This window comes from Lutra lutra, chromosome 11 (genome assembly GCF_902655055.1).
Source record: "Lutra lutra chromosome 11, mLutLut1.2, whole genome shotgun sequence".
NCBI lineage: Eukaryota > Metazoa > Chordata > Mammalia > Carnivora > Mustelidae > Lutra > Lutra lutra.
Window position 1 is genome coordinate 61,156,880 of NC_062288.1, and position 466,478 is coordinate 61,623,357.

Consider the following 466,478-nt stretch of genomic DNA (forward strand, 5'->3'; position numbering starts at 1 on the left):
TTTGGCTAACTTATCAAGGACTGATCATTCCCCTGGCATTGTCCTGATTATAGTTCTTACAGATAAACATTAACTAGAAAAGACATATTAATGTGATAATAACCAGCAATAGTAAAATTGAAGACCTTCATCCTTAATTACTCAAATACAAGTGCTACATTTTGGTGTCAAATGTGAAATGGCAGTGAGATACGAAATTCATACCAGTGGGAACATTGGAAATAGGCATACAGAGGTCCCCAACTTTGTTTCTAAGAGAAGCAATGGCTCACTTCTATGCAATATAGAGATATCTCAGGGAAGGGGTGGGAGACCCATGTTTCTAGAGAGCTAGAAGCAGGGAAGGTACCAATAATAAAGTCCTCTGTAGAATGGAAAGTGCAGTGTCTAATATTAGGCAAACTTTTTTTTTCTTTTTAAAAGGTTTTATTTATTTATTTGACAGATAGAGAGTACAAGCAGGCAGATTAGCAGGCAGAGGGAGAGAGAGAAGCAGACTCCCCCACCGAACAAGGTGCCTGATGCAGGACTTGATCCCAGGACCCTGGGATCATGACCTGAGCCAACGGCAGCTGCTTAACCATGGAACCACCCAGGCGCCCCAGGCAAACACTTCCCACAAGTGTTCCCAAGGTTCTCCTTCACCCTCTTCAAGATTTTGCTCAGTCGTTACCTTCTCAGTGAGAAGTCTCTGACCACCCTATTTACCTAGTCCATGGCACCCAACCTAAGGGCTACTGATTCTGATTCCTTTAACCCTGTTCTGTTTATTTTCCCTAGTACTTATCACCTGCTCATTTGTATGTAAATTACTCATTATTATGCTAGAACATAAGCTCATGGCCAAAGGAAATTTTTGTTATTTCTGTTCACTAATGTTAACAGAGGTGTCCAGAACAGTGCCTGACATATAATAGGTTCTCAATAAGTATTTGTGGAAGGAGGTAATAAATTGTCCCCAATGACATTCTTTGGACTGTCAGAAGTACTCCCCTTTTTCTTCTTCTGATTAGTGGTTACCCTCTTCTCTCAGGACATGCCCTGTGTGTCAGGGTAAGGGGTCTACACAGTAAGGGTAGACAACCAGCCTTCATTATTATCTACTTTACTGAGAGATGAACATCGTTTCTCTTTGGCTTTCTTAATATCAGTGTGGTATCTCAGCCCTCTTAAATATTTCCACATGTGTGAATCCTACTCAGTTTGCCACCTTCTATATTCAGTTTTTCTAAAATGTGTACTGAGCTCTCACCGTGTGCAGAGTCGGTGCCACATGTTAGTGGTGAGAGGCGGGCTTGAGGGGTACATTGCGGAATTTAGACTAGCGTTGCATAAAGCTTCCCTGATTTTCTCATATTGCCCCTCTTGATTCTTTTGTACTTCTCTGTGGCAGACAAGGTTACTAATGCTTATTTAATCATTCTTCCTGTTTGCTATCTCAGTTTAATTTGGGCAGCAATGTGCCCAGGCGTTGAATCATGCTTGGCCTTAGTCAGTCACGGCATCCACTTTCCTTTTCACCAAAGATTGTTCTACAAGTGAGTATATAACCCAGTCCTGGTCAGTGAAATGGAATGAGAATTCCACTGGAGAACTTGGGAAAGATTTCTCTCCTCCTCCTCCTCTGCCTCCTCCTTCTTCTCCTCCTTTTTTTTTTTTTAATATTTTATTAATTTACTTATTCGAAAGAGAGACAGAGGGGAGAGGAGCAGAGGAAGAGGGACAAGCAGATGCTCACTGAGTGCAGCGCCTAATGCGGGGCTTGATCTCATGACCATGAGATCATGACCTGAACAAGTCAGATACTTAATTGACTGAGCCACCCAGGCGCCCCAAGATTTTTCTCTTTATAGACTAATTGTCAACAAAATGTTCGTGAGAAGGTCAATGAGAAATTGTGATACAGATCCAGTAATGTGGTCTTCCATGATGTACACTGGAAGAAAGAATACATTTTTATAGGCAACAGGACTCAGGTACCTCTGGTGAGGTGATAGTTGAAACTTGTTGTAAGGCAGACTTAACATCAATATTAAAAACAAAAAACAAAACAAAACAAAAAAACCCGAAACACATCTTGCAGATGTGTTTGAGGGGTTATTTGGGCTTTGTAGAGTTGTGGTAACTCCAGATCAGGGCAAAACACAAGTAGACATTTGCGATTCTCCAGGCTAATAAAATCAGCAGGAGTGACTGGGAATTCTGAGTAGTCTTTGGAATTTCCTGTTGTCAAGGAAAATCCCAAGGCTGCCTGAGCTGGAGGTGTGATTGGTGTTTTGATTGTGCTATAACTACTTAAGCAAATTAAACATTGCAGCTAGAAGAAGCTTGGGGGCGGGGGTGGTGGTGTGGGTGGCGTGTGATCCTGTTCTTGGTGTATGGACTATCTCAGGTTGGTTTTATTTTGCTTTTTCGGGCTTGCTTAAGGAGACTGACCATCATTCAACATTTTGTTCACCACTTTTTAGTCTTTCATAAATTGCCCATTATAGGGGCACTTGGGTGGCTCAGTCACTGGGCAGCTGCCTTCGGCTCAGGTCATGATCCCAGGGTCCTGGGATCAAGCCCCTCATCAGGTTCCCTGCTCAATGGGGATTCTGCTTCTCCCTCTCTCGCTGTCTCTGTCAAATAAATGAATAAAATCTTTTAAAAAAATTAAAAAATGAATCGCGCATTATAGCTTTTATCTATTTTTCAATTGTTTTCTTTGTCTTTCATATATCAATTTATAGGAGTTCTTCAAACATTTTGGATTCTCATCTTTGGACAATTTCATTTCAAATTTCTTTCCCTAATTCATGGTTCTTCTTGTAATCCTATTGCTCTTAAAAAGAACTTTCTATTTTAGAATATTTCAAACATATATAAAAATAGAGAGACTAGTATAATGGACCCCCATGTAGCCATAACCCAGTTCCCACAAATTATTGACTCATAGCCAATCTTGTTCACCTGTAATCCCCCACTCATTCCCCTTACCTGTGGATGATTTTGAAGAAAATGCCAGACATCATGTAATTTCCTCTACATGTCTCTGAAGATAAGAACTCTTTGTTATTTGGAGATTCAGCTTTGTGTTCCAATCTAGTCGATAAAAATCAAACTCCCGGTGATTGTTAGGCCATCATGAGGAAAATTAACTCAAATTGTGACTTGATTTTCACAGGGAATTCTATTGGTTATAAGAAGAAATGTATCTCATAGGGAATAAAATGCGAGCTTTTTCCTATTCGACTCATTTCAGTTTTTTTTTGTTACATACCTATTCTACATAGTGTGTACATTGTAGGTTCAGCGCTGTTGTGTTTTAAAGATACTTAACTCAAAATACATGGTGATACTATGGATAAAGTCACTACACTCGTGTTACAATTATAGAAGAATCTGGAAAGAACATCCCATCATTCAGTCCCTTCAAATGTATCATCTTACCAAATTACCTCTTGTAAATTATTCATATACAGTGTACTGTGTCTCTTAGAGTTTAACAACTTCATTTGCATACCTCTCTAAAATGGTGTTTTTAATTGTTATTTTAAGCAACACTTCATTAGCGATTTCTCTCTGTTTTTATTAAAATGTCTAAATACAATGATTTTCTGTTAATTAAAAAATAAATGCAACTGCTTTACTGTTATATTATCTTCCACTCACAAAGAAGGAAAAGAAGATTAAGTAGCTGACAGTATATGAGAGAGGAACTGAAAAAGACCAACACAGGATCACTGGCTTTCTCTGCCTTTTCTCCTTTGGTTTCATATCCTTGGAAGGCTGTGATTATTTGCAGCTCTGTCTCTTTTCCTCAGGGCCTGCTTGACACATTGGATTCTGAAAATCTCTTCCCTTCCCTCTGACGCTGCTTGTACACTTGCTATGCCTAGACCTCTCCTTGCCCTTCTTTCACGGTTATCTGGCAGGACTAAGAATTGTGTCCTTTTGATCCTTGTGTTTTACCTTCTTGATTAATCTGGCACTCCCAGACTTCCAGCTGAGCCCATTCTCTGGATTTGTACAGCTGCAAGGAATCTTATGGAGTAGAAGGGCTTCTCGGAGCTCTCGAACCTTGATCAGTCGGTACTTTCTTGGCCACTCTCTGTTCAGCAGTTGACCACTGCTGATCAAATGAAACTCTTCTTTTGTTTTCATACCCCGACATATTTCTTTCCAGTCTTCATTACCAAAGCAACTCTAGGGAATGGAGAATCTTCAAGATTTTAATATGCATTCTGTGTAAGTCAGGATTCTTCGGAGAAACAAAACCGATAGGATCTATGTGTAGATTTATTGTGAGGAATTGGCTTATGCAATTAAGGAGACTGAGAAGTCCCAGGATCTGCTGTCTACAGGTTGGAGATCCGGGAAAGCTGGTCGTGTACTCCAGTCTGAGTCAAAAGCCCGAAAGCCAGGGGAGCTGATGGTGTAAATCCCAGTCCAAGGCCAAGGGTAGAAGAAGATAAGATGGGATTTATCAGTTCAGCAATGAGGCAGGTAAAAAGGGGACAGATTTCTTCTTCTTCCCCCTCTTGTTCTGTTCAGGCCCTCAGTCGATTGGATAATGCCCCACCACACTGGGGAGGACAGTCTTCTTTACAGAATCCACTAGTTTATTTTTATTTTTTAAAGATTTTATTTATTCATTTGAGATAGAGAACATGAGCTGGGAGGGACAGACAGAGAAGGAGAAGCTGTCTCCCTACTGGTCAGGGAGCCTGACGCAGGGCTCAATCCCAGGACACCGAGATCAGGACCTGAACTGAAGGCAGACACTTAACCAATGGAGCTACGCAGGCACCCCCCAGAATCCACCATTTTAAATGCTAACCTCATTGGAATCACCCTCATGGAAACACCCAGGAACAGTGTTTAATCTGGGAACCCTAGAGCCCATTCAAATTGACACAAGAAATTAATCATCACTCCTCCCTTCATGCCAATGTTCCTTTTATCTGTATGCTTGATAAAGCATTTGTTCTGTTTGATCCCAGAGATTTGTCTTTCCTTTAATTAATTTTGGCTGTTGTAAATATTAGTCCCCTTCCCATCATGTATTGTTCATATTTCCTCCAGTTATTCACCCATGGCTCATTTAAGCCACCTGTACCTATCCCCACTTTATAATGGCTTTGGCCTATTTAGTGACCATTTTGAAGAAAGACCGCCATTCATGGCAAATATGTGTCTCCCAGTGCCTTTGTTCGCGGGCTCCGCGGAACGCTTCCGAGTGACTTTCTGTAATATCTAACCTCAGGCCAAACCAGCTTACACTGCAATGTGACTCAGCTGGTCCATTTCTCTAATGGATACAAATCCACATTTCTCTTTTCGCAAATGACTGTTCATGAGGCCTGTCAATCAAGATGAAGGTTGTTTCATAATGAGCTGTCGGTTTGGTTCCCACTTCTGAGTCTTGGTCGTGTAGCCCTGATACTATTACACATGCATTGCTTCTTCACATGAAATAACGGACTGACACCACCTCACAGGCTCCCCACTACATTCTTTCTGCCACACTCCTGGCAACTAAAAAGCCCTTAGGAGCACCCAGGGGATCTGACAGATCTGTGAGAAGAACAACCTGTTAATTGAGCTTGGTTATTCTATGGGGAGATCATCGAACATAATGCATGCATAATGGACTAACGTACAGCATTAGCCAGCTCCGAGCCCTTGGGCTGCACCATGTCATGAATAAGCAAAGAGGATGGGAAATCCCAGAGGGAGTGGAATTTGCCCGGAATCCTCCTGCATTCAGCCCTGAGGTTTTTATCAAGGGTCTTTTGTGTACAGAATGTCAGGTCAGAGACTTTTAATATTTCTTTCACTTGTGGGCAGGGAAGACAAGTTCTAAGACCTTATGGGATGTCATTTAATCAAATTCCACAGACTAAACATTTGCCAGGAGACAAACAATTCATAGAACTTGTTGCAGCCAAATCCAGGCATGAGACATAATTAAGAAAATGACCAGTGTATCTTCAAATAATGCTATTTCATTTTTCCATATGCAAGCATGCCAGAAAGGACTAAGCCAATAGCAAATTCGAATGCCAACATTGCTGTTTTAAAGATGGCCATCCTCTGATCTGGAAAATATAAATATGGTCCTTTCTCTCCCATGGCCATCATCTCCAGTGTATGTCTTATGACAAATAGTGTGACAGAAAAACAAAGAGGATCTGCAAACAGTGCAGAATAACAAAATGGTGTCAGTCTTTTTCCAGTCAGAATTATAAGGTCATCGGATTTTTTTAAAGAATAGTTATATGATCAGGACCCAGTCTTCTAAATGAATGGAGCGATAATTTTCTGAAATATAATTTAAGGGGTACTTATAAAAGGACATCCAGTCCAAAATGTTTTCTCCATATTTATATCACAGTACCTGAAATTCACTACACACTCTTAGGAGCTAGAGGATTTCGCAAGTTTCAGTCCCTAATAGTTTTAATGAGAAAGGTCATTCATGAACACATTAATCCACATTATCGTGCCGTGTAAGGCTTTCCATGGAGACATGCTTTCTTTTAGGATCCTCAGAGTTTGAGATCAAAGACAAGAGAGAGGAGGAGTCACCTAGAGCATGAAGTTTTCCTTGGGAAGGACCAAAAGATGAAACTGGTATTTGAGGTCTAATATGTTCCAGGCCTTTTGCCTGTGGCCATCATAATCAGTGCAACAAGTATCCATCAATATTTTCTCAGCCATCCCTCCTGCAGTGACAAGGAAAGAAAACCAAACTGAAACAAAGGGTTGTCTTTGTTGTTTTTTAAGGTAGGTAACTCAAAAGTCTAGAGGTTATTTGTTTCATATCTACCTAGATCTAGGTGCTTGAATATGCCCTTAGAATCTCTTTGCTTTTTTCTTTTTCTTCTGAAGTATTCTTATTCTCAAGCAGGTTCTTTCCTACACAGGTCTTCCTGTTTACATGTCCTGTCTTTTGGTTTGTCATCTCAAGTTGAGAAACATACTCTTTCAACATCCCTCTCAATCCCAAATGGGACTTCTAAGGGATTTAGATGGGTCCAGCTTAGCCCCTAGTTCATCTCTGTGGTGGGGCTTCCTGGACCAGTAGAAGAACCCAGAAGGCACCAGAAAACCTGAGTGGAGCCAGTACTGAGTGAAGCATAAGGTGGGCAATGAGAGACAGGAAAACAGAAAGATATGTGAGTTTCCCAGTACCACTGTAACAAATTATCATAAACCTAATGTTAAGCAACACAGATTATTCTGTGGATAAGTCTGATATGGTTCTGACCAGACTGAAATCAGGGTGTCTACAGGGATATATTCTTTCTCAAGGATCCACGGAAGAATCTGTTTCTTTGTTCATGTAGGGGTTGGCCAAATTCAGTTCCATGTGGCGATAGGATCAAAGTCCTCATCTCCTTGCTGGATATTGGTCCTAGTCACTCTCAGCTTCTCGAGGCCTCTGCATTTGCCTTCTCGTGGCCTCTTTCATCTTCAAAGTCTGCAACAGTGGATCAAGTACCTGTCTTGTTTTGAATTTCTCCTGCTGCTTCTTCCAGTGGATTTCTCTCACCACAGCTGGGGAAGGTTCTTCATTTTCAAATATTCATCTGATTAGATTGGACACACTCGGATAATCTAGGATAATCTTCCCATCTCAAGATCTGTAACTTTAATCACATCCACAAAGTCCCTTTTGCCATGTAAACTAACATATTCATCGGTTTTAGGGGTGAGGATGAGGACATCTTTGGGAGGTCCTTATTTGGCCTGCCAGAAAGGGGTAGAAAAATACCAAAAATAAACTCCCAAATCTATCATTTTTAGGAAGGAAGTAGCTGTAACTGAAGCTTTCAAGCATGCCTTCACCTACAGTTCCTACAAATGGAATTTAGTAGGAAGCCCCCAAGTCCTGTGTCCCTAATGGTAACGTATGATGAGTTCTATCTGAAAAGGTTGTCCTCCTCAACTGAGTACTTGCTGTGCAGAAGGGAAAACCTATGGAATGATGATGAAAGAGGAAGGAGATGACCACCTTGCTCAGCCAGACCAGCCCAGTCAGATGTAGAGTCAGCTGGATCATGTTAACATACTTGGATAATATTGCTACCTAAATGGAACTCAGAAGTACATAGCATTTTGGGGGAGGGGGCATGGATTCCTGCAATGATTCAGCCCTTCAATGAAGCATCTTAATGTAACTCATTAAAACTTAGCATCATCTTCTCTCCAAGACCCAGTCTCAGTGCAGTTTTAGTAGTATGGTTGCTTTAGGCACTTGGCTGGTTTCTCTTATTTCATTGGTTACACCTAGTTGATCAGCTTTCTGGCTCAACAATCCTCTGACCTCTAAACTCAGACTCACCTTGGGTTATGATAAGATCAGTGTCTAAAGTTTACATTAGTATACTATAACAACAATCTATTTATCAATCTATCCATCTGTATATCCATCATCCTGTAACCATCCATTCATCGTTTGTCAAAAAAATTTTGTTAAAAATAACTAAGCTTTTGGATTCAGCAAAACCCTCAAAATCAATTTTATTTCTCTTGCAGTTGGAAAATGAATTTTAAATTATTCATGTTAACACCCTCCAGATAAATTGAACTTTTAGAGTATTTAAGAATGTTTAAGAAAAGCTTAGTAAAGTCAATCTTTTACATTAATGGATTCCATTTTTAAAATATTAATTTCACCTTAACCATTGCTTTTTTACTTCTGCAGCCAAATCATCAACAATCTCAAGAATCATCAATGTTAATAAGTAAAAAAGTAAGTTATTAAAATTTTAACATTATAAAACACTTTTTCAACTTTTGTTCCTGGCTCTATGACTCACTAGCTGTCTGGAAGAGCCTTTCTGTTGCAAATCACCTAAAAAATGCTGGGTAAGATAGCTTTTTTAAGAAAAAACCCCCTCATATTTTTAAACGCATGCTTGAACTTACAGGAAAATAAGGGAAATCCTCTTGGGCCAGCAATATAAGACAGGAGGAACCTAGAGAGGCCATGAGCCTTGCAGTGGGCATTCCCCCGAAGGCATCTTCCAGGCTTTGAGCTCCTGCCCTGTCCTTGGTGGCCATGTAACTCATCCCATAAACCAGAGGGTTTGCAAAGTGAGAAGTGATGCTGCTCTTAATAACACCAGGAATCCCGTTTCTTGCTAAGGATACAGAAAGTTGCAGGACAATGTCACTCCCATCTTAATAAGAAAATGCTGAACACCATGCAAAACCCTAACTTCCCTGAACTCATCAAAGAGCTGAGGCCACAAGGCAACTAGGAAACTGAATTGCAAAGGGGAAAAAGCACCCCCATTCCTATCCCTGAAAAGAGTCAGGATACATGAATTGTTTAAATTGTTTTGCATTTGACAGTGCTCGGGAGGAAGAGGCAGCTGCCATAGAGTGGGGGAGGAGATACTTAAAAAAAAAAAAAAAACAAACGAATTGCTCAAGGTTGAGTATGTACCAGTGTATCAGTTTAGAATAAGTGGGGGCTTCAGACACCCAGATACAAGGGGAGTTTTATCCACTCCCAAGCTCCCTTGGGTGCTCTTGAGAAAGATTGGGATTTGCCAAAAGGTTGGAGAAGACCCCCTTTTGGTGGCACAGATGCAGGAGGAGGTTGCTGTTGGGGAAGAAGCAGCAAGGCTTCTGGTCGTCAGTGCTGCTAAGAGAGAACAAGCAAATTCACGTGCCTCTGGAGGAAGGACAGCAAACCCTTTCCCCCATAGCAGTATTCAGACCAAGATTTACTACTCCCAGGGAAAGGATAGAAGCAGAAGCCATCTGCCCTTTGGGAGAAGCAATGAATTCTTGCACAAGAGTAAGTGAAGGTCTGCTAAGACTCAGGGAGAAGCAGGAACCTCTCTGGACAAGGGACCCCATTCGTGTAGTCCAGTTCTCGACCTGTCAGGACACAAAGCGTGGAGGACGGGGAAGAGTGAATTTAGAAGGGGCAGAGAGAAAATGCTCAGCATAACGATTAAAAAATGTGGGAGAGAATCAAAAAGTATGTTTAAGGAACAGGACATTGTGAAAAACAGCCCAAGAGACTTGAAAAAAAAAAAAAAAGAAATCCTAAAAATAAAAAATTAAAGAATTGAAATTATATGTTCAACTCAGTTGATAATCAGGAGATTAGATAAATTGATCTTTAGTTGATGGATAACCAGCAGAAGAGAAAAGCAATGAAGGGGAAGATAAATCACCCGCAAGAGGGCACAGGGAAACAGATGAAAAATGTGAAAGGCAAGTTAAGAAACCTTGAGTGGGAAGGTTTAACATATGTCTAAATCACTGAGGTTTTTGAGTAGGTAATAGTCAAAGAGTTAACAGCTATTTTTCAGAAATGAAAAAAAAAACATGGTTCCTCAGATTCATGAGGCCAATGAATCCTGAATGGGATAATGTCCCACCTAGACACAACACACTGTAGGAAAACTTCACAACCACTGAACAGAGACAGAAAAAAAACTTTTAAAAGCAACAAAGATGAGAATATAGCCAAAAAAGGAATAATAAGTAGATTAATAGTGGACTCCTTTTTGGGGAGAAAACAAGTGAAAACACAATGAAATGTGTTCAAAGAGCTGAAGGAAATTAATGGTCAGCTTGTATTCTATACAGCCTAAATTTTTATTCAAAAGAAAAGACAAAATGATGACATTTACAGATGAAAATCGAGAGGGATTACTGCTAAGAATTCTTCATGAAGAAACTTTAAAAGCATATGCTTTAGGAAGAAGAAAAAAGAATACTGGGGCAAAGTCCAAGGTACAAGAAAGAGTCATGAGCAAAGAAAATCAGATGCTTCTGTTTAAATCTAAATAGTAACAATGTAAGACAACAACAATAATGTCTAATTTCCTGTGTTGAAAAAAAACAAGATCGAGTTAAAATACTAGAAGGAAGAGCAAAACATAGGGAGGTAGGTAACTAGACTTAAAGCAGATTCATGCCATGCTATTGATGGTTTGTATAGTTAAAGATGTTGGTTAACACTGGGCCTTGTTAACTCAAATGTGTATCTATAAATGTGGCAATTTTTAAACAAATAGCAATAGTTTATAACTTCCAAATGAATAAGGAGAAAAATGGAATGAGAATAATTCAATTAATGTAGAAGAAACCACCAAGAAATTAAAATGCATAGAAAGAAGAGGTAAATATAAAAAGTTATCTCCTTAAGGCAAATTGTGTTTAGCTTAGTGTACATTGCTTCAAGCACAGAGACACTAAGAAAATGTATTCACTGGAAAACTTAGCTCCTCTTTCATCTTTGGGTTGCTTAAAGATATTCATACCATTGGGGGGCCTGGGTGGCTCAGTTGGTTAAGTGGCTGGCTTTTTTTTTTTTTTTTAAGATTTTAGTTATTTATTTGAGAGAGAGAGGCCACAAGTGGGGAGAGGGACAGAGAGAGGGGGAGAAGCAGACTCCCTGCTGAGCAGGGAGCCCCACGTGGGGCTCAGTCCCAGGACCCTGGGATCATGACCTGAGCTGAAGGCAGATGCTTAACCCACAGAGCCACCCAGGTGCCCTGAATGGCTGACTCTTGATTTCAGCTCAGGTCATGATCTTGGGATCCTGGGATCAAGCACGATGTCGAGGCGGGTGTCAAGCCCCATGTAGGGGTCCATGCTCAGCAGGGAATGTGTTTCAGGATTCTCTCTTTCCCTCTGCCTCTCCCTCCATTCACTCCCTCTCTCAAATGAATAACTAAATCTTAAAAAAAATTATTCATACCATTTAGGAGACCATATTCTTTTTCTGATTTACTTGCTTTTTCTCTCATTTCCTATCTCACTGTCTTCATCTGTCTGTCTTCCATCATCCATACAGTTTTCTCTTAATGCCCCCATCCCTCTTTCCTGTAACCATGCACCTACCTCTCTATCCATCCATTTCTTCATCTATGCATCTTTATAACCCAAATCTATTTCCAAGCCGAGCAATGCTACTTGGCATCTCCTTTGGATTTTAACAGGCACCTTAAACTTCACATATCCAAAATGCAACCCCTGATTTCACTCCCCCACCAAGTTCATCCCTCTTTCAGCCTTCACCGTTGCAGCAAATGGTACCGCCAACCACTCAACTGTTCAGCCAAAAACCTGAGAGCCATCTTGATGATTCTTTCCCTCACCCTTCATATCCCATTCATCACCAGGTAGTGTCAGCTCCACTTTCAAAATATATCTTAGGTCTGCCAGGGTCTCACCATCTCCACTGCTACATCCTCTATCTACACCAGCAGTCTCTTTCTTCTAAACCATTGGAATAGCCTTCAAACCACTTCTCCTCTTGTTTTTCTTTCTATCCTATATCCACAGTGGCCAGAGTGATCTTGTCAAAGGGTCAATCAGACCATGTCACCTTCTTCTTAAAAGCCTCTGTGGGTTTCTAGTCCCATTGGGTCCAGAAATAAACAGAAAATCTCTATGACTTTTATGGCTATTAGGATCTGGTGCCTGCTCAGCCTTTTGGCCTAATTTTCCTGGGTTCTGCTTTCATTCATTTTGCCCCAGCCCCACTGACCTTCTTCCTGCTCCTCCAATATGCCGAACTTATATCTGATTCAGGACTGTGGATCTGATGCTTCCTTTACCAGACTTGTTAAAGATCAGGTCTCCCCTGAAATGTCACATCCTCAGACAGATGTTGCTTGAGGCAATTTATATCCATCTGAACATTCATTTCCAATATTTTCACTATTTGGAGTTTTTTTTTAATATTGAAGTTATCTTTTTAAAGTTAATCACATCTCTTACTTAAAGCATGAACTTTCTGAGGGTGGGGACCTTGGCCACTATTATGTCCTCAGGGTCTATAATTATGCCTGGCACATAGTAGGGGCTCTGTTGTTATTCAGTAAATGAGTACTTGACGTTTATTAATTCCACAACTGGGGGTAAAGGGTGGTTACATTATTTTCTTTTTAATAATCGAGTAATATTTCTGGAACCCCTTTAGCAGAGCTAACAAGGATTTCCACGCTCTCGGTCATAGTTTAGTGGTACCCTGACTCCTTAGGGCTGCAGAGAACACAGGGGTCTCTCATGTGGTCAGGAAGTAGGAGACCATCCTCTAATCTCGTGCTGATACATGGAGAGTCCTTGGGGTCCTGTTGAAAGTTGCACGTCCATTTTCTTTTTCCAGGTCTTGGCATGAGTCCTCTTTGTGTTAGCTCACACTGATCTGAGAAGATCCTTCAAGAAGTTTTGTCCCCTCAAAGAGCACTGCATGGCAGTGGACAGGGGTTGCCATCCTTAAGAAGCACCACCCCTGCCCCAAGTCGTGAGAAAGTTTGGTCTCTTCACTCCCTGGTAAGACCAGTTGTGCCTTCCCCCTACCTAGCATAAGCCTCTCAGTCAGCCTTGTTAGAGACAGAACTCTGAATGCTCTGCTAGGAAACTTTGGGCGGAAATCTTGACATACAAGACTTATTTGACTACACTTGGACATTTGGGCACCCAGGAACCCAGACTCAACATAAAGATGTCATGGGGTAGGAAGAAAAAATTCTCACACTTACCCTAGTCTCCTTCAGCAACAAGAACAAAGCAGACATTAATATCTCAGTAGTTTTCTTGTTTTTAAAGATTTTATTTATTTATTTGACAGACAGTGATCGCAAGTAGGCAGAGAGGCAGGCAGAGAAAGGAGGAAGCAGGCTCCCCGCTGAGCAGAGAGCCCTGTATGGGGCTCGATCCCGACACTGGGATCATGACCTGAGCGGAAGGCAGAGGCTTTAACCCACTGAGCCACCCAAGCGCCCCTCAGTAGTTTTTTACATATATATCCTTTGCCAAGTAGAATTATTCTGACATATGTAAATAAATCCTTTTCTAAAGAAAAGGACCAGAAATAATTACTATGCATTCATTTCTTTAATTACAACATACAAAATACTTAATGGCTAGTCTATATAGTATAAATGCAAAGTGCAGTTAAGAACTGGAATTGGTGGGGTTTTTGTGCTCATTAGGTTTATTTTTTCTTCTACTTTATAAGATTTTAAGGAATTAGTGCACATGAGAAATTATTTACTATTTCTAGCCAATTAACTTAGGAATTGCAAACTTAATATGATCACCATCTTATTTTGCAAATATTAAAATAATTTATGTTGTTAAGCATTTGATTGATCTTCTGTTACTTAGTCTTACATTTTCAGTTTATTATTTTTCCCCACAGACAGTGGAAACACCATTGAAGATTAAGATGTCCCTTCATTAAGAATGATGTAATTTGTTTAATTTCCAAATATTTACATATGATGGTTACATGTGTTCCATTCTTAATACTCTGAAGTTGGTCTTTACTCCAATAGTTTTTTTTTTAATTAGAAAGGAAAATATCATTTCACACTAAGCATTTTAATAATATTGTGATTCAAATTTTATACATTTAAAAAATATGACAGAGAGCTCAAATCATTAATATCACAAAGAGGTCATGCAAGTTAATATGAAGACTTAAATCTATAGTACGTCATGTTAGGGCAAGTAATAAACCAAGAAAAATACCTGTGTCACAAATTTGACCAAAGTTTATTGTAATTACTATATAAAGAGTCATGACAAATCAATAAGAACATTGGCATACAAATGAAAGAGCACTATAATCCAGTGATAAAGAGCTCAGGCTCTGGAGATAGAGCTGTGTTCAAATCCAAGTCCTATCAATTGTTGTGAGATCCTGGGCAAAACTCAAAACTTCCAGTCACCTCTTAGAGTTCTAATTTATAATACAGAGATACTTAAAAGTGATTGTTGCAGTGTACTTGGGGAAAATAAGTAAAATCACACACCTACAACTCTTGGTGCTGTCATTGGGATTCAGTACTTGTGGTTATTTTGGTAAAAGATGTGAATAGGCAATTTGCAAAAGAAGAAATAGAAATGATTAAGAGGGGTATGTGGGTGGCTCAGTCATTAAGCATCTATCTTCGTCCAGGTCATGATCTGGGGGTCCTGGGATTGAGCCACACCTCGGGATCTCTGCTCGGCAGTGAGTCTGCTTCTTCAACTCCCTCTGTGATTTCTCTTGCTTTCACTCACTCTGAAATAAATGAATAAAATCTTTAAAAAATAAAGATTAACACATATGCAAAAATCTAAATCTCATTAATCAGACCGATAGAAATGAAAACAGCAACAAGATATCATTTTTCCTCACAAATTTAAATTTAAAAATATTTCTAATTCTCAATTTTGATACATGTGGGGTGAGTCCTGGGAATGAGTATAAATTGAGACAATTTTTCCAGAAGGCAATTTGGCAACTTTTATCAAGGTCTTTAAATATTTTCATAGCCTTTGACCATATCTAGTCATTGCTCTACTCATGCAGACACCATTTACACTGTGTTTTGAATTTGCAACTTTTATGTAGGATACACTGTCTGGTGCTTTCTAGGGTTATACAGCTGGTGGCCTTACCATAGCCATGTTCAACATATAGCAGTCAAGCCTAAGAAAATAAACAGAAAGGCACCCATGGATGTAGGTGCAAGAATTATTATCCCAGTATGAACCACAAAAAGGAAAATCTGTGGAGCAATTTAAATTTCAATCAATAGAGGAATAATGAATTAAATTATTATAGATTCATACAATGGAATTTCAGATAGCCATTAAACATCACATTAAGACTATATAATGATATGGAGAAATTTTAATACTTCCTTCCAAAATGAAGGTAGCTTTCTTATTGTCTCCAATGATAAAAGTAAAATGTAATCATTTAAAAAATTACACAATATAGAAAAACCAAAGTAGTTATAATAATCTCAACATACAAAGATAGGCGCTTTTGATATAGGTCCTAACAAGGTTTTCTCCACATGTATGTTCATATTCCTATATAATGTAAAATGCAGAAAGCAGACTATGAAACTGCTAATCCCCCCCAGGGAGAAAATTAACAGCAACAGTATTAATGTATTTATGCATGCTGGTGGGAATATGGGTGATTTTTATATTAACTTATCTCTCTTTTACGTCTAGCATACCTACAGTTAGCATGAGTATGTACTGTTACAAGAAAAACATTTTAAATAACATATAGACAGTAAGTGATTTGGTATTAAGCTAACATAGGACTATTTCTTTTGGTGCTTTGAATATAAAATACAGACATATTCCTTCTGCGAAATGAAAAATAACACTCATTAATCACATCGCCGTCTTCCTCTTAATGAAGACATGCAAATGCATATGCAAACAAGCTGAACTTCTATTATAAGGCTATGACAGGAAGCTCTAAAAAGGAGAAGGTAATGATACAGTTTGAAAAGTAGGAGGGCAGAAGAAGGTTAGCAGCAGCAAAAGATTTCTACTCTGAATTCCTTAAAAGAACTGTATGAACCTGATAGTGTTCTAACAATAATAAAATAAGATCGCAAACATCATTAAGAAACGAAATCTAGTCATTATGGTATGACACACTGTGTGTAACGGAATGGGGATGTGAAGACTCAAATCAGAATGAAAATGTAGAAAGTTATAATATTGCTCAGACTTTTTCCTAATAAGTCTTGCAAGATCATCATAGTCAACTACTTGTCAAATTCAGTCAATATTACCCATGTATAACTCTGGGATATTTTTATCCAATATCATACATTTGGATCAGAACTGAAAAAGCCATTTCAACATTAAAACATTTTGTCTACACCATTCCATGTTCTCATATGTCAGGAAACACAAATTGAGCAAACCCAGTGTCCCCCAAGGTCATTAACGTTCAGTAGGAAAGGCCTTAATGTCACAAGAGGGTAGGAAGCGTTAAGGTTCTCATTACAACTGTCCCAAAGAGAATTGGAGTTAGGCTTATAGAAAATTAAATTCCTTGGACAGGGCATAAGACAATATCTAACAGCATCCTATTGTGTTAACTCTGCTTCTGCCCTTTTGTGCAGAAAATCAGGACAGCCTGCCACCTTCAGATGGCTTGGGAAACCAGAACAAAGATAAACACTCAGTTGGATTTTACAGACATTTTAAAAAATTCTGTTACAGGAAAGATTCTTGGGTTAGGGAAGGGAAATGCAAAAATGGCAAAACACCCTTACTGCCCTCCAGAATCTTCTCATCTCATGAGAAAGCCGGATGGAAAGACAACTGCAAAACACAGCAGAATTTTTTTTTTTTTAAGGCTGAATTGGGGGTATGTAAACATAGTACTAGATTAAAAGACAGTCCCTTAGAAAGGGGCTGTGATCTTCCTTACAATGATCACAGACCTTACCACTCAAAGCAGGATTCTTGGAGTAGCATCACCCAGGGGCTAGGGAGAGACACAGACACTTCTCTCCTGGCCCTGGATCTCCTGAATCAGAGTCTCTGAGAGTGGGGCCCAGTCTTAACAGATCTCCAGGTAATGTTTATAGGTTCTGAAGTTTGAAAAGCAGCATTGATCTGAAATAGAGATGCTTGTGATGTAAGAGGACATGAGCTTTCCTGTTGCTTGTTTAATAATGCATTGTTTAAAAATCAATGATTATATTTGCTCATTATAGAAAAATTAGAAAATCTGGAGGGGTACAAAAGGTGAAAAAAATTACCTTATGAATTATTAGGCTTCTTCAAAGAAATAGAACCAATAGAATATGTGTGTTTAGATAGACATAAATATATGCATACGTGTGTGTGTGTGTGTGTGTGTGTATGTATATATACTCATGCCAATATATATTGGCTCATGCTAATTCCTGTATATATGGAGGCACATGCTTATAGAGGCTGATAAGTCCCAGATCTGCAGTGTGAATCAGCAAGCTAGAGACGTAGAAGAGCTGATGGCTTATTTACAGTCTAAAAGCCAATAGACTGGAGCCCCAAGAAGAGCCAGTGTTTCAGTTCAAGTTCAAAATCAACAGAAGAGCTGATGTTGTAGTCTGAACGCTGTCAGAAAAAGTTCTGTCTTAACTCAAAGGAGGGTCAGCCTTTTAGTTCTAGTCAGATCTTCAACTGATTGGATGGGGCCCACCCATCTTAGGGAAGGCAATCTGCTTTACTCAGTCTACTGATTTAAATTTTAACCTCATTAAAACAAAACAAAACAAAACAAAACAAACAAACAAACAAAAAAACCCTTACAGAAACACCCAGAGTAATTTTGTATCAATTACCTGGACACTGGAGTCCCTGGGTAGCTCTGGTTAAGCATCTGCCTTCGGCTCTGGTCATGATCCCAGGGTAGTGAGATTGTGCCCCACATGGGGCTCCCTGCTGGGTGAGGAGTCTGCTTCTCCCTCTCCTTCTGCCCCTCCCACTGCTTGTTCTCGGCTCTCTCTCTCTCTCTTTCAAGTAAATAAATAACATCTTTAAAAAAATAGCCAGCTGCTCAGCTGGGAGTATGCTTCTCCCTCTCCTCCCCACTCGTGCTCTCTCTCTCACTATCTCTGTCACTATTTCTGTCTCTCTGTCTCAAATAAATACACTCTTAAAGAAAAAATACCTGGGCACCCTATAGCCCAATCATGTTGACACATCAAATTAATCTTCATAACTGAATTAACTGCTCTAACCATTTTGATTTGTTTCACTCACCACCCTCTTGGTTTCAACCCTGAGGGATGGGAGTGGATGTGGATGAGAATAAATTCTCTGGATATAAAGACTCAGCTAAAAGACTTTTTGTCTCTGTGCAGCAAACACCACTGGAAGCGGAAGGCAGCTGAATTCACCTGTGATACCACCGCCTCCTGTCCAAGCTGAGAGTTTCATTTTCATATATTCATAACACATAAGAAGTTGAGGGTCTTTTTTTCCCCAAAGCAATTTTTTTTAGCTGTGGCATGAAGTATTTCTCTGGCATAAATATCACCCTTCAACCCCATCTGAGCTGAAAATCCCATTTCTAATCTTCTTTCTGATTGAGAAATGATAGAGTGGATTTGCGGGCAAACATCTCCCTCATTGACAGCTGGCTGGTCTGGAGGGAGTGGCCCTAAAGTAAGTGCATGCCGTTTGTGCTTACTCATTGAGAAATATCTTTTTAAAATCGTAATGTGGGCAAAATTTGAAGACAGATTGCGCCACACTGATTAAGAAATTTTTGTGCAAATGTTAACTTCCACTCTGTTTCCTCATATCACTATAACTGTAGTCACGTGATCTTATGAAAGGTCTTGACAAGAATTTGATTCTCTCTCCTTCCTTTATGACCAGAGACAGTCCTGGCAAAATCCTGGAGCAACATTAGCCTTTGCCATTCCCCACTGACCTCCTTATCATTATAATCTCTTCTCTCCATCCCATCTTTCCTGCCAATGGTTCCAAACCTTACCAGTACATTGGAATCATCTAGAATTTTTTAAAAAATACAGGTGTTTGTTCCCACCCATGGGGATTCTGATTTGTTTGCTTTGGGGTGTTGCAATCTGGGCATTGGGATTTCAGAAAGCCTTCTGGGTGGTTCTGATGCACAGCCAGATTTGTGAACCATTCTTCTAGGACCCTTGTTGCTCAAGTGTGGTGATGCACCATTGGCATCCCGTGGAAACTTGTTAGAAGTACAGGGTTTGGGACCTGCCCCACATCTGCTGAATCAGAGTCTGTGTTTTAAGATGACCCCTAGGTATTCTGTAGAAGTATTTAAGGTTGCATACCCCTGTCCTCTGTGTGGGTGTTAAAATCAGCTTTTGGGATAAGGAAACTTACTCAGGTGAAAATAGTTATTTGGTGTAATGTCTTAGGTCCCCCCAAAGTGATTGATTATAACATGTGTTCACAGCACTGTTTCAGTCAAAGAAGTGAAAGTTCTAATTTTGGAACTTCCAGTATCTGAAAGCTGGATAGGACAGAGTTTTTGATCAGGGAGCATTCTTGGCTCCCCGCAATCACCTCACTTGAGCAAACACCTTCTTTTTCTCCCAAACACTATGCCTCTTGCTCCTCAGGCCCTTTGGGTCAGAACACAAGCCCTGCAAAGTCTCCAAAGCCTGGCCTGCCCCATGATTTGTGCTTTAGACAAGGAAGGACAGTACCCTTCCATGTTCAAATAGAAAAACATGAGTGTTTAAAGCAAAGAAGATATATGTTAAAGATGTCATTTCTTTCCTGAGTAAATGCTCAAGCCGGAAAATATTTATGAAAAAAGCAAAAAGAAACTTCCACTAAAGAGTGATTTATCTCCTTCCTTCCTTCCTTCCTTCCTTCCTTCCTTCCTTCCTTCCTTCCTTCCTTTTTTTAGCACACTCTGAAAAGAATCAGCCAAAGCTGGGTTCCAATTAATGCCTAGAACCTTGGTAAATTATTTACCCTCTCATTTTAGTTTCCTTAAATAAAGTGGGGATGATACTACTTACCACCAGCGTTGTCATGCATTTTGATTAAGATGTAACACAGGGGGGCGCCTGGGTGGCTCAGTGGGTTAAGCCGCTGCCTTCGGCTCAGGTCATGATCTCAGGGTCCTGGGATCCAGCCCCGCATCAGGCTCTCTGCTCAGCAGGGAGCCTGCTTCCCCTCTCTCCCTGCCTGCCTCTCTGCCTACTTGTGATCTCTCTCTCTGTCAAATAAATAAATAAAATATTTTAAAAAAAAGATGTAACACAGGGTTTTTGGCCTCAGTTTCCCTAAAGGGAAAATGGAGATCATGATCCTCCTTTCAGGCTGGTTGTGGATATACGAGAAGGTAGACGGAGTCCTGAGCCTGGTCCTGGCACATGGTAAATGGTTATTATGTGGCAGGTGATTTTTCTGTATTGCTGAGTGGCAGTGCTGAGATGGATAATTAAAGTAATGGCAGCAGGTGCCTGGGTGGCTCAATCGATTAAGTGTCCGACTTTGGCTCATGTCATGATCTGAGGGTCCTGGGATCAAGCCCTGCATTGGGTTCTCCCTTCAGCGGGAGTCTGCTTCTCCCTCTTCCTCTTCTCTTGCCCCTCCCCCTCCCATGTGCAGTCACGCTCACTCTATCAAATAAATAAATAATATATATATTTTTTTAAAGTGATGGCAGTAGTAGCAAGTCATCAAATGTTGGTTTTCTTCCAGTTATCTTCTAGGGGCCAGATTTGGCGGAGAGATTAAGTAACCTGCCTATCCTCTGTCATTGTACTATATTTTCACATTCTACCAGGATTCTTACCCAAAGAGGCTGGTGGGGAAATGTCGTCGTGTGAGATATTATCATTTGGTGTGGGGTGTGTGTATGTGGTGTGTGTGTGTGTGTGTGTGTGTGTGTGTGAAAGTGAGAGAGAGATTGAGGAAGGATCTGAGTGTACTTTCCTTTTTTATATTCCACACACTACTCCCTGCAGATTCTGAAGCACTCTCCGCTAGCAACATCCACTCCTTCCCCAGGAACTGTTATAGGTAAAAAGTGCTTGTTGTACATTAATATTATTTAGCACCCTCCTACATTGTTTTTTTTTATATAAATATGAGGCATTATTATCACCATTTTAACAGGTAGATACACTAAGAAAGAGGAAAAACAAAGTTCCTTGTCCAAGGTCACCAGGTGGTATGCAGCAGAATCAGGATTTGAACTGGATTTATCTCCATAAGCTCAGGCGTCTCAGGGCACCTGGTGGCTCAGTCTGTTAGGTGTCTGCCTTCAGCTGAGGTCAGTCCCAGGATCAAACCTCCTATCCGGCTCCCTGCTCAGCAGGGAGTCTGCTTCTCCTTCTGACCCTCACCCTGCTCATGTTCTCTCTCTCTCTCTCTCAATCCCTCTGTCTCTCTCCCAAATAAATAAATAAAATCTTAAAAAAAAAAAAAAAAAAACCCAGAACCAACAACAACAAAAAACCTATGAGGCCCAGGCCTCTCTCATATGTCTTGATGTACTCTTATACAAGTAATGTAACACAAGAAGGGTAGGTAGAGATGAAAATTACTTTTCCATCAGACCATTGTTCTCCCAGCCTGCTCTGGGAAAGTAGGTGTAAGCACACCATGCTTGACTCTAGGGCAGGGACACCCAGAACTCCTCACTGGGCTTCTATGTGGCAGACATGGTACTGATCTATTATTTCATTTGGTCCTCCCAAATTCTGTGAACTAGGTATTATTGCTCCATTTTAAAGATCAGGAAACTAGCATTAAGTAAATTGCTCAAGGTCACAGAGCTAATAAATGAGGAACCAGGATGGAATGGGGACTGTCTGATTCCACAGATACATATTGAACTTTTCCAAAATCACTTCTTCATGCCTCGTTTTACAAACGAATCCAGAATAGTTGCCACAGGCTAAAATATGTTTCCCTATACCAGAAGATTGATCCAGATATTGTGTCTCTTAGCTTTCCTCCAGTGCCCACTTACTCTCCCTCCTTAAAAAAGAATTAAAAAGATTTTTCTGTTTTGTTATCAAATCTATAACTGCCACAGGGAAAGAAATGAAAATATTGATTCAGAACTTTTTCTGAGAGCTGAAGGCACAGCACATTCTGAGTATCTGCTTGGTTCTCTGAGCTGACAAGCTAAAACTGTGGATGAAAAAAAATGCCATTTATCTAGAAACAGACTTTGAGACTTGGTTTTAGAGGTTTTATTTTTTTTTTAATCTGCTGAAAAGAAAGTTGTTACCAGAATGGATAATAACTGTGCTTCGTAATTAGAGATCATTTATATAGCTTGAAATCCTGTTCCAGCAGAGATGTAAATGTCCAGAAAGAGGCGATGGGGATCATCTTGTTGAATACCCTAGGGCAAGGATGTAGTTTTCCTGTATCTTTCTTCCTTGGGTCCACTATACTCAGACACATAGGGAGTGCTCACTAAACGTGACTGAATCAATTACTGAGTGCATAAATGCATGGACAGTTAGCAGAGAATAAATGCTTTGAATACCTTTATGAAAGCAAATGTTGACATAGGTAGCTCCCAGATGACATGAGCAACAAACGCGCTACACACCTTTGCACAGAGGAGACTTAGAGCACTCTTCACTTTAGTTTATCCTAGATTTCTCTTATGACATGGAAGGCAGAAAAGAGGTTTGTAATCTAAAATGTTGGGGAACAAAGCCAAGAGTTGCAGTATGCAGAAGAAAACATACTTCATGAGTTTCTGCACTCTCTCATGAGTTTCTAAAGTTTTTTTTTTCCCATCAGAAAGAAAGAAAAGCTCTCTCTTCTTTCTCTGCCTCTCTCCCCCTTTCTCTGCATCTTTTTTTTTTTTTTAAAGATTTTATTTATTTATTTGACAGAGAGAGAAATCACAGGTAGGCAGAGAGGCAGGCAGGGAGAGAGGGGAAGCAGGCTCCCTGCTGAGCAGAGAGCCTGGTGTGGGGCTTGATCCCAGGACCCTGAGATGATGACCTGAGCCAAAGGCAGAGGCTTAACCCACTGAGCCACCCAGGCACCCTTTCCCTGCATCCTTCAAGTCCAAGAGGTTGTAGCCGATGGTGTGATATGTGTACGTACGTGTATGTGTGTGTGCGCGCGCATGTGTGCGTGTCTAATCACTCCACCCCCAAGTTAAGTGGTTAAGTAGGAGACTCAGGGAGATACCTCAGGACCCCTCTGCACTTCAGTGAGGAGATTCAGAACACCTGTACTTGTGGCGTGTGTGTCGCCACTAGGGGTCCCCAAGCAGCAAGCGATGGGAATTGGGAATTGGGTAGCAGAGGCAGTCTCCCTTTGTCTGCACCCCAGGTGCGGACTCCTTTTGTTCAGAGGCTGGGTTGCTACCTGCACCATCGGAGCTGTCTGCTGGCTAAGCTCCCCCCTGGGCTGCCTGCACACCTATTCTGAGGAAATGGTTTTCTCAGCTTCTGCTTCTAGTTATGCCTGATGTTACCCCCGAAGAGCCAATGTTTTCTCTTTAACAGGACCAGGAGTCTTTGTATTAGAAATACAGCTTAAACTACAAAGGGAAATGTTTCTTCCTACAACAAAGAGTATATCAATGTTGAGAAATTGATGGCAAAAAGACCAATTTCCAGGGTACAGTAGAGTATTTGCCATAAAATATTTAAAGCTAGTTGACAAATAGCCCCACCATTCTTCCTTGAATGCCGGCCACTGGATTAATCTTGAAAGTAAGGAATATTTCATTCCGTGCTTAGCACAGAGGAAAGGAATGACCTTCACAAAGAAACACCCCAGAGTGCCTGAAACATGGGAGCCCAGCTCCAGCCACAAAAGCTACTTCTCCCTGTGGTGTTTTCTTGGCTGCTTTTAAACTTCAAAGGAAAAGTAGAGCAAAAATAAACAAATTACAGCAACATAAGAGCTACTCTGTAAACAATAAATTGTATCAGTTGGAACAGCTGGTGATGGGGGTGGGGGAGGTAGGTGGGGTGGGTGGGGATTACAAACACTTGCTCCATCAAAATTGTATTCTTATATTTTCACCATTTTGGGTTTTCTTACTCATAGTAAAACAGTGTTATTACATGTCCATCAACTTCTTTTTGTACTCCAGATATGTTACTCATCATCTTGTTGGTAGTCCGAGCTCCTGATGGCAAACATGAAAACCATTTATGGATTTATTAGTTCCTTAGTTTACTCACTTATTCCACAAATATCTATGGATATTTACACACCTATCGTGTGTAAAGCCTGGTAGAGAATACAAAGGCTGGCCAGACAGCAATCCTGCCCCCAGGAAGCTTTTAATAGAGTAGGGAGATAAAATACATGTTCCAAAATTACCATCAAAACAAAACCAGAGCATCTGCCAATAGAGCGATACAGGGGAAAGACTAGAGGAATTCAATAGAAGGAAAGCTGGTTTCTGGCTTTGGGAACAGGGGAGATTTTCCAAGAAGGGGCATTCTACCTACCCCTTCACAGTGTAAGATGCTCAGCAAGGAGAGCATGGGAAAAGGCCAGTGCTGCCATCCCTCAGTGGTACTGGGCACAGTGAGAAGGGGTCACGTGCGTGAAGGCGAGAACAGGAAATATATTTGGAGAGGGAAGGTGGGAAGCCTTTAGATGCTAAAGTAACTTTCATGCTAACAAAATGGTAATTGTTAACAATCCCCAGTAGACCAAATTATTAACAAAACTCCTTTCGTCCCGTGAGGGTTTTAATATTTGAAGAAAAAAGATAGACATATCTTTAAAAAAAATCCTACTTTTCAAAGAGGCCTAAGATTTTTGTAGCACCAGTGTTCGCTTTTCCACTGACAAATAGGCATTAGCTGGAGTTAATGCCCATGAATGAATGAGTGAATGAATGAGTGAAATATATGAATGAATATCCTTATTGTTTCATTTGGAGAACTGCTTTGGCAGGTCCACAAGCAGGTGCATGAGCCTGCTGGGGAGGGGTTAGCTTCTTATTTCAGGCACCTCCTGCTAATTTACTGATATCATAAACATTTTTGAGAGGAACAGCAGCCTTTAGGGCTCTGAAGCTAAGAAAAATGATAGTGAGTGATCATGCCTGCTGAGTTTTCTCCATTCGTTGTGGCTTTAACAATCTAAATTATTGATCAACTTCCAGATTTTAGTTCTGAACCCGGAGCTCTCCATGTGTTCTTCAAAATAATAGGCCTTGGAGTTATGGTTCATCTCCTACCAACAAGCTAAGCTTCCCCAGTCATCTTGTTTTTATTCAGTAAGCATGTTTGTTGACCTTGTATCCTTCTTCTGGGCTCTGAACCCAGTGGAAAAAAGTTAGTCTCTGTTTCATTTCACTTTTATATAGCACAGAGTGGCTGTGGGGTAGTACCTTCACAGCAGGTTCCCCTTTGTCCCTTCCCTTTATATTATCTCAAGTCCATCTGAGATAATAAAAGTAATCAACTTCACAAGGCCTGCTTTACCTTCCCAAACTAATGACTGCAAAGTTCTGGGAAGGTAAATATTATCATCTGACTACAGAAATAGAATTTGACATCCTTTTGCAAGACTTCAGAGATGAATAATGAAACCTGTTGTGTATTACTCAATTTGGGACAAGAAAGATATAAACCTTGTGCCAAAGATTAGATATTTCCCCTGGTGGAACAAGTAAATGCTGATTAGTTATCTCCAGATGTAGTGGAAAAAGCAGAAGTTGGTCAAATCATAGATTTGGCCTTTCCGGTGCACAGTTTATAATCACAGCACAAACTATATGCCAGGTACACTGTAGCTTTATACACACAATTTCATTTAATCTTCATAACACCCTATAGTATCAGGATTTGGGTTGCAGGTGGAGAAACTGAGACACATTGAGTGTAGGTGATTTGCTCATGGTCACGTAACTAGTGAGTGGTGGAACCAGAGTATGAATTCCTGTGTTGTCTTTCATCTTCAAAGCCCGGAGGGTGTCAGCCCTACTAGGTGACATAGGCAAGTCAGTCCACCATCTAAAGATCTGGAGGGATACATAGGTTACTAGTTAATGAAGTAGATGTGCCTTTAATCAGAAGAACTTTGGGAGAACAGGAAGTCAGTTCTGATGGAGAGATTAGTGTTGTGACGGGCCATATATCCCTGAAGGACTCCAGGTTAGGCTGCATCAAGGCTGCATTGCACAAAAGGAGAGAAAAAGGAGTATGTGTTGAGGGGAGGGGGGTTGGTGCTCAGGTCTCCCTATACCAGGCAGGAATGTTCCAGGTTCCATATAGATGAGGGTCAGGAAGACTCAATGTGGCTGAGGCGGGCTCATGAGCCCTCAACTATTTAGAAAACTGTATTTTTTGAAAAAAAAAAAAAAAAAAAAGACTCATTGCAAAGATGTGCTAGGATGGCATCCCGAAGGGAATTAGAAAAAAAAAAAAAGTTTAAATCAACTAGAAAATGGGACATGAGTGCATATTACGATTATTCAACATTTATCAGTCACTGTACATTGGGTGCATGGTTGCTGTGGACCCCCTAGGACTATCTGCTGTTCCTGTGTTACTCCTGGTAATTCTTAAATTGACTCTGTCCTTTTAACCATGTTTTTAAAAATTGAACTACCCCAATGTGAACACTTTCCACTTTGCTACATAATGAGAGTACTTTCACTCCTTTAATGTTTGCGTTTTCCTTTGATCTAACAATTTCTGTTCAAATTTCACAGTTTTCTGTTGCTTCAGGATTGAAAGAACCGATTACCCTGCTGGGAGCGTGAAATAGATTTTTTTTTTTTTTAAATCCGTATGATATTTCCTCCCAGTGAAATTAATTTAGGTTTAAATACAGGGGGAAGGTACACACCTTGTGCTCCAGTCTCTTTCTCTCACACACCTAAGCAATCCCTTTTCCTGAAAGGGCACAGTTGGACCTACTGCCAAGTCTTTTGTGAGGATCCTTTACCAGACGAAGTCAGACAACCTCCTTCTCTTGACACCCTGCTTTGTGAGGGCCTGATGACCTATTTGGAACATCTCTATTTCTTTGAAGGGCAACCTCAAAAGCCCAGTGGACCCGTTAATCACTGTCCGTGGCTGGGGGTACTTAAATGCGGCTGGATGGGGCTTGCTAGGTGTTTTGAAGGTGTTTTAGAAAACACACCTTCTTGCAGGGTTAGGGACCATCAGCTCCAGAGTAACAAAGAACAATTTGGAGGGGAATGGAAGAAGCTCTCCAGAGCCTTTCTGGCATCCCAGACCCCCTTTTAGCTAGCATCGTGTCCTAGTGACCTCGCCTTCGCCCTCTGGATCCCCCACCCCGGCTGTCTTCGCCGCTCCTTAGCCTGGCCACCGTCAGCGAGACCCACCACCTTCTCCCCACTCACCACCCCGGGCTGCCTCCAAACCGTGGGGCAGCGCTGCGCCCGCCCCGCAGCCGGGCTTGCCCCACGCCCCCCGGCGACCTCCCCAGCACCTCGGGGTCCCGCGTCCCGGTCCAGCGTCCCCCCGCACCCCAACGCCCTGCAGTCCTCAGCCTCCTCTTCCAGCCCCAGTCGCAGAAGCTGTCAAGCCCGCGGCAGCTGAACCAGCCCCCCGAGCTCCCGCGTCTCCTCTCCTTCCTTTGTGTGCGCGCGAGCGGAGTTGGGGCGGAGGGAGAAGGGGGAGGTCGCTCTGTCTGTCTGGCTCCCGCCGCCTCTGCCCGGGCTGCTCGAAGTGCCGCTGGGGAGGCAGGAGCCCAGGGGAGGGTGCAGGAGCTGGCGGGGCGCCTCCGGGCCGCCCGGGCGCTGTGGTCCCAGCCGCGCGCGGGGGAGCGCGGACCACAGCTGGGGCTCGACTGGAGGCACGGTTAGTCCGCTCCCGCCGCCCCTCGGCCTCCCTCGGCTCCTACCTAGCCCCCGACACGCGGAGAAGAGCGTGCAAAGGCGCCGAGAGGGACGGAAACCACAAATAAATAGCGGCGGCAGCAGCGCGTCATCTGGTGGAGCAGGAAGTGCAGGCAGAGTCCGGAGGCTGGTGCTTTGCTGCGCGTCCCCAGGACTTTGCCATGGGCTGGGGGCCGCTAAGGCTGCGAGCGGTCGCGCTAGGGCAGCGGCGGCGGCGTCCGCTCCGGGGCTGAGCCAGCAGCGACGCGCGGGGCGCGCGGAGATGGCAGCGTCCAGCAACTCCAGCCTGTCCGGCTCCTCGGTGTCCTCCGGTGAGTTTCAGCCCGTCGGGCGCAGGCTGCCGCGCTGGCTCTCTCGCCCCCCGCCCTCGCCCCGCGCCCCGGGATGGGTAGAGCCTACCTGTGGCCGTCCTGCCCCCTCTCTCGGAGTGAGGGCAGGCGCCCGGTGGGACACTGGTTCGGTTTGCCAGCACCCGGGGCGCCCACAGCACCTCCGCGCCTGACATCTGACAGCGCAGAGGTGGAGAGCGGTGGCGCCCTTAGTGTGCGAACGCGAGGGTTCTGGAGACTTGGGGAGCAGCAGCGGGCGAGAAGCGAAAGGAGCAGGGCGGGCTCGCACTTTCTGGCGCAGCGGGAACCTGGGCTAGCGGGGCGCGGAAGGTTAGGGTGCCGCTGGGCGCCCGGGCTGGCTTGCGGTGCGGCGCCCGCCGTGCTGAATGCCCAAATCCAAGGAAGAGAGGAGAAAACCCCCGCTCCTCGCAGACTTGATTTTCTTTGTTTGTTTCAGAAATTAGCTCCGTGGAGACACAAGCTTGGGGCATGGTGTGAGATAGAAGTAATGAAGGGTTTCTGTGTTTCTGGTCCTGATTGAAGCGAGTTAGAGGAAGGAAGGTCGAGCCCAACCTCTGACAATTTGCCGGTTTACAAGTGTGTGTGAGCGTGTGTGTGTGTGTATGTGTGATTTTTTTTCCTATGTGGCCTCTTGGACATTTTCTTATAATACTCTCTAATTTTACTTTCCGGGCATACATTTTGTTTTCAAGTGTGGCTGAGCAAGGGGAGGGAGGGCTTCTTTCAGCTTTTTTAATGGTTGATCGGCAGGTCTGATGAAGAGAAAAAACTGCTAATGAGCCTGAAGGAATAGGAATCAATAGAAACAGACCCTCTGGTTTCTGAGTATGACAGGTTTCTAATCAGAATGATGCATTAGGTAGAATTCTTCTACCTCTCTGGTCCCTGAAAACTTTAATGACAAACCCTAAAGGCATAGCTGATAAGACATTTAGTGTAGTATACAGTCTTCCGGGGTCAAGAAGGTCTTGAAATCCTCAGGAAAATACTCAATATGTTAATATTGTATTAATTCCTATTGTGTGTGTGTGTGTGTGTGTGTGTGTGTTTTATTACAATCACCCAGACATTAAACTCTGAGAACAATCACCTGGTTGGGACCACTGGGCAACAAGCCTGTCATAAATAAGCCATATCTATAGATGTGTAACTAATTTAATCATAAATGCAAGGTGAGTTTGACTAAGGTACGATTGTGATGTGGCACAAGGTGATCCCTTGAAAGCCATCTGTTATCTTTTTTGGCAGGTTCAGTTCCTGGGAAATGGCACCTCCTTTTTTGATCACTGCCAACTAATCAAAAGCACAGTGTTGTTAGGCATATGATAGAGTTCAAGTTGCTGGTAGTAGCAGCCAATGGGGCAGAATAGTCATATCTTATTAAGAGCAGCAACAAGTTGACTGCCTGTGGTTTTAATTCTGAGAACTCAGCAAATGTTACAGCGTATTTTTAGTACCCCCAAACCACTGCTGCCGCTTTTCAATTCATTTTGGTTGACTAACATTGAATTTAAAATACAGTGATGTTGGCTTACGATTAGTATATGGTTAGCCCTCTCAGAAAGCTGCCCACTAGAAAAGGGACTGGGTGGGTGGAGAGGTGGCCACAGGAAAGAAGAATGGAAAAAACACAAGAAGGCCGTATTCTCACGTGATTTACTGATGGCATAAATTACAGATGCTGTGGCATCTCAACATTCAGATTTTGGTGTAGCTTAAGGAGCCTGATAGAAAAATTGAATTCGGACTTCAGAAAAATACATGGGTTTGAAGTCACGCAGTACGAGCTTTAGATGTTGGTAACTGCTTTGCAGATAGGATGGAGATGCTTATGATGGGTCTCCTTCCTGCTTGAGTTACCACTGTTTTAAATCCTAATGGGAACTGGGAAATTACGTGAACACCAAAATTCAAAAAAGTGGGCATGGGTATACTATTTGATGTGGATCAGACTGGCCTATGAGCTTATATTGCTTAATACACCAATTAGTCAGATGCTTTGTCTTGAAAAATACAAGAAGCTGTAGTTCTCTTTTTACGCACACTTACCCATCGTGTGGATCATGAATAATTCAGACAACACAAGCAATTCACACCTGTGAGAGGTGTTGGGCATTAAAGAATAGAGCCTGTTTGTTGTGGCAGCTGCGTTCTCCCAGGCAAAGGCCAGATTATATGAGAAAATAGGGCACTCTATCAACATATTAATCACCTTTTTCTGCATGGGGCCAATTATGTGCCCAGAAGTAAGTTTCTAAACGTCAGTTTCAAGGAGGCTGATTGAGGAACATATTTTTAGGATCCCTTCTAGTTCCGAAGTTCTGGGATTTTTGTTCTTGTGTTCTGGCTGCTCCCATTTACCAGTTGGGTAATTTGGAGTGAGTTGCTCAACTCTCCAAGCCTCAATGTCCTCATCTGTAGATAAGGCTAATGTTAATAACGGGACTTACTCATAGGAATGCTATGTGGTTTAAATGAGATAGAGTGTGTAGAGCAGTTAGCCCAGGGTGTGGCACTTAGTCAGTGTTTGGTGTTAATAAATTTTGCTCCTTTGAGGAATGACATAGAAGGTACTTCATGGCTCAGACTTTAGGTACAGAAATAAGTCCAACACACATAAAATTTGCCCCTTACATTGCATGTTAAATTTGATCTTGAGGTCTGAGGTCCATTAAATAAGCAGTCATTAAGTATATTTTAGGTTTCGGGCACTGTCCCAAGAGTTCGGAATGGAAAGATGAGTTAGGATCCTTTCCCTCACCGTCCAGCCACAGAGGCGGACGACAAATGGTAATCTATATTCCAGTTGGGTAAAATGACTTATGTGGAGGAGAGTGCGAGGAAGAGAGTGATTCCTTCAGTAGGCAGGAGTCAGTGGAGATGGCCTATCAGTTGGGGCTTAAAGGATGAGTGAGATATTTTTCCCAGATAGCAGGAAAGGCGTTTCAGGAAGAGGAAGAGCATTTCAGGAAGACCTCCAAGGGCTTAGAGGTGGGGAAGTCCATGGCCCAATTCTCAACTTCCTTTCTTAGATCTGCTGTTGATCCATTTTGAAGGTGCTATCTCTTCTCTGGACAGTTATACCTAGAGACCCATTAGCAGCATGGTGCAGAGAGGAGCTAGGTCACTTATGAGTGCTGCTGATGTAGATAGGAGGTTTTCTTTCCATTCGGGTAGCAGTGGGTTTGATGGAACAGCTCCCTGGAAGCCTTAGGACATACTTGGGCAATTGAGCAGGAAAGAAGGAACTGTTGATTCTGTAGTGAGTAGCATATGGAGAGGTGAACTAGAATAATATGGGTTAAACCTCTCTTAGAGGAATAGATGTGGAAGATTTAGGTTTGGTTGTGTTTGTACAGAGAGTAAAGATCTGATAATTCACTCAGTAGTAAACTCAAAGTTATCTGATTTTTCTGAGAATATGTTCTCACTTGCTGTTGTTGAACCACAACACCCAAGTGTGTCATTTATTCTGCATTACCAACTGAGACATAACAAATGAAATAATCAGGTTAAAATTAATTTTTAAATACATTTTCCAAGAACTGTTCGAAATTTTCTTCTGGAATATTCAATTATGTGTGGAAGAAATTGCTTTGGCTTTGTTTTAATGATAACTGCTAGTAATTAAATTTCACAATCACCTAGATTGGCAGGAAGGTTTGATTACGTTTATTATTTTAAATGGAAAAAAAAAGATTGCTATCCTTAAGCTTTTACTCTAGCCTGTGGTACTTGATTGTATTCTGAAATAAAGAGTGGTTGATTTGCAAAATAGTTTTGCTAATAATCATGGGCAATACTGGCTTTTATAATTGAAAGAAGAACTTCTTGCATTTTAGTGATGTGATTGCCAAATGGGTAATTTCACAGAGTAAAAAAAAAAGAAAGAAAGAAAGAAAAGAAATCAACTCAAGTAAAGTAATAAATAAAAAAGCTATGAGATGTTTTCCAGTAACTGAACAAGGTAAAAATTAAATATTAAAGGGACACCCAGGATAAGAAGTTGTTAAGATTTTGAGAATATTAAATGCACTGTATTATAGAAATCAAATCAACATAGATTTTAAATTACAATGCAAATGGAAAAAGGTAAAAATCAGTATTTATGTGTAGAGTCATCGAAAACTTAATTAGGAAAAGAACATTCCTAAATGAATTGAGGGATTTATTTCCCCAAATTTTATACAATAATAATGTGGGCCAAATAAATAATGCTATTTTCTGCTCTCATACCGGTTTGATCCTAGAAGTGATATATAGAAATTTTCATTACTCATTATTGGATGGTCAGAACCAGTGACATTTACAAATCTTTCATACCCCTAGATGCAGAAGGTTAAAACTGAACTATGATAATGCTGCCAGTGTGTAATTAGAAACTCCATGGATCTAATACTACAAAACAGAATATCTTTGTTGAAACAATCATTCAGGGAAGTCTACTTTTGGACCCCCAAATTATTCAGAAATATTCAATTTTGTGTAAAATAAAGATCTTTATCTTTGTTTTAGTGATAACTACTGGTAATTTAATTTCATAATCTCCTAGAGGGTCAGAATGATTTGATTACTTTTGTTATTTTAAAGCACCAAAAAAATTGTGATTTCCAAAAAATTGCAAATTAAAACAAAAATCGCAAAGCTGAAATTAATGTCCTGAAAGACATCATTCACTCAGATGAAGAGTGTTTTTCTTTGCTGTTATTCTGGTGACCTTCCCACACCTCATTTTAACTTATTAGATTTTTTCACTGCTTCTTTGTGGGAACCCAGATGAATCCAGTGATACAGAATCTGAGAGGACAGACTTTTCTTAAGCATGACTACCTGCTTGTCGGGTTTGACAAGGGCCCACTGATCGGTGTACTCTTGCTAAAATGCCACACCCTCCCCCCTTTCCAACAACCCTGTGAAGTGTTTTCAAAGACACTGCCATTTGTTCAACTTTTGGGGTACGCAAACACCGGGTATTTTTTGAGGCCAGTCCATGTGGGATTCAACTGGACAGTGTGTTCTCTGAGCTGCAACCTGGGGCTTGGCCCGGGTGTCAGCCTGCTGAAGGCCGTCTGCTGCTCTGCGGGAACTCCTGTTTTTGTGCAATGGTGAAAATAATCGGACACTGGGTTTGGAAAACCTATGCATGAGCAGTGTCACATTGGTATGTTTTGGAAAAGAGTTTTCTGCCAAGAGATCAAGATTCTTGCCAAGACAGTTAGAAGCAGAGAAAGAGAAAGGGACCTAGTGATAGACCTATGATTAATAGAGTCCATCTATCACCCACCCATCATTTATCTTTTATGAATGTATTCACATTTCATGACTCCTGATGTGTATCATTTAATTTTCAAAATGAATGACTTTCCTTCCTTCCTTTCTTTCTTCTTCTCTTCTTTTTACTTTTCTCACATGTTATTATGTTGGTCAGATTTCTATTTAGAATTTTTTTTTTCATCAACCCTGCATTTGGTCTTACTTGACTATTAGTTTCCAAATCCTCTAAGCAGCTTCCTGCTTCTCTCTCCATTTGCTGAGTGGGAATGGAAGCTGGTTTTCTGTTGCTTGCATGGATTCTGGTCAGGGGATCAGGATGGATACCCGTATCTCTAATGCAAGCTGGTTGGTGTGACAGAAAAAACTAATGTGTCTCAAAGTTACTAACAAAAGCAGAGGTTTATTTAAAGTCTGCATCACTAGAGGGAAATCCAGTTAGGAATGTGCTGGTCCCACAGGCAGTCTGGTCTGCAACCAGACCCATGTGTCTGTTCACTGGGATCTGAGGCTGAAGACTTGGCATGAGTGCACTGCCAAGTGACGATAAAACTTTGCAGCTCTGTACCCAGGGAGAGCCATCCACCAGCTGCTCGTGCAAATAGCCTGCGTTTCTCCTCATTTATTATTAATCGAACACCTTTGTGGGGTCCAATCTTTGAACAGTCTTTACAGCATGGTCTAATTACAGCCTTGCCTTGCTTCAGTAACTTGGCCTGTCCAAGTCACCCAACCTCAGCCATAAAAAGAGTTATTTCAGATCATCTGATGCCCAAGTTCCCATAGACATTCTCTAATAAAGGTGTTCAGTGAATAGCCTTATTTAAAATATAATCACCCAAGGCCAGAGGTTACGTTGATTAAGATTCCTGGAATTGAGACATTGTCTATGTATTTTGTGTGGGCTGCCAACCACCGCTTGCCTTGGTGGGCCTGCTGGGGAGAACACTTTTTCAAGAAAGGCTACATGCCACTTGCCTGGCAGAATCCACTAGATGTAGAGAAGCAGTCTACATCCTTGAGCTGGCAAGAAACCTCATGTTCCAAAATGTGTCTTCATTACATGTTGTAGGAAGAGCCCTAACCTCAGAGTCAGAAGATCTGGACACGGAAACCTTTGACCAAAGCACTGACCAGGGCACCTAAACCCTTAACTAGGCTCTTAAAGAGGCTTTAAGCCCTAACTATGACCCTTAAACCATTAACCAAAACTCTTGAACCCTTAGCGGAAGTTCCTAAATGGTTAATGTAGGCATTTAAACCAGATACTTACTTAACTAAGCCCTACAACTAGCTAATGATGTGACCTTTGGTGAAATCAGCCTTTCTGAGCTTTAAAACCTGATGTCAAACAGCAGATATAACAGCCTGTTTCCCAGAATTGACGTGAGCATTAACAGGGGTGATGGAAGGATGGCCTCCTATAGGCCTGGCTGTCCTATCTGCTCAGTAGATGCCGATACCTCCTCCTGCCCTGAACATCTTTGAGCTTCCGTTCTCTTGCTGCTTTTTTTGTTTTGTTTTGTTTTTAAGATTTTATTTATTTATTTGACAGAGAGAGTGAGAGAGAGCACAGGCAGAGGGAGCAGCAGAGGGAGAGGGAGAAGCAGGATCCCCCGCTGAGCAGGGAACCTGTCAAAGGGCTCCATCCGGACTTGAGATTGTGACCTGAGCCAAAGACAGATGCTTAACTGACAGAGCCACCCAGGCGCCCCTCTCTTGTCTTTAAACCAAATTTCTGGTGAATTTATCCCACACGGTTGTCATTCCTGAAGTATACTATTTGGGGAAAGGCTTAGTAAACTGGAAAAGCAGCTAGCAATCCTGAATGGTTTTTATGTCTCACTCTGTTTACATGGACTCCTCAGGGTATTTCTCTGAGGTAGACCACGAATCCCCTTTGCAAACAAAGGCATCGGTTCAGAGGGGGCACAGAGATTGGATTCCCGGTGCTAGGATTGGAGCAATGTCTCCTTCATTTCAAAGAGTAGGATTTTTTGTCTTGAAACCTAAAGAGTTCATTTTTTATTCTATCTCGTTTTTAAAGTGTCTGACATAAAATTTAAGGCTGAAATGCATGCTTGTTGTTAACAGAGAAAATACAGTAATACAGTTGTGCTTTATTTTGTTGCCCTTGGTGGTTATCCAGACCCACCTCCGATCTGACTAAAGTTTATTCTCACTAGCGTTAGGGACTGGGAGGTGTTACCAAGGGAATGGTCTGTAGTGAGATCCCCTAGGGGATTAGGCTTCTGGATATCAGTACTTAAGAACAGTCTCATGAGGTGAAGGGTATGTAAGTGTTCATCATATTAGTCTCGCAACTTTTCTAAGGTTTGAAAATGTTCCAAATAAAAGAAAAAAGATCGAGGGGGAGAAAAAAAGAATCGTTGTTACTTTGCATTCAATTGACTGTCTTCACGGGAGTCTTAAAAGCATTCCATTTTGTGTGTGCTCATCAAATCTTGTGATCCCCTTATGAAACTCTCAGATTCTAAATCCTCGGCCTGAAGACTATATATTTGTTAGCTTCTATCTTAAGTGAAAAGTACAGGAACCGAAATTACAGAAGGCGTTCTGGTAGAGCATATGCAACACTTCTTACCTGAGAATTTTTTTTTTTTCCTCCTGATCTGGTTTGACTTTACATTTCATTACAGGTTTCAAGGGAGGAGGGGACTTGTAGGTTGTTCTAGCAGATTCCAGAATTATATAAGTAAGAGAATCAGGTTCAGAGGAGCTCCAAGAACTGCCCAGAGCCGTTCAGCTAGTTGATTGTGGAGCTAGATCTGGAACGGACCTCTAGGACCCACATTTCTAGAATATTCATCCTCCATCCCCTTTTCTGGCTCATCCTAAGGAGTAGCATTATCCTTAGAGAATTTCTTACAGCTGGGTTTTTTTTTTCCCCCTTGTCTGGCTTCATGGAAGCTGTTCTATTTAATTATTTAATATTTTCAAAAAAGGAGTCATAAAGTGCTTTGTGTTTTATGTGAGCCTTGGATCTCAAGGCTGATGTTGTGCCAAGAGTGGCATAAAGATTTAAGTGACCTAGCCCCTGCCCTAACTATAGATAGTTGTGCTATCCAATACGGTAACCACTAGCCACACGTAGCTGTTTAAATTTCAAGTTTAAATTTAAATTTAAATAAATTCAGTTCCTTAGTTGCATGAGGCACATTTCAATGCTCAATAGCACCTGTGGTTGCTGGCTACCATATTAGACCATGCACAAATAGAACATTTCCATCATCCTGTGGAAAATTCTATTGGGCAGCCCTGGTAGACAGGGAAGGTGGTTCTAAGAGAGGGACATTACTCACGTAAAATTAATAAGCTATGGATAGCAACTTTGATAGAATGTTCTCCCATTCCTATATTTGTTATTCTGCTTAGGTTATATTTCACTAATTTTGCAAATTGACTTTTTTTTAAAGTTAATTTTTTTTTCATAACTTTGAGGGGGACTGTGGAATGACAGCTGGAGGATGATGTTGGGGAGAGTAATTAAATGTTTATAAACTCTTCTAGTCTTCAAATTGGATTCAAGCTTTTTAAAAAATGGTCTGTAGTTTTCCTAATGATAACTCCCATTTCTTTTTTTCTTTTTTTATTTTTTTTTAAAAGATTTTATTTATTTATTTGACAGAGAGAAATCACAAGTAGGCAGAGAGGCAGGCAGAGAGAGAGGAGGAAGCAGGCTCCCTGCTGAGCAGAAAGCCCGATGTGGGGCTCGAACCCAGGACCTGGGATCATGACCTGAGCCGAAGGCAGCGGCTTAACCCACTGAGCCACCCAGGCGCCCCCACCATTTCTTTTTTTAAAAAAAGTTCTACAGTGAGTTATAATTTCACCCTCAAAGAGAAAGAAAAACGCCCATGTCCAGAAGTAGTTTGGACCTTATAATTGTATCTCTTCCAAAACATCATAAAGAAAATAAGAAAATTGTGAATGTGTGGACTGAGGTTGCTAGTGGCATATCCAAGCTGTGCTATTTAAAGGAGATTTTCTACCAACTTGGCCATCAGCAAACCATTTGCCTAGAAGTATTTTACTACTGCAAAAGACCCACATATGGGGCAAAGCAAATCCATCGGTTTTTAGAATATAAGTTAGCTTTGGGAATCTTCAGCACATTTAATTGGAAGAAAATGTATGCAAATAAGATGCAGGAACATGACAGTTCCTAAGAAAAGGAAGCTGCCCTCCTCCTTGAACTTCTGTTACCATCTTCAAGTGCAACAAGCAAATGGAAAGGTAGATGGTATCTTTGAAGGGTCAAACAACTGTCAAGACAAAGGTGGAGGGACTCCTGGGTGGCTTAGTTGTTAAACGTCTGCCTTTGGCTCGGGTCATGATCCCAGGGTCCTGGGATCGAGACCCATATCAGGCTCTCGGCTCAGAGAGCCTGCTTCTCCCTTTCCTTCTGCCTGCTTCTCCCCCTACTGTGCTCTCTCTCCTCTCTGTCAAATAAATAAATAAAATATTCAAAAAAAAAAAAAAAAGAGGTGGATATTGAGGCCACTGGATTCAGATGTAATAGCCAGAGGTCCATGGCATGTATGGCTTAGTCCTTTTGACATAACTCAGATCATACGTTTAGGGCAGTGTGAATCACAGAATCACTTGGGTGGGTGATCACCTCTATAATTCTTTTCTCATCAGAGACCGTGTACCTCAACTTCCCCTTGTCCTCTGTACCCTCAGAACTGTCTGGGCACTGGGTTCTTTAAGGAAACAAAACCTGCATTCCTTATTTATTTGATATATTGCACACAAACAAAATAAAGTGCTTTTTCTTTTTTTTTTTATTACCATGTTGTTTATTCCAGGCTCGATTCATTAGTAGTCAGAGAGGCAGGCAGAGAGAGAGGAGGAAGCAGGCTGCCCGAGGAGCAGAGAGCCTGATGCGGGGCTTGATCCCAGGACTCTGGGATCATGACCTGAGCTGAAGGCAGACGCTTTTTAACCCACTGAGCCACCCAGGCGCCCCTGCTTTTTCTTTTTTTAATGATTTATTTATTTGAGAGAGAGAGCGAGCATGAGTAGGAGGAGGGACAGCTAGAGAAGGAGAGAGAATCCTCAAGCAGACTCCCCACTGAGCTTGGAGGCCATCATGGGGCTCAGTCTCACAACCTAGAGATCATGAGCTGAGCCAGAATCAAGAGCCAGCCACTCAACCGAGTGAGCTACCCAGCTGCCCCTAAAGTGCTTTATCTTAAATAATTTTGCTTCTAAGGAATACACCAAGAGATCAATGTTTGGGACAACAAGGAAACAGGGAACAGGGAGTACGGTTTGAAGGGTCAGTTTTCTGCAGCAGGTACTAGTGTGTGTGCCTGCAGCACTGGCCTCCAACAGTCAGACCTATAAGAATCTCAAGACTGAGCCCTGTACTGCCTTATCTGGTAGCCACGTGGGCTGTTCAGCTCTTGAAATGCTCCCAGTGTGACTGGAGATTCACTGCCAGGGTTTGAAGACTCGTACAAAACAAAAAGAACATAAAATATCTCATAAATAACCTTGTTATATGGGTTATACATTGAGATGATAACATCCTTTGGATATTAGGTTAAAGAAAAGATATTGTAATAATCAATCTCACCTGATTACTTAAAAATATTTAATGTGGTGGCACGCCTGGGTGGCTCAGTCGGTTAGGCGTCCGACTCTTGATTTTAGTTCAGGTCGTGACCTCAGGGTCGTGAAATTGAGCCTGTGTCAGGCTTCGCACTGAGCAAAGTCTCTGCTTAGGATTCTCTCTCCCCTTCTCCCTCTCCCCTTCTCCCTGCTCATGCTCTCTCTCCCTCTCTGGAATAAATAAATAAATACATAAAATCTTAAAAAAATTTAACATGGCTACTAGAATATTTAAGATTAGAGATGTGGCTCACATCATACTTGTATTGGACAGCCACCGGTCTGGGAGTCCCTAGTGAGGATGTTCTAGCCTTTCTCACAGAATTCACCACACAAATCCTGCTGATTCACTGCTCCATGGCTCCCGTCATTGCAGCCCTGTACACTCTCTCAGCCTGAAACACACCCTCCCTTCAGCGTGGCCCGGTTCAGCCCCCACTCGCAGGTCTGTGTTGTCTTACTGCCGGACATGGAGAGATGTCCTTCATTTTTGCTGGGTGTGTACAGAGATTTTGACATGAAGTAAAATAAAGAAGGACAGATTGGAACTTCATCAGATTCTTGTTGATACAGGTTTTGTGCTTTGTTTTAAGGCTTTACTGTCATTCTAGACTTTACATATTTACTTGTTAGATTTGTGGGCACTCCTCCTCCAAAGAAAGCCCGTAATGCTAGGAAGTTGGGTAGAAAAGTTAACAGAACAAGGGACACAGTTTTCTCCTGACCTGAGTAGGAAATTCTTTTTTTTTTTTTTTAAAGATTTTATTTATTTATTTGACAGAGAGATCACAAGCAGGCAGAGAGGCAGACAGAGAGAGAGGAGGAAGCAGGCTCCCTGCTGAGCAGAGAGCCTGATGCGGGGCTCGATCCCAGGACTCTGAGATCATGACCCGAGCCGAAGGCAGCAGCTTAACCCACTGAGCCACCCAGGCGCCCCATGAGTAGGAAATTCTTATCTGATAATGCTTGTACCAAGGCTTTTGCCACGAATATGCATATGTGTATAAAACATGTCTATGTGTGATATATGTCTGTGTTGCACACATATATGTCTGTATTTATGTGTATATGTATACACAGAAAGCAGAAGTGGATTAGGTTTCAAACAAAAGTTATTTCCAAACCAAATACAGAATATACAAGCTAATATCAAGGGAAAAGCAAAGTCAAGCCTAGCATTACTTTTAGTAATGAAAAAATTCACTTGGGATTATGCTAATGATGTGTAGATATTAATACACATAATTTGGCTGCCTAATATTGATTTAAGTTGCTCATTCAAATTCACCTTATTATAGAAAAATTAGCCATTTTATTTTATAGTGTTTGTCCCTACAGACAGCGAAACCGTTAAGCCATGTTTATTGGGTAAATAACACTATTTTGCTGACTTTCATATGCAAAGAGAACATTACCGTGTCTCCCACAGGAAGTGCCCTATGAGTTATTACTCTCTGGCTGATTAGTTCAAGCCAGGTGTCCTCTCTGTTATCTCCCTCATGATCATTGTCCAAGGTTGAAGGTACTGTCCATGGTCAGGGCACAAAAGTTTTTTCTCCTTTGTGATGTTAATATGTCCAAGGCTTGAACTTGATCCACGTGAGAGCCCTATGTTTGTTTTAAGGACCGAAATTAACCCACATGCCTTTTTTCCCAAATATGAATTCTTCCTCAGAGAAAAAAGCAATTGACAGAGGCTTTCCAACTCTCTTGAAATAATACCAGATTAAGATTAGGAACATAACCACAGCAAATCTTAGGCAATTACCAATGGAAGACATGATTTGGAATTAGACAATGTAATTTGTCATAAGAATGTAATAATTGCCAGAGTACTTACTTAGTTCAGCGTTCTAACCCCAGTAATAGCACTAAGGGGTATTTTGTAAAAACGCTCAGCAGCCTTTCAAGGAAGAGATGCCCTGCAGACATTTTACTTTTCATAAATAGCTGATGTAAATCTGTCATTCAGGAATTCATGTAGACATGTTTCTGAGAGCATATGTAGTTTCAGCTTGTGGTCCTCCTCATAGCAATGAGTTCCTTCCATTTTCCACCCCTAGAGTGGACTGGTATTTCTTTTTATTGCTTTATATTTCACTCTCCGAAACTTATTTCTAACATCCATTCTTGGGTTTTGTAAATTAATGTGGGTTCATTGGAACCCTGGACTTCAAGAGGGGTGTTGTGTGTCAAGTGTGGGAAGCTGGCCCAAATACCAGCACCAACTGGCTATGGTAATTTGGTCCCCTCTGAATTTTCTGGTCCATAAAATGGGCTAATACTTGTGAAAGAAACTTGACAATTGAAAACTTGTGAACAAAACTTAAGACTCTTTGGTCTACTAAGTTTCATTCTTCAATAGATGCTCTATTGGTCCCTTTTTGGGGTGATAAACAATCACTCAGAGTTCATGATTGTCTAATATAACTTGAAAAATCTCCTCTGAATATATTACCTTGCTCTTCACCAGCCTTTCAAAACCTTGACGTGTAAGTCCATCGGTTTAGAATTTCTCCATTTAGTGTAAGATTCCTCTGTGCAACCCACTTTCCCATAAACATTTTAAATTAGCCCAGACGAATCTCTCCTCCAAAGAGACACCATTGTTTATACTTTCTGGTCCAGAGGAGTGGCTCTTTTTTAAATTAAATTTGATGTAATAGCCAACCTATGCAAGTAAATCTCTGCAACAGACATGGAAGTTAGAAAGCACAGCAACAGAACTCCCTTCTCCCTTCCCTCCCCTGTCTTCTTTCACGCCCTTCCTCCAAAAGTAACCACTATGAATGTCCTGTTTACTATTACCTTGGTTTTCCTTCTTTAAACGATTTAAAGAAATAATCCAAAACCCATGCTTCACAAAGACAGATGTTTCTGTGTGTTTTGCTCACTGCCGATCTCCAGTACTTAGAACAGTATCTCGCATGCAGGAGGCAGTCAGTAATTGTTTAGTGAATGAATTTGTCTATATCCCAAACAATCTATCATAAGAATGCTGCTACAGCCCCTCCTTTATCTCTTACATGTAAATTAGTTCTATAAGGGCATCATCACCGGTTCACATTAGACATACACCTTTAATGATTTTTAGAAAATTAGGTTTTTTTTTTTTTTTAATTCATAATACAGATTGTTTGCACTTAGGTGAAATAGGAGACTCCCAACAAAATCCCATGGACTTCTCTGGACCAGGACCACTTCTTAAACTTGATTTTAGTTCTCAAGTACTTTTTAGGAGTGGATAACCACTCAAGGAGCATAAGTAGTAAAGCTAGAACTGAGCAGGGAGAGCTACAGAAAAAATTTTAGAAAGCGATACGGTGCATGTGCTGCAACAGGGGTGAGCCTTGGAAAGGTTATGTGAAGGAAGCCAATTACAACAGATCAATAAGTATATGATTCCACCCATATGAAATATCCAGAATAGGCAAATCATAGAGGCAGAAAGCAGATAGGTGATTTCCTAAGGCAGGGAGGACTGGAGGGAACCTGGAGTGACTGCTAATGAGTATAGGTTTCCTTTTGGTGGTGATGAAATTGTCAGAAACTGACTGTGGTAATGGTTGCACATCTCTGTAATATACTAAAATTCATCTAACTACACTTTTAAGCAGGTGAATTGTAGGGTATGTAAATTCTGTCTCAGTAAAGCTGTTATTTACAAGAGACAAAAAAAGATGGATAGAATAAGGCTGAAAGGGGGAAAAGGTTGTAAAGTGAACAGACTTGATCCATACATCAAGTTTTCCCTGATGGATACTCATAATTAGGAGACATTCATTACATAGTCATTGAGAACACATGGGGTACACCCTCCTCTTCCCATTTTTATTTCCACAGTTGTCTTTCTACTGATAGCCCCCGACCCCCTCAGAAGGTTCCACAGAAACGTGTCCTCTATGATTGGCTCCCATGGTCAGCTCGACAATGCCTCCTTCCCCAGTGACCCCAAAGGCTGGTGTCCTCCCTCTGGCTGAGGAATGAGGGCCAGCAGCAGGTCTTCTCTGCTGATGCTGGACAAAGCAATTAGTGCATTTCTCATGACTAGTTAATTAGATTTTTGCACAGCTTTTCAAGCCCTGGGCACAACTCTTACACGCCGTCAGTACAGAACGCGAGTCATCCAGGAACCCAGTTTCCTACCATGTAACCTGGATACTGCAGAGTTTAATAGTACAGTGGTGCCTCTGTGGCTGCCTCCAGATGCCCCCACTGGGTGGATGCATGTGCAGACGTTTCCAGGGGCATCACCTGCTGGCTCTTTTATTGTTTCTAATCAAAGAATGGGCACCCTTTGATCAGGTCAGATCACAGCACTGTACTCTTAGTACTGTAAATACTTCGTTAGAAAGATGACACAGGTGCCATTGTCTCAGATGTTCTGATAGTGCTTACTTTAACCGTGAACAAGTAAAGAAACATGCGTTTGATTAGATATGATTTAAAATATGAGTATTTCAAATATGAAGTTTTCCAGAACCACATAGAGTTCAGGATAATGAATCCAATCAATAAGCATTTGGAAAAGTAGCTGCTGGCTTTGGAGGGCCAGGTGTGGGAGAAATCCCTCTCCTCGCCCTGCGAGTGTAGTGACTCCCAGAATAAGATACTTTCTGCTGGTTGGAGGAAGATCTGGCTCTGGCGAGGAGCTTGTGGAGATAAAAATCGGCATTTTGGGGGAATAGAGTCCCTGTGTGGCCACTTCCACGGGCAGCCTTCAATCTTCAATGGCCTGTAGGAGTTTATAGCAAGGCTGGCTCCCCTTCGAACTGTTCATGTCTTGTCCTTACTCCTCATGGGACAGCAAACATAGGCACCCCCACAAAGTACAAACAGATGCCTATACATGCGAGCGCGAAGGCAAGGCAAGTACTGAAACATCCTCTTCCCTGAGGTCTCATTTCTAGTCTTTTCCTGGCACCCAGGACAGGAAGTGGGTATGCACTACAATGAATTTGTTGTTCCGTGTCCTCCCTCGGGGGAAACTCTGGCTGCCTTGTGTTCCCTACGACAGCAGCACAAGGCGGCCAAGGTATTGTGCCAGGTGTTGGCCTCTGCACCTGCTCTCACCTATCACTGCGGGGATGGATTTCATTCCGGGCCCCTCCCACAGCAGTCCCGCTTTATCCGCGGTTTGGCTTACCCGTCATCCACCGCGCTCAGGAAGCGGCTTGTCTGTCCTTTTTCTGATGAATCAGCGGGAGGTTGGCGGTAGCCTAACTCTGCCCCGCCGTGCCTAAGTCATCTCATCCCGTGCGCATGTCTTCACCTCTTACCATCCAGGAAAGAAGAAGGGTGAGTAGAGTGCAATAATTTTTGGAGAGAGACATCACGTTGACATAGCTTTTATTACAGTATATTGTTATAATTTTCTCTTTCATTAATTGGTACTGTTTTTAATCTCTTACCGGGCCTCATTTATAAATTGAACTTTATCGTAGGTTTGTATGTATGGGAAAAAAGCAGTATGGTTTATTTCTCTGCGGATTTAGGCACCCACTGAGGGTCTTGGAAGGTATCCCCCACAACTGTTGGGTAAGGGGGGGGCGCTGTACTTTCGAATGCCACAGACCAAGCTTTCCCTAACAAGAGGTGCTGTCATGCAGCTTTTCTCATGCTAACACCAACATGCCTAACACATTCATGCCTCCTCACTTCCGCTGTAGAACGTTCCAGGGTGCAATTATTGTATGGGTTAGGATGTTTCTGCTGCAAATACAGAAAGCCCTGAAAAGAAGTGGGAGGTAGGATAACCAAACACTATGGCGTCTGACTGTCGGCTTCTCTGCAATTCTCTTGGCTCTGTCCTCTTGGTGGAGGGCCTTTGTCCTTAGTTTCCCTCTCCTTTTGGTGTTAAGATGAGAGAAGCACTACCTGGCATCATAGTTAGAAAGAGTAAAGGAGTACAGATTTCCCCTGCTGTCAGAGAGTAGATGTCCTATGAAATCTTTTGTAAGCCACAATGACATAAAGCGAAAAAGCATTTACCATTAATTTATATGGGAAGATTTGTGAGCATTCCCAGACTCAGGAAATAAACCTCTCTTTGACTTTTTTGATACCTTAGAACACATCTTGCTCACGGATATACAAAATAAATCAAGATAAAACACAGAGGCTCACAGACACCATTCAAAGCTATCTGGTTAGATGCTGAGTATAGTTTTTGGGGACGGAACTTGGTGGGACCACACTCGCTGCTGGGGTTCCACACTGCCTTTATAACTGCTCACTGCAAAACCTATGCTGAATGCTATCTGTGCTTTTCACATCTTTTTTTTTTTTTTTCTTTTTTGCAACAGCTAAAATCCTTTTTGGGTTTCTTTTGGTTAGTGAAAATGTAGGTTAATGTGGGTCTTTTGTAAAAGAGAAGTGGTGTAAGGCAAACTTTTGAACAACAGGGGATACCTGTAATCTCTTTCTCCTGACTATGTGAAAAGTGAGAAAACCTTTCTCAGAAACTCCCCTTCTCCTAGCCAACTTCCCCTTGCCTCCTGGGTCACAGTTTGGTCACATGCTTATATGCAAGGCAGTCCCTGGCAAGGAGACTAGGATTTCCCTGATGCTGTCTGTCTAGTCTTGACCTCCTTCCTAGAATGGGCATGGGACTAGACTCTTCCAAAGGGGTGAGAACACCTGAACAAAACAGGGTTCTGTGAAGGAGGACAGAGGATTCAAGAGTGTCTGGCAAAGTAATGTCACAAATGTCCTTAGCCTTTGGAATCTCTAAGGCCACCACAGAAATACTGAGAGTTTTAAGAAACCTGGCCTCTCCCACCAAAGGACTTACTATAGTCTAGTTGAGAACAAAACAACTGGTGAACGTATTTAGTCTGTAGTAATATTCACTTCGTGACCAAAATGTTTCTGCTTCCCTTCCAAATTAAAGTGACTAGCTTTTACCAATGCCTTGCTTTCTTTGGTTAGTGCCTTATGAATTGAAGCATTTTGTTTTATGGTTATGGAAAAATACAGAATGATTCTAGATAGATTCCTTAGCTCTGATGAAAAGTTGGACAGTGAGGATTGAAGGTTTTGATTCTTTTTTTTTTTTTTTTTAGATTTTATTTATTTATTTGACACACAGAGATCACAAGTAGAGAGAGAGGGGGAGGCAGGCTCCCCGCTGAGCAGAGAGCCCGATGCGGGCTCGATCCCAGGACCCTGAGATCATGACCTGAGCCGAAGGCAGAGGCTTAACCCACTGAGCCACCCAGGTGTCCTGAAGGTTTTGATTCTTGACTGAATTTACCATCCCTGGGCCTGGTGTAAGTTGGACTGGTTTTATTAGAAATTCAGGGAATAATAGTAGATAATTCAACCGCTCCTGGTTGCTATGGCAAGGAATTCTTCAAGCTTTCATTTATGAGAAATAGTGATCATTAGGAGCTCTTTGTTTTTAAAACAGAGAGCCCTGCAAATTGTCAAGGCTTGAGTGGAACAAATAGATGATTGGCACCTAATTGGAGAAAGAATCTCAGGTTATTTCTGAAGAAACAAGACCAGGCAGACGGCTTTTGGAGAGCAGATTCCTGTTTGTCATTTTTATGGCAGGCCAGAGTGTGTAAAGATCACTGGACAAGGAGCCATATGACCCCGGTCTATGGCAGTTCTGGCTCAGCATTTGCTTTTCATATGGCCTGGGGCAAATTACATTATCATTTTGTAACTTTTTGATGCTCGACTCTAGAATTATTAGGTTGAACCAGATCATCTTGAGGGTCTTGAAAATTTTATGATTTTCTGACTCTGCCTATTTCTTCTTGCTGATTTATAGTGCATTGGTGGGATCCCCAAGGGAACAAGCCTCCCCCCACCCCCAATACACATTGTTCACATAGCAATTCCCACTGGCACCATTTGTAGTAGGCACCCCGGTGTAAGACATCACAACTACTGGGGGTCTGTGCTGCACTCACATTTCAGCCCTCTGTCTCTGAGTAAGCCGGGAGATTTTCCAAGGGTGCTCCAGGTTAATATTAGACAAGCCTTTTGGAATGCGACTCACACTAAGAAATACATTTTATATCACAGGCCAGCATACACACATACCATGCATGGACACACACAATTCAGCATATATTTATTGAGTGTTTTTACTTGTCCTAAGTGTTAGAGAGATTATTGCAGTGAACAAAAGAGACCAAAAAAATCCTGCTTCTTGTGAAGTTTCTCAGTACAGAGATGATAAGCAAAAGAAACTATAGATTACGTATAGTTATAGAGTACGTGTAATCTGTCCAATATGTGCATCATAATTTTATGTAATAATGATATAGAAAATTCAGTTTGTATAATATGTTTGACGGTGATAGATTCTGTGGAGAAAAACAAAGAAGGAAGGGAAATAGAAAATACTGGGGTGGGCGTGGGACCTGAATGCACATTGTGTGGTCAGGGAAGGTCTTACTGAAAAGCTGACATTTGATGGTGAGGCATCCAGCTGGCAGATCTCTGGAGGAAGAGCATTCCAGACAGAGGGCAATTCCAGATGTCCGGCTGCGGGAGTGTGCCTGGTGTGTTCCAGGAACAGAAATAAGGTCAATAAGGCTGGGGTGAATAAGAGGTCAACAGAACTGGGCAGCAATGGGTGACAGATCATGGTGGGTCTTGTAGGGCATGGTAAGGACTTTGGATTTTGCACTGAGTGAGCTAAGCTGTCCCTGTAGGGTTCGAGAAGAGTGACATGATTTGACTTGGGTTTTAACACAACCACTCTGGCTACTACAGTGAGAGCTGACTAAACGCAAACATGCAGAGACACAAGCCCAGCAAACAGGGCATCTCCCTTCCCATGTGATGTGCTCTGATCTTTTCTTTTCTATTGCATTTGAATTTATTCATCTAAAGACTGATCAGGGCCCACGAATTGATTTCAGAGTCTGCTAAAGGGTAGCAACTGGCTATTTGAGAAGCAGATTATAAATTGGCCCAGAACCCCTAGATGTGGTAGATTGTGTTTCCTTGCTCAAGGCATGGTTATGGCGTACCTGGCACCCAATGGAGGCCTCATCTTCGTATTTAATCACAGTTTTCAAGGGGCTTTTGTTATTTATTTATTTATTTATTTTTTTTTTAGCTTACACCGAATAGCACTATTTTATTGAATGATCACTTAAAAGTTTCATCTTTTCCTACAATACATATCTTAAATAACCTTTCCTAGAGAATATTTCAAATGTATTTAACATAAAGAGAAAAGTATAATGAGCATCCCATTAACCGACTTCAACAATTATCAGTTTCCATCAGGCCTTGTGTCCTCTAAACTTCACCTGCATCATTTGGATTATCTCGAAGCAAATCTCAGGTCCAATATAACTTCATCTATAAATATTTCCGTTGGTATCTTAAAAGACAGGGAAGCTTTCTTAAAAAAATGTGTCACGTTACTATTAGTCTAACCTTGCATGCGCGCACGCACACACACAAACACACACATATGCACATGCTCGCGCCATATACTTACACTTATTTCCCTCCTCAGAATAGTGAACACAGGCACTGCTGATCAAACTAAATTCTCCCTTTTAGTTTGATCAGCAGTGCCTGTGTTCACTATTCTTTTTTTTTTTTTAATTTTTTTTTTTTTTATTTGACAGATAGAGATCACAGGTAGGCATCGAGGCAGGCAGAGAGAGAGAGAGGAGGAAGCGGGCTCCCTGCCGAGCAGAGAGCCCGATGTGGGGCTCGATCCCAGGACCCTGGGATCATGACCTGAGCTGAAGGCAGAGGCCTTAACCCACTGAGCCACCCAGGCGCCCCTGTGTTCACTATTCTGAGGAGGGAAATACAAGTAGTTTTAATGAAAGGAAGCTGTGGTCATACTTTTTGGCTCCCGATTCTGTAGATGGTGTTTCTAGATACCCCCAAAGCCTCTATTTAAGAAATACTTTCTTACTTTCAAAAACGAGTCATTTTCATCCTGTTCCCCTTTTGTACTTTCATTTCTACTTAAATATGGGCTCCTTTTCTGTGGCTCTTGAGTAATCAATGGCAAGCAGCTTGAGAGAAGGCCCTGGGTCTCACCATCTTTGTACCGCCCAGTGGCTTGACATGATTCCTGGCACACCACAGCCCTCACATTTGTGTTACTGTTTTACTTCCTTTCTAAGTGAAGGATTGGAATAACCTCCCCTCAGCCCTCTGGCCCGTCACTCCTTTGGTCATATGTTGTAAAACCTGACTTTTCTAGGAAATCTCTACCAGGATGGAAAGCTTTCTGGATCAGAAAGTCTTGTTGACAGAAGCCTTCAGGTTAATGTCAATGCTTACAGAGCACTTTTTGTCTCTTCTATTCCCTGCGTTTGTTATCCTCAATCAACAGGGTGTGGTGTTTGTCTTCCTTTGGTATCTACCCTAATCTCCACCAATTTATTGACCAGAGACCAATTTGATATGAGCTACATTACTAAAAACATGATCATTTCTGAATATATGTAATAGTCATAACTTCAAATGGAGGTAAATAAATATTTCTATGTTTGAATATACACTATGTACTAATGCTGTGTTGAGTATCCCTTATTTACCTAATTAGTTAACCAAATATTCTATCTATAAAATTGGTAAGGTAAGCGGCAGCATTCTGAGTCTTAGTCTTCTCATCCTTGCTTTCTCCTTCCTTTTTCCATTCTCTTTTCCATAAAAATTGAGTGCATATTTGATGCGGGCCACCATGCATGGCTCTGGTGTCATAATGGAATAGGAAGCAGCCTCCTTGTATTTCTTGCTTAGAGTGTGTCCTTGGTGCATTGTCACTCCATAAAGGCAGGGACCCTCAGATCACCAGCGACTAGCAGAAGTTCTGCCACTTTGCAGCTTTTTAAAAGCATGGGGTTTTTTTTTTTTTTTTGGATGAAGAACTATATGAATGGAGTCATAGGCCTCATCAAAAGGTATTTACAGTCCAAGGTGTGGTCGTGAATGTGGACTTTGTGGCACTTTGCAGAACTTGTAAAGTCATTCTCTGTTACAAACATTTATAATTAGAAACACTTCCCTTAAGTTGCTACCCCTCCTGGCCACTGTCTTCTGAGTGTCTTGTACCCTCTTAAAGATGCCAGAAGTTCTGCATGGGGATCCTTCAAACGGGGGTACTGGTCTGGCCTCTAACCTGAAAACAAGACGGAAATGGGAGGCTGCCCATTGCACTCACTATCTCTCCTACATACACAGTCTGCTAGTTGGGGCACTTCCAGGTTCTCATTCTCCCTGCTTCTGAAATGTCATGGTCTCAGGAGGCCTATTGGATGTCCTGATTAAGGTTCTTGTTTAGCCTGGAGGCAGGCCTGTAGTTGTAACTTCTTACCATGAGGAAAGCATTTTTTAAAACCAGCACACGAGTCAGTCTGTTTCCCAAAGCTTTTTCTTCTGAGTTACAGTTTTATGGGTATCCTGTGCCAGGAGACATTTACTACTGGTTAAGCAGGAATTAAAAATACTTGTTGCTATGTCATTCCAAGGATTTGCTGTGGTGAAAAGTAATGTCTTCAGTGTGTGTGTGTATGTGTGTCTGTGTGTGTGTGAATATCTGTGTTTAGGCACATGCCCGGGTGGGTCGGCAAGTTGCTGTGTGCGTGCACAAGTGTGTGTTTGTGTCTGTCTAGGGCTGTGTGTGTCAGCATATGTGTGCGTCTTTGTGGGATGTGGGACATGTGGGTGTATGTGTTTGTGTCATAAGGCAGATTCAATTTACAAGGGAATGAACACATTCAGAGGACCATAACCCTATGGGACAAGGTTTTAACTACTATCTTCTCTTCCGGTTTTAAATTATTTACTCTTTTTCCTTAAGTGACTGATGTTGAATCTGAAAGAGTTCTTTTAGAGGTTGGAAATGATATCATTTAACATTTTAATGGTTATGTATAATTAATCTTACTATGTAAACCAATTATTTTTAATCCCCAGGTGAAGTTTGTAGCTGAGCCTACATATAATTCTCCAGGTATGATGAGTGACAAGATGTAGAATCAAAATTTCAGAGAAGCAACTCTTTTGGGGGGCGGGAACATCTTTTTTTTTTAAAGACATTTTAGTTGCTTGGAAGAGTCCTTGTAGATTTCCCTCAAAATTAAAAAAGCAAGAGGAAGAGGAAATTACAATTAATAGTCTTCAAATTCCAATTAATCTCTCAAATAGTGATTAATTTCCAGAGACACGGAAACTCTGCAGTATATCTGAGAGGAAGGAAAAGACAATTAGGGCTGGGGAAATTGGTAGAGGACACTCGGGTAGGTGGAGGTCCCATCAGGATTCAAGACTGCACTAGCATTGAGATAATTGACAAGGTTGGAAGCCTGCCAAAGCCGTATCTCATGTTGGCTCTTCTTAATGGGACAAATGTGCCCATTTTGAAACCCACTGGCCATGTTTCCTAAAATTGTCTATTGTTTTTTTATGGAAATACTCAAATAAGATCTGGTATCAAATAAGAGTGCTTCCTTTGTCACCTTTTAGCTAATCATTTGAATGAGATTTTGCCCTCTGCCCTTGTTCATGCTTAGGGAATACTTGGGGCTCTGCTCTTCCTAACACTCTATCTCAGGAAACTGGCCCAGGTTTCTGTTGGTTTATGATAGTGGGTCCTTTAAATTTCTGAGACCTCTGACGTAGCCTGGAAAGCACAAGGACCCGTCGATGCATCAGCTTTTTCCTCTATAAAGGAAAAACTGCAAATTTTTTGGTGCAAATTATTGAGGACAGGATAAATTGGAACAAAGGGATAATTAGCATGTTCTCATAGAGCTGTTTGTACTTAGAAAAATAATACTGATTTTAACATGCAGATGCTAAGTTCGAATTAGTGAGTGGATTTAGTTTTAAACCCTTTGGAAGCTATTGGTATATACCTGAAGGTTTAATTACATGGTAATGAAGATGATGTTAAGTTTTTATAGTAGCATGGCTTTTGATCTGCTCTTTCTCCCCAGTTGACTAACAGTCCTCATTAGGGGGAGAAATTCTTCAGAGAATGAGGAATATATATCACAGTCCCTTAAACTTCTAAACATATGCAGAACTTTACAGAAATAATGGGAGTAAACTAACCATTTGTGGTCAGCTGGAAAACTTAACTTTCAGAGAGATATGACCAGCTATACTGACCTAGAAAACTAAATAAGCAGTTTGGAAAATCTGGTTTGTACGTATAATTATTTTCATATTATATCAGGCTGCGCCTTGCAAAGAGCAAACCACAGTAGTTATCTGACCTATTGCTCTACCCTTGCCTTTTCTCCAACACAGTAATTATGTAAGACTCAGCATGTTTTTCACTAAGTATATGTATATGGGACATTCCTTAACTCCAGGAGCCCTCTATCTGGAGGTCACTCAAGTGCTCTGTACCAGTCCTCAGTCTGAATGGAAAAGAAACCTTAAATCAGGACCAATGGTAACATTTATGGATGGGGAGGACCACTGGGAAAGTAAAAGTATTTGGCATCATTAGCTGAAATGTCTCAAAAGTTGTGATGAGTCAGATATTTTTAATTAAAATAGAAAATTAATCTTCAACATGAAAGAGTCTTAACAATGCTTTTCATTTGAATATAAATATTTAGTTGGGATATAGGTAACAGGATGTCTGTAAGGCCCTACAGTCCTTTGGGTTTACTGTTTTTAATTCTGGTTCTTCCTCTAGGAACTTGGAGCAAATAAGAATGATTTCCTTTAGACTGTATGCATGCTTCTAAGGATATCTGAATAAAAGATACATTTCTGATAATTTACCATCTCAGCTTCATCCCTTGGGCAGCAGGCTGAAATGCAATAACTTAACCTGAATGTGAATTAATGCACACATGCAAGGAGGTATGTGTCTCTTCCTGGATTTGAAGGCACTGGCAGAAAAGCAGTTTCATCAGTAGACCCTGGATAGCTTATCATCCTGACTAGCTAGCATAGCAATTAGAAGACATTTACCTTTTGTTTAAAACATGAAAGTGACAGTGGAGTTCAAATATTCATAAAAAGAGGCCTAGCCCATAGCTTTAGCCCTCTTAATCGTACATATAAAAAGAAGACAGTTCGAGTGAAACAATGAATTGGAAGTAATTATAAAGCTATGAAGAGTCCTGAGCCATTTTAATCTTATGTGGGATTGTGACATCCCCTTCTACCCAACCCCCCGCCAACCTTCACCCCACACAATAGCACCTCTGTTCTCAGCTCCTGATTTGGCCCCCTTTTTTTCCTTTAGGTTTGTGCTGCAATCATAAGTGCTAGATAGTGTAAATTACGCTTAGTGAAGGTAGGCACGAGGATGGGTGGAATCACATAATATCTGTGTTAAAAGGTCATGTTCTAAAAAACCTTTAAAGGATCATAGACCGATCTGGTCGTTCTTCATCCTGATTCACCAGAGATGGTTTTTGAAAAAACAGTGGCCTAGACTACGTTCAAGACCTAAGGCATTAGAATCTCCCAGAGGTAAGCCTGAGTGATACCTGTAGGCTCTCAAGGTAATGAAACACCCAGTGTTTCCCCAGCATAGTGAATGATGAGTTACCTAGAGCCTGTGACAAAGGATGGTTCCTGATGCCTATATCACCTGGAAGTTTGTTGGAATTGCAGAATCTCAGGCCCACCCCACACCTACTGAATCTGAATCATTGTTTTAATAAGATCCCCAAGTATTTTTAATGTACTTTAAGTTTAGGAAGCATTTACTAAAAGCCATTAAATAAATGAGAGGGAAATAGGATAACACAAGTGATTAGGACCATGATTAAGTGAAGAAAAATATATCCCTGCAATGAAATTTGGCTAACTTAAATGAAGTTTGGGAAGAGTTTTTGATGACTTAGTAAATGCTTATACTAGAAACTTAACTGAAAAATAAAGGATTGCATAAACAGTATTACATTATCTATACACAAACATGAAAGAATTTCCACTTTTAAAGTCCTGGGAATGTGGTCTAAGTGGCACTGGACTTAGCCTTCTGTTACAAAAAACTGTAAAAGCTGGATATAAACAACTCTTTCAGGCATTGGATAAAAACCAATACAGAGGGGCGCTGGGTGGCTCAGTGGGTTAAGCCTCTGCTTTCGGCTCAGGTCATGATATCAGGGTCCTGGGATTGAGCCCCACATTGTGATCTCTGCTCAGCAGAATCTGCTTCCCCCTCTCTCTCTGCCTGCATCTCTGCCTGCTTGTGATCTCTGTCTGTCAAATAAATAAATAAAGAAATCTTAAAAAAAAGATACAGAAATACGATCATGGAGTGAGAGGTAGGAGAGTTCTCTCAGAGATCCCACATGCACACTGGCTTTCTCTCTGAGAGCATTTTTCAAACAAAGGTCCAGGAAAATAGAAACCAGATAGAACTTTGGTCTCTCTAGACAGAGGAAACAAAGATCAGGCATCAAGGATTTGAGGGTCAGAGTCCCAGAGAGGAAGAAGCTGTAGAGGAGAAGCCCTAAATCTATATAAACATTTTTTGGGGGGGGGCAGGAGGGACACTGAGGAGGATGTCCAACAGTGCCAATTTTATTCCACATCTTACAAGGCAATTTTATTCCACATCATTTATAAGGCAGACCAGAATAGGAGGAGTAATACATCAGTACCTAGTCAGATGACCGCAAGTTTCTATAACAAGTTTACATTGACTACAAGCAAACCTCGTGATGTCAGGTAGTTTCGGCTAAAGCCATTAGCAAGACAATCAACCAGGGAGTGGGTTATGGGAGGTACAGAACAACAAGGACCAACTAAGAATTCATGACCCTGACCACATTGTTCCCTTCTGTAGGGGGAGTGTGTGGGAAGTCATGTAGGTGAGCACACGACACATAGCACAGACCCTTTTCTCAGTGTTACTCAACTTCCCCGTCCTTAACCTTGTCAAGGTGTCCGGACTTTGAAGGATACACAAGTAAGGGCCTGGTTTGATCCTCGATTCCAACCGTGCTGTGGCCTCCAACAACAGGACAGCTGAGTTGTTTAGAGCACCAGGCTAATGAGTCCAAGGTCATAGATTTGATTTTTCTGTGGTATGGATGGTTTATTCTTTCTCTGGAACACAGACTGCTGTTGTCACCCTGCTGGCCATCCTTCAGAAAAGGACCTGGTTCCTTGAACCGGTCGCAGGCTCGGTCAGCTCGGAGCGCGGCCGGAGGCCAGGGTGGCGGGAGTCATTGGGCGCTGCTCTCTGGGGGCGCACTGAGGAGTGGGGCCCCGGGCTCTCGGCTCCTCCGGGCCGGAGAACTATATAAACATTTCTTTAGGCTCTTTGGCCACCCCATAAAACTGTGCATGTTGTGGGGTAAAAGCAGGAAGGTCTAGCAGAGAGAAGGCTGGTGAAAAGGCTGGAGATTCCAAAGGCTGTGGGTGCTGGAGAGATGTGGGAGTTTGGGCTCCTTGAGAATGGCCAGACCTGGATGAGTACTCTCAGCATTCGTTTGAGGCTTTGGAAAGCTAGGAAGCCTAGGGAATAAGGATTCACTCATGCCTTGATAGGATCAAGGTGACCCACAGGTTATTTAACATCTGAACAAAACAAAACTCAGCCTTCCATAAAGAAAAATGACATAATGCAGTTTATATGGTATTGCATCTATGTTGTTTGTCATAAAATTTAAATTATTTTATCTGTGAAGAGACAAAAAAAGTGACCAATAATCAAGAGATAAAGCAGGCATAAAAATAGACCTGGAGATGAACCAGATGTTGGAGTTATTAGAAATGAGCCTCAAATACTTACAAATGGTGTAAAGAAAATGGAAGGCCTGTATTAAGAAAATGTCTTCAGGCAGAAGGAAGGAAATGGTCTCAAACAGACACAATTTCAGGGAGGAACAAAGAACTCCAGAAATGGCAAATATGTGAATATAAATGAATATTGTTTATAGCAACAATAACAATGATAATTTTTGTGGTATTTATAACATCTGTAAAAGTAAAATAAAAATAACACAAAAGATGGCAGGGGTAAATGAAGTTAAACTGCTATAGAGTTCTTACATTCTTAGGAAAAGGTAAAATTACTAATTTAAAGAAGACTGAAAGGAATCAAGGATGTGATTTGTAATTTTTAGGGTAACCATTAAAATAATAATTTGAAAAGGATAGAACTAAAATGCTAATGGGGAGAAAAAAATTTCAAACCATTTGAATGATTTAAAAGGAAGTAGAAAAGAATAACATAGGAGCAGAGAATAGACGGAAAACAATTGTAAGATGGTAGCTTTAAAAGCAACTATATTAGTAATTACATTAAATATAAGTGGTTTCAACATTCCAATGAAAAGATAGAGAATGTCAGACAGGATAAAGGAAACCAACTGTAGTAAGTTTAAATTTTAAGGCATTTTGTAAAGACAAAGAAGGGTTGAAAATAAAAGGTTAGGGATAGATCATACCATGCAAAAACTAACCAAAAGAAAGCTTATATCAACATATTAATAGCAAAGTAGATTTATTTTATAAATTTATTTCTTTTTAGTAATCTCTACACCTAGTGTGGAACTCAAACTCACAACCGGAGATTGAGTCACATGCTCTTCTGTCTGAACCAGGCAGGTGTCCCTCAAAGTGGATTATAAAGCAAGAGTTATTATGAGAGATAAAGAGGGACATTTTTAATTTAATTTAATTTTATTTTTTTTTAATTTTTTTTTAAAGATTTTATTTATTTATTTGACAGAGATCACAAGTAGGCAGAGAGGCAGGCAGAGAGAGAGGAGGAAGCAGGCTCCCTGCTGAGCAGAGAGCCCGATGTGGGGCTCGATCCCAGGGTCCTGGGATCATGACCTGAGCCGAAGGCAGAGGCTTTAACCCACTGAGCCACCCAGGTGCCCCAAGTGGGACATTTTTTAAATGACAAAAGGAGATTATATCAATCCTAAATCTGTAGGCCCACAATAATGCATCTACAAACTACATAAAGCAAACATTGGCAGAACTGAAAGGAGAAATAGACAATCCAGCCTTCTCATATCATCCAGGTAGACATAGCCAATCTACTTAGGCCTTCTAGTGAAACACTGATTTGTTACTGCTACCATTCCCCAAATTAACTGCTATTCTGAAGTTCTCATCATAGCTTAATTCTTGTCTGTTTTTGAATTTTATGTGCATAACATCATATGATATTCACTTCTACACTACACTCTTTTGTATTGAGATTCTTTTACTCAACATTATTTCTTGAGATTCAGCCATGTATCTACCCATGGTTCACTCTTTTTCACTATTCTGCAATATTGTAATTTCTGTACATTTATCTATCTGTGTAGGTTTTCTGCTAATGATAGACTTGGGTTGTTCCCAATTTGGGCTTCCTACAAAAGATGATGCTATGTATATTTTGGTATGTGCATGTACATACGTCATCTATTAAATATATGCCTGTAAATGGAATTGTTAGGTCATGGGGTATGGATATATTGAGCTCTGCAAGGTACTGCCAAACAGTTTTCCAGAGTCATTTCACCAGTTTATACTTCCACCCAACAGTGTATGAAAGCTCTAGTTGTGATATATATATTTACCACTCCCATGTCCCGTTTCTTGTTGACTTAAAACTCTGTTGACTTGTTTCTCTAAAACTCTGCAGGCAGTAATATCCAGTGCTTTTCTATTTCAAGAACAGGAAGCTTTTCATCAAGTGAAAAATAATTACATTTGACCAGTGTTAAAACCATGGCAGTAGCAGAAGTAACAACAAACATGGCAGGAGAGACAGTCCCAAAGGATATTCTGAAGTTAGATCATCCTAAGGCCACTTTCTGGAAGAGGCACAATTAGGTGGAATTGCTGTCCCAATTAAGAAGCCCTTCCTTCTTAATCATTAACTTAATTCTTTTTCCCCCAGAAATGTTCCAATTATGAAAAATTATGAAACCATTTCTGATAAAGTGATATTACATGTGAGTACAGTAAATGTAACTGAAAAGGATAGATTTTTAGGCCATCATCAGATACTACTAAATTTTAACTAAGTTACATACATAACTGATTTACATAACTTAGTTAGGATGAGAACAGACCTCACAAAACAAACACTTTTTCTACGTTTGTTAAATGCACAAATAGGGTTTATTTTTTAAAAACCCTGTGTTGCTCAAGGAGAGATCACAGGAGAGAAAGTCAGAGGCCATGTCTGCTATTTCTAACTGTGTGACCCTAGTCACTTAGTATCTCTGTATCAGGTTTTAAGTTTCTACAAAACTATGGGACATTATATTCTCTGTTTACCAGAAGGATTTCTGTGAAGAACAATTGGCATGCCCATAACAGCTAATCCATGTGGAGATCTAAAGTCAACATAGCATTTTCCATGTATTTTCATTGTTCTGTTTAACATAATCTTATAATTGGTAAATTCAAATGCAAGTTTTTTTAATATGATAAGTCATATTTTTCATATGATAATCTTATTGCTATACATCTCATGTCCAAAGCAGAATGTAGTACAGTCTATAAGTACATTTGCTCCTTCTCCTTTGCCATAGTAGAAAGGAATGGAGAGTATGATTCATAATGAATAAAACACATATCATCTCCTGGAGATAGAAAATAAGGATAAAGGCAGATTTCCATTCAGGAGAACTTATTTGGGCTTTGGAAGTAATTTAAAATGGCTATTCCCTCTGTTGGCAATTTGTAGCCTGCCTGAGTTGACACTTCCCTTTTCAATCACAGCAAGATTGCTTTTAGTTGCAGGGAATTGCTAAAGCCAGAGCTCTGAAACCCTGAAACTGAGCCCTTTTCAAACTCCTTATAGCTTTCAAGCAGATGGAAAAAGAACTGCATCTTCTTTCCTGATTGCCATCAAATGCTTCACGAATTATTTAAATTAATCCAAGATTTGTCTAAATCAAGATGGGTGGAAGATACAGCCTCATTATAGCATTGCCCTGTTATATCTGGACATAGGGGGTTAGCTGGAAAGATATGTTAGCTATCAGTTATGCAAACTTCATTGTAAAGTAGTTGCTGGACTTTTTATGTACATGTGAGATCTAAGCAAGACAATATTGTATATTATGATTAAGTTGCCAGGTGAGTCTACCAAAACCAATATATGAAAAACTTTGTGTGTGTGTGTATGTGTGTACCTTCTGATTGTCTATCTGTATGGAGATATGTACACATATGTTTAGAGCAATATCTCCAAAGATTCTCTTTGTAAAGCTGAGTTAGATTCTATAGGATATTAGTGCTGTAATTAGCATTCCTCTTAATTTCTATCTTGATTTTCCATGATGTAGAAAATCTACAAGTATAACAAAGCCGGTAATCTCACTACATTGCTAAGGTAGAAGGAGACTGAAACTCACCATCTGCTGTGAACTCCTTGAGACCCATTTTGAGGAATCACCACTAATCACAATGGAAAAGGCAACTTACCTCACATGGGGGACAGTTATAATTATTGAGTGGGTGTTATAGTCACTGAGCTTTACTCCAGTTAAAACATTATTCTAAGACATGTCCTACAAGCCATGGGATTAGGCCTTTATTAATAAAACTCCCCAAATGGTATTTGCAATGTGTCATTCCACTTGAGAAGATAAATAGGGTGGAATTAAATTAACACAGAAAGATTACTTATCTTATAATTAAGGACATTGTACAAGAATGAATTTTGAATTTATAGCAGTTTCGGGGTTAGCCGGGGAGACATATTAAAAAACTTTCCTTTTTAAAAAATATCTTTTGAGACATAAATTCTCTGTGGGGAAAAAACATAGAACAATGAGCTGTCTTTTCTCAATTGATTGCCCGTAGCATTCTAAATGCTTTGAAAAATGAAGGGAAATTTAACATTTTAAAATGATCTTTCAGAAATCTGTTATTATAGGGTGGGGGGAACAAATTAAAGTCTTAAAGTATTTAGACTTTGGGAAACTTCCATGATGTAAGCTAGGTAAATCAAGGATAGACCAGTCCACAGAGCATGGTGACATGAAAACACAGACATGAGTCACTGGTTTTTATAGTCAGCTAGAAAAGAAGCACTTTTTAATGTGATTTTTAAAAAAGAAAAATAGTCACTGTTTCGTGACTTGAAGACAGTTACGATCTTCGTTTCTCCTTGGAAACTTCACAGAGCTTTGTCCTGTTTATTTACCATGCATGGTAACACTGTGAGCATCAGCTTGGGTCTGTGATTATTAAGATCTTTGCTAAAACGTCCTGTGTTCTGTCGCAAAGCAGAGTAGTGAGTTGAACAATAACCCAGTTTATACCGTTAAAATAAGAATATCAACTTATGCCAATAAGAAGCAAATTCATACCAATTTACGTATGGTATGAGTTTTTAGGTTTTCTCTGGAATCATCCTGGGGGAATCTTAATTTTGATTTTCACTATCTCTATACATGCCAAAACAATTAACATGAAGAAGATAGTTTTATTGGAAGGCTGGAAAATGGATTTGGATGATCCAGTTTTTCCCTTTGTTCCCCCTAAAATGAATTTCTTAAGTTGGTCTTTATCCCTGCCCCACCCCCCACAAAACAGAGAACCTAAAACCCTGTTTGAAACTGTGGAATATAGAGAGGGCATTCATGTTTTCGGAAGCAAGTTGTACTGTGTCCGGACAGGCAGTTTCTATCATTCGGTGCTTGTGAAAGGAATCATAAGAATTCCCTGATCTCAGGTCATTAGATCTATGGTGAGATGGGACAGGATGTTGCCATTTTGTTAGAATATTCTGGAACTATGCCACCTCAGCCTTTAGCTCAGCATTACCACAGACTATAGCTGTTTTGGCAATGTCAGTGCATCTTGTTTCCCCATTGGCTTCCACTCTCACAGCATCCCACAGGGAGCAGGAAGCTTCTTGACGAGATGTCTCCATGTTTTGCTGGGCACTGTAGCCCACATAGAACCATCAACTCTTCCATTTTCGTACTTTTGACTGAGAGTCACTTTCCCAACTCGGTGATTTTTCTATCATGAGCCACCCGAACTCCATTAAGTTGTTCTTTATACCATAGAGATGGAGGTATTGAGATCTTTGATAGGGGTTATCTCCTGTCCATCATTGCCCCTCCTCCTGCTGGCAAAAGCCCCCCAGCTTTTTTAGGGTTGCCCGCTTTTTCCTAACTATCTTAGTCTGTCCATGTCTGAAGCTTCTGGGGGTGACCTGAGTCCAGCTTCACTGAGAAGACTTCCAGGACTGGGCTAGAAGGGGCACAGGACCCCACTGGAACCAGCAGCTGTTTTCTTGGGCATTCACTTGCTGGATTGAAACTGTGCTCATCTAGCCGTCATACCCCTGTGACCTGGGATAGCTGCATCCCTGTGGGGGCAGAGCTGAGAGATGGGACACTGAGTCCTGATTCATGGTTCCTGAACCTGAATCCAGTAGTGGCTGAAGCTTGGCCGCTGACCTTCAAGCTACCACAGCTTTTTTCCCTCTAGTTTAAATCCATTGGAACTGGGGCTTCTGTCATCTGTCATTTGCAAAAGAAATAACGCTAAGTGATACAAGCCTAGAATCCATGGTCCAAGTTCAAAAGAAATTCATCCCTTCTTTGTTTTATCCTGGGTATTCCCACAAATACATCCCGCCTGCAGAACCTTTCTTTGCCCGTGGATGCTGGCACCCATCAAGCTGATGGTTGGATTTGAGGCCTGGTGTTGTACAACAGATTAAGTTCTCGGCACTAAATATACTTTCAGTGCTAAACATGGTATCAAGTTGCTTAAAATTAAGGTACCTACAAGTCATTGCTTCCTTTTTTTTTTTTTTTTAAGATTTTTATTTGTTTCAGAGATAGAGAGGAGACAGTATGCTGGGAGGCAGGAGCAGAGGGACAGGGACAAGCAGACCCCACACCAACCATGAACTGGACACGGGGCTCGATCTCATGACCCTGAGACTGTGACCTGAGCTGAAATCAAGAGTCATATGCTTAACCGAGTGAGCCACCCGGGCGTCCCTACAAACCACTGCTTCTAATTCACAGAGAAGCTACCTTAAAAAACATATACACACACAAAAATACATGTATAGTTGTATATATGTATATGTGTGTGTGTTAAACCTTTAGAATAACAAGGCCAACAATATTTGATTCATTTCACCTGTTAGATTAAAAAAAAAGCCTTCCCATTGGGCAATACCAGGAAACAAACAACTAAGATAGAAAATTTGACGTGATCAAAGTTCAAGATGATTTGGCTGCAGGCACAGTAGGAAAGGGGGTTGTTTGTCTCTTATGACCCCAGGTTTCTAGGAGGCCAGTCCACCCACACATGTCAGGGCAAGATGCCAGGTGAGCGAGCCTCAGCCACTGGAGCCCCGTTCTTCTTCCTGCACTCTGGTTTCACGCCCTCTCTTCCGTTCGCTCCCACTCTGTTCCAGTTTGGCCCGAGTGCCAAGCAGAGTGACGTGCTTTCCTTTCTGGCCCATGAACTCAAGGATGGAATTAATATCTGGCATTAACCCTTAGAGCTCCTACGTTCCCTAGTCTGTTGGACCAACTCCTGTCCCCTCTTGACCTCCCCTGGGCTCAGAATGCTATTTCCGTCTTCTTTACAAACATACGGTGGGGCGAGGGGGAAGGTTGAGATGAAAGAGTAGCTCATAGAGAAAGGACAAAGTGATATCTTCCTACACATGTCTTTACCTTATCTAAAAATACCTCCCATAGGCAGACAAGACGAAGAAGTCAGGCATATGACATATGCTTCCTCGTGCACCACTCTGTAACATTATACACTTGGATTACAGAGTCTGGATATCACAGCCATAAACATATGTAAACGTTTTTATGTTTTGTTAAAAAGGGAAAAAAAATCACTGATGATGTATTATCTTAGCTGTTTATGAAAATCAATTAACCATATTCCCAAGATCTAGATAAGAAGAATGACAGCCACTTCAGTACATAGCTATGATCATAAGTATGATGGTATTTTTAATTTGGCTTGATTTCACCATTTGCTACAGCTGTGTTTTATAGATTAGAATCCTAGGACTGGAAGGAACCTTTAGCTGAGGAATTGGAAAACGACAGCTTCCTGACCCAATCCAGCCTGCCACCTGTGGTTATAAATACAGCTTTACTGGAACCTGGCCACATCCATGAGCTTGAGTATTGTCTAAGGCTGCTTTCACATATATCAGCAGAGCTGAGTATTTGTGACAGTGACGGTAAGGCCAGCAGAACCTCTAAAATATTTACTCCCTGGCCCTTTATAGAGAAAATTGTGCTGACTTTGCTTTAGCAGGAGATCTAAATTCACTTGTTTATTTTCTGGAATAATTGTATTTTTCTTGCCTCAGAAAAGTATCTTTCCAGTAAGTAAAGATTTCCAGGGATGAAGATTTGTATTACCTCGTTGTATTCCAACTCTTATCAGCCAAAAATTCTTCATAAACGTAACTTGCCTAAATCCTTCATGATACAATGTAAACCCAGTTCCTCTTTTCTTTTCTTCTTCTTTTTTAATCTCTAGTTGGGTTGTTTTTGTTTTAGCCCCTCAATGAAAGCTTTTTGTGTATTTAAAGATTATCAAATGGTCTGGTTTTTGTCTTTCCCCTCATCCCCTGCCAGGATGAAATCCATCCCTTTTAATATTCCCAAACCTTGGAATTTTGTGTGTATGGCTTATCTATGAAGGCTTCTCCATTCCTCGTAATGATAATTCTTTTATCTAGAACTGGACATTGTACTCTGATAATATTTGCCAGTTACAAAGTACAGTAAGGTGTCTAACCCGTTTGCGTCTGGGAACACCTTGGGAGGCCAGCTAGGGTTTTTACTAAGCCCATTTTGCAGACGAGGGGCAGTGAGGCTCAGCGCGGTTAGCTGTCTGGCTGGTTATCACACAGCTAGGAGCTAGTAAACCTCTTCTGGTTTACCACACGGCCATTTGCTTTGCAATGAGCCCGGCAGGAGGGCCTGTGACAGTTCTGAGCTATATTGCATGTGTCTGACACAATACTGCTGGCCTTGGGGGGTTGTTCTGTCCTTCGTTGTGTATCTGCCGGCTCATCTTCAGCCCACTGTTTGTACGTGGAGCCAGTGCAAAGTGGGCCCTTAGTCCGCTATTTCAATACTGTTACCCTGTTCCTTGGCCATGGCGCACAAGGTATGTGTTAGCGGAAGAACTGGAGCAAAGTAGGGTTAAGTTGGCAAAAACGCATCACCAGTAGGAGAAAAGGTGCATGCTTTTGTGGGAGGATGCTGCTCAGTGGTGCCATCTTTCTCTAAAAAGGGTGATATTATTTAGGTATCTTTTGGCATGACTCAGAGCCCGCCGGTCCCTGTGTCCTAGCTGTGCCATTTGTCTCTTCTAGCGTCCTGAATTCAGTAGTCTGCACAAATTACTTTTATTTTGGAGCCTATCTTTGAAGATACTCTCTGCAATTCTCTTTTCTCATTGCCATTTGGTGTTAACATGAAATTCAGAATCATTAATGAGGATGTTAAGCAACAAAAACAGAGATACCTCCTTAATAAAAATATATTGTTCTCAGCCAAGGACAAAGACAGCATAGGGGCCCTGTTCTGGAAATATGGAAAAAAACAAAAACAAAAACAAAAACCAACAAAATCATTACTGCACTTTTGGGGGTTGTTTCCTGATTTATTTACTTTAGCTTTTTAGATGTTTCTTTGGGGACCAAATTATAGCCCTGATACTATCATTAGCACTTTAGATTATTGGTTCCAGGGTATAAGGGAGATGTAAGCTGCTTCTTGAACATTATGCAGTTTTAGTTAAATCTAACAGTGCTTCCTTTTTTGGTTGTATGTTGCTTATTGTTCACCTCTTATCATGGTGTGTGATCACAATTCCTATATGCAGAGATCATCTTACTAATTGAATTCCTTACTGTATGTCTTCAGGTTATTGTAGTGTAAGTATTTGTTTTATTACTAATAATATTAGTCAATCATTTGAAGCATAAGTCACTTTTCCTTACACAAACAGTGGCAAAATTTCCCCCCAGTGTCTTTGTTTCTGCATCATAGAATTCCTGGTGAATGCCAGGAGCAGAAAGGGCGCACTTGAACTACTGAGTCCCTCCCCACCCCCGCCCCTGGTAGCTGAGAGAGGCCAGTGCGGGGGGTTCATAAGCAGATTTGTAAACCTAGGACATTTCATGTTGACATTATTGGGAGACAATAGATAGATTCAGGAACTTGTTGTCATTTTATAGAATTAGAATGAGATGGGACTTTAAAATGGGAATTTCTCTTTTCTTTCTTTTTTTCAGTCTTTCTTTAAAAGCTACTTAAAAAAAAGACAAAAAAACCACCATTCCTTTGTATTTCCTTAACCTTCTTTCTAGTTTAGCGGCCAGCTCTTATTATCATCTGGTCAGATTTCTTCTCATCCTTTTATGTGTACCGCCAGGAAGCCTTCCTAAATCATTCTCCCAGACTCACAGCTGCCTTCTCCCTTTGAGAAACAATATACCCTAGCTCTTCTTCTTCTTTTTCTTCTTCTTTTTTTTTTCCTGTAGAGTTACATTCAACAGATACAATTTCCGTGTCTAAGAAGCAGTCACCCTTAAATTTTGCAGGCTTAATTTCATTCTGGTAGTTTCAAACCCCTGGCAAATGACAGGAAGGACCTGATATTTATTTCCATCTGAGAACAGAGTGCATCTTTTTCAAAGTGTTGGGTTTGACTGAGGCCCTCTCTTTCCTTCAGAGCTGACCGTGTGTCCCCTTGCTGTGCACTCACATATTTTAGACTTGTCGACTGTCCGTTGAATGCGGGTGCCATTAAATTTTTCAGGCTTCTTTCTAAACGGTTATTTATGTGCCCTATGAAAACTTCAGTTATTTTTATGATGGACATTATTTTAAGGGAACAGTGATGACAATGACTATTCATTGATTGTTTTCATTGAATTGTCTCTGTGGGTCTGTAATATGGTCTGAAGTTCCATTGTCCTTTTTTGCTCGAAGGTTTTCTTTATTTCTGCAATTTATATTGTATTTTTTACCCAGCAATGCCCTTTTTTCTTTATTTTTTCTCTATGTTCAATTAAAGAACACACGAATCACAGAGATTCAGAGCTTGAGTTCCAGACCTCCTCCTGTCACCAAACTAGGTGTGTGACCTGGACAAGAAACATCATCTCTTTGTGCCTCATTTTTCTTTTCTCTAAAAACAGTGGGGATTAAATTACCAAACTCCCTCAGCAGTTGCAGGATTAAATGAGTTAAGTCATGTAATGTGTTTAGAAAGGAGCCTGGCATTTGGTAAATGCGTAACAATGGCAGCAATCATCATCGTACTTATTATTGTCTCCTGAAGAGCGAGCATCAGATCAAAATCAGTGTATCTTCAAAATTCCTTACAAAACTTCTTTTTTAAAATTTATTTATTTATTCATTTGAGAGACAGAGAGAGAGTGAGCACAACCAGTGGGAGGGGCAGAGGGACAGGGAGAAGCAGACCCCCGCTGAGCAGAGAGCTCAACCACAGGGCTCGATCCCAGGACCCTGAGATCATGACCCAAGCAGACACGTAACCCACTGAGCCACCTTGGCACCCCCTTTACCAAACCTCTTAATAGAAGTAGGTGCTCAAGGAATGTGGTAAATAACTGTGGTAGGCAGAATACTGGCAAGATGCCCATCTCCTAACCTCTGGGACCTGTGAAGATGTTATGTTACAAGGCAAGGAAGACCTGAGACTGCAGGTGGAATGAAGGTTTTTGTCAGCGGACTTTGGGATGGGGAAATTATCTTGGATCTTCTAGGTGGGCCCAGTTATCCACAGGAGTCCTTTAAATGTGGAAGAAGGAGGTAAAGGAGTCAGCGTCAGAGGCATTTGAAGTGAGAAAGTCTCAGGGGGCTATCGTGGGTCTTGAAGATGGAAGGGAGTCACCAGCCAAGGGCTATTGACAGCCTTGAGAAGCTGGAAGAGCCAAGGAAATGGATTATCTTCTCCTTAAGGCCTCCACAATTAACACATCCCTGCCAACACCTTGATATTAACCCACTGAGACCCATTTCAGGCTTCTGACCACCAAAACTGTTGTATAACAAATCTGGGTTATTTTAAGCGACCAAGTATATGATAATTTGTTAAAGCAGCAATAGGAAACGAATATAGTAACCAACTGACTGGGTGAAAAGATTAACTATTTAAGACAATGGCATCAAAGAAAGACACCAGTGAAAGAACTTGTACATTAGCAAGATGTAATGGCTGGAACCATTTCTTAAAGCAGTAGATTCTAGAATTTGGTTGGTCAGACTCACTCCTGTAAAATAGCTCACATGCACATAAACATAAGAGTTTCCATAAAGTTTCCGAGGCCTGCAAACCACCTGAAGCCTTCCACTGACCCTAGGTTGTGACCCTGGATTTGCAGGAGATTTATTAAGACTTGGCAAATGACGTGGCTTTCGGGATGAGCCTCGGAGCATTCACTACCGGACTGTCAGAGCTGTCTGCTGCTCTGAGGTTCTTCTGAGTAGCCAAAGGTTCTGTGAGTATAAAGGTAATTTAGACGTTTGGGCTCCCTTTTCAGTCAAATTGAAAGCTTAGAACTTTATTCTCTTTTTGCCTCTACTGTGACAATGTTAAGTCCCAAGTCACATGCCCCTTCTGTACTCATATTCTCCCTTTTTTAGGAAGGACTAATTAAATGGGTATTTTAAAAAGTAATTTGAAACCCAAGATAACATGAGAGTGATGGTTACCTTTAATGTGTCTTATCTTGAAGGTCTTGTTTATTTTAGAGCAGTCATAGAAACAGGTTTTATCTCCATTATCCTAGCAAGGGCTAGAATTTATGGAAGATAGCACAGGTACTTGTCAGCTAGCATGATTCCATTTACTCATTCAGTAAGTCTTGATCCAAGACTGACTAAATACCAGGCATGCATGGTATTAGGAATGAAGGATGCCAATGATAGAGAAGCTGGATGTAGATCTTGTTCTGGAGGTTATAATCTTCTTCTGATCTTTGTTAAAAAGTAAGTACACCTTGGAGGTATGGTTTCAATGTCTCAGTCATTGTATACCTTATAGTGAATGAGTTTATCAGATCTTATCTTGAAAATAAGCTTTCACCAGAGGAGGATAGGAAGTTAGAAGTACAAAACGAGCCTGAGGGGAAAGAGTGGGATTCCGGTTAGGAGATAAGAAAGGCTGATAAGAGCATCAGGGGCCAGCAAATAATACTTTCACTCCTCTTGGAGTGCCCTTCCAGTAGATCCAGAGTATTCTTTAAAGGTGCCTGTAAAAGAGTATGTAGGCAACAGAGGACCTGTGGCATGGTCACAGGCCAGCAGTGTGCCCCTAGACTTGGTTTGAAGCGCATTTGCGACTCATTAGTGTGTCCGGCGTTTCTCACAAACCTCTGCTGGAGTCAGCCATGGCTGTTGGTGAGGTTGTTCCTTGAAGGTGAGTAAGAGCTGCCACAAGGTGATCTGTGAGTTCACAAGTGACATCAACCTCTTTGACATTAGCCTGGTTGCATGAACGCCTGGGACTTTCTCAGCCAGGATTTGCTAGAGGACAAACATGGGAGCAAAAGCAGAGTCTTGTGCTCCTTTCCTATTGCTGCTGTAGCAAATTACCCCAAACCTCATGGCTTCTAACACACATTTACTCTTGTAGAATTCTAGAGGATCATAATTTTAAAATGGGTTGACAGAGCTGCATTCCTTCTGGAAGCTCTAGGGGAGAATCTGTTTTCCTACTTTTTCCACCTTCTAGAGGTTGCTCACATTCCTTGACTCATGGCCCTACATCCCTCTGGCCTCTGATTCCTTTCTTACCTCTTCTCTCCCACCCAACCCTCAGCCCCCTTCCTTTTGTAAAGACTCTTGGGATTATATTGGTCCTACCCCGGTAATCTAGGCTCATCTTCCCGTCTCAGAATCCTTAACTTCATCACCTCTGCAAAGTCCCCTTTGCCATGTAAGGTAATGTATTCACAGTTTCCAGGGACTGGGACCTGGACATCTTTGGGGCCATTATTCTGCGTACCACAAGGATGACAGCATCAGAGCAACCAGAGTACTTTACAAAAGGCCTTTAAACTAACACCTCAGCCCCATCCAGTTTTGGAGCCAGAAAACCTTTATAACGCCCCGAGATGGCCCGTTTTCCATTACAATCTGTGTGATATAAAGTGTTTTAATGTGATTAGAATTAGCTACATCTTATCTCACATTTGGCTCAGTGGGGAAAATGGGAAAACGGCAGATTTCCAGGCTCTGTGCTTTGCCTTTGCAGGTCTGCAAATTCCTCATCAGATTCCTGACTGTTTCCGTAGCTCCTCATCCCACTGCCTTTTAGAGTGTGCCTCACACTGCATTTTTTGGACAGATATGACATAACTTTTCAAGATGTGTTTTTCTAAAGCTGTTAGGAAGATTTCAACTTTATGTTCTCATCGTCAGGTGTCATCACGAAGCTTATTTTTTTCCAGATATCTTCAAAAGTCTGGTGGAAAAAGAAAGGGGGGTGGGGGGAAACGCTTCAGTGGAGCGAAGACCTTTGCCAAATCTTCCCTGGGTGCCTTTCTGCTGGACATCTACCCTCCAGGCTTAAGCAGAGAGGAAAGCTGGACTCAAGGCCAAGCCTGGAGGTAGGAGATCAGCGGTGAGCCAGGAGGTTAGGCAACAGGGATGGAAGCCTCAGGACCAGACAAATGAATGTTTCAAAAACCAGAGAATAACCCAGGGAAAGCGGGACAAAGGAGGGCCTGAATAAATGAGGGCCTGAATGAAGGGGCCACATCTTGTGCATGAAAAATTCTGGTCACAGTCTTTTATACGTGACTCTAAGGGTCAGGGTAAGATCTAAAAGGTGTAGACCTGGTCTTTGTACAATACAGTGTGGTATATATATATGGTGCTGTAAATTGCTGTCACTCAATCATTTGAATCTCTAATCACTTAGAGACCCACCATTTTTTAAAGTGAAGGCTTAAGGCCTAATACATGTATTATGCCCAAATTTATTTATTTATTTATTTTTTAAAGATTTTATTTATTTATTTGACAGACAGAGATCACAAGTAGGCAGAGAGGCAGGCAGAGAGAGGAGGAAGCAGGCTCCATGCTGAGCAGAGAGCCCGATGTGAGGCTCAATCCCAGGACTCTGGGATTATGACCTGAGCTGAAGGCAGGGGCTTTAACCCACTGAGCCACCCAGGCACCCCATTATGCCCAAATTTAATGGTGTCAGGCAGACTACTAAATCTTTGTTCACTGGGAATGATATGTGAGTATAATCTTAAAAAAAAATATATATATATATATATATATATAAAATGCACATTATATATATACACACATACATATATGTATATAAAATCATTAATTCAACAAACATTTATCAGTCATCCAATTTTTATTGGACTATGTGCTAGAGTCTTCTAGGCACTGAGGTTATAGTATTTAGCAAAACACATTGAATTCCTGTCTTTGAGGAACTTCTAGTCTAGCTTGGAGTGATAGACAGCAAACAAAACAAGGTAAAATTTGGAGAAGGAAAAATAGGGCAAGAATGGGGATGTAGAGTATCGAGGAGGGTTGAGTTTGAGATAGGGTGGTCAGAAGGGCCTTTCTGAGATGGAAACCTTTTAGTGAAGTCCAAAGGAAATAAGGAGGTTGGTTAGTGGATAGCTGGTGGGGAAGAACCTCCTAGACAGAGTAACAGCAAGTACAAAGTAACAGCAAGTACAGAGAGGGGACACCATGCCTGGAGTATTTGAGGAACTGTAAGAAAGTCAGTGTGGCTGGAGTGGAATGAGTGAGAGGGGAAAGGGTGTAGGAGATGAAGGTGGCATGTGTGAATGGAGTATGATTCACAGGTCTTGGGACATCTTGTAGATCACAGCAGAGCTGTGTCACTCCAAATGAATGGGAAATCATTGGAAAGTGCTAGGTAGAGCAGTGGTGTAACCTCTCTTTTATATTCATAGGATTGTTTTGGCTTCTGTGTTGAGAAAGGACTGAGGTGTATAAGCAGAATTAGGGACAGCATTTAGGAGACTATTCCAATGATCTAGGAGAGGGATGATGGCTGGAACCAGAGTGACGGCACTGGGGTTGGTGACATCGGGTTGAATTCTGGGGATATTTTGAAGGTAGAGCTAGAGCAGAATTTGCTGATGGACTAGAGGTGGGGACAAAAGAATGTGGAGTCAGGGGTAACATCAAAGTTGTTAGCCTGAGCATCTAGAAGAAAAAATGAAGGTGCATTAACTGCAATGGAGAAGATGATAGGAAGAGCAGGTTTGGGAGGAACTATCAGTGGTTCAATTTGGATATATTCATTTTGATGTACTCATTAGACCTATCAAGGAGGCATGCCGATATAGGTATGGTCTGCAATTCAAAAGAATGGCCCTGGATGGAGACACCATAGAGATACCAGTTTAATTTTCACTATTACACTTCCTAAAAACCACTGATTCTAGCTTTCACTTGTCACTGCTTTTCACTGCACCTTTACATTTGCCCTAAGTGACAGAGATCTTATAAAAAGCTCTTGTCCCCTTGGTTCCAGGCTTCTGTCCATATTCTGGTCTGTTTTTTCCAGTTCCCATCTGTTTCCATCAATGTTTGGAACTTCTTCCTGAGCCTAGCCACAGGAGGCTGCGCAGTGTCCAGAGAGTTAAATTTCTTGAGTGAAGTGGGGGGCATGGTGGACTGTAGAACACATGCCCCACCTACAGAGAGCAGCACTGTTCTACTCCCTCTGGGGCCTCTAACTAGGGAGGAGGACCCATTGTGGCCAGTTATAGTTAAAAAAAAAAAAAGAAGAAGAAGAAAAAAGAAAAGAAAAATTAAGCCAGAAATCTAGTTTTTTAAAAAAATGTGCCGTCTCCTAATATTTAAACATTGGCAGTTAACTAACACAGTTTTCAAGACTCTGTGAGCCAAACAAAATATATTTGAGGACCAAATCCAATCCACAGGGCAGTCAGCCTTTTACCACTGAGGAGCCTGTTAGACAGGCCAGTTGGCTGGGTTTGGGGTCTGGCCACTGGACAGAACCTCTTGGATTGTCCATCTTGGTTCCCCCAGTGCAGGCAGAGGGTATGAAATACCTACTCTAGGGAGTTACCAAGGGACACTGTTCCCTGAGACTGGATCCTAAGGGCTCTGCTTTTCTGGAAAGGATGACAAAACACCTTCCCCAGGACCTCTCTGAAGAACATTTTGTGTCCTGTTCTCCTTCATCCCCTTCCCTTGTAATATTGTATCTCACTTCAAAAACAGAATGAGTATTGATCCGATCTTGTAGGTGAGACAGGTAGAGACTATTGAATCAACACCTCTGTCTTAAATACTTGATGGTAGAAAAGATTGCAAAATAGTAGTTTCAGTGTTATTGTCATTCAGTAGCTGAATGATAATCTGAGGGAGAAAGTTAGTCTCAGGACAGGTAGAAGAAACTATATATTTTTTCAACAATTATATATTGAATACTTGCTGGATGCCAGTTCTTTTACTATGCGCTGTGTGTACAGAAAAAGGATAAAACACAATCTGCTCCTAAGAGAGTCACAGCCTAGTGGAGGAGACAAATATGACAAGAAACACATTGTAGCAGTGTGAAAAGAGCAGCAGGACGGAAATGGCACAGAGCAAAGTCCAGGGGTAGAGGAAGAATTTAAAAAAAAAGAGAGAAGTATTTTTGGAGGTGGTGATAGTTGAGCCAAGTTTTGAAAAATGAAGAGCAATCTGTCGTGTAGGCACTGGGGGAAAGCATCCTAGCAATACAAATAGTATGTGCAAGGCTTGAGAGGTATAGAGTAACATGAAGGAGTTAAGGAACTCTAGTCACTCAAGAACTTAAAATGTAAGGAAATAGGTAAAGCTAGGTGTGGTAGGACAGGGTAAGAGAGAATACCAGAAAGAAAAAAAAAAGAGAGAGAGAGAGAATACCAGGTTGCAAGTCCTGAAGAGCCTTGTCAAAGAGGAGCAAAGAGGGACCACGCTTTTCCCATCTTCAGAAGAAGCTTCTGTGACCAACATATTCTTGGTTGAGAGGCACACAAACAAAAATGCCATATCTTCCAAAATTTATGTCAGGAGGAGAGCCACTATCAATCTGAAGCCATGAAAAAAAAGTCTGATGTAACTTTAATTAATTCCCTTGAGACCTCATGCCGTTCATATAAGACATGGGACATAATAATAATGTCACATGCTTATATGGCGTTTCCTTTGCAAGGAATTGTCCCAAAGGCTCTATATACAAAAATGCCATGATTCACTGAATTCTCAAAACCACCCGATGATGTAGTAGGTCCCAAAGTAGTTAAGTGACTTGTCCAAGATCATACAGTTGTAAGTGACAGGCGTGGAACCTATGCAGGCTGCCTCTAGAGTTCTTATTCTTAACTATCCTTCTATTATGCTTGCATCTGGTCTTTCTCATCAGAGGCTTTGGAAGGTGAACAGTAAATGTCCAGCAACCAGAGATCAGGCTGTTGTGTTTATATAAAAGCATTTCTTTGGTACTGTTGAGAGTCACAATTATGAATGCAAATGATCAGAGACCCTGTCTTCATTCAAAGGCAACTATGGCTGTGCCCTGTGTCCTGTTGGCTTTGATGTCACTTCCGTGTTTATATAACATAGCACAGCCCATCACCACATCTTCTGAGGCAGTCAGTGATCTGTCTTGGTGGAAACAGAATAGGTCCCTCCATACCTCAAGATCTTTGGAGGGCTGGGTTCGTGTAGGTAGACTTTTTAAGTGGAATTAAGTCTCCATTATGTTCAGGAAGCATTGCAGTTTCTCTTTGATTCTTACTGTGCGTTAGTTAAGAGGTGTCTTGGATAAAGAAAGGCACAAGTTTAAATGCTGAATCCTGAAGTGAGATTCTTTGACTGTTGTCTGAAAAAGTTTGCAGCACTGACTTTTCTTCTTGAAAAAAAGAAAAAGGAAAAGAAGAGCAACCGCATTTCTAGGAGGAAAGCAGTAATTGTGGTTCGCAGGGTGAATGCTTGTTTTTTTCTAGCATGACTTTTTTTTTTTTTTGAAACGAACTTCAAACCTTCCATGCATGTTAAAGGTATTCCCATGTGCAGGGAAACAAATTCATTTTCATTACTGCCTTTCCTGCTTATGTAATCAACAAACAAGGGTGGAAATAAATATTACCATGAGAGATATTTGTAAAAATTTAAAAGTAGACATATTTTGTGTTTTCTGTGGAGTAGCTTAGTTATTTCAGAATTCCATTGTAATATCAGTTGTTAGTATATTTTTAAAAATAGGATAAGGGGAGAAAATTACAGAAAATGGCACTAGCTGGTTTTTTTAATGCTATGGAAAAATGCAAAGAACAAAAAAAGTGACCTTTTATTGCTTCTTCTTCTGTTCTTATGTCTCATTTTTCATAGAACAAATCTAATTTCTGACATTTTTCTGCAATTGGGATCATTATTATCCACCTAATGTAGGTGCATTTCACTTTAGGTCATAGGCAGAATCCTGGAAGGTTACGTAATAAATCAGTTTCCTAAGTTGAATCTTTTAAAATGCACTCACATAAAAAGAACTCCTCATTGGAAAGGTATTCGATGGAGCATCTTTTGGAAAATGAATAAAAAACATTTAAATGAAGATATCTCAATTTCCCTATTTTTAAAATCCAGATGTCAGTATTCCCGTTTGTAACAAAGTAGGCATGTTTGTGTATATAAGTGACACAATTTTACTCTGTGTATGCTAGACAGATTCTGAATTAGAAGAATCTTAAAATACTCCATAAATTTACTTGCAAAATATGAGCAGGTAGGTGTTATCACTTGTCGGCGTGGAACAAATTACAACAGTGAGACAAGAAGAATTTCAGCAAGCCTCAAGGCTATCAAGGGAAGAGAGTCCAAAATTCCCACATTTTTTTGTGAGTGTGTTTGCTAGTATATCCTTTCGATCTAAAATTACATAACTTAAATAAGTCTGAAGGTAACTGCAGTCCTTTGCCCTCATAAATCTATTTTTAGGCACCAAAAGTGCACCCAAGTCGAACTACCAAGCAGGGTCCTGTAGGTTCTGAACATTCAGTGCCTCCTTTTTGAAAAGAAGTTGCCTGGAGTAACGGCACACTGGATTGTTCTATTGTTAACATTAAGGAGGGAACTTCCTGATTTTTTTTCCCTCATTTTTATTTGGTGGTTTCTAAACTAAAAAGGAAACATTGAATGGTGCTTAATTTCAAGTCTACTGGTTAATATGTTATTTTCTTTCCTCACACCCACTTTCCCTTGGCCCACCATATCGTAAGTGGTGAGTTTACTTACTTCTGCTCTTGTGCACTCATTTCCGAGTCTGGGATTTCCCCTTCTTCTTGGTTGTAATTTTGACATAGAAGAGAGACTGCTGGGGAGAGAAGGTGGCATAGAGAACAGAGGTGACCGTGGTTAACCACTTTCCTTGGCTGGGGAACAAAACATCTGCAACTGTGAAGACACAGTTCAAGTTTTAACCAAGGCACTCTTGTAAGTGACTGAACCCTCCCCGGGCACTTCCGTTATTCTCTGTAAGAATTTTAGAGCAAGCATTCATACGTTAAGACAGCAGGGCTGACTCCAGCATGATGGCTGGTGGGTCTTGTCTCCAGGAGCAGTGTAGCCTATTGACAGCAAGTGGAGGGCTGTGTTGAGGGTGGTGAGGCTGGTCTGGATTCAATAGGAAAGAGTGCCCTGATCAATTAGAAATGTCTGCCTTAGGTGAGGGATTAGAAGATGGTGGTGTGTCCGCTCAATATTGTAGTCTCTCTATGGTGAGTGTTCTAGCTGCTGACTAGTAATTGAGAAACCAGTGATTTCATCTCAGTTCTGCCCCTAAGTAAGCAGTGCAACTTTAGCAAGTTAACTTACCCTTGGCTTTGCCCTCCTGGTTTCTCAGGGGGGAGTGGACTCTGTGAAACTTCCAGGTCTCAGATTCGGTGATCCCATGCCAGGCTGCTTGTAACTGTTCATTGTTCAGGAAATGAGTCCTCAATCTTCATCTTCAACTTTTAGGTCTCTCTCAGTCTGATGCTACACTACTTTTCAGGCCATATCTTCAATTTCCTATCATTGCTGGCCAGGCCAGATACCCATGGTATCTATCATGCTTTATACTTTCCTCTTGTGATCTCTTTTGTTCATAATCTCTCTAAACATAATGTCTGTACCTTCCCCTCTTGATTATCAAAATACCACCCACTTTTAAAAACTTTGAGCCTCATAGAACTTTTTCCTGGTAGAACTTTTTTTTTTTAAAGATTTTATTTATTTATTTTATTTTTATTAATTTATTTGACAGAGAGAGACAGAGCAAGAGAGAGAATACAAACAGGAAGAGTGGGAGAAGGAGAAGCAGGCCCCCCGCTGAGCAGAGAGCCCAATGCAGGGCTCTATTCCAGGACCCTGAGATGGTGACCTGAGCCGAAGACAGAGGCTCAACCCACTGAGCCACCCAGGCGCCCCTCCCTGGTAGAACTTTTAATACTCAACAACCTATTCCCACAGGCTAAGCATCTGCCGGTTTGCCTATAGATCCTGTCTCAAGTTCATGGTGGGCAGAATTTCTGTCTCAGTCACTCATTGTCTGAGGCTCTCTTCAATGTCTAATCAGGCTAACAAAAAGTAGCAAACATTTCTTTAAAGAGCAAAATAAAGGCCAAAGCACAGCAATAGAAATAAAGTGGCAAGGAGAATCATTTACATCAATATACTAGTAACTGTTGAATTTGGGCAACACAGTATGGCAAGTACTTCAGTGGGAACAAGTAAGTGGAGGACATAGTCCCTGTCTTCAAGGATCTTTTGGCTTATCATCCTCAACATTGTCATCACCATCATTCATCGTATCTTCCATTTATTTAGTACATATTCTTTACCACATCTCTTGTATACATCCTAAATTCTTAGAACAACCATTATCAGAAGAAGCTTCTGTGACCAACATATTCTTGGTTGAGAGGCACACAAACAAAAATGCCATATCTTCCAAAATTTATGTCAGGAGGAGAGCCACTATCAATCTGAAGCCATGAAAAAAAAGTCTGATGTAACTTTAATTAATTCCCTTGAGACCTCATGCCGTTCATATAAGACATGGGACATAATAATAATGTCACATGCTTATATGGCGTTTCCTTTGCAAGGAATTGTCCCAAAGGCTCTATATACAAAAATGCCATGATTCACTGAATTCTCAAAACCACCTGATGATGTAGTGGGTCCCAAAGTAGTTAAGTGACTTGTCCAAGATTATCGCCTTATTATAGCATTATCGCCTCTATTTTACTGATGACAGAGTTTACCCAAAGAGTTGAAGGGACTTTCCCAAGGTCACACACGTGGTATGGGGCTGACTGGCTTCATAACCTGTGCTGATTCTAGCATATGCTGTTGTCACCTTAGAGGGGAGCATATGACAAGGACAGGCAGTTTGTTCAGCATGCTTTCTACTTTCTCATCTTCAAGCCTTTGCTCATGCTCCCAGGCCACTTGGAATGCTCTCTCCTTCCACACCTCTCAGCATGTGCAAATGCTTCCCACACTTCAAGAAATCAGTCTCAGATAACTCCTTCTTGGAGCCCTTCCTGCCTCACTCTTCTAGCTGGGCCTGTGATAATGTGGGACTGTCTACACTTATGTAAAATGAATGGATCAATGCCAACTTCACCTCTTTTTTCATTACGAAGGTTCTGAGGTTGAGGTAAGAACATCTAATGAAAAGTGACCAGAGAAATCTGTTCCATTTAGCAAACATCTGTTGAGCACTTGGCAAGACCTGGGTGGCATAGAGAGGAAGACTCTCCCAGTATTGGAACAACTGTTCTCTGCTTTATGGAAGAGGCTGTGTTGACACCCATGATGAGATCATCGTCTGGGATTTATGTTTCATGGTGAGAATTACTTCTTGCCTCGGGCAGACGCAGAGAGGTTCCCAGAGTTCTCTCGTCCTCTTCCTGGTCCTGATCCAGGCAGCCCGGAGGGTTGAGAGATAGCCAGTGGGGAGCAGTGGACAGAGTCTTAAAAGGAACTTATTTGCTAGGAGCTGCAAAACCAGAATAGGTTTCTGGAAGACAGTGCTTCTTTCCTCTATCCAGGGGTGAGGGGTCAAAGTGAGGCCACTAGCAGCAGAGTTTATATTCATTGATCTTCCCAGGAGTAAGGGGCGAGACTGGAGTGTGGTGTCCACATCTTCCACAGGGACCATTGAACCACTGCTTGTAAGTGCTGTGGATTCCAAGGTAAATAATGCACAACTGACCAAACAGCAGCTCCCTTAAGTACAGTATCACACATCGCGCGTGGGTGTTGATCGCGGTGTGCCATAACACCGTTGGAGACAAGAGGAAGAGGCAGTCCGTTGTGCCTAGGAGCATGAGAGACGATTCCTTAGAAGTGGCGACACATTTGCCGGCACTTGAAAGATGAATGGAATTGTCACCAGGGTAAGAATGTGTGGCATGCAAATGGGAGGGGGCACTCTGGGAAGAGGGAATAGCGAGTACAGAGAGGTCAGAAAACAGGATGGCATATCTGGAGCTGGGAGACTGCAGGTCTGTGGGAGAACCCCAAATTCTAGAGTTTTCTGTTTCAGGTCTTGCTGATGTTTATGCCAATAGCAGAGTCACCCAAAGATGCCAGAACAGGCATCTTCTCCCCGCCGCAGCAGGCGCACAGGCATGCTGGCCAGGCCTCCTTCCTCCCCCTTCACCGTTTATGAAAGTCATTGCCCAACACCCTTCAGAGAACAAGTGCCCATTTGTCCTGGGCCCACATGCTTCTTCAGCCTTCTGCTCATGGCCAGCCTGCCCTGCTTCCTGCTCTTAGCTTGCCAGAAGGATGCGGGCCACTGTGCTGTGCAGCTGAGGGGGCTGTTGCGGACACAGAGCACCCCGGTGCCTCGGCATTGGTCAGGGCCCGTACAGGAGCCTAGCAGAAACCAGAACTTGTTTGTTCTGCCAGCCCCTGAGTTACAGAAAACAAAACAGAACAAACAAAAGCTTTCCTGGCCCTGATGGTGCATCACAAGCACTGACCTTTTATTAGCCGGTCTTGACCTTCATCGCATCACAGCCGGATCCATTGAGACGGGAGTGTTGACACTGTTCTGTTGTTTCCTCTGCCAGCTTTCCCTTCCCGTGGCTTTGCCTTCCAATTAAAGACAAAAGAAAGCAGAACGAGAATCAAACCCCAGGTCCCTCCCAACTTGTACTTCTCCGGTGGTCAGTGTTATGCTTTTTATTTTTGTTTTGTGGCTGCCGTCATTTTTCGTGGAGCTGTGATTTTGAAGGAGTTGTCTTAGTGCCTGTGGAGCTGAGTGTGTGCTCTGCCTTGCTCAGGCATCTATGCCCGAGGTGAGCCAGCCCACCATGCCTGTGAGAGCAGAGCTCAGAGACCGGCCTGCTACCAGAGGGTGGCACAGGGGGCTGGAGGGTGCCTGGAGCTCAGGAAGAAGACCCTGTCCATCTCAGGGAAGTGCACTCATTGGGTCTGATTTTCTCGCAGGTGATGGGAGCAATGGGTGCTGGGAGCTCTGGGCGGAGCTTTGGAGAATGAGGTCTAGAGGACCTAGAAGCTGTCCTGGAGTAGGCAGTGGTGATACCAGCAGGAAGCAACATCTGATAGCCACCTGGAGACTGAGCTCTGGACTGGCCACCTGCACACTGGGCCCTCCAGTCAGACCTACCTTCACACTGCTCACCTGCCAATTTCTAGCTCTGTTCTGCCTCCAGCTCGCTACCCAATGCTTCCCCCATTCTCTCTAGCATCTGTTTCTCCCCCTCTGCTCTGCTGCTGTGACCTTAGTGCAGGCCCTACATTTCCCCCAAGTTATCATTACTGGCCTGGTGATACATTTCCTGCCTAGAGTCTTTGCCTATCACATCTGCCTTTGGGACCACTGCCAGGTGTCTTTGCTTGAAACACAGCTCTGATGATATCATTCCCCACCCATAGATCTTGGGTGGTTCCCATCCTCTTAAGCGTGGCATTTCAAGCCCACGGAGGAGTCTGTGTTGCTTCTCATTTCACTTCCTGGCTCAATCTCTGCTTGGAGTATGACCGACTCTTGTGCTCTGAATTATTTCCCATAGGTTCCTACTCTCATCTTTTTGTCCCAGGAATCTGCCTTGTTGAACATATAAGCTCTCCACCTTGAGGGACACACACCAATAAATGGGGACTGGAATCTGGATACTTCATATTTCAAACTCTGGCCACATGACTGTATGACCCAAGTTTAGGACCCAGTGCCTTTGTCCTACCTTCCTGTGTCCTGGGGTGCTCTCTCCCTTCACTAGAACTTGATGGGTTCTTCAGTGTGCAGATCAGATGTGGCTCTTTCCTTGAAGAGCATCATGATCCCAGCAGCCAAACAGGATTTGTTTGTAGGTTGGTCCTGTGGCCTTTCTGCTCTGAGCCTTTTGTCTTTCCTCTGTCTGATTGTAAGTTCCTCAAGTGTAGGGAGTATATTTTACTCATCCATGTGTATTTTGAAGCTTTCAGGAAATCAGCTTATATTTAATAGCTGCTCTAATGTAAAAGGTAGTTCTGCAATTGAACAATCAATTAAAGACACAGATATTACATTCACACGTGGTATTCTGTATCTACACAAAAAGAAGGGACGGTGTCTCAGGAATGGTCGTGGCATGAGTACCTTTAATCAACTCCATTTTTACCTCAATTTAGACATGTGAATTTAAGGTGCTTGAGTGGCTGTTGGTTAAGCATCTCCCTTCGGCTCAGGTCATGATCCTAGCATCCTGGGATCCAGTCCTATGTTGGGTACCTGCTCAGGGGGAAATCGGCCTCTCCCTCTGTCTTTCCTCCAGCTGGCATTCTCTCTCCCTCTCACAAAAACAAATAAACAAACAAATAATCTTAAAAAAAAAAAAAAAAGGAATGTGAATTTAAACAAGTATCACTGTAGTTTTTAAAGCATGTAAAGCATTTAAAGAATTCTTTTCTTCCATTGTTTTGCACACTGAAGAGAGTATCAGGCTTCTCAACATTATCTTTATGTTAAGACTTCACTGATGTAAACATATAACATGGGCTTATGATCTGTTTGTCTGCAATCATTTTTTCTGTTATATCTGCTTTTGTTCACTGGCAGAAACACCAATTAGCTCAGGTTTCTGTTAAGAGGCATAGTTTTATGGTGTTCTCTGAGATGAAAGGAAGATATCAGGAGTCAGCTGTTTACAGCTTTTATAGCAACATCCTTATTGATACATTCCCATTTCTAATATCCTTTTATCTGTATTTCAAAAATGAAATTATATATCCATTACCAAAATTAGATAGGAGATTTATTGGATTAGAGGTGTTTTTTTTCCTAATCCTTAAATGAGCAAAAGGTACTTCTTTGATAATTCTATGAGAGCGTTAAAATTCCTTTTTATTTTATTTTATTTTTAAAGATTTTATTTATTTGACAGAGAGAAATCACAAGTAGGCAGAGAGGCAGGCAGAGAGAGAAGAGGAAGCAGACTCCCTGCTGAGCAGAAAGCCCGATGTGGGGCTTGAACCCAGGACCTGGGATCATGACCTGAGCTGAAGGCAGCGGCTTAACCCACTGAGCCACCCAGGCGCCCCTCCTTTTTATTTTAAAATGTTACAGATAGGAGATTAACCTAGTTAGCTTCATAGACAGAAGGAACACATGTCTCCGGGAACCAGGCAGACCCAACAGAGGTTTCTGCTTCAGGAATGTTTAGAAGATATGGGACTTGCATGAATTATAGCATGACTTATTAAAGAGTATAAAAGTACTTTACAAATAATTAAATATTTTAGATTAGGGACTAAATTCCCATTAAACCTTGACATTTCCTACCATGAAGTTTCCTCCTTCCCCTTTTCTGCACGCCTGAAACTTCTTACAGTTTACTAATATTTCCATTATATATTAATTATAGGCCAGGGTGATAAAATTGAATGAACATTAAATAAAAGACTCCACTTCTTCTTTATGTATCTACTGTGCAGGCTATGTTGCAAGAGATTGTGATTTAAAATACCTACCTCTGATAAGACCACTTTTTAGGGTTGTTATAGGAATAAGTAGTATTTTTTATTTAAATTCAATTAATTAAGATACAGTATATTGGTTTCAGAGGTAGAGTTTAGTGATTCATCAGTTGTGTATAACACCCAGTGGTCATTATATCACATGCCTTCCCTAATGCCCATCACCCAGTTACCCCATCCCCCTCACTCACCTCCTCTCCAGCAACCTTCAGTTTCTTTCCTATAGTCAAGAGTCTCTTATGGTTTGTCTCCCTCTCTGATTTTGTCTTATTTTATTTTCACCTCCCTTCCACTAGGTAGTATTTTTAAGGTAACTTTGTGTAACATATATGCAGACTATAAGAGAATAAATTAAAACAATCCACACATATTAGTAATGTTTGAATAAACAGAGATTTCACTCTTTCCCCACGTACTGTTTTAAGATTCAAACATAGGGAAATATATCAGTATGTGTAAACTGTGAAAGTTTATTTTCAACTATGAAAGTGAAGCCAATTTTAGACGCAGTAGGGTTTGCATCATGGAAGTAGAACTTAATTATATATAATTCAAGACAATGTAAGACTTGGTGCATGACACTTATCTTAAAGATCTAAGCAATTAAAATCAGGTGACAGTGGTTTGTTTTGGTAGCTTTTTCAAGGTGTTTTAAATTTTATATCTCAAAAATTCTCTGTGCTATATGTATAGGTTTAGACACAAATTCATTATCTTTAACTCCCAAACAGCTGAAGAAAAACCCTGATTAAAGGCTCTGCCATTCTAGTGGGTTAAATAGCACCCCAACCCCACCTCCTCAAATTCATGTCCATCTGCAACCTCAGACTGTGACCTTATTTAGAAATAAGGTCTTTGCAGATGTATTTAGCAAGGTGGGGTCATACTGGATTAACGTAGTTCCTAAATCCAGTGTTGCTGATGTTCTTATAAGAGGGTAGAAGACACAGACACATGATCAATAAGGTTGTGTGAAGACCGAGGCAGAGATTAGAGCAGCACTGCCACAAGCCAAGGAGTACCAAGCTGGAAGAGGCAAGGCAAGTTTCCTCCCCAGAGCCATCAGAGGGAACATAGACCTCCCAACACCTTGATTTCAGACTTCTAGTCTCCAGAACCATATAAAAATGAAGTTCTCTTGTGCTAAGCCAGCCAATTTGTATGGCTTTGTTATGGCAGCCCAAGGAGATTACCGTAGCCACTTATCATGGATATACTGAAATACACACTATCTTCTATCCTAGAGTGGGTACAATGAAACCTACCACACCGGATTATAGGAGGATTACTTGAGATTGTCTGTGTAAGAGTATTCAGTATGAGGCTTTTTGTCTTAAATTCCATTCTTATGCCCCGAAGTGCTATCTCTTGTACAGGATGGAATTGTAATTTAGGGGGAGGAAACACTAATTTCCACGGGGCCATCCAAAAATGTAAGTGACATCTTTGGGCAGTTGGTTTCCCATCATGGAAAAGATTTAAGTAGAGTCTTTGGCATCCTGAGTGTTAAGGATGTGTGTTAGTTAGAGAATGCATTTCAGTCCAAGTAACAGAAAACCAACCACAGTGGCTTAACAAATAGCGATGAACCAACAACATTTCACACAATGAAATGTCCTGAATTAACCTCCTCAGTTTGGATCAAAGCACTAGGGTGCCACAAAGGACCCAGGCTCCTCTTTCTGCCCCTGCTGTCTTTACGTGTCCTTCATCTTTGGTGCTTGAAGTGAGCTGCCTTACCTTTAGCCACACATGCTCATCCCAACAGGACGAAGAAGGTTGGATCCAGAAGGGACAGCTCACATGAAGAAAGTGAAAATTTTCCAGAAATCCTCAGTGCCTTCAAATTAATTCTCACTGGCCAGAACTGGAGTCACATGACATCTCCTAAATGTGAAGATACCCAGGAAATTTAGTGTTTAGCTCAGTTCAATGCTACTTTGAACAAAATAGGTCTTCTATTTGTAAGGAAGGCATCATGGATTTAGGTTAGCTACCTAGCAGAGTAAGCCATAAAAGAGATTCTGGAATAGATAGAAGATTGAAATAGATGAGCTCTTTCAACTATAAAAATTCAAAGATGCGGCTAGTGAATTTTTCCCCACCCTCAAGGCATTTGCAGTGTATATACCAGATACATAATTCTGTCCTCTGGAAGCCTTACTTCCTTCGTCTGTAAAATAGGGAAGATAATATCCACTTCACGCTTTCTTGGGGAGGGTTATAGGAGTTTAATATTAGGGTGTTAATTGTAGTGTCTGGCCCTAGTAGATGCTAAATAAATGTAGCTACTCTTTTTGCACTAGATGGTAAGCTCCTGGAAGTCTCCATGAAGGCAAGAATTGTGTGGTTCCATGGTGGCTCAGTGCCTAACACAAGTCATCCTTTATGAGATCTTTGTTAAATGAATGAACCAGGCCATGAGCGCTAAAGCAAATAGAAGGCATATCGAGATTAGTGAGATTTGTCATTTCTCAAGTAGGGTTTTGGCGCATGTATCTGAGGCATCTTCTGTAAGTATGAGGTGGGGACAGTCCTCAGTAAGGGAAAAGAATGAAAGGATAAGGGCAAGGAGTTGTTTTGATTGTTGTTAATAGTTACAGGTAACAGAAGCTACTGTACCAGATTTAAGCAGAGAATGGTTTATTACAAGATATTAAGAACCCGAGAGAACCAAGACTGTTCTGGCAGTTACTCCCTTGCTAATGTTGCTCATAATCAGCTTTGCTGTTACTAGGTAGTGGACATGAGAATCTGCCTTAGCTGCCCCCAGGCAATCACACACACCGGGTCCAGAATAGCAGCCAGTCTCCCTGTACAGCCACTGCTCCACATTTTCTCCTTCCAAATCTCCTGTGAATGTGTCTGCTTGTCAGAGTCCACATCACGCATAGACCTGTAGCTGCAAGGGAGCCTGGGAAATGTAATTTGTAGCCTCTCAGCTGCTGTAGTTGAGGCAGGTTTGCGAAAAAGAGATTGGACAGGGTGCATAGCTAGCTAATGCACAATATCTGGCCCAGAAGTTCTAAGCAGCCGTGTGTAGTTGTCCCAGAAACACAGCCTGCAGGTCAGGGATGTGACCACTGAGTGTGACCACTCAGAGGGGTGAGGCGACGTGCAGGAAGCATTGGAAGACCAGAGGAACGCGGTGAAGCATTTAGGCCCACATACCCCCAGAACCTGCAGAACGGACACCCATGACAATAGGTTGCTAACGGGGGAACACAGAGAGTCAGGAGATGAGGTGGAAGTAGTTGTCCCTGGTCATGCATGGGTGGATTGTGTGCAGAGGGGGATGTGCTGTCCATTTCCCTTTGCCAGCGCACTGTCCTGGCTGCCCACCAGCACACAGAGCTTTGGGTCCAGGCAGAGCCAGCAAGCTCATCTCACTGCCCAACCGACCCCATCCATGACCCCAGATGACAAAGTAAGGATGACAAGGGAGGGACTCAGGTGGCCATTGTACAGTGTGGCTCCTGTGGCCCTGGCCTGTATGACCTTCGAACAAGTCCTAAAATGTGGGCTGTGGGAAGGAATGATCAGAAGGCCAGGAGAAGAATGTCTTGTCAGTAACACCAGGTCATGAGACTGGAAGGAATAAGCTCAATGATTTAAAAAAGAAAACATAGAAACATGATTGGAGATGTGCTTTTCCCTCTTCTCTTTTCATCTTTTTTTTTTTTTTCCAATTTCAGTCATGTTTTATAGACTTGTGTGACACAGGCAGCGGGACAGCTGAGCAATTAGCTGAAATTAATCTTGTAGACAGCCAATGTGACAAGCTGGATGATTCAGGTTCACAAAGGATCTTTCATAGGAAAAAGAAAACAAAACAACCCAAACCCAAACCAACAAAAAACCCAGTCATGATTTATCCCTCGTCCACCCCCACCCCTTTTATTTATTCTTTATTGTAGGGCTTGTGGAGGATTTGACTGATGTCCTGACAGCATTTGTTTCTTTGCAAGCTGCATACGTCTCAGCCCTTCGCTCGGGTGTACCTTCCGTAAGCACGGGATCCAGAAATGCAGCGTGCTGTATGCAAACATCATTTTCTAGAAGCAGAGCCCGTGTAATGCCATTAAATGCAATCGGAAGTTACCAAGCATTGCTGGAACTCTCTTCCAAACATACCTAATCCAATTTACCTTTCCTTTGGTATTTAAGTCCCTGGCAGTTTGAGTGGACATTTCTCAGAGCAGTTTGGCTTCTAACAGTTGCCCTGTTTTATCTTTCTTTCCTCTTCTCTGTGCACTTCCTGTTCCTATCTCAGCGTGCTGTTACAGTGAGCATTAGCTGTTGGGTTACAGTTAGTTCCAGACATAGAACTTCGATGCCATATAAAAAACTTTCACTTGACTTTGGCATCATGGTGTGTCAGGTGTGTTTGCTCCGTGAGTGAATGAGAGACAGTCCTGTCCTCAAGCTCCAGGCGACTCATCTCTTTTCGGAACCCGCAGAATCTTGTGATCATGTGAGAACACTTTATCTCTAATAAACCTGGAGTTTCATGACTCATCTGTGCATGATTTTAGTGTTTCTTTTTCAATTGAAAATGTTCTCTTTTAAGAAGGAAAAGTTTGCACACAAACATTTGCAAAGAGGGGAAAAAAACCATTTCCCATTCTTTCAGCTTAAATACAATTACAATATTTTAACTCTCACCTTGCGGTTTTAAATTTATGTCGAGCAACATGGCCCTAGGTGATTTAATTATCTGCTTCTGATCTCATCACGAAGTAGTAGAAGCCTGAGGGGAAAGACTTTTCATTCCTCAATATCTTCTGCTAGGAAGCTGGTGCTCTTGGATGGTTTGTTCAAGGAATTATTTTAAAGTGCATTTACTGTAACTGCATCAGGCTGGTCTAGTAAGGATGTTCTTTGATGATCTTTTGAGACCTGGACACATGAGCTGCAGGGTAAGAGAACTCAGAGAGTCCAGGAGCCAGTCTTCCAGCCTGTGAGGAGAAGCTGACATCCCCTGCACCCAAATCTACCTGTAGGGCCCTCCATTAACCAAAGACCCTTTAATGGTAATGAATTCTGGCCGCACATCCTTTTTGTCACTGGGGAAACAAAGCTAAAGGAATAGACAGGGGTACTTGCAAAGCTCAAAGTCATGCAGGTATAGGCAGAAGTTTACCTTAATGACATTCTGAATAGAAGCAGAGAGTGTCCTTCAGAGCCTTTGGCAATGGCTGGAACTGCCAGCTGCCCTTGCCATTAAAAACCTATACTGGGGGCATTTGGTGGCTGCATTGATTAAGCATCTGATGCTTGGTTTCAGCTCAGGTCATGATCTCATGGGTCATGAGATGGAGCCCCATGTCAGGCTCCACACTCATTGGGGAGTCTGTTTGGGGATTCTCTCCCTCTGCCTCCCTCCCCGCGAAAAATGAATAAATAAATTTTTAAAAATCCCCCAAAACCTATACTGCTTTCCCAGTCTGATGCTCAGACTCCCACGCTTTGTTTATTCACCTGTGGTCTTGGCACCAGACCTGAGCACTGTAAATGAGTGACCACCTGACCTCACTAAGGTCATTTGCCGGAAATCTGCGTGGTCCATCCCAGCCCTTGTTCCCATTGGGTTTGGTTACATCATGATGTCCTTTTATAGGTATCGGTAAGTCACCACTTCCTCGGCTGGCTGTCATCTCAGATACAGCGCAAATAAGCTGACCTCGTGCAATGTGTCACAATTGAGCTCGATAGTCTGCACACCTTTCACATCAGCGGCAGCAGCCCTGCTCTCCTTGTCACTCACGCTCCACTGTTCTGACTGTTCCCTGTCCTTCACCATCCCTTCCTCTTGTTTTCCTTTCCACTCTTCCACTAGCCCTGCACCTAGATTTTAGCAATCATCTCCTCGATCCTGGAGTGTTAGAACGGAAAGGGCCCTTTTGCAGCCAATCCAGTATCTTCAGCTGACAAATGAGGAGGCAGCAGCTCCAGGGAGGCAGGCTAAGAATCTTTGTTCCAAACCAGTCAGACCTACTGTCCTTCCTCCAGCTTCCGCATTCCTGCTACCCTGCTGGGTGATGTCCTGGTCGCCTCCCACCTGCCTCTCTCCTTCCAGCCATTCTGTGTGTATCCAGTTTTCACATTTATTTGGCTGAAATATTTCTTTCATTATCTCTCTCTTGTCCACAGATTTTTAGTGGTCCCTACTGCTGGGACAACTCATTACTTTATCATCTGAACTGGGATGCTTGAGAGTAATAGATGTGCTAAGACAATAGACACCTACCAGAACAGTCCTGGATAAACCAGGATGTAGATTCACACTTCATATAGCCTAGATCAGAGATCCTAAATCAGAAGGACCAAACTTTGCCCATTGGAATTGAAGGTTTTCCACATTCGGGTCCTGGTTACACGTCTAAGCTCTGTCCTCAATCATCTGCGTGGTGTCTTGCCACAGCCAGCTTGTTCATCCTTCTTGCCACACTCGATGTATCTTTCTGCTTGGGAACCTAAAGGTTTTCCTCTGCTTCCCTGGCATCTCTGCTTTCTTCAAGGGCCCCCTCAAATCCCTTTTCTTCCATAAAATCTAAGTCAGTTGTGTTTCCCGAGAATGTCTAGCTCCTCCACAGTCGTTTTGATCCTTATAAGGGATGAAATGAGGTGTTTTGATTTTTTTTGCCTTCGTGGTGAGGATAGTCTCTGATCAGCCCCTCTATAAATTTAATGTCTGCTTCCACAGAGAGAGGTCCACAAAATAACACAGAAGGAAAACATAAACATTCAAAATGGAAATCAGAATTTATTTATTTATTTTTTAAAAGATTTTAGTTATTTTTTTGACAGAAGAGAAAGGGAACACAAGCAGGGAAAATGGGAGGAGGGAGAAGCAGGCTTCCCACTGAGCAGGGAGCCTGATGCAGAGCTCCATCCCAGGACCCTGGGATCATGACCTGAGCCGAAGGCACATGCTTAACGACTGAGCCACCCAGCCACCCCAGAAATCAGAATTTTATTTCACTCACGAGTGTAGGAGATTGTGCACCCTCTGCTGAGGGGATTCCAGCATCATCTAGCAGAAGTACCGAGCAAACCCACCTCCGTCTGTGGGGCCCTGTGACAACACAGGTGTCGGCCCATTGCCTGGGTTTTATTGGAACCCCAGAAGGTTGGAAACACCCCAGTGTCCAGCAGGGGGGAACCAGTTGAATAGACTGTGGTATAGCACACAGTGAGGCATCACGTAGCTGTAAAAAGAGAGAGAGAAGGAAGATGTCTGTATATGAGTATGGTGAGGTCTTTTTAAAAAATATTTTATTCATTTATTTATTTGAGAAAGAGACTGAGAGAATGAATGGTGGGGAGGGACAAGGAAACTTCCTGCTGAGCAGGTAGCCTGATGCAGGGTTCAACGAAGACTTGATGCTAGGCTTGATCCCAAGACGTTGAAATCATGACCTGAGCTGAAGTCAGACACTTAACCGACTGAGTCACCCAGGCACGCCTGAATAGGGAGAGATATGCACAAGTGGGGAAGAACAAGGATATTGTGTGCTGCTGTCCAAGTACCTTTAAGTACTTTATTTAATGAAATTCTTTCTTTTATAATGTATAAAGTGTAATTAATTTTGCTTTCCCTCACTGGCAGTATTTTCATGCTTGACTTGGTAGAACTGAGTAACCATCCAGGAAGGGATACCAGAGCTATGCTTTAGAAATTCTTTCTGCCATGAGTGAGGGCACTTTGAAGTGAGGAGGGGAAGCCTGGGGAAGGCATGGCCATGGGGTGGAATGAGCACCCAAGCGCCCATTGTGTAGCCCTGGATTCCGCTCTGTCAACCAGGTTTCCTTATAAGAAGCTTATCCATTTGCTGGCTCCATATCTCAGGGCTCCCCTCTGAGTGCCTTTGACCTTCAAGAGTTTAGACTTTTGTTTTCAGATGAACATTTTATTCGGCAGTGTGATTTTTCAGCCTGGTAATTTTGGGCACCAGACTTGTTTTATTTGGTGATATATGTGGTGGTTTCTCCCAATAGCAGAGGCAGGGAAAAAGAGATCCTTTGTCCCATGAAATGTAATTTACAGATTTTTAAGAATGCCATTTAGAAATAATCCCCCGTTAATAGACCACTTTGCAATTGTATTCTATTGTTTTCTAACAACTTTGACACTTATGGGGAAAAAAAGTTTAAGACATGATTTTTTTTTATTTTAATTTTATTTTTTTATTTTTTCAGCATAACAGTATTCATTATTTTTGCACCACACCCAGTGCTCCATGCAATCCGTGCCCTCTACAATACCCACCACCTGGTGCCCCCAACCTCCCACCCCCCACCCCTTCAAAATTCTCAGATCGTTTTTCAGAGTCCATAGTCTCTCATGGTTCACCTCCCCTTCCAATTTCCCTCAACTCCCTTCTCCTCTCCATCTCCCCTTGTCCTCCATGCTATTTGTTATGCTCCACAAATAAGTGAAACCATATGATAATTGACTCTGAAGACATGATTTTTTTTTAAAGCAGACATCAGGAATGACCTGTTATAAGAGGACATTATTATTATTATTCTGTAGGAAGTAATGATTCCCCACTCCCAAACCCCCCATCCAATCAGTTATCAATCAATAGATTAATAGATGTTCTTGATGAAGTGTGTTCAGAAACACTCCAGTCAGCTGTCTTCTTACATGTTTTTTCTATGTTTCATCATATGATCTTATATTATTCTTCTGACAACTCTTTAATGAAAGAAACTGAAGCTCGGAGAGGCTTAGTAACTCAATCAGAGTCACACAGCCTATTTAATGACAGGCCTGGGTTTGAACTCAGGAACTTCACATTATAGAGCTGGTATTTTCACTGTATACACTGCCTCCCCAACTTGGCCAAGCTCTATCACTTCTGCCTTTGCTAGGGCCTTTCACATCCTTTCCAAACCTACTGAAAACAGTTATGAGCATCCTCATTATCTCTCCCCTGAAGTAACATGATTTCCTCTCAACAGGTCTCTATCTTCAGATTTGCCCTCTTATAACCCGAAAATCCTCCCTACACCCTGAGCTCCATCTCCCTAAAGACCACAAGAATTATTCTTCCATTTCGTATACATGTTCCAGGGTATCTACCCAATATATGGTGGATGAGTCCTTGCAAAGTCTTGTTGTAACTAGAATTAGAGCTCTCTTACTTACTTAAAACAACAAACATTGTTAGGGCAGGACACATTAGCTTGAAATTACCTAAAATAAGTACCAGCGTTGGATGCTCTAGAGGTCATCTATTGGAACAACTTTAAAAGGAAGTGAATTTACATAGCTTTAGTGTAAATTTCATGGGCTCCGCCCTCAAAGAAAGGATTGTACACAAGACTTTTCAGATTATTTTGGAAAGCAACAAAGTGGTGATCACTTATTTTGTAGTGCTCATGAATACACATCTATGGGCAATAAAATATAAAATTGGTCTCATGTTATATAAACGCACCATTGACGCTCGATAAAATTTCCAGTGACAGCCTCATACACACATTCCAAAGTGCTTTATCTCAAACTGGTTAAAAGGATGTGAAGATGGTGGGCTCCAGAATCTGTTAGATGACCAAAAAGTAACTCTAACAATGACTAAGATACTGTTGACGAAGATACGTATCAAGAATTTAATAAAATTGGGGCGCCTGGGTGGCTCAGTGGGTTAAAGCCTCTGCCTTCGGCTCAGGTCATGATCCCAGGGACCTGGGATCGAGCCCCGCATCGGGCTCTCTGCTTGGCAGGGAGCCTGCTTCCTCCTCTCTCTCTGCCTGCCTCTCTGCCTACTTGTGATCTCTGTCTGTCAAATAAATAAATAAAATCTTTAAAAAAAAAAAAGAATTTAATAAAATTGTGTCAAAACGTCAGAAGGAAAAAGAGCTATATTTCTAAGTGTACTATCTTCTACAATGTGTGATTGTGAATATACACATGTAAATTAATTATAATTGGAAAATTAACTATTTCAATTTTAACCTTGAAAGTTCATATGTTTAAACTGACAAAAAACTTTTTTCCTTATTTTCTCATTAGGAAAGCAGAGAGTTGCTTTATCTTTTGGGTCACCTGATTTTTACACGTCAGCACTGTACTCCTAGAAAATCAGATACAGACCCTGCTCTCAGGACACTAACAATCCAGGAGAGAAACATAGCTGCTACTATTGCCACAAAACCTCCTTAAATTTAGTGGCATAAAACAGCAATCATTTTATTAGGTTCATGGACACTGTGGATCAGGAATTCCAGAAAGGGACAGAGAGGACAACTTTGTGTTGCTCCATGATGTTTGGGGCCTCAGCAGGGAAGACTTGAAGGCTTAGCTGGACTCATTCAAGAGTCTCTTTACTCACTGGCACCGGGCTTCCTCACAGCATGGCAGCCTTTAGGTAATCAGACTTCTTATAGGGTAGCTCAGGGATGCAAGCACAAAATTTCCATTGAACAAGGTAGAAGATCCATCGCCTTTTTCTGACCTGGTCTTTTTCTGATGATGACTACTCATTGTTATTCCTGCTAGTCTTTGGATTATATGCAAGTCAGAGATCTGCCCAGATTCAGGGGAGGAGGCCTAGACCCTGCCTCTCGTGATGAAGAGCATCAGTACCACATTGTAGGAGATCACGTGGGATGGGACATACTGGTGTAGGCCATTTTTGGAAAATACAGCCCGACCCTTTGGCAGGCCCACTTCTAATAGTTAGAGAAGATGGACAATGTAGCGGAAGTGTAGTGGGGTTAAAGCACCATCTTGTATGGATGAGGCTTGGGCAAGGGAGAAATGGTGGGATGGGGACATTTGGGAAAGCAGTGACAGCACTCAGATGTACGATTACTGAGATCCAGGCAACTGGATGAAGATGTGGGTTAGGGAAGAGATGGCTAGATATTTTGGTGTCTGGAAGTCAGGCAAAACCAGGGAACAGAAGCAGGCAGGTGTATGTGGGAAGGAGGCAGGTGAGATCTGGGGAAGGAAACTGTTCACACTAGCACTTATCATGTATAAACCGCATCTGTACCCTCATTTCCACCCTCAGCCTTCTGGCCCTGCACCCACCACTGTCCTGAGACTCCTCCCACATACATACCTCCTTGTAGTTTCCTCCTAACGGCTACTTCCTTTGCCCTTTCTGCCCTCCTCACCTCTCTACATCTGTGGTATCCCCCTCCAGTCTTCCAGCAGAACATGCTTGACTGTTCCCCAGGTCCTGCTGTTTACTCTCAACCATCTCCAACACCATTGTTTGGCCCATGCATAGCATCTGACTCTGTACTACCCTTTTCTCTCAAAATTCTCTCAGGTCTTGACTTCATTTGGCTCTCTTTCCATCTTTCTGCCCACATCTTCTCAGTTTCCTGGGTTGGCTCCTTTTTATTTCTTTCAGCTGGTTCATTATTTATTGTTGTTCCCCAAACAAGATTTCTTCCTTGGCTATTGTCCCTGCTTCTTCTGCTCTCAGCATGTGAAGGTGAGCTTCAGGTGGACCATGGGCCCCTGCAATAGGCAATGAGTTTTGCAAGCTTATGCGAGTAGACATGTATTTCGAGGATAATGATCTGTAACTTCATCACATTCTCAAAGTAGTCTCTGAGTTCAGAAAACACAGAAGGCTTAGACCCACCTCTTTCTGCATATTTATTCCATGGCTTCAAATTTATATTCAGCCCATATCACTCCCTTAAACTTTAGGAATCCTCCTTGGCTGCATTGGAGGCTTTTCAGGGAAGCTTAAAGAAATGTTGGTAATCAATTGAATCAGAATTCTGGGTAGGGGGTCCAGTGGGGTAATATTTCGAAGAAAATGTTAATCCTGTTTTGTGTCAGTCACAAAGATAACCCTCATGGTTAATATTTTAAACTATTTTCTCTTTACTAAGCTAAAACAAGTTATACCATCTTAAAGAGAACTGAATTATATCAGGATTAGGCTGTCAATTTAGGTGATAAAGGTCTGGATTTCTTTTTTTTTAAATCAGTCCTATAGAGAATAGTTTGAAGATAATTGTTTTCTGTGGACTGACTTCATTCAGCAGACTAACCCCTTTCTTCTTTGCATAATTGTTTCTTTTATGTTCATCTATTAAGGTGAAACTTCCTTACTAAAAAGAAAGTAGATTTTAATGGGTAAAGTTTTTAGTTTTGCAAAATGAAGAGAGTTTTGGAGATGGATGTCGGTGATGGTTGCCCGAAAGTGTGAGTGTGGTTAAAATGGTACATCTCATGATATGTATATTTGACCACAATTTAAAAAAATAATTTAAAAATTTTGAAAGTGGACAAGAGAGTTGACTGTTAACAGAAAAAAAAAAAAGCTACTGGATTTAGATGGAATAAGTCATGGCCTTTTAAAAGAAGTTTTGTTGTTTCTCAGCAAAAATTCAATCCATTGAGAAATGATATGAAATCTATTTCTCTCAGTCACAGTGAAACCATGAGGGTGGAAAGTACCTGTTATAGAGAATTCCACACATAGGCAAAAAGAAGAAACCCTATCTCTGCCTAATTCAGTTCAGGGTAACCAGACCATAACTACCCCCAGCCCACTCCCATGTGTATTTCCTAGAAAAAAAAAAAAAAAAAGAATAAGAGAAAGAAAGAAAGAAAGAAAGCTCACATATCTGGTAATCTATAATGTAAGAACCAGCATAATTCCTAAATATATATACTTCCAGTTGGGAGTTGGGGTGGGTGTATTTTAAAAAGCAATTGAGAAATTACCCAGAGGACTTTCTTTATGGTTTCTTTATGGTATTCTTTATGGTTTGTGTGGTATAGTGGTATAGTGTGGTATAGTGGTTGAGCTCACAGAATCTGCAGCCAGAATGCCCCAGTTTTAATTCAGACTCCACTATCAATCATCAGCATGATCGTTGGCAAGTCAGTTAATCTGCCGGTGCCTCAGTTTCCTCACCTGTCATGTTGGTACTTATCTCACAGAATTAAATGAGATAGTACATGTGAAGCACTTAGGACAGAACATATCATGACTCTCCTTTGAGAACCTCAATACCCACCCCCCGCCCCAGCATTTTATACCCCCACCCTTCTCTCCTGACTATTTTGCCAACACAGTCAACAATGCAACCCTTATTTCTTCAACTTCACCTGACTCTACAGAACATTCACCCATTTACCAAGCTTCAAGTGTTCCGAAGGCTCTGAGTTGCCTCCTGACTGGGTAGTCCTCCTGCTTCCTCTGGGCACTCTTGTCTCCCACTTGCGTTCCTTACCCACCTCCCTCTGGATGCTGCACTCTTTGGGCACTTGATTTCCTTTCAGCCATACATCATAGAATGTGTTAGTGTTCATCTTGTTCAATGAGTTTTTGAGTCTTAGGGTTTCTGACTGAAGTCGGTTGTTCCTCTTTTCATCCACTGACGGTTTCAGTTTATAAAGGATGGCCTCTTTGTCAATAGAACATGAAAGGATTTGCAGAATAACATTACTCTTAACAAAAATGTGTGTCAGAACCTAATTGAGATTCCATCTTGACAAAGGAGAACAAAAATAAAAGAAGTCACGAAGTGAATGGGACACAAGGTGAGAGTGAGCACAATGCTTAAGAACCGCCCCCCGCTACCACTATTTTCATCCAGGGAAGAGGAGGCCACAGGCACATTTATAATCTGATGCCAAAGAAGACAGTACAACTTTCATTTGTTCTTATAGACTAAACTGACCAAACTCACCAACCAAACACAAAAACCTCCTGAAACCTTGGTCTGTTCTGAGTATGACTTCGGCCTCCTTAAGGATCCTGGCTGGGGAGCTAGACAGGCTGTTAATTAACTGACGAGAGCTTCGTAAACTGCTTAAGAGATGGGGGTGGGCAACAGGGACTCCTAGAGCAAAGACAAGATAATTAAATAAAAATCCTCTCTGATTAGGATAGATCTACCTGCCTTGTCACTCCTGAATCCAAAGGATGTTAGTGCAGATGGCAGGAGTCTTCTCGAGAGACATGGGCTGAGGAGAGTCCCTCAGGGCCCAGGAGAGCAGGAACCCAGCTCCTCTCTCTAGCATGCAGGGAGGAGAATCTTACAGCCCTGTGTAGTGAGCAAGAACTGGGGAATAAAGAAAGTTGATGCCAACTAGACTGAGTACAAAGGACAGCCCTTGGCATGGCAGATGAGTAAAACCAGAAGGCAAAGTCTCGAGTTTTGAGGCAACTCATAAAGTCTGATTTAAATGGTAAAAGCTTCACTGCCACTTGAGTGAAGATTCACCTCAAAAATACTCAATTCAGATATTCTGCATGCCATTGGCTCTGTGACATATTGCCCAAATGACTACCAGATGTGTGTGTCTTCTACAAAGCAAATTGCTGATACCCTCGCAGCGTGAGGTCTCCAAGCTGAGTTTCCTAGGAAACTGGGCCATCAGGAAGGCATTCTCACTGAGCACTCACCAGAGAGGGAGACTCAATAAATAGTTCCTTTTTTCCAAAGTTGTTCTTTCCCACCCCTCTCTGTCCTACCACCCCTCACATCAAAAATGTCTAAACAATGGATGATCTAATAAGATATTAAATGGGCGATAGTATTACCTAGCAATAGAAAGAATGTCTTTGCTGAATCTCAGTTTGGCCATCTTGCTTGTCAGATGAACGAACAAGATAAGAGTTATAGAGTTATGCATTTTCCAGAAAAATCTATGACCAGTGATCCCAGTCATTATTCCAGTGTGCGGAAGATGATGTGAGAAGAGTCATGTGAAATCTAGGGTTTAGAGACTGTTTGTATGCAAGGTCTTGTGTTCCAAGGTGTAGATGCATTACTTAGTGAGGTCCCTGCCATGACAGGCATTGCCCCATTTCACAGTCCAGGGAGTTGAGGTTTGGCAACTGAGGTCTATAATTTACCCAGGGTCACCTAGCCAGGAAGAGTGGAGCAGAATTTTGAGCCCCGGTTCACTCCCAAATGTTCCCATCTTCAATGTGAATGACAGGCTTGTTCTGAGTGCCGCCTTCCTGTCCCCTTCCTCCCATCCTTTCCTATCCAGACTACTGACCACACAGCCAACAACAGGAACCAGAACCCCCTCCAGAAGCCTCTGCCTCTCTGAGCAGTGACATCCCTCACACCCAGCCCAGGCCCGGACGATCACCTTTTGCAAAATGGTGACCATAAATTAGAAAGACTGAGGGTATCAGCCAAATGGAGAACACAGTTCCCTTTCAGGGCCTTGAGCCCTGTGGCTCCTTTTCTGGTCCCTTCTGCTTAATGACTGTTAAACCTTACACCAAAACCACCTTCAGAGCTTTCTGGCCCTTTGTCCGGTCCTGGTTTATCAAGTGGGATAATATCACCTGTCCTGCCTACTTCACGGGCTTGTTCTGGGGAATCAGAAAAATTCATATAAATGCTTTGCAAAATAGCAAATTGACTACATTGGCCCTTCTCTCTTTTTAAGATGAGAAGCTAAAGTCATTTTCTATTTGAAGTTCTGCCCATCTCTGAAAGGAAGGACTCCAGATGAGTCAAATCCCTCCTTTCGCTTGACGCTTTCCTACCTGGCTCAAGCACCACCTGCCTATCGGCTCCAGGAACATTTAGAACTTTGCACCATTTGGCACTTCTCACCGAGTGCCTGCTGACCTCCCCTGCACTTCTCCATGGCAGGCTTATCATTGGGATACACTTCTCTGTATCTCCGCGGGACAGCACAGTACCTTCTGCACATTAGGCACCAAATACACATTTCTCAAGGGTTTCTTAAAGGATGCAAAGAGCAAGCTCCTTCTCTCCAGGGAGGACCTGAGGGGTGTGGATCGTAGTGCCCAGAACCAGGCCCTGGTACCCGTTTGAATTTTCTCTAGTTTCCCGTGACTTGGCAGGTGAATGTGTCCCTGTTCTGGGAATCTGGTATTTGTCGCATATATGAACAGTTTATGTTGGTTAGGCCACAGAGTCTTCCCCATACCATAGGATAAGGAGAGGCTCCAGAACATTCCATCTACATGTGCCAGCATCACCCAGCCTGTGTTTTGGCTGATCTGTAATTTGGATGACTCTCCTTGAAGCAGGACAGCCAAATCAGCTTCCTGCTGATAATAGTAATCAGATTTTATAGCAAAGTCCCCAGTTAGGCAGGGCAAACAGAGAGGCAGCCCGAGCTATTGATCTGTATTGTGAGGGGTTCTTTTCCATTGAGATGGCTGAATATTTTGTGCTAAAACCTTCCTCTTCCCTGTACCCTGCACATTTCTCCTATGCATGATATGGGACAGAAGTCATTTTAATTATCTTCTTTATTTTATTTGCTTCATTAAAACCCTGGAATTAAGGTTTGGGGAAACAAATCATCCATATTTAATGTATGCGATTGGCTCAAAAGTGTCATTTATTTTAGATAACACGGGAGGAAGTATAAATTATTTGATAGTGTAGCAGCATTTTCAGTGGTGCTTTTTATGTCTTTTGTATTTCATGCCGTTTGAAAAATAGTCTTCCTGGGTATCCGCATTGGCTACAGAGTATTTTTTTTTTAATAAAAATTACTAACTATGCCAGGCATTTTGAACTTCTCTTAATCTTTGCATTTGGAAGAGAATATTCTCTAGGTAGTTTTGAAGGTAATAATAGCAGTGAGAATGCATGGATGCATCTGTATGGATTCCCAAGGAGGGCTTCTCCAGATGTGGAATGCCATGGGGAGGCAGTCTGCTTTGCATAATTGACAGCTGCCAGCCTGTGATCCTCTGTGCTAAATTGGGGCTGCGGCCACAGAAGGCAGCAGAGCAGCTGGGCTGCTGGGAGTCAAGTCCCTGCACTCGCATGACTTTTCTCCTATAACCATGCGCAGGGTCCCTGCCCCTAACACGGGGTGCACTGCTCCCAGAAGGGAAACGGTAACTCCGGCCTGGTAGGTGGGAGGAAACATGTTGATTCACTCAACTGGGCCACAGTTGGATAATCAGGGGTTAGCTTTTTACTAAATCGACTTTGACATTTTAACCTTAAATTCTTTAGACACCAGTTCTTCAGATGAGGCAGGACCAGAAATTAGAAAGACTGAGGGTATCAGCCATATGAAGAACACATTTCCCTTTCAGGGCCCTGAGCCCTGTGGCTCCTGTTTCGGTCCTTTCCACTTAATGACTGTTAAACCTTACATCAAAACCACCTTCAGAGCTTTCTGGCCCTCTGTCCTGTCCTGGTTTATCAAGTGGGATAATATTACCCGTCCTGCCTACTTCACAGGCTTGTCCAGGGGAATCAGGAAAGTTAATATAAATGCTTTGTACACTGTCACGCCAATTTCAGCAGAGTGCACAGATGGATTGATAAACAATGTCTGGTATGGATGGCCTCTGTCTTTCTGATTCTCTTCCTCTTTTGAATTATGGCCTCTGTCCTAAGTACTTCCTGATAATAACAATAGCTATTGTTTGTGGAGCGCTTTGCAGTGGGAGGCACTGAGGCCCATGCTTCACGGGCGTTATTTTTATTTAATCCTCCCGATCGCCTTGCTGGTTGGCCCTCACCACTTCAGTTCTCATAAGCACTGGGGTCCGAATCCATGACGTTCTTCTAGAGAAGCCCGCCCCACTTGCCCACTTGCCTTGAAGCTGCTTGCGAAATGAAGGAGCTACAGTCTTCATTTCCAATTTTGACAGTTTTCAAGTGGCTTAAAATGTGATCAATTGCTGAATCATTTTTTAATGTTTGAGTGCACCGTAGGCTTATAAGTAGAGACTCTACTTGTGTCTGTGGAGCAGAGAGAGAGCGAGGGAGAGACTCTGGAAAGAAAGGAGAGAGTAGGGGAGAGAGGAAGAAAGAATGTGTGACTGACAGAAAAAGATGTCATTTTGCATATGTGAGGAAAATAGTGATTTTCTAATATTTTAGGTACAGATAATCCTTAAAAGCATCTAATTCATTAGTTAATGGGCTTGTGATGTTCATAGTGCAGAAGAGTTGGAAATACATGATCCTGGTAATCTTCATAAGAGATTAGAAGATACTTACAGTAAGACACTTCCCAGCATCTCAAAACCTTGCTGAACAGAAGTGATTGCAGTCGAGGTGAGCTGGAGGAGGTGAGAGGCAGGGGAGCAAGAAGGGAGCGAGATGGGTAAAATGGCTTCAGACATGCTTCACCAACAAGGCTCCTTGTGTCGCCTTCCTCCTCCCCACGTATTGAGTGCATTAAATACGGCTGTGGCAGGTCCCTGCCTGCCTCTGACAGCAAGCGCCCAAGTTCAAGCCACTGGTGATCAGGTGTGTCTGGTGAAAGCCCCCTGGTTGTGTGCTCCCAGCCATGCTGGACAGACAGGTGAGCTCCAGGCAGCCCGTTTTAACGCCAACCCTTGTGATTCCAGAGCCTTCTTTAGAGATGAAGAACCCTGACATTCGTAAATGTTCCGAGTTCCTTTCCACTTCCCAGATGCCCTCCGGGCTGGGTGTCCTGCTGGCTGGGTGCCTTTAAAGGGCCTTTTAGGTGAATCCTGCCTGGGAACCTGAGCATAACCAGGTCAGACGTGGGAGTTCCGAGTTTGGTAGGAAATCAGGTGCTTTCTGTCCAGGCCCACCATTGAATTTGAGGTAAAGAAACAACATTTGTAAAGAAACAACAAAGACTGGCTTCTCTGGCAGAATCATTTCTTATATTTCAGATGTGATTACCAGTCTTGTGCCTTATCTAGGGCTTCTCTTTCTCCACTCTCTTTGGCTGCTTTGCCTTCTCACGTTGCACACTTTTCATTCCCTCTAGAAAGCAGGGCAGGTAAGAGACACGAGCTGAAACTCAAATCTGATCATTGTGCTGCTAATAAGCAGCTCTGCTAACGATTTTTTCTGCTCCTGGAGTGCAGGGAGGGAGCATTTCTTATTATCTTTGCACTTCTTCCCACCAGCCCTTTACCCAGGTGTCTAAGAGGAGCACAGTGATTGCTTACAGGTGGATTAGATTGTGGTGATTATTTTGTTGCGGTTTGCAGGACAGAGATGGAGACAGTGCTCCAGCTTCATCTGTGAGGGGAGTCCTGAGGTCCCTGGAGCCTCCAGAGAAAGTGGCTCTGTCTGCAGCTTCGCTCTGTCATAGTGTTTTTCACACCTGGAAGGGGACACTGGATCTGGGTGGTTCTGCCTGCCCACCCAGTGATGGGCTGGCATTTTGTGTCCCCCATCACAGATCTGGGGCTCCCTCTGGGGCCCAGGCTCAGGCTCATCTCTGATCCCCTGGGTCCATGTGGTCAACCTAAAGGGTGTCTCTGTCACAAGCCTTACGAATCATCACTTTCTGTCCAGCCCCTGTCATAGCGTTTGTTGATTTCATGGGCCAGGCACAAATGGCAGTTCCCACATGCATCTGGGCACTGCCTGATGGAGAACAGAGGCCAAGGAAGGCTACTCTCTCTGCCTTGCCAGGGAGAATGAACAACTGTGAACCTCCAGGATCCATGTCCTAGGCTGAAGAAAGGCAATTCAATCGTACGAATTTGGGGTAAGGCAGGTAATAAGGCTACAAAGGAGAGAACCTGCACCCAAAACCAAGAAGGTGGTGAGTCTGAAGCAGACGGAGGCTTGGCTAGGGAAGGCAGGCAGGCTTCCGCCAAGGAGAAAAATAGTCAGGTTCTTCCTAAGTCAGTGGTTCTCACACTTTTTAGGTTTAGGAGCTTGTTATTCTTTTAAAAGTGATTGGTGGCCCCAGATACTTTATGTGGGTCACATTAATTAATATTTACCATATTAGAAATTAAAACTTTGAAATTGAAAAAATAAACTGAAGTTTATTTCAAACCATGTGCCAATTGTGTGTTAACATAAATTGTTTTTATTAAAAAATTATGTTTCCAGGGGTGCCTGGGTGGCTCAGTGGATTAAGCCGCTACCTTTGGCTCAGGGTCAGGATCTCAGGGTCCTGGGATCAAGCCCCACATCGGGCTCTCTGCTCAGCAGGGAGTCTGCTTCCTCCTCTCTCTCTCTGCCTGCCTCTCTGCCTACTTGTGATCTCTCTCTCTGTCAAATAAATAAATAAAATCTTTTAAAAAAATTATGTTTCCAAAGAATAATTAGTAAGAATAGTGTCATTGTTTTACTTTGCTGCAAATCTCTTCAGCATCTGGCCTCATGAGGGACAGTCGGATTCTCTTTTCAGCCTATGCATTCGATCTGTTGCCGTATCCTGTGTCCTGTATCTTCTGGGAAACTCTACTGTACACTTGAGAAAGAATGAGATTGAACAAGCCAAACAGTGTCGAAGTGGCTTTAGGAAAATTGTTTTGACCTCTCAGACACCAGGACGCTTTTAGGGACTCTCAGAATTCCCTAGACCATCCTTTGAGAACTGTTTCCTAGCTGTCAACTCCCAGAAACTTGCCTCTCTCTGTGCCTAACATGGGGCCATCTTTTACAATGACATCTCTGCATTAGCAGAAAGTGGGTAATGGTGAGCCAAGCGGATAATTCTTTTTAAATCTTTTGCCCTTTGAACAGGGCCTGTGAACATTCCACAAAGCATCACAGAGGCAAGCGAGAATAAGATTGACATTGAATGTCCTGTTGGGCAGTCTGGACAAGTTCTTGCTCATTGACTGGCAAACAAGATAATCCAGAGCATGAGACAGTCTCCTCTCTGTGCTTTTCAAAATGTGAATCTCAAATTGTATGAGCTTCACTTAGCCTGGGCAGCACATATGTTTTTCCTCTCTCTGATCATGGAAAACTTTATAAGAGAGGAACAGCTGCTCCACGGCCTCTCCGAGCTGTGTGTTTCCAGGACCCCAGGGCAGCTGAATTCTGCTTTCCAAGTGACCAAGAACTGGGTAGTTTACCGACTCAGCTGGTACTTCCTGGGCAGCACAGAATCGTCTCTCTTAATCTCAACTCCCTCTTTTCCTGCACTAATCAAGATAGCGACAGAGCTGTGACTCTAGCAAGATGAGCGTGAATGGAAACTGATGATTTCTAGGGACTGTGCTCTGGCTTCGCTCAGGCCTAGCCTCTCCCTGCCTTGGGAGGGTTGTGGATCACAGTGGTCTGCAGCCAACGTGCAGAGCGCAGACAGGCTGCCGAAAGACGAAACAAATCACGTTTTTATGTTGTTCTAAAGCAGGAACATCATATTTAACGTGGCTGAGGAAAGATTCAGTGGTGTTCTCTGTCCCTTGAAAAGACTACAGTTGTCCTCCCCTTCTCCGTGGTTTTGCTTCCAGAGGTTTTTGGGGAGCTTTGGTCAACTGCAGGCTAGAAGCGATGCTCCTCCTTCTGACGTATATTGTCAGCAGGTCAGTAGGAACCTAACTCTGTGTCCCCTCACTTCATCTCATCACATGCGCATGTTAGCCTCTCACAGCATCACAAGAAAGGTGAGTACAGCACAATATGACAGTTTGAGAGCGAGAGAGAGACCACATTCCCTCAAGTTATGTTACAGTGTTACTGTTTATGTTACAGTACATTGTTTCAGTGGTAAGCTATTGATATTAGCTATTGTTATCACAATCAAACGTCGTCATAGGTCTGTATGGGAAAAGCCTAGGATGTGGTTTGGTACCTTCTGTGGTCTCAGGCATCCACGGGAGGCTCGTAGAATGCATCCCCAGTGGATAAGGAGACACTACTACATACCCATCTGTGCTCAGGCCTCTCCGAAACTGGCAGGGGGATGGTCTCTGTAGATGCAGCTACAATCACAGAATTTTTTAGTAAGAAGGACAGTTAGCAACTCCCCCTGTGTGGAGAAAGAGTGTGTGTGTGTGTGTGTGTGTGTGTGTGTGTATGAGGGAGTCAGATGCAGGATAGGAACAGTGCCCCTACAGCAGAGACCCACGGATATTATCGTTCTTTGCCGTCCATCAAACCTATCTGTGCAACTCAGCACCGCAATAAGGAAGTGGAATTATCCATTTCCCATTTTCTCCATGAGCCCTGCCCCTTAGGTGGTTTCTTACCCTCTCTGGGTCTCTGTTTCCCTATCTATAAAATGGAGCTAACGATAACATCTATCTCATAGGGTTTTGAAAATTGAAAGACAAGATATATAGAAGTTCCTTAAAGCACTGGATAATACACAGGAAGCCCAAGACAAATGTTAGTTACCACTTCTCCTTCTTCTCTCCTTCTTCTTCTCCCTATGATGATGATTATTATTACTTGACATCTCTGAAACTCAGTGTTCTCATCTGCAAAGTAGATCTTCCAGGTTAGTGTAGGGATAAGTTATAGAATATATGGCCAAGTCTTGGAAAAATGTCAAGTGCCATTAAAAGTAATGTATTTGGGGGGAAGTTGACAGAACAAGTCAATTTTTGTTATCTGGATGTTCCCCCATGTGTAAAATACCAGTCCTTGAGCAGTAACACGTGATTTTCTGCACTGTTTTGAAAATAGGGGAGCTAATTTTGATTAAGTGATTATATAATGCCAACCAGAGGAGAAAGAGCAATATAATCTCAACTAGTAATAACAGTTAATATTTGTGGAGTGTTCGTCCTATGTGCCAGGACTGAGCTAAGTGTTTTACATATAATAGGTTGTCTTACTTCTTACCGTGTCTTCTTGAAGGAGGTGCTGTTGTTATTCCCAGTTTGCAAGTTAGTAAAGCAAAATTGATGGTTCATCCAGGGCCCCTCGGGTCACACGTAGCCCTGCCAGGATTGAACCCAGGCAGGCTGGTTCCTGAGTCAGTGTAGCTCCCCTTTACCAGTGTAGTAGCAGAACTGGAGGTCCAGAGGAGGGGGACAGGGATTGCATCCTTGCATCCTGAGATGGTCTCATTGGGCTGCAAAGTTGCGCTCTGCATGTGAAAGAATTATTAGATCTTTCATCCTCCTTAGATAAGGTAAAAGGTAAGATGTTTTACCTATCATCAGTATTTACGAAGAGAAGGTGTCTGCTTCTTAGGGGTATAAATTGTTGCCCAAACATAACCCAGGGATTGAGCCAAGAATAGATTCTTGAGATGGGGGAGATCAGAGGCAAGACTCTAAGAGCTCTGAGGAGACATTGAGATCTATTAGGGGGAAAAAAAAAAAAAAAAGGCCACGCGCGTCTAATCCAGGGCCAAGCCCCAGGCAGGAGGTAGAACCTTCTCAAGTAAAGAGATGCAATTTTATTCAAGTTGACTGGAGGCTCTCCTAGGGGACATGGATATCATTTCCCTGTCTTGGTCCAACACTATTTGGTGGAACAAGATTAAGCCATAGCAGAGACATAGCTAGCTCCTTCTGGAGAGGCTGTATAACCTAGGAATCTAGAGTGGGACCTTTAGAGCTAGACCTGGGTTTAAATCTCGGTTCTGCCATTTAAAAGGCCTGTGGCTGTGCACGTACTTCATTCTCCAAGTCTTCACAGAATGGCTGTAAAGATTAAATAAAATTTACGTATAGGTAATTCCCTTAGCACATTACAAGCACCCAGTACATGAAAGCCATTAGCCTCCATGTTCCATGGCTAGTTCCTGGATTTTCCAGTAGTGTTGAGGGACTGTCGCTTAAGCATGGCTCGACCCCCACCTATTTAGACCCCATCACCTATTATATGTGATGCCCATTTTAGGTACAGAGCCCCATGGGTAGGGGACTGGTATGGTTCTAAGCCTCCTCTCCTTACACATGAATTAAGTTCAGGATGGTCTTGGCCAGGCTTTTCTGGAACTGGCCACTTGGCTTGATCCTGTTCTAGCTCAAGTCTTAAAGCAATATGCAGGAAGAGATGTCCTACTGCAGACAGAGGAATGCCCTGGGCTCAGGGATAAAGGTCATGGTTTACCATTTCCTGATTTGGAGAGCCATCAAACCCTGCCAGGGTTCCTAAGAACTCTGGTTATACATTTGAGGGGCCATCAGATGGGAGAGGTTCCTAACTGAATAAGACCTAGGCCTGTTAGTGAAATGAAGGGACCACCCTTTCTGCCTGGTCATGAGCCAAGCAGGGAGCCCTGAGAATTTTGTAACATGCAGGCCCTTTACGTGTCCATGGAATGGTCGGGGCACAGACGCTGTTGGAGTACCACGAGAGGCCAGACTGTGGGCCCAGAGGAGAAGCCCTCTGTGTGTGGGAGACCATAGCCCTCCTTATGGAAGTTACCTGGGTAAGAGTTCGGCAGACTCAGGCAAACCGATATCACAACCAAACTGGCATGGAGGCCGTGCAAAGGTGGGCAGAAGGCAGGGGTCTGTAGGCAGGTATCAGGTACCCACAAACGTGTGATCCAAGCAGCAGGGTTTGGGGTTTGGTCTCTAACAAGCATTCATCGGGCCCTACCAGAGCCTTGCAAAGAGACTCTTCTGTCCATAATATGAGCCAGGGCCAAAAATGGGGAGCCCAAGGAGCAGGGACAGATGTGTGTAGAATTTAGCCTTGGAGTGTCTTCAAGCTCCCCCGGGCCACACACCTGCCCAGGCAGGCTGGCATTTTGGTCCTTGCATGTGCACAGTGGCTTTTCCTGGCAGCATCTTCAACATGTTGCTTAGCTTCTGACATGAAAGTGTCTCCTTGGGCACCACGTGTGGCAGCCCTGGGTGTTCCTCTGGCTGCTATAAGCCAGGATGGAGTTAGCCTCTCAGCCCAAGTCTTGCCCATCCCCAGTTCTGGCTACCTTTTATCAGGTGCAGTCATATGCCATGTTGCTTAGAGCTCTACCAGCGCTTACCCCTCCAACCCTCCCAGCAACCTGTGGGGTAGGTGGTGTTACCGTGCCCATTTTATGGATGGAGAAACTGAGGTGTTGGGGGTTGAGTTAGGTAGGTCAGAGAGCTGGCGAGTGACAGAGTGAGGATGCACATGAGGGCTTGCTTTCCACAAAGTTCAAGCCCTGCAGCCCCCTCCCCTGTGACTTACTCAGCTGAGAGGGGATCTGACTCTGTGACTCGTCAGGTGCTTCTCCGAGTTGTGGCATCAGGCTGGACGAGGGGGTTGCAACCTTGCTGCTGCTCACTGAAATAACTTGGGAAGCTTTGAAAAGTATTCATGCCTCAAACTTGCCACCAGAGATTCTGACTGCAGGTGGTCCGAGAGGCCGCCTGGGCATTTTCTGGACCAGAGGTTGGCAAATTTTTTTCCGTCAGGGGCCAGATAGTACCTAGTTTAGGCCTTGTAAGGCCATATGGTCTCTGTCACAACTACTCATCTCCGCTTTCGTAGAGCAAGAGCAGCCATGGGCCATGGGCTGTGTTCCAGTAAAACTTTATTTACAAAAACAGGTGGCCGGCCGAAATGGGCCTGTGAGCCCCAGTTTGCCAACTACTGATTGAATCAGGCAGCTCGTTAGTTGATTCTGCCCATCGCAGTGAGATTAGAATTCATCTTGCTTCCAAGGATCTGGTGTCTGTGGTGTCTTGGGAGAGCGCCCCCCCTTCCAGAGCACCCCCATTCCCTCTAGTCCACTGCCTTCCTGCAGGCTCAGTGGTGTTGGCCCACTCTCTATGGCTGAGCTTTGACAGTGGCCTCTTTTTTGTGGAGGACTTTAATTCCCCTCTACACCGCCCCTCCCCACGGGGTCTGAAATTCTGCCATGAACCATCACCTGTTTGGCGGGGGTCCTTTCTGGCTTGCTATCCCTTCCCCATGAGGAGTCAAAAGTCTCCCCCCGCCCACCCCCCTCTCCCCCCACCCCCCTTGATCTTGGCTGGAGGCCAGGTCTGCAGTAATTAGGAAGATTAGCCGGATCTGTGAGGCTAACACCTGTTTGATAGGAGGACTGCCCTGTATGAACACGCCTCCCCTTGCTGGCTGTCCCCTTGGCTTGGCTCCATCCAGAGCAGCCCCCAGGGAGGTCTGGCCCCCAGCTCTCCTCACCCAGAGCCCCCTTCTTTCTCTTTCCAACTGACCTTCCATGTCTGCCTTATGCTTGTAGCTTGAGTAATAGCATCATTTTCTCCTGAAGAATTCAGTCTATCAATTAACTTTTTTATGGGATATTAATATAGTATTCTTGAAATTGTGGGTGGTAATTATTTACAAAGTCAAAAGGGCAGCAGGAAAATAAAGCTGGTGAATTGTTTGTGGTGATTAAAATTATGTCCCAACCTCATAAAAATATCAAAACCAAAGTATGCCTTCCTTATCTTCCCTCATATGTCAGCTGTCCTTGGTAATGGGGTACACAGACACCACAAACATGCCAGGCTGAAAGAAAACAATTAATGTAAAGGCACCTAAGACATTAACATTTCATGTGCAGAAAGTGTCTACAAGTTAATTGTCTAGACATCAGAATGCATTTGTCCAACAAATTTTATTGGATCCTAATTTGTTCCATGTGTCAGGGATACAGGATAAGGCTCAGGTAGTAACTAGAGAGAGACCATAATATGAAAGAAAAACTACCATCCACATCAGAAGTTCTGTGATAGAAATGTGACACAGCTTTGTGGGGGTGAGAGGTTGGAAGTCTGAGGTTTCGGGAAAAGCTTCTCCCTGGGGGTGAGAGGTGAGTTGGTTTAATGAGCTGGAAAACAGGAAGAAAGGCGTCATGGGCAAAGGGACCCGCATGTCCCAGCCAGGTAGATATGGGGTGCGGCTGTGTGACGGGAGTGTGTGGTTCTTAGAATAGTGTAGGAGTTGAGTCTGGAAAGTGGTAAAGGGAGGAGTAAACCAGTCTGAGAGTTCAAGCTTTACCAGGTGACAGGAGCCAAAAAGACTGTGTGTGTGTGTGTGTGTGTGTGTGTGAGACCTACTTCAGTTGTTTTTCACTAATTTAACTGACAATATAAAGGTCAGCATGATGTAAGCCTTCATTAAAAGTCTTCAAAATGTTTGTTGAGTGAACTATTAACATGATTCCCCAAATTCCTCGTTTCGTACATTATTTCTGTGTCTTTAGTATATATTTTTCGTGGTCTCACACTCATACTGCAGGGTCTCATCACATCTCATCGATGATTCTGGGCTGCCTGAGTATTTCTGAGTGAGGCAGTAGGAAGCTGTCTGGGTGCTGTTGCCTTTGTAAGGGGTTTTCCCTGGGGTTCCAGGGCGAGCCTTCCATTTCACTGGGTGGCTCCCATGTCCATATTTGAAGAACTTCTCTGGGATTATTTAATACTGGTAGACAAGAATCCTGTCATTGTCTGGAGGAACATTAAGATGGCTTGTATTTTAATAGAAGGCTTTTAAGTGGAGGGGTGATGCAATCGGTTTCTGTTTTAGAAGGATCTTCGGGCAGCCACGGGGATCCCGAATCAGAGCGTGGGGCCAGAGAGGCAGCAGAGACCCTCTTAGGGGGCTGTTGTAAAGATAAAGAGGTCCTCAGCGAAGAATGTGGAAGCCAGGATGGAAAGGATAGGGAAGTATGATTCCTCTGAGGAGACAGAGTTGATTGGATAATGAAGGTGAGTGAGGACGGGTTTTTCATGATTAAAAATATAGAAGAAGAGGGAGTGCTTTCGAAGGGCAGAGAAGGTAATGAGCTAGGGCTGGGGGCTGTTGAATTTGAAGAACGTGCCATTGGGGTTTCCCATTGCCTTTGTGTGGTGAGGGTTGGAGGTGACAGTGATACACAGGTGAGAACTACATCCATGGAAGTGAAGGAGAGTGTGAGAGAGGAGGGAAGGGAAGAGAACAAGTCTAAAGCAGAAGCCCAGGGAACAGCAGGTTTTAAGGAACCGTGTGGAGGAAGAGCTGGCAGAGCAGACAGGCTCCCTGGGCGGATCAGTTATGAACGGGGTAGGTTTGATTAGAGTGTAGGGACCTATTACACCTGGAACTTGAATAAGATGGCACCAGTCGAGGAGCTACAGTGTTTTGAACACCCTGGGAACCTTGCCATTACTCCTACACTTAGGACGCAAGACTCCGTTCCTTTGTTCCTTCGTTAATTAATTGAACAAATATTCTACTAAGTAGAAGACACTCTGCCGGGCATTGGGAGTAGACCTGGTCACTATCCTTTATTCCTTACAGCTCAGCAAAGACAGACAGACATTCGGCAACAAATTTGGAAACAGGTGTTTTCACGGAAAACTAACAGTTACACCCAAAGATCAATCTCTCAGAGCCTTATCTACCCAGAGCCTCTAAGAGATATTTATGGGGTGAAGTTACATAGAGGGCGCCTCTGTGTCCTTATCTCCTTTGAGTTCAGAGATGGCCCTGGGGCCAGTGCCTCTTCCCACTGTCAGCTCCTGGTACATGAACCGTGCCCTGCCCCGGCGATGATGACTGGGGATGCTGACTATCAGAGGGGCGCCTCCCCTTTCTGCTGCCTGAGCACTGGGGGTGGCCGGAGTGGCGGGGACCCTCTGGACTCCCTCCCGGCCTCCTCCGTAAGCAGCTTGGAGACAGTCGTGTTGACTCTCAGTGGCATGATCGAACTGGTTGGAAAGGGAGCTATGACCTCACCTGGTTTTCACTGAGTACTGAAGATGTAAGATAGAGCGTGTCAGCTCATTTGTCCGTACAAGCCGTCTGCGTGGATCCATATTCATTACCCCAGGTTCTTCTCTTTGTTTTGAAAACTCTTCATGTTGGAGTTAGGAATCCGGTAGAAGAAGGAACACTAATTAGTTGGATTCGTGGTTGTCGCTCTTGGAGACATCTCAGTTCAACTCAGAAAGGTTCTACCGAGTACCCACTATGTGCTGTATTTGTGCATCTATTGTATTTTGCAAGTATTGTATTTTGCAAGACTGCAGACAGCCACAGCTGTGTTGGCTGTTTACGTTGACTTTGGCAGACTGAAATTGCTATGCCTTTTCCCTCTGCTAGCCTCCCATTATAGTTTTCATCGGCAAACTAGATTGCAAACCAGGAGTGATTCGCTTTGTGCAATAGAAGGGTTCCTGAAAATTGTTTTTGAAAATGAATTGTTACCAAATGAATAATGTTTTAACTGTACTGGGGTATTTTTCTATGAGAAGGAAGTTCTGATGCTGAATTGTTTTGAAAGGTGAAACATTATTTTCTGATTTATCTGCTTGGTAAAGGAGAATTTTTAACCTAAAGGGAAAATAAGTCAAAATTTAATAACTTCAGGAATCTGAAACAATATCAAATCAAAACAAAAGAAAAAAACACCCAATTTTTAGGGCTTAGGCATCGTGAATGCTAACAAAAAGAGCCAATGTCATGAAGCCCACATGACAGAATGTTAGCTGATCTGAAGACATAGTCTTATTTTCAGGGCTAATAATAGCAAATCTTGCCAGTGTTAAAAAAAAAAAAAGAGAATAATGAGGGAAGCAACAGAGAAAGAAGAAAAAGACTCATGGTGGGGAGAGGGGGAAGCACGGAGAAAGGGAAGGATAACAGCAGGTGGTGGACATCCCAAGCAGCAGAAGAGATTATAGCCAAATGGTGAGAGGGGCAGCAAAGAGAAGAGCTGGCCGGTAGGACAGAACACAGAAGCCAGCTCTCCATGAAACTGCCCCTGCCCACCAGCACAGTGACCACAGGACATCTGACTGCCTGTGGACTGAGTCGTTTCTAAGGATCCCGTGCATTCCTGGCCAGGCTATATTCCAAGCGCTTTGTGGAGTTAACTCGTTTAAGCCTCCCAGTAACCTCTTGAGAAGTCCTTATCCCTGCTTGATGGTTAAAGTGAGTTACAGAGAGGCTGAGCCACTCACTTGAGATCTGAATCTATGAGTGGAAAAGCAGCATGTGATTAGCAGAACTCTAGGATGGCACCCTAAGTTTCTCCTCTTACTGGGGACAGGACTGGTAAAGATGGCAGGTTTTCATTCTCCTGATTATATGGCAAGGAGAAAGTGATTTTGAAGATAAAAGTATGGCCCTTCATTAGCTGATTTTGAATGAATCAAGAGAGTCCTAGTGTGGGCCTGACCTAATCAGGCGAGTGTATTATGAGAGGGTCCAGGCCTACCCTGGAAGCAAGTGATTCTTTTGTTGATCTTGAAGAAGACAATAGCCATGTTTTGAAAGTCTATGGAGGGGATCACGTGGCAAGACACAATCAGAATGGCCTTAGAAGCTGAGAATGGCCCTTGGCCAATGGCTCCCCAGGAAACATGGAGCTCCGTCATCAACCTCAGGGGAATGAGTTTTGGCTGTTTGGAGGAGGACCCTGTGCTTGAGAAAGATGCCTACTCCAGCTGACATCTTGATTCCAGCCTTGAGCAACTCTGAGGAGAAGACCCAGTTAGGCCCTGCCTGCACTTCTGTCTTACAGAAACTGTGAGCTAGTAGGTACCTGTCGTTTTAAGCCACTAAGTGTGTGTTGATTTGTTGTGCAGCAATAGAAAACTAGGACACTGGGATTTGAACCATAGGAGTCTGGCTGCAGAGTGCTCATGTGTCCCCACCACTCCAGTATGCCTTTTAGAGAAGTCACATCTCAAAATCATTACTTCCTGGAACTTCAGGACTGAACGGGAACATTTGAGATTAGGCCAGTCCAGGTGCCACAGGTCCTCTAGGATACCTGTCGTTCCCACTGTTGTTCCATGTCCGGCCATCGGCGATACAGAGATCAAATGGATCCCTTCTTTCCCAAGACTGCTTATCATACCCCTCAAGATCGTTCTCATATTTCACACAAGCCTTCTTTTTTCCAGGCAGAGCATCCTCATGCTCTCACAGAGTTTCTAGTTCCTGTCACTGTAACAGTCACCCCTGAATTCCTACTGAATTTCAGGTTGCCCCTGTTTTTCTCTTTGAGTATGGCAGGGACTAAGCACAAAACTCCTGGTGTGGTCTGCTTCACATAAAATACAGCATGGCCAACACAAGCCACAGTCCAGATGTTCTCTTCCCATCAGGACAGCATTAGACCATATTAGATTTTTTGGTAACCGCCATGCAGTGTTGACTCATACCACAAGCAAAGTCAACCAAGACTCCTTTTTTTGCACACAAACCTGCCGAGGTGTGTCTCCACAGTCATGAACTTGTACATGTTTATTTTGACCCCTATATAGGCTTAACATTCATCACTACTCTGTCTCATCAGGAGTCTGGTACGTATCTGGCTCGATCCTGATTATGTCATCCAACACGATTGCTCTTCTTCCCAGCATCCACTCCACTCTCAATTATTTGATCAGTGTGCCATAAATATCCTCCTGGGGTTATTGACAGAATTCTGGAACCCGACAGGGCTGAAGTCAGAGTCCTCTGGCACCCTTTTGATGGCCCACTTCCAATGCCCGGGTCCTTCACATAGTCGCAAATCCAACTAATCGTTTCATCTCCTGGCAGTCGTCCAGCTCATAAAGGCACCCTCAGAAACACAGTGAAATAATTCCTGGAGTTCAGGTACAGGGTGTTGAGTCTTGTTCCCTGACCTCGCAGCTAGGCGGTCATGATCGCTCCTAGAGAATGCTCACAAACCCTTCGTAGCTTTGGTTCCAGGTTGGACATCACATGCACCCACTGTGGTTTGGTCCCCAGTAGATAAACATCTCCTCCCACAACCACAATCTCTATTGCTTTTCTTTGTTTTCTTTGTTTCCACTCAGACTCCCAAAGGAAAAGATAAAGATGATTTAGAGGAGGAGAGTGGAATTTGGGTGCCTAATGGATTGAGGCTTCAGGGCACCAGCAATTCCTAAGTGTTTGATGGTGAGAGGTAGACGAGGGGCTCTGGTGTGATAATCAGGATACGTGGGAGGGTGCGCAGGTGCAGGCAAGGGCTGCCCGTGGGGATGGGGTGGTGAGGGACATGAAGAAATGGGCCTGAGTATGGTGGTGGTTTCCACGGGGCACAGGTAAAAGTAGGTGTCTTTTGGAGTATCGCCTTTCTTTCCCCTGTCCTTCTGCCCTTTCTCCACCACCTCTGCCTTATATGAAAGGTGAGAAGCTGACCTGCCTTATAAAACATGGTATGGTCCTCAGCAGCACTGGGAACAGCCTGTGTTCCATGTGAGATCTGGGGATGGACCAGCTTCCATATCCAGCCTAAAGAGATTCCATGGATTCAATGAAGAATCCTAGAACTGATGTGAATGGGCCTGGCAGAGGTAGTCCAAGTCCATGATTTTACATATACCATGATTGTCCCATCTTGGTCGACTTTTTTCATATACATTTCTCCTTTGTAAAAATGAAGGTTGCCATGGGTCTTACGGAGTACCCATAATTCCTGAAGACCAGGAGCTCCTATTGGATAATTGAAAGCAAAGTGTTTCAATTCTTGGGGTGACATTTTACAGCGCGGTATTCCCCAGCTGTTTCTTCCAGCCTGTATCCATCCACCATCTCCGATAATTCTTTCAGTTTCTCTGGGGCTGTTTGGGGGAGTCTCTACTTTCTGTCCATGTGTTTTTGGTGGAGTTGTCTCTGCCTTCTGCTCCATGGAGATCGGGAACCCAGGACTGGCCAGTCGGAGCATTAGCATTAGCTCTCATGTTTGACTTGAGCCAGGGAGATGCAGGGAGACTTTTGTCAGGATATAGGAAAAAAAAATCCTTGGCCTTTTGGGCTGGACCTTGGGACTGTCAGGTTTTGAGGCTCAAGCTGTTTCAAGCTATCTTACTTCTAGGAGGGGAGAAGCTCAGAAAGAATGAAACACAGGCAGCAGAGATGAGAGGGCAGAACTGGATTCCAGTGATAAGAGGAGGCAGTGATGAAGCTCCAGACTCTGGAGCAAGATTGCTTGGGTTTGAATTGTTCTGCCATCTACTAATGAGGCCACTCAGGACAAGTTAGTCTCCGTGCCTCAGTTTCTTCACCTATAAAGTGGGAATCATTGTAATAGCTACTCACAGAGTTGTTGTGAAGTTAGGTGAGTCATGTGGAACACCGAGAGCAGTACCCAGCATGGACCACGCAAGTGTTAATCACCATGTGAATTCTGCGCCAAGCCATGCCTGAAGTGATTCCTACCTCTGGATGTTTCGGTTCTTAAAACAATATATTCTTTGTTTTGCATCTGCCATCTTGGGCTACCTTTTCTGTCTCTTAACCCAAAGGGTTCTAACTACTAGATCCAGTGAAATCAAATTCTTATTCACTTTTACATCCTGTCTTCCTTAATAAAACTAGGATAAAAATAATCCAAAGTCAGACAGTGCTTTTCTGACTATTACCCAGTGATGAGTATGATCTTGAAATAAGTCAGTTCCTCCTCCTACCCATTTTCTCAGTTGTGTTTGTTTGAAATTTATTTTTCAGAAATTCTTTGTTTTTTAAAGATTTATTTATTTATGAGAGAGAGAGAAAGAGAGAGAAGGGGGAGGAGTGGAGGGAGAGGGAGACAAGCAGACTCTGGGCTGAGCAGAGAGCCCACGTGGGGCTAGATGCCAGGACCGTGAGATCATGACCCAAACCAAAATCAAGAGTCAGAGGCTCGACAGACTAAGTCATGCAAGAACCCCCTTTGCGGAAATTCTTTAAAAAATACGTCAGGTCATGATTTTCTAGGAAAACTCTGAACATTATCATTAGATTTCCCTAACAAGCATATGCTTTTTTCTACTTTCTCCTGCAACTCATGCAGTGTTCTATAACATTAATATGATAGAAAACACTGAATTGGGGAAGAGGGTAGTTGGCTGGGGCTACAAATAGAAAGGGGAGAAGATCAGAAAACCTGGGACTCCAACTTGGCCTCAGCCAGTACCCTGCTGTTTGGTCCTGGATAAGGCCTTCTCCCTGGTTTCCTGGTCTGTAAAGCAGGTGAGATGATGCCTGAGGCTCTCCCCACCCCCAACCCCAGCCACTCACTGATTTTGCAATATATGAAAACTTTCTCAAGTGCCTTGAATAATATATTTCTTTCTCTGTGGTTGAAATGATGGAAAGGAAATTAGAAAAATAATAAATCTTAATGAGGCCCATCTGTATTTTGTGATTACTGTAGAATTTCTAAGGTATGTCCTAAGGTTTGTCTTCTCTATTTTCCTTCTGTGTCTGAAGGGTTTTGATTTTTGTTTTCTGTTTTTTTTTTTCTTTTTCCTACTTTCTTCTTTCTAAAACTCCCTGTGTTCTTCTCCCTGAGTCCTCACCAACCTTAATAATCAGCAAGGATCTTGGCAATGTAAGCTGAGAATCATAACAGAGACCCTGGGCCTCTAGTCCCCTTTAATTAGCAGGCAGTTTGCAGAGAGAAACAATAAGGAACCAGAATAGAAAACAAATAGTAAACCAGAGAAAATGGAGACAAAGCAAATGACTAGAATTATCTCAGGGATCTGGGAAGAGAAAAGCCAGAATGTTGTTCTTCCTTTTTTGTAGAATGTGAAGCCAGGCCTGACATGTAGTGGGCGCCGGTGGGTGTTTGCGGAGCAAGGGAGCGAGGAGGTTAGTGATGAATAGATAGACGTGAGTGAACATTTGGCTGTGCTTGGACACCCTTGGTCCCGCCAACTCAACGAGCCCAGGGACAGCAGAGCAAGGAAATGACAAAAAAAAAAAAAAAAAAAAAAACCCAAAACGCAGGATACCCACGTACCAGTGCAAAACAAACTGTCCACTGCAGACATGAAAATCTCCTATGCACCGAATGAGGAACAATAAGACATTTGAGAGAGCTAAGAAGTTGCCTGCTAACCTGAACCAGTGCATTTGTTTTTTGAAATGTGGTGCTTGTTTGCAAGTAAGTATTCATTTCATGCCTCACTATTTGGCTTTTAGGTTGGACTTAATTAAAAAAGCTGTAGCATCTTTGAGTCCAATTTCCTCTTTTCACATAGCATCTGTCCCTGACAGCTTGTGTGAGGCTCGGCCACTTGTTGAGGCTGAGGCTAGAGGAGGAAATGACAGGGGAGAGGCGAGGTGGACAGACGCCTCTTGTTGGAGGGGGCACTCTGTGCTTCTGCACGGCCCCGTCACGTGCTTCGGAAGCGCCTTGCTTGAAGCAAGGCAACAGATGTCTCCGAGAAGGGGATGCTGGCAGCTTCTCAAAGGCCAGCATGATGGAGGTAGGCATGAGTGCACTAACCGGGGAGCAAGGCACACATGCTTCTGCCCTCTGCTCAGAGCTGAAAAATAGGCCAAAATCGGATACAAGCAAACCATAGAACTGAACAGAGGGAACGTACTTATTTGGAATAAACATTATCCCTGGGCAGGGGCGCTGTGGGAGTTGGGACCTATTTTCATACACAAATATACACTGGTGTTTTCTGTATTCAAATAGGATGGCATGAAAGATAAAAGTCTATACTGGGGTTGACTTCATCTCTAGGTAGGCACTGATTTGTTTTGCAAAGTGTTGTTTTGTTTTGCAAACCATAGCTACCTGTTTATGCATTTACCTGGAGTTGTGGTTTCCAGTGTAACCAAGAAACAGAAGCTTTCTCCTCTTAGATCTGTCATTCTCAATCATCAGGATAAGCCTATCAGTAAAACCAAACAAACTGGGATGTCATTTTGGAACAAGTAATTGAGTTTGTGGTAAGCAAGCTCTTACACATGGAGCACACGCTTAATCTACTTTCTATTTGATGTTTCTAGTGTTGCTTTTAAAGCAGTTTGTTTGAAGTTCAAGGTATTAGAATGTAGCTCTTGGGGGACTTCATTCTTAATTTAAAGGAATCTTTGGAAATTGTGTAGGCCTAACGGGGTCTTTTTCTTGAAATTACCTGGAATTTCCCTAGCTGTGCTTTGCTGTTTTATAGCACAAGGCCCATCCCACTGAATATGCATGGAGTTCATGTTCACTTCCTGGGGCTTTCTTATCTCCCTGATGTGTCCTCACCTTCTAACTCCCATAGATGTGCTGGCTGCACTTGATTGCTGGGCAATTCCTATTGCTTTCATGCAAAGGAAACCAACATTATGACATATTTCTTCTGAAGCTTATAAAGCCTCATTCTTTGTGGTTCTGTGAGTATTAGAATCTGCTGCTGCTCCCCATTTCCTTGTCCTGGACGCCTGAAGAATGTAGTCGGCCTGAGTGTGAGCAGATTGTCAGAGATCTATAGAAGAAGGCCATCTCCGGGCCACATTAGGGCTTAAACACGAACATAACCACGTGTCTAGAAAGCAAGCAAGGTTAGGAGCCATAGGGGTGCATTTGGCCCAGCTTATGAGACTTGAGTGCCACCATGAATAATGTTAAGTAACTTTTACTGATACCTTTCCAGTTACGCGATTAATAAAAGGATGCTTATGGAAAAATTAGAACAAAGTACCGATGAGCCAAAAGGATAGGCTCCTTAAAAATCCTGTGTTTAGAAACAGTCACATAAATCTTTTGATGTTTATGTTTCTAATTTCCTACTATATACATATATACATGTAAACATATATTTTCTTCTTACAAAAATGTGGCCAGAACATTTATATTAATTTTATTTCTAAATTCACTGTGAATGTATTTCTATATCTTAAGTATCTGATGTCATTTTTAATGGTTATGCACAGTTCATTCATTCATATATATATATATATATATATATATATATATATATATATATATACCATTCGTGTGTGTGTATTCTTCTTTATCCATCCATCTGTTGACGTACCCTTGAGCTGCTTCCATAGTTTGGCTGTTATAAATAGTGCTTCAATAAACCTATGGGTGCATGTATCCCTTTGAATTAGTGTTTTTGTATTTTTCAAGTAAATACCCAGTAGTGTAATTCCTGGATTGTAGGGTAGTTCTATTTTTAATTTTTTGAGGAAACTCCATATTGTTTTCTACTATGGCTGCACCAATTTGCATTTCCACCAGCAGTGCAAGAGGGTTCCTTTTTTGCCACATTCTTGCTAACATTTGTTGTTTCTTGTATTTTTTATTTTAGCCATTCTGACAGGTGTGAGGTGATATCTCATTGTAGTTTTGATTTCCATTTCCCTGATGATGAGTGATGTTGACCATCTTTTCACATGCCTCTTGGTTGTCTATATGTCTTCTTTGAAGAAATGTCTGTTCATGTCTTCTGCTTATTTTTAATTAGATTGTTTTTGGCTATTGAGTTAACGTTCTTTGTATATTTTGGATACTAAGCCTTTTTCGAATATGTCATTTGCAAATACCTTCTTCTGTTCTGTAGGTTGCCTTTGGGTTTGGTCGATTATTTCCTTCATTCTGCTGAAACTTTTTATTCTGATGTAGTCTCAATAATTTATTTTTGCTTTTGTTTTCCCTTGCCTCATGAGACATATCTAGAAAACTGTTGCTATGACCAATGTCAGAGAGATTTCTGCTTATGCTGTCTCCTAGGATTTTTATAAAGGTTTCAGGTCTCACATTTAGGTCTTTACTCCAGTTTGAGTTTATTTTTTGTGTATGGTGGAAGAAAGTGGTTCAGTTTCATTCTTTTGCATGTGGCTTTCCAGTTTTCCCAGCATTATTTGTTGAAAAGACTGTCTTTTTCCCTTTATACATTTATTCCTCCTTTATTGAAGATTGACTATAAAATCGTGGGTTTATTTCTGGGTTTTCAGTTTTAATCCATTGACCTGTGTGCCTATTTTTATGCTACTGCCATACTGGTTTAATTACTATGGCTTTGTAATATAACCTAAAGTTTAGAATTATGATACCTCCAGTTTTGTTTTTCTTTTTCAATATTGCTTTGACTATTCGAGGTCTTCTGTGGATCCCTACAAATTTTAGGATTTAGCAGCTTAATCTTTATGCATCTGTTTCTTTAATATTAAGTTCCAGAAGTGTAATTATTTGCCGTGATGCCTATAGAAATCTGCCTTTTATGCCTATTAGGATGACTAAGAACATCTGGGTGACAAAAATGGTAAATGCTTCTTGAACCCAACCTGACATAGGGAAAGAAGAGAGAGGGTTCTCTGCCCTCTACTCTCCGGGAAGTTTGCTTTAAATTTGAAAAAGGGAATTGGGCTCCTCATTTATTTTGGTTGTTTCAAGCCCTAAATGTTAGATTAAATATGTTTAAAGTAGACCTCATGAATGACAGGAATGGACTTTTTTTGTAGCAACACTTTTACCATGCTATGGAAATGTGTGTGTTCCAACTTCATCTGTAAGAGTATCTGTAATTGTAATTACCAGTGGCAGAGGAGGGAGAGAAAAGGCAATCCTCTTAGTTCTCTGTGCTGAGTAGAGATGCATGTTTTTTTTTCCCTTTTACATTGGAGATGCATGTTTTTGATATGCTGAGGACAGTTACTGTAAAATGCAGACTCATAGTGTTTTCACTGGAGAATAGAAAATACTGAGTGACGATGGCATACTTGGAGCAACCTTTCAATCCATTTATCAAAAGAGCTTATAATGGAACTCTCATTTCGAGGGAGGTCAAACACTAATAAATATTGAAAAAAGAAAGTTAAAAGGACACCAAGTTAATATTTTACTATCCGTTCTTTGATCTTAGAGAGCTTGAAATATTTTTCACACTAATTTTGTGATTTATTGACTCATTCCTGACAATTGGCTTATTGGACTAGTTACAGATGCCTTGTTTTTAACTACAGCTTCAATTTCTACAATGCTTTGTAATACCAACAGATTTTTATATGTTTACTCGCCTCACTTTCTGACATTGCCACAGTTCTGGAATAGTCTTTGCTAGTTAAAAACTGGATTATTGTCAGTAGAAGCAGCTGAAATGTGACTGCTTTTTGGCTTAAATGTTGTAATAACAGCTCTTGGTTTTGTTGTATTCCTTTGTGTGCAAAACAGTAAAATACCCTGTACTTCACTGAATTTTCCATACCCACCTGGAGTCAAAATATATTCAGAATCTGATCTATTGCTACCACTTCTGTTGCTACCACTGTGGGCTGCAAAGAAAAGCCCACAGACATCTCGTCTTCATCCTGGGTTATTGCTATAACCACCTAACTAGTTGCTGCTCTGTTTCCATCTTTGGCTCCCTGCAGAACCCACATGCCATTAGGAGCTTCCAAAATGCAGATCAGCTCATGTCACACCCCCTCTTCACTCAGGGTCAGCACCCAGGCCCTGCTTGACCCACCCTTGTCTTCCTCTTCTACCACGAGCCCCCTGTGCAGTCGCACGGAAGTCCCCATGGAGCTGTTGGAAGAGGATCTCCGCAAGCTCCAGGCACTTGTCTACATCCCTGCCCTGGTGCCCGGCTGCTTCTCCTTCTCTCTTTCTCCAGGTCATGAACTGTCTCTGTTGCTGCCTGAGGTCATCCCACTCACTTGTTCACTAGAGTCTCCCTCTCCAACTATTTCCCTTCTCTCTCCAGCATCATCAATTTTGCACTCTACTGGATCCGTTCCTATCAGCCTACTAACAAGCTGTTATTTCTCTCACTTAAAAAACAGGACCAAACAAAAAGGATCAATCAAACAAAAAGCTTTTTTTAAAATTTTACTACACCACCTTCAGCTTTATTTAGATATATTGACAAATGACATTGTGTAAGTTTAAGGTATACAACGTGACGATTGGAGATATCTATCTCTCCAATATGTAATCTTATTGGGATAAGATTATCATATATATCATCATATATATATGATTACCCCAATAAGATTAATGGATCCATCCCTAACATGGTTACCTTTGTGGGTTTTTTTTTTTTGTTTTTTTGTTTTTGCCATGCCAATGAGAACATTTAAGATCTAGTCTCTTAATAAACTGCAAGTATATAATATGGTATTATAACTAAAGTTACCATGCTGTATATATTTCTATGAGCTCAACTTTTTTTAGATTTCATATATAAATAATATCAAGAAGTACTTTTGTTTCTCTCACTTATCTCAATTAGCATAATGCCTTCATAGTTCATTCATGTTATTGAGGATAGTAGGATTTCCTTCTTTATGGCTGAATATCACAACTTCTCTACCCATTCATCCACTGGGGAACATTTCAGTTGTTTCCATATCTTGGTTACTTTGAATAAGGCTGTAATGAATATGGGGTACAGACATCTCTTTGAGATAGTGATTTCATTTCCTTTGGATAGATACCCAGATGTCGGATTGCTGGATCATATAGTAGTTCTATTTTTAATTTTTTTAGGAACCTCCATTCTGTTTTCCATAGTGGCTGCACCAATTTGCATTCCCACCAACTGTACCCAAGGATTCCCTTTTCTCCACATCCTTGCCACTGCTTGTTCTCTTATCTTTTTTATAATAGCCCTTCCGACAGGTGTGGGTGGTCTATCTCACTGTGGTTTGGATTTGCATTTCCCTGATGCTGAGTGATGTGGAGCACATTATCATGCACCTATCGGCCATTTGCATTTCTTCTTGGGAAAAATGTCTATTCAGGTCCTTTGCTCATTTTTAAATCACATTATTTGCCTTTTTGCTATTGGGTTGTATGAGTTCCCTATATATATTTTTAATTTTTAAAAATTTATTTATTTGAGAGAGAGAATGACAGAGAGTGCACTAGAGGGGAGAGGATCAGAGGGAGAAGCAGATACTCCGCTGAGCAGGGAGCCTGAAGTGGGACTTGATGCGGGGACTCCAGAATCATGACCTGAGCCGAAGGCAGTTGCTTAACCAACTGAGCCATCCAGGCACTCAGAGATCGTTATATTAAAACAACTTTTCTTGGCAGCATTTCCTCATCTAATGACCACTCGTTCCTCTGCTCCCTTTTCAGCAAAATGCTTTGTAGTCTGTTCTTCCCTCCCTTTCTCCATTGAATTCCCTGCAGTCAGGCTTTTGCTCCATCCCTCCACCTAATCCCTTCTAGTCAGGGTCACCAACCACCTCCACAGCGTTGACTTTAAGAGTCCATTCTCAGCCCTCACCTTACTTGACCTCTATGCCATATCTGCTAATATTGATCACTCACTTCCTCCACCATAAAATATTATCTTCTAGTTGCTTCCACAATCTGCACTCTCCTAATTGTCCTCTTGCTCCAGCCTCCTGATTGCTGCTGCCATCTCTGCCTTCACGTCTCACTACCGTCTCCTTCCCTTGTCCATCTTTAGGCATCCTGGCGTCCTCAACCACCTCAGGTGCATTTCAGGGTTTTGGCATTGCTGTTCCTCCTGCCACAGAAGCTCTTCTCATAGATACCTGCATGACTCTCTCTACCCCATGCCTCCAAGTATTAGCTCACATGACACCAGCACTACCTATGTTATTTCCCTGCCCCTTATCTTCCTAGTGTCTCTCATCATCCAGCTTACTCTTTGACTTGCTTGGTTCAGGTACTGTCAGTCTCCACCCACTAGCCCCTGAGCTCCATGGTGGGGCAGGGTGGGGGGCTACGTACTGTGTTCTCTACTGTATCCCCAGTGCTTAGGCCAGCTGCCTCGCGCATGGTGGGTGTTCAGTAACTAGTCATTGTATGAAGGAAAGAATGAATGAATGATGAATGTTCTCTTTAGTTTTAGCTGTGCACTTTGAGAAATACTATGGTAGAACCACTTGAGACTTATACCTTATAGGAGTTTAAAGGATTCCTAGTTTTCTTATAGTTAAACGAGTTAGGAAAAACAAGGGAGGTGGAATGCCTTTCTTGTTTTGCCAGCCTTCCTGTGTACACAGAAACACTTCCTCAGAACTCTAAATTCCAAGTATAATCCTTAGCGTCTGTCTTATAAGCATAAGAAAGTGCCATTTTTGTGCTAAACTCAAGGACAAGGGCAGAATCAGAGAAACAGCTGAGAGTTTGCCTTTATGCAGCTCATTTTGATTCAGAGGTGTTGTAAGTGTAGGTTGAGAGACTGCCAGAGAAGTAGAGGACCCCTCCTGCCTGTCTTTGGTGCCTCCCAGTCTGGTAAAGGCCTCACAGGGGTCCAGCTGACGTTATCTGTACACATCAGCACACTGCTATCCGTGGTCACATGGTGCACTATTTCCACTCCCTGCCTTTTCTCATGTATTTTTTTATTTTTTTTTTTCTTTTTTCCCAGATCCCTTCTCCTCTATTTCTGCTTGTTGACGTTCTATTCCTGTCCAGGCCCAGCACACACACAGACTTGTCTGTGAAGCTTTTCCAGATCCTTGCCAGTCAGCCTGGACTCCCCATGTAGACCATGCTCCTTAGAATAGCAAGCTGCAGTGTACCTCAATTTAGCTGTGACCCCACACCCACATGCATGGATACACATACATACACATATAGTCGCAACACACAGACATGCCCAAAGACATACACACCAAACGTAAACACACTGAGGTCAGGGATCGTGTTTTATTTTTCTGGTGTTTTTAACACCTACAAAGTGCCTTGGGCAGGGAAGACATTCAATATAATTAGAACTGTAATAAGATGGACACAGTCCCTTTTTTATCAGATGAAAGTTCATTCTTACAAATTCCCCTCCTGCTGGTAATTTTCCTTTTCCTCCTGTTTTGTGTCTACTTAGACATTATAAAGAGAAAGCACCTGTGCACCACAACAAAGCCTCCTGCTTAATCCAGGCCATAACCATCCTTCTTGCCCAGCACCATGGCTTGTCCAGGGGCCCACAAATGCGCCTGTAGACAGAGGCCAGTGGAAGCCTTGTCTGGCAGAGGAAGAAGCAGGTTAAGCAACTGACATAAGATGTTTGACAACCTGGAGCTGGAGTTTAACTTCTGCTTTTCTGAAATGCTAGTCTGAGGGTCCGAGAGAACACCATGGCAATTCTTTAGCAGAAACTACCCAACAGTAAATCTCAGGAGTCTAGAAAGGTACATAAAACCACGAGATCATCCATTCATGGTTATTAAGGCTTTTCTATCAATGCTTTCACCTTCAGCATAGCTGAAGCCCAGAACACTTGGCTGTGGAGCCTGTCTCCCATCTCTTCATATCTATTAGTGAGAGCAAGAGAAATGAACACCTGAGAAGCAGATTATTGACTAATGCAGATCTGGACTCAGTGGCATTACTGCCTTTGCCAGCAGAAAGGATTAGGCAAATTAACAAAGGGCCTTGAGCCAACAGGGTCTTGTGGGAGGCCTCACTGATGTCTGAGATGTTGGGCGTTGGGTCCCAGAGGAGGGAAAAATGGCATGATCTTGGCTGAGCTGTCCATGGGCACCACATGCTAGAAATCGTCTGTGTTGCAGAAACAAGGGCAAGGGCTGAGAAGCTCACAGCCAGGATTACTCCAAAAAGGGAAGGTTTGTGTTTAATCATCTTAAAAAAAATCTAGATATATCAAATGTATTTTATTAAACATATGCTAAAATGCTCTATATGTAAGGATCCCCAGTGTTTTGGGTAAAGAGTTTGTATGTTGCTGAGTGCTAGGGGGTAAAACAGAGAGCTGTTGGACACACTGAAGAGTATTAAAGGTACCTCCAAGAGAGGATTTGCCTAACAGACTCTGCTGGCTTTGGCCAGGGTATTTGCATGCTACAGGGCTGGGTTCCTTTCCGTTGTATACTTTTGAAAAACACTCCTTTCTAATGGCTTATGTGTACTCCATTGAAAAAATGATGAACAAAAGAGGTAAAATGCTCCAAATCTGTTTAGCAGTTCAAAGAGGCTTAATGGAAGCCAGATATTCAATGAACTTCCTGTGAATTGCCTTGCCAGTGGAGGGTGGGGGGGGTGGCAAAGAGTGACTTATAACAGGTACACAGTCCTTGGGATACTTTGTCACTACCCCTATTCTTTGTACAGTTACCTCAATGATGGGAGCTTGGCTGGAGGTGAGATTTGCACTTGGGTCAAGGCAAATCCAAGCAGATACCTGCTAATGGCTACTCTGGATTAAAAAGGAGAATCTGGGGGCACCTGGGAGCCTCAGTCAGTTGGGTGGCTGCCTTCGGCTAAGGTCATGATCCCAGAGTCCTGGGATCGAGCCCCTCATTAGGCTTCCCTGCTTAGTAGGGGTGCTTCTCCTGCTGCCCCTCCTCCTGCTCATGTTCTCTCTCTCTCAAATAAATTTTAAAAAGTCTTTAAAAAAAATAAAAGTAAAAAGGAGAATCTATCCTAGAGAACATTACTAGTAAGTGATCCAAGTCAACTTCTATTTTCATGAGAGAACACACTCACTCTTATGTCTCATCTGAAGTTTTATTAATCTTGATGATCCTCATAAATCAAGACATTCCTGAGTTCCTAGGCAATGCTGTTTTGGAGACTAGAGCAAAGGGTGCGTGGTCAGGCTGAGCTTCATTTTTGTGAATGTGCTATGTTTTTCTAGCACCTTCAGAAATTCCTGTTCAGCTGATACAGCAGCACCAGTTTTTCCTAGATTTTTGCTTGCTCATATGTCAAATGAAGATTGGAGATGTCACCTCTTTCAGAAGTCTTGTGATAATAGGTAATAGATTTGGAAAGCACAACATGTCCTCTGCGTATTATTTTACTATTATTGCATATAACTCAAAACTCTGACTGTTCATAAGAGTAATACAATTATGAAACAAGGTTACTGATACTGCTTGGTATCCCATGATCATTCCTGAACTTTTATTGGATAGGAAGCATGAGGGACTGAGATATAAACACAGAGAACTGACACGTGTAGTAGAAAGGGACAAGCATCTTAAGAGACAAATCAGTAACTCCCCATGAGAATACACACGAGAGCCTGAGTTCTCCAGGAAGGAGAAAGCAGGAAGACAGAAAAAATAGCATGGAGCGAAGATTTAGAGGCAGGAACCTGGCGGGAACCCAGAAGGAATAGATTTCATTACTGTACAGGGTGCATGAGAGATAAGAGCACAAGTTAGGCTAGGAAAAAAGATCGGGGTCAGATTATGGAAGGTCTTCCATGTCAAGCGGAGGAGTGTGGACTTGGGAACAGAAGCAGTGGCAAATGATGAGAGAGTCTGGAGACAACACACTAAACAAAAGTCAGGGATGTCCTGAACTAGGGCATTTCAGACAGAAGAGAAGAGAGTGAGGCCAGAAATATACTGAAAAGAGAAGAGATAGGAATTGGCCATTAATGAAATAGAAGAAACAAAGGTGAGTTGGTGAGAGGAGGTAAGGAGAAGGTGAGACAATTCAATAAAGCATGCAGTGTCTCCCTGGGCTTTTGACAGCTGGCTTCTGCATGGACAATCTTGGGAAAATATTGCCCTTTTACGTTCTTTCTCAATGTTGAATGATGCTCTTTTCTACTTTTAAGTGTGCTCAAAATAGCCAAAGATACAGCATAATACTTTGAGCCAACAAAATAATATGATGAGCCCAATTGGTAAAGTTTTAAAAAAAGAAAGTGGTGACTCATTTTTCAGACTGGAAGAGTTTCTCTTTTTCAGAAAGTACCAGAACATTAAATTCTGAAGTAGATAAATTAACAGGTGATCATTTGAATAACAAAAAGTGTATTTTCCAAAAGCTTTTCTTTAGGGAGTCTTTAAATAGTAAATGACTTGTCTTCACCCATTTAAATTAGATTTACTTGTAGGCATTTGCTAAAACACAGGAATAAAGATATCATGTGAAGCATAATATTCTGTAGAGCTACATGTTACCACATGAAGTATTTTTAAAATGTTTATTTATATATGTATGACGTTAGCTCCAACCAAAATATTCTAAGAAATTGAATATATTTCCATGTTCTGTTAGTCAATTTTGATAATTAAAGCTATAATCTTAACATTAAATATATAAATGACAGGTGTAAAATTTGGCAATTATGAAAATAATTAATTCCTGTCTTTTGTATAGTCCTCTAATAAATAGAGTCTAAAAAGTTCTTTGTCATTTTTCTCAAAAGTTTTGTAGTGAGAAAAGCTTTTATAACATGAGCTCTGAAAACCCTAACAATGGCTTCCTTTTTGAAAGCTTAGAAAGGTAAATTTAATTATTTTAGTTTTTTCTAGCGGGTACTAGTTTTCTTCTAGAGATTATATTTTAAAATTACTCTCTGCTACCCAAAAGAATTGGAAGAAAGAACCTGAAAAGCTATTTGCACACCCACATTCATAACATGATTCACGATAGAAGGTGGAAAGAAGGTGGAAAGAACCCATTATCAATGGATGGATGGATGAGCAAAATGTAGCACACGCGCGTGCGCGCACACACACACACACACACACACACACACCTTGTCACACACTGGAGTACTATGCAACCTTTTTAAAGGAATGGAATTCTGATACATGCTACAACATGGATGAACGTTAAAAACATTAGGCTAAGTGACATAAGCCGAACACAGAAAGACAAATACTGTGTAATTCCACTTATATAATGACATAGAGTGGCCAAGTTCATAGAGACAAAAAGTGGAAGAGTGATTGCCAGAGGCTGGAGGGAATGGGAAGTTCTTGTTTAATGGTCACAAGCTTCAGTGTGGGGTGATTAAAAAGTCCTGGAGGTGGATGGCGGTGATGGTTGCATGACCATATGAATATTCTTAATGGCTCTGAACATGCGCTTAAAAATAGTGAAGGTGGTGAATTTGTTATGTACATTTCATCATTAAAAAAAAATGGCTCTCTGCTACACTATACTCCTGTACCTAACTCTCTTAGAAAAGTACAGTTGCAGTGGCCAGCTTAGAAGAGGCTGGTGACCTTACACTAGCCGTCCTCCAGCATGATCGCCAGCCCTTCCTCAGGGCTCCTCGGCTTTGCCTCTGTCCGCAAGCAGAAGCGCGTCTCATGAACTTCCGGTGCTACCGGGGAATATGATAGTGCTTCACCTCCCAGCCTCAAAGCGGCCTGCTCCCCTCTAGCTGAGGTGTCCGTTTCAAGAAAGATAGTGGAAATGTATTTTTAAGTTTGAGATTTTATTTGTGCCCTAGACTGAAAATTTCTTTGACTTACTTGAAGAGAAAGGAAAAGACAAATCTGCAGTCATGGTGGTAATAAGTACTTCTTCCAAGCAGTGTATAAACTTAAGACCGGGGTGCCGGGGTAGCTCCGTCATTAAGTGTCCTACTCTTGGTTTCTGCGCAGGTCATGATCTTGCTGTCTTGTATCAAGCCCCATGTTGCCTCTGCATTCAGTGTGGAGTCGGTTCAGATTCTCTCCCTTTTCCCCACCCTGCCTCCTGCTCACTCTCTCTCTCTCTCATGAATAAATAAATTCTTAAAAAAACAAACAAAAAAAAACCTCCAGACCATTCTCATTCTACTGTAGTTGTTTCAATGAAGTTGGGCAAGTTGTACGATTCATATACTGTAGGTAAGATGAGATGGGTCACCTGGCTAAGCTAGTGTTCACTCCCCAGGTCCAGATCTGCAGCCCTTTCCCATGTGCCATGTTGTGCTTTCAGAGCCAGGATGAGGGGAGTTCTGGGCGGGGTCTGGAGTTTCTGGAGTGCAGGACACCACAAAAAGGTCTGGAGCATCTGAGAGCTCCCCTCAGGAGTGAGTCTTCTACTGGTGCTGCCCTTGATCCCAACTGAATCCAAAAATGGACCTCCTTTTTAGAGCAGAGCTCCAGGTCAAACTCAGAACTGATGAGGCCTAACCCTAATCCTAACATAACACACATACATCTCCACCTTGGCATCTCCTCCTCCTTCAAACTGTGCCAGGACAGGCAGGTACAGTGCTCCTGGCCTCATTCTCCATAGTTCTACAAGAAGGGTTCCCTTATCCGCTCCTCTTAGGGCTCTGCCTAGAGATGGGTGGGGTTTGTGGCTGCTTCTTAATGACCCCTATTCTCTGATACCTTTCTACCACCAGCCACTGGTCTGTTAGCCTCCTCTGGCCTCTGGGACTTGAACAAAGTCTTCGTTTACTTAATACTCATCCTTCCAAATCTTCAGCCAATTCCGGGGCCCAAGATTTAGAAATAGAAAATAATCCATTTCTTTGTTTTCTGCCATTATGCTGTGTCATCTCTTCTCTGTAAAGTCATAAAAGCAGTAGTCCTAGCTGACAGAATGGGCAAGGGTCAGTGGCTGCAGGGACAGCATACAAAACAAACACACAAAAAGCCACTGGGGTTAGTTCCTAAAAATAGGCTCCTAACTAAAATAGTTCAATTTCACAGTTTCACAGAAGTTCATGGAGAAAGTAGAGGACATAAATAGTGAACCAATCCAACTTTGCAGATGACTAAAACCTGATCCTGTGATATCCCTGGGAGACTGAGATGATATGGGCCATAGCTGAGAGCTAAGAAACCAAAAATGACAGAGGGAGCAAGTAAAAAACACATCCAGAGAGGCTTCTCCAAGCTGTGATTTGTGGAGAGAGCCACCTCCTACCCAAACCACATAAAAAATTATAAAATGCAATCAAGTGAACAATCATTGTCTTGATTAGTCTACTTTGGAAATCTAGATATGCAAATTTTAATACAAAATGGACTGTTTTTGAATAATACATTGTGAAAAGAGAACTATTTTATTTTTTATTTTTTTAAAAGATTTTATTTATTTATTTGACAGAAAGAGAGAGCACAAGCAGGGGGAGCAGCAGAGGGAGAGGGAGAGGCAGGCTCCCCCCTAAGCAGGGAGCCCGATGTGCTCGATCCCAGGACCCTGAGATCATGACCTGAGCCGAAGGCAGACACTTAACTGACTGAGCCACCCAGGTGCCCCCAAAAGGAACTATTTGAATCTTGGTGTTGGCTGAGCACCCAGTATAGTAAATGTGCCATTTCAAGATTTGGGCCAGACCACCACGCGGAAGAGAAAAAGCAATGGGCACATGGGGGCTTTATAACTCTTGACCTCTCACACACATCTGGGGGTGCAACAAGGTGGAGTGTTAGAATTTTGAAGCAAACCATGCACGGTACCCCAAATCTCACCCTCTCCAGAAGAGCTGTGGAGTGAGCCCACCCCTTTCTCAAGCACAGGGAGAATAGCTTCAACCGGGCCTCTTGGAGGGTTTAATAAGTGTCCTCTGCATTTTGGGGGACACAGTAGACTGGGACCTGTCTCACCCCAGGAAGTCTAAAGGTCAGGTTGCTCTCAGTTTGTCACCTCAAGGGCCCATTGGGTATCAGGCATTTGTCAGGGCAAAGGAGTGACTGTTTCCCATGAAGCAGATGCAAGGCAGGCTCAGAGATGGTCGTCCAGGAGAGTCACTTGGAGGGTAAAATGACATCAAAAGGAGGGTGGGCCTCCAGATTTCCAGTGGCCAGGGAAGGAGCCCTAAGCAACCAACATTTATTACAGGTGAGAGCTCCCCAGTGATTTTAGGAGAGAACACATGAAATCACCGCCAGAGAAGAGTACGCTTTAAATCCTTGCTGGGAGAGCATCTAAGCCTTCTTTTAACGATATGACTACGAATCGAGTAAGACCTCTCCCACCCTTTCTCTCCCCTCCATCCCAGTCTGAAAGGGCACCTGGAAAGCTGGAGGAGGACGTATCAAAGGGCAGGTGATTTCTCCCACCTCAGGCAAGTAGCCAGAAACAGAGCGAGCCTGGAAGGCGTGGAGCTCTATCTTTGAATCCAGTTCAAAATATTTCACTGGATTGAACATGCTAATTACTGCACTTCATGTGGACAGACTTCTTATTATCTAAAAGTAATCTGAACACATGAGATTTGCCCTAAATGTCTTTCAAGGCAGGGGAAGCGTTAACCTAACAGAATACATTTAAGGGACCCATAGCCCATGAATGTGACTGGTTCAAACAGTAGCTACATATATCAAGGCTTCAAAAAGATATAAAACAGCCATGTCTGACAACATATTTTTGAGCCTTTGCTATGTCAGGCCATCCTGTTTTAGGTGCTAGGGATCGAAATGGCTTAGAAAGAACAACCCTTTATCTGCTGTTCAGATTCTCCACACTTACGTTCATGCTTATATTTGCCCAGCATTTCTGTATGGAGAGTCTCCTCGATGGCAAAGATGAATTTTGTTTTTATCTGAAAACAAAATAGTTTCACAATAGTTCTGGCACTTACCCTGATTGATCACAAAGCTTGTGATTTGTTAAAAAAAATTTTGCATTTGTTTAATCTTGGAGGCATGGTAAAAGGGAAAGTTGAGTCAACAGCTGGCTAATTTTTAGAGACCAAGTCATCAAAGCAATTGTACAGTTAGCTGCCCCGTTTGCATTGCAGAGAATGAAAAGTCTGATAAAGTTTACTTGTGGAGGAGCGCTACCGACTGCCAGAAAGGAACACTTCGGGCCCAAATTGTATTTTTCTGAATAAGAAAGCCCAGCTATGTAACAGGGATCTCTCTTGACTTGCCTTCATTTCCCCCTTCCTCCTTCTTTTTCTATTCTTTTTTTTTTTTAAGATCTTATTTATTTATTTGACAGAGAGATCACAAGTAGGCAGGCAGGCAGAGAGAAGAAAGGGGGAAAGCAGGCTTCCCACTGAGTAGAGAGCCCAAAGCGGGGCTCCATCCCAGGACCCTGAGATCATGACCTGAGCAGAAGGGAGAGGTAACCCACTGAGCCACCCAGGCGCCCCTTTGTTTTCTATTTATTGCCTTCCTCTCCCGGGATCTCTGTCTCCTTTTTTTTTTCTTCCACTGCTCCTTTCCCTTCCACCAAACCTTTAAATATACATACTTACTTGAATCTCATTTGTGTCTCGGATTTCTGTGTTCCATGTCTAGAGTGCTCACTTCTAGTGGGCAAAATGCAGAATCAGTGTCAAGCAACTATCTCAGAGTGTTCCGAGTGCTGTGATTGGCCTTTGGTCCTGTTGTGAGTTAGGCCTTCTTAGGATGGGGTGTGAAAGCTAGTGTGTGTGAATTCATTGACATCATTGGTAGCACACAGCGTGAGCTAGCAAATCTGTGGTCCCTAAACTAGCTGTGTCTTAGGCATCAGATCTGAAAGTGTCATCTTGTTTTATCGGGTTCCTGGGAGGGTGTTTCAGGCTTAAAAACCATAGTCAATGTAAACAAATGTAAACATTTCCTGAGAAGTTAATGATAGTATCTCCTGAAAATGGAAGTCCTGGCATCATGTAAAAGAAAGGAGAGTGTTCCAATTAAGTAACCTGTTTAATAAACAGTAAAGAGGATCCGCAAAGCAAAACCTATAGAAGGGGAGGGTAGTGACGGGAAGACTAAAATCCCTCCAGAATGCATCATTGCAGACGGCTGACTGCCTAGAAGGTGGGTGTGGCCTTAGGGAGGTTGTAGGGAAAGGAGATCCCAGAGCTGAAAGAAGGAAGAAAGTGGTAGAGCAGTTGTTACATAAATCACAGCATCCTGGTGCTGTGGCAGATTTACCCTCCAAGAGCAAATGCCCAGGGAATCTGGTGTCCAGGGTGATTTTTCCAGTGTTTTGCTTATTATTTAAATGTTGTAGCAGACCACTTAATCCAGTAGAATCGATACATAAGAACCACTACAAAGTCCCTCCTGTCCCAGTAGCTTTGTTAGCATCCTTGAGGGACAACATGGGAATGTAATCAAGCGAGCTCAAGTGGAATTGCTCTGGGTCATTTGCATTCTGCCGAGTTGCCAGATTCCTGTCCTCTAACACAATAATGAGCATTTCCCTCCAGAGGTGTGAAGTGTGTGTAATAATTAGTCCTCTGTGTTTTAGATGTGATGGGTTATGTCCAAACCTCTTTAGTATTAAGAATATAATTTAATTGTGATGACATTTTTAAAGAGTAGCCCAAAAACTTTTAGGGAAAACAAAAGGGGAATAACCCAGATACACCTTATCCCTGTTCATTGTTTCCCCTTCTGTTAAATCTTTTGCCCAGACCCAGGAAATTGCGACGTGAGGAGCCTAATTTTCCGTAAGTCTAGTGGCCCCCAATTCAGGATCACTTCAAATATTTTTAGGGGTCTGAACCCCCTTTTTTTTCAAGAGAGAGAAAGAGTTGGGTGGAAGTGGGATGAAGTAGGAGAGAGTGAGTGCACAGGAGCTGGGGCGGGGGAGCCCGAGAGAGACCGAGAGAGAGAGAGAGAGAGAGAGAGAGAGAGAGAGAATATCTTAAGCAGGCTCCATGCCCAGAATGAAGCCAGAAGTGGGGCTCCATCTCACAACCTTGAAATCATGACCTGAGCCAAAAATCAAGAGTCAGATGCTTAACCGACTGAGCCACCCAGGGACCCCCACAACCTCTTTTTATGTATTTTTGAAAAATCTAATAAAAAAATCTACGTGACAATCACTATGTATAAGTAATTACATTATAACTTTGTTTTGAAAATCAAATCTTATAAAATATTCAGTTTGGGGGGAAATAATAAGAGGAGTCTATGAGTTACACAGTTCCTCACTATGGTTTGGTCGACTTCAGTTTATAACTGAATAATGGCATTTCTAGTGTTGTGGGCAGAATAACAGCCCCCAAAGATGTCCCCATCCTCATCCTTAGAACTTGTGATAATGGGGAAGCAAGAGAGACAGGGTCACAGAGAGACTTGAGGATGCCATCAAGTTGGCTTTTGAAGAAAGAGGAAGGGATCATGAGCCAAGGAATGCAGTTGGCTTCTAGAAGCTGGAAAAGGCAAGAAAACAGATTCCTCCCTAGAGCTCTAGAAGGAACCCAGCCCTGTAGACACCTTGATTTTAACCCAGTGAGTCCCATTTTGAACTTCTGACCTCCAGAACCATATGGCAATTAATTTGGGTTATTTTAAGCCCATTAAGTTTGTGGTAATTTGTTATAGCAGCAAAAGGAAACTAATACACTTAGTGGTGTATCTTTCTGGATTTTAATCATTTTAAATAAGTCATTGAATAGTATCTACTGGATACCCTGGCATAAATAACTGTATTGGCAGAGTGGTAAAATATGGAGGAAGTAGAAGGAAGGCAAACTTCTTAGCATTGTCTACAGGTCTCTGTGTCACCTGCCCCTCCTGTCACTGTAGCCTTTCCTCATGTTACTTCTTGGCTCACGTGGCTCCAACCCTTCCAACTTTCTGTCAGTTCCATAGGTTTCCTGCCTTGGCCCTTGGTTCATGCTGCTTCTGCCTTGAATATCCTTGTTCCAGGTCTCCCAACAGTTGATTTCTGCATACCCTTTTGGTCTTAGTGTAACCTTGCCTCCGCTCTTATTCAGAATAGTCAATCACTTACAATTCTAAATCTTAGTGGCTTAAAAAATAGAATTTATTTGCCTTCAGGTCATAGGCCGTTGTGGTTGATGTGTGTGTAAATCAGAAGTAAGAATGGGAGCTTGTGCCCCATGCCACGAAACCATTCCATTATGTGACCCCCTCCAACCCCTTGGCCTTCTGGGAATCCTCTGTAGAACGACCTGCTTTCACCTGGTGAGAAATAAGGAACATGTGGAGGATTGTTTAGGCCAGGCCTGGAAAAGTGGAGAGCATTGCACACACCCACATTCCACATAGCCCCACTCTGATGCAAGGGGCTGGGCATGTAGTCTTCCTGTGTGCCCAGAAGGAAAATCCACTAATTGGGTGACTAACAGTCCTGTTGTGCCCCTTCTCAGAGATGCTTTCTGTAGCTACCTAAGCAGGTCTGCCTTGTTAGTCTCATGATGGTACTTTATTTCCTCCATAGCACTTTATCTACAATAATTTATTTGCCTCTCTGTCAGTTGTGTTCTCCGCACAAGCCCACAGCTGCATGAGCACAGGGGTCTGTTCTGCTCAGGACCATACACTCAATACCTGGCAATGCCATGTCCTGCACAGAGTGAATAACCAATCAATTACAGTTCATCACTGTGTGATGAATGGTCAGTCAGTGATTGAACAAATGAAGGATTAAAAACCAGAGACCTTATCTGGAGGGTATCTACTATTAGAGCAAAGTCAGAATTAATAGGCCATAGTCTTTTACAATAATAAATTAAAAAAATTTTTTTTAAGATTTTTTTTTTTTTTTTTTTTTTTATTTGACAGAGAGATCACAAGCAGGCAGAGAGGCAGGCAGAGAGAGAGGAGGAAGCAGGGTCCCCGAGAGAGCAGAGAGCCTGATGCGGGGCTCGATCCCAGGACTCCGAGATCATGACCTGAGCCGAAGGCAGCAGCTTAACCCACTGAGCCACCCAGGCGCCCCTACAATAATAAATTTTAAAAAGCAACCAAAATCCCTCTTTAAGCTAAAAATAGTAGACTTTGTACCAGGATTCAAAAAGAGTTTGGAATGGCACTGTTCTTTTGGTGTTAGCTCAGTTTAGCTTAGTTCAGTTCTCCAGATGAGCAGTCTGGAGAGGAGCAGTGCTCTTTTTCTCTTTTTTAGTTTTTTTCCTGTTGGCTTATTCCACTTTTGTATTTCTGAGTGGGGTGCAAGCCCCTCCCCCTCAGATACCCTCCTAAGTTGCCTGCCCCTTCTCTACTCCCAAAAGCCAAATGATGTGCTCATCTCTTCCCCTCCTCTATCAATATATTTCTAGTGGCCCAGGGGACGGAATCATGCCATCTCAGATGACAGGGTTTTCTTATATTGCTCCTCCTTTTCCTTCCCACTGTCACTGTCCTTTCTTGGCTTAGCATGTGCTAGGGTATTCGGCAGAAAGGCAGAATGCCCAGTCCAAGGCTACCCCTGCCGCGATCTTTGCAGGGCTGTAAGGAGGGGTGATGTGTCTTGCCCAGCTCCTTTGCTGTGAAGGCTAGGCTATCGCCTGTCTCCCGGAGGGGCGTATTAGGGAAGCCCACCTTGCCTGGCTCGTTGACACTGCCCTGGCCTTGGTATGGCTCCCAACTGGCCAGGCTCTGGGAACGTAGCCCTGAGGGGCTTGAGTGCTGATTCCTGGAATCACAGGCCAAGCAAGACACTCCCTACTTCTGATGGGATTCACCCAATCCATTCCAGCCCATGGGGGGCAGGCACATGGTATTTCCAGGGAGGAGGGACTTGTGGTTGGAGTAATTCCTGCGAAGAGTATCATCAACAACTCTATGTGTTTACTTCATTTTCATTCCCTCATTCTGACATTATTGTGCAGATGAAATACATGAAATGAACACTAAAATCAAGGATGTGTGCAAAGATGCATCACCAGGAATGTTCGGTAATAGATAAAAATGGAAGCAACTTAAATGTTCACATAAGGGAGTACATAAAAGTAAATTATGATATATCCTTGTAATACTTGCAGATCGTTAAAATTGATCATGTAGAAGAATATTAAATGACATGTAATCGTGTTCACATTTAATTTTTAAAAATCAGGCTATAAAGCAGTGGACACCATATGATCTCATTTTTGCAATTAAAAACTTTTAAAATGTATACTATATAAACAATGAGAAGGATAAAGATCAAAACAGGGTAGTTATTGTAGTAATGGGATATGAGGCGAAGTTTTTATTCTTAGTGCCCAATGGTATTTTTAAAATCTCCTGTAATGGACAGGTATCTTTGTTGAACAAGAACATAATAATCTAAAATGTTGTTTCACAAATTAGAAGGCTAACTCCCCCAATAAATACTTGTTTCTAAAATTGACTATTGAAGGAAGGCTAAAGAACAAAACAAGTCATTGAAGTGTGGTAAGAAATAGCCCAAGAACCTGATTTCTGTGTCTATCCCCCAACCTCATCCTCCACTTTTTCCCTCCCTTTTCCATCCTGCCCACGTGGAACCAATGACGGAAGCTCCCCTGGGTCTGGTGTGGCTTCAGCTCCTTGGCATCTCTGGTCTCCACTGCCTACATCACTTTCCCAGGGCCATTGCCTTAGTTGAGCCCTGGGTCATCTTCTGATGGGACTACTTGCTACCAGGCAGAGCTGGACTGTGGACTGTGCTACCCTGTCCCCTGACAACCTGGCAAATGGAGAGCCATGTTAGGAGACCCTGCCCAGAGGGCAGGTGTTGGCTGGGGGGTCTTTCCTGACAGTGGCCACCTCTGTTTCCAGAATCGACCCTTCTTTAAGCCCCCTTTCTTTGTTCTGGTATTTTAAATGTCTACTGCATGTCTTTTCTTTTTTATAAACCAGTTTACTCAGGTGTGATGAATGCAGAAAGCTGTATGTGTTTAATGTATACCGCTTGAAGACTTAGGATGTGTGTATGGGGTAAAACCATCACCGTTCTCAAGGCCATGGTCATATCCCAAAGCTTCCCACTGCCCCCTTTATCATTACTATGTCTTCAACTGCACATCTTGGCATTTATTTTGTATCAGGTACTTTGCACATTCCCCCATTGTAATTTCTACCGTCCGTGTGTCATCCCCATGAGAGTTAGAGCTCCACTTTACAGATGAGAACACTGAGGCTCAGAGAGATGGAGGGACTTGTCCAAGGCATCACAGGTAGAAACTGGCAAGAAAGCCTGGGTAATGCAGCTCTAGCATCTCTATGCTTACGATATTTATGTGCTGCTGCTTCTCATGCTTATGTCTTTCACATGTCTCTCTCCCCACATTGTGGAGGTGGGAACCATCTTTTATTAGGTTTATTTTATTTTTTACTTTTTTAAAGTAAACTCTATGCCCAACATGGGGCTTGAACTCACAACCACGAGATCAAGAGTCACGTGCTCCACCAGCTGAGTCAGGCAGATGTCCCAATTTTAATTTTTTTTTAATTACTCAGTGCTCAGCAAGATAAGGATCCTCTTACTCCCTTTTATCTACTTCACCCATCCCCACCCTCCACTGACCTCCCCCCCCCACCGCCCTAGACAACCATCAGTTTGTTCTTTATATTTAAGAGATGATTTTTTTTCTTTCTCTTCTATTGCTTGTTCTTTCTTGGTCTGTTCATTTGTTTTGTTTCTTAATTACATATATAAGTGAAAGCATGTAGTTTTTGTCTTTCTCTGTCTGACCTATTTCACTTAGTATAATTCTCTCTGGGTCCATCCATGTTGTTGAAAGTGGCAAGATCTCATTTTTTTTCTTTATGGCTTAGTAATAGTCCAGTGTGTGTGTGAGAGAGAGAGAGAGAGAGACATCTTTATCCATGCATCTATCAGTGGACACTTGGGCTCCTTCCCTATCTTAGCCATTGTAAATAATGCTGCAGGAAACATAGGGGTGCATGTACCTTTTCAAATTAGTGTTTTCATTTTCTTTGGGTAAATACTCAGGAGTGGGATTGCTAGATCATATGGTATTTCTATTTTTAATTTTTTGAGGACCCTCCAAACTGTTATCCATAGTGGCTGCACCAGTCTGCACTGCAACAGTGCATGAGGGTTCCGTTTTCTCCATATCCTCTCCAACATGTATTATTTCTTGTGAGTTTTTTTTCTTTAATTTAATTTTAGCCATTTTGACATGTGTAAGGTGATAGATATCTCATTGTGGTTTTGATTTATATTTCCCTGATGATAAGCGATGTTGAGCATCTTTTCATGAGTCTGTTGGCCATCTGCCAATCTGTTTTAAAAAAATGTCTCTTTAGCTCCTCTGCCCATTTTAAATTGGATTATTTGGGGTATTTTGGTGTTGAGTTGTATAAGTTTTTTTATGTATTTTAGATATTAACCCCTCATTGGCTATATCATTTGCAAATATCTTCTCGCATTTAACAGGTTACTTTCTGTTTTGCTCATGGTTTCCTTTGCTGTGCAAAAGCTTTTATCATGTTCTAAATGTATCTTTATTTCTCTGATGCTAAGCCCAGGGCTGGCCTATAGTGATCTCATAATAAATACTGATTGAAGGACCATTTATGCAACAAGTGTGTATCAAACTTCTACCATACGCCAAGCCTTGTTTTAAGCACTGACATACATAGATAACAAAATAGATCAAGATTCTGCCCTCAGGGGCGCCTGGGTGGCTCAGTGGGTTAAGCCGCTGCCTTCGGCTCAGGTCATGATCTCAGAGTCCTGGGATCGAGCCCCGCATCGGGCTCTCTGCTCGGCAGGGAGCCTGCTTCCTCCTCTCTCTCTGCCTGTCTCTCTGCCTACTTATGATCTCTCTGTCAAATAAATAAATAAAATCTTTAAAAAAAAAAAAAAAGATTCTGCCCTCAGTGGGGGATGGAGGTTGACTTAGACTCCAGTGAAAATGTCAAGGGCAAGTTGGTTAAATGATTCAGGAGTTGTTTACATGACATTTAGTTCTTCTATAACTATGTTTCACTAGATTACATTTTTAATTGGGCGTATAATTTGGGACAACTACAGTACTAGATATGAATACAAGTCCTTCCTTTGTCATATCAGAGCTCTGCACCCAAATGTAAGTGATCTGTCAGTGGACAAATCATGACAGCCTGATGCTTCTGGATGCTTTGAAACATGGTTTTTGAAACTTCAGTGCATATCTGAAAATATGTTTCTTTCATTTCTTTATGTTCTTCTTTCTTGCTCATCATTTTCTGCTTTCTGCCTTTATTCTCTTGTAAAACTGTCTCATTGCCTCCTGCTGCTTCCTCCCTTCCTCCCCACCTTCCCTCTTTCCCTTTCTTTTTTCTCTACCTTGCCAAATTTGTATTTTTGAACAGTGGATCAAATCTCATACAGAAAACGTGATTTTTCTTTTTCAACCTGAAGGGTAAACATGGTGAAGAATTAATCTGATCAAAATTTGTGTCACCAAGGGCTGTAGATTTCCTTCTCTGGGCAGAAGAAAGAAGAGAGGCTAGCTTAGCAGTCAGAGTAACCTCACAATGCAGAGATTATTTCAGTTTTATTAATAACAAAGCAGAGCTTCAAAGGGATTAATTGTCTTTAAAGAACATGTAGAAGAACATATCTACAGCATGATGCTCACCACCTTATGTAGAGAGAATTCTGAAAAAAACAATGTTCTTCTCTTGCTTGAAGAATGCATTTTTCTGGGGTTCCATTTTTAAAATGTAATTGAGGTATTACAGAGCTCAGACTATTCCCAAATAATGGCATTATTTTAAAACAAATGGAGCCTTACAGGAATAGGAATAACCTATTATACTTGCAAAACACTGACTTACAAATGTACCACCAAAATACACTATTTCTTCATTTTTCCCTCCCCACACTCCGGTCTCACAAATGGAAATTACTCATTCCTTAGATCCTGTGTTAAATTCTGACAGCCATAGCATGACCACAGAGAGCTCCTGCATTTATCAACAGTTTCCCTGTATCTTGAACAATTGGACAGTCCAGATTTCTGGATCCTTAACTTCTGCAGATATTTTTTTTGTCAAACTCTGTTCCAAAGACTTGATCCTCATTTCTACCATTTACAGCTAGACGTGAGCCTCATGAAATCAGCTCACAGGTCACTAGTGACCTGCTCACCGCCAAGGCCAAAACCTCAGCCCTCATGCTCCTCGGCTTTCCTGACATCCGTTCGGTTGCTGGGCTAATGCTTGCAATCGGGTTTTGCCCCAGGAACAAAACTGTCACATCTTACGAAGGGTCGGTGGAGAAATAACCATGATCTAAGCCTCTGAGTTAGTGCATGTGAACCCAAGCTGGAAGGATTCCCATGCAATAGAGGGACTGTGGAATAGTAAGAAAATCTTCACAAAGTAGGTGGGGTGAGTGATTTGCTGGCCGAGCTCCCAGTGGTGTCAGCTCACTCTCAGAAAAATGCCCCGCCTGAGGCCCCACTGTCCCTCGTAGGGTTCTGCCGAGCGCTCTAAGGACTGCTAAGCTGGGATGGCCCATCATTTAGGTGAGGTTACAGTCTGGGAAAGCATGCATTTAGGAAAGTGTGGTCTTCTGGACCATCATACTGAGCCAAGCCAGGAAGCAAAGATTAAGCCTCCTGAACACAAAATCATTCATTCCTATGATGCCCCACTTGGGAACATTTCTCGCAGAAACTTTTGTTGATACCTGATTCTTTTTTTTTTTTTAAAGATTTTATTTATTTATTTGACAGAGAGAGATCACAAGTAGACAGAGAGGCAGGCAGAGAGAGAGAGAGAGAGAGAGGGAAGCAGGCTCCCCGCTGAGCAGAGAGCCCGACGCGGGACTCGATCCCAGGACCCTGAGATCATGACCTGAGCCGAAGGCAGCGGCTTAACCCACTGAGCCACCCAGGCGCCCTGATACCTGATTCTTGATCTCTCCCTCCTCTCCCCTCTGGCTCTTCATATCTATATGCTTATTTCCACTAGGGCACAGTGGGGGTCTTAAGGTAGTTTATGGCACATAACTCTCTGTGGGTGTTCATCATTTTTAGAAATTATACACAAAGCAAGAGCTCCTCAGAGTCACAGTGTCTCAACATTTGGTCCAAGGGGTGCCATTCCCTGTTTGAATATAGTCATTCTGCCCAACGTCTTCTGAGAATCCTTCTTTCCCATCTCCTATCCCTAGTACTTATTAATATATAAACTAACATATAATATATAAATATAAATTACATGTATATAGAAACTAATATGTAAAGTAATGTTAATATTATAAACTATATAATATATAAACTGATGGTAATATTATCCACAGGCGATAGGATCCATCAGTTGCATTTCTGGGTATATATCCAAAAGAGCTGAAAGCAGGAGCTCAAAGAGATACTTGTACAGCCATGTTCATAAGAGCAGTATTCACAATAACCCCAAGGTGGAAGCAATCCAAGGGTCTACAGACAGAGGAACTGATAAACAAAAGGTGTTCTATACATACAATAATACTGTGCCCCCTTTAAAGGAAGGATATTCTAACACATGCAATAACATGGATGCATTCAAAGACATTACACTAAATAGGCCAGCCCCCAAAAGACAAACACTGTATTGTTCCACTTATACAAGGTACCTAGGTAGTCCGATTCACACATACATAAAGTTGAATGGTCGTTGCTGAGGGCTGGGGAAAAGAAGAAATGGGGAGTTGTTGTCTCATAGGTATAGAATTCTATCTTTTTCAAGATGGAAATAATTCTGAGATTTGTTGCACAAGAATGGGAAGGTACCTAACACTTCTGAGCTGTATACTTAAAAATGGCTAAGAGGGTAAAATCCAGGCCATGTGTATTTTAACACAATTAAAAATAAAATACAACTTAAAAAAATATTAACCTGGGAAGAGTAATTGGAAAGTTACATCAACACAACAAAATTCTAATAATTCACCTTCAACAAATGTTGCCCAGTGATTACTAAATACAGTATCTCTGAGCTGAGAGCCAAGCAGGCTAATGAAGATGAATACAGTGTGGTGCTTGTCCCCATGGAGATGTTGATATGGTCTGGGGAACAAGATAGGCACAGAATATTAATTGACTGAAAATTCTAAGAAGTGGAAATTCACATTAGGTGGGAGGGAGAGCATTTGAGATGACCATTTAAGGCGAACCAAGAAGGGTAGGTAGGAATCTAAAGCCAGAAACAATTTCTTAAAAATTATCTGCCCTTGCATTGAAGGATGAATAATTAAGACATTATGGCCCTTTATTTCTCTGCATTCTTAGAAACTGTCCTGAGATGGAAGAATTCCAGGCATTCCCTCCATAAAGTGTCACTTGATTAAACCGACGTTGTGGGCTTACATCGGTATGATAGTTCTAAGTGCCACCAAATCCCTCAAAGTGAATCCCAATTTTTTAAATACCAGCATTCTCAATTCAGAAGAGTCGAACTTATGGTAACTTAGCATCCAACCGTGAAAATGTACAATTTCCCAAATTCTTATGGAATTGAGATTTTCATAGTATTCCTAGAAAACAAAGCGATATGTGAATTTCTGCCTTTCTGATTGCCTCAAAAACATGTACAGTAGATGAGATACTGGCGACCAAGTGTGCTTCTAATTGAAGGATCCTCCCATAGTTCTGAAATGCTTTACTTTTTAACGGGCATATCTGAGAGAGAGAGAATATGTCAAAATTGCCTGGCAAAGCTTGCTTATTTTGATCTGCTCCATCTTTCCCAGCTTTGGCAGGCTAGCCCCCAAACTGCAGTTTTCCTCCCGTATGAAGCAGATTGCTGAATCATTAGAGTCCTAACTGCGGGCTGAAGGTGAAAATGATTCCTTCTGGGAGTAATGTATATGTACAGGCTACAGAATTAAGCTGATAAGCAATGACATTGCATTAGGAGGTTACAATAATGGGATCACTTTAAATTAAGATCCCTGAATGAATTAAAAAAACCTATTATTCTGAGGTTCACTTCAGCCTTGTAAAAGGCCTAGCACATCAGAGGTTCTGGAAAAATGTCAAATAGATGACATAAAAATGGGATATTCTGATAATGCAGTGATAGGTTTGAGGGTTATTATACATGATTCATTCCTTTCCATTCAACCAATATTTATTGACCTCTGGACAGTACTCTAGGTGATATAGCAGTGAATAAAAGAAATTAGTCTTTATCCTTAGGAATCTTACCTTCTACTGGGGGAGACAGATGATTAAAAAAAAAAAAAAAAAGTCAGAATGCCCAAAATGAAGAGGTTAAGCAAGAAAGGACTTCTGAAACATCAAGATGGGTGTTGAAATTGTAGATAGGGAAGACCATATATGAATTGTGAACTTTCTACAAATGTGAGCATTTAAAAGATTATGATAGATAACACCGTTCAGTCAATACTGCGCAAAGCCATTTGTGGGGGGAATACTGGAAAACGGTTCTAAGCCTTGTCTCGTCACCCATTCGCTGGATAAGTTATTCCCCCTCTGGATTCAGGACACAGTGTCACATGTGCAAATTGGACTATGTGAGCCCCCAGTCTCTTTGAGCTCTGGAATTCCTCTAATTCTTAATGTTTCTCTGATAACCGAGAGGATTTTCCAATATCTTTCAACTCCCTAGAGTTGTCGATATGAAAACCAATTACTACTGAACACATTTTATTTGCACTTTATGGTCATTCAGGTTTTGGAAAATAGGAATTTTTGCCATATACGTAATGCATGATGAAATCAGGTTGCTATGGTCTGAATGTATGTGTCTCCCCCCAAATTCACCTGTTGGAATCCTAACACCAATGTGATGGTACTAGCAGGTGGGGCCTTTGGGAAGTGGTTATAGGTCAGGAAGGTGGTAACTTCATGAATGGGATTAATGTCCTTGAAGAAGAGATCCCACAGAGCTCCCTCATCCTCTTTCGCCCTTGTGAGGACATAGCAAGAAGTCTATGACCCTCACTTGCTGGCACCCTGATCTGGGACTTCTGCCTCCAGACCTATGAAGAATAAATTTCTGTTGTTTATAAACTACCCAATCGGTAGCATTTTGTTAGAGCTGCCTGAACAGACTAAGACAGAGATATAATAACTTGTTTAACATTTATAAAACTGCCATACTTTTATGATCATTTTCTTCTCTAATTTCAGGGAAGCCAATTTGATTCTCTTCATTGGGAATAAATAAAGAGAGAGTACAATTTACGTACTGTACTTGATTACCGTGCATTTTACTACAATTTAGTAGGGATAGTGAAAAAGCCTAGTTAGAACCACACACTCACTGGTAACTATTTTCTGACACAATTCAATATCCCTAGACATTGTCAGAGGAGATGTAATTATCCAAAATGCTGAGATTACTTGGTTAAACTAGCCCACATGCTATGGATCTATGACATCTTTATACCAGGGCTGCCATCCCCAGTGTGCTATCTAACTTTACTGAACTCACACAGAGAAATGTGATTTTTGCCACAATGTTGGGATTATACTTTTAACTTGCCAGAGCAAATAGCTCAGCTTTCTTGGAATATGGAGTCCCTCCAGATAGCCTCGGTATATTCTACTTCTTCTTTTCTTTTTGGGGGGGTGGTGAGGGGAATTTGGTGGGGGAGGGGAACAATCATGTGGTCCCTGGGGCTTGGTAAGCAATTATTTGCTTTGCTGATAAAAAAATGTTTTGTTGCTATTAAAGGGGTGTAGGTAGCCTGAAAATGGGTTTCGATTTGGTCATTGTACTAGAGTTCTGGGAAAACAGACTGTTCTTTTGAATTTCCAAACAATAATAATTTGTTTAAGACATTTGCACAATCATGATAAGTAACACATCTTGATAAGAAAGCCTTGCATTGGCAGAGCAGCTATGGAAGGACCACTACACAGATAATGAGCACAGTTCTGTTTAAATTAAGTGGGCACTAAGGGATAGGAATAAATAGGGAAGGAGGCAGTAATTGAAGCAGCAAATAGTAGGACACATAGAAATGGAAATGTGGGTAAACTGCAAATTTAAAAGTCCCTTGGTCTCATTAACTGTTTTATTAATTTCTCTAGAGTTTTGCATAGGTGCAAGTAATGATTTAATGAAATGATCGTGGAAGTACACCAACAAATGCATCAAAATTGGGGAAGAAATCTCTTTGTTCATGCCTCTTTGGGACCAAAGGGTATTTCCTAGAATCTTGCTAGTCCAAGTGTGGTCCAAGGACAAGCAATACTCAGCATCCCAGGAATGAGACAGGAATGTAGACCCCCAGGCCTCCTCCAAGGCCTACTGAATCAGAACCTGCGGAACAAAGTCTCCAGGTGGTATATACCAACCTCAAAGTTGAAGAAACATTGTTCTAGAGTTGTTATCTCAGTTCATTCAGTCATTCAGTAAATGTCCTTGGCAGCCTTTTCCACGTGCCAGACATTAGATTAGACAATAGAAGGGAGAGGTAGTCACAAACATGAGTAAGACGTGTTCCAAGGAACACATAATTGGAGAGGACATAGTAAAAGTTAGAGTTAAGAGAATTTGTGCCTGACTGTGAGATCCCAGGGTGGGAAAAGTGGGATGATGTCCTAGCGTTAGCGCATGAGTGTTCCTGGTATATTTACAGCTGACAAGGGCAGAAGTGAATGTGTCTAGCCTTCAGATGCTGAGTGCTGAGGGAGCTGTGGAATTTGCAGATGGAAGTACCTAATCAGCAGTGGGAGCTGAGAGCAAGGCTTGGCAAACTAGGGCTGCGCAGACCAAAGCCTGCCCTCTCTTTATTTTTGCAAATAAAGTTTTATTGGAATACTGCCATGCTCATTGGTTTACATATTGTCTAGGGCTGCCTCCACACTAGAAAGGCAGAGTTGAGGAGGTACATCAGAGATAGGAGACCATTTGAGCCGCAAAACCTAAAACATTTTCTCTCCAGCCTTTTGTAAGAAAAGTTTGCTGACTCCTGTCCTAGGGCACGGTCAAGAGACCTGGGCTAGAAACAGCCATGCGGAATTCATAGTAGCCAAGGGTAGTGGGTGAGACCATGCTGGGAAGACGTGCAGTGAGAAAAGAAAAGGGCAAAGTTAGAAACCCAAGAGAAATACTCTTTCACCTGCTTTTTGTGCCTGGGGTAACCCCCCTGGCCATCCAGATTCTTTTTTTTTTTTATTCCCCTTGGTGCTTGCAAATTTACTAAGCCCAGAAAGTTATGCTAGTTCAGTGAAGCATCCTGTATGTAATTCATAATCCTAATAATTTAACAGATTCTCCATGGTAATAAATAACTATTACCTTTCAGTGAACGCTGCAAGTGACATAATAGTTTGGGCCTCCTACCAGAAGAATCTCATCATCTCGTGAAATAGAAAGGAAAAATTTCATTTTCTCATCAATTTATCTGGCCTGACTCCTGTGCCGTTCACAGGTGCCCACTGCTGCTGTCAAGCCCCTGGCCCATTAACGTGGTCCCAGATCTGAGCTGACCACAAACTGGCATGTTGTCAGTGCTTTGGCTACTTGGGAGGCTGCTGTTCCCCTCAGATACACAGAAGAGAGGTAGACAGAGGGGAGCCAAGAGGGAAGCAGGATGAATAACACCGGAACAGGAAATAGTTAAGCGCATAAACAGGGAACTGCGTGTGTGAAATCAGGGAACATTAAAATTCATTCAGTGCCATCATCTCCTAGGTACTTCTTAGGAGCTCTGCATAGTTCTTTGTGCACAAGATGTTTTAATGGAATCACCCACAAGAAGAAAAGCATTTGAGCCTTCACTCTTAGCCCACCTTTCTTGGCTAAATAATGTAGAGAGTAAAGCGTGGAGGTGGAAGTCAGCTTTCCAGCAGAAATCCAGCTCCGCCTCATTTTCGTACGAGCATGAAGGTGTTCTTTGTATTCTCTGGTGCTGGGCATGGTAGCACCAATGTTCTGGTGCCTTCCCAGACACGCTCTGGCTTAACATTCTGGCCGGCATGATTCAGACATAACAAAATAGCCAAAATTGTTGATTTCAACCTGACGTGAGATACTTCTGATCAACATCAGGGGTTCTTTTGAGAAACCTGAGAGACAGCTAGCATGGGATTGCGATGCTAGGTCGAGAGCTGAGCTTGTCTGCATTTCCACAAAACTACTCATTTTTTGCATTTCTCTCCAGCTCCCATGAGTGCCTGAAGCTGCCTGTTCACAATATTGCAGTGTTGGGGGTTTCATACAGGGCGATGGCTCATCTGGGCATTTGTTTACTCTGGAACCAAGTGGCACCAAGCCCTCTGTCACATCTCGCTTTTCCAGGGTGAATGAACCAGTGTTGCAATGCCCAGATCCTTTGTGCAACCTCCTCTCCCCTGACCTCACCGGCCCCTCTCTTTGGTTATTTTTGTGACTCTCCACGAGAGGATAAAGAGGAGGATTGATGGGTAGAATGGCGATCATCAATTATTTAGTAAAGAACTGGGCTCTGCACTTTACACCACTGAACCCTCCCAGTCCCCCTGGGGTAGGTCCTATAGATTGCTCTATTAAAGAAGAAGTCATGCAAGTGTGGAGAAGTTAAACAATTTGCCTGAGGTGGTACAGCCAGAAAGTGATAAGAGTTGCACTGGCATCATGACTCATCTGTCAGCCAGGAAATGTGGCTCTTCGTCACCACGCCAATGGACAACACGACTTTCCAGGCTGGAGATTGGAGTCCCAGCGTCACCAAATTGTGGCTTCTGAATTTTGTACTTCCTGCCTCCAGGGAGGATACCCATCTGTCACTCTCCTCCGCTGGGGCTTAGACAGACTGCTAACCAGGGGTGACAGAATCCTGCTGTTTTGAACAACGAGGGCAGCACAAAAGTTTGCCAAGGCGGCTTTTGGCCGGCTGGCATCTTCAGACTCATGACTGTACATTTTCTGCAACTTGATGAAAAAATGTTCTCTTTATTGAAAGAGCAAAAGCAGGGGCACCTCGGTGGCTCAGTTGGTTAAGCGAATGCCTCCAGGTAAGGTCATGGTCCCAGGGTCCTGGGATCGAGCCCCGCATCTGGCTCTCTGCTCAGTGAAGAGCCTCCTTCTCCCTCTCCCTCTGCCTGCCTCTGTGCCTACTTGTACTCTCTCTCTCTCTCTCTGTGTCAAATAATAAAGAAAATCTTAAAAAAATTTTTTTTTCTAAAAAAAACAAAAATTGGGCGCCTGGGTGGCTCAGTGGGTTAAGCCGCTGCCTTCGGCTCAGGTCATGATCTCAGGGTCCTGGGATCGAGGCCCGCATCGGGCTCTCTGCTTGGCAGGGAGCCTGCTTCCCTCTCTCTCTCTCTCTCTGCCTGCCTCTCCGTCTACTTGTGATCTCTCTCTGTCAAATAAATAAATAAAATCTTAAAAAAAAAAAAACAAAAACAAAAAAATTGCAAAAGCCAAGTAAACATTAAAGAAACATCAAAACCAACAGAGCAACTTCTAGCAACTTTCCTTAGGAATGTCTATACCAGACCCTCATCAGAATAATAATGTTAATGGAGGTTCCCAGATTTTAACCTGTTATCAGAACAGTCTTGTTACACGTAGATACGCCTTTCCCTGGGGTTCTGTCCTTCTCCATGGCTCTCTTTCTCTTTTTTCCAGTGCTCTGTGAATTGCTCCTTGTAAGCCGAGGAAGGCAGTTCTGTAGGGTAGTCATCACATGGTCCCCTCCCTCCAGCCTTCCAGTGTATACCTTCTTCCTTTTGCTCACATCCTGTTTTCAAGGGAGCATCTGTTGCAACTGTGGAGACCACATTGGTCCCGTCTTTACTTGTTCTCAAACTTCAGAATCTAAATCACTGAAAATTAGACCTAGTGCTGGGAGCAATGGGGTAAATTTCTCCCTCGTGGCAGAAAGTGGCATTTTTTTTTTAAGATTGATTTATTGATTTTAGAGAAAGAAAGCATGTAAGCAGGCAGAAGGACAGAGAATAGGAGAGGAGGAGACTCCCCACTGAGGGCAGAACCAATTGCAGGGCTCAGTGTCCACACCCTGAGACCATGCCTTGAGCCAAAACCAAGAGCCCGATGCTTAACCAACTGAGCCACCCAGGTGCCCTGAAAGTGGCTTCTTTTAAAACTTGCTTTAGAAGGACATTCCTTCAAAACACCATTATCTCTTCTACACAACAGCCTAGGGGAGGTCCTTCCAGATTATTAGCAGTTCTGATGCAAAGCTTTGTGGTGGAAAATAGTGGGAATTGGGGGGCAGAAATTAGACTTCCAGGTTTTCAGTGCATTTCATTTATGAATGCTTTCCTATTATTGCTCTCTGGTGTGGACAGCCCAGGATCCTATGGCCGGCAAATGGAGGTTATGCTGATTTTGACCACCAAGGCAAAGGCTTCCAGTGCCCTGTAGCTTACAGACAGAGCAGTCATCATGGAGGCCAACATGGGAAGCACACACCAGGGCCAAGCATTCCCAGACAAGCTCATGTATTCCCACAGCTCTCCTGTGAGGGAGAAGTTACTCTTAGGAGCCCCATTTTGTAGACAGGAAATCAGGCACCACACAGTTGACTGACTTGCACAAAGTCACACAGCTCATAGGTGATAGAGAGGGAATTTGAATCCAGGCAATCTAGTTTCAGACACTCTGCTCCTACCCCTTTCTTCTTTACCTCCTGATGTAAGGACAAGGAAGAATTAACACTTCCCTTTATAGATCGTAGGGATTAGTCAGAGAAGCATTTGCCGATCTAATTTAAGGCATACTGTGTTAAATACCACAGTGGAAGCACAACACAGGGCAGTCTGAAGCCCTGTGAAGCTAAAAGCCATTTTTGGAACTGCCCTCCATCCAAGAGAATTATCAACCCCTCAGATAATGGAGGAAAATGAGGTAAAGTAAGGAGAGGGGTCTTATCCAAGCCCTCTTTTTCTTGTAATTCACCACTAATAACGGTCAAATGGCTTTCCTCACGCTGCTTTCGAACAGCTCTGCTTGTCTCTGCCAGTGCGCCCCCGCTTTCCTGGAACCAAAAGTTCCAAGCCAGTCCCTGTTCACTGTTGCTTTCAAATGTCCTGCAGAAAGGTAGAATGTAGCTTTTACTCATTAAAATAAGAGGTTGGTAAAGAACGAGATTACACATTCCCATCCCAATGGAAGAGCCCTTGCCAAGGCAAATCTCCACAAGCTTCCCCTGGCTACGAAATGAACAAAATGAAACCTGCTTCCTCCTCCTCCTTACCTGGTGGGAGTATTGTGAAGATAAAAGGCAGTAATTGGTGTGAAAATGCCCTGAGCTCCATAGATGAAAGGTCTGTATAATCCCAACATATCATTAAACTGGCTTTATTGGGATTTTGATACAGTTCTGTGGCTCAGAAAAGTAGGTCTTTCAGCTGGTAGGATGAAGTCCCAAGGCTTTATTCCAGAAAGAGAGCATTTACTGCAAATATAGTCAAGTTAACACTACCCAAGTCAGAACCAGTCTGATGTTCGAGGATGGGTTGTGCCCCCATTTGGGATGTAGCGTTCCCCAGGCCTGAAAATCTCCTCTGGTGTGGAGCACGCGCCCTCACCGCACAGCCACTGGAGACCGTTAGAAAGTGCTTCCGTGGATTGGCGTTGAACAGCAACCTGAACTGCACAGGACACGTGTGTATCTGGCCCATAAGCTGTTTTGAAGACACACACCATGCTCGCTCAGAGACAGGGCTAACTCTGCTCCCTTCAGTCATGTCTTACATTGTGAGGGTTTGAATCCTCTCATTCTACTGGTTGCTCCCCGGACATAGTCAGGTTCTTCCCTAATATTGTACAGCGCAGCCCCCAGAACCACATGCAATGCTCCACATAGTCTGACCGAAGCCGATGGCCACTTTCACATTAGCACAACCTAAGATCAGAGTTTCCTGGTCACTCTGTTACACTATCACAGCTACTGAAGTTACACCAGTTGTAATCCCTGCGTCTGTATCGTATGTGCTAGATTGTTTCTCCCAACATTGGTAATTTTTTTTAAAAGATTTTATTCATTTATTTGAGAGAGAGAGAGCATAAGAGGGGAGAAGTCAGAGGGAGAAGTAGACTCTCGGCCGAGCAGGGAGCCCGATGTGTGATTCGATCCCCAGGCTCCAGGATCATGACCTGAGCCGAAGGCAGTTGCTTAACAAACTGAGCCACCCGGGTGCCCTAATTTTTTTTTTTTTTTGAATCCTTGGCAAAAAGTCACATTTATCCCTCTTAAATTAAATTTTATTGAATTTGGAATTGGGCTATTGAGATCTTTTTAAACCCACATTTTGCCATAATTCAAGCTTCTGGATTTTTATTCCAGAAAGAATTAAGGGCATGCTTCTTATAAATATAGTGACATATAACTAGATCTCCTTTACGTGGACAGTTTTGATAAGAAAGCTCTCACTCTTACTTAAACCGTTAGTAAAAATATTGCCTGGGATAAGTCCAAGAAATACTTCTTATCAACTATCTTGGGCCCTTTGTAATTGTCAATAATCAAGTTATTAATCTGCCTAATTGCACGGGACGCTGTCCTGTGTTTTGTAACCTTGTCCAAATGTTTTGTGAAAGTCCCTCTTATCTACTTCATTTTTTCTCATATCCCAGATTTATGAGTTCATTCTGGAAAGAAAGACTGGAATAACTATGTCTTGAGTTGTTCTTTTTTTTTTTTAATTTTATTTTTTATAAACATATATTTTTATCCCCAGGGGTACAGGTCTGCGAATCGCCAGGTTTACACACTTCACAGCACTCACCATAGCACATACCCTCCCCAATATCCAAAACCCCACCCCCCTTCTCCCAACCCCCCTCCCTCCATCAACCCTCAGTTTGTTTTGTGAGATTAAGAGTCACTTATGGTTTGTCTCCCTCCCAATCCCATCTTGTTTCATTTATCTTGAGTTGTTCTTAATGAGACTGGGTTGCTTTCTATGACACCACCATGATCAGTTGCAATCCATCCCATTTATAATTTCTGGGATCAATTTCCAGCTCAATCTTGGAGAATGTTCTTTTTATCTCTTAAAAATATGGAGACATTTGCTTAATTCTTGCTTCTGGCCCCACTCTCCTGGAAGCTGTCTTCCTCAAAGGACTCTCTCAACAGGTTGTCCATTCCATTTATAGATTTCCTCTGAGCCAACAGTACTGTTGGTTCAGGTGTGAGATTTGAATTCATTTTCAGCAGTTTGGTGTTCTATCCAATATATCACATTGGGGTTCTGTTTCCTTTTTGCTTTATTTTTATTCTTTGCAGTGCAAAGACTGTTCTCCTTGGCAGGGAAGACAATGGCAGCCGGGAAAGGAATTGTGTCTCTTTATGACATCCATCAGCATCACACCAGGGATGCCAGGGAGATGACCTAAGTGTTCTTTGATGTTCATCTGATTCTAAGCCTCACCACATTCTTTTAAATGCTACTTGGAGTCTTTAAAGTGACCCTTATTGAAATGCAAACATCTCTGAGAAAGGTTACCAAGCTAACTCAGCCTGTGCACTTTCAGGAGTGAGGGTGGGTTTTAGGGGAAGGCACCCTTAACTGCCTCTTCTTGGCTGGGCTGAAACATTCACCCTTCCTGAGGCTCTTAACCTGGTGCCACTGAATGGGCAAGAACCTGATCCTGCTTCATTTGTGGGGATGGCCCACTCCTAGAGTATTGTTTGCAGGACCTAAAGGGAGAAGAGATGTTGGAGAAAGATACGTGGATTAGGAGTTAGGAAACCTGGGCCATATTCCTATGACCTGCTCCGAAATAGGCCCAGAGAATCTATAGCCTTATCTATAAAATGAGAAAGTTGGATCAACTGAAATTCATCTGGAAGTTCATTCCAAGTATGATTCTATGATATGTTATCCTAATCCAATCCCACCTTTTTTTCACTATAGTTGGCTCTATTTCCTAAGTACAAGTTCTGTCACCTCTTTGGATCTTTGTTTCCTCAGTTTTAAGGAGAGAGGAATGGCTAGTTCTGTGGTTTTCTGAATGAGTGAGCAGGACTCATGGAAGCCTGGGAAGAAGTGAAATAGAGGTAGGGAAGGGGGACTTCCTGTCCTTCCCCTTCCCTCTTCAACTAGAACAATTCCATTTGCTTGTTGGTCTTCTGCATAAGCTTTCATCCGATCATTGTTGCTGCTTTGTTGTTTGTTTTTGCCTACTCATGGACCTTATCTTAGTACACGTCCAAGTACATGTCCATATATCATAGATGACCCTGGAACCTCCATCTATCTCGAAAATTAGATATTAAATTCCTAGTGACCAGGGAATAAGGACTTGTTGTCTTTACATCACCATTACCCTGCATAGTAGATATTCAATAAATGGTTTTTGGATAAATATGTAATGATAATAACGATCATTCTTAATGAGCTCTTGTTCCGTTTCAGGCATTCGGTGCTTTAGTGGATAATTAACCCTTAAATTAAACTTATGGGACACATGTCATTTCTGTCTGCATTTTACAGATGCCGCAATGGAGGTACTAAAACTTGAGCTGAAGAGAGTCAACCTGATAACTATCAGAGCAGAGGCTCTTAATCACCGTGTTACGTGACCTTGTTTCTGTCTATGGGACATGCTGAGTAAGCCTAGGGATAAGGAGGCTGAAAAGCAAGGCCAAGGCTGGGGGGCAGGTTGTCAATCTGAACATAATACCTGGGGAGGGGATGAGTCAAGGTGTATAGGAAAGTGCTTAGACCTGAGGTGGAAGGCCAATTCTATAGAAGAGAGTTCTCAGATGGCCGATATCAGCAGCACTCTAGAACCTTTGAGAATTGCAGATTCTCAAGGGCTCAGGACAGACCTTCTGAATCCAAAAAGCCAGAGGTGGGGCTCGGAATTCTTTGAGTGAATAAGCCCTTCTAGAGTCTCCAATCCTTACTAGCCTGGGAGAACCACTGCTTTGGACCAACTTCTGTGACTTTGGTTTTGACTCTCAAGAGTAGTGAAGCTTCTGGCGCAGTTGGAGTAAAAGTTCTAAATCTATACCAATATTTACCTCTATGGTATTTTTAGATGAGACTGTACAAGATGTTTGCTTGGACCGAGAGATTCAAAGTCTCAGATTCCTTTCCTACCTTCTGTTCAGTCTGTAAGCCCAGTCCCACCCCTTAACTCCTGATTCTTTGCCTGTAAAATGTGGTTAATGATGCCTCACTCTCTTATTGGGATAGCCAGTGAATTGTGTAATTAGTGGTTGTGAGGCACCTGGAGCGCCGTATAAATACTGGAGGATAATAACCAGTTTATGGCCCAAGTGCCGCCTACAACTTGACACATTTAACATTTCTTTCCTGAATTGTAGAGTTTAAAGTGAATTAAGAAGCTTGGTATTTGCGCTTATTTTTTATTCGTTCTTTAGGCCGAAATTTTTCTGTTTATGTGTATGCTTCCTTCAACCTTCCAGAAAAAGTGGATTTAAAAAAAAAAAAAAGGTTTAAAACATCAGGACCTTCTGAGAAAAGAACCTCTCTACAGCGTGATGTTTGATCAATTGTCAGACATGGGTTCTACAGAAGTTTGGAACAGAAAGCTGAAAGAGACACCTTAGGCACAGAGGTGGCCGTTACCTTTCAGAGTCCAAGTGTGGTTCTCTAAAGATAGTTCTTGCACAATATTTTCATTTCTGCTCATCCTTTTAGCAGTGACGCTCCTTTCCCTATTTAGAATCTGAGAAGTCTGAATGATCTTTTCTACATGGTCATTCTTTATTCAACTTAGGCAAATACTTCCTTTTTTAGGCAAGACGGCTTCTCCTATGTATACACTCAGTTTAGCCTAGATTTACAAGCCTGGGAGCTAGTCTGTTTTACTCTAGTGGAAAAGCTTTTTTTTTTTTTTCCCTCTCTAATCTTAAGCAGATAACTGGCCAAAAAAGACCCAGATGGAGACACAGCAAAAGCATGTCTTTGGAGAGTTTAGGCTCCAGACTCTGGGCTGAGTCTATATGGAGGATACAAATGAAAATAGATGAGCAGAGATATGTGTATAAAAGTGGTTTTTATGCCAACAGCGTGGCACGAAGGAAAGCTTAAAAATTTAACTAACCATAGTTTTAATTTTGTGTGTTATAACTTTAATATTGGAACATAATTACTGGGCAAGGGAAAGCCTCCGCCCTTCTATTACCATTTCCTGACATTTTTAAATTGTACAGTTATTGAGTTAAAAAAAAAAAAAAGGCAGCAGAACAGAGATCATCCGGACCCTGCATCAACTCACTAATTTTTAAACCAAGTCTCAAGTAAACAGTTTTGTTTCTCCTCATGCCTTATGCTGGAGGTCAAATGCTTACAATAGCCTAAAATAACAAGTTGAAACATGTTTTCATAATTGGAAATGAGAAATTCAACCATCTGCTAATGGAAAGAAAAGTTTTGCAATGAAGCTAACAGTGCTGTCATTTCTCAAGAAACATCTCTGAATTCTTCAAAAGATAGTAATGGTGCTTACAACAGCCCAAAATCATTCAGGGCACCATTAACTAATTATGAATTACCTAGGAAATCACGTTTGCACTTAGAAGGATCACATGGAACACTTTTAGAAGTTGGTCTAACTTCACCACTGCCTGGGGTTATTCACCGTAGACCAAAGTGTTTTCTTTTCAAGTTCAAATAGTCAAAATGAATTGGACAACTGATTCCCTGTAAGGGACAAAGAGACTGTGCTTTCCTTGAAAAGCACAGGCTAAACCCAAGAATTGCTTCTCTTTCCACCAAGTTTAATGGGAATTTGCTAAGCACTACAGTGAAATGGTAGCGTGGATTGCAAATTATGAGGGTTGACAGCACACAGAAGGGAAGAGTTTAACTCTTCCTGATCATCCGGCCACACTGGCATTAAGCCTTAGATAAGGCAAGAAAAATGGTCAGCCACGGGGAACATCTGCCCCTCATAATTGAAGATGATCTGGCTAGAGATCTTTTCTCATTTCTCTGATCACCTGTCTTTTCAGGGCTTGTCTTTTCTTCTCGGGTATAAATTATTTGTTTGCAACATTTCTGAAATGGCTCTAAGAAGATCAATAGAAATGTGATGAGGAAAGAGAATATAATTTTACTTCCCTCACTTCACTAAAGGCTGCCTATTCCCCCATTGTGTGACTTCCTGTGGGCTCGGTAATAATGCAGAGTGTGTATTTAATCTGCAGAAACTTATCAAGAAATAAGTGCATTTAATCATTGTTTGTACGATCCTAATTGACCTTCAGGAGACAAACTCGTGTTCTTGGATGGTGCGTGTGTGTGTATGTGTGTGTGTGTTTGTGTGTGTGCCTTTCTTTGTGTGTGTATGAAAAACAAAGGAGTCAATTTAGTATCTAGGACCTATCATTTAAGTTCTTAGAAACCCCATAATTGTAGGCTCATGGCATGCATATTATATAAAGAAAAATAGCCCCCTAAACTTTGAGGCATTGCTTATGATCAGAATACATCACAAAAGAGTAAAGGAGGGGTGCCTGGGTGATTCAGTGGGTTAAGCTGCTGCCTTCGGCTCAGGTCATGATCCTAGGGTCCTGGAATCGAGTCCTACATCAGGCTCCTTGCTCAGCGGGGAGCCTGCTTCTCTCTCTGCCTCTCCCTGCCACTCTGCGTGCTTGTGTGCTCTCTCTCTCTCTCTGACAAATAAATAAATAAAATCTTTAAAAAGAGAGAGAGAGTAAAGGGGAGGGGGAGTGTTGGTGATGGTGTTCAAGAGCTCAGATGAGAGCTTCCTTACACTGAGTGACTTTAGAGTGGTATACGGTATGGCATGGGAAGTTCATTACAGATGTGAAATTATGCAGTTTCTAATGCAGTGAATGTTTATTCATTTTCTAAATTTAACCCACCAACATTTAAATGCTGCAATTGGAAGTGAACTTACTGTTTTGGCTTATGAATTTGAAATTCTCCCTCCACTGCCATGTAGAACAGAGGTATGGACTCTGGAAGAATAGCCAAGCTCCCCCCCACTTTTGGGCAACCTATTTGACTCTATAAAAAGTGAATCAAAAGGCCCTTCAGAAAATAAAGACTTTAGTCCTGTTTAGGTCTTGTTTCAGGGTATTTTAACTTTTCCTCTAGTCTAGGGGATGCTGAAAGATATCTGGCAGGATCCTGGCAAGGGACAGAAGGCATAATGGGCTAGATGTTGAAGAGAAGCTGATGAAGGGACTCGTTCACAGAAGCGTAGGTAGGCCAAGAGAACCAAGAGATTCTGAAGCCCCCAGGGATTGCCAGCAAGGGGGAGCTGGGAGCCCTCCAGGGTCTGAAGGGTTAACCGGAGGGAACTGTTACCTGAGCCTGAGAAGGGGAGCAAGAACCACAAGGAGAAGAGCCAGGACAGTGGTCCTTGTCGTGGGGGGCAGTATCTGCTGGTTATAGTGTAGCACTGGAACAGGGAGAGAACAGGAATAAATACCCCAGCTTCCCTCTTCTCCCTTTTTTCCCACTTCCTATCAAAGACTCCCATTAGCTAAACCCAGTTAGAAGCCAGAGGCAAGGGAGTCTGGGTAATGGAGTTCTTAGAACTTAACCTCTCCCACACGTACACACACTGAGAAGTCTCCTGGGAGACACAGGGACTACTCCTGGGAGAGAGTCTGTCTTTCCTTCAAAGTCAGGGTTGCTAACCCAGTGATTTTTCATGGGATCAGTTGAGGGGTAGGGAGCACAAAGGATGGCAGAAAGACGATAAGTGAAGTGTCTCCTTAAGAAACCAGAATCGGGTGAAGGGTTGGTTTGTGTGAGCTGAAAAAATTATGACTGGTACAATATGACTTAGAGCCATAAAAAGGAGAAAGTGAGGGTGCCTGGGTGGCTCAGTGGGTTAAGCCTCTGCCTTCGGCTCAGGTCATGATCTCAGGGTCCTGGGATCGAGCCCCGCATCGGGCTCTCTGCTCAGCAGGGAGCCTGCTTCCCCCTCTCTCTCTGCCTGTCTCTCAGCCTACTTGTGATCTCTCTCTTTGTCAAATAAGTAAATCTAAAAAAGTATTTTAAAAAAGAGGAGAAAGTGAAGAAAGAGCTGCATGGAGTAATAGTTAGGAATGCTTGCAAGGGAGTGAGACTCTCTAGCCGAGACCCCAGCTTGGCCTCTTGCCAGCTGGGCGATCTGGGGCAAATTTCTCTCTGAGGGTCTATTTGCATATTTTTAAAGTAGTAATAATGATCATGCCTATTCCATGTTCTTGGAAGGTTGAGTGAAAATGTATTTGTCAAGTTCTTGGCCTGGGACGTAGTCAGCACTCAGGAAATAGAGCTAGCAAGAGAGGAAAGCTCAATCTTAGAGAGGAAAGCTCAATCTTGGCTTGTGATGTTGGCCCGGAAGATATCCTTTCTTCTGCACCAGGAGTCAGAATGTGGGCAAGGAAGGGCATGAGGTATTTGTGTTTATTAAAAGGAAGCGTGGGCTGCCATCAGCTGAAAACACCCACTCTCTCCTCCATCCTTAGCGCTGAGTGAGGGGCTTGCTTTTCTCTCAGATGGTGGTAGAAAGTAGGGAGCAGAGAAAGTAACTATGGAAGGATGCATGCTAGGTTCCTACCTGGTCAGGGCTGGACCAGGGCTATGCAGAGCAATGCCAGACCTGGGCAAGTCCACCCAAGCTATGCGTCCCCCACTGGGTCCCGACCCTCTCTGTTCTGAGCCCACAGCCTCCATAGCTTCATGTTGGGGCTGCCATTGAAAGAAGTCCTAGGGCCTCGCTCAGAATCTCATTCTGAGAAAATGACCACTCTTGAGAGAAGCAATGACAAGGTCAGTGGAAGAGATACAAGCCCCTCAGAGCAGATCAAGAAGAAATTGGAGCCTCCTGAGAAACAAAGAATGCAATAGAAGAATCTAAAGATGGAATTGGGTCCTCTAAGTGAGCTGGCTTTCCATTATATTTGCAGTTTTTAAAATAAAAACTGGAAGCAAGTTGGACGAACATAATGGCACTAGCAGATTTGGGAATTAGAAGCAGAATTTTGCTCTAAATTTATGAAACCATGGCATGGTTTCATACTGAACATGTTCTATTCCTACCACTAGCATTTTCCTGGCTGATTTCTTCTCCAGCCCTAGACTTCTTTCTGGTTTTCCAATTTATACCCCCTCCCCTTCCACCCACTCCCACCCTCCCCAACCCACCTGCAAGCCAGCGACAGCAGACACAGTGCCTTCATAGCAGAAATACCTGGATTTTTAGCAGTAATGGGTAAGAGTTGAGGATGAGATGAGCGTGTGTGAGCCAGTGAGAAAGGACTCGATGATGATGTGCTCAGGGGCTAGCAGTCCTTGACATTTTGAAGATTACCTGGCCTTTGACAGTCAGTTAGATTTGACCACCCTGCTCTAAGATTCCAAACATGTCTAAAAAGCTGTATGATGAATACACTCCATCTCATAATGACTGTGTCACCATACAAGATGAGTGTAGAAAATTCCAATTGATTGAGTTACGGTAGTTGACATCACAAAGCTACAATGGGGAGGAATTAGGAACATTCTTCTTGTAATTCTGTTGGAAAGAAATGGTTTTAGAAAATGTCCATTGAATTTCATGCTTGTCACATATCTGTCTCTTAAGAGTAGAGATTAAGGTCAAAGGACTAGAGTAGAGTGAGAAAGTCATATTCAGAAATGTGGCTCTGTGTGGACCCAGGAAGCCTATGCACGAGGGGACCTGTATACATACTGTTTGTATTGGGTTGAAAAGACAGTATTGACACCTTGCGTCATTTACCGGGTATGAAAGATAAGTTCTCTTAATCAGTGGATACCTTTTTAGCATACTGTGAGTGTAATAGCTTTGAAAATATTGGTGATATTAACTGCATTTAGAAAGGTATCTAAAATTCCATAGTAAAAATCTCAGTGGTGGTCAAGATCAGAGTATGCCTTCTTTCCTCTATTATCTATTCAGTGCAGTGGTGCTCACTGGAGTGGAACAATGGAGTCGCTCCAGGGTCCTCTGTCACTACAGTGGCACACGAGGAAAGCCTATTACAATGTAACAGATGAATTCTGAAAATAGAACCAATTCCTAAGAAGCCAAAGGTTGCATATGAAAAACCTACAAACAGCTCCAGCTGAAGGCTGAGCCTCTCGACCTAGCAAATTATTACCAGCTTGGAATAAGTGGTCTGTTAGCGTGCAGAGCAACATCCGCCTCCTTCGGGAGGAAACCAGTCCCCGGACTTGGGAAGCTCCACCAACTGTTTGGACCCACGCGCTGGAGATAAAGGATCTTTCACTGCGTTAATTAGGGGCTCCAAATCTAGTCATTTCTGGCTGATTTCTTTGCTCTCTCCTTCTCCCGTTTTTTGAGTTTGGATTGTCAAATCCTAGCGGCACTAGTTATGGTCCAGATCAGAGGCAGGTTAGGCACTCAACAAATCCTGGCTGGGAAGGAGGCTTTCAGTATGCCCAATTGTTTTCCTTTTTAATCCCATCAGCCAGTTTGTGACAGGTCACGTGGGCACCGTGAACAGTGGAGATGATTTGCCTTGCTTGAACCTTGTGCTATAAATGCAGTCCTGATGGCTAGAATAGCCATCCTTAAGGAGACTGATTTTTTCCCCCTCTACTTTGATCGTGGCCACTCGGTCACACAAATAAGCGTGAACCAAGTACACACCTGGTGTGTACAAATCTCTGCTTTGGGAGGTGTTAGAGTAAGGCTGCAGGGGAGCACTGGGATTGGGAGATCCTAGGGTGACTTTTCACTGGGACTCACACCTCAGTTTCATTCCACCAAAAGCCAGAGGACGCTCGTTCAGAGTAATCATGGTGGGGGTTCTGCCAGGAGCAGCGAGAGTGGTAGACCTAGAAGAAAAAGGGAGACAGGTTGTCTTTGAAGAATCTTCCTGTGACCCTTTCCTTGCCCCTTCACAGATTGCAAGCAGCCTTTGCATTCAAAGTCAGCCAGTCCCTCTCGTGTTTGCCTCTGCCTTACAGGCAGGGAAAGATGGCTTTTGTTAAGAACAAACTCCCTGTGGAAATGATTAACTAGCCTTCGTTAGAAAACATTCTTTTGTCAGAAACACTCACCATATGAGCCAAGAAGTCTCCTTCCTTCTCAGGAGGCCTGAGGTGAAACCAATATCCCAATTGTTCCCTTTGATCTCTACCTTCCTCGCCTTCCACATAACACAGAGTCCGGCAAACTCCTACTCATCCTTTACCGCCCAGCTCCAGCATGTCCTCCTCATCACCTTCACTCCCCACTGCCAAGGGCCTGGCTCTTCCTTTGGGTACCATTGGCACTCGCACACATCCTTCCTCTAGACACCATTCCATTCTCTTCCATCTAGAAGTGGGGGCTGCTGGAGGGAAAGAAATTTGTCTTACTCATTTACACGTACCCAGTACCTAACCTGGGCCCCGGGAACACAGTGCTGGGTAAATGTGTGTTACCCGGACACATTAGTGAATTGACAGATGATCTTTTATAAAGCCACACGTGTGCAAATAGATGATCCCTCCTTAGGACAAGGCTGCTGGAAGTAGATAAACAGAGGCGGCAAGTACAGACAGCCTTAGACAGGAGGATAATATTAAGGAAAGATTTGTTTTAATATTTGGTTTCTGATTCTGGTAGTAGAAGCAGGAACTTTCACATACTGTGATTAGGAAGACAAATGTGCTGCTGTGCAAACAGCCAGAGGATATGACTCTCCCGCCAGCACGCGGTACGGCTGTCCCAAGTGCTATGAAGACAAGCAAGGTGAAGATAACAGTAGGACACAGGAAGGGGGGTTCTATTCTTCTTGCTCTGTTATGTCATGTAAACACTTTCTCCTTCAGATCTCCCGGGGACCACTTGTTGTTTGTCTTATTCTTAACTCTTTCCTTGTCGCCCCACCCATGCAGTCACCTGCCCTGGCTCAGCGGTGGCAGGAAGGCTTTCTTCCTGCCCACGTTGGTTCAGGCCCTTGGCTTACACATGATCAGTGCACGTGCTCGCAGAGCTTGATGGGTGGGCTCTAAATCAGCCTCTTGCAGGTCAGGAAGGATGGGTTCGATGATGGAGAGTTCGCTCTGGTTTCTCCTTCCTGTGCACCGCTGTTGCACTTCCTGCATTGTGTCTGTTGCTTTGTGGTATGGCTGGTGAGATGTCTGACGTGGGGTGTGTGTGTGTGTGTGTGTGTGTGTGTGTGTGTGTGTGTGTGTTTGGGATCTGTAGAAATATTTTCTCTGTAAGACGTTGCTTTTAAAGCAAGTGATAAGAAGCCACAGAGGACTGAGACCCAGGAGAAAAGCAAAGCTTGAAGTTCTGGTTCTCAGGAGGCTTCAAGTATCAGTCAACTCAGCTACAGCCCCGAGAGACAACCTGACTGGGCCTCATCTATTTTTGTTTGACTGACAGGAATAGGTAGAGTTTGCACTGGTTATACATGAAGGCAGAATTAATAGAATCTTAGACCTAAGTAAACAGGTTTAACACTGTGAATAGAATGTATTTAATTCTTATGAAATAGGTAGGTCAGCCTTCCCAAGATGACCACTGGGAGCACATTGTATTCTTTTTTTTTTTTTTTTCTTCTCTTTGTACAGAGAAGTTGGCCGACTTTGGGCAAGGTACAGCCCTCCTTTAGTCCTCAGATTCCATTATCTGTAAAATGGGATAGTAACGCCCATCTTTCAGTGCTATTGGGAAATCCTATGTTAACAATATTTATGAAGGCTCAGAATGTAGCAGGGCTCAGTAGGAGAAGCAGGACTCTGTAGTGGAAAAAGCTGAACAGACCTAGGTATGACTATTCAGTTCTACTAACTATAACCCTGTGACTCTGGTCATCCTCGTGGTTCTGTTTATTCACCAATGCAATGAGACTAATAATATCTATTTTACAAACTTGTTATGAATATTAAATAAGACCACACATGAAACATGCAAGAACATAGTGTAAAGAAAGCCTTTCAATAGTGGTTAAAACATCAATGTCTATATTTATGATATATCCCCAAAATTATCTCTCAGAAAGGAGAATGGCATCTGAAATTGTATTTTATACCAAATCTCTTATATTGTAGGGTTTCTCTCTCAATTCCTTTATTTTTGAACACTTACCTACTTTCTGGAAAAGACATACAGACCTGAAATTACCATAATCAATGGTAGTTTTAACCCCTTATAGAAGTCACTTAATGAGATCCTTTTTAAAAAGGAGGCTAAGGGATGCCTGGGTGGCTCAGTTGGTTAAGCGGCTGTCTTTCACTCAGGTCATGATCCCAGCATCCTGGGATCGAGTCCCACATCAGGCTCCTTGCTCGGGGCGGGGGAGCCTGCTTCTCCCTCTGCCTCTGCCTGCCACTCTGCCTGTGCTGGCTCTCTCTCTCTCTCTGACAAATAAATAAATAAAAATCTTTTTTAAAAATGAAATAAAATAAAAAGGAGGCTAAGAAATTTGCCCCAGATACACTCACAATTACGGATGTTAAATGTAATCATACATAAACCTTTTAAAAGATTTTTCTTTTTCTTGCGAATCCCATGGATATAAAAAGGTATACAGTGAAAACTAGATCTCCCTGCCCCTCCTGACCCTCAGAGCCCAGCTCTCCTCCTGGGACAGTTTCTTCCAGGGAAGGCTTGGGCCCTGGCCCCACGGTGCTGGCTTTCAAATGTAACATCTTAGAGAGATTTCCAGACCCGTCACCTCATTCCTGTTAGCACCTTCCTATTTTCCAACCACGGACTTTTTAAAGATTACTTTAAAAGGCAGCGTGGCTCAGTGGGTGTGCCGTGGAGACCACCTGCAAGACGAATGGAAAGCCAGCCAGCTGCTCGCATGTCACGTGAGCGTGCAGATGGGCCAAGAAGCCGTCCAGGGGCAGCAGCCTGCATGGACTTTCGCAGTTTTTACTCTGAAAAGGCTAATGAGAAAACCGTATGATGTGCTTTGGGAAAAAACATTTAGATGACTCACAAAGTGCCAAAGATCCACACAGGTGGAAAATTTAAATTGTTGTTCCACGAAACGCGAATTGATAAAAAGCAGTATCGCTCAACTGATGGGTCGTGTTGTACCTGATTTCAAATATGCATGTGTAATCGAATGAATTAAATATTACAAGTAGACACCTGATAATTTCATTGCTATCTCTACAAGGGCAAATATTCAGAAACTTTTGGGGAGATCTGCTCATTAGGAAAATGGAGGCTGCCTTCCATTGCAGGTTGCTTGAGGCCCATTATCTAGCAGTCCTCTTGTAAACAAGCAGAAAAAAAAAATAGACATGGGCTAAAATGTCACCTCTATTACCAAGGGCAGACAGGAGGGTCATTAGTTGGTGGACTTGCTAACCACGGAACCCCAGCATTTAGCAGGCTTACCTGTCCCCAGGTGCTACAGAGCCAGAACACCTGCAAGGCAGCCCTCCACCTGCAAGGGAGTGCTCCCAAGCACTGGCACAAAGCCAAGAGATAAATCGCTTCCATCTCCCCAGGACACAATACAGGCCCAGATAGAGGCCAGGGATTCACTTGCTGAGGGACCTTCCCAGACCAGGAGTGGAGAAGGAACCCCCCTCCCCCACTGACCTGGAATATTGGGGCATAAAGCAGAGGCTTCTCTAGACTACTCCTCACCACTTATATAAGGCATGTGAAGGGTTTGTTCCGTGGCACGTGAAGGGTCCTCTAGTTTTCTCGGGATCCAGATTTTGACCTCCAAGTCAACTGAACAGCTCTGATCAGAGAAGCCAGGGTGGCAGCTGCTTCATGACTGAGAACATAGGGAGTCCTGGGGCTGTCCACCAGGAGGGCCTGGAGGGCTTTCTAGCCCAATCTCTGTCTTTCCAAATGAGAGAACTAAGACTCATGGGGGAGCACGGCACATCACCCAGGAAACTGAGAGTGTTGAGGTTTTCTCTATTATACCTCTTTCCACAGTTTACTTTAATGACTTGTTTAACGTTTGCCTTCAGTGCTGAACTGAAGGCACCTCGGAAACAGGGACTGGGCTTGCCTTGCTCACGGCGGCGTCTTCATCCCGCAACACAGCGTCTGACACATAAGTGTTTGCTGAAAAGATGGATGGATAGATGGGTGGGTGGGTAGATAGATGGGGAACGTGTGGAGAGATGATTGAGGAAAATTGTGAAGATTTGAGAGAAGGCATATAAGGGACCCACCTCGGAATCTGGAATATACCAGGCACTTAAAGATTCCTTTCCAGGGTTGGTAGAAGACCTTTCTTCCTCTTCTGTCTCTGCACTAGGACTTCCTCTCTTTGACTCTGAGTATAATATGACCAAGAAATCTTTCTTTCCTAGCCAGTAGTGACGTTCATTGCCAGGACCATGATGTGTGAGCTGCTTTCATGAGAATTTAGTCTATCACTGCCACGACCACTAGCTATCCGAAGAGACACCAGCGCCCACAGTGAACTCAGAAAAGATAGTATTACAACAGAAGAAGAAAGTGTCTCCTCTAAACGGTAGGAGTAGAACTGGCTGGAGGTACAGCTGACTAGTCTCTAAGGAAGAAGACATGCCTCCTTCAGGAAGGAGATGAATATAAGAATAATTGTCAAGAGGGTTCCTGGGTGACTCAGTCAGTTAAGCATCTGCCTTTGGCTCAGGTCATCTGGAATCGAGTAGCACATCAGGCCCCCGGTTTGTCGGGAAGTCTGCTTTTCCTTTTCCCTCTGCCTGCTGCTCTGCCTACCTTTGCACTCTCTCTCTCTGTCAAATAAATAAATAAAATATTAAAAAAAAAAGAATTGTCAAGAGATGACTGACAGTAATCCCTCTTCTCTGTTCATTCCAACAGCACTTTTCAGTCTGACCTTGCTATATAACGTGTCACTTTTCTACCTTGTGCCATGGTCACATGCACATGTGGCCAGGAGCCAGACACCCACCAGGCGGGCACTTTGTGCTTGGTGAATGAATGAATGAAGTGATGTGTTTATTTCACCTCCTAACTGATTCCTTCTTGTTGGATTCTGCATCTTGCCTTCATAGCTCCACCAGAGTCTAGTGTACTACTTTGTGCCAAGTAGGCTGTAAGCTCTAGGTAAATATTTGTTGGCTGAATAAATGAATGCCCAAAAGGGCTTCCGGAGGAAAGCCAAGAAGAAATTCCTCTGATGAAAAGAATTTGTAAAGAGGCAGGCAGATGCTGGAAGGGAGAATGTGGGGGCAGGGGCTGTTGGAGGAGAGACAGGCCTCTAGGCTGAAAGGAGGTAGTGGGTGTGCGGTGGTCTCTAAAGAAATAGCAGAGGAGGAATGATAAAGGAGGAAATTATCCACTAAGAAAGCTGCTCCATCCTGCCTGGAGGAACCTGCATTTTGTAGAAACTTTGGGCAAGGAAGTAGGGAGAGAGGGCACCAAGGGAGAAGATGGCCCGGGACAAGCAAGTGGTTGGCAAGAAGTAAATGACGGTGATATCCAATGATACTCAAACTATAGCTCCTGTGTCTTTCACTTCCCCTGGCCCTCCGCCCACCCCCTTACTGGAGGGAGCTATTCACCTCCATCTCATGGCCATACCTCCCAGAAGAGCTGTGCATACTCACAAATTCTATTTAACAACTCGCATTCACTTACCCCATTGCACCCATCTACACTGCATTGCACGGTCCTCCAAAAACCCATTGTTGCTGAAGCAGTGGGTCCTTAACGCTTATCTTGCTTAAACACCTTCTGACACGACTGGCCACTTCTCCCTTTCTAAGTGTCTCTGGCCTTGCCTTTCATGTCAGCCCATCTTGTGGCTTCTCCCCTTATCTCTCTGGTCTCTGGTCAGTCCCCTCTTCCTCTCAAGCTTTAACTGTTGGTGCTCCATGGGGGTCTGTCAAGTGCCTTCAGTCCTCACTCTGAATGTGTATCCGAGGTCATGTCATCTACTTTAATGGCCGTAGCAGCCATCTGCATGTTGGGGCTTCCATTTCTAGATCACCAGCTCAGTTCTCTCTTCTGAACTCCAAGCCTCCTAGATTCGTTCACTTGGCTGTCCCATGGGCATCTCTTTCCAACAGGAAAAAGCCAAGTGCATCGCCATCTGCCAGGCCTGCTTCTTCTCTGGTCTGCCCTATTTCTGTGAATGGCATCGTTCTCCGTCCAGTTGCTTATGCCAAAACCATTTGTCTTCTTCTGCTCAAGGCCAGTGTGATTCTTCTCTCCTTTCCTTCTCTGTCCACAACCAGTTCATCACCAAGTCCTGTGGAGTCTACCTTCTCAACACCTTTTGAATCCACCCCATTTTCTCTATCTCCCCTCTGACCACTTGAGTTCAGACCACTAGTGTCACCTGCCCAGGTTGCTGCCCAGCTCCCTCATTTACCCCCTTATCTTCCCTCCCTTCCATCTTCTCTTTTCCCAGTCCTGTGTCACACTGTAACTGGAGTCATCTTCTGAAAGTACAAACTAGGTGCTGTGTCCTTCCTGCTTTTATTTCCCTTTCCCTCTAAAACAAAGGTAAGCCCTTAGCATGGTTTTAAAAACCCTTAATTACCTGGCACGTTTACCTCTCTAATTCCTAGCTACTCTGAACCCTACATATATACACAGAAACACATAGACACAGACACACAGACAGACACACACACACCCCATTGTCCCTGTGTTTCAGCTAACAGGCTGAACCACTTCTAGCTGTCCATGCCATGTTCTGTTTTGCCTCTGGTCCTTCCAGGCCATACCTTGGACTTCCCATTTGTTCACAACGAAACTCCTTGCCATTGGCTCCTATAGTAGATGTCTGGACGATAGAGCATCTCCTGGACAAGGTGTAATTTGCTATGGTACCAACAGTTAGTTATGCTTCTCTTAGTCTTTGGAGCCTATAAGCCTTGATGTTAAACTCTACTGCCCTGGGACTACTCTTGAAGGAGCCCTAAACAGGGATGCTCAAGGTCACAGGTATTGGCCAAGGCATGGGAAGGGCCTTACTGTCCTAGCCCCACTCAGCTTCCAAAGGTTGGGAGCTTCTGCCATAGACACTCCTCCTATACAACCTCTTGCTGGAGGATTGCCTCTATTTGTTTGTATCCCTTAATGGAATGTGAGTTTTGAGTCAGGGAACAATGTCTGTCTTTCACTCATCCACTGTTTATTGAGCGTCTGTATACCTTGGGATACAACATTTAGGGCCATTCCCGTTGTGCTGTCTATGCCCAGCTGAGATGAGTTGGGGATGAACCCAGCTTGGGCTCCCATCACCAGGCCGTGTGCTCTGGCTCAGGGCTCTGCCTCCCAGAAGAAGCATCTTCTCACACAAAGGTGCCATCCAGCTGCCAAGCCATCGCCAAGCCTGCTTGAAAAGGGTGCCTTTTTCTAATTCACAAAAGGTACTCAATAGGCTAATGGTGACCCAGGCATCAGAGAACAAGAGAAATGAGCCTCTTGCTCTCATAGTACTGTCTGTCTGAACAAAGAAAGAAGTAAGAACATAGTAAAAATGGTTCAGATGGTAAAAAGAGTCTGCAAAGAACCAGAAGCTATCTGAAAGACAGCTTTGGATAAGATGGTCCAGGAAGACATCTCCGAGGAGCCAGGACATTGAAGCTGAGATCCAGATGATAATGAGGCCGGCCATGTGGAAATTAGAGGGAAGAAACTGTGTGAGATCTCTAAGAGGGCAATGATCTAGATGGATTCGAGGAAGGGAAGAAAGGCCAGAGTGTGGAGTCATAGTGAGCCAGAGAAGACAGAAACAATGACCAGGGAGAGGTGGCCAGGGGCCAGATCCTGCAGAGCTCTAGAAGCCTACTTGCCTCATTCACTGAGGTGTCCCCAGGGTCTGGAACTGTTTGTATTCAGTAAATACCTGTTGAATGAAAGACACTCACCATGCTCTGCACACAGAACATTGGCCCAGAACTGAAGCTCCGCGTGGCCCCAGTGCCCTCTAGTGACCACAGACTACAGCCCAAGGCCCTCAGCAGCTTCATCATCTTCAGCTTAGCCTTGTCCTTGGGGGCCAGCCAAGTGTCTGGAATTTGTCTTATTAACTTACTACTTTCTTTTAGTTTCAAGAATTTGTCTTTTTAATTATTCTCTGCAAGTAGGACTAAATCAGTGACAAAAATCCCTGACGTACAATCCACAGTGAGATGCAGACCAGGCCTTCCTTCTTTGCCCATGCAGCAGTTTTCAAAGATAATACCTGGATGTCCAATTTCTCAGGGGAGTGCAGGGAGCCTGTAGAGGTGCCAAGCATGAGAACACTTGTTTCTGTATTCCCTAGGCAGTGTGACAACAAGAAAGCTATCTGAAAGACAGCCCCTCCACATTTCCAGTTAGGAAGATCTCCAGGTCATCACGCAGCTCAGGTATGGCCCTGTTTGGCCGCAATGGCCTGACAAGACCACAGCCACAGGCTACACGATCTGGCTTCCACAGAAGTTCTGAAGACTCAAGCTTTTGGGCATGATGTGCCTGTTGGGGGCATTTTGAATGGTGGGCACAAATGTGACATCCTGCTCATCCTATCATTGCTCAATTTCATTTGGATCCCAACCCATGCTGGGCCCATTAAGCTAATCACCCAGCAAATACTGAACTGTTGATCTCATTGTGAGGCTGTCTCATGTCTGATTGAGAAAGCTGTTTTCCACCCAACTTCCCCAGAAGACGCTCCCTACCTGTAGCCTATTTGCAAATGTATATATCAAGAAATCAAGAGCAACGGCTAAGACCTGTCTCTTCTGGAAGAGGGGATGGCCCTCTATTCCCAATGATGCCCCCTCCACCCCCATACAGTAATTTATGCAGCTTTGCTTGAAGGATTCTTAAGGATGGATCCTCTCCAACTATTCCTGGGAGATCATTCTCTAAATTGGTGAATCTTTCACTGCTCGCATTTTCTAGAGACCCCACCATGTGTTTTTCTGTTGATCTAGTCACACGCCACTGAGCCCGCTGAAGGAATCTGGCTCTTCTTGAGGTTTACAAGGGTTTCCTCCTTAGTTGTCACTTACTCGAGTGTAGCACATGGCATTCTCTAAATTTTCTTCATTAATCAGTCCCCAGATTCCTTTACACTTGCTCCTCAGGTGATTGCATCAAGTCAACATATTTCTGGAGCTGAAGAGGCCTGGAAGAATAGAGCCTTCCAACTGCAGCTACCAAAATGAATGGGATTAATGTGTTTCCACCTCACTCCATGGCCATATGTTTCCACAGGTTCACTCTGAGGAACGTTCCATGCTTCCATTTGCTTTCCTGCAAAGGCACACTTAGGCTTATCTGTGTATTTTCTCATTGAGTCTTAAATGTACAAAAATTAAAACATATATTGGTGATAGCCAGTGTTGGTGAAGGTGTGGGGATACAGGCATTCGTTCACACGTTGCTGAGAGTTCCGACTGATACAACTTTGGAAGGCCAGTTTTTAAAATTTACTTACAAAAGAGAGCAAGAGAGAGAGAGAGAGAGAGCAGGGGTAGTGGCAGAGGGAGAGCAAGAGAGAGAATCTCAAACAGACTCCGAGCTGAGCATGGAGCCCAACACCAGCCTCAGTCTCATGACCCTGAGATCATGACCTGAGCCGAAACCAAGAGTCTGACACTTAACCAACTGAGCTGCCCAGGTGCCACGTGGAAGGCTATTTTAACAGCTTTTGAAACAAAAAAATATAAAGACCCTTTACCTGGGATTTAACATATCATTGTAGCTTTGTTTTTAGTAATGGAAAATTAAAAGTAGCCTAAATGTTCATCCTTTGGAAACTGTTATAAAGGAATCAAATTCATTTGGGTATTACTCATGGAGTAGAAGACCAAGCCACACGTAAAAAAAAAATAATAATAATAATGTCAATACAGATCTCTGCATACTGATGTGGGAAGATGCCAAAGGAATATCATGAAATTCAAAAGCAAATTGCAGAACAGTGTATGTGATAACAGACCATTTTAAAAAAATTTTTATTCCAGCCATTTATAAGCCAAATTTAGGCAGAGTCACATAAATTGATCAATGGTACTTTTTCTGAGGTAGGCGGCTTTCTAAGATAGACATTTTTCAATTGTTGGAATTTTTCTGTTTTTCCACAGTAGGTGTGTATTCCTTTTTAAGTTCAGTAAAAACAGTAGAGATCATAAGTTATTTTTGTGATGCTTTTGATCGAGAAAGATGAGTTTTTATGGTGCATGCTCTCCGTGGTCCCTGTTGTCCTCTTCTTGAGTCTCAGCCATGGAGAAGCTTTCCATGTCCCAACACCGCAATTCTTCATCCTTCCCCCAGAGCTCAGGATGGCAATGCGTCTTCTCAGAGTGAGTTACTTCAGCACAGAAGGTTTCGAGATGACTTTAAAGTCTTAGCACGCAGGCCCCTTTAACCAGCTTTTCTTTGCTTTGCTTTTTGTTTAATATGTTTGGATTCTTTATAGATTATTTCATGCAAGTGGTCTTATGACCTACTTTTTTAAGATTTTGATCATTTTCTAAGCATTACATCTTTTTTTCTCTCCCTCCGCCCCCTCTTTAATGAGAGGAGATATCTGCTTCCCAGCCTGCTTAAAATTGCTCATTAACATTGATTTCACAAAATTTTTAAAAGAGGGCCAAGGGGATTGGACATGGCCTTTTGCTACAGAAGCCCTTGTGTCTTTTCTTTCGCCTTCCCTCTTAACTCTTCCTGAACTAAAACTCTATACGCTACCTGTGTTATTGTAAGGATTATTTTGGTTGGGTCTTTTTATTTCTACTTTATTTCCAGGGTGGTGATTAATTGATTGGTTGATTGATCTGAAAGACAGAGAGGACATGCAGTTGAGTGGGGCAAAGGGCAGACTCCCAGCCCAGTGGGAGCCTGACATGGGGCTTGATATCAGGACCTGTAAGATCATGACCCATGAGATCACGAACTGAAACAAACCAAGAGTCTAAGAGTTAACCAATGGAGCCACCCAGGCGGCCCTAAAAATAAAATCTTAAAAAAAGAGATAAAGAAACCACCTAGCATTCCAATGAATTTATTTCTTATTTATTTAAATTTTTACACAAACAATATGATCAGAAAATTAGAAAATGCAGGTGAGCAAATGAGGAGAAAAGTAGAAATCACCTGCATTTTCACTATCAAGTATAGCTACTGTTAATAATTGGGTTTATAGTCTTATAGATCATTTCTAAGTGCATATTTTTTTTTCTGAAACTGGGACTATATTTAATAGACTGTTTTATAACCTGATTTAATACTTAATGTTACCATAAATATTTGTCCATGTCGTTAAAGAGAGAGAATGATAGCAAGCATGGAGTTTACTGCACACCAGGCACCAGACTAAGTACTTCATACATACTAGCCCATGTTCTCCTCACAACAAGCTGTAGGTTGGGCAGTATTATTACTCCCATTTTGTAGATAAGCAAAATTGAGGCACAGAGAGATGAGATAAATTGGCTAAGGTCAATCCGCTGGTAAATGACAGAACTAGGTTTTGAACCTAGATAGTCTAGCTCCAGAGGTCATGCTGTTGACCACGAAGCTCTGACCCACACCATTCATTCACATCTCTATTATAGGATAATTTATTTAACCACTTCCTCTTTCTGGATGGTTAGATCCACTGTTGTTCACAAAGCAGCAATGAACACCTTGTTCATGTATTTACCTGTACGCGTGTTCATGTACAACCTTAGGCTGAATTCCCGTGGATAGAATCGCCAAGTCCAAGAGTTTACACACTTTTTTAAAGTTCAGATGCCAATTAGTCAATATTTTTAAGCAATATATTTTCTAAGTCTTTTTGACCCTCTTTGTTCTTTTCCAAAAGTGTGTAACTGTCTTCTGTTCAGTGATAGTTTTTTGTTTTTTGTTTTCTTAAAACATGGAACTTCTTTCCTTCTACGTCCTCTCCCTTCCTTCTGCATCGTACCCATTTCTCTAAGACGTTTAACAAAATAATACAGTTTCCACCAGTATTAAGCTTTATGGTGTCAAAGTTCTGGTACCTTACACCTCCCTCACTGTAATTCTTCGATGGGGTTCTGTACACAGATGGAATGCTGCCCACCCTTCGACTTGAGGTCAATCTTTCATACAGCTCTTTTTTTTTCTTTTCTTTATTTAGTCTTTGAAGCTTCACAAGAGTCAAAGTAACAAACCTGTTATGCAATATATTTTTTTCCTGATTCAATACATGTAAATGGGGTGAATGTGTCTGGCAAGGATGGCTGATGTGTCAGAAACTTGGAAGACAGAGCTTGCTGCTGTCCTCTCACTTGGGCCTTGCTCTTGCTCTATAACCTTGAGAAAGCCACTTGATCACTTCTGTGTTTCATTTTCCTCATTTGCCAAATGAGGACGGTGAACCAAATGACCTAGAAAACCTATTCCCGGTTTGGTGTGGGGGGGGATTTAAAAAAGTGTCAGGCTATCCAAGTGTGAAGTAGAGCTTTGAAAAGTATTATGTGATCTTGGGGCAAATGTGCATGTGGGTGGGGTAGGGTTGGAGGCAGCTAAAGACGCATTTCAACATATTAAAAATATTTTGTGCCTTGTGTCTTGACCGAGGTCTCCTAACTGTGCTTTAGTGGTTTGTGAAACATGTCTCTAAGACCAAGGTAATTATAGTTGTTCCACTGAAGCATGACAAATGGCCTCTCACTTTGAATTCTTTAATGGGAGAGAAAAACCTTCCATGACAACAGCACTGGAACTTAATTACAGGCCCCAGATCCAGGGTAAGAAGAGAGAGAGTCGAGGCTGTGGTCTAGGGGCGGGAGATTACCTGGGGAGAACCAGGACAGGCTGATATAACACTGACAACAACACGATGAGGACATCAGTGGGGCTACACTGAGAACTCCGTATTGACCAGGCGCTGTCCCAAGAACTTGAAATCTGGTATCTCCTTTAATTCCCACAGTGACCTAAGAGATAGGTTGGGAGGTAGGCACTTTTATTTCTTCTGTTTTATAAAGATGAGTAGCGGGAGGCTCTTGAAGTTAAGTAACCAGCTTCGAGTTATTCAGCCGGTCGTTGATCAGAGGTGAAATCTGAACTTTGAGAGTTTTCTTACTTAACACAGGCTTTTTGGGTGCCCGCTACATGCCAGGCATCCTTGTGGGGGCTACAGATGCACAAATGAATGAGGCAAAATGCCTGTTTATATGGAGTTTGGCTAATAGTGGGATGAGCCCTGTGATAACAAGCCAACAGATCAATAAATAATTTCAGACAGCAACAAATGCTATGAAGGAGAGTGACCAGAGCTGGGGGAAGGCTGCTTTACACAGGATTGCCAGGGAAGGCCCCGGGGGGGTGACATGTGAGCCGTGCCCAACATAACGGAGCAATTCAGCCATGCAGAGATGCAGTGGGCCCTCCACAAGGGCAATGGCCAGGGGCGTGGGAGAGCTTGGCTCGCTCTAGGACCAGAGAGAGAGAGTTAGCGTCTGGGTATGTGTAAAAGGACAAGATGTCTGCAAAGAAGTCAAAGAGGCCGGTGGGGACCAGATGACACAGCACCTTGTGGGCCACAGTAAGAGGTTTGTATATCTTATTCCAAATGTAGAAGGAAGACACTACAGAATTTTAAGCAGGGAAGCGTGATCTCCAGTCTCTATAGGCAGCCTTTTTCACCTCTGTGTAATATTACTAACAAGGAGCAACTAAAAAGGGGTGAATTATTTCTGTAGTATGCAGGGGAGCCTAAATGAAAGTTATAAAGTCAGGGGCCAGTGTTTCAGATGAAACAAAATTCTCGTTGTTGTTGTTGTTGTTGTTGTTGTTGTTTTTCCACAAAACAGCAGGATTGTAATGGACAGGGAGGAAGAGATCCTTTAATCTAAACTTCTGACTTCAGTTAAGAAGACCTTTTGGGCACATCAGTGGCTCAGTCAATTAAGCGTCCAACTCTTGATTTTAGCTGAGGTCATCACATCACAGTTGGTGGGATCTAGTCTCACATCGGCAGGCTCCATGCTCAGCGGCAAGTCTGCTCGAGATTCTCTCATTCCCTCTCCTGATGCCCCTACCCCTGCCCTCTCTCTCTCAAATAAATAAATAAATCTTTTAAAAAATGACAGAAGACCTTAGGAGAGCCAAGAGGAGCATCTGAGCTCCATTTAAAACCTGTGTAAGGAAGACTGCTTCTTCTCTTTGGGAACCTTCTGTCAACGTGCCGAGAATTGCACTCTAGGTACTGACCATTCTTTTTTTTTTTTTTTTTTTTTAAGATTTTACTTATTTATTTAACAGAGAGAGCAATCACAAGTAGGCAGAGAGGCAGGCAGAGAGAGAGGGGGAAGCAGACTCTCCACAGAGAGGCCGATGCGGGGCTCGATCCCAGGACCCTGAGATCATGACCTGACCCAAAGGCAGAGGCTTAACCCACTGAGCCACCCAGGCACCCCGGTACTGACCATTCTTGACCACGTCTTGGTCTGGGGATTATGCTTGCCTCCCAGAACAAATCTCATCCAAAATAATAAGACATTATAGTTTTGTTTAGATGACATCTCAGGGATTTGCATTTCTATGCAGTCTGGTTTGTGTGTGTGTATCTTTCTCTTTGAAAAATATTTTTGAAAGTGCCATCAACATGTTAACATACAAGACCTGATTTTTCTGGACTTGGCAACTGGATTTATTTTATTTGAATGCTTTCTATAAACCAATACTCCTGTTAATTCATTAAAACTGGTTTATGTCATATATAGGGTGAAATTAGTGGCTTGTTTGGGTTAAAAGCTCACAGTTAGAAGATACTATTCTACTTTGGCAGAACTATAAGGAATTTCACTTTTATTGGCAAACTAAGTTTGAATAACAACGCAAGCCATCATTAACACACTGTATTTGTGTGTGCATGTGTTTGGGTGTTTATGTATTGGTAGGTTCCCGACAATACAGACCTAAGAGTATGGAGTTATTTGAATGAAACTATATTTGGAGGCATTTAGTTACCTCTGTGATCGGTGGACCCCAGAGAGCAAGACATTAATTGTGAAAGAATTTAATTTAAGCTATACAGCTATAATTAAGTAGGATTTGGAGAAGTTCACCACTCTTGTGTTAGTTTTTATACAAATAGCATATTTGTTTCTCGGGAGGGGGAAAAATTCTCGAACTATCTCAGCGCAAGAGGTCAGAGAAGATCTAGTCCTTGGCACAAAAGTGGTATGTGACAGTAGCATCAGGACACAGGGCAGTTGGGAAGATGGCTGTCTAATGCTTTGGGGGTGCAGGGTGATGAAAACAGTTCCCTCATATGAAGGTGCTGAATTAGAGAACTCTTACGGTTCCCCCAGCTCAGCATTCTGTGATATCCAGAGGGAAAGGATTCTCCCCTCTGGCTGTACAAGCTACAGTACGTTTTACCAAGGCCTTATGCTACAAGCTCAGGACAGCTCTAATAACTCCGTCAGAATTATAAATTCAGCTGTCAGCACTGGGATTGTTGAATCGACTGAACAAGCAGATTTTCTCCCATTGTCTGTTTTCTAGATTGATGAATAACAATTTCATCCTCTCCATTTTTTTCTCACTCTTTCACTCTGACACTTCTGATTGCTGAGAGGTGTTCTAGAAATTTCCTAAGTCACACGCTGGAGTAAATTCAAGGAGATAATGCGATTCCAATTGAATCATCAGTGATTCTGCTGTCAGACCCAGTCATTGTAGGAGTTCAGTTGGTGGAGTTGCACAACTTCCCAGATTTAATATTACATACTTGCCACTTTACGTCTTGCCCTCAAGTCTTAATAAATGGGCTAAAGGTCTGATGGGAAACTGTGAGATAAATTATATGTTTATTATGCCAAGTTAAGTAAATACTGTTTGAAAGGATTACTGGAGGGTACAATCAAGTTAATGGCTTTAAAAATCTTTTTTGATTTACTGGGCTCTATGAAAATGGTTAAGCAATTGATTTCTGTCACCGTAAGTGATCTGAAGAGAGTGGTGTTGGGTCTGCGAGGGTTGCCATGCACATTTCCTCCCTCCTGGCTGGAACTGTCCCATAAATGAGCAGAGAGGGCCCCCTGGGACCAGAACGCAAGTACTGCTGACAGACTGTTGTTCCTCCAAAGAACACACATGTTGACAGTTTGACGTTCAGGCTGACAGACTGATTTCTTTTCTTTTTTATTCTAGATGCTGAAGAATACCAGCCTCCAATATGGAAATCATACTGTGAGTATTTGAAACGAGACTCTCCTCAGAGGTCTTCTGTCGGCCTGCCTTTTGAACAATACTTGCTGTTGATTTAATGCACTCAAGCAATCCCACATCACGGCACTGCAAACCCAAATCTTTCTTTTTTGACTAAGGAGAGATTTGAGGCAGAGTGGACCACACAGCCTTTTCCCCTGGCCGGGACCCCCAAGAGCAGGCTGCCTGTGACCCACTTCAGGAATGCTTAGAAAAAAAGAGACATTCTGACTCCCCGCCTCTTGGTTTGCAGTTGGTCTTTTCTTTTTTGCAGAGCCAGTCAGCAAGGGCAAATGTGTGACCTCCAATGAATTACATTCTTAGCTGATCATCCTATAGCTGTACTATCATATGACATTGGCCACAGAAAATATTAATAGATAGCGAAGACTAACATGTGGTCGTTAGGGGTGGCACCTTAGATACAGATCCTAACTGGTCATCAGTCAGCAATTCAGCTCCCTTCATGAAGGCAGGCAGTTGTCATCATGTCAAGCTCATTTTCTCTTTCCTTACTATCATCTGCCTAAGTCATTCTCTAAGAGCAAGAGAGGGAACGAGTGGGGTAGGTGGGAAACAGGCTGTGCTGACAGCCAGGGGACACGTGTTCTTTTTCAGGCTCTGGGACTGGACAGCAATTATAAGAATAATTAGTACCATCGTTATCGATGTTACCATTGTTTCTCCCACCCGTGAGACCTGCCCCGTGCCAGCCACTGTGCCAGCTGAGCTCTCAAATTCTCACCACAGCCCTAAGCGACGGCAGCCACATACAAGGAAACCACAGCTCAGGGAGGTTCAGTAACTTGACATATGGTCTGCATCTCTGAGTACATTGGACTGGCATGCAGAGTGGAACCCAGAAGCAAGCCTGACCCACAGCCTGCAAGTTTTCAAGACGTTTTTCCTTCCACTTAAATTTTTTTTAAAGATTTATTTATTTATTTGAGAGAGAGAGAGAGCATGCGCACCAGTGCAAGTGGGGGAGCGGGCGGTAGAGGGACAGAATCCCCAGGTGGACTCCCAACGGAGCATAGAGCCCTACATGGGGCTCAGTCCCAGGAACTGTGAGATCACGACCTGAGCTGAAACCGAGAGTTTAATGCTTAACCGACTGAGCCACCCCCTTGGCCCTCCACTTCAAACTGTGTACATAAATATATACATTCACACAGACACGCCTATATACCTATCCTCGCTCATGTACGTGTGTGTTACAAAAGCAACACAAAGCTGCATACGAGAGAAACGTTACAAAATACACAAAGCTGCGAGTGAAATGCTTCAGGGTTGACTAACCAGCCCCCATCCTGGACTCCACGTCTCTGTCCTGCTTATCCAGGGCTGACCTCTGTCAGTTTTGGAAGGCATAGCCTTCCAAGCGCTCAGAAGACACATGCGTTATACGAAGGTATTTTTGCAGCTGTGCCCTTTTGAGAAAAAAAAATGGGTTTATGCCGTACTTGGTGTCCTTCCGCCTGCTTGTTTGACTTCACAAACACTTTGCTTTACCTCCCCGCGTCAGCACTTATAAAAGCAGCTCATTCTTACTACAGGAGTCTGTTCTTCCGTCTGTGAAATAAAGGGGCTGTGCTGGGTCTCTGAGGGCCCTTCCAGTTCAATGTTCTGCATTCTGATCTTCCATTTTAAAAGGCAGCGCTAATGACTTCGTAATTGGATGTTTTTGTTTGTTTGTTTCCTAATGGAGTGTGAAGAGCTCTGACAGTAAATCAACAAAATATCCATAGTGAGCGGCTTGGGGTGTTCCGTGACTCACTGTGCTTTGCACACCACTTTGCACACAGCCTTGCGTACATTAAATAGCCAATAAATATTTGTTGAGTGAGTGCCACCGCAGAGAGCTCTACTGAAGCAAAGAGATGGCATTGGCTCAAATTCATTTTGCCTTTCGCTAAGAGGCCTTGGGCCACCCAATATATCTCTTAAAGGGCTTCTATGTCCTGAGGAAGGTAGGAAACAAATGGCTAATTACATGTTTACAATGTCAATTTCACGCATGTGTATTGGTTTTAAGTTTGATTTGGGGGTCTCACCAAGTTGTGTGTGTGTGAGTGTGTTTAATTTGCTCTAAAATCATAAAACTTCAGACACAGAAGGGATAGTTAATGCCATTTAATACAAACTGATTGGCATTTATGAAATTACTCTTTATTACATCTGACTAAGTGTCATCCTGACTGTATTTGAGGACCTCTGGTGATGCCTAACTCCAAAACTGAAGGGAATATGCCACCAGATGTTCCATTCATGGCATCAAAACCACATTGCCTAAAGGTATACAGAGCATCTGAGAAAGAACTCTCTTTTGCCTGTCCTGCACCCCTAAATTATTTGAGTCTCGGTGTTGGGCCACTTAAAAACTCACCTGACCATATTATTCCCAAGATCATGCTACTCTCTTATTCCCAAGATGGTCGGTCATCCTTTCATTTGGTCTTTAGAGCATAAGTATTAGGAGTCAAAAATGACTAACTTGTGGGGCACCTGGGTGGCTCGGTGGATTAAAGCCTCTTCCTTCAGCTCAGGTCATGATCCCCGGGTCCTGGGATCGAGCCCCGCATCGGGCTCTCTGCTTAGCGGGAAGCCTGCTTCCTCCTCCCTCTCTACCTGCTTGTGATCTCTATCAAATAAATAAATAAAATCTTTAAAAAAAAATGACTAACTTGTGATCCATCCTTTCCTCCAGTTTATAGTTTTGTAAGGGAGACAGATATAAACCAGTTAATTTAAAATGCAAATGGCTTTTTAGTAATAATATAGCATTCCTCCACCTCCTGGGATTAGAGAAGACTTTATAGAAGAGGTCTAAATTTGTATAGAGTCTTGAAGGATGAATATGAGAAGGAATCTTAGGGTCTTGCCAAGCTTCATGAGATACTTTTTAAAATCCAAATATACTAAAACTAGGATTTTCCTGAACTGAACATCCAAAAAATTTCAGAGTATGAAATTTGCTTTATTTGAAATAACTGGTTGTTAAATCCATTTTGAACCTCAGGACTCACCAAGCTCTTGTCTTTGAAATGTTCACAAGCCATCCTTTGAAAGATAATTTTAGATATTGATGTCAAGCTCATTAACATATCATTTATGGAAGCCACATTTTTCCATCACGTGCTTTTTTTTTTCAAACTAGTGATTATTTGGCATTTTGAAATCTCTCATATATTTGCTGGAGGCAGTACATTTTTACCATATTATAGGACTTGATTCTGAGAATTATGATTTTGAATTTTTATAGAAGGGTCTAGGTATGTCTTATCGTTTATTGCCTGTTATTGGACACAGCTTTGACTTATTTGATATCAGATTCTAGTTGTGAGGCATGAGTCCCAATTATGACATTATTCCTAAAAGAAAATTAGTCTGCTTGATGATAATCCACTTTAAATAGTGGTTTCTCAGGTTTAATGTTAATTACAATGCTCTTGATTACAAATATAGGCAGTTTACTTTCCTGATGGTTTAAGCAAAGTGTTAGAACTGAGTCTCAGGGCTGACTGACCTTACCCATTGCTAACTCCAACACTGTGGTCCAAGGATTGGGATATGCTGCCGCCCTGAACCAATCAGGGACCAACCCTATATAAGACTCAGAACTGGAAAATTTTGAGAACTGTTGGAATGGGGAAGATGAAAATGGATGTGGAGGAGGCAACTACAAATGTCTGGCTTAGAAATGTAGAGGAAGGGACGCCTGGGTGGCTCAGTTGGTTGGACGACTGCCTTCGGCTCAGGTCATGATCCCTGAGTCCCAGGATCAAGTCCCGTGTCGGGCTCCCGGCTCCACGGGGAGTCTGCTTCTCCCTCTGACCTCCTCACTCATGCTCTCTCTCAAATAAATAAATAAAATCTTAAAAAAATATATAGAGGAATAGGAACCTTAAAATCACCTCTCTCCCTATTTTATTTAAGGTAGATTGTTCATTCATTCATTCACCACTCATTCAGCAAATACATATTAAGTTTTTGCCTTAAGCCAAACACTGTGTTTAGAGTCGTGAGGCCAAAGGGATGGATAAGCCCGGGTCTTGACTCCGAGTGCCATGACGTCACATGAGGTTCTTTAACTCCCTGAATTCTCTGCTCCCCTCCCTTTCTTAGAGCCGAATGCTGTCACTCACTGGGCCGTTTCCAAAAGAATAATCTTGCCCCCAAATATCATATATCTGCAGCTAGCCCTTAATATTCAAGACTAAACCCCCAAACATTGATGAAGTCACCGAAAAAGTTTTGGTTTCAATATTCTAAAAGAAAAGCTTGTTTATCTTCAAGTTCACTTAAAAAATAAATAAATAAAGCCATATTCTAAACTTTAAACCAGAACTGTATGAACTGTATGCCCTAAGCAGAGAAGTTCACAAGTCAGCCACCCTGGGTATACTCTGCAAGCTTTTCTTTTCTAAGAAGCCAAGTGCCAATTAGACAGCAGATGCTGGGGCTGATGACTCTCCCAGGAGACCTTCCCAGACAGTAGGTCAAGCAGTCACAACTTGTGCCTGTTTTCCTAGAGAGGAGTTCAGAACCTCAAAACCCTTCTCCACTGACCCCCTGAATCAGAATCACCAGGGGGAGTATTTATAATAACAAATCCTTAGGGCCCCCCGCCCAGATTTCTGAATCAGAAAAGTTGGGGGGGGGGAATCTCCAATTTATCACATGCTATAGGTGTTTCTTCTGTACACTTACACCTGAAACCCACCATCATGAGGCTACATGGCCTCATGCTTGGGTTTTTCACAGTGCCATTAGACAAGAGGAGACTCAGTCCCCATTAAGACTGGACACTCTGTTAGTGAGAAGGTGGGAGGTGGGGTTCAGGGGAGAAGACCTCCGAAACACCTACTAATTCTCACTCACACCCAAGAGCTTTTCCCATGAAGACTGGAAAGACATGGGTGGTGAGCTGGGGGGTACTGGCTCAGTGTCACAATCAAATGGCTGGCTTGGGCTCCTGGGTCTGCATGCCCTCTTTAGAAAGAAGTGGCTGAAGAGGCCATTCCTGAAGGATCTTTTAGGAACTGTGGGTGTGGACTGAGCTCCAGCATCACCTAGGCCACGAGCTTTCGCTTGGCATCCACAGGAAGAGGGGTTGATTATTGTCAGAGGAGAGTACACCCAGTTTTCTTCTTGAAAACAAAATAAAACCTTCTTACCGTGAGCTCTGGGCTTCTCAGTGTGCTTCAGGTTGCTTGGGGAGCAAGAACTCCTCTACCTCCACATTCCCCAGTGACCATACCCTCTGCCCAACAGCTCATTCCAGTGCTAAGAATTAATCGTGTGCTCTAGAGCACCCAGGGCTGGGGAGTGCCTGGAACACATTTGGAACATTGCTACAGCAGCAAATTCCATCCTATCACCTCTTAGCCCACAGAACCCGCCAAGAAGTGACATACAGTATTACATTTTACTTGTGAAATATGTTTGTTGAGCAACAACAACAACAAAAACTCAAGAAGTGACACTTTCCGATTAAGTGACGTGTTCCAGTTTGTATTAAATGTGCCTCAGAGTTTTGTTTTTTTTTTTTTCATGGACAGTGGTTTTGTTATAGCTAACCTGGAAAAGGAGGGACCGAGACTCTCACTCGAAGCTAAGATAGGATTTAGGGCCCATTTTTTTATATGGCTACCATTGCCGTTGGTTGCCATCTCATTATCTTTATGGAGACACATAATCCAGATGGTCAACAGCTTCTGTGCCTAGTTGCCAAATGCTGTCGCTTGGAGCTGCAGCAAACAGATCGGTTCCTGAGACCTGCTCACTGAGAAACGGCAGTCAGTTGATGATGTGTGCTGCCCACGGACAAGGAAGGAGACCTGGCATCTCTGGCTCTAGAAGCTTACAGGGACCCCCTCAAAGTTGCCCCGGATCAGACTGTTTCTGAGGCTAGCGAACGATGGCGTTGCTCTTTACTAAACCTGAGAGAGGCCTCAGAGGACGCAGCAATGGACTTTAGCCTGTCCAGAATGTTCCTTCACCTGTATCCTCTTTGATTGTTTATGGCTTCTCCATCTCTCATTGTTTCAAGATCCTTCCCTCCATTCATCTTTCATTGAGCCCTGTCTTCTCCTCCACAGTCAACTCACCTTCTTACCTACGTTTCCACCAGTGTTGTTTTAACATCTCCTTGATGTACAACTAAAATACTGTTCTCTCCTGGTTCCCTGCCTCCAAGGCTCCTCCCTTGATCCTTCCTTCAGCGAGGCAAAGCGCAATGGCCCCACTTCTGGCTGCTGAGCATTAGAATCTCCATAGAGCTTTATAAAAAAATATTGGGGGGCTTTTCACCAGACTGTCCGAGTGAACACTGCCAGCGAGCAGCCCTAGTCCCACACAGAACCTCTCAGCTGCCTGAGATGGGACTCTGGCAAGTCGTTTAGGGAACAACTGGGAAGGCTGAAAAATACAGACCTTGGAATCTGGGAAATCAGGCTTTCAACCTCGATTTCATCACTTTATTTGTATGACCTTGAGCTTCTTCAAAGCTTGGCATCTCCACTACTTTTATTAGTCAGGGCAGAATAATAGTTACCCTGGAAGTTTGTCAGAAAGATTAAACGAGAAGATGTAGATAGGGTGTTTGGCACATAGTAGGTGTCCACAAAATGGCAGCTTCTGTTATTCTGAATAGTCTTACCCTTATTATTATTCTGAAACAGACCAGATCGTGTCATCTCCCTGCTCAAAAAATGTCACCACCTCCTCCCTGCAGACAGAAGATCATCCATGCTCCTTGGCTTGAGCTGCAGGATTTAGCTTTCTGTGACCTCGTCCTACATCTGCCCATCTTGGTGGAACAACTGCACTGGACCCTTACTGATCAATAAACATACCATCCCCTTTCCCTGTTGGGGCTCTGTGTTCACCTGGAACTGCCCTTCTCCTCTCTAGGTGCAGAAACCCCTCCAATGCTTCAAGAAGAGCTCTATGCTTCTCCCCTTGGGAAGCCATCTGGCCGCCTGAATAAAAAGAACCACTTTGTCCTCTCTCCCTCATTAAAGCATTTGGTCCATCCTGGTTTTGTTTCTCTACACAAGTCTCTCTCATTGGGTCAGAATCTCCTTGAAGACATGGGTTGTGACCCATGAGTCATTGGATATGGTCCGTTTGTTCACCAGATACGGAATCAAGCATCTACCCTGTGCCAAGCACCGTTCTAGGTGCTGAAGGTGCCACAGTGGATCAAACAAAGTCCCTGTCCTCAAAAAGCTTACACTTTGGCCAAGGGAGGCGAACACAAAATAAAATGTGTTGATAGTGATGAGTACTGTGAAGAAACATAAGACAGTGTCAGGGAAGACCTGAATGAAGGAAGAGAGGGAGCCACATGGCTCTCTTGGGAAAGAGCAATCCAGGTGGAGGCAATAGCAAGGGCAAAGGCCGTGAGACACAGAAAAATAAGGAGGGCTCTGGACTCAAAAGGATGCATGGATGCCCCAGGGCAGATATTTAACTTTTCTGTACTTGTTTCCTCATCTAAAAAATAAGAATGATAATAACACAACATTCTTTTTTCTGCATTCTCCTGAAGATTCAATAAAATATTCCCGGCACACCACAGGCACTTGATACACTAGTTCTCTTCTCTTCCCCCTTTCTCTCTATTCATCATAAAAGCCTCCACATAATGTTGACTGTGGTATCTGGTGTGTAGCAGATGTTCAAATATTTGCTGATATGAATTGCAAAGGCACACTTAGCAACAAATGCTTCTGTCTTATAACACGGGTACTTCCTTTGTTACCTCCAAGGGAGGCATTAAAAATGACATCCAGCCTACCCCCACATATAACTGTTGCTTCACGAGGCATTGGTGATGGGAAGAGAAGAGGGGGCAGGATTCTCTGGATGTGGGTTCTGTAATTCACCTAGTCTGGAACACTGCGATTTTAGGAGCTGGTCCTTTTGGGTCTCATGACAGTCCTTAATAGCAACACTAAGGAAAAGCAGTTAATAGGTGTTGGGACTGATTCAAGAGGTTAGAAAGGATTCCATGCAGCCTCTCTCCTGATTTAAGGAGAGCATGGGCACTACTGGGGTGGTTGGTGGGACACTCACAATTGTTTCGCTTTCTTTGGCCAGTTCTTCCTCGTGTTTCCTCTTTGACAAGAAGCCTTCTCTGTCTCTACCTGCCATACGTGGGTACAATTACTCTTAAGTGGCACAGGCATCGTCATTAGTGTGAGCAACCCAACTTAGAAATGTGGTGCATTAAAACATCTACATGAGGATTAGATGGTTTCTCCTCTGTGTGGAAGCTGGGCAGTCTACACTTAATTAGGTAAGAAAATAACCATATTGAGCTAAGGCATTGAGAAGCCATACTTACGAAATACATCCCATCATTTCCAATCCTGTTTCTACATGACCATATGTATTTCACTTAATTATTTTTTATTTTTAGACCCAAAATGAATCAGAAATTTTTGCTTATGTTACTATCTTTACTAGAAATATTTTATATGATTGAATTTTAACTTTTCACAGATTTATGCCATCTTAAGTGAATTCTTCTTTCTTCAAGATGGTAAAGATAACATCAGCTTGGTTTTCAAAGAGGTAGAACTCACAGGTACCACCATAGGGTGGCTTACCTCTAAGAGAAATAACCAGACTAGCTGAGCAGTAGAAAATCACTCGTTATAGTCCCAAAAAGCACACATAATAGGCTGATAAATTTTATTTTTATATACAATTACCTCCATGTCCAGGCCTGAAAGTCTGTCTTTAAAGCAGGGTAAAAGGGGCTCCTGGGTGGCTCAGTTGGTTGGGCATCTGCCTCCCAGGGTCCTGGGATTGAGCCCTGCATCGGGCTCCCTCCTCAGTGGGGAGCATGCTTCTCCCTCTCTCTCTGCTGCTACCCCTGCTTGTGCACTCTTTCTCTCTGTCTCTCTCTCTCTCTCTCTGTCAAATAAATAAAATATTTAAAAAAAAATATTTAAAAAAATTTTTTAAAGCAGGATATAAGAGAGTTAAGATATTAAGGGGCCCAAGAAAGAGGAATGCCAGTGGGTGGGATCCAGTCACAGAGATGAGAATGCACGGTGATAGGCCAACCAAAAAATGGAACTCATGAAAAGAGAAAGGGCTTGGGGTTTCCCTCACTCACAAAATCAGCGGTATCTTGGCACATAACTGTAACATTTCAGAAAATGGCACCCCTCTGCTAATACCAGTCTTTCCTGATATATCAGGAGACATGAGCATTTCAATTCAGGAATCCTCTTTAATGATCTTACTGCTTTGGTCCTCGCAGGTGGAATTCCAAAATAGTCCAAAGAATTTTAATCCTACCTTCCAAGAAAGCCATAAAATGAACAATGCCAGTAACAATTATGAAACTAAATTGGCCTTGTAAAAGAATAAAAAAATCAATTTTGCCAGTTTACATGCATGGTAACTAATTTCCATATAAATGAGCTGACTTTATTCAGTCTAAAGCTGTGCCTGAATCCTCTTTGTTTTTTTATTTGAAATTTTTGCTGTTCTTCAGAGGCACTTAGGTGGGACTATTTGAAGACATCTTGGTATGTGTGGTAGTTTTCTAATCATAATTATCTTTTTCTTTCTTTCTTTCTTTCTTTGGCAGTATATCAGTTACAGCAAGAGGCCCCTCGTCCCAAGAGGATCATTTGTTCTGGGGAGGTCAGTACTCAGCTATTTCTGACACACCTTGTTAAATATGATGAATTTTCAGTGCTGTGTTGGTATCGGAGGGCTTTTGGGTTTCCTGGGAGTTGGTTTGCATTAACGTTTGTTCGTGTGTCACCAAATTTAAGCCTGAATCATCTATACTTTGGAATCAGGTGTGACTTTTAAAAATATTCACAAACTCACTTGAAATCAGAGGTCTCATGTTTTTAAACATTGCAGAGGCAATTATGCCTCCTTCTCTAACAACCCCCCCCCCCAAATACACATGTATTTTGGTTGTTTTCCTTGTTTCTGCTGTTTTGATTCTGTCATCATTTTTTTCTTAATGGAACGCTTCCAACAGAGAGAACACAGAGAATAATAAATATCTGGGTACTCTCAACACTTATATTTAACAAACCTTTATGCCCTCTCACATTTACTTGACATTAAAAAAAAATCCCTACAAGAAAAGTGACTGTTTTTTCATTCTTGGAGATGAGCTTAAAAATATATTGACTCATAAAAATGCTTACCAGCCCAGAGAAGTTTCCCCAGTAGTTCCTCACTAATCAGTTCTCTTATCATCTGGGATGCTGGCAAGATTGAAAGGCAGGACTAAGACTCTATTTTCTATTTTTATGCCCATCAGTTTCTGTAATAGTCAAACTAACATCCTTCAAACAAAGGTCCTTGGGTCCTTGCTTATTTTTTATATTTTGACTTAGATTAAATATAGAGTAGCAGATGCCTTTTAAAGTGTCACATCTGCTTTACCAGGAGGAAAAGGCTCCAACTCCAACCCTCTTGAGATTCAGCCTTGAACATCAGTACTTTCTGGCTACCAGACTTGACAGGATCTGGTTTTGAACCTGCCTCCTCAAAGATACACACATGCCCACACCCAGAGACAACTTATCACTGTGTAATAAATGTTTCTACAGAAAAGTTTACTTCTGTTGAAGGACACTGAAATTCATCAAGTAATCTGAATATTGACACAGAGTAAACATTCCTATCCCAAAAATATGGCTTGAGAAGAGAAACCATCTGATCCCTAAGGAAAAATCCAGGATGAGGTCCACTCCTTATCTGGTAGTTTTATCTTGTTCTGCCACCAACCCTGATGACTTTTGTCCTTTGGTTATTCAATAATATCTAAATAAGGAAAGAATAGGATAAAGACAAAATGTTTAATAAGATGTTTGGAATAGAGTAAAGGGATATGTAAGAAATAAATTGTTAAAAATTATTTTAGGGGCGCCTGGGTGGTTCAGTGGGTTAAGCCTCTGCCTTCAGCTAAGGTCATGATCTCAGGGTCCTGGGATCGAGCCCCGCATCTGGGTCTCTGCTCAGTGGGGAGCCTGCTCCCCCCTAACCCCCGCCTACTTGTGATCTCTGTCAAATAAATAAATAAAATCTTTAAAAAAAATTCTTCAACCCTGGGGCATCTGGATGGCTCAGTCAGTTAAGCATCCAACTCTGTTTCAGCTCAGGTCATGATCTCAGGATCGTGAGATCAAGCCCTGCATGGTGCTCCACGATCAGTATGGAGTCTGCTTGAGATTCTCTCCCTCTGCCTTCCCCCTCACCCCCACTGCCCTGTACACGCTCATGCTCTCACTCCCTTAAATAAATCTTTAAACAAAAAATTCCTTTAATACTATTTCACATCTAGTATTTCTCCAAGAGAAAAAATAGAGCCCATGCATGAAGTTAAGGGAATTCAAATGTCTCTGGGAAAAGAATGTTTGTAAAACTAGAACATCACTAAGGACTTTTCCTAGGGCCATTAATAAAAAGTTTCCAGGCAAAGTTGGGTACCAGAATTTAAAACATAGGGGGACAGTAAATAGCCATTTGTTCATTTGTTCAACAAGTATATATGGAGAGCCTACTGTGTTCTGACTTTGGTCTAGGTGTTAGGAATATAGCAAAGAACTAGGCAATTGATACTTTGTGTGTCACCTCAAAAGAGAACAAAATCATGATGTATGTCATTAAAGATAGAGCTACTATTTTAGCTCCGTGTGTGCACACATGTGTGCGTGTCTGTACATGTAAGAGAGAGGACGCACTTCTTTGCTTCTCAAAATCTTTGGAACCATGTCACTTGTCCTCTGAGCCAGGCGGAATGTTGGCAGTGGAGATGGGTAAATGTAGGTTGGCTTCACAGAAGCTCTTCTTAGGGTTCAGCTGTAACTCCTCAGACATCCAGGGGGATCTGAAGGGACCACAAATCTCTTTACTATTGCCCTTGCATCGGAAGGCAATGCCACAGACATCTTAGCAAAGTAGAGCCATGTGCCACAAGCCATCCCCATCTGCTAGAACTAAAGAACATAGTGCATGTGTAGCTTTGTCTCCCTCTTGTCTGTCTTTTTAAACAACTTTTCACCTTTTCACCTTTGTTGGTTTGATTCATGAGTGAGGGATCTGGTTGATGCTGGACTCATACGTTGCTGGCCTCTAGAAATTCCACACCCCATTTCTACTAGGAAACCTCGCATGAAATGGATATTCACCAGCTCCATTTCCTCTGCAGGCGGCATGGGGCCCAGCCAGCCAGGCAGGTGTCAGGCGATAAAGGGTCGCGTGTGTTGGCCGAACAGGTGCCCCTTAGATGGGTGCCAGCAGGAGCAGCTTCAGCTCCCTTTGTCTTCCAGTGCTGCATTAACTGGGAGGAATTCCTGCCTCCCAGGACTTGGCCTCCTTCAAGGGAAGGCACAGCCTCCTCTTGGATGCCTCGAAACCGCTGCTTCTGCTACAGGCCTTGTTTGAGCAGATGTCTCTGCCTTGTGCCACACCTGCCTGCTCGGGGGGTGTGCCTAATGAAGTTAGGAAGCCCTCAGTTGGCATATGTGGCCAGAGAGACTGAAGCTCTATCAACACATTATATAATGCTATATGGGCTATTTCTTTTGAACCATGAGTAAATGCTTTTTTTGTCTTTGTTGTCTCACCCCTTAGCCAGCTTTTAAGTATCCACACTTTCCTTCTATCCACATCCCTGGTGCCCTCCTTCTTAGTCTTCAGCCTCTCTGCTCCCAGCCATCCTGTCCCCGGCCAGCCTCCCTAGCTGTGTCACTCACATACCCCATCTCTTTTGTTTCTCTGATGACTAATAACCTCCCAAGCTAGGGGCCCCTCTCAGGTTAGGGTCTTCCCAGTGAATGTGAAAAGGACCCACAGGAGGACACCAGGTGAGTGTAGTTACAGAGATATGGAACACTGTTGCTCAAAGGTAAGGACACAGGCCAACATGGCTTGAATGCTGGCTAGCTATCAACAGATACCAACCACCTAATAGACTTTGCTGGGGAATTAGGTGGTTTGAGGGGACAGCCTGATTCAGCAGGCAAAATTCAATGAGCTTTGTCAACCCAGGCAGGGAGCCCAGCTACAGGGTCAGCTGGACCTATTCTGAACTCGTGCTCTCCCACTTTCTAACTTACCTATCTTAAAGCCAAGCACTCACTTTCTCAGGGAGGTGAAGGTCTCCTCTACTCCAAGGGCCAGTATCTACTTGACGGAGTGCTGTATATGACATATATGTGTCAAGTGTGTAAAGAGTGCTTGGTACATAATAGGTACTCAGAGTTCATGATTCAAGGCAGATTCAGAAACCTGTGAAGGGGAGGCTCAGATGCTCATCAGGGATGGAGTCAGAACAATGATGGTGTTCTCTGAATGCGAGAGCCAAAAAGGATCAACAACAAAGCAAGATGCCTGGGTCAGGAATTAAATCGCCAGGAGAAAAGATGTTGAGGATGAGGAACAGAGGGTACAAGCAGTTGAACAACAGCCCTGGTGCCAATTAAGCCAGGCATGGTCAGTTCGTGAAATAACAGTTCATTGCTTTCTTGAGATTCATCGCTGTAATTTAATATTTACCGGGCAGCCACAGCACCTGGCACTCTGCTAGCATTTCCTAAGCACTCCTTGCCAAGAAATTCAAAACATCTTCCAGTATTATTCCAAATTTAGTATAATATTATATTATAAATATTATATTATTATAATATTATATTATAAATTATAATTCCAAAATTATCTCTTGCCCTTTCTGACAATTCTCAGTCAGTCATTTCGTAAGCAATTCATTAATTACCGAATCTGTGCCCGGGTGGTCTGGCAGGAACTGTGACTGTTGTCCCCCAAATGTGTACCTCTGGCTAAACCCTCTCCCTGGGCCCAACACCTCGCTCCAGCTGCCTACTTGACCTCCTCAAGTGAACGTCCCACACCACCTGTAACCCAACATTCAAAATAGAACTGAACCCCCCACTCCATTAATTGGCACCTAACTTCAGGGACCTGGACCCCTCCCTTCCTGCCCTAACCCTTTTCTCTAGCGATTGTCAGATTTACCTCCAACTGTGTCTTGCACTTGCACTTGCCTACTTCCTCCTTCTCCACGACTGCCATGTGGTTTGGGTCCTGCTCATTTCTTGCTTGGATTATTGCTGGTCACCTGCCTCCTGCCTCATCTCCCCATTTCCACCGCTGGCACTCTCCCTGCAGCCCATACCTGCGTGCCTGCACATGCGCACACAGCACACACACACACACACACACACACACACACCATTCACCAAACAGGAGCCAACATTATTAAATATAAATCTAATAGCTTCAACAGCTTCCTGTCGCTCTTAGAATAAAAGCAAAACTTGTTGCTCTGCCAGTGAGCCATGATGGGGGCTCCTGTGTCTGTCACATCCCTGTTGGTACCGTTCTTCTCAGAGCACAGCCCCATCAGCCCCTGCTCCCATTCATCAAACAAACCACAGCGTTGCTCTTGTAGGATCTTCAGATCTGCTCTTTCCCTGAAATTCTCCAGTGTTCTCTGCATGTCCAGGTTTCAGACCAAAGGACACCTAATAACAAAGCCTTCCCTGAACCCCATAAAAATTAGCATCTCCGTGGTGAGCAGTGCTCTCTTCTGAGCGTGAAGCTGACTTGAGGGCTTCTTTCCACAACTGCCCATTGCCTTCAAATGATCACTTTTCTCCTCCTCTGGGGGAGTCAGAGGAGGAGGACACAGTCTGAATGGTAGAAAATAAACAAACAAACAAGCAAATAAATAAATAACATCTTCCAAACATCAGCTCTTTGTCATATCACCCTGTTTATTTTGTTTGTAGTACCTAATACACTACCTAATATAATTTCTCCTGCATTTATTTGTTTGCTTGTCACTTACACATCTCCCTCCAGGGGAACAAGTTCCAGAAACTTCATCAGTCATAATTGCATGGCCTTCCCTAGCATTGAACCTAGAGCCAAGCAGCAGTGGGCAATCAGTAAATATATGGTAAAATTATTTTTAAAAAATAGAGACTGCTAACATAAGGAATTTAGAATTCTCAAACTATTGCTAATAGCATATCAGATTTACCCAATGCTGTTATTAGGGTAGTGACTTAGACTTTTGGCAGTGGTTAAGGTTCTTACTTAAATACAGACTAGTATTTTTTTTTTCCTGGAATATTCTAAATTTCTTTTGGCCTTTGCAAAAGGCCAGAATGTCGAGATTTACTTGCATGACTAATTTAAAGTCAAGTTCCACTAGAATTACCTAAAGAATACACAATAAGTAGAAATTCTTCTGTGACTAAATGATTTGGTGTCATTTGTCTTTTTTGAAATTGCTGGAGTGAATTTCGATATAAAAAGCAATTTCAAAAAAGGGAAATAAAACTACATACCATTACTTCAAATTGTTCTCCCTTTTATGCAACTTCACTTCCTCTCTCTCACCATAGAACAATATATTTTGGAAAGTTTTGGTTTTTTGAAATGCGAAAGTGAATTGTAGAACTGAGGTTTCCAGCATTCACCAAAACCAGCTTTTTGTTTTTGATCGTCAGAAATTAAGCCAAGTATAGAGGACGGTGGCCTATCATAAATTGCAGTAACACCTTATTTTGCCTTCTAGTGAATTGTATTCACTTTTTTTTTTTTAAAGATTTTATTTATTTATTTGACAGAGAGATCACAAGCAGGCAGAGAGGCAGGCAGAGAGAGAGGAGGAAGCAGGCTCCCTGCTGAGCAGAGAGCCCGATGCGGGGCTCGATCCCAGGACTCTGAAATCATGACCTGAGCCGAAGGCAGCGGCTTAACCCACTGAGCCACCCAGGCACCCCTGTATTCACTTTTTAAATATCACTTTAAATGCCCCCATTTTCTCTGTTTTTTGTTTTTTTTTTTAAGGTATCCTTAAATATCTGCCCATTTCACTTTCTTCTACCTTTACTAGTAAAAACTATTCTTTTAGGCCTACAAAAATATTTCACTTTATGATTACACTTTTAAAATTTTGATTCACCATCCCTAGGTTTCGCAGTCGTACAGTCTGGTAGCTTGAGGCATTTCTCTTGTCTAGGCGTATCTGGAAGATCTTAACAAGCCACATTGATTAACCATGTCAGTCTCAACTAACTCAGTACATTTCAAATCAGATTTCAAGTGAACTCAAGGGGATTTTCTACTATTCTTCAATCCCCCCTCCTTTTCTTATTTTATTCATTGATAATAAATGTTTTTAAGCCTATGTACATTTGGGGGAACAAGAAAACTACTGATTCAAGACGTTTGGACAAGGTATGTCTCTAAAGTAATGAGATTGATCTTGTAAGCCACAAACAAAAATCAATCCCATTACCATTTAATTGGCTTTATGTGTAGTAATCAGAAGGCTATTTCTTCCTTGGTAAGAAATATTTCTGGTCTTTTTATCCTAGACTTTCTCCACCGATCTCCTTCTCCCCTGCCCCTTCACACTGACACAACCTAGAATAAAGGACTTTTTCCATCATATTTCTCTTAGGCTTTCAGCTCACTCTGTAATGCAGTCAGGCTTTTTTCTAGATGTGATTTCATGTGAGCTTGACTTGCTTTGGTTGTAGGTCTACCATAGTCAAGGGGGAAAATCTTCTAATAAAACTCATATTAGAAAAAAATTTTAGACAGGTGAATTTTATTTTTTTCCAAATACAGAACCAAGAGTTTTATGCTTCTTTAAACAAAAAAATTCTTATTGGCAAGTACTGCCAAATACTTAGCCCTCCAAAAAAGAAGTCACTCTCTTTAGAGTACTTTGAACTTCTTCTGATGTAATGTAGACCCTGCAGGTTTGCCCCTATAAATATTTAGTTATTTCCAAGTGATACTGTGAACAAAGGATAAGGCGTTCCTGAGGACAAGCTGTTACAGAATTCAGAGACTCAGGAGCTCCGAGCCAAGGGGACAGGTGGGCTGAACTGGAGAGAGCCACCAAAGAACAGTATATACGCTGAAACATAAATTGAGGCAAAAGTGGAAGGTTTCTTCTTAAAACCGAGTAAGGAAAATGAATGGGGAGATTAAATAGTGATAATAAGTAAAATTTCTTGAGAAGCTGCCTTGATCCTTCTGGGTGATTTTTATTTCTGAAAATCAAACTCGAAAATGTGTATGCCTTTACAGAATTACTTGAGGTGAAATACTACATGTGTCGTTCGTTGCTTTAGGAAGAAAAGAACAACCGAGAGCATCGGGGATTACACCACATGCTCTCTTACACTTACCTAGCATAGTGCTAGGCAAACACTGTGACTTACCTCACCTGTGACAGCCATAACCCAAGATTCATCGTTCCCCCGTAAAGGGGGGTGGGGTGGGGTGGTCCTGACTCTGGGTCACAGTGGTTATGAGGTGCTGGCTTTCGTGGGGCCAACCTTACACTTCCAAACAGGAAGCAAATGGCTCACTTCCGCAGCGGTTGCTATCAAGAGCAGCCTGCTGTTTGCCTGCTCTGCGACTCCGAGGTCAGGTCCAGCAAAATTTCAGCGGTGGCCAGGCTTCTCTGGGAAGGGGAGCCAGGTACAAAGCTCTGGGTGCCCTAGTGAGGTTTTAAAGACACATTTCACATTTACTCACCCGCTTAAACATTAAGTGAGATATAATGCTGATAAAGGTGAAACCACACTTCACCCGGGGCAAGCCTCGTCTCCTCGGGTGGTACAGCCTGGTTAACCAAGCAGTGAGACGTTTGAAACAGATTTGTAGACTTGACTCTACTTCCCCTCAGAAAAGTGTGGATGGTATCATTTCCGACCATGCCAGTTTTAATGGGACTACCCTAAAGGATACTGCCCAATTATTTGCTTATTGTCAGGCTTTTCATAGGAATGAGACACCCTTGGAATGAAACTTGGTAAATCAAGTTTCACTTGTGCCCTGTGTGCTGGGTTGGAGTTTTACACATGTCATCCTTCATGGGAATTCCAAGAGGAGATGAGACAGCAGCACAAGAGGGACGGAGTCTGAGTCAAACTCAGACCAAACCTCGGACTGGCCTTCTAACCCAGTGCTTCTCAGCTGTGGTCCCAGGACTAGCAGCAACAGCATCATCTGGGAACTTGTCAGAAATGCAGATTCTAGATGCCTGGGTGGCTCAGTTGGTTGAGCGTCTGTCTTCAGCTCAGGTCATGATCCCAGAGTCCTGGGATGGAGTCCTAAGTCAGGCTCCTTGCTTGGCAGGGAGTCTGCTTTTCCCTCTTACCCCTCCCGCCTGCTTGTGATCTCTGTTTCTCTCAAGCTGTCTCTCTCTCTCTCTCAAATAAATAAATAAAATCTTTTTTAAAAAAGAGAAAGAGAAAAAGAAAAAAAGAAAGAAAGAAATGCAGATTCCCTGGCTTATCCCAGACCTTCTGAATCGCAAACTCAAAGATGGGGCCCAGAAATCTGTGTTTTAACAAGTCCTGGAGCTCATCCTGACGCTCAGTCAAGTGTGAGGACCCTCTGTTTTCTATGTCCTGCTCCCTTCCCTGTGCTCTAGGATGGAAGAATCAGGATGCTTTGTGCCCTGATGATGCTTCCTGTTTGCCTAGCACTGTGCTAGACTCTTCATGGACTTCAAAGGAGGTGCCAAGTCACCCCATAGCCTTCTTTTGTTGTCTAGATGTACTTCCTCCTGAATGTTATTTTCCACCCTTTAAAAATATTTTGCTTTTGCCTTTCTTTGCTGTGTCTAGCTTTCCCGTACCCAGGAATGTTGCAGAGGCCAAATATGAATCCTTGTACGAGTATGGTCAGTACTTAATTTAGCCTGGTTTCCTAAACCCACCCACCTACCCCCAGTTGGCTATATTTCTTAGTGTTGTGTTATGTTGTGTTATGTTACAATTAAAAATAGTTAAATTCCATTCTAATAGGATTCATAACTCATGTTTGTTCATATGCCATACCTATTATTATGAGCTCTAGCTCTTTTTAGATGTTTTCCTTATCTTGTGACTATGCACAAATCCTTGATAGTTTACTCTTCCTTTTGATGGATGTTTGCATTAATGAAAATACCAAATCCATTATCATTATGTCAGGAATACTTTGAATTATAGTTCTGTATACCAAGGCAGTAGTCTCTTTCCTCAGTAGATTGTCTGTGTGCTTCATGATCATTTCTCAATTCAGGATTATAGGTGGCTAGTTTGCTAATAAAGTTTGGTCCAGAGCTGGTACTCTCCTGGCCCCACTTCCTTGCCTTAATCTACTACTCCTCTCATCTTCTCCAGGCTGACACTGAGCCATTGGTAATCCATCACCTTTGGCTGTGTCCTTTAACAAATCACAGCGTCATTTGACATTAGCTCTAAGTACACAGCACCTCCCTGTCTTGTTGGACACAATAACGAGCTTTACTTTAGTGATGATATCTCTTTCTTCCTCCTTATTTACATAGCCAGTGTCATCTCCCCATTCACTTGGAAGGAAATTGAATAGCCTTGGCACAGCCAGACAAAGGCATATTGGTTGCCATCCAGCACCTTGTGTCCTTCTAGGTAATTACACATCGATTATTCGATGAATCGTTCTCCTATCTCCCTGGATATTTCTACCAAGTCTGTAATTACACTTTTCTGGTTTGTCCCTTTGCTCTTATGGTCCTCAGGGTTCCATGACATCTCAAAGACCATGCTTAATAATACTTCCACAATACCTTTCATTTCAAGGATGCAGGTCAGATCCCTTAAGGTTTGAGTCGTAGTCTGTTTAACAGCATACTTCTACCATTTTCTGCCTTAGTTCAGTTCGATCTTTAAGTTGGCACCAGTATCTCATAACTTAAAAATTAATGATTCTCTCTTTGCAGTACAGTAAGAGATAGAAGGACACAAATACAAAGAAATGATTTGACCCACCATTAAACAAAAAGGCCTTGGAGGCATTGACAGGCTCTGAGTTTTGAGCTAACAACAAGATGTCCTGACACCGATTGTAAAGAACAGTCTCTAACACTTGTTAGTGTAGTGGAGACATGGGCAAACTAGAGCCTGTTGACGATTTTGGTAAATCAAGTTTCACTGGAACCCAGCAATGCTCATTCCTTTACATATGGCCTATGGCTGCTTTCATGCTCATGGCAAGCTGCATACTTGAAACAGACAGTTTCAACTACTATGGTCCTTAAAGGCTAAAGTTTTGACTAACTAGGCCTTGCCAGAAAAAGCTTGCCAGGCCCTAGTCTTGCACGGTAAGTAGCTTGGAAGAGTGAGTTAATATATGTAAAACACTGAACAGTGCCTGGCATTTACATATGGAAAGCACCGGTCTTTAATTTCTACCATCTCCCAAGCACTATAGAGATGTTAGCAGAAGAGAGGGAATTTTAGGCCTGTTATTCAGGAGGAATTTGATCCCCGAGTCATTTTAAGAAACATTTTGGCCTTCATGTCTAACACGTGTAAAATGACGGACGAGCCCGCGGCAGTGCACAATAAACAGGTAAGTACTCTTTCACCAGCTTTCTCATGGCCACTCTTCTCCTGTCAAGGCATGGTAGCCTGTTAGGAAAGGTGGCCCACTCCATAAGCAGGAAATTAAAGAGGTATGTAGGATCTGTTGGTCCAGGAATGCCTCCTGAACCTGTAAACAAACTTGCATTCTTTAAGTTCAAGAACAAAGCTGGTATTACCCATAACATATAGAAGAGTCTATATGTTATTGAATTCTGATGAATGATTTGCATGCTGATCCATTCAGGGGAAAGAGGGCTATGTGTGCAGCTTACTAGGAAATACATCCCCTAAAAGAGTTGAATTAATGGGTAGAGAGAGGGATGAATAAATAAGTAGGTCATAAAGCAGGTACAGCAGATATTATAGAACCTAAGTGGTGTGTATGAGTGTTTTCTGTAAAAGGTGTCAGTTTTTCTGTATGTATGAACATTGTCGTACTAAAAGGTCAAGAAGCAAAAACAAAGATTGTTTGTGCAAGAAGAGCAATGGCTGGATGGGCTCTGGCCCAGGGAACAAAAACAACGTCTTGGGTGCACAGCCCTGAACAGCCCAAGCATGTCTCATGGCAGGGCTGTTGGAAGCACCATAAAGCTAGCTCAAGGATTTGTAATGTGGACTAATTCACCAGAAAAAGAATTCAAAAGCAAGGATATTTATTAATAAGGCACTTCCACTCTTATTTGTTACCATATGGGGAATTATTTTGGGGGGGGGGTGCCTCTTTCAGAAATGCTTAATTAGGCAGTTTTTTAAAATAATAGAGAACAGACTTCCAGATTTTATGGCATCATCACCATATAGAGGCATGAGTATTGGACCTGAAATCAGTGAGTGTGTTTCCTAAATCTGCTGTTAGCCCTGGGTAGGACTGTGAGCAAGCTAATTTACCACTCTGAACTGCAGCTTTCTTGTCTATAAGAAGGAGGCCAAGATACATATTCTACCTTCCTGTAGGAGAACAAATGTTAAAAGCATTCTGAAGGCCCCACTGATCCCATCAGACAATGAGTTCTCAGTCAGGGTGATATTAACCCCAAGGGTGAGGGGGGAACATCCATTCTTAAGGGAGTACACTCTTCTACTGTGTAAGCACAGATCCACATATAGAACATAAACAGATATATAGTCTATCTGTAGTACTAAAATCCCATTTGGGAGAGATGATTAGAAGGAAAAAATGTATAACAGCTCCAAAGAAAGATTATAATGCAAAAATGATTGAAGACATTTTGCTAGACAGTCTTTCATTTCTACCACCTCCTTAGTTCTGTCTGCCTTTCAGGTGTATTAATTTTATTCATCAGTTGGAACACATGCATTTGAATACTTATACTGAATACTTACATTTAAATATGTTTACTCTAGAAGGAGAGAGAGAAAAAAAAAACCGAGGAGAAGAAAGAGAATGATGGGCATTCTTTGCCTTTTCCAAAGGACATACAGGACCACTTAATTCAAACACTATTTAGTTCTGAAAGGAGTTTACTAACAAGAATGAGGAATTAAATGAATATACTCATCCAATCTTTTTTCCCCCTAGAAATTTAATAGAAGCATTAAGTTTTCCTTGATTTGATTCAATTCTATTGGGTACTTCAAGCTTTTTGAACCTAAGAGGTATTTGGAGAATTTAAAAAGAGTTTCAAGAAGAATAATGAAGACGAATTAAGGATTGGAAATAAGATCTATTTTAAAAAGTTAAAAGAACAAGAATTATTTAGTGGGAGGAAGAACAAGCAATTAGGTGACATGGAGATGGCTTTTAATAGTGGAAACCTTATCCTATAGAGAATAGTCTTAGGTTTTCATCTGCACCAAAGACAAAAGGAAGGGGGAAAATGTATTTTGAAGCAAAAAAGAATATGAGGTGGATGTTAACCTAAAATTTCTATCCATAATTAAGTCCTGAATTTTGATTCTCTTTTAAGAGATTTTTTAAAAATACGGTGTTGGTGTGTAGGACGTATCAGGACAATGGACAGATGGACCCATCATGTTTGATTCTCCTGCCCTGGTGGGAGGCCGGCCAGCCAGTCTGGCCAATATGGCTGACCTCCGTGGGATTTGATTTGATTGGGGGAAAGAGCCTTTTTATGTGGAGCTGTGGCTTCAGGATGCCAGAGGATGAATACAAAGTCCTAGCCAACAGTGCTAGGGCAAAGTCAGAGCAGTATACCTAACTGGGTTGTCCACATAAGGATGGCTCAGGGTGGGTGGTGGGGGCCAACATAGAAAGCCAAGAAATGAGTGCCAGGGAAGATGTAGCAAGGAGGACTGGGTCAAAATGAGCTGTTGAGAAGATGCTCTGGGCCAGCTAGAGAGATGAGTACCATCCATGGGTAGACTTCTGGGTGTCTTGGAAGCCTACAGCGAGAAAATCCACATAGACTGGATCAAAATCCATGTAGACTGGTTCAAAATCAATATAGAAGTCTTCTCTTAGAGAGAATCAATATAGAAATCAAAATCAATATAGAAGCTTCCAGGAAGGTATTCATCCTCTCCATGTTTTGGAACTGCTGCCCAAATTTGTGCTTCCCAGTACTGATATGCGTGTCAGAATGCCCTGTGGAGCTCGGTAAACCTTACAGCCACCCTGGCTCCAGCCTTGGAGATTGGGATTTAATAGGAATATCACTTAGGATTCTGTTGTAAGCAATAGAAATCATTTCTGCCTTAATTTAGAGGGAAAAAGAGGATAGGGTATGGGAGGAGTTGGAAGGATATGAATAAATTACCTTAATAGAAGGAGAGCTTAACAAAGGGCTTTGAGAAGAATGTGTGAAGCAGGACTTCTCCAGGGATCCAGGAAATAGGACTGATGCACTTCCAGGCTGTGCACTGTGATGGCTGGAGGTCTGAGCCCCAGGATAATATAGTCTGCTTTTCTATTCTGCTTCTCTATATCTCAATTCATCCTTTGGAAATGGCTGTAATAGATCTTACTTACTGGATAGTCATGAGGATTGAATGGGTTAATATATGTAAAGAAAGTGCTTACGATAATGTCTTGGCACAATAAAAGTTCTTAATAACTATTAGAAATTATAACTATTGTTGTATTGTTGCATGCATGAGAATCAACCCCAGCAGAGCTGTCTTGCAGATAGTCAGTTACTTCCATTGAAGCAGAGCTCTGTGCAAGATACCAACGCAACAGAGAAAGACGGGAGCCTTTCCCTCAAAGAGTTCACTTCTAGAGGTCATAAAGACCAACAATCCCAATTCCACTAAGATTATGGCCCTCACTCGGGCCTTTAGTTCAAAGGGAGGATAGGAAACAATACCTCGGCTGGTTAGAGGCAGCCAGGAAAGACTTTTCCAAGATGGCAGCATTTTACCTCTTATTTATTTATTTTACATTTATTTATTTATCCACTTATTTATTTTTGTTGAAGTAGAGTTAACATACTATGTTACATTAGTTTCAGATGTATAATACAGTGATTCAACAAGTTCATACACTATGCTATGCTCACCACAAATGTAGATACCGTCTTTTACCATACAGCACTGTTATAATACAATTGCCTGTATTCCCTGTGCTTTACCTTTATCCCCATGAGTTATCCTTCATAACCAGAAGCCTGTATCTCCCACTCCCCTTCACCCACGTTATCCATCTCCCCACCTCTGCAACCATCAGCTTGTTCTCTGTATTTATGGATCAGTTTCTGCTTTTTGTTTATTCATTTTTTCTTGTTTTATAGATTCCACACGTAAGTGAAATCCTGTAGTATTTGTCTTTCTCTGTCTGACTTATCTAACAAAGTACCCAGGTTATTGTCGCAAATGGCAAGATCCCATTCTTTTTTATGACTAATATTCCACTGTGTATATATAATAGATACATTGTGTGTGTGTGTGTGTGTGTGTGTGTGTGTGTGTGTGTGTGTGTGTGTGTATCACACAGGAAATAACAAGCATAGCCAAGGATATGGAGAAAAAGGAACCCTCATCCACTATTGGTGGGAATGCAACCTGGTGTGGTCACTGTGAAAAACAGAATGGAGGTTCCTCAAAAAATTAAAATTAGAATTACCATACAATCCAGGAATTCCACTACTCGGTATTTACTCAAAGTATGTAAAAACACTAATTTGAAAAGATACATGTACCCCTATATTTATTGCAGCATTATTTACAATAACCAAGATTGAAGCAGTCCAAGTGTCCATCGACTGATGAATGGATAAAAAAGATGTGTATATACACAATGGAATATTACTCAGCCATAGAAAGAATGAAATCTTGCCATTTGCAACAATGTGGATGGATCTAGGAGGTGTAATGATAAGTGAAATAAGTCAGTCAGAGAGACAGATACTGTATGATTTCACTCACATGTGGAATTTAATAAAACAAACAAACAAATACTATTAAATATAGAAAACTGGTGGCTGCCAGAGGAGAGGTGGGCGGTGGATAGGCGAAATAGAGGAAGGGGATCAAGAGTACATGTATTGTGATGAGCCCTGAATGATGCAGAGTTGCTGAATCATTATATTGTACACCTGTAACTAATAGAACACTACATGTTAATTATACTTGAAAAATAAATAAATAAAAAAGACAGTTTCCCTCTTATTTTTAAGATCAGTGAGATTTTGCCAGGTTAAGGCATAGATGGGTTGGAGAGCAAGTATTAGAATTCCAAGCAGAGGAAATATCCTGTCCAAAGAATGATCGGAATGTATGACCAAACAGGATGTGTTTCAGAAACTAGAAGGATCTCTGTGGCAGGAACATAAAGAATTGGGGAAGAAGGATGTGGAGGGCAAGAATGTATGTGTTGCTCAGGACATATTTTGGATACACAAGCTAGACCATGCTGGGAAAATCCTGTCTGTCATTCATTTATTCATTCAACAAATGAGCACCTACCATGTGTCAGCTCTGTTCTAGACTCTGGGGATAATAGCAATAAGCAAAAGATAAAAGTTTCTATCCTTGTGTAGTTTCCACTTGAAAGAGAAAGATTGGCAATAAACACGCAAGTAAAATACATAGTATCTCAGATGAAGACAAGTGTCATAGGAAAAATGCAGAAAAGAGAGAAGGAGTATGCCAAGGTGAAGAGGTACCACTTTTAAGTAGGGCAGTTTGGGATAGACTCACTGAGTTGTGTAGGTTTGACTGCTTGGCAATGGGGAGCCATTGAAGAATTCTGAGCAGAGAACTTAATGAGATTTGCATTTTCTGACTTTAGTCTGAAAGACAGATTGGAGGTGGTAAAAACATAGACAGAAAAACCTGTAAGAAGACTATTTCAGTGGTTCGGGTGAATAGATAGCACAATGGACATGGAAACAAAGAGACCATTTCAAGAGTAAGGAATTCCATACCATGGGCAGGATTTAGTGGTATAGTACACATGGGACTGGGAGAGAGGAAGGAATCTGGGATGTCAGTTTCAAGCTTGGGCACTAGGTAGATGGTTCTCTGGTGGTACCATTCAGAGGGATGAAGAATAAAGGCAATTGGCCATGACATGTGATAAAAGATCTGCTCCTAACAGTCAGCTTCTGCAGGTCTCCAGAATGGGCACTTTTAGGAATCTAACAATTTGGGAGTCAACCTACTTATTTATTTTAGCAGAATCAATGTTTTTCCTGAGTGCATCACCTCTGTTGTCCCCTGGACAATTCCCCTCCTTTTGGTGTTAAAAAAAAGACTATGGACTTTAGCATCTATCTTATGTTGGTTTGGATCTCCTCTCCATGCCACTAGATGGTTTTCAGGTAATCCAGCCATATGGGCTTTTCTCTCCTCATCTGTAAAAAGGGACTATCAATTGTTGTGTGACTTGCCTTTTGGGACAACTGTAGCACACATACTAAAGCTCCTCCTCTGATCCTCCCAAGCCCTAAGTCAGTGTCAGTAGGTCTGAACCTGAACAAGGCCAGAGCTGGGAACAAAGGGCTAATGTGCGAGGTGGGATATTTGAATGTGTGTGTCTGGTTGTTGTTGCCCTGCCGTTATTTTTCAAATCCAAACACAGCTACTTTGGGTAATTCATCCTCGTCTTTTATGATGAATATTTTGTATGGTTGCTTATATAATGAAACTTCAGGACACCACTGAGGCATTGGACAGCCAGCCATTCAGCTCCCTCGGGCAGACTTCCTCTGTGACCGAGGGATCCATGTGTAGTGCGAGTTTTGTTTCCAACCCAGTGATCAGGGCAGAGTTTCAAAGGAACATGCTGTGAGGCATGAAATCCCACAGCAGTAAGGGATTTAAACATTAGTTCACATGTATGCGTAGCATGGATGGTTACTCCCCCAAAATAAATTTTTTTCTTAATGTTTTCTGTATTTCACGCTGTTTACAATATTTTCAAAGGGGAAGGGGAGTTTCCTTCTTTATGTTACTAAGATATTGGTCCGTTCAGTTTGGTATTTACCTGAGTTATTTCTCTGAGTAGTTGGAAGTGTCAATCTTTTCTTAAAAACTACTATTATAAATGATTAGTGTTCTCATAAGTAAATATCTCCTCTTATCTTCCTTTTAATTCACTTTATGTTTTTAAAGTATTGACTGCTTGTTTATATTTTGGTCCAACAAATTTTTTTGAATAACCTTTCTTGGGAATGCTCAAGGTTTCAAAGTTCCTTTTTGTCTAAAACAGGGTTTCTCAGGCTCTTCACCATGAATGTTCTAGCTAGGATAATTCTTTGTTGTAGAAGTGGGTGAGGGCTATTCTGTGCATGCAGGATTTTACCAACATCCCTGGACTCTACCCACTACGTGCCGGTAGCACCCTTCATTCATGACAATCAAAACTATCTCCAGACATTGCCAGATATCCTCTGGGGAACAAAAACATCACCCACCCTCCCAGTTGAGAACCCCTCGTCTAAGAAAGATCTTTTGCTTCTTATTTGTTCTAATATTATCACCGATTTTTACATCACAATTCCTGGAAAAATCTGAAGGAAAAAAAAAGAGACAGAAAACAAACCAAATGATGGGAACTGCTCTGTTCCCAAGCACCCCTAATCTCATATACTGTGTACGTCTATAAATTAGCGGAATATTTACGCCAGGTTATTAAAGTGCTTGACTTGGATCTACTTACAGAACTTTGGAAAGCCATTGGTAACCTTTTAAGGAGGTTTATTACAGAAAGACCGGCCGGTAGATATTTTTATAACACATTGAAATCAAGACAGGAAAAAATTTGCCCCACCAGTGCCCCATCAGAATTCTAGAAGCCTTAAAGTAATGCCATAAGGAGAAAGAAGGCCTTCGATTCTAGATGAAAAGAAACAGGAGATTTTAAAGTTTGCTCAATTTTCATTCTATACTATGCACTTTGACTACAAGAGTATAAATCTCAGTACTCACATTTTCTTTCTGTCTTTTTCAATGGGGAACTTTGATTTTTAATTAGAAGGAAATTATCCATATTTTTTTCTGGATAAAATTGCCCAATATCACCAATATAAATCCCCCCATCAAAGCCTTTTCTTCTGAACTTGATCTGTATCTCAAAAAATTCAGCAGTCTAACTGCCCCGAATAGGAGGTTGCTAAATTGGGTTTTAAAATTATTTCTATTAAGTAAAAACTTAACATATACCAGCTGCTGAGGGATTATAAAAGCTTTGTTTTCTCAATAATTGGAAACCTTGTTTACAGAGGACTCACAATATCCTTTAAATGTCTTTGTGTTGAATATAAAAGAACTTGTGTTTATCTAGGCAATGATAATCTGACTATAAAGAAAACCCATTTAAGGATTATGCTTCCTGTCTCTCACCATGCAGCTGTCACCCTACTGTTCTCTCAAGCTTTGCAAAATGCTGAGAATTACTCCTTAAAATTAGAAGAATAAATTGGAAAACAAACCAGGTAGCTGGGAATACAGAAAATTTTAAATTACAGGGGAATAGTTGAGAGACCCAAAGTATCACTACATGTAGGCAAATTTATGACAAATTCTCGTTCGTTAACTCGTTGACAGAACTCAGTTCTTTCCAAAGAGATTTTAGAGTGTTCAATCCTGGCAGAGTACAGTTTAGGACAATCCAGGTAATCTACTATCTATCCAAAGTGGAGAACTGTGTGCCGGGCCACAAAGGCATCCGTATTGGTTGGTATATACTCCAAGGAAGCTGGGAATCATGGTCGTTCAAGGTGTCTATGCTGGGTCTGAAGCCCCTTACTAGCTCCGTGACCTCAGGCTGGTTATTTAGCAGCTGCCTGCAAAATAATAGCACTCACTTACCTCATAGGGTTGTTGGGGGACTTCAATGAGATGTGAAAGCGTAAAGACAGTTGCTTGGCACAGGGTAGGCACTGTGTAAATGCTAACCTGTTACCACAATGTTCCCAGCCTTACAGTTCTTTACATGCATTATCTCATCTGAGCTTTATTAAAATAGTACATTTTAATAACTCTGATTTTATTGGAAATTAAGGAAAATGAGATGCAAAGCAGTTTAATAACCTACTTAGGGTCACACAGCAATTGAATTGACACCAGGCCTCTGCCTTCATAGTCTCTGCCTCATTCTGCAAACATGTAATGAGCACAGGCATCCTTTGCTCTCCAAACACTCGCTATCAGAATATCTGCTGTAATAACTCAACAGAAAGTTTTAGCCAAAATCATTCTCCCAGCTAAAAACGTGCTATTAACAAGTTCTCATCTGGTATGATGAGTTCTCCTGTGCACAGCAGCTTCTCAGCCTTTCCTGTGCACATGACTCCCCTTCTGAAATGCAGATGGTGCTTTTCTAGCTAGCTCCAAGGTGAAGCCAGTGCTGCTGGTCCTAGGATTACACTATGAGGAGCAGGGAACTAGGAGGTGGAAGGGGACTTCTCGAGTATCTCTGTTGTCCTGATTGACCTGGTTTTGTGTTTAAGCACATTGCACATGATATCCATAATTCTCCCCACTTTTCCCCCAGGGGATTAGCCCTTTGGTGTTTGTTGAGGCCAGATACCAGGGAGCACTGCTAATGCGGGTCTAACCCAGAAAGTCTATTTTTTTTTTTTATAGTACCTGTTCAGTATAGGATAATGAGGTTCCTTCCTATTATCTTCAGCAGTGGATACACACCAATATACCTGTTAATTACTCCCTTGAGTGTTAAACAATTACGGAATTGGGCTTTAAATATTTTATAGTAGGCAGAAATCCTTATCAGATTGTTATATAATTATTGAAAGGCATTTAAGTAATATTTGGGAAATCAGTACTTTTGAATAAATTACTTTTTTCTATTTAAAATAATGGGATATAGGCTCTTGCTGTTTGACACATTTTTAAGAGCGGATCAAATTCAGAGAACTACACTCTTTCTGTGCCAGACCAGAGGCAAAATCCTGGGAGTGTCGTGATGGTGCGGGCCAAAACTGCTGCTTTGAAAAACTCATAAAGTAGAGAAGAAATGGGCAAGTATGTATTTAAAATATAAAAAGCTGGGAGAGCACAGTAAAGAATGGGCCTAATGTAACCGTGTATGTTAATTCTACTTAAATTAAAAATTTTAAAATAAATAATTAAAAAAAAAAAAAAAAAGACTGGCCTAACTTTTCTTCCTGGGCAGGGAGGCTCTTTCTGGATACCAGAAATAGCTATTCATCATTGAACTGCTTTGTGTCCCAGCCGCGGCTACAAGCATGTAGCTTGTAACGTATTTACTCATTAAATTATTACAACCACTCAGTGAGACAGGTGAACCACTTTTATTATCATGCCCATTTTAAAGATGAGAAAAACAAGGAATGGAGATAAGTACTTGCTGATGGATACACAGATTTGGCATCAAAGCCAGACAGCCTGAGTCTAGAGCCTGCCCTTCCAAATTGCACGTGATCTGCCCCTATTTTATTAAAAGGAAGCTCAGGATCTTAAAATAAGGACATATGGAAAACAGAAGACATATTGGAGAGAGCGAATTATGGAACCGTGAGTAACTCTGTTTGATTGTAGCATAGGATGAATGTGGGCTGATGAGACCCTTAGCAGGAAGCTGTAACATTTGCATTGGCTGTAGATAAGTAGGAACGTGGTGTGTGGAGGGCGTGAACAGGACTAGACAGGACTAAAACCATTTTCAGTAGTCACAGTACTGGCAATATATCTGAGGTGTGACTATAAAGTCATAAAATAGATTTTACTTTAATACATGTATTATGTGAGTGTGGTCCCTTTCCAATCCATCATCTTGGGAAGCCATGTTTTATTTCTGCTGAGGTCCCATTGCTCAGAGCATGTTGGGAATGTCTCCTGTAAAATATCTTCAGAACAGAACGTAGTGCAGATTTTATTATCTAAGGATCATGCCTCATTTTTGTCTCATATGTATTTCCTAGTTGGATCACTTCCCTTTTTACTGAATTTGGCTCTGAATAACTTCTTCCTGTTAGCTGAAATAACAGCCACTCTCAACTCAAAAAACAGATATATTGTTTCCATATACTGGTGATTCTGACTTTAGTATACACTTAAATATTATCTAGGGACTTTATCAAATAACACATCCCAGCAACCCCCATCAGTAATTCTGATTCAGTTGGTCTGAAGGAGGAAGTAGTAGTAGATTCCTAATCTGTAATCTTTAATAAGTATTCTGAAGTTTCTGTTTTGAATGACCAGACTTTGAGAAAGACAACTGTAGGGGCACCTGGGTGGCTCAGTCTATTAGGCGGCTGCCTTTGGCTTAGGTCATGATCCCAGGGAGGGACCCGGGATCAAGCCCTGCATTGGGCTCCCTGCTCTGCGGGGAGTCTGCTTCTCCTTCTCCCTCTGCTCTTCCCCCCATCCCCATTCATGTTCTCTCTCTTGCTCTCACTCACTCTCTCTAAAATAAATAAATAAAAATTCTTAAATTAAAAGAGAGAGAGAAAGAGAGACAGCTGTAAGGATATTCAAGAGAAAACATGGTAAGCTTTAAGAAAGTTCCAGAAGGGGCACCTGGGTGGCTCAGTGGGTTAAAGCCTCTGCCTTCAGCTCAGGTCATGACCTCAGGGTCCTGGAATCGAGCCCTGAATCAGGTTCTCTACTCAGCAGGGAGCCTGCTTCCCCCACCCCCTCTCTGCCTGCCTCTCTGACTACTTGTGATCTCTATCTGTCAAATAAATAAATAAGATCTTTAAAAAAAAGGTTTCAACTATGAAAAAATAAGACAGTTCTAAAAGAGAAACTCCAAAATGTTATGGTCAACACTGGCATCAGTGGCAAGTATTGCCTACCTTGGGTGGGGGGGACTGTTCTCCCTTACATGATGCTTATACAGAATAAAATCTTCAATTATATTTTTTAAAAGAATCTGCATGTTTACACTACATAGACCAAATTCACCTGTGCTTCGGGAAGACCCATTTCATGTGTTTGTTTGTTCACTGATCATCTGTTTGGTGTTCTTCCATAAAGAGAGGTGTTCCTTTCTGAACCAGGTAGATCATCTAAGGATCTAGTATTTTAGGGTTCAGCAATATATCTACAAGTTATTGGGTTGTTTTGTTTTCTTAAAATGATGGGCTTCTTCCACTTCTTAGAGTTGGAGCACTAAATCCCAAGAGCAAGCATTGCAGATCCCGTTTCTGTTAGTCTTCTCCCATGGTGACCAGGTTCACCAAAGTGATGGGCTGTCCAACTCCAGCTCTTGTCCTGAGATAATCAGTGGCAGAAATGCTCCAGAACCAACCTTCCTTCATGTTTGGGATTTGTTGTTTTTGTCCCTTGCTGAATCCATGTGACTCCCTAAGTTAGCCTTCTATTTTTTTACCAAGTTCTTGATTTATTTTAACAAAGATAATTTTCAGTGAGAATGTGAGAAGAGCTTCTGAGCTGCCTTTCTTTTTGTCAGCTGTCTTCTGTCTTATTCACTGAAGAGAATCTCGTACAATTGGAAACTGAAATTCAGTGCTCTGTCTTCTTTAATCAATCCACATTTTACAGGCTGGTCCTGATTCTGCTGGTGGCTGACACAGAGCCATACCTGGGCACAGAGTCAGGCTTTCTCTGGGCATCGCTGGGTCACAGTGTAGAGGTTACCAATCTATCTAGTCAGGTCCTTTATTTCTGGGAGCCCTGACACTCAGCTTGTCTGGATCTGAGGATCCAATATTAGCCGCCTTGAAAACATGTGGATGTTCTATGATTTTTCTAGGGCCATTTAACTTAATTTAAGCTCCTGACTGGTTAAAAGCTTAGTGAAGTATGGAGAGAGAGACTATGTTTAGAGCCCTGTGAGCAAAAAGTTTAGGAAAAGAATAGGATTTTGTTTGTTTTTGGTTGTTTTAATCCCAGCCCCTATTTCTCTCATTTTAACAAGGACGACTATATCATCTTAAACTGTCCTCTAGACAGAATCTTACTTGGTACCCCTCAAGGCACCATAAATACTGACTTTTCTATTTGAGGGCCTATGTTAGATTTCTCCAGTTGGTTTCCTCCTGCTCCAAATGCAGAACACTCCTTAGCGCCTCAGATCTCTCCTCTCCACACCTGTGAGTTTATTGTTTCATTAACGACAACAGGGCTGAAGACGGAGCCCTGAACATCGTAAGCATGCTGCATATTTTTATGACTGATTAATGAACTGAAAGCAATCCGGTGTCTTCTTGGGAATGAAATTCAACATTCATTAACTACTTACTTGTACGCCAGGAGTTAGTAGTAAGTTCTATCTTCCATGCTGTCCATCTTGGAAGTCGGATGAATTATTCTTCCCTTTCAGGGAGATAAGAGGAGAGACGCGGGGAATGGGGCTGGGAGCTTCACCCAGATTTGCAAGTGTGTTTTATGGCTCAGCCAAAAAGATAGAGATAAAGTTGTCTTTATATATAGGGAATCATTTCAAAGAAATGGATTATTGACTCTCAAAGATTGGAGAGCTATCTTACCCATCATTTATTATTTACTTCTACTGACTTTTCTAGTTTAAATTTCTTCTGTGGCATGTTGGTGTTGCAGACACATATCTACAGTATCATAAAAGTAAGAAAGAACTTTGAAAGCTAAGAGAATGATACATGGCGAAATATTTGATTCCTATTAAAAAGCTTACCAGCGTGTAGAGTGATGAAACACATCAGATAACGAGATGTCTTTTACACACTTTGTGCTTCTAGTAATGATACTATTTAGATCTTCCTTTGTAAATGACACTGAGCAGACTTCAAACCTTGAAGATAAAGAGTTATGAATACCCCCTCTTGGTTCAGTGCTTTTCAAGTGTAAAATGCACAGAAGAGTGAACATATATTCAGATGTGTCTAGATGATGAGTTTTATGCCAGTGAGCCTTGTCCAAGGCAGGCCTGTGAATATGTTCCTCGACTCCCCCTTTCTGAGCCTCTTCCTCTGCTCCAGGGCTCTTGACTGTCCTCTCAGATCCTCAGCATACTTTGGAGGGTGGAGGGAGCCAAGAAACTGCCCAGTACCTTAAAATTCCACCGCTGTGTCTGTGAGTCCTGCTGAGAGAACTGCCCATTTAACTGTGGACAGAAATGACTATAAACGAAATGGCTGCCAGACCCCCATTTACTCTAGTAAATAAACATAAGCTTGCTGCCGTAACCCTCAGTGAGAATCTGTAACTCAGTGGGGCTCCACTATATTTTCAGTGTCCCTGGAGTTAAGTTAGAAGAACAAAAGCTGAGCATAAGAATTCATGTTAATTTCTTACCAATGCTAACACCACGAACACAAAACAAAGTTCTTATGAAAGTAGATTATCATATATATGTGATAAAAATCCAACATGATAATCCCCAAGCTCAAAATGTGATTGAAAAATATTTTCTGGGGGCACCTGGGTGGCTCAGTGGGTTAAGCCTCTGCCTTCAGCTCAGGTCATGATCTCAGGGTCCTGGGATCGAGTTCCGCATCGGGCTCTCTGCTCTGCAGGGAGCCTGCTTCCTCTTCTCTCTCTCTCTGCTTGCCTCTCTGGCCACTTGTGATCTCTCTCTGTCAAATAAATAAAATCTTTAAAAAAAAATATTTTCTGGGATGCTTATGATTTTTAGTCAAGTCATGAATCTTGTCCTCTGTATCTTGTACCTCTGGTGTCAAGTGAATGTCAGACCATTCACCATTTGCTTAAAAATAAGGATATCAATGTTATCTGGAAAGAGACCAAATGAAACTTGAAATCCGGGTGCATTTCTTATTTTTATAATAAATACATAATGTAACAGTTGGAGGAAGACTGAAATCAGTGCTTAAGTTTTATTCATTTTATTTTTCAGGATGATGTCTTATAATATCTTTATAAATTTCTTAATATTTTCCTTTGTTTTATTTGAAAATTCTTTTATTGGGTGATCGGGTTTAGGTGGAGAATGAGCCTCATGATTAGAGAAATACAATGATCCTACATCATCCTATCTAAGACAGAGGCATGTGTTGGCTTACTCTGTGTTTTCATGGATCTCAGATTTGGGGAATTAAAACTGTAATAAAATTACTACCAGGATTAGCTATGTTCATTTGAATAGCGTTTTTATCTCTCTGATTTGAATTCAAATGCATTATTAATATTTTTCTCTTTTTTTAATATAGGTGGAGAACAGACCAAAATATTATGGAAGAGAGTATGTATCATGCTATTCTTTGTTTTAATAATGTAATAAGTCATCATTTTTATGTCATTTAAATATTAAATATTAAAAATCTTCTAATATATAGTCTTCATCAAATGTCTACTGTGCAAGCATTTAATAATAAGGATAAATGCAATCAGACCCCTTTGTATTTAATTTTCTTTTTAAGACTCAGGTGCTTGGCTTCCATGAATGTGGGGGGGACGTACTTCCTGCTATAGTTTTCTCCAGTAAAGCAGCCACTGAGCGCCTGGCAAGTATTTGAAACGTAAGGCGGCCTTTTCCATGACTGAGGCTCTGTTAGTATTTTATTTCACTTTCTACCTTGATGACGTATAAACATTTAGTTTCAAAGATTGTAACTCATGTGGCTGAATTCCTTACTTTCCATACTCAGTAAATGCAATAAGAGGAAGCCACCCCTTTCCCCACAGTCTCATAAAACCAAAATAATGTTTTCTCTTGAGTTGGATAGATTAGCCAAATTGCCTCAATACTGTAATGATTACTTCCTCCCATTTCCCGCTTAATTTCAACTCTCGTTTTGTCTTACTTTCTCAGAAACCTACCGTAAAGCAAATATTCATGCTGTAGAAAGCGTTTTCAGTGTCAGGCTGTGGTGGCGTAGCTTACAAAACACAGGCAGAACAACACACACGGGGATCAGGTGCACATCCCTTTCTTCCCACATCCAACCTGGAGGGCTGACGAGCCACAGTCTCTTTCACTTCCACGTCCCATGCTCTCCTAGCCAACCCAAACCTTCTTCCTCTATTCCCTTCCCTATCAGAGCCTCATCTTCGTGATGAATGACCCTCTCCTGTGTCCCAGCCCAGCAGTGACTTCCTAATGGCCACGGCTGCATTTCTGAACTTTCCTTTCTAGCCTTGGGAATTCAGCCAGGACCCTGGAATACATTCTGCCCGGGAGCACCGGCCCCTGCTCTCAGCCATCTCCAAGTCCCTAACTTCTAACCTCGCTAGTTAGGATGCTTTTTCCTTCAGTGTCCTCATTGGAATTTTTGCTCACAGAGAACACAATTAATAAAGAAAAAGAGAAAGGAAAGCCTTCCAAATGGGACACTTTTGCACGTGATTTCCAAAAGGAACTGTATTGTGCATTTTCTTTGCTGCATCAAAATTTTGTTGAATGACCTTTTAGTTATCATTTTCCAATCCCCAGTCCATACAAACTACATAGTGAGAGGACAGCAAAGGAACATTTTCTTAACCACAGAAAAAGGACCGTTTTGCATTAGAGGGAAATTAGCTTAAAAACTTCAGATTCTGTGTTTCTTTTTTTAGAAATTAAAGGCTTTTTGTTCCATTTGAAAAAGAATAAATGCTCTCTTCAGGAAACATAAATGCTTTTTTTTTCCTAGTAGGATTCACAAGAAACTGTTGACAATGGATACCTTTAGGGGAAGAGAGTTTTTACTCCAATGTTTACATTTTTACCTCTTATGTGCCTTTTAACTTTTTAATTTTCCCACTGTGCATCGGTATTACTTTTTTTCTTAAGACGTGAATAAATTAATACCTGCTAATTGGGGGAAATTAGAAAATATATAGGTAGAGAAGGTGGAGAACATCCTCAACTCACCATGAAAAAAATCATTGCTAACTTTCCCCCTTCCTCTTATCCCTTCCGGTGTTTTTCAATGCATGCTTTCTTTCTACAAAGAGGGGATCATAAGATATATATATCATGGATATTTTTAAACCCATGCATAAAGGGGGTGATGAGCCGTGAGCTAGATTCACAGAACTGTAATTTTCTTCTTTTGAACAATTGAATTCAACTTGGTTCTTGACGCTTTATGTCTGCTGCTGTCTATCAGCTATACCATGTCGAGGGAATTAAGGCTGAGCAGTTTTCAGGGTACCTGCCTTTTTGGGGTGTCTGTCCCCCGCAACAATGACCTGGAGGCAAGGGCGTCATGTCCCTGTGTCTTTCACTGTGTGTGCCTCTGTCCTGCTTTGGTCATCCCCTCCCTTGCCCTGGCCAACGGTCAGCTTGTGTCCTGGACAGCACCTCCCGCAAACTTCTCGTGGCACCAGCTCTGACTCCAGTGTGGGAAACTTTCCAATGCCCGGTGCCCCTTCTGCCTCCAACCATGTCCCTGTCACCACACACACACACACACACACACACACACACACTCACACACGCATTCTCTCTCTCACACACTCATACACACGCACACACACACAGCGCACATTTCTCTCTCATGCACACGCACTCTCACACACATGCTCCCTCTCATACACACTCATACACATGCTCTGTCTCTCTCATACACACAGACTCATACATACACAAAATCTCTCTCTCTCTCATAAACACACACACACACATGCTTCCTCTTACACACACTCATACACATGCTCTGTCTCATAAACACACTCACACACATCCTCTCCCCACACACGTCCCCCCGGCCCGGTGCCTGTGAGGATCCCTCAGGTCTCTCTGCCCAGGCCATCAGTCCAGCCCACCTCGTGCTGCACAGGAGGTGTTCCCACAGGTTCCCGGGACTCAGTGGCTACACACCCAGACAAAGCCCCAAATATGTCTGCTCTGGCTCCGGGATCCCCATACATCCATCTGGGATCCATCGGTTCCAGTCCTGAGTCTGAGCTCTGCCCCATTTCCTCCCAGTCTCCCTCCTACAGGAACTGGGGACCCCGATCTCTTTTGGGGGCAGACAGGTTGCTTGTTTGCCACAAGCAGAAAAGTGCTGCTCCAAGATCTCCACGTGTTGGCTCTTGAGATTTAAAACCAAAATATGGAAAGCAGAAAACTTCCTTCTCTCACCCTATCACAGCGTTCGACTTGTGGGAATTGATTTTGGAACTCAAAGCTGCAGCTTCTTCTGGCCTCTCTCCCCTAAGACAAAAGCTTCAGTTTATAAGGTCTACTTGTTAAGAAGGACAGAAGGGAATTAGGAAATAAATATGCAATAGCTGTTTTTCCCCCAAGCTATTATCATACTACATTCATCCTCACTTCATTTTCACATTCCTGGGAGAGAAGTCCAAAATTTGTCTAGCCAACTCCCACGCTCTCACCCCCTTTCCAGGAAGGCGAAGGGATTCTTTGTCCAGAAAAAACTTCTTCTCTAGTTATTCCCCCAAAGATCTTCAAGCTTGGATAATCCTGGGAAGAGGGTGTTGTCCCCTCTCCCAGAACCCTTGGGTCCCAAAGCAGTGGCCTCACACCCCACCCCACCTCTGCCATCTTCCCCACCAATCCAAACATGGATTGATCAAATCTCTCACAAGTGACAGTAGGGGAGGAGTTGTCTTTGCTTCAAGACAACAGAGAAGGTTCCCCAGGAATCACTGTCCACTCCGTAGGCCTCAGACATATGCCTCCAGAGCGAAGCAGTCATGGGCCAAGCCTGTGTTCTTCCCACATATGCTGTGCACTGTGTTTTCTACATACCTGTGTATTATTTTTAAAATTGCAGAAAAAAATAATAAATGTGATCTTTAAAAAAGAACAATAGATACATTTTTTTCAAACATATCCCTAAGCAATTGCTCTCAACATTAAAAGGAACAGAAGAGTGTTGGTTATAGCTGACTATTGTTTCCAGAGAATGAGCCTCTGAAATTAACAACACCTCGTACCTGAAGAAAGCAAGTTGATAATCAATAGTGTTCATTAGCAATCCAGACAATACATAGTTTCTCTGTTTGAGCTGAGACTAAATTGGTAATTGCTCCTTTGTTATTCCCCATGGTTAAAGAACGAGCCCTAAACTGACCTTTTGTTTTGACTTTAGCTTTCAACTTGAGACCAAAGACAAGAGCAAAAGGCCAGCTGGACTTGGTCTCCGCCTGGTCTCCGGGTGTTCTTTTTCTTTTGCCTACCTGAACACTTCTCATATGTTTGGGTGCTTGCTGAGAAGCGGTTCCAACTGCATCTTTAAGATATATGGTAGCTACTCCCCTCTTCATCCCAGTGGGGGATGGTCGGCTCTAGGTGGCCCCGCCATCTTTGTTAGCCTAGCTCTTGGTGGTGCGTACTTTGTGGTGTGCTGAGAACAAAGATGGTCTGTCTCTCCTCAGGTTTCATGGGATCATCTCCCGGGAGCAGGCAGATGAGCTCCTCGGAGGCGTGGAAGGTGCCTACATTCTCAGAGAAAGCCAACGCCAGCCAGGATGCTACACGTTAGCTCTAAGGTGAACTTGATTCCATCCATTGTTCCTACTGCTCTATAAGTGGCCTTACTTAACTTTTCTCGCATGTTTTTATTGCCGTAAAATATATGTAACATCAAATTTACCATCTTAACCATTTTTAAGTGTGCAGTTCAGTGGCATTAAATACACTGGCAATGCTGTGCATCCATCTTCACTGGGGCTTGGCAGGATTTTTTTGTACATGGTACCCATGTACCCAACTCTGTACCCATTATCCAGTCCCTCCCCATTTCCCTCTACTTATTTTTTATTTTTGCTTTGTTTACAGAGTACCACTAGCATATTAGAGGTTTATACACTTCCTAGGCCACCGATATTATCAGTAGGATGGACACTGAGGCTCTTTTTATGCACATACAGTAAACTGGAGAATTATCTGGAAAGTTAGTGCTCCTGTAGTCACTTCTGCCTAAAACTGAGCCAGCTGAGGAGCAAAGCCTCTGCCTCACTTAGTTCCTGGGAGCCCTTATCAAAAGTCTTCACCTCGGGGCACCTGGGTGGCTCAGTGGGTTAAGCCTCTGCCTTTGGCACAGGTCATGATCTCAGGGTCCTGGGATCGAGTCCCGCATCAGGCTCTCTGCTCAGCGGAGAACCTGCTTCCTCCTCTATCTATCTCTCTGCCTGCCTCTCTGCCTACTTGTGATCTCTCTCTGTGAAATAAATAAATAAAATCTTTAAAAAAAAAAAAAAAGTCTTCACCTCACGTTGCATATGTGTGCCTGGACTGATGTGGAGTTTGTCCATGGGTTCTCTCGGGGTTTAACGTTGACCCAAGGGTCACGCTGACTTCCAACAGCAGTCGTGGCATTCCATGCCAGCAAGCCATCGGAGCAGAGTCCTCATGAGTCTTTTATCACAAAATCCCAAGAATGGAAATCACAGCACCAGAAAAGCATTGCATTTTCTGCATTTTCCTAAACTTGATCAAATATCTGGTGCCATTTGATCCTTATTGCAGTCCCATAAGGTTTGGGGAGAGCATCCAATCCCAGAATCAAAGTGTCTTCTGAAAGCTCATGTATGAACTCTTTGGAATTAGAAAGACCTTTCTCCATAGAAAGAATAATATTAATGGAAACACTTCCCAGGCAAGCCTGCAATGACATATTCCATGTGTCACCTCAACACTGTGGCTGTAGAAGGCAGCTTCCCAAGTTGCACCCAGGGATGGTTTGAACACATCTTAGATGACGTCATTATAAGGAAGTACTTCAAAAGTTAGTAAGCACTCTAGGTAGGCAAAGTCTTTTCCTATCCCCCCAGCCCTCCAGCAGCAGGCACAGGCCGTCCCAGTGGGGAACCAAGCAAAGGCTGTGAGATACAGGACCAAGGCCAAGAGGGTGCAGCCAGTCTAAAGGGGGAGGCCCTTATAGATTAGATCCCTGGGAACCTGGTGGCGGCAGCCACAGAAGGGAGCTTTGCCCAGCTCCCCTCTTCTCTCTTCTGTGGTAGGCACGAGGTGCTCTACTGGTGGTGGTCAAAGATGTCATAAATAAGGGGACATCAGGGCGAGTGATGGTAGCTTCCCCTACAGAGGCAATTGGCAGGTAGAGGGAGTAGTTTTCATCAAGGAAATTTAAAAGTAAAATATTTGTAAACCAGGCTCTACCCTCTCACCTTTACAAATGAGAATGATAAGGACTCAGCAGCCTTACTGATTTCTAGGATCCAGTGACACCATAGGACTGTCTCGTATTAAATCCCACTCCTGCCTCTCTCCAGGGGTATAACCTCAAGCAGGTACCTGATCTCTTCAGATCTCAGTTTTCTTAGCCATAAAACAAGGATAACAATTCCACCTGTCTTAAACTGTCTATGATAATTAAATGCGGGGAGGGTAAAATCATCCCAGGTGCCTAGTTCAGTGCCTGGCATACAATATGAATTCAGAAAGTGTCACCTACTACCTTTCTTCCATGTTCTTACTTCTAACACTGTTGTGATTTCTCCTTCTCTTGGGGGCAGGTTTGGAAACCAGACTTTAAACTACAGGCTCTTCTATGATGGAAAACACTTTGTGGGCGAGAAGAGGTTTGAATCGATTCACGATCTGGTCACAGATGGCTTGATAACACTGTACATAGAAACAAAAGCTTCTGAATACATTTCCAAAATGACAACAAACCCCATTTATGAACACATTGGATATGCCACTCTACTCAGAGAAAAAGTATCCAGGAGGCTGAGCAGGTCGAAAAATGAATCCAGGAAAACAAGCGTTACAAATGAAGAACACACAGCAGTTGAAAAGGTAAGCTACACGCGTGACAGAAATGGTCTCTGCTTTTAATTTACGCTGAATAACTGCTTGGTTAAGTATGTATGTGATTGGCCAGAATGTTGGAAGAGACCCACCCACTCCCAAAGGAATCTAGAATATTCTGCTAGGAGGGATCTTAGAAATCTTCCGGCTCAACTGAGACCCGGAAGTGTGAATTGATTTGCTCAAACTCATACAGCTCGGTTAGGGCTCCACACATGATTATTTGTGGGTTTATTTGGAGTTTGAGAAAAAACACTTCATTAATGTTTTATGATGAAAATAGTCCTTGGTTTTAATTCCATTTGAGGCCTTACCGGCCATCTCTGGGTCCACCTAGCTATGCAAGTACACGGCATTTGTCTCTGCTCCTCTTAGGACTGAGTGACCACGTGTGGAGCACGGTCAGCCTTCCTGAAGGGGGTCTTACCTAGATAACAGCTTTTAGTGACAGATACGGGAGCATTATTGGGGAGAATGGCTATCTCTGGGAGGCTTAAAAGACGGGCTGTCCTTTGCCTCGCTGAGGATTAGAAACTCCTAAGTGGGCAATGTTCAGGCTACATGGGGGTGGCCGGATGTGGTGGGAGAGACCTGATTTTTCTCTCCAGTAGCTGTTTATTGGAAAAGCACCATCACAGTTTGCTAGCAGATTCTTTGGATGTGCCCCTTTAGGAACCATCTGCTTTGCCTGGTCCTATGTGTTTTCCGCTGAAAGAAAGTGACAGCCAGTCCTACCGGTCAGCCCCCACTGAGCCCAGTGTCGAAGGCAAGATTAGACTGGGACAGATATAAATAAGGGGGGGGGGGTTGCAGAATGGTGGGCAATGCTCCTTCTGGTGATCACTAATCCTTAATTCAACCGGAACAGTGCCCCCACCCTCCCCTGTTGTCCAGTGTGAGCATAAAGCAAAGGAACCTCAGGGTGACTGGCTCCCTTGGCTTTGGGACAGGGACACACCAGAAATCACTGGAATAAGGAGGAGGGCAGAGGCAGGCAGCGTGGTCCTGTTGGCAGAGATGATGAGCATGATCTTAATTGATTTGCTGATTGGATTTTAGAGCCTAGGAGAACCTTCCCGAAAATCACCTCAGCTGAGCAGCTGGCCCATGAAAAAATTATTTGCCGTTTTCTCTTTTATAACTCCAGTGTCTCCAGGGCACCTGTCATTCTTTTACAAATAATTGATTTGGGAAATGGTGGGTTTTCTGATTGTTTAGATTTTACCAAGAAGGAGGGAGGGGGCATGATCTCCAGCTTTCAGAATTTGTTCCTGTCTAGGCAAAAGCCATTCCTTAGTCTGTTTGTAAAATCTGTTCAAAAGTAATTTAGAATAGAAAATCTGGAAGCTGACCTTCCCAGCCATGACAAATCAGAAGATGAATTGTAAAATAAATCTCTGAAGCAGTGTTTGTATTTCCGAGTCAGAGAGTAATGCCACCCAAAAGGCAACCTGTTACAATGGCAGGCGACACACTAGAACATTTCCAGGAAGAGAGGCAAGTCGAAAGAGTGCCTCTTATATGTTTGGGATGAGAGTTTAGATTCTGGATACTGAACTGGTATTTCTAGAGCCTTGTCCTTCACCAAGAGGGAAGTCTGACTGCGAAAAACTGGTATTTCTAGATGATATTCCCATAAGGAAACTTGCAGGACAAAAACATGCCCTTTGGTGTAGATAATTTTGTATGTAGTTATTAAAAATTAAAATTTGGGGGAAATTAACAATCAGATTAATAATTACTTTAGGTGAGCTTCCCAGGACACTTTTACCTTTCTAGGAAAAGGTAAATAAAAAAACGTTGAAAGAAGTCCACACTCAGGGAAGGATTTGATGGACAGGTGTTAGTGGTGTGGATTTTCTAGGACACTAATGATGCAATGTTTGGCTTTCCTGGGGGACATTCTGAACGCTGGGTCTAGTCATTTGCTGGAGGTCGCTCATTTTGTCAGCGAGTTTGTTAAGTAACTTGGTACAAATCCATCTCTTCCTCTCTGACCTGTGTTGACAAGTAGAATTATTAAAAGTCTCAGTCTTGCCAGAAATTCTATTTCCCTGAAGGGCAGGTCAGTGGACTGTTGCCATGGCGGCAGAGACTAGAAAAAAGGTAGCAGAAACTTGAATGGATTGACTGAGAAGTGCCCAGGGCACCTGTCTGATTCGATAATGGCGCATCATGGAGGTTTTAATGAGTGAAATGGGTAGGTTTCCTGATAATTCTCAAATCCAGACAGCCCGGCATTTCATTTTCCAGACTACTTAAACTTTGTTCGCCTATTTATTTTATTGATCATTTCCAAATGAATCCAGAGAGACGGTGGTACCTGAAAATCCCAGAATATTATCAGTGTTAATTGGCATAAAGATATCACCTACCCCATCAGATCTGAGTGGTTTCCAGATTTATCTCCTGTCGAGGTGGTTAGCACTGAACTTGATTTTAATAACCGTAGATGAGGCAGAGAGGTGGGGAGGGTACCAAAAAAAAAAAAAAAAAGTTGGGGTAGTTAGCCAATAGCAACCTTTTTCTTTTCTGATTCTTCAATTGATTTTTAAAACTTTATGATACATAAGGGCCACCAATTTTGGTGCATTTAATTAAAATGGTCATGCCCTGTGTAATTTCTCTTATGGAACTTATTCAGAATCGATTCCATAGATGATTATCTACTGACCTCCAAAACCAGCATCTGAGCAGTAGGATTTAGCATTGTTTCAGGCATTTATAGTTTACGGAATTTGCACGTGTGAGGAAATTCCCCATTTTGTCTTCAGAGCAACTTTGCCAGGTCCATAGAGCAGGAATCATTGTCCCCAGTTCACTGTGGCAGAGTAAGGAACCAAACCCAGGTTTCTGAGCCCCGAGTTCAGAGCTTCCTAAACCTACAGGCCTGGGAGGCCCCGTTTGTTCTCATAGCCCTTACTGCTTTAAGCAAACACCCCTGGCTCTCCCCACACTCAGTCAGTTGTTGCTAAGAATCACTCAATATTTCCATCATCTGGTTTTTAAAAAACACCGCTATTACTAGCTGTACTAACTAAGCTTTCTTAGGAAGGATACTCTGCTGAATCAGACATATATGACAGTAGTGTTTTCCATGGCACAGGTTTATTCGATAAATTCGGCTTGCCTGTAATGAAACTGCATTTACGTTTTACTGGAGAAAAACCATCCATACCCTTGCTATAGTAAAAACAGAGTTTAGAATATATCTTACCAGTTCATTCATTTCACTATTTTTCCTAACAGCAAAAATTAGAAAATAGCCTAAAATACCCACAGTTGGAGGCTGTTTCAATGAATTAGGACGCAACCAAGTGAAGGCATACCATGCAACCACAGAAAAGAATAAGAATCCTCATCCGCACTGATAATGGGAATGATTATCTAGAGTCATTAAATGCCAAAAGCAACTTACAATATAATGTGTATTTGTGGTTTCATTTGTGTGAACCAGAAGAAAAACATTTTTGCGTATGTTTTTCCCACAAAATCATAAGCTGTCCCTTGAAGTTTACAAGAGCTAATAGTATCATTGGTTGCCTGGCGAGTGGGTTGGGGGCGGGGGGGGGGGGTGGGATTATCTGGGAAATAAGGGTGGGGACGAGATTCTTCCCTGCTATTTCATACTCTTTGAATTTTGAACCACGATAACTGCGGCATTCTATTCAAAAAATTACATAAGAAAAAAGAGAATGGGTTCGGTTTTAAATTCACATATGCCAGAGCAAACCCTGAGTAAAACCCCTTCTGTGCTCAAGGCATCATGCACACACATACAGAGAGGAAGCAAACCTGTCCTGCCTCTGGGTTCAGGCAGGTTTTCCCACCTCTTTGCATGGGTCCCCCTCCCCATCCTGATAGCTCCCTTTTCCCTTCATCTCTCCCTTGGATGCCTAGCAAAGAGTCTGTGTGTAGCAGCCTTTAAGGCTGGGACCAGAAGAGGGTAAAGGACCAAAATCACCACTTAAAGACTTTGATGTGACTATCCCTGGAAATGGTTGGCTGTCGCTTCTTCACTGGCACTGCTCCCCTGGGATCCTGCCCAGCCCTCCCCACATTTTCCATGCCCCTCCCCCCACCCCATCTATGCTTTCTTAAGCTGTGAAGACCAGCTTCCAGATTCCTCTTGCTTTCCTACAGCGGTAGGGAAGCCCTCTTTGATTTCTGCTTGTCTTCCTGTGAACCCAGGAGAGTGACCTTTTCCTGATTGAAGGGCTCTGCGCCTGGTTAGGACGTCTTCCTCTGCAGATGAGCTGTTTCAGACAGGAGCACTCTCTCCTCGACCTCAATCCACCTTTTTTTCCCTTTTTGAAATAATTGTCTTCTTCACATCCAGAGTGAGCCTCTCATTGTTTATTTTTTTGTTTCAACACTAAGAACCAGGTAGCCTGCCAGAGATCTTGGCCCAGCAAGGACATTACATTTTCCTCCCCTGCCCTGGAGCAGGAGGTCATAGCCACACCAGGGAAGAGATCTCCAGGTGTCGCTGACAGAAGCCTCACAAGTCAGTTGAGCTGAGAGTGAATGGCTCTCCCCTCCAGTCTCACAGTGGTATCTAAGTGTTGAAAGGCCCTTCGTGACTTTTTGTTCATCGGAGAGCTGCTCTTGCTTTTGTTGTTTTCATCTTAGAAACGTGATTTTCTTTGTGGGACAAAATCCAAATTCCTCTATAGGATGTTTATAGCTTGTCTGAGCCTGGAAGCAGAGCCTGAGACAAGGGTTTTGTACATGGGTAATTTGTGAAGGCATTCTAATGAACAGGAAGGAGAGGTCTGGAGAAGGAAACAGATGAGAAGAGAAGCCTGTAGGGATGGATGTTATTGAGTTGGGCATCTTCTGAGAAGCCATGTAGAATTGCTCCTAAGAGGAACTGTGGGGAGGGGGGCACTGTTTATCTACCACTTCCTTTCTTCTATCCTCTATTGGCTGAGGGGTGCTTGTGAGCTGTTAAGTCCCTCACACACCAGGCTGTACATGTGGAGAGCCAGGTGGGTGCCCATGGGCATCCCCAACAGTCCTGTCAGAGAAGCCCCAGACAGAAAGTGAGAGGTGCACAGTGAGGACAGTTGCTAAGGGGCTGCCCTGTCAGAAGGCAAGATCAGCACCAATCCCTGGGGTAGACAGTTGTGAGTGACAGTAAAAAAAAAAAAAAAATGGAAATGCCCACTAACACCAGGGCCTGCCTCTCTGAGCCTGTCTCCCCCTTGCTGGCCTCCCTTACAGGCCTGCCCTCGGCATATATTCCTGTCCTCTCGCTTCCCCTCCCCTAGGGCTGTGTCTGTTGGCTCCCATCCATCATTTAGCATCCCGCACAGCCTCTCTGGTAAAACCTGCTGGGGCTCACCCTCCTTCACACACTCTCAAGGAATCACTCCCACCACAAAACTACCCCCAACCTTTGCACATAATCTCCATGATAATTTAACATGCTGTATCCTCAGGGGTAGATGAGACCAGTGGTTCTTAAAGTAGGGCCCTCAGGAACCAGCAGCATCAACAGCACCCAGGAGACTGATGAGAAGCACCCCCGCTCAGGCCCACCCAGCACTGCTGAGTCAGGGACCCTTGGGCGGATGGGGGACACCTCAGTCTGCGTGTGAGGGAGCCCTGGGGGGCTCCATCATGCACCCACTGTTTGGATGCCTCTCCCCAAGCAGTCGACCTGTCCGAGGCCCAGGTCCTACGGTTCATTCCCCAGCTCTAAATCCTGGCCCACGCAGTGCTCAGCAGAGGACACAATGCCCAGCGAATAGCAGATGGCTCATGTTAAAATGGAGCAGACCATATCACACTCACCCGGAGGAACACGCATCTCAAACACACCAAGATGTGTGGGTATCTCACGTCCCCCCCCTCCCCACCCTTCCTCTGGCCAGCTCCTTCCTCCCTGGGCTAATTTCACTCTTGGAGTGGCGAGAGCAGCACCCGGAGGAGGAGGGTCTTAGAGACCATTTTGTGCGGCCCCTTTGTTTTACACCACAGGAAGCTGAGGCACCCAGCTCATTAGTCTTGGCGTATTTCAAAGACACCCAAAGGTCATGAAGTCTTGGATAGGAAAAAAAAAAAAAAAGGCTTTAAAGTACCCTACAACTTAGAAGTTCTCTTAAAGTTAAACTCTTTGAGGAACACAAGTTATACCTCAGGACTTCTAGGTGAATGATTAAAAAGTGGAAAATGAATTACGATTATAGTTAGTCTAGAAGGTGTCTCAGCAATCAGAACCCAGCAGGAAATGGAAGACATGTTTGCTGGGATTTTAAAGAGAATTTGATTAATAAGGGATTTATCCCAGGGCCTGGCAATGGCGGGAAGTGTTTAGTTACTTCCCCAAGGCTGAAGGGACCTGCAGAAGGTGCTGGGTTACTGGTGTCTGATGAGAGCTGGAATGGAGTCTTCCATAAGAGAGGGGCTTCCACAAGTAAAGGGCTCCCACAGAAGCGGGGGCTTGCCCAGAAAGGGGACTTACATGATAAGAGGGTTCCCACAGAAGGGCCATTCCCACAGAAGGGGAACTCCCATAGGAAGGGGCTTCCACACAGAAGGGAGCTCCCATGGGACGGGGGCTTGCACAGAAGAGAGATTCATATAGTGGAGGGCTGCACAGGAAGGACTCCCACAGTCAGTCAAGGGTATAGCCATGCAGCCGCTGACCTGCGATATTACCCAAAAGGGAGAGATGGGGAGGAAGTAACCCAACTTCTCTGTCCTCTAGCCTTTGATCTCCTGCCTATACCTTCCATTGCAAAAACTCAACCAGAAACCAGGGAGTAAAAGAGCTGGGGATACAGACCACATGAGTCAGTCTCCCCACCCTCAGTTAAAGCAGGGCAGAGAATGAATTGAGGGAAGGTAGTAGAATGTGGCAGAGAAGAACCAACGCAAGGAGTGAATGCAGACCAATTCCACTGGTCACATGTTAGCACCATTCTAATTACTACATAAAGTTCAGGATCAGATGCCGTAATTGGCATTAATGCAAGATAACCCTTTTCCTGGATGGGCTCCTCAACTGTGCCATTATGGGAAGGATCTTGGTTCTGGGCTCATAGACCTTCACCAAGCAGAGGGACTGCTTTCATTTGCCAAGGAAAGAGCCTGAATTGTTAATGTAGAAAACATCAAGGAACCGAGAACAATCTGCTCATATTTCCAGGGTCTGGAAAACCTGTAGATTTGCCCCAACAGGAGGTCCCTTGGAAATAATCTGTAACTGACATAACCAGTCTTTTCTCAGCAGTCAAGGATAAATGGAGATGAGCATGACTTAGCTAGTAAAAGTGACAGGCACAGTAATGACTCTTCCTACCTTGCATACACAGAGTCATAAAATGGAATGGGATATAATGCTGTAAGAATGGACTTGAACTTAGATTACATTTGCTCATGAAAACAGGTTTTAAGGAGCCTTATTTTCCATCAGAATCCCCTAAAGGGGTGGGATTTATCATGCAGTCTGAAAAATAGTTGATTTTTTTAGGTTAGTGGTTCTCAAATCGGCTGCAACTTAGAATCACCCTGGGGGGTTAAAAAATTAAAAACAAAAAAACAAAAACAAAAACAAAAACCCCATCTTTGGCCTCTCCTGACTTCTTAAATCAAGGCCTCCCACCATTGAAATTCAGGGATCTCTATTTTTAAGGTCCCCCAGGTGATCCTAAAGTTCTCATCCCGTGGTGAGATGAAATGTGAGACAGGAATTAAAGGTTACCAGGTACTTGGAGCATTTTCTTAGTGATAACCAGTACCACCTGCTCTCATGCCCCTCCTAGGCTCTAATTTAGATGCTGTGATTCATTCTCTACCTTCACCTGCCCGTAGAAAGTCCTCCATGAGAACATTTGTTAAGGTGGTAAACTCTGGCGGTTCAGAGGTTTGCTTTGCTACTTTTTTCCTGGTTTCTTTTCGATATCATTAGATGAGAAAAATCAGCTGGAATAAGATTAAAAGAATTAAAAGAAGGGACAAGGAAAAATCAATGCTTCTTCCTTATAGGCTAGCTGGTAGTTTTTTAATGGCAAAGTTTGTAGGACTATGATTTTCAACCTTGGCTGCCCACTGCAGTTTATTGGGGTGTTTTCAAAAATACCAATGCCTGGGCCACACCCCCAGAAAATCAGATTTAACTACTGGCATAAGGCCTGGCATCTGGATTTTAGATGCTCCAGGTGATTCTGATCTGCAGCTAAAGCTGAGAACCCTTTGCTTTAGAAAAATAACTAAATCCACTGGATGTATCTTTTATCAGAACGCTTCTCCTTCTACCAGTCCCTCATTATCAGTGATCTCAAAGTTAGAAATTTACAGAAACAAAAAGGAAAGCTATCTTAACGCAGTCAGTATTTGTCAGAATAAGATGCACCAAACCCTCTTTATTTATCCTCACCTAAATCTAGAAAACGGTTGGCAATGCAGCCCTTAAGTATTTTTATGTAAGCAGTGCCATCTAGTGGCTAAGCGGAGAGTTACCTGCTCGTGACCATCTTGAAGGACCACACTAACCAGATGTGGGAGTAATGAGCAAGAACACAATTTTCAGAAATGAATCCACTGAATCATTCCCACTTCCTCAGGTTTTATAGCACAGATCAGCCTAGGCAATGGCCAGGGTCTGTCCTTTTTGTAATGCGTGCTCATTCTCTGTGAAAGCAGGTGGGCAGCTCTGCTAGCTTGAGATGCTGAGATGGTCCCAGTGATCGTGATTTTTAAAAAAAAATAGACCAAAACTTAACAAATGGTAGTTTCTTAAAGGCTAGTTGCAAAGTCTATCAGTGGACAGGACAATGAGTAAAAATAGTTTTGACCACACAGACCATCTGATAGTCTCTTGAGGTTCCTCACACTTTGAGAACTGCTTCCACTGGCAGAATTCTGGTGGATGAAAACCACCTTTTAGAGAAGTTTATATTTGGATGTCTCTAGGCTGGTGTTTGTGGGAGTCAGTATGCCATTTTCATCACCTTTGACTATGGGCAGTAAATGAGGCTGTCACCTAGGACCTCTGTCCACCTTCTGTTACTGCAGTCTTTGCCCTCGCTTTGACCTCAGAGCTCCTCCCATTGGCTTTCACTGGGGTGGGCAGCAAAACTGACCCTGGGCCTGTGTCATTCGAAGCCACTCTCCGGGTAATTCTGATGTGTTGTCCCAATAAAGGACCATGGACCCAGTCTTATTCTCTTCCCTGCAGAGATGAGAAATGAGCCCAAAGCTCAATGTGACACGGTGGCAATGAATGCTGGTGGGCTAAGACACAACTTTAGGGAATCCCACTACTTTCTTTCTCTTGCAGTCCTTCTCCTTCTGCCACCTTTCTGTTTCTCTAATCAAGATTTAGCAGTCTCCTCACCTATACCCCCTTGGTGAGTTGCTCTCATCTGTGCCACCTAGAACCTATGACTCCTCTTTGGGAAACCACACCCAGAGCCAGCTCCCCTCCCACTCTCAAGTTCTGTGCTTCTGGTGCCATCAAACCCAGTCCCTAGCCCAGAGGTGGGCTTGTCATTCAGGGCTGCTCTGAGGGGTCCCAATTCCCTGGCCACTGGGGTTGGTTCAAGAGTGAACATGCGGTCAAGTCAGAGCCACTGAAATGTGTAGACTTTCACTGTGAGTTTCAGAAAGAAGGTCGATTGTGCTTTTTTTCTATTGAGTTGGATTCAGCAGGAAGTAGAGTCTGAGTGGCTGAAGTCTTCCCTCTGATGCTGAGAAAACAGAGCTGGAAAGGAAGAGACACGGAGTCCTCAGAACTTGGTCTGTGCCTCTACCAGAGCTGCCCCCAGAGCCTGCCACCCTCTGCTGGTTATTTCAGTCATGTCAGTTATATGAGTCGTCTAATTCCTGTAGAGCTTCTTAGCTATGGGATGGGAATGTTTGGGTTGAGGTTAGATGTCTACTGTCTTTATAGCCAGAAGAACTCTAACTCATACCACCCTCCTCGGGGCCCCCCACCCTCTTCCATCCTGCACTGACTGCCCACCTTATTAAGAAAGTGAAAGCTCAAGTCTTCAAATTCAGGCCCATTTTAATTCTAACCAGACAATCCACATTATTCTTCTTTAACATGATGGTGTTACACTGGAAAAGGGAACATCTAGTGTTGACTGAAATGGGTAGGAATGTAGTACCTGGATTACCAGGTGGACATGGGAAATAACCCCATAACCCAAAACCCTTCTCTTGTCGCCTGGCTCTGTGGTGAGTCTATCTGTTGACTTCTTCATAATTATCTGCATCTAAATAAGATTAAGGCAAATTGTTAAAGAGTTCTAGTGAATTCTCATAAACTGGATTTTTATCTATCCATGATTCAGCCATGAAGTTCGTGTGTGTGTGTGTTAACAAAATGGAAAGAAACAGCTCTAGCTGGAGTGTTGGATCTGGCCCCTGTTGAACATGAGGTTCTACCCCGCCCCACCCCGCCCCCGCCACAGGTTACCAGTAAAACAGATGCTGTAAGCTGGAAACCTGCAGCAAAAAGTCAACATATTATCTGTAGTATTTATGAATTAAAAGCTTGGTCTCTAACAGTTTGTGGGGTTTTTCCCAGCTGTGGGGAAGAGGAAGGATTTTGTTTCCTGAATAATTTCCATTGACATTAATGGAAATGAAATGGTCAAGGCTACATCTTGGGTTATTTGTTTTCATTGCCTCTGGAACAGGTTGCAGAGCGGGCATTACTCATTTTTCAATAATGAAATGTCTGGCTGGGTTTTATGATGACAATTTATAAATGTCCCAGTTGGTCTTGTCTCTCCTCATACATAAGCACTTAGAAGTTTCCAGAAAGTTAATATTTCACTTTGTACCTAGTCTCTATTAATGAAGCTAACGAGGCCCAACCATCAGAAGAGTAAGTTAAAGTTTCCAGATGCAATATTTATGGTTCTCATGTGACTTGGCAGCTTTAAAAAAAAAAAAAAAAAAACAAGTAAGAAGTCAATTCACTGTCACTTGCAACAGATTCTTAGTTAACTCTACAACTGAGAGTCGGGAATATGAGAGGGAATTAGGAGCTGAGCATGTCCCAACATGCCTTCAACAGTGAGGGCAGTTCCGTTGTATCACAGTACGTATAAATTACATGTAACGCCATCCATGACATAAGTGATTTCTACTGTTTTTAATCCTGGACGATTTTAGAAAAGTTACAATTATAGCCACAAAAACAACAACTCTACATTAATCAAGCATGGCATCAATTTTAATCCTTTATAAACGGAAATCGTTTCACTCAGCTTCCTAACAACCTTTAAGTCTTGGGCTCCCTACTCTCCTATCAGGAAGAAGCAAGAAACCTGAGGGTCCGGTGAGTGGGCCAGGGGCAGAAAACTAGAAACTTGCCTGTCACAGAACTAGTTCCCAGTAACTACCACGTGGCTGGTTTGACCACAAGACTCCTGTCCTTTCCACTCCTCCACACGACAAAGGAAACCGATATGCTTTGGGTCTAATTTTAAAGCTTCTAAACAAAGCATTATGTTAGTAATTGTTTCCCTCCTCACACAGAAGTTCTCCATTCTCTCTGTGGATGATTCTCATCATCTTTTGGTCTTGACTAATTTGTTCTTATGAAGAAATATGTCTGGCTGAGGGAGTTCCTGAAGAAGACAAGGGCTTGTTACAGAAAAGCACGCCTACCTGGGCGATTTCTAAACGAACACCCCATGTGCATCTCTGGCCTAGAGGTCTGAGAGTTGGAAAGGGTTCGGCAATATGGAAAAGCTCTGTTGACCTTCACTAAATCCCAGAGTGATTATGAAATGCATGTTTTCAGCTGCAAACATCTCGTTTCTTCCAGTCCTGATGGGAGAAATCTGGGTGAGAGGAAGCTGAAACCACAGTTACCTTGTGAACCTCAGGAAGTAATGTGGGACTCGGGTCCCCCCTCCATGGTGGCTTTGAAACAGCAGCCGACCTGTGGGAGCGTAGAGCGATATGCATGGAGCTTGTAATGAACTGGATTTGCTTTCCTCTGGCGAGTTAAATGTAGAAACGGATGGGCGAGGAGAGGAAGAAACACTCGCATTCATTGAGGCTCTGCCAAGGACCGGGCGGTGGGGCGCTTTGCGTTGGCTGTATTCTGTCCTCACAGCGGCTCTGGGGGACAGGAACCCGGGTGGCTGGAGTTGCTTATTCATGACCACTCAGCTTGTGAGCTGGGGTGCAAGCCCTGCGGGTCCTGACCCATGAGCTTCTTTGAGAGCTCCTGGCTCCCTGAGAGTGAATTCCCCGGGGTAGCCTTTTATGACCTTGTCCCCTTGCCCCGGCCCCCTGCGTGCGCATGCGCACATCTTGCCCTCATCTGCTTTCTACCCCGTGCTGTGTCCAAGAGGCTGCCGCTGCTCCACCATTATCATTTTCCGAGCAAACCAGCTGCTTTCACACCCTTCAGCTTCTTCCCCTTGGCAACGTTCCTCGTGTCCTTTCATCCAGCCTCCTGCCTCGACTTAGGAAATGCTTACCTGTCTTTCCTAGACCAAGCTGAAACATCTCCTGACTTGCAAGCTCATAGATGGCCAATCACACTGACAAGGGCTAGCTCAGGATGGGCCAGTATTGCGGGCACAGGAAGGAGGCCCTAGGTCTCTCTGCTAGAGCAATTAGGGAAGAGGCATGTTCTCCTTCTGAAGTGGGTCATTTGAACAATTCCAGCCTTGGTCTATGCCCAGTGCATTTCCCTTTCTTTCTGTTTTAGTGCTGGTTCTATAGAGTTCCTGTTTCCTGAAGCCAAAATAGCTCTAATGGAACCCCAAAGGAAGGCAGGCCCGTGCCTAGGAGAGAAGGACCTTCTAAAACAGGAAGGAATATAGCTTGGCAGACAAGAGGGTCAGTTAGGGGAAGGGAGGCTGATGAGCTGGGTGAGTCTGAGAAGGGACACAAAGGCAGGCTGAGAAGTGTGGGTGTTATGCCTGAAAGCTTGAGGAGCTGCCAGAGTGGTGAGTCGGGGAAAGATGATTTGACGTGGGTCAGCATGGCAGCTGGGTTGGAGGGGAGAGAGGGCAGCAGAGGAGCAGATGTGGTGATCCGTGCACATCTGCAGCTTCAATTTCCGAAGCCAGCAGCTTTTGGCAGGAGCTGTTGGCAAGTCTTTAGAAGCCAACCTTTTCCATTTTTCAATGGCAGCACCAAAACCCAAACTAAAGATTGTCTTACTCTTCTGATTTCAGAAAGCCCAAGTGTGGTAAATGGTTTCTCACAAGTTTCTCTAGGTTTGGCGTTCGAGGTGAAAACTAGAAACCCATTACCACACTTTTGCACATAAATTGGGACCCACAGAGCTGCACTGGCCCAAAGGGCTTGTCTGTTCAAGACCTGACCCTCTCTTCTCCAAAGCCCTTTGCCCACAGATCTTCAACACACTCCAAATAAATGTTTGTTAAATGAATGTGTTTGTAGTCATCCCTCATTCCACTGTCCCCTAGCAAAGAAAGAAAGAAAATGTGTACGTTTCTTTAAATGCTGTGGACTTTAAAAATAATCAGTATTGAATTTGGTAATAAAATAAAAATACTCATTAACCTGGACTTCACAAATCCTGACCTTTAATACCCACAAAAAATTTACCAACTAATTAAAGAGTTTACAGGATATTAAAATGGAAATGGTATTACTTAAGAGAGCAAAGGTTTTTCTTCCAGCTAAATGAGAGTGTACAGCTAGAAATGGGGTAAAAAGAGGTCAGCTGTGTTCAGGCTGCTAATCATGTTTTCTCTAATCCAGTGGTTCTCAGCTTTTACTGTATAAGAAAATCCCCTGCAAAGTTGGCTAATACACAGATTTCCAGGCCCCCCCTCCATCAGCACAGACACAGTAAGTCTGGGCTGGGGCCCAGCTTCCCAGGAGATGAGGGACCACACCCAGAAGCCACTGGTCTAATCAGTATAGCAGGACTGTGATTAACTAGATCAGGCAACTCTGGGACTAGGGCAATGTGATAGTTGATTAATAACATACATAATTATTATGCAGATAATAATTATCTATTATATATTATTAATTATCGTGTTGCCCTAGTCCCAGAGTTTCTTTGTATATTATATATTATTATATATTAATGTATTTATATTACATATAATATATTACTATATATTAATGTTGCATATATTATTATATATTAATATTTTATGTTATATATAGTTGAATACTGTCTAATATAGTGTGTGTGTGTGTGTGTGTGTGTGTACTCTTTATTCCTCCCCTCCTAGAATATAAGCCGGTATCCTCCATTGCGTTCATGTGACCTGTTTTCGTCTGTTATGATATTCCCCCTAGTGCCTCTGAAGGGCATCTCCTTTGCAGCAGGGGCAACCTGGTGGTTAAGGAGCTGGGGCTTCAGACCAGTGGCTGGTCGTATGGCCCTTGGCAAGTCACTTAAACTCCCCGTGTCCTCATGTGAAGATGATTACGGCACTAGCCTCGTGTTTCTTCCTTCATAGTGATCTCCAAACACCCCATGCACATTCCAGCCACCGTGACCTTGCTCACCCTGGGTGGCCCAGCCAGCAACATGCTCCCTCTTCTGAACCATGCCTGTGCCCCCTGCCATCCCTGTGATTTTCATCCCAGCCTGCCTTCTTCCCTTCCGACCTTGCATGGTGCTGGCACAGAGCCAGCCCTCAACTGAGGAAGGGCCTCTCCCATTTCCCTTGGCACGCTCCTCAACCCCCTACCTTTCCCTGCCTCCCTATCATCTGGATCCTACCCACATTTTCTAAGGAGCCCCGGCTATATTCTGCTGTGAATGCTCCGTGTTCGTCTCCCTTGCTCTGTTAGGAGAGTTCAGAGGGCTGCACCTTCCACAGTTCGGCCACCTTGCAGGACTCACTGCAGCAAATGGACTTTCATACTTGCTGCCCACTGAGTGTCGAGGGAAAGGAAGAGGAGGAAGGATGGAAGAAGGACTCTTTCCACATTGCTCACTGCTCATATAACATTTTTCCTGTAATTTTAAAAACGAAAGGATTAGGGCACCTGGGTGGCTCAGTGGGTTAAACCTCTTGTCTTTTGCTTGGGTCATGATCTAAGGATCCTGGCATCGAGCCCCGCATCGGGCTCTCTGCTCAGCGGGGAGTCTGCTTCCTCCTCTCTCTCTCTCTCTCTGCCTGCCTCTCTGCCTACCTGTGATCTCTGTCTGTCAAATAAATAAACAAAATCTGAAAAGAAAAACAAAAACACTAAAGGAAAATCTATTAGGTAGAAAGCCTAGAAATGATTTAGGTCGAACCATATGAAACTGTTGATATTTGATCATTTTTCTCCTATAAATAAGGCGATTTCATGTGGCTCAAACAGATACCTATTTTTTAAAAGATTTTCTTTCTTTATTTTAGAGCAAGAGAACATGAGAGAATGAGCAGAGGGGAGGAGAGGAGCAGAGGGAGAGGGTCAAGCAGACCCTGTGCTGAATGTGGAGCCTAACATGGGGCTCGATCCCACAAATCTGAGATCATGACCTAAACCGAAATCAAGAGTTGGATGCTTAATCGACTAAGCCACCAGGTGCCCCAGAACAGATATCTATTTAATATGAGTGCTTGGATCCTACTAATTATAGAAAGCTATACTTGCCAGTACATACTCAACACGCTGAATATTCATTCGTAAGTTCTGAAGGGTCAGACAGGATGATTGATCAGAGTAATAGTGTTCAGTCGGCACTAGGTGGCAGATCTTTTTACATTTTCTAGGAACTGGTGACTGTTGCACCATTCCTGTGTGTGTGTGTGAGAGAGAGAGAGAGAGAGAGAGAGAGAGAGAGAGAAACCCCAGATCACTCGGGGTCAGACACCTTCGGGGCTTGTTTGTTCACTGGTTAGCTAGAAAGTCTGAAACACACCCCCTTCCCCCCATTCTGGAGCCAGCACCATGTTCTGAGCCTGTGACCGGAGTAAAACTCGATTGACAGAAGCAGATGGGTCCAGCATGTTTCCCGTACGTTCAGTGGGTTCATTTCCCTCATGCAGGAGTTGTTGACTGACCCACAGCCAACCCAAGACCCCCCTCCCCCAGCACAGTCAGTGCTGCTAGGCTGCTCAGGAGATTTTTCATCTATGCAAGCCAGACCCCCCAAGTTATAAATCCCCCCACTTTCCTGCTTTCGGACACTTTTACTGCCTCTTAGAAATATCACCAGAGGAAAGGCTCTGGAAAGAAGTAAAATTCAAGGCAGAGCTGGTAAAAGTATTTGTGCAAAGAGGAAGCTGAGGCCACTGGTTGAAAATTGGTGGGATTCAAATAGCGGTGCTCCTCCATCCTAACCACGAGTCAGACGAGTGAATGTTGGGGCGAGCGAGATTCCTTAGTAACCGGGCCTCCTCCAGCTTTATTTCCTCTGCTCCAAAGTGGCTGGTTTTGATGAGAATCTTCTAGCTCCGAGAAGGTGACCTAAAAGTTACAAAGAGCAGTTTGTGGAGGAAGCCAGAGGGAAAAGTGCTGCGAGATGTGGGTGAACAGAAGGTGTGCAAGGGTTTCTGAAGGCAGGTGCCTGCCTGTGACGCCAGCACACCTGGGCAGGTGCTGGGAAGGGTCATCCCAGCGGCAGTGTCCAGCAGTGGGCCCACGATTTGTCCAGGAGCACCCCATCCTTCCCACAACCGCACGAAGAAGAAAACAGCTCTCTGAAAACTGGCCAGTGTTCTGATCTTTGCTTTCAGAAGAGAAGACCTGAAGGACGTCAAGAAAGTCAGCAGACAGCTTTTGCAGCTAAAATGCTGTCGGACAAGCAGAACACAGAGCTTTCAGCCAAATGCTTGGCGACTCTTAACATGGAGACTGATCAGTAGGGAAATACTTTTATGCCCCATACGGAATAGAATTCCCTCCTATTACAGAAAAATGTGTGGAGTTCTCCTTTGAAATAGCTATACTCGGTTTTGTTTGACTCAACAGGTCCTGAAGGTCAGGGTTCCTATAATATTTGTGTTCATTTCCCAAGTGGAGATTTTTTAAGTGGCTTTTCCTTCAGCAGGAGGTTTGCGAATTTTATTTTAATCATGATTTTAACCTTTTCCTTGTTATTGATCCATTTTTCAAAGAATAGTGTGATGTGAAGGTGGGGGACGAAGTTGTGCAGTCAGGATCCGGGGCTGAGGCGCCACACAGCCCTGGTCAGGGTTGGATCTGTTCCTTGGGTCTGTGTGGCCCCAGGGGCGTGTCATGGAGCCTCTCGTAGCCCAAGTGCCCCCTTGGGGGACATGTATGTGAAGTGCATCCAGATACCCCAACTGTCATAAACTCCAGCCTCTGGACTCCTAGTGTAGAAGGCAATTCTAGAACCTTAGTAAAAAAAAAAAAAAAAAAAAAAAAAAGTCTCTGGGTGATATTTCCTACATGGTTAAGCTCAAATTTTAAAGTCGTTCTCATGTCTACAAGATGGCATCTCTCCACTCTGGCTAAATGGAACTGAGTCTTCATTGTTAGGGAAATAGTCCCAGCAGAAACTGTCCTCCACAGATTCAAAAAGACTCTGAGGAAGGCAGGATGCTTCACATGGTTACTGATGTTTCCAAAAAGGAATATTTACTCAGGAAAAACAGTTTGTTAGTAAACCACTTGTTTTACACATAAACGTTTTGAAATCAGGTGGCATGTCCATGAGCTGTTAAAGCTATTAGCTGTGGTCAAATACTTCTGTTTTACCAAGATGAATAGGTGTCTTTTGGGCACGACCTCTCCAGAGGGTTGTGTAGGTCAGGAATCTCCAAGAAGGATCAGAGTATGAGTGGTTCCAGCCCTGATTTTCCCAGAGCACATTTTCAATGCCAAACATCTCTCAAGACCCATGTCCTGAGAACACGGGTTGGGAAAAGGAAATAAAAAATGGACACCACGTCGCCACGGTCAAGGGTCTACTTTGCAACTCACAGCTCGGGTTCCTTTCTACACGTTTGCCTTGTGCTTTCCACTTCCTTCGTCCATCAGTTGCAGGCAACGTTCCTGACACTGGCCTGTCCATACAAGGCTCCAGCTTTCAGAGTATTAAACAAAATATTATGGACAAGATCTTGCTATTGAAATGGGAGCACCGAGGGAATGCCTTAATTCCCAGAGTCATAGAACTTTGGCATGCAAAGGGGAGAGAAGAAAGCAATGATTCTGGCATGTATTTTATGCTGATCACATACCGACCCAGGGACCGCCATCCTGTCCAAAGTTATCTCACTTGATAACTGGTGGGTGTTACAGCGCTGTAACGCACCGCCCACATCCCCCATCAAGACCAAAGGGCTCATTCCCCAGTTGCGAGTGTGTTCCTGACAGAAGCCCCTGCTGAAGAAAGAGGCTTTGTCCAAAGCCCTTTGGGGACAGCCCACGCCCAGTGACCTGGCAACGTGGAGGGACGGACCTCGGTTTTCCTTGCTTAAATTCAGGACAACTGTGAAGGACCAGCCCCGCCTCAGAGCTTCCTGGGTCCGTGAGGTTCTTCTTGAGACTGCATCGCAGCAGGTGGTGTCTCCCCTGCCCAGTCCGGCTTCCTTCCGTTCTCCACAGGAAGTGATCCTGAGAGTGCTTCCCTGTAAACATTCCGTACCTCATGCTCACCCGCAGCCTGCTTCCCGCAACAATCTTACACCCTCGAATCTTCAGGCTACCTCCTGGAGGGGGAACATAATCACTCTGCCTTCCTTTTCATTGAATTTCATTTCCATCTCAAGCTTCCCTTCTTCCTAACAGTGATGCCTTAGTCTTTGTCAGTTCAGGGGTTCCCTCTTTCTTCTTTGCAGGGCTACTTCCTCTTTCTATGGACCTCAAGCGTTCTCATTTCTCTGTGCCAGCTTCCACAGAGACTCCCATCTGATGACGAGTTTGTGGTCCACACCCCATTTGCAGCCACCTGCTTCTTGGCTCAGCTGCCAGTTCTCTCCCAGTTGACCCCCTCCCACTGCCACGTCCTTGCCCCTTGCAGCTGCACAGGAAGGGACAGTCTCTTGCCTCCCACCCACGCTGGGCTACTTGGGGACAGTGTGAGGTGGCTAAATTTGCTGCTACAGAAATCATTCTTATGGGGGGGAAATGTGCCATGTGGTTATAGTTCTTGTGTTTAGCATGGAAGATTCCATTCAAATTCAAAGTAAGCAATTTAGATTTGGGCAGAATATCCTAAGGGGGGGGGGGGACAATTAGTTTTTGTCCCTGGGTGAAAAACGGCATCGCACATGTTCTCCTTCTGCAGAAATAGGTTTTAAATCAATCCCATGCACCCTCCCACGTTCCTTTAATCTAATTTATCGAGCACCTTCCATTTGCTGGACCCCCTTCAAGATTGTGGAGACACAGTAGTTAAGAAATACAGGCAAGTCCCCTGGTGGAGTTCAGGATCTCCTGCACCTATAGAGTGTCTTGAGTAGGTGTTTGCTTCCCATAGCACCAAGACATCCTCAGTAGGGATTGCAACAACGAGGTGGCGTTTGCCCCTCACTTCCCCTGCCGTGGCCTTCTCCCAAGGGGACATCAGCACTCCCTTATGCTCAGTGGACTGTCACACACAATGGCTCTGCGAGTAGTCAGCCACATCGAATTTCTCCATGAACTGGCAATCCCCAAGCCACATCTGGCTGACAGACATGTTTTGACTGGTTTGCACATTGTTTTCAAAAATATCTTCATTTTGGAGATTTTACAAATGAACCGGATTTCCAGTTTTTCTCCTTGAAAAAGAAGAAACTCAAAATATCTAGTAGTCCAAAGTTAACAGCCTCTTAGGGCAATAAAATCACTGAAAGTTACAAGCCCCTCCCCCTTCAGAGGAAGCAAACATTTTTGCAGTTCAAACAGTTTGGTCCTGGAGCCAGTGTCCCTCGTCCACTTTACGTCCCTGGCCACTGGAGGCCCATTCCTGGAGGATTCCGCCTTCGAAATAACCAAGACTGACAAAGCTGCCTCCAGGGCCTTATGACATTGGCAGCCCCAGGTTCGTATTTACCTAACTATCCTTTGCATGATGCGAAGAGTTCATAAGAAAAGGTCATAGGACACTCACTCCCTGTGAGTTGCAGTATGTACATCGTCACCCACTTTATAATGAACCCTGTGCTAGTCACTAGGACTCACACGAGCTATTGTTTGCTCATGCCCCTTTCAGGCAATGACAGGAGGTACAACGTGGCCCCCCGGGTTAGTTAGGGCCATCTGGCTCTCCTGGCCAGTGACCTATAACAGGAAATGATGGATATCATTTCCGGATCATGGCGTTCTCTGCTGGTTCAAGACCCTCCGGAGTGCTCTCTCCTCCTGTTACAGTAACCAGCAACGTCTGAGATGGTGGCTGCTGCCAACCTCAGTTCCCAAAAAATGAGACATGGAGCAGAGCTCCCAACTAAACTATAACAGAAGACATGCAGCCTGAATGAGAAGTAGGTCTTTGCTGATATAAGCAGCTGAGGTTTGGGGACTTTCTTATTGCTGTAGCAGACCCTAACCTATATTGAGTTTTATAGCCCATAAAAGGGATTTCTCTTGGAAAACTGAGAAAATTCTTCATCTTCTCAGAAGCTGGTTTTCTTTCATCTTATGGACTCTAGGAATCTTCTTTAGCTTCTCAGAGTCTCAGATCCATCTTCTGGGGAATCATAGGACCTTATGACCTTATGACCTTGTGATCTTGTTATATTAGTGTGTAGTCAAACCTTTCCCCTAAGTTTAATCTTATTTTTTCTACTTTCTACTTCTTATCTTATGGTAAGGAAGTTTTTTGTGTGTTGTGTTTTGTTTTGTTTTTTTAAAGAAAGAGCAAGATATAAAAATAAAAAAATAATTGTTTCTAAATAGTTTACTTTTTTTGTTTAGATTTTATTCATTTATGAAACAGAGAGAGAGCACAAGCAGGGAATAGGAGCAGGGAGGAGAAGCAGACTCCCCCCTGAGCAGGGAGCCCAACACGGGGCTCAATCCCAGGACCCTGGGATCATGACCTGAGCTGAAGGCAGAGGCTTTAACCCACTGAGCCACCCACGCACCTCTATACCTGAAATTATATTATTTGAAGGTAGATAGTGCTAGGTTTAAGATGCATATTGTAAATCCTAGAGTTATCCAAAGTAAAACACACAGTATGATTAATAAATCTACAATGGATATAAAATGGAGTACTAAAAAAACCCTCACCTGAGCCACCCAGGTGCCCCAAATAGTTTACTTTCAAATATACTTTACTTTATACTTTACTTTCAAATATATCTATATGTCTCCCTTGAAAAAACTTAGTTTGTACTGAGATAAAAAATAAATAAATATATTTATTTATTTATATAAATTTGTTTATATATATTTATATATAAATTTATTTATATTATTTATATATATATAAATAAAAATAAATAAAAGCCCTGAGAATCTGCTGCACACATTTTACAGGGTCTGTGCCTGAGTGTGGTGCTTAATTCTGGGATTTTCTAAGACTTCTTCATAAGAGTGGAACCATGAGAGGGGCTCCTTCTGCCTCTGCCCCTCCTCTCTGCTTGTGCGCTCTCTCTCTCTCTCTCTCTCTCTCTGACTCTCTCTGTCAAATAAATTAATAAAGTCTGTTTTTTAAAAAAAAGAGCGGACTATGAGAGAGGTTAATGGATTATAGGACCTTAAAATTTTTACATCAGAAACGTTGCTTTAAAAAAGTCTTCATTTTTCTGCAGCTTATAATAATAAACTACTATGGATTACAAGTTTTACAGTTGCCAGTGGTAGATTGAAAATATTTATAAGGAAATATGTGGTTTGGATTTTTTTTTTAATTCGTTTTTATTTTTGTGGGAAAATCTGCTGGTACTTACGATTATTTGTCACTTGCTGCTAGGAATAGAGGCTCTTGCAAAGGTATTCTTGCTAAGCAAATACCTTGAGACAGATACAATCTCCCTTGAGTTGCTCTATTACTTTTGTACTGGTTGGTAACAAATTACCGTAAAATTAGCAGCTTAAAACATTTATCTATCAACTCACAATTCTGTAAGTCAGAAGTACAGACTTACCAGGTTCCCTAAGAGTGTTGCAAAGCCCGCATGGGGTGTGGATAACTGGGGCTCTTTTCTGAAGGCCCTGGGGAAGAATTTGCTCCTAGTCTCATTCAAGTTGTTGGCTGAATTCAGTCCCTTGCAGTTGTGGGTGTGAGATTCTTACATCCTTTGCTTGGTGTGTGGTGGGGTATGGTCTGTGCTTCTGGAGACCACCTTCATTTCTTCTCACAGAGCTCCTCCATCTTCAGATCCATCAATGAAACATCGTCTTTGTCATCCTTCGCATCTTCCTGACTTTTCCTTCTGCTGCCAGACAGAGAAGATATTCTGCTTTTAAAGGACCATGATTATCCATCCAAATAAGTTCTCTATCTTAAAGTTAATAAAGTAGGGCCCTTAATCATATCTGCAAAAATCCCTTCTTCCATATAACATAATCATGCAACCCAACACCATGTAATATCATTGGGAAAGTGATCCCAAGGACAAGGTCATGAGGCCATCTATAATTCTGCCTACCACACCCTTAGCCATTGCACCTCCTCTAGAGCATTCAGGAATTCCTTTCACTTGTTCATTTCCGATTACCTCTCATCTTTTCTGAAAAATCCAAGGCTAGCTGCTCTCCATATTCTATTCCAAGCAAGCGAGTCATGAGTGCAAGTACCTATGTGTTATGCATGTCTGGGTCACTTGTCTGGAGTATGAGTTGGAAGATGGTGCCAGGAAATGCTTAGATGAGGGTAGTGGGCAGAGTGGTGAACTCTGGAGCTGGACTTTTTTTCTAACTGTTGGACTTTGTATAATTCCCTTTACCTCTTGGTGTCTCAGTAACCTCACCTCCAGCATGTAGATGGTAAAAGCAACCACTTCGTAGGACTGTTAGAGGTTCGAATATGTTCAACAAAGCTTGGCTCACGGCTACCACCACATGTGTTAGTGTTCTCATTAGAATAATTGCAAGCTTTTGTAACACATAAATCTTCAAATCTTAGTGGCTTCATGCAACCAAAGCTCATTTCTCACTTGCATTATGGTTTGGTGGGGGTGTTTCTGGTTGGGCAGCCTTTCATATGGTCATTCAGGAGCCAAGACTCCTTACGTCTCGGGGCTCTGTCTCTCTGTAAATCACTGGGTCTCAAAGCTAAGGACCCTGCAGTCCCTGAGACCATTTCAGACTATTTCCACAAGGTCCCCTCTTTGCCAGCTGTTTATCTGGGAAGGTCTGGATTTTTTTGTGTGTTCTCCAATCAAAACAACATAACAGATGGAATATAGAAGCACATGTGAGAATCCAGCTGTCTTCTATCAAGTTAGACACTAAAGAGAATTGCAAAAATGCCACTTTTGTCACTAGATTTTTTTGGAGGGGGTCAATATGGTTAATTCTCATAAAAACATTGTTTATACCAACCTTTAAGGTGTTTAGTATTTATAATGTTTATGTTTTTATTTTTTAATGGATTAAGATTCTAAAAGTTTCTTGGTAAGTCTCAATAGGTGTAACCCATAGAAATGAAAGATTTGGAGTTCCAAAATAAATGTTACAAGTGTAAAGGAGTTCTGGGACCAAATTTTGAGATCCAGTGGATGTAGATCATAGGAGAATCTTCCACTCGGGTGGCACAAAGAGCTTAGAGGATCACGCTGGGAGGTGTCTATAGGCCGGTCCTGGGAGCAGCACATTATCTCCACTCATTTCATTAGCTGGAACTCAAATGCATGGCCACACCAACTAAAGAAAGGCTGAGAAATGTAGCTGACTATGGCTCAAGAGAAGGCAGAAATGGGCTTAGTCACTACCTCAACGGTCTTTACCATATTTGATTGTTATCAAGGGCTTATTGAATCTTGCCTTATGTGATGATTCATAAGCATCTTGTTTGGTGTTTTCCAAGAGCGACAATATTTGGCTAAACATACTGAGACGACTTCAAAAAAATTCGGAATTGTAACTTGAGCCCATGTTTTGCCTCTGCCATGTAGAAGTTGGCAGAGACTTATCTTCAACAGCAATGCATATGCACTTCGCCAGAGAAGCAAAAAGAAGAGATATCTGTCTTCTCAGAACCAAACCCAATCAGGTGATTAAACAATAACAGGGGAATGTTCTGTAAACACTTCTGATCTCTTTGGAAACCCACAGTGAGGGACAGCCGGAGCTAGATGGAGAGGTTCTTTTGGCTTGGTTTGGTTTGGTTTGTTTTTAGTTTGTTTTGGGTTTTGCTTTGATATCTTACACCACTCCCACAAAATCTACTTTGTAAATAGAGAAAGTGATGACCATTGACAACCTACCTCATGGATCAGCCGTCTCACACTTTTTGGAGCAAAGCAGGGGTTACACACATACACCCACCTATCTCAGAGTTCAGGGGCCTGGAGTGTGTGGTTGAGTTCCGTAGGGCTGTATCTTTAAGAGCAAGACTTGGGTGGGTACAAGCATAGGTTTAGTCAACATTGTAAGGCAGAAATTTGATTTTGAAATTTGTTGTGACTAGATGAAATTTGGGTGTTTATATTTCATATAAATTTAGAAATTCCCATGTAACATTAGAGCATACTTTTGTGATGTATGTGAACGTTATCATGTATTAGAGGCCCTTATGTAGTTGGCATGTTGCATGATGCTTTGTGGATGCATCTTTGCTTTCATATGTTGTCTGTGCTACAATTTATTGGAGGTATAAGACCTTGGGAAGGAATGTAAGCATGCTATTCCTGGGAGAAAGTAAATCTACTTTGTGATTCTCCCCTTTATGAAACCACTTCCGTTGTATTTAGAAAGAAGCAAGCATTGCATCAGACATATATTTTAATATTTTCTTAGTGTTTGAAGGCAGCAATTTTTTGTTGATAACATAGTTCAGCTAATATATTTAAACCTTTAAGACATTTATGTTTCCTTAGTGGAAAGGCCAGCGTAGGTGGTTTTAGGATGGGTTGGGACCGATGGTTTCATCTTGGACCCAAGATCTTTTTATTTCTCTTCTGCCATCCTCAGCTCATGACTTTCCTTCTCAAATTGGTCAGCAAGTGCATAACAAGATCACTGTTCTGTCAGGCATCACATGACAGTGTCCAAAGCTGAGGGCAGGGGAGGTGATAGCAAAAAGAACTTCTCCTGTCTTCCTTTTAAAAGAGAAACCTCTTCTTAACACTGCTTTCCATCCTGTCTCACCAACCAGTTCAGGGCAAGGGCCCTCCCATAGAAAGGAAACAAGATGCTGAAACTGGCTTGGACCAGTCTTGATCAGTTCCCTGGGTTCAGACACATTGCTGGCCACACCAAATCAGGGTCGTATTGGCAAGTGAGAAGTGGGGAAAGCCGCTGTAAGGCAGAAAATCAAGAGGATCTGCCCCAGAGGGGAGCCAGCCTAAGTGTGCCTGTGTGTGGAACCAGCCCAGCTCACAGAAGATGAGCCAAGGACAGCTGCCCAGCTAGCATCTTTATAGTTGGGGACATTTTCCTGCCGCTCCTGGGATTATGGCTGCCATGCCCCCTGAGGTTTCTAACCACTCCCAGCTGATAAAAAGCCCTACCATCACTTTCAATCTCCAAACACAGTCTTGTTTTAATAACTAGAATTCCCAGTCCTGAATAATAATAGAGAATCCTAATTTTAAAGAGAGGTAAGTCTCTTGCCCCCCAAGCCATGGCTGGCAGAGAGGATGCTCTTTGCCAGGCAATGGGTTGTGATCCGCTCCCCTCCTTCTGCATTCTTTTTCCCAGATCATCGCCCATAGGGTAAGAATGAGGAGATGTGGGAGAGCTCTTACTTGGTGGTCCTGTCATAAGAACCCTTCACACCCATAGAACCTGGTAGGCGCATTTATGGGAAGAACCCAAGAGGAACCTCTTAGGAAGTTACCCCACTGGTCCCCCCCACCCCACTGCAGCTATTGCAACATGAGTGATGCACAAGTGACCATGTAACTCATCTTCTAAACCAGAAAGTTAAGAAGAGAGTGTAAACAGGGTGGGGACAGAGGAGTAGTCATAGTTTTACTAAGCCAACAGTCAAGAAGTAGGACCATTAACTATGGGGCAATGAGAGGAAATGGTCGAAGGTCTACCTTAGCCATGCACAAGTGTCTCCAGGAGCCACTCCCCCTCAGTCTCTGCTTTTCCAGCTGTCCCCTTTACCAACAACTCTCTAAGTTCCCTTAAACTTCCAGATGATCCTGATGGCCTAAAATTGAAAAACTCCTAGATAACCCTCTACTCTGTGACCCACCTCTGGTGCATAGGTAACATTTATCTCTGGTTGCCCTGAGTTGAAAGGAAATACTGTTTCTTCCCTGACACCTTCCTCTAATCTCACCCTGCGGTCTCAGAGCCACAGGGTCTCACCTTGAGATGGCTCAGCTCACATCAATACCAGTCAGACACCCTCCATTCCTGTGGGATTCAGGAGTGGGACTCACACCTACATAGTCAGAGTATCTCCTCATGAATTCTTTCCTACTCTTCAACAATCTTCTATCTTCTTATCCTGCTGGTGTGCATGTGGGGCAGAAGAGTTGTGAGCTGGTTTTCACTGGTTCCTTTGACTCTCTGCCTCCAGGTCATGTGCCTTACTTGGAAATTCCATATTTATTCCTAAGGAGAAATGTCCAGTGATAACATCTTCACCCAGAAGCATGAATAACATATTTTGCTGCAATATTCTGATATCTCAAAGGCTATTGGAGTTCTGTAGGGAGGCAAGTTCCTTCAGCAAACAGCCCCAGGCTAGCAAGTGTTTGCTGTTCACCTCGTGTCATCAGCTATGAACTAACCACCACTGCTTTGTCCGCATAAATTCATTGTCTAGTCTATTGGCCAGGGTAACCCAGAAAGAAATGAAGCTTTTCAGGTTAGCTGACTAAAAGACTGTAACTCAGAAATCTACATTTTACTTACCCTCTCAGTCAGAAGTATAGTGTCTCTTGTTCCTCAGAGCTGTTGTCTCCTGTTTTTCTTTTGTGTTCTGGATACATGAAATTGTTTGAACTCTCACTACCACAGAACTTGGGTATAATTACAACATGATACCTTACCTAATATATAGGTCAGCAAGAATTTTGCTAAGATCCTTGTGTATGCAAATGTGATTGATAAATTAATTCTGCTCTTTAACTGGGAAGTCTACTAGAAGAAATGGGGCAGGGGGCTATTTGTGTGAATGTGGGTGTGAGGGTGTGGGTATGTGTATGTACTGGAAGGAACCAATACTATTAGTAAATACATATGGAAATATGATAGATTTATCTGTACCTGTCAGTCAACCAGACCAATATTTAATTAATATTTTAATTTATTTTTAATTACTTTAAATTAATTTAGTTAATATTTTTAAATTGAAGAACAGAAGACAAAAAATATAAAATCAACCTATAACAGTCCTGGGAATATTTTGGATTAGCTTTGCATCATGGGTAATCATTTATCTCTTGTTGTTTTGTTCATGGTTAGGGTATATTCAGCTGCTATCCCTGGCCTTTTGGAATATAATTATGTTTTTCTCGTGAGCTATAATTTGGCTGCTGCAACCAGAAGAAAAAGGCTTGTGTGGAATCAGAGCTGACAAGTGGGAGGCTGTAGCTCTGACATTCCCCCATTGGCTGACAGCTCTGTAACTCCTAGTATATAAAAAGACCTTCCAGAAAATAGTTTCCAAAAAGAATTGCAGCTTTTGCACCAATATAATTTTTTCCATCAGAGAAACAACTCTTACTGGCAGACATGTTTTATTTAGTACCATTTCTTCTATTTAGTGTTTAAGTCAGCAAATATTTGTCATGTACCTTTAGTGGTGAATGCACGGTGCTGCATCCCATAGAGGTGGGGGTTTTTTGTTTGTTTGTTTAAGTATACTTGGATTGGCAAAAAGTGATGTGTACACAAAGAGTAATACTCAGGCTACAGTTGACTTATGCTCTGTGGTTCCAAATAAAGTCTGGAAATCCAAGAAGGGCCTTAGGAGTGTCAAGGAAAGTCTTGCAAGTGAAATGAGGTAAGGAAGATGGGTAGAATTGGGAAAGATGGACCTGAAGGCTTTGGCAGGAATGAAAGTCATGGATGCAGGAAGTACCCAGTTGTTTTCCTTGTGTTGACCGTAAATGATCATTTATACTAGGGTGACTATTCAATGTATACCCAGACTTCTTAGAGTGAAATGAGACATAATTTAGAGGAGTAAACCAGAATTGTCCCGGACAAACCTAGATGTAGTGTCTCCTGATTTGAAAGGAACCTTACAACTCTCTCTTACCCCCAACAACTAAAAGAGATAAACTGAGTAGCCTGTCCTGTGTGTGCAGCAAGCATTAATTGAATACGGAAAATGTTTCCTCTTATCTGTCTTTTCTCTTTTTCAAATCTGACACCCTTTTTTCTGGTAAAATGAGAAGTGTACTTAGGTAGATTAAGTGGTTAGAGTTTTATGCCACACCAGAGAAGTCTGTGTAGTTTAACCTTCTTTTTAAATGTCTGCATCCCTGGAGCGCCTGGTGGCTCAGTCGATTAGGTGTCTAACTCTCGATTTTGACTCATGTCATGAGATCAAGCCCTTCCTCTCGTTCCACACTCAGCAGGGAGTCTGCTTCCCTCACTCTCAGAAACTTATTTTCTCAATTCTGAAGGTTAAAAGTCCATGCCAAGGTGTTTGCAGGGTTATGCTCTCTCTGAAGGACCTAGGGCAGGATCTTTCCTTTCCCCTTGCCAGATTCTGGTGGTTTCCAGCAATCCTTAACTAACCTTCCATGGCTTTTGGACACATCACTCCAATCCCTGCTTCCGTTCTCGAATGCCTTTCACCCGGTGTGCTGGTCTGTTCAACTCTTCCTCTTCTGGTAAGGACACCAGTCATTACATTAGGACCTGACCTAATCTAGCACGCCCTCACCTTAACTTGGTGACATCTGCAAAGACCCTATTTCCAAATAAAGTCACAATCACAAATGGACATGTCTTTTGCAGGAGATGCAATTTAACCAAAATAGGCTTAAAGACATAGCTCTCACCTTCAGGAAAATTGCCATTTACAGTACTTGGAAAATATATAAGCAAACTATAATGAGAGAATGAACAATAGAAACCAGAAAATATATCTATATGCTGGTCCATCTGTCCACAATCAATTTTTTCTAAGGACCACATGAGAGAAATGAAAAGTGTATTGTCTAGGAGAAGAGATTAATGTCCAATCTGTGGTCCAAGGATGAACAAAATCAGCATTGCCTGTGAACGTATTAGAAAGGCACATACTCTTCTCACCACTCACCCCCACAGCCTACTAAATCAGTCCAGCAATCAATATGTTCCATCCTCCAGGTGACTCTACTGCAGGCAAAGGTTAGGAACCACTGGTATAGGACTTCAGAGAATTCACCTTCCTCAAAGCTGAATGGATAGACCCCATGTAACACCTAAGGAAGCCATTAAGCTGAGAGAGAACTCATGCATGCTTCTCTAAATCCTACGGGAAGAATCTACCACATATTTTCATGTTTTGGATCATGGTGAGGGCTAAACGTTGGGTTGTTTCATTCTAGGCTAGAGTTCATCAGTCCAGCACATTAACTAAGGTGTGGAATGAAGTGATTCTCTCTCACTAGGTTCTGCTTGCCCTAAAAAATGTAGCATCTGTATTGGAAGAGCAGCATGTGTGCCAAGCTGTGGAGTGAGGCTTGGGTTGGAAACCACAGAATACTAGAGCGGTGGACCCCAGACTTTCTTATTCTTCCCAGTCCTGGGAATCTCCTGAAAGGACAGATTCTGATTTTGTGCATCTTCTCTGAGTGCAAGATTCTCTATCTCTAACCAGCTCTCAACAATGCTGAAGCTGCTGGGTCCAGGGATGCCCCTGACCTTACTGTGTCTTTGAACAGCAAGTCCAAGCAGCATGTGAAGGACCCCACTATTTATTCACACTTCTTAAAATGGGTAAATTAGCTTTTATATACCTGGACTTATATTTGAATATTATGTTTAAATATTGAATTTTAGAGATTATATTTGAGCATTGATGAAAAAAAGCTATAAAAAATTTTTAAGATTTTTTATTTATTTGACACAGAGAGAGAAACAGTGAGAGAGGGAATACAGGCAGTGGGAGTGGGCGAGGGAGAAGCTGGCCCTCTGTTGAGCAGGGAGCCCCATACAGGGCTCGATCCCAGGACCCTGGGATCATGATCTGAGCCGAAGGCAGCTGCTTAATGGCTGAGCCACCTAGGCACCCAAATCTATCAATTTTTAAAGACTCAATAAGCATTTGTGGAAGTAGAGTTTGGCTTCAGAGTTTCATCATAGCCAGTGTCCATCCCGCAGTTGGCTCTGAGAGGGGCAGCCTAACCCTGGGATAAGTAGAGTCAACTCTGTTTCTGACGCTGGGTGGCATTTGGTCTTATGTGCTTGGAAGGGTTATGCGTGGTACAGATTATGGAAGATACACATATCCAAGTTCCCCAGGGAGAAACTATGGAGAATAGCATTTGTCCCCAAAGTTGTTAACCAATTGTATCTGCACAAACCAACAAGCTTCTAAAGATTATGATTCTCTCTTCAGTGGGTAGAAGGAGGGTATTTGAGTAAGCTACTTTATTTCAAGTGGACATGCACCGGGATAGGTTTCTACATATTGGGCTCTCAGTACACACTAAGAGTAAATTACCAGGGTTTCAGATGCTTATATCCCAATCCCAACCTTTTTTTTTTTTTAATCTGAAAAGTACATCTAATCTAAGCTTCAATTTCAGATAGTTGTTTTTGTTAAAATTAATAATAGCAAGGCTTACTCTTTGATCCTATTGTTATGTAATATTTGCTCACTGAATAATGAGTAGGAAATACGGATAAACAAAAAAGCTAATCAGGGCTCCTGGGTGGCTCAGTGGGTTATGACTCTGCCTTCAGTTCAGGTCATGATCTCAGGGTCCTGGGATCGAGCCCCGCATCGGGTTCTCTGCTCAGCGGGGAGCCTGCTTCCCCCTCTCTCTCTACCTGCCTGTTTGCCTACTTGTGACCTCTCTCTCTATGTCAAATAAATAAATAAAATCTTAAAAAAAAACTAATAATAAACATTTTTACAGTCCACCACATAGGAATACTATCTCTTTCCAATGTTTATATAAACAGAAATAATGTATTTGCTGTATCCTTTAAAAATTAATATAAATTCAAAAATAAATTTTATTTTTTTCTTGCAAAAGAATTTGAATATTACATTTTCACTGTATGCAAACTGGAAAATATGAATTTTAAAAACATTTGCTGGGCATCCATAACCTGACCTTACACAGACATCTATTATTTTCATCCACCCAGCACTTAGACCATTTAAAACCATAACAGACACAGTGGCTTCTTCTTGCTAAGGAGCTTAGCATAATTTCCCTCCTGGATAGATAAACTTTTGTTTAGGAAAATACCTTGATAGTTCATTTATGAAAGAGCAAGCAGGGAATGGTCAGAAAAGGAAAAAGGCCAAGTAGAAAAAGTATCTTAAAGGTTTTTTTTTGAGATATAATATAATTGTTTTGGATCATTATGCATAGAGAAAGAGAGTTTGAGTGCCTGGAGTGTTGGGGGGTGAGAGCAGAGCGAGAGGTAGGGCCTCATAGGGGTGTCAAGGCCAATGAGAATGACTCAGGACCTTCAAAGAACATGGATGTCCAATATACAGTTCTGAGTGGTTTGGGATGTGGTGCTTTAAAAATGCTGCCTCTGGGGCACCTGGGTGGCTCAGTGGGTTAAGGCCTCTGCCTTTGGCTCAGGTCATGATCCCAGGGTCTTGGGATCGAGCCCTGCATCGGGTTCTCTGCTCGGCAGGGAGCCTGCTTCCTCCTCTCTGCCTGCCTCTGCCTACTTGTGATCTCTGTCTGTCAAATAAATAAATAAAATCTTTAAAAAAATAAAATGAAATAAAATAAAATAAAAATGCTGCCTCTGTCCACCTCTTACTCCCCCTAATCGTTGGTAAAATCTGCCATGTATAGTTTTTAGACTAGAATATGTGGGGAATAAAGGAATTATGGAAGTACTATAACATCAGCTGGGAGCTTCTCAAAACCCAGATGCCACATCATATCCCAACCAGCTATATCCGTGTTTTTGGGTAAGGGACAGAAACAAGAGGAGTTTTTTAAGCTGTATGTATACATACATAAACAGTATGACTAGGTGGTAGCTATCTGTGGGATTTGGTTTGTATAACTTTTTCTGGTACAGATTTTAAATTACTACAAATTTCAGTCATGTTTTTAAAGAGCAAAAGAATGTTAAATATTTGAAGTCTTTGGGAAATCATGAAATTTGTATTATCTTTGTATTTTTTGATAAAAATTCAAAATAAATTTTAAAATAGCTTTAAAAAAAAAAAAGCTGTCAAGGTGATTTCAGTATATACCCAAGGGTTAAGACTCACTATTCTAGACTAATCTTCAGGCCAAGATAAGAGTATTAAGAATTGGATTTCCCTTCACACCTAAAACAGTCATAGATGGATGGGGTAGATAGATTAGATAGATGATAGATAGATAGATAGATATCAGTGGTTTTTAAGACACTAGGCATTAGACAACAGAGAACAGTGCTTGAAAACAAATAAGGTGAACCCTACAATTGTCCCAGCTTACTGCCTGAAGAGAGTTCCCAGGCAATGGTACAAGGAGAGGCTCAGGCAGAACCCAGAGGACTCTCTGAGATGAGGAGTGGAGCTGAGAGTCCAGGGAGAGCAAGGACCTGAGCTCACAGGGCCAAGTAAGGGTGGTGAGAGAGCTGCACGAGGAGAAAGCTAGAGATCTGGGTCTCTGGTGTAGGATCAGTGGGCAGATACAGCAGTATCAGGGTGTGCATGTGAGGAGACTAGCCAAGGCCAAGGAAAGAACCAGGAGAAAGGATCAAAGGCAACAGTGTGGAGGCTCACACTGGGCCAGGGATAGCTGCTCTTTTTACCAGCCAGAATGGAAAGTCTCATAATTCATGGACCATTGAGTTGGGTACTCAGTGTTTCTTACCTCAGGAGTGGGGCATAATCAGCCCTAGGCTGAGCCCTGTGCCAGATGGACCTAGCAAATAATGAAAGCAAGACATAAAAGGACCAAACTCTTTCCAAGCAACTTAACTATGCCCAGGAGCAAAGCTGAAGAACACTTATAGGAATACTAAAATATCCAGCACCCAGAAAGTAAAATTCAGAATGCATGTCCAGTAAAGGATGACAAATATGGGAAGAGGCAGAAAAACATGACCCATAATGAAGAGACTTATCAATCCAAAACTATCAGAGACATTGAAGTGACCAGATAAGAACCTTAAAATGGGCATGACAACTATATTCAGACTATATTCCATATACTCAAAAAGTTGAGTAGAGAAATGGGGCATATAAAATAGATCCAAATCAAACTTTTAGATATGAATACTGCAATGCTTGAAAGGAAAAATACACTACATGGTATTAACAGAAGACTAGAAATTGTGGAAGAAAAAACTAGAGAAATTAAAGACAGAAATACAAACTGTCCAAAAAGAATTTTTTTTTTTTTAAGAAAATGGAATAAATGCTTTATGTGTAGGGCAACTTCAAGAAGTCTAATATACATGTAATTGGCATTCTTAAAGAAATAGAAAGGGAAGACAGAAAAGAATCTTTAAAGAAATAATGGTCAGGGTTGCCTGGGTGGCTCAGTTGGTTGGGCAACTGCCTTCGACTCAGGTCAAGATCCTGGAGTCCTGGGATCGAGTCCCACATCGGGTTCCCTGCTCAGCAGGGAGTCTGCTTCTCTCTCTGACCCTCCCCTTCTTGTGCTTTCTTTCTCATTCTCTCTCTCAAATAAATGAATAAAAAATCTTAAAAAAAAAAAAAGAATGGTCAGAAAATTTCCAAATTTGATGAAAACTGTAAACCCAGGGATCCAAGAGTCTCAACAAACCCCAAGCACCAAAATCTACACCAAGGCACATCATAATCAAATTGCTCAAAACCAGGGCGCCTGGCTGGCCCAGTCAGTGCAGCGTATGACTCTTGATCTTGGGATTGTAGGTTCAAGCCCCACGTTGGGTGTAGAGATTACTTAGTAAAATCTGTTTAAAAAATTGCTCAAAACCAGTGGTATGAGGGAGGGGATTATCAAGGAACACATGGAAATTTTGGGGTGATAGATAATGTTCATTTTCTTAGAAGTAATGGTAGTTTCCTGGGTGTATTGTCTTGGTGATATGAATGAAAAGTGAAAATTGTTTAAATTATATACTTTAAATATGTGTGGTTTATTATATGTCAGTTACACCTAATTAAAGCTGACATATTTTAAAAAGCAAACACGCGAACAATAACTCAGCCCTGACTATATATTAAAATCACCTGGGGAACTTTGTAAAAATGTGGGACTTTATCCTCAGAGGTCCTGGTTCATTTGGTCTAGAATGAGGCCCAAGATCTGTATTTATCAAAGCTTGGCAGACAATTCTTTTTTTTTTTTTTTAAAGATTTTATTTATTTATCTGACAGACAGAGATCACAAGCAGACAGAGAGGCAGGCAGAGAGAGAGAGGGAAGCAGGCTCCCTGCTGAGCAGAGAGCCCGATGTGGGACTCGATCCCAGGACCCCGAGATCACGACCTGAGCCGAAGGCAGCGGCCCAACCCACTGAGCCACCCAGGCGCCCCTTGGCAGACAATTCTTACTGGCAAGCGGTTTTGAGAAACACTGCAAGCAGGGAATTTCAGAAACTTCCCCATTAACCTGATCCAGTGGTTAACGACCTTGACTCTGAATAAGTAGCTTTATATTTCAAGGATATGGCTACTTGATACACAATGTTAATATCTGAGCTCTGGATTTTTTACTTATAGGCATCTGATACCTTATTTTATTAAAGGATGGGATTCTGACAACTTTTTCCTTGTTTTCTAAACTTTCTGGGATTTCATTTTTTTTTTCCTCCGTGAAATATCAACAGCTTCTGATCCTCCTAGAAATTCACAATTAGCATGCTCCAATTGGGCCCTTTGATTTTGGTGCTAAGAAATGATTCCTTGGAAGCACGTTGTTGGAGTTATAGGTCAGACATGATCCAGGGCGAGCCCCCTGAGAGGACTTTTAAATTCTCTTAGAGAAGCAAGCAACAGCTTTACCATAATTATTTTAATTAGTTCGTACCTTCGCATTTATATATCTTACCATCCCACTCCTCTGCTTCAAGCTATCCTTCTCCAGCTCCCCCACTCCAGACTTCTAGATGTGAACCCATCTGCCTTGGGTAGCCTGTCAGATTGTGCATGATCTAATGCATGCCTGCCTCACTCCTTGACCTTCTAATTTCCAGTCATCCTTATGTGCTGGGTCGCCCTCTAATTCACCTCCAAATCTTCGCAGAACCTGTTCCCTCAGCCTGAAACATTGTGCTGGACTCACTCTCACTGGCTGGCTCTCTCCTTCCCATCTTTCAGGTCTCAAGTGACCCATCATTTGTTTGGGGAAGTCAAGGAGGTTTTCGGGCTCTCGGAGCACGCTACGCCTCCCCTGCCTTAGCCATTTTTATGACTCTGCAAAATACATATAATTATATATTTTATATGTAACATGTTATGTAATTTATAATTATATAATTTATATTATGTTTATATAAGCATTATATATAAATATAGATTATATAAATATAATTATAATTACCCTCTAACTTCTGTAATTACCAACCTGACTATAAACTTCTGGAGGGCAGGAATCAGTCCTAACTTCTGGCACAGGGCCTGGACTGGTGATTTGTAAATCAGAGATGCTAGGTTTGATGAAGTACTGGGGAGTACTATGTTTTACAGTACTTTTTCTGATTTACAAATCAATCTGGGTCCTGGAAGTTAACACTGAAATCCAGCCATGGGAGCTTTGTACTACAAGAGACACTTAACAACTTTGCAAAAATATGTGGTTTTTGTGATAACAAGCTTAGCAGAATAAACCCAGATGGGAAAGATGAAATTATACCCCCTTATTTAATACAGGGAGTTCAGGAGACAACTTAAGAACAATAGGAAAAATGGGGTCTCTAAAAAAACTAAGTTTTATTAGAATTACATAAACTCAGTGAGTGTCTGAAAAATCATCTAAGTGTCAGGAAACCTGGTTTAGAGAGGTAATAATGGAAAGCAAAGTTGAGGTTGTCCTTAAACCAAAAGAAGTGGTTCAACTTCTTATGATGGGAATAAGAATCTGTTCTTTGGGCCTAGAGCAGGAATAAATAAACTTTGTCTCATAAATAAAGTTTCACTGGAACACAGCAATACCCAGCTGTATAGACTATGATTCCAGTATAGACAGTGGCTGTGTTCATCCTACAATGGCAGAGTTAAATACTCCTGACAGGACAGAGACCATATGGTTTGCAAATCCTAATGCACTTACCACGAGCACTTTGCCGTGTCTGGCCCTTGGTCTAGGAAAGGATGAGACTACTCACATTCATTCCGAATCACTTACGGAGCTCTGCAACATGTTGAACACGGTACCGGACACCCAGTTAGCCCAAATGAACACTGATTGTGATGGACAGCACTGGGAGGCACTGGGAGGCACAGATGAACCAACACTGGGTGCAGGGAAAGCTCCAGCTGTACTACAAAGGGCGGGAACACAGATGTTCCCGGTATGTGCAACAGTCTGGACAAAGGCCAAGCAACGAGAAAAGGACTCCAGGTGGGTGGTAACCTAGTGTTTATCCCTCTCCAAAGAAAACCACTCTTGGGACATGCTGATATCACTTCCTTTTCTCTTCCTCCAGAAAAAAGGATTGAGGGCCAAGCTCAATTTGTTGTTAGTCAGTATTCCAGTTAGTTTCATGAAGTGACTTCCAGAATCTTTCCCAGGGGATATGGTAGAAGTTTAAGAAAGTTAGGGTGTAGGAGTGCCTGGGGGGCACATTTGTTTGTGTGTCTGACTCTTAGTTTGGGCTCAGGTCATGAGTCTTCAGGTCATCGAGTCCCACATCAGTCTCAGCAGGGAGTCTGCGTGAGATTCTCTCCCTCTCCCTCTCCCTCCACTCCTCCCCCTGCTCTCTGCTCAGATAAATAAAAAAATCTTAAAAAAAGAAGAAGATAAAGAAATTTAGGGTGTATATTTTACTTTTGTTTGACGGAGATCTTTAAGGCAAATAGGAAGGTTCATTTCATCTGTTTGCAGCGCACCTGTTAGCACCGATCAGGTCTCCCCGCCCTTGAAACCCTGCGGGAAGGTGCAGAGTGTGAGTGGGTGGTTAAGGATGTTGTGGTAGGTGAAATAAGGGGGCTGCAAAGATAGCGGGTCTCCATCTCTGCAACCTGTAAATGTTATCTTCATTTGGTAAAGCATCTTTGTAGGCGTCATTAAATGAAGGATCTAGAGATGAGATTATTCTGGATTATGCAGATGGACCCTGAGTACCACACAAATGTCTTTCTGTGAGAGAGGCAGAAGGGAATGTACAGACAGGCGCAGAGGGGAAGTCAGGATGAAGATGGAGCACGGGGAGATCTGAAGAAGTTGGAATGGTGCAGCCGTAAACTGAGGCATGTCAGCAACCCCCAGAAGCTGGAAAAGGCAAGGAACAGCTTCTCTCCTAAAGGCTCCAAAGGAAGCACAGCCCCTGATTTCAGCCCAGAGGAACTGATTTCAGACTCTGGCCTCCAGAACTGTGAGAGAATCAACTGGCATTGCTTTAAGCCACCAAACCTGTAGTCATGTGTTACAGTAGCCACAGAAAGCTAATACAGATGAATTAATCAAACAAACAGTGTGTGCACAATTTATTACTTGGTGTACCATAATAAACCAGAGAGAGAGAGAGAAGCAGTAGACCCCCCACTTTTCCTTTTCCATGCAACTAGAGGCACGTGATTAATCATACAAGTTGCTGAACTGGGGCTGGGGAGAAAAGACCAAAGCAGAGAGAATCAGCAAAAAGATGGTGGAGGCCTGGAAGGAAAGGAATCCACTGAGGCTTTAGATAACTGGGTAGAGATTCATGGCTCAGCCATCCCCCTCTCTTCTTTATTTTATAGGCTTATATTTATTGTATATATTTATAGTTATTTTATATATTTATAAATGTATATATTTTATTTACATAAAATTTTTAAAAGTATATAAATATATAATAAATTAATACAATATATAAGCATATATTTAACATAAATATATTTATAACTTAAATATATATCATATATTTCTATATATGAAATATGAACATAATTTGCAATTAACATATTTATTTGTACATACTTACATATATTTACTTACTTGTTTAATGTCTGTCTCTCCCTCAAAACAACATAATTTCATAGGGACAGAGATTTTTGTCTATTATGTTCACTGTGTCCCCAGTTCTGAGAACAATGCCCGGAACACGGTAGGTTCTCAGTAAAGTTACTCAGTACATAAATGAAATCAAGGCAGATAAGGTTCTGGATTAATTGTGAGCTTGTAATTGTACCAAGACCCCAGAGTAATACCCTGATTAAAGTGTGGTGGGGCGCCTGAGTAGCTCAGTTTGTTAAGTGTCTGCCTTTGGCTCAGGTCATGATTCCAGGATTCCAGGATCAAGCCCCACATTGAGCTCCCTACTCAGCAGGGAGTCTGCTTCTCCCTCTACTCTCCCCGCCCGCCACTTCCACTCGTGCATGCTCGCACACTCTCTCTCAGATAAATAAATAAAATCTTTTTTAAAAAGTGTGGTAGGCAGATAGGTGTCTGAGATCCATTTGTTACCAGTTCATGGTGAGATCAGTACAGTAACAGAGAAGACTCCAGAATTACCTCTTAGTGCTTTTTTTTTTTAAAAATCCAGTGATTAACTCTTCCTCTCTCTCAAATAAGTAAATAAAATCATTAAAAAAAAAAAGCAGTAGTGGGATTGAGCCCCGTGTCCAGCTCTGAGTTCAGCATGGAGTCAGCTTCAGATTCTCTGTCCCTCTCCCCCTTGCTCACTCTCTAGCTCTCTCAAATAAATAAATAAAATCTTTAAAAAAAATCCATTGATTGAAAGAATGGCACAGTTGAAAAAGAGCTACTGTTAATTCAAGGTTTTTGAACGAATTCGTGTTTTTGTTACCTACAACATATTTACCTCCTTTTAAAATGGTCGTTTGTAGGAAGAAGAGACAAATACTTTGAGAGGAGCTGTAGTTATTCTAAATACAGATAATTCTCCAAGCACATAGAGTAATCATGAATCCCTGGGAGTCCATAGCCAGAAAGTTCAAAGTTATAAGCCAACCCAAAGGGGGAAACCTAGGTATAAAGGCATTCTGTGATTGGCCCAGGGTCTTATAACCTAGTTAGTGTCTGAGCTAGGACCACACCGAGGACTCAGGGCTTCTGTATCCCATCCGGGTACAATTTCGCTGGCTACTGATAAGATACCTCCATAGATTTCTTAGGGGTCATCTCCTAGGCGACTGGTGTGTGCACAGAGCTGAATCTGGCTAAAGGAGGAGACCTCACCAGGAGGGCCTCGTCTCTTGTGGGGGACAGCCGGGCTGTTAGGTAGGACATGTGGGCACAGGACTGGCTTTGTGGGTGTGAGGCCCTCACTTGGTTTAATGTTCTGCTGTCACCTTCATGAAATTCTTCATCATTTTTGAAAAAGGGGTGTATATTTTCATTTTGCACAGGGCCTACCCATCATAGAGCTGGTCCTGTCTGGGCAAGACCGTGTTATTTCTAGTTTGCTTCTGATCTCATCCTGGAGAATCAGCCTCCAATATGGCCCCTCAGGATCTGACAGACTTTTAGCTCTGGGATGAGGAGACTTGGTACACCCAGGCTGGAACTTGGGTGAGGCAAGGGTGGAGGGCAGGGCACAAAACTGAAGGAAGTGCTCCCTCGCAGATGCAACATCAGCACTTGAGGGTGAGTGCCCTGAAATTTTGCCCCTCATTTTCCTCACCTTGGTCCCCCTGTTCACTCCCCCTGCGCTATACTATTCTCTCCTGCTTCCTTTGTCTTTGAAAACAACTCTGTGCCTCTGTGGTGGCTGAATTTTCATCAGCTAGATCAGGTGGCACCCAGAAACCTTACCCTCTGGACTTCTTCTTGGGTTTTTCTGGAAGTGTTCTTTATTTGTTCAGTCTTTGTTGAGGGAGAAAGGTATTTCCTCTTTCTCTGCAAGACGGGCCACGGTTGGCTACACATGCTGTCCTGTTTAGACGTAATTCAATATAAAGCTGAACTGTCAATACTGTGAAATAGTTTTACAGGAAGAGTGAAAGAGTAGATGGCCCTGGGGGTCACATTCATTGTGTCACCAGGGACCAAGAGCAGTGAGGTGTGATGTCGGAAAACCTTGGTTCTCAGACTGAGTCCATTGCCTGTTTGCTGTGTGACCTGAGGCAAGGCTTCATGCCCTCTCAGCCTCAGGTCCTCACCTCTGAAATAGGGAGGAGCAAGCTATGTCTGGCTCCCATGATGAGCACGAGGGGTTGATGAATTCATACATCTGGTCATGGTTTGCAAATAGTAAGACACTAGCTGGTTGTGGACGCTGTCATTCCATTTTTGGAGGGGTATTGTTTTGCAAGATGGGTCCGTCCTGAGGTGCCAGCTGTCATCCACCAAGGTTAGGGGATGAATTCCACAACATCACATAATATAAGTTAGGCCTTGGACTAGGCTTTACAGGAAAAGAAGAAACTGAAAGCCAGGGTCAGCCAGATCAGAGAGGATGGAAGGGCCCCCTGAGACTGCTTCTGCGGGCTGGATTTGTGTTCCAGGGGGAGGACCGTAGGCCCTGTTTATCTCCCTTTTTGTGGGGCAAGTGTGAGAGCAGTTTTGTTAGTGGGGAGATAATGAAACAATTTTGGCACCAGGCAGTCTGGATTTGGGTGCCAGCTGTTTACAGGAATTATCTGGGAACACAAGCTCTCAGCACTGGGGACCTTAGGACCCAAGAAATGTTACCCTGGAGAGAAGACGCCACATGTCCCATGGGAAGAGGAGCTTGGGCATGGCCTCTCCAGCTGTGATAGAGAGTTAGGATCCCACCCACGAAGCTCTTTAACCTGAGCCCCCTAGAGGCTTTTTCAAACATCCTGCTTCAATGACAGGAGCACCTTGACATTGGAGAAACAGAGACCATCCTGCTAACTAACCCCAATGTGAAAACCTCACCAGGTCACGTCAGACTTTATGGGTGTTCAGTTTAGATTTGATGGAGAGATCAGGGTCTACCCACACGAAATCCAAATCCATCCATTAATGAACTATTTTAAGAGGATTCTGTACAATTTTAAGAGACACGGGCCTTTGTTCTAAAATGCAGTCACAGCTCATTCCTTTATGTTAAACTCAGGTTCCCTGCCCACCCAGAATGTTGTCCTTACTCACTGTTTCCATCCTGGGCTGAAATCCCACCGTCTATAAGCATGCCGGCAGGTGCCAAGTCCAACTGTGGTGACAGGATGAAGGAACCGCCGAAGGAGTCAAATAATAATAGCAACAGGATACATTTTGCACAAAATGCTCTGGGAGCTTATCAGAATACCAACACCAGAGAGAGGGCTAGGGACACTTGAAAAAGGAGATGACATTCCAAGTGTATCATAAAGGGTAGGTAGGATGTTTTCAGACACAGAAAAGGGAGATGGTCATGCTAAGTAGAGGAAATAGGGAGCAAAGATGTCATCCTTCAGATGAGACAACCACGAAGGGTTGAGTACAGTGTGTGGCACGTAGTAGATGCTCAGTAAGTGGTAGAGGTAATAGTAATATATTTAAGGAGTTTCAAATACTCAGGATGAATAGAATACTGGGAGGGAACATCTGGAAATGAAACCAGAGTAGGTTGTTTGAGATCTTTTTTCAAGAAGGACTCTGCACAGTATGATAAGAGAGATTTTTTTTTTTTTTTTTTTTTGCAGAATATTTTAGCCAGCTAATTTACCTGCCTTGTCATTCACACTGTCGTCACTGTTTCTCAGTGGGAATGGTCTACATTAGGACATATTAACAAATAATCCCCAAATATCAATGACTTAAAGCATCAAACATTTAATTCTTACTCACCTTCCATACCCGTCAGAGTGTATGCCCAATACTATCCTTTTTCTATGATCGCTTCTTCCAGCTTCTGTCTGAAAGGGATGCCACTCGTTCCATTTCCCTGGCCAAAGGAAGTCATATGGCTTTGCCAACTTCCAACAGGACAGTTACTATATGCTGATGGGTACATGACTGTACCCATTGGTCAAAATTCACAGAACTGTGTACTTCTTTTTTTTTTTTTAAAGATTTTATTTATTTATTTGTCAGAGAGAGAGAGGGAGAGAGAGCAAGCACAGGCAGACAGAATGGCAGGCAGAGGCAGAGGGAGAAACAGGCTCCCTGATGAGCAAGGAGCCCGATGTGGGACTCCATCCCAGGATGCTGGGATCATGACCTGAGCTGAAGGCAGCTGCTTAACCAACTGAGCCACCCAGGCGTCCCCAGAACTGTGTACTTCTAATGAGTGAATTTTACTACATGTAAATTATATGTTAACAATTCTGACTTTAGAAAATAAAAACCTTCAGTGTATTTTTTAAATAGCCAGCTTTTAAAAAATTATGAAAATCATGATCCAAACAGCCACTTAAAATATTATTTGATTTCTAGGGGCGCCTGGGTGGCTCAGTGGGTTAAAGCCTCTGCCTTCGGCTCAGGTCATGATCCCAGGGTCCTGGGATCAAGCCCCATATCGGGCTCTCTGCTCAGCGGGGAGCCTGCTTCCTCCTTTCTCTCTCTCTGCCTGCCTCTCTGCCTACTTGTGATCTCTGTCTGTCAAATAAATAAAAAATCTTTAAAAATATATATATATTATTTGATTTCTACAAAATAATTTTATGGATTCTTTTGGAAACACTGTAACCTGTGTTATGCTGCTAGAGGTTTAACCACCAGGAATGTTCTCCCTCCGGGAGAGAAGAAGGAATCCTTATATTTGCCTGTTTGTGTTGTGTTCTTACTCCTACCATGGCTGATTTCAAGCTTCCAACATGATGTCACCGAGTCAAGCTAGGAAGAGATCCACACATTATGAGCCAGTTCTGGCACACCACTACAAACATTAAAATAGACTATAATTTAATTACAGCATTATAAGACATGATAAGAAGCAGAAACCTAATGGCTGTCTTCACGATGTACCAGGACTGCTTTGTACAAATTCTCAGTATCTGGCTAGCAAGGCAGAATTGGTAATAATAATAATCATACTAATGCCAATTAGAGACTGCAGTTTTGAAAAACAATCTGGTAGAATCATAAATTTAAATCTAGATGAGGCCTTGGAGACCATCTAGAAATTTCACATTTGAGGACATACAGAAAGGGAGAAGACTTGCCCACAGTCACCCAGCTGACTGATGGCAAAACCAGAATGAAAACATGGATCCCTTACTTCCTTTTTAGTATCTGTGTGTGGCTCTTCCCATCACCGCAGGAACTGTGGGATTCCAGTTTTTGAATGGGGACCATTGTTCCCAGTCCACTTTCTGATATCCATCTTACAAGTATTATTTTTAAAAGCTCAAACATTCAGCTAAACCATGCCTGTGGTGAGCAAGTGGCAGCAACAGGGGTGAGGGGGGTGGGGGGGTGTCAAGTGTCATTCAATAGCCGTTGGATCCAAACAATGTGTTTCACCCTGGAGAGAATAGAGGATAACCTGACACCTTGTCTGAGGTCTGTGGTTCACCCCCAGCCCACATGGGAGCCAGATTTCACGGGTTCCCCTGACTACATGCTGCCCTAGCCTTTCTCTGCTCACCCCCACCCCACCCCCATTTCACCCTGCATTAAGAGGAGCAAGAGCAGCCATGTGCCCAAAGCAAGACCACTGAACATTTTCCAATCTCAACTAAACTTTGGGGTAGCTGGGAAGGATCTTCAGAAGAATGGATCCATTCAGCAGATCTCAGGATAGAATAAAAATCCATCATAATAAAACTCTATCGTACTAATGACTATTGGGGGCCCATACCAGACGTGTCCCCAGATATTTTTCTGACTCATGGGACTCTGGTTGTATGCTTTTTAAATGCCTTTTTCTTTTTTCTCAATCTAACAAATTCTGGCTCTTCCTTCAAGGTCCTTCTCAATGTCACTCCCTCTTCGAAGACTTTTCTGACCTTGGTCTTGGAGTGCCTCTCATCTTCCTTCGAAATTTAAGACTTTGTCTACCCTGCTTGTGAAACTCTTTACACCTGCCTTTATTACAACTTATATCGTAGTATTTTGTAACTGATGGTTCAGATGGTGTGTCCTCAACTCAACCAAACCTTTGCTCCTTGAAGTCAAGGCCATGTCTTATTCATCTTTCGTTTCCTGTAGCCCCACCATAGCGCCTGGCCTAGACCATAGGGCACCAAAGAGAGAGGAGGCGGGAGCGAAGGCTAGAGGGACAGAAGAAGGGCCCTTCTGGACTGAGAGCAAACTCTCTGGGAGCAGTGAAGCTTCCCTATGGCCATGCATGCCTCAAGCTAGCAGGTGACCGTGCACGCTCCAGGGGGGCAAGTCTCAACCTTACTGGGCATGATCATCATGAGGCATGTTTGTTTAAAATGTCAATTCCTGCCTCCTTTCCCCTACCTCTACTATGATTTATAGATTTGAGAAGGGGGCCAGAAATATATGTTCTTGGATGGTCCACAGGGGCAAAACCCTGGTTAGATGATTTCCAGAATGTGGACAAGGTAGGGGCCAAGGGAGGGTACAGACTCAGTGCAATGTACTTACAGTGTTGTAAACAGTGTTCCACAGCACCCACCCCCCCATTTCTCCAGAATGACAGGGAGCTGGAAGATCTTCGGGGAGCCTTCTATAACCCAATCTGACTCACTCATGCCACAGTCATACAAAGGCAACGCAGGCATACCTCCTGCTCCAGAATATTTGGCAGACTTTGGGCTCCTTAGGGGCACATCTGAACATTTTCAATCCTAGTATGTTGTGACTACTCTGGGCTGTGGAATAGCCACCCCGGATCCTAGTGCTAGTGATGGTCTGGCTCAGGAGCATGAGATGTGGCCGTGGGCTCCAAGACCTCCAGCAAAGCAGGGACTGCAGCCAGTGCCACTGTTGGGGCACCTCCTGGGCTGGCCATGGGCCTGCTGCAGGCTGCCCATCCCGCTCTGGCCTCACCAATGACAGCACAGCGCCCTCCAGTCGAATCACATAGACATACCCTGGAAGCTGCTGCACGCCCAGCCCTGGCAGCCTCCTCTGTCTAAGCTAAGTAATAACTGGCCCATCGCCTCCTTGGAGAGAGCCCTTCCCAGCCTCCTCGGCACCCGGGACCTTCTCTAAGCTCTTCCTGTTCCCACAGACCCACCTGACTGCAAACTCAGAACCGAACCGTAGGAAGATCTGACAAGGAATGAGGCCTGCGTGTCACGCTCAGTCACATCACAAAGTCTATTTGTTTCCCAGAAGACGATCATTTCACATTCCTACTCATTAAGTTACTATAATTATACTCGCATGGGGTATAATTGATTTTAATTTTCACTCTGAGGTAGCTCCAGGTTACAGCCGGGAGTCTCTCACCTTGGAGAACTCTCTCCCTTTATTTAGCATTTAAATGAGTATCGGAGGGCAACACAAGAAGTAATTATGAGGAGAAACCAAGTGTGGAAAGGGGCAGGTTTTGAAGTGCTCAGACTTCCCGACAGGGCGGTGCATGGTTCCAACTGAGGACGTGGGAAGTCAGCTGGGTGGCCCTGGGATCAGGACGCCCCAACTTTGATGCCTTGTGCAGCTCTCCTTGGGGACCCAGCCTTTGGAGCTACTCTAATGTGATACTAGCCCACGGCTCCGTAGCCTCTGCTCATGAATCAGCACGTATTTTAAAAATCACACACATTACTCTACCTAAAACTTACAAACAAATGGTAGTAATGTTACAATGGCAATTGCCCACTTTTTTTTTTAATTAACAAATTTAGTGTGTTCTCCTCATAGATCCACTGTTGTTAACCTTTGAGAGTCCAGCCTCCTGTATTATATGTCCCAAAAAACAGTGCACATTTTTTCATTCATGTTTAACTTCACTTCCCCATGATGCCCAGAAACAATGGGTGCTCATTCCCACAGACTATGATCAGGGGTCTTTGCTGGATAAAATGGAAGCATAAGTCTCCATTTATTTTTAGATGGTGAAGATTCTAGAAGTAGTGGGATGTATTATTGGTTCTATTTGAGTCTCTAAACTGTGAGGTAAACTACACTACTAAATAATGAGTTTACTAAGAATGCCTCTGTAGCCAATGGTATCTCACACGCACAGACACACACACACACACACACACACACACACGCATTACATAGGATTCTGATGTTAGCTGCCCCATCTCTGTTGTCCCATGGCTTCGGTATTATGTAATTATCTGGTTACTTGTCTCGCCCGCATCCCTAATTTTTAACTTTTCAAGGGCATCTGTAGAACTAGTGCTAATGTTAATGTCTATTGAACATCTGAAGATGAAAAGTATGGTCTTGGCTAAGTCCTTATTTTGAAAGTAAGGAAGTGGAGGCCCTAAGGCATCAGGTTACTTGGCCAACATCGTAGAGGTCAGGATGAAAAAAACAAGTGCGTGTGTGTCATAAGCAAGAGACTTTTCAATGAAATCAAAATCTTTATCAAAGTTTCCCTATCAAATGTCTTCGTTTCCCTCATACACTTGGAGATGAAAGGATGTGCTTTAGTCTGGCAAATACACCCAAGAAGGTAAGTCATTTTGCTATGGCCTTCCCCTTGACCTGTCTCACCTGCAGAGTTCTTTGTGTAATGCTCCAGGGGTGTGACCAAATATCAGAATTCAGGAACAGACAGATGTAAGGCCCAGGGGACGTGCTGGTGAAATCCAACCAGTTAAGAACTCTGTTGCCTTGAAGTAGACAGTGATTTTTTCACAAAAAAGTCTCTCCTGCTCTTGAATTAAGTTACAGTAAACTGGGAGAGACCAGTTCCCTGTTCCCTTTTATGTGGTTTCAGATTTTCCCAGGAATCTTGCGTCTGTCCCCATAGCCACGCTCCTTGCCAGCAATGCGGTGGATGGGGAGTCAGGTTCTCCCCCTCAGAGGGCTCCGAAAGGCTCAGGTCCACGCATTGTAATTTTAAAAATAAATAAATAAATAAATTCTCACATGTCTTTTCAAAGACTTTTAGGCTTTTTGGAAGAATTGTCACATTTCTTCCTTGTGTGTTTTTTTATCCTCACTTCTTTTTCACGTGGTACTAATTCCCTTTCTCTGACTGCGCGTCCCCCTCATCTGATTTCCTTTGTAATTTGGAGCTTTCGTTTTCTGCTTTCCATTGAAAGGGGGGTATCGGAGAGGGCACGGATTGCATGGAGCACTGGGTGTGGTGCAAAAACAAGGAATACTGTTACGCTGAAAATAAAATAAAATAAAAAATAAAAATAAATTCAATTAGCCATTAAAAAAAAAGAAGAAGAAAGAAAGAAAGGGGAACTGTCACCCTAGAGAAATCAACCCAAGGTGGTCCTGGCCAGTCCTCTCCGCACAGACCCAGCCCTTTGTGAGCTGAGCCCACCTTGTGGATCAGCTGGAAAGGCCCCCATTGCCTCAGGACGCAAAACATCTGGCTGATTGTGCTTTGGAGAGGGAACAAAGAATTCAGTTCTGAGGTCAGTCAGCCAATTCGGGGAGCAGACAGACCCCGCCTCAGCAAGCAGCCCCCAGCTCTGCCAGGACTGCCATGTATACCTGTAGTCAGGTGTGACATCACCCTGCAGTTCGGCTCACCCTTCCTCCCCTCCCCTGCGTGCCAAGCTCTCAGCTGTCCAGAGCAAAAGCAGGAACAAACCTCCAGTAAACGCACAGGCAGCATTGGAGGAACCCCTAGAAGCATGCATATCCCACATCTGGCATTCTCAGATTTGACTGTTACAAGTAGAAACCAAGCAATCAGTGGGGCAGCAGCCAGAGGAAAAGACCAGGAGGAGAGAAAGGAGAGAAAAAAGGAAGAGACCAGGAGGAGAGAAAGGAGAAGGAGAGGAAGAAAGGAAAAGGAGAAGGAAGCCATCACACAGTAGAAGACACGGGGCAAATGAAATTTGCACCCACATGTCAATATCTTTCCTCTGCTCCTCTCTCTGTCGCTAAGGCAAATCAGGTACAGTTGCCCCTTTTCCAAACCAGTAGCCTCAATTCCACTGCAACCCTTAGTGTTTTCTGAAGCAAATTTCCCTTGGCACAGGCACAATAGAACCACTCGGGCATTTTTTTTTTAAATGCGGGTGCCTAGCCTCTGCCTCCAGACATTCTTATTTAACGGAGCTAGGGTGGCCAGGAGACCTCGGAATTTTTAAAGCTCCCTGAGCAGAGTTTGGGAACCACTGTATCACTGGCCCAGCCATTCCTAACGCACGTGCCTCACATACCCTCAGAACAGCTCCTGGGGACAGGTTCCGCTTCCTCCAGGGCAACTTTACCCTATCGTAACAATGGAACTATGAGGGCAAATTCCGATCCAGCCGATATTTCTGGAACACCTATTATGTGCCACGCCCTGTGCTGGGAACTTCTTAGGCTTCGTATTAAACTCAGCAGGGAGATTTGGGGCAAGTACCCATTTGAAAGACAAAAAGCTGTCTTGTGAAATAAGGGTAAGCATCTGATCTTTATGATCTGTGGCTTCCTGCTTCCAGAACGCTCCTCAGATAGAGTGATTTAAAGAGATCTCTATGCTCACTGCAAACATAAGAAAGGATGGTTTTACAAGGCCGGAAATGGGGGAGAGAGGGGAAGAAGTGAAGAGCCCGGGGGGTTCATCTCATCCACATTGAACTAAAACATGTTTACCAACTTCCAAGTGACTAATTTTTTTATGAAAAGTATAAAAATCCTGTAAGGGTTGAAGATAAGGGCACACAAGCCAGACCAATCTTGGTCTCAGAAGCCAGCTCTGTTCATTATTCACTGTGGGGCTGAGCAAATGATTTATCCTCTGAGCCTCAGTTTCCCCATCTTGGTATCTACCTCATGGGTAATGAAGTACCAGTGTGTCAAGTAGAGAGCACGGTATCTCTGGGAGTGTAATCTTTGATTATCAGTATCTTCCTTCTCAACATCATCACAGCTTCGGGGAAGCAATGTTGAAAATGCTCTTCAGCTTCTCAGTCTTATGAACAAATAGATATGTGCCCCTTCCTTCCTTCCTTCCTCCCTTCCTTCCTAGATCTATGTATTTATTAGAGAGAGAGAGGAAGTGTGCAAGCGTGGCGGGGAGGGGCAGAGGGAGAGGGAGAGAGAGAATCCTCAAGCAGACTCCCTGCTGACTGTGGAGCCGGATGAAGGGCTCAATCCCAGGACCCTGACGTCACAACCCAAGCCAAAATCATGAGTCAGAAACTCAACCGACCGAGCCACCCAGGGACCCTCACCTATGTGCCTTTTCCTATCAATCTTATGTGCTTACTCTCCTACACCTTCCAAGTGTTTGCTAATTAATAGCAGTGATTCTCTTCATTATGACTTTTCTTGCCGATATGAGGAGAAATGATCCAGCTCAGTCTTTGGCCCAGCTCTGCTGCATGGAGGGTTTGTACCCCAGTTGTGTGCCTCCTGGAGGAGCTCCAGAAATGTTGATTTGGACCAGAATCTCTCAAAAATGTCAAGATGCTCTTGTTAGTTTCCTTTTCATATTTTTAAGCCTAAGGGAAGCTCTGGAGTGATGTTCCATAGCGCCAAATGTCACAGTGTGATTTTCTTAAGGTCAGTAGTGATGTATTTTAAATCATCTTGGCCTCAGGACCTCTTGTTAGAGCATCAGTAATTCTTAGATTCCAAAACCTTTCCAGGTGTAGCTACTTTGGGCAGGGTCGTTCCCTGACCATGGAAGCCAGCAAATGGCTGCTAACTACAGGGAGACAAAGCAGAAGGAACTGTGGATTGGGACTCCAGAAGCTTCATTCCACGGTACTATTTTGCTACCAACTTGCTTGGGAACCTAGGACAGACTCCTCCACTTCTGTGGGCCTCGGTTTCCTCATCTGTAAGATGAGAAGGTTTCTCTAATAGCTGCTTAGCAGAAACAATAACCGATCTCATCTCACTGCATTGTTTCATCTTATGAAAATGATTTACTCTACCTTGTGCTGTAGAATAAATTTTTGTCATTCCATTCTGTTCTCATGTAGAGTAACTAAAACCATACGACTCCTCTCTATTCTTGGCCAAAGTAATACACTGCAGGGGAAATTCTATGTTCTAAGCAGCCTATCAACTATGTATCTCCCAAGAACCTGCTCTCAGTTTACTTATTCATCCATTTATTCATTCAGAAGTATTTATTGAACGCTATACAGACAGATGGTGTGCTAAAGGCAGGAGTACAGCGACGAGCAAGACAGACATGTAGGATTTAGGATCAAACAGTGCCAAAAGAAAACCAGTTACAGAAAGAATGGTCTGAGCTCAGACACAAAGAAGAGCTTTCTGGAGAAAGTGATGCATGGCCCAGGGGAGGTTGGAGGGATGAACAGGACTTAGCAAGGTAAGTGAGGAAGGAGGAGGATGTCAGGTGGGATGGAGGATATTATGAGCAGGTTCAGGTTTACAGCTGTGGCCCCAGCCTCCTGGGATTTTATGCGTATACTTATACAAGCCAGAATTTGAAGTTCTATACTTAGCAGAAGAATTTCTTTATTTTCAGGCAATAAGGGTTTGTATTCTTAGGACAATGCCAACCATGGAGATTAGTCAAGACTAAGAAGTAGGCCTAGAAGGAGAGGAACTTCCAGGTGTGAATACAGCCGTGATGAAAAGCATCGCCCTGCTCATGTACAAATTCCTGGGCTGTAAACACTTCTCTTAGTCTTTGAACTACCTTAAGTGAGAACAAGGACTAAATCTGATTTCGCCTTTGGGTGCCCAGAACCTAACGCTTCGGGCTGTTCACTTCATGTTGGTTGATTATTTGATTGACTTGTTGGTTAATTGGTTTGTTTATTTGGGCGGATGGATGAATGGATGGATGGATGGGAGGATGGAAGGAAGAATGGATCAAAGGATGAATCTGGCTAGATAGGTATATGGGTAGGTGGGTGGATGGGTGGTTGGATGGGAGAGAGGGAAGGAGAAGTGTCTAAAGTGGTGGAGTATAACAAATAACATGGAGGACAAGGGGAGTTAGAGAGGAGAAGGGAGTTGGGGGAAATTGGAAGGGGAGGTGAACCATGAGAGACTATGGACTCTGAAAAACAATCTGAGAGGTTTGAAGTGGCGGGGGTGGGAGGTTGGGGGAACCAGGTGGTGGGTATTGGAGAGGGCACGGATTGCATGGAGCACTGGGTGTGGTGCAAAAACAATGAATACTGTTACGCTGAAAAGAAATAAAATATTTAAAAAAAATAAAGTGGTGTCTGATACATACTTAGAATACATTGTAATTATATATTTCTATTATCCTACAATATAGAAATACTTTATTTTCCATATTCACTAAGACATCCGTGTGTCTATAAATTTCCACTCATCTGACCTATTTTAATACTGTTCTTGAAACAGTGTTTTTCTCAGGATAGAAAAAAATATATACCAGTTGTTTCACATTTATTTGTACAGAGCAACTGGAATACAAACACATTATGCATAAAACTTAGCACCATATGTAACACTGCCTGCAACCAGGCAAGCAAGCCCAAAGCTGTGACACTCTCCAAGCTTCTGCCCACTCCATATGTACTCCTTCTTCTTAGGGTCCTGGTAGTTGGTTTGGGGCGGGGGGAGGCTTTTGCCAGAATGTAACAGTTTTTAGAAGGATACAGGAAAACAGGCAGGAGGGCAGTTTCCTATGGATTCATATTAATTAGGACATGTCATTTGGGGCTAAAAGACTGTCCTTATCCATCAGGGGGTTTCACAAACGGGATGGGTGGATGCCTGGACCTTGTGTCATGGCCCAGAGATCTTGGGACTTCAGACTAACTGGCAGGGAGCTGAGAGGCCAAGATGTGGAATGTCGGGATTCTGAGGACACCCTGGGCTCTGTCCATTGAGACATCACGGCGACTCTTAGGGGCCCAGAAGAACCAGCATGTTGGGTCCAGGTTCTGCTGGGATACAGACCCGATAATGAGTGCCCAGCAGTGGTGGCACTTGCTTTCTGCCCTGCCTGCCTGGAACTGACGTCCTGAAGTGCACTTTAGCTCATCAGCCATCAGCTCTGGCCAGTCAACCTATGCTTACTCTTCTCGTGTTTCCTCAGCCACTGCCCTGAATGACTCATTATGTGGATGAGAAAGGACATGTAATGACTATCTGTACTCCTACTGTGTCACCCAGGGCCGGTGGGCAAAGCCATTACCAGTCTTCTGATGTGTGCATCATTCAAGACTTCCCCAGGGTCACTAACTGAGTTTATTTAAAGAGTAGCTGTTATTAACAGTAAGCATAGCTAATCCAAAAGTATTAATAATAATCACAGTTGTTGATAATGATCATAATCATCATCATGGAAATCAACGTTTCCCGAGCCTTTGTTGTGTTTAGGGCACTGCAAACTCTGCACACTGTTTGAATCTCAGAAAAGTCCTGAGATTCCGTTTCCCAGACACTAGTCCTACTAGGGACTCATCGGCCTTCTATGGCTACACCTGTGTTTGGAAACTGCTGATCCTTCTAAACCATAATGTGAATAGTAAAGCTCTAAGAAAGGGATCCATGTCAAAGTTTTCCAAGCTTTAAACATAGAGCATCTGGAGGTACCATATGATAAGGAATGCCAGTCTGAACCCCAAGTAGATGGAGAGAAGGGGCTCAGCACAACTTATGCTTCAGTCCTACGAGTAGTCAAAGAACAACTGGGAAGTAGGTATAAGTCTAAACCCTCACAGCGGGACTTGGCGTGACTGTCTTTGAAAATGGTCACTCATAACATACCGAGTGAAGCGTGGTGACTCCTGAGAGTCGCTGAGGGGGTGTTTTTAGAACTGTGCCCTCTGCTCCACAGCTCTCAAAGAAGTCTACTATGTCACGGGAGCAAGGAGCTCTATCTGCTGCCAACGCCCCGTCATAGGTACAAGGTGAGGAAGTCAAGAGGGAAAATGGTGAGCCCATTCATATGCTCACAGGCTGCCCGGCTGCTGGTCACCTCATTCCCCAGGAGTCCAGAAACCGCCTTCCTGGGTGCAACACTGGAGCCCAGGACTGAACTTCCAGTCATATTCCCATCCCAGAACCAATACAAGCTCTAATTTCTTCTTCCATGCTGTTTGCTTTCTATACATTCACCTCCTAAAATATACCCTTCGCACCATTTTTCCCTCGGATATCAAAATATTTCGAGATACAAGCCTGTTTTCACAGCATTTACCCATCTTCAACACCACCTCGCGTACTCCCTCCACCATATGCCACAGAAGAACTGCCCTTTGTGATCAAAATACTTTCGGTTTATGCCTAGCTTTCTGGTGATTTGGTCAAATTAACATGACCATATGTTTTTTTCTTTTTTTTTATTTTAATTTTTTAAATTTATTTTCAGTGTAACAGTATTCATTGTTTTTGCACCACACCCAGTGCTCCATGCAATACGTGTCCTCTACAATACCCACCACCTGGTTCCCCCAACCTCCCACCCCCAACCCCTTCAGACCCCTCAAATTGTTTTTCAGAGTCCATAGTCTCTCATGGTTCACCTCCCCTTCCAATTTCCCCCAACTCCCTTCTCCTCTCTAACTCCCCTTGTCCTCCATGCTATTTGTTATGCTCCACAAATAAGTGAAACCATATGATAATTGACTCTCTCTGCTTGACTTATTTCACTCAGCATAATCTCTTCCAGTCCCGTCCATGTTGCTACAAAAGTTGGGTATTCATCCTTTCTGATGGAGGCATAATATTCCATAGTGTATATGGACCCCATCTTCCTTATCCATTCGTCCGTTGAAGGGCATCTTGGTTCTTTCCACAGTTTGGCAACCATGGCCATTGCTGCTATAAACATTGGGGTACAGATGGCCCTTCTTTTCACTACATCTGTATCTTTGGGGTAAATACCCAGTAGTGCAATTGCAGGGTCATAGGGAAGCTCTATTTTTAATTTCTTGAGGAATCTCCACACTGTTCTCCAAAGTGGCTGCACCAACTTGCATTCCCACCAATAATGTAAGAGGGTTCCCCTTTCTCCACATCCCCTCCAACACATGTTGTTTCCTGTCTTGCTAATTTTGGCCATTCTAATTGGTGTAAGGTGGTATCTCAATGTGGTTTTAATTTGAATCTCCCTGATGGCTAGTGATGATGAACATTTTTTCATGTGTCTGATAGCCACTTGTATGTCTTCATTGGAGAAGTGTCTGTTCATATCTTCTGCCCATTTTTTTTATATGATTGTCTGTTTTGTGTGTGTTGAGTTTGAGGAGTTCTTTATAGATCCTGGATATCAACCTTTTGTCTGTACTGTCATTTGCAAATATCTTCTCCCATTCCGTGGGTTGCCTCTTTGTTTTCTTGACTGTTTCCTTTGCTGTGCAGAAGCTTTTGATTTTGATGAAGTCCCAAAGTTCATTTTCGCTTTTGTTTCCTTTGCCTTTGGAGACATATCTTGAAAGAAGTTGCTGTGGCTGATATCAAAGAGGTTACTGCCTATATTCTCCTCTAGGATTCTGATGGATTCCTGTTGAGATCAGGAACACGACAAGGATGCCCACTCTCACCACTCTTGTTCAACATAGTATTAGAAGTCCTAGCAACAGCAATCAGACAACAAAGAGAAATAAAAGGTATCCCCAAATTGGCAATGAAAAAGTCAAACTCTCTCTCTTCACAGATGACATGATTCTTTATATGGAAAACCCAAGACTCCACCCCCAGACCATATGTTTTTTTCACCTTGGTGGGTCAGAAAATGATTTTTTTTGCCATACACATAAAAGTAGTTTTAGTTATACTCAGATGTCAACACCTTTCTAAGATTAGGCCTTACTTTGAAAGCATCACCTGCATAATCATTAAAGTTAATTTATTCATTAAATTATATATGCATGCATACATATAAAATGACGCCAGACATAGATCTGAGCAATTTACAGCTTACAACTTAAATTGCACATTTAATCACCTCCGAGGTACCTACTATTATTATCTACATTTTATGTTTAAGGAAATGAGGCACAAAAAAGTTTAGTGACTTGGCATAAGGTCACGTGGCTGAGAAGGTTTGGAACAGGAATTTGAGCCCAGAGTTCAAATAAAAAGGAAATCTTAGCAAACAAAAACATTTCACCATTTTTAGAGTTTATTTGCCATTTCTATGGTCATGGGGCTTAATAAGCACACAGCAACACAGTATTTCCAACTGAAATAGCACGTTACCAATGACGGTGTTAGCTTCTTAACACACTCTACAGGAGATGGAAGAAAACCTTTAGTTATTAATAAAAATTTTTTTAAAGATTTTATTTATTTATTTGACAGAGAGAGATCACAAGTAGGCAGAGAGGCAGGCAGAGAGAGAGAAGGGGAGAAGCAGGCTCCCCACTGAGCAGAGAGCCCAACATGGGACTCAATCCCAGGACCCCAAGACCATGATCTGAGCCAAAGGCAGAGGCTCAACCCACTGATCCACCAAGGCACCCCATAGTTATTGATGAAATTTTTTTAAATGGAGCTTTTAAGACTGAAGTAAAAAAAAGTTAGACTAGTAAAATTTTCAGATATCTCAGAAAGAATTTCCTCTATCTCAAATCATGATTGATATATTACAAAATCTAGATTCTTGTAGCTATATTATACATGTTAGGATGTAATTTTCTGGGTTTAAATGAATTTATTTAGAGAAAATCTGTGTGATACAACCATATTGAGTCTTTATTCCTTTTGCCCCTGGCTGTTAACAAACAATAATATCTGTGAGAGAAACAGTACTTTTATTTTAAAACTTTTATTGCTCTTGGCTCAAGGTCAAAAATCTCTTCAGAGATTTAACCTAAATGGTGTGTTTTTATGGAGTAATGTTCTTGAGTATTTGGGGAATATTTTAATTCATATCTATAAAGGCCATTAAATGGCATGTTTTAGGCTCCACAGTGAGTGAATCCTTCCTTAATACCTGTTAGATGAAGAGTTTTCATTTCCAATAATGTTACTTAAACACTTATTATGCACATCTGAGAGTTTCTTTAAATATAGCTATGAGGTCCATAGAAGACTCTCAGACTTTATATTCATCCAGTTTCTAGTTATGTTCAAAACTTACCTCATTTTTTCACTAAGGTAAAGACCTCCTTGTACAAAATGAAACTGATGAAACTGGAAAAAGAAAATGTTGTTTCTCTGTAGCAAAAGTTTGCTTTTTTCTCTCATTCCAATCTTAAAGCTAATATAGTTAAAGGAATTTTGAAAGATAAAGAAAATATAGACATTGGTCTATTTCCTTGCACCGATTTCCATATGTATATTTGTATTTTTAAATATATTTGAAAACAGTACAATTATAATTTGGTATCCTCCCTTTTCTACATAGCACATTACAGACAGGTTACTGTATATTCTTCATACACATCCTTCTCGATTGTTGCTTGAGTGTGATACTTATTTAGCTATTTCCTAAAGTTAGGCTATACACAATATATTCCATTTTTAATATTAGAAATAATGCTATGAATGCCATTCTGTATTTAGGATCATTTCCTTAGAATCGATTGTTAGAAATTGAGTTATAGAACCTTAAAGATATTAATACTTTGAAACTCTTGATGCACATATGCTTTCTAAGACGATTTTAACAATGTATATTGTCTGGCAGTTTCCTGCCTATGTTTGATATGCTTTTTAGTGTGTGTGGTTTAGCTCATACAGCCGGGGAGAGCATGGATATTGACCAGATCTGGTGTTGCACAGTGGAAAGAGCTTGAACCTGCCATCCACAGACCTGGATTTTGTCCTGGTTCCACAGCTAACTGGCTGCGTGAACCTGGGCAACGAACTTGCCATTCTGCTGTTTGTAAAATGGGAAGATTGGACTAGACCAGACACGTTCACTTATTTAGAAACCACAGTTGAGTGCTCTTGATTGTTCTTTTTTTCCAAAGAAATTAGAAAATATGGATGCAGAAAATCCTTTCTCGGGACATTACATCCTCCTGGGAGACAAATATGTGGAGAGAGAATCACGTGAAATTTAGGAATAGGAATAGGAATTACAGAGCCGCTGACCCTTGGTTCACATCTGACTTATTGTTGTACAAGCTTGAGTAGTGAGAGCCTAAGCTCTTAGCTTCAGTTTCCTCATTAATGATATGGGGATAATACCCACGTCATGAGACAGACCAAATGAGGCAGCAGTTAATGTGCCTGGCGCAGTATGTGCTTCGCAGTTGTGAGGACTAGTTTTTTCTATTTTGTTGCTGATCTCATTCTAATATATTTTGTGAGTTTTAAGTGGTGGGGAGCATACTACAGGCTTCACAGAAGCTTATTGTGTGTTCAGAGAATGGGCCCCAGGTTCGGAGCACTGACAATGTGGGAAGCAGGAAGAGGCCCGGCCTGTGAGGGAGTCAGAGTCACCGCCACATCCAAGGTGCTTTCTGCTTCTAAAAGGGCTGCTGTGGCCACCTCACAGAGGTGGACTGGATGCCCCATCCAAACTCTGGTTTGGTGTTGAAACTGATGATGCCACATGACCATCCAAAGAACATGGAAAGTGTAACTACTCACATAATGAGGTTCTCTGGGGGAACAGGACAGACTCCCCAGAATGTTTAAAAATGTCTGGAGATAGGGGCGCCTGGGTGGCTCAGTGGGTTGGGCTTCTGCCTTCGGCTCAGGTCATGATCTCAGGGTTCTGGGATTGAGCCCCGCGTCGGGCTCTCTGCTCAGCGGGGAGCCTGCTTCCCCCACTCTCTCTGCCTGCGTCTCTGCCTACTTGTGATCTCTGTCTATCAAATAAATAAAATAAAATCTTTAAAAAAAAATCCTTAAAAAAATGTCTGGAGATAGAAGGGACAACTGGCTTAGGGATTTAGGGCAGCTGGGGAAGACTGCATGGTTTCGACTTCTCACTGGCCTCAAGGGAGGGGCATGCAGGCCTCCTGAATGACTTGAAAGCTGTCAGAAGTCAAATACCAAAAATGGATTCAGACTCTTCAGGATAGGGGATATGGTTTTATGATGGATGAAAGGAATCTCAGTGGCTTTCTTCCCTTCCGAAAATGGAAAACAAGTAGCCTCTCTTGATCCCACCTCTCCCCACCTTCCTGCCGTTCCCCTGGCTCCCAGTGCTCTCTAGTACTGGTTCTACAACACTCCACTCCAGTAGCACTCCTCCCGTCCTCTCTCAAAGCTTCTGCAATCAGGTTTCCCCCTATCACTCCTTGGGAACTGCTCCTGTCAAGGTGATCACTCATTCTTATGGTGCCAAATCCCATGGTTCTTTCTTAGTCCCCATTATACCTGGCCTATCAATAGCATTAGATATAATTGATCATCTCTTCAGTCAGCTTCCAGAATATCAAATTTGCCTTCTCTTTCTCTTTGGCTAGTTTGTTCTGAATTTTCTAACCTCATAATAGTTGGAGTGCCCCAGGGCTGTTCTCTGTGTCCACTGACTCCCTTGCTGTAAATCTGTCTCCCCATGATAACTCCCAACATCTATCTCTCCCTGGAAATCCAGGTTTCTTTTCCTTTTTAAAATATTTTATTTATTTATTTCTAGAGAGAAGGGGGAAGGGCCGAAGGGGAGGGAGAGAGAGAAGCAGACTCCACTCTGAGTGCAGAGCTGGACATGGGGCTCAGTCTCACAACCCTGAAATCATGATATAAACCAAAACTAAGACCGAGAGGCTTAACAGACTGAGCTACCCAGGCACCCCTGAAACTCCCAAGTTTCTATGTCCAGGTGCCTACTCCATATTAAACACACCAAATGGGAGTTCCCGACTTTTTCCCTCACTCTTGCCCCTTTTGTGATCTTCTTCCTCTCATTTATTTTTTTAAAGACTTATTTATTTATCTTAGAGAGAAAGAGAGAGCACACAAGCGAGTGGGGAGAGGGGCAGAGGCAGAGAATCCCCAAGAGGACTCCCCACTGAATACATTAACCGACCCCACATTAGATCATGACCTTAGCCAAAACCAAGAGTCAGATACCCAACTGACTGAGCCACCTGGGTGCCCCCTTCTTCCTCTCATTTCATGGAAACTTTGTCTATTTAATTGCTCAGGCCCCAAACTGTGTCATTATCCTGGAGTCCAATTTTTGTCTTACAACTCACATCCAACCTGCCCACTAATCCTATGAACTCTGCCTTGAAAAAATATCCAGAATCTGACCACCACTCACCACCTGCACCCTTCCCACCCTGGTCTGATTCACTGTCTTCTCTTCACCGGAATTTCTTCCATAGCCTCCTCCTAGCTGGCCTGTCTGCTTCCACACCTCACCCTCCTATTGTCCTCAACAGTGCAGGCAAAAGCAATGCTTTTCAGATCATACCGCAGATCCACTCAGGGTCTTGCAGTGGCTGCTGACATCACTCAGTGTGAAAGCAGGAGTCCTTTCTCTCTCCTGCAAAGCTCTGCGTGTCTTGCCTCACCTCCGAGTACATGCTACTCTAGCCACCCTTCATCTTTGGTATTTCCTGAACATGCCAACCTCACTCCTGGCTCAGGGCCTTTGCACTGGCCATACCCTCTGCCTGGAAGGCGCTTCCTTCAAATATCAGCATGGCTCACCCTGTCACCTCCTGCCAGTCTTCCAAATGTCACCTTTTCAGTGAGGCCTCTATCTCACTTTATTGTTTCTTCTTAGTACTTATCCCTTCCTAGAATAATCTGTAACGTACTCAATAGTTTTGTTTATGTCTGCTCTCCAAGAGAACGGAGATTTTTGTCAGTTGTTCACTACTCAATCCCGTTGATGTTAAACAGGGTCTGATATATAATCAGTGTTTAATAAATTTTTGTGGAAAGAAGGAAGGAAGGAAAGATGGTAGGAAGGAAGGAAGGGAAAAACTATGAAACATTTCAAGTACAATTATACTGCATTAAAACAGCTGAGGTCGAAGTGGAGGAGGTCATTTCATACGGAGCTTTCCCTCTGCAACACTGGTGCTTACGCATCAGGCTGACAGTCTGTCCTCCTAGAGCCCGTGGGGACTGGTAGAAGGGCATTCCATCTTGGAAGGAGCTGCAGGATCATATAATTGGCATAAGGCTGGCCAACACACACATACGAGGACCAATTGTGGAAGATGAAGTTCCCAGTCAACCATCACCCAGAAGACCAGAAATAAACTGAGATTCACATTTGGAGTCTGCTGGCATCCGTGTTCCAGAAGCACTGGGTTCATAAATAGCCCCAGGAGCTATATTGGGCGCCTTCAGCTGCACAGCTGTGAATGACGTCAGAGACGATTCTGTCTGGGTGATTGCTCGCAGGAAGGGCCCAGTAGGACATTTGAGATATTTTTTGTGAAATTTTGAAAAGCCATTTAACCGGAGTCTCTGTCCATTGCCACATAGGAGAGTTTGCAAGCAGAAAACAGCCGGTCAGTTTTTGTTGTTGTTGTTGTTGTTTTTTCTTTCGACCAAGGTGCGCCTTTCTCCAATTGCTTACCAGAGAACATGGTAGAGAAGCAGCTTGAGGCTCTGTTTGGCACGCTCCGCTCTGCAAATTGCCAGGCTGCGGTATGAGGAGAAAATGTAACTCGGCAATCCTAGAGCCTCTGGCGGCCCTTTCTGAGGCTTAGCTGTGTGAACGACAGCGGCAGGGAGAGGGTGAGAGGAGACACAGGTTCCACTCTACAGCTGGGCGCCATAAGCCAGCAAAGGAGCATCTTCGACTTTTGTAATAAAACCCGTCAGGCAATCATTTTGGGCACCTACTCTTTGGCCCCAAGTGGGAAGAAGGTACCTGACAGCAAGGAAATACAAACAAAAGGAAATGGATGTGGCATTTGAGAAGAGAAGGGAAATAGCCGCTGAGAACTTCGTAATAGCAGCTTCTCCCTTGAAATGTGTCTTGTTTCCCTGGGTCTTAGTTTTTTACAAAAGGTTACCTAAAATATCCTAAAGCAAATTTTTTTAAAGATTTTTTTTATTTATTTGACAGAGAGAGATCACAAGTAGATGGAGAGGCAGGCAGAGAGAGAGAGAGGGAAGCAGGATCTCTGCCGAGCAGAGAACCCGATGCGGGACTCGACCCCAGGACCCTGAGATCATGACCTGAGCCGAAGGCAGCGGCTTAACCCACTGAGCCACCCAGGCACCCAATCCTAAAGCAATTTTAAGGCATGTGATCCAACAAATGCCCCATTCTCTCACAAATAACCCTGCCAGACCATCTTAACCTTGGCATTTAAGAAATCCAAGGGTCTTCAAGTTCTTGCTTAAGCACACGGATGACTATACTGATAGAGAACTCTACTTTTCCATCTCTTAAAAACGGCGCAAAAACAAAGCAGCGGGGGCGCCTGGGTGGCTCAGTGGGTTAAGCTGCTGCCTTCAGCTCAGGTCATGATCTCGGAGTCCTGGGATCGAGTCCCGCATCGGGCTCTCTGCTCAGCAGGGAGCCTGCTTCCTCCTGTCTCTCTGCCTGCCTCTCTGCCTGCTTGTGATCTCTCTCTGTCAAATAAATAAATAAAATCTTTAAAAAAAAAAAAACAAAGCAGCGAGAGCTACATTTTGGAACGTGTGAGATGCTTGACACAGCCTAGGGAGTGCCTCTCTAACACAGAAGAATTTTGGTGTCTGCATCGGAGCCAGCATGTGAGAGACAGCAGCAATCAGCCCAGAACGTTGCCCTCCGCCCCCATCACACAGCTGGAGAAGTGATGCAGGGAGAAGGGCGATGACAACATTACACACTCGGTCGGCCCCAGAAGGATCCAATTATTTATTTGCTTCCAAACAAGATGCCTGGGTCCCTTCTAGAGACCCCACAAGCGCTCCAGGTTGCGGTGAACGCTGACTGCTGTAGATGAAGGGAAATGAGTCGTGAAAGGGAAGCGAGGCTGGTCCTTCAGCCCTCTCGTGTCTCTCGTATCGAGAGTGGCCATCTGTCCCTGGAGAACAATTGGAGTGGCAGCTGGGCGTGTTGGGCCATCAGAAAGAAAGGCCCCGTTCTCCTCGGAGCCGAGCGTGGCACTTTGGGGGGTCCCTGTCAGTTTCAGGATCAGCCAGGGTGACTTTCTGTCCCCAGTGCTTTGATGGACTCAGCCGAAGCCAGGCTTCTGCAGCTCCGAGCCGCACGTGGGCAGGAGAGAAGGCAGAGGCCCAGCCCGCTCCCTCTCCTTTCTGCAACAGTCACTGGGAGGAGCGCCACACCCTTGTGTTGTCTCCCTCCTCATTCAGGACTACAAACCGCAAGCAGAGAATATAGCCAACACTATGGGGGCGGGTCTGAGAAGGAGCAAGGACGATGTATCTGGCACCAGGAGTGTTCAGGGTACATGGGATCAGTTAGGCTGGGTTGAGTGGCATCAGTAAAAGCAAACCAACCCTTTGATGATCATTCAGGAATGTGGGCTTATTTCACTTAAAATTCCTGTTTTTTTCACTTGCCAACAGGAATAGAGATCTAGGATCCCCCAGCAAAAATCGTCATGTTTGCTTCATATCCATCCACCAGTCCCACATATGTATGTGTGTGTATATGTGTATATTTATATGGATACATATGCATATGTGTGCGTGTGTATATGTTTATATTTTTCATTTCGAGCTGACTGAATGCCTGCAGCATTTTACTGATTGTCTTTGGGCAGGATTTAATGGAGTTGATTGGCTACAAGTCAAGCATCAGGGATTCCCATGGGAAGGAAATCAAGACACAAGATCAAGATTCTCTTCCCCTGGACATGCCTATTAGGACCTCAGTTTTCTTAACTGAAGTGAGAATAATGACACCCACACTATCTTCTTTATAGAGGAAAGGTATATGGTCCCCCACAAATATATGATGCCACTTTTAAAATATTATTCCGGTGTCAAACCTCCGTTAGGCCCTGACCCTGCAGGTTCTCCCTGTTTCCGGGGCCCCCAGCCTGTGACAGGAGAGATCTGACAGCTTCATCAAAAGGAAACCCAAAGTGCATGGCCCCTGGATTCTGTATCAGAGACTCATAAGAGTAAATTGACTAGATAAATAGTCATGATGACTAACCTCTACAGTGGTCCTTTGACCTCAAGATACTTTATAGACATAAACATTCATTCATTCATTCATTCAGCAAAATTTAGTAAGAGCCTGCTTTGTGCCAGGTACAAGTTATGACCCTGGGGTCCCTTTCGTGCTGAGAGCACACACAGTGCCTGATATCATAAAGCTAGCAGTCGAGTAGGGGTCATGGACAATCATTTTAAAAGCATACTAATAAGTTGTGGTTATAAATTCTCAAGGGACAGGAAGAAAGGGATGGGAGGCAAGGCTGGCAAGGGCAGGAGCTGACACAGGTCCCTGGAGGCCATGGTATGGAGTTTTGCTTTTAGCTTAAGAATCCATGAAGGTTTTAAGTAGCACAATGGGAGGTGGGGGTGGGGCGGCGTAGAAACACGGTCACATTTTGTATTTGAAAAAGTATCAATTCGTTTGTGGGAGGGGAGGCTGTTCAATAGCATTTAGCACTTGGCTACCTTAGTCTTCTCTAACACTTGCCCTGGATTGAAATACTTGAGATTAGTACAGCTGCTTTCAATGCTAGGAGTGCTTAGAATCTGCTGGAGGATTTTTTTTTTTAAGTGTGGGGTCCATTCCCAGAAATCTGGATTTAATTGGTTATAGATGGAGCTCGAGCATGGCTTTTGTTTGTTCCCAGGTGATTCTAAATTTCATCAAGGCTGGGTGAGACCCATTGATACAGTGGAATGCACAAAACGGGTCCTCAAAATGTGGAACCAACATCAGCATCACCTGGAAACCTGTGAGAGGGGCAGATTCTTAGGAATGATCTCGCACTAAGTCAGAAGTACTAGGGCTGGGGCCCAGCAGTCTGTGTTTGCACAAGCCTTCTGGGTTCCGAGACTGGCCCCAGCATGAGAGGCATCAGCCACAGAGGGGTCACAGGCAAGAGAACCCGGGGCTTGGATCCAAATCTAGATCTAGTTGTCGAACAGCCCCGTGCCGGGGTGGGAGTGGAGGGGGCGCAAATCATGAACTTCTCTGACCTTCAGTTCTCACCTGTAAAAACAGCAGGCAGGATGGGATGGGCTCAAAGGTTGTCTTTGATGTTAAGGATTTATTAGCTAGGCCCACTAAATCGAACAAAGTTTTTATGATGTACTTTTACAAAGTCCACATTTTTATATGATGGACATAGAATGTAATCATTGTAGGAAACCCAGAAAGTACAGAAAAGAATAAAGAAGAAAATAAATGTCTATTACAATTATTTAACCCAGAGATGACTGTTGCTTATCGCCAACAGTTTGGCGTGTTGGTGAAGTTCTGGTAGGTTCTGATGTTTTCTGTGTCATCTGATTAACAAAAGTGGGAATCATACAATATATGGTTCAAGAGCCTGCTTCTTACGAACATTATTATATCAGGAGCATATCCCTTCACCATTAAAAGTTATTTTAATCGGGGCGCCAGGTGGCTCGGTGGGTTAAAGCCTCTGCCTTTGGCTCAGGTCATGATCCCAGGGTCCTGGATTGAGCCCCACATGGGGCTCTCTGCTCAGCAGGGAGCCTGCTTCCTCCTCTCTCTCTCTCTCTCTCTCTCTCTCTCTGCCTGCCTCTCTGCCTACTTGTGATCTCTGTCAAATAAATAAATAAAATCTTAAAAAAAAGTTATTTTAATCATTTTGTTATTTTACATAATATTTGATTACACGTTTACACCATAATTTAACCTCTCCCCTCTCCTGGATGTGTGTTCCTCATTTCTCAATATTATTGTTATGATGAATATATCTTAATCTATGTAACTTTTCTACCTACTTCATCTGAAGACCTTTTTTTTTTAAGAGAGAGAGAGAGAGAGAAGGCAGAGGAGGGGCAGAGGGAGAGAGAGAGAGAGAGAGAATCTCAAGCAGACTTCGCACCCAGTGTGGAGCCTGACTCGGGGCTCCATCTCACGACCCTGAGACCATGACCTGAGCCAAAATCAAGTCAGACGCTTAACTGACTAAGCCATCCAGGCGCCCCATGTCTGAAAACCTTCTTAAGAGAATCCTAGAAATAGAATCTTTGGGTCAATGCACATGAGACATTTGATACATTGCCAACTTTTTTCCCCAGAGAGGATCTACCTCATCCAAACAGCGCAGTCTGTCTGAGAGCTCTCCTCAGGACAACCGCCCCAGCCTGGGCAGTAGCGATTTTCAGTTCCTACACTGCCACGGGGCAGCAGCTGCCTACAGATGCAGTATTTGCAGGCAGGGTCTATAGCTCAGGCTGTCACCCCGTAAGGGGGGCTCAGACTCAAAGGACAAAGAGGCGAGACCGTGCCCCAGAAACCTAAGAGCTGGGGCTGGAAGCCTCGGGAGAGATTTTTCAGGGGCAGATCATGACATTTTCAATGAACCTTCTTTAAAATGCAGAGTGGAATTTACTTGAAGTCTGTGGAAGAATGTCAGGTTGATGATAAATCACCTTTTCTAGAAATCGGTACGAATAAGGCAGAATGTCAGGTGGGGCTGCCTGAGCCAGGTGAAGAGGGGCCCTTGGCTGGATGAACTTCTGAGGTCCCCGATGGGCTTCTGATGGTAGGTGACTAAAGTCAGCACAGAGGGAAGGGTATTCTCTTTCTCCCACCGTCCTTCTCTCCGGGGCACTTTGCACGCACACCGGCATCCCAGCGGGCTTCAGTTTTCCTACATCTTTCTGCCCCCTGACCCCCACCCTCACCCCCTTGTCCTCATCTGACAACCTTCCCCGGCCTTCGAGTCACCTGATTCTTTCTCGGATTCAAGGATTCTCATCACAGAAAGAAGAACAGTGAGAGGCCATAAAAAACAGACCCCAAACCCTTATTTATAAAAAGGAAAAAGGAAGCGGTGAGTTAATTTCACTATTTATTTATAGCCCCACCTACTTCCAGAAGTATCTTAAGTGGTGCCTGCTCTGGAAGAGGTCTCAGGGTAAACAAAAGTCTCCTCTTTAAAAAAACAGACCAGGGAAACCGGGAGTTGCTAATGGTTAACAGCAGGGAAGAGAGTAATTTGGGCCTTTAACCCCTGGATATTTTTAAATGTGGACATCATTTGAATGAAGCCATTTCCAGGGTGATTAAAAGCATAGATTTATTGTATCTCCAAAAGAACTGAAAATAGATGTTCAAACAGAAACTTGTTAGCACTACTCACAAGAGCCAAAAGGTGAAAACAGTACAAATGTACATCAATGAAATGTATTATGTCCATACAATGGATTATTCTTCAGCAATAAAAATCAGTGAAGTAGTGAGACATGCTATAGCATGGATGAACATGGAAAACAGTTTACTAAGTGAAAGAAGCCCGTCACAGAGGACCATATGTTGTATGATTCCATTTATATGAAATATTCAGACCCAGGAAATCCATGGAGATAGAGAGCAGAGTGGTGGCTGCCAGGGGCTAGAAGGAGAGGGGAATGGGGCAGGACTGCTTACTGAATGCGGGGTCTCATTGTGGGTGAAGGGAATGTTCTGGATAGCAGTAATGATTCCGGAGCATTGTGAATGTGCTTAATGCGGCTGAATGGCTGAATTGTACACTTTAAAATGGTTCAAAGGGTAAATTTTTAAAAAAGATTTTATTTATTTGACACAGAGAGAGATTACAAGCAGGCAGCGAGGCAGGCAGAGAGAGGGGGGTGGGTAGCAGGCTCCCCGCTGAGCAGGGCTCAATCCCAGGACCCTGAAATCATGACCTGAGCCGAAGACAGAGGCCCAACCTCCTGAGCCACCCAGGTGCCCTTCAAATGGTAAGTTTTATGTTATGTGTATTTAATCACAATCAAAAATAAACTTATTCTTAGCAAAAAAAAAAAAAAAATTCTAGCTCTAGTTAGTTGTACCTTTGTTCTAATCTCAGCTCTACCACTTACCAGCTATGTGACCTTGGGGAAGTCACTTAGACTCCCAGTTCCCACTTCCTCGTGTGTAAAGTGGGGATAATTATAACAGTACCCACCTTATAAATCGTAAATGAGTCAGTGCATGTAAAGTACTTAGTACAATACTCAGCACAAAGGAAGCAGTGCTACAAAGACATATGTTATTATAACCCAGGTATTCTCTGCTGTGGGCAGTCTTGCCCCAGAGGAGAAACTTGGCAATGTCTGGAAAGAGTCTGGATTACTACAGTTGGGGGTTCTGATGGCATCAGCGAGTAGAGGCAAGAAATACAACCAAATGTCCTACCATGCACAGGACAGCCTCCCAGGGCAAATAATCTTCTGGTCCCAAATGTCAGTAGTTTCAAGGTGGAGAATCCCTGACTGAAGCAGAGCATGTAGGGAAATGTGTCTTCATGCTCCATGAATGTGTGTACAAAAATAGGTCAGACAGAAATTTGTGTTAGAAACGACTGTCGGCCAAAGTACGAAATGTCTACCGTGTATAGAGAACACGTATCAGTCACTGTGGGGGACATAAAAGAAACCGAGGCGTTGTCCTTGAGATGCCTGGGTAAAGGAGAGCTCTGTGTGGTGGAGTTCTTTAAGAGGGAAATTTGACCAAGAGACATCTGTAATCATTTTTCCTGTAGTAAGAGGGTGATCTGGGGTCATCCACACTGCTCACAATAGTGCTCGCTCAAACGCCAGCCCTTCTGGTTCCTTGTCAAGATACATCTTAAGTGACCAGTGTGTGGTTCCTTCACGTGTCTGAATGTGTCCTGTGTCTGGGTGAATTCTAAGGAACAAATGTTTGAAAAAGAAACCACTGTCACTCATAGAAGTAAAAATTACTTGTTGTAAGTAAAGGCACAAACAAAAGAGAAAATACTAGATTTCCTTGTCTTCAACCAGCCATATACCAAAAGGAAAAGGAGACCCTTTTTGCCCACTTTCTCTGTAAATAGTTGTGCTATTAGATTCTAAAAACCATACATCCATATAATTAGCCTAGTTTAGTTCACAGAAACTGCTTTACACAGAAAGGCTCGCTGTCAAAAAAAGGTTCCTGTGGACTGGCTAGCAGTGAAGGCTTGGGAAGGGATCCTATTCCTTCTCTCTGTCTTTCTGCTTTTAGGCTAAGGATTACAAGCCTTTCAAAGATACACCATGCTTCCACTCAACCCCTGTGAGAAGCAGATGTCCTTTGTGGTTGGGCTATGGGAAGGAGGAATCTGGCAGGACCCACCAGGAAGGCAGATCCCTGGAGGTTTAGGTCCCTAGAAGCTACCGCATGGTGATGGGAGCTCATAGAATGGACAGGAGACCCCAACCCTAAGTCACCTTTGCACAGCTTCCTCCGCAATGCTTGCTTCCCAGAGGTTCAGCTTCTCCTGGTGACTTACATTTATTCAGTGCCCACTGTGGCAAGGGATTTTATTAGATGCTCATGAAGGGGAAACTGACATGAATTGGACATAGAGGCTGTCAGAGTGACTTCTCATTAGGGCAGGGACAGGCGTGAATCTAATATAAGATAGAAAGGGACAAGTGCAATCAGAAAAATTGGGGAAAATCCCTATGGGATTTTGGAGGAGAGAGTTGGCCTCTGGCAGGGAGTGTGGAGAAGCCTTTTCGAAGAGAGTAGCATCTGAGTTAGAACGTTGTTGAGCGTGTCTATATGTCACATGATCCTGGAATGTGCTAGAGGATGGAGCAGGCTACTGAGGTGAAGGGTGCATTGGAGAAGAGGGTTTGTAGGATTTGTGAGGGGGTGCTGGCAAAGAGATGAGCTGTGTGGATTGAGACAAGCTCATAAAGGGCCCGCAGTTCCACAGCACGGTCAGGCTGTGGAGAGGCACTGGCCTTTTCTGAGCAGGTGTAACCGGACTAAGAAGAACATCGTGCCTTTGTGTGTACAGCATGTGTGGAGATACCCTGCAGCAAGAGTGGGAAGGGGGGCAGACCTAACGGCTATTTCAGATAAAGCACACGATGGCACACTAGGGACCACCTTGGCTTACTTAGGCCAGGACTTGGTGTTGAGAAACACAGGTGCTGGACACAGATATTTGGGGTTTGAGTCCTGGGCTGTGCCACTTAAGCTCATGGCCTGTCCTTGGGCAAATTGCTGCACCTTTGCTCGGTGCCTCAATCTCTTCATCCAAAAAACGGGGGTGAAAGTCTTGTTTCTCATACAAATGAGCTGAAAAGTAAATGAGTAGCTGCATTTAACACATTCTAAATGTCATCTGGCACAGGTGATTGTACTTAAGAGCTCAGTATAAAAGTTGGCTCTCAGGGGTGCCTGTGTGGCTCAGTCGGTTAATCATCTGACTCTTGGTTTTGGCTCAGATCACCATCTCAAGGTCATGAGATCCAGCCCTGCGTCGGGTTCTGTGGGGGGTGTGGTATCTGCTTAAGATACTCTCACCCTCTTCTTCTGACCCCTCCTGGCTCCCCTTCTCAAAAAAAGGGGGGGAAATGGCTCCTCTCATCACTGATGGTAACAAGGGTCACCTGGAAGGATGCACTTGTGAACCAAGGTAGAATGAGGTAATCATCAGGAATCAAGAATTCCTGGAAAGCACTGACCTTGCATTCTTCTTCACAAGGCTGCTTGCAGGGGCTGGAATGGGGGGCCCTGTGTCTGCTGAAGCCAGGAAGGCATCCGTGGACTGTGCGTCTGTGTAATGGTCCAGCTACCCACAGCCTCCTTGCTTCCCAGCTCCAAGAGCATTGATTTTACTGACCACCATGTGCTGCCTTAAACCTCATCCGCGGATCAGGGGTAGTCCCAAGACTGTGACAAGACTTGGGACCAAAAACTTTGGCCTCAAAGGAGACCATCAAATAGATGAGGCTTTTAAGAACAGCGGGGAAGCATCAGGCTTGGACGCTGACAGAATGAACGCTGAAGGTGTCATATTTAAAATAAAGGCAACTTTGATGTTTGGGTTTTAGTTGAGGAACATTGTCTTGTCAATGTGTGTGCGGGGATTTGAAAGTTGGAGGCGAGAAGGGAGACTAGGGAGTGTCTCAGAGCAAGACATCCTCCCCTTGTGTTGAAATTCTGGCTGCAGAACTCATAGCTAAAATGCCATGCTCTTTCTCTGTGCCCCACTCAGTGTTCAGACTGCTCTAATTTAATGCATGCATAAGAATAAAAATTAAGCTTCAAGAGCTAGGGCAGATTTTTTTTTTTTTTTAAAGAGAGGCAGGCTTTATCCCTGTGAGATTAAACAATCATCAGGGTCTAAAGGTTTAATCTGCTTGAGTTCAGCCCAGGATGGGGTTCAGAGCCCCCAAAATAATTGGATGCAGCCCCAGGCTTTGAACGTCAGAACTAGTTGGGGTGTGCGTGTGCGTGTGCGTGTGAAATGTGCAAGCAAGCAAGCACAAGAGGTCTCTCCTGCGGCAGGAGGAGTAAAGCTGCCTGCCCCTGCCCTCCCCCCAACCCCCCCTTCTTCGTCCTCAGCGGCGCCTGGATACAGCTTGGGGGGACTGCTGTGCCCATGAATGTGTGCTATTGTTTCAGGCACACGTCGGCCCCAAGAAATAGCACGAAACAGCCCCGTCCTTATTCAGAGGCAGAGCCCCCTCCATCACTCCAACCAGCCCTCCCAGGTCACATGCCGGAGGCCTCTGCAGACAGGACGCAGCTGCCTCAAATCTGCCTAACATTAGCCGCGGTTCACAAAACCTGCCGGCGCCGAGCCCTCACACGGGAAACGAGGAAGATGTGGGCTCCCGGCACCATGTTCTCCGAGGAGCGCTGGCTGGAAAACGAGAAAAAGTGTGCAGTGGTTCGGAAGCCGAAGCCAGGCAGGAAGCGCCAGGAGCTGCTGGCCGTGGCCTTGGGGGTGCAGGTGGGAGTCCGAGGCGGTTTCCTGTGGCCCCCTCTCAAACTCTTTGCCTGTTCACAGATCTCGTCCCTGGTCCGAAGGGCCGCCCTCACGCACAACGACAACCACTTCAACTACGAGAAGACCCACAACTTTAAGGTAAGCAAGCCACGGCGCTCTTTCTTCCGTTCTTAAAGGGCAGGTGGAGAGGGACGGTTGATGGTTCCCATCCCGTCTTTGACCGTGAAGTAGCAAGAAGGCAGATTCCTTGGCTTTGCCCTAGCTAGGCGCATCGCCCTCGGAACATGATTGCCTTGTATCAAACCCGAGACCCCAGACAGCAGCGGGCTCCATGCTGACGCCTAGAAACCGCTGTCTGGTGTGGTCACTTAGCTCTGGAGCGCTGGGCCCGTTTCCTCTTCGCATCGCCGTCCCGCGAACCAACCCCAGAGCGTGCCCCGTCTGCGGCAGGGCGGGCGCTTCTGGCCGGGGGACGTCGAGCAGTACTTTTCCACTCAGAGAAGCCCTAAAGAATATTGCTGTTTCTGAGCAACAGAAAACAGTTGCCCATTTCACAGTGTGTGTTTCGTCTTTGTTTTCGGGGATGCTAACCCCTTTGGTTTATGTGTAGACAGCTGTGAAAGCAAGTGATGGCAGGAGATACCATCCAGGAGCTTTTGTTTGTGCTCCGGGCTCGGGGCCGGGGGGCACCCCGGCAGCCTGGCCAAGCTCCCTCCTGGCTCAGCCTTGATCCTGCTCAGCAGACCAAACAGAAAGATTCGGAGAGCTGGCGGGAGTCTTAGCGGCTATTCCCATGTGTGTTTGTAAGTTGGAAACACCGCGGTCCTCGTTTTGGACTAGCGCTTGTGAAAACGGCCTGCCGTCGGCAATCACGGCCCATTTCCTTTGACCTAGTGAGTGTTCCAGGAGGGGCTGGAGGAGGTTGTGATGCAAGTTGCCCGGCCAGGGATGTTGTGGAGTGGAGGAGAGAGAAGATGGATTTCGAGGGTTTGCCTCAGCAAGTGAGCTGACCATTTGGAAGATGGAAAGAGTGGAGATAAAGGATAAAGGATCCAGGAAGAAAAGCAGGGGCAGCAAATGGTGAATTGCCGCCTTTTTTTTTTTTTTAACTCGCTTTCTTTAGGACCTGTAGCCTAAATAACTGTTGGAAGTAGAAAGCCCTTTGTCAGAGGTGACCTGGGAAACCTCTTTTATTCTGTTGTTTCCCAGTTCTTTGTAAGGACACCTATGGGTCTATTCAACATTCATTCGTGTCAGTTGGGTCTGTTTGCCGTGCTGCTGTTTTTAGAAAGCCAGTGGCCCCGGCATTTGCATCCTATAACTGAGCTGAGGAATGGAATTACCCAGCCCTCCGTATTTAGCGTGAGGGTGAAGAATTGCATTATATAGATCCTCTTCGATGCCAAGGCTCTTGATCTTTCTCCCGTTGCTGAAGAGTGACAGGTCTGACTGGCGGCACCGAAAGCCTTTTTTTTTTTTCTGTTTTCTCTATTTACCCTTACTAATTTTTTTGCCTTAAGAAAGTGTTTTTCTGACTTTGGGTGGAAACCCTGATTCTTTGCACCCTGTGGACGTGCCACCATGGATTGGGAGGAGCGGTCTTCTTGGACTTGCAAATTCTTATCCTTCCTCTTGAAAATTCCAACTCTTCCGGCTTTAAGATGCAATTGGAATTATGCCCTTACTGAGATATGCTTTCGCATGGGGGTAGCATCTCCCTCTGTGTACGGTCTCTGAGCTCGTGGGCAAAACACACACGCATATTCAGTGGACAGACCCTTCCAGAACCGACTTCAGCTTTTTTAATCTGAGACGAATCAAAGACATTTGAAACATAAAGATCCTTGAAACTCCTTTTCTTAAATAGTGCTGTTGCTAACACGATCTGTTCTAATTATTTATCACTGGGCTCCATCAACAGCTTTTTCAGTGTTTGCTTGAAAAGTCGCTATCTATTTGGTGTGATCTCTTCTAACACAGCTATCCACAGCCATTGAGAGAAGAAAAGGCAGAGAGCAGACAAGTTGTTAGAGGAAAATACATAAGCCAGACAGAGCATTTCTCTTCCGTGTTTTAAATAGACCTCTTTGAGACATAGCAGACCCTTGAGTCTCTGTGTCCCTTGATTGTGGCTCTCAATGGTACTGCTCGTGTCACTGTCCTTAAGAGTGAGTGGCAGGGCCAGGAGGGGGCGGTTCCCTCTGTCCTTCCTCGCCCCTGCCACCCCGCATTCAGACTTCTCCCCACCCCCAACTAATTTTAAGTGGGAGTTTTGCCTGGTCCTTAGGGGAATCTTCTAAAAGCTGGTCAGTGCTATAAATAGAGCAGTGGGTTTTCAGGAACACACCACTGAATCAACCAAACAAAACACTTATCAAAGGTCCCCTGCCATCTGCTTGGAATTAGTATAAAATTTAGACCTAAAACACAAATTTGCTCTTTATGCTGACATCTAATAGGCTTTATTCAGAAACTCTCTTGATTTGTAATCTGGGTTACTATTTGAGAGTACTATGTAGGGCATAAAGTAAGTGTTCATTAAAAAGGACAAGTAATCACATTTACATGATTATTAGCATAGAAGCCTCACTAAGCCTGGTCTACACTCTTGCCTAGGGGCTCCTCTGAGATATTCCAATCTGTCAGCAGGTCTAAATGCCTCACCCTACAACAGGATTTTCTGCCCCATTAGGGACTACTTACCCAGGTAAAAAGCAGTCTCCTGGCTCTACCCAGGAACTTCAAGAGGAATGAATAGAAACTCCCGCCACTACACAGGTTGGGAACTTAAGCTCCCTTCTTCCAGAAAGCTCTCCCCGGCATTGTACCTGAGTGCCTACCTGCTGTCCCGCTTTCTAAACAAAGCCATGTTTAGGAAAAGGAAAAGACAAAAGTTAGCTCTGGGAACAAGAACTTTTGGAAGCAAATTGAAGTTACGCTTCATCTCCTGCAGTAATTGCGTACTTTTCAACGCTGTGTGTAGATGCAGCTGTTGCTCATTTAAATCCTAAATTCTCTGGGATTACTTCCATATACTGGGAATCAGGAGGTATTTGTTGAAAAAATTATGAAATTGACAGGAACCTCTCTGAAAGGAAAGCTCTCTGATACCCAGAAAATACACTCCTTTATTTAACTCCTTTTACATCTGCATCTGTTTGTCTAGTTGGCTGAAAGAGACACTCTCCTGTGGATAGAAGAGCGCTCTCTGAACTCATCTACCCTAACAACACCTGTGGCTAAGCTTCAACATCTGCAGGCTAATGAACTCCAGAGCCCCATCAACCTGGATAACTGTCCTTCCTTCCTTCCCCACTTTGCACAGTGATGACATTATGGTGGCCAGCTCGGTCCCCCTGGCTACAATTTGACCATCGATGAAGAGCTTAGTTCTCGCAGCCTCAGTTTCCTTATCTGTAGGATGGGAGTGTTGTAAGGTTTAATGAATACACATAAATTGCTTATAGTCTGTGGCACCCAGTAAAGTTAGCTTTGATTATTTTTTTTGCTATTCATCTTTTTGTCTCTCTCATCTCTTGCGCTTTTGTGTTGAGCTTTGTCTTCGTATTTATTTTCTACCCTTACTTATTCCCTTCTTTTTTTTTTTTTTTTTTTTTGCTATCATCTGTTTCTTCCTCACTCATTAACTGCATACGATAGAAAAATACAAGAGCTTTTGGGCAATGCCAATGACATGAGCGAAAACCTGGAGTCAGAAATGAGCCAGAAGTGAACGGGGTGCCAGGAAGAGACGGTCAGGGAAAGAGGTGCTCACTTCTTGTGTGGGGTGGGCCAGATGGAAGCAGACTGACGACCCTGGGCATTTTCTCCACTTCGCCTACTCAGGGGCTCAACCGTCCCCGCGTACATGTGTATGTACATCACTCCTTCCTTCTACTGAATTCTCTCCCTCCACCCAGGCCTTGAAGGACCCTTCTCTCTCCTTATATAGAATATGGATGGAGAGTGGAGCTCCAGGAAGTTCTAAAAACTGAAGAGCAAACCACCCAACCCCCACTTTACCCCCCATTCCCCATCACCTCTCCATCTCCCTGTCCCTTTCCCATCCGTCCCCTTCCATCTCCTTCCTATTCCCCTCCCCTCTCTTCTCCAGCCTCCTACCAACTTGACTTTTCTCTATAGCACTGACCATTGGCATGGTTCCATATTTACTTTTGGGTGCTTGCTTTCCCTTTACTGGCTGGAAACATTCCCTCTGGGCTGGGAGAAGGGATTTGTGTCTGTTGTCCTGCAGATAGCCCCATGTCCAGAACAGGCCTGGCCCAGAGCAGGCTATCCATGATATTGGTTGAAAGCACATGCAGCAGACATGGCATAGCCCTATCTACCTAAGATGGAGCATTGTCTCCCTACCCCCCACCCAACTCTACAGCCTGCCCTCAGCCATGGCTCATTGCTGTGCTCAAGTCCTTCCAGCTCTGGGCCCTTGCCAGGGTCAGCAGACTGTGCCAGAGAGATGAGTCGTATCAAGGTGTGCCAGGCCAGTCGTCCTTCCCCATCTGACCAGCAGGTGTGGCTGGGCAGGGCTTCCCAGTGCCTTACACATGGGGCTAGCAGAAAAGACACAGGCCCAGGCTGACCTTTCTTGTCTCCACTTCTGGTATGGTGACTCTCAAAAGTGGCCCAGTCTGGAGGTAAGCAAAATGGTTTCTCCAACATACCCTATTACGTCCTCCACTCTCTGTAGACCCTCTTCCCATATACACCATGTGTCCAAGCATGCTCCTGCAGCGCGCTCCTTCTGTGCGTGCCTACCTGCCCTATGAGCTCCTGGGCAGCAGGACCAGAAGTCCAGGAGGCTGAGTGTGCCCTGGAGCTAGGGCCAGGACACCTGTCGATGTGCAGCCGCACCACCGCCGCCCAGTCTGGGTGATGTGGCCCATTTCCAGTTTCTCTGCCTGTCATTGCTTTTTACATTCTTATCAGTCCAGTGGGCATTTGCTTTGGAACAGACATTTTTGCTTTCCATATGCAAACCCCCTCTCTTTCCCTCATCCTCCTTAACCTCATAAAAGTGTGCTAGCCCACTTTTCCCCACTCTTTTGTTAGCCTTTCCAGCAGCAGAGCCTGGTGGAAAGAGGATAGCTTTTGACAGCAATCCCAAGAGGGACTCCTGGCTTAGGCCACACACAGGGGAAGTGGCTTGGTCAAGCTTCTTCTTAAATGTAAACCATGTACTAATGAGCCTGGCCCACAGCAAGTGCTTAGCTGTTCCTAATTTTATATTTTGTTTTATTCCAAAGGATGTATAATCGAAAGGGGCTATTCTAAATGACTAAATGACTGATTCTGGCATGTTAAGTCCAGAGAAATATCCTTTTGTGTTGTGCAGGTAGAAAAATAAAAGCACCAGTGATCCCTGGCCATAGGAGCTGTGTATTTTTCAAAGTTCTGGGAAGAGGAATAGTTATTTAGTTATATAGGAATAAATAGTTATTTAGACAGACTTTTTTTTTTTTTTTATTTAGCAAATTTGGACTGAGGGCCGGTTATGAGCCAGGCACTACCAGGTACAAGAAAGCCCATGGGGACAGAAGAATGTGAGCCCTTCTTCTACAGGGTGGCTTTCAAGCGGAGTGGTTTTGCCCTCCCCGGGGACATCTGGCAGCATCTAGAGACATGTCTGATCTTCACAACTGGGATGTGCTCCCGGGGTTTCTAGAAGTCAGAGATGGTGCTGAACATCCCACGATGCCCGGCCCAGGCCCCAGGACAAAGAGCTCCCAGCCCCCACGTCAGCAGGCCTGGGGTTGAGGAAGCGTGCACTCGATGATGGAGGAGCCCTGGAGGGTTTGTGGGGGCAGGGAAGTGTCAGAGGAAGGTCAGTGCTCATACCCCCCATAAACCCGAGAGGACGTCAGCACAAGAATCGATCACTTTATGCAGTGGGGAAATTCCCATAAAGCTTCATGGCAGTCTGTTTTAGACATTGAGTCCTATTTTAAAGGTCATAGGGCGGCTGCTGAGTAGACAAATCTGGGCGTGAGTGGTGCCCCGATGGAGAAACCCAGCTCTCTGGCAACATCTGCTAAGTAGGCCTCTCAGGGCAGCCCAGTCGCCCGTCCCTGACAGAGCGATTCCCCTCAGCTGTTCCGCTCCCATCTGAAAAGGTTCACTTCAAGGTCAGTATTTCATCTGATCTTGCAAGAGGGAAAAGTCCGGAGTTTAACCCAATTTCTCAGGAGTTCAATGTCTCATGATTCTGGCAAAAGCAGTAGATGACCGGAAAGACCCTTGGCTGAGCTCGGTAGGGGGCCCAGCGTTGCTGACCCCCCCCGAGGGGGCCAGAGACAAACTGCCTGCCCTCCAGCTCTGGGGCTAACTCTGGGCAATGGCCACCCCCACCCCAAACCCAGTGACTTGTAGCTGGCAGTGACTTGAGCCACTTCTGGCCCCCGTCTTCTGTGCATTTAAAGCAGCTAAGACAAACCTGCCTGCCTTTGACCCAAAGAGTCCTTCTCAAATCAAAGTAAAACAAAGTTTTCCTATTTATTTATATCATTAATATGAATAATTAAAATGACCAACTGAGGTAATGGGTTTTAGTGTATACCAGTGACTTTCAATCAGGGTCACTTTGCCCCCCACCAGGGGCACATTTGGTACTGTGTGGAGACATTTGTGGTTGTGCCAGCCGAGAGGTGCTGCTGGCATCTAGTGGGGAGACGCCAGGGGTGCTGCTAGATGTCCTACAATGACAAAGATTTATCCAGCCCCAAATGGGGCCACCAAATCCAGCCACCAATCTCCATCTTTCCCAGTCTGGTGAACTCCTATCCAGCCCCAAATGGTCATAGCACCCACATTCAGAAACCTGGATGTATACTGACACAGAAAAGCAACAGTTCTCAAGGGTCAGGCATCACAAATCGCACGGCCTTTTCCTTGCAGTCTAGAACGTGGTCTGACCTGATTATACACTTGGATGGTGTCTACACGGACCCATCAAAATATACTTATTATGAAGCCACCAGGGAATACCACCTTCCAGGCTCAGCAGATGTGAGACCAACAACATCCTGCTCGTTTAGAGTCAAGTCAGGGGAGACTCCCGAAACTCCTGAGATTTTTCTGGACAACCCTGGCTCTTGTTTTTACTAAGTGGCCATTTCTGGGCTATTTGTCAAACATACCTTATCTCCTGTAATATCATCTTTTTCTGTTTGGTGTGGTTTTGGAATTCCAGGCAGACCAGGCCCAGTATAATGGTCTTGGACAGACATTCTTCCTGTCTGGGGTATTTTCTTCCTGTCTAGGGTATTTTAGTTACTTGCCCTTAAGTTTGCAAAGTGTTCTTTTTTTTTTTTTTCTGAAAAGATATTCTTGAAAATCAATAAACTTCACAGAATGGAAAAAGCTGATCAGTGATTTTTTAAGATAGGGGTTATTTCACTGGGAAAGTAGCCATCATAACTCAACCCCAAATAAAATACGTTCAGAGAGTGACCTCAACATTACATACAGCCTACTGTTTAGAGATTGTCCTTGTGGATCCCAAAGAAAATTGAACAATATATCAGCCATGAAGATAAACAGTGGCCCATCCCAAAGAGGAAATTAGGCAGTGGGCCTAAAATAATGTTTAACTAACTTTACATTCCCCTCAGTCCCCATTTTGTTTTATTTCTGTGGGAATGTGTATTTGTGGGGACACAGAAGTTATTTGCTATTCAAAAAAATGTCTGTCTGCATTTGTTTGGATGGAGAAATGAGATCGAAGGCAGTGGGGATATATCAATGAGAAAGGATGTTAGGAAATATGGGCAGGGCTAAGAACCATGAAATGCAATTTTGATGTGCATAATTATTTTTTTAAATATCTGCCAAAAGTGAAATTTTAGAAAATCTATGGTTAGCATATCTTGTATTTTTCCTGAAACATTGAATAGGCTAGTTTCTGTTTTGTCTATGTAAACATTATAGCTAGTCACCAAACTTCTAAATATTGTATTTTCATTTTTACCCAAAAGTGTAGAGATACTTCCCATCTGATTTCTTATCCACTGGAGATGATCCAGGAAAAAAAAAAAATTCATCACTCCTTTTTTGCATGACCTGCAAGGAAACAATGTCTTTCAATATCCAAGCCCACCCTCACTGGCCTTTGGCTAGTCTATTTCCTCTTCTTGGAATGTCCTCCCTAAGTTATCTATCACCCCAGTCAACACTACACCCCCACCAAACTCCATCTTTCCCAGTCTGGTGAACTCCTATCCATCCTTCAAAACTCTGTTCAACTATCATTTTCCCCAGACTTCCCAGAAAGAATGGATCCATAGGATAATTATTTATGTTGTCTGTCGATTCTTATAAATGAGTTCCTTGAATGCAGGGAGGTCCGTGCTCCTTAGATGTATTTAACTTTGTATATCCAAGGACTAGTACATTGCCAGGTTCAAAGTAGGCAATCAGCATGTAAGTATGGAATAAATGAGTGAATAATGAGTGGGTGGACAGGAGGAGGAAATAGGAAATAATTCACCTCTCTGACATCCTTTTCCTACTTATCTCTAATGCCACTTCTGAGCTAAACCAGCTCTCCACCTAGGTGTGATTTAGTTCTGACCTTTCTACTGTGTGCTACTGGTCTGTTTGCCCATCCTATAATGTTTTACTTTTTTGTAATTATAGAAGTCTTGATATATGCTCAGATGTGTTTTCCTACATTCTTCTCCTTATTCAAAATTATTATGGCTAGTCTTTTGACTTTATTCTTCCATATGGATTTTAGGGCCATCTTGCCAGGTTTTGTGAAAAACACCATGGAGATTTTGATTGAAACTGTATTAGATTTGTAGATTATTTGAAGGCTAATTGACATAATTATAATATTGAGCATTGCTATACACAAATGTAGAATATCTTTTTATTTATGTCCTTAATGTCTGTTATTTTCTAATTATTTTAGATTTTGTTGTAAATGAAGTCTTTAATTTTATTGTTCAGTAAAATGCGTTATTGCTTGTTTCTAGTAATGCTGCTGATTTCTTCGTATTGCTCTTATGTCAAGCAAACTTGATGGCCTGTTTCTTCTTTCAATTATATATCTCTTTGTCTTGTTTTATTATGCTGGCTAAACTCTACAGGATATAATGCTCAAGAGAAGCATTCATAGACAATCTTTTTGCTGACTAGAAAGGAAATTTTTCTTACTCTTTCACTTTTAAATGTGAGGACTATTATTTGCGTATCAGAGATAACTTTAATCATCTATTTTTAGGAGAGTTCCCTCTATTCCTGGTTTGCTCAGTGCTATTGTTATGAATGGATGTTGAATTTTATTGATTGTTGGTGTTCTAATTTCTGAAATGATTGTGTTTTCTCTCTCAATTGTTATTGTGAATATTAGTGATATGTTATCAACCTTAAATTCCTGAAATAAACCCACTTGGTCATGACATTTTAAAATAATACTGATACATTCAGTAGGATTTTTTTTTAGGATTTTTACATTTATGGTCATAATGAAATTGACCTATAATCCTACTTTCATGTCTTTGTATAGTTTTTGAGTAAAAATTATATTCATAAAGTGAATTCTGGACCTTCTTTTTTTCTCCGCCAATCTAGAATAGTCTATCATTTAGAGATGATTTGTTTGTTAAAGATTTGATAAAACTTGGGGCGTCTGGGTGACTCAGTGGGTTAAGCCTCTGCCTTCGGCTCAGGTCATGATCTCAGGGTCCTAGGATTAAGCCCCACATCAGGCTCTCTGCTCAGCAGGGAGCCTGCTTCCCCCTCTCTCTGCCTGCTTTTCTGCCTACTTGTGATCTCTGTCTGTCAAATAAATAAAATCTTAAAAAAAAAAAAAGATTTGCTAAAACTTAAGAAAATCATTTGTGACCTTTAACTATTTGAGGATAAAATTTTTACTACAGATGCAATTACTTAATGGATATAATTGAATGTAGGTTTTCTATATTATTTGGGGTCATTTTTATAACTGCTAATCTTTAAGAAAATTATCCACATCATAGAACTTACAACTTGGTTAGTATAAAGCTAGTATTCTCTAGATTTGTATTTCCTATCTTCACTGAATTTGCATTAGGTTCTCTTTATCACTTAAATTTTTCTTGATCAATCTTGCCCAAGTTTTGCCTATTTTAGAAATATTTTAAAATTACCTTTTAGGGTTTTTTTTCTTATCTTTTCTTTCTATGTCATTATATTCTGTAATAATCTTATTATTTTTTGTCTCACTTTGTTATTTTCTAGCTTCCTAAATAGTATACTTGTTAATGTTCAACCTTTATTTTTAATATTTTTAATTTTTAAATAAATTTTTAAATAAATTAATATTTTTAATATATGCATTTAAAGTTTCTGTACCCCATAAGGAATGTTTTGTCTTTTGATTCCAAATATTTCTATTAAGATTTTTTTCTTAAAATTGCTGAATTTGGAGAATTATTTTAAATTTCCAAATATGCTGGGGTTTGGGTGTTTACTATATATCTTTAATTTTATTGAATTAAATAAAATTAAATTAAACAAAATTTAAAAAAATTAGTCAGAATATGGTCTCTAGTGTATCAGTTCCTTACTATATGTTGAGACTTGGTTTGTGGTCAGGTTGCATAAACAATTCATGCGTTGTTTTGAAAGAGCACCTATACTATGACTTGTTGCGTATGAGGTCCTTTTTATAGCCAGTATATTTTATCTATTTGATCTATTAATTTCTGTGGATATTAAAGTTGTTATGATTATGGATTTGTCAATCTCTCCTTGTAATTCTTTCCATTTTTGCTTTATATTTTTTGAGAAGTCCATATTTTATATTTTTGTCATGTACATAACAGCTCAGGATTATTATCTTTTTTTAAGATTTTATTTATTTATTTGACAGAAAGAGACACAGCAAGAGAGGGAACACAAGCAGGGGGAATGGGAGAGGGTGAAGCAGGCTTCCTGTTGAGCAGGGAGCTCCATACAGGGCTTGATCCCAGGACCCTGGGGATCATGACCTGAGCCGAGAGCAGATGCTTAATGCCTAAGCCATGCCAGTGCCCCAGGATTATTATATCTTTAGGGTAAAATTAAATCTCTAATTATTATGTAATGACCATCTTTTTCACTAATAAAGAAAATATATTTTTTATATCAAGATATTTATTTGGGGTTTCTGTTGGCTAGCATTTGCTATGTATGTTGTTTCTAGCCCTTCACTTTCAACATTTCTATTACATTATGTTTTGAGTGTATTTCTTGCAAGTGTTTTTTGAATATATGAAAATTTCTGTCTTTTATTTGATGTTAGGACCATTGATATGTGTTGTGATTAGAATTGTATAAGGATCCCCCCCTCCCACCACCCCGTATTTACTGTGCTTTTTTTATGGCTTTGTTCCTTCTTTCTTGCTTTTTATTGGCTTGATCAAATCTTTATTTCTTTTTCCTTACACATTTTATAGGTTCCATCCAACTCTTTATGCATAGACACAAAATTCTAATACATATGTCATTAACTCAAAATCTTCCTTAATTAGCAGCTCTACTTACATACCCCAAGTGATGAGAACTGTAGAGTGCTTTAACATTTTTAAGCCCCTCCAATCTTCCATGCCATTTTTTCAGTTTGTTTTTAAGTCCCCTGAAATTAGTCATCTTGTTATTGTTTTATGCAGACAGAGCTTGATTAGATCAACCTCTGTTGCTAATTTCTAGCCCACCATGGCTTCTTGTATCCTGTTCTTTCCCACTAGGTTCAGAATGCTTCCTATAGACATATATATATCCCATTGTATTTCTCTGAGCAAGGATCTGTGAGTAAACACTCTTGACATTTGTCTGGAAAATATCTTTGCTTCATCCTCACTCTTGAATGATAATTAGCTGGGTATAGAAGTTAGGTTGGCAGTAATCTTCTCTGAGCACTTTGATGAAATTTTCCCATAATCTACAAGCTTCCTTTTGTGGAAGAGAACTGTTTTCATCATAATTGCCATCCTTTTGTAAAAATAACCTATTGGGGTTCTTTTTGGTTTGGGGATTTTTTTTTTTTTTAGATTTTATTTATTTATTTGACAGACAGAGATCACAAGCAGGCAGAGAAGCAGGCAGAGAGAGAGGAGAAAACAGGCTCCCTGCTGAGCAGCTGAGCAGAGAGCCCGACGTGGGGCTCGATTCCAGGACCCTGGGATCATGACCTGAGCTGAAAGCAGAGGCTTTAACCCACTGAGCCACCCAGGCGCCCCTTGGTTTGGGGATTTTTGGTTGTTTTTTGGGGTTGGGTTTTTTGTTTTTTTAAGGATTTTGCTTGTCCTTCGGTATTCTGCAGTTTCTATGTAATCTATATAGTTTAGATAATTTTTCAGTTTACCAGAATTGAGACTCGCTTAGCTTTTCTGAATCTGAAGATGTGATTTTACTAATTCTAGAAAGATCTCAACTGTTCCTCTTTTTGAATATTCCATATATGACCCAAAGCCCAGCATCTCTCAGCTTTTCAAGATCATCACTCTTTCATTCCTTCGCTTCTTCATTTCCAGTCTCTTGTACATATTACATCAATTCCATCCACAAGTAAACATGCCCTAATGTCTCCCATCTTTTATTTAAAAAATAAAATAAAGTTATCCCGTATTTCTGTATCTCCCTGGAGCTATTTTGTTGCTCTGCTGGACATCATAACCAAACTTAACAAATTTGCGTCCACATTTCTCCACTTCCCTACCTCCCATTTATTCTTCATGTCACTTAAGTATGACTTTCACCCTCACCGATCCAAAGAGATTACTCTTGCCAAGGTTACTTATAACTTCATGTGTCTGAATCATTGTTCAGTCCTCATTTAACTGGACCTCTTCCCAGAATTGAACATGGTTGACTACTTCTTCCCTAAAATACTCTTCACATTTTGGCTTCTGAATCACTTGACTCTCTTGCTTCTAATTGTTGGAGCACGGAGGACTTGGGTTGAGCTCTATTTTCTTCATTTTCTACCCTCTATGCTTAATAGTTTTTATCCATTGACACAATTTTAAGTACCATTTATTTGTCAGGGGTAGCCAAATGTATACATCCAGCCCTCTCTCCTCCTCTGAGCTATTGAATTATGTGTGAATTCCTGCTTGAGCTCAACATATTTAACTTTAAACTGGCCAGAGCTCAATTCTTGAATTTCTCCCCCCAAAAGTATCTTCCTTATCTCAGCAAATGTCATCACCATCCACTTGGTTTTAAAGCTAGAATCTAGAAGTCATTCTTCATTCCTTTCTCCCTCAAAGATCCATATTTATTCTATTACAAAGTCTTATGAATTCTATCTTTAAAATATGCCTCAAATCCTTCCACTTCCCATTTCCAACTCCAGCACCCTGATCTTGGCCTCTATCCTTTCTCAACCAGAAACTACCAACTAGATTCTGAATCTCTTTCACTATGAATACTCTCCCATCTGTTTTCAACATGGTGGTCAGAATATTTTTTTTTTTTTTAACCGTCTTCCTACTTAAAATCCTTAAGAGCTTCTTAAAAGAAAATCTGTGCTCATTAATAAAACCTTCAAGGCCCTTTCCTACCTTCAACCTCAGCCAGGTCCCTCCCCTCATTCTGGTATTCTGGCCCTCACTGGCCTCATTCCTCAGTCACACCGAATTCTTTGGCTCCTGCAGGACCTCTGTAGACTCCTTCTGCCTGGAATGCTCTCCAACCTTGCCCCTACCAGACTGGCCCTTCCTCTCCTTCAAGAGGTCACTTTCCAAGAGAAGCTTTTCTGACCACTATGGATAACATTGAGAGACTCTTAAGTCTCAACTTTTTTTTTTATAGCCCTCGTATGATTTTATTTTATTTTATTGATCTTGCAATTTCAGTAGTATATTAACCATCAACTTTGTTGCCATAATTAACCAGCACCATCCCTTTAGAGCCTTTCTAGTAAAATAATACTAAGAAACCTTTGATTACTAAATTTAGAAAATCTTCAGCTGCCAATAGAACCCCTTACTGAGGGATTCTTTAAAGACCATGTTTAATCTGAGGAGGCCTCTAAATGAACCATGGCATCTTGACTCTGTGTGAGTACATGTGCTCTCTGGGATAGATTCTCTGCATTCCGATGAGGAGGCTTTGTCATATCTTAGTGCCATTTCCTTACAGCGTAATTACCCTTTTTTAGTAAAAACAATTCTGAGAGGTCGTTTTTTTTCCCCCCATTGTTTTTCAAAGCAGAAATAGTTACTGGACACTTTGCATGTGACAAACTAAAATACCAAAACTTAGTTTTGTTGCGTAGAAACTATGGTCATGGTTTAATTTTAATTTAAATTTAATTTAAAGTTTAATTTTTTAACTTGCTCACTCTGTTTGCCTTTGCAAATCTGTAAGTTCCAGGAGGAGGAAACCAGATCTGTTGGTTTGCCCCTTTACATATATACAATTAGTGGCATGTGTACATAAAGACCTCGAAGTGATTTTTTTTAAGTAGAGCTCTGATGAGCATCTTCCCAAATTGTACCCATAGTTGCCATTCTCATATTTTTTTGTGTTAACCAAATTTAGCATACTGAGTCATTGAACATTACCTCTGAAACTAAAAATACACTGTATGTTAATTAATTGAATTTAAATTTTAAAAATTAAAATAAAAAAAAAAAGACTGGCCTCCCAGTCTATTAAAAAAGATAATATTTTCTGTATTTCTTTTACTAGTTAATGGAGGCTTTAAACTTTGAAAGTTCTTAGTAATGTCTCGTAATATTTTAATTTTGTAAAAATTCAAAACATTTTCACATGGGTTTCTATGTCTCCAAGTAGACTGCCTGTGGTGGTTTTTGGCTTACGCTGGCCACATTTGCTTTCAAGGAATCCCCTAGTTCTGTGTCTTGAAGCTCACTGGTGCTAGAGAACATGTACTTTGTTTTGTTTTGTTTTTGTTTTAAATCATGACTTAATACATGGTCCAATCACAAGAGGACCTGTACCTGAATAATTAAAGATAAAACCATCCTTACTTCATGATATTCAAAATATTTAACTGGCTGGGGCACCAACCAATGAGATTCACAACTGGGCCAATCAGAGAGGACTTTCAAGTTACACACTCATAGGCCACACCTGTAGTGCTGAATCTGGACCCTGTCTCTGGGGAAAGCAATTCTGTAGACCCTATCACTAGCTTTCATTTCAGCCAACTCCCTCCTTTTTTTTTTAATGCCAATTTTTTTGTTTTTAGGTTTATTTGTTTTTTGTTTTGGGTTTTTTTGGAAGTGGCTCAAAGCCTTGGAACCTTCTAATTTTCCCATTATCATGTCTTATTTATTCCTGTCTGGATATTCTACACATGGAGCTACTTTGGTCAAAAGGATGCAATAATTGAGTCCTGCATTCTAGAACTTGCAGAGCTAAATGCAGGTTATGGTGACCGGCCCAGGCTATCTTGGGTTCGTCTACACGGTGCCTTGTTTTGGGTGGTGAGAGTCTCATTCCTTAGCTGACGGCATGGCTCTATAATCTTACTGCTGTTCCACATTCCTCTGTGACTCTGGCCTGGGGCACAGTGAATCGGTAGAGGATTTTCAGAGATCAAAGCATATCTCTGTTTTTTCTGGTCTGTTTGTAACTCCACCCACTGGAAGGAAAAGGCCCAGTGAGGGATGCTCACTCCCACTAAAGTCTTCATTTCTTGATATCATCTATGTGTTTCATGTCCAAGGCCACCTGCCTTCATATAACTGAATTTTCTGACATTTTTCTTCTTTTTGGATCACAGGTCCACACATTCCGAGGCCCGCACTGGTGTGAATACTGTGCCAACTTCATGTGGGGGCTCATCGCCCAAGGGGTTCGGTGCTCAGGTAGACACAGACCTTTCTTCATCCTTTTCCATTTATATAAAGTGACATAATGTTGAGCTGGAGATCATTTCTCCAGAGTTGGGAAACAGATCCAGATTAGCTCAAAAGTCTAGCTTTCTGGAAGGTTCAAGTCCTCTCTCTGCTTAATGGAGAGACTGTTCTAGGTGTCTGCTGGAATGAAAGGGAATATCATGTTTATGCAAGAAGAGAAAAAAAATCCAAGTATATTTCCTTATGCACCTACCCACCACCCAAAAGAGGCAGTGGTCCTTAAAAAGAAATCAATTCCAATGGAATGGCAAAGCTAGAGAAACCACATTTCTTTTCTATCCCCACTTTACTACAAAAGGCAAGGCATGAAAACAGAAATACTGGTGAACCTTTCCCACACACCAGGCATTGAGCTAAGTGCTTTCTATCCATCATGCCATTTAGTCTCACCAACAAACCTTAAAGAGATGCAATTACTCGTCCCACTGAACAGATGAAGAAAGTGAGGCTTAGAGGCCATCATTAATCACTCTTGGCCACATAGTACATGGTAGAAAATTGATTCAGCTCCAGAACCCATGCTCAGAATTTTTCTGCTATCAGATTAGCTTTGCAACTAAAGACCTTGATTGGATATCGCATATCTTCAAAGCACTTTGAAACCTTAGGTATTTTTCCACCTAGCACTGGGTGCGCGCATCTAGTTCTAACAGCACATAGCACATCTTATTAAAATCCAGCTAACAAAAGAGCAAAGAATTGCCAAACTCCTGTTTAACTGGGCGGAATTCACCTTTGCCACACTTTTTCCGGCAGGCAGTCCCGCCAGGAGCAAGAATAGCCTCCCATAGCATGCTGATTGGGTTTCCACCGACACCATGACTGATTTCTTCCTTGCTACTAGAGTATGATTTAAAAAAAATAATAATAATTCTTAGGAAGCATTTAAAATAAGCTAATGATACTACATTAAGATAAGCTCCTTGGCCATACTGCCCATTTGGGTTCACAGGACTGTGGGACCTTAAATCCTTTCTCTGCTCAGAAGGGGCTACCTTAGCTTCTACAGTGTAGATACAGCAATCACCAGCAGTGGTACCAGGATGGGTCAAGTAGCACTTGTGTATGTGGTTTAAGGCTACTTGCCCCCATTACAGATCCAGGAGACAAGCAGCAAACAGGCTCAGAGGCAGCCTCTCCAGGAATGTTCCAGATAACCTAATTAACACAAAAGACTTACTCACCTGGGAGTTACGACGCATCTCATGGCTCAACCACTGTGTCAAGTGGTAGACTATCTGAATCACCCAGTGGTCATTAATTCGGGCTGTCCAGATTACACCTACCAGAAATATCCTAATTGCTAGTATTCTCCAATTTGTGTAGTAAATCAGTCCAAAGTCAATATTAGAAGAGAACAAAACTCTGGAGTTTGGATTAGCTGTGAATAGCAACTTCCCCTGGGGTAAAAAGTTTCTTGTTTTTTTCTTTTTCTTTTTTTTTTAATAAAATATATTCTGAGGTCATAATGTTAATATTCTCCAGTGGCCACTGTTTGGCCTCATATTTCCTCTGAGCAGCAGGAAAATTGAAACTTGGTCATTAAAGGTTAAGAACAGCCATCACTCCCTCTCAACTCTCGGTATTTTACATATTTTAACTATTTTTGATTTGAACTAGACCTTATTTTTAGCATATGGAATTGTAGTAGTTTGCAAATACTGAATATTTTTATATATTACAAAACATCCTAATTTTAATGAAATGCCAGTATTTAACTCTACAGAAATCCACTATTGCTTCAGATCCTAATCTTAAATTGAAGTTTATAAGGAAATTTAAAATGGAATTATCACATAATTTCCACTTCTGGATCTATACCCAAAGAACTGAAAGCAAGCACTCAAACAGATATTTGTACACCTGTGTTTATAACAGCATTATTCAAAATAGCCAAAAGGTAGAAGCAATCAGAGTGTCCATCGATGGATAAATAAAATGTGGTATATCAATACAATGGGATATCACCCAGCCTTAAAGAGGAAGGAAATCCTGTCATATCCTGTAATGTTCATGAACCTTAAGGACATCATGCTAAGTGAAATAAGCCAGTCACAAAAGGACAAATGCTAATGATTCCACTTACATGAGGTATCTACAGTAGTCAAACGCATAGAAATAGAAAGCAGAATGTGGTTGTGACGGTCTAGGGGGTTATTGTTTAATGGGTAGATTTTCAGTTTTGGGAGGGGAAGGTTCTGGAGATGGATGGTGGTCACAGTTGCACACAACATGAAGGTACTTAATGCATCTGAACTGTACACTTAGAAACGGTAAAAATGGTAAATTTTGTGTTATGTATATTTGATCACAACTTTAAAAAATTGTTTTAAATGAAGTTTATAAGAATGTAGTAAAACTTACTAATGAAATAACAGAATAGCTGGCCGGGTACCCTTGTATTTTCTCACATATTTGCTGTTTCTTTTATTTTACTCGCATGTAGTTTTCATCACTCTTCAGAGTTTAGAGAGACGAATTTAGCTGATCCTTATGATACTCCCAGGAGTAGATCCTGTTATCATCCTTATTTTACAAAAGAGGATCCAAGGAAGAAAATAAATCAGTTCTATTTGGTTCAGTTGGCCCAAATTCACAACTACAAATTGATCTATCAAAATACTATTGAAGTTTACTTGAGCTTTGTTGAATTTCTCATGTTGATAAAGCCAAGATGATTTGGAACTGGTTTTTTTTTTTTGGAAGGAGGGTAGACAGAACTCAGTCTAAAAATTACATGAAAATGATGTAATGATTCAATTATCATATGGTTTCACTTATTTGTGGAGCATAAGGAATAACATGGAGGACATGGGGAGGTTGAAGGAAATTGGAGGGGGAGACGAACCATGAGAGACTGTGGACTCTGAAAAACAATCTGAGGGTTTTGAAGGGGCAGGGGGTGGGAGGTTGGGTGAGCCTGGTGGTGGGTATTATGGAGGGCACGTATTGCGTGGAACACTGTGTGTGGTACATAGATGATGAATTCTGGTACACTGAAAAGAAATTTTAAAAAAAATTATTTAAATGATGTAATGATTTTTAAAAATAATTTTTGATGATTTTATCAAAGTTTAGATTTTCTCAAATCACTGGTGTGTTTAAGTGCTTTTTTGCTAAATAGGTAATTATGGTATTATATGTATGCCATATATATATATAAACACATGTATATATATACATATAATATATAAACATATAAAACGTGTTTTTATTAGCACATTCTTTGAACAACTTCAGCATTATATTTTTATTTTCCAGAATCTAGACTGTCTTGTTATTGTTTGAGAAATTCAATGTCCGTGAATACCAACCACTAACAAGGCTTTTAATGTGTTCATTGAACTTAAAAGTACCTTTTTAGCTTTGGATCTTGATACGAGCTTTATAAATAATTACTGTAATCATCACATTACATGGCATTGTTCTAAATTGTAAACTCTCAGGTACTCCAGTATCTAGTAAGACATTTTTTCCACTCACGGGTGTCAAAGTAAGGCAAGTAGAAAGAAAAATTGTCCACCCAAACTGCCCAACAAGGGGAAGGTACTGGAAACCATGGGCAGCTCTTCAGGAAAAGGGAAGAAGATACCAATGGTCATGGGTCCCTCAGATCAAAGATTAAAGATTCCTACAGAGAGAGTAATCATGTCTTCCACTAAAGGAGAATCCATGGCCTTAGAAAAACAACCTAGCAAAAGTCCTAAGTACCCTTTATGAGCCAAGACTAGCTCTGGGATTCTAAACCCAAACATCTACATGTGGACCCAAAGTTTCCAAGTCCCAAAAGAGGGGGGAAAAAAAACCCCTACAAACAACCCAGCTAATCACCAAAACTATCTCAGTGAAATGTTCTATTCTTATGGTCCAGCAACAAAAAAGGCTAAATGAGAAAAATGGAATTATTTAAGCTTTGTGAATAAAGATGGATTCATACTCATACTTGTGAAGAGTATTACCTCTAAATGGGATAGATGTTCCAGAAAGATACAGCAAACCCTTGGGTGTTTCCACTTTTATTTTTGGTAACATATAATTTGGGTTGGGCTTTGACAAAAGGGCAGGCGAGGCTAATGTGGCTTCTTTGTTTACAGACTGTGGATTGAATGTACACAAACAGTGTTCCAAGCACGTTCCCAATGACTGTCAGCCGGATCTCAAGAGGATCAAGAAGGTGTACTGCTGTGACCTCACAACACTTGTAAAGGCTCACAACACTCAAAGACCCATGGTGGTAGACATATGCATACGGGAGATTGAAGCAAGAGGTTTGGAAAAAAACTCCTTATTTTAGTGACTTTGTTTTTATTGTTTGTTTTTACTATTGTCAAGGAAACTTTCTTACAATTTTTAAATTGACTCTCTCTCCACTATTGATGTTGGGGAAACATTCTGACCCAGCGCGCGCGCGCGCGCGCGCACACACACACACACACACACACGTGCGTGCGCGCGTGCTAAATCTAGCCAACTACATCAGGTTCTGTTGTGTACCTAAACCTTGCATATATGCAGCCAACACACATTTGTTAAGCATTTATTATCTGCTACACATTGAGGATACAAAAGTCACAGTTCCTACCTTCCAGAAATTCATATTGCCATGTGCAGAATCAGAGGTGATAAATAAATGTGTATATTCAAAACACGATGGAGTCACAGAGAAAGATATTTCAATGTGCTTTGAGGACAATTCAGGAAATGTTTATGGCAGAGATGAGGTTTGAATTGAGTCTTAACAAGTGATCCCATTATATAAGATAAAGAAACTGTTGATCAACACCTACATTTTCTACCATAGAGAAATTCACTGCTAGGATTGGTTCTGTTTCTTTCAAAGAAGAGAGTTAAGAGATTAAAAAGATCTGTGCAATGAAAAATCAAGAAGGCACAGAAGAGGGGTGCCTGAGTGGCTCAGTCACTTACTTATAAGAGTAAGCGTCTGACTCTCGATTTCAGCTCAAGTCGTGATCTTGGGAATGTGGGATCAAGCCCTGCATGGGGCTTCACTCAGTAGGAGGTCTACTTGAGATTCTCTCTCTCTCCCTCTCCCTCTGCTCCTCCCTGCCACATGCTTTCTCTCTCACACACAAGTAAATAACTAAATAAATCTTTTTTAAAAAGATTTATTTATTCACTTGAGAGAGAGGGAGCAAGCAAGCAGGGAGGGGCAGAGGGAGAGGGAGAATCCTGAAGCCGATTCCATGCCAAGCATGGAATTCTGTGCCTGATGCAGAGCTCGATCCCAGAAGCCCGAGACCATGACAGGCAAAATAAGAGTTGGCAGTGCAACCAACTGAGCCATCTAGGAGCCCCAATAAATAAATATTTTTTTAAAAAAAGAAGTAGTAGCCGCAGAAAATAGAAACATTTCAATGAGAAGGCTCTTCCTAGTATTCTTGGGTCCTCTTTCTTCGCTGTGTGCTTTGTCTGGCTGCTCTTCAGTATCAAAATGTTCAGTGATGTGTTGGATCGAGTCTGGTTGGGGAGAAGTTAGATGGCTGGATAGAACTTCGATAACCGGACCATGTAAAGCCCAGAGGCTTTAACCATCTTTGCTGTGTAGGTTCCCTGCTGTAGTCGGTGTCCATTATTGTGTCCAAACTGGTGTAAATTATTCCACAGATATTTATGCATTGGCTAACTATTCCATTCTTTCCAAAACAAAACAAAAGAGGGCATTATAAGCTCATGACTCCAAGCCTTTTAGAGATAGGAAACCATTCCCTCTTCCGTGCAGGATGAAAACTAGAGCTCTTCTGTTTCCTTAAGACTTTCTCATTTCATCTCAAACTGTAAGTGCCAGCTGCCTTTTGATTCCTGGGCCTGTTGGAGTTTAGTAGCTGCTTTGGGATCTGGTGAAGGTATTGCTACAGGGGCTGAGCTGGGTAAGAGTTGAGAAGCGGTGCCCTGACTCTGGGTGAGGAGCTGGGAAAACTATCCCTGGGTCCTACTGCTTAGAGGGCTCTGCGATTTGGGGTCAGATCATCAGGCCCTCTGGAGCCTCCACTCAGGACCTCAGCTTCCCTGGAGAAGCTGGGACCGTCCTGTGCTGATCCTCATCAGATGCGACTGAAAACTCTGGCGAAGTTACCCACCGTGTCCAGGGGAAGCACAGCACGAAGCTCGCCTAGCACAAGAGCTAGAAGAGCCCAAAGCAGGAATGTGTGCCAGGGGACTCAGAGCAAAGGGATTGGAGCCGTAGGCCTCAGCATCCTGCACATGGGAGCAGAATCAGAGAATGGGCTGGAAGAAATTCACATGACTCCCGTCCCCAGCTTCATTGCCGCTTCTGCCAAAGTCTTACCTCATCTTCATCCCTGGCAAATCCCTTACTGTTCTGCAAAGGCTCTTTCATGGCCATTAGTTTCTGCATGATGTGGCAGAATGAAAAGATCACGGACTTGGAGTGAGACTCCCAGCCTGGTCTCACACTCGCTGTGGCGTGACCTTGGCCAAGTTACCTGCTCCATTTGAATATGTTTCCTCACCCATAAGGTGAATGGAATCAGTCATAAGGTGGCTGCGAGGATTAAGAAGAGCTGATCCATGTAAACGCCCTTGCACGGGGCCCAACATACAGGACTCGGCCAATGTTATTCCTTCTGCCTTTTCTTGGAATTACCACCTATCCTAACTCCACCTCTGAATGTGTCCGTCCGCCAGCCTCATTGCTGGCACGGAGACCCCCAAACAATAGTGTCTCCCACAAGACAGAAATCTCTCTCTCTCCAGTACCGGTCCAGGCCCTGGGAGCAGTCTAGGGCGAGGTGAGCAGCTCCCCAAGGGCAGGAACCCAGGCGTGTGGCTGTTGCTCCGCCATCCTCGAGAGCTGCCTTCATCTGCACGTTCCCAAAGGGTCACCGCCGTCTCCTCTGCATTCCAACCAAGGGCAGCAGGGCGTGCTCTTCCTCTTCAAGTCTACAACCCCAGTGCCATGCACATCAATTCTGCTCTCTTTACATTAGCCAGAATGGCCTGGCCACAGCCATGGATGTTGCTCAGCAAATCGGAGGTTCCACTGCAGCCGAGGAAGGGGAGAGCTGATTTTGCAAGGAGAGCTGGAAGCCTCTGCTGCTCTGGCAAACTCTAGTCCATCCTTCATGACTCCCTTCAAAGATCGCTCTTCCAGAAGGTCTTTCTCATGGACCCTTCCACAAGCAGACAGGCAGGGTTAGTGTTCACCACACTGTGCTCCTGCGTGCCTTGCCTGTGTTGTGTGCAGGTCACGCCCATAGTGAGGCATGTTCACATGGACTGCCAACTAGAGGACGATGACGCCAGGTCTCCTCTGGTGAGCTGAGCCAGTGGATCAATGTTGGCAGCCTGGGCAACTGTACTGAGACGAGTTCTGAGACTGAGTGCGGCTCAGTGGGAGACAAAGCCCGAGATCTGTGAAGGTCTCGGACTGTCCCAGGAGGAAGGGTGGCAGGATTCATGTGGGCCAGTTGCCCCTGACGCAGACCCTTACAGACGGCAGATAGCATGTACTTGGTCGATGTTTCCGAAATGAAGAACAGGAAAGTACATGACCAAGAGCTTGACAAGAGTACCCCGCACCAGCTGTACAAGCTCTCTGTGCATGCGTTCTTACTGTAGCTGGAGTTTGATAGCAGCTTCTTTTGGACTTGGAACGTCTACAATCTGACCCTTTATCCCTTCTGATGCTTTTTGGACCTGGACCGGCCTTAGGACATATCTTAACAAATCAGTAAGATTTGAGCAGAAACCACAACCCTTTCTTAGCCCAGATATACAGGGATCAAATTCCCAGAATCATCACTAAATTTTTATTTTTCCCTCTTTATGATATTTCAAGGTATAATAATTCAATCGTATTTAAACATTGAACATATCCTATTTATGACTAAACTGAAAAGGCTATAAAATTTAGATCGTTTCAATAAAATCAGGATAATATGCAAGCATCCATGTGTATGTGTGTTCCTAGCACCGTGCTGCACACAGTGTGACTCCTAGGCTAAGAGGTTGCTGGGAAGGAGCCAGGTTGCTGCGAAGCAGCAAAATCTCATCCAGCAGTCTGACGAACAAGGAAGCAGGAGACCGTGGTTGATGAGAATCTTAAATAGGGGCTCACTGTGCAAACCGGGCAGGAAGAAGACCAGATCCCTGAGGTCTCCATTGCAGCACAAGCAAATGAAGACAGACATACCTGGAAACAGAGAGGGACAAGCCCGGCTTCTGATGTGAGCGTGTGTAATATACAAGAGCACTGACTATTTGTTCGTTTCCTGATAGCTCACAATGTAAATATGAAATTAGAGTCCTTTGTAGATGTTTCAGGAAGCTAAAGTCTCTTTTTTCAACAGGATTGAAGTCGGAAGGCCTTTACAGAGTCTCCGGGTTCACTGAACACATCGAAGATGTCAAAATGGCATTTGACAGAGGTGGGCTTGTGCTCTTTCAAAGGTCAGAGGACCTAAGTATGCTTTCTCTTGGAACCAGACATTATTCATAGTGGGAATGGGTTTCAGAGCTGTTCCTCAGGAAGCCGAGGAATGATGGTTTACGAATCACATAGCCCTCTGCCTTTCCGGGAGAGGTGTTCCCTTAAAAGTTGTGGATAAGTGACCACATGGGGAAGTGAGTTTAAAATACTTCTTGAATGGGAAGCCAGCCTTTGGTACCATCATGATTCTTGATTTGGTTGCCTAACATCTATGGTTGGTCCACATGGTCCCGGAATGTCCTTCTGTACCCCCACCTGAGGATCTTAGCACCTCCTTTCCTTCCCCCAAAATTCCAAAGAAGAGAGCATAGGATGGGGGTATGTCCAGCACTGAAACAGGGGACACCAGTGGAAGTTTAGAAGGTGACACCTTTTGTTAATTACAACTGAGACAAACGCTCCCTAGGCCATACTATCTCTTAGGTCAAAGAACTTGAGAGCTCGTTAAAAGTACAGATTGCCAGGACCCGCCCTGGGGACTCATTCAGAAAGTTAAGTGAGCCCAAGAATCTGTATGTCTTTATTAATTTTTATTCAATTCATTTAAACAAAAAGCAGTTCAGCCATGTTTCCCACCCTTCCCTGTTTGTCTCCTGCAACCACCAACCTGTTCTATCTGTGAGCTTGGTTTTGTTGTTTTGTTTTAGATTCCATGTATAAGAGAGATCATACAGTATTTCTTTTGCTGTCCCGGACTTATTTCATTTAGCATAATTCCATCAAGGTCCATCCATCTTGCCACAAATGGCAAGATTTCACTCCTTTTTATGGCTGAATAATATTCCATTATATATATTTATATACTGCATCTCCTCTATGTTCATCCATCAGTGAACAGTTAGGTTGTTTCCATGTCTTGGCTTTTATGACTACTGCTGCAGTGAACATGGGGATTTCCATATCTTTCTAAGTTAGTGTTTCTTTCTAGTATTTCTATTGAATGGTCCAAATAATGGTAGTAAATCCCGTCAAGTGTTAGAACCCCTAGCCTACTAGATAGAACCTTCACTCTGGAGAACACTAGACAAGGTCTCTGATGATCTGGTCACCCTGTCTTTTCAGGCTCATGGTCTGTTCCTTGGCCCTGACCTTGGCACAGCTGCTTTGTGCCTCAGCTATACTCAAATACACCTTTCCTGTTTTCATGAACAAGTACCTTGGCTCACATTGTTCTAAAATTCATTCATATCTACCTGGAAAACACCTATTAGTCAGTGTCCACTCAAGTCTTTCCTCTGTCATTCATCCTCAAGCTGACCTAAGAGTCCCATTGTCCTTTCCTGTGTCCACTCCCCCCACCATGTTTTCATGTTTCCAGCCTAGCAAGCTTCCCATTTCCTTATAACTATGGAGTTGCCTGCCTGACTCCCAGAATGACTAGGGCTCTTTGAAGGGAGTATGTCTTTTCTTCTTTGACTTACCAGTGCTTAACAGTGCCTGCCACAGGGTAGAATCTCAATAGATATTTGTTAAATATGTAAATAATGGGATCGGGTGACCCATCTGCCATGCTCACTGCTTTCTGTATGCCAGCTTTTTATCCTCAGCACCAAATCTGCTGAGACATTTGTGCTTTCCTTCAATTCTCCATGTAAAAGAAACTGCTAATCATCTCGATATGATTGAAACTTTCTTATCCAAAAAATGTATAGTCTGCAACAATTAAATTGGACTGATTTTTACTAATGGTAAAACAAAAAGTCAAAAAATGTCTTCGGAATGATTGCAAACATGATTAGAATAGAACATTATCCATACATGAGGGAAGACTGGAGTTTCCCAGATTAAAGTCCTAGGGACAGAAGAGAGAGAACCAAGATAAGAGAAATGTCAGTGAGCCTGTGACAGACAATAGAAACTGAAAACATTCAGCAATTATGTGTGTGTGATGTTCAAATTCGAAGAATGCTGGTGCGGCTAGTTAAAGCTTGATTTTTATTATTTCAGATCAGATTATTATTCTCTTATGAATGTTTGTGTCTAGAATATGAATCACTATGCTAGGTTTCAGCCTAGCAAATTACCAGAGGCTGGGCCCAAAGAACTACAATAAGTCGATTTCACTACCTTTTTGGCTACACTTACCCTCAGACCCCAAAATCCCTCTCTCCAAACCTTTTTGTTACTTCCTGCACATTGGTGTTATTGGAAGAGTAGTCAGCTGGGACTTCTATGGGCACACTGCAGTCACTGTTGGACTTTTTTTTTTTCTTTAACTTGACAAAATAGATCCTAATTAGGAATTGGATCATTGATTGTTTTTCAGATGGTGAAAAGGCAGATATATCTGCCAACATCTATCCAGACATAAACATCATCACTGGAGCCCTTAAACTTTACTTCAGAGACCTACCCATTCCTGTTATCACCTATGACACCTACCCCAAATTTATCGAAGCAGCGAGTAAGTATTGAGAACTAACCGTTTATTTGTACCAAATTGCGAAGTAGAATGCTTTTAACTTCAAGAAAATGAAAACTCAGGACTGTTTAAATTATTCCATGAGCACTCACTTTGCCGAGTGAGGGCCTGATGGTACAGTGACTAGAAAACCAGGCCTAGTTCACCAGCTGAGTTGAACAAGTCCCAAGCCACCTCCACACCGCTGAAGCTTGGCGCCAGGCAGTTCTCTCTCCATTTCGTCTCTTCTCTGCTGGAACTGGCCGGGCCTACTCTGTTATATATCAAAAACAAAAATGAGTCTGGAGTAAACAAGCAGATTTTCTCCAATGAGGACTATATAGATTAGCTACTTTCATCCATTAAGCACACTCTCGTTGCTAATCAATTAAAGTTAGACCCCAAGCTTTGCTCACTGATGTTCACAACTGATAATACCATGGCACGGGCTGTACCGGGACCGCTCCATAATATTCTCCATCTACTCATCTGCCTGATGAGGCGGCTTATGAGTAGGAAAGCTAGTGTCTGAGAGCTGAGCACTCAGGGCCAGGAACCGAACATCATCATCATTGGTCTTCCTTCAGCCCATGGTTGCTCATTAGTGTTTGGTACTTGGGTTGACTGGTATCAGGAGAGAGGACCATATTAGGGTGGGAGGTAGGGGGCAGGGAGTGGGAAGCGGTGCTGCCCTTTGCCCAGGAACATAGGAAGGAAGGGGAGCGTAGGTGCTGGAAGGTATGACATAGCAATCAAGCACCCTTTGAGGAATTTCTTATGAAAAAGATCTTTAAAGGTAAGTATAATAATAAGATGCCCATTGGGGACAAATGTGGTCAGGCTGGGATTAGCACAAGATGCACTTTCCTGATGAGCCATGGCCCCTATTCCTGGTAAGAGCATTCTCTCCTGGGTCCTGGCGGTCCTGGGTGAAGAAGGTTCTGGCAGCCCAGCACCCTTTGCCCCAGCAGAAATGGCAGGGGAACGTTCCTTGAATGACTGCTAATACCAATCAGAGCCCTAAAAAGCAGAAGCATGCATGTTTCCTCTGTTTGTGAACGTGCCTAGTATCTGCTTCCTAACCCAGACTGTACAGCGCAGTTAACCATGCCAACACTTTGATGAATGGCGCCATCAATGCAAGCTGCGCCGGTGGGTTCCTGGGCCAGGCCCCTTGTGTCATAAAGTGCATTCAGTCATGGGAGCCTTCCAGGAAAAGGCTTGTCAGCTGTAGGAGAACCCTACAAAGTATGGTCCAGTTTAAATTAGAGCTCATGATATTGAGATTTCAAGCAAGTCCAGCATTCAGAAGATGAGCAAAGCCATCCGTGCCACCTGCAAACATCTCCAGGACTGTAGATTCCTGGGGGACAAGGACCAGGCCCAGCTTCCTTTCACCCACCCACTGGGTGTTCAACACGTGTGTGGTTCCCAACCTCCAACCCTTTCTGGAATCAGGCAAGATACAAATGCTTTGATTAAGTGAAATGTTACCTGAAATTGCATGAACTTACTAGACTTCCCTTCCACCTGTCACCAGAACAAACCAAACTTCTTCTTACTTCTCTGAAAACTTTGATGTTCTAGCACTGCACTAACTGCTTCTGTGGGCTCTTCCCAGAAATCTCCAATGCGGATGAGAGGCTGGAAGCCGTCCATGACGTGCTGATGCTGCTGCCCCCGGCCCACTATGAGACCCTCCGATATCTGATGATCCATCTCAAGAAGTAAGCCAACAGCTCCTTGACACATCCTCTGTAAACCCTGTCTGCCTTGGGACAGTGAATGCCTTAGGAGGAGCTCCCAATCTTCCTCCCTCACCCGCTAAGGGGACAGGCTCTCCTGTAAAATGAACTCTGCTGCCTTTGCTAGGCCAGCCCCATTCATAACTGCTAGAACCCTGATTCCATGACTGGAGAGGCACCTCCCACTTTACGGGGCTTATCTCTGTGAGGTGGGTATGTTTAAGGGCCTCGGGTTACAGAGGAGATTGCTGATGTTTAAAGGAGGTAAAATACCTGCTATGAAGAGGTAAGCTGGAGCCAGGATTAATATCCAGGCAGTCTGGTCGAGAGCCCACGCTCAGCCTTAACCATTGGTCCACACTGCCTCCATGTCAGCATATGCTTCCTACACAAGCCCTGTACTCTGTTCTAATCTTCCTCCTCCTGCTCATTCTAGTTCCAGACTCCTGAGCCTACCTTGCGTCTGGGCAGGCACATTCCCGTCCTGATCCCTTGGTTTTCTGGATGGATTGGTGACCTATCACCAAGTAACAAATCGCCCCCCCCCCCCAAGATTGGAGGCTTAAAAAATGCAGATTCATTATCTCACAGTCTCTGTGATGAGGAATGCAGGTGTGGCTTATCTGGCTGCCTCTGGGTCAAGGCCTCCACTGAGCTGTGCTGGAGGTGATGGCCAGGCTGTCATCTCTTCTAAAGGCTCAACTAGGGGAGCATGAGCTTCCAAGCTCACACACGAGGTGGTTGGCTGGATTCAGTTCCTTGGAGGCTGCATGACCGGAGGCCTCATTCTCTTGCCGACTATTTGCTGGAGGCCACCCTCCGTTCCCTGCCCTGTGGCTCTCCCCTTGGGCGGCTCACAATATGGCGGCTGGCTTCCTTTAGAGCAAGCACGCAAGAGCACCTAAGACAAAGGGTACACTCTTTCTGTAACCTAACCTCAGGAGTGACATCCAGTTGCTTTTGCTATCTTCTGTTAGAAGTCCCTAGGTCCAGCCCATCCCTTAGGGGAAGGGATCACACAGGAGTATGACTTACAAGAAGTAGGGATCACGGTGAGGCATCTCAGAGGATACCAACCAGAGAGCGCTCCACTCTGGGCTGTGTGACAGTACACGAGATGGGTAGAGATGTTTGGAGATTTGCAGGACACTGGAGCCTCTGGTTCCAGACTCATTGACCCAGCTCTGGATCTCTTTCCTTCACTGTACATGTATAATGAGGTCAGTGAGTTGGTCTTTGAGATGTTGGAGGGATCAGGGCTTTTCTGTGGGCCTTCCTCTGTGTTTCTGAAAGACACACAGCAGTAGCCCATTCTTAGATGAAATGAACCAAAAATTGTCTGCACTGATTAATTTACAGACTCATTCAAAAGTGAAAGGAAGCAAGTTGAGAATACTGTATAAACTCTGGTTTTGTTTTTTTTTTTTAATCTTATAAAACATATTGTTGCTCATATTCACAGTGATCAGAGATATAATAACATTGAGCTCAGAAGGTTTTCATTTTGATTAATCTATTGAATTTAAGAGTATGAGCAATTTTTGGATAAGTAATAGACTATGAATGCCAGCCTAGCTTTTAGCTAGCCATAATTTCTTTAGAGAGAAATTAGTTCTAATTGTTATAGTTTGGAAGGCAAAATATAATTATTAGGAAAAATGCTGATATGTCCCAGTTGAATCTTTAATGCCAATAATTTAGTATTCTTATGATGGAGGGTTTGCTAACTGTCTAGTTTGGCCAGGCATGGTGCCTGACAATGGGGAGATGGGAGCAAGCTGATAGTGAAGAGTAGTCCTCTTTACTGTCTCCTTAGCTTTGCAACATGAAAATAATGCAAGCTCAATTGGCCTTCCTAAAAAAAATACTAAGTGGCCAGTTTAATTAGCTCTAAGAGAATAGAAACAAAAGGATGGCCCTCTGTGCGGAACCTAAACAGGTTTTAATACTATTGTCTTTTAGTCCTACTACGAACATCCAAAAAACCTCAATTCCTGAAAAGAATCTAGGAGACTGTAATTTTATCCCACTAGGATGGTATGAAGTCAATTCTGGAATTTGACTTTTGTTCTTGAAGGCTTTGCTGTTCTCATCTGGATGTTGAAATGATGCTTTCCAATTCCAACAATAATTACTGCTCCAGACCTCATCCTGTGGGAACTAGAAATAATGTCCAACTGCTTTCCTGTTTGGCCACATTCCAGCCATTCCCCTGTCCCGTGATAGCGGTCTGGCTATTCCTACGCTCATGGCAGCCTCATCCTACAGTGACCTTCCTCCGCTGACATGAGCCCTGCCAGCAGACCGGAGATCTGCCATCAGCGTCCCTGCTTGGGAGCATACAGACCAGCAGGAAGCAGCTATAGGAAAGAAAAGACTTCCATACAAGCCTAGCCTGAAGTGTGTATGAACTGTGGGCCAGCTAGGAATCGGCTGCCCCTTTCAACCAGTACCCTCTAATCACATTTCCACGTTTATTAAGAAGGACTGATTTTCTTACCAGATTCACTAAGTAATTTACTTCCACTGGCTGAAGGCAATGTCAATAAAAAAAAAAAAAAATCAGAAAGTTACCTTTTTGAAAAAGATTTATCTATCTATTTGAGAAAGAGAAAGCATGGGAGAGGGTGAGCAGGGGGAAGGGCAGAGGGAGAAGGACAAGCAGACTCCATGCTGAGCGCTGAGCCCGAAGTGGGGCTCAGTCCCAACCAGAGCCAAAATTGAGTCAGATGTTTAAATAACTAAGCCAACCAGACACCCCCCCAAAATTACCTTTTTAAAAATACTTTTCTACAATTCTGATTCTCAATCTTCTTTCACAACTTCCCAAACCGGAGAAATTTGGGGGAGCATACATGTATTTAACCAGTATATAAATTCATCCAGAAGTCTGTAACAGCTCTGTGGATGTGTCTGTTTTGCAGGGTGACACTGAATGAAAAGGACAATCTCATGAATGCTGAAAATCTGGGGATCGTGTTTGGACCCACGCTGATGAGGTCCCCCGAGGACAGCACCCTCACCACCCTCCATGACATGCGGTACCAAAAGCTGATTGTGCAGATTTTAATAGAAAATGAAGATGTTTTGTTTTAATCCACCAGGGAAAGGAGACGAATGGCCCCAGCCCCATCTTGCTGATAAGGCTAAAAAGGAATAAAAGCACTTCTTACCCTTGATTTGTTTTTCAAGCAAGTGACGGAATTTCCTGGACCGCAGTGGACTGTCAAGTCGGCTACTGTGTCTCATAGACACTGGCCTCCTCCATGTGAGAACAGCAGGGGTGAGAGTGAACAAAGGCCCTGCCGTGGGTCTTTGCTGTGCCTCCTACAGATGTCTGTTTTGCTGGAAGAGTGATTAATAAATCTTTAACTTATTTAAAAAAAAAAAAAAGGTAGCTCTTTAAGCTTCAGTCTTATCAGTAATAAAAGGGAATTTAATTCATAGAGGTACTTGATACAGTTATACATTTTCCACTTACAAAAAGAAGACAATTCTATGTTAAATGTTAAATGAAACTTATATTGTAAAGTGTATTTTTATTTTAGCTGCAAGAATGTTACTTTATTTCAGCAAATAGAACTCAATGCAGTGCATTGATTATGACCCTGTGCACCTTGTCCTGCTTCTTGCCGTGATCCCTGAAAAAGTTTACCGTGAATGCAGTATTATCTTGACATACCTCTGTCCTTATCAGTGCTTTGCAGTGGAAGCTCACCGGCCACCTGTGTCCCTGCTTTTGATAGGTTTTGCTGTTAAGCACTGGCATCTTTGTAGTCGTACAGTATATGTTTTTAGCAGTTGTAGGATGGTCTGAAACATCCACAGATTTTCTTTCCATGAGAATTCTGTGAAATCCCAAAGTATGTTTTGGCATTAGTCGGTCTTTCCTCCCTATCATGTGTGTATAGTCCCAGAACATGCAGAATGTGGTCATTTTACATGAAATGACGTGAGAATACTGGTTGAATCTGGGCCATGTAAGAAGTTAGCACTTTCCCTATGTCCTTTTCAGGCTAGTCCTTGGGACTAACCAATTAATGGCAAGTTGTACTGATTTTTTTCCCCATTTTTGTTTTATAAACAAGCCTAGTTTTAAAAGTAAGAATGAATAAGTTTGGTTTTTACAAATCTTGGTTCCTTGATAAAAGTAGCTCTGTAGGGATAATTTAATATGATTTGATCACAATAGTTCCATCTTCATTATAAATTTAGCTTAGCATGAGCTTTTTTCACAGCAAGATCTCTATATTTGGTAACATAGGTAAAATATTTAAAGCATTAAAAACTGTAAATTTAAAAAAAAATTTTTTTTCTGAAATCCAACTACAATGTCTTTTCCTCTGATTGTCTGAGATGACCCATGTACTTACTGGCTAGTCTTGTTTTGGAGTGACCAGAAGAGAATCACTGTGTGGTGAGTGAGCTGAAAGGAGGAGGGCAGTGCAATCGTCCTGGGCAGTTCCACGGGCTATGCGGATGGACTCTGTTGGCACACGGGGGGATCACAATGGTTCTGCTGGGTCCCTGCTATTATTGTCCCTCCCAAGTGTACAGATTTGTTGGTTGTAGCTTATGTACTTCTTGATACTGTCAAAAAATTATCTGAAAATGGTTTTATTTTGTGAAGTGAATAATACTTTGTAATTTATGATAGTGTAAATGGAAGGAAAAGCATTAAATGTATTAAATTCTTCTGTCTATCATATCTTGGAGCGTGCAAAGAAAACTGGTGTTGGGGAGTGGCAGGGGGCTCTAGGGGGACAGTATTTAAAACATTGTTCCCAGATGGGTTTTGGCACTAGAGTTTCTATCATCACCAAAACATCTCGAGGAAACAAACATCCTACGGAGTCCCCACCTTGCTGCCCAACCCTCTTCCAGCTTCCCTCTGGAGAGACTGCTTGAATTAGGATTCTAATGCTCCCCCATCACTAAGACCTGCTGCATTTATGTTTTTTTCATTAAGACACGCAGTGTTTAGAGCAAATCCCTCTAGGTCATTGGCAGCAGAGCAGAACAAGAGTTTTATAGCCAGAAAGACTTGAGTTCAAATCCCAGATCCCCCGGTGATTAGCGCAGATGACCTTGGGAAAGAGTTTGCTCATCTGAAAAACTGGAGAAAATATTCTGGTTGTAACATGAAGTGTTAACCTAAAGTAATTAGTAATAGTTATTTCTTATTATTAAGAGTGATAACTTAGCAGGGGGAAACATAACGGGGGTAGAGAAGGCAGAAGCATGAGAAGAAAAGGGCTTGTCCCAGGTTAAATCCAAGTTCAAGTAATAATAAGGGATATTATAACAGGGTTCTATAATACATAATGAGGGTCACCTGACTCCTTTTCTCGAATGTGATTACAACACCTGATCCCTTCTCCCTTACTTTAGTCTGTACCTGCTCACCCAGGCTTATCTCCCCAACCATCTGGCAGCCTGACATGGTTCCTCTTACCTGGCTTGAAATTCCTACCATTGGAATAACACTAGTAGTCAAGACCTGAAAGGAGGCAGCATTGTTTCCAGAAACACACTGTTAAATTGTCTCCAAGTGGGTTGTGGGAGGCCCGACAGGAGCAGAGTGGGTGGGAGAAGACAGTCCTAAGGATGGGAGAAAAAGACTTTTCTTTCTCCTATTAACATAAATAGGCACCTGGTCTCCACAGCTGGGAGGGGGCTGGTGCTGAATTTCGAGGACAGCAGGCTGGAAGGGCAGAGGGAGGAAGGTAAGAGCATAGGACAGCCACATATCACAAACAGCTCACGGGTTGTCTGGGGTGTGCTGATTCCTACTGAAAACCAAACTCAGCTTACGAATTTCCCAAGATCTATCAATCCCAAATTTATAATTAACCTTTTGATTTTAAAAATGTAATGTTCATTGATTTTCAACCAATATTTATCAGGCATTTATTAAGGGGCCAAACACTGAATACTTGGAAGCCAGGAAGAGACTTATCTCACTGGAAGAACTCAATTTAGACGGACTAGAGAGAGGAACTCTTTGTGTTGAGGGTTTTGGACTGTAGCATCAAGGAAATGAGTGCCGCTAATTTTTAAGATTTATTTACTTATTTGAGAGAGAAAGAAAGAGTACCTGGCCGGGGGGGCGGGGGGTGTGGTACAGGAAAAATCTCAAACAGACTCCCTGCTGAGCGTAGAGCCCAACAAGGGGCTCAATCCCATGACCCTGAGATCATGATCTGAGCCCAAAATCAAGAGTCAGACACTTAACCAACTGAGCCACCCAAGTGCCCCTAAATTTTTTTTAATAAACTAAATTTTGGAATGGTTTTATATTTACGGAAAAGTTGCAAAGATACTAAAAAGAGTTCGTGTATCCTCCTCACCCATCCTCCACTAATGGTAACATCTCATATAACTGGTACATTTATCGAAACTAAGAAACCAATACTGGCACATTACTATTAACTAAATTCCAGAAGTCATTCAGATTTTATGGGTTTTCTACCAATATCCTCTTCTGTCCTGGGATACCATCCAGGGTACCACGTTGCACTAGCCTTAATGGGTTGTAAGGGACAGATGACACAATCTAGTTTACAATTTTAAAATATCAGTTACTTGGCTGTGGATCCATGGAGGACATTTGAGCAGATGCAGGTAATGAGGGTAGAGGCAGTGAGATGTTCTCCTTGTCATAAAGGACTGCGGTGACACAGCCTGCATCAGGGGGTAGCAAGGCAAAGTCAGCTAGAATTGAGTCATAGTGAGGAGGCAGAATTGAAAAAGTTTGGTTATAGATTGGATTAAAGAGTCAAGGATGATTCCCCGGTGGCTTAATTTGACAATTGCATTATATTTACTGAAAAGAAGAGAGAAAGAGGAGTTGGTGGTCTAGAGGAGGGGTGGGAAAAGGAGGGAAGATGGTGAGGTCCATTTTGGACACAGCGAAACAGGTCGCTGTGAAACTTCTAAGCACAAATGTTTCATGAGCAATTGCACTGGCAGACCATGGCTAGAGATAGGGCTCTGGGAGGAGACAACCATGGGGTTGAATGTAAGGACTCAAGGACACAGAACAGAGAAATAGGTGAGAGTCCTGGTTCAGAGTTCTGGGGAGCACCAACATTCAGGAAAGAGAAAGGAGCAAATGAGGTCTGTTCTGATGCATTCCAATAAAGAGAGTCTCATGAGTGCCATTCAGAAAGCCTCTCTTCCTTGTCTTCAGCTCTGTTGCACAATGTCCTAATCCATGTCTTTGTCCCACTTAGATTTACTTGGTTACATGGGAGGCACCACGTTCAATCTCGTGCTTTGGAGGACTTAGCTTTTTTTGTGAATGCAAATGAGCCACAGTCATTTTTCTTTTCGAAGTTTAGTTGAAAAGATGGTATCATACTCAGGGACCTCACCCAGCACTTATCCCAAAGTGCTGTGACTGTGGGTCCGTCTGTCTCCCACTGAAGTACACATTCCCTAAGACTGGGAGCCCTGGATCCCACATGCTGGTTACACACCTTCCTGCACAGGCTGCAAGTCTCAACTCCATGTTCACCTCCCTGCCGAGACCTTCCCTGGCTTCCCTGGGCAGAGGACAGAGCAGGTGCCAACCATAAACACGTGGAAGCACGGGAAACTTGGAGAACCACAGAGCTGTGTTTAACTAGAATGTGAAGTATAAGGGAAGAGGAGGGGAAGTGAGATTAAAGAAGGAGGACTGTGCCAGGAAATAAAGAACCGTGCAAGCCAAGCACAAGTCAAACTCAGGAAGGTCTGTCTGGTGACACAGGGAGGGTAGACCAGAAGACTTAAGACTGGCACCATAGAAGGAATCGGGAAACTGTTAGAGAAAATGCCCACATGAACTTGGCTCCCCAGAGGAGGGATGGAGAAGAGTCATGGATATGAGAGAGATTTAAGAGGTTGTTAGGACTTACTGATTTGATGCCAGAATTGAAAGGAAGTAGAGACACAAATGATGCCTCACTGTCTGTTTCTTGCAACTAAACGAATATTTAGGAAGATAAGAGAATATGGGGAGGGGAGTAGGTTCAGCAGGGGAAAATCATGGGTGCGGTTTGCAGGAAGCATTATGGTGCTAATGGTTCACCCACATGGAAATGTCTAGTAGGCGGTTGGACAGGTGGTTTTGCACTTGATCTTGGCCAAAAGGCCGAGAAGCGATGGACATGTGGTTTTGGAGCTCAAGAAAGGGAGATATGCTGGTAGGTATGACGTGGTCAGACTATATGGACAGGTGAAGTAGAAAGGACAAATAGTAGGTCCCTGGGTAAGAACAAAGTCTGGGAAACAGGCAAAGTTAGCATTGCAAGGAAGGTCAGGAAAGGTCAGAGGAAGAGGGAGAAAGTGGGGAGTGTAAGATGAACACAGCGAAGACAGAACTTCAGGGATGGAGGGGACGCCGGGTCATATGCTGTTGCAAGGTGAGAGGTGATGAGTCCCTTTTGGATATGGCAACTAAGGAGTCCCCCATAACTTAACAGGAACTTTTCAATGGGATGATACGGTGAAAGGCAGCTTGCTGAGCCTTGAAGAGTGAATGGGGGTGAAGAATGAAGATAAAACCTGTCATCAGAAAAAGCAATGACGCTGTCTTTCTATAGGCTTGCGCACCTCATATCTATGGTAAATCATCTACAGGAGCACATTTTTCATTGCTGCCAAAAAATTACTACCTTGACATACTTTCCCAAAAAACTGTACACTTTAAAATCTTCATAAAGAGAACGGAGTATGACTGGAACAGATTTTTGGTCACTCCAGTTAATCAAACATAATATCTTTTTTCTATGTCCTAATCTGTAAAATGGGTATACTCCTGGTTTTGTTCTAGTTCCCCAACCTGAAAATGAGCATTAGAATATCTGCTCTCCCCTCCCTATCAGAGTGCTTCTAAAGATTCATCAAGATCTCAAATGTGAAAACGGAAGCCTCAGTATAAGCTGTACAGCAATGTACAAATTGTTAATTGTCCTACATACACAGGACCACCCTTCCAAAACCAATCCCTTGTCAGGTGAGGCAAGCCCACATCGGTCCATTAATTGGCAGTGTTGGAGGATACGAGGCATGGGATGGAGCCGGACATCCCTGTCAGGGGTGACAGGGGGCTATAAGAATCAGAGGTGTAGGCCAAAGAGCCCATCAAGGAAAGACATTAAGACCCCAAAGTCCATGCACAGAAGATCTGTGGCGAGATGAAAACAGACCTCATCACGTCAAGAATTCGGGGCCAGAGACCAAATCAGAAAAAAAGCAGGTGTACGCATGCCTGTGTGTGTGTGTATACATGTTTGGGAGAAAACGGGGGCGGGGGTTACTTTCTGAGGGGTCACTGTTAAAACCCATGAGGTCTTTATGGGCCAATGAGTTCGTGACCGTGGGATCGGTCAAACTGACTGCCCTCCTTGCCTCACCTCAGGAACAGTCGTGGCAAGATCAACCTACTACCAATAGTGCGTAGGGACCGCTTCTTGGGCATGGATGGCTTCCTTCTGATAATAAGGAGAACATCACTAACCCATAAGAAGTACTCAGTTCATCAGTCAGTAAAGTGTCTGCCACACATAACCTAAAACTCGGAGGCACAGGGGTTGAACAGTATGGACAGTAATGGTCTCAACAAGCACCTGAATGTAAGGCATCTTCAAGGCTGGTGCTGTCTGCCCTCTACTGCACCGTGCTCGGCTTAGTGGCATTTCAACCCTCGAGCTCTGGTAGACATGCCTACCAGCAGGCAGACACAAGGACAAGCAGCACCAGGTCTTTCTCTAACTGTGGGTCCTAGGTGTCCCATTCAACAGCCAGAAAACCTTTCCCCCAACAAACATCCCTTTACAACTCATTGGCCAGAAGTGCATCCCATGCTCGTGATGAAGCCAGGAACTAGGAAGGAAGAAGAGATCACCCTGATTAGTGTAGATCCATGTTTTGCAAGGTGGAATCCCCTGGCCAGCAGCACCAGGACCCGGGACTTGTTAAAAATACCACTTCCCAGGCCTGACTCGTTGAATCTGGGGCTAGGGTCTGACAGTCTGTTTTTTTTTTTTTTTAAGATTTTATTTATTTATTTGACAGAGACCACAAGTAGGCAGCGAGGCAGGCAGAGAGAGAGAGTAGGAAGCAGGCTCCCTGCTGAGCAGAGAGCCCCTTGCGGGGCTCGATCCCAGGACTCTGGGATCATGACCTGAGCCGAAGGCAGAGGCTTTAACCCACTGAGCCACCCAGGCGCCCCCTGACAGTCTGTTTTTAACAGGTCCCCCAGGTGATACCATGGAGGATAAACTGGAGAAGGCCAGGTTTAAAACAACCGTGGTTTCACCTGAACTGGGGACCCACCCTCTCCAAGGTTTGGATGCATGAAGCAAATCATGGTTTGTTAACAAAAAGGGGGCAACAGTTTTGCAGCATTGGGGACGTTGTCTGAACTCTCATAAGCTCCAGAGGACCTTCCACACCCCCACAGACCAATGTCCCCTGGGCCTCACCCCCGTAACCATAGAACCGACTCTAATAAAATACCGTCTCAGCTAGAAGCTTCCTGAGGACAGGAATCTGGTCCACTCTGCTCACCACTCCATCCCAGCCCCTAACTGGCACTGGGCCTAGCATACAGTAGATGCTCAAATCTTTTCAAAATTAATGGCAGAATCCTTCTACAAATACTCAAATGTCCTGTAATATTTTGGTGCAAAGGAGGGAGGGGATGATTCTAGAAGCAGGAGAATCTGAAAATGCATTTTTGATTGACTCTTGTCCACCATTTGGAGCTCTGACCAATATGGGAAACTTCCCATTATTGAAGCTTACCTGGAATTTGTTATCCTTAGCTCACCTCATCTTTACCATATCCTTTCTTCTATCCAGTGGGAATGATCGTCAATTTGGAGTTTGGAGAGTTGGAAAACCAAGTATTTAATTGTGGGTTATACAGCAAGAGTTGGCTCTCTTTGGCTAGGATCCAGAGCAAGATGGACTAGAGGAGGTCAGGGGCTGGGTCCCTGACCCAGGTGTTACATCCAAGCTCTACCACTTCCCATAGTGTAACTTAGGGCAAGTTATTTTACTTCTTGAGCCTGTTTCTTTGTCCCCATAATGCACTACTATCGGCCCTATTCCATGAAGCTGGTGAGCTTCAGATAATCTCCATACAGCACTCCCTAGAGTATCTAGGGCATGGAGTAAGCAAACAAATGATTGTCTAAAAACTCAACAGCTTCGGGAAACTCATGAGAATGCTCTTCGTTCTTCATGCTCTCAGGTGCCATCACTTATTGCTGCCTAGCAAATTAGAGTTAAGGAATTTAACCAATCACGGCCTGATGAGTTTTTAAAGCCGGGCCACACCTGGCCCGTGGTGGGATGCAGTGGTCACCCTGTGAGAGCACTGGATTTAGAGCCACAAGGCCTGGCTTGGTCACAGATCAAGGCTTTTAACATTTCTGAGCCTCAGGTTTCTTCCCTTTGAAACATGAAAACTAATACCTGCCCCACCAACCTCACAGGGCTTTTGCTGGGGCCAGATGGCATGGGAGCAGGTGTGCAGGTGCCCTCACACACCTTCACACCAGTAGGTCTGGCTCTGCTGCTAGTGCCACTCCCTCCCCGGACCCTTGGGGAGCTCTCCCTGGAGCCCCACCCACCACCCTGCAGCTTCGGGTTTCCACGTACTAGGCTTCTCAGTTGCTGGCACAATGGACCACTCCCTTCATCTCAAACCCCCCTCTCTCGGCTGCTGGGTTCCCCCCCTCACCCCCATCCTTTGCTCAGCTCCTCTGCCCATTCTCCCTCTGTAACCATCCAAATCCCTTGGTATGCCGGCCAACACTGCTTCTTGCCCTACTTTAGCCACAGACCATCACCAACACTCTGGCCCTGAATGCTATCTGTCAACAAATAAAATAATCCCTAAGATTCAATAAGCTACCCAGTGCCCTGTAACTGATCGCTTCTGCTAAAACTGGCCAGCATATGATCTACTGCCCACAGCCAACGTCCCTGAAGAACACTTCCAGGACTCCATCACTCAGCTCTCTAAAATCTTCACATCGACCACATTGGCACTGCATCAGAAGAATTTTAAAATTCAGAATAAAAAATCAGTACAACATAGTGATTCAACAATTCTCTACATGACTCAGTCCTCTTTAACCCCTTCCCCTATTTCACACCCATTGCACCCACTCCCCTCCCCTCTGGTAATAGTTTGTTCTCTATATTTGAGTCTGTTTTTTTGTTTTTCCCTTCTTTCTTGGCTTGTTTTGTTTCTTAAATTCCACGTATGAAATCATATGGTATTTGTCTTTCTCTGACGGACTTATTTCACTTAAATTACATGCTCCAAGCCCACCCATGTTGCAAATGGCAAGATTTTATTCCTTTTTATGGCTGAGTAATGTTCCATTGTGTGTATATCTCACATTTTCTTCATCCATTCATTTATCAAGGGACACTTGGGCTGCTTCCATAATTTGGCTATTGTAAACAATGCTGCAATAAACATAGGGGTGCATGTGTCTTTTTGAATTAGTGTTTTTGTATTCTTTAGGTAAATAGTAATGGAATCACTGGATCATATGGTAATTCTAAACTGGAACTCAACCACGAGAAAAAGTTCGGAAGGAATTCAAACACCTGGAAGCTAAAGACCACCCTGCTTAAGAATGCTTGGATCAGGGACACCTGGGTGGCTCTGCCTTCAGCTCAGGTCGTAATCCCAGGGTCCTGGGATCAAATCCCACATCGGGCTCCTTGCTCAGTGAGGAGCCTGCTTCTCTCTCTGCCTCTGCCTGCCACTCAGCCTGCTTGTGTGTTCTCTCTCTCTCTCTGACAAATAAATAGAGCTACCCTACGACCCAGCAATTGCACTGGTGGGTTTTGACCCTAAAAATACAAATGTAGTGATCCAAAGGGGCACGTGTCCCTGAATGTTTATAGCAGCAATGTCCACAATAGCCAAACGGTGGAAAGAACCTAGATGTCCACCAACAGATGAATGGATAAAGAAGAGGTGGTATATATATACAATGGAATACCACGCAGCCATCAAAAGAAATGAAATCTTGCCATTTGTGACCACATGGATAGAACTAGAGGGTATTATGCTTAGTGAAATAAGTCAATCAGAGAAAGACAACTATCATATTATTTCCCTGATATGAAGAAGTGGAGATGTAACATGGGGGTTTGAGGGTAGGAAAAGAAAAAAGGAAAGAAGATGGGATTGGGAGGGAGACAAACTGTAAAAGACTCAATTTCACAAAACAGGCTGAGGGTTGCTGGAGCGAGGGGGGTCGGGAGAGGGTGGTGGGGTTATGGACATTGGGGAGGGTATGTGCTATGATGAGTACTGTGAAACGTGTAAACCTGGTGATTCATAGACCTGTGCCCCTGGGGATAAAAATACATTATATGTTTATAAAAAAATTTAAAAATTAATGAAAAAAATAATGTATACAAACACCTAAAAAAAAAAAAGAATGCTTGGATCAACCAGGAAATCAAAGAAGAACTCAAACAATTCATGGAAACCAATGAGAATGAAGATACTTTGTTCCAAAAACTATGGGATATAGCAAAGGTGGTCCTAAAGGGGAAATACATAGCCATCCAAGCCTCCCTCAAAAAAACTGAAAAATCCAGAACACACCAGCTGTCTTTACACCTTAAAGAACTGGAGAATCAACAACAAATTAAGCCACCTCCACACACAAGAAGGGAAATAATCAAGATTAGAGCAGAGATCAATGAGATAGAAATTAGAGATACAGTAGAACACATCAATGAAATTAGAAGCTGGCTTTTTGAAAGAATCAATAAAATCCATAAACCAGTGGCCAAACTAATCCAAAAGTAGAGAGAGAAGACCCAAATTAATAAAATTATGAATGAAAAGGGAGAGATCACAACTAACACCAAGGAAATAGAAACAAACGTCAGAAATTATCAACAGTTATATGCCAATAAGTTAAGCAACCTAGATGAAATGGATGCATTTCTGGAAAACTATAAACTTCCAAAACTGAACCAGGAAGAAATTGACAACCTGAAAAGACCAATATCTAGTATTGATATTGAAGCAGTGATCAAAAACCTCCCAAAAAAACAAGAGCTCAGGGGCGCCTGGGTGGCTCAGTGGGTTGAGCCGCTGCCTTCGGCTCAGGTCATGATCTCGGAGTCCTGGGATCGAGCCCCGCATCGGGCTCTCTGCTCTCTCGGGGAGCCTGCTTCCTCCTCTCTCTCTGCCTGCTTGTGATCTCTCTGTCAAAAAAAAAAAAAAAAAAAAAAAAAAAAAAACAAGAGCTCAGGACCTGATGGATTCCCTGGGGAATTCTACCAAAATTTTCAAAGAAGAAATAACACCTATTATCCTGAAGCTGTTTCAAAAAATTGAAGCAGAAGGAAAACTTCCAGACTCTTTTTATGAAGCCAGAATTACCCTGATTCCCAAACCAAGCAAAGACCCCACCAAAAAGGAGAATTTCAGACCAATATCTCTGATAAAGATGGATGCCAAGATTCTCAACAAGATCCTAGCTAATAGGATCCAAAATTACATTTAAAAGATTATCCACCATGACCAGGTGGGATTTATCCCCGGGATGCAAGGGTGGTTCAACATTTGCAAATCAGTCAATGTGATAGAACAAATCATTAAAAGAAGAGAGTAGAACCACATGGTCCTCTCAACTGATGCAGAAAAAGCATTTGACAAGATACAGCAATTTTTCCTGATAAATGCTTCAAAGTATGGGGATAAAGGGAACATTCCTCAACTTAATAAAATCTATGAAAAAAAAGCTGATAGCCTTCCCTTTGAGATCAGGAACACGACAAGGATGCCCACTCTCACCACTCTTGTTCAACATAGTATTAGAAGTCCTAGCAACAGTAATCAGACAACAAAGAGAAACAAAAGATATTCAAATTGGCAATGAAGAAGCCAAACTCTCTCTTCACAGATGACATGATACTTTATATTTTTAACTTATCAAGGGTCCTCCATACTGTCTTGCACAGAAGTTACCTACATAATTATAGGAAAATTTTATATAATCATATACATTTAATATGGTGCTTTAAAGAACTGTGCATTAGCTCACTTTTATCTTTCAGAATTTTACATCAAGTTTACATGTAAAATTGAAATTAGTCTATAATTGTCTTTGCTTGAACAGTCTTTATTCAATTCTTTGTCTCATAAAGAAAGTGACATAGCATTCTTCTCTTTTTCTCTGAAAGCATCTGAATAGGATTGGTAAGGTAGGTAGTTTTAGTTTCAGCTGCAAGTAGCAGAGAACCCAAATTACAATGGATTAAACAAGACAGTAGTTTATTTCTCTGCCATTTAAAATTCCAGGTGGAAGCTATAGGGCTAATAAGGTAGCTCCATACTCACTGGGGTCCCAAGTTCCTCCTATCTGGCTGTTCCGGTGGAAATCTCCTAGTGGTTCCCTCACATAGTACTGCTTCCTCCTACAGGATTCATTGAACTCTCTGCACAGCACTGGCTTCCAAAGGACCTCTTGACCTCCCAACATCTGTCTCTGCTTGGCTCACTGAGCCTGGATCAGGTCCCTTGTATGTCTAAGCCTTCCTGGGGTCCCACTTGGCCCATAGTAATGAATGTACCTCTTCCACATCATTTGATAGAAAGCAAATCATTCCCCTCACCATAGTACTCTCCTTTTACCTATAGCATCAATCAGGTCATTTGAAGTCCCCAAACTCTAGGAGACATACATTAAGCTGTCAGAGGGATTCTGTGAAACTCCCCCAAGCTTAAGCTTTCCTTCATCAAAGAACAGTCCCATAGTAATCAAAAATTCTCTTCTAAAAAGAAATCCTATTAAGCTTCTTGCTTCTCGGGGAAATACAAATAAAAACCCCAATGAGATACCACTGCACACCAGTCAGAATGGCAAAATTAACAAGTCAGAAAATGACAAATGTTGGCGAGGATGTGGAGAAAGGGGAACCCTCTTACACTGCAGGTGGGAATGCAAGCTGGCGTAGCCACTCTGGAAAACAGTATGGAGGTTCCTCAAAAAGTGGAAAGTAGAGCTACCCTATGACCCAGCAATTGCACTATGGGGTATTTACCCCAAAGACACAAATGTAGTGATCCAAAGGGACATGTGCACTAGAATGTTTATAGCAGCAATGTCCACCATAGCCAAACTATAGAAAGAGCCCAGATGTCCATCAACAGATGAATAAAGAAGTGATATGTATATGTATGTATGTATGTATGTGTATATATATATATATATATATATATATATATATAAAATCTGAATTTTACTCAGCCACCAAAAAAAAAAAAAAAAAGAAAGAAAGAAATCCTGCCATTTGCAATGATGTGGATGGAACTAGAGGGTTATATGCTAAGTGAAATAAGTCAATCAGGTAAAGACAATTACCATATGATTTTGCTCATACGTGGAATTTAAGAGACAAAACAGAGGAGCATAGGGGAAGGGAGGGAAAAATAAAACAAGACAGAATCAGAGAGGCAGACAAACCACAATGGACTTTTAATCATAGGCAACAAACTGAGAGTTGCTGGAGCAGAGAGGGTGGGGGATGGGGTAACTGGGTGATAGACATTAAGGAGGGCACATGATATAATGAACACTGGGTATTATACAAGACTGATGAATCACTGACCTTTACCTCTGAAACACTATAATACACTATAAGTTAAATAATTGAATTTCAGTTTTAAAAACCTTCTTGCTCACTCTACTATATCCCCTTAGATATCACCCTTGCAAGGTGGGTGCTAAACTAAGGGTCACAAAAAATTTTCTTACTCTTAGCATTCTCTGAACCTTTGGGCTATCATCTATTATTCTCAGTCTTAGGGGCCTTGGTTGAAACTTGGTAACAAAAAGAAAAGTCTCATTCAAAATCCTGTAACATATATCTTTTTAAATAAAGACATATTACTCTGATGATCAGGAAAAGTAGATTTTGAAAATAAATATTTAGGCAGTTTAAAATAGACTATCTAGCTGTAAAAAAAGAAGTGCAGATTCACCTTATAGATTATTATCTACCACCAAAGGTCATCAGATCACTCAATTTTTACCAGAATTCACCATTTCAGAAAAAAACTGAAAAATAATATAATGCCTATCAATAGTGGATTTGTTAAATCACTCATGGGATGGCTACCTAATGGATACTGCTCAATGATTAAGAAGAATATGTTTCTGAGTGCCTGGGTGGCTCAGTTGGTTAAGCAACTGCCTTCGGCTCAGGTCATGATCCCAGAGTCCCCAGATCGAGTCCTGCATCAGGCTCCCAGCTCCATGGGGAGTCTGCTTCTTCCTCTGACCTTCTCCCCTCTTATGCTCTCTCTCACCCTCTCAAATAAATAAAATCTTAAAAAACAACAACAAGAAAGAATAGGTTTCTAAAGTTATTAACTTGGAAACGGCTCCCAGTATGCTGACATGGAAAAGTTCTCAATATTGAGTAATGAAAGAAAATATAGGGGAGGAGGAGAGTAGTATATGACAGAGGAGTAGGAGACCTAAAGATCATTGGGTCCCAAGAGTTCAGGTAGATAGTTATCAAAAAATTCTGAATACCTACAAACGCAACAGGAGATCAAACAGAAGCAGAGCAGCAATTCTAGGAACGGAAAAGCGACCACTTTCTGGAAGGCAGGACATGCAGAGAAGTGAATCTGAGGTGATCTACAGGAAGATAGATGGGGGGAAGGAGCCCGCTGCCAGCAAGTGGTAGAGCAGCAGAGCACAAAATCAGAACTTTTAGAAGTCTGCTCCAATGAGGGATGTCGCTCCAAGGCTAAGCGGTGAGGGGGGGTGGAGGGAGAACCCAATGGGACAGTGTGGTCTCAGGTCCCTTGGGGTCACAAAAAGACCAGGGGTGCCTACATGTGGCAGAGCCCCCAGGTATCAGAGCAGGTAAGCTGCTGCAGAGATGGGGCCAAGGTGGGGGTCCTCAGCTCAAGATTACAATTAAACTGTGATCTGAGGCAGAGTCAGGCCACTGCTCTTCAAGGAAGGACCCCATAAGTAGCAGATCCTGAGAGACCCCTCCTTTCTCCTCCCGTGCCAAAGATAGAAATGCTCAGTCAACTGCAAGGAGCATGGCCAGAGACTAGAGAGATAGGAGGACTGACTGCTTTTCTCTGAGGGCGCACTGAGGAGTAGGACCCTGGGCTCTCAGCTCCTCTGGGATTGGAGATTGGGAGGCCACCATTTTCATTCCCGTCCTCCAAAGCTGTATGGAAAGCGTTCAGGGAACAAAAGCTCCCAAGAGGGAACCTAGCAGATTACTTAGCCTGGCCCCTGGTAAGGGCGGTGCAAAGACATTTGCCCTTGGGCAAAGACACTTGAGAATCACTGCAACAGGCCCCTCCCCCAGAAGATCAGCAAGAACATCCAGCCAAGACCAAGTTCACTAATGAATGAGAACTGCAAAACACCTGTGCTAGGGGAACACAGCACATAGAATGCATGGCTTTTTTCCTGTGATTCCTTAGTCTTTCAAAGTTAAATTTTTTAAGTTTTCATATTTTTCCCTATTTTTTGTATGTTTCCTCTTTCCTATTTTAACCTATTTTAACTATTTTATCGTACCAATACTTTTTTAAAAATATTTAGTTTTCATTTTTATAGTCATATTCTATCCCTTCATTTTATTTAACCTTATTATTTGTATACATATAAGTTTTTCTTTCTTTAAAATTTTGGGATATAGTTTCTTCTAACAGACCAAAATATACCCTAAATCTAGCATATGGCTTTCTTCTAGTCTCCACCCTGATCACATTCTCTCCTTTTTTTTTTTCTTTTTTCAATCAACTGCTTATCTTGTCAATACCTTATGAAAAATCTTTTTAAATTTTCATCTTTATAGTTATATTTGATCCCTTTATTGTGCTTACCCATAGATAGATAGATTTTTTTTTTTTAAATTTTGGGATGCAGATTTTTCTAACAGACCAAAATACACCCAAAATCAAGTGTGTGGCTCTCTTCTATTCACTAGCCTAATCATATTTCTTTTCTCCTTTCTTTTCCCCTCGGTTTTGGGTCTCTTCTGATTTGGTTAGTGTATATTTTTCTGGGGTTGTTGTTATCCTTTTAGCATTTTGTTCTCTCATTCATCTATTCTCTCTGGACAAGACGACGAGACAGAAAAACTCACCTCAAAAAAAAAGAACCAGAGGCAGTACCGACTGCTGGGGACCTAATCATTACAAACATTAGTAAGATGTCAGAACTAGAGTTCAGAATGACAATTATAAAGATGATAGCTGGACTTGAAAAAAGCATAGAAGATATAGAGAATCCCTTTGTGGAGAAATAAAATCCCTTTGTGGAGAAATAAAAGAATGAAAATCTAACCAAGTTGAAATCAAAAAAGCTATTAATGAGGTCCAATAAAAAATGGAGGTTCATACTGCTAGGATAAATGAGACAGAAGACAGAATTAGTGATATAGAAGACAAAATAATGGAGAATAACGAAGCTGAGAAAAAGAGAGATAAACAACTACTGGACTATGAGGGGAGAATTAAAGGGATAAGTGATATGATAAGATGAAACAATAATAGAATAACTGGGATCCTAGGAGAAGAAAAAAAGGGGGGGCACAGAAGGTATATTGGAATAAATTATAGCAGAGAATTTCGCTAATCTGGGGAAGGGAACAAGCATAAAAATCCATGAGGCACAGAGAGCCTCCTTCAAAATCAATAAAAATGGGTCAATACCCTGCCATCTAATAGTAAAACTTACGAGTCTAGAGACAAAGAGAAAATCCTGAAAGCGGCTCAGGACAAGAGGTCTGTAACCTACAATGGTAGAAATATTAGATTGGCAACAGACCTAACCACAGAAACCTGGAAGACCAGAAAGGACTGGGATGATATATTCAGAGCATGAAATGAGAAAAACATGCAGCCAAGAATACTATATCCAGTTACGCTGTCATTGAAAATAGAAGAAGAGAGAAAAAGCTTCCAGGACAAACAAAAACTAAAAGAACTTACAAACACCAAACCAGCCCTACAAGAAATATTGAAAGTGGTTCTCTAAGCAAAGAGAGAGACTAAGAGTAACACAGACCAGAAAGGAAAAGAGAAAATATACAGTAACAGTCATGTCACAGGCAACACAATGGCATTAAATTCATATCTTTCAATAACTACCCTTAATGAAATGGGCTAAATGCCTCACTTATGACACAGGGTATCAGAGTGGATTAAAAAAACAAAACAAACAAACAAAATCTTGTTGTCTGCAAGAAACTCATTTTAGACCCAAAGACACCTCCAGATTTAAAGTGAGGGGGTGGAAAACAATTTATCATGCTAATGGGAATCCAAAGAAAACTGGGGTGGCAATCCTTATATCAGATAAATTAGATTTTAAGCCAAAGACTATAATAAGAGATGAGGAAGGATACTATATCATACTTAAAGGGTCTAACAAGAAAATCTAACGATTTTAAGTATCTATGCCCCTAACATGGGAGCACACAACTATATAAACCAATTAATAACAAAATCAAAGAAACACATTGATAATAATACAATAATAGTGGGGACTTCAACAGCCCCCTCACTGAAATTAACAGATCATCTAAGCAAAAGATCAACAAGGAAATAAAGGCTTTAAATGACACTGGACCAGATGGACATCACAGATATATTCAGAACATTCCATCCCAAAGCAACAGAATACACATTCTTCCCTACTACACATACAACATTCTCCAGAATAGATCACATCCTGGGTCACAAATCAGGTCTCAGCTGGTACCAAAAGACTGGGATCATTCCCCACACATTTTTAGACCATAATGCTTTGAAAGCATTTGAAAACATTGGAAAGGACTCAAATACATGGAAGCTAAAGAGCATCCTACTAAAGAATGAATGGGTCAACCAGGAAATTAAAGAAGAATTTTTTTTTTTAATTCATGGAAACAAAAATGAAAACACAACTGTTGAAAATCTTTGGGACACAGCAAAGGCAGTCCTGAGAGGAAAGTTTATAGCAATACAGTCCTTTCTCAAGAAACAAGAAAGGACTCAAGTCCTACACACCTAAAGGAGTTAGAGAAAGAACAGCAAAGAAAGCCTAAACCCAGCAGGAGAAACCATAAAGATCAGAGCAGAAATCGAAATAGAAACCAAAAGAACAGTAGAACAAATAAAAAAAACTTGGAGCTGGTTCTTTGAAAGAATTAATAAGACTGATAAACCCCTGGCCAGACTTACCAAAAAGAAAAAAGAAATGACCCAAATTAATAAAATCATGAATGAAAGAGGAGAGATCACAACCAACACCAAAGAAATACAAACAATTATAAGAACATATTATGAGCAACTATACACCAGCACATTTGACAATCTGGCAGAAATGGATGCATTCCTAGAGACATATAAACTACCAAAACTGAAACAGGAATAAATAGAAAACCTGAACAGACCCATAACCAGTAAGGAGATTGAAGTAGTCTCCAAAAAATCTCCCAACAAACAAGAGCCCAGGGCCAGATGGCTCCCCAGGCAAGTTCTATCAAACATTTAAAGAAGAATTAATACCTATTCTCCAGAACCTGTTACAAAAAAGAGAAATGGAAGGAAAACTTCCAAATGCATTTTATGAGGCCAGCATTACCTTGATCCCAAAACCAGACAAAAACCCTATCAAAAGGGAGAATTACAGACCAGTATCTTTGATGGACATGGATGCAAAAATTCTCACCAAAATACAAGCCAAGAGGATCCAACAGTACATTAAAAGAATTATTCACTACGACCAAGTGGGATTTATTCCTGGGCTGCACGGTTGGTTCAACATCTGCAAATCAATCAATGGGATACAATACATTAATAAAAGAAAGAACAACAACCATATGATACTCTCAATAGATGGTGAAAAAGCATTTGACAAAGTACAACATCCTTTCTTTATCAAAACTCTTCACAGTGTATGCATAGAGGATACATGTCATGAAAGTCATCTATGAAAACCCATAGTGAATATCATTCTCAATGGGGAAAAACTGAGAGCTTTTCCCCTAAGGTCAGGAACATGGCAGGGCTGTCCACTATCACCACCGCTATTCAACATAGTACTAGAAGTCCTAGCCTCAGCAATCAGACAACAAAAAGAAATAAAAGGCATACGAATTGGCAAAGAAGTCAAACTCTCACTCTTTGCAGATGATATGATACTTTATGTGGAAAACCTAAAAGACTCCACTCCAAAACTGCTAGAACTCATACAGGAATTCAGTAAAATATCAGGATAGAAAATCAATGGACAGAAATCAGTTGCAATTCTATATACCAACTACAAAGCCGAGGAAAGAGAAATGAAGGAGTCGATCCCATTTACAATTGTATCCAAAACCATAAGATACCTAGGAATAAATCTAACCAAAGAGGCAAAGAATCTGTACTCAGAAAACTACAGAGTACTCATGAAAGAAATTGAGAAAGACACAAAGAAATGGAAAAGTGTTCCATGCTCATGGATTGGAAGAATAAATATTGTGAAAATGTCTATGCTACCTAGACCAATCTAGACATTTAATGCAATCCCTATCAAAATACCATCAGCTTTTTTCAAAGAAATGGAACAAATAATCCTAAAATTTATATGGAATAAGAAAAGACACCGAATAGCCAGAGGAGTGTTGAAAAAGAAAACCAAAGCTGGTGACATCACAATTCCAGACTTCAAGCTCTACTACAAAGCTGTAATTATCTAGACAGTATGGTACTGGCACAAAAACAGGCACAGAGATCAATGGAACACAACAGAAAACCCAGAAATGGACGCTCAACTCTATGATCAACTAATCTTCGACAAAGCAGAAAAGAATATTCAGTGGAAAAAAGACAGTCTATTCAACAAATGGTGTTGGGAAAATTGGACAGTCACATGCAGAAGAATGAAACTGGACCATTTCCTTACACCACACACAAAAATAGACTCTACGTGGATGAAAGACCTCAGTGTGAGACATGAATCCATCAAAATCCTGGAGAAGAACACAGGCAGCAACTTCTTCAACCTCAGCCACAGCAACTTCTTCCTAGAAACATCGCCAAAGGCAAGGGAAGTGAGGGCAAAAATGAACTATTGGGACTTCATCAAGATCAAAAGCTTTTGCACAGCAAAGGAAACACTGAACAAAACCAAAGACAACCAACAGAATGGGAGAAGATATTTGCAAATGACATATCAGATAAATGGCTAGTATCCAAAATCTATAAAGAACTTATCAAACTCAACACCCTAAGAACAAATAATCCAATCAAGAAATGGACAGAAGACATGAACAGACATTTCTGCAAAGAAGACATCCAGATGGCCAATAGACACATGAAAAAGTGTTCAACATCACTTGGCATCAGGGAAATACAAATTGAAACCACAGTGAGATACCACCTCGCACAAATCAGAATGGCTAAAATTAATCAGTCAGGAAACAGCAGATGTTGGCAAGGGTGTGGAGAAAGGGGAACCCTCCTACCCTCCCACACTGTTGGTGGGAATGAAAGCTGGTGAAGCCACTCTGGAAAACAGCATGGAGGTTCCTCAAAAAGTTGAAAATAGAGCTACCCTACAGCCCAGGAATCGCACTACTGGGTATTTACCCTAAAGATACAGATGTAGTGATCCAAAAGGGCATGTGCACCCAAATGTTTATAGCAGCAATGTCCACAATAGCCAAACTATGGAAAGAACTTAGATGTCCATCAACAGATGAATGGATAAAGAAGAAGTGGTATATATATACAATGGGAATCTTGCCATTTACAACAATGTGGATGGAACTAGAGGGTATTATGTTAAGTGAAATAATTCAATCAGAGAAAAACAATTATCATATGATCTCTCTGATATGAGGAATTTGAGAGGCAGGGCGGGGGGGCGGTCATGGGGGAGAGGGAGGGAAAAAATGAAATAAGATGGGACCCGGGAGGAAAACAAACCATAAGAGACTCAATCTCAGGAAACAAACTGAGGTTTGCTGTGGGGGTTGAGAGTAGGGATAGGATGGCCTGGTTATAGACACTGGGGAGGATATGTGCTATGGTGAGTGCTGTGAATTGTGTAAGACTGATGATTCACAGACCTGTACCCTGAAGCAAATAATACATTATATGTTAATAAAATAAAAGAAAATATAGAAGATGACCCCATAATTGTTTTTAAAAACTCTCCTAGCTCATGCAATGTGAAGAAGTAAGCTGACACTGTCAACCTTGACTCCATTTTCCTTACCCACCACCAACAGAAATTTGGTGAAGATTATTGGCTTTACATGACCAAACCCACCTCCTAACTCAGCTTTTTCTATACTTGCCTGCCCCTAGCTCCCAGGAGTCTATCCCAACACAGCAAGCAGAGGGATCCTGTGAAAATATATAGGTGAGATCTGGCCCCCACATTGCCTAGAATCCTCCAATGGTTTGCCACATCATTCATAATAAAAGCCAGTCTTCACAGTGGTACATGAGGCTTATAGACATGAATTTTCTGGCTTCCTCTCAGGGCTCTGATCACCTCTCCTGCTATTAATGCCTATATTCACTGAATTTCAGACTCAGACATGCTAGGCACACTCCTGCCTTGGAGAGTCTTGGCAGTGGCTCTTCCTTCTACCCTATTCATCCACCTGGCTCCCTCCCTTTCCACCTTCAGGTCTGTGGATCAAAGGGCAAGGGCACACACCAACATGCATCCCTGGACCAGTCTGGAACTCGGGCTGTGAAGGATCAGCAGGAACAGAGTTCCCTTCTCCGAGTACCCAGTCGAGAGGCATGTTGAGTAGAGGCCTAGAAGAACACACCACTGGGATTGGGCTACTGGACACATTTTTATAGGGAAAAGGTGAGAATGGCCTTGTATGAGAGGAATGAAAATGTTAGATTTAGGTTCCAGCTTGCCCAGCACTTGGACCTCCTGGAGGATCCTGGTCCCATGAGAAGTTGGGTCCTGGCACAGGATGCAAGAGAGAAGGAACCCTGGGGCATCACCAGACAGTGCTGCCTTTTACTCCACTAGATGAGTGTTTTAAACTTTTTATTTTGAAATAATTAAAAGTTAAGAAGCAGGTAAAGAGTCAGAAGTACCATCCATTCTGCTTCCCCGGCGGTGACATCTTATATAACTGTAGTACATCACCAAAACCAGGAAAATGACCAGTTGACAAGACTACAGACCCTACTCAGTTCCCACAAGTGTCTAAGTCCACATTCACATATCTATGTGTGTGAGTATAGCTGGGTGCTGTTTTATCCCATGTGTATACAGATTTGTGTAACAACCACCAAAATCAAGACACAATCTAACTTCTTCCTGCTGTCTCTTGGTACCCATGCCCACCCCAGCCCATTCCCCATCCCTGTCCCCTACAAATAACTGTTCTCCAGATACATAATGTTGTCATTCTGAGAACGTTATATAAAGGGAATCAAACAGTATGTAACATTTTGGCATTGGCTCTCTTCACTCTGCATCATTTCCTGGAGATTCATCAAAATGGTTGTGTAAAACTAGAGTTTGTCCAATTTTTTTTAAAGATTTTATTTATTTGACAGAAAGAGAAACAGCAAGAGAGGGAACACAAGCAGAGGCAGTGGGAGAGGAAGAAGCAGGCTTCCTGCCGAGCAGGGAGCCCGATGTGGGGCTGGATCCCAGGCCCCTGGGATTATGATCTGAGTCGAAGGCAGACGCCCAATAACTGAGCCACCCAGGCGCCCCTAGAGCTTGTCCCATTTTTATTGCTGAGACGTACTCTGTGGGATGGAGTTCCCACAGCCTTTGTGTGTGGGGGTGGTCCCCACAGTTTTATCACTCACCCAAATGAAGGGCATCTGGATTGTTTCCAGTTTGGGACTACCATGAATGAAGCTGTATCCACATTCACTTACAGGTGTGTGTGTGTGAATGCATGTCTTCACTTCTCTAAGACAAATGCCCAGGAGAGCCACTGCTGGCTTATGTTCCCATGTTGAGTTTTTTAAGGAACCACCAAACTTTTCCAGAGCAGCTGCACCATTTTACATTCAATCACCTTCAAAAATTTTCTTGTGGCCTTTTTCAATCTCTCTCTCATCTTCCTCCCTGTCCACCTCCCACTCTGTCCCATATATTAAGTTGCATTTCCTAGAGTTTTATATAAACGAAATCATACATATGTATACTTTTTTGGTCTGGCTTCTTTTACTCAGCATCATTACTCTGAGATTTATCCAAGTTGTAGCATGTACCAAGAGAGCTCATTTCAGGGCACCTGGGTGGCTCAATCAGTTAAGCATCTGCTCAGGGTCCTGGGATCGAGTCCCACATCGGGCTCCCTGGTGAGCAGGGAGCCTGCTTCTTCCCCTGCCTGCTCCTCCCCCTGCTTGTTCTGTCTCTTTCTGAAAAATAAATAAATAAAATCTTTTTTTTTTTTTTAAATAAGAGTTCACTTCCTTCTCTTGTTAAGCAGTAGTCTGTAGTTGGAGAGAATACAGGTTGTTTACACATTTCCCAATTGATGGACATTTGCTTTGTTTCCAGTTTTTTGGCTATTCCCCATAAAGCTGCTATAAACATGCAAAAAAAAAAAAAGTGATTCCATTTCTCTACATTCTCAACAGCATTTGGTGCTGCCAAAATTTTCTATTTTAGCCATTCTGATTAAGTGCCTATTAATATCTCACTGTGGTTCTAATTTGCATTTCACTAATGGTTAGTGACACTGTGCATCTTTTCAAGTGCTCATCTGTCACCTGTATCTCCAGTTTAGTGAAACATCCATTCATGTCCCTTGCCCATTTTATTTATGTTAGAGATAGAGTGCATGTGGGGTTGGGGAGCAGGAGAGGGAGAGAGAGACTCTTATGCAGACTCCACGCCTAGCACAGAGCCCAACATGGGCTCAGTCTCACAACTCTGAGATCATAACCTGAGCCAAAATGAAGAGTCAGATGCTAAACCAGCTGAGCACCCAGACACCCCGTTGCCCATTTTGTAATTGATTTTTTACTATTGAATTTCGAGAGCCCTTTATATATTGTGAGTGTAATGCCTTTGTCAGATATGTGGTTTGCAAATATTTTCTCCCCATCTATAGTTTGTCTTTGGTTCATCTTAACAGAGGCTTTTCAGAACAAAAGGTTTTTTTTTTTTAGTTTTGAAATCCAATTTAGTGATTTTTTTATTTTATGGATCGTACATTAGCTGTGTCTGTGTCTAAGAATCCTTCACCTTGTCCTATGCTGCAAAGAGGTTCGATGTTTTATTCTAAAAGTTGTATAGCTTTACATTTACATTTACATTTACATTTAAAATCCATGATCCAGGGATGCCAGAGTGGCTCAGTTAGTTTGGCGGCTGCCTTCTGCTCGGGTCATGATTCCAGGATCCTGGGATCGAGTCCCATGTTGGGATCCCTGCTCAGCAGAGACCCTGCTTCTCCCTCTCCCTCTGCCTGCGACTCTGCCTACTTGTTCTCTCTCTCTCTGTTGAATAAATAAAATCTTTTTTTAAAAATCCATGATCCATTTTGAATTAATTATAGCACAGTGGGTAAGGCAAGTTTCACTCTGTGTCTTTGCACAAAGGAACTCTCTAGAATAAGGGTAAAAGGAGGTCCCAGGAGAATAGCTGTGTGCAAGGCAGAGAGGACGAAGAGGCCAGACTGGAACCACGTGACAGAAGAGCTAGCCATACTGAGCACTGCCACCACCATGCCTCCTGCTGCAGCACCAGCTGACCGTCACCAAAACCAGGGAGTCCAGCAAGAAAGAAAGGGACTCAAAATCCAGGAAATGGGAAATCCAATTCAAGACATTCCTAGGAGAAGGCTGTGCAGCAGGCCAGAGAGAGAGAAAGAGATCAGTCCATCTGGAAGGAGAAGGAGGTGTCCAGGAGCCATATTTGGGAGAAAACCAAAAGGGAACAAATATATACTGATTTGATTGGACTTGTAGAAAAGCGTACCAAGAAGCCATTGGAAGGTGTAAGAAAGAACTAGAAAGAGGACCAAATGAAAGGGGGGAAGAGGGCCCTTATTAGCTTCAGGGAAAGACAAAAGAAAGCAGATACAGTGATCTGCACCCTATAATGCTTAGTCTGAACAATATTTATACAGGCACAATAGTATAAACATGGAATGGTCAGCTGAACAAAGGCTGTAAAATGACTCTGGTGGGAAAATGGGAGAGGGAAGCAGAAGGCACAGTATAAGAGAACCAAGTCCTCAAATACCATCATAGGCAATTAATAGAGAACGTCTAATATTGCTAAGTCTAAAGAGAGCACAATACGCATATTACTTAGAAATGCAGAGATATTACAATTGCACCCAAAACTATAAGATACCTAGGAATAAACCTAACCAAAGAGACTAAGAATCTATACTCAGAAAACTATAAAGTACTCATGAAAGACATTGAGGAAGACACAAAGAAATGGAAAAATGTTCCATGCTCCTGGATTGGAAGAATAAATATTGTGAAAATGTCTATGCTACCTAAAGCAATCTACACATTTAATGCAATTCCTATCAAAGTACCATCCATTTTTTTCAAAGAAATGGAACAAATAATCCTAAAATTTATATGGAACCAGAAAAGACCTCGAATAGCCAAAGGAATATTGAAAAAGAAAGCCAAAGTTGGTGGCATCACAATTCCGGACTTCAAGCTCTATTACAAAGCTGTCATCATCAAGACAGCATGGTACTGACACAAAAACAGACACATAGATCAATGGAACAGAATAGAGAGCCCAGAAATGGACCCTCAACTCTATGGTCAACTCATCTTCGACAAAGCAGGAAAGAATGTCCAATGGAACAAAGACAGCCTCTTCAATAAATGGTGTTGGGAAAATTGGACAGCCACATGCAGAAAAATGAAATTGGATCATTTCCTTACACCACACACGAAAATAGACTCAAAATGGATAAAGGATCTCAATGTGAGAAAGGAATCCATCAAAATCCTCGAGGAAAACACAGGCAGCAACCTCTTCGACGTCAGCCGCAGCAACATCTTCCTAGGAAAATCACCAAAGGCAAGGGAAGCAAGGGCAAAAATGAACTTTTGGGATTTTATCAAGATCAAAAGCTTTTGCACAGCAAAGGAAACAGTGAACAAAACCAAAAGACAACTGACAGAATGGGAGAAGATATTTGCAAACGACATATCAGATAAAGGGCTAGTGTCCAAAATCTATAAAGAACTTAGCAAACTCAACACCCAAAGAACAAATAATCCAATCAAGAAATGGGCAGAGGACATGAACAGACATTTCTGCAAAGAAGACATCCAGATGGCCAACAGACACATGAAAAAGTGCTCCATATCACTCGGCATCAGGGAAATACAAATCAAAACCACCATGAGATATCACCTCACACCAGTCAGAATGGCTAAAATTAACAAGTCAGGAAATGACAGATGCTGGCGAGGATGCGGAGAAAGGGGAACCCTCCTACACTGTTGGTGGGAATGCAAGCTGGTGCAACCACTCTGGAAAACAGCATGGAGGTTCCTCAAAATGTTGAAAATAGAACTACCCTATGACCCTGCAATTGCACTGCTGGGTATTTACCCTAAAGATACAAACATAGTGATCCGAAGGGGCACATGCACCCGAATGTTTATAGCAGCAATGTCTACAATAGCCAAACTATGGAAAGAACCTAGATGTCCATCAACAGACGAATGGATAAAGAAGATGTGGTATATATACACAATGGAATACTATGCAGCCATCAAAAGAAATGAAATCTTGCCATTTGCGACGACGTGGATGGAACTAGAGGGTATCATGCTTAGCGAAATAAGTCAATCGGAGAAAGACAACTATCATATGATCTCCTTGATATGAGGGAGAGGAGATGCAACATGGGGGGTCGAGGGGGTAGGAGAAGAGTAAATGAAACAAGATGGGATTGGGAGGGAGACAAACCATAAGTGACTCTTAATCTCACAAAACAAACTGAGGGTTGATGGGGGGAGGGTGTTGGGAGAGGGGGTGGGGTTATGGATATCGGGGAGGGTATATGCTATGGTGAGTGTTGTGAAGTGTGTAAACCTGGCGATTCGCAGACCTGTACCCCTGGGGATAAAAATATATGTTTATAAAGCTGTAAAAAAAAAAAAAAAAAAAAAAAGAAAGAAAGGATGAATCCCCAAGTTTTGTAGCAACATGGACGGGACTGGAAGAGATTATGCTGAGTGAAATAAGTCAAGCAGAGAGAGTCAATTATCATATGGTTTCACTTATTTGTGGAGCATAACAAATAGCATGGAGGACAAGGGGAGTTGGAGAGGAGAAGGGAGTTGAGGGAAATTGGAAGGGGAGGTGAACCATGAGAGACTATGGACTCTGAAAAACGATCTGAGAATTTTGAAGGGGTGGGGGGTGGGAGGTTGGGGGCACCAGGTGGTGGGTATTGTAGAGGGCACGGATTGCATGGAGCACTGGGTGTGGTGCAAAAATAATGAATACTGTTATGCTTAAAAAAATAAAAAAAATTAAAAAAAATAAAAAATAAATAAAATAAAAAAAAAAAAAAAAAAAGAAATGCAGAGATATGTTAATGCCAGGAATGAAAAGCCAAAGTTGTTGAAAGTGGTTGCAGAAGGGACCACAGGAAGGAACGAGATAAGAAGCTCTAGTAATTGGCTATAAGCCTTCAATAACATTGGGCTTTTAACCTACCTGTGCATATATTACTTTAATAACACAAAAGCTAGGGGTCCCTGGGTGGCTCAGTCGGTTAAGTAACAGCCTTCAGCTCAGGTCAGGATCCCAGGGTCCTGGGATTGAGGCTGGAGTCTGGCTCCCCGCTCAGCAGGGAGCCTGCTTCTCCCTCTACCTGACACTCCCCCTGCTTGTGGGCTCTCTCTCTTGCTATCGGGCTCCCTCTCTCTCACTATCTCTCTGTCAAATAAATGAAATCTTTAAAATAAATAAAATAAAATAAAAGCTAATTTTTGAAAACGAGAAGTAGTGCCATGTTGTCTAACACAGCAGAGAACACGATGCTCTCATTCTTTCCCTCCTCCGGGCATGATTCACTGATGCAGGTTGTACATTGAGATTCCAGGAACTAATGGAGCAGCACATGTGAAACTTATTCCTTGGCTTGTGCCCTAGCCACAGTCTGCTAGTGACCTTCCTTCTAAGGATTTTGTCTTATGATTTGTTAATCCTTTTCTGGTAACACTGCTTCCAAGCTTAACTGAGCACACTTCCTCCTTTAACTGCAGATAATGCAATTTCAGTACAGACAGGATAAAGAGCATTCTTGAAACACATGCAGAAAACTTCTGCCTGATTTGATTTCATCATTAAGTGTGTTCCTGAAAAAAGTTAGATTCATTGCAAATAGTTGTATATTAAATACTCTCCAGTAAATTTTAACATCATATTCTTGGGTGGGGGGGGAATTTGACCCCAACCAACAACGACGACAGTGCTCTCTTAAGACTCTCATTATTTTCAAAAAGCCCTTGGAAGTGACTGATTTATACAGTTTGTTCACATAATTTTCCCACATAGCCAATGAAAGAAACTAGTCAAGGAGAAACTAACATTCGCTAAGTGCCTATTATGTGTTAGGCACTGTGCTAGGAACTTTAATAAATGTATTGTCTACTTTAATCTTGGCAACTACCCAGAGAAGTAGATAGTATTATCCCCACTTTACATTTAAAGAAACCAGAGCCTAAAGATATTAAGTAATTTTCCCAAAGCCACACAGCTAGTAACTCAAACCGACCATCAAGTCTTTTCACAAGAAATGTATGTAATTACAATTCCCAACGTTAATTTGAGCTTTGAGTGCTCTGATTCCATAGGGCTTTAATATTTAAACAGCCACATATGATTTAGTATTGTTCCAAGTGGGAAACAGAAAACACGGACCTCATCAGAATTTTTTAAAGTATGACGATCTCTTTTGATGTAATAGTCTGAAACCAACAAATGTTTACTGATCTAATGATTAATTAAAAGGCAATATGAGATTCAAACAGCCATATGAGCAGAAAGCTGTATTAGGGGAAGAGTAACTAAAACCAGATCAAAATAATGCCCCCCTTAAAGTCTCATGACCTTGAGCAAATTGCTTCAGCTTTCTACAATAAACTGTTGGGCTTAGAGTAGCTATCTCTCAGGGTTCTTCTGCCATTAAAAAAAAGCGAAAAGAATACTATGCATTTTTGAATAAACGCACAGTAAAGTGAAAAGTCCACCATCAGAATTTTAAACTTACCATTGTTATAAAAGGTTCAGGGCTGCAGTTCAAGCAATTTCTCCCCCCCCACCACGTAAACGAAATTACATCAAATGGGTAAATCTAAACATTCACTATGAACGTAGAGTGTGAGATTTACCTGTGTTAGCATTGAGCAGAGTCGAGTCCCAAAACTTTGGTGACCTCCCCTGACAACCTGACACTGATAAAAGTAGGCATTTCTTACAGATTTCTAACAGTGTAAGTTTGACACTGGCCTCAATGCAGATGGAGAAGCCAAAAGATTCCCTTCCTGCCTCATGTTACCCTTCCATCAGATACCCACCTTCTACCGGTAGGCATGTGACGCACTGAGCTGACACACAGGCCACAAAAGAAAAAATGTAACCTGGCAAATGGAGCATAACCCAATCAATCCCTTGAAAAGAGAAATTAACAACAGCCGATAGCAGTTTACCCCAGCCATGACCTGGAACCAGGTGACTAGCGGGAGAACATTACCTTGGATGGTAACACATGATTTCTATTTACACTGATGATTTTCTAACAAACAATAAAGTTGAATTACCTTCGCTTCCTGAATCAGGATGTGCTGGGGAGTCTTGCTTGTGTTACGATGTCATGTCCTCCAGATCATTCATTTCTTCCCTAAATACAAGATTTAATAAAATCTCAGTAGCCATCCTCTGATAATACATTATCCTGCCCCATCCCTGTCCCACCACCTCACGCATCTCCTTCAAAGCACTGCAACGTGATAGTATTTTTCCAATTTTGTAACCAGAACAGCAAAAATCTATCAGATAATTTGGTCCACTTACACTACTCACATCTCAGAATTAAAATCAGGCTATAATGGTATGCAATAACAGACTGAAATTTTATTACATTGCCATTGTCATAACATTTATTTTTATAAGTCAGTCATAGCATAACCTATGAAGCATTTATATTAATGCATTTGATGGTCACTCATTCAACACTACTAAGAACGGTTATGGCGCGGCAGCATGTCACATCCTGAAGACTGATTAATGACATGTCTTAGCGTTCAAGGAGAAACACACAGCCCAGGGATTAGTGAGGTCCCTAGACTCTCAAGCCAGTTTCTCCAAGGTCAAATGCTGGCTCTGATACTTACCAGCCGGTGACCCCGAGCAAGTAACGGAAGTTCTTAGTGTCTCAGTTACCTTTTCTAGAATAATAACGAATAATAACGGTGCCTATTTCACATGAGCTTTTAGGATTAAATGAGTTAATATTTATAAAACAGAACTATACCTCATACACAGGAAGTGCTCTGATCATTATATAAATGGTCATTAAATAAAACGGAATTCATTCTCTAGTGAGGGAGTCAGACAATAAATAAATAAGAAAATTGTATCTAATCGTGGGGGACAAACCCCAAGCAAACAATTTACAATATATTTCGAACACATCCATTCCTGTCAGTGGCAGGCTGTTATTTGGATGCACTCCCCTGCTGAAAACAATTGGGCACCAAATCAGCTTCAGATTTTGATAGCCTCATGGAAAAAGAGGGACGGAATCAGAAGCCTAGGGCTCACCCAAAGAAGAGCGATCCTCCTGTTTTTTACCTGAAGGGCCACAACCTCAGCGTTTAAACAACTTAGAAGTAAGCTGTACCCACGTTTCCTATCCTCCACAGGTCTGCATGGATAATTAAGTTGCTTTAGAACAGAAAAGATCTGTTAGAGTTGGGGAATAATGGGTGGATTTGTCCCCAGAGGGTGTGACCAAGGGTAAGTGCATACATAGATCTCTTGCTTTCGTTGCCCCAAACTCCTCAAACCATGAACTTAGTGTAAAATGGTCCTGTCCACTAGTGCCCCTAAAATCTGGAAAATCCTTTCTAGAGTAAGTTTTGTTTGCTTTAGGCCTTCACTCTCCATATAAATAGTTTTTTAAGGGGCGCCTGGGTGGCTCAGTGGGTTAAGCCGCTGCCTTCGGCTCAGGTCATGATCCCAGGTCCTGGGTTCAAGCCCCACATCGGGCTTTCTGCTCAGCGGGGAGCCTGCTTCCTCCTCTCTCTCTGCCTGCCTCTCTGCTTACTTGTGATTTCTCTCTGTCAAATAAATAAATAAAATCTTTAAAAAAATAGTTTTTTAAGGAAAATGAGGAGCGTACAATAATATCCAAGAGTACAGAGAAACAAGATTGTGAAGTAGGAGGAAGAATGGGAAGTTAGGAAGAGTCAGCTGGTGGTTGCTTGAATTTCAGAGAGGGGCCACGTACCAATTAGCCTTGCTTGGGTCAAGTATAAAACCAAAGTGATTTTGACTCACAATCTGTGTTCTTCTATATAAGCCTTCATGTTAACCTGACAGGGTACAGGAAGGAAGGCTTTAACAAGTGGATCCCAGCTTCAGGCAGATGTAATGCCCACTCTCTGAAGTTTATAAACTAAATCCACAAACGCCGATGTGAAAACACAGAAAGGGAATATCAAACTACCAGGACATTGGTAACTAGAAAGGAACAGGCCATGGGAGATGAGCATCTAATTTTCTTTTCTAAAAAAATTTTTTAGATACTCAGAAGACTTTATTTTTTTCACTTAAATTCAATTAGCCAACGTATAGTACATCATTAGTTTCAGGTGTAGTGTTCAATAATTTATCAGTTGCATATAACACCCAGTGCTCATCACATCATGTGCCCTCCTTAATGCCCATCACCAATTACCCCATCCCCCTACCCACCTCCCCTCCAGCAACCCTCAACTTGTTTCCTATAGTCTCTCAAGGTTTGTCTCCCTCTCTGATTTCTTCCCATTCAGTTTTCCCTCCCTCCCCTATAATCCTCTCCACTGTTTCTTATATTCCACATATGAGTGAAACCATATAATTGTCTTTATTTCATTCTGCATCATACCCTCCAGCTCCACCCATGTTGATGTAAATGATAAGCATTCATCCTTTCTGATAGCTGAGTAATATTCCATTGTATATATATACCACATCTCCTTTATCCATTCATCTGTCGATGGACATCTGGGCTCTTTCCACAGTTTGGCTATTGTGTGCATTGCTGCTATAAACATTGTGGTGCACATGTGCCTTCAGATCACTACAGCTGGGGTAGCAATCCTCACATCAGACAAATTAGATTTTAAACTAAAGACTGTAGTAAGGGGTGAAGAGGGATACTGAATCATACTTAACGGGTCTATCCAACAAGAAGATCTAACAATTATAAATATTTATGCTCCTAACTTGGAAGCAACCAATTAATAACAAAATTAAAGAAATATATTGGTAATAATACTAGGGGATTTCAACATCCCACTCACAGCAATGGACCAATCATCTAAGCAGAAGATCAACAAGGAAACAAGGTCTTTGAACGACACACTGGACCAGATGGACCTAAAAGATATACAGAGAGCATTCCATCCTAAAGCAACAGAATACACATTCTTCCCTCAAGCACATGGCACATTCTCCAGAATAGATCACATATTGGGTCACAAATCAGGTCTCAACTGGTACCAAAAGACTTGGATTATTCCCTGCATATTTTCAGACCACAATGCTTTGAAACTTGAACTCAGTCACAAGAGGAAATTTGGAAAGAAAGCAAACACTTGGAGGCTAAAGAGAATCCTACTAAAGAATTAATGGGTCAACCAGGAAATTAAAGAAGAATTAAAAATATTTATGGAAACAAACAAAAAATGAAAACACAACTGTTCAAAACCTTTGGGATACAGCAAAGGTGGTCCTAAGAGAGAATTACATAGTAATACAAGCCCTTCTCAAAAAATTAGATAAAGTCTCAAAAACACAAGCTAATCTTACACCTAAAGGAGCTGGAGAAAGAAGAGCATCTAATTTTCAAAGAATGGAAGCATCCATAAAAGAAAGGAATGAAGGGGGGCCGTCTGGGTGTCTCAGTCGGCTAAGTGTCCAATGCTTGATTTCACCTCAGGTCATGATTTCAGGGTGGTGAGATGGAGCCCCACAGAGGCAGACAGGCTTTGCACTCAGCAGGAAGTCTGCTTGAGATTCTCTCTCCCTCCTCCTCTGCCCCTCCCCCGATCCTCTCTCGCTCTCAAATAAATAAATCCTCGAAAAAATAAAGGAATGAAGGAAGGGAGGAAAGGGAAAAGATTAAAAGAGTAAATGCAAATATAGGGGCAAAAAGAATAGACCTTAGCCATGGTTAGCTCTGGGTGAAGTGAATGTAAATGACCTTTATTTTCTGCATTTTAATCAGCTGTATTTCTTAAATTTTCTCATTGTGGGTTTTCCATTACTCAGGTCCCACTATAAATGCTTTAAGGGAAAATAATCAATTTCCCAGACTCCAAGGCAATGCCAGGTTTGCGATGATTACAAAGGCCAGGTTTAATCTTGAAAGTTCTTATTTTAATTTCTAGTATGCAAATATTGCCCTCTAGGAATTCTCTTTCACCTTTGAATATTATCATTTACTGCACTTAAAGGTGCACCTGAGAAAGAAGCAATTAGAAAGAGAGGAAGGAAGGAAATGTCCTTACTCCAGCCATCAACACATTTTGAAAAATAAAAAATGACAAGACAAAATATTAAGAAAAGCATTGGCCAATTTAAGCATATTTAAATTCTATAAAATTAAAAGTCACCCACTAGTCACTGGATAGATAAATCAACTTTTCAAAGTGACTTATTTTACAGATGCATTCTCTGTCTCTAAATATTCCCATCATTTAAACATTTCACTAAATCCTCCTTCCATAAAGAACTATCCAGGTTGGTAAAAAAAAAAAAAAAAAAAAAGTGACAATATTCTCTTTTTTCCCTTTGAACAACATAATTTTTTTTCTCTAATAGACGGTATCAAGGAGAACACTTTTTGGCTGCTAGTAACAGGAAACTGTATTTAAATCTGTGCCTAAATCATAGGAATGTATATTACGTCACTCAACCAGTTGTCTGGAGGTAGATGGTTCCAAGGTTCTTTCAGGGGTTTCTCAATATCATCAAGACCTGGACACTTCCCACACTCCCATGCCATCCTCCTTAGCATGCTGGTTTTTATTCCCATGCCTATTGCCTCACTGTTGCAAAATGGCTGCTGAAACACCAGACATCACACCCTCATGCTATGCTTAAATATAAGAATCAAGGGTATAGCAAAAGATGGTCTTCTCTCAGAAGGCTCTGTCCTTTATCCAGGGAAGAAACAATTCCAGAAGTCTTCCATATGGCCCCAGAACTGGATCTATGGGTATGCCTAATTACAAAGGAAGCTGTGGAAGTATTTCCTTTTTAAGCCTTCCTCCTTGATCTAGTGGCTTCATCTGTGATGGGATGGCACTAGAATGGATTGTCCTGTCCCTCCTCCCAGGGTGGCCTGCATCTGTTCCAGTCCTCATGCTCTGAAAGTTTATTCTCTAAAACTAATCACAATATAGGTGTGAAGTTGCCTCACTTTCAAATATACACTGCTGTGCCTATCACTTAAAAATCCAAGAATGTTAAATTAAGAATTAATGATATAAAGTATTCCTATTTTATCCTAGTTCGGGCATTGAAATACTCTATAAAAATTTCTTTCCACTAATTCTACGTTGTAAGTTATATGAGGTAGTCTCATGCCTTTCCCTGTTTTTATGCTTCAAAAAGTCCTCAGAACAAAGATGCTCAGATGTCAGTTGCTCTTTATGCACTCCTTTAGAGGAGTTACTCAGGACCTGAAGGAACATCAAAATAGGGCTTTGAAAAGGAAGAACAGGGGCGCCTGGATGGCTCAGTGGGTTAAAGCCTCTGCCTTCAGCTCAGGTCATGATCCCAGGGTCCTGAGATGGAGCCCCACATCAGGCTCTCTGCTCAGCGGGGAGCCTGCTTCCTCCTCTCTCTCCCTGCCTGCCTCTCTGCGTACTTGTGATCTCTGTCAAATAAATAAATAAAATCTTTTTTTAAAAAGTGTGTGTCGGGGGGGTGGAGAACATCCTGGAAGATAAAGCAGGTAGTACCTCTGCTTTCATTAGTGGAAAGGACGTATGCCAATGTCTTTTTGCCCAACCAATAAAAAGTACACAGATGTTCCCAGGAGCAAAAAGCCCCCTGAACCCTTGTAGAAATCCACTGGCTCACTTCCTCTAGCGGCTCAGGGCTGGATCTGTACTCTCCAGGTGGAGTGTTTGTCCCCTGGACTTCCAGCCCTGAGGGAAGGAAATTCACATCCTCACTTGGTCGTTTTAAGAGCCCAAGATTGACAGGGTGCGATCTCAGGCGCTAGTGAAGACCGTGGGAGCTGGATCAGACCTCCTGGGTTCAAAGCCGGCTCTGCTACCAGCCATGCAACTCTCAACAACCATTTTGCTTTCAGCTCTAGGGTCTCCTCGCCTGTCAAGTGAGGAAAATAATAGCACCTGCGTCCTAGGGCTCCTGTGAGAACCAAACGAGTCAACTCCCAGAAAACGCTGGAAACAGCGCCTTGTAAACAGCTTGTTAATACCGAGAACTTGTTAACATTACGCCTTTCAACCAAGAGTGCCTGCAACTCGGCAACACTATGCCTGGGTATGAAACAGCTCCTGGGAATTACAAACCGGAATCCTGGGAGCTGAGTGGCCATGGCTAGGGACCCGGAGAGGAAGGGGAGAAAAAGAACTCAGGGCAGGGGCAGAGGGACAGCTGGGGCGACATTTACATTCACGCAGCGGAACCCACCTACGTACACCCGCGGTCTCTCGGTCTACAATCTCCTCTAGCGTTTCTTCTTTGAGAAGGAGTCCGGCCGGCGAGCGGCGCCGCTCGGCGTTTCTCCAATCAGACACCCTAGGCCGGCGTCACGTACGCGACCCGATCCAATCTCGTCTCCTGGAGGGCGGGAACGCCAAGTTCCTACCTGCACCTGTGGCAGCTGTGGCCGCCTCTTCGGTTGTTTGTTGTTGGGTTTTTTTTTTTTTTCTTTTTCCCCTCTGAACCCGGAGTTCTGGTTTCTCGAATCACTTGGCGAATAACCAGCAGGTGGGCAGATAGAGGTCTTTTCCCGTGCAGAGGACCGACGTGTAAACAGGTTCAATGCACCAGAGCGAGCAGCCGATCTCCCCGCGGCTGCCCGGCAGCGCTAGCAGGGAAGAGGGACGCGCAGGAGAATGACAGGCGTGCTAACCGGGAGAGCCTGCGTGGGCATTCACCTGGGGCAGTGAGTCTGGCACCTGCTCGCCGGGCGCCCTCCGGCCGGAGCCAAACGCGCCGCGGGCCCAGAACTGCCGCCACCACTGCGGCGGGCCGAAGTCGGAGGCGCCCGAGAAGACCACCAGCAGCAGCAGAAATCGGCTTAGCTGGACTGCAGAGCTTTCGGCTGACACACCTTCCAGAAAGAAGCCCGACCTCCCCAAGACTGAGCGGGAGGGACCCTGCGCCGGGCTTCCAAGTTGTCCAAAGAGTACTACCTCCGTTCTCTTGGAGGTGAGGGCGACTTGGAGTCGTGGGATCCTGGGAAGCCCGAACAGGTGAGCGATTAGGGTGATTCTGCGTCCGCCAAGACAGAGCCCATTCCGGGGTGTCAACCTGGGGTGCTCCCCTCAGCTCCTGGGGAGAAATTGCGAGCCGCAACTCTCCGCGTACATTTCTGTAATTTGCAGTCTTTTCCTTGCGTAATTAGTGCAAAGCGTTTCCGCGCACACAGTTGGTCGTGGAAAAGAGAATGTAGAGTGGAAGACCGAAGACAGCCATCAGGACACCCCACCACCACCACCAATGAATAACTTGGGGGTGCTTCTCCGATCTGTACAATAGAAGGAGCAGGGTGTTTGCAAACTCAAGTGCAAACCGTGCCGGGAAGGGGGGGCGAGGAAGGAGTGGGTGCCTTTTTACTGGAAGAACTTTAGGCGGTTTTATCTTCTATTGTTTTCAAGTCGCACCCCGAGTGTGTCCTCAGGGCGTCCTGGGAAGGAGCCGGGGCCCAGGTCTCTGCCTCGGAGGCTGCCGCGCCGCCTCGCGTAGGCGCTGGAACTTTCCCAGCGGTTCCGGGAGCCCAGCCTCCAACAACAAACACCGCTCAAGTTTCGCTCCCCGGCGCGCCGGCAAATCCCGGGAGCGCCAGGCGCGTGGGATGGGAAGGAGCCCTGGAGAAACCTGGAAATGCTCCGCGGCACCAGCGAATCCCGCGCGTTCGTGGAGTTAATGCCTGTAGACCCAGCACAGAAGTGCTCGCAGGACTCTGGCTGCCCATGCGAGCACCTTCAGTAACAATAAGCAGCCTTTTCGCTCCGCAGTGCGCCGTGTTTAAAGCTGGGGAGAAGCACAACTGTTTGGAGTTCTTGGTTGCGCACAGCAGGTTTTTCTCTGGAGGGAGGAATTGCGGGAGGAAAACACACACAAACACACACACCCCACCCCCACCCCCTCACCCCCCACAGCAATTTTTAATTTGTAACTAAAAATCTCAAAAGTGGGGTTGCCTGGTACAAATAGGCTCGGCGCATATTTTAATAAAGAACTAAGAGACGAGGACGCTTGCCGCTTGGCCTCATCTCAACCATCCGCTGGGGGTGGCTTCCAAGAGACGTAAGATTGGTCTCTGGGGAATAAAAGGAAGCGTGGGATGGCGGTTTTCAAGGGAAGTTAAGTCTAGACATGCTTCTCTGAAAGCGACAAGGCAGAAGTTCTGTCAAAAAAAGAATTTAAGAGAAACACAACACCGTGAGCTTGCCCCCTCGCTCTTATTGGCATGTCAGTCCCCACTGAAAAGCCACATTGAAAAAGATCCTGTGACAGAAGTCTATGGGGGAAAAAGCCTCTGAGGGAAATTTCGGGACTGTTGACAGGGGTCTGACATTCAGTGCTCACCTATAGCGGGGATGCGCTCGCTCCCGGGCGCCCTCCTCCCAGGTGCTCATCCAAGAGGAGGCCCCTCTGGGCCAAGTGTGTCACCTTTGGGCATCCCTCTACAGTCTCAAGGTGACAGGACAAAGCCAGCTTCCCTCTCGAGCCGGGTTCATTCAGAGGCCCGGGAACCTCCCCTGGGGCGCCCCGGGAGCGCGGACCACCGCACCCGCCCGGGAGGCCAGACCAAGAAGGAGGCCGGGGCGTGCCAAGCTGTCTGGAGACCAGACGGTGGCGCCCTGGAGGCCACCCGTCCGCCTTCACCCTCGAGGGTGCGACTGGACACTGGGAGGGTGGCGCAGGTCCGGGTGCTCGGCTGCGGAATCTCGGACTCCCGCAGGTCGCCTGCAGGGCGGGGCGCGCGGAGGAAGTGCGGCTGGGGGCACGTGACTTAGACAAACCCCGTAACCGAGTTCTGTTTGCTTCCCCCTGCACAGGCCGCTGCTTAGGCTCCCACCCGGGAAACCGCCAGCCCTACCCGGAGAGCGGGCCCTTCCCCACCCACCGCGCCCCGGGCCCCTCGGCCGGGTGGCCATGGCCGACAGCGGCGGCACGGGCAGCTCGGGGCCCTGGTGGAAATCGCTGACCAACAGCAGGAAGAAAAGCAAGGAAGCCGCGGTAGGGGCGCAGCCTCCCACGCAAGCTGCCCCCGGGGAGCCCGCGCCGCCTGCACCGCCCAGCCCGGACTGGACTAGCAGCTCCCGGGAGAATCAGCACCCCAATCTCCTCGGGGGGGCCGGCGACCCCCACAAGCCAGACAAGTTGTGCGGGGAGAAATCGGGCAGCAGCCGCCGCAATTTGAAGATCTCGCGCTCGGGCCGCTTTAAAGAGAAGAGGAAAGTGCGCGCTACTCTGCTCCCCGAAGGAGTCAGGTCCCCGGAGGAGGCGGGCTTCCCGGGTGACCCGCAGGAGGACACGCAGTAGTTGGAGCGCTTCCGGGACTGTGTCTCTTCCCACCACTCCTCCCTACCCCCAGTTCTAAACCCCAGAGTTCTGGCTCACCCCAGTACCTGGTGTCTCATCCTGCCAACTTCAGAGTATTTCAAGGCCTCCCCGATTTTCTTCGTCCTGGAAATCGACCGAGTTGTCAATATTTCATGACTCAAGGAGGCATTGAGTATTTATCTATGGTAAGAGAAGATACCTGCCACAGGGGAAGTTGGCATAATTATTTTTTCCCAAAAGTTCTCCAGTGACCTCCACCCCTTGGGCCACCTGGGGAGTGAGAAGGGTACTTCTCTGAGTTCGTAGCCCAACTGGGACTGCACAGACCCTCAAAGGAGGAAGCCAGGAAGCCCCGCTCTGATTCAGGACTTGCTATTGGAAAGCAAATTAACGCCAGAGAAATGCACTTTAGATGTACTTCTTAGATGTACTTCGGTAGACTCAGACCTTACACGAAAGAGGGCAGGAAACCTTAGGTAGAAGCATTTTAAGTAAGACAAGATTGCTTTTAATGTGAAACTACAAAACTGTACTGCCTATTTTAGTGTGGACTATTAAAATTGTTACACTGTAAAACTTAAGGTGACTTTTGTATTTTTTCCATTGCAAGACTGAAGTCCATCATACTTAAAAGCAGGCATACAAAATTCAAAGTGACAGAGTTAATCATTTGCCACACAGCATAATAGCTACTCTCAGAAAGCTACAGGGAGGAGAACATTTCTGAGGACTAGTAACACCCAGGCTGGAACCAGTTGGCCCCAATACCTCTATGTACTAACGAAATTTGAAGAAGGGAGGGAGCAGTACTAAATAATTACACCTAAATTCTTTGTTACTTCAGTACCTCTTCATAAAGTAACTCACAATGCTAGTAATAATTCATTTTAGTACCCCTCGTTAGCCTCACTAACAATTGTCTGAAAATTCTTACTCAAACAGCCAGATTGAACTCTCAGTTTGCGCAAAGCTGGTTTCTTTTCCCACCCCTTTGCTTCAAGAGCTTATTTCTTTAGTCTGACTTACGCATTTATCTGGTTTCAAAGCCTTTAGATGTACTAATCTGAAGATTCTGAACAAAAATCTACCTGTTTGCTTTTGTTATGAACTTCAAGGAAAGGAGTAAATGAACACCACTTGCTTTCAGCAAATTACAAGAGAGTTATTGTAGTTGTTAAGGGCCGCTGGGATCATTCCCACAATTCAGTTCACTTATAACCATCCAGAAATACAGAGCAAGGAAATTGTAGTGGTCAGAGTGTGTGTGTGTACACACAATTTGGGAGAAACAAAACCCTGCCCCTTTCTATATAATACATTCAGAAGCTCCAATCAGGGTAGTCCAAAGGAAATTGTTCATATGAGGATTATGAACACCTTTCATTAGAAGATAAAATATATGAGTTTGTTTTTTCATCATGAAAAGACTTTTTTTCTGTTGTGTATTTAGAACTGGGAATGTGAGACCAGAGTCCCATCAGTGTGAGCTTCCTGGATGAGGAAGACTTTATATTTAGCTTTAAGTGGGCCTTCCGTCTCTAAACTCTGATGAAGAAGAGGGAAGAAGAGGGAGAGGACCATGTGCTGGAGAAGTTCATGGTAAGGAGGGGACTGCAGGCTGGCACATCGCCAGGACTAAAGCAAGCAGAAGCCGCCAACTAAGGCTTTGGAACACCTTCATAAGGCATTTTGATTCCACTTCATAGAAAGTAATCAAAATTAGGGTGGATAACTATCCAGAATACTTTTCCCCTCCCAGGAGGACCAATAGGTTAAGACTGTACCCATTTATAAGATCAAGCCAGCAATTGGGTAATTTTAAAATTTTACACTAACTCATTCATGGTTTTATTGTTTCAAAAAACATTTTTTTTTCTTAAAAATTCTTTTTGATTCACAAAACATGGGCATTTTCCCAGGTTCTATATCTTGTGTGGGGTCGCATCCAAGTCTATAATTGCTGCAGATAACCCACAGCAGACATATATATCAGTGGAACTTACTCACAGGACATCTCTACCTCACTGTTCTGGAAGAACTGAAAACCATGCTAATGGCAGGTATGGCAGCGAGTGCAATACACAATCTGCAGTTGAGGTTTGTAATTACAGAGTTTTAAAGCAGTGCTAATTATGCAGTGGGAGGAATGCACTGATTTAATCCCAACTCAGTGAAATCAGAAACCGAGTAGAATTGGTGGGATGAAAAGATCATGGTTAAGATGAGATAATTTGACAAAGTGTCTTGCTGGGATTTATATGCTTTACAGATGATTCATTACATTCTCATACCATGTATACAGTTTTAAATTTTTTAAACCTCAAGTAATTTATAGTAAATTAAGGGAAAGTGTTGACTTAAATTTGGAGTTAGAGACTTTTGCTTTCTTTAAACCCCCTTACAAATGAAATTTCACTCAAAAGTTTGGACACCATTAAAGAAATTTTAATACTATGCTTCCAAACGATACAAGGAAAAAAGGGACAAAAATCTAGTTGTGTGTTTGCTAAGTGCTTTCATAACCATGATAATTCTATACACAGGGTAGTTTTCACTTCTGTGACTCCCCTTGCTGAACAGTGACTCGTATCAAAGATCACCTGAATGTCTCTTCAAGGTCATATGTCCATTGTTTACATTGTTCATCCCCATTGCGATTTGCATTTCAAGAGCAGAGACTCTATTTTATATCTGCAGTTAGGACATTCTGCTTCAGTATAACACTGGGAAGTGCTTCTTGTGCTTCGAAACACAATGTGAACTCAGCAAGGCTGATTTTGCCACATCCTTAGAAAGGAACTATAAGCCTAACCAACAGTAGCACTGACTAAAGCATTGTCAGAAATAGACCTGAGGGACAGCTGGATGGCTCAGTTAGTTAAGGGTCTGCCTTCTACTTGGGTCATGATCCTAGGGTCCTGGGATCAAGTCCTGAGTTAGGCTCAGGAAGCCTGCTTCTCCCTCTGCCTACCACTCCTCCTGCCTGTGTTTCCTCTCTTTCTCTCTGACAAACAAATAAATAAAATCTTTTAAAAAAAATAATTTTCCAGGGTGCTGGATGGCTCAGTGGGTTAAAGCCTCTGCCTTCAGCTCAGGTCATGATCCTGGCCCTGGCATCAAGCCCCACATCAGGCTCTCTGCTCAGTGGGGAGCCTGCTTCCTTCTCTCTCTCTCTCTCTCTCTGCTGCTCTGCCTACTTGTGATCTCTGTCTGTCAAATAAATATATAAAATCTTTAAAAAACAACAAAAAAGTAATTTTCCCAAGATGCTCAGAGGAAACTGTTGGTCCCTTCAAATAAACAAATAATAAAAATGAGCAGAAAGAATTTCAAATAAAAAGTGAATCAGAAAGGAATAGGTAAAAGAGTGGGAAGTAATATCCAGTGACCACAGGACACTTTTTATGAGGAAAAGAGAGAGAGAGAATATTATTTTTCCCTAGCTAAGTCAGATCAGGTCAGATCAGATCAGAAACTAACACGAAAAATGCTGCCCTGATAGATACAGTAAAGGAAACTGATCTTTTTTAAAAGTCTATTTGATTCATGGAGGATTTTATTATAATTATACAGAAATGTAGGAGATTCTTTCTTGGAATAAGCTCAAGTTTATCTCCATGGTAAGTAGAAAGTGGGACAAGATATTTTATACCGTTTGAGTGTCAACATACATGTGCCTGAGACTAGAAACAGGGATACTGCCCCAGGCAAACTCTGTCATTAATAAGCTGGGCCATTCATTAGGGATCATTCTTCTTCTCTCTTCTCTGTAGTCCCCCACCGCACACTCTCTTTGCCTCCCAGCCATTGCTTACGCATTCCTGCTAGGCTCAGAGTCCTAGAAGAGGGGGTGTCAGGAGGCACAGGGGCCTCCCCAGCATCCTGCAGGCACAGCACATAGAGAGCCACCTTGTCAAGACATGGTCCTGCAGATTTGGAATATGGGAAGAATAGCATTCACAATGAGAGAAGATTGTCACTAAGGAGACAGGATGTAAGCAAACGACACAAGCCTTCCCTAGCAGAGGACAGCTGACCAGAAATGGAAACAGCTATAGACCATGACAAATAAGACAGAGGACATAAGAGATCCTTCTACATATTCAAACCAAGGAATCCAACCCTACTTCCAAATCGAACTGCACAGCAGACAACAAAATCATGGACCCATCATTATCATGTCAGAGTTGTCAGAAAACCTCATGCAATAAAAAAAGATCCATGAAGAAGTGGTTTTCTCTGAGAGGTGTAACAAGACTGTTGTCCGTGAGAAAGATATTTCTGGCCCTAAAACTAGAGAGAGTCATGTTGAAGAAACGAAGGTCTCTGTCCATGAGAGGAGCCACCAACTGACCTGTCCGTTGAGTAAGGAATATAGAGCCCAGCTTGGACCTCCTCATGCCTTTTTTGAAGGGATTTTCCTTGAGTTACAATACCCTGGATAGTTAATTTTTTTCCAGTTCCAGTCAACAAATATAACTGCTGATTCATACCCTAAAGATTGGCAGCAAGAAGTTCCCACACAATTTTCTAAGACACTCCATCATAGTTGTCTTTCTGACTTGTTCTTGAGTCTTTGACAATCCGATGTCAGTTTATTATTCTGTAAAATGATGGGGTGGAGGCCATATCCCAGCTTTAAAACTCTGTGAGTATTCTGCTATTTTGGGCAGCTGGTTGTAAAACTAGTTCATATAATGCTCATTGTTTACTATAAAACACAAAGGTACCACTTGTTCAGTGCTGATGGTCAGGCGGGAGCCAGGGAGGAGAATCATAAACTACGATAAGGCTCCCACCTTATGGTGTGGTGTTACCAAAACCATGTCATCATCTGGCCAGCAGCTGGGGGGATTCTGCTCTACAGGAACATCGAGGCTCATTGCTAATATTAGAATGAAATATTTAATAGTTTGTCCTGTTCCCTCTGCTTGGCATATTCTTTGCCCACCACCTGCTGGGCAAAGCCTCAATCTACCTGCAAGATTTAAGAGTCTCCCTCTGGGTAACTGTCAGGGAACTCCTTCCCCCAAAACACAGCTCCTGGGAACATCTGTGAGCCGACGCAACCCCAGTCTTATTGTTGCGGTCTTCAAAGTGACTGTTTTCAATCTGCTGATTTTTTTTTTCTTATCATGCTATTAAGACAAATTCATCCCCAATCCTTTGGAAAATACTAAATTAAAACTTCTCATAACCCCACTACCCAGAGTAAGCACCTCTTGAGTGTATTTTCTCTCAGTTGTCTTTTTATTTTTTGCTAAGATTCTATTTATTTCTTTGTCAGAGAGAGAGAGAGAGAGAGAGCACAGGTGGGCAGAGTGGCAGGCAGAGAGAGAGAGAGAGAGAGAAGCAGGTTCCTAGCTGAGCAAGGAGCCCCATGTGGGACTTGATCCCAGGACTCTGGGATCATGACCGGAGCTGAAGGCATCGGCTCAACCGACTGAGCCACCCAGGTGTCCCCTTCCAGTTATTTTTAAAGCATACATTATGTGTATGAGTTTGTAGGTGTGTTTAAAACCCTGAGATGAAGTTTTATGTTTAATGCTTTTCCCCCGGCTGGGTGAGGGATGATGGGGAAGGAGAAGTGAGCTTCAGCTTAAAGGTATGGCCATTACTTGGTCCCTCTGGAGACAAAGCCCTAAGAAGCCTCATACAGCACTGAGCCCTGTTGACACACCCCTCCTGCCAGCAAGTCTCCTGTGAGCACTTGCCACTCAGCCCATCCACAGTCTCTTCCTCCCAGTCGCTCAAGCCAGAAAACTGGAAGTCATTCTTGGCTCCCTCCCTTCACCCACTTCATCAGTCTATTCTGTATTTCTAAGAAACATTTTCAAATTGGAACATCTCTCTTCATCTCTCCTGCCACAGAGCGAAAGCAACCCCCCCCCCCCATTTCTTGTGCCTGGCCCAGCCCACAGCCTACTCATCTGACATCTCTCTCCACTCCTGCCCCCCTGCGATCTGTTCCCCAACCCACCACAGGATGAACATTTTTTTAAAAAGTTGAAGGCTTTTTAAAACAATTTCAAAATATTTCCAAGTGGAAAGCTATACCAAGCATCTCCTTCCTCTGTTTAGTGCTCTCTGATGAGACAATACAATCAGGATAAAATCTGATTAAAAGTGCCCTAAAGTTAAAAGTGCCTTACAGCCCCTGCCCTCCAAGGTCCAGCCTCTGCCCCTCCTTCCCCTGTGCTCTCTGTGCCCCCATCCCTCCGAAGCAGGCCCTTTCCAGTTCACTGAGCAACATTCTCTCTTCTATCATCCGATCCTGACTCCCGTTCTCCCGGCTACCTGGAAACCCTTCTGGGAATCAGGTTATTCAAGGACCCACAAGCTTGATGAACCCCCTTAGATCAGCTCTTTCTTTGCAGACTTCCAGTGCTCCTTGAAGCCACAGCTACGACTTGAGCAGCCACATGAAACAGAACTTCAGTGGGGTTATCTCCCCTCCCTGCTGCTTTCCTTGTAGGATGTGGAAGGGACAATTCCACTGCGTGGTGTTTTCACATGAACTAAGTCCACAAGAAGCATCTCCGACAGATAAGCTGCACAGCCCAGAGGAAGGCCTCGGTAATATCACCTGTTCTATTCTTCCTGCTGAATGATAGCTTGAGATGACCTGGAGATATTACTGCTGTGGTCTTCTTGAGAAACTGGAATGTGGAGGCTCCATTCCCCAGGGGAATCCCAAGAAATCTGCATTCTAGAAAATTGTGCTTATGTCCTTGTTCCAAAAAGGACAAGGACAGAAGGACATGGGGGAGGGTCTAGGAGATGGGGATAAAGAGAACCACAGGTCTAGGCCCTGAGATGGGGATTCTGTGTCACCATCTTTATAGTCAAGGAGGTACCCTAAACCTAGGACTATTTAGTGAATGCATTTATAGGGTTGCCAGATCTCCTAATGAGGGAGGTCAAGTCAGAAAATGAAGAGACAATTAGCTTGGTTGTTAGATGCAATGGTGGGTTTCAGGAATGCCTAGGCATGGTTTAGGGTGCCTCCGGGACACCACTTTGTGAACAACAATATCTTTAAAGGCTGGGTAGTGACCATTCTTCCTGTACTTCTGATCTAGGAGAAAGATAAGGAAGTAGCTTCATTCCCATTATCCACAGCATTTACTCAACCTGTCCCCAGCTATGTAAATGTAGGGGGGGACATCACCTGGGACAACTTTTGCAGAGAAGATGATGCTGGGAATTTAGGGCAGGCCTCAGGTAGCTCACTGGCAGTTCCCTGGATGGTTTCAACCATCCTCTGCGCCTCGGTCCACTGTCCCTGGCAGGAAATCTGTCTCCGTCTGAGTTGGCAGAAGGGTGTGTTTTAATTGAAGGCAGTTGTTCATATCTTCACCCTTGAATGTATTCTGAGTTTCTTTTACACTGAGGCCAATTCTCAGGAATTAGATGGAGAGACTGTGGCAGCGGGGGGTGCGGGGGGGGGGCAGTGGGACGGAGACAGAAACAGCCACAGAGCAGGACCTGCAGTCTAATGAGGGTCCCAAAAGCCGTAAGAGGTCTGGAAGGAAGTGCCTGACCTCCCACAGTTGATCGTGGTAAGAACATGGGTGCAGGGGGGCGCCTGGGTGGCTCAGTGGGTTAAGCCGCTGCCTTCGGCTCAGGTCATGATCCCAGGTACCGGGTTCGAGCCCTACATCGGGCTTTCTGCTCAGCGGGGAGCCTGCTTCCTCCTCTCTCTCTGCCTGCCTCTCTGCCTACTTGTGATTTCTCTCTATCAAATAAATAAATAAAATCTTAAAAAAAAAAAGAACATGGGTGCAGTCGCCCCTGATCCCGGGGAATATTCGGAGGAAGACAGTTCTTTCCAGTGTCTAGGGGCACAGAGCTATGGCTTTTCAGGAAGAAAAGGTAGAATTTTACCCGATTGCGGGGGCACTTAGCTGTCTTATTTCTGCAATGTAATATTTAATTGAAGGGATCTATAATTTCAGCACAAATCCACATGATTTACTGAGTACATACTACATGCAAATCCTATATAGGTCTTGGGACAAAACATGAATAAGACACAGACGTTTTTAGTGCTTCACATACGTCATAAATTTAAGCCCTGGTTGTGTCCTTTCAATAATTACTTACTTCCACAAATATTTACTGAATTCATTCATTCTTTTATTTATTTATTTATTTATTTATTTATTATTTTTTTTTAAAGATTTTTATTTATTTATTGAGAGAAAGGCAGTGAGAGAGAGCATGAGCGAGGAGAAAGTCAGAGGGAGAAGCAGACTCCCCGTGGACCTGGGAGCCCGACGCGGGACTCGATCCCGGGACTCCGGGATCATGACCTGAGCCGAAGGCAGTCGTCCAACCAACTGAGCCACCCAGGCGTCCCCATTCTTTTATTTATTTGATGTGCCTATTAGGTAACAGGCAATGAACTAAATTGCAGATGAAGGAGAAAATAGGGTCTTAATCTGTACTCATTTATAGTCTCAATGCAATACCGTGTAATACAATGATAGTTTCGGAGACTGGTGTTGGATCAGGCAAGAACCATCCAGGCTATTTTGACGAATTAATTATATCTCAGGAATTGCGAGTGACCTGAAAGTGTTAAGCATGCTCACAATCCTGAACAACTGAGCCCTTTGCTTCCAGAACAATATCTCTGCCTCCTTGAGACAATACACAGGAGATGCCACCAGCAAAGTGTGACGTTCTGTCTCTTAACTCCTCAAGGGTGCAGAGCTCTGGAGAGGTCAGAGTCTGCAGCAGCGCTTGATGGGGGCTGGAGTGGGGAGTCTTCGAGGAGATCTCAACCCCTTTGACCTCTCGGGATACACAGATTCACTTCCTGGGAGCCAGTATGCCTCCAGCCCAGAACCAAAGCACCATGTCTACTCTCACCAAAGAAGGAATCCTGAGACGGGTTGTGCTATATGTTTCAACTTGTTCTCAGGTGGAGCAGAAACACGCATCAGCCAAACCTTTGACCTCAACAGAATTAGCTCACTTTATCACAGCTGTCAATGGATTGCTGCTTGAAGTTGTGTGCAAGGACAGAGGATGAGCAGGGAGCGGATGATGTGTTCTTCCTTTGCCAATCAGTCTATCGAGTAGGAGGGCTCATGAACTCAGAGGCAGTCTCTCAGGAGCAACCGTTGATAGGGAGAGAGTCTGACGCTATACCACGCGCCTGTCTGCACATGCATCTGCCTCCCTGACTCAGCAGCCTTCTTTGGCCCTTGCCTCTCAGGGAGATGATGAGCCTGGTTAAATTTACTGAAGCCAATCCGATTTGCATCCTTCCTTTCTACTATTCATCCAGCCATCAAACTTCCTGTTCCTGAACTCATTGATTGGGATACTCATCCAAATGCTTACTTTCAGGCTTTTCAAGCTATGAAAATGCTGTCTTGCTTTCCCAAACCATGGCTACTTCCTCTGGTTAGTTATAAGAATTACAGGACTCCTTCATTAGGCAATGACTTCCCCAGGAGAAATGTACTACCCAGACACACCTACATCACCTCGTCGCCTCAGAGTTAAGAAACAGTCGCAACTGCTGTCAAGCAGGACCAGATGCTGAGGAGAGTTCGCATTTACATAGGACTTCGTCACTGAGGAAGCGCTTTTGTATCCACAAATTCATGTGATCCATACAAAAATGGTGTGTGGCAGAAGCGTTAGAGTATTATTCTTATACCCAGGCCCCTTTGATATGTGACTTTGCAGTGCATCTCATCAGGATATGGAGTCCGTCTCCTAACCTTTGCCTTTGCCTCATCTCTAGTGTCTTACTCTGGCCAACAGAATATGGTGGAAGTGATATTCCATCAACTCCAAGTGTGTTCGTCTGCTCAGGCTGTCATAACAAAATACTGTCAACTGGGTGGCTCAAACAATAGAAATTTATTTTCTCACACTTCTGGAGAACTGAAGTCCAAGGTCAAGGTGCCATCAGGTTGGTTTCTGATGCGATCTCACTTCCTGGCTTGCGGATAGGTGCCTTCACACTGTGTCCCCATATGTCCTCTCCTCTGTGGTCCTGTGAAGAGAGGAAGACCTCTGGTGTCTTTGTTTCTTCTTGGAAGGAGCACAGTCCAATCAGATTAAGGTCCTTCCTTCATGACCTTATTTATTTCTTTTAAAGATTTTTAAAATTTATTTATCAGAGAGAGAGAGAGAAAGAACAGTAGGCAGAAGGAGAAGCAGACTCCCCAGTGAGCAGGTAGTCTGACAGAGGACTCGATCCCAGGACCCCAGGATCATAACCTGAGCCAAAAGCAGATGCTTAGCCAACTGAGTCACCAGGCATCCTTTCATGACCTCATTTAACCTTTATTGCTTCATTATAGTTCCTATCTCCAAATGTAGCTGTACTGGGGATTTAGGGATTCAACATATGAATTTAGGGGAACACAATTCAGTCCAAACATAGGCCTCAAGGGGCCTCATGAGCTTGACTCTCTCTAGGGACCTGCCGCCTACCTGAAACAAGTCTGGCATAGCTAATTGAAGGAGACACACAACACGAACCAGAAATAAGCTATCTCCTGAGGCCACCTGAGACCAGCACAACCACCGGCAACCTGGTCACTGACTGCAAATGCAGGAGGTAGCTAGAATATACCAGAACCACCCAGCTGATCCCAGTCCAAAGTGGTGACCTGTAGAACTGTGCACAAATTAGTTGTCAGTGTTGTAAGCTACTAAATTTGGGCCTGTTTCATAAGGCAGCAAAAGTTTACTGATTTGGCAGGTATCACATTTGTCCCCAGTTTTTTGAAGAGAACTGGAATCGCAAAAAAAAAGTTATCACACGAGGTTTTATGGGTAATAAGTTGTAGAGAGTAGAAAGTAGTCTTCTGGATTCAAATACTTTGTTTTTTCTACTCCAGGAAAGACGGACTCAGTCTGGAAACACAGATCTATTGATGTGGGCTTTTCCTAACAAATTGATTTTTCATGGGCTGAACTTTAGAGTGAATAAGTATGTCCGTGAATGTATGTGTACTGTGTGTGCCTGGGTGTGTATGTGTGTGTGCATATAGAGACACCTGTATTTCCTCTGAAGGTTACAAGTTGAACATTTATCAGGTTTTTGTTGTTTTGTTTTGTTTTGTCTTATCCCAAGGGAATAGCTTTATGAGCTGTGATGAATCCAGGCCCTGCATATTTATGTCAGCCTGCCCAGAACCGCCGCTGGGTAGATGGGGGCATGTGCTTCCATCTTCTCCTTTGCCATGGACCTCACAGGGTTTTGCAACCCTTTCCATGAAATGCTAGAGACTACTGTAGAAACTGAGGTCAGGAAGAGAGAAGTGCTGCAAAGAAACACTCACTGGGATGGAAGCTGCTTGCTATTTGAAAGGAATGATAGAAGGGCCTTGAAGAGGGGACTTGACTTGTGGGACCCCCCCGCCATGAGGACTTCTTCAGGACTGAGCTCTGTCCCTTCATTGACAGCCATATTCCCCAGATTTCTAATAGCAAAATCTCTGGGTTATTTCTAATATTGTGCTTTTTATGACAATGCAACATAGGATAATTTGAACATAAATCATTTTGTACCTGTATAAGTTTTTCTGTGAAATAAAATCCTGGAAGTAGGCATGCTGGGTCAAAGAATATGCATTCCACAGTATTTTTATGGACAAATTTTATAGATGTCATCCAAATGCAACTATAAAGGTGGTATCAATTTACACTTCACCAGCAAAGAATGAACTGACCCTTTCTCCATATGCTCACCAAGACAACATTATCTAACTTTTGGGTTTTACCTATGTAATAGGTAAAAAATGACATATATATCAAAGTAATTTCATTTGCATTTCTCTTATTATGAGTAGGCTTAGTATCTTTTGGAATATTTAATTTGTATACTTTTATGTGAACTCTCTGTTCCTTTGTCCATTTTTTTCTATCATGGTATTGCTTTAATTGTTCTTTAATCACAAGATATGCTAGTCCGGGATCTCTAACCAGTTTCCTTTTTTTTTTTTTTTTTTTTTAATTTATTTGACAGACAGAAATCACAAGTAGGCAGAGAGGCAGGCAGAGAGAGAGGGGGAAGCAGGCTCCCTGCCGAGCAGAAAGCCCGACGCGGGGCTCGAACCCAGGACCTGGGATCACGACCCGAGCCGAAAGCAGAGGCCTTAACCCACTGAGCCACCCAGGTGCCCCCCAGTTTCCTTTTAATTACATTTTTACATGACATTATTGAATGATTGTATTCTCTAACAGTCTTGAGTTATGTTGGGTTTTTTGTAGGAATTTTTTTTTTTAGGATTTATTGCAAATCTCCAATTAGACTATCAATTCCCTAAGTACAGGACCCGTGAATTGCATTTACTTCTCATTTGTTCTACTCTAGTGTAAGGCTAAGTAATCATTCATTACCAGTAAGTGTTTGCCTTACTGAATGAGGAAGACCGGAAGAACTGAATGTTGTCTGAAGGGTGGGATGGCTGGGATCTCAGCCATCATGGGCTGAATGGTGGTCCCTGCAGAAGGTATGTCCTAACTGTCAGGATCTATGAATAACACCTTATTTGGAAAACGGGTCCTTGCAGATTCATAAGTTAAGAATCCTAAGAGGAGATCATCCTAGATTATCCAGGTGGGCCCTAAATCCTATAGTGTCCTTGAGACACAGAGGAGGAGCACACTGGAAAAGGAGGAGAGGGCCACAGGAAGAGGGAGGCAGAGGTCGGATGCAGCCACAACCCAAGAAACACCTGGAGCCCCCAGAAGCCAGAAGGGGCAGAAAGGGTTCTCTCCTAGAGCCTCCAGAGGAAGTGAAGCCCTGCCAACAATTTGAGTTCAGCCTTTTGGCCTCCCCAACTATGGCAGAATAAATCTTTGCTGCTATGAGCCACCAACTTGTGATAATTTGTTACGTTAGCCACAGGAAATGGACCCTTCTCTTCTTTGGTCTGCTCTCGCCACATTCGGGACGTATGTGTTACTCAGCCGGCTGTGAGACAGGAAGAGAGAGGACTGAAGGACACAGAAAAGTCCAAGAGAGGAGGGAACATGTAGGGCTGGCAGTGGAGAGTGAGAAGAGAGAGGAAGAGAGGAAAGAGAAGGAGAAAAACTGAAGCAAAAGGGAAAAATGAGGTGAGGCTGACTTGGCCTCTGCTCAGACACTCACCTTTCTCCTCATCTTTTCTCTAGTCTCTCCTTCCCCCTCTCAGTATCTCCCGGCTCCCTCAGGCATTCTGCCACACTGAGCAAGTTCGCGTTTGTGCTGCTTAGATTTTCTGTCTCATCTCACGTTCTGGTTGCAATCTGTCGGCACCAGTGAGAGGGTTAGAAGTTTGAGCAGAGGCACATGCTCCCCCAGAAAGTGACCCCTCCACCAGCCCACGGTGACCACAGCGCTCCATGCTGGCATTCGGGGGTTCCTGAGACCAGGCATGGCCCTCCATGCCCCACGGTTCAAGCAACTGCTCCAAATGGTTGTGTGGCATGCTGTCCTGCCCAACCTACCTTCCCCCTAACAGAAGTGAGTGAGACAAAGGAAGAAGGAACCCAGAATTGCAAATTGTGCAGTTCCAGGTTTTCCAAAGGCTGGATGGAGATTGTGATTATTTTTGCTGTTTATAGTCTGGATTGCCTGAGAGGTTTTAGTTGTCTCTGTGCTGCCTCTAGTGGTCACTGGAAGTAGTGTTCCCCTAAAAGACCTCATTGTCCACAAATTCCTCACCCCGTTTTTAAAAATTTCTCTGGGTTTTTATTTAGGAATTTTATTTAGGATTTTTTTTACATAAAAAAGTCTTTAAAAGCATTTTCAGAATCAATTCCATTTTGTTTCTTTTCCCATTATTTTTAAAAATCATTTTTAAATTTACATGAGGTAAAAATCCCCCTCTTTTGCTGTACAGTTCTGTAAGTTTTAACAAATTATAGCATGCTATAACAACCATCACAGTCAGGATACAGTTCCTTCACTCCAAAAAATTCCCCCCTGTGGAAACTTTGTAATCAAAACCTTCCCCTCACCCTTAAATCTTGTTTCTATCCTTATCCTGTATTTCCTTTCAGAAATTCAGACAACACTTTTTGAGCCTTGCAAGAAAGCAAGGCTTCATTCACTCAGCATAATATAGTTGATTGGCATAATGCGTACATGTTGTCGAAAGTATCAGTACTTCTTTCCTTTTTATTCCTCAGTAGTGTTTCATTTAATGGATGTACAACTGTTTGTTTATTCATTTACCCAAAGTAGGATATTTAGGTTGTTTTGTGTCATTATGAATCACACTGCCACAATTATTTGAATACAGTTTTGAATTTGAATACTGAGCGTAAGTTTTCATGTCTCTAAGGTAAATACATAGGAGTGGAATTACTACATTATATGGTAAGTGTATGTTTGACTTTACAAAGAATTAACAAGTTGTTTTCCAGAGTAGCTATACCATTTTCATTCCTATCAGTAATGTATGAGAGTTCTACAGCCTCACCAGTACTTGGTATCATTAGTTTTTTTTTTTTTAATTAAACATTTTAAGATTTGAGGGAGGAACAAGATGGCAGAGGACTAGGAGACCTAAATTTCATCCTGTCCTAGGAGTTCAGCTAGATAGTTATCAAACCATTCTGAAACCTACAAACTCAACAGAAGATTGAAGAGAAGTAGAGCGGCAATTCTAGCAACAGAAAAGCAACCACTTTCTGGAAGGTAGGACATGCGGAGAAGTGAATCCAAAGTGACGGGAAGATAGACTGCAGGGGTGAGGGGCCGGCTCCTGGCAAGCAGTAGAGCAGCCGAGCACAAAATCAGAACTTTAAGAAGTCGGCTCCACTGAGGGACATTGCTCCAGAGGCTGAGTAGGGGTGGAGCCCTTGCTGAGACAGTGTGGTCTTGGGTCCCTTGGGGTCACAGAAAGACCAGGAGTGTCTGAGGGTGGCAGAGCCCCCAGGTATCCTAGCAGGGAAGCCAGGGGCAGACATAGAGCTGAGGAGTGAACTCTCAGCTTGGAGTTACCTTAAACCATGATCTGAGGCACAGTCGGACCACTGCTAGTTGAGCAGGGACCCCACAAGTGGCAGATCTGGGGAGACCCACCTTCATCTGCCAGAAGAGCAGAGCAGCAGGAATCTGCTGGGTTTGGAGACTCTAAATGGGGCCGTGCACCAGAGACAGAAATGCTCAGTCACAGGCTGGGTGAACTTGGAGTGCACCTGGAGAACAGGGAGACGGGAGGATTGACTGCTTTTCTCTGAGGGCGCACTGAACAGTGGGGCCCTGAGCTCTCAGCATCTCTGGGCGGAGATTGGGAGGCAGCCATTTTTATTCCCGTCCTCCAGAGCTCTATGGAAAAGCGTTCAGGGAACAAAAGCTCCAGAGAGCGAACCCGAGCAGATTACTTAGCCCGACCCCTGGCAAAGGCAGTGCAGTTCTGTCTAGGGCAAAGATATTTGAGGATCACTGCAACAGACCCCTCCCCCAGAAGATCAGCAAGAACATCCAGCCAAGACCAAGTTTACCAATCAATGAGAACAGCAAAAAACCAATGCACACAGAGGGACACAGCACGCCGGAATGCATGGCTTTTTTCCCCCATGATTCTTTAGTCTTTCAAAGTTGATTTTTTTAAGTTTTGGGGGTTTTTTCCTTTTTTTGTAATGTTCCCTCTTTCATATTTTAACTATTTTACCTTATCAATACCTTTTAAAATATCTTTATTAGTTTTCATTTTTACAGTCATATTCTACCCCCACATTGTATTTAACCTTATTTTTGGTATACATATAAGTTTTTCTTTCTTTAAAATTTTGGGATACATTTTCTTCTAACAGACCAAAAAATATGCTAAATCTAGTGTATGGCATTATTCTAGTCTCCAGCCTGATCACATTCTCTTCTTTTTTTTTTTCTTTTTTCAATCAACTGCTTATCTTAATTAATTCCTTTTTTAAAATCTTTTTAAATTTTCATGGTTACAGTCATCTTTCATCCCTCCATTATGTTTACCCATGGGTAAATACTTCATATATATATATATATATATATATATATATATATGGATGGAAATATATATCTATATAAATATATATATGAGGGATGGAAATATATATATATATTTTTAATTTATTTCAAATTTTGGGAGGCAATTTCTTCTAACACACCAAAGTACACCCAAAATCAAGTGTGTGGCTCCGTCCTACTCACCAGCACAATCATATTTCTTTTTCCCTTTCCTCTCTCTCCAGTTTTGGGTCTCTTCTGATTTGGTTAGTGTATATTTTTCTGGGGTTGTTGTTACCCTTTAGCATTTTGTTCTCTCATTCATCTATTCTTCACTGAACAAAATGACATGGCAGAAAAACTCACCTCAAAAAAAAGAACAAGAGGCAGTACCAACTGATGGGGCCTAATCATTACAAACATTAGTAAGATGTCAGATCTAGAGTTCAGAATGACAATTATAAAGATGATAGCTGGACTTGAAAAAAGCATAAAAGATACTAGAGAATCCCTTTCTGGAGAAATAAAAGAACAAAAATCTAACCAAGTTGAAATTTAAAAAGCTATTAACAAGGTCCAGTAAAAAATGGAGACTCTTACTGCTAGGTTAAATGAAGCAGAAGAGAGAATTAATGATATAGGAGACCAAATGACAGAGAATAAAGAACCTGAGCAAAAGAGAGATAATCAACTACTGGACCACAAGGGGATAATTTGAGAGATAAGTGATACCATAAGATGAAACAATATTAGAATAATTGGGATCCCAGAAGCAGAAGAAAGAGAGAGGGAGCAGACGGTATATTGGAACAAATAATAGCAGAGAATTTCCCTAATTTGGGGAAGGGAACAAGCACCAAAATCCAGGAGGCACAGAGAATCCCCCTCAAAATCAATAAAAATAGGTCCACACCCCATCATCTAGTAGTAAAATTTACAAGTCTCAGTGAGAAAGAGAAAATCCTGAAAGCAGCTCAGGACAAGAGGTCTGTAACACAATATGGTAGAAATATTAGACTGGCAGCAGACCTATCCACAGAGACTTGACAAGCCAGAAAGGACTGAGATGATATATTCAGAGCACTAAACGAGAAAAATATGCAGCCAAGAATACTATATCCAGCTAGGCTATCATTGAAAATAGAAGGAGAGATTAAAAGCTTCCAAGACAAATAAAAACTAAAAGAATTTGTAAACACCAAACCAGCCCTACAGGCTTAGAAGACCCCTAGAGGGGGTCTTCTAAGCAAAGAGAGAGCCTAAAAGTAACATAGACCAGAAAGGAACAGAGAAAACATACAGTAACAGTCATGTTACAGGCAATACAATGGCACTGAATTCATATCTTTCAAAAATTACCCTTAATGTAAATGGACTAAAAGCCCCAGTTAAGACACAGGGTAGCAAAATGGATTAAAAAAAAAAAAAAAAAAAAAAAAAGACCGGGCACCTGGGTGGCTCAGTGGGTTAAGCCTCTGCCATCAGCTCAGGTAATGATCTCAGGATCCTGGGATCGAGTCCCACATTGAGCTCTCTGCTCAGCGGGGATCCTGCTTCCTCCTCTCTCTCTGCCTACCTCTCTGCATACTTGGGATCTCTGTCTGTCAAATAAATAAATAAAATCTTAAAAAAAAAAAAAGACCCATCGATATACTGTCTACAAGAAACTCATTTTAGACCCAAAGACACCTCCAGATTTAAAGTGAGGGTGTGAAAAACAATTTATCATGCTAATGGACATCAAAAGAAAGCTGAGGTGGTAATCCTTATATCAGATGAATTGGATTTTAAGCCAAAGACTATAATAAGAGATGAGGAAGGACACTATAACATACTTAAAGGGTCTGTCCAACAAGAAGATACAACAATTTTATTTTTTTTTTAAAGGAAAGGAATTTATTTTTTATTTATTTTTTTTTAAGATTTTATTTATTTATTTGACAGACAGAGATCACAAGTAGGCAGAGAGGCAGGCAGAGAGAGAGGAAGGGAAGCAGGCTCCCTGCTGAGCAGAGAGCCCGATGCGGGACTCGATCCCAGGACCCTGAGATCATGACCTGAGCCGAAGGCAGCGGCTTAACCCACTGAGCCACCCAGGCGCCCCGAAGATACAACAATTTTAAATATCTATGCCCTTAACATGGGAGCAGCCAACTAGATAAACCAATTAATAACAAAATCAAAGGAACACATCGACAATAATACATAATAGTAGGGGACTTCAACACCCTCTCAATGAAATGGACAGTTCATCTAAGCAAAAGACCAAAAAGGAAATAAAGGGTTTAAATGACACACTGGACCAGATGGACATCACAGATATATTCAGAACATTCCATCCCAAAGCAACAGAATACATATTCTTCCCTAGTGCACATGGAACATTCTCCAGGACAGATCACATTCTGGATCAGAAATCAGGTCTTGGCTGGTACCAAAAGATTGGGATCATTCCCTACGTATTTTGAGACCATAACACTTTGAAAGTAGAACTCAACCACAAGAGGAAAGTTGGAAAGAACTCAAATACATGGAAGCTAAGGAGCATCCTATTAAAGAATGAATGGGTCAACCAGGAAATTAAAGAATTTAAAAAATTCATGGAAACAAATGAAAATGAAGACACAAATGTTCAAAATCTTTGGCATACAGCAAAGGCACTCTTGAGAGGAAGGTATATAGCAATATAAGCCTTTCTCAAGAAACAAGAAAGGTCTCAAATACACAACCTAACCCTACCTCTGAAGGAACTGGAGAAAGAACAGTAAAGAAAGCTTAAACCCAGCAGGTGAAGAGAAATAATAACGATCAGAGCAGAAATCAATGAAATAGAAAGCAAAAGAATAGTAGAAGAGATCAATGAAACTAGGAGCTAGTTCTTTGAAAGAATTAATAAGATTGATAAACCCCTGGCCAGACTTACCAAAAAGAAAAGAGAAAGGAGGTAAAATCATGAATGAAGTTAATCAATCAATTAATTAATTAATCATGAATGAAAGAGGAAAAATCACAACCAACACCAAATTAATTAAATGGTGAATGAAAGAGGAGAAATCACAACTAACACCAAAGAAATAAAAACACTTACAAGAACATATTATGAGCAACTATATGCCAGCACATTTGACAATCTGGTAGAAATGGATGCATTCCTAGAGACATATAAACTACCAAAACTGAACCAGGAAGAAGTAGAAAACTGAATAGACCCATAACCAGTAAGGAGATTGAAGCAATCATCAAAAATCTCCCAGCAAACAAGAGCCCAGGTCCAGATAGCTTCCCAGGGGAATTCTATCAAACATTTAAAGAAGAATTAATACCTATTCTCCTGAAACTCTTCCAAAAAAGAGAAATGGAAGGAAAACTTTGAAATGCATTTTATGAGGCCAGCATTATCTTGATCCCAAAACCAGACAAAGACCCCACCAAAAAAGAATTACAGACCAGTATCCTTGATGAACATGGATGCAAAAATTCTCACAAAATACTAGCCAAGAGGATCCAACAGTACACTAAAAGGACTATTCACCATGACCAAGTGGGATTTATTCCTGGGCTGCAAGGTTGGTTCAACATCCACAAATCAATGTGATACAATACATTAATAAAAGAAAGAACAAGAACCATATGATCCTCTCAACAGATACAGAAAAAGCATTTGACAAAGTACAGCATCCTTTCTTAATCAAAACTCTTCACAGTGTACAGATAGAGAGTACATTCGTCAATATCATTAAAGCCATCTATGAAAAACCCACAGCAAATATCATTCTCAATGGAGAAAAACTGAGAGCTTTTCCCCTAAGGTCAGGAACATCACAGGGCTGTCCACTATCACCACTGCTATTCAATATAGTACTAGAAGTCATAGCCTCAAAAATCAGACAACAAAAAGAAATAAAATGCATCCAAATCAACAAAGAAGAAGTCAAACTTTCACTCTTTGCCGATGATATGATACCTTATGTGGAAAACCCAAAAGATTCCACTCCAAAACTACTACAACTCATACAGGAATTCAGTAAAGTGTCAGGATAGAAAATTGATGCACAGAAATCAGTTGCATTTCTATACATCAACGGGAAGACAGAAGAAAGAGAGATTAGGTAGTCGATCCCATTTACAATTGCACCCAAAACCGTAAGATACCGAGGAATAAACCTAACCAAAGAGGCAAAGAATCTGTACTCAGAAAACTAAAGAGTATTCATGAAAGAAATTAAGGAAGACACAAAGAAATGGAAAAACATTCCATGGTCATTGATTGGAAGAACAAATACTGTGAAAATGTCTATGCTACCTAGACCAATCTACAGGTTTAATGCAATCTCTATCAAAATACCATCAACTTTTTCAAAGAAATGGAACAAATAGTCCTAAAATTTATATGGAATCAGAAAAGACCCTGAATAGCCAGAGGAATGTTGAAAAAGAAAACCAAAGCTGGTGGCTTCACAATTCCAGACTTCAAGCTCTACTACAAAGCTGTAATCATCAAGACAGTATGGTACTGGCACAAAAACAGACACATAGATCAATGGAACACAATAGAGAGCCCAGAAATAGACGCTCAACTCTATAGTCAACTAATCTTTGACAAAGCAGGAAAGAATGTCCAATGGAAAAAAGACAGTCTATTCAACAAATGGTGTTGGGAAAATTGGGCAGCCATATGCAGAAGAATGAAACTGGACCATTTCCTTACACCACACACAAAAATAGACTCCAAATGGATGAAAGACCTCAATGTGAGACAGGAATCCATCAAAATCCTGGAGGAGAACACTGGCAGCAACCTCTTTGACCTCAGCCACAGCAACTTCTTCCTAGAAACATTGCCAAAGGCAAGGGAAGCAAGGGCAAAAATGAACTATTGGGACTTCAAGATCAAAAGCTTTTGCACAGCAAAGGAAACACTGAACAAAACCAAAGACAACTGACAGAATGGGAGAAGATATTGCAAATGACATATCAGATAAAGGGCTAGTATCCAAAATCTATAAAGAACTTATCAAACTCAACACCCAAAAAACAAATAATCCAATCAAGAAACGGGCAGAGGACATGAACAGACATTTCTGCAAAGAAGACATCCAAATTACCAATAGACGCATGAAAAAGTGCTCAACCTCACTTGGCATCAGGGAAATACAAATTGAAAACACAGTGATATACCACCTCATACCAGTCAGAATGGCTAAAATTAATCAGTCAGGAAACGACAGATGTTGGCAAGGATGTGGAGAAAGGGGAACCCTCTTACACTGAAGATGGGAAGGCAAGCTGGTGCAACCACTCTGGAAAACAGTATGGAGGTTCCTCAAAAAGTTGAAAACAGAGCCACCTTACAATCCAGCAAGTGCACTACTGGGTATTTACCCTAAAGATACAAATGTAGTGATCCGAAGGGGCGTGTGCACCCAAATGTTTATAGCAGCAATGTCCACAATAGCCAAACTATGGAAAGAACCTAGATGCCCATCAACAGATAAATGGATAAAGAAGATGTGATATATATATATATACAATGGAATACTATGAAGCCATCAAAAAAAATCCCAAAATCTTGCCATTTGCAATGACGTGGATGGAACTAGAGGGTATTATGCTAAGTGAAATAAGTCAATCAGAGAAAGACAATTATCATATGATCTCACTGATATGAGGAATTTGAGAAACAAGACAGAGGATCATAGGGGGAAGGGAGGAGGAAATGAAAGAAGATAAAACCAAAGAAGGAGACAAACCATAAGAGACTCTTAATCTCAGGAAACTGAGGATTGCTATAGGGGTGGAGGGTGCAAGGGATGGGATGGCTGGGTGGTGGACATCAGGGAGGGTATGTGCTAGGGTAAGAAAAAAAATAATTATAAAAAATAATAAGCATATGAAAGAAATGAAAAATAAATAAAAACATTTAAAAGGTATGTGAGGGTATCTCATTGCATTTTTTATTTAGGTTTAGGTTTCCCTAATGACTAGCAATGATGAGCCTTTTTAATGTGCTTATTTACTCTCCATATATCTTCTTTGGTGAAGTGTCTGTTCAAATCATTTGCCTATCTATTCAGGGTTTGCTTTCTTATTATTGAAATTTGAAAGCAATTTATATATTGTGGCTATGATTTCTTTGTCAGATATATGATTTACAGATATTTTCTCCCAATCTGTAGCTTGTCTTAACAGTGTCTTTCACAGAGCAAAAATATAGTAAGTTTTAAAATCAGGCAGCATGAGCCTTCCAATCTTGTTTTTCTTTCACAAAATCATTTTGTCTATTCTAGTTTCTTTGAATTTTCATACAAAGTTTTACATGTAAAACTCTTCATATAAATAGTTATATGGTCAATAACTAAAAAGAGTCCTGCTGGGATTTTTTATTGTGGTTGTGGTAAATCCATATATCAATTTGGGGAGAATTAACCTTTTAATACTTTGTCTTCCCATAAACAAACACAAAATATCTCTTCTTTATTCCTCTCTGATTTCTTTCATCAGTGTTTTATAGTCTTTAACACACAGATTATACAAATATTTTATTATATTTCTACCTATTTCATTTTTTTAAAAAGATTTTATTTATTTATTTGACAGAGAGAGATCACAAGCAGGCAGAGAGGCAGGCAGAGAGAGAGGAGGAAGCAGGCTCCCCGCTGAGCAGAGAGCCTGATGCGGGGCTCGATCCCAGGACCCTGAGATCATGACCCGAGCCGAAGGCAGCGGCTTAACCCACTGAGCCACCCAGGCGCCCCTACCTATTTCATTTTTTGTAGCCATTATAAGTGATATGTTTTTTAAAAATTTTGACTTCCAATTGTTGCTAGAATATTAAAATATGATTGATTTTTTAAAATATTGACCTTGTAGCCTATGCCTTTTTTCAACTCATTTATTAGGTATAGGAGTTATTTCCTTTAATATACATTCCTTGAGTTTTCTATGTAGAAAACCATGTTGCCTGCAAGCAGTAATAGTTTTCTTACTTCTTTTCCAGTATATGTAGGTTTTATTTCTTTTCCTTGCATTATTGCACTGACACATTACACTGACTAGGACTCTACTGTGCTGCTAAGTAGGACTGGTGAGAATCTTGCGTCAGTCTTGAACTAGTTCTGATCTTACAACAAAGGTGTTCAGTTTTCATTATGCATAATTTATAATGTATAATTATGCATCATTTAGCTTTAAATTCTTAGTAGATACCTTTTTATCCATCATAAAGAACTTAAGAATTGACTTAAAACATGCTATTTTATATTTATACATATATTTACTACTTTCAATGCTTTTTATTATTTTTTTGTAGGCCTGGGTTTTCATCTGGTAGCATTCCCTTCAGCTCCACTCTAATAAAAATTTTAAGTGGAGATCTAGAAAAAGGGAAAAAAGAGAAAGGAACAAATCTTATTTATTTGACAATATCCCCATTTTGCAATTTAAGCTGCCCAAAAAGGCAGCTGGGGGTAGATTTTAATCTGAATGACCTAGCTGTATAGGAGAGCAAACATCTGATTACTAGACACCTGCTCTTCTTTTCCTCCTAGGAATTACCCTCCTCCCCTTTGAAGCCCTAGGCCCCAACCCATTCCTTAGCTCAGTGTGATGTATAAGCCTCAATTGCCTGGCTTGTTCTTGAGTCCCATGTCTTTGAGCTCTCATATATATGTAATTAAATTTGTTTTTCTCCTGTTAATCTGTCTCATGTCAATTTATCAGACCAGCCACAAAACCTAGATGGAAAGAAGGGAAAGTTTTTCTCCTCTACACCATCATTTTAGAAAAATATTTTCACCAGACATAGAATTCTAATGTCTAGTTATGGGTTGCTTGGTTTATTTTTTGAGTTTTTTCCTTTTAGCATTTTAAAGACACCATTTCATTATACCTTGCCTTACATTTTTAAAAGTTATTTTTTTAAATTACGGTAAATATGCATAATATTAAGCTTACCATTTTAAACATTTTTACTGTACAGTTCAGTGGCATTAAGCACATTTACACTGTTGTGAGAGCATCACCACCAGCCCTCCTACTGAAGTTCTCTGCATAGCACTTATCACCATCTGATATTTTGTTCATCTTTAGTTTATTATCTGTCTCTCCCACCAGAATGTGAGTGCACTAGGGATAGGACTTTGTCCTATTCACTGCTGTATCTCAAGTGCCTAGAACATGATCTGGCCCACAGTAAGTATTCAGCAAGTACACGTTGAATGAAGGAAAACATAGCAAGAAAACAAGCAAAAACACTACTCTCTTATATAATTTAAGGAAGGTGATTTGTAATGACAGAATTTTGAAATGTCTTTGAGTGTATGAAGGAATGTGAGATCATCTGGGTTATCAATGTTTTTTTCTCTGAGCATATCTAAAGAATACAACCCAAGACAACACTGTGAGCCTCAACTGTAAAGAATGCCCTTGCTAGGGAGAATATCAGAAGGGGGAGGGAGAAGAACTCAGGTAAGAGTTTGTGGTTTGAGAAATCCTTCCAGGTAATAAGCCTTTTCTAGGGAAACATGTTCATGCCTCTCTTTTCCTGACCTCCTTCCACTCTTACTCACAAAACCCCTTTGAAAAATACTGACCTGATCTCAACTACTTCCTTTTAGAGACAGTGACCCCGAAAGGTTAAAGATTTGCCCAAGGTCAAGCAGTTAATGGCAGAGCTGAATTAGAACGCAGTATCCTGACACCATTCTATAGATTCAAATAAGGAGCAAAGAGAGCACAGATTGTCAAGGCCCACATCTCTGGAGAAGAGTTCTATAGTGATTAAGACAGGGAATCTGGAGCCAGATCATCCTGGGCTAAAATCCTGTCTGTGCAACCTTGAACGACTTATTAACCTCCTTAAGTTTCCTTTCCTCATACGTAAGTTCTGGATTCACTTGAATATCCAATGGCCAGCTAAAACTCCGCACATCAGAACTAAATGCTCTATTTTCCCTCACCCCAAAATCAGCTCGTCCTCCTCTGTTCCCAATTTCATTAAATGCCAGTCTTGTGCCCCCAGAAATCAATGACTGATACTTGGCAATACCTTTCTTCCTCGACCTCCCTCACACTAACACTGAGGCCGACCACATCTGCACCCTAAATGCCTTGCCAATCAAATCACATTTCATCCACTCCCACGTCCCTCCCCTGGTGTCAGGCTGTCATCACCTTTTCTCCTGCATGACTACGAGTTGACTAATTTGCTTTGTTGTCAATGGTCTTGCCCCCTCCCATCATTTATCTGCACAATAACAGCATAATCCATCGAACATATTTGTCAGATCATGACACTATCCTCTCTGATCCCACGTTTGTTTCCCGTCCTCAAGCATGGCTTTGACGAGCAGCCCAAACTTCCTTTCCAAGCTCGAGTTTCATTATCTCCATGCTTGTGTTCTCAGTTTCTCCATATTGAAAAGTTCTCAGTCCTTTGAAAATATCATGTGTATCCTACCCTTTGGATACTTCTTCATGCTTCACGTTTTCTTCTGGGACTATTCCTGACCTTCTTTTTGTGGCTAACTCACACTTTTTGATATCAGTTCATCCAGAGAGTCTTGTGTGACCCCCAGCTTCTCCTTAGGCCCCCCACAAAATCTGTGCTTCCATGACAGCCTGTCCTTCCCCATCACCACCTCATACCCTAACTGTTGATCTGTCTACACCTTCACCTCTCTAAGTCCATGGACTGTGCCTCATACGTGCACTGTTGTACCTCAGGAGCCCAGCAATGCCCAAGCACATAAGGGCTGCTTGACAAATGTTAGCTATTCTCATCATCGTCACTATAATGATTGAATAAACTCATGGTTTTCATAAAACACTAACATGATGTACAGTTGACGGTCGCAAATCATAGTTTTGACTCCTTAATATTCTCCCTCATTTTTTTCACCAAAACTTAACGTTTCTGAGCACATCTGTTATAATAGAACTCAAGGCAAAATACAATCACATCTCTTTGGTATCTTATCATTAAATAACGAGTAAAAACATCCACATGTATACATGGCATTTTCTCCCCAAATTCACTGATGTTCTTGAGGAAGAGCAAAAAACTTCCTGGGAGTTCTCTTGTACTTGTTGACTCAATCTAGTAAAGGTCAGAGATTACTTTATGTGTTTAAAAAATTCTTTCTGTGAACAAATCATTTAAACTTCAACCACACCCTAACTATCCCAAGAACAGAAACATTCTTAGTTGATAAACAGCTGGTAACAGGCATCCTTATCTTCCCTAATTCTCTTCTTTGAAATATATTGAATGGCAAAGGTCTTATTATAAGTATCGTCCCTCCTTCTATAAAGTTGGGAGAGGCAAGTTAATTATGATTGAGTTTTAAGATAATATAAGATCACACATACTAAGGGACTCCATTTAAAATAATGACTCTCTGAAGCAGAAAATAAATCAGCTAAACTGTTCAGCAAAATTGTTTTGTTAGACTAATTCTAGAAATATACTGAAGACAAATAATTTTGTTTCTATATGGGATAAAAACTTGAAAAGACAATATATTAAGTGTCCCTCTGGATAAATTTTAGAAGGAATTGTTGATTTGGGATTTACAGTGAATGTCATAGTGGGTTGTTTTTTTTTTCCTAATTAGCAAAATCAAATGAGAACAACACATCAAAAAGCCATTTCTAGGGTGCCTGGGTGGCTCAGTGGGTTAAAGCCTTTGCCTTCGGCTCAGGTCAGGATCCCAGGGTCCTGGGATTGATCCCTGCATCGGGCTCCTTGCTTATCGGGGAGCCTGCTTCCTCCTCTCTCTCTCTAGGCCTAACTCTCCACCTCCTTGTGATCTCTGTCTGTCAAATAAATAAGTAAATAAAATCTTTTTAAAAAAGCCATTTCTATATAAAACTCATTTAGTTTCTTTCACAAGAAATAAATAACATGTTGATTATTAATTTGATTCCATGAAGTAAGATTACATAGACATGTGGTCTTGTTCTCTCACACCTGGCATTCTTAGCGAATAAAGTATTTCTATGGTAAAATCTGAACCTCTGTATTTCAATATTCCCAGGAAACATTACTTATCAAAGATGTATATTTCTAGATATGTCCCAATGTAATAAACTGTAAGTTAAGAAAATATCCAAAGCAGATGGCTTATGAACAGAAATTATTTTTTATTACTAAAATACTCTATAAAAAGATTTGCCAACAATATTCTTCAACTCAGAAATAAGTGTTTGTATCAGTGTTTCTAAGGCCTGAAAAAATGAAGGGGAAAGACGGAAGATTTGAAATAAAATTGAAGGCAAATTTATAAACAAATAAAAATGGTTTGACTTTACAATCTAAACTGATGGAAAAATACAATTTACTTTGCCAGACACTGATTTATATAGGGGATAGTATAAAATCTAATAAAAGGAAATGTGCAATTCTTTATTTAACAGTTATGTATTTGGAAGATTTTGCCTCTCCAAAAAAGAAACAACTTTAGTCAGGGTAAAATATAAACAGACTAGACAACATTAGCTAAATTAGTACATAGAAATGCCACCAATGTTCATTAAGCTAATCATTTATTTCTACCTTATCTCATTTCACAAAGAGTGTTGAAAAGCTTATAAAAATAACAAAAAACAATAAAGTAAATATTCAGATACCCAAAACAAAAGAAACGATAGCTTCATAGTAAGTTTACCTAGTAAATATTCTAATAAATGTTTTAAACTTAAAATTTTAAACTTAATAAACATTTTCTAATCTATTTGATAATTGATTACCAAAAATCAATCTCCAGACAGAATTGCAATCTCCAGACAGATTGCAGGGGTGAGCTGCTTGGGCGGAGGGGGAGTTGTTTTTCTACTCCCTAAAATATCTCTAGAATAACTAAAAAATGTGAACCTAATGAACTCAGATTGCCACAGACAACTTCTCATATGGTAAACTATACCAAATTCTATGCATTTGAATTAAATAGAAAAACATTTCTCTCATTGCTTAAAATGTTGGGCATATTTTAAAAGAATATAATTTGATAGGGTCTTGAATTATTAACCCCCTTAAAAGCACAGAGTCCTCAAACTCTGGGCACCCATGTATCTTGGTTTAGCTTAAGAATGGGGACCATATCTTGTTTTCTATGTGCCTACAGCAGTGTAGGGCCTCAATAATATTAACTGAGTGCATGATTTAACAAATTAACAATACTTAGGATCTCTGAGGATGAGGAGGAGGACAATTAACACCTTTAGCCAACTGAGACTGAATGAGACAGTTATCAGATTGAATATGATGTGTTATGCTTATTTATGCATTTTTCAGGGTCTAAAGCACATAGAAATCTTTCTAAAGTCAAGATGATCTGGAAAATCCCAACATTATAGTGAGGGATCCAGATAGAAGCATTGTTCACCTAAAAGGGAGATTTTACAATCTCCACTTTTGCAGATAAGGAGATCCAGGCCTAATTGAGTCACTTTCCTAATCAACATAGGTAATTAACATTATCAGTGGCAATGATACTCTGTTTCCCAGTCCAGGGCTCTTTCCACCACACTGACTGCTTTTGTGATTTAATTAGAGAGATGATCAAATAGGAAACAGCACGTTGTCTTGTTTGTACCGTTTGTTTTTACTTGATTTCTTTTTTAAATTCAAGATGCATTGAAACTGGAAAACAGGGAGATGCTGGGAAGCTCCTGGAAGCCACTGGGGCAGGAAGATAAATGAAACTGACCTTCACTCCCACATGGCAGCAGGAGGGGAGTGGATCTGGGAGGATTCAGGTTTGTCTTTGACAGGGTCTCACACAGTCAGTTGTTGTTGGTTAAGGATACTGTCGATGTTGACACAGCCAAAGAGATTTGGACAGAATATTATGTCCAGAAGTCCATTTATCAAATAGATAACAAACTCTTGGACAGATTTCTGGAGTAAAAACGTTGCTTGGAATGCAGTCCGTATTCCAAGTAAGTGCTTTTGCAGTAACACTCGCAAACCATCATAGCCCATGTGCTCTCACTCTTCGCAGTAGCTAAGCAACATCATCATGCTGGTGCAATCGAATCATTGCTGATCAAAATAAGTGCTAGCAAAACAAAAGATCGATTATAGGACCAGTAAGCCCTAATGAAGAAAAATGTACTTTATTGTATAGTAACAGTTTTCTCCAAGTATCATTTCTCACGAAACTACAGAGTTAAGTTTTCAGGGTCTCAGTGAATTTGGATAAGGCGCTGCACAAACACACATACACACACACACACACACACACACACGCACACGCATGCACATACATACCATGTACATAAGCATACAGTTGGTTCTTGGTAGTCACAGTGGTTATGGTCTATAGAGTCACCATGAATGCTGGACTGGCATATACTGACCCCTTCCTCCTTAGTGAAATACAGGGGCAAGTTTCTATGTGCCTCTGGGCATACTTTCTTGAACTGATCAGGGCATAACCTTGTTTTCCTGTGATTCTGTGTAAACACACTTTATTTACTATATATTCTTGCTTCATTAATATTGAACTCAGGACCAACAGCACTATTAACTCACACCTGAATGAAGCTTGCCTGACACATGGATTTTCTCTGGAGGGCACGTCATCATCCCATATACGCTCAGGCACACTAGACAACACTTCAGATACTTGGAGGTCATTAGAAACAGCAACAAAAAACACGTAAGGAGGCACTAAATAGACCATGAAAAGGACACTGGTTGACCGGATGAGAGCTGAAACAAGGAGTCAGCATGTCGTCCTGTTCAGCTCAGCCAGGAAGAAAGTGCATATGTATCAGGGACTCCAATTTTTCACTGCTCTATGCCTACCTGTGAATGACTGCCAAAGTACCCCGAAGATGGACTGGGGGCGGGGGGGTACACAAATAAATCTGGGCAAACAGGTGGATTCACAAATATAGATTCTGTGAATAATGAGGACCGACTGGACACATAAACGACGTGTGTGTCTGTATGTATTCACGTGGGCATTTCTCTGATGGTCAAGTAAGTTCAGCCCAGTGTGGTTGGCAGTTGTGACTGTTTGCAACCACGAAGTCGTTTCCATAACGTAACCAGACCATGTGATTCCTACACTGAATATGTAGTAGGCTGAATATGTAGGTAGCCCCGTGTTTGGGGTGGGGAGTGTGGAGGGCAGCCCTAATTTTCTGATCCTTCTTATTTCCGCAGCATTAGAACTGGACCTTTTCTTGAGCCTTTCCACCACCGCCCTACTTCTCTTTGTTATGCTTGAATGAGATAATACTAAGGTTCCTATTTTGTTGAAAACAGAAGGAAATTGGAAACTTGGAAACCTCCCCTATCTTTTGGGAGGAGGGAAGAGTGTGAGCCTACAGCTTCGCCCTGGTCAAGAGCAAGCAGACCTCTTGTGTTACTTGGCACGAATCCATGTAGAGAGGAAGGGGTATATATTTTATATCTATTCGTTGCCTGGTTCTCCTATTTTCTGCGTGATCAGCATCTGTAAGATGAAAATAGTAGTGTCCACATCGTGGTAGTGCCATGAGAAGTAGACATCATTTTGGTGAAAGACTTTGCATTTTGTTCTCATTATCGTTAACAGCAACAGTAATCATTGTCATACTAAACATGGAGAATATAGCAAATTCAGCCCCAAAAGAGATGCAGAGGCAGTTTCACAAAATAAACATCTTGCCGGTCATGCTAGATTCCACTAATTTGAAGTACAGCACAGCTGGTATGCGTCCCTAGAGAACCTTGTCATGATAAACTTGAGCCTGTGGCAGAACTACTTTCTCCAACAGGCTTGGGCACCAATCACTCCAGGCTGTCCCAGCTGTCCCCTGTCCCCAGAACATGCATGGTCGCCCCACCCTCTGCAGAGCTCTGGTGTTCAAGGTCCATGTAAGTGATTCCACAAGAGAGGACTGGTCTTAGCTGAAGGCCAAGGGAAGGAGAGCTCAGTTCTACTGAGGCTTCTGTGCCCCTCCTGTCTGTGCTTCACTCTTCTTGGTCTGTACCTTCTGCCTCCCCATCCCAGCTAGTGATTCTTTTCTGCTATGACTATAGCATAAAGAATAGTAGAAAATTTTGAGGCTAAGGCATTGTGATAGGAAAAGACAGTTACCTGAAAAAAGATAGAAATCAGAACAGAAATGTATATAAGAGACCCATGTTAACACATATATGACATATCTAACACGATATGTGTGATAGAATATAAAGAGAGATCCAGACATTTGTTCTGAACAGGTATCAGAAAACTAAAGAGTAAAATTCCTAAAAGTCACATTTTCCTGCACAAAGATAGGAGAGATCCACAGAATCACCAGCTGCTTTCCATGAAAATGGGCTCCCTAACACTTGACCAGAAAAGACCAGGGGGCGCCAATCTGTCAATGAAGCAGCAGTGAGTGTTGGCTCGTCCTCTCGTTGAACGGGTCATCAGTCATAGAGCATCTGCGGGGTGCCAGTCACTACGGGAGGCACGGCAGTCTTCGCTTCTGAGGAGCTCTTTGTCCAGAGGCATCATTCAGAAGATTTTTTTAGAGACTGCCTGTATCTCCCAACTTAGGGATTCTAGAATTCTGGATCTCTCTGTTCAGGGCTGACAAGTAGCAGGTAAGCCCTCAGCTATTAAAATACTGAAACCTTGTTGGTTACAAAAATACTAAAACGTTTCCATTCTGCTTGGTAAACAGCCACTGTGTCAGCAACTTTAATAAAGGACTTAATGAGAGGACACCATGGGCTCTAGAGGGGGAGCGGGAGAGCCTTACTGTTTTAAAGACTCTTTGCTGTTGATGCTCCTTACTTTAAGGTAGTAACTGCAGAATTTTTCCTTGGAAGTAATTTTTCTTTTTGAATGGGAAAACACTTTAGTAGACTTTAGGCTTACACTTCACCTTGGTGGGAGTGGTTTGGACAGAATAAGGCTAAAATTTCTCTATGGAAAAAGCTACCTTCCTTGGACAGGGAGGTACATTTGTTGTGCTGTGGGTTCCTGGGGTTTCCTCCACTGGGTAAGAAGTAGCATGGGGGACCAAGGAGTGGGGACTCAGTGAGAGGCAAAGATGGGAGAAGAGGCTCTGGTTTGTAGGAAGCAGATGCCAGGGATTTGCAAAAAGGCCCACGTGGGCCGGGAGAGAGGCAGTATCTGTGATGGTCATATGCTGAGACCCCACTGCTTTCTGCCTTTTTCCTTTCCTGCATGCAAAGGCCCCATGCCCACCTCCAATCTTCAGTCAATTCTGTTAGGCCAGCTGCGTTGCTTCGAGATCCCTGGGCATTTAGGAAGGGACTGGTGAGAGAAGTCTTCAGCTCACAGGTGATGGCAAGGACGCCAGGGGTAAACAGAGGGAAATCAGGAGCCACTGAGCCAAACAAGAAGGGATGGGCGACAAGCAGAAGCTCCAGCGAAGAACGTCTAAGATGAGTGAGGGCTGAGGCACCGTATTTGGATTTGAAAGGCTGGAAAATGTGTGGAAACTTGACATAATCCCCTTTTCTTGGTAACTATCAAATTGTAATAATCTTTAATAATTTATGTAGAAGGTTACCTGTTTTACATAACTTACCTAAAAATGAAATCTTCGGGAATATGTATTGGTCACGCACAAATACCAATAAACCATAACCCAAATCAGAAGACTTGCTTTTGTTTGTGTCGGCCAGTGGCCATCAAAGGACTCTTAGGGCCCCAGAGCAGCATGGACCCACTGGACTCTATGGGGACAGCCAGCTGCCTGTGTTCTCACCTCATGGTCTTGCAGACTGTTCCATCCTGACTTAAGGAGCCCTTGTGTTAACACAGGGGCTGACCACCAGTGCCCTTGAGGCACAGAATAGGACAACTGTTAGAGGTCAGTTATAATCGCAAAACTACATTTTTGTTCATTCTGACTACATAAAAAACTGTGCTTTATAGTAATTCTGGAAAATATTAAACTTTACCAAGGAAGTTTTAACATTACCTGTAATTTTACCTCCTCAAATCACATTAATACATATGTGCATTTCCACCCCCTCAGGCTTTTGTCTATGCATTAAAAAAAAAATATGATATATACAATTTTATATTCTGTTTTATTTTCACTTACCATATAATGAATGTTTCCATCATTAAAAATCCTTTAAAAATACAATTCATAATTACTACATAATATTTTGGTATGAAATTTACTCAGCAGGTTCACCTGGGTGGCTCAGTTGGTTAAGCTTCTGCCTTTGGCTCAGGTCGTGATGCTGGGGTCCTGGAATCCCCCTCCCTCTGCTGTTCCCCCTGCTTGTCCTCTCTATTGGCTCTCTCTCTCTCTCTCAAATAAATAAATAAAAATCTAAAAAAAAAAAAAAAGAAAGAAAAAAAGAAATTTACTAAACGTAATAGACAATATAGTTATTTCTGAGATTTTAGTGTTATAAACACCCAAAAGAAAAATAGGCAAATGCCATGAACCAGGAGCTTAAAGAATTTGAAGTGCAAATGTCCTACAAACATGAAAAGATATCTCAACTTATTAATATTAAAGAACCACAAATTAAACACAATAAGATATTATTTTTCCTTATAAATTGAAAAACATTTAAAATACTTGATAACCCCTCATGTTGAGGAGGACACAGAGAAATAAATATTCTCAAAAATAACATCTTCTAGGGCATTATGACCATTGCAGTATTGTTTGTAACATAGAAATTGGAAGCAACCCAGATGTCCATTAATAGAGGATTAATTCAATAAATTGTAGTAAGTTAATACAAAGAAATATTATGGAGTCTTTGGAAAAAATGCAATAGATTCTAAGATTATACACATGCCAACATGAAAGATGTCCAGGAGGTATTGATGCTTTATAAAGTTAAAAATTAAAATGATACTGCAAAATACTTTGTACTCCATACACTTACTGTGTTTAGCGTGGGGGACTGATTAGTTTCTGGAAATGGGAGCTCCCACTGAATTAGCCAGTTATGCAGGTCATTGCAACCCTGTGCACAGGGGGTGACATTCTTACATTCAACACTGGCAACTGCTTCTCCCTGCTCCTTAAAGTCCTTGAAATAGTTGCACGATTCCAGCTACAGTTTATGCAATTGGAGGCCCATTCTTCCAGGTTAAGGTGTTGTTTGTGATGACCTTATGATGACCTTCCTAGTGTCAAAGCGTTCCCACAGTCACCAATTGCCTATCAATCTTTATCCTCTGTTTCCTAGACCATTGTCATTAACAGTACCCATGGAGGCTCAACACTTTCATTTTAACTTCTAAGAAGCCTGATTCTCCTCTTTTGTGTCTTTGGGCCAGATGCAGAACCATAGATACCAGCAAATGTTTCAGCATTTACTGTAAGTGGCAAGCATCAGTAAACTCTTTGCTTGTCAAGAGTAGGTTAAAGTTTCTTCCAGAATTCAAAACAAATAGCAGAAAGAGAAGCCACAGGAGCACAAATAACATGGGTTTCCTAACAACCTGTAAGAGACCCGTGGAACTCTCATTGGCTAAGGGCGGTTGCAGTAGGGAACACAAGCCCTCATTGGCCAAAAATGTGCAATTGAATCTGCTCTGCTGGCTTTCATTAGAGTGGGAACAGTACTATCGAGAAAATAGAAAAAATATGGCAGTAAACTGTAACCGTATACTAAGTGAGTATGTATTTTGAATAATATTCAAGACAGAAAAGATGGTATTTCAAATTCTTATCATTTAGGTGAATTAAATGAGATGCTTCTATAAACCCATTTTTGTAAAAAGAAAAAAGTATTGCATTAGTAATAATGCTAATATATGCAAGAAAACTATTTGGAGGAAATTATAGCAACCAATTAGCAATGTTTATTTCCAGACTACAGGAATACGAGACACTTTTAGTTTTTTCATTCTACACTGATGTGTGTGCATGCATTCCTAGAATTTTGAGGTTGTGAGTTAAAAAAAATACCTGTATCTAGACAAGTTGTCATTGATCTGGAAAACAATAGGTATGCAAGAATTCAGAAAAGGTCTCAACTGAAACAATTCCTTAAAAAATGATGCTCTGAAAGATCACCAATTGAGAACTCAAGAATAGAAACTCTTAATATCAAGAGGTTAGTGGTGGGGCGTCTGGGTGGCTCAGTGGGTTGGGCCTCTGCCTTTGGCTCAGGTCATGATCCCAGGGTCCTGGGATCGAGCCCCACATCAGACTCTCTGCTCAATGGGGAGCCTGCTTCCCCCTCTCTGCCTGCCTCTCTGCCTACCTGTGATTTCTCTCTGTCAAATAATAAATAAAATCTTAAAAAAAAAAAAGTTAGTGGTGACCTTTGAAACCCATGAAATATATGACTGAATCCACATAGTCATTGTACAAATTGGTTACAAAAGCAAAAGCCTAAATCAATTCTTCATAAAGAAGATATATAATTAAGAGATAGTTTAATAACAACATCTTAGGTTCGAATTACCAGTATATATGAACAAATAAAACATAATGGAGAAGAAGATAAGATGAGATAAAATGGTAAAGAAATAGCATGTCTTGATAGAGTCAGTGTCAAAAAGCTCCATTTCAGTAAGGAAGTTAGTAATTCAAGAGATATAAATTAAGTAATACTGCTGTAATTGCTAAAATTCAAAGATGCTAGAGTAGATAAAAACAAGATATAGTTTGGGCGCCTGGGTGGCTCAGTGGGTTAAGCCACTGCCTTCGGCTCAGGTCATGATCTCAGGGTCCTGGGATCGAGTCCCGCATCGGGCTCTCTGCTCGGCAGGGAGCCTGCTTCCCTCTCTCTCTCTCTCTGCCTGCCTCTCCGTCTGCTTGTGATCTCTCTCTGTCAAATAAATAAATAAAATCTTTAAAAAAAAAACAAGATATAGTTTGTATAGTAAAATGACCATAAAGAACAAAGAAGTATTAAAGAAAAGCATAAAACAGTATGATAGAAATAAAAGAAACCTGGATAATTGCAACAACAAATATAAATGATTAGATTTCTACATGAAATAACAAAAACTGCTAGTTTGAAAAAAAAATTTTTTTTAAAGATTTTATTTATTTATTTGACAGAGAGAAATCACAAGTAGGCAGAGAGGCAGGCAGAGAGAGAGGAGGAAGCAGGCTCCCTGCTGAGCAGAGAGCCCGATGTGGGGCTTGAACCCAGGACCTGGGATCATGACCTGAGCCGAAGGCAGCGGCTTAACCCACTGAGCCACCCAGGCACCCCTTGAAATTTTTTTTTAAGATTTTATTTATTTATTTGACAGAGAGAGAGAGATCACAAGTAGACAGAGAGGCAGGCGGGGGGTTGCGGGGGGAGAGCAGGCTTCCCACCAAGCAGAGAGCCCAATTCGGGGCTCAATCCTAGGACCCTGAGATCATGACCTGAGCCAAAGGCAGAGGCTTAATCCACTGAGCCACCCAGGTGCCCCAGTTTGAAATTTTTTTTTAAGAGAGAGAGAGAGAGTGCAGGTGACAAAGGGAGAGAGAGAGAATCTTAAGCAGACTCCACACCCAGCACAGAGCCCCGTGCAGGGCTTAGTCTCATGACCCTGAGATCATGACCTGAGCCAAAATCAAGAGTCAGATGCTTAAGGGACTCAGCCACCCAGGCTCCCTGACAAAAACTATTAGTTTGAGTTTTAAAAAGCAATCACTGTGACTGCTTCTAAGAGACTCAATATAAAATGACACAGAAGAAAGAAAATTTTCTAAAACAACATTAACAGTTTAGAGGAGGCAATATTGTGGATGCTGGTTGATATTCATAGCCCCTGCCAAATTTCTCACACATCCTATGTATTTTTCTTTCCCGGCACTTCTGCCTTTCTGGCTATCCGGCCTTATCTTGACTCTTGCTGTTGTTCACCACCTAATAATTGTGCAATAGAGAGATGGCTGCCTGAGTTTCTCCTTGGTTAAGATTGTTTTCCTTGAGTTGGAAGGCAAAGAGATGGGACACTACCCAAAGAAACTTCCTGCTTCATTTTAAGCTTGCTCGTTTACTTTCCCAAAGAGCAGAGCTCTAAGAGCCTTGTAGTTAGTGTGTATTTCTGCCATTCTGTCAATAGTGAGACTAGTATGCTTGGTTTGGGGTCATTTTCTAAGTTCTTTCATTTTTTTTTTTTTCTTTTGGTCTGGGTACCAAATTTCTTTAGTTGAAGGATGGGACAAATGAAAGAACTTAAGTAGATATTTCAGGATGGTCATTTCCTAAGTTTTAACGAGTAATGGAGTAAGGTGGTGTCAAGGATTTCTAAGGATTTTAAATCCACAGCTCTCTTCCTTTGTTTTGAAAGTCAACTGATCATCCCCTCATCTGACTTTCTTTTATCTGTCCTGTACCCCAACCCCAGCCCCTACCCCCAGCAGCTTCCACGTGCATTGGCATCCATGGACCTAGCAGTCACAGACTAAATATTGGTAGTTTCAGTCTTTCTTCAGCTACCCCAATGGCACATGACACATAGAAAACTATCATTTGACTGAGGCACAAATGGGAATTGTCTGCTGCTAGGCTGGTGTGTGGGAGCACTAACACGGCTACTGAATGCACTGGGTGATTGTCCAGCGCTCCCATCCCTGTGACTTTGATGTCTGCTACTCACTAATGCACACCCAGCATTTCTGGCTGAAATGACCCTCTTAGTTGCTTTTCTTCATGGAAAAAGAAAATGCCATTAAGTGAGAGAGATAAATTTTGGTGATAATTGAAATAGCCTATGATATGAAGTATGGGAACAGAATATATGAAGAAAATAACCTGCATGAGAAAAAGAGGAGTTGGCATAAACATCTTTTGTATATGCCAAGTTAGGTATTACGGAAAATGTCAGGCCCAGCTAAACACCAAGGGCCCAATACTGTATGTAGCATGGATCAGTTAAGTTCCTGATTAGTTATTTTGAGTGGAGGTTATGGGAGCTGTAAGCATTTTGATCCAGTTCCACAGATGAGGAACTAAGGCTGCAAAAAATAACGTGCAAACTGAGGAGTTTTTACCACTATTCTCATAGCTACCAATTACTGAGCCCTTGCTAGGTCCATCGCATGTGTTAAACACATATCACTTAATCCTCAAGATATATCCAACAGGTTTGTATTAGTTTGTATTATTAGCTGCAGTTACACATAAAGAAACAAAGGCTCAAGCAAGTTAAGGGTCTTCCCAGGGTTGGCCAGCCTGCTGGTGGGTGTGGAGTGGAAATTTGAGCTGTTCTAACCGTGACACCTCATGGCTCCCTTCCAGGGTACTAACAAGGCTCCTTAAACTATACTCCTACTTAGTTATGGCAAAAGTCTGTAATGGGAGCTCCATTTTGTTTACAGGTCCAATAAGAGAGTGACATGTCACCCTTCCTAAGAGTAAGGTAGTTCGTCCTGTTCATACTACTTTGCAACAGACCAAGAGAAGGAACCAGGCGACAACGGCTTGGATTATACACAGAGCAAAGTCTTTTGCTCTCCCTTATCCTATTATAGAACTGCACCCATCTGTTGGCCCTCAACACAGATGCTGAGCATTATACAGCTGGGAGCTCCCCGGGGTAAAACCATCTCATTTTATGGGTGAGAAAACTCAGGGACAGAAAGGCCTCAGGTCCAAGGCCACAAGATTGTTAGTGAAACAACCGGGACTAGGATTCAGGCCCCCTGGCTCTCACGGGGGCTTATCCCACAGTCCCATGTGAACAGTTGTGGAAAGTAACCTCTTGCTCTGTTCTACCTTTGACATTTCCATAAAATCTGTGTGTCATGTTAACAGCTCATTGGCTCATTCTTCTTTGCATTTAGGGAAAAACGTTCTACCAGGACTACTTTCTAGTCTCAGAAGAAGTCAGAAGAAAGCCATATAAACTGAATCCACTATTTAAAATGAGACACGTGCGGGAGAAAAAGAAATGTCTTATAAAATTCAGTAAAGGAGCACACGCCTATAGCACACAGGGTGACTCAGAGGGTGTGGTGAGGGAGCAGAAACAGAAAACTGATAATCACCCGGCAGGCCAAACAAAGTGAACGCCATGGACTCTCTATTCTTCTTGCTCAGCGACAAAGACTAATAGGCATCTGGTGCTCTGAGGCTGGTATTTCATCCCCTGCAAGGAAGAGGTCAAGGACCCAAGAGCTGAGTACATGATGCTGAACACCTACGCCCTCTGCTGCCTTCCTTTCCACCCCTTGGCCCTGCTTTGGCAGAGTCCTTTGCTCTCTCAGTTGGAAATGGCCTCCATGCCCCATCTTTGACTACAGGTAGGGATTTGTCAGATTCATGCTGATTTGTCAAGTCAAATCAGGTGGTTACTACCTCTCTATATCTTACAGGACAAAGCCCAAGCTCTTTAGCTTAAGACCTGACATCATCCAGACCCCAGCCAGGATGACTGATCTCCATTTCCCCGACCATGAGTGCCCATCCCATTGGCTGGTCTTTTTGGTGTGCATCAAATATGCATTATACATTCCTATCTTTACTTCCGCTACCTGAAATTCTCATTTCTTTCTCTCCCTCTTTTCCATGTTTCTCTGCCCTTCCCAAACCACCAGAATGTTCATGACACATTCCTTGAGCTTCCCAGTACACCATGTTAGTGACCCTTGGGGCTGCCGTTGCTGGTGGAAACAGATAGACACGCTGTGTGTCCCAATGCCAGACACTGTTCTACTAAATGATTCCCCCTGGATTATCCCATTCATCTACACAATAATGCCATGTGGTAAGCATTTATTTCTTGGTGGTGAGCAGTAGGAACTCTAACTCCAACTGGATTAACACAGGAAAAAGTTATTGTTCCACTTAAGTGAAAAGTCTAGGGACAGAGATGGCGCCAATGATGCCACAGGAACCAGGCTTTCTTTGTGTCTTGCCTCAACTTCTACACAGTGGCTCCTTTGTAAGGCTCTGAGAGGGGATTCAGAGCTTTAGGTTCTCATCTCTCAACACCTAGTCCCATGGAAGGCAGTAGGAATCTTTGCCATGTTGTCCCACAACGGCCCCCTACAGCCTCCATGCTATGAAGAGCTGATTTGGCCAATCATTTCGACCAGAGGAATGGGATTTGAGCCTGCCTTTGCTAAGTGTCATCACCCCCTCTAAGCACACAGGCCAAAACTGGGGAAGAAATGCTTGTGTGAAAGGAAACAGAATCACTGGGAAGCCAAAAACCATACATGTGACATGGGAGTCCCGTGAAACATTTTAACAGTGAAAAAATTTCTGCACATTAAAAGTAAAATGTGTCCTACTTATCTAGACAACATGGGAAATATCTTTATTAGTAAGTCTGAATAACAGAAAACCATTTGGAGGTTGGCCACCGGCAAGTATTTTCTGAAAGTTATCTTTGGTTGGACCAGAAGATGAAAACCAAGAACTCACTTTCCAAGTCAATGCACAAACATGGTTTGAAAACTGCTAACATAAGACTGCATTTTATTGTTGGAACTAATGCAAAAATGGACTTAAAATTTGTTCATTTTTCTCTAAAGATTATTAGGCTGGTAATCTGAGTAAGTTTGCTGTTTGTTATTAGTTCCAACTGACTCAGATATTGTGGTAGACAAGCATATGGTGGTTGCAAAGCAGATTTACATGCCTGGGTTTCGCTGCTTACTCTTGCTATGATAGCAGCTCTTTCTTCTCTTCTTGGGTGTCCTTTAGCCTCCAACTAACTCAGCACCACAGCAATTCTTTTTTTTTTTTTTTTTTTTAATTTGACAGAGAGAGAGAGATCACAAGTAGGCAGAGGAAGCAGGCTCCCTGCTGAGCAGAGAGCCCGATGCGGAGCTGGATCCCAGGACCCTGAGATCATGACCTGAGCCGAAGGCAGAAGCTTGACCCACTGAGCCACCCGGGCGCCCCTCGCACCACAGCAATTCTTAAGCCAGTTTGTGTCTCACTGTACAATTTCTTGTCTCTGCCTTGTAAATTGCCTTTCAAAACCAACAGTCATTTGACCTCTACAAGAGAGCATACAAATTAATTCACATGTTCATAGCCTTGTCTTTGTCTGTTCTCCAAGACTCCTCTTGAAATATTGCAGACATGCAAAAGAAGTTTCCTACGTTATAATAATGTAACACTAATAGGTCTGTGTCAGACGCTGGACTGAGTCTTTTATCTCATCTACTTCTTACAGGTGCTCTGTGAGGCATGAAAATAACTTGGCTCCATCCAACAGATGGAGGAACTGAGGTTTGGCGAGATTATCAAAGTCTGTTACCCAGGTCACTGGGCTAATACTCAAACCCAGACAGTTTGCCTTCAAGCTCCTTAACAAATACTCTAGAAAATGTGTTATTGACAACTAAGCAGTCTTTTGCAAAAATTAGCATGCACTAAAATAATAACATCAGGATAATGGTGAGGATAACAGGGAAGGAAAGAAGCACTTCGATTATTCATGCACTGGAACAGTGAGGCACATTTCTCCCGAACCTCAGGAGAATAGGTACTTCATGCTCTTAGACTGAGTCAATTGCAAATATTTAGTTACATTCACATTCTCTAAGTGGCAAGTTGCCAGTTTGGCTCCCCTTTAGTTTTCCCCCTCTGTGGACCAAGCAGTAAATGCCAAGCCCTCCTCCCCTCTCCCACTCCAACACAGAGGAGGTGAAATTTGCCAATGTGGATGTCAGAAGCAGGAATGTTTACATCTTGCCTTAAATGGTTGCTGTCTCCTTCCCTATGCCTTCCTGTAGCCCCAGATCCAGACAAAGTGGGTGGGATGTGGGTAAGGAAGGCTAGGCAGCTGGCCACAGCTAGTCCTGTTTTTCTTGGTTTTGAGAAACAAGGCGACATCAGAAAGGACTCTAAGGTTCATCTGGGAGACACTCTTGCTCAGCGCAGGACACCTACCCCACCCATCCCCCCCGCATCTGAACAGGTCAGTATTTAATGTGTGCCTGACTCCTCCCCATGACAAACAGTTCCCTGTCTTGAAGAATTAACCGGAGCCTAAAAAGTGCTACTGTCCCATGAACAGCTTCTCCCTGAATGTCAGAGTGGAAAACCTCAGTGATGGATACCTTCACCCATACTCCAAACCTCTCAGTAGCCCTGAGCTATGTTCCCCTTTATCCTACTTTTGCAAGTCAGGGAGAAGACACCTTTGACAGGCAGAAGAAGGTAAATGGGTGTGGTGCCAGTCTCTGCCCAGGTTTTATGTATCTGGCATTCAGAAACTGGGCAGCCAGGAACATTCACCTGCTGCATAGACACAGCCCTTAAAGCTTCTTGGTTTACAGAGGAAAGGACAGATCTCTTGGCTTCAACATAAGAGACAAAAATAAAGCCCTCCCCTTTTTAGTCAAATATTAACTCGCTTCCTCTTTCCTTCTCCCAGTCTCAGGTAAACATTGAGGAAATGTGACACTGGTGAATTCCCAGGGGCTTTTAAGTGGTTGCTGCAGGATTCTCTAAATGAGTGCCACCTGCTGGTTTGCTGGAGTATGATCGATCTACTGCCCAAGTTTCTCCCCAGTATCAAGGGCAGAAGGGAGTCAAGAAGATTAAGGTAATGCTCACTTGCTGTGCAGCCCACACCGCGCTGGGCAAGATAATGTTTGTCATTGTCTTGTTTAATCCTCACAACTTTGTGTTGGAGGTGGTATAATCTCTCTGAATGAGGCTCCAAGGGATTAAGCACCAACTGGGGCTGGGACCCTAATCCTCACCTGTCCCACACCAAAGCCAATACCCTTTCCATAACACACCCCAAGGAAACCACAAATCCACATAGATGTGGTTTACAGGATTTGGACATCAGAATTTAGTAGCAGTGACACTGACTTTATCATGATTTTGAGTGGACTTTCTAGTATAGTTGTGGGGGGTAGGGTTGTTTTACTGGTTTTTCTTAGTTTAGAGTATAGGTTAGAGTTTTAGATTTAGTATATCTGTAGTTTGGAAGAGGAAAATTTCATAAAGTTGAACAGTAACACACATTTTAGATAGGTGGCTTTTCTGCTTCCATAGTCGAGACTGATAGAATTTATAAGATCCACTTCTGTTACTATCAAGACTATGCCTCCCCTAATTCTTCAGTTTTCAGATGGGAAGTGTGTTTACACTTCAGTTCCCACAATTGTGTTGAGTTCATTTTTTCATCAACAATAAAAAGAATGCACCACCTCCAGCATCGTGTTCTTTGAGACTACTAAGTTCCGTTAAATGTCCACATTTCCCACAAAATAACTGACCAAAATCAAATTGGGAGCTGTTTTTGATGTAATATCATTGAAGTTTATTGCATTTAAACAGCAGAATCCTCTCATGGAAATCCACAGAAACAAAACTGAAGGTAGCCTCAGAAGACCCTCCTCTGGATGTGTTGGTGGAATCCAAGGTCACAGTGGTTGTTGAACTAACCCTGACATTCACTGGTCCAGGGGACTGGCCTGAGTTGCAAAGCAACACTTTTTTGTGTCACCTTTGACACAAAGTTGAAAGATGCCATCATGGTTGCTCAAGGGCCTTCTTTGTCTCAACCGGCATCACACACACCAGCCCTGCTAGGTTCTCGGTATATATTTATGACTGTCCCTTCTCCCACTTTTGGGGGGAAGACTTTTCTTGTTATCCTCAAGAGAGCAGAGCGCCATGGTTTTTTTGTTTTGTTTTGTTTTGTTTTTGTTTGTTTGGAATGGAGATTCACTGTTGGTTGTGTGAAAAGCCCTTTTAGATGAACTTCTTTGAGGCTCCAAGTTTTCCAGGACTCCTACCCAAGTGATGAGAAGAGTCTCTGAGAGGACTTTTGGCATATAATGAAACAGAGGTTAGTGGGTCCTGTGAAATTCAGTCCTGATTTATTAATGATCCTGCAATGGCTCATTTCAGATTAATTATGATATTTGAAACAAAGCACTCCAATTTCTCACTAAAGTATCAGAAAGCGAGAGAGGGAATCCAAAGACAACAATCCAACCAACTCATGAAGTCTGAAAAAAAGTGTTTGTGGGAATGAACAGAAAGAAAATGCCTTGCACTTCCCCTCATCCTCTAGGCAATAACCGCTACTTGTTTACGTTGAGGACACACAGAGACAGGTGCGTCTACCTGAACACCTGGTATGTCACCAGCTGGTCGGGAAGTCCTTGAGCAAATTTTGCCTCCACATGCAGAAGTGGCAGCGAGAGAGAGAGAGAGAAGAGGAAGAATAGAAACAGGTGGGAGACATGGTGGAATGGAGAGGGGAATGGAGAGCTGTCTCCCACCTGAGTAGTTAGGAAGAAGGGAAAGAGGAGAGGAGAGGAAAGTATGAAAGAGAAGATGATGGGAAAGACAGGGGAGAGAGAGAGAGCTGAGAAAGACAAAGGGGAAAGGAAAGCAAGAAGAGAGCCAAGGCCCATGACATCCATTCTTCCAGCCTTACTTGACCAAGAGACAGTCTCCTGAGGAGAGGGCAGGGCGGCGCCCTAGTTGCATAGTAATGAGGCTTAAAGTCTCTGTGTGCAAGGCTGGGCTGTCTCTAGTTTCACAGTCTGGCTGGCCAGGCCTGGCCACTGGGGGCCTCTGGGAGCAGGCATGTCACCTGGCACCCGCTGTTCCCTTGCTCTGTCTGCATGCAGGATGGACAGTCTATGGGAACGCAGTGGAAAATCCCCCGGGGAGTGGACGTGGCTTCCCACAACACTGTCAATGTCATGAGAACCTCCGTGTAAGTGTCGGGTGTCCAGCCCTTGGGAGGACCTCAAAGAGGGGGAAACACAATGGTGAGGCTGGCCAAAGAGAAGCCTCTGTGCTTTGCTGTTTCTGCTTTCTCCCAGGCGGTGAGAACTCCTTTCCCCTTTTCAATTTGCTTTGTCCAGATCGGGGACAGGTGCTGCTCCGTGCAGCTGTGCGTGGAAACAAGAACTTTTCTTCTTCTTTTTGCTTCCCATGCCCTCCCCGCAACAATTTAAAAGAAAGTTTGACCCCAGCCTTTTAGAAGTTCATAGAAACCCCAAATTGACTGTGAATCAGAGAAAACAGGACATTAACAAAGAGAGAGGTTAATTAGAAAGAGAAAAAGAGATTTTTGGAAGGGTCAGGAGACACTGGTTACTTGCATTTCTAGTACCAGCTTTAGCCACCTAGAAAATGAAGCAAAAATTGAGGAGGCACATTTTCCTTCATCTGTGTTTCCTGTGTGCACAAAATCTCCAGCCACTATCCCATCAGAATCATGAGGTTCCCAAACTGAAAGAGATCTGAGATCATTATTCGAATCTTCTCATTTTCAAGATATAACAAATGAAGCCAGTGAATTAAATCCCCTGTCCCAGGCTGACCAGCTTCTCCATGATGCTGCCTATGGCCATGGAATGCTCCTTGAGTTGCACCAACCCATGCAGCTGAATGGGTCCCTGTGCCAGGGACAATGGCATTGAATTTCTACAGAGACCACTTCCTGCATTTGATACAGGCAAAGGGAAAAAGGAGAGTCTGGCCTATTCACCATTTTTTTTTTTTTTTAACAGAAGAACATCATGAGAATCTGCCTGCACTTTTGTAGTTGAACAGTATTATTTTACCCAGCACTGTATCTGGTGCTGATGGAGGGACAAAGTGAAAACAGCAGGTATCCCACGCTCTGTAGACCCCTTGGTAGCAAAGAAAATACTAACACCACTTTCTGCAGGATCTGACCTTGGGGAAGGTGCCTAACATTTCCTCACCTGTAAAATGAGGCTACTGGAATTCCTGTGTGGGCTGGACTTCTTTAAATTAACATTAAACCAGGACACGGAACTGTAAATTTTATGTAAATACTAAACATTTAGTCTTGGTGTTGTTAATGTGTATCAGTGTTGTGATACACATTTACATCCTGTGACCAATAAAAGCTCGTGGAATAGGGGAAATGAATGCATTTTCAAATTCCTAAGGCCAAGTCATTCCAAATCCTACTCTCTTGCTTTTAGAGACGTTGAATATAACTAGTGCTCTGCTTTCAGAGTATGCTCATGGGACAGTTTGACATCTGGCAAAAACTCTTATAAAATGGAAGAGGATGGAGGTCAATGCAGCCTCCACTGACTCCTTTTCCACTGGAAACCAAAGCTGAAGTCATGAAAATGAATTATAAGGCCCCACATGATCTGCAGTGCCTCCACACTGACCTCCTAGCCTGGGGTTCCTCCCATGCACTCATGCTGTTCAAGTCAGTCTGGCTCCTTGGGCACACCAAGCAGGATTCCACCACAGGGCCTTTGCACTTGCTGTTCCCTCTGCCAGAAATTCTGTTTCCCCATTTGCTCTTCTCCCTCACCTTCAAATGTCACTACATCAGTTATGCCTCCCAGAACATAATATTTAAGATGGTTCCACCTTATCCCTGCCCCTGGCACTTTATTTTCAGTTGTGAGTCTCATCTCCATCTGACAGACTATATATTTAACTTATTTATTTTTTTGATTGTCCCTCCTGCCCTCATCTCACTAGACGACAAAGAATTTTGTCCATTTTGTCACTGCCATTTCCCCAGCATCCAGATCAATGATTAGCACACAGTGGTCACTTATATATATTTGTATAATTAATGAATCAAGTAATTAAATACTACTTTTATGTCTCACTCATATCTTTAAGTGATCTGGTTGATAAATAAATAAATAAATAAGGCTCTCATTTACTAAGCACTTCCTAGGTGCTTTTTCTTACTTTCCAAGTGTTCATTTATCCCTTAAGACCTATGAATTGAGAGTGCTATGAATTAAGGTGTGTTATTTCCATCTTCTTGGCTGGTCCCTCGAAACACTAGTGGGCCTTAGGATCAGTCTCTGAGCCTCTTCTATTCTGAAACTGTACTCACTTCCTAGGGCCTCTCATCCCTTCCCGTGGCCTTGAATATCTTCTACATCTTGACTTACTAAACATGCATCTCCCACTTGAGACCTCTCCCCCAAACTCCAGACCCGTTTATCCAGCTGTGTACTCAGTACTCCTCTTTGGATGTCTAGTATGTATCTCAAACTTTTAACATGTCTAAATTCAAACCCTTGGATTGTAGCTCTTGTCTCACTCTGAGAAGGGCAATTCCACTCTTTTGGTTTTTCAGGCAAACATTACAAGATGGTAGAAATAGTCTTTATCTTGATAGTAGTGCTCTCGTCTTACACCAATGGTGGTTTCTGTTGTCCTGGAAAGTGATACACCAGTGTGTCTCCTCACTTTTATGGTAGGAGGGAGCTGTGATCAGGGCCATGTTATGACTCTCGTGGGCCCCCTCCTCCATTAAAAAGTTGTTAAAGATGGGATGCCTGGGTGGCTCAGTCAGTTAGGCATCTGCCTTTGGCTCAGTTCATGATGCCAGGGTCCCGAGATGAAGTCCCATATCAGGCTCTCTGCTCAGTGGGGAGCCCATTTCTCCCTCTGCCTGCCACTCCCCTGCTTGTGCTCTCTCTCTCTCTCTCTCTCTCTGAGAAATGAATAAAATATTTTTTTTTAAAAAAGTTGTTAAAGATGATATTTTATTACCATGTCAATGTAACATTTTTCTTCAGATTTTAAAAGAAATTTAAAATTTCTTTTATTTAAATTGTATTTAAAATTTTAAATTAATATTAAATTAAATTTAAATTAAATTCAAATTTTAAATTTTAGTTCATAGATTTTCTTTAGATCCTAAAGGAGATTAAAACTTATTAAAACTTAAAAGTGTTGTGAGTTGTGGGCACTGTGCATAATAGAAAAGTTGGCCCGGGATATGACCCAAGCCTGTTGGAAAGGAAAATCAGCCCAATCACTTCCTATGAGTGAATGACCATGAGTAGAAATTGTGCATTTAGCTCTTAGTGCTGTCATTGATTTTCCAATAGTTTCAAACAAGCGAATTACTCTCTCTGGGTCTCAGTTCCCCGATATGTGAAAAAAAGGATATCTAACTCAATACTCACTTAAAACCTGCTTCTAGGATCCTAAATATTAAAAATTCATTCAACAACAGTTTGTTCTGTACTAGGTACCGTGTGAAAGATGAGGAAATCTGAGATAAATCCCATACAGCCCCTAACCTCGGTATGCTACTAAATTTCCACAAAAGAACACTCATTAAACATGCACAAAAATAGGAGATTCCTGAAAAGGCCCTTGCTTTTCGTCTTTTTTATATTATTCTTTCAAATATCAATTACTCTGTATATATCCAGGGGATGGCTTATAAGCACAAAGGTTTAGTTACAAACACAAATTCTGAAGAAATCATGCATTTCCAGTGGGAGATTTCTATCAACAATTCAAGTGAGACTTCCTGCAATGTACGTGTGTCTCAATTGCTCATGAATGTCTCCCCAAGTCAGTGCATGCCACTTTGAACTTTTCTTGGACACCACTTCAAGAACTAAGTTGGCAATGGTGGTAGTGGGCATATATAACATGGCATGATTACAGGAACAACCCCTCACCAAGAAACATCTCCTGCTAACCTTCTACCCATGCTTGATGACCTCCTGCTGACTGTTCCTTCCTTCAGGTTAAATGTTGCCTTTCTCCTATAATATCTCTTTAAATTTTCAAAAACTCCCTTTGCTTAGGAAGTCAAATGGTTTTCCACTGGGCAATGCAGGCACTAGGAATCAGGTAAAGAGAACAAGACTGAAAGAGGAGAAAGTACATGGGAGGAATCCTCAAGACAACCTCCCACCCCACTCAACTACCATTACAAGTTTCCCTAATCTTGAGAGAAATTCCTTGCCAGTCAGTCCATAAATATTTATCTAGTAACTCCTGTGCTGAAAGCCTGGGTTGTGAGGGAAGTGTCTGTGTCAATTTCGATTAAAACTCTGCTCCCAGTATCACCAATAACAAACTACCTCAAGTGTCATCCGTAATACGTTGTTCTGTTTTTAGAAATGTACAATGGACGCACTTCCTTCCCCATTTCGATTCTGATTTGGTTCTGGCAACCATGGCCTCAGAAGCAGTTGGAGTAACACCACTCAATTTCCTGAATAGGCAAGACCTTGAACCGTACTCATAGTGGACTCTTTCATTATCCTAATTTTCTATTTAATTATGTTTCCTTTGATAACTGATCCCTTTTAAACTAATAACTTGAATACATCAATCACTCATTTTAAAGTTATTCCTTTGTCTGCCCACTAGTCTCTCCTTCCTTGACTCCTAGAGATACAATGGGATGTTGTTGATCCACTTCTGATAGTTTCATTACACATTTCTTTCACTGGGATTAGATGTTGAAACTTTTACCCCAAAAAAAAATCAAAATAGTATTTCTCATCAAAAGAGTTGTATAACCTAGGGGCGCCTGGGTGGCTCAGTGGGTTAAGGCCTCTGCCTTCAGCTCAGGTCATGATCCCAAGATCCTGGGATCAAGCCCCACATCGGGCTCTCTGCTCAGCAGGGAGCCTGCTTCCTCCTCTCTCTGACTATCTCTCTGCCTGCTTGTAATCTCTGTCTGTCAAATAAATAAATAAAATCTTAAAAAAAAAAAGAGTTGTATAACCTTACCACTACAAGAATACACATTGAGCTCTTTCTCCTTAATATAATGATTCTTCATATTTCTTTATGCTCTTCTCGATTTTCACACCTGTGCATACTTCTTACTTCTGTAAACTGAGCTTCCCAGGTCATACAGGACTGGGCAGATAATTCAGAGGGTGTGACTTACTCTTATAATCATATCCTTGATTTTGAGCTTCTTCCCATTCCAGTCCCTCCCCAACAGAATCAATAGATACTCCAGCCCTTCTCCCTAACTCCATTTGGTCTCTGAGTAAGGTCCAGGAGTGAAGTTGACCTGTGCATGGGCTGCCATAGGGCTGGCGACACCAATACTTTTTCTCTTGGCCTGATAATTATGATGGGGAGCAGATAATGAGACTGCCCTGCTATTGGGGGGCTCACTGACTGTTGAATAAGACCAACATCTAAAGAGGTAAGTACAGTCAATAAGGGAAGGTCTAAGACCACATACTAGAACTAAGCAATGACATAAGCAGGGGTTGGGGGAAGGAGATAATGGCTTGGGGATGAGGGAAGGCTGAATAGAGGCACTAGGTCATTGAATAGACCCTAATCAAAAGGATACACTGAGAAAGACCACTGTAGGTCAATAGTTCCCAACCCTCTTTGAACATTAAAATTACCTGGAGAGTTTTTAAAAAAAAAAACAGTTGCGGCAGGATCTCTAGGGTTTCTGATTTAATTGGCTTGGGTTGGGGCCCAGACAAGGACATTTAAAAATGTTCCCCACGGTTACATTAGTGTGTTCACTTTTTGAAAATTCATTGAGATTTGTAAGATTTGTACACTTTTCATATCCACTTTATGTGTCAATAAAAATGTTTAAGAAAATAAAAAAAATGTTCCCTAAGGAAGGGTAAAATGAAGTTTGTGGTGCTGGATTAGAGTTGAAGATATTAGTATAAATGTGTTTATTTTCCTATATTTAGATAGAAACACACAGAAATATAGGTATATGGGAATTCTTGGGTTATTATGCATCCATTTTCTAGATCTGTCCATTGAGAGAGCCTAGAAGCCATGACACCCCAGTAATAATGAACACATCTAACAAAGGACCTTAGGTTCTAAAGGCCATTCTCCAATAAAAGGAAACAGGGCTCCCCAGAGAAATGATGAATTCTAAATCCTGAAGTGGGGAAAATACAAGATAAACCTGGAGCATATTTGTAGCACCAGAATAAGAAAGTGTTGTATTTAAAAAAAAAAAAAAAAAAAAAAGTGGGTGTGGAGGGTGAGGGGAGCATGTCCAAAGAACAAAGGGACCAGCCTGAAGGAGCCCCCAGTGCCCACAGCTGGAATAATTTGAGCAACAAAATAAAGATAGTATTAGTTTATGACCCAATGCATGGATAAATGCCAGTGAATAATTAAATAAGCAGGGAGAAGGGGAAAATCTTCCTTGCATAAAGAAGTCCAGATAATAAGTACAAAAGAAATGAGAGATACAGAAAATCACCTGGAGAACACCAGAGTAACAATTGCTGGGGGTAAGACACACAGATGGATGTTGAAATTAGTGGGGAAAACTGGATATTTGCATGTCCTCAAAGTAATCCCTCAAAATATTTCTTATTGTGGTGGTTTTAATTTATGTTCACATTTTTCATGTATTTTTCCCTCTCTGGACTGAGGCTTTCCCTTCCTGTGAATGGAGGCTGGACTTAGTGACTCTTTGACTAATATGTACAGAGAGAGAAAAACAGTAACTGTGCAGTGGAGAAAGCTGGTGGCACCACCTTGACTGAGCGATCAAGGTTACCATCACCAGAAATAAGTCACATTGCTATCACATATCCCCTGATATGAAGCAACAAGAAGGGCACACAACCTCTGTGTTAGTCTTCCCTAAGTTCACAACCCCAGTTGAATGATGAGAAAATATCAAACAAGCCAGAGGATCTTTCTACAAAATACCTGGCTAGTGCTCTTTCCAAGTGTCAGGCTCCAAAAAAAACAAAGACAGAAGTTTTTGCAGATTGGAGGAGACCAGGGAGACATGTTGCATAAATACGATGTGATTTCCTAGTTTGGCTCTTTGAACAGACAAAGGCCATTAGTAGAAAACGAGCGAAATCCAAATGAAGTCTGTATTGAGTTACTAATGAGTCTATGTTGACTTTTTAGTTTTGATAAATGTACTGTAGTAACATCAGATGTTAACACTAGGGGGAGCTAGTGAAGGGCATATAAGAACTTCATGTCCTATCTCCATAACTCTTCCATAAATCTAAGATCGCTTAAAAATTTAAAAATTTGAAATATAAATAAGTAAAATTTTTTTCAGTGTTCTCCATGTGATGTTCATGGGTGGTCAGGGTGGACAAGCCCTTACTCAAGACAAAGGCAGAAACTTCAGCTGAATCACAAAGTGATAAAATATGAACCATGTGAGGGAAATGCAATAACGGATAGTGGAGAAAGAGGAGAGAGAGGTAGTTGGGTCAGATTATAGTCTCTTTACCATGCCTGATAAGAGATCAGTCCTTTACATTGTAGGCCTTGGGAAGCCATTATATATTTTTTTTCAAAGATTTCATTTATTTATTGGAGAGAGAGAGAGAGAGAGAGCATGAAGGGAGGAGTGACAGGCAGAGGGAGAAGCAGGCTCCCCACTGAGCAAGGATCCCAATGTGGGGCTCAATCCCAGGACCCTGAGATCATGACCCAAGCTGAAGGCAGACACTTAACTGACTGAGCCACCCAGGCACGTCATCATATTTTGTAAGCAGAGTGAACTTAGAAGTTGTATTTGAGGTTAGTTTTAGATAATCCAACTGTCACTTAAATGCTTCATAACAACAGCAATTACTGAAAAATATCTTACAAATTTATTATTTGAAGGATGTGGAATTTTGTGTGGATGCCATACAAAAGAAATTTTTTTAATGTCCATGTGCTTTCCTTTGTGCATTTCTGCCTTATGCCCCACACTCCCTAGTTAGGCATCCTAGGCAGGAGCTGGGAAGAACTGGGATTGAATAGCAGAAATGCAATGGGAAAGTAAGAGTTAAAGGTAAGCTTCCAACATGCAATGTGGAATTTTGCAGGAAGTAATTTGCAAATTAGGCTGAGTCAAGCCTGATGGAGTTCCTTGCAACTGAACTCCAGACCAGAAAGAAAGAAAAAAGGCAAGTTCAGCTCTCCAGCCCCAGGAGTGACCCTTCAGTGGTTTTAAATTTTTCCAGAAATACATCTTTATTAGAGGTGGCACCTTCCTCAGAATCTTCAGGACAATGTCCCTATGGGGAGGGACAAGCAGGATTCTCTGGTCAGTGACCTTGAGCTCAGGTTGCCCAGAGTGGGTTCACTGGGACCAGGCAATTCAGCTTCTGGAAGTAACAAGGGCTCCCTTTCCTCTAGCAGCTTGAAACCTGTTTCTTCAAGGTTGCTGAAAGCTTATGGTTGGTGATGTCAGACAACTCCAGCCAAGTTGGGTGTCACCCAGAGGGCTTTGTGCCTGTGTTCCGAGAGCTTATTACCTATATGCAAAGTGTCCTCGTCTTTGTACTGTAAGGAAACAGACACCCATGAGGACAGAGGATCTCCCCTAAAAATAAAACTCACAGTTGCGTTCGTCTGGCTCTGTCTAGTTGATAAAAATATCCCTCAAAAGGGGACCTCAGTGGCTCAGTCAGTTGCATGTCAACTTTTGATTTTGGCTCAGGTCATGATCTCAGGGTCACAAGATGGAGCCCTGCATGGAGCCCTCGCTCAGTGGGAAGTCTGAGATTTTCTCCCTCTCCCTCTCCCTCTGCCTGTCCCCCTTCATGTGCATGCTTGCTCTCTTTCTCTCTCTCTCAAACAAATAAATCTTTAAAATATATGTATCCATCAGTGGAAAAGAGGGAGGAGCAAGATGGCAGAGGAGTAGGAGACCTGGGTATCGTTGGGTCCCAGGAGTTCAGTTAAATATTTATTAAACTATTCTGAACACCTAGAAACTCAACAGGAGATTGAAGAGAAGTAGAGCAGCAATTCTAGAAACAGAAAAGCGACCACACTCTGGAAGGCAGGATGTGTGGAGAAGTGAATCTGAGCTGACATATGGGAAGACAGACCACGGCAGGAGAGGCTGGCTCCCGACAAGTGGTGGAGCAGCAGCACACAAAATCGGAACTTTTAGAAGTCAGCTCCACTGAAGGACATCACTCCAGAGGCTAAGCAGTGGATGGAGCCCTCATGGAGACAGTGTGGTCTCAGGACCTGCGGGGTCACAAAAAGATTGGGGGTGTCTGAGTGTGGCAGAGCCCCCAGGTATCAGAGTGGGGAAGCTGGCTACAAAGGTGGGGCTGAGAAGTGGGCTCTCAGCTCAGAATAACCTTAAACCATGATCCGAAGCATAGTCAGGCCACAGCTCTTTGAACAGGGGCCCCACAAGTGGCAGATCTGGGGAGACTCACCTTTCTCCTTCATGAGGAAAGGCGCAGGAGTGCACTGCAGGAATCTGCTGGGTTTGGACACTCCACACAGGGCCATGCACCAGAGATAGAAATGCATGCTCACAGGATGGGTGAGCACAGAGTGCGGCGGGAGACCAGGGATATGGAAGGGACTGACTGCTTTTCTCTGAGGGCGCACTGAGGAGTGGGGCCCTGAGTGCTCAGCTCCAACCGGCTGGAGATTGGGAGGCTGCCATCTTCGTTTCCCGTCCTCCAGAGCTCTACAGAAAGTGTTCAGGGAACAAAACCTCCCGAGAGTGAACCCGAGCAGACTACTTAGCCTGGCCCCTAGCAAGGGTGGTGCAGTTCCGCACCCACCAAAGATATTTGAGAATCACGGCAACAGACCCCTCCCCCAGAAGATCAGCAAGAACATCAAGCCAAGACCAAGTTCACTTATCAGTGAGAACTGCAGAACTTCAGAGCTAGGGGAAGGCAACACACAGATTTCATGGCTTTTTTTCCCATGATTCTTTAGTCTTTCAAAGTTAAATTTTTTTAATTTCATTTTTTCTTATTCTATTTTTTAAATTTTTTCCTCTTTCCTATTTTAACCTTGTTAAACTATCTTATCAATACCTTTTAAAAAATCTTTTTAAATTTTCATTTATTCTATCCCTTCATTGTATATAACATTATTTTTTGTATACATATAGGTTTCTCTATTTAAGATTTTGGGATACAGTGTCTTCTAACAGATCAAAATATACCCTAAATCTAGTGCATGGCTTTGTTCTAGTCTCCAACCTGATCACATTCTTCCCCCACCTTTTCTTTGTTTGTTTCCTTTTTTCAACCAACTTCTTATCAATTCCTTTTTTATAATCCTTTTAAATTTTCATCTTTACAGTCATATTCCATCCCTTCATCGTGTTTACCCTTATTTTTGTATATATATGAGTTTTTTTTTTTCATTAATATTTTGGGAGGCAGTTTCTTCTAACAGACCAAAGTACACCCAAAATCAATTATGTGGCTCTGTTCTATTCATCAGCCATATATATATAATTTTTTTCCTCCTTTCTTCACCCCCCACCCCCAATTTCAGGTCTCTTCCAACTGGGTTAGTGTGTATTTTTCTGGGGTCATTGCTATCCTTTTAGTATTTTGTTCTCTCATTCATCTAGTCTTATCTGATAAAATGATAAGGCAGAAAAATGCACTTCAAAAAAAGAACAAGAGGGAGTACCAATAGCTAGGGACCTAATCAATACAGACATTAGTAAGATGTCAGAACTAGAGTTCAGAATGACAATTATAAAAATGATAGCTGAGCTTGAAAAAAGCATAGAAGATATGAGTGAATCCCTTTCTGGAGAAATAAAGGAATGAAAATCTAACCAAGTTGAAATTTAAAAAGCTATTAATGAGGTCCAATAAAAAATGGAGGCTCTTACTGCTAGGATAAATGAGGCAGAAGACAGAATTAGTGATATAGAAGACCAAACGATGAAGAATAAAAGAAGCTGAGAAAAAGAGAGATAAACTACTGGACCACGAGGGGAGAATTCGAGAGATAAGTGATACCATAAGATGAAACAATATTCGAATAATTGGGATCCCAGAAGAAGTAGAAAGAGAAAGAGGGGCAGAAGGTATATTGGAGCAAATTGTAGCAGAGAATTTCCCTAATTTGGGGAAAGAAACAATCATCAAAATCCAGGAGGCACTGAGAAGACCCCTCAAAATCAATAAAAATAGGTCCACACCCCATCATCTAGTAGTAAAAATTACAAGTCTCAGTGACAAATAGAAAATCCTGAAAGTAGCTCAGGAAAAGAGGTCTGTAACCTACAATGGTAGAAATATTAGGCTGGCAGCAGACCTATCCTCAGAGACCTGGCAGACCTGAAAGGACTGGGATAATATATTTGGAGCACTATGAAAAAAATATGTAGCCAAGAATACTATATCCAGCTAGGCTGTCATTGAAAATAGAAGGAGAGATTTAAAAAAAAAAAAAAAAACTTCCAGGACAAACAAAAATTAAAAGAATTTGTAAACACCAAACCAGCCCTACAGGAAATATTGAAAGGGGTTCTCTAAGCAAAGAGAGAGCCTAAAAGTAACATAGACCAAAAAGGAACAGAGACAACATACAGTAACAGTCATGTTACAGGCAATACAATGGCACTGAATTCATATCTTTCAAAAATTACCCTAAATGTAAATGGACTAAATGCCCCAGTTAAGACACAAGGTAGCAGAATGGATAAAACAACAAGACCCATCAATAAGCTCTCTATGAGAACTCATTTTAGACCCAAAAACACCTCCAGATTTAAAGCGAAGGGGTAGAAAACAATTTACCATGCTAATGGACATCCAAAGAAAGCTGGGGTGGCAATTCTTATATCAGATAAATAAAATTTTAAGCCAAAGACTATAATAAGAGATGAGGAAGGAGACTATATCATACTTAAGGACTCTGTCCAACAAGAAGATCTAACAATTTTAAATATCTATGCTCCTAACATAGGAGCACACAACTATATAAACCAATTAATAACAAAAATCAAAGAAACCCATTGACAATAAGACAATAATAGTAGGGGACTTCAACAGCCCCCTCAATGAAATGGACAGATCATCTAAGCAAAAGATCAACAAGGAAAGAAAGGCTTTAAATGACACACTGGATCAGATGCACATCACAGATATTCAGAACATTCCATCCTAAAGAAACAGAATACACATTCTTCTCTAGTGCACATAGAACATTCTCCAGAATAGATCACATCCTGGGTCACAAATCAGGTCTCAGCTGGTACCAAGAGATCGGGATAATTTCCTGCATATTTTCAGGCCACAATGCTTTGAAACTAGAACTCAACCACAAGAGGAATGTTGGAAAGAACTCAAATACATGGAGACTAAAGAGCATGCTACTAAGGAATGAATGAGTCAACCAGGAAATTAAAGAATTTTAAAAATTCATGGAAACACATGAAAATGAAAACACTAATGTTCAAAATCTGTGGGACACAGCAAAGGTGGTCATGAAAGGAAAGTACATAGTAATAAAAGCCTTTCTCAAGAAACAAGAAAGATCTCAAATGTACAACCTAACCCTACATCTAAAAGAGCTAGAGAAAGAACAGCAAGTAAAGCCTAAACCCAGCAGGAGAAGAGAAATCATAAAGATCAGAGCAGAAATCAATGAAATAGAAACCAAAAGAACATTAGGACAGATCAATGAAACTAGGAGCTTGTTCTTTGAAAGAATTTATAAGATTGAGAAACCCCTGGACAGACTTATCAAAAAGAGAAGAGAAAGGACCTAAATTAATAAAATCATGGATGAAAAAGGAGAGATCACAACCAACACTAAAGAAATACAAACACTTAAAGAACATTTATGAGCAACTACATGCCAGCACATTTGACAACCTAGAAGAAATGGATGCGTTCCTAGAGACATATAAACTACCAAAACTGAACCAGGAATAAATAGAAAACCTGAAAAGGCCCATAACCAGTAAGGAGATTAAGCAGTCATCAAAAATCTTCCAACAAACAGGAGCCCAGGGCCAGACGGCTTCCGAGGGGAATTCTACCAAACATTTAAAGAAGAATTAATACCTATTCTCTTGGGCGCCTGGGTGGCTCAGTGGGTTGACCCACTGCCTTCGGCTCAGGTCATGATCTCAGGGTCCTGGGATCGAGTCCCGCATCGGGCTCTCTGCTCAGCAGTGAGCCTGCTTCCCTCTCTCTCTCTCTCTCTCTCTCTCTATCTGCCTGCCTCTCCGTCTACTTGTGATCTCTGTCAAATAAATAAATAAAATCTTTTAAAAAAATACCTATTCTCTTGAAAATGTTTCAAAAAAAAAAGAAATGGAAGAAAAACTTCCAGTCTTATTTTATGAGGCCAGCATTACCTTGATCCCAAAACCAGACAAAGACCCCATTGAAAAGAATTACAGACCAATATCCCTGATGAACATGGATGCAAAAATTCTCACCACAATACTAGCCAAGAGGATCCAACAGTACATTAAAAGAATTATTCACTACGACCAAGTGAGATTTATTCCTGGGCTGCAAGTTTGGTCCAATATCCGCAAATCAATCAATGTGATACAACACATTAATAAAAGAAAGAACAAGAACCATATGATACTCTCAATAGATGTTGAGAAAGCATTTGACAAAGTACAACATCCTTTCTTGATCAAAACTCTTCACAGTGTATGCATAGATGGTACATACCTCAATGTCATCAAAGCCATCAATGAAAAACCCACAGCGAATATCATTCTCAATGGGGAAAAACTGAGAGCTTTTCTGCTAAGGTCAGGAACATGGCAGGGATGTCCATTACCACCCCCTGCTATTCAGCATAGTACTAGAAGTCCTAGCCTCAGCAATCAGACAACAAAAAGAAATAAAAGCCATTCAAATCAGCAAAGAAGTCACTCACTTACTCTTTGCAGATGATATGACACTTTATGTGGAAAACCTAAAAGACTCCACTCCAAAACTGCTAGAACTCATACAGGAATTCAGTAAGGTGTGAGGATAGAAAATCAATCCACAGAAATCAGTTGCATTTCTATACACCAACAACAAGGCTGAGGAAAGAGAAATGAAGGAGTTGATCCCATTTACAATTGCATCCAAAACCATAAGATACCTAGGAATAAATCTAACCAAAGAAGCAAAGAATCCATACTCAGAAAACTATACTCATGAAAGAAACTGAGGAAGGCACAAAAGAATGGAAAAATGTTCCATGCTCATGGATTGGAAGAACAAATATTGTGAAAATGTCTTATGCTACCTAGAGCAATCTACAGGTTTAATGCAGTCTCTATCAAAATACCATCAACTTTCTCAAAGAAATGGAACAAATAGTCCTAAAATTTATATGGAATCAGAAAAGACCCTGAATAGCCAGAGGAATGTTGAAAAAGAAAACCAAAGCTGGTGGCTTCACAATTCCAGACTTCAAGCTCTACCTCAAAGCTGTAATCATCAAGACAGTATGGTACTGGCACAAAAACAGACACAGAGATCAATGGAATAAAATAGAGAGCCCAGAAATGGATGCTCAACTCCATGGTCAACTAATCTTCAACAAAGCAGGAAAGAATGTCCAATGGAAAAAAGGCAGTCTATTCAACAAATGGTGCTGGGAAAATTGGACAGTCACATGCAGAAGAATGAAATGGGACCATTTCCTTACACCACACACAAAAATAGACTCTACATGGATGAAAGTGTGAGTCTATCTCAATGTGAGACAGGAATCCATCAAAATTCTGGAGGAGAACACTGGCAGCAACCTCTTTGACCTCAGCCACAGCAACTTCTTTCTAGAAACATCACCAAAGGCAAGGAAAGCAAGGGCAAAAATGAACTACTGGGACTTCATCAAGATCAAAAGCTTTTGCACAGCAAAGGAAACATTGAACAAAACCAAAAGACAACCAACAGAATGGGAGATGATATTTGCAAATGACATATCAGATAAATAGCTAGTATCCAAAATTTATAAAGAACTATCAAACTCAATACCCAAAGAAGAAATAATCCAATCAAGAAATGGGCAGAGGGGGGCGCCTGGGTGGCTCAGTGTGTTAAGCCTCTGCCTTAGGCTCAGGTCATAATCTCAGGGTCCTGGATAGAGCCCCACATGGGGCTCTCTGCTCAGCGGGAAGCCTGCTTCCCCTCTCTCTCTCTACCTGCCTCTCTGCCTACTTGTGATCTCTCTCTCTCTCTCTCTCTCTGTGTGTGTGTTAAATAAATAAATAAAATCTTTAAAAAAAAAAAAGAAATGGGCAGAGGACATGAACAGATATTTCTGCAAAGAACCCATCCAAATGGCCAATAGATACACAAAAAATGCTCAACATCACTCGGCATCAGGGAAATACAAATTGAAACCACAGTGAGATACCACCTCACACCAGTCAGAATGGCTAAAATTAATCAGTCAGGAAATAGCAGATGTTGGCAAGGGTGTGGAGAAAGGGGAACCCTCCTACACTGTTGGTGGAAATACAAGCTGGTGACTCCACTCTGGAAAACAGTATGGAGGTTCCTCAAAAGTTGAAAATGGAGCTACCCTATGACCCAGCAATTGCACTACTGGATATTTACCCTAAAGATACAAATGTAGTGAACCAAAATGGCACATGCCCCCAAATGTTTATAGCAGCAATGTCCACAATAGCCAAACTATGGAAAGAATCTAGATGTCCATCAACAGATGAATGGATAAAGATGTGGTGTATATATATATATATATATACAATGAAATACTGCACAGCCATCAAAAATCCCGAAATCTTGACATTTGCAATGATGTGGATGGAACCAGAAGGTATTATGCTGAGTGAAATAAGTCAATCACAGAAGGACAATTATCATATGATCTCTCTTATGAGGAATTTGAGAGGCAGGGTGGAGGGTTGTTGGGGGAAGGGAGGGAAAAAATGAAACAAGATGGGACCGGGAAGGGAGACAAACCATTTAAGAGACTCTTAATCTCAGGAAACAAACAGGGTTGCTGGGGGTGGGGGGAGGGATAGGGTGGGTGGGTGATTGACATCGGGAAGGGTATGTGCTATGGTGAGTACAGTGAAATGTGTAAACCCGATGATTCACAGATCTGTACCCTGGGGCAAATAACATTATAAATTAATAAAAGAAAAGAAAGGAGAAAGAAAGAAACTAAATAAATAAATATATAATATATCCATCAATGGAAAAATAGTTAACTACATTATGGGACAAATATGTAATAGAATACTGTGCAATCATTACAAAGATGATTGAATTGTATAATTTTGACTTGGAAAGATGTCTATAAATATCTTGAATGATAAAAAAAAAATAAATCCAGGGGCTCCTGGTGGCTCAGTGGGTTAAAGCCTCTGTCTTCAGCTCAGATCATGATCTCGGGGTCCTGGGATCGAGCCCTGCATCGAGCTCTCTGCTCAGCGGGGAGCCTGCTTCCCCCTCTCTCTTCTGCCTGCTTCTCTGCCTACTTGTGATCTCTGTCAGTCAAATAAATAAATAAAATCTTTTTTAAAAATTAATAAATTTTAATTTTTTTAAATTATTTTAATTTTTTATTTTATTTTTATAATCAGAAAAAATAAACTGTTTTCATTTTGCAATAAAGTATTTGTCACACCTCAAAAAGCTCATTGTTCTCTATGAATATTCTTCATGTTGCTAATTATAGCTTCAACTACTACATTTTGGAAAATTATAAATCAATAATTATGTTAAAAAATAAATAACTAAACGATAGTATTTTTCTGGCTATACTATAATTTAGGTAAGATTTCTCTATGTGAAGGGGCATGGGGGCTTTTCAAACCCCCATTTCAAACTTTTGATAAATTAATGAATAAAAATACATTGATATATAAATCCTTATTCTCCGACTAGTTCATTAGTATACAGAGGAAAATTTACTGAAGCAAAGTAAAATTTGAAAAATACCCCAAATTGCTCTATCCAATGATTAGAGAGTCTTTATCAAGTTAGGTTTGTCTTGTCTTTTTAACAACTCTTTGCCATTTAATAATTAAAAAGAAACAATTTTGTTTTCATTTAGATTTGGTTAGTTCCTAGGGAGACTGGGCACATTAGTATATTACTTGCTATTTTCATAAAATGTTAAATATATGAATTACCTTTTCATGTCCTTTGTTCATTTTAATTTAATTTAGGGGGAGAGGTTCTTCATGAGAACAATGAGCTCACCTCTAAAATAATTTTGTAAATATTCACTCAATTTTATATTTTTATTTTGTTTGTTGTCAGATATGCATAGAGAGTAATATGTATTTTATGTGGTCAAATCTATTACAAATTTTACTTTTTAAATATTTTTCCATTGATTTTTTTTTTTGTAGCTGAAAAGTCCTTCCCCATTCCAAACTCAGCTGATCTGTTACTGAATTCTTTACTTTATAGTTTAATCATTTACATCTAATTCTTCAGTTCATCTGGAATTTATTTTGAGGTATGATATGAGGATCTAAGTTATTCCTTTTCCCAAATGGCTAACCAACTATTGAGATACTAAATATGACATCCACTAAGATCTGCTACTTAATTGTTGAACAAGTTAGAAGGTTCGTTCTTCCAGAATAATTTGAGGCAGTTTGTACTTTGTTGCTTGCTAAAAGTAATACACAGGAATTAAAATCTCCGGTGACTACCACTTCACTCGCCTTCCCTGGTTTCTCACCTGTTTTCCAACCCCCTACTCCCCTCCCCCCGCCCCCAACTGCAGAGAACCACAGCTCCCACTCCTCCTCTTCCAGGTGCATTGCTGAAATTGCAGTCCTGCAGTACAAGTAGAGAGAGAGAGGGGTTGGTCTGGTGTCAGAGGGTCTTCACTGCCTCTCAGAGCTGTCTCGGTGCTGAGGAGGTCATTGCCATCTCTCACCCGGGAAGTCCCCATTATCTCTGGAGCCGTGGGATGCGTGAAAACTTCCTTAAGCATCCTGATCAGAAGCCTCTTAAACAGTTAACAAAACTTCTCTGGAGCAGAGAACTGACCGATGGGTTTAATCCCCCAGGCAGTTGTAATTTACAACTGACTTCACAAATCGTTTTTAGAAAGTGTGCATACTGAGAGAGAGGTGGTGATATATCGGGGATCTTGTCGGCTCGCAACCTTCTTAACCCAAGGTCTAGTAATTATTTCCCTACTTAAATTATTCATTTCACTGGAATCAACCCCTTAAGGAAGACTACAGACTTAGCAACCCATGGATGATGGCATAAATTTGTAACGTATATAAAATATGTAAAGCATCTTACAGCGCTTTTGCCTCACTATCCGTAAGCTTGGATTTTTTTTTTTAATCTGGCATTTTTACTTAAAAGATAAATCCATTTTAATCCCTGCAGCAATTGAAATGGATTACAGCAAAGAGGAAAAAAGGGAAGTTTCAAATCAAAATGATAATATGTTTCATTTCCCACAACCTTCTCTTACCCCAAAACTCTTCACCATAAACTTTCCCTAAACTTTTTATTTTGTGAGGAAAAAAAAAATGTGTGCTCTGTTTTAATGCAGTTCTAATTCTTTCTGTGTCTTCAGTAATTGTACCTCATTCCAAAACACGTCGCCAAAAATAACCTGTGAGCAACAGCGCAGCTTTGTCTCAGCAGGAGGATCTCCATACTTTGTGGCTACTTTTATTCTGAGAGTAGCACACTCTTCCTTAGCGAATTAATCTTTCAGTGGAATTCCTTCTGCACTATTTAGCAAAACACCCCGACTGGGGCCTAACCCACCCTCTGTAAGTCATTAGAGATAAGTATGTTTAATCCATTTCTGAATATTTTACTCTAATAGCTCTTCAGTCACAAATAAACAGCTGAATCAACCTGCCTTTGGGGCTGTTGGGTCCAGATTTAAACCTACACATACAACTGTGTGCCACCTGACCACCCCCCACCCTCCCCCACCCCCACGTCTGTATGGTGACTCAAACTTACCTTCTAAAGGGGCAGGAAACAAAACAGCCAGCAGGCTCCTGGCATTTCAGACCAATGGTGTATTTCCTTCTTCCTCCCACCAAATGTTAAGAAACTTAACCTGAGTTAGAAAAGTTGCTTCAGCTCCTCCCTCGGGCAATGTTCTATCCTCCATAGCTCCTCATTAGGGCTCAACTTGATTTTTTTTTTTTTTTCTGCTCTGGCTCAAGTTGCCTGTCTGTGACTCCATCCACCCCCATTTAGCACCTGTATCCTTGCCTCTGTTCCGGAGTCTAACTGTTCATCCACCCATAATAGTCTGGCTCCTCCAAGGTCAATCAAAACCCTGGTAAAGAGGCCAGAAATGATGCTAATGGCCTTGCTGCCAAGACCACAAGACATGCTGAAGCTAGATTAGGATTTATTTTAAAAAATAGATATATGTCTTCTCCATTACTTAGAAAAGAAAGAAAATTTAAAGTGTTTCTCAAAAAAAAAAAAAAAAAGTATACCCCAGGGTTGGCATTAAAAGAATCCATAAGACCCTGTAGGACAAGACTTGCATCATTTTCATTTTCTTGACCCGGGGGAGCTTTGCATGGATCCTGTTATTCTGGGCAGGGATAACCAGTGCCTCTCTGTTTTTTCAAAACTGCATTTGGGATCATGGACATACATATTCCTGTGAAAGGCTTGGAGCAGTCCTGCTTAAAGTGTGGTCCACAAACTTGTGCTTGTCCACACTGACAGAAGTACAGAAATTGAGACATGATCCACACTGTTGTCGAGGATATGGAACTCTCTCTCCTACCTTGCTAGTGGGAATGCAAAAACTACACATTTTGAAGACAATACAGCAGTTTCTTATAAAGTTAAGAAAATCTGTACACGGGGCACCTGGGTGGCTCAGTGGGTTAAGCCTCTGCCTTTGGCTCAGGTCATGATCTCAGCATCCTGGGATTGAGCCCCGAGTCAGGCTCTCTGCTCAGTGGGGAGCCTGCTTCCCCCTCTCTCTCTGCCTGCCTTTCTGCCTACTTGTGATATCTGTCTGTCAAATAAATAAAAATCTTTAAAAAAAAAGAAAGAAAATCTGTATACTCACCATGTAATCCAGCATTCTTACTGTGAAGTAGTTACCCAAGAGAAATAATGGCATGTGTCCACACAAAGATTTGTGTGTAACAGCATTATTTACAGTAATCAGAAACTGAAAACAGCCCAAATCTCTATCTGCTAGTAAGCGAATAAACAAACTGTGGTATAAATGTAAGGGGCTACTTAGCTAGAGGGAGCCATTTTGTTGTTTATGCAGTAAACTTAGATTGACCCTGCCCATCCCAGAGAAACTTAAAAGCAAGTCCGGGAAACCAGTCCCAGGTAGCAAAGCCCAGATACAAGGGCGGGTCAGGCCAGGTGGAGACATCCAATCAGTGGGGGGCGCATACTGTCTCCCTAGCTACCAAGGAGAGTGGGCCCTGCCTTTTGGGCGCCAATTCTGACCAAGGTGATAGGCTAGTTCAAATATCTACTAGGGTAAATTGAAATTCAATTGGCCTCCTGTGTGTGACCTAGCATGACTGTGCAGCTTTCTCTGTGTGTTATAATCTCATTGGCCACCTGTGTGTGGCCAGGCTCAACCACATGGCCTTTGCTCTATACAAGTTAGTCTGTGAGGCTGGGAGTGGTCGCCTCTTTTTAAGAGACGGCCCTGACCAGTCGGTTTGATTCTCAATGCTTGGCGTGAAATAAAGCTTTGCTTGACCTTCACTTTGTATCAGTCTCGCTCCTTTGATCACGGACCCATTATTGGGGGACCTATTAATAAACATATTATAGAATATTATACACCAAAGAAAAGGAATGGACTGATATATACAACCACATAGATGACTATCACAAATACTATTTTAGGTGAAAGAAGCCAAACATGAAAGACGACATACTGTACAATTCTATTTAGGTGAAATTCTACTAAAGGTAAAACTATGGGGAGAAAAAGCAATTTCATGGTTGTCTGGAGCCAGGGATCAGGGTGGAGGGAACACTGCAGAGGGACAAGAGGGAAATTTTCAGAATGATGGAACTGTTCCGGTTTGGGTGGAATTTGAATGACTGCATACAGTGATAAAAACTTATCGAATAGTATTTGTAAAGTGAGTAAATCTTATTATATGTACATTAAACTTCAATAAAATGAGAGAAAAGGGAAGGAAAGAAAAAAGGAAGGAGATAGAAAAAGGAAAGAAGAGAAAAGGAAAGGAATGAAAAGAAAGAAAAAGGGAGGGAGGGAGGAATGAAAGAAGGAAGGATGGAGGAAGGAAGGGGGGAAGGAAGGAGGGAGGAGAAGGAAGGAAGGGAGAAAGAGAAGGTCAACAATAAAAGATCTTTGTTCTCAAAGTAAATGAAATAGTTTGAGGGGAAAATATAAAATTTCATTTACCCCACCATACCCCAAAAGAGAAGTCTGAGTCACAACCAATGAGTCTGAAGTGAATTTTATACTATTCACACTGAGTTCCGAGATTCCTTTGTAAGTGGGATGTGGGGGGACAAGACCAGCACCCACTGCCAGTCTGCCTCCGTCATGTCAACCGCTGAGTCAGGAAGCATCCTTAGACCTGAGGTAAATCTGAGTCTTTGCTATACACACCTTCAGATGAAGACTTCAGAGTGTGGCCCACTGTCTCTAAAGATAAAATGTCATTCTTACTCTAACATTAATTTGTGTTCCTTTTCACTAGCACCTCAGAGAATAGCATCAACAGCTCAATGTTTACTTCAATGAATCAAGGCTGTTTCCATAGCAACACCTCTAATTCTCTGGAACTGCCATTTTATGTCAATTTACTATTAATGGAAGATGAAACAAAAGAAAGCACACAGAAGAGAGAAAGCTTAGTGCCAAAGACTGACAAACAGAACAAGGTGCAAGGGAAGTAAATGTATGATTGGCAAGACTTTTAATACTTAGTGGGCTCTGATGTTATTCAACAGATAACCACTCCACATTTAGGTTTATGTAATGTTTTCATAGGACTATAGAGTCTTTGAGCTAAAATGGCCTTAAAAGCTGTCTGCAAACCTTCATTTTAGAATCCAGAACACTTAGTCCCAAAAGATGTAAGGGATTTAATGAAGGTCATTTGGCTGGTAAGGGGCAGAGCCAAGAGCCAAACACAGGACACAGAACTGATGTCTGAGGCTCTTTTAGGCATGACATGATAATGTGTCTTTCACCTGTTAGTCCACGAGCTTAGGCTCAGCTAAATACTTTTTTGGGGATCCCATTGTACTGAATACCCAGAGTTTCATGACCTGGCCTACCAACAAGGAAGGTGAGGTTGTTGACGTGGTTACCAGGACCATTGCTTGTAACTGAGAAGTAAACTCAGATGTCGTGTAGCAAGCACGTTTCAGCAAGAACCCAACTGCAAGAAGTAGAGACCACCCTAAGGATTTTACACAGAACGTGATTTAATACAAGGAATCAGGTGCTTTGGAAATTGGTGGAAGGACTGGAAGACTGTGCTGTAGGCTAGTTCTCCAAGAATGATGCCCAGAACCATGTGGAACTGACCATCCAGGGAAGCTTTCACGTCTGTCCCAACCAGGAAGGTGGAAAATCAAGAGGCTGCTGCTGGAACTTTTGAGTCCAAGAAACTGTCATTGTGGCTGAGATCCAGAATCAAGTAGCTCGTATCCAGAAGTCACTGGTACTCTCACCATCCACAAACATGGAGATTGGAGTGGACCACTTCCGGAAGGAAGAAAACACTACATTCTAGAACCACATGGGACATCACCAACAGCCCCAAAAGCAACAAGAAGGTGCCTCAACCTCATTTCCATCTTTAAATTTCTAATGAATGCATCTCACTGGCAAGACCTGACTTGCACCCGGAACCTTACCCATAGGGAAGTATAAAAATGTAGTTTTGTTTTGTTTTGTTTTTAAGATTTACTTATTTATTTGAGAGAGAGAGAGAGAAAGAGAGCAGGGGGAGGGGCAGAGGAAGACAGAGGGTGCATCCTCAAGCAGACTCTCCGCTGAGCACAGAGCTTGACGCAGGGTTTGACCTCACCACCCTGAGCTCATGACCTGAGCCGAAATCAAGAATAGGATGCTTAACCAACTAAGCCATCCAGATGCCCCAAAATGTAATTTGTTTTAAAAGCTTTCCAATTTCCACTCTACTGGAAGATGGGCTAAATGAGGAGGGATGGAATGCTGAGTTTCAGTTGACTGTGTAGTCAGGTGAAGGAACTCATTAGGCCCGTTGGTTGGTGGGTATTCATACAAATCCACAACCACTGATGTGTTACACTGGAAGGAAGAAGAATACTTTGGTGAAAGAGGGTAAACGAGTTCCCTAAAACACCGCCAGAGGGAGGGAAGGGAGGTGAAGCTACCACATTACACAGCTTTCGACAGGACCATTTAAACATTTTCAAGCATGTAGCTCATGACTCAGTAATCCCACCTATATTTTTCTAGCACAGAGAAATACCTGCACATGCGCACAATGGCATATGCATGAGGATTTGATTTCAGATCGTGTATAGCAGTGCGATACTCAGAAGTAAAATAATATTCATCACCAGAAAAGTGACTGACCAAACTATGGAAAAGCCTTCCTAGGAAGATTAAACATAATATTTTTTTAAAAAGATAGGATGATCTGTATTGTCATTGAAGGATCTTGAGGACATACTGTAGAAATTGTTCTGGGTGCATAATTTAGCTGTTGGAATGACCAAGAGACAAACCCATATGAACAAGAAATGGTCTACACCAATTTCCGGGTGCAGATGACCCCCTCAGACAGATGAAAGGTATAAAAAGAGGTTAGAGTGATGGGAAAGACATCCTGAGATGTCTTCAGGAAAGATTTCTAGGAGAGGGGAGAATTCCTGTTACCTTCCATTCAGGTCTAACAAGAGGGGCTCCAAGGGAAAACTTTGTTAAGTTGTGGAGGGGACAGAATGGATGGGGCCTGACTCTTCCCCCAGAAAATCTAAAGGGTGGACAATGGCTGGTTTAGTGCTTTGTGTGAGAGCACCACTGCACTGAGAAAGACCACCTCTTCCAGCACGTAAGAGCTAGAGGATGGGCGAAGGCTTCTTTGGGCCAGGGCAGCCACGGAGGACTGACGTCCCCAGTTAGATGGCCTCTTGGAAACCCCAATTGGAGCAGGCAGCCCAAGGGATCCAACACATTTGCAGCAGAAGAGGAGCATCCCCAGACTGAGAGTTAGTACTTCAATATATTGGGGGGGGGGGGGCAGAATTTAAACTACAACACAAGGAAATTGACCAAGCCATGAATAATCTGTTTTAGATCAACCAGGGAAAGAGTCCAAGACGTCCCAGTACGTGAAAACTGTCTAACCACCCCCCACACCCATTCTCACTTCCTCTTTTCTGCCTTGACCTTGGGAGGCAACAGCTAAAGGGGGGCGGGGGGAGGTGGGCAGCAAGGAGCAGGATGTAGGATACATCATTCCCCCAAAGCAGACAGTCACTACCTAACTACAAGCTCTAGTGGAGAAAAGAGGCCCTATCTTTGAAGGAGAATTAAAATGTTGATTGAGATCTTGGACCACACATTTTTTTTAAAAAACTTCCTATCCTGGAAACTTTCAAGCATACAAAAAGTAGAGAGAATAGAATAATGAATTCCCTATGTACCCATTGCCCAAATTCAACAATTATCAACTCATAGCCAGTATTTTTTTTTAATATACACCTTCCCCAGCTCCCCCTTCCCCAGATTACTCTAAAGTAAATCCCAGACGTTGTAGCATTTCACCCAGAGATATTTTAACATGTATCCCTGGAAAATAAAAACTCTTTTTAAAAATAAAACATTTTTATTTTATTCTATAACCAACATATCATTATCATATTCTCAAAATTTTTTTTAAAAATCCCATAATATCCATTATTTACTAAATGTTCAACTTTCTCCATTTGTTGTATTAAAATTTTCATATACTTTCTTTATTCACCTGAGTAGCCAAAAAGATCTATACATAGCAATGAGTTGTTATTTCTTCTAAGTCACTTTTAACCTATAGGTTTCTGTCTCCTCCCTGCCTTCTCTTTTCTTTACAATACTTTGTAAAGAAACTGGGTCTTTGTCCTCTGGATTTCCTGTGGTCTGGTTATTGCTGCTCACATCCCCATGGTGTTGTTTACCATGTTCTTCTTTCTCCTGTATTTTCTGTAAATTGGAAGTTGGATCTAGAGCAGTGGTTCTCAAAAGTAGCCCATGGGAGGAGATTTAAAAAATCCTGAAGCCCAAGAGAGTTCCAGGTCAATTACATCAAAGACTCTGGGATTTTTTTTTTTTTAAGATTTTATTTATTTATTTGACTGAGAGAGAAATCACAAGTAGGCAGAGTAGCAGGCAGAGATAGAGGAGGAAGCAGGCTCCCCGCCAAGCAGAGAGCCTGATTCAGGGCTCGATCCCAGGACCCTGGATTCATGACCTGAGCTGAAGGCAGAGGCTTAACCCACTGAGCCACCCAGGCGCCCCGGCTCTGGGATTTTTAAAAACTTCTCCAATGATCCCACTATGCAGCCAATACTGAAAATCACTTCTCTAGAGTTCTACTCCTATTTAACTTCAAATTTTCCTTTCTTTGACAGGTGTTTGTTGTATACTTTACACTGGATATTTAAAATTTCCAAAGTGACCTTTTATTTTACAATACCATGAATATAGAAGTGTCTATGACCTGACTGGTCAGAAGCATCTTGAGAATGGCCCTGTTTTCCATTCAGCAGCAAGAAATGATTACTCCCCCTGAACAGATTCTAAAAGGACAATGGGAGGAAAAATAAAGGATGTTGGATCGTGTCAGAAATTGTTCTTAAGCAATGAGCCAGTCACATGTAAATGGATAGGGAGATATCTAGAAGGGCACACACAAAACTCATAGCTGTGGTTACCTCTGGGAAGTGACTGAATTTGGTCTGGCAGCAGAGTGTTTTTGTCTGTGTCCATGACAAATTTTAGTCTTATCACCAATGTTTAAATTTTAGATTGAAAATAAAATCATGTATTAATTGTGTAAGTGAAGTTCATGAAAAGGGAAATGACAGTGGATTTTTTAACATTAAAATTTCATATTTTTCCTTTATAAAAGTATTATATTTTCACTAGAGAAATTTTTAAAAATAAAGGAAAAGAAAAGTAAGCTATAAACTATAACTTCCCCACTTATTTTTATGTATATGCAAAATTAGTTTACCATGGACAAAATGTCTTTCCTTGATTTTTAAACTTCCTCCCTGGTCATAGCCACCAGATGCCCATCTACTAATGTTTTTTTCTGCTTGAAAATTTTCAATCACAACTCATAATAATTATTTTATTACATATTATAACAATTTATATTTATCCCAGGTACTCTACCAGCTATCACTCTCACAAAAACTTGAAAATGTGAATTCTTTTATTGTTCTCAATTTAGAGACGACAAGGGGTTGAGAGGAGATAAAAACTTTCCCAAGCATTTGGTGATGTCTAATCCCCTTTTCTTAGCTAGGAGGCTGGGGTGAAGCTGGCCAAGAGAGTGTCTCCTCTGTGAAGCTGCAAATATTTTAAAATCAAGAAATCCCTTCAAAGTCCTAAATTAAGCAGTGAGCCAACAGTGATAAATCAGAAAGGTGGGAGAGCTCAGAGACGGATCTGGAAGCCACAAAACTGAGCCAGGGAATCTGCAAACTACAGAGATACAAGCAGGGTTGCATGCATGGAAGGGATAGATGTTTCCAGGCTGACACCTAGGGGAATGTTGCCACTCATGTCTATATTTAGTTTGCTGAGATGGTTCAGGTACGGGTGGGCAGTCAGGTTCTGGGACCAATCCATTTCATGTACAGCTTAATACAGAATGTCCAGCGAATGCCTCCTTGATTTTCTTGAGTCACTGATGGCATAGAGTTGTAGGGCATTGAGTGGTCGCTCTCCCCACCCCACCCCCTGACTACTGTCCCCAGAAATAGCCAGCCGAGTTGGTTGTAAAGGTCAGCCCCTTTACTTTTCCTGGGTGCTCTGGAACAAATAAAGCCATTTCCTCCTGCCACTGGGAGGAGTTCTTGATGGGGTAATCATGACCCTGACCTACAGATTTGTGCATCTAAAGAGGGATTTACTTTATTTAGTTGAGTTTGGAATAAATGCTCCTAATTGCACATTGCAACATTATCCCAAGTCTCTGTTTCCCAATTATATTTGCATTACAGTTAACCACTGAAAAAATAAAGTCAAATTGAAAGATGTAGTAGCATGGCTTTCTAAAACACAGAAAAAAAAATCTTAAAGATATTTGGAAGAGAAAAATGTGTTATTTATTCCACTATATTTTTATGTTTTTAATGTGATTTTATTTTTTGTTATAGACAGCAGCCAGATGACCTAAGAGTCTTTTTAACATGTTTTTCTTGGTATTGACAGACAGAAAATCTATTTTGTGCAAGTGGCAGCAGAGGGCGCTCTTCCTACAGATTAGTTTCTATCAGAAATTTCTTCTTAAAGGAAAACTGTTAAAATACCTGTATGTTAGTAAGTTTATGGCTCCTCCTAAACATACACATAATTTTATTTATTGTGTATATATAATAGCTCTTTATGTGTTTATAGAAATACATATTTGTAAATATATTTAATATGTAAATAAATATATTTGTTTATTTAAATTATATATATACATGTTTAGAAAGAGCCATAAATGTAACATACACAAATACAGATAAATAGATAGATTACTTTTATGGTTTCTCCCCATCTATTAATACTAAAACCATATGTGATTATGTTCCCTTAAGTAATAACCACTTTTTTCTCCTTAAGCATGTTTAACTTCCTGTTTCACACTGGGAACTCAGTCTTGAGCACAGGAAACTGGGACTTCGGGGTACTGCCCTCTCATCCTCCAGTTTATGTACTTTTTCTAAGGGTTCTCCCTGGAGAACCAGAAGCCATTTTTGGAGCATGTCCAGCAGAGAAAGGAGGCATGTTTAGTTTCTCCTGTGATGGCTTTGGTTATGCTCTGCTGTGAGCTCCAATACGCCTTCCTTCCTTTCTCTCCCCTCCCATCTCCCTGCTCCTCCAAGCCTTTCTTCATGATTACATGCTTCCATCATTGTCCTCCATCTGCAAAGCCATAGGCCTCACCGTCTATGCTACCCACTTGTAGCTGGTCTCCAGGGTGGCCCCAGTGATCCCTGCCTGCTTTACTTGTATATCCTTAGTGCCCTCTGGCCTCCAGCAGGGCTGATCTGCGTACCCTCTAGGATATTGTGGGAACGGTGGTGTGTGACTTGCACAATTAAGGTCACAAAAGACACGTGGCTTCCACCTCAATGTGTCTTGGATCACTGACCCAGCTGCCATGCTGTGACAGGCTCATGTTGTCCCATGGAAGGTCCTTGTTTCAACACACTGAGCTCTCCTGCCAACAGCCAGCAGTGGCTTAGCCAGGAGTGAGCCACCTTGGAAAGCAAATCCTCCAGCCCTAAGAGAGCCTTCGGATGATACGACCCTGGTGGCCATTGGACCATAGCCTCATCAGAAGCCCTGGGCCAAAGCCACCTAAGCCACTGCTGAATTCCTAACCCATGGGAAATGTGACATAGTAAATGTGTATTGTTTTAAGATGCTAAGTTGGGGCATAGTTTGTTACACTTCCCTTGATACAAATACTCCTCTCCCTGTGCTTGATGACATGTTCAGCACCGCGGGCTTGTGATCTCACATACCGGCGGTGTATGCTCTCCAAGGCTCCTCATCCATTTCAAGGTAAAATCCAAACCCCTCACATGGCCCGAGATTGAGAGAGGACTTTGATCACCTCCAATTTGACTTCAGTCCCTACTTTGTAACTGATTAAGTTCTTCTTTCCCTGCTTATCTCTTAACTTGGGGAAAAGACCCTTCAGGCAAAGCATCTCTTGAGGGCAATGGAAACTACCCTCTCAAGCAATAAGGACTGCCCTGAGCCAGCAAGACTCGGCCCGACTGACTCCAAGACAATGCTCTGCCGACCTGTATGCCCACCTGCATGTACCCAAGAACCTTTTCCTTATACAAACCTGCAAATATTTTCCTTACATAAAAATATATTTCCTTATATAAAATAATTTTCCTTATACAGACCTGGAAATGTTTTCAACACTTTGGAGACAGTCTTTAAGATGCTAGTCCCCTATCTGCCCATGGCAGCCTCACTGAAATTAATTCCTTCTTTGTTTCACCACCTCTCATTTCTCTGCCTTTGGATTTTGTCATCAGTGAGTGGCTGAACCTGGTGTGTCTCGGACCCCAGGGCCTGGTCTCTTGTATTCCTGTGCTCTGGCTATAAGACCTCCCATGATCTGGCTCCTGCTTGCCTCCCACCCTTACCCACTTTTTCTTCCCTCCCCCAGGGCCAGCTACTTGGAAACACCTTCATCTCCCTACATGTGGGTGGACACAATTAACTGGTAAAATACAGATTGCCCAGCTAAATTTGAATTTTAGATGAACAACGAATGTTTCTTCTTGTTATACCATATTTGGGACATACTTATGCTAAAAATATTACACAGCACACACTTATTCTAAAGGGCTCCTGGCTGTTTATCTGAAATTCAAATTAAATGGGGCATTCTGTATTTTTAGTTGCTAAATCTGGGCACCCTACAGATGTGAAATGCTTTCTCCCAGCTCCTGCCTGGATCACTGCACCTCCTCTCCAACTTCCTGTCCTGCAAGACTTGCAGCCCAGATATCCATGCTTCTGGAAAACCTAGGCTGACTGCCTCCAGCATGCACACACCCAGAATGGGTTAGGTGTGCCCACCACCCTGTCAACCCTCTCGCACACTACACCCATTATAGTTACTCATTTTCCTCCAGCGCTAGACTGAACTTCTGGAGGTCAGGCACTCTTACCATGTAGCCTCAGCGGCAAAAACATAAACCGATCACAACTTATAATTGTCGCACCCTTCCAGCAAGCTAGTCACTCTTCTGAGGTATTTGCATATATTCACTCATGAAATCTTCACATCAACCTGAAGGAAGTACTACTAATATATCCCTTTTGCTTTTATCTGTGAGGCAGCTGAGGCACAGAGAGGTTCTGCAACTTCCCCCAAGTTGCTCAGCACTGGCAAGGAGGTTGAAGTTCAACCCCAAGAGTCCAGTTTCAGATTAGAATCCAGCACCCCTGATGCTGAGCCAGCAGTGGGACCTCTCTGCAGTGTTTGTTGAGTGGGTTTTTTTTTTTTTTTGGATGCATATAAGAACAATGATCTAGCTAAATGTTTTCAAATGAGGTAATTTTCTTTAAACAGGGACCATGTTAAACTTGGTACACTCCGTCTCTATCCTTCCTTGCTCTCTCTCCAGCCACCATCACCGAGCACAAAGCATGGTGCTTTCCTCATGGGTCAATAGCAGTGAATCATTCAGGTCTGGTTTTCCCTCTTCCCGTCCTGACCACATATCAAGCATGCCAGTAGGCACTGCATTCCCTAAGGAGGAATGACGCAGCACGTGCCTTAGGGCTAGAAGCTGACAGAGCCCATGGTTAATAGCACGACTTCCAGAATGAAGCTTCCTTTGTTCCCATCCCAGCTCTCCTGCTTATTAGCTGAGTGGACTTGGATGAGGTCCTGAGACTTTGATATTCGAAATGGAAATAATGATAGTTTTCAATTCGTAGGGTGTTGTTGAGGAAATGAGATCAAAGGGGACAAAACGTGCAATGCCTGGGATATAGTATATACTCAATAGTGTACATGCAGAAGTGTCTCAGCTTTTACAACTGCAATGACTATTCCACCCATTCCAGTGATAAGCCTGTGTAAGCCTGGCACCCCATGAATTTTTGTGACTCCCTCTTCCCCTTTCCCCTGTGCAAAATTTCAGACAGGGATTAGAGGGGTGAGTTCGCATTGATATCCTCTAGGGTTTCAAGGCCCAAGCTTCAAGATGTAAATTAAGAACACAAAATCAGAGAAGGAAAGCTGGCCCCACAGCCCAGAGGGAGCTAGACTGGACCAAGAATATCCTCACCTGCCCCCACTTCCTGTCCCATTATGTAGAACTGGGTGGCTGGTCTCTGGACTCAGGTCAAGAAGCAGGTTGGCTTCTGGATGGCTAGCCCAGGAGAAGCCATGGTGTGCTCCAGGAAATGAGGCAAATGTTGTCTGCAGCCACGTAACCCTGCACATCTCCAAGGCACCTGTCTGAAGGGGCACTCTTTACTTACCAAGTGGCCAGAAATACACTAGAATCTCGGCGTCTTTTTGGGGAGCAGTCCAAGCTCACTTAACCATAGGGGTGACCATGATGAAATGGATGGCTAACATTTTTGAGCACTTATGACACGGAGGGCACTGTGCTCACTGCCTTACATATGGTACCTCACTCATTCCCCACACCAATACCATCAGGTTCGGTACCAACATTAAACTTATTTTACAGATAGGAAAATGAATTAATTTGCCCAGGTCATACAGCAAGTAAGAGAACCAGATGTTTAATTCTGCGTGTGGAAATAAACTCTTCTTCTGCCCTCATCCCTATGGCTCCAGGGCATCTTTTAAGGGACTAGGTCAACACTTCCAGTAGATCCTTATGATATAATACACTTAGAGCTGTGGTTCCGACTGCATGTTAGAATCGCCTGGAAACTGATTCACTGGACACTCCCTAAGCGAAATGAACTAAATTTTCTGGGTGGTAGGACCAATCATTGGACATTTTATAAGGTTTCTCTGGATATTCCAATGCGCAGCCAGAGTTAAGAACCAGTCTCCTGACGGACATTCTTAATGGATATATTAAGCTTTAAAAAGAAATTCCTAAGACTCTCATATCAGAAATCTATGTGGTATAGTGTTTGCTCCTCCCTCTCCAAGGAACAATCTGTACAAACTGGAGGTGAGGACAGCTCATGGAAGCTTCCGAAGTGTTTGATACTCATCTACAGTGCCTGCATTATATGGCTGGTCTGCTTTAATGCAGAATTAAGTGCTTCCCTTGGGCCTTAAGGGAAAAACTTTCCCTGGGTGGCTGTCCTGCATTTGCCTGAACCTGAGAGTGAGTGCCTCCTTCAAGACTGCCCCCAGGATATTAACCTTGACTCACCCAAGTCTTGACTCTGGGAGAAGTTCTTAGCATATTCTGTAATGTGTAAGACAACTAGGAAAAAAATGAAATGGCCCACATCAATGTATCATCATCATCATCATCTACATTTATATAGCACTTGTACCTGTTCTAGTTGTTTATTTACAAACAATAGAAACCAATGTGGTTAAGAAAATAACTATTTGAAAACACATGGAGTGGGTCATAGAACCCAAGGAAAAGCAGTGGCCTCAGAAAAGACAGAAACCAGGGTACCTGTAAGGATCAAGGACCCAGAAACTCTTCAGGAAACCACCTTAGACATGTAAGCATCTACCATTCTGAGATCCTATGATCCTTCTCTCAAGATTCAAATCCACTGTAAGAGGTCCTATTTGGGTTCCTATGACGAAAGCTTAGCACCTTGACAGTTCCAAAAACACCATTTCCAATAGGAAAGTTTCCCAAAGCCAAACCAGGAAGCTGTTACAGATGGGGTGGGGGGCAGACACCAGGCAGGCAGAAACAGTAGATACTCACCCTAGTTCTGTGCCATTGGCAAGGTGTTCTGCACCCATAACATTCTATGAGATAGTTGATGCAGGACATCTAGACTCCAGGTAAAGCTCTATCCTGATTCCGCTACTTCCTTAATGTTAGCAACAAGTACTTAGGAAATTAAAAGGGTGTTGTAAATATACGATGCGTTCTTACAATCTACTTTCTGAGAAACATGGGCTTGGAAATCAGAGAGATAATACCAATATGACCTTCTTACCACTAGACATGCAGAAACACAGCAAGGAGGAGATGTAGCCAGACAGGACCTTCAAGTTTAGCTCCTGCATATACCACCCTTACCAACATCTTGTCCAGTGTTTCAGATCAGATGGTTTCTGAGCAGTCAGTCATATACTGATAGACAGTACAGCTGGTAGTTAAGAACATAGTTCTGGAGCCATATTGCCAGGGGTGAAATTCTGACTCTGTCACTTACTTGGTGCAACTTAGGGAAGATGCTAACCTCTAATCTCAGCATCCATATCTGTCAATCCGTCGTAATAATAAAACAGCACCCACCACATGGGAGCACCATAAATATTAAGAGTTAATATGTACAATGTGCTTTGTTCAGAACCTGGTCCACAGGGAGTACTAATCGGCGCTCACCATTATCAACACACCATGGTTTCAAAGTTCTTGTTCATGGAAAGAGCTTCTGGAAGGTTATAACGAATGGCCTATTCCCATTTATAACATTTGGATCTGCTTCAGAGAAAGCCCTCTGCCCAGGTCATATAACGAGGTTCTCTGGGAATGGACTGGGGATTTGCTCACTTCTTCAGCCCTTTTCATCCCCCCTTCCTTGGCAGCAGAACGTGAAAACCACTAAAGGTGATCAGAGATGACAGTTCACGGCAGAATCTGCTTGATCTGTGAAGATCAGCTGAGAGCCTGCTAATGTGACCAGCTTCTTCTGCCTTGGTTCTTTCGTGACTTAGAAGTACAGGTACCCTGAGGACTATGTCCTCACCTCCATCACTGCTTAGCCCACCTGCTTGCCCAATCTCTTCATCGGCTGACAGTGGCTGTTTTCAGTGAATGGAAAGACAGGATACCCAGTTAAATTTGAATTTCAGATAAATGGTGATTATTTTTTATTTGTTGTTTATTTGGAATTCAAACTTAACCGGGTGTCCTGTGTTTTATCTGGCTCCCTACATCTGCCCACTGTAAACATACATGCTGCTAGGTTTCCTCGCAGCAGTCCTGTCTAGCCCAACAGGACCCAAGATGTGAAGAGGATTGCTTCTATTGAGCCATAGATGCCAAGCCAAACACAACATTTCCTGGCAATAAAAACCCACAGGATGCTTGCAAATTACAGATCTGTGCTCAGATACATTGGGCAAACTCTGCATTCCCTTCAACTCCAATCATCTCCATCCCAGTTTAGAGATTATTCTTTTCTAATATTTTGGTTCTTTTTATTATCTATATAATAATATTATTAGGTATATTATATGTAATATTACATAGAGTACAACACATATACTATTATCTATGAAATAAATGCATATTTCAAATATTAACTATATACACAAAAGTTTATTTAGATTTATCCCCTTTTAAACCAATTTCCTTGCTCACCATTCCTTCTTAAATCTGAGACCTTTCCTCTGGGATCAGGACACCCTTTTTGTGAAAAATAACTTAAGGTTCCCTTTAGTGAAATCTTTTGGTGGCAAATTCTCACTGTTTGTGTATTTGGAAATGTCTTCCTTTTACCTCTATCTTGGAAGATAGTCTGATTGAGGACAGTCCTCAATTCTGGATGGTTACTTTCTCCCAGGATTCTACTCAACATTCCACTGTTTTCCAGCTGTGGTGTTGTGGCTAAGAAATCTGCTGTCATGCCATCAGTGACAGACATTCCTCTGTATGTAATCTGTCTTTTATCACTGACAAGATAAAGATAAACAAATTTTATTGTTTATCCTATTACAATAGGTTTAGATATGAATTTATCTTTACTAATTATGCTTTGGATTCATTATGATTCCTAAACCTAATAATTTATGTCTTCTATAAATTCCATACTATTTCCTGCCATTATCTATGTACATATTATCTCTTCTCTCCCTATTCTTTCCTTCTGGAACTCCTATTAGACATAGTAACATCTGCACAATTTCTGTTTCTTTCATTTTTTAATTTTTTTTTTTAGATTTTATTTATTTGACAGACAGAGATCAAAAGTAGACAGAGAGGTAGTCAGAGAGCAGTGGAGGAGTGGGGGTGAGGGGGAAGCAGGCTCCCTGCTGAGCAGAGAACCCGATGCAGGGCTTGATCCCAGGACCCTGGGATCATGATCTGAGCTGAAGGCAGAGGATTTAACCCACTGAGCCACCCAGGTACCCCAATTTCTGTTTCTTTTAAACTCTCCATATTTATCTCACTATGCTGTTATCTGAATAATTTCTTCAGATTTACCTTCTGGTTTACAAATTCTGTTTTTAACAATATCTTATCTTCTACTTAATCTGAACATTGAATTTTAATTTCAATAATGATGCTTTTATTTCTTTTCTTTTTCAAATCTACCTGTTCCTTCATAAACACATCTTATTCTTTGTGTTTTTATTCCCCCTTTCTTTTATTTAAATAATTTAAATATTTTCATATCCAATCATTCTAATATCTGAAATCCTTGGAGATAAAATTATGATGTTAATTGTTTCTGCAAACTCGTATAGTTTATTTCTTTACATGTTCTGTAATTGTGGATTTTGAACTCATGTCCTATGGACTTCATCTATGGAAATACCAAAGGGCTTGGGTGGAGAATGAGTGCCTCCAGAAAGGAGATTTGTTTTCCTGTTCAAGGAGCACTAGAGCATCATAATCTGAAACTATAATAAGTTAATTTTTTTACCTTGTGATTTCTCTGATGATAAAGAGAGTCTGTTATTCTGAACTATAATGTGAGACTTTTCCCACATAAATATCATAGCCCAAGATAGAAGTAACCCTTGTCATCTCCCTTTTCTTGAGTGGATATTTTCTAGTTTTCCTTTCATCTAGCAGAGTAAACATATGATGATCCAAGCTTAATGGAAGTGTCTTGGTTCTAACTTGGGTCTCTCCTGCAGCTGTTAAAACTCAGAGTGCTGGGGGCACCTGGGTGGCTCAGTGGGTAAAAGCCTCTGCCTTCAGCTCAGGTCATGATCCCAGGGTCCTGGGATTGAGCCCCGCATCGGGCTCTCTGCTCAGTAGGGAGCCTGCTTCCTCCCCTCTCTCTCTCTGCCTGCTTCTCTGCCTACTTAAATAAATCTTAAAAAAAAAAAAAAAAAAAAAAAAAAAAAAAAAAAAAAAAAAAAAACCTCAGAGTGCTGGGTTTCCAAGATTGGAAAATGCTTCCAGTTTACCTGTGGCTTTAACACTTTGTATTTTCCTTTGTATTTTTGTCCCTGAGAATTTCCCTAATTTTGCACAGCTGTGCAATTTACTTATATATTTTGCCTGGAAGTTCTAGGTGTTTTGTGAAGAAAAGGTTTTTAGGATGTCTAGTTCCCTGAGTTATTAGAAAATGGAGTCCTAAACTGCATTCTCAAGCTCCCTCTTGGGGACTCACCTTGCATGTCAACCAACATATTCAGAGTCCTCAAGTAAATAAACCAATGAAGACTTGTTTAAATCAGTATTCCTAGATTTTATTTTTTTTACCCTGAAACCCATTGTCCAAATAATACTTATCCTTTAGAGCTAGTAATTCCTGGAACACTCTTCAGGAAACACTGGTCTAATAACCCAAAGAGTGATAGCAAGTGAGAGCCTATCTGGTGGTGGAAAGAAGCCCTTCTTGATAAGCTTGGGGAGTGGCCAAGGAAAACTTTACCAACTAATCATTCTTGCATTCCTGAGGGCTTTTTTGCTTTTTGTTTTGGGTCCTATGTGGAAGCAGAAACACTGGATGTTTGCTCCTCTCTCTGCCAGCACACAAGGCTAGTGTTATCTCTCTTTTCACAGGGAAAGAAGGGAAGTAATATCCACTCTAGCCCTTGATTTCATGCCCAGAAGTTTCCATGTTATTATTCTAGATGTTGAAAATTTCCAAACCCAGTGACATGCTGTGTTTCGGTGGAACAGTTGTATAAAATCTGTTCTGCCATTTTTGAATAAGGAAACTTATTATATTTATTTTTAGACCATAAAGTGTCTATTTTTCTGACAGCTCAGGAACAACCAACATTGAAATATAACTTTGCATAGAGCTGCTCCTGACTGAGGGACAGAAGTTAAACTAGTTTTCCAAAAGTTGACAAAGTTTAAATGAGCCACCTAAATGGAATATAATCCTATGATTATGTTCAACTGAGTCACAGTGCATTAAACGGACATGTCATAAAATTCTTTCATATCCGATTATACACGGTCCGTGGGCTTCTGGAACAAGATTTGGCTAAGTTGTGCAGTTGCATAGTTAGAAAAATTAAATCTGTGAATATTTTCAGAGACTGAAAAGTAGAGCATTGTTATGGAAATTATAGTAATGCATTGTTAAAATCAAACTTTACATAGAAAGTAAATATGAGAAATAAGATTTCTCTAGGAAATATTTTATTGTTTGTCTGATTATAGTAAAAAATTTCTCAGAAGAATGGGGTAAAGAATTGAGCCTTTTCCATCCCTAAGGTCTGTCTTTAAATTTCCTTTACTGCCTCTAGTACTACAGATTTACTAGACAGGCTTCTAAAACAAATAATCTAGAACAAACAATGCCTATATTATTGGCAATATCTTTCTAGGGTGACTGGAAGACGCTGTACCATGTAATTGGAAGGCAAGCCTGGGCAAAATGGTTAAAACTATTCTTATCCTCCCCAGAGAGTTCTTGACATTGATATCAGAGGCTGAGGATGTTGCTGTTGCCATTGGGGCTTGGGGCCTTGCAACATGTCATATCTAATTCGTAGGGAACAAGCAGTATTAGGCTCAAGGAAAAAGCAGGAATGGGCTCACCCACCTCACAGAGAAAGAGAAACCAGTCTTGACATCATACTGTGCCAACCTGAGTCTGGTTCAAGGTGGACCACCTGCATCCATCTGACATTAACATCATCTATCCTAGGGATAAGAACATGATTGTCTAAGGCCAGGGTAACCAGTTGTACAACTGTTAGGTGGAATTGACTCCTGTACCATTGTCTGAGGGAGTAGAATATCGATAAAATCCTTCCTATCCAGTCCAAGTTACGGATGATATAGAGATAGGTCTACACAATAAGCTATTGCCTGAGACACCCATGGAAGGATGTTCTCCATTTCCTACCCAGATCTGGAATGGAATGGAAGAAAAACAATTCACCCTCTAGTCCCACCATCTTCCTGAGTCACACATGTTCACTTCCAAATCTACTCTCAGTTGATCCAGACCATCTGAACTTTTCCTCAAGAAAAACTCTATGGGAACAGGGAGGCATCATTTTGCTATCAGGCTACCTTCACAGACCTACAGAGAAGAAGGGATCTGCTACATGTGCTTATGTCATAACCATGTCCACATCACAGAGGAAGAGCATGACAGAAGTGCAGAAAACTCAACACAAACTGTCAGAGTTGTCTGCCTTGTGGCAATAGCCTTGAGATGACTTCACAGGGGCAGAAAGCACTCAAATTCACATCCATGAAGCTGTTCCCAAACCAGGCAACCCCAACTGTCAGGCCACCCAACAGAGTCAAGATGGGTATGAAAAAAGGAGGAAAGTAATTAGGTATAGAGACTCAAAAGTTCTAACATGCCCAGAGGGCTCTTCACACCTGCATTGGTCCCTGTACCCAGCTTTGTGAAGTTCATTCACCAGCTGTGAGCTGGTCTAATGTATATGCTATTATGCCACATTCATCTCAATTCCCACATAGCAGCTCATAGTGGGTCCTGACTGCCTTGACATATTCTCATGACTTAAAGTCCTACAAGTTCCCAGGTAGGGGGAAAAAAATCCTAAAAATAAGTAAATAAGTAATGGAAAGAAGGTTTACTTTTTTTTTTTTTAAAGAAGGGTAACTTTATTTGCAATTCTCAATTCATGAAGCTAATGGTATGATGTTTATTAAATTTTGTGAAGAAAAAGCTTGGTAACTGTCAAATTTTATAGCCAAGCAACACAAAGCCTTTTTCAGAAGCATTTTGAAGTCAACATTGGTCAATGGAACTGATCATTTCCCCTCAAAATCCAACCCTTCTCTATGTTTCTCTTTCATGAATGGCATTACCATATAACTATTTCCAGACCAAACATCAGAAAAGCTTTTTTGCTTCCTTCCCCTTACTCATGCCCCATATTCAAATACCAAGCTGTGTCACTTCTACATTCCAATGAACCCATTTCTTTTCCTTTATCCCCAGTTCCTCCTCCTTAGTTCAGGTGACAATCAATTCCCACCTAGATACTAGCACTGCCTGTTAGACTGTCTCCCTCCTTACTCTTGCCTTTCCTTCATCCATCTATCAATGCCACCAGGCTCTTTTCTCACCCAGAAACTTTCAAGGACTCCCTAATATTCTTTAAGGAGTATCTAAACACTTTTTCTTGGCCTATCAACCCTGCAGGATCTAGCACCTGCCTTCCTTCCTAGATACTTCTCTTGCCTCTTTCCTGCTCACTCTGCATTCTGCCTTTATTTTTTTTTTTTGAGTGTCCAAACACACTGTGCTCTCTCCCATCTTTGCACAGGATTTCTGGCTAGTTTCTCTTCAACTTCTGGTCTCTACTTAGATATTCCCTCTTTGAAGAAGCTTGCTTGAGCCTATAAGTCAGGTTAGACGGTACCCCATGTAATACTATAGGACCCTGTATGTCTTTCAGAACACAGGATTTTGTTGCAGGTTACTGGCCCGTATCTTTTCCCCAGAAATTGCGTGCTTATATAGCACCAATGTATAGCAGAGTGCTTCGATGTAGTGACCTAAACAAATATTTTGAATGAATGAATGAATAAGTAAATGAATGAATGAATAGCTGTTCAACTACTTATAAGATCTACCTCTTCTATACTATTTTTGGAAATAATTATTTAAAGATAAACCTGGGCTGAATCAGAGATAATAAAGATTAGCATAACAACAATGGGAAAATTGCAGTTCGAAAGGATAAAAATATCTCTCCTTATTCAGTTTTCATGCCAACCTCAGGAATATAGTTGAATTATGTATTTCCAAGTGGATCCTGCAGTATCAGGATAAAGTTTCCTCTGTGTTCTTTTAATTAACTAGTCACTGTATTCCTCTCTTCCTTCCCCAGTGTAATGCTTCTTGAGCCATAATCTACACCCAACCAATCAGATGGACTCTCTTGACTTGTTTGATGACTATTGGAAACAATAACTGCTGTTGTTCTTCCAGAACTTGCTAACAATGGCTAAATTTTTAACTCGGTTGGGACACTATGCCAGAAGAAATACTTAACAAGAAGTCTCCCCCCTGCCACCTCCGCTTTCTAAAACTAGACTTACATGGAACAACATAATGGACATTTTTATGGCTGAGCAATTTTAATAATACCACTTTGGATCCTTAAATCTTATTTTAAATGATTCTGAGAATTCTTTTTTTTTTTTTTAAGTTAGGAAATCTAATAAACTTCCCAGGGATAGATACTACTCACTAGATCTCTCTTCAGAGCATCAGGATCTGCCAAAATTCCTGCATCAACTGGAATTTAAAATACATAAATATGATCTTGACAACATGCTCTTAGCCATGTAAAAGTATATAGGAAAAAGACTATAAAGAAATATATAAAAATATAGGGAGAGATAATTTCTATATATTGGGAATCCAGGAGATCTGAATTTTCTTTTTTTCTACTTTTCTGTATTTTTTGAGTGAGCTTTTTTGTTTTCATTGAAGGTGGACATTACTTTTACAAAAATCAGAACAATTTACATATGTCCACAATATTAACTAAGTGAAAGAAAATGTATAAAAAGAAAAATGGGTGGGAGGAAGAATACCAGAATTTAACAGTTTCTATATGATTTCTGTTTTCTGGCTTTTTAATATTTTCCAAATTTTTTACAATTAACAGAGCACATATTAATGGGAAAAAAATCACCCTATTTTCTTAAGTAAAAGGTGATTAATTCAAGGCAATAAATGCCACCAAAGTGGGGGGGGGGAGTTTCAACAGTAAGCAAGACTATTGGAGGAGAATTCTCTGTGAGCCATGTGAAAGGAATGGCCTCATGGGAGACAGAGCTTTTGCTAAGCCTTAAAGCATGGGCAGGTGTGACTGTGCAAAGAGGAAGGGAGGAGGCACTTCAGGCCAGGAAAGAAGCCTGTTCACCACGTGGAGGCAGAACGTACTTAATTTAAGGGAGATCTCATACAGGGCAGTGGGGGGTGATGAACATGGAGTTGAGTTCCACTCAACTGGGGAGGACTGTGGGTATCTAGTGAAATACCTTGAGTTTATTCTGCAAGCAAAACATCAGCACTTCATACCATAAATGCCCAAGCAGCCCAGGTGATGATTTGCAATTCCAGCTGACCATTGAACAACACAGGTTTGAACTGCATGGGTCCACTTATACATGGATTTTAAAAAATAAATACAGTACAGTACTCTAAACATACTTTCTCTTCCTTAGGATTTTCTTAATAACATTCTCTCTTCTATAGCTGACTTTATTGTAAAAGTACAGAATAATACATATAACATGCAAAATATGTGTTAATCAACTGTTTATGTTACTGGTTAGGCTTCTGATCCACAGTAGTTAAGTTATGGTGAAGTCAGAAGTTATACATAAATTTTCAACTGCACAAGTTGGGGTCAATGCCCCAATCTCTGTATTGTTCAAGGACCAACTGTACGTTCAGGTGGTTGTTTCTACCAACAATTGGCCAGTTCCAAAGTCATCAAGATTTTCACTGGTGTCATCCCATTTCATTTTGTGACCTGTATTCCAACTTCTCCTGCCTTCTTTCTAATATTCTTCCCTTTTCCGAAAGCTCTTGATTTCCTGGCTACTCTCCCAACCTTCCCCATGTAGAGAGTTCCCTACTCTACAAAACCATCCTAAGTTCTTCCTCCCATTCACTCCATCCAAGAACATTGCTCCTCCCTTAATGTTATTGATAGTGGATGAGAACTTATCTAGTTATAGTAATTCATAATAAAGGAGAAATTACTTATAAATTTTAACATTTACTTTGGTATTGACACTGTAATAGAGGTCCTTGTTAACCCATTATAGTTAGGATAATGGAGGAAAGGAGGTAAATTTTTTGAGATACTTGCCTCATTCTCAAGCTAAAAAAGCCAATTCAACTTCCCAGACCCAATGACTTTGGAAAAGTTGTCCATCCTTTTACATACTTGTAAACTCAAGACTGAGAGCTGCAGGAAGCAGAATCCAGGTGATCGTCTGCACTCAGGCCAATGTCAGGGAGTGCCAATGCTCACAACAGATGTTATTGTCCTCTTACTACAAAGATGGTCAATGCAGGTGAGTAATGCAAGTGAGTGGTGGTTTGACAGATATGCCTGCAGTCTAAGGACAGAACCAGGAATTCCCTTGACCCCTGGATTTGGATCACATATTTTCCTGTTTATCCTACTGCCCTCCTATTCAGGGCACACTCAACCTGAGCCTGTGCCAATAGCCAAGAAGGAGGAGAAGAGGAGATATGCATGGATAGCATTCTGTGAGCAGGAAAGGGGGAGGTAGGGAGGTGATATGTGGAACAGATGCAAGGGCTGGTTATTATTAGTGCCCTTAGTAAACAGGAGAGCAGCTTACCCAGGGATGAAATCAGCTGTTTTTGTACTGGGGAAAGTTCCAGAGACGACTGCCTCTGCTCTCTTCCCAGCTTGATCTGACTCTCTGAAATTTGAAACTGCATTTCCTGCTTCTAATTTCTTCACTCTCAGTGTACTTGCTGAAGCTAGGTACATAACTGGATAATAATAATAATGATAACAACAACTATTGTAACTATCCATCCAGGAAAAGTTCTAAGACTTCATATATGTAAACTCAATTTTCCTTATAACCACCCTCTGATAGAGAGGCAATTGTTGTCACTGTTTTAGAGATGAAGATCCTGCAGCCCAAAGAGTTGTTCAAAAACAAAATTCAACTAAGTAAGTATAAATATCTGACTGGCTCTCTTGAATCAATTCATGAATCCAGCGGCCACACATCTAGCAAATAGAAGGAAGATCTGAACAGCTGTACAAAAAGGAAGGTTTAAACGTAGGAATGAGCTGGGACAGGGAAGTCATAAACAGAAGAAAGGAACATTTCAGGTAAGGTCACCTTCCTTTGTGGAAAGGGTAGAGATTTATCATGTAGATTACCTCACTAGTGCTGATCAGGTAATTCTCCATTGACTGGCTAAAGGTCATATCCCTGGGAGGGGCTGAAATTGCAATTAGGTTACGTATTAAGTCTTGAGTTGCTGACATGGGGCTTAGCATAAGTGACTCCATTTGGAGTCTATGGTTTGTTAACAGAGTTTAAGTCACTGTCCAAGGTCACCCGGATGGTAAGTGGCAGGGCTGGGATTTGAACTCTTCCTAATCACTCTGCTGCACTGCCCTTGTTTACCTGTCATCCAATCATTTTGGTCACTGGCTTCGTCCAGGAATGACTCTTGGTGTCTCACTGTAACCCACGTTATCAGCCACTCTGCCACCTGCCTAAGTGTCCCCGGGGTTAATGTTTCTCAACCTTAAATGTACTTATGGATCACTGCAGGGATCTTGTTAACATAAAGACTCTGTTTCAGTAGTTTGGGGTGGAGCCTGTGATTCTGCATTCTTCACAGGCTTCCCAGCCAATGCTGCTAACCTAAGCAAACTCAACATAACACCTGACTCCGTATCACAGACACCAGCTCTGTTTTCCTCTCTGCCATGTATGGGGCTGCCTCCAAGGCAGATCTGTCCCCTCCTAGAACTACCTGATAGACCTATGAAAAGCCTTGCATTTGCAAAAACAATCTACAATCCCAGCTGCTGCCTCATCCTTCTCCACCCGCTGCTTATTCCCCCTCTCTCTGCCCTCCCTCTCTCCTCACTTGTCCCCTCTCCCTTTCCCCTTTGTATTTCTTTTCTCTCTGACCCATAACAGCTTCAGCTGAATAAACCTCACTATAGTTCTCGTTATTGGAGACTTCTCACTAAACAAACACAGCATGTGCTTCTTGCCACCCAGAGATTCTGTGATTATGATAATAACGTCTACAACAATCTGTAACCAGCCTGAAGGCTGCTCACTGCCGTGGGATGTGAGCACAACACAAAGAGGAGAAACGTGGGAAGAGAATTAGGGGGAAAAAAAGCTTGGAAGAACATTCTGTACTGTATATATGATTTACAAGGGGCCTTGATTATTTATTATGAACATTATTCTTCTTCCCTATAATCACAAGAGAAAAGAAAACATATTGTTTCATTTTAGGGATATTACAGAACACTGGGAAGCCTCTTGGAGTTCACAAACAGCAAAAACAGGATGGCTGTCACGTTCACAAAGACTGAGGAGCTAAGGAGGGCACCACGTGCTCCCACCACTAAGCTGGGCTGCCCACGCCTGACGACCAGCAAGGCCACCTCAGGGGTGGCCTCAGTGTGGTGGTTTTTGGAGGTGGGGCCTTTGGGAGGTAGTTAGGTTTAGATGAGGTCATGGCGGTGGGGTCCTTAATGGGGTTGGTGGCCTTCTAAGGGGATGAAGGGAGCTCTCTTTCCCCAACCCATTTGAAGATACAAAGAAAAGTCAGTGTCTTCAACCCAAAAGAGGAGACATACTGAACCCAAATATGTGGGCAACCTGATCATGGGACTTCCAGACACAAGTCTGTGAGAAGAAATTGTTGTTTAAGCCATTCTGTTACGGCAGCCTGAGCTAAGACATCAACTAAGAGAAGCATATTAAGAAAGACTAGTGCTGGCGAATTGTACAGAAACCAGGGGTAGCATCGTTTAGTGCAAAGGAGTACAAAGAACATTCAGAACATGCCAGCTGTGCTATCTTTAGGACTGCGAATTTGGGCACATTACTTAACCTCTCTGAAGTACTACTACTTATCTCATGGGCTTGTAGCAAGGACCTAACGGAGTGAAGCATGTGAAGGTGACTTCCAGGAAGCAGGCATGCAATAAATGTTGGAGAAAGGTACCACTCTATCTTGGAATGCAGAAGGGGCTTCTAAAAGGGATGGTTCTTTCTCAGAATAAGAGAGATACATGTGTCTGGGTCCAAGTAAGAGAGGTCTCATCCCTGGTCACCATGGATGATGACCAGTTGTCAAGAAGGGTTGTCTGCCTCCCATGAGAGGAAAGCACACCTTCTACCACATCCTAAGGAAAACACCCCCATAGTAAGACTGTCCTCTGGGGCATCAGGGAAATGAAGAAGCCCAAGGAGCCTGAGAAGTTTGCTTATAAGCACAATTTGAAGCCCTTGGTAAAAAATGCAACTCAGGACAATTGTATTTCTACCCTGAAGTGTTTTTAAAATACTGAAAATCAAAAGGTCAAGGTTTCGAGATGCATAATGACTAGCTGTTTATCTCCATTCCCATCTGCTTCTGGTACTTTTGTGAACATGTTCTGACCTCACACTGTGGGTGGAAATGCAGGAAGGATGCTGTCTGTGCATTAGTGTGAGCCTTGAAACCTGTCTAGAGCACTTCTGAAGCCCTGCCCAGATGACATAAATAGACATAGACTCCCTTCCTATCTCAGCTTGAAAAAGGCACTGTAATTCTTGGAATTAAAGGATTTCAGTGTGCTCTAAATCATGTGCCAGGTATTACTAGAAAGAGAGCTTGTGATGATTAAATGAGAAAATTTGAGGCCAACCACAGACTTAAAATGAAAGCAAAACCAATGAAGCTTCTAGAAGAAATCAGAGACCATCCTCATGACCTTCAACAAATGCAAAGATTTCTTGAACAGAGCATAAAGAGAACTAATCACAAAAGAAAAAAATTATAGAAATATTTCTCTTTAGAAGTAAGACCTTTCTGTCTCAAAAGACCCCATTAAGAGATAAGAGGCAAGGGCTCCTGAGTGGCTCAGTTGGTTAAGTGTCTGCCTTTGACTCAGCTCATGATCCCAGGGTCCTGGGATTGAGTCCCACATCAGGCTCCCTGCTCAGTGGAGAGTCTTCTTCTCCCTCTGCCTCTGCCAATCCCCCTTCTTGTGCTCTCTCTTTGTCAAATGAATAAATAAAAATTTTCAAAGACAGAGAGAGAGATAAGAGGCTAACTGTGAAGTGAGAGAAGATATTTGCAGTACATGTATCTGACAAAGAACTCCCCTCCCACGACGATCAAAGACTACTACGAATTAAGTTTTAAAAGGCAAGACCAAAAGTTTAAGTGATCGAAAGTCTGGAACAAGCACTTCATAAAGGAAGATTCCCAAATGTCCAGTGTATGTGTGAAGAGCTGTTCAACATCGTTAGTCAGCAGGAAAATGGAAGTTAATGCCCATATCCTCCTGGTGGGAGTGTATATTGCTTCAAACATCTTTAAGGGTGACCCCTATGAAGATGGGGACTCCTGAGATGGAAGACACCTGGTGGTAAGGATAAAAATAAGGAAAGTGTGACCTGGGGAGATGAAGAGCAGATCTCTCTTACACTTGAGGCCGCCTTTATCTCCTGGTTGGTGCTTTTGAGGACTCTAGCTGGCCTTTCCGTAGTTCTCCTCTCCTTGTTACATGTTTCTTTCTCTCTTACCCTTGGGCTTGGATGTCTAGGTCTGGGACTGTTGTTGTGGTTCCTCTCTCACCACCACCTCCCCGACACCCCAGCCCCAGTTCCAACAGTGTTTTATTACTTCAGGGGGATAAACAAAGAAATTAGCAGCAGTTTCATAGATTTACTTCCTATTGCTGCAAAATGCTTGCCTATATAGCCCTTTCTCATGCTGACAAGGTTTTGTCAAGAGACATTCAGGCTTACTGTAGACCTAAATGTATTCTTTTACTGTAATTATTCCTCATTAAGCATGAATGCTTGTGTTTATCATCTTATTGAGTAAATTATCCTTGATCCTTCTTCTCACCATTGCTCAGTAACTCTGTTAATGTTCCTGGTGCCTCAATTCCTGCTTCCCCTTCTGACACCCAGTCCTCCCTCTATAGCCTTTTCAACTTAACACTGTTCATAGTTCCATGCATTTTCTCATTTAGCCAATGGCATCATTTTCCAAGAACAATCGGGGAATACTGGATCACAGGCTTCTTTCACAACCTGTGAACATTTCTATGCTTGAAGCCAATGATGCTGTTTTAGGGTGAATGTTTAAATCCAGGCTAATCACAATTTTCTTTAAATCTACTGCATAGTGCACTAAAGTTCATGGGAATCCTTTTTCTGGATGGAGCCTGATATTTGGGCCACTAAATGCTTTCATGTGTTTAATTCAAGTGGTCAAAGGAAGGATAGATTTGCATGCAAGACCATTCCTAGGAAATTTATCCCTGAGGTTCTCAGTAATTTTTTTCAGTGTCATAAATGCTGCTGATCTCCATCAGTAATTGGAATTTGCAGTACAAGATGGAAGTTTCTTTTGTTTTGTTCTCATTGGAATTATATGGATGGGTTCTCCTTCTGTGTGGCAGATACCACTTACTGTCTACTCAGTAGTTGTTTTCCACTATCACCACCCCACTCCTTTTCTGAATGCAGAACCCTGATTCTGCTCCAGAAAATACTCAGCAATAGATCAACATCAACCATGATAATCTCATTCTCCCTGGCCTGTGATTGGTCTAGAGATGGCCATCTGCCCCACTTCAGCCAATGAGATGTAAGCAGACCTCTGGATGGTACAGTTTTTTAAAAATGGCTGCCTTCCTGGTAAAAGGGCCCATGGCCCTTTGCCCTTCTACCTTTCTTTTCCTTCTACTTCCTTCTTCCTTCCTGGAACACAAATGTGATAGTAGAAGCGCAGTAGTCACATTATGAGCAAAAAGAAAAGGCCAAGAGAAATGCAGAGACATCGGCCTTAATGACATTAAGCTGTTGAATTAATAGCAAGCAACTGCCCACCTCTGACTTCCTGTTATGTGAGAAAAATAAACCTCTAAGTTTTAAGTCTCCCTAATTGGTCTTCTGTTACTTGAAGACAAAAGCTCTCCTAGCAAACGCTCTCCTTTATCACAGTGAGGTAAAAAGGAAGTAATACTTTTTGAGCGGCTTCTGTACATCAGGGATTGGGTTTATTTAAATAAGCTAGCTCATTAGCTCCTATAAAGTTGCTCTTAGCATCTCTGTCTACAGATGAGAGGACTGAGTTCAAAGAGGTTTATGAAAAGACAGATCCAGGATGAAAGCCAGGCCTAACTCCAGTGTCCAGGCTCTTGTCACCCCATCACACAGGCTGCCAACCATTGGGTCAGGCAGATGGAAACTTGTACTGTTTTAGCTGAAGTATGAGCCCTTGGATAGTTGGAAGTAGGAGCATCTGGTTGTTTGTTCAGATTTGTTATCTTTTTTGTTAATGCCGTTAAAACAGTGCTCTACAAAGTGCTGGTCTAGAAGAGGTTTACTATCCTGCCACTCTTTTTTTTTTAATAATTATTTTTTTAAGGTTTTATATATTTATTTGACACAGAGAGAGAGAGATCACAAGTAGGCAGAGAGGCAGGCAGAGAGAGAGGGGGAACACTCTTTTGGCTTTGTGTTTAAAAATCAGGTAGAGGAATGTATGCCAATAAAAGTAGGCAAAGCCATAGGCTTTCCACTTGAGGAAAAAAAATCACACAATTTTGTGTCACTGTCAATTGTTTCAAGGAATTCTTTGGGGGAATGGAGGAGTCTAGTTTATTAAACAGGAGTAGAACTAGCTCTCCTTCCCCACCTACTCCTTATAGATAGAAGGTAGGATTTAGGAGGTCACAGCCCAGACATCTTCCCCACAGCCTGAGAGTCTCAAATGTTCACCATTAATGCTACAAAATGGTAAGACAAGAAAAACCCCCATTAGAAGAACCACATCTTATTTTAGGAATTTCACCTCCCCACACCTCCAACCCCTGCTCTTAACACATTGCCAGTTGGTTATTCAGTTGGTAGTCATGAGACCAAAAGGAAAAACAGTGGGCAGGAAATAAGAATGTGTCACAGTGAACCAACATACATGTGCGTAAGGACAGAAGAAGGAGATAAGTGATGGAATTAAAACACCCTACCATCAATAATGCTTTCATTCATTCATTCATTCAACAAATATTTGAGGCACTATTCTAGGTGATGAACTTCCATAGTAGAACATATATATATATATTTTTTTTAAAGATTTTATTTATTTATTTGACAGAGAGAGATCACAAGTAGACAGAAAGGCAGGCAGAGAGAGAGAGAGAGGGAAGCAGGCCCCCTGCTGAGCAGAGAGCCCGATGCGGGACTCGATCCCAGGACCCTGAGATCATGACCTGAGCCGAAGGCAGCGGCTTAACCCACTGAGCCACCCAGGCCCCGATTATATATATATATTTTTAAACATAGATAAATTTATTTTATCCATATCTTTTTTTATTATCTTCATGATAAACACCATGAAAATATTTTTAAAGAGGTACAGATAGTGAATGGAGAATGACCCCAGTAATTTCAAATACATCAGAAGAGCTTCTTTGACGATATAATATTTGAGCAGAGTCCTCAATAATAAGAGTCAGGTGACTATGCAAAGATTGGGAGTGGGGTGGGTGCTTCAGATAGCATGTGGAAACAGCATGTGCAAAGGCCCTGAGATGCAAATAAAACTGATGTGTGACTGTGATTTGGGCATAATGAACCAGGATTTAGGAGATGAAGTTGGAGAGACAGGAAGGCCAGAGTGTGTAGGGGTCTGTGGGCCTTGGAAGAGGATGGAGGGCACTGGAGGGTTTTACACAGGTGTGTGAACTGATCTGTTTTACCTTTTTGAAAAAAAGACTGCTTTGCAGCTCCCTGGAGAATGGACTGTAGGAAGGCCAAGCATGGAGGCAGGAAGGCCAGTTGGGAGGATGCTACAGGCATCTAGGTGGGAGATGATGGTGGTTCAGACCCTGGGAGTAGGAGATAGGAAAAGTTATGGCAATTGGGGTAACATTTGAAGGCAGAACAGGGCTTGATTTGGATTCATGGTAGGGGGTAAAGGAAAGAGGGGTCAAAGATAATTCCAGGTCCCCCTTGTGGGATGGCGGTTACCCTTTGCTGGGAGTAGAGAAGGCTAAGGTGGACCATTTGGGGGAGAATACTGTGGAAGGGGTGGGACTTGTGAGTTCTATTTTGGACAAGTCACATTTGAGAAACTTAAGAAACAACCAGATGGATTTGCTGAGTGGGCAGTTAAATAATATGGCAACAATCATAGCAATAACTGTGGTCATTAATTAGGTACCTGCTACACACATGTGTCCTTATAAATGCCATCATGCTTGGTACCCAGTCTTATAATATAGGTGTTAACCACTGTGGTAACCCTGAACTCCAGATAAGGAGAAGACTTTCCCAAAGGTCAAGCTACTTGTCCAAGATCCTATAGTAGTGGGTAGGTGGCTGCCAAGCCATGAACTCAGAGCTTGTGGTTCCAAGACCCACGTTTTTTTCCCCTGAGTTCACCCAGCAAGAGGGTCCCTCGGGGAGCTTTCAAGACCCTTTCTGAAGCTATTGTGCTGATCTAGAGGAGTGGGACCTGCTTTTTAGGAGTGGGGCTTCCCTAGGCCAGGCCACTAAGCTTTTTTAGGGCTCTTTCCCTGGGCAATCCCCCCTTGAAGAGAAAGGAAAGAGATTTTTCATGGACTAATGAGATGTCACCTTCTGTCTAAGTTTATTAAATCTGAAAAGTTCTCAATTTTAGTGCAAAGATTGATTCTTTCCCCTCTCTCCTTTCTCAGGGCTTTTTAAAAGTCTGGCATTATTGGACCACAAGAAAATATACTGAAATGTTCTTGGCGTGAAGGAGAGAGGGAGCTGCTTGGTTTCTGGACTAGAGAAAGGGCAGCTGCCAAAAAGAATGCATTAAGGCCTCTGCCTCTGGTTATTTAACCTATAATGATTTCTTTAAAAGCTCCCAGAAACCTGCATGGTGGAAAATGGTGAATCCTGTCATTACTCAAACTGAAAATAAACCATGATTCCATCTTCTGAGGGCAGCCAAGCAGTGATATTAGCAAAATAAAGATGGATGGCAGAGCAGGAGCCTTTGCCAAGGTCCTCAGAAGGAGGAGAATAAGACTCCCAGGAAGAAAGAGGAAGGTCAGACTCGGTCATCTTCATGCAAGAGGGTGCAGGCAGGTTCTTGTGATCTTGTAGGTCCGACCAAGGACACCAGGACACACTTTATACCCACACAGTACAGCAGGTGCTCCAGTCTGAGGGATGGAAGACACAGATTGGGTAGCATTTGAAGCTTAGTCTCAGGGAACATTTTCTTTCTTGAATCCACATGAGGACACAAACCAGATTTTCATCTGCTACCTCTGTCTTTCTCTGTTTTTCTCCCGGATAATTTCCATGAGAAAAAATCTGACTCCTCCAGCAGAATGCAATAAATGGACATTCTGAGCTCGAACAGTGTTTTGTTTTGCAACATCCCCCCACACACACACACATTTTGCCTTTTGAGTTATATCAAACCTGACATTATCCAAGCGTTTTTGCATTCACTGATTTCTCAACCTGGTGAAGTTTGTGGACAATTTCAATAATGTGTCCGATCAATTTGTGCTGGGGTCATGACAATCCAGCCCACTGGACAGCCCTGAGGCAGCTGCTCTGTCCATCTTTTCCCTTCTCTTCCCATGCCCTATTTCCCTAAGAAAAGGGATATAGGGTAATCCTAACTATTTACTGGGTTGCATGCCTTATTTCTCCTCTGTCCCTCGCCTGCTGGAGAACTTCAAACCCTTCCTCCTGGAAAGGGAAGGGATGAGGAGTAGACAAACCTCCCAGACTCATTGATCTCAACTTCCTAAAGCAGCTGAGCTCATACTGTGTGTGAATTATTATTTGCAAATCGACATCCCCCCAAACAACCATCAGTGTGCTATTAAGATAGAAGCCTAGAAGTTTCGATCCTAAGTGAGCACTTGCACTTTAGAAAGGGCATAGTGGGACTATTGGTTTGGTCAGCGAATTAGCTTTTGGCTTCTTACCTGCTTAGAATTTTCACATGCCACTAATTCAGTAACCTAATTAACACAAAGACCTTTTTATCCCTATATTTCATGGATAATCTCTCACTTCTTTACCATAACTATACATGAGCTAGCTTTTATTATTACCCTTATTGTCTAAATGGGGAAAGCTAGGTTCATGGAGGTACTTCAAATTAAGGCAGGGACCAAATTTTAGGCTTTGACATTGAATTCTACATGTGCTGATCCATTACAGAGGATCAGCCAGATACGGTCTTAAACTTGTCTTAAGATTCTTTAGTATTTTTAAGACTTTTTAAAAGCTCAAACCAATAGCATGATGGTTAGTTTTACTCTTTAACAGGGGGAATCCTCTCACTGCATGTCTATAAACCATTAAACACTTAAAGACAAGGAGAGGAAGGGTCCTGGAAGGTTTATCCCACCTGGAGACAGCACATTCCCCTGCACAGAGGTGGTGAACTATCACTATTGAATCAATGAATAAATTTCTGGGTAGTCATTACAAACTACGGCTAATTTATTTTAAAACAAAGTTAGGATAAAAAATTGCATCCCAATTTCAAAATATGTAAGGATTAGCAAATGCGTAAGGAAAATAATCAAGAAAAATATATACCACATATTTAATGTCTGACACTAAAAAAATAAAGAAAAAAAATGAATGAAAAAGGAAACACATTACAGCATATTTGCACTACAGTTAAGCGTGAAGCCAAACACATCTATTTATAAATTCCAGATCCTCCACTGTCCACGGTATAACTTGGGACAGGCTACTCAACCCCATTATTCCTCCTTCTTCTCACTTGACAAATGGAGGTGATAAAAATGTGTACTTCACAGTACCGCTATAATGTTTTTTTTTTTTAAGATTTTATTTATTATTTATTTTGACAGAGAGAGATCACAAGTAGACAGAGAGGCAGGCAGGCGGGGAGAGAGAGAGAGAGAGAGAGGGAAGCAGGCTCCCCGTTGAGCAGAGAGCCTGATGCGGGACTCGATCCCAGGACCCTGAGATCATGACCTGAGCCGAAGGCAGCGGCTTAACCCACTGAGCCACCCCGGCGCCCCGTACCGCTATAATGTTTAAAGGAGACAGTGTCCAGCACTAAATTAACTATTTTTATTACTGTTTTCATTCTTATTATCATTTTGCCCTAATTCACATTTCCATGAGCTTGAAAATCACTGTATCATGACCCCCTTTATCAGCAGATACAGTGCAGTCTAGTTGCAACTGCAAAAGTCAACAGCACTCATCACATGGAATGTGGAACAAGAAGTTAGTTTTCCCCATCCTTCACTGTCAACTCACCAAATCAGTAAATAAATGAATAGGGGTGTCTGGGTGGCTCAGTGGATTAAGCCTTTGCCTTCAGCTCAGGTCATGATCTCCGGGTCCTGGGATCGAGCCCCACATCAGGCTCTCTGCTCAGCAGGAAGCCTGCTTCCCCCTTTCTTTCTGCCTGCCTCTCTCCCTACTTGTGATCTCTCTCTCTCTCTCTCTTTCTGTCAAATAAATAAATAAAATATAAATAAATAAAGCCAGCAGGTGAGCAGAGGAATTGTTGAGACAATAGTTATTCAGAAGAAGAAAAAAAGGCAACCTGCCTTCAACCCATCTGGCATGTACCAATGGCAGACGGAGGGATGGCACAAGTGCCTTTTTCTGTGAGTCTCCATCCCTTTCTTCTTATTTTCTGGCTTTGTACTGGAAGAGGAGAAAAAAGCTGTCTGCATTTTACCTACCAGGTACACTCTGGGTATTTAATGTTAAGTCATTGTTCACTAACTTCCAGAGGCAAATCAGGAGAGAAGGGCAGTAACAAGATTCAATTTTTTTAATAACTAAGAAAGCCAACCAGAGACATTTCAGCCCTTAGACAACAGACCCCATGGAGGATAGGGGAGATGGTAAGGGACTGAAAACTGTAGGATAATATGTAAATCTGCATACTGAAGAGCAACATTCCCTTTCCCTACTCAGACCCCAGAATTTCCACAGCCAGGTTTATAATCCTCACACAGGAGGTTAGATCTTTCTTTGGAAGAATTCAATACACATAGACCTAGCTTCAAAGGCTGGAGATCATCCGGTGGATGGATTTCCTTCTTCCTGACCTCCTGTAAGGGAACCCATGGGTCATCAAGCCTCATCCATGAACATGGAGCTACTAATTAGAGGTGAACTTCTAAAACAGGATTTGACAACTAAAGGTCACCTGGTATTTGAGGAAAGCTTCTACCATGAAAAAGAGAGATTCAAGCAATCAGCAAAAGGATTTGAAGACAGCAGAAACAGTCCCAAAAGCAGAAGAAATCTTCTCCCAAAAGCAGAGATAACAGAAGATGTTGCATCTATGAAATAAGATCACAGAAAAGGAAAGAAAATTAAAAATTGAAAATTAAAAAAAAAAGAAAGCCAAATTAAAAAAAATTTTCAAGTAAGACTCCAAGAAAGTTTAACCAAAAAGAGAGAGAGAAACAATATTAAAATCAGAATATCAATCCAGAAGGTCTGTATCAGATAAGATTAGGTTTGGCTACATTTAATAGAAAATGTAAAATGTTAGTGGTTTAAATGTGCAAAGATTTATTCTCTCTTAGGGTGGTATGACGGCTCCAGAGAGACTCCTATCTTCTTACTCTGCCACTTTCAGCATCTGGCTTCTATCCTCAAATACACATCATGATCCAAGACAGCTGCTGGAGCTCTGGTCATAAAATCTGCATTCCAACATCAGGAAAGAGGAAGCCAGGAGGGACAAAGGGTACTCTTCTCGTCTAAGTCAGCTCCAAAAGCAGTGTTCCAATAAATCCTATACTGACACTTTTCACTGGTATCTCATTGGCCAGAATTTATTAACTTGGTCTCATCCAGCTACAAAGGAATCTAGGAAATGTGTTCTTTTATCTAGGTACTTTACCACAGCCAACCAGTAAGTGTTGTCCTACTAAGGAAGGAGAGGATACAAATATTTAGGTAGGCAACTGGCAGTCCTTAGTACAGGGTCCAGCTTCTGATTAATAGGAAGTCTATCAAGAATAAATAGAGAAAACGGACAGGAGGAAATTATTCAGGGGTGCCTTGGTGGCACAGTCAGTTAAGCACCCAACTCTTGGTTTCAGCTCAACTAATGATCTCAGGGTCCTGGGATGGAGCCATGCATCAGGCTCATGCTCAGTGGGGAATCTGCTTGAGGATTCTCTCTCTCCCTCTCTCTGTTCCTCTCCCCCTCCTCTGTTTCTCTCTCAAATAAATAAACAAATCTCTTTTTTTTTTTTTAAGGAGGAATTACTCAAGACTAGTACAAAGAGATCTCTCCATATTGATGAACTAGCAATTACCAAGCATAATGAGTGAGAAAGGACCCCACCAAGGCCCATCATAAGATTTCAGATTACTGGATAAAGAGAAGACCTAAGATAAATTCAAAATCAAAGGATTGGGGCTAGCAACTGCAATGGACTTGTCAACTATACCACTGGAGCTGGAAGACCGTGGAGAAATGCCATCAACATTTTCAGGAACTCAGTGTTCATCCTAGAGTTCCATACTTGCCACAACTAACAATCGAGTGTGGAAAGTCTCGACCACTAAAGCGTGTGCCAGACAAGAAGCTGAGAGAGGGAAAAAAATGTGGATTCCAAGCACCGGGAAATTCCCAGGAGGGCAGCTGGTTAGCAGGCAGGAGGCATAGCCAGCCCAGTTTGGAGGAAGAGAGTGGAATGGATAGATTATCTGAAATTTTTACTGAGAACCTATGGGTGGTGTAAGAAAACTTAGCAATAGATTCGAAGAAAACTAAAAACAAATCCAAAAAAAGAAGCAATTATAAAAAGCTAAATCCTTATCCACTGTTACAGAAGTGAGATGGTCATATCTAAAACAGATTGATTGAGTAAGAACGCATAATGCATATTACTAAAATATGGACACAGATTAAAAAAAGAAAAATCTAAAAGAGTTGGGAGTAGTTGCTTCTGTAGAAGAAGGAAATTGGAGTAAGGAAATTCTTTTTCATAAGCTTTGCAGCACTATTTTTAAACTTATCTGCATTATCACTTTGATTTAATAAAATAAGTTTTCAAAATATGAAAACAACTAACCAAGTCATTGTCCTTTTGCTAAATTATCCCAAACTACTTCAGTGGTATCCTTCATTGGAATTATTGAGAAATAAAATATTAAATGAAATAACAAATAGATTAACCTGAATTTATTTACATTTACTAGGAACTCAATACCTCTATCAACTGATCCTAAGGATTCTAAAAATCAAAGTGCCATTTTGTTCAGGAAGGTCAACACTGCACACGCATGCGCGCACACACACACACATAGGCATTTCTGTCCATGTTTCATTGATTCAATTTGAAGGCTTTAGAACAAAAGATTCACAGGAATGGTTTCTCAAATACCAAACTGTTAAATTCCTACGTCCTTAGCTTAACTGTTTAACTATTGATTAAAAAAAAAAAAAAAAGCCAAGAAATGTTAATGAGATAAACTGTGGAAGGAAAGAATCTGTCAAACTGAATGGAGAAAGGAGACAGCTAACATAACATCTCTGCAAAGATGAGTATTATTTGAAAACTCACTGTGCAAATTTTTCACTGAGAACTCCAGCTAAAGCATTTTCTTGAGCTGATCAGGACAAAAGAATGTGTGTGTGCTGTGTTTACACTGCCCAAGGACCGGGAAGGTTCCTTTCATTCTCTTGGAAAGAAAAGTTGGTTGAAGGGTCCCGGGAGGTTTTTCTCTCCTTGGAGATAAAAAACTGGAAGACTATTAATGGGCCTTTAAAGTGTGTTTGATGGGGTGAGCAAAATGAAAGCCATGTCAAGCCTCTCTTCTTGATTCTGTGCTGCCTACAAGCAGGAGAAAGGACAGTTTGATTCTGCCATACCTGAATTCTGTGCCTTTCCTCTCTTGGCTCCCTTGTGATTTCACTCCTCGGGATGTGTCTTTTTATTTTACAGATGCAGACTTTCATACATTAATGGCAGCTAGCCCTTAATCTCACTCCAGATAAACACTGGATTTTGAAACCCAGCTGCCCACACGAGTCAGGTCACTTCCAGGCTGACCCATCAAATGAGGAGTGAACCTCAACCAAGCTTCAGATGCCTGCGTCCCTGCACTGGGCTGTGTATGTAATGACAAGGAAATTCACCCATGAATTAATTACTAAGTGAAAAAATTAATACTAAGTGAAAAAAGCAGAACATTTGTGTGTGCGTATGCTATATTATATGAATGGGTATGTGTGTTTCAGAGAAATACATACAAATATTACCTCTCTTTATCTGTGTTATAGATTATGGGTTATTTGCGATTGTGATTGCCTGTGTTTTCAAAATTTTCAACATATGAAGCCAAGAGCATACATTACTTTGTCATTAAAAATAAAATGAAACTTGAATAGGAATTGTTTTTTTTTTTTTTTCTGTTTAAGACAAAAGGAACTTCTAGCATATTTCCCACCTGCTTGCATCTTCTATATTATAATGTCACGTGGTTGGATGTGTGGAGAAGTACTGGTAGTTACACCCTGAAGTTCCTATGGACTTTTTCTGGGCTGGACCACATGGCCTTGGATATCATAATCTGGCTTCCCTGCTGGAGTTCTGTTCTTCGGCAGACTTTTCCAGCAAAGTGCCTTCCTCCACCTTCACCAAGGGCTTCCTGACTATTTGCTTGAATAGCCAAGAAGGATAAATATTTCAGGCTGATTAAGATGAACTTTGATTTGAAGAAGCATCTTTTTTCAAAAGTTTTCAGAATGTAGAGTTTTATTCTTTCTAAGCAGTAGAGAGCTGATAGGCAAGGAAGGCCCTTAGAAAAGTGAGCTATTCTCTCTGCGTGACATTATATCTTCCTTCTGCCTTATGTTATCTCAGATCAAATTTACCAGCACCAGGAAAAAAACAGGAATATCAGTCTTTTTAATGACAGGGAAACACAGCTAATCCGATATCTGAACTTGTTACCTTATAGATGCAGAAGGAGGAAGACTAAGGTTTCTTTTTTGGAGAACTGACTTGCCAAGGCCTGGCTGTGTCAACTGGGTGACTGACCTTTCAGTTAGAGAAGCGGTCCCTCTCCTTTGTTGCCATTAAGTGACAGTTTAATACTGTGTCACATGTCAGCCTCTTGTTACCATCTGAACATGCAGAATTCCAGGACTTTGGAGAACAGTTGATTCTTAATCATCCTTGAGAACAGGGTGTCTCTATTTAGGCAATATGAATGCAGTCAGCCCAAAATGGCAGGAAAATTATAGCATGTTTATTTCATCTTGGACTACTTTTTTTGCTTGAACATTTGAAATGTGTGGCTGTTGTTCAGAAGTTTGCACCATTTCCAACAAAGTAACAAAGCTACAGAGTTGAGCTCTGACTCAGGAATTGCTCTGAAACTGTTTTTCTTATCCTTTCACTCTGTTCCGACCTGCTCCATACTGTCACACCAGGAGGGCCAAACAGAGTCCTTTCTCACCAGGACAGAAATAAAGCATCCACTTCAGCTGACTTATCACCTCTAAGCTCTTATCTTTCTGGTGCAGAAAATTCCCTGGACAGATGAGAAAAAGAAGGCTAGATATTTTTTGAAAACTAATTAATCAATGACAAATTTATTGAGTACTGACGTATTATATGATGCTTAATGTGTTAGGTGCTGGTGGTATTGGAGACTATTTCTGCCCTTAAAGATGTAACCAAACTCTATGACACCATGATCTCAGTGCTGGAGTGCAGATGGAGAAACAAAGTGCTAGATATTCAGAAGTGGGGCCCCTACACTGAAGGTTCAGAAAGCTTTTCTAAAGTAAGTGGGCACTGATATTGAAGAACGAAGAGGAGTTCTCCATGTAGCAAAGTGGGAAAAGGTATTCCAAGACAAAGAAATGGCTTGGTGAAGGCAGAGTCAGGAGCACATATGGTGAATCCAAGGGGTCCCAAGTCCTTTGGGATAGCCAGGGCACAGCGTAATACACAAGGGAAGATGAGAAGTGGAAGATCATATAGGAGGGACAAATCTTGGAGGCTTTGCAGGCAACACTAAGTTATGTAGGCCTTCTCTTGAGATCAAACAAGAGCAATTGAGGGATTCTGAGCAGGCGAATTAGATGATTAAATTTCCCTTTAGAAAAATCACTATGGATACAGGGTAGAGAACAGTTGGGAGGAATGGGAAGAACACTGGAGCCAGAGACACCAGTTTGGAGATGATGGCAGTAGACCAGGCCTGCACTAAAGAAGGTGTCTGGGAGGCAGCATGGACAGGGTTTTGTGATGGATCAGGGGGTGGAGGTAGAAGTCAAGGAGAAGATTAGGATGAACCAGGGTTTTGGCTTGAGAGAATTGGTGAGTGATAGTGCCATTAACAGAAACCAGTGATCCAGAAGGAGGATAAATTCCACTTTACAGGGCTTCTAGTATGACAGGATAGCTCTTATCAGGATGGAGGTTGCACTGGCACAACCACGCAGAGATGGTGATGAGTCATTGCTATAGTCATGCGTTCACTGAATCTGCTCTACACCAGGCACTGGGCTGGGCAGTGAGACAAGAGTCCTGTGGCCAGGATTCACTTCCTTTCACAGTTCTACTCCTTACCAACCCAGAGACTCTCACAATCCCATTACCTACTGCGTTTCCATGTCAACATCTCAAATATGGCGACCACACCCTCAGCTTCTTTGGATGAGCATTGTGATAACACTGGGGAAAGCCCTCGGTACACTGTAACCACTAGAACCTGAATGACAATTTCAACAAAGAAGCTGAAAGTGGAGTTTGCCTTGTAGATAATGGACCATCCTGGCTATGGAAGAGTCAAGAAACAAGAGGTAAAGAAAAACTAATCTTCTTAGCAGTGTGACACACCCAGATAGAAGTGAGGAGGGGACTCACAGGGACTCCATCACGCCCCTCCTACACCACATTGACTGCCCCCCTCACCCACAGTGTACAGGGATGTAAGCTGGGATAGAGGGAACTACTCTGAAATACCATGGGCGAGTTTGTAAAACTAAGAGTTATCAGTAACATCGTTCATTTTAAATAATAATTTCTTCTTGTTGGTGTTTCCAATAAGTACAGATTAATTTCAGATGTGGTACAGGTAAACAGGCAAAGTTCCTTCCATTCCTGTGGTCCTTAGTAGTGAAACAAATTGCTTTCAATTTTATGAATTTCATAGACTTCACCTCTTGGTATTCTGATAATGACTCTGAAGCATGGCAGAAATTATTATACTCGTTTTGCAGTATTAATTAATAAGATTTAATTAATTAATAAGAATTAATATTTGGGGTATCTGACAAGCTAGTGAACATCATACAGACAGTTGATGCAACCTTGAATCCACGTCCATCTCTCTGAGATGAAGACTTTTTATGTTATTTTATATATTTACTTAGAGGGATCAATAGTTTTGAAAACTTTGTGAAATATTGTTCAGCAAATCCCTTCTCAGTTTCTCAAAGATTAGGTCTGAGAAAGTATTTCAGAGAATTCCTGGCTCCATTTCCAATTCCCTCTCTTTCTTAAATCTCGAGACTCTTTTCTCTACTGGTTCTTTTAACCTACAACATGGTAGGGTCTCTACCCTCCCCAACTCTTTCTCCTCTTGTAGGTATGATCCCATCTCTCTCCTCCTCTTCTTGCTCAAGATTTCTGAAAAAAAGCTGGAAGTGTGGTCTACACTCCCCCAGTTTTTTCTGTATTTCAGCCCACTAAATCAGGCCTCCCTCTAGGACCAGTGCACTGAACTTGTAGTTACGAGGGTAACTCATCACCCTCCCTTGTCACATGTTTTGGCCCTTGAATGTGACTTCCGTGCAGTATGTACTTCTGACCATGTCTTCTCTCTGCCTGGTTTCTGTGGCCTCTTGCTCTGGGCTCCTTCCCTGCCCTCTCCCTTCTCCCCCCATCTCCTTTGTGGGCTGGCTCCTCTTTCTCTGCCTGCTCAGTAAAGCCCTATATTCTCCATACACCTTGACCTTCCTCTCTTCTCACTCCACAGATGAGGATGGTATATCTCAGCCTTTTTGTGTCTGCAGCACCCTCTGGAGCAACAGAGTTTGTGGAGGCAGTAGGAAGGAATTTAACTGCATCCAAGATAGTGCACTATCTCCTTGTCACCTTTTGGGACAGTGTGGCTGTTTAATGGCATCGTTAAAACTGTAATAAATGCTGCAAAAGAAAGTTACACAGGATTATGAGAGCTTATAATAGGAGAAGTTGACCTAGTCAAGACCTCGGAGAAGTTTAGTTGAGATCTGAAAAATGAAGAGGAGTTCATTTGGGTGATGTTCTCTACAAAGAATAAATAGCATATGTATAGGGCCTGTGACAAGAAAGAATGTTCACTGCTCAAGGATCTGAAAGCAAGCCTGCATGCCTGGAGAAAAGAGGTCGGGGGAGAGGCCTGAGCAAGTCATGCTGGAGACAGTGAGGGCTTTCCGATAAAGCTCAGGATCTTTGTTGTTACGATCCGAGCAAAGGGAAGTCACTAAACTACAGATAATGGGGGTTAATAAGATCAGCTTTGGGTTTCAATACGATCTCTCTGGCCACACTGTGGAAAAGGTCTGGAAGAGAGAAACAGAGTGTTGCACAGTGATCAGCTGGGAAGCTGCTTATGGGAGCACTGGGGAGAGGAGGAACCGGTGCCCACGGGAAATACCAGCCAGACCCAAGAGACGAA

At 42.4% G+C, this 466,478-nt stretch overlaps 2 protein-coding genes, 3 long non-coding RNA genes and 1 pseudogene across 6 annotated transcripts; 3 read left to right on the forward strand and 3 right to left on the reverse strand.

Annotated features, from left to right (window-relative positions):
- Positions 1-27,793: 27,793 nt before the first annotated feature.
- CHN2 (chimerin 2) lies at positions 27,794-323,367 on the forward strand. Its single transcript, XM_047694769.1, has 13 exons — positions 27,794-28,410; positions 177,825-177,863; positions 187,495-187,550; positions 212,845-212,876; positions 216,962-217,075; positions 219,062-219,347; positions 290,229-290,306; positions 305,908-305,992; positions 310,138-310,311; positions 314,374-314,451; positions 316,780-316,917; positions 318,536-318,641; positions 321,584-323,367. The coding sequence occupies exons 1-13, from the start codon at positions 28,362-28,364 to the stop codon at positions 321,753-321,755; spliced, it is 1,407 nt and encodes a 468-aa protein (XP_047550725.1). The 5' UTR covers positions 27,794-28,361; the 3' UTR covers positions 321,756-323,367.
- On the forward strand, positions 192,462-192,594 carry LOC125081585 (uncharacterized; annotated as a pseudogene).
- On the reverse strand, positions 319,275-321,208 carry LOC125080745 (uncharacterized). The gene is made up of 3 exons (XR_007121463.1): positions 321,160-321,208; positions 319,695-319,945; positions 319,275-319,560 (listed from the first exon to the last, which is right to left on the reverse strand). It is a non-coding gene; the product is annotated as an uncharacterized LOC125080745 (long non-coding RNA).
- LOC125080744 (uncharacterized) lies at positions 321,873-357,752 on the reverse strand. 2 transcript variants are annotated; one of them, XR_007121462.1, is made up of 6 exons: positions 357,599-357,752; positions 351,484-351,563; positions 325,245-325,343; positions 324,115-324,260; positions 323,033-323,249; positions 321,873-322,004 (listed from the first exon to the last, which is right to left on the reverse strand). It is a non-coding gene; the product is annotated as an uncharacterized LOC125080744 (long non-coding RNA). The 2 variants fall into 2 exon arrangements; XR_007121461.1 differs by having other exon boundaries at positions 323,033-323,264; positions 357,599-357,750.
- A 292-nt stretch (positions 357,753-358,044) lies between these two features.
- PRR15 (proline rich 15) lies at positions 358,045-361,276 on the forward strand. Its single transcript, XM_047694770.1, has 2 exons — positions 358,045-358,386; positions 360,199-361,276. The coding sequence occupies exon 2, from the start codon at positions 360,296-360,298 to the stop codon at positions 360,683-360,685; it is 390 nt and encodes a 129-aa protein (XP_047550726.1). The 5' UTR covers positions 358,045-358,386; positions 360,199-360,295; the 3' UTR covers positions 360,686-361,276.
- A 9,310-nt stretch (positions 361,277-370,586) lies between these two features.
- Positions 370,587-384,117, reverse strand: LOC125080876 (uncharacterized). Its single transcript, XR_007121524.1, has 3 exons — positions 383,936-384,117; positions 373,836-373,972; positions 370,587-370,724 (listed from the first exon to the last, which is right to left on the reverse strand). It is a non-coding gene; the product is annotated as an uncharacterized LOC125080876 (long non-coding RNA).
- Positions 384,118-466,478: the final 82,361 nt, after the last annotated feature.

What these genes read in the sequence shown, in the direction of transcription:
- PRR15 (XM_047694770.1), top strand. Translation starts at nt 360,296, where the DNA reads ATGGCCGACAGCGGCGGCACGGGCAGCTCGGGGCCCTGGTGGAAATCG.
- CHN2 (XM_047694769.1), top strand. Translation starts at nt 28,362, where the DNA reads ATGGCAGCGTCCAGCAACTCCAGCCTGTCCGGCTCCTCGGTGTCCTCC. An exon ending in TGCTACACGTTAGCTCTAAG is followed by an intron (nt 217,076 to 219,061) that starts GTGAACTTGATT and finishes TCTTGGGGGCAG; the next exon opens with GTTTGGAAACCAGACTTTAA. An exon ending in CCAAGGGGTTCGGTGCTCAG is followed by an intron (nt 305,993 to 310,137) that starts GTAGACACAGAC and finishes CTTTGTTTACAG; the next exon opens with ACTGTGGATTGAATGTACAC.